Genomic DNA, 509995 nt, shown 5'->3' on the forward strand with positions numbered 1-509995 from the left:
GAGAAATGACATATCTCAGCGGACTCGGGCGCTGGATCCATCAAAAAACACGAATAAAAACGAAACAAAAATAAAAGGTAAGAGGAAACTACCCTTCCTAATCCTGTCCCTAATCATTTTCTTCCGTCCCCTCTTCCAGGTCCGCCTCCACCTCCACCGACTCGTACCATTTCGAGAGTTGAGATTTCTTTGCAAATTGTAGGATGAGGTCCGTTTTCAGGTTTGTAAACATCCAGTTTTCTCAGGTCATCGCTCCGGGGATTTTTTCTATCAGGGGGGCGCGGATTCGAGCCCACGCTGGGCATTCCATGAGTGTATGTTTCGTTGAGTTTTCCATACCACACTGGCATGGTTCGGGGTCTGTATGTTCTGCATGTTTATCTATTCAGGTGGTTTGGCATCGGATTCAGAATACCTTCTTTGCTTCTGTAAGGGTGAGTTCCGCAATCTTGGGAGGGGGCCGGAGTTCCCCCCGATGGTGGTAGTTAGGTATTGGTTGTATATTCCCTTCTTCTAACAGATGGTCGCATAGTAGTTTGTTTTGGTTCCACTTGTCTCTCATATTTCCGGGGGTTTGGTATGGGAGTAAGAGAGAGGCGATTCGGTGCAGGCCTGTCCCTTTGATATTTGCTTCTCTGTATGGGAGGGGCTCGATCAGGGATTCATTGTTGGGGTGGGTTGCGTCGGTGCAGAGTATTCTGGTTCCGTATTTTCTTGAACGATATGTCAGGAGGTATTCTAGGGGGGGTTGGCCTGCTTCACGGAGGAGTTTAGATCTCTTGGTCCCTCGTGGTAGGCCTGTGATGACCCGGGCAGCTTCTTGTATAGTGGTTCGAGGGATCTTATAATGTGGTCTGCGCCAGTCCACCAAGCCTCAGATCCGTAGAGCAGACTTGGAAGGAAGCCTTGTGTTACTAGGTGGTGGATTGTCTTAACTGTTATGCCTGGCAGGCAGGCAGTGTTCCGGATTTGGTGGAGGGCTTTAAGGCCTTTTGCGATTGCTGCTTCGATATGGGGCCGGAAGGAGAGGGTCGAATCTATCCAGACTCCTATATATTTCAGCCTCTCCTTGGGGTATATAGTGGTGTTGTTGATTTTGACTGGAAGTCGAGGTTGTTGTATGGATGATGTAGTGGGCCGGAAGAAGATCAGGTCAGATTTCTCTGGGTCGTATTTGATTTGGAGTGGGTCGGCTTTTATCAGTCTATTTCTCATTCGTTCCTCCATTCTTTTGATAATGAAACCTGGTGTTTTGGATATTTGCACCAGCGCATCATCATCGATATATGTAGTGTCCATCTCTTTCGGGCTGTTTGTTGGGTCCAGGATTACTCCGGCATAGATCATAAATAGTACCGGGGACATGGGGCTACCTTGCGGGACTCCCGACTCATAGGGCTGTGGTTCCTCTAGTTCATGGTTAAATTGGAACTGTAGTTTTCTGCCGGTGTTGAATTCCTTACACCATTCTGTTAGGTATGTGGAGAATTTTTGCTGGTGCATGATTTCTGCGAGGAGTAGGTGGTCTACGCAGTTAAATGCTCCCTGGATATCATTGGTTAGGATCGCTGGTCTGTCCCGCCGGGCGACTCCGGTGCTGTTTTTCAATAGTAGGTTTTGTTGTACTGGCGTTAGGGTTCTTAAAAGGGCGCCGATTGCTGAGATGGTTGGTCTTCCTGCAAATTGATTCGCTGAGAGTGTGCCTAGGATTTCTCCAGCGGTGCAGAGTCTTTGAGCCACAATTTTTTCCAGAATTTTGCTGAAGCATTGTAGGAGGGAGATGGGCCGATAGGCTTTTGCTTCGTGATAGTTTGCCTTGCCGGGTTTCGGGATCGGGATGCATTTTGTTATTTTCCATTCCGCTGGATTTACTCCGTGCCGAAGCATGGCGGAGAACATGTATTGGATCAGAGTTGTGTTTGCCTTAATTATCGCTTTGATGAAGGTATAGGGAATGCCATCCGGGCCGGTCGCCGAGTGCACTGTGCAGGAGTCAATTGCTTTTTTGAGTTCTTCGGGGGTGACTATGTCAAAAGTGTCGCGAAGGTCAAAAGAGGGGGGTCTAATGTTTAGAGGGGGATGGTCGGGGGACGTCCGTTTTGAGGGGAAGAGTTGGGCTCTTAGAGCTTGACACTTCCCCGCAAACGTTTCTTCACCTTGTATGGTTGGTATGATTGTGTCTCTTCTCCTTCCTGCATTTAGGATTTTCCAGACCTCACTACCTTTCGCTTCGTTCATCGTCTTTTCCCGCTAGTCCGCTTTTGCTTTCCAGATCATGACTGTCCATTCTCTGCATGCCTTCCAGTACTGCTCCACATGGTTGGGTTTCTTTATACTTCTCGCCTTCCTTTCTGCCGAGTTTACCTTTGCCTTCATCTGTTTCAGTTCATCTAACCACCAGGAGTTGGCTCTTACGCCCTCCTTTGAGAGTAGTGTTACTATATTGATTGTTGACTTGACCAGTTCTAGGAAGAATTCTACCGTTTGTTCCGTATGTTCCTTGGTTTCCCATGCCTCTGCAGGGAGGGAAAGATTTGATATGTGGTTATCCAATAGCTTCCAGTCTGTTTGTCGCCACATTCGCCTTGGTACAAATGGTGGTTTTTCCAAATGTAAATGGACAGAGGTTCTCCCGTGGTCTGAGCCCGCTCCGTAGGGCTCAGTGCCCCATCGTAGGTTGTGGTCAAGTGTTGAGCCTTTTACAAATTTGAGGTCGATGATTGTAGGCCTTTTCCCTCTGTCTCTGGGGAAATGCGTGTAGACGCCTGGTTCATTCAGGAGGGTCAGTTTCTGTCAGGTTATCCATTGTTTTAGCCGTGCACCGTTGGCGCGGTCTGCTCGAATGTTATTCCTGTATTCATGTGAGGTTACTCCGTACCACATTTGATGGTGGCAGTTGAAGTCTCCCATTACTAGGCAATTGTCGAGGGTTTGGATTGTGTTTGCTATTTGAGCAAAGGGGCCACTTCGCCCTGGGGAGTATATATTTAGGATTTGGGTTTTCTTGTTCTGGATTTCTACCGTGATCGATACTATGAAATTATCATGTGTGTAGTGGTGTTTTGATTTGAGGTTGGCATGTTTGCGGACATATTTTGCGCATTTTGTGTTCGTGTTGCTGGCTGTAAAAAGATAAAAGAGATTTGATTCTGGTGGGTATCCCTCTGTTGAGGTCCATGGTTCTTGTAGTAATAGGAAAAATATACTAGAGTCTGTTTCAGCTTCCTCCACCACCGCCTTGGTGATTATTTTGCTCCGTGCACAGTTAAGTTGTTGTGCGAGCGCGGTGGTTCGGGGCCTAGGCATTATTTGTCATATGTTGATCGTCTTCGGGAACTGGTGTGACTCCGACCGGGGCGGTAGCTTGCACTTGGATTATTGGAAGTAACTCTTGAACGGGTGCGGCCGGTGGGTCTTGGGCGGGTGAGGCAGTCTCCTTTCCTTTGTTGAGGAATCGGCGTTTGACCCTTTCGGGGCATGCTGGGTCAGAGACCTTATGGATTCCTTTGCAGTTCAGACATCTGATTGGGGTGTGGGTGCATTTATATCCTCCCTGGCATTCATTGCATGGGTGGAAGCTGGTGAGGTGATCTCCGGGGCAATGGCCGCATTTCCCATTGTTTTTGCATTTCTCCTGACGGTGGCCGTATTCGAGGCAGTTCGCACACTGGGTGTCTGGGAAGGTTGGGAGGAAGGAGTCGATATGGCAGCTTCGGTTGAAGAGAGATAGGAATTTAACTCCTAGTGTTTCCATTGTGATTTATCCTGGGAGCGCGATGACCATTGATGAGTGGGTTTTCTCCATTCGAGTCTCTGCTCTGGAGATCCAGCGGGGAACCTGGACAAGTTGGAAGTTCTCTCCATAGTTGCTTCTGATTTCGGATGCTACCAATTGTCCTGCCTCGATGCCCTCCCCGATCGTTGTGGGGATTCCGTGGAGAAGGAACTTTGACCATTTGGAGTTTGCGCGGATGTTGGTGACCGGTACTTGTAGGGTGAGGAGGGCCTCCTCGGTTTCTTTGGCATATTCCATTGCCTTTGTTGCTGGGGTGATGAATTTTGTTTCCAGGATGAAGTTATCCTTGGCTGTTCTTCTTGTTGAGATGAAGTGGCAGGATTCGTCCTGAATTCTTGCATTGACAAGGGTCCTGATCTCGGAGAGGTTGACGTCGGATGGGGCAGTAGTTTCAACAATGATCTCTCTGTTGATTTTGGTGTACTCTGGTTTGAAGAGGGGGTCCACTTTTGGCTTTGCCGGCTTCTTTCTTCTTTCGACAACCTGGAATTTTCCTTGGGCAGGACCGGCTGCCGATGCCACGGCGGCCCAGGTGCCTGCTTTCCATCCACGAGGTGGGGCTTGTGGTGGTGCTTGGGGGGGTGGGGGTGGGGGGACCTAAGGAGCTGCCTTTGGTGCTGCTGTTTGGGGAGCCTCTGGAGGGGCCATTCTCTGTCTTTGTTGCGGTTACGTTTGTTGTGGTTGTTGTTGCTGTCGTTGTTGTTGCTGCAGTTGGGGCTTGTTGAGGAGGGAATGGATCGCCGAGTGCATATTGGTGATCATCATTGTCTGTGCCTCGATTTGATGTTTCAGTGATTTCACTGTTCTCCGCAGTGTAATCGATTGCTCTTTGAGGATTTCAATCCTGTCGGAGGGTGGGCAGATCCGGCTGGTTGCATGTCTGATGGCACAGGTGATGTAATTTAGGTCTGTCTGGGTGTGAGTAGTATGGGGGACAGTGCTGGGATAGAGATAGTCAATTCTCGGTTGGTAGGGGTCGTTGTAGTCGGATTCTGTTGCAAAGGTTGTGGAAAATTCCTGTTCCTGTGCCTCGGGTGGGGTTGGGTCGGGATTTTGGGTGTTCCTGTTCTGTGGGGGGGCTGTCCCTTGTGGGATATATTGGGTGAAAAAGGACTGGAGTGAAGCTTGCTGCGACATGACTGAATGTCCGGTTCTTCCAGCGGCGTAGGTTGATGTTTCAGATAAGTTTCTTTTCCTTCCTTTCGGGAGGTCAAGACTGGAGAATTCTTCGCTAGAAGCCAATTTTCATAGAGTTTCTTTCACTTGGAACAAACAAAGGTGACCGTTCGGTCGGGGACAAGGAGGCTCAGCCTGGTATGGTATACCAGGGTAAACCAAAGTAATGAGAAATAAAAGGTAGAGCAGGTAAAGTATACGATAATAAAATGTTTTTCGAAGCGAGATTTATTGTCAGAAAGTTTTGCGAGCCAAAGGCGAGCTGGTAGAATACAGAGAGAGAGAGAGAATCTTATATTGCTTAGAAGCCGAAGCTTATCGCACACCTAACTACTCGACTACAACCTCTACCGACTAATCCAAAGATGAAACAAAGTACAACAACTAACTACCGCAGCTACGAGAACTACGTACATGATAAGAAAAACAGTGCACGAAGAGGGCGCGAATAACAAGTAGTACAGGTAAGCAGAATCTGAGCGACAACAAAGAACCCTCTCCGTGGTAAGAAAGAACCCCAGACTTCTCCGTCAACTACATTAGCGAGCACAATCCTAAACATGGTGTTCAACCGAAACGGTATCATTACCAACGTCCCCGGTGTCATATCTGTGGACGAACCTTAACAGGACTGGGAAACCACGCACACGAAGGCAGGAAAGGCCAACCGCAACAGCGTCAGGGGTGAAACCGAGGGGGGATGGGTCGAATATGGGCCCTCGAGCATCTGCTTGTCGGGCAGCGAGGGAGTAAGGAGTGGTGACTATAGTGGGGAGGGGGCACGGCGTGGAAGCTGGCCATTATGGTAACCTTCCTGAAGTCAAGTAAGTGTTTGTGGTCACATTCGAGAGTGCCGACCGTAGTGTTGAGGGGTGGTCTCGGAGACCGGTTGAGTTTAGGGGTGAGGGGAGTGGGCCGCCTCGGTTAAGGTATGTATGGTCGCAATCGAAAGTGCCGACCGTAATAAGGGGTGGTCTCGGAGACCGGTTGGGTTGGGGTGAGGGGAGCGGGCCACCTCGGTTAAGGATGGGTTGCCTGGTTGAGGCCGAAAGAGAGGGGTAAGGTTAAGGCTCACAGGAGCTCGCGCTTGAAGGGAGGGGCTACTTTCATGGATCGACTAGTGGATATACGGGGTTATGAAGAGTCGGATTAGTCAGAAAGGTTCTTCTGGGTTCTACCGGGTTCTGTTGATCATTAATGTATGAGTTATGTTGTATTTATCCTCGCTGAGATTTCCTTGAGTATATTAAGGGGGTTTGTTTGTATTTCTCGTTCTTTTTCTTCTTCTTCTTCCTTTACGCAACGTCTTCTGTATCTACGCTGTCTATTGCTATACAATATTATCGTCCTCTTCTTTCTTTAAGAAGACCACTGCCTCGCTTCCTCCTTGTCTCGTCGAACCTTACCAACGCTAGAGTCCCGTAGTACCCTTATTGCGAATTCCCATACCGTCCCCTATTACACTCTTCGTACCCTGCGGAATACTCGCTACTCCCCCCCTTGAGAAAAACTAATCCCACTGCTAGTAGAATTGGACCTATGGTCTTTTGAGAAGTAGTAATCAGTCAAAATATTATAGCTTCTCTTTTAACATCTTGTGGTTGTATAAAGTACTAGTATTCCATGCTTTATCGCGTCTCAAACTGTCTCAGAATGTGCCGAATTTGTTGCTTTGGTACCAGTAACCTCTCTAGAAAATCAAGTCAGGATTGGGTATATGGCTTATAAAGGATTCAAACCTTCCTATCTTCCTGCATAAGTACTGCTTATCTTCCTATTCATATATCAACATCTTCCTCAAAACCTAATACTTTATATATGCTTCGACACCAACTACTTACTTGAATCCAAATATGAATATATTTTTACCAAGCTCTAGATTTTAACCCCTATACCAACACTACTACATACTCCTAAACAAAACCAAACAGATATCAAAATAGCAGCAAATCGATTCTAAAATTGAGATCAAATAAAAAGCTCAGCTTTTGCATGAGGGTGCACCGAAGAGAATTCACATATTTTTGTTCTTTCATAAAAGCAGCTCTGTAGTCACTGGAGTATGTGTAGGCAATCAGGTTTGAATAAATATTTGGGCAGGCAGTTACAGAAAAAAAAATAGGAACCGGAGTGGATACGGAAGTATGCAGGTCGCTAACAAAGGTTTATACAGAATTGGGTAGAAGGATAAAAAATATAACAATGGTACGGAAACGTCGTCATATGTAATATATCAATTTGCAGTTTAATCTCATTCTAGAAGCAAAGGCTGCTAATGAAACCTGCCAACCGGGCTAATGATGATAGCGTAAACATCAGGAAAAAATGTGTTTCGATAGGACGAATCGGTCAGCCTATATATACAAATTATTATTCCACGCCTATAACCTTGTTTGTTGCTAACAAAACCTCGTCCCGCTACTGCTAAAATTTGGAAAATCCTCCTTTAGTAACTCGTGAGCATCCGAAATATTACCTTTCATATTTTAACGAATAGTTGGCGTCCAAAATATGATATCTCATCTTTTGATGCCTGATCACCTCCGAAAATATAATAAATCGTCGCTCATCTGGCAAAGTTCTAGCAATAGTCCCGACCTTGGTAGCAAACTCCCAAATTACATCATATCTGAGCCGTTATCAACATTCCAAGGATTCTTGCTTACTTACACACCTGATTATCTGACTGTCTTATTCTCGACATCTACATCAACACCTACCTCGTACCTACTTCGATACCTACCTACTACCTGAATGAAACTTAACTCCTACTAGCAGTGATACCTAACTTCTAACAGCAGCGATGCCTGAATAGGTATATACTTACCTTTTGATTTTGATGAGTGTACTGACACCGCTACATACTGCTAAAAATCCCAAATTCTCAATAATTTCACCAAAATCACTTTTGGTTTCTATTGTTAATATATATTTGCGGCTTCAATCTGCTGAAATATTTACGGAATATACACTCTTTTTATTTTTTTTTTATTGAATTATACGTCGGGGAATAATTGAATTAATGAAAACATTCGCGGCCAAACTTTTCAGTTGAGGGTAAACTCTGTTTGAGTTATGCGAACTATAAGGCGGTGAAGATTTGAATGGGAATAACGGTTAATGAAATTGGCAATACTGCAAAAGCTTTCGGATTCAATTTGGAACTTTTTATTACTTTGGATTTATTGATATTACTCCGGTATTTATAAAAATGTTTTTAACAAGTAATATTTACTACATCAGCAAACGGTACCAACTTGACCGAAGGCACGGGAGACATGGAAGATCTCCGGAGATACCCGCCAAACTTTAATTCTCTGTAGTGGTTTAAGCACCAGACTAGTGATCTGGAGACTTGTCAATGGTTCGGGAGGTTCTCCCGAACGCTTTGGGCGTTATCAGGATGCTATACGAGATTTGTACTAGTGTCTGATGATAGCAGATACAGATTTTTGAAAGCCTCAGCAAGCCATCCCGAGAACGAGTGACATCTCTGATACTCTCTGGAGGACGATTCTTATCCCCTGTTCCTATTCCATACCGGCAGTGATACTATAGTAAGATAATCACATATACGTATTCACAGAAACACACTCCTCACAATCTCCTGAGCTAGTAGGAAAACTGTTTACCCTATCCTAAACCCTCCCGAGGGATCAGAAAGGTGTACTAAACTGTCCTGGCCCAATAAAAAAACTATTCACCCCTTCCCATTCAATGCCGAGGTCGTGTCGAGCCCTCCTATACTCTACTGAGCTATTAAGAAAAGTATTCAACCCAACTCACAAGTTTCCGAAAGATAAGCGAGCCGTCCAATGCTCTCCTGAGCCATTAAAAAAAAAATTCAACCCCTCTCACACCCTCCTGACATATAGGGAGCCGTCTCATTCTCTCCTGAGCACCCAGCCGCTCTCCTGACATCCCAGGAGAACCTCCGAACAGACTCTAACAAGGCTCAGTGGGACTTAGTAACCCAAACCCAAACACATAGTAATATATTAGCATACAAAATTTCTGATGGAGCGTAGAGACAATGTATTTATTTATCCATATCCACGAAAGGAATTCCTACCGCTTATTCCTCCTATGCCCTTGGTTAGGCTTCAGAAGGCATTGGTATAATATCTACTGCCTCACTTAGCCCCTCTACCCTATCACCTAGCCATAGTGACAAATCAATGTTGTCCACGTTGCTATGCTCGACCGTAGCTCTGTCTCCCTGAGCCTTGCGATGGGCTTTTGCAGCCCTCCACGCCATGATATCTACTGCCAATGCCTCATAATCTTCCTTCTGCCCCACCTTCGATATCAACTGCCTGGGCCCTCGTACTTCCTCAACGTATATAGTAATGTTATTAGTACATTCACCACCATGTATAGTTGCATCGTGATGTTGATCTTCTCTTCAATCGTTTCTCGTATCACTTCCAGAGTGCCCACTTAGTTCTGTACACTTCTCTTCTTCCATATATCTATCATCTGAGAATACGTTCCTTGACATTGACAATTCAGCAGGAGCCTTTCACAGAGCTGGAGACGCCTTAAACATGATATCCATATTCTGTCTTGGGTTGAAGTGCACACCTTCTAGGTAATCTCCAGTCGTCCAACATCAGAGAACAAACTAGATTCCGGTACAGATCAGGCATATGAATGCCAGAGAAATACCATCGACGAAATCAGGATCCTTTGCATCACGTATCTTGCCGCCTTTGTAATACTTCAGAAATATCACGTCCAGGATTTCTGGAGCCCAGAAGTATCAACGGCCTCCCTGAAGTCTGTCAGAGCCTTCTAAAATGCTAACCAAAGACAAGAAATCTTTAACGAATAGTTGTCAGGGTCATTGATGAGACGGTCCTTTTCGAGTAGATAATTGACTTTGGTGGCCCATTTCTCAGCTGTAAGAAGCTCATTCATCCCATACAGGATGAACTTCGCTATATAGTCTTTGACAGCATAAATAAGGTCTGATCTCACTCGTGAAGATACAATTTGAACCTAGTCGTATAAGCAAGGGCTCCCTGAGCCTTATGGAATGCTTTAAACCTACTCACACCTGTTCTATTACTTTTAGTCAGATTTAAAGTGGTATGAAAATGATCGCTTGCTTCTGCCTAAAATTTTCGAATATTAACCATAAGAGAGTCAGGTTGTGGCCAAGGTTCCTCAAGCAGTGTATAACACCCGAGAAGCTCTCCGATGTGTTTAATTATTAGCTTGTATTCTGGCAACTTGCTATACGACCTGCCAACTGACTCCGGCCCAGGTGTTCCATGCACGGATGGGAAACCATGATATTGGGTAGCCGGAGGGGTACGATATGACTGTGAAGCCGCTGGTGTATGATAAAGCTTATGCTCATATCGTAAGGTGCTTAACGAACCAACCGAGGAATTTGGAGATGTAAAGATTGCTCTCTCGAAAGCTTGCCCGACCCTCAGGGGGTGCTGTTGCATCGTCGGTTTGGGTGGATTAACTGCATCACGATTGCCATACTTGTACGATAAGTATAGACAAATCAAAGAGTATAGTGGGCACATACCTGCGTTATTTTCACCGGTACAGACAAAGAAGCAATTGCTTCTTCTACTGGCCTACTTGATATCTTACGGGAGGCCACAAGATCCCTAACGGAGACTACAGGAGCCTCCACTGCTCATTTTCTGAGCCGTGATCCCTATTTTGAGGGAGCCTGGAAATGTCTTCGTTCTGGGGGAGTCTGAGATAGTATTCATCCTGAGGGGGGCGTTTGTAATGACCGGTTAGATAGTGGTGGTAGTGGAGAGAGCCTACATTCAGAGAGGGGACTAGGTATTAATCGGGGCGGAGCTAAGATTGGTGGTGGAGGTGGGAGAATCTCATCTCCAGGTTCCTCCTCAGCATTGTCATCCACATAGTCATAGTCATCTTCATATATCTACAGGGCAGCGTCGTCCTCCTCTGAATGATCGTCAAGTCTGATCCACCCACGTAAGGAGTATTCCACCACTGCTTGGACCTCAGGATAGCTATCAAAACTCTCTACAAAGCTCAGTGGGCCGTTACCAAAATCTGTATCCACCTCTGTTGTCGATCCAGAAACTATAGAGTTTATAGAATCGAAAGAGCTGGCCGCACTGGAAACACTCATTGCACCCCGTAAGCGTTTATTAACAGAAGACGAAATTGAAGCACGCTGACTGGGTCTATCGGGAACTGAGCGTTTCTGTTATTTTGGTCTGGGAGGCATGCTTGCCGTGGTGGTAGTTGAGCAGAATATGCATCCCCAAAACCTTGACAAAGGCCCTCGGGGCCTCTACTATATCATACCCGAAAAGCACTGGTAACTGCCTCGAGGAATCAACTCCGCTGTCAATAATGGGTACTTTTAGTTTATTGCGGGCGGCTTCGATTTCTTTTTTGTATTTGAGGACTTTGGTAGCTGCGGTTGTGAATATTGATTCTAGGATATAGTTATCTTTGTTCGTTTTCTGGTTGGTGATGACTTGGCAGTCAGGATCTTGGATTTTGGAGTTGATTTTGGTTCTGACATCGGGGGGGGGGGGGGGTGATTAGCGGATCCCTGCTTGTCTCCGAGTCGATAACAAGTTCCCCATTGATTTTTGTGATTTCTGCTTTAAACAGTGGGTCATCTTTAGGTTTTTGTTTCTGCTTGTTGGTGACTGTTGTGAATTCAGTCCCTGTATCTTGGCCGGCGGCGACAGCTTATGATTCGTGTTCGCTGCTGAATTAGATTGGGCAGGGGGCACAGATATTTCAAGTTTCTTGCCTTTGTGTGATGGGGTGAGTCGGCTTGCAGCTGGGGCTGGGGGGGCTATGATCGGTCTGTAGTGGTTGGAATCGTTCTGTTGGGTCTGGTTCATTGAGGAGGTTTGGTGTTGTAGCCAGTGGAGTTTCTCGTTTATTATGTCAAGATTCTTAGTTATTTCGAACATTTGTTTTGCTGGGATGTCGAGGGTGTGTTTCAGAGCCCCATTTTGCTGGAAAATGAGTTATTGCTGGCAGTGTTATCGTGGTTGATCTGGTTGATGTTTTGTTTGATCCGTTCAATAGCGATGGTGACGGCGTTACTAACTACCCATAACATATAGTTCAGGTCTATCCTGGCGTTTGATTCCTGCAGGACAATCCTTGAGTAGATGTAGTAATATCGGGGTGTGTATTGTTCATTGTATGGGGCGTGTTCTGCGAAGATGAAGAATGGTTCATTGTTGAGTTGGATTTGTTCAATGATAGTAGATTGAGTTGATTGAACTTGTTGGGTTTCGGTGAAACGTGGTGGTGCGAAAATCCCTGAGGGTAGGGTTTTCACGAAAGAGAAGTTCAGGAAGCCTTGCTGGGATGTGACAGATATCCTGGATTGGTTGAGGGCAGGGGAGACTTGTGAAAGTCTTCTTTTCCTGCCTGCAGTGCTCGGTGGGGTAGAGGAGCGTAAGGGTGTTGGGTATAGCAGGTTATAAGTTTTTGCTAGTGTCACGAAGGTTGTTTTCCTTTGTTAAGCAAGGGGTTTGGGACAGATAAGAGATCACAATTCAGGGACCAGAGTGTCAATAACTTAGCGTACAAACAGATTTGCGATAAGATTTTAGTATATTGTACGGTCTATTGACATAGAGGATCCTGTTTGCAAAACGTTTTTATCGGTTTTGTTAGGATTGTAAGTTGTCGATGTTATATATTAGAAGTTACTTTATGAGTATATTTAAAAAATTTCTTTAGGTTTCGTGGTTAGCGGCTCTCACATAAAACTGATATATTTCAAAAGAATTAAGTTTGTGGATCGGAAAAATATAATCCAGTGAGTTACCAGAAGTAATCCATTTGATTAGTAATTTTGACCAACCCTAACAAGGGGATATGCAAAACCAGACTGCAACAATACACAATATGGAATGTCGGTCATGGATCGTCACTCACATATTGGGTTGCAGGTATTGCACATAGCGTTGTTTGAGATTGAAATCCGAATTAGTGTTAGAAGACACACCGGGCGGTAACCTGGAGGTCAGAATCCGAGTTGGCGTAAGAAGACACAGCGGAGACAAGAAGTGGGATTCGCCCGATGCGGTAACCCGCAGTTCGAAATCCGAAATTTATGTATTCCATCGAAGCAGAGGATGGGGAAACGCGGCATCATTGAATTTCGTACGCCGTCATGATCGTGGGCTCGAGACGGTGCGTTCGGTGCCATGCAGTCATCGATCGTTGTACCCGTCCGGTGAGTGGTGGTGCCGGGAGTGAAGCAGGATGGGTCGCCAAGACTCACAGTGAGTTACCCTACTCAACAGCCCCCAACCACCACCTCCACCCCCGCAATCACGACCACGACCCCCTGTACGCGTATACCTGATGATGGGAATGGACTCGGGTCGTCCTGTTTGACCCATAGCCACGGAGCCCGGAATTGTGGGGCAACGGTTCCCGGGTAACCCGAAAATCCTGTCCGACATTCCACTACTAGAACCCTAACTAACCTTCTTTATCTTTAACTTGATTGCTTTCAGGCGTCAGCAGTTCTGTAGGCCGTCATGATTTGAGGGAGCAGTGTCTCGATATGGTGGCAGTGGCGTGCAAATACCTGTCGTTGTATGCCCTATTCTTTCCAGAATCGCTGCATCATTTGGTGCAAAATCACTGCCTGTTTGTTGCATGATTTGGAGTACAATCTTTGCATAGGCGATGCATGATTTGGAGCAGGAGCGCTGCCTGTTTCGTGCATAAATCGCTGCAGCCTTGGTGCTTCATTGGGTGGTAGCGGAGGTGTCAATTTCGTGCATTTGGAGGTGCTAGATTTGTTGGCGGGGAGCCGGTGGTAGAGGTACGGCCTGTGGAGCTGCGGCCTGTGAAAGTGCACACTGGGGAGGTGCGCGCTGTAGCCGAGAGGGTACTGAAGCCTTGCGAATTTGTATGTGTTGTGCGCGCAAACCTGCGTTGGGTCGGAACGCAATGCATCCATACAGGTAGAACAACCACCTCACGACGCTTGTTCTAAGAGCCAAAAGCAAGTCAACCGTACGTCCCCTATATATCAAAAGGAGAAGTGCCTGAAGGGGACTGTACGGCACGTAGAACTGCATACTATAGGGGTCTCCCTGTTTTTGGTGATGGGGGGCTAACCTTAACCCTGAGTTCACCCCATCAGAAATGGGTATAATGCCAAAGAATCAACTTCTACAAACAGAATGTCCAGCTCATGTTGCAACAAACAGTGAACTCAGAACCGCTACATGCTGTGAGCTCAAAATTACTGACCTCAGAAATATTGACCTAACTCTCATTAACAATAAATAAATGGTTAGTAACAGGATATCATTTCTATCCATCTGATAATACGATATCACACACACCCACCTGATCGTGATGAATTACCCCCTTCCACCTGGTTTATGCTATGTCAGTTAGTTTCTCCTACCGGTTAGCGCATAGCTGGTACGTATTGTAAATACCTACAATTGCTTGCAGATTCAGTACTTGATTACCTGGAGGGTTTGGCAGTTATGTAGGATATACTGGATTGATTTGGCAGGAGAGAATGGTAACCATCAGCAGGTTTCATGCCCTATTATTTTTAAATCTTCAAAGATTGGAGGCTTAATTGGATCGTGGAGGACATTTCGAGCTGATGCCTCAATTGCTGCAAAATCAATCCAGATTTGTTGCACATTTGGTGGCGATGCAGGCACACAATTCACTGCAGAGGGTGGTGCTGGATTTGGTGGTGAATGCTTAGTGTCAGACATTCATGTTGGAGAGCAAATGGTGGGGGTGGTATTGAAGTGGGCTTACGTTCGGTTGCAGATTTGCATGTTCGAGAATTTGTACGGTGGGAGTTGCGGAAGGGCTTGCGGAACTGTTTGGAGAACCGGATTTGTATATGGAGTAGGTGAATTTCAATGGTTTGCACATCTGTAGTAGAGATGCCATGATGGGGTACGACCGTGACTTCGATCATGTAGAAAAATAAAAAATAGAAACGCACGAGTTATGATAGGACTTGTTCGAGAGGAAGATAGAGTTTGTTTGTTTGATTGTTTTTGTAGTCTAGGAATTTAATAATTTTAAGGGGTCTTCTCGCTAGTAAAGATCCACTGATGATGGGAGCCCAACCTGGAGCAACACCGGTTTTTTATAGAAGTCCGGTACCTTTATTCAGGTTTTTTGTTCTGACTGGCAATCTGCCTGTCGATAGTGGGGGGCACAGCGACTATTTCCTACAGAGCGGAGTTAGGAGTATTGCTACCACACCTCGGAGTATCTGCTATCCGAGTCAAATCAAGCAATCTCTGCCAGGAGCTGGTCGCCTCCTAAAAACTAACAGGAACAACCGACCAAACAACAATTACTTATTCAATTGATTTGGGTGTTTATAAAGCGAAGTTTTGCTTTAGTAGCTTGGGTCACACTCTCACTCCCCAAAGGTGCACCGGGGTCAAATAGGAGGGTTCCGGCGGTTTGACGCTCCAGGGGTTATTTTTGGGGTCCAAAACATACTTTTTTTCCAACGTTTTCACAACTCCGCCAATGATTCTCAAACAGATCGAGATACCGACCGGATCACCTCCGTCATGCTGGAGCATATCCTCTGGGCTTTCGCTTGCACCTGTAGGTTTGACTTGTAAGATTCCTTACTCGCTAAAATCCCTACCTTCCATACCAACAGAGGTAGAGGCTCACCTGCCCTTGCCTTCATCCGTCGATGAAGAACAAGCTGCGGTTACCCTAGGGTCTTTTTAGCTTAACTGGTAGAACAGGTACTTTTGTAACAGCCTTATCGCGGCCCTGTTACAACATTCAAGCTTGTCTGCAGTCCGAATCCAATTCATACATGCAGATAGGTATTATATGGTCATTCTAGCACCTGTGGTATTATCAAACTTGAATCAGGTGTTGTACGCTCGATGCACCACCTGGAGCAGTTCCCAATTAGATACCGTACCATGGTTCCAGTACTGGTAGCATTGTTTAGATCGCAACTATATGGTCGTTACAGAACTTGAAAATACACAATTTGTGTCACTGCTAACCTCAACATTGAGCTCACTTCCCTAAATTTGCAGACACACACTTGTCAAATGAGTCCTGTACGGGGCGATTTTGCAGAGGCAGAGTTGTCAAATACCTCCCGTACGAGAGGATTATGTAAAGGTAGAGTTGTCAAATACCTCCTGTACGAGAGGACTTTGTAGAGGTAGAGTTGTAAAATACCTCCCGTACGGGGTGATTTTGCAGAGTCAACTGCCTGCACCTACATCCCGTACGGGGTGAATTTTCAGGGAATTTTCTCCGCACACCTCCGTACGGGAGGATTTTGCAGAGTCAACTGTGTGCACATGGCTCTCGTACTGGGTATGCACATGGGTATGCACCTGGCTCTTGTACGGGGCCATTTTGCAGAGTCAGAGTTGCGAAATACCTCCCTCATGGGGCGACTGACTGGTCAATGCGTTGACACCCCTCTGTCCTACGCCACTTTTGCTAAATCAATCATCATCGGTCTCCTCCACACGCTACGATTTGCAAAAAGCTCGCTATCAGTTTCTACTGTATGGGGCTTCTAGAACAAACGCCGCCCTGACCCAATCCCATACGGGCAGTTGGCGGAGCAAAGTTCTTACAATCTCTACCGTATGCCATCTTTAGCATGGTCGGTTTCATTGAGTACCTCCTGTATGCCGCCTTCAGCAGAGACGGTGGCCTGGACACTTCACTGTACGGTACTTTGTAGATATGTAGTGGAATTGAGTTCCTCCCACACGCCGCCCTTAGCAGAGGTTGTACCTTGAGAATCTCCCCGTGCAGGATCTTTTGGCAGAGGTAGTGCCTTGGGAATGTTCCCGTACACTACCTTTTACCACAGTCAGCGCTATCGGATACCTCCCACACGGGGATTTTCAGCAGAACCAGTGCCTTCGGATACCTCCCGTACGATACCTTTTGGCAGAAACAGTGCCATCGCATGCCTTCCATACGGGACTTATTAGCCGGATCAGTGTCATTGGATACCCCCCATACGATATGCCTTTTACGATTTTGCGAGATTTGACCATTTTAGGCCTAAAATCTAGCCTTAAGCCGAACCCCACACCACCCAGAACGGGTATAATTCGGATCTGATTGTACCCTTGCCGAAGGTCAAGTTTGGTGTACCACTTGGCTTTGGATAGGCGGTGGAGAGTTTCCTGGATGAGTGGCAGCGGGTAGCGGTTTTTGACAGTGAGTTCGTTGAGGCCACGATAATCGACAAAGAGGCGGAGTGTTCCATCGGCCTTTTTAACAAATAGCACAGGGGCACCGGCAGGCGAAGAGCTGGCCTGAATGAAGCATTTTTGGAGGTTGTCCTGTATGTATCCTTTAAGCACAATGAGTTCCTCGCGGGATATACCATAAAGTGGCCCAAAAGAGGGCTCTTTCCCTTCATTGAGCGGTATCTTATGATCATAGGGGCGGCGAGGCGGCATCTCGTGAGCGAATTTTTCGTCCATCATCTCGTGAAACCTCTTATACTGGGTGGGGGCTCGGGTTCTCCAGTCTTCTTTAGGGGCCTCACCCATTGTTTGATCTATTTCCTCAATAGTTGTACTAAAGATTTGGAGTTTGTCCCTTCTAGCAAAGCGACAAAGAGCAGCTGAACTGACGAGGTGGAAATAGGGTGGTGGTGCAACCCCTCTAATGGGAACGTGTATCGCGGAAGAGTTGCACTTGCGTTTGCAGTATTCGGAGTCGAACAGTATGCTATTGTCTTTAAACCGTAATGTGGCGCTGTGCAATTGAAGGCAGGGGATTCCGAGGACGAGTGGGTACGAGCCGAGTTTGGTAACGAAGAAGGGGGTGATTTCATGGTGGGAGTCAATTGATAGCGGCAGATAGCAGAGGTGGGTAATCTGTCTGGAAGATATGGGCCGTCCGTCGATGGCTTAAAGAGTGCGGGGTGATTTAAGAGAGAGAAATGGGAAGTTGTTATAGCGCGCGAATGTTTCATCAATGAATGCGAATCCGGAGCAACCGGTATCAATCAATGCGTGAGTCTGAATGGATATTTAATTTTTTATAATTTTACAAGAAGCAGCAAAATGATCCCCATCCAATTTATCCTCCACAGACGATACCGAGAAGCCAGAGATAGAAAACGCAGACAAAGGAGAGACATTGGAAGGTCTCGGGCAGGGGCCATTAATCAAGCCCGGGACTACTGAAAACCCGACTCGGAGGAGGCGGGACTAGCGAGGGGTGAAACAGCGGGATTGATGGCCGTATGACCGGGTGCGAGGAGGGTGCCTCTCATAACCGGTTGGTTACCGCGCGGGCGATTGGCAGAGGGGCAGTTGTCAAAGATATGACCGGAGTTAGCGCAGTACATACAGAGATTGTTGTCCCTTCGCCATTGTTTTTCGGCGGCAGAGGTTTTGCGTTGTCCATTGACAAAAGTGTATCGTTGTTCGATGGCAGGGCGTTGAGTGGGACGGCTTTGGAGAGCGGAGAGGTCCATTGGGGTGAGGCCTCCGGCGGTATGAGATGGGTGTGCAACAGCAGCGGGGGCGGTAAATTGTTCCATCGTATTCCGAATGGCCCGTTGTTCAGCTTTACGGCCCCGAACCTGCTTGTCAATGGTCATCAACATGGTGGCATAGGCCTCGACGGTGTTAGGCTTGTCTGTCCGGTAGGTCATAGCGTCCTTCAGGTCTTCCGATAGTCCTTCGACCAGGGCATCGATCTTGGCTCCTTCGTTGTAGTCCAGGTATGCCACAATACGGAGCAATTGCGACTAATAGGTGGCGAAGTCCCCTTTGCCTTGCTTGAGGGCAACGAGTTGGTGACGGGCGGTACCCCGGGGGTCTGGATCTCCAAACGAGGCTTCCAGGTGGGCAACGAAGGCAGTGACGGAGGAGAAGGGGGCGGCAGGGTTAGCGTTAACGAGTGGAACGACCTGATCAAGGGCCCTTCCTTCCAAGCGACTGACGGTATAAATAACCTTTGCTGCCTCGTCTCGGAACCGATCATGGTTGACTTCAAGTTTCATTCGAAGTTGGGTGATGAATCTGGGGAGCTTGGTACGGGTGGCATCGAATTTTTCGGGGTCTGGAAACTTTTCGGACCTGAAGGCGGGGACAGTAGCAGGTGGGGGAGCAGTGGCAACGGGGATGGCGACGGTAGGGGCGGGGGTAGCACAGGCGATATTGAGGTCGAGATTGAGCCAGGTTATCCGCTCCTCGAGGTTGTCAATGGTTTCATTGCCGGCGGTGAATTGTGTATGAAGGGTATCCCTCTGGAAGCGGACGAGCTGGACGAGGGCGGCGATGTTGTTGAATAATTCCAAAGAGTCGGCCTCGTCCTGCTGCCTGAATCCTTCTACATCGTTGGGTGGGGCCGGTACAGGTGGGTCGGGGGTGGATATGTCGTATGGTGTGGATGACGACGCAACGTAATCTCAAGGGGGCGAGTAGCGAGTATTCCGCAGGGTACGAAGAGTGTAATAGGGGACGGTATGGGGACTCGCACTAGGGGGTCCTAAGGGTTTCTAGCGTTGGTAAGGGTCAACGGGATAAGGAGGAAGCGAGGCGTTGGTCTTCTTGAATAAAGAAGAGGACGATAATATTGTACAGCAATAGACAACGTAGATACAGAAGACGTTGCGTAAAGAAAGAAGAAGGAAAAGAACGAAAAGTACAAACAACCCCCCTTAATATACTCAAGGAAATCCCAGCGATGACAAATCCAACATGACTCATACATTAACGACCAACAGAACCCGGTAGAACCCAATAGAACCTTTCTGACTAATCCAACTCTTCGTAACCCCGTATATCCACTAGTCGATCCATGAAAGCGACGAGGAAGGTGACGGAGGAAAAGAAGTCAGCAGGATTAGTGTTAACAAGTTGTATGACCTGATCAAGGGCTCTTTCCTCCAAACAGGTGACCGCATGGATAACCTTTGCTGTCCCATTGCGGAAACGATTATGGTTGACTTTGCGCTTCATTCGGAGTTGGGTAACAAATCCGGAGATTTTGGTCCGGATGCCATCGAACTTTTCAGGGAACGTTTCAGACCCAACGGTGGAGACAGTGGTTGATACAGTAGCAGCGAAAATGGGGACAGGAACATTGGAGGCGGGGGTGGTGTGGTCAGTTGGGGGTGGACATAGCGTATGGTTCGGAATACGACTCAACGTAATCCTAGGGAGTTGGGTAGCGAGTATTCCGCAGGGTACGGGAGATGGTCATAGGGGCTGGTAGGTTAATCAGGGAGAGGGAATGGAGAAACTTACAGTAGTTTAGGACTAGCGGTGTTAAGGTCGGAGAAGTGAGATGGCCTTCTTATAAACGAAGAGAAAATAGTACTGGAATAGCAATAGCCAGCGTGGATTACCTAAGCCTTTCCATACCAAAAGAAAGAGAAGAAAAGAGAGGGAAAGAGAATAGAATCGAGGGCAAAACCCCTTAATACACATAAAGAAAGCTTAGCAATCACAAATCCAACGTGACTCATACCCTTAAAATCGACGGAATCTTCTAGAAATCCATATAATTTTGCTGATCAATTCCTCCCTTTGTAACCTACTATATTATTCAATCGGTCCATGAAATCGAACAAGGTTTTAGGATCTGAATTGGGTTACACTGATTACGCTCAAGCCATTGAGTGCTATACTGACCGCCAGTCAGCTCAAATATGAAATTCTCAATCAAAAGCACCCACAATCCTAATTCTAAAGACTTGGGGGAATTCGGGCGCATACTGTTAATAGATAGGTGAGGTGGAACAGATGTTATCTTGCGGACATCATCAAATTCCTACCCGTTTACAAAAATACAAAATATCAGGATACACGTTATGAAGACTGTTATCAATTAAATCAATGAGTTTTAGAGAGAAGTGCTGAATATTGTTCACTCTCAAATTCAGAATATAATCATAGATTGTATATATTTCAGAATGGATTGGAAAGCCGCAACCTAGTGTTTTGAGAAGATATTTTGCAAACCGTAATTCAGTATTCAATCCATTCAATATTGATCCAGAACATGGTATATCAATCAAGCCATCAAATACATTGAGTATCAATTCCAGTATTTTACTGTGCCAATAAATATTCATAGCTTTCAAACCTTCATAAACGATTGTAACAAATGAGAATTTGAATTTCTGATACACTCGTTGTGCTGATACATACCTATCAAAGGATTGTAAATAATACAAAAGGTTCTGTTTGTCAATAACTGTTAAATTTGCTGTTCTGATAAGAACGTATAAGTATGAACCAATTATTAATGATATCAACCAATTTCACTGCTAATTACTGATTCGAATATTTTTCTGACAGGTATCGACTCCAATTTAGTGTTGAAATATTATATAGAAAGCTTTTCTTATCGGTATACACTTTACTTGCCATTCCGATTTCTATGCATACGTATCAAGCGATTGCCTAAAATCCTCACAAATTTTATTTACTATTCCTGATTTACATTCTGTCACAACAAGTGTGCATACAAATCGAATCATAGCAAACCATACCAACAAATCTCAATTACAAACTCTGATGCACTTTCTGTTTCGATTGATATTTAGACCTCTCAAGCTATCACAAACAGTAGTAACCAATTTCACCATTAGTATTTGCTTTACATGCTGTCCTAGTAGACATGCATATCTATCCTGCGATTCAATATTGCTCAGTAGTGTCTTGAACAATAATACGATACAGCCCGAAGACTGGTAATTGCAACCTTTATGGTTACGTATCGGAATTAGAATGTAGGACAGAATGTAAAAATATGGCATTGCAACATCGGTTATGTATGGTAATTACTCATGTATAAGGGATGACTCATAGTTGGAACAAGGAGGCTTAGCGCTAGGATTATATAATCAGGGGATCATGTGGTACTAAGAACTATCTGTATATAAGGAGCAACAAACACCCACAGTTGTTGCTGGAACTCAGCGGCGAAATAGTATCTTCTTTGCACTATAAACATAGTCTTCACAAAGGTCACGTGTTCAAACCCTCCTCAAGTCGTCTATTCTCCCACACTCTAATTCACAGGTTATGAGCCCGGGTTCTGCCAAATAGAATCCGCACTACACCATCGCCACCTCGCCTAACTCATCAACACTTCATACAACATCATGTCTTCTGGTAGAGAATCGTCATCCAAGGCTCCTGAGACTAAACCCTCAGAGACAACAGCCACCAGTAACATTCGTCTCAAGTTTGATGGACTTCCTGAACTACAAGGAGAATCCAACTACCAAACTTGAGCGAGTGCCTGGAAGATAACATTCGATGCTGTAGATTGGTGGGAAGCGTTGAGCATCGAGAACCCTAATGAGAATGACACTGAACTCAGCAAAACCGAGATAAAGAAGGCTCTTAAATAAATGCACAGCCTTCTCATCTCTGCTGTATGCGAAGAAATACAACCAACAGTCATCTCCGCCGAAAATGAATTCCACGCATGGAAGGCGCTCAAAGATCTCTACGATCTTGTCTCACCCAACACCACGATCACCCTCCTCAGCCGCGTCCTAGACACGAAGATGCAAGAAGGTGGATCACTGACCGAGCATCTCGCAACCTTCGATGCGAACTGGAATACTGTCAATTCCAGATGCCAAAGCGCAGACCACAAACTCACTGAGGCTCTCCTACCCCTCATCAAATCCGACGAAGCCATGGCGGCATTCCTCCTAAGCTCGCTACCCAAATCGATGAGCAACGTTGTCGACAACATCTAGACTAAACAGGGTGTTACCTACGAAGACGTACGCCAACGGCTACAGAACCTGGATGAGGTAGCGCCTCAAATAGGGAACAAAGCGCTCCATACCAGGAGTACCACAAGCGACAAGGAATGCACCTGGTTCAAGAAAAGGGAACAGCCTTACAAAGGCCACGAGTACACGGAGTGCAGAAAGCTCAAAGAACAGAACAAGAACAGGAAGGGAAGGAGAAAGGACAACTCGGCATCGGTTGTAGTAAATGACTCTACAACCACTATCTGTATGGTACGCCACGACATCTACCAACCCCTTACTTGGATCCTTGATTCTAGAGCAACCTCTCACATCACACCCTTCCAAGTCCAACTCATCAACATCCGACCTCACACCGGCAACGTCCGAACAGCTGATGGAACCAACCACGCTGTCACCGGAATGGGAAGTGTTAGTTTCAGCTGCCATCTTCCCGATGGAAGTAGATCTTACATTCTCCTCACCGATGTGCTGTTGGTCCCAACCTTGGAAAATGTGAGATTGGTCTCCGAAACCGTGCTCGACAAAAAGGGATTTAGAACGGAGTCAGGAGGAGGAAGCAAGTTGGTTACAAAAGAAAAGAAAGGAATAATCTGTGCAAAATTGGAGAAGGGACTTTGGAATGTACAAGTAGTTAGCAATACAGTTCGTTTGACCACTTACGATGAATGGCATCAGGCGTTAGGCCACCCTGCGACACTAGAAAACTTGTATCACGACATTCAAAGGCAGCCTCCCAAACCAGAAAGTTTCCACTGCAGTCAATGAGCAATATCAAAAAGCGTACATAAGAAACCTGCACCAATTAGTACTAGATCCAAACAACCATTCGAACTAATCCACTCAGCTCTATCTGGAAAGTTTAGTATACAGTCACAAGAGAAAGCTCAGTACTATATGTCCTTCATCGATGATTACACCCGCTTCGCATGGATATATCTCCTGAAACAGAAAGAAGACGCAAAGAATGCCATCAAGGACTACGTTACCAGAATCGAGAAACAGTATAGTACAACAATACTGAGATTCAGAACGGATGGTGGCGGTGAATACATCAATAAGGACATAACGAACTACTTCGAGACACAAGGAATAGTTCATGAACAGACTCCCCCATACACTCCCGAATCTAATGGAGTTGCAGAACGATTCAACAGGACGGTAACCACAATAGTCAGGTGCATGATCATGGACCATCCTAAGTCGTTATGGGGAGAAGTATACGCAACAGCTGTCTACCACAAAAACAGGCTACCTCACAGTACGCTTAAGGCAAAGACCCCCTTTGAAGCCCTGAAAGGAACCAAGCCAAGTATACAACACCTTCAACCATTCGGCAAAAAATGCTATGTCCACATCCCAGAAAACTCTAGGCCAGCAGGAAGCAAACTAGCACCCCGAGCATATGAAGGAATCATAGTTGGATACTCAGACAGTAGTAAAATATACCGTATCTGGATAGGAACACAACATAGGGTAATTGAAAGTCGGGACGTCACATTCCCCCCTCCTGAATCAGGGAAAGTCTCAGTGGAACTCGAGTTCATCCCCAGCCTGAAACCAGATACGGCAAATGCACCATCAGACGACGGATACGAATCAGAAGACAGGTCTGATCCAGAACCTGAATCGTCAGCAATCGAAGAAAACCTGAAGGAAGACCAAGTAGACTGGAAGTTGGGTTGACGTGGCTCACTCTCGGACATAATCTTACAGGATCTGATAAACAAGACACCAATCAAAAACTACCAGGAGATTTCCCGGCATCACCGGAATGAAAGAAAGTCTAACCACCAACAACGCCAAAAAGAGAAAAGCAACCTGAAATATCAGATCCACCACCAGCTCCGAGACGATCGAATCGTGTCCGTAAGAAAATGGATTATGAACTTGATAAGGAAATAAGAAGGAAGGAATACAACAACAAGGTAATACAACTACAGGAGCAACAAAAAGGGTACATTGAATCAATTAGAGAGAACGGTCCAATGGATGAAGGTGAACAACAAGCTATGATTAAAGAATTCAAAGCCGACATCATCAAAGCCAGAAAGGATCTGGACCTAGAATACCAAGATGTATCCAATGAACCTGCGATCTACCATTTAAACCTTGTAACCGAACCTTCAACCTATAATCAAGCCATGAACAGCGACCATCAACATCTATGGAAAAAGACGATACAGACTGAGAAAGACGCCCTTGACAAAGCCCATACTTGGGACATTGTCAACCGACCAACCAACCGAGCAGTAGTCAAAGGAAAGTGGGTATTCAAAGTGAAACACAATGCTGACGGAACAATGGAGCGGTACAAAGCAAGGTACGTTGCCAAAGGCTTCACCCAAGTACAGTACCAAGACTACGATGAGACCTTCACCCCCGTTGCACGATATGATTCACTACGACTCCTACTGGCACTAGCTGCACACAACGGTTGGACACCACAACAAATGGACGTTAAGTCAGTCTTCCTATATAGCGTACTCAAGGAGGAAATCTACATGAAACTGCCTGAAGGCTACAGGCAGGACAATAAGGTTTGTAAACTTCGAAAATGCATATACGGACTAAAGCAATCACCCCGTGAATGGTATGCTTGCCTAGCAGACTCCCTTCAACGGAAAGGATTCGTACCAGCCAAATTCGACCCATGTGTCTTCATACATAAGAACCACTATCTATACATATTGGTGTATGTAGATGATATAATGATATTCGGACCCGACTCCCCATTCAGAAAAAAAATCAGACAACTACTCAAGGCAGATTTCGAATGTACGGATCTCGGTAACTCGAAGTTCATACTGGGAATAGAAATAACAGTAACCAACAACGGTATCACGCTATCACAACATGCATACATCAACAAGATCCTGGATAAATTTAGAATGAGTAACTGCAAACCAGTTGGCACACCACTCAAACCTAACCTCAACCTTCACAAAGGCGAACCGGAAAACCAAATCGAGAAACCAAGTGAGTACCAATCCATAATAGGATCACTGATGTACGCGAGTATAGCTACCAGACCTGATATCATCCATGCCATTACCCCTCTCTCTCAGTACTCCTCATGCCCAACCGAGGACCACCTACGAGCAGCCAAGCGAACTCTCCGACACCTCAACGGAATCAAAGACTGGAACTTGTTCTACCCGAACGGGAATACTAGAACACTCGACGGATTCTCAGACAGTTCCTACGCTTCAGACCTAGATGACAGAAAATCGTTCTCAGGATACGTGTTCAGACTAGGGAAGTCAGCTATCAGCTGGAGAAGCCGGAAGCAGAAATCAGTTGCAGTCTCAACAACAGAAGCCGAATACATGGCCCTGTCCCTCGCAGCTCGACAACTGGTATGGATTCTTAATGCCTTGTACGAACTCCAACAACAATACCGGTACTTCATACACGCCGACAACACAGGTTCTATTGAACTCTGTCGGAACCCACGCATCCACGACCGGTCCAAGCACATCGACGTTCACTACCACTACACACGTGAACAACTCGAAGCCGGAACCTTCGAAATCCTCTACGTCCCTACCGAAGACAATGTCGCGGACATAATGACCAAAGGACTACCAAAACCAGCTCACCAAAAATTGTCAGAATTGATACGATGTGGCAAGTGAGGGGAAGTGTAAAAATATGGCATTGCGACATCGGTTATGTATGGTAATTACTCATGTATAAGGGATGACTCATAGGTGGAACAAGAAGGCTTAGCGCTAGGATTATGTCATCAGGGGATCACATGGTACTAAGAACTATCTGTATATAAGGAGCAACAAACTCCCACAGTTGTTGCTGGAACTCAGCGGCGAAATAGTATCTTCTTTGCACTATAAACATAGTCCTCACAAAGGTCACGTGTTCAAACCCTCCTCAAGTCGTCTATTCTCCGACACTCTAATTCACACAGAATACTGAAGTGTCACTTTTCTATCTGTTTTTCTTCAGGTCGTTGTGATTCTATTGGTACAAAATTCAATTTTTGGTCAAAATGTAACAAATCAATATGTATTTGGTGGTGGTTGAAACCAGCTCGTGGGTAGTTAGGATTACGAGAGTTCAAATCTGATTTGGTGGTGGCTGGAACCTGGTTGTGGGTAGTTAGAGTTACGAGCGTTGAAAGCTGATTTTGTTACGTGTACAAAATACAATCTTCGGTAAAAATGAAATACTTGAATGTGTATTTGTTGGTGGTTGGAACCTGGATTTGGGTAGTTAGGGTTATGAGTGTTCAAATCTGATTTGGTTACGTGTACAAATACAATGTTCGATAAAAATGAAATACATCAATGTATATTTAATGGTGGTTGGAACCTAATTATGGGTAGTTAGGGTTACGGGGGTTGAAAGCTGATTTTGTTACGTGTTCAAAATACAATGTTCGGTCAAAATAAAATAGATCAATGTGTATTTGGTGGTGGTTGAAACCTGGAAGTGGGTAGTTAGGGTTACAAGCGTTGAAACTTAGTAAAGCGGTGACCTGGAGTAAAGAATGCGAGAGCGTAAGAAGCCACATCAGTGACAAATAGTACGATTCGCCCAATACGGTAACCCAGGGTTCAGAATCTGAAATTTATATATTCCATCGAAGCAGAGGATGGAGAAATGCGGCATCATTGAATTTCATGTGCCGTCATGATCGTGGGCTTGAGACGGTACGTTCAATGTAATGCAGTCATCGATCGTTGTACCCGCCCGGTGAGTGGCGATGCCGGGAGTGAACCAGGACGGGTCGCCAAGACTCACTGTGAGTTACCTTACTCAACAGCCCCCAACCACCACCTCCGCCCCCGCAATCACGACCACGACCCACTGTACGTGCATACCTGATGATGGGAATGAACTCGGGTCGTCCTGTTCGACCCATAGCTACGGAGCCCAGAATTGTGGGGCGACGGTTCCTGGGCAACCTCAAAATCCTGTCCGACATTGCACTACTAGAACTAACCCTAACCTGAGCCTAGCTCTAACCCTAACTAGCCCTAATCCTAGCCAAAGATAACGTTCCCCAGCTGAAATACTTGTTTGGAAACCAAATCTCCGGGGTATCGCCCGTCACCAGCTCGTCGACCTGAAACAAGGTAAAGGGGACATTGCTACTTATTACTCACAGTTACTCCATATTGTAGCGTACCTAGACTCCAACGAAGGAGTCAAGATCGATGCCCTAACCGAAGGACTGTCGGAAGATCTGAAGGATGCCATGACACATTGGACAGACAGGCCTAAGTACGTAGAGGCATGCGCAACCATGTTAATGACAATCGACAACCAGGTTCGGGGCCATAAAGCTGAACAACTGGCTATCTGTAATACGATGGGACAATTTACTACCCCCGCCGCTGTCGAACGCCCATCTCATACCGCCGGAGGCCTCGTCCCAATGGACCTCTCCACCCTCCAAGTCCGTCCCGCTCAACGCCCTGCCACCGAACAACGATACACATTTGTCAATGGACAACGTAAAACCTCTGCCACCGAAAAACAATGGCGAAGGGACAACAATCTCTGTATGTACTGCGCCAATGCCAGCCATGTCTTCGCCAACTGCCCCTCTGCCAATTGCCCGCGTGGTAATCAATCGGTTATGAGGGGCGCCCTTCTCGTACCCGTTCATACTGCCACCGACCGTGCTGCCCCACCGATGGCTAGTCCCGCCTCCTCCGAGTCGGGTTTTCAGTAGTCTCGGGCTTGATCAATAGTCCCTACCCCGGACTTTCTAATGTTTCTCCTTTGTCTACGTTCTCTATCTCTGTCTTCTCGGTATCATCTGTGGAGGATAAATTGGATGGGGATCATTTTGTTGCTTCGTGTAAAATTGTAAACAATAAAATATCCATTCAAACTCACGCATTGATTGATACCGGTTGCTCCCGGTTCGCATTCATTGATGAAACATTCGCGCGTTATAACAACCCCCCATTTCTCTCTCTTAAATCACCCCACACTCTTTAAGTCATCGACGGACGGCCCATATCTTCCGGACAGATTACCCACCTCTGCTACCTACCGCTATCAATTGGTTCCCACTATGAAACTATTTCATTCTTCGTCACCAAACTCGGCTCATATCCACTCGTACTCGGAATCCCTTGGCTTCAATTACACGACGCCACATTACAGTTTAAGGACAATAGCATACTGTTCGACTCCGAATACTGCAAGCACAAGTGTAACTCCTCCGCAATACCCATTCCCATTAGAGGGATTGCACCACCACCCTATTTCCACCTCGTCAGCTCAGCTACTCTCTGCCGCTTCGTTCGAATGGACAAGCTCCAAATCTTCAGCACAACTATCGAGGAAATAGACTAAGCCATGGGCGAGCCCCTTAAGTAAGACTGGAGGAACCGAGTCCCAACCCGGTACAAGAGGTTTCACGAGATGATGGACAAGAAGTTCACTAATAAAATGCCCCCTCGCCGCCCCTATGACCATAAGATACCGCTTAAGGAAGCAAAAGAGCCCCCGTTTGGGCCACTTTATGGTATGTCTCGTGAGGAACTCATCGTGCTTAAGCAATACATACAGGACAACCTCCAAAAAGACTTCATTCAGGCCAGCTCTTCACCTGCCGGTGCCCTTGTGCTATTTGTTAAAAACGCCGATGGAACACTCCGTCTCTGTGTCGATTATCATGGCCTCAACGAACTCACTATCAAAAACCGCTACCCGCTGCTGCTCATCCGGGAAACTCTCGACCGCCTCTCCAAATTCAATTGGTCCACCAGACTTGACATTCGCTAAGGGTATAATCAGATCCGAATGGCTGAGGGTGAAAAATGGAAAACAACCTTCCGTACACGTTACGGACATTTCGAATATACAGTGATGCCCTTCGGCCTTACCAATGTGCCGGCCAGCTTCCAACACTTCATTAATGGTTGCGTCCATGACTACTTTGATATGTTCTGTACAGCCTACCTTGACGATATTCTCATCTACAGCGACACCTTCGAGGAACATCAAGTACACATCAAAAAGGTCCTGAAAGCTCTACAAAGAAATGGAATACTGCTGAAACCAGAGAAATGTAACTTTCATACATAAGGCACCACCTACCTCGGCCTTATTATCGAACCCAATGGTATTAAAATGAACCCGAGGAAAGTGGAGACAGTGAAGAATTGGACCGTCCCCAAAATAGTTAAGCATGTGCAAGCATTTCTAGGTTTCGCTAACTTTTACCGCCGATTCATACGTGGATTCTCGGAACTGGCTTCCCCCCTTACCAGACTGACACGTAAGAATATATCATTTGAATGGACACCTGAAGCCTAAACTGCCTTCAATACCCTGAAAGAGACCTTTACAATGGCTCTCATCCTTACCCATTTCGACCCGGAGAAAGATATTATTGTGGAAACCGACGTATCTGACTATGTCTCTGCGAGTGTACTCTCTCAATACGATGATAATGGTACCCTTCAACCCGTCCCATACTTCTCAAAAAAGCACTCCCCCGCCGAATGCAACTACGAGATTTACGAGAAGGAATTACTGGCGATTATTCGATCCTTTGAGGAATGGCGACCGCAACTTGAAGGAGCTGCACACCCAATCGCCGTCATCTCCAACCATGAGAATTTCGAATAGTTTATGAGTACTAAGCACCTCAACCGGAGACAAGCACGATGGGCGGAATACCTATCACGGTTCAATTTTGTCATTAAGTACGGACTAGGGAAACAAAGAGGGAAACCGGACGCATTGACAAGAAGATCAGGAGATCTCCCTGGAGAGGGGGATTAAAGGCAATTACACCAGAGCCAAGTTGTATTGATGAAAGAGAATCTTGACGTAAAGCTAAGTTTGTTGGTGGGTTCTTTCTCAAATGAGCCCGCTGAAAAGAACGCCTCACTGAATAGACTATTCGATGAAGGATATAGTGCTGACCCGTTTCCACAAAAGATACTTGATATGCGGAACAAAGGTGAATGACAATCAAAGGACATATCACTCGCCGAATGCACCGAGGTTGAAGGCCGGCTGCTTTACCGAGGCAGCATATATGTACCCGACTACGACCCTCTCAAGCTCCGAATTCTCCAACTTTATCATGATGCCCCCTCCACCGGACACCCTGGATGCGAAAAAACATTCGAACTCATCAGTCGAGACTACCACTGGCCCTTTATATGGAATTATATTGCCCGCTACGTTCGGAACTGCCATACCTGTCAACGAAGCAAACCCAACACCCATGGAAAACTCGGCGTACTTCGACTATTACCGATTCCCGAACAACCATGGCAGGAGGTATCAATGGACTTCATAACTAGCCTACCTGAGAGCGAAGGGTATGACGCGATTATGGTAGTTGTTGACCGGTTAACAAAGATGCGAAATCTCCTGCCCTGTAATACCACTGTCAACTCCGAAGACGTCGCCCAACTATATCTGGGAAATATATGGAAGCTCCACGGATTACCTACACATGTCACCTCCGACCGCGGTACGCAATTTACAGCCAAGTTCTGGAGGGCTCTCTGTAAACACCTCAAGATCGAAGCCAGAATGTCTACCGCCTTCCACCCGGAAACCGATGGCCAAACTGAAAGGTTGAACGCCGTAATGGAACAATATCTACGTGGATATGTCTCTTATCAACAGGACGATTGGGTAAAATAGCTCCCTATGGCAGAATTCTCCTGCAATAATCAGGTCTCTGCATCCACCAAAGCTACACCATTATTCGCGAACTATGGTTTTCACCACCGGTTTACAGTGATAATTAAATCGCTTGATAGGACCCCATCAAGCCTCAATGTTAAAGACTTCGCCTTGAAGATGAAGGAACTCCACGAACACCTACGTTCCAATATCTGCACAGCGCAAGACCAACAAGAGCAGGCCATTAATACTAAACGAACGCCGGCTCCGCAGTACAATATCGGCGATATGGTATTTGTTTCAACAAAAAACATCCGAACCACCCGTAACTCTCGGAAGTTGGACTGGAAGAAACTGGGAGTGTTCTCCGTTACAGAAATCATATAGCCATATGCGTACCGAATCGACCTGCCTAGAAGTATGAAACTGTACCCCGTCTTCCATGTATCGTTGCTAGACCCCGCTGCAAATGATCCTGTCCTGGGGCAAACTCCACCACCACCCCCGCCTATTATCGTTGAACAAGAAGATACGTATGCAGTTGAGGAAATCTTGGGCTCAAGGGAAACAAGAAACAATGGCCTGTAATATTTTGTTAAATGGACAGACTATACCGACCCTACTTGGGAACCCACTGCATACCACGATAATACCACCGCCGTTGATATCTTCCATACACGTTACCCCGACAAACCTGTACCATTGGAAGGGAAGATTAAGGTTAAGGCTCGCAGGAGCTCGCGCTTGAAGGGAGGGGCTACTTTAATGGATCGACTAGTGAATACACTGGGTTACGAGGAGTTGGATTAGTCAGAAGGGTTCTATTGGGTTCTACCGGGTTCTGTTGATTGTTAATGTATGAGTTACTTTGGATCTGTCATCGCTGGGATTTCATTAGGTATATTAAGGGGAGTTCGTTCTTATTTCTTGTTCTTTTCCTTTTCTTTCTTTCTCTACGCAACGTCTTCTATACCTACTCTGTCTATTATTATAGAATATTATCTTCCTCTTCTTTACTCGAGAAGACCACCGCTTCGCTGACCCCCTGTCTCATTGACCCTTACCGACGCTAGAGTCCCTCAGGACCCCTATTGCGAGTTCCCAGACCGACCTCTGCTAACCCCTTCGTACTCTGCGGAATACTCGCTACTCGCCTCCTTGAGAGCTAATTACATTAAGACAGAAAAAAAATTCTGGTGTCCGATTTGTTGCTTATATCAACAAAAAATAATATTATTAAAATATTACTAATCAAACTACCAAGAAAAAGCAATCTAATACCTGGCCAATCACAACCTTTAAATAACACATTGCATATCAGTATATCTATGTACTTATAATATTAGATACCTCTACGGTCATTTTGATATATCAATCGATGTATTTCGTTCCCATTTCGTGACATTCGCGAGGGTATTCGAGGGGAAGCAATGCCGATATCTCACGTTACTCAGCACACTCTATGCAGGTGTCTGATCACTTATTACCTATTGCTGTGCCTATCAGATGATGTAGGTTCGCTATGTTGATGAAAACTCTACTCTACATGTAGGTAATGTGCTCCTAGAACTGCGGGTATTTCCCTGGAATTAAGATCCAACACATGCACATGTACCTATGTACTATCCTGGAGTAGCGCTGGCCCGGTGCTCTACTCTATAAATTAAATAATACTGATTACCAACATGTACATGCAGATGGAATTACTACGCCAGTGTGAAATTGTTTCTTATCATACAAATCTGTCTGTGAATAAGTCTGCTTGTGAATAATCTAGCGATATGTATGTAACTTCAGGAAGTCCTTCCTTGATTCCCTTATGGTCATGAGGGTACCTCCCTTCCCAAACTATAGGACATAGGGAAATAGAAATTTTCATTCTTCCTTCCTCTATTCTTTCGGCAGATTTTTGGCTGATCGGGGCCCGTCATTTGTGTTTTGGATAGTTTCTTTTTCTCGAGCTATTGCTGAGCCCTGAGTCAGCTAAAAATAAAACTTATGTACCTAAGTACTTTGGAGGTTATCTTAGGTTACCGTTTCTTTTGGTATTCAATTCTGCTATTCAGTAATTGTGATATGTTTTGTGATTTTGATACGTTTCCCAGCTTGTATTATATACAGGAGATGTATGATGTAGGTATATACATGTATGTATGATAGGGAAGCGCTACACCGCACATATATTCCGTGCCGTATTTGTCTAGATCTAGAGTATGTACCGTAGTATTTGGGGAAATTCATTGTGCTTCAGCAGGGGTATAAGCTAACCAGAGGCAGTCTTTGGACGTCAATATGCACAAATACTCTGGTATGAGGGATATGGAGCGCAACGGTATATGTAGAGTATATAGACTTAGCCGGAGGGACATGGTGAGATATCGATAGCTGATATAGGCACGAAAGTAGACTTAAGGCCTAGCGATAACGCATCGATTGCTTTTTGAGTATATGTACCTTAGTCTACAGTGGACTCACTCTCAGGAGTCGGAGTCAGAGGATAGTCGGCCACCAGATTCTGATGGGGAACATGCACATGACTTATGTAAGCTTTGAAACATTGGTTTCTCTACCCCGCTGCATGCATGCAGGACAGCAGATAGAGTAGAGTACACTCTAGTAGGTACTCCACGTATGTACAGTGACGTACAGATTCAATAGGCACGCCATAGGTACAGCTATATATACTCTATTTGTAGGCATACATAGGGAAGAAACGGTGGCCAAAACTAGTAATGTCTTGGGTTTATCGCTCATAAAAATCATGCGTGGTGTTTAAAGCAGGCAAGGCTAATGGTAAGGACACAAATTATGCTGAATTGGCACTTGTGTAAGTCTGTCTCGTGCCCAGACCCAGCTTGCAGTTAGCACGGGTTCGAGCCTCACTGGTACTCGCGAGGTAAAAAGAATAGCTACATGTAGTATGTACATTACTTTAGGGTCGGAACGGGTATTTCTATAAGACAGATTTGTAGAAGGAAAGCCTTATTTTTGTCTTATGTCTCAAATAATCCCAAAATTAGCCTGATTTGGGCGTAATCATGACTATTGCTCAGGATTACGCATATATCAGGCTTTATTAAGGCTTTTTCTAGGAGTCAGACTTCTGAATAGATAAGAATTAGAGAAATTCTTAAGGTCTAGTACGGGAACTGGGGGGACCGGGGGAGTAAAATTAAGGTTTCGTGGGTTAGGGTTAGGCACTTCGCAAATATCAAGCTGTCTGCGCTGCCTGTATCTACATCTCATCTCCATCACCTCTACCACCTCCGTACCATCGAAATTCCCCACCCCTCTTTTCCCCCACCCCCCAGCATCAGAGTTATGATCAAAATATGCGCTAATCAGTGAATTGAATAGCGAATCCAGCAGCGAATCCAGCAGCGAATCCAGCACCAAATCGAGCACCAAATACAGCACCAAAATACAGCACCAAAATACAGCACCAAATCGAGCACCAAGTAGAGCACCAAATAGAGCACCACCAAATCGAGCACCACCAAATCGAGCACCACCAAATCGAGCACCCATTAGGTCGATAGGCGGGTAGGCAGGTACATCGTAGTTCTGTATTTAACATTTCGTACGTTGTGACTCCGAGCTTACCGTCGCCGAAACAACTGGCCCTCATCTCTGCCTGATACCGGCCTACATGACTAAAAAGCATTTCCCTTTTTTAATATAATGATTCATGGTAGAGCTAGAGCTCAATAGTAAGATCTATAATACCTACATGTAGGGTATATATGTTTAGTGCCGCGCCGCATAGAATTATCAAAGTCAGACAAACAACATTCTATGCATACACACTACCTATACTTTGCATGTATGTAGCCATACCTACATATACCCTTGCACCACCGGCAGTAGCTCAGTACACCCACCCCAAAAGCATTTATTTGGCTATAAACCTTCCTCCATAATCACGACACTCACTATATGCCTCTGGAAACACCTCCAATCACCACCAATCACCACCAGCACCACCAAACAATGGCACTCATTCTCCCTTCAGAAATCATCTCAACAATCATCGAGTGTGTAAGTAGTCAGATCTGATCCACTTCCACCGTTGGATTCTTCCACTCACAGACCACATCAGGCGGCAGAGATTGACTACCTTGATAAACATTGCCACAGACACAACATACACCTGCTCCCCAACCTCTGTCTAGTCTCTAGGCTGTTCTATAGGCTCTCGTCGGCCCTCATTTACCGCGACGTGATTGTCCCTGCCGGCTGGGAGCTCGGAAACATCATCAAACAACTTGTCCCCCTTCTTTCGCTTGAGCAACGTCGCAAGCTCCGGGAGTCTCTGGAGCCGGCTCAGCCCGATGGGGATGAAACGGAGCTCCTCCAGGGGGGTGAACTCGAGGATGCAAAGCAGCTTCTTGTGGATCGGGAACGAATCGTGGACCCAGCATGTGTCAAGAGGCTGATATTATGGGATTCGGATGTTAATGGCGAAACAGATCTGTACCGCGAGTGTTTTTGGCGGGCTATCGATGTGGCCATGGCAGACATGGCCGGCTTGCAATATTTCCAGTAAGGACAATACCGCCGCAGCGGGGTAAAGCTTTCCTGCGTACTCAATGGCTGCTGACGTACGTTGGGTCGGTGGATAGTAATGAGATTGGATGGGATTATCCACCCCTTCTTGAGCAACTGTCAACCCTACAGTCCATACATCATCTAGGTACCGGAAGGGCCGACAGCTCATCCCGCCTCGAGCTACCGCTTAAATGCCCGCTACGCTCCCTAAGCATATTCTACGAGTGGTTCGAGGAAGAGACCGTTGCAGCGTGGAGTCGAATCCTGAAAGAGTCCTCAAGCTCACTCCGGGCACTACATCTATCGTTCAATACTAGAACGATATCCGCCCAGTCTATCGATAAAACACTCCCCACCTTGCTCACAGACCAGAGAACATCTATGCCTATTGCGTTGCCGCAGCTGGAGGAGCTTTACCTCAGGGTCCGCGAGGAAATGCCACCCCCATACTGGCAAAGTCTATAGATTTTGGGCGGTTGCTATTTCTCCAACTTGTTGGCGTGGCTTACGGAGTTTTTGGTGAGAATTTACAAATAGCTAGTATACAGCTAAGTAGGCTCCAGAGACCTAGTCTCTCTCTTCCGGGAAGCATCGTTCCGTTGGTGAAGAGATGCACGGGTAGCCTCGAAGAGGTACATATCATGAACCGCAATTACCCTGACTCCCTTGTCGCCGAGATATTACCAGAGATTTTTAAACATGGTGGGACGCTTAAAGTACTCTCGTTAAGCAATTACCCTTCAATGGACACCGATCAATTCTTCAAACTTACTCATGAATGCTCACAATTGGAACAACTCCTGGTCCACGTTGAGATATTGGACTGGGTATGTGTAAAGGAAAGCTCAATTCCACAATTCCTGGCTCTATCAATCCTTTCCGCACGCTTGTTAACCTTCTATCTCATTCAAACAGAACAAGATGGCACTCTGTCTCATGGAAGTTCCACGGCTCAGTTATCTCCACTTGATGGGTTATACTCTAAGCTCAAATTCCAACATTCACGCCATTACCCCTAACGATGGCCAATGGTGGCATCCTGATGACCCCCCCCCCCCCCCCCCGGAACCTCCAGAGCTACTCAACCCCCTCGACTACACCGTGGGAGACCTCCTTTACCACAGTATAAAGTCATGCAAAGATCGTATGATCCCCTGGCGCGCCGGCTGCAGCCTCCGGTATATTAGGATCTCCGCAATAGGAGTCAAGAGTCACTCGGTCGCTCAATACATCTCCCGGGCCTACGAGCTGCGCCAGGGCTCTTTCGAGGTGGAGCCGCATGCGCTTCATTCGGACACGGAGCTAGCACCTAGCGGAACGGAATACACGTTTGAGAACAGCGGTTTCCGAGTAGCGATAAGAGCGATTGAGCCTAACACTAGGTACGTTAGGGACATGGGGCAGAGAGCGGTGCCGTCCACATGGGCGTGGGAGTGCGCGTTTAGAAACTCGTTCAGAAAGGATCCCCTCCCGTGAGCAGGTGATCTAACTCATTAATTAGCCTAGTGGGGAAGGAGCATTTGGTGGTGAATCCTTATTTAGACGCAATGTATACACACGCAACGAGAATAAGTTCTTAAGATACACTCCAATAACAGCTACGACATTTATGAGCATACCATTCCGACATGATGATAGCCTGAGCCATATGAAGTCTTTTCAATCTTCCTCCCGCTGTACATATGTAAGGCGTTTCAACAATGAAGCAAGGGCCTTACGTCTTATAACTCTTGTTTTTCTAGCATAGCCGGTAGTCAATGTTTCAGTGGGTTAGAAATGAATTCATTTTCGGATTGGTAAATCCTTTGTTAGTATACTTCGAAATAGCTACTGCTATCAAATCCGCGGTGAGGACGTTTCAGTGAGCAAAAACACCGTAGAACTAGTGTTCTCTATTAGACGAGACGTCTCGAAGTCTTGCCTGGAACATCTCGATATCAAATATTATTGATCTTCAGACCAGGTTGAATCTATCAAGATATACATACTAATAGTGCCATAGGTGTTGGTGATAAAAATGAAGTCTAATTCTACCCCGAACCCATGTGGGCCACTCCCAGACAGCACATCAGCTGTTTGTTACACGTCTATCGGGTATAATTTGAGAAGCTAGACCAGGAAACAGCTAAGAACTAAATAGAAGAAGAGTCAGGGAAGACATAAAGTTAACCTGTTTTGTATCTACTAGCGTTGTTAGGTTACGTCGTGGCTCGCGCATCGTGGCAACAAGGCAAGGAAGGTAATATAAGGGACGATGAAGGAGGAGCTCACTTGTATTTTTTTTCTCTTCTTCTTTCTTTAGGTCTCTCTACTCAAAAATCGCTTACATAACTGAATCGTGTTCTTTTCTTTCCAACAAAGTGATAAACCTTTCTATCATTGTGCAAAGCTTTAATTTCGTTGGGTTCTTGGCTCACAAATACTCACTCGGTTTTCTCAAGCCTGTCTCGGGACGGATTTGTTTTTGATTTATTATGTCATTCGTGTATGCATCGAGGGGCGGACGAGAGAAGAAGAGATAGGTACTCTCATCCCACAAGATAAGACAAGATTGGGCCTTACTTTGGTCTCGAACGGTGTCCTGGAGAACACTACGCGCGCGGCAGAACACTTTAAAGCTGACCATCATGTAACTTGTAGGAAACAACGTGGACAAACATTGACGACGTTGCAATTGCAAAAACCCGGTCAAACTCGTAGATTAATGGACCTAGCGCAGTGCGTCTATAATATTCCCGTGAACGCCATTCCCATTACAGAATACTTGTATTTAATTGAAATTAGTGATGGGCACGATCTAGACGAGAGGAGAAGAGACTTTCCTTCGCCTTTTATTGTTTAAACTAAGTCTTGAAAATCTCGAGACAGTTGCCTAGTCTCGTCAAAGTCTCGAGACGTTTCGTCATATTACCTTATGGCGGGGAAAATGCGCAAAGGCTCTCTTATCACACTAATTAATGCAACAAAAATATCAGATTTTCTTATTTTTGGGGGAGATAGGGCTGGAGACTACTGTAACGAGCACTGTGATTGGTACGTCTTGGCTAATTGTCAGTTTGTATTTATGGTACAGGGCCGATTTGGTGCTGACAAGTAATTTCGATCATGCTATGGCGCCGGCCAACGTACTTAACATACCTTTCTGGCCATTGCGCCAGACAAAAAAACGATTTATTGGGCACATATAACCTACTTTTAGTACCAATAAATTTCTTCTCTGGAGGTATATATCCGATTTTGCGTGAGTACTAAACTCTGGTTTTAGGTGTGGTTTTACAGTGGCCATTACCAATATTTCCCATAACTTGTAAGCCTAGCTACTCCTTTAAAAAATTAAAATGAAAGGAACTGGAACAGACAATCTGTAGTCCTTGTGATTGCCTACTAACTGCCCGTCTTTAAATTTCGACTTCCTTATTTTTGATGGGCCAGATATATTGGCACGGGAATCGAATTCGGTAAGGGAATAGGGTAGGTTTAGAGCGACCGGCGCGGCGCCATAAGGTACACTCACGGTTTTCCAGTAACGTATGGGTTCTTCTCCTCCAGTACAAACCTGCCCCCATCTATGAAAGATCAAGCTTTTTTGTTTCTTACTATTACTGGCATCTCAAATTATGCTACAGAGGTTTTGCTGACCTGACGTGACATCGTACTATAATTAAGGGACTAAAATCGGCCGCTGCAGCTAACAGCTGATGTACCAACCGTAGTACTCGCTACAGTATGTTTAGGTGGGGAGAAAAAAGTCAAAAAGACTCGAGACTTCCGCGTTGAACCCATTACACCCAAATAGTTTTAGATATAGAGAATTTTAAAACATACACTTGATAGCTCTGATGATTATCTACAGCGTGGCTGCTTTGAACTCCTTCATTTACTAATTTAACACTGGGTTAATATACAGGTTTTCTAGCTAGGGTAATTTTGGTGCGGAGGTCTCCAATGCCAGTTTTAGGAGCAATTTCTCAAGGTTAGGTGTAAATATTAGTAGGGCGAATTATTCAGCGCAGCGTTAGTGAACTAAGGGTCTCAAAAACTAGTTCTTGAATAAAGAAATGGTTTCTTATAGCTAAGAATAGATTATATGAGCGAAATAATCATTTTTCCTGGGATAATATATATCCGCAATTGTAGGTTTATCGCGACCGGCACCATAGGCCGATCAAGTTGGGTTTTGTCTTAACCCCAGCCGTCAAAGGAAGCTTAGTACACTGTTGATCACGATCAGTACCGTCTCCTTAATTCACAAGCTCAAGTCTAATAGGATATGCTATCCTACATCAAGCAACCTCCAAATTATCTGGGTGAGGGCCGGCGCAGCTGGTTAAGTTGCTGTTCTTAATTCTCTAAACGGCCAATGATATGAAATTTAAAAACATATATTCTAGCCAAGCTGACGCGTACAAATTAAAGCAGTGTTATAAAGGCAACAATAAACAAATCAACCAAACAATATAATTAATGAATTAAACAAAAGAAAAAAGAAAAGAAAAACCAAACAATATCATAGAGGCAGCGATGAGTGATATTACATGATGAAACCGAACAAAGTACATACATAGAAGCAGTGGTGAGTGATATTGTATGATGCAAGGCCGGCCACACAACACACCGATACATGTATTTTCGATTATATATTTATTGTACGCCACTAATGCTATTTTAAATCTCGCTTCTATATCATATTTCAAAAACATTGGGAGCACAAGTGTTTGTACTCGCCGAGGTCGGTCCCATTGATTATATCACGATTTCAGGCATCAAAATAATCCGTCACGTATATACCAGATATGCACCCATTGGAGCTCGGCGTAAACGTTAGAGCCTACCACTTCGCGCGATTGCGACCGCCCTGTATTGTGTGGAGACCTGGTTGGCTCGACGGATCTTCCTGTCATAATGCTTGAAGGCGTGGTCAAAGCGCAACACTGCGCCCGGGCTCTTGGGTCAAAGAGCTTTAAAGGCTAAAGTTACTGCTGACCGGCGAAATTGTATTAGGTATCTTACTGCATTCTACCCCAAACCGACAAGGATTTCCATGTCATACCATGGGATCCAGTGGCGGTTTTTATATCCGGGGTTCACCGCCATATATCGCATCCTCCCCATGTTTTTTTTTTGCCCGCCCGAGCACGTACATACATACATTAGTGGTATGGGTCCGTTAGATCTGATATATTAGCAGAGTGACACGCATCTCAGTGCAGGATTTTAGCTTGATGACACCAGTACGGTAGCAGGTTTTACAAGTCTTTTTCTTTTCCAAATTAGCTCGTACGACCTAGGAATTATAATTATACGGTTCATTATCCACCTAATCTTGGGTGTTCGCGAAAGGTTTTATGAATGCAAATAATAACTACATATACCTCTGATATTAGCAGGATACCATTTTACAGGAGATATTTTCAATAGACAGGGTTCCCCGCGTTTTCCACACATGAAACTTGCAGGCTTTCGGAGGCAGTGGTGGTACGTGATATATCCCGGGAAGTGTTGCCAAAAATACATACCCAAACTTGAATTAACATCCTGCTACACTCATTTCATGAGATATATGCTGATACAAGACGGCAATGATATAGGATCTTTGCATAAGCGATCGCTAATGATGAGAAGGCTGTGCAAAAGATGTCCAGTTTGCTATACTTCCTGTTGAACCATGATCGAGTCTCCACTGAAATGCAAGTTTCAGCGATTCAAATGTCCCAAAAGAAAGATTCGGTACATAAATAGTACCAAACAACCAGTTCTTCCTGAAGCACGTGCATGTGCCAGGCGGCTCGGTACTACAACGTTTCACGGATCATCCGGGTTCCAGGAGTGCAATTAATTTAGCTCCTTCATAGTGGATCACTCGGCGTTCTTTTAGACTATCTGGCTCCATCTCCTCGGAGAGATGAAGCTAGCTAGCTGGAGGCCGGTTTGTACCTGGATTTTATTCAGTACGACGTCTGTCCTAGAGAATACATATTGCATGTGCTCGAGCTATATGATTCCAACGATTGAGAGTCGATAGACCGTGCATACTACATGTAGTTCGACCATGTATGTAGTTACCTCCAGCCTCGCCCGGTGTCTCCACATCTATTATATCTCAGGGCTAAGCTCGGGTATTCCCGTTAACACTCGCAGGGAAGTTGATCCACGGCAGGTGGCATTCATGTATGCATCCAGTGCGAAGCGATTGTGCGCACATGTACATCCGCGACGTTCCGGAATAAACACTCTTCTTGCTACAAGGCATCCATACATGTGTATACTTATGTACATGTATGGTCGTGATGTTCTACATACATACATGTAAATAAGCAATTGCCTGAGACGAATATTACAAAAATTGAAATCTCGCATATACGTAATTACATTATAACCTTTAATTGAGGTCTAGCTGTTAAGCCCGGCTTAATGCCTAAACGTAACCCCCCATCCACCCACCCCGCGCCCCTTCTCCTTGCTTCTGTTCGTCATCACTCTCTATCACTCGTGTTATCCGGTTGGATGGCCGTAATTATACACGTACCTAGTTGTATATAGCCCATGATCACTTCTTCCTCCCCGTGCACATTATTTACACGCTGGTCCAAAGATGCAATTAATTGCCAAAGAAGCCACATAGGCACACGTACACTCTTTCAGTAGATATATACATATTTCCCGAGGCCACATGCACGTGCTCAACCTCCATGACCACCCGGCGAGGATACATATTAATATATTACCCTCTGCTATCTAGCTAAGATGGAGATCGAAGATGAGATGTCGATTGTCTTATACCGTTCCTGGAATGTCTTATCCTCCTGATTAATGCATGTCACTGCTGCATGTCTTGCGGCTAACGGTTTCTTCGACTTTCCCCGGCGATAAAATTCCAGTTGCGCTCTCTCCTCCCTCCCCCCCCCCCCCCTTTTTCTCACTGCTTCTTGGCAACCGCAAGCGAGGCCTTACGTTCTTTACTCCTACATAGCTTATAATTATGCGGGAAGTGTCAATGATCTTCTCTTGATTACAAATAACACACAGGGACCAGGCTAGTGTCAATGTCAAGCTAGCTCATGCTCACCTGACACAATTGACACAAAACATCAATCTGACCTTAATGACTCTAGTGCTTGAAATGAGGCGATCTTTTCATCCTTTCCTCGCTTGATGGTCAACGTACGCATTGCAAGCTAGAACTAATCACGAAGTTTTACATACCTCAAACACATGCTATTCTTTTTCTTTTCTTTTTTGCATTCGGGCCGTTTTTAGTTTTTCCCTTTACATCCGGGACACGGAGTTTCATAACTTAAACCGGAATTTAGCAAAGGTGATTCTGTTCGCTACGCAGAAACAGCCAACCAACAAGGCGGAATGTGTTGCAGTCTGAGACATCAATAGGAGAGACTGCATACCTTGCACGTGTCTTTCGGGCATTTATCAAGAAAAAGAACGTCTTATCATTCCTCCGGCAGATTCTAATGGGGAAAGGAAAGAAAGGTTTAAAGATTTCGTTAGGATATATTACGAAACCGCTTGCAATCAATTGATTGAAAGCGGCGCCGACCTTGAGGCAAAACTCACTGTTCAGAGCCAATGGCATCGCAACCAACGAGCGGCCTTGAACATAACAACGGGAGTGATTCCCTTATCTGCAACGGATCATCGCTAATCACTCGAACATGTCTAAAACTTTGTGTGAGCTGGAGATGTGAAAAGGACAGCTGCCCCACAGTTAGTCAAGGCCCATCTCGACAGCAGGTGCATGTACGTACGTTTCAATGTCTAATTAGAAAGAAACAGGTATTCTCTTAATTCATCTCAAGACGACGTCGTTTGTCTTTTCACGAGCTAGTAGTTTGCTAATAATCTGGAGCCTGAGACAAATATCAAGATAATCTTAATTATGCTGGTCAGACAAGAAAGAGCTTGTCTTGAATCGAGCAAGGTGAAAACAAAAATAATAAATACGACCCGTCTCATGTTTATCCCTACTACTTGCTTGCGTGTGATATAACATGACTCACTCACCTCCGAGACCCCGCCTAGCCAGTAATATACGTCTACATACTGCTCCAACGGATAATTTCTCGTTATTAGCACTTAGGGCACATAGGGCTAGCCCCGCGTGCGGGATCGCAATCATGCTACCATTCTCCTCCCTCGCCAATCCAAAACCGCGCTGAAAACACACAGTTGTCTCGAATCGCACATCACTCACCGAGCGGTAGGGAGGCCCGGCCTCCGGATAAACTCAACAGAAAAGTGAAGGTTTTGCGCTGAGACGTTGCAATAAGATGCGGCAACAATGTTTGATCGGCCTCTCGAGGACTAGTTGCTCTGCTTTCCTGACACTGCCTCAGGTGCGTTGCGGTGTCATCTTTTGTTCTTGTGTCTGGTTTCGGTGGGACTGACAGAATGATCATGTCCACCGAGCTAGGAGGCGCGCATGGCTCTGTGGGAAAAAAGATAATCAAGATTGTATTCTATCAAGCCTTTGAACACGCTCGAATTAATAATTGGGGTCAATTATAATCCGGCTTGTTCAATTCCTGAGAAGCCGCGGGGAGCGAAACATACATGCACACTCTGATCGATCGAGATTTATAACATGATACAGCTATATTTTACTCTAAAAATCTTATTATTTCTTGGGAAGTCCTGAGGGTGGTAGAGTTATAACCGTGAAGGAAGTCTGGTAATATTTGGCGAAACTAAAATGGAGCAACCGGTTGCAATTGCACGTGGTTGATCACCGGTCTCCAAAAGTTGGATCATGTCTCCGACAAATGTCTTAAACCCACGTACATACTCCGAGTTCATTGTTAGGCCTTATGATTGGGGGTATCATACGAGGCACCATATGAAAATTTATGGCTGAGTTACGAAGGCGTATGTGGATACTATTTTACTACTTACATACTCATTCGAATTAGATCGTAGCTCTTCTCTCCGCGCAAGTTTCTAGCTCGATAATAATGAACTGATTAAATTAGATTATAATAAACTCGATGATTCGGTACGTATTTGTACACTCGCTAGGAATAAGGGGCACCGATATACATACTAAGTATGCGTTCCCTGCATAAAACTATGATCGTAATCGAATACACAATTACGACTACAAGCACATATGCAATATATATTGCAGAAATGAGGAAAGATGATCATTCGGGCCTTATTTATGGTTATACCGCCGCCCCTGCATCATCCTGATGCAACAACAAGGCTGGAGTGATGATCAGATCAGGAAACCATGCCACGAGTGAGAAGACATGACCCGTAGGTACACCCCACGATACACAAAGAAAAGAGAAGGAAAGAAAAGGAACAATGCCAGGCTGAGTCTTTTTTTTTCTTTCAACCAGCAGCACCATGTATCACCAGCATCGATATCACATCAGCCCAGTTTCTGAAATGACGAACTAGCGAACACAAGTCCACCAGAACCGATTACTCCCGCCGGTAACGTCGTAGTGGCCACATGAAAATCCGTAAACCAACCAGCTAGCTAGATGGCTGGAGGAGTACGAACGGCGTCGCCCTCTCGGTCGTTCCTAGCCCTCAGCTCCGGTGAAGTCTATAATTCAGGCTGTAACCTAGATATCTCACGGACCGTGACCCAATCCATCTGCGATTCCGAGATTGTCGCGTGATGGATGTCCCGGGACCCTTTGAATTCTTTACTCACTGAGCATGAGGGAATTCAAAAGGGACGTCGTGGGTTGGCATGCATCAACCAATCACTGAGCAGAGTGATGCATGCCATCCACGAGCAGTGATGCATGCAAGATGTATGTAGAGTATGCAGCACAGTGCAAGCAGGCCAGTGATGATGATTGCCAAACCCCCAAGTAGCCCTTTCCCGTCACCTCGATTCCTGGATCATGGACCCGCGGGCACGTCTGCATGCAGTATAACACCATCTCAGCCAAGTCATCATCACATCAGTCGCCCGAGTCTCAAGCTCTCCGGACCACCCACTGATTGTTAAGCAACCCCCAGTTAGCACAGTACAATGTTGTAACACCATATTGGCCATGTACCAGCACCGCCCATGACATTCCATCGATCGCCTCGAGCGTCACATTGTCGAAGAGTGCCCCGCAAATGACCGACGCCCCTCGATATATTCCTCCCCTCGACTTCGACCCTCTCCCTGTTATCTCAGGGGGCACTCCCGCAAAAAGTCGAAAAATAGAAGAAAAAGATGCATGCATGCATGGCTCCTTGGATCTATCATCGTTTGGAATATGCGATGTCGTAGCAAGGATCTTGTGATACCGCCGGGCGACCCGGGATCTCGGTTGTCGGTTGCGGCCTCATTAATTAACTCGCAAGCTGTCCTGCAGGTATGTATCTTGTATGTATGTACCTGTAGCTAGATATATATACATGTAGCTAGCTGTGTGATATATCGTGATGGTGGACAGCGGCGTTAAGTGGTACGGTAAGCACGCAAACCTCCCCTACCCTCATCCCCAAACCTGGTTATTGTGCTTATTATATGCCCAAGTACATAGGATCTATATTAGACCGCCTCTATTATATTATTACATACGCGTGTGTTTGTGTGTGTGTGCTATAATATATTGGTGTTCATGAACATACATATCGTGTAGAGCGCCAGCTGATCGAGCAGAGGTTAGTATCATATCAAAGATCAACAAGATCTCGCTGAGGGTATGTACGCATGTAGGAATGTAATTACAAGCATATTTACACGTAACTGTGTGAGAAGGCGTAGCCTGCCGTCACAGATATATAGACAGTACACACCAGATCATGTATATCATGATCATACGTGTAAGTGAAATAATTTATCTAGACGTATGTGCAGAGTTAGGTAGTGCATACTACGATCTATAGCCACACATACGGCCATGATGAGTATATATATTATTTACTTCCTAAAGAGAGGTCTCTAGCAAGTAGAGTAGTTAAATGTATGCAGGACCTAAGACTAGACCCAAGCGAGGAGGATCGATCCACTGGATGATCGACAGACATATATCTCACACTCACGGCCAATAGACTCGGAGCCATCTATTTACAAACCCTCAAGTCGAGCGAGAGTAGTGCACGTTATCTGTCATAAGGGGGCCGTGGTCAATTGGTCGGGCTACAGTCTACAAACGCGCGAGGCGAGGGGGGACCTCGACTAGCCTCCTAAAACCGCATAGCTACAGATCCTTCCTCGTGGCCCTGATCCCTAGCTGAGCTCTCTCTCCGACTCAGGAAATAGTAAGAAACCCGATTATAACGTAAAAAATATGTGGGATCGGTGAATCAATCAATTTATTGTGCTCACTCGTCCATTTCCCCCGTTTTTCCCTTTCTTTTCTTTCTTTCTTTTTTCTGTTAACGTTTGACAGGTACCTGTATGTACTGTGTACCTTACATGTAGGGTTACGCGAAAATGTAGAGTACATACATGATGTACATGTAGCTACTCTACATGATCATGAATGTATTGATTTGTTAGACCGTTAACGTTACATACCTGCAGCTATATAATGACCGCACTCAGTCCCTTAGTCAGACTTAAATTATTATCTCTTTAATTCTCTATCCCCCTTCTAGCTGCCATCCTCCACAGTATGGATGCACTTGTATGTATGCAAGTACTAATATGTAGTACCTAGCTGTGCCTGTGCAGCCTAGCCGGGGACATGTCGCTTCTAGACCCCTTCCCCCCCCCCCCCCCCCCAAGCCCACGCTCCATGTGACGGACAGACTTTGACTCTGGACATTAACGTTGACGTTTGGGCGGAGAGGGAGGGAGGATCAGAGTTGTTTCATGCGGACGCACGTTCCCCAAACACAGCCCGCGATTAGGTTCCATATCACGTATACCCAGATCATGGTATGGCCGCTTCTAGACCAAGGTTAGTTCCCTTCCCCAAGTGCTTGCGTCAAGGCTTCTTTTTTGACGGATGGGATGGGATGGGATGATGATGGACAGGCACCTAATATCTAATATCCGAGGGCGCCTACAGCTGTTCAGCGATGTGGTGTGCTGTACGTGCTTCTGGCTGCTTTCTGTGGGTGTGCGAGCGCGTGTGGGTGTGTCTTTGTGTTTGTGTTTGTGTTTGTGAGTGTGTAGGCTGTTTGTGTGTAAATCATCTTCAAGCCCCCCATCCCCGATCGCGACTCGACTGTCTTGTGTTTAAACGGGTGTGCGGAGGGTGAATTGGCTGAGTGGCTAGCCATTTCGCTTGGTAATAATATGCCTTGCCCGAACAAGACCCCCGAGAGAAGCAAAAGATGAAGAGAAGAAGGAAGTACGAGTCGGTAATATCATCAACGAACGTCGTATGTTGATTCATTAAATTCCTGCTGCACAAACATCGAGTTTACCGCCAGTCAGCCAGGCAATTAACATAGCCAGACAGCCAGCAGAGGAATTGACCGGATCCAGCTGAGGTGAAATTGCGTCTATTACGAATTGGCCGTTAACGTTATCTATCAACCATCCCGCGGACATTGGACTCTCCACCTATAGATCATGTTCGAGTCCAAACATTGAGATTCTAGCCCATCAATCGTCGAGATAGACGCTCTCGGCGGTATTCGTGATATTGAAGTTTGAAATTAGGAGATAGTTACCAACTGCAAGTTGTGCGTAGAGGGAATCTCAAACAACCATATTGCATGGCATGTATGTAACCTATGTAGCTGGCTAGCCATATGCATCACCATCGATATCACCACCACCACCACCACCACAACCACCACAACCACAACCACCAAAACCACCACAACCACAACTACAACCACTACCACCAGGTGTCCCGGGATCGGCAGGCAAGATGCTTGGCCCGTTCTTCGCACCGCACTGACGGATTTCCGCCTGAGCCGCCGCCTCGGACGTCAGCCGATCGGGCCGTGAATAGCCCTTCACTGCATTATATTGGCAGCTAGCTAGCGGAGCAATCAGGAACAGGAGAGCTAGCCTGATATGTAGGGTGATCTCAGATAGAGGTCTAGCTACTATACTATAAACTGCAACAACTACTACAATTGTATACATGCACTGCTATTGCTACCACGCTTAGGCCTCCCTTCAATTACCCCTCCTCACGGCCCCGACGACGTTAACTAGAACTTACTCGTTACTTGCTACTGACTGACGTGAACGACCATTGAGCACTAACGTCGCCGGACGAAGACATGAGCTTACTTGGCACAATTGCTGTCTCCCTAATATGCCCACTGAGGATTGCGAGATGTTGGATATACCCGCGATTCACGAGCGAGTTTGATCATGGCCTGATCTATATATCTCGGCCCCACTACACTCTCGGATATCCTGACCATATGATATATAGCTATAGCTGCCAATCTGATAACAGCAGTTCGTACATATCAAGACAAAACATATATCGACGCATGCACAATTATCGGACCGGCCCCGAGCTGCCAGCCCAGCTACACAGTTGGACGAAGCGGAGCCGCTTCCGCATTCGAGCCACTTCAAGAAGATCAATACTTGGTATCAAAGAGCGACCTCCATACCAGATCAAGCCTACCTTGTACCCCCCCCCCCCCCCCCCCCCAAATCACTTGCAAAAAAGGAAGAAAGAGCCGCGTAATTAACCATCGCTGATCTGGATACAGGCATTGCATCCATCCAGAGCTCGGGAGAGAGCTACAGAGAGATTGGGAGCTCACAATCTCAACGGCAAATGGGATACATGGTTAATTAGTATGCTAATAATCTCGACTCTGGTTCACATCCGTCTCACACACTGCAAATTCCCTACCTAGCCGTTATGCTGTCGCACCTCGGCGCTGTCCTCCATGATGTTTCCCAGCTGCCAGCTCTGCATTGCCGGTCGGCAGTCGTGGTGGTGGTGGTGGTGCACTGGTGATTATGCTCGAGTCTATCAATCTATGTGTCTGGCTGTACGTACGAGCTACAGCAGGGATGTTTCTGGGGTGCCCGCGATATGCACTGCACGGTGCAGCAGCTGGTTCGGAGACGAAGATGCGCACCACATTCACCTGTGTGTATGCCTCTTATCCTTGCGCAACTAGCTACTTATTGGGGGGGGGTGGGACTTTCTCAGTGATTGCCGCCGTCGGTAATTAATATGTGCTTGTGTTATTTAATTACAATTATGGACCCCACGTTCTTTGTGATACTGGAAATGACCTCCTTTTGGTAATCGCTACTTTAATTTAGCCAGCTTTGACTCTCTCTCTGTGATTGATGCTCGTAGCTTAGCTAGCTAGCTATGTAGCTATAGGTGACGATCATGACGGCGAGTAGAATATATCCCATGCAACTTTCTTGATAGCTACATGTAGCTAGTTACAGACACTTGCGTACGCGGTCGAATACGAGACAATATTCCTGTTAATTACTAGAAGCTAGCTAGCTAGCTGACCTCTGCAGCTGCTATATTCCATTCTACTAACATGCAAATCCTATCACTCACCCCCATCCAGCTCTATTGGTCCGGGGCAACGACAGTGAATTCCTCCTCTTTCCCCAGGTGACCAACCCCCTTGAAGCTTGATTCCTGTATACCCATCAGTCTGGTAGTTCTGTTGGCTGAGGGCATGAATCCCGAAACACCCGGCCGGCCATACCGTTGGATCCAAACCCAACCCCCGATAAATTTCCCTCTCTCTTTTGAATTTCACGTTCTCTCACTCACTCACTCACTCACATATCTCAACAATTCATAAGCAGCTACACTAATTGCCGCAACATCGACCTCGTGATGGCCCTAGTCCCCAGTCCGTGTTTCATTCCACTCTATATCCCACCTCATGCTCAATAACAAGATTAAGATCTGTGTATGTAGCAAGCTATCCAGCTAGCTAGCTATCTATCAGTCATGCACCCACCACCCCTACTTTCCCCGCGATCGACACATATATACATTGAAGCTACATATATTCATACGCTACCTACACTGCAATACAATCTCCCCCCGCCCCGACCATTGACCCGGCGATCTTTTCCGCCTCGCCCTCTGCAAGCCTGATTCCCGAGCCCGCTGCATGTTATGCATATTCCGTGCACATCCTCCCATAGTATACATAAAATATGTTGCATGCACATCTTATAGCCAGCCATGCACTATAGTATATAGTGCGCGCGCGGCGTTTCGCTGCGCAAAGCAGCTGCGCTAGCTGGCCTGGCTGGCTGGTCGCCGCTTATCGATTACCGCGCGCGGCCCACCGCAGGAACAAGCGACACCGCCGGCCAGCCTAAAACAGCAATAAATTCCCCAGTCCCCTTCCCCCTCCCCCCCTTTCGAACCCCATACGAGGCGGGTCGAGTGTAGACCCCTCCATCCCTCCTCCTCCACCCCTCACTTCCCTTCCCCCCATGTCTAGTCCTTGCGTAGCCCAGATCCTTGGGGCAGGTTCCCGAGGCTACGGGGAGATATATTGCGGCGCGGGCGCTCTCAGCTGAGGTTAGTGGCCTGCAAATCCAGGAATCCAAACGTGCCAGGGCTGTCCCTGGGTATGAGGAGGGATTAGATGGAGGAGATGGGAGGTTGGGGGGGAGGGGGGGCTTAGTTAATATGGGATGAACATAAACCCACCTAACCACTAGTTAGACAAGAGTCGAGTGATCAATCGATCTACCAGAGGGAGGTGGTGGTGGATGGGGAAGGGGGGGGGGGGGGAGGTGGGTTGGAGGAAGCGCGTCGGCTGGCTGCGCTAGCTAGCTACATGTAGCTTGTTAATATATGTCAGGCACATAGCTCGAGTTGCGAAACGGGGGAATAATATAATAGCTTAGTGATCAAAGATCAGAAACCCGTAACTAGGTATGTAGCTGGGGGAGTACCTTCGGCCCGGGCACATCCGACCTCTCCGACATACAATATAGCTTGTGGGTTGTGGGTTTTGGTGGTGGTACCGGCGCGCGGGCTGAGTGTATGGGGGAAGGGGAGAGTAGAGTACTTACAGCGGTGGTCGAGGTGGGCTGTGGCTGGAGGTGAGTGAGTGAGAGAGAGGATGACATATGCAGATGTAACGGAGGATGAGTCGTTACTGATACTCCTTGTGTGTGTAAAGTGAGATGAATAGCCTCAATTTAAGAGAGAGAGCGGGAGATTCAAGAAAATAACTAAGGAAAAGGTATTATAAAAATAGACGCTGGCTCATGTTACAGTGGAGATGATGGCATTGCACTGGAATTTTGAAAAATACTTGATACTCATGGATCATGCCAAGAAAGAGAGTGATAGTGGTAAAAGGAGACTAGACAGAGGTAAAGATAGAGAAAGACGGTCAGTGGCATGAATTCGCACTTCCTGTATCACCATCCTTCACCATGCGCCGTAAGCATAGCATGAAGAATATGGTACTGCCTCCCTAAAGACACTTCCAACGACTCCGTTATTCCCAACGACTGAAAGTGGAAGTGCAGCTAATATCGATAACACATTTGGGAAAAAACAAATTACTGTCTCTCAATGTCCCACCGTGGAGGAGAAGCGGGAGGGGGAGGAGGAGGAAGAGGAGGAGGAGGAAGAGGAGGAGGAGGAACTAAACAACTCTCCCCGCTGTAACATACCCTGCACGTTCAACCTTCGAACTTATTGTGTGACACATACCCCCCCCGGGAGTAACATATCTTATGGAGCAAGTGAAGTAAGTGCCTACCTACATGAACCTACCTACATGAACCTACCTACGTTCCTTCATTCCTGTTATAGTATATATTACCTGCCAACAACGAGGCTGTTCAGGTGAGCTTGATCCAGGTTTTAGAACCCGCAAGGAACCCGCTAATAGTGACTCTAGCTCGTGATGTATCACTATTCGGGCTTTATCGCGGAAGATCTTCAGTTAGAGGATACCGACAGTGGAAGCTGCGGATGTGGAGATGGTATGTTATTCTTAGTGAGTGAATGAGTATTAATAATAGTAAAAGTAGACGTAGGATGAGGAGAGGATGAGGAGGGGCAAACACCGGGGGGGGGGGGGGGGGGGGTCTTCACTGTACGGGCTAGCTAGCAAATCTCCCTAGCTAGCCTTGTCAAAAAAGAAAAAAAGATGATCCCATGTATGCTCGCCCCGGAGCCACGAGGCCCTTTAGCTTCAGCTTTGCGGTGCTGTGGTGGCCCGTGTGCTTTTGTGCCAATTGGGGGGGGGGGGGGGGGGAGGTTACATATAAAGGGAACGGGTTTTTCTCGCATTCTTGGTTTTTTTTTTTCCAGTTCATCAGATCACAAGCGCAATAAGACCAAGGCATCCAATTCGATATATAGCTGGGTTGTTGGTTAGTTCAGTTCAGTTCAGTTCAGTTCCTCTCAGCTCTCATATAAAGCATCTCGATATCTCTCTTCTCAGCAGCAGCTCGTCCGTTTCTTCGTCTCTCAGAATTTCTGCATCAGTCAATATATAAATATATAAACTGTATAGCTTCCTCGTCTTCTTCGGAGTGTTCAAATATACTTGACATTGCTTCCTGCCGCTTCTCTCTTCTCCTACCAACAATATCCCAAATTATTTATATCAATATATATCAAATCGTCACCATGAGCGGATCAGGATTCTACAGGTTCCGCTGCAAGAACTTCCTCACCTACAACTGCGAGAACTGGGTCTGGGTCAACCACTCTGCCTGCGCCGAATGCGTGGTATGTGCCTCCTCCGCAAGCCCCTTTGCCCTCCATCTCTCCATTTGCAATTCGCAGTATAGCTAACCGGGAGTGCGCGATGGAACAGGCTGCCGGACGAGACAACACAGACGGTGAACTGCGGACCGATGATCGCCGTAGTGCTTCATCTGCAGTGTCGCCTTGCGTGATCATCTCCCCCAGACGAAGTGCTGCTACTGTGGTAGGCCTCGACTTCCTCCACCTCTTCTCCTTCGCAGAGGAGGAGGAGAAGAAGGAGAAGGACACGGCGGCGGCGGCGATGCTGGAGTCTCGGAAATTCTGCGATCTTGATTGTGGTGAAGATGTACCTGGGAGCTGGGAAACGGCGGTGAAGGTCCATCCCTGCTGCAAGCACTGATTTCGATCCATTTTTCCCTATGTGTTCCATTTTCGGTGTTTTTGTTTCTTTTTCGGCTTTTCCTTTGTATACCAGGGTCCGGTCCAGGATAAAGGGGAGAGGGTCAGTACATGATTAGGGGGAGGAGTGTGGTCGTGATTGAAGATGACGGTGAGTAGGTAGGATGGAATTCGACGGTGGTGGTTGTGGTGGTCGTGATGGTGTGGGGAGGGGCATTCTTTGGGAAACATCTGTAAGGGTTTCTGGTAGGGATCAGGGGTTAACGTTTTTTCCTTTTCTTTTTCTTTTTCTCTTTTCTTTTTCTCTTTTCTTATTTCGCACCATCTCTTCGGCCGCGCAATTGTGTCGTCAATCTTCGGGGAGTGCTTGTTTCAACCATTTGTTGCTTTTTTGGGGGAGGGGTGCCTCCACGGTGGTTTAGTTAGTTTTAGTCTCTTTTCATTTCTTTATTCCACTCTTCATGACGAGTATGATCTGATGTTATCAGCCTAGGGTTCTCTTCTCTTTTGTTTTCTTTTATGTTGTTATTGTTTCTCTTCTCTCTCGATCTCTTCTTTTTTGGTTCAATGGGGCGGGCGGAGATTACCGGAACGGACATGCATGGAAATGGGTTTCTTTTGTTTTGTTTTCTTTTCTGCCCGTTTGCCGGAGGATATGCATATGTGTTTATTACAATACAATTACCATTATTACCCCCAACGAATTACCTAGCCCAAGCCATCAGCCAGTAGTAGTACTTACTCTTGGTCAGTAACTGTAACCTTGCACTTGCTCCAAGCAACCAACCAAGCAACAAGTTACGTTTCCAAGCAGCGTGACAGGTAACGGCCATGCTGATAGTACCTCCCTCCCAGCCAATTGCACTTGCTCTCTCGAAAGTTCATGAGACTTCACACCTCGACGTCAAACACCGGCACGGCCAAGGGCCGGGCCGATTCGAGTACCCTAACCAAATGCTACATAGTACATAGGCCACCCACCCAAGTAGCCCCATCCGCGGCTTCAAAGACGTCACGCACAGGCCCCAAATTGTACCTGCATATGCGATATATTCTTGGCGGCTGCTCGCTTGCATAAAGGAGCGTAATTTAGTTTAGGTGGGAAAAGGAAAGGGGGGGGGGTGCATGCAGCAACAGCCTCAGCCTACATAAATGGAGGGTGTTCGAGAAGTTCTGGATATAGATAGATATCATGTGTGGTCAGATGATTATTAGTGATGATGATGATATATATTGATGATGTTGATGATCATGTTCAGAGACGAGAGTGCGTGGAAGAGGCCCTCAGGCAAGCAGCCAGCCAGGCAGGCAGGCAGGTGTGACGGCCGTGCTGGGAAAGCTGGCTAGCTGGTTACATACATGTTGTAGCCAGCTATGTAGCTGGTAGGACTACGGCGGTTGTACTGAAATTGGGGGTCGGGGTGTTATCGCAAGCAAGGCTACATGATGTATGTACGTACATGTACTTTTAATCTTGCCCACAACTCTAATTGCAACTTGCTACATGTAGCTGCAGATACCCGCTGCTACGCCTGTCAGGATAATATGATGTAAAAAAAAAAATGAAGAAAAAAATGAAAAAAATAAAAAAGAGACAAAAAAAACAACAACCACCCCAATTAAATTCTCCGGCCGCAGAAGGTAGCTGTTCCCCCCCCCCCCCCCGGGTCAGTACTTCCCTCCCTCACTCCCGTCAAAGAAGAAACAGGAAAAGTAAGTCAAGTGTATGTGGTAAGTTAGTGTGGGGTTTACAGACAGCCAGATAGATAGAACCACCCACGTGGGAAAGTTTCCAGGATCTGGGATCTGGGATGGAGATGCACGCAGCTAGAAAATGCATTCATTAAGGGAAGTACAGTAGCATTGTCCAGTCAGATCCCTTCGCACCCTTGAGCGCTCTGAGACGAGAAACAGCGATGGGAGAGCTAGAGGTCGAAACAAGGTAGGCATGGCTTTTTTAGCCGAGGTGTGCGCTGAGAAGGGTGTGGAGGGGTGGTGGTAGGGAGGATCGATCTGAAGCTGTCAAACTGTCGAGACGAGGAAGAGTCGAAGAGCCTTCATCTCACCCTCGTCGGTCTGCTCCTCCTCATTCTCATACTCCCCATACTCCTCCTCCTGCTCCTCATCTTCCTCCTCACCCTCGTTTCAGATCTAGAGGATTGGTAATTGGATCGCAAATGCATTGCCTGGAAGGGAAGGGGGAAAAAATCACAGACTCCATGCTGGCACCGAGAGTCGTGGTCGAGGCTGGCCTAGAGTTGCTGCCTTGGACAGGCCGCGAGATCAAAGCCGCAGTTTCATTTCCTATGACAATCTAGGCCCCCAGAGACAACCACAGGGAGAGTTTGTATGAATTGATTTCCTATTAACTTACCATAGCGCGCGCGCGCGCTCACCCCGTCGGATCTATGTTCAATGATCAAGACCATCGCGAAATGTTTTCCTCGAGTTTTTGTTCGGTGATCGTTCCAGAACAGGCAGCAAGTAAGGCTATCCAATAGGAAGCACGCGGGGTGTCATGGAGGTTGGAACACTCTACATGTAGGTAACCCCCACCGTAGTACGTGACTGTGGCTCGCGGCAGCGTACATACCTGTCTACTCTATCGGTACTTTCTTGAAAAGTATGTACACTAGAGTACATATATAGGAAGGAAGATTTGTGTGTGCAGAAAACGACTTTTTATCTCTTTCGTTTCTTTTTTTCTCTTTTTTTCTTTTTTCTTTTTTTTTTTCTTTCTATTTTTTTATTTTTTTTATTCCAGCCAATACAGCGCCACATTCGCTCGGTAGATTATTCTTTTTGTTTCTTTGCTTTTCTTTTTCGCTCTGGTGAGATGCGAGGGAGATCCTTTTTTTGGGTAGAGGCGTGCTTGGGTGGTGGAAAGCTGGTATCATCCGCCTGTGTACCCTCCATACGACATATTATACTGTCATTTGTTTGGCGGCTACAAGAGTTCGAGACTCCGGATCCATCGACATGCACGCCCAAAGACCAGAGCGCAGACCTGGCCAGCCTGATCTGATTCTCTCTCGACATTAATCTCAACCCAGCGCTCCGCGGGCAGGAAATTTAAGAGATTGCACTTCCTGTCGCTCATGTCGTTGTCGCTGTGGCTGTCGCTTCGCACCAACAAACACAAACAAACAAAAAGACAGATTCAACAGAACAAAACAGAGCAGTAGCAGAATTAACAAATTATCTATAGAGCTATAGAGGTCAATGGTCGGAACTGTCTCGTACGCGCCAAAAGAGCTGCATGTTTCCGTCGGAAATCGTGTCTTGCCTTGGCCCACACATACCTACACCATCATCCGTCTGATGGGATGCGATGTGTTTGGGCCTTATGCTGCTTCACCTCACACCCCCAAGACGGTAATCAGCCTGCATGCATGCATGCAGCGGATGCAAAAACGAATTATGCTTCGCCTTCCCTGCATGTGTGGGGCCGATGACAGCCCAGCAGATCGTAGATCGGGAATCTTGGATGTATGTAAATTAAGCATGTATAATATGTAAGGTGCCTGCCTGCCTGCCACACAGCCCAGCCCAGCCCAGCCAGTGACACTCCGACATTTGTGATTCTGATGGGCCAGGTGGGTTACTCCACATACACGAACGATCATGCATGACTTGACTGTTGAATCAAGTCTCTTCACGACTGCCGGATGGTGGGTAATTGTGGGTGGTACATGTATCTACGTGCCGAGTCTGTGGGGTGGAGTGGGGTGGGATGAGATGAGATGAGATGGGATAGGCTGGGGCGGGGTGGGACTATTTTTTTTTTTTTTTTTTTTTTGTGTGTGTCTTACCTTGCCCGGAAGAGTTGGGAGAGCTGAAAGTTCTGCACGTACGGTGGAGAATATACATACTTCCTCCCCTTCTTCTTACCTGTACCCACTTTGCTTCCACTGGTCTCTGTTTGTAGTCTAACACTACCTACATCTGCCTCACATGTATATACCTACTAAATGCGGTACTGGCGATTCGATGCTCTGATCAAGGGCCAAAGCAGCCGGCAGCGGGTACGTTCTTGCCCCACGGGTTAGTATTAGCGATTCAGCAGTTCTTTTTGTTGTTTTGCCTTCTAGTCTAGTAGCTCTCTCTCTCGATCTCTCTGCTCGTTAATCTGTTTCTCCAGCGCACTCGCTCCCTCTTTCCCGTATACCTTTTCTAGCGAATGCCGCATGATGTGCACTGTGCGAACCACTAACACAGAAAAGACCGATAATGACCATATCAACCATCCTAACAGGTAAGATGTAGCTCTCAAGCAACAGCTGGTTGGTCTCCTCTCCTCTCTTTTCTGCTCGGGCCTTTCGTAGGCAGTGTTGGTGTGACCTGAGAAGGAGAAGAAGAAGAAGAACCAGAAGCTGGGAAGGTGAATATTAACCTCGAAACAACTGAGGCTCAGCTTCAGCTGCTTGGCTAGCTATTCATCGATCGAGTGATGCCAGATGATCCCCCCGCCCCCCGCCCCCCCCAAACACACACACCCACATATCCCCACCCCCACACCCTTTCCCTTTCTCTACTGGCAGACTACATACATACTCTAACCCTAACCCAGATGTTCACCCCTAACCCAGATATTCATCCCTAACCCTTCCCGAGCACCTACCCATCTTTAACTAATCACCTCGATCCAACCTCACGATGTCAACATACACGATCCTCTCGAAGCACCGCCAATTCGAACTACCAGATTCCAAATTGCCCGAGGCAGACCCATGTGACGACCTACTAATTACTCCCTCGCTTCAAGACCTGGCTGACTGGATAAGCTGATAACCGCCGTCCCCTCTTCCCAGTAACCCCCCCCCCCCGGGTGGATAAAGTCGCGATTAAGATTGGGGCGGAATATAAAGGAAACCGCCAAACAAGATTGGCTTCGAATCCTTCGCTATTGCGTAAGATGTAGGTAGGATGGGATGTAGATGGGGGTGGGATGTATGTATGAGGTAGCTGGCGTACATCTGGCAAACCCGTAGCTGGCTGCTGCCTCGGCAGACTGCACCATACCGTGTGCGCGATGAGGGGGAGGAGATGTCGTGAAGGTGGATCGAACGAAGGGTTGTTCCCCTCCCCCCCCCCCTCATACTCATCTCATCTCGGGAACGTCAACGCCCGTCCGTGTTTTTTTTATTTTTATTTCTATTTCCTATTCTCCTTCATACGAAGAAGGAATAATAATAGAAGTGATGGACGCATTTGGAAACGCACAACCCCCCCACCCCCCCTCCTCTCTATCTCATCTCGCCATCTTCCCCCCCCCCCCCCCAAACCACACCCCTGGAGCATGCAATCGATCGGTGGTGAATTGGGGGCGTCGAAGCCGCGGGAGAAGACGTAGAGAAGGAACTGTTTTCTTTGGCAGGGGAATAACTGCCGGCGGCAGGAGCCATCCATCCAGCCAGATGGGTACATAGGCATCCAGCCCCGACAGACAGACAGGCATGGTGACCTACTACTCTAACTCTAGCCATCCACCATCCCGATCTCCCCCCTGCTCTATACTCCATCATGCAGCGTAACTGCGTGATTCCGGCGTCACCGTGATACCCACCCAGGGAAGGGGGTTACATCTGTACGCTACTCTACGAACATTGTACATACCCGCTCTACCCTTAAGCACCCCTGCACAATCTCAGCCTCATCCCTAGCCGCACTCGAAACAACCTCCCCTCCCCTCTCCTCTCCTCCCCCCAAGTCCAGATTCCCAAACAGCTAGTAACACTGACGGCGGCCTTGGCACGATTACTACGCGCAAACATTCTAGAAGGCCGATCTTTTGCCCCATCCTGCGAATCACCTGTCATAATCGTTCCACACACGAAGTGGGGAGAGTGAGGAGAGTGAGAGAGATAGAGAGAGGGTAAAATGATTATAATAAAAAAAAACGTTTAAACCAAAACAACGATGAGGGTACGAAGTTTCAGGTTTCCCTCTTTCTTGTCTTTTGTCGTTTGTTGCACATGTGCATATATACGATATTGGATGTCCTGCTGTGGATCGCTGCGCTGCTGCTCGGCTCGACATTGCTCCTGAGCGAGCGAGATCTTGTTCGTTCTTGAATCAGCCTTGCGTGGGCTTTAATTAACCGGGTAGACGGGGGAGGAATGTGGTTTGAAACTGCGGATGTGTATACATGGTGGTATTTGGCGAAGGGGGGTGTGTGGTTTGGTTCTTCACCGCGCGGGTATGAGTGATGGGTGGTGATGCAGCTTGTTGGCCGTGTTACGGGGGTAACATTGAATCAGCTAGCATCCGTGGATACATGTAGTTAGGATACTTGATAACCTGCATGTACATGGTAGAGCTTATTCGGGCAGTCGGATATATGGGGACGTGTGTTCTAGCTACTATACCTTATACCTCACTGAGGCTTGCATGCTGCTTCGTAGAGGATTGCGACTGTCACAAGGTCCATTAGAATTCTTCGGACATCGAAGAATTGGGATCCGGACACCTACAGAAAAGTAACATGATTACATATGTATGTATATGCCCCCAATCATTGCTCTCACCTGGCCGTAAGAAAAAAAAAAAAAAAAAAAGAGCGCAAAGGTGCGAAGAAGGAGACGTTCCATCCGTGTATGTATTTCAAGAAACCCTCATCAATCCTTCAAGCATCAACATGTACGTCCAAGAGGAAACAGCAAAAAAAAAAAAAAAAAAAAGGGGGAGATAGAAATAAAAATAATATAGTACAGAGCGCCCTCCCTTATCGTGAAAGAAAAAAAAAAAAAAAAAGAAGCCGCCATTCCATTCCGGTCCATAATCCATAAACAATGTGCAAACCCCTAACCCACAGAAGTAAAGAAAAAAAATAATAGCAGGTAAAAACAAAAGAACTAACTCCAACCCATCATGTATGTTTACTCCCACAGGGCCTTCTCTACAATGGCTCTACACATGGCCTCTACATCCCCGCCCGTCCTCCAACTATGTAGCTGAACGTCGTAGTGCCCCATAATCATCAGAGCCCGCTCCCAGCGACGGTTCCACAGCTCTTCGCGTTTACTCAGTAGCACCTCCTGCTGCGCCTGTTGCTGCTGCTGCTTCTGCGTCATCGGTGCGGGCGACGACGAAGCAGTAGTGGCAGAGTGTTGGAGTGGCCCAGGCGACGGTGGGACAATACTGGGGGGCTCACTGGATGAGAAGGTAGCCGTGCGTCTTGGCGGCGGGGGCGGCGGTGGAGAGTTTCGAGTACAGAGGAGGTCGGTGGTGGAGGATGACTTGGCAGCTGGTGCCGTCATGGTGTCCCGGAGGCTTGGGGGCTTGGGAGGCCTGGGAGGGGGTGTCTTGGCCCCTGCTATTGGTGTCTCTCGGGAGCGTTCTTCTGGCTGGGTTTGGGTTACTGTGTGGTTGACAGATTTACGCTTCGGAGGTAGTGGCGGGGGAATCTTGGGCTGTTTTACACTGGCTGCTTTTGCCTCTGCCCATTCTTGCATTGCCTTGGCGTACTCGGGCGATTCGTTTGGGTTGAAGAATTCCTTTTCGTCGGGTGCCAAAGTTGTTGTGACGTCCCGGATGAAAACGGCCAGGATCCTACCCGGGAACTTTTCGACAATCTCGGTGTAAACTTCCAGATCTGCCTCACCAGAATCCCCGACCAGGATCCACTGGCGCCGAGGAAAGTCTCGAATCACCCGCTCCACCGCGCCCTTTTTGCGCTCGGCGACAGGTTCGAAGATGCCCTGAAGCATGCCACTGTATTCTTTGAGGTGCATACTGCCCGGCGGAAGCCCGGATTCTTCAAAGAACGACTTGAGCACGGGGTATAGCTGCCATGGCGAGTTTGACACATAGTGGAAATTGACGTTATACGGCTCCTGGGACAGCCGCTTGTACCAGCCTGAAACACCGGGGATGCTAAGCTTCGATAAGGGCTCCGTAAAGGTGTTTCGGAATATCTCGCGCGCGCCCATGGACACGGCTGAATGCTTTACCGTATCGTCGATATCCGATATCAGCGATATTCCGGTCGGCTCATGAATGATGACATCTTCAGTTGCCGAAATCCTTTCCGAGGCAACGACGCGGACAGTGGTAGGGATGAAGGGAAGATCGCTTTGGAAGGAGAAGTGGCCGGTCTCGGAGGTGAAGACAGTGAACGACTGCGAGGATCCCGCGGATTCGTCGCTGAAGGTTATGGTGATGCGGGTGTTGGGAATGGGACGATGCATGAAGGGCGCGAGACGCGCAGCAAGCGCTGCATGCGCAGATGCAATCTCGGCAGGGTCTAGTTGCGGTACCTGCGGCAATGATTGGGTGCTTGCGTTGGTCACCATGGCTGGGCGCCAGGATAACGTCTTTGCTGCTGCTGCGGCGGCGGCGGCGGCGTTCATGGGCGCGGAGTTGGTCCTGGACAGGCTCTCCATCCTGCTGTCGGACGAATAGAGCGACGGAGGTCTGCCATTCTTTTCGACAGCTGCCGCAGCCTCTTTCGCAGCCTCTGCCTCTGCCTCTGCCTCTGCCTCTGCCTCTGCCTCTGCAGCTGTGGGGCCCCTGTCGGGCTCCCCGGGCTGGGCAGAAGCTTGCGCAGGGAGTCCACAGAGCTTAAGGGCGACCCAGTGGAGGTATCGGTTCTTCCGGCTCAGAGGGCCCGAGTGCGGGGCAAAGAGCCAGCCCCGGATCTCCACATCAACCGCATTGTCCTCATCTGGGCGCCGTCTGGCATAGCTCGGGAACAGCACAAGCTCCTCATCGCCGCTCCTCGCAACCTCCATCTCCGGCCACGAGCCCGACGACTGGTCCGTGCCACCGCTGTAACCGCCCTCCATCTCGCTGGCCCGATTCGCATACCCCGAATAGTAGCTCTGCCTCAGATCATTGGCAGCCTTCAGGTAACCCGCAATCTTCTTCCTCCTAGTGCCCGGCTCTCGGCTGCCTTCCGCTGGGTCCCCACCACCACCAGTAAACGACCTGTAATAGCTTCCCCAACTATTTCCCGCATCGCCGGGGGCCTGCATCGCGCCGCTGCCCGTGGTCTCGGTATGTCGGTGGGCTGCTCGAGTGCGCAGACAGGTGGCCCGTTCCCAGTGATCGTTCCGCCACTCGAGATGGCCACGCTTGACAAAGCTCCGTGAGAGAGAAGGGCGGACGGGGCCGCGGGGGCGGAGTCGGCTATTGGCGAAGGTGACGAGCTTGTAGAGGCGATTGGAGAAGCGGGCGCGGAGGCCGGGGTAGAGGAGGAAGCGGAGGTGGGAAAGCGAGGAACGGATCCGTGTGCGGGGGCCCAGATTCGCGGTTACTTTGCAGAGCACTAAGCTATAGTATATGTGAGCTGTTGAAGCAATTGTGGATTTGACGAGTAACCCAGATATCCTAGCCTGGAGCGAAGGGGTTGTGTATGGCTTCAATGGCACTGATTGTTGTAGTTGTAGCTCGGTATCTGCTCTGATGTCGTGTGTGTCTTGCCTAGCTATCTACACACACACACGCGCGTGGTGGTGCTGTCTTGGGTGAGGTCATCACGGGGCTGGGCTAGTTACCCGGCACCACCACGGGAATGAGCCTCATTACATCAAGGAGCCTCAATACTCAATACATGTATTTGGATCGGTCCATTAACCAGATGGACTGTGGCTGGATGCATGTGGAGTACCCGAGTGAGTGCTACGTGCAAGTACACACATACGCGTGCACCAGTTCACATGGACCTAACCCTGAGCTAGTGCGTGCGAGCTATCAATAGACGTTATTGCGTGTACTCGTGTATGTATGTATGTATGTATGTATGTACGTACAGTCCCTACCCAGATGTCTTCGTGATTCCGGTGGCTCGGCGGCAACCTCAAAACCCCACGAATTTACTCACAATCGATACACTATCCCCAGCCCAGCAACCGTGACCATGCCCCCCTTGTTTAATCCAGCTGACGCGACTCCAAGGAAACCACTACCGCCTAGCAAGAGACCTAGAACAGCTAGAAGGCAGCTAGGCCGACTAGAAAAAGGCATGATTATTGCTCTTTACCACACAACTGGGAAGGTTGCCGAGGTGGCAGAAATTATGCAGCGACCATGGTCAACAATTAAAAGCTTTCTCGACCGCGCAAATGAACGAGGCACTATACAGAACCTGACGCGTCCTGGACGACCTGAGAAATTGGATCAGGAGCAGCAACAACAATTGATTCGGGCTGCATGTAATACCCGAACCATGTCTAGAAGGCAATTACGCGATGGCAATGCCCCTGAAGTCTCCTTACACACCGTCGATAGAGTATTGAGAAAGCGAGGAATCAAAAAATGGAGAGCAAAGAAGCGGCCAGCATTGACAGCATCAGACGCAAGGAGGAGACTAGCTTGGGCATTGGAAAGGCAACACTGGACGGCTGATGATTTTGAAGGTGTTGTCTGGAGTGATGAGTGCAGTGTGGAGAAGTCACGTAACCCCAATCAATTATGGGTGTTTCGTACTCTTCCAGAAAAATGGGTGCACGAGTGTATAGATCCTAAAAAGAATGGTGGAGGGGTATCGCTGATGGTATGGGGATGCTTTTGGGGGAGGAATCGCGGCACATTCACACCTTTAATTGTCAAATCTGTCAACAAATACGTTTATCTACAGATGCTGCAGTATCTCCTTGTACCTGTCCTCAACCGGGTCAAGGATACTGTAGATAATCCTCGATTTATGCAAGACAATGCGCCAATCCACAAGGCTCATATTGTTACTGAATGGTTTGAAGTGCCTGGGGTTGATATTGTTGTTGAAAATCACCCACCTTATTCTCCTGATTTAAATCCTATTGAACATGTATGGGTGGAGCTCAAAAAGCGCTTCCAAAGTCAGTATCCTAATATAAAAAACACTCCTGGAGGTCCTAAAAGGGTGAAGGAACGGTTGGCTGAAGTCTTGCCTTTGGTTTGGGACACTATTCCTGAAGATTTCTTTGAGAGATTGTGGAAATCAATGCCTGATAGAGTTGCTGCAGTAATTGCAGCGGGTGGGTGGCAAACTAAATATTAAGATACATGTACATATTTAATTCATTTATTGAGTATTTATTGATCGTTGATCATTGAATGCCGAGCGTCGACGAGTGTTCGTTCGTTCGTTGTTCACGAGCGTTGCCGTTGCCGTTGCGCCCTGTACCACCCGAATCACGAAGACATCTGGGTAGGGACTGTACATGTATGTTAGTTGTGATTTTGAGATGCGCGGTACCTTTGCGTCGGATGTACGTACATGTATGTTAGTTGTGGTTTTGAGATGCGCGGTACCTTTGCGTTGGCCTTGGTTGATTCTCGCTATTCTTGAGAATGTTATACGTTGCGTGTTGTCCCAATTGCTAGGAATACCCGGCCCGGCTCTGTTTCCCCCCAGCAAGACGAAAATACATGTATGTACTCGGTATGTGGCCCCTAACCCCACACCCCACACCCCTCCCCCGCCTTCCAGGATGCACCTTTACTGTGGATGCAGTACGTCTCCGTCTGATGATTCTAACACAATGTCTTGAGTGGCTGGCTGTACTTCCATTCCATAATGATTCCCTGTGTTGTACATGTCCTCATGTGCTTTGAGTGATCGTGGGCCGGGCTGGATTAGTAGATCAGCTCTATCCAAGCCATCCTCGCTCATGATCAAGACGACTGACTACTGTCACACCATCGAAATTTGCAATCGCAAAGTCCCGCTCGACCGTGTCATTGCACACATCCATCGTTCCACTCCCCCGTACCACTTATCCCTCCCCATTCGAGTCCGCCTCGCCTCATCTCATCTCCATCGCCTCACCTCACCTCGACTCTCACCGCTCCCTCGACCCCCCGCCATCTAACTCCTCTCCTCAGTGGCTGCCACCTCGAGGATTCCCTGCCCTACAGACCCCCTCCTATCTAATCCATTCCATCGTGAAACTCCAAACTAACGTTTCACCAAACAGCTCTCTCTCTCTCGAGTGCTGTCTATTTTTCGCAGCGCCGGGGTCGAACCAAGCATCCCGGAAAATCCTGGTGTTACAAACTCGTGCGCTTCCCTGTCCCTGGATTCCCCATTCCGATACCACAACGCCGGGAAACATCGAACGCAGCACTGGCCTAGTCGCACGTGCGTCCCCCCCCCACCCAGGCGGGGAAACGGAATGCCCTCCTCCTGGGTTCAGGGAGTGGTCGGCGGTGAGCGCTGTCGTTCGATGGCGGTGTATTGCACTCCGAGACCCGATGTCTGGGCTGTTTAGAGGTTATGTATGTGTAACTGATGCATACTGCGGAGGGTTTCGTATGTATCCTGAGAGATACGTACACAGCATCGATCGTCGGGGTCGGCGAGGTATCAGCCCCCGGGGGGGGGGGGGGGGGTGTTGGAGGAGGGGTTGCGGGGGGGATGGGAGGGGGGGGGGGGGGATAGGAGTGGGAGGGGGGTGGGAGGGGAGGGGGGATGGTTGACGTCAAGATAACTGTGTATGTATGCAGGATGTGTTCAGCTGAAGCGCCACCCATGGCTGAGGAATTTAATCATTTCGTCGCGATCCACGCCGACCTCAGCTTAAAAGTGAGGCTGAAGAATCCCTAGGATTAGAGCGAGCGACCAGCTAACAATAGTTTATCTTGAAACCGAATGTGGGAGCACGAGAGATAATTTGTTCCTTTCTTTCTAGAAGGCCCTTGGAAAAGAGATGAGGCCCAGCTGCAGGGTTGATCCTGGTGAGGGTGCCAGGGACGAGGAGGGAAGGGGGTGAGTCGTGATGGTGGTACAGACGCACGTGGACGCGTGTCAGGGACGTTTTATCTTGAAGATTTAATTTGCGATGGGTACTTCGGGGTACCGCGGTGTGGGGAGGGAGTCACGCGAATGCGGTGGCCGTGCGGCCCGTCGCTGCCGATGGAATCTGAAAAGTCATTTTTTTTATTATTATTATTATTATTATTGTCGTCTCATTTTGATGTTTAGAAGGGGGAAGGTGAGGGTTACTGTGGTTTTGGCGCTTGTCGCTCGAATTGGGACTCTTGTTCTGGATGATTACCATGTTGCCTACCTACATAGGCCTAGATGATTTGCTGGTGGGCTACCATCGAGGTTGAAATTTAAATGATTGGTAATTTGCCGCGCAGAGTCATTACGGTTCATTAATCAAGATCGAAGCTTAAAGCAGATATATAGGAACTCGGATATATGTGCAATTATCTCTTCAAGGCGTTTAGCCTGGTAACGTTCAATTTCTGCTCTGTGCCTGTCAAATCTCTCTGTTTATCAGCTAAACTTGACGTGGAACTGTGGAGGATCGAGGAGCGCGCTTCTAATTTGGTGCACAGTCCATCACTCGTATTCTCCCCGTTTTCCAGCGTGGTGATATTCATCAGCTACGTTATTATCCTGGATCGAATGCGCGCGTATAGCGCAAAATAATGCTACTAGCCTGGCTATATTCTAGTAAAGGGATACCAATCCAATTACGCGACATCGGCGTTCGGGTAGTCATCGGCAATACTCACTCCTTTTTGTGGGGAAATAATGTACTCGTATGGGAATTGATATGTCTTCGTTACTAGTACTGATTGCGTGCTCGAAGCTCTGTATACGAGAAGATGCGCTACTGCGAAAATCATGGCAAACGTTTCAGTACTTCGGCCCTAGCGAAAGGGATTTAATACTCGCCTTTTGTCACGAAAACGCGTGTGCAAGTAGCTCGATCCCCCGTTCTTACTATACGAGAACCTTAAGGAGTTTTAATTTTTTTTTTTTTTTTTTTTTTTTTTTGCGCGCTCTCGTGGCTGTGGGTGCAAGTTTCTTTGCCGCGACTATCTACGCGTGCTTTAAGGAAATGTTCTGCCTTTTCATTTCCCCCCACTAAAGAGATTTTGAGTACTCATGGAAATGTTCTTCCCACTGGCTATACCTCTCGCATCATACAAGATGTTACTATATATATCTAGAGAACGGTATTGATCAACATTAATTATAGAGTCAGTACAGTACGCATATATCCGCCGGGCCTGTTACAACTAACTCATAGACAACTAAACCCACCGTAGTGTATTTACATGAGTGCATACCGTCTGCTAAATAATGCAATTCCTCCAATTCAAAATAGGCCAGGCTATACTGTTATCGGAGTACGTCAACATCGATACCGTGCTTAAGCAGCTTGACATTAATCCCATTGCAGACCGGGGGTGCGTCATAGTGCGTCACTCGCTCGTACTTGAAATGATATATCCAACAGATGGTGTCTCGAGGTTGTCGGGGTTTCCTGCTTGAGGTGAGCGCAGTGCTGCGACGAGTGAGTTGTGTTGTGGACGCTACAATGTATAGTGGGAAGAAAACTAGAGTACATACTGTATGGCTATTAATCAGAGGTTTTGATAGGCCTCAGGTTATATGGGCCGGCCCGGGATTCGGCCTTCCAGGCCAGGCTTGGGCCAGGGTATCTGAAGTCGGGCCAGGCCGGGTCCTAAGGCGATTGAGGCCCGGGCTTTATGGGTTATTCATATGGGCTGAAATGGTGCATATTTTAAGAATATCCATCATCTTCAATCCTCATTTCTCTCTATGAAAAGAAAAATCTTCGAGTAAATATGAGATTTCACCCCAATAAACAGTCAAATATACTTTTTTAGAATTATCAAAAAATCCCGGGACTAGGCCCGTATATATGGGCCAGGCCAGGCCCCGGGTGGGTTTTCTGGGCTTGGGCCAGTCCAAGCATATTTCAGGCCCGGGCTGGCCTATTAAAACCTCTGCTATTAATTGGCCCCGCTGCAAAAAAAGCAGCCCAGTAGTGTAAGTCCTGGTCCAGCTTCGACAGATATGGTCAAGAGGTTTGAAGCAACAACCATATGAGGTGAGATTAAAAAAAAAAGAGGGAATTAGAGAACCTTTTACCTGTTGTACATGTTAAAATTGAGCGTTATATACTACTTAATATTGGTACTATAGTGCACGTGGAGGATGAACATTGCGGGAGCCGGAGGATAAATGCAGGTGGATGATCACTGTGGGCCATGTGTATTATTTAGCATCTAACTCCTCCAGGGTTCTAAATTCATAAGATCTATTTTGTTATTAATGTGCAAACAAATAAATATTGAGTGAGGAAGATATGTGAACCACATAGATTCAACGCTAGAAATTGAGGATATGACCCATGCTTGAATATATGTTCCGGGCCATTCGCAAATAGCTCGGATTCGTGAATGGACTGCTTGCTCCATACATCTGGGACTGGACCGGCCCATTGGCGAATGGACTGGATAAAAGGTAGTGAAATTGAGTCTTTGAACCAACACCCGAAACGCCTGGGCTTTAATAGAGGTCCTAGGGTTTTACAAGAGATCATAGGGCTCTACTAGTGGTCCTAGGGCCTAATAAAAGGTTGTAGAGGTCGCTGAGGCTGATAGAGACCACTGGATGTCACTGATGCTCGCTAAAGATCTTAAAGATGCTATTGTTGTTCTAGATTTGGTCTTCAGGGTTGCACTTCAGGGTTGCTGGTTTTTTTTGAGAGGTCTCCAGTGATTGTAGCAGCCGTCGGGGGTTGATATAAATCATTGTTAGTTATCAGTTTTGAACAATTTACAACAGTTTCCCCGGGCTGTTCGCGAATAGACTGGTCCAGCCACAGATGTATGAGCCTAGGAGTCCATTCGCGAATACCTCAAGTCCATTAGCGAATTTGTCAAGTCCATTCACGAATCCGCCATATTTGCGAATCGCCCGGTACATATACACCTGCATGTATCCTTCTAGTAACGCAAAGCTCGGCCATGCATATGTATTTTGGCTTCCTAGATCTACATTAATATATACTACCCTATAGATATATCGACGATGAAGGTAAGCCTCCTAATCAAAATCAAAGTATTCGCCGGCATATGTCTGAGAATCAGTTAGTTTAATTGGCGGCGAGTAATGACGACCAATTCTCAAGATGACCGGAGAAGTTGAGAACATAGTCAACATTATATATATATATAATGATGACTCTTGGATATAAATGTACTAGATTATAGGTCATAGTGTGAGAATATGGAGTGAGGAAAAGGTAGGTAGCTTATCTAGCTCATTATAGCTGTCCGTCATCTTAGATACCTGTGGTCCGTGATAAGTTGATAGTACGTCCCCAAATATAACCTGGATTAAACACTTCAAGAACAGATTTATGGCTAGTCTGTTGAATATCCTTGGAAGCTATATATCTGAGCAGTGCTTGTATGTATACTAAATATTAGCGTTTAAGAGTGTGAAACGAAGAGAAATACGAGGCGTTTCCCATGAGTATAGCACAGCCGCATTCGAAAAGTACTGGCACCGTACTATATTGAGTCGTTTATGAATTGTAGCCCACCAACAACCATGACACTCGCGCATACTCAACTTATTGACAGGTATGACCGCAATAGAGACATTGCAGCTCTCTCTGACAACGGTCTCTAATATGAGAGTTGCAACGCAGAAAGGACTGCCTCGTGAGTTTGGCCCGGAGGTGCCAAAACTTTTCGAATGCGGCAGTACAAACCACCTGGCCCTAGATACTCATAAATGAGTAAATATTCCATAGGACCTGAAGACATATTCCAAAAGCTTCACAGTATCGTATAATTAACGATATTCCTAGACTCAGAAACCATAATTCAACAATCACCCAAGAGTTGTCCGAGTGATATTTGTGAAGAGTGATTTGAACGATCCCGGATCATAAAGATAATTCGCAAGATTAATATGTAATTTCTCCGGCTGTGGAAACTAAAACTAGCCGCAACCCCGAGAGGACTCAACGACTTGCTGCCACGCTGATAACCTCTCTCTGATGGATAAAATTAATCCTTTAATACTGATTGGTCACCACTTCGAAACATTGGACCTGGTGGTGTCCGTGCGTGGGTTTGGTGACCGCACCTGCACGTAGGTAAGATGTTCTGTGCTATAGTGAAGGGTGCTTATAATTAAGCGTGGCTAGTTTGTTGATCAGTATATATATATATGCAGCGGTACTCGGGCTGTTGCGCGCACGTTGGACACCTAGCTCATGATCAGTGAATCTTAACCTTGTGCATTCGCCCATAGAAGTTCCGGGTCGCTGCATATATATATATGTCCAAAGATAGAGTATATCCGTAAACAATAATATTGATATTTGGGGTTGTGGCGGCTGCGCTGTGAGGTATGCTAGCCTAAGCGACAGTTGTGAAATTAAGTGAATGCATGAGCCTGAGTACTACATGCGTAGATTAATAGTTGTATATACCACGTACCGGGGTTTGGGATGCACAGCTAACAGCGCAGTACTGAGAACCTCATTTTGGGCTGGGAGGGCCTGCAATTGGGCCACTTGGCCGCCAAGCAAGTATTTGAATCGTTCCTAGTAAATACTAGCTCAGTGCACGTGAATGTACATGTACATGTAGTAGATACTGCGCCTGCTGTTGACACGATTTAAATAGTGGCCGAGTCGCAACGGTTCTTACTGAACAGACTTACCCCGGCAGGCGTAGAACTCAGTACTAATATATGTAGCTAGCTGACAGTTACAGGCTTTGGTCTAGATTTTTGTCACACAACTGCAAGAGATGTCACTATGCAGAAATATCCTAGATGGAGATTATGTATAAAAACTGATTCTAATCACTAAATAATATTTCAATTGATGCGAATTATCACTTGATACAGCAGCTGATCAATTGAATGAAACGTCTGGAACATATGATGCGTTAATACTAGGTACAGGGTAACTACATTGTAATTTAAGCGCCGCGCTCAGCTACTGCGGCGCCCCATGATCAAAGGCTCAACCACACATGCCATCCGGATATCTCCACAAACACCTCAACAACAACTACAGACACTGCCATCTCTCGCTCGTGGGCAAGAGAGCGACATCAGCCTTGACGCGACCGAGTCTCTGCAGGTGCGTGTGAATCAGCTGAGAAATCGCGATCGAGCAGGCAGCTTGGCTATCCCACGTCGTATACGTATACCTTATCCCGAAAGCCGGTCGGTTAATTCTCAAAGGAGCCGCGCGCGATTTCGCGATCATTCTATTGGAAGGCATACTAGAATTAACTTCTTTAAATTAGACTAATTTGTCTGAATTACACCTTTTTATGTATGTAGTTCCCTTTCTTCCCTTTCTTTTTTCATTTGAAAAATACAATAGTATGAAGCATATTTAAATGTAGGCTCTGTTGCTGCCTTCAATGCCAGTGTTGGTGCCTTGCGCTGATAAGTCAAGGATTTATATTCGACATCAACTAATCATGAGCATTATCCCACCACCAAATACCCACTTATACCATCGATCCTACATACTCCCGAATCAGGTAGTATACGTAACTGACCACAAAGTAGCTTTCTTAGCACTCCGCTTCGTAATCGCTTGCTTATCGCACCAACAATGTTTATCTTGACGGTTCTCATATCCCGAGCTTTTACAAAAGCCTTTTTCCCGGGGAATATAATGTCAAGAGTCAGGAATGGAAAGATTACTCAAGAAGTCAAGGTTTTACCCAGGCATGAGAAATCGCCATTAGGTATCGAATATGTCGAGATCAAGTAGGCTTCCCTAACCCCCCCCCCCCCCCAAAACCCCCGCGCCCCCAGGAACTATATATATCTAATAGGGCCAGTATCGAAGGGAGCAATACTATGATTCTTGTTAGCCATGGACAACAAAGAACACTAGATCAGAAATCAGTCGATCAGTGGAGAACATGGGGTACCGAATGGGGGCTCTCGATTCTGCTCCATAACTACCCTGGATACGGAAATACTCCCGGCCCTGTCACCGAGGACAGGATCATGGCAGATCTTGAGAAGCTCGTGGAGATGCTAAGGGACAAGTCCTGGGAGGAGGAGCAAATATGTTTGCTTGGAAATTCCGCCGGTAGGTTCTATTGTGGAGTTTGACCGCGGCCCCAACGCCGAGTCCTACAACATGAAAGATAGGAGGCCAAGCCCGAGATTAACGGCTCGGCGCGTCATCGTCTGGTAGCTGACAAAGATAGGCTGTGGACCAACAATAGCGCTTGCGGCAAGGGAGAAGTATCGCTTCAAGAAGGTCGTTCTCATATCTGCCTACACCAGCTGCTTTGCGTGGGGACCGAACTGGATATCATTTATGAGGGGTTCCCGGTTTGACGTTTTTGTATCGACCGAGATTATGGACAAGTTGCGGGATCGGCAAGTTCTCATGGTCTGTGGAAAGGTCGATACAGTCATACCTTACTCTAATTCAGAGGTAAAAGCACTCCACATCGTACCGCCTGAATTTCTTTCTGATATTTTTGATATTTGATAGTACTTGTTTGGACTACTCGGAAAGCACAGTAAAAACCACAAGAAGAATCGCCTTTGCACCTTACCGAAAGGAAACCACGCATACACTCGGCTCAAAGCTATGAAAGCTATTGCTTACTTTGTGAACGATGCGACTCAACTTCTGGCTGAAGAATTACAAACGTTGGAAGAAGGGATTTCGTTAGAACCACAGAATTCTTACTTGGATTAGTGTTAGCGCAGAGGATTTCTTTAAGGGAGGTTTAATGGAAGGTAGAATAATTAGTTTAGATGTTTAACAAATTTTAGTATATGATCTTATACGTAGTAGTATGTAGGTTGGGTATTATTACATGCATACACCTTAAGCTTCTATATGAATAAGTGAATAAAGTTCCGTTCGGTGTTGTATGTGGGCATACAAATCATGAAAGATCACTCAGGTGCCCAAACATGTATTTAACTATACCAGGCGTAGCCGGCCAGAGCCCACCTAGTCAAATCTTTCCCGCATGCAACAAAATGCCCTTTTAGACAAACCCTAACCCATCCCAGATAATAGGTTCCTACATTTGAAGCGGGGTACATAACTGCATTAGGACAATACGTAGAGAAGGATGATTGGGCTAAATACCGATGGACTTCCTCCACTTAAAGCAAGCAATCACTCATTATAATCTACCTCACCCCTCTTCTATCCACCCTCCGATCTTCAGCGACAGTAGTACGTACATCCATCCCCCCCGACACAGCCGTTCCTTAACACATGACTACCATCTCCTCCGAACTATCTGGAGTTCATATTTCAACACAAGCGACGAAATGTTGGCGGATAACCGAAATCCCAGATACATGGGATAAAAACACCCTACTGGATGCTTTGCAAAAGATCGAATCGCTCGAGGATCTGCGTGAATGTGTGGAACAACTCACATTACACTCGGAATTTGATGGTTCAACGAAGACTGCGTTATTGAACTTGAATAAGCAGCCGGGATTCTTTAGGGGTATTGATCGGTTTATACCTAAATGCGTATCATTAGTTGGTGGTGGCTCAGAGGGGAATGATCTCTATCTGTGGGTCGATTGCAATTTTTATGGGTTCACACCATTAAATACACCGGACGGAGAGGTTCTTGCAGAGTAAGCCCTGACTATAGCTAGACCCTAAAATAGTGCATTCTGTGGAGTACTAAGTAAGATCAGCGTGATAGCAGTATCTGGTCTCGGAGGACATGCCTTTGGATCCTGGAAGGATAGGGTGACCGGGAGGATGTGGTTGATGGATTTTCTTCCCTTCGATATTAAAGGAATCAGAGTGATGTTATATGGTTATGATACTAACCTCGAAAGGTCTACTGGGGGATACTCGGTGCTGGATCATAGCAGGATGTTCATGGAAAGCATATTGCATGTGCGAAGCCTAGAAAACGTACGTATATATCCGCAGAATTCCATATTACTTGTATTGAATTGCGCACTAAAAGCTTCTTTAGAGTACAAGGAATAGACCCATAATATTTATCGGGCACAGCTTCGGTGGTCTTCTTGTATTGAAGGTTTAAATATTTTATTTCCATAACTCACGGATAACATTGCTAACTTAGTCTCCACTAGACACTATCCCGCGCGAGTCGAGGCAATCAGATCGAAAGATATATTTTTGACTCCACGCACGCCTTGATATTGTTCGGAACTCCGCATGAGGGGTTTGATGTTTCCCAGTTAACACAAATGGTTGAAGAAAAACTTGGGGGGGGGACACGCTATGTTGAATTTACTGCAATATCTCAACCCGGAGTCAGATTTTATGGCTGTTCATAAGGATGAGATGGCTCATCTATTGCCAAGCATTCCAAGAATAATTAGTTTCTACGAAAAAAAGAACACACCCGCACTCAAGAGGGTATGAATTCTCTACTGAACCAACTATAGATGCAGAAGCTAATCAAAAAAAATCTTAAGCTTCGCACAGGCGAATACAAGAGAGACGGTGAGGCAGAGAAAATGGTAAACGAGAATTCTGCCTTGTTGAACCTCCCGAATGAACACAGAATCCCGGTTCAATTAGATCACTCGATGATGGTCAAGTTTGCGAACCACCGAAACTCTCCATATCACTCTGTGATCGGACATTTGCGCCAGATCTTGAAAGATATCCCTCATGTAATTAGTATGGGCCGGTTGCTATTATGCTCAAAATACATGTCACTCACAGTGTTTGAATACAGGTGCAAAACTCCAACAGCTTGAATATAACCAGCTAAACGCAAACCACGACCCCCATACCCATCCCTCTCATCCATTTCAGTCACCAACCCCACAAAATGTTCCTACAATGTATAAAATTCCTTTTGAGCTTGGCCACCAGTGGCTTCAAAACCTCCGCTTCACCGGCCGTAAAAACTTCCTCGAAACCCTCACCAGCACTCTTGCCACCAAGAATCCCCCCAAAAGGCAAGCCACGGTTATCTATGGCACCGGTGGTGTCGGAAAGACCGAGATAGCTCTCCAATATGTATACAAAAACCACACTTCCTACACATCTGTATTCTGGGTCAACGCCACTAGTCTCGCTACCACCAATCAAAGCTTTGGAAGCATACTGCAACGAATAGTTCAGCATTACGCCATAAACCAGAGTAGCACCTCCCCTGATTATCTACAAATTGCCCAGTCCCTTGGAATGCCCAAAGGTTTAGACTCGGATGGAAAGTTGTGCGCGGATATTGAGACAGCTAATACTGCAGTGAAGCGTTGGTTCTGCAAACAAGAGAACCCGGGGTGGTTATTGGTCTTTGATAATGTTGATGATTTGGAGTCATTTAAGATTTCATTTTTCATCCCTACATGCGATCATGGAACAATTATTATGACAAGCAGAAGACCCGAGTGTGTAGACCTTGGAGCTGGATCAGGAATACCAGTCGAAGAGATGGAGGAGGCTGACGGAATCGAGTTGCTGCTGAAGTGCGCAAAAATCAGCCTACCCACTAGTTCTGAAGGAAAGTAATATCAGTGCGTACGTACGCACATAACTAAGCCAGACTAACATATTGGTATTATAGACTCTGTGATGGTCGCAGAAATTGCAAAAAAATTAGGATATCTCCCTCTTGCTATCTACCAAGCTGGTGCTTATATTTGTGCCCAAAAACTATCGCTCCGGAGGTACTTGGAACGTTTTGAGACCAACTTTGACAAACTTTTTGGAAAAAAAACCCCCAAACAGCCAGGTTTGGAGGTATCGAGATGATACTGTGTTTACCACCTGGGAAATATCATTCCGAGCAATTGAGGAGGAGAACAAAGAGGCGGCTAGACTTTTGTTATTATGCTCTTTTCTGTCAAATAATGATATATGGTATGATATGTTATGCTATGGGTTAGAAGATAGCATGGATGGTAAGGCCTGTATTTCTAGAAACATAATTCAATTCACTAATATCAAACCGCTTTATAGAAGATACGTTGGATGGGTGCCGGCAAAGTCTTTTTTCATACTCTTTAGCCAGTCAAAAGGGCCTAGACGAGTGTTTTTACATCCATCCACTGGTTCACCGGTGGGCCCGCAAGCGGATGAGTCAAGAGCAGTTGGAAGAGATGGCTGATTCAGCTCTCACGTTGATCCATCTCGCTCTCAAATTCATAGATAACAAGTACCGGACAACGGTAGATGTTTACGCTCAAACGAAATTTGAGAAACGCATTATGGCACACATTGACATGGTTTCAATACACGCCCAGGATCGCTTAGCTATGGACACACCACACGGGAGATTAGGCTCTTGCAGTGCGACAAATACTTTAACAGCGGCGATGTCATTTGTAGCATCTGCATACTGGAGAGTAGGACGTTATAAAGAGGCCGAAGAGCTAGAGGTAAAGGCTTTGGCTGGGAGGGAGAGGCTCCTTGGTCCGGACCATGAAGACACTCTCACATCCATGAATAATCTGGCGATTACCTACGATAAGCAGGGACGTCTAAAAGAGGCCGAAGAGCTACATCTGAAGGCTTTGGCTGGGAGGGAGAGGCTTCTTGGTCTGGACCATGCAGATACTCTCACACCCATGAATAATCTGGCGACTACCTACTATAAACAGGGACGTCTGAAAGAGGCCGAAGAGCTACATCTGAAGGCTTTGGCTGGGAGGGAGAGGCTTCTTGGTCCGGACCATGCAGATACTCTCAAATCCATGAATAATCTGGCGATTACCTACGATGAGCAGGGACGTCTGAAAGAGGCCGAAGAGCTACATCTGAAGGCTTTGGCTGGGAGGGAGAGGCTTCTTGGTCCGGACCATGCAGATACTCTCAAATCCATGAATAATCTGGCGATTACCTACGATGAGCAGGGACGTCTGAAAGAGGCCGAAGAGCTACATCTGAAGGCTTTGGCTGGGAGGGAGAGGCTTCTTGGTCTGGACCATGCAGATACTCTCACACCCATGAATAATCTGGCGAGTACCTACTATAAACAGGGACGTCTGAAAGAGGCCGAAGAGCAACATCTGAAGGCTTTGGCTGGGAGGGAGAGGCTTCTTGGTCCGGACCATGCAGATACTCTCAAATCCATGAATAATCTGGCGATTACCTACGATGAGCAGGGACGTCTGAAAGAGGCCGAAGAGCTACATCTGAAGGCTTTGGCTGGGAGGGAGAGGCTTCTTGGTCTGGACCATGCAGATACTCTCACATCCATGAATAATCTGGCGATTACCTACTGTAAGCAGGGACGTCTAAAAGAGGCCGAAGAGCTGGATCTGAAGGCTTTGGCTGGGAGGGAGAGGCTCCTTGGTCCGGACCATGTACACACTCTCACATCCATGAATAATCTGGCGGTTACCTACGATGAGCAGGGACGTTATAAAGAGGCCGAAGAGCTGGAGCTGAAGGCTTTGGCTGGGAGGGAGAGGCTCCTTGGTCCGGACCATGTAGATACTCTCGAATCCATGAATAATCTGGCGATTACCTACCGTAAGCAGGGACGTCTAAAAGAGGCCGAAGAGCTACATCTGAAGGCTTTGGCTGGGAGGGAGAGGCTCCTTGGTACGGACCATGCAGACACTCTCACATCCATGAATAATCTGGCGAGTACCTACTATAAACAGGGACGTCTGAAAGAGGCCGAAGAGCAACATCTGAAGGCTTTGGCTGGGAGGGAGAGGCTCCTTCGTACGGACCATGCAGACACTCTCACATCCATGAAAAATCTGGCGATTACCTACCGTAAGCAGGGACGTCTAAAAGAGGCCGAAGACTTAGAGTCGGTGATCTTGTCCCGTAAATCTAGGGGGGCCCATTGACAAAGGCATTAATGTATTATAATGTCATTATAACTGATCTACGAAGAAGAGGATTTCTGAGGGTCTGGCTGCCTCTGCGCGCGTTCGATAGTGGCAGTTGTAACGATGTTGTTTGGTTTGCGCATAAGGCATTCATATTTCATAATCATGTATTACGAGCACGGGGATTACTATCAGATTCCTATCAGTCATTTTATAGTTTAGTTGCGTTTATATTTCATATTTTTCCTTATCAACTTATCCCTGTAGCGTCCATAAAGATTTTCCAGTACAAATTCTCGATATTGGTGTTCGCATCTTTGGATGAAATGCATATTCAAGGGATCAGCTGTGCTTTCCCAGCATGCATATGTCATTATAAATAATGTTGGAGGGATTTCAAACTGGCTTGTATTGAGGGACAGAATAATGTATACATATATATATATATATACGTATATAGTTAATACCCTCCACCCTTCAGAGGAGTTGTTACCGCGAGCGGCGGTCACTTTTCAGGCCAATAATCAGACATGTATACGTACCGTAGCCGGACGCCTCAAATGTTTATATAATTACACATGTTATATGTCGCTCCGGTGATATATCATACAGCCTACATCTGAAGAGCGGTTACGTCGCCTACTTGCCCGGCCGGCCGACTAGCCTTCGGCCTAATCTACACGGGCCAGCCGGGTACGCCGTGTGCATGTCGCATGTAAAGCTACATGTAGTACCTGGGATCAAAGCGGAAACACGTTAAACTCCAAGTTGACAACGTGCTAGTTTCATGCAGTATATATACATGTATGTATCCACAATATAACGACAGTGAGATTAATAAGGTTCTAGCCTCCTGCGTGGAAGAAGCTGGAAGAAGGGACAGTTAGTTAGCAGACCTACCGAGGCTCAATCCTCCGGAGCACGAATATATAGAGAGAAATTTAAAGAACGCATATATATATAGAGAGAGGGGAATTCAAAGAAGAAGGATTCTGGGGAATTAAAAAGCGGTTCCCAAGCCGGTGCTAGTTCTTTATAGATACCGTCAGCACATTAAGAGCTAGATACATACATGTACTTGTATTCAGATGCAGTATGTACTTGTACTTACATATAATCAACTTGGGCTCTGGATTCAATACCCCGTGTACTGTAGTTATGTGCTTGTCTGAATTCGAATTCGGATCACAGGATATCACTCGATCAATGACCAATCGAAAGCCTGCTAAATTCTTTGTAGCCATGTGTTCATCTCGGATGGGTCCATGGCAAAAGAGGACCATTCCACCGCCTGGGGTCCCTTCAAAGTAACCGTAGGCTTCGAGCTCTGCCTACGTCTCGAGCAGGTTGCCGTGAGTAAATTCTCTCCGCCACATCCCCGGCCGGCAATAGAACATAATATATATAGATATACAACCAACAATAGCTAAACACGATTAATTCCACCTCATAATATCCTCCTACTAGTCCAAGACTCAAAGCTAGCCAAACACCCCCCGACTTCCGAATTACCAAAGATTCACTCTAGCTCTATCTGTGTGTGAGGCTCCCAGGAGGTGCGCGGGTGTTTTTGAGGTGACATGACACCGCATACTTTCTTTTAAATTTTCTTTTTTTATTAGCCCCGCGTTGATTAAGCTTTTACCCCACATTCTTTTTGCGCTCCTATCGTGAGATCTACTGTTCTCCTCTACAACGGCGCCGCAAGTCTACGGGACGGGCCAGCTGCAATCGATCGTCTTCATGGGTCAATACATAATTATAAGTAAGTACCGTATCTGCATTGAGGTCATACCTTCAATTGCCCCTGAACAGAAGATCAAGTACTTTCAATATATAGTACTCACGAAACCTTGCCTACAAAATGATCACCAATAGTGGTAACTATGTAGCTTCATATTCCAAGCAATATCTAGGTAAATAAGTACATACTTTGCCATGCTGATTCTATGGCTATCCCACGTTCATACAAGGTTGTCCGGGCCGTCGACTCCAATAGCTATCCATTCCATACAACCAGAACCTATAATGTCAAGATCTACTCTAATACAGCGCAGTCACGGTTCGACCCTACATACCCTCCCCCCGCCGCCTACACTATTACCTACATTATACCTTACTCTAACCCCTCCCAACTGCTAACTCAGAAGTATCTTGTTCTGCAGCTTCTACATACGAAGCGGGAATGAACTACATGACCGAAACCGACCGCAAGCCCGAAATCTCAATAGCACAGTACTCAGCTACCATTGAGACTAGCTTTCGGTACGGACTGGCTTGTGCTATTCAATTCATGGTTCTCATGTTATCTTCTTCCTCCTCACACCTGCTTCGCCATGCAGCTGCGGGAGTGCGCCAGAAGGATGAAGAACAAGAAGGATTATGGATGTACGGCATTGAGTAACCGTCACCGACTCTCCTCTTGTTTGACACCAGCTACTGGGGGCGCGAGGTAAAATGGGCACGAGACAAGCCGGCTCGAGCTTTGGGCTCTAGCAGCTCTCTTCACCGCGAACCCGAGCCAGCTCGAGCCTATCTTCACACAGGCGCTCGAGCTTTATAAAACATTGGAAATACTTGTCAAATAGTCAAATCAACGATTCAGGTAATGAAATGACCTTCCTAGTTAGGAATCTAATACTGACAGGTTTATTTTATTAGGTACAATATGGAAAGCTCGCACCCAGACCCATGGCTCGGGCGCCTCGAGCTTCCCTCACCATAATTCGAGCTGGCTCGAGCCTATCATGCTAAGTTAACCTTAAAGCGATAGCTTGTGACCAAGAATTATACCTCCCGTGGGAGTGAGAGTACTGCAAACGGGTTTCGAGGCGCAATATATAGGTGAGGAAGTTAGGTAAACAATTCCTCAGTGGCTTATATATACATGTATGTCCTTTAGTTGTGAAGATTAAGGACCGGATTAACTAAAAGTCTTTACGTATGATTAATTTTCTTCATTTAAAACAATAAATGGTCTCAAAGCCGTCAATGCCAAGCTCAATAGTCCCTTGTGCTTATCTCAAATATAGCGCTCTTATCTAGAGCCTTCAAATATTCGATGCAGCACTGCATGGACTGTATGCCATTCAACCGTCCCTGGTCGGATGAGTTCCACACACCCCTTACTGAAATTAATTTGGCCTTTTATTAAACGATTAATTAACTCAGTTATCCTATCACTCATTGTTTCGTTACTCTCAACTTGATTCCAACGAGTGATTATCCATGATCATGTGTATATAATCGCGTAGACGCCGCACCCAAATTTCCGGCAGTATATACTAAATGCATACCCTACCTACGATTCGAAACTCTAACACTAGTAGCGCCAAATGCCTTAAATAGCTGGTGTGTTGAGGGCTCGGTGGTATGGCGTTGTAAAGTAATAACAGCTCGTCCTCGAACTCATGTTCATAATATATCAACCTATCAAGAATCAAACTACCTATTGCCAGACAAATCTCAAAGATTGAGTATCACGGGCACAGATGGTGAGGCAATATTTTCTTATTGAGCCTTTTTTCTGACAGAGCACTCTAGGCACTGAAAAAGAAGCACCTATGTAATTCCTCTGACAGAATGTGCGAGGACATACCGGAGCCTTGTTTCCTCCCATTTTTTTTCTTTGTGAGATGAGAAATGGAGGGCCACATCAGGCAGAAACCTGGGATATTGATCGAGAAACAAATATCAAAATCTTGGTTTATATGCTGACTGGTGAAGAACTATCTCTTGCGGACACTGACGAGAGTCCAAGTGCAGGAAAAGCTTGCTCGTGACAGTAGTTGGCTGGCCCGGAGAGTAATAATGATTTCGGGATACATAGTACTCAGAAAATTACTAATCACTGGATGTAGTCTTATAGATCGAGTTCCATCATGCATAGAGTCGAATGCAGTGTACATGTGGGTATATCTGAGGTAACTCCTAGACTCTAGCTCAGTAGACGGTACTCTACTTCTACTCTCGAGTAGGTACCAATGCATCTGTGAGAGCGAATTCGGCAGCCAAGTTGCAGATTACTCAGGACCAAGTACCACTGCGGCGGGAAACCTGGGCTTGCCTCTATGCGCCTAGGCCTGAGCAGGTGCTTCGTCCTCAACCGTGCATACCGGCAAGTCCAAATACGGCGACAGCGGGAGGTATCCAGGAAACGAATCGCGCCCGGGCGTGCATGTGGATTCTGATGCGTGTGTGTGGGTGGTGTGTGCATGTGGTGGTGGAGGTGCCAGTAGTGGATCAGTCGGAGGTGGTGGCCATTCCCCGGAATTCAACACCTTCTCGCTTAGTTGCGGCGGCACCCGTGAAGATTAATTGCGAGGTTGATACAAGTAACCCTTACCCTGGCGATAACGCAGTGCATGTCTTCCTTTTAAAGTCTCCTCCCCTCCCACCGAAAACCTCATCCCCATTCTTGCCCTCGTCGTCAACTCTAGACTCCCCAGCCATGCCTCCCGCAGCAACAACAGCCGTTTCTGAGAACACCCCGGCGCCCAAGGCGGCGGCGGTCGAGATTGACCCAGCTACTCTCAACGCTGCCACGGTGACAACTATGGCTGAGGTCAGGATCGGTATTGATGATCTGGACAGACGCATCGTGACTTTGTTGGGTTTGTCTCCCTCCATTCTCTCATTCCCTCGTTCCCTCATTCCCTCATTCCCTTTTCCCTCAGTTCTCCCTCCCCTCTTTCTAGCTGCCTTCCCTTCGATCCATGTCTCTATCTTCCCCGCTGATTGTGTGTTATCCATTAAGGTGACCGAATGCGCTACATCGAGGCGGCGGCGCGGATAAAACCGAGCCGCAAGGCGGTCCGTGACGAGTGGCGTAAGCAAGACGTCATCACAAAGGCTGCCGTCCAGGCCGAGAAGGTATTAACCATCACCCTCACATTGCAGTTCAGTCCCTCCGCCGCTCGACCGTCCGGAAGCTAACAAACCCGCCCCAACAGGTCAACTTCCCACCCGAATTGGTGCGCAACATCTATGAAGTCCTCGTGGAGGGCTCCATCGCCCACGAGTTTACCAAGTTCGACGCCCGTGTCGGCGAGAAATCCGAGGATGCAACTGAGAACTAGTTTTTTTTTTCCTTTCTTTCGTCCCGTTCGGTTATAATTATATTATCCGGCCCGGTTTGTCTTTTTTTCCTTTCTGTAGATACGGTGCGGAGGGATTTGGGGGGCGGGGGGGCGGCTATGTTCTTATCTGGGTTTCTGTTTGTAGAGATCACACATTTCTGCCAGTGTCCCGTATCATGGGAATCTTTCATCTTTTTCTTCTTCTTTTCGTCCTATCTTTCTCTTTTCTTTCTCATTAGTTATTTATCCGGTAAATTTATTCCACCTCCTCTGAAGCAAGGTGCACAAAACAAAAAATAAAAATACCTACATACATACAAACTCATCTCACAAACCGTTTGCACCCTCATCACTCCTACCCGAACCGAACGAATGACCCCGTCCCCATCCCTAGCCTCGTCTCCCGTGATATCACAACTCGCAAAAAGCCAAAAACGGGGCCGCACAATCATTGGTCGGCCTCCACCTCACCAATGACGGCCGCAGCCCCACACATGTCTTTGCCCGCATTACCAAACGCGAACAAGCGCCATTTCGTGCTGCACCCAGTGGGGGCCCCAGGATAGCCGCCCGGGGCTTTTCGTGCCGCACCGTCTCTGGCCAGTCAGAGACGCAAAAGACAGAGATCGAGATATGAAAGTACTTTATTTTTTTGCTCGGCGCAGGCCGGCTAAAATGGTGAGGCTGCTAGCTACCTAGGTAGCTTCGAGGGAGGGAGGGAGGGAGGGAGGGGGGTGGACAGGTAGGTGTCTTGTCTTGTCTTGTCTTGTTCTGATGGTCTTATCTGTCTTAGAAGTGTCTTATGTAGAGGAGCACCCCGCCTACCTATGTAGTATGCGCGGGGCATATCATGGCAAGGCTGCGGCCCCTCCCGTGGAGGAGAGAGTGGAGGAGAGAGCTCGAGGCGGATGTGATAAGTGTAGTCGCCTGGAGCTGCTAGCCCGACTAGCGAAAGAGGGGCGGCAGTCGATCAGTCAGTCTGTCAGTCGACGCTGGGAGTGAGGTGGGGAGGAGGAGAGACAGGCCCGTCGATATCCGGCGCTGTTCGATAAAGTACGACGTCGTACTTAAGCTTGACGGTCTAGACTCCTCCGGCCCTCCCCCAGGCACTACTACTAACTAGCTACTAAATATTTGAATAAGAGTGGTCTACTAATTTACTACCCTTCTGGTTAGTTCGCGAGCTATCGAACCCTGGTTCCTAATGTCTAGTCTGATCTTTTTACAAGGGCAATTGCAAGGCCATGGGTGGTGAACCCTAACCCTGGGGAGTGGGACTGAGGGATGATCATTGACATTGACGCTTGGCTTGGGAGGTGGGGGATACGAGGTGGGGTGGCCGTGGTCACGATACGAGATCTCGTTGGGGGTGACATGTGTGGGAGAGCTGGGAGGGATATGTAGGTACCCTTGTGTGATGGGGAATGCAGCTCCGTTAGAGCAGGTACACAAACAAATCTAGTGCGCTTCTCTCGGCATGGAAAAGGGTGCAAGCTGTCAGGTCCATCTGGTACACCTGGCACTATGTGATTTCACTAACATCATTGCATTCTCTTTCACCGGACTATTCCCCAGACCAACCAGCGCCTGGAAAACAAAGCTTCAACACCAGCACCATCGATTCGATTCTCGATACCCTGTAGCTATTTGACTCACGCACCGCGCTTTCTATCAAGCTGACGACTCACCTCGCCGTCTCGAGAGTTAAGACATCCCCCCCCCCCCCCCCCAGCTGCTATGATGCCGGGTGGTTGATATATGTTTCCGCCGTTCTCCCGCCATTCCCGCGCTCATGTGTCCCCGGAAATCGACGCGATCGGTCCCGCTCGTGCCTGCTGGTGTTACCTCTACTTTTGCCGTATGTAAAGGTGAGGGCCGGACAGATAACAGGGAAGAGACATAGGAGCCAGATCTAGGTGGTGTACCTGCTTCCCCAATGCGATGGCTCTGTCGGTCCAGTTTGATCAGTATCACAGAACTTATTGTCCTACACCACGAACTAGCTGCAAGTACTGTCAGCGAGATTGGAGCAGAGAGCTATGCGTAAAGCTGGACCCGAAAATGGTGGAGATGGAAAAAATAAAAGCCCGCTGGAGGGGGTGCTCTTATATATGGTATACTCATATCGAGCTGACGGTCTTCATCTTTGGCTAGACTTGGCATAACCTAGCTTTCGATCTCTATTCGGGGCTGCAACGAAAATATTGCCGGAGGGACTACTAGTGTATGAGCGGGAGCTAGCGGGGTATATAGCGGTAGGGCTCTCACTGAACATAAGCTTTACTGCGCTAGCCGTTCGAATAGGACAGCGGTAAATGTAGGTAGGCTTGTACGTCCCCAGCCCTCCTGGTTACATGCTTCCAGCTTGCTACTAAGTAGGGGATGGGTACGAGACTACGGTAAAGCTATCGGGAATTTCATCGAGGAATATGCCGCTTTTCATTTATGCAGCTATCAATACCTTTCCGAGATGTTCTTGTCAGCCATAAGCCCACGCTTTCGGCGATCCCAATAGCTCACAGAGTACTCTGATATCTACACAAGCCAAACCACTATTCTCACTTCCATAGCTGACCAAACGGTGTTTATTCGCAGACCATAGCTATCAACCCACGAACGAGAAGACGAGAAAAATATGACAAGCCCAGCACATAGTAAATATCTGCTATATATGGCGAATATTACCAGCTCGATCTATGAAACTTTATCTACCCGATTTCACCCCTGCCTAGAGGTGTCCTTGGGGTTATGCGTGCAGCGTGTTTGCCCTCACTACATAATAAAGCAATATCCGGACTCATCACATTAAATCTCATGTTATCACAAAGATTGGATAGACTCAAAGGCAGTTTGGGATTGCTAGAGCTTAGTCATTCATACTATAGGTTACAAAAACACAGTACTCAAGTCAGTACACACCAAACCACCGTTACCTAAATCGACTGAGAAGTGGACGAATCCACGAATCAACCACATCAGACCCCACCATAGCCACCCAGACACTATACCCAACGACGTACGACTCCTCTCTAGATCTCGGAACCCAAAACCTAACATCCAAAGCTCTCAGATATATACAATCCCCACCGCACATCTCAAAGCAACTCCAGACACTATCTTTTGACGGCTTTATCCCTCTCTAGAGCCCGCAGCATAAAGGCTAGAGACCCCAACTAGCTACAAAACCCGGAGAACTGCCTCCCCGCGGTAACCCACCACCCCACCCCGCCATATCGAGTGATATCCCATGACGCAATAACCACCCGCGGGCCAATGTGCCAACACATCCACCTTACCCATCCACCCACTGAAGGAGTAGACTCCTCCCTTCTTTCTCTTAGACGCAGACAACGGCGGGACACCCTCCCCCTGGGATCATGCACCCCGGAGATCACCTCAAATCCTGGAGCCAAGCTTCTCGCTACCCGCGGCGGCGGTAGATGCCTTTCTTTCCCATCCGCGGTTGTGGGGGGAATCATTTCTATGAGCGTGGGGGTGTCGTGCGTTCCTTCTATTGCAGCAAGCCATATCTTTGCACGGAGATTGTATGTATTTACTTTTTTCTGGAGCTACATTCAAATGCCATTTTTCTTTTTTCCATTTCTTCGTTTTGCTGGGTGTACATAAAGCCACGACAGCCTGACCCCATAGATCCTCCCGCGCCCCCAAGCGAGACCTTAGTATTCCATATGATATGAAAAAACACTGCAGTCATAGCTAATTCACATATCCAGATCTCCCACAAGAATAAACCGAGTGACCGCCCATGACTACCACGTAACCCATCACGCAGCCAGCAGCCCCATCCCGAGAAGTCGGTTCTGCGCCTCAATGAGGTAGTAGTCGCCATACACGAGCCCCGTGTTCGAGCTCGCGGCCGTGTGTGTCTTTGCCGGATTGTTATCGATCGTGCCGTTCACTACCGCCGCCACCGTTAGCCCACATCCCACCCCACAACCGCCACCGCCAACCAACACAGAGGGGGGTAAAAACTCACTGAGGAAAGCATTAAAACCGATATCCGACACCGCAAACGGACTCTCCGTATACACTGCCGGCGGCGACTGACTCAGCGCAATCGTATCATCAATCAGATCAATCGCCCGCTGCAGGTACTTGTCCTTATACGCCGGCGCCTGCTCAATTAGATATAGCAGCCCACTGGCCACAATTGTTCCCGCGGACGTATCCCGCAGCCCCGTCACCGGCGCATTAAAATCCCAATACGGGACGCCATCCGCGGGGAGCCCCGCAAGGAAGTAGTCGGCGGCCTTGATAGCGGTGTCGAGGAAGGCCGTGTTCTTGGTCCAGCGGTAGGCGCTGACCATGCCGTAGATGGCCCATGCCTGGCCGCGGGCCCAGGTGGAGGAGTCGGAGTAGCCCTGGTTGGTGTATTTTGCGGTCACGGCGCCGGTCACTTGGTTGTAGTTTAGGACGTGCCAGGTGCTGCCGTCGGTGCGGAAGTGGTTGTTCATTGTTGTGGTGGCGTGGGAGGTGGCGATGTCGGAGAGGGTAGTGTTGCTGAATTGTTGGGCGGCCCAGTAGAGCATTCCCAGGTCTATCCGGCCGTGCCCGCCATGTCAGTCACTTCATACCCTACAACCACCACCCGGGAAGAAGAAGGGGGAAATGCGCACTCATCATATTATCAATAATCACCGTAAAACTCCCCGTGTCACTAATACTCCCCCAACTCCTAATCGTCTTCGTGACGCTATTATACCTCTGACTGAGCGCAATCGCCGCGTCATGCACCGTCTGGCGCGCCGTCGCATTCCCCGTCAGGATCGCATCCCACCCAAAGCAGTCATGGATCATGAAGCCCAGGTCGTGCGTGTCGGTGCGGTCCTTGTTCGCGCGCAGCGGCGCCTGCCACGTGCGCGCGAGCGACAGAAGCTCTGCGGACGACACTTTGAGGGTCTTGCTGAGGGAGCGCTGGTAGAGGAGCCAGAGGGTGCCCGGGAAGAAGCCGGTGGTCCAGGCGCCGGAGGACTGGTAGGTGTAGGAGGTGGCGGTGCCGATCACGTATTCGGGCCATCCGGTGGGGGCGGGCTGGCGTGCGGGGGGTGCGGGTTAGTGGTGGGGTTTGTTAGGGTCAATTGGGGATGGGGAGGACTTACGACCACGCCGTTGGTTTTGCCTTTGGTGGCGACGCCGTAGATTTTTGCGAGGATGCGGTCTGCGGGATGTTAGCGGTGCCCGGGGATGGGGTCGGAGGGGACGCGGTGCAGCGCAGTACCTTCGATAACATCACCGTTCGCAACCTATCAACATCTCAGTCAACACCGTCCGTCCATATATCTGCAATTGCTTCAACGGCAAAGAGAAGAAAAACCTACACCCGAAAGTTGCAGCGCAATGGCCACGACAGCAGCTCTGAGGAAATACATCACAGCAGATATCAAGGATCTATACTCCACACACTACAAAGCCAAGTACCAAGCTTAAAAACCAAACCAAACACCAAGCAGCAAACACAATCCACTACTTATACAACCACTATGACTACTCCCACCCCGGAAACACCGGGGGGATACTCCCCCGCGCCGAACGACAATGGGGCCTTCCTGGCATCCGCCGGCGGGTGCCCCGGGCGCTACCATCCTCACCACTAAATATCACCAGCCATTACTACTCTCGCGAGCGACGGAACCCGCGATGTGATGGGCAGGCACCCGCAGGTACGCAGGTAATGCGGGGTAAAGCAGGGCATGATCGGAGGGCATTAAACCGGGCCATGATGTGGTCTTTTGTCTGCTGTCGCTGTTGGTGTTTGTAGATCAGGCACTGGGGGGAGCTGGATAGTAATTAATCAACTGTGTGGGTTGAGGTGAAGTGAGGTGGGTATGTACCGAGTTAGCTGGGCATCTTTGCCAGCGAGTTTAGGCTAGAGTGGGGATCGATGTGGGCAGGGGAGGTCGAGAATAGTAGGCAGAGGGAGTAGCTGGTGAGAGTAGGTCGGAGTAGGAAGGTAGAGTAGAGAGAGTAGAGAGAGTAGATCACTGGTAGAGTAGGTAGATGGATAGTAAGCAGACGGATAGAGCAAGTGGATCGAGTAGATTACCATGGATGAGGGGATGGTCCTAGACAGAGATTCACAGAACAAACACCCGGTACCTCCCCCGTCGTCTCTCGTCAAGTCTCTCGACTACCTTAGCTCCCGGAAGATCTCCCTCTCTACCCTCTCTAGCCTCCAGCCTCTCTAGCCTCTCCCTAGCAGCCATGTTAGGGCTAAGGGTGCAAGTGCGGGACCTAGTACCTACTACAATATCGTAGTATCAACCCTCCCAGCTTCGGTATGTAGGCAGAACAACACGGTCAACACCACCCCCGGCCGGCACTTCCAACACTCCTCCAAACCCCCCAAGTTCCAACACCTGTCACCATGTCTCAAAGCACAGACAGCCACCCACCCACAGACAGCCACCCACTGGGAAGCTGTTTCTGGCCGGTAAGAGTATCATTTTCCTTTCTGCTCTAGCTAGCTACTAGTAAGTCGGCATCGGTGCGATCAGTCAATCAATCGGAGGCGTGGCGCTTGTTGTACCGAGATTTGGCTCCTAGCTGCTGCTTTTAATAATTGCTCCGGTCGGGTGGTCGGGGTGGGTGGTCGGGGATTTCTGTTAGAGAGCGATCAGTGAGCGGGCCTTTTTCACGGTCCGTAATATTAATGGATCCGGATGGGGTTATCGAGTGGTGAGCGTATCAGGCCGTGTGGCGGGAGGTTCGTGTTATGTAACTCCGTTTCATTGCACTCCGGCGCCACAGATGATGCGTGGGGTGGTTGGGTGTGGCGGTGTGGGATGAGACTCCCCCATCACACCGCATCACCCGTGGGAGGGTGGGAGAGGGCACGGGCCTGTTTCTGGGGAGGGTACACGAGTGATAGGAGGTGCATCCGGGTGCTTTGGTGTCTCAGTGGGTGGTGGTGGTCAGGAGTTAGGGTGAAGGTAGGGGCGATAAGTAATACATTATTGCCACTGGAGCACAGTCCTACTAGCTAATACTGAATATTGCTGAATACTGCTAATACCGAATACTGCTAATACCGAATACTGCTAATACCGAATACTGCTAATACCGAATACTGCTAACTACATGTACTACAGTACTAAATACTAGTAAATACCTATTGCAATTGTAGATACAAGTAATATCTATAGAGCGTATTTACTAATCGTCAATTCTGACAATTGACACTTCGCCACTCTCCGAAGTAGTATCCACAAGTGTCATTTTTTGGGTGGGGTCGCTTGCCAGGCTGTAAATTAAAAGGATACCAAATACACTTATAGGACACCATAATAGTTATCATCCTGTTCTTGCGGCTTGCGCATTTCATATCCCTACGGAGGGGAAGTGTCAATACTGCATTTTGCAACCGTCAATTTCGAAGTACCAATTATCAAAAATAAGTACAGTACTTAGTAAATACGCTCTAATATATATTAATACCCTATACTCTACAATTATTATCGATTTCTCAGAGAGGCAGTTTCATTTCATAATTCGTAATTAATTGGATTTAATGTGTCTTTACACAAAACTTTTTTGCAGTTCCCCGTATATACCTGAATGTCTGCTTCACCACCACCTAGCTGAATAGCTGTAGTAGTAGTGTAGCAAACACGCAAGAGGGGAAAAGTACATACTCTACCGCGAAAATCAAACCAGCCTTCCCAGTAGAAATACACTCAAGAATTAATACACATGCACACTTGCACTTGCACATTTGCACATTTGCACACACAAACCCAGACTCCCCACAAAAGAAATCCATCAACAAAGGAAAAAATAGTCTACTCCTTGGATCCCATCCACCGATTCTACCCGCTCAGACCACCGCCGCCCCCGCATGCGCCCTCGCCGTATACCCCAACCCCACATCCTCCCTGACCGCCTCCTCACTGTTCTCATACGTCACCTCGTACGTCTTACTCGTCGCAATCTCCAGCCCGCCCTCCTTGCCCACAATATGCTCCATGCTGTCCGAGTCCGTCCCGCAGATCTGCCTCTCGCTGTCGTTGGAGTGGTGGTTGGTGCTGCGGCTGCTCAGCTCCACGCTGTCATTCATGTTGCTGCCCTTGCCGCCCTTCTTGCCACTGCTGCTCAGGCTCGTAGATATCCATTTGCCCCCGTACCGCGATACGATGGGCTTGATCATGGGAACGTTGCCGACAATCATGGCGACGAAGGCTTCGCGGCAGGACCAGATGGCGATAACGAGACCGTTGGCCTGCGTGTTGGTGAAGGCGTAGATGCAGCGGAGGGTGGCGGCGATCATGACGAAGAAGCCGGCAGAGAACATGCCAATGAGGACAATTTTGCGGCGAATTGGCACCTTAACTTTGAGAAGGAGCTAGGAAGAGAGTTAGTTAAAGTTTTCTGCTATGGTTCTTTTGGAAAACGCAAGAACTTACAGGCATGGGGATGGCCATGATCAAGATATCAGTAGACACATTGACAGCAAGACTAATAACGTAGTAAAGGTTGTACTCGACCCAGCATTTCTCTGCAGTACCACGCTGTTAGTAAGCTGTTCAAAGCTTAAGGAGGAATAATGGAGGAAAGACTCACTTCCAGGATCAGGAATGACCTGCCACTGCTTGTGATATGGCCGACACGTCAAGTACAGTGTCAACATCATAATCACATATGTCAGTCCCGTCGCCGCAAACGCATACTTGATCAACGAAGCTCTCTCAAGACCAATACTAAAAATCACCAAATTAGCACCTCGATGTCACCACATCTTTAGAGGCAGAAAAACTCACGTAACCCTCCGGAAGAAAAAGATCATGCACAACTTCAACGTCCACACTGTCCCACAGTACGAGTTCCATCCCAGCAAAAAGGCCTTGCTACCATTGGTACGACGCCAGAACTCGTCTTCCGAGAGGTCCAGTCGCTCTTGCTCGGTCAGATAACTATTGGTGCCTCCCCAGGTTATAACCAGATGGGCTGCTGTGGACTCTAGAGTAAAGCAGAACTGTGGAGAATTTATAGTTAGATTTTTTGGTTTTCCAGGAGTGTTGAGGGGGAGAAGAAACTCACGAGAGCAAAGAACATGAGATAGTCGTCGGGCTTAAAATTCCGGAAGCCGACTACCTTCCATCTTGCAAAGGTGCGTGTGAAAACAAAGATTGCTGCTACACCGAGGTAGGACCAAGACTCTGTTAAAAAGCTTCTTCCTATTGCTACTTGTGCTGCTTGTGCTTGTGCTTGTGCTTGTGCGTCGGCCATTTCTGTGGTTTTTGGCGGGTGGTGGCGGTGACTAGTTGATATTCTTCGAATGGGTCGTAAATGATTATTCTGTAGCTTTCAAAGCCGATAACTGTTGTGTCTAATCGTCTAACTGTTCCAACTAATCCAACTCTCCTACTGACTGGTCCTTGAAGTCGGGATGAGGACCGGATCTTTATATACATAACTAAACCACCGGCTTCCATCCTTCCATCTGAAATAAGATGAACTCAGATGAAGGGGACGAGCGTTAAGACATCTTACTCCTCTAACTTACATGTAGGTATGTAGGTACGGGGGAGAGTCGGAAAAACTGAAAAAAAAAAGAAAGAAAGCCAGACAGATCTCAGAATCGACAAGATCCGCGGGCCGGTCGGTGGTTGGTGGCAGATGGGCATAAAACCCAGTTGGGTTGTAATAGTAATATTCATAATTATTGTCTTGCATGGACAATTACTACTCTACCAAGCAAAAACAGCAAACGCAACCCCCCCGACTGGGATATTTCCAATGATACATAGGAGCAGGCAGACAGGCAGACAGCTTGCGCTCAGGGCAGGCTTTTGTGCCACGAACGAACGTCGAACGGCTGCTGTTGACCGACTTACCAGGGTGTGCTAACGGCACTGCAGTTCTGCAGTTGTGGCTTTGCTTTTTTGTCCAGTTCTGGTTGTTTTGTCTGCCGCGGAGGTCGATGTCCTAGGCCAGGTCAGGGGAATTGAATATATTGGGCGAGTTTTATCTATGTCCACCTGATATGCAGTTGCAGTCTGAAGAAAATGTTGGAAACTGTGATAAGTTGCAGCATTCAATTTCTCCACCTGAGGTCTGTAGTCTCTTTAGGTTCTGCTTTTTTTTTTTTTTTTTTTACTGCAAATAAGAAATAAAACCAACACTCACATCTGAATCCCACAATATCTTTCTCCTTACCTGCGATGCCTCTCATCTCATGTGAGTGCGAGCGTGTGATACATACAGGCAGCCAGAGAGACGGAGAGAGACATAGTATCACAACTGTCAAACCTCAGTGTTGGGACCAAGTCAACGACAGCGGAGATCCCGGCTGTACCCGTGACATTTAATGGCCCTAATCCAACTGCTTCGCTTATGACAGTAGAAAGAAGCAGTCTCAGTCGCCCACGAAAGCGGTGTGAGTTCAACTGCCACACATGTACCTATCTCCAGCTATCCCGGTAGGATGCCTCTTTGGGATACTGCAGGTCGCTTACCTTAATATTGCAGCTCTGCCTATGTAACCCCCACTACCACTCATCGAGGCTGTAGCAGAAAATGTTTATTATTACTGTAGAGGAGGTACAGTTGCAACTCGATATGCCGGATTGCCAAGATTCTAAGGATTTCGTACGGGATAGCAAAAAATCCGGGATAGCAAATTGATTTTGCAGTAGGAAAAATCATATTCTCAGAGGATCTCGTACGGGACAGCAAGGGATCCGGTGTATTGAGTTCCGGCATATCGAGTTGCGACTGTAGTCAAGCTTTTTACGCACGGGTAGTCACTTCTCCTCTAAGGTAGGATACCAGGGGAGAGGTAGTCCCGAGTGATATGAAACGAAACGAAACGTCAAGTTCCAGATAGATACTACAGCTAGTACGTTGCCTGCATGTCTGTCGGTGCTATTAATGAACGAAATTACTGTACTTAGCTAGAGTAGGTACACAGTAGGTACTATACGGGCCGAATTAAACAGGGCACAGGACCTGGTTAGGCACTGAGGATTCAGTACACCAAGCTTGACGTGAACGGGTAAATGCTTAGGCCCGTATTAACCCAGTACACTGACTCCCGGATTTTTCATAATATTCGTAGCTGGTTAGGTAGAAGAGTAAATGGGTACGTATTCATATTCGCCTTCTGATCCTCAAAGTTCTAAGATGCATGGGTCAATACGTAGGGAGGTGAGCACCTTGTACCTATTCTGGTGGTTGGACCAACAGTTAACGAAGATCACCACCATAATCTACAGCCACAATCACAACCCCCATTCCCAAGGTAGAGGGTTTTAGTTTTAGAGTAGACTTACCAGGGTTGAGTAAACGGTTATATCCAGCACTCCGCACAGACTGTGTCACCCAAGAATGCAAAGTGCAACCGTGGATCTTCCCTTCTCTTCTCGACTCCTACGTGCTCCCCACGCCCATTGATTCTAATCTCATCGATCCACCCAATAAGCATACCCTACGCGCCGGGAAATAACTGTATGTAGCGGCAGTTGAGGTTAAGACACTAGTTAGTTAGGGGCGCACGGTGCTTTGACCAGGTGATAGCTATTCAACGAATCACAGAAAGGTTAGGTATAGTTTACAGAGAGTAGGTATCCAACACAACCTTCACAAGTACTTTGGAATCACTGTTCAGGGTGATCCCTTTCCTCAAATGTTGATTTGCCTGCTTAGGGTTACATAAGCGACCGGGTGAATGATAGGGCGCGAGCTATATGCCCACGTGTTTTGTGCCGTGCCGTGAAATCGAGTGATAGGTTATGATCCTGGGAGCAAAGCTCTGAATTAAATGAAGGGGTATGTATGCACGAGGGAAAAGAAAACAAACCTTGTGATTGGTCTCTTGTGTCTTAAACAAGAGATAGATTCTTTGTTTGGGGTAAAGGATCATCACCGTGAGTGCAATGTTTGAAATGTCCACTGTAGCTTGCTTCCCACTGGCTCGGAATTAACCTTTTGCTCTTAAAAACTAGATGATATATTTTCATCGTCGATGATCTCAATAGATTGTCTTGACTCCTTATCAGATCCAGCTCTAAGGTAAGTTTATTTGCCGCGTAACCTGAGCCTTGTCCCCCAGGACTGGCAGAGAGTTTGGACCACCATCGATCAAAAGGCCCTTCCGCCGCTATTATGGCGGAGCCAAACAAAGATTGTGAATATCCCCGAGCTCAGGGCATAACCGATATGATTCAGACCAAGTTGCCAAACGTACATACCGGTACCCATTAAATAGCCCCTTCTCTAGAAGCCCAAGCCTCCTATTCGCTTATTGGAGCTTGCCGAGTTTTGTGATTGGAAAATTTAAAACCGCTACAGCCAGCTGCAGAACTTAGCAGCGGGAGCTAGTTGTGCAAAATAGGGTACTTGGGAGACCAACACTTGCATATGTTGTCTTTTGGGTATCTTGTGGAACGTACTATTCCGCAACTGCAACCGACTCGCCCGGGAAGTACTCTTACGGAGTTTTCCTTCAACACAGGCGGTCTTTTTTTCCTTTGTTTTCTTCGGGATCTACATTCTAGTCAGATTCGTAACATTACCCCTCGGTTCGATTTAGGTAGGTTTCTGAGGTGATCTCTAATGGCGGATGTATATTTTTATGGGGCACTAAGATACTATGCTGATCCTTATCTGTGCTTCGCCCCGGTGAGTGTTGGTATTGTTCTAGCTCGATCCTTATTCTCCTAGTGTTTTTACATCTTAGGAAGCCTTAAGAACTATGCGTAGACGTGCAATATATAGCCTGAGTTGACCTCGTCTTTATTTTGCGTTGAAGCCAGCTTTACTTGAACGCGTTGTGTACATGTTACGAGTACGATAAAGCGGGCATCGATTAAGGAACTTGATAGTCTCCATACTGGCAGAGTGAACAGACCCGGTAACCTTCATTGATGGCAATGCCCGTATCATATAATATCACTCGGTATTGGATTTTGATCGATAAGATACCTAGCCTACAGAGCACATGATACTACTACCTTAAGAAAGTAATATTAGCTGGGATGAAAACTGGTAAGATGATACTTATTTGGGACCGTGCATGAATTATTGAGGTCCTCATCTTTGGTGGCATCAGATGCTCTAGCCCAGATTCTGAAGACAAATTAGCATCTGTTTTAGAACCTTGAACTGCAATCGGTAGCTAATATAGGTATCACTTCAATCCCTAACTGATTGCACCAATAACAGTAACCCTGGATTAGTAGTATTACCCTAGGAAGCCCCCGTCCCAAGAAGCAGAGCCCCTGACCTGGAAGGCGATATCGATATTAAAAGCGGTTCGTCATATCAATTAGTACCTCCCTGTATGCAGTGCGGAGATTCTTGGGTCGGGGACGTATCCAGATTAGACGTGCGTTCAGACAAAGCTTAGACCCCTTTGATTTCTAGAAAGAGCACGGGGGGCATCGCCGTTCACCGATTCATCTTTGTTTTTATGGAAAGATTCTATCTATCCCATCACATGAAGCACAGCAAGCCTCTCTTGAATAAGCTTCGGCAATGTCGATCATTGCAGGAAAAGAGAGCCGTAGGGTATTACCCTGACACTTGCATGCATGAGTGCTCTAGAAGGTATTGAAGCAGCAGCCAGAATTTTTGGTATGACCGACCGGCTGTAGCTTCAATTCCTGTGAAATTAGATCACACCTATTCTAAACTGCTTTTTTCGTTCATGAATTCTGCAGGCACGATAGGCCCTAGTATCCAAGAATCGAATAGCGCAATGTTTTCGTAGCCAGAACCGGGGTACATAAAACGTATATGGTCAGGGTTCGATGGTATATGGCCATATCTAGGAGGTGGGCGCATACGTATGTACCCATATCATTTTTGTAACATTATCATGTAGCAATCGAAAATCGTCGCCGAAAGCCACAAATCGGCTCTGTGATACTTCTTCCTATGCCCGCGCATTGTATGGGGATAGTGTCCGTAATAGTTAAAATGAGTAACTGTCATCTCTGCAGAACTGTTAGTCAGAAACCCATCAACACTGACATAGACTCCGGCAGCATTGACAAAAAAGTGAGCCAGATACATAATAATCCACAACAAGTTTCCTGATTGGAGTTTTCATGAAAGATGAGTACGTATACGTGGATTAACTTAGTCGTCAAATACGATGCCATACCTAGACGAGTTTCTCATCTGAGTTCAGAGCCTTGCACTCTAGTTAAGTAGTGGGGGTACATTCTGAACATCAAATTTCCCGAGCACAGCGATGCTTATAATTGTAGGACCTTGACACTCGGGAGTAGTAGGAGCTGCGGGTGATACAGGAAAGGGGCGCGGCGGGGAAGGAAGTACGGGAAAGTTGACGAGTACGATCTGTTAAAAGCGGTCAATATAAGCCAAGAAAGTTTAAACTTCAGACTAGGACATAAGCTCCGGAGCTCTCAGCAGTATAATACCACGTCCCATTAAGTCTAAGATCTTTTACGAGACAAGAAGGGCGATAGTCTTATTCTCCGCGGTTTAGTAATTGCCGGGTTCTGCCAGCAAATAACCAACAAGGCTCACTAACCAGACCGGATTTAAGCCGCTAGGCGCGCCTCTGTAACGCAGCCCGTGACATGTCACACAATATCGAATTGAAGTCTCCAAGATTCCCCAAAGGTCATTCGGACGGCCAAGGTGCATGCCATTTCCCATAAATTCTCTCCAGCTCTTGTTCCTAAATTCGATATAAAACGTTATCTAGTACTATAGTCTAAGGCTAAGATAAATCCCAAGAGACATAACTTAGATTAATGTTGTCACGTAAGGAAGAGAATGTCATGAGGTAACATAGCTAAATACACCCACAAATTCTTTGTGGAGGCCATTGGTAAGCCACAGAAGATTGTGGTTTGGGATTGGTGAGAGATCACGGTTGACTTTTATGCTTCTAAGGCCCCCACGAAACAAGTCCGTCACCAGCCACATCTTAAGGGATAAGGTGCCTTCAGGGTTAAGCAGGAATATCCGCTCAGAATTCACTTAGTCATCCTTGAGTCATCACCATGCTGAGCAGATCAATTTGGCGTAGTCTTTTCGCCAGCCGCGAATCAGAGGTCGTTACCATCAAAAGCCATTTCTTCTTACCTGCCCCGAGTAGGAGTACGAGCCATAACTCCATTATATAGATCTAGTATGGTGCGCCCAGTCTTAAAGGTGACACGCCGCATATGGAAGTGGAACAATCGTGGCTGCAATCTGACTCCAAAGGCCAATAAGAGGGCCCATTTCTAGCCAGCTTGGTGCCTCACTGCCACGGCTCAGGCAGGTTTGCTTTTTGAGGGTATAAATGGGTATAATACTGTTCCACTCCGTTCACTCTTGGCGCTTTTTACATACAAAAACAGCCAATTTCAATCCCTTATAACTTCATAACCATGATAGATGTCAAAAATCTGTCAAGACAATCTCTTCTTCACCACTATTTCTAGCCTTTCTTTTGACAGATTTTTGATATCTATTGTGGTGGTGGTGGTTATAAGGGATTGAAATTTTGTTACCTTTAAGATCGGGGGCACCATACTATTTGAGCTTCAGGGCGTTGATAAGCGCAGCGCAGCTCCAGTGAACAGACATGTACACACTTACATCATGAGCAATATATGGTTTTTCTAGAGCATTGAATAGACAAATTGAACCGGGGAACACGTAAACTGTGAAAGCATTCCGGCTGGTTAATGAATCTGAGAGAGAATAAATTTGCTAAATAAAACTAACGAAATAGCCCTAAGTCAATATAAACAATCTGGCCAACAGTACATACTTGTTACCTCAATTGATCAAGCCGGGCCATCCACTTTTGAGAGGTCTCTGGCGGTAGACCCGCGCCGGGCCATGGTAGACGGTAGCTACATAGTACTAGTATTGAACTTGCGCTGACCTATATATATTGGTTTCCATTGATGATATATATGAGTGCTGAACCTTTAATCTAACAAACATTTGGCCATACTGTATACCTCTAGATCTAACAGAAGAATAATTCGCATCATCAGATATCACTCGAAATCATGAACCACAGTTCCTTTTCTCCCATTATTCTAGCTGGCGCTAATGTAAGTAGAGGCTTTCACGGGGTATTGTCAATCTCAAATATACGCCGGAGCGATTTATGATACGCAGGGAGCGATCGACTACTTCATTTGGTTTCTACTCAAAATCTTGGAATTAACCACATACCCGTGTTGACCATATACACCCCCGTGAAGGTGTCTAGTACTCATATATCTAAGTATTTTATAGTCGAATCTCTCTATAACGGTACGCCCAGGACCGGGGATTGGTACCCTTATAGGGGATTATTCTTACAGGAAGTACTCATATAGAGAGATTCGACTAAATACTCTAGATATTCTCAAACTCTCTGGCATCTGATTGGTCGAGAGCTGTGACCCCTAACCCTCACTGACTTCTGCATAGCAACCAACCCGCCCCACCAAAATAAATGAGCAATATAGAGTTCATGCACTCATATTTAAAAAGGTCTATATGTTTAATTGAATTTAATGATTTAACTAGGAGCATTGTTAACAACGGGAGCTGGGTGGAGTTCGAGGCTGGAGCGGTGGATTGGGAGGTGGAGGTCGGTGGAGGTTGGTGGAGGAGGTGGAGGAGGTGGAATAGGGTGGGACAGGTGAAAGAGTTGGACGTGTAGGTGGGGTGGAGGGCAACGGGGGCGGAGGTGGTGGAGGGGATGGAGGGGGTGGCAGGTGGAGAACGGTGGAGTGGGAGGGGAAGGTATCGAGGTGGAGTGGGAGGGGAAGGTATCGAGGTGGAAGGGGCCGGAGGAGTTGGGGGGAGGTGAGGAAGGTGGAAGGGGGAAGGGTTGGGGGGGGGGGGAGTTCCCTCCATCAAATGGTTTTTAATATTACTATTTAATTTAATACTCATAATCCAACGTTAACAACTCGCGGTCGCGAGGTGGCACACCTCTAGTATCTAGTATTAAAACCTAAAGGAATTATATAGGATTGCGCCTTACGAAGAAAAACTCAAGACTTTCCAAGGCGGATCATCCCTAAAATCCCTACTTTACAAAATATGCACATAAATTAAATAGATAGGATGAGATCTAATATATTCTTCTTGAATTACTACAAAGAAATCATGTTGAGACAAAAACCAGTAATTATGATACAAAACAAGGCTAACCGCTCTCTATAGAGAAAAGTAAATCGTCATAGTACATAGCTACATGTATACATAATTAAACCCCACCTACATGAAGCCATAGATACAAAACCCCCACGCAGCCACCGCAAACCAACCCCATACATTATTACCACTTACGCCGCCACTCTGCTGTGCCTGAGTTTCGTTTGTCGAGGTTTGATTTGATCCCACATCACCTGCGAGCTATTTACAATCACAGCTCTTACCCACAAGCAAGACAGCTGTATCATGTCTTGCCACCTTCGCCTTATAGCTCTCGCTCACGCATCCCAAATCCTCACCCGTCCACACGTTGGTGACCTGGAAGCACTTACCCTGAGTCTTCAGCTGAGGAACCTCACTCCAAACCGCTACCTTTTCCGTCTCGGTCTCGAGCGTGTTGAGCATCAGCACTAGCGTTCCGTCCTTACTTGCGCCGCTGTAGAACTCGGCGGGGTGTGTGTCATTATAGGTCCAGTCTGGATTGATGCCCCACTTGTAAGGCATCGCTGGTGCACCGTTTACATCGTCTTGGTTGAAAGCAAGTAGGTATTTATTTTTCATGATGGCGAGGTTGTCACTAGAAATAGAGTCTAGGGAAGTGCCAATGAGAAGAGGACTTTTCATTGCTGCCCACAGAGCGAAATGAGAGCGCGTTTCTTCGGGAGTGAGGTCGCCGTTGCCAACTTCAAGCATGTCCTATTGAATTACGGCGTTAGAAGGCAGGGTTTATAGAAGCCGGAAAAGAGAGAGACCTACGGCATCGTTGTGGCCCCAGAAATCTACATAATTGAGTTTAAAGCTGTTGTAATTTATAATGTGGATGACCTCGCTCCATACAGGGAAGATGTCATCAGTCATTCTCCAGCTGTGTCCTATATTTGCTCCGTAGGTCTCGATCTTTGCCTGCCCCCAGTTACAGATAGAGTACAGAATAACTCTGTCCTGTTTCAAAAGCGCTGTAGTCATGCGGGTGTACCTCTCTGCCGTACGGGATTTAGACCAGTCGTATCCCGCCGGTGCAACGCCAGGATCGTTGACACAGGTGCCGTTGGGTCCTGTGGGGTTATTATAATCTGGGTGACAGCCGTGGTATTCATCACCGGTCCAGTATTCGGAGGGAACATCACAGTTATCATATTTGAGATCTACCGGCACGGGATATTAATTTGTGTGCTCCTCTTTGATCAATATTGAAAGTCCAGCTCTTACAGTCAATCCCCCACTCAGCCCATGTTGCCGCATCAATATCCTCATAATAAAGTGACCCGGGATAGCCAGCGCAAGTCGTCTTCCCCGCATCGCTGTAAATACCGATTTTAAGTCCCATGTCGTGGATCTTCTTTGCGGTACCGTCAATGCCATCGGGGAACTTTGTCAAGTCTGGCAGTATACGTTGGGTTGTGTTGTCTCTTCCGGACTTTATGGACCAGCAGTCGTCGACTTGAGGATATGGTCAGTAAGAAGGGGGATAATGACGGAGGAATACAATGCGTACTATTGACATAATTGTAACCAGCCTTTGCAAGCCCAAGGTCAATGAGCTTTTGACCGGCTGTGAGGAATTTCTCCTCGTTGATGTCGCAACGGAAAGCCTGATAGATTTAATTAGTATAGTAATTGACGGAGGGAATCTTTGTTTGTTTGTCTATTTACATTCCAGGAATTCCATCCTAGTGCTGGTAATTTACCCTATTCAATTGTCAATAATCATTTCAGCCTGTAGGGGTGGGTTGAGTTGAACATACAGTTACACCATCTTTACTGACAAGGGCCGAAGCGACAGAAGCTAATAACGAAGCTTGAAGGAACTGTTTGGTATACATCTTGATCGCAAGAAAAGAACAGTAGATTATGATGGAGAATATGATTCAAAACAATGAGGATTCACTTGGCTCTTATACGAGATCGACCCTTGCATCATCTCAAGCCTCTGTGCCTGTTTCGAGTTGTGCTTTTGAAAGAGAGACAAATAGTTTCTGGTTTGGTACCACCTTAACCCTATATTTGGCGATAAAGACAGGCGATGAACATGTACCTACATGTACCTAATGGTAGGGAATGCTTAGCTCCCGTGTTGGTAATGAGGCACAGAAGCCGGTGAGGGCTGGTTGCTGCTGTCGGCACGTGGCGTCGGTGAAATGCCCAGGTGCAGAATCATAGCCTCGTGTAGAGCCTGTGTTTTCTCTTTATGACCGATTGGGTAAGTATTGACTACCGACATGAGTTGAACGCTGCAGCACTCATGAAAAGTATTTCTTGATCACTTACAAAACTCATATTTATGGTGCATACACCTGAACAGTAAGCCGCAGTTGCGATTAAATTCCAAGAGAATTCCAGTGTCAGCTAACTAAGCCTCACGGGTAATTGATACAGGATGTTCCATAGAGCTCGCTACATATAACTACAGCACTTGTTTTGTTTAATATGGCAGTCAGATAGAGCATCAACGAGTCGACTAGCGGTGTTATGCGCCGGCGGTTCCTGCAGCTATTTGAAACGGCTTTAACTTTAAAAGTGCTGACTTTACCCCTGGTCGAAAAACAGATAAAGAAAAAAAGCAAGTCGGAATTATTATCAAAGAAACGCTTGGTACTCTACATACATGCACGGTTTCGAAAACGTCTTTTCAAGACATCTAAGGTACTCTATCGTCCCCTCTCAATTTACGGTACGCTGGCGTGGTGATCGCCTCGCGCCGGAGGCCATACATCGAGCTTCGTTTATTCAATGGAGATTTACACACCATACAGCCGGAATCAGGCATTGAATCGTCACATCACCGGGATATGTTTCCCCTTCCAAAATGCTTGTCTTTAGATCCACAGAAAATCGCACATAACAGGCGTCAGGAGTGTGCGGGGTATTAGGCACAATTGGTAGGGTCGGATTTGCAGCATGTTTAGAGCAACGATCGCTTTTAATTAAGCATTGGGGTGGGCTGTTAATTGAGTTCTCGAAGGGTCACGTAGAGTTCTCCACTTGGTGAAGGCGTGTATTTTGCAAGGCATTTTATGATGCGAAGCTTCTGTTTGACTTTCGGTCACTTTAAGCTCGGCATCGTATATAATTTAGTAACTGATATACTTTAAAATTGTAGGTATGGATTATGGAGTTAATACGGCCTTGATTGCATAGTTGGGGGTGGTAACCTTTGGTTGCCGTATGGGAACTCCATACAAAATCAGAAAAACTCAAATCATGACTTTAAAAATTAGATTGCACACGCCTGAAGAATGGACTCAAAATTCTAGAATTCTGTGAGCTCCGTCTTGAGATAATTTCCAACTGACCTTGAAGAGTTGGAATTTTTTTGGATGAGGTTAGGTGGTTATTTCGGGTAGTCAAACATAGCTACTTTGGCTGTAAAAAGGGTATATTACCAAAACTTCTGTCCTAGTACTACATGTATATCCCATGGACCGTAACGACGTAAAAAGATTCGAAATCGCAACCACACAATATCCTTTGTGTTATCATGGTTAGCCCTTCGACTGTATCTATCAAAATTTAGTGGGGAAAGTGATTTTTTTAATGTGTGTATTGTAGGATGCTTGGATGACAGGTGGTAACAAATCTGAATATGATTGAAAACCCCTTCTTTTTCTATTTTATTTGATGAACTATGGTGATAGGAGTGATTTTTTGCAATAAAAAGTCCGCAACCCGTACAAATTCTGCAGCCATCTTGCTTGAATGCTTTAGATCTGTATGTAGAATGATATTGCCTACTCAGTTAATATATCGAAGTTCACCCTTGGGGTAAAATAGTAGAAATTACAGACGAAAAATATTGTAACTACAGAGAAGTATTATTTGCACTGTGGCGGTACTGAATTACATGATGACGTTACTCCAAAAAATTCTATAGAGCCATATTCTGCATAATTCCCATAAAAATATATAAACAATAATGGTTAATATAAAATGGGAATGCAGCTGTATGGGTCTGTTTTTCTGAAACCAGGAGCATATAGCCCTAAATCAACTATATAAAAAAGAGCTAGTTCTTAGTGGCTGTGGTTGCGAAGTTATTGTGATATATGTGAATTTCCGGTTTTTGTATGGGAAAAAAAGGGTTTACTCTATAAGAGATAAAGCCACCAGGAGGGAGCAAATCATTGATTCTAAACAGTCCCAAAATACCTATCTATGTCACTCTACTAGCTCCCGAAAACAGGCTGATATTGACAAATGTAGTTAGGAAATTTCCCCTACTCATTGTTGTCAATAGGTAAATTAAGGACAAATATGTCCCCAAATCGTTAGGTTACGGTCCATGGGATAATCAAGGTCTGTTGCCGGTCTTCACGGCGGCTATCGTAGAGATACATAGCACAGTACTGAAAACCGTGAACAGACGAGGCAGTACAGGTTCTGAAAACAGAAGAATTATTTAGGGCCCGTTCGGTTGCACCCAAATATCGTGATCTTTGACCTAAAAAGGAATATTCGTTACCAGATACGTTAAGACCCTCTCCCTATTAGGCCAAATATCACGATATCGGGCCCGAAAACAAAAGAGACACAGAGAAAACCCTAACCCAGGCCCTGTGCCCTGTGCAACTACATCGCTTCATCCTGTCTGTCTCGTGATGATTGCCACTCCAACGTCAATAAACTTGCTTGATTTGATCTTAATACAAAAATAGACCCTTTTATAGGCGGGCAGTACATGCAGTAGGCGGGAATAGGGACTGTGGGTGCGTGCGGGTGACGGTTTGTGACCGCACCCACTAGTAGCGTAAACCCTAGGCCCTACCACGAACGTTCAAGGCCAACATCATGGCTTCCTACGATCAACTTGAGCAATCTCAGAAAGCGCCTAACCCTCCAGTTTCAGATATGTCTCCACAGAGCCTACTAGCGAACGCCTTCTGCAAAAGCAACGATGAGGAAGGACCTCACTTCCCGGCTCCCGAGATGATTCTGCAAAACCCGCCGACGGTTTCCCGCGAGGGTCCGTCGAATAGCGCTAAGATTCCGCCGACGGTTTCCCGCGACAAAAGCCCGTCGGGTGGCGTTAATCCGCACCATTTGGTGGCTATGGCAGCTCATGCAATTGGGTCATCCATCCGCCCCGGGACTGACAGAGGGCACGGATCAGTCGGTGATCTTGCATCATGGAATGACCCCGGTGGGATCATTAGCGGCTTGGACCGTGCTACAAACGATGTAACGGCAGCTACGTATTTCGGCTAGGTGATGAACTGGGATGAGGGAAGGAGGTATCGTGTAGTGGAATTAGGATTTGTAATGGGGATTTCTGTTATGTTCTTTGGGTTTCTGTTACGCGAAGGTATTAGTCATCGTTGGATTATGGATGGATATATAAGGGGCTGTTGTCTCGTGCTTTTGCTGTTTTCCTTCTTCTCTTTCTTCCTTACGCAACCTCTGTATTTTATTCCACGAATACTATTCTTTGTTCGTACTACGTCATAGGGCTCCAACCGGTTTATCATACCAGGTAGAGCCACCCATAGTCCATAGTCAAAGTATACCTTTACGTCTACGTCCACGTCTACGTCACTACCTAGGTTGTATTCCTTGGCACCACAGTCTATCGCCTATAGTCCCCGTGATACGTAGGTTGCGTCCTCTATCGCCAACCAATACAACACCATAGCCTACAATGTCGGAACATGTCCATGTCGATTATCAACAACTCAACGATAACCTCCAAAGATTTTTTGAAGCGCATCCACAGGTCGATCATGTTGTCGGAGCTGAAGCTTATGCGCTTCTTCAACAGTGTCAAAATGGTCTTATTCAATATGCAACGGATTTACAGGAGATAGAAGCGGAGGCTGAGAGGGCAAGAAGGATATTTGAACGAGATCTTACTGCTGCCCGAGCTCAACGAACTGCTGTTGAGGTTGTGGCCCCTGACGAAGAACCTATTGGAAACAACGCTCCACCTGTACCTCCAGCGCCACCAGTTACAGGTACCACCTATCGGTCGGAGAAACTCCCAGATCCCGATGTGTTTAGGGGGGATCGTGATCGAGAAAGACTACACTTATTCAAGCAACAAATGAAAATTAAGTTACTGGGAAATATCGATCGCTATCCTACACTACAGTCTAAGTTATCGTACGCGTTCAGCAGATTGGAAGGTGCTGCTGCCAATCAGTTTTTACAGTACATGGGAGAAGAAGGTATTGCCTTACCTTCTATGACACGGTTTTATGAGATTCTGGATACAGCTTTTGGAGACCCCGATCGAATGCGTACAGCTAGAAGAAATCTTCGGAACATCAGACAACGCACTCGAACCTTTGCCGATTATTTTGCTGAATTTCAACGGTATGCTGCTGAGTCGGGTATGGATGAAGTCTCTCGGATTGAGGCTTTGATGGAAGGAATTAATGGGGAACTGGACGAATCGATGATACACCATGAGACTCCTGCAACGGTAGATGGTTGTGCAACACTCTTGCAACGGTTGGATAACCGACGACGGGCGGCGGAAGCTAAGCGAGGTAGTAAAAAACCTTGGACTACTACTGCGACCCCGGCTCCGCGTCCTCCACCAACAAATCCTGTTCCTGCTCCCCGTCCTGCTGCCCCTGCTGCCAACCCACCTGTCACTGAGAATCACCCCTCGTTCCGTCCTGGAGGTGATGTACCCATGGACCTGTCTGGAGGACGTCGTCGCCCTACCCCTGCCGAAAGAAACGCCCGATTAGCTGAGGGTCGATGTTTCTATTGCGGAGGTGTCGGGCATATGGTTAGAAATTGCCCCCAAGCGAGGGCAACTGGAAATCAACCAAGGAGGCCTGTGATGAGAGGAGCGGCGTTGACAGTGGAAGAAAACGATGGAAGCGATAATGAGTCGGCAAAAGATTTGTCCCTGCACTAAGTGGCTTAGCCCAGGGACCGTTTAAGGATTTTTTTAGGATGTGTATTTCTGGTTTTTCGGTATCAGAGGAGGAAATGGATGGAAATCAACTTGTAGTAACTTGTTCGATTTCACAGAATAAAAATTCGTTTATACCTACCTACGCCCTTATTGATACCGGAGCATCAGGATATGCTTTTATTGATGAATCCTTTGCACGCCACAACAATCTTACAATGACCCCCCTTAAAATACCTCGCCATGTAGACGTTATAGACGGAAGGCCTATTAAGTCAGGAAAAATTACCCATATTGTCGATGTCTCGCTAGACATTCATGGTCATCGGGAAACGGCGCCATGTTTTGTAACGAAGTTAGGACACTATCCGATTGTGATGGGGATACCTTGGATGCGACGACATGATGTTACGATTCGACCAAAAGAAAATCTACTTGTTTTTGACTCTCGAAGCTGTTGTCAACACTGTTCACTCAGTGGAACTGCAGTTATTGTTCATGGTATCTCGATCCCCTTACCGGAACACCATACAGTCATCGTTTCAGCAACCGAGAAATCCACTATCGATATCGAACAATTAGTACCGAAAGAATTTCACCATCGTCTTCACATGTTCAAAGAATATGATGCTTCAATTCTCCCACCACATCGACCATCCCATGACATCGAGATAGTATTAGAGGAAGACAAACGACCACCATATGGACCTATATATGGATTATCTCAAATTGAGTTAAAAGCACTACGAGAATATCTTGATGAAAATTTACCCAAGGGATTTATTCGAGCCAGTGAATCACCAGCAGGAGCACCCATACTGTTTGTGAAGAAAAGCGATGGAACCCTTCGACTTTGTGTTGACTATCGAGGCCTAAATGCGATTACAATCAAAAATCGATATCCATTACCATTGTTGAAAGAAACCCTGGCTAAATTGTCAAGAGCACAATACTATACTAAGTTGGATTTACGATGGGGATATAATCAAATCAGGATAGCGGAGGGAGATGAATGGAAAACAGCATTCCGGACTCGATATGGACATTTCGAATATACAGTAATGCCGTTTGGATTAGCTAATGCCCCTGCCACATTTCAGCATTGGATCAATGATATTCTACGTCCCTACCTCGATCAATTCGTAACAGCATACTTAGACGATATCCTTATCTATTCCGAGACCCTATCAGAACATAAAGAACATATTCAGAAGGTTCTAAAGGTACTTGATGAAAATCATGTTCACCTTAAACCTGAAAAATGTGAATTTATGGTTCAGGAAACAAAATAGCTTGGTTTAATCCTTACTCCGAATGGGAATAGAATGGATCCAAAGAAAGTTATCGATGTTTTGGAATGGACTACACCGACAAACCTTCGTGATGTTCAAGTATTCCTAGGATTTGCAAATTTCTACCGACGGTTTATTTTGGGATATTCGAAAATTGTTGCCCCGCTTACAGCCTTGACAAAGAAAAATGTTAAATTTGAATGGACGGATGAAAGGGAGGAAGCATTTCAGACTTTGAAAAAGATGTTTACAACGGCACCGATACTAGCTCATTTCAATCCAGATCGAAAAATTGTGATAGAAACTGATGCATCCGACTATGTTTCAGCAGGAATCCTATCTCAACGTGACAACGAAGGAATCCTACATCCAGTTGCTTTCTTTTCCAAGAAACACTCTCCCGCAGAATGCAACTACGAAATCTATGACAAAGAACTTTTAGCAATTATACGATGTTTTGAAGAATGGCGACATCATCTGGAGGGAGCTCAATTTCCAATTGAAGTTCTTAGCGACCATCGGAATCTTGAGTATTTTATGACAACAAAATTGTTAAATCGTCGACAAGCCCGTTGGTCCGAATTTCTTTCACGCTTCGATTTCGTTATACAATTTCGGCCAGGAAAACAAGGAACAAAACCAGATGCATTGACTAGGAGGTCAGGTGACCTACCTAAAGAGGGGGATGAACGGTTAACGCATCAGAGTCAAGTGATTCTGAAGCGAAAAAATTTGGATACCAAGCTAAGTTTGTTCGCGGGTTCTTTGTCAAATGAATCCGCTGAAGGAGCGTCCACTGTAGAGGAGTTATTTTCAAAAGCTTACCAAGTGGATAGTTTCCCAAACAAGGTCCTCAATATGATTCGGAATGGCATATGCCACTCAAACAAAATCTCACTTGCCGAATGTATGGAAGATAACAACGGTCGGCTGCTTTATCGAGGCATGCTATATGTACCAGACGACGATGACCTTCGACTAAGGCTTTTAAAAGAATATCATGACAAACCATCTGCAGGACATCCGGGTAGAGCGAAGACTCTGGAGCTCCTAAGTCGAGAATATTACTGGCCACAGATGCGGAAGTTTGTCGATCAGTATATTAGGAATTGCAATGTGTGCACCCGTAGCAAGGCATCACACAATGCACCTTATGGAGTACTTCGCCCCATGCCAATTCCCGATGGACCCTGGACAGATGTCTCGATGGACTTTGTGACTGATCTTCCTGAGAGTGATGGGTATAATGCGATTTTGGTCGTGGTGGATAGACTAACCAAAATGCGGCATCTGATACCAACGACAAAGGAGGCGGACTCACAGGAAGTAGCAAGGCTATATATTGATAACGTCTGGAAGCTGCATGGATTACCCGACACTATGGTATCCGATCGAGGAACACAGTTCGTCGCGGAATTCTGGAGGTCCCTTTGTGATCGATTGGAAATCTCGCCAAAGTTCTCTACTGCATTCCACCCCCAAACAGATGGACAGACAGAAAGAATTAATGCCATAATGGAACAATACCTCCGAAGCTATGTTTCCTATCAACAAGATGACTGGGTCCGATGGCTACCGATGGCTGAATTTGCAACCAACAACCACGTTTCCGAAACAACAAAAGTTTCCCCCTTTTATGCTAATTCGGGAAGTAATCCTAGGATAACATTTGGGCCTTTGGAACATGGTCGAACGACGGCGGAGGATCAAGCGAACCGTATTGCAAGGGAAATGAAGGATGTGGTGGACTTCCTAAGAGAAGAAATGTTCCGGGCGCAAAGGATACAAGAAGAATCAGCCAATAGGAATCGAACTCCAGCTCCTCGATATTATTTAGGAGATAAGGTTTTTCTATCGACCCGTCATATTCTAACAAAGCGACCCTCTAAGAAATTCGACTGGAAACGTATTGGACCTTATAGCGTTAAACGAATCGTTAATCCCTATGCTTACGAGTTGGAACTTCCCCGGTCGATGAAAATTCATCCAGTATTTCATGTTTCGTTATTGTCACCTGAAGCAAATGATCCTTTACCAGGACAACAACGATTACCACCACCTCCGGTTGAAATCGAAGGGGAGGAAGAATGGGAAGTCGAAGATATTTTGGATTCGAGGAAACGAAGAGGAAGATTTGAATATTTGGTACGATATATGGGATATGACGAAGCCTCCTGGCAACCGCTATCGGACCTTGAACATTCACCTGAAATTATTAGACGATTCCATGAGCGTTATCCAGAGAAGCCTAAGCCTACCAGGAGGTAGGCCTTAGAGGGGGGCGTGGTCTGTAACGGCAGCTACGTATTTCGGCTAGGTGATGAACTGGGATGAGGGAAGGAGGTATCGTGTAGTGGAATTAGGATTTGTAATGGGGATTTCTGTTATGTTCTTTGGGTTTCTGTTACGCGAAGGTATTAGTCATCGTTGGATTATGGATGGATATATAAGGGGCTGTTGTCTCGTGCTTTTGTCTGTTTTCCTTCTTCTCTTTCTTCCTTACGCAACCTCTGTATTTTATTCCACGAATACTATTCTTTGTTCGCACTACGTCATAGGGCTCCAACCGGTTTATCATACCAGGTAGAGCCACCCATAGTCCATAGTCAAAGTATACCTTTACGTCTACGTCCACGTCTACGTCACTACCTAGGTTGTATTCCTTGGCACCACAGTCTATCGCCTATAGTCCCCGTGATAAACGAGCGGACATTTCCAATTCTAGAAGCCTTTGTGTGTGTGTGTGTGTGAAGTCATTTGAATTGTTTCTAGGTACAATCATCGCATGCAGTATAAACTATGGCGTAAAGACCTATCCCCAATGCCAGTTCCCCCAGTTATAGTAACTATGGTATGCTACCAACCGCACTCCTCCTACAAGGTTGATGACTAAGGAAACCCCCGCCTAAGAAAAAATAAAAAGAGAAAATAACGACGATCAACATGAAAACAAAAACAAAAGGAAAGCTAACATTGCACCGCTCCAGGAAAAGACCCGAATCCTCGCGCCTAACGGAGGGGGTTGAGGTGGCGACTGGATTGAATAGGTGAGGCCCCCGTGGGGAACCAAAGTGGGTAGAGGGTTGGGTTAGGGCCCTGTATGAAAGGACCCCCAGTGAGGGTGGGTTTCGTCAGTGAAGAGAAGGCCCGGTGGTTGAGGTTGATAAAGGCTAACCAAGCCATCATGCGAAATGTCTCTTGTTTTCATATGACCCGAGTCATGGGAGGAAAAGGATCGAAGCGACCAGTCTTGGCAAAAGGAAGCCAAAGAAAGGTCTTTATTAAAGAGGATCCCCGCACTTCGTCAAGTCTTGGCGGAGTTGAGAAGGGGTTGTCGGTTGCTTGAGAGGATGTCCAATTCTAGAAGCCTTTGCATCTCTTTGTGTATGGAAGTCCAAGGCTCAAGTGATTGCTGTATCCCTGCAGAAAGATGATATTCGGAGACAGGTATGCCTGACGATTGCGGAAAATGGTGGGGTTGACCACAAGACAATATCCCATGTTAAGGATATCTGGGGAATCCTTAAAGAGCTATCGGATCAGTATGCCAATGAAAGAAATAAGAAAGCAGATCATGGAAAATGGAATGGATGGACCGGAGATCCTCCAGACGCGCCCAAGGGAGTTGGGAATAAGCACAAGCAGATGCTGATTCGCAAAATCTATACGTTCTCGATGTTAAAAAACAGAACACGTATTGATAGATGGTGGAAACGTCTCCATGATTTTGCTAATCGATTTCAGGCTAGTAAGACCGCACATGAGACTACTGAGTATATGGAAGACTTTCACATTGGGGTCAACATGTTGGGTAGCGCGGTTCCATTACTACAGAGCTCTGCTAGGTCCGAGGAGGACTGGATACATATTGTACGCTATATGAGCGCTGCAACGATCTGTCTCCAGCCATTGCTTAAGAACCAGGTGTTGTGTGAGTCATGGGCTAGCGAGTGTAAAGGTTAGTGAACCAACCAATCATCCTGTTGTGCTCTTAGGTCTTAAAAGTTGAACGTCTTGCTTTCTGACTCCGTAACTCAGAGGGGGGCCAGGAGCCGTTCCGTTTACGCCGGGCACTTGAGAAGCTGACAAGCTAACACCGTCACACACAAACTCTCATAGACTTCGCCAACTCCCCTCGTCTTCGATCCGTATTCGAGTATACTTTGACAGTGAAGGCGGTGCCTGCATCAACATGCACGGTGATGCTACCCACGTCAGTACCTGATTGGAAGCTTGTCCTCAACAGCGTCTGCCACGGGAGCAATTTTCAAAGCGACTTCTTGGAAAGCGAATCTCTTGCACTGTCGAATGCATATCCTAAAGCTGCTCAAGAATGCGTTGTCCATAGTGAATGCAGTCTAATTGGGTTTCTTGAATCCAAGCACGGTGATGATTGGGATAACATCCCTGCCCTCGGCTTCATTGGGGTTTCTAAACTAAGCTGTCGCCCAGGCTATAACTGGGTTGAGAAATTCAATACCCTTGGCGGACGGCGATATATTACTAAAGGGACCCATGGCAAGTATTACTGGCCATGGGCCATGCCAACCCTTCAAGACCCCACGCTTGACATCCGTTTAGCAGCAGCCTTTGTGGAATCTGTGCGTTCTAGTTATATGAAGTTTTATGTCCTCTTAGGCAAGCTTCGTATCCCGACAGACAGTACCGACGCCTTGTTGCGGAGCGCAACAGCATATACGGAAGATGATTTGGTGGATGCGATCCTACGCTCACGTAGGGAGTTTAAGGAAAGGCTTATGCTTATAGGCTTGTAGAGCCGGATGTGTAGTAGGGCCCCCTTTGAAAGCTCTCTTCTTTACTTAGTAGTTAGTTAAAGATTTTTTCCTGGGTACGCGTTGTAGTCCAGCAATTATAAGCCATCTAAAGGGCAGAGAGAACGAATAGCGAGATGATATCTAGATCGCTATCAAGGACTACCATAAGTCTCCAAAGCCCTCCATATGCACCCACAAAGCCACACCCACCAACCTGCAAGGGTAGTGAGAAGCTGTTCGGTAGGCCATTAATACTGGATAACTAGTAGTGGCCCACCTCGCGACCGCGAGTTCTTACTTCCACCTGAAAATCTCTTCCATCTACATTTAGTACTACTTCCCGCGGCCAGCTCCAGTAATTAATTATAACATTGCCCTTAGCCAGCTCTCGCAGTTGGCCATGGCCAGCTCCAGTAATTGGCCAGCTCCAGTACTTGGCCACCTCCTCCGGTAGTGGCCCATTTAAACTTGGTATATCAGTTACGGTTTCCGGCGGGGTTTGGTGCTCTCATGATCAGCCTGGTACAAATATTACTCCCTCTTGCTTTCCAACTCTAAGCCTTCTCATGTAAATTTAATTAATAGGCTACCTCCCGTAGTATAATTGATCCCCTCATACTAAGTTAATACCGGGTATGCTAGTACTATCATGTTAGTAGCCCGCTCTCTGGGAGGGTTGCTAGGGTTAGGGTTATATGCTCCCGACCAGTACCTAGATGATGTGCCCTAAACTTCTCACGCTAATGCATGAGAGAGATTTCGCAAAATGTCTCTTGGATTTAGAATCATCTATTCGGTTATCATGGACCTACTACTATTCGAATTCTATTGGTTTCTTGCTCTTGATTTAATCGACAGCAAACTCTATTGCTATCCAAAACTTCCAATCAATGTAATGCTTGTTGCGGGCGACTATATCTGACCTTGTTCGACTTGGAACTCCCTCCAGTATTAATTTGTTAAAGATCCAACTGGATTTGGTTATTTATCCAAGTGCCAGTATATCAGGATAAATATTACTCCTGTCGTCTCCACCTACTAAGGGCTTCGGTCTCATCTGACTCAAACGTAATAGGACAAACCTCGCGCGTATCCAGGATCTGGCTGTTTGGACAATACTGGCAGTTTTCTTCTTCTGAAGATTTCCAATCGGGTCAAACTCACAATCATAGTACTTATTACTAGCAGTGGAGGGGACTCGCGACCGCGAGTTGCTGGTTTGATCCTTTTACTCCAATTAATTTCTGTCTTCCTGAATGACCGCAGTTGCGCATGTCCAGTCCAAGATCGCCCCCCCCCCCCCGGCCCCCCTCCCCCGCCAGTGAAGAGACCTCTTGATCTTTTTCGAACCGTTCCCAGTTGATGAATACACATACCCAGATAGAACATGTCTCTACCCCGTTAATAAATAGCTTTTGATACCCCGTTGATGATGATTGCTCTCTCTATATACATATTCCTATTGAGGATATCTTAATACTCTGTAAATGTTTATTCAGTCTCCGCAGGTAAAGAAAAGAAAGACATTCACAAATTTGATATACCGTTTAAATTTGGGGGTGGCATTTTGGGGGTGAGCTGGTTGCTATGCAGGGTCAGGGTTTCGCTCTCGACCAATCAGAAGGCGAGTAGGTTCGCAGAATTAAGGGCAGTACATATTAGAAGATTACCGCACGCTACTGATCTGAGGTAAAAATGGCGTCGTAAAGTACATACTTGAAGTATTGTGTGTATATTGAATGTAAAGGGTGAGCTGTGATTACACCAGAGTGGGTACCTCAATATTTGGTGAGAATCGAAGAACCAAATTAAGGCGAGATGTTGAAACCGTGATCATCGTGATGATTCGTTTGAAGAACTGCACTGGTCCGATTATAGCTCTGTATATACACGTAATGTGGCAAGGTTTGAGTTTTGCGTTTGTAATTAGTATATCGCTTCTTGAAAGCAGATTTGGATATATATATGAACATAGAAATTGTTTTATTCAAAGCTCAGATCCGCACAAACCCGGGCCACATCTTTCCTGTACTTCTAAGCCTAAAGACTGCTAACAGTTTTTGTTGGAATCTCTTCCTGCAACAGGCACAATTACCTTCATCCCGTATCAAAATTTCTCTTATTTCATCAGTTCCATTCAAAGTTTCCCCATAGGCATCCGCATTTAGTGTGGTATCATATCGCCGGGTGAGGCCTCCCAAGAGTTCAACCAACATCCCCCGACCAGATTGCTTATCCAACATCGCTGCGGTAGGCCCATACTCGTAGATCTTGTCCAGGCGGCAGCCCCTCCCCACCAGTAGCTCAACGACACTAACATATCCAAGCACCACGGCGAACTGGACCGCGGTCATGCGCATGGATGCGGGGCTGTTTGCATCGATGTTTGCTCCGTGATTTAGTAGTAGTCCAGCAATCTCATGGTTCCCCAAGAGCGCCGCGCACTGGAGTGCGGTCACCTCACATTCTGTGTCGACCTGGTCAATGCATGCTCCGTTCTCGAGGAGCATCAAGGTGATATGATCGTTACCGGCGAGGACCGCAGAGTGGAGCGGGGTTATACCCCATTTGTCTGCGGTGTTGACGCTGGCACCCCGGGCGAGGAGTACTTGGACCAAGTCGATTCGTTGATGTGCGGAAGCCCAATGGAGAACAGTACGGTTACGGTAGTGCATTAGATTGTGATTTACTGCGCGTTCCAGCAGTACTGGAGAGAGTAGCTTAGCCAGGCGTGGGGATGTCTGGAGGAAACAGTTGAGGTCGTCGACCTCGAGGTCATCGGCAATTCGGAGTATGATTTCAATTGGGAAATCGAAGAATGCCATACGCGTACACGTACGTTTACGAGGTATATGCTCTGTGAGTGGTGGGACTTTCTTGACCGTCCGAGAGATTTTTAGCTTCAAGAATCCTCCCCTAAGGAAGGTCTTTTTCGTGCACTTAGGGGTTTCCTTCTCAACGGAACTCGAGGGTTTACGGTTGAAGAATCTCTTGAAACCTGAGGGCGGCATTTTAGGTTTAGCAAGAAAACGTAAAGTATATATATTAATTCGATTGAAGTTGATTCGCTGTCCTCAGATGAGTGCATGGCATAGCGGGGCCGTATGAGGACAGCTTAAATATTACTCGCGGTTAGCTGGTAGACGCGATTATTACGTACAGCGGAGATATTATGTCCGATCAGATCTTGTAGATGTTGTCATAACTCCCCAGAGACTGAGCTAGTGTTTGTTGAACAGCGGAGATGCATAGACATGTACGTAAATATAATAGGTACGCCAAGCGTAACCAAGTGATTCAAACCCAAACACAGGGAATCACTCGATCGGCTAGAAACTACTCAGCCAAATTAAACGTGCATTAATTCTTCTTTGAAAGTAGCAAATAGGCCGGGCCTCCAATTCCAGTCGTTGAACTGACTGAAATTTCTGCAGACAAGACTGGATTGGGTGGGTGTGGGATCTATCATCTATGTATTTACATATTCGCTTGCATGCGTACGAGGTGTTGGTTGAACCTTGTTTCCCAGCTTCTGTACCTGAGCCTTTTCCTTTTGTACTCGTCGGCGGCAGGCCAGATTATCGGTTCTCGCATGGCTCGCTTGGTGCTGGGATACGTTTATATTAAGCTGACTTTTTACTTACTAAGAGAGCGGCTGAGCGGATTTTTATAAGGTCTATCGGGGGTCTTACCTACAAATGTTTTTCTATCACCCGAGCTCATAATCAAGGACTTACTGGTATTTTAATCACATCTAACCAATGGTACCAAGAATACAATCAAGGTCCTAATGCCAAGGATTCTCTCCATCAATTACCAGAACACTGTTCGAAAGGACTTTACGTTTGTGTGTAAATCTGAATAGAGCTAGAATACAGCACGTACTGCTGCAGAATTATCAGGTAAATAACATTTTCTCTATTAGAGTATATTCTGAACAAGCTCAAGTGTTATTGCCAGTATGCTGATCCATCATTTGTTGATCCGCAGCGAGAGCATCATCATATGTGGTGCTCCCTTGCTGTAGAGAACATAGCACGAAAGACCACCAGTCAATAAAAAGACTGATCACATTGGAATCGATATACTCCTATGCTTAATGGTATACATTCAGTATCTATCTAGCTCGTAACAGACGTTGCCGATAACCTAATGCAACAAGCACCACAGGAGGTTAACCGTGGAACTTTTCACCACCTACCATAAAGGACCATTGTTTCCCAACACTTGTCTAATTGCAAGATGACCTCGTCACTTGTATTCGCACATGACATGGTGGACCTGTATATTAGATGTCATCGGATCTCCAGCAGATTTGCTGTAGTCCTTTCTATAGTGCTAGATGCATTGATGATTATAAGGAGAGTGGAGAACTCCATCGATGGGACGGTGCCGGAGGTATGGTGAAATCGTTTTCTAGTCTCACTACTCCCACTAATAAAAGATGATAGAGTTAGCAGCTGATAGGTCTGGTAATAGAAGAAGCTTTATGCCCAATGGATGCTGGGACGATAGTATTGGCTGTGGGCCGGTGCTAAAAGCACAACTTATCCCTTACGTTATGTACATTAATATCAGGACTAGCTGGGAGTTAACCGGAATACTTTGTACCGCCTTCAAAAAGGTGAAACATTCTGTCTTATCGTGCTGAAGGTATGAAAATATTTCCAATCTCACAGTTTAAGCTAACCACGATAATAAACCAGCCATTAAGGTTGACCGGAATGCTCCATGTTCGCTTCAGAGTCGTGGAGTATGGAGCGGTAAATGTGTCAAAAGTAATTTTACCAACGGTAGTAAATTATTTACCACCGGTGGTATAAGCACTGAATTTCAGTCATTGTGTCTGCACGCTATCCTACATTAGTACATTTCCACCGGTATAAACACTGGGTTTCGGTCTTTATGCTGCGCTATACTAAATAAGTAAATGTTCAATCATTAATGCCAAAACTTATGAAAACTTCCCACCGGTGGTGAAATTCCCCACCGGTGGACAATTTTCATATATATTGGCATTATAAGGCCCCTTTTGGCCAAAAGGTCTGTGCTTTTATCATAAAAGTTAGAATTATAGGGTATAAATAATGGTATTATTTTCACCACCGGTGGTAAAATAATTTACTACCGTTGGTAAAATTACTTTTGACACATTTACCGCCCCATAGTGGAGGACCACCAGTTTTCGGTACTGGAGCTTGAAAGACGCCTCCGCCGTAGTAGTGTTACTGTCTGCCAGGACACAGATCAATAGGAGCAAAAGTACAGATATATAGTAAAATATATTCCCAATTTCACCATCTCCGCTATAAATTGAAAGTGATAAAAAGCGCCTATCGTTTCAACAGGATTTCCGAAATCCCACGCCTTCTCCAGGCAGGCCACTGTGAGAAGGGCGGTGATCCACTACGGCCACCCTGCATCAGGAAAATTAGCTTGTGGTGATATAATGGAAAGCTTGCTGACACGGGTGGCCTGCTGCTATTGAAGCCTGTTATGTGTGCATGGGGCGGGATCGACGAAACCGGGCAGAAATGCACCTTTTCCATTGGATATGAATACCACCACAGTTTGTGTCTTTTCCAAAATCTAGGAGGTTAACCGGAACGCTTTGAATAATATTTTTGCTCTTTTATGGGTGTTATCAAATAAGTCCCGAAATTTGATGAAACAGTTTGTACAGTGGGCTTCGGAAAAGCCAAGGGCAAGATTTGGGGGGCGTTGTTCGCAATGTTTTCATTGCTACAGGTTGTTCCGCGGCTCGCATTATGGGTGCAGCCGAAGTAGCGAAAGTGTATATATGGAGGAGAAGATGAGAATCGTGAGGGAGAAATGGGGAAGGAAGGCGCTCGATTAGGAGTACTGGATGGAATATCCGAGATAGATATCGTATATGGATGTTCTGGTAATTTAATGGAAGGTTCGATAGCACTCTAAAAGACCATCTTTATAGTACTACGCCATACATGTTTCTAATTTCTTTGAACTAAGACGAGCAAGCCTACGAGTAAGCTAGAGAGAGCTCTGCCAAAAGAATACGATCTTTCTCAATCAATGATGAATTGGTCTTAACTACATTTCAAATTTTCTCCACGCCACCCATCTATCAAGCTGTGGTAATTAATACAGCCAACGTATCGTGGCTTGCCACACTTGCACTGTAGCTGCCCGTAAAAGCCCCCAAATCTGACCCGGTCCACATATCATGCACCTTGTAGCTTACCCCCGCCGCCAAACCCGGCACTTCGCTAAAGGTAATCGTTCTAGACGATGCAGCGCTGGTGAAGTTGATGATAAAGACATGGTAACCCTTTGAGCTCTGGCCACTGTAATACTCCGGGGGACTGGTAACCTTGTATTGTTTTGCTGCGGCGCCGTAGGTGGCATCTTGGTGGAAGGCGAGAAGTTCCGTGTTTTTGATGACAGCGAGTTCGGCGGCGGTGAGGGCGGAGAGCTAGATACGCATGTAAGTATTGATGAGTTTGGAGACATGCTGACTGTCGCTTACATCAGTTCCGAGTAGTATGGGACTTTTCATGAATGCCCAGGCTGCAAAGTGCGTTCTGATTTCGGCGATGGTCAAGTCTCTGGGTGTACGGAATTAGTTGTGGATACGTAGTAATAAGAACTGGATGATACAAACCCGTTGCCAATCTCTGTAAGTTTGGAATTCGTATGTTAGCATTGGATCACAAAAAATGATTCGGCCCTCAATTGGGTAGTTCTAACCCATCATATCTATTATTTATCAGCAAAAGTTCCTAGTAATAGAGAGAAAGTGGGGACCAAACCCATATCGTTATGTCCCTACATTCCAAGATCAGCACAACCCTCATAGCATTACTACATGTAGTAAGGCTTTTACTTACATAAAATCCCACATAGTCCAGGTAGTTCGCATTGTTGGTGATTGCCGATTGGATATATGACCAAGTCTCGCTGGAGTCTCCGGTCATTCTCCACGAGTGCCCCTACCAAACATGTTAGAGAAATAAACTTTATTTATTTATTTATCTTTCTTTCTCTTTGTGGGGACTGGGGCGTCGTACGACTTGTGGGCCCCAAGTCCATACTTGTGCGTTACCCCAGTTGCAGATCGCATATTGGATTGGTCTTGAAACGGCGCTCAATGCAGTTCTGAGTACGAATCTATTAGTGAGGTGTTTCGGAGGAGAAGGTATCACTCACGTCATGCGTTTGTATCTCTCGTATGATTTGGAGAGAGTCCAGTCGGCGTAATTCTAAGCCATATTAGCATTCCGCAGGGTTAAACCTAGCAAAAGATGTATACCCCGGAATCGTTCCACTCGCTGGGGACATTGCAGTTGTCGTATTTCAGGTCTGAGGCGTGTCAGAATGCACTAAGTTCAACCGAAATTTTCAGGGAGGTTATAGATACAATCAATTCCCCATCCCGAGAATGTTTCAGCATCAACAGTCTCATAGTTCAACGATCCCGGGAAGCCTTTGAAAATCAGTTTATTTCTTCAATTGATCAGTTTGGAATTGAATCTTAGTTACTTACCGCTGCAGGTAGTAAGGCCGGCATCAGAGTAGATCCCAATTTTAAGCCCAAGGTTGTGGATGGTTGTTGCGAGTCCGCTTATGCCGTTGGGGAACTTTGTTGCATCCGGGACCATTTTACCATCAACACGAGCCATCTGCGCCCAGCAATCGTCGATGTTGACTATTTATTGTATGAGAACTCGCACATAACCCTTGTAGTATAAAAGTCATCAACATACCGTACTCGTAGCCGAGATCTTTGAGGCCGAGTGAAATGAAGGCATTGGCTGCATTGAGAATCTTTGTTTCATTGATATCTGTTCAGGTCAGCAGACTGTTTCAATAGGATTGGAGCTGAACGTACCTCCTCCATAGGCATTCCAAGTGTTCCATCCTAGCGCTGGAAGTTTCCCAACTTCTTTTCTTGGACCTCCACTAGCCACTGCCGCGGATGAGGATGTAGTGCTACTAACGGTTGTAGTTGTGGTAGTTCTTGTTGAAGAAGACGTGACTACTACAGTGGAACTTGAGGAAGACCGTGTCGTTGTTGTAGAAGCCACCGTTGTCGTCACAGCAGTGGAGGTCGACGGAATGCACTATGAACAATTGTTTCAGCTCATCATTGGCTATAACATTGGAGCTGCATTATTTCTCTACCTGGGAGTAATAATCATTCAAATAACTGCAAGTATAGCCCGTGACACAAGTGGTAGCGCCGGTCCAGCTAACACCGCCTTCAATATAAGCATTAGTATTAGAGTATACATGTAATTATCTCACTCAACAATTCAGGCCCAGAGAACAAGAAACTGACCACATTGCGCCCATGCAGAAGCCTGAGCAATAGCCACTTCGAAAAGTGCCGCACAGGAGAATACCACAGCAAGAGACTTCATTCTGGCGTATTTTTTCTCTCGGAGTTGTGAAGTGTTAATGAATATGGAATCGCGTTACCCAAGTGACCCCCTATATATGTTTTCAATTAATATAATTGCTCTCCGATGGGGTTGTGCATGTCAAATTAAGCTTCGGACCGAATGATGCGGAGTTCTTTAGCCGCCGTGCGAGGGATTCGACGGACCGAGAACCGTAAACTAAACCGGGATTTCCATCCACTTTTACCGATATCTGGATATTGAATTCGGTGTTTATTGGTGGATTAGTGATATGATGGTTAATTGGGATTTATATTAAATTGCACTAGCACTTTATTAAAAGCTCTGCCATGTGTCATACAGATGGAACGAATTGAGCCCTGCGTCACATCCTACATTCGCCCATATTAGTCCGATGAGGTTGGGTCCATTATACGAGTACTTGAGCTACACAATATCTGGTTAATATAGCGCGCCTAGATTATTAAGGTGACTTAAAGCACCAAAGCAATCCCATAAACATGAACTCTGACTTGAGACAGCTATTACTAAGGTTAGGTGATGATGTTACTCTGTGAAGTCCATATATAGAGTCCGACTGGGCCGGTCTACGAATTCACGAAGCCTAACTCGGGAAAAGCGTTAAGGATAATATTATCATTACCTGCCTGGCTCTTACAAGTATGCGCAGCCTTGGCGATCCGGACGAGCGAAGTTGATTAACGTATATATGAATATAAGCCCAGCGAGATAACGACTAGGCAATACCTGGAGTTTTTATGCCTGCTCAACCTTCAATTACGTATCCTTCAGAGAGAAAATGTAGCACAGCATCTACGTATCGGTGTAAGAAGGAGTAAAAACATAAAATAGTCATAAAGCTTACTATAGGAGCTTTAGAAAATGTTACTAGGGCCATATATATTTAATATGCCCTAAATATAATTATATGTTTTTGGAAGACTCGAATATCGCTATTGATCCGGAGCAAGATTACTCATGCTAATATTTCCGCTCAGAAAGACGTGTGAGGTTCCAGGCCCCCGGCTTCAGTAAATTTTATAGTGCAAGCCAAACCGCAAAACTGATGAATTAATCAGGAAGAGTTCTGTGTAGTTCAAGGTATATATAAAAAGAAATCTATCAAAATCTTTGTCGTCTGTGGTCTCTTTTGACCAAGTGCTGAGTATAGAAATGGCCATTTAATAATATAAGGATTGGCACTATATATATTGCAACATGTACCTAGGCCTACGATACCTCAAGAATGACCTTGTCTATAAAGCACTGATTAGTCAACGTCCATCTAGCAAGAGGAATAGTTTAAATTTTAGGAAACGTAAAATGCAGGCACACTCAGCAATTCATTCATTCAGGCCGTAGGATATATAGATCGGTTTTATAGTCTTTGATACTTATCGAAAGCCGCCCATGAGGCCAGAAACATAACTAATTTAGGGTCTTAGACAAATTAAACCCTGTGCAGCTAGACTAAACATCGTTGTATCAATTAACGGTTATTAAATCAAATTATCTTTGGGTCCTATTGTTCAAATACTGGCACCTGTATTTCTCATAACTGACTATTTCTGCATGCATGCGTGTATGCGTCACCAACCAAGCAGCTTCGATCTTCACCCAAATGGCACCCATAAAAATATTCAGATCTTTCTTTCTTTCTTATTTCCTGCTATATCTGCACCTCAGATATCTTGCATATTTATATCTCTCTCTAGCGCTACCCCAGCTCCCATATGCACAGAAAGTGTATTTTCGAAATTGGCCAATTGGTCTATTCTCCATCTCAGCAAGTCACTATAGTTCTATCCTTCCCTGAGATCCATCCTTTGTAGGTACAGGCTGATGCTTGAATTGAGATCTGACTTCTCATGTCATTCCGATGATGATGATGATAATGATGGTGATGATGATGATGAAGATGATGATGCAATGGTCCTATCTAGCCGGTGGTTTTTTCGTGCTGATTGGAGAGAGGACTACTACCCCTTGCAGTCCCGATACCAATCGATCCTCGGAATGACGATGACATTAGATGCATTTCCATCGGGGCCCGGCTTCTAGAAACCTCGTCGTTTAGTTTATCAAAGTCGGGGACTTTGGAAGGCTTGACCGAGAAGTGTGGTACTGGAGAATTGATTGATGGGTCGTTGTTCATGATCCACGATGGGACTTAACGGGGCTTACAGGGATTTAGGATTACCGTCTGTATGTAGGCCGATGTACTCGGGTACCTACATTGTACCTACTCTACTCATGGCAGGCAACAAGAACCTGAACATCGTTTTTCTGGTAGCAACCACTTTGACCCCTGCTAGCGCGTTTTTATGTTCAGGTTCTTGTTACCTGTCGCGAGTACTTCATACGCACCTAGAGTACATACTCCCGAGTAGAGTACATGTAGGTACTCTACTAGCACTAATGCAAATCTACATGTCTATCTCTTTGCCGACAATTTTCATGGTTAGAACCTCACTCACTATAGCTGCAGGAACATCCGCTTTTCATCCCATCCCCACTCGTCGTTCCGTCCCGTTGCTAGCTACTGGGAACTACTAGTAGGGAACCCAACCCACGCGATCGACCATCCACATAGGTATTTGTACCTGAATCTCAACCCCTGAGCTTCATAAATTGTCACTCGGATTAGAAGCTACAAATCTTTCTACGTCTCCTACTAGTTCTTCCGTCAGAAGGAGACGTGCCTGGGATATTCGGGTTGGCTTCCCTCACCATATGACAGGGGAAGTAGATAAAGGGTTCCCGGAGATTTCAACTTCATCCTTCTTGGGAGATGGGGTGTTTGCTTAAAATGGTTACTCGGTTGCAGGCATCTTGATGTATTCTACAGCCTCTATCCTGAAACGTACCCATTGATCGAGGCGACCTGCATGTGGGTGCATCAATGCCAACATCTGCTAAAATGGCAGTCCCTACCATTCAAATCCGCCCAAGTGTTGCTCTTGGCAAGGATTGATTTCATCGGGGTTGTTTTTGTTTTCTTCGTAGCCCTTTTGGATCCAACCATCTGGTGAGCCACGGGTCATTCACCCAATTGATTGCAATTGGCCTACGCGCTTCAGCTATGACATACGTACATAGTGGCAGCCGAGGCAGGCACGTATGTACTCTAGAATGCTGGACCGCCTGCAAAGGTAAGCGGGGTTTATTCGTTGAGGTGATCAACCGCTTTTCGCGAACACCAACTCAATATCTTCGGTCCTCCTAGGTCGTCAAACCTTCACAAGCTGTAAATTCGCTATGGCGACCAGAAGCGATCGCACCGTTTCGAGTCGTTTTATCGCTGGGGAAGACAGTGACCTCATGCTTAAAAACGTAGGTTGACGATCCTTTTCTGCGAGCCCCTTGAGCTGTTGCTTACCTACCCTGACGAGTAATAGAGTACAGCGCAAACTACATATGGACTCAGGACTCTACACCCCGCTCAAAGCGACCTTTCGGCGGGCCAGCAACATGATATAAAAGCAGTGGAGTAAGTTTTACCCGATTCCTGTGGGTTTACCCCCACTGCGATTGCGCGACGAGCGCTCGCAGTCGACTCGCGCGCATCGGAAAATGAGATATAAACCACCATTTCCTTCGGATAGACTCGGATCTGGGAATAGCACTGATGAATCCCTTTACATAGTATTGTTGCGGTTCACGGTCTGGCAGGACATCCGGTGAGAACTTGGACTCACGATTCATCCGGGAAACTATGGCTTCGGGATTTTCTGCCGAAAGATCTCCCAGGTGCGCGTGTTATGACTTATGGATACGATTCGAGCCTGGTCAATAGCAAAAGTGTTATGGCTATAATGGAGAATGCGGAGGGTCTTTTGAGAGAACTCAGGTTCCGCCGCCTTTCAATGGAGGTTTGAGCTCCATGTCTGTATTCTCCCGGGTATTCGCTAAAGAATCACAGGAAAAAGAAAGACCAATAATATTTATTGGGCACAGCATAGGAGGGCTTCTCATCAAGAAAGTAAAACCCCCTTCAACTCAACTAGACTGTGGGACTCTTGGTTTAACATTTCCTAGGCTCTCACAATCGCAAAACGGGAAGAAAATTATAACTTGATTCTTCAGTCTACCTGTGGTGTAGTATTTATGGGTGTACCTCATGACGGCGCCGACATTGCAAAGTTGGCAAAGCGTATTAGCAAGATTGCTCAAGTTGTCACTGATCTCGGTACAACAAATATTAAAGATCTTGTTGAAGATTCCCGTTCAATACAAGATACTGCTCGCGCTTTTGGATTTCTTGAAGGCTTCTCTGTGGTCACCGTCAACGAGACAGAAAAGACGTCTGTACCACGTAGTAATCGAAAGAGTGCACTCGTGGTACCGCCAACGTCGACAAAATTGAATCTCGGAGACCGCGAAAAAACACTCAGTATCGCGGGGGACCATCGATCATTGCCCAAGTTTCCGTCAGCCGATGATTTACAGTATCGAAAGCTTGCCTCGATCTTGCAAGACTTAGTTACACAGGGAGTTGTGCCTCAAGGTCAGTACTCTGATGAAAGACCCGAACCAATCTTCTTTTTTCTTATAAGCTGACTAGTTGATTCTTCATCTAGTGCTTTCCGAAAAGGAGGAAAGCTGTTTGCAGTATTTTTGGACCTCGGATTATCTTACCCACAGAAAACAAATACCAAATCGAGGGCCAGGAACGTGTAAGTGGTTTTTACAGGATGAAGAGTTCAGGAAAAATTGGCTCGATCGAGAGGAGTCCGTTGCCCTGTGGGTTTCAGGCCCAATTGGGTGTGGGAAAACAATTCTATCTTCTTATATTGTTGATGAATTGAGTACCGTTGAATTTCGCTCGAGCAACCCGTCAACGTCATGCTACTTTTTCTGCGACGCAAAGAATGATAAGGAGAACACCGGTGAGGCTGTTCTTCGAGCTATGCTACACCAAGTCTTCACCGCACATCCATTCTTATTGCAAAAACATGCCCTTCCTTATTACCAATCCATGGGATCCCGAATTTACCTTTCCTTCGGCACCCTATGCGACATTTTCGAGAAGGTTTGTTTCGACACAAGTATGGGGGATATATATTGTGTGATTGATGGCTTTGACGAGTGTGAAAAATCATCGAGAAGACAGCTTATCCGGCTCTTCAAACGGATCATTGAAACGAAAAGAACTAGAGAGTCACATGTCTCTCAACTTCTCAAAATTCTGATGGTAGGACGACCCGAGGAAACAATTTATAGCAGCTTTCACGGCCTTAAATATGGATATACAATACAACTGGATAAGAAATCTGAGCAAATAGATAAAGACATCACGGAGGTGGTGCAAGCCGAAGTCGGAAAGCTGAAACACCTCTGGTCGGAGCGCGATGATATGAGGCCGATGATTGAGTCTACCCTTATCGCACGAGCTCATGGATCATTTCTATGGGCTTCATTGGTGCTCGAAATCCTTCGAGAACCCCCCGAGTCTGCCGAGGACGATCTCGAGAAAGTACTTGCAAGGATGCCGGGGACATTGGAGGGTATTTATGAGGATATTATTGAGGCAATACCTATCAGAAGACAGAAATCCGCAAGCAAAATTCTGACGTACCTTGTCTGCGCTGCTCGGCCGCTGCTATTATCCGAGATTGCAGTCGCTCTAGCAATAGAACCGGATGATGGGGCACTGGTGTCTGTAATTCGTAAAGTTTCCGCAGATATTAAGCGACACCTTCGACTCCACTGCGGTCCTTTGCTCAAGATAGTCGGAGAAACGGTTCATTTAGTCCACAGATCAGCTATGGACTTTTTACAAGTGCCTTTATCATTCAAACCCGAAACATTTATCTTCTACGTCGATTCGGTAAAATCCAATTACACAATTGCGACTGCATGTGTGAGGTACATTTCGATGCTTCGCCCTGCAGATGTCTTTGAGGAATCAGATGGAGTAGCACGGAATAATCAATCGCCGCAAATGAAATCAGAAGCCGCGTTGACACAATCATCCGGCGGTGCTTTCATTCTCTACGCCGCAACATACTGGGCCTATCATCTCCGCCAAATCGGAATTATCAACGATATCAATCTACTGGAGCTGGTGCGAGTTCTTTGTGATGAAAAGATGCCTTTTCGCCTTAAATGGTTAAAGCTTTGTTCACCAGACTCAACTGCCACAAGCTTACGAATGGCAGAGAGTTGGAGGACAAATCCTCAAACGGTTCCAACCATCAATATCTTAGCCAGGTTTGGCCTTGTGTCGGTTGTTCAGGAGCTATTCAAGGCGGGAACATTGGACATCTTGCTGTCAGATATTCATGGATATACCGGTTTGCATTGGGCGGCACATGAGGGTCATGATAGCATGGTCGAATTTCTTCTTCAGAACGGGGTAGATCCAAAGCTCCAAGATAGAGATGGATATACCGCTTTACACACCGCCGCCTTTTCGGGCCGGGAATCTATCGTCAATCTAATGTTGTTAGCCAAAGGCCCCGAAATCGAGATGCAGAGTCATGAAGGGTGGACTCCGCTACATGTTGCGGCATATGCCGGAAGTGAGAATATAGTGAAGGCCTTGATCAGAAGCGGAGCTAATGCAGAGGCCAACGACAAACATCAAAGATCCCCTTTGCATATTGCAGCCTTCGCCGGCCATCTTCCCATAATCGATATGCTTCTAGAAAACGGCTGTTATAGACAGGCTCGGGACCTGGAGGGGGAAACTGCCCTACATTATGCGAGCCGTTTGGGCCGCGATCCTGTCATCAAAGGCCTGATTCAGGACAAGAACGATAGAAAGAGTAAAGCAAAGCTTGGTCGTACGGCTTTACACGTTGCTGCTCATGCAGGAAGGGACAGTAGTATTTCGGTGCTTCTCCAGAAGCGTCTTGAAGTTGAAGCCCGGGATGATGATTTTCGCACGGCTCTCCATGTGGCCGCTCTGGCCGGCAACGACTCTGTCGTCCAGGCGTTACTTGACAATAAATGCGATAAGAACGCTCGCGACGCTGCGGGGATGACCCCTCTGCATCTTGCTGCTGATGCCGGAAATGATAGCACTGTCGAGACGTTACTTCGGGGAGGTGCAGACTGTGAAGTAAGAGACACCCAGGAACGTACTCCAATGCGCCTCGCATGTTATAAAGGACATGTGTCCATTATCCGGATGCTTTTGGATCATGGATGTCATGGGGATAGTTTGGATGGCCAAGAACGAACTTCGATGCACATAGCTGCAGAACTTGGGCACGATTATATCCTTGAAGTCCTTCTTCAAAAAGGTTGCCAGAAGATAAATTTCCGCGATCAAAAGGGACTAACGCCATTGCATGTCGCAACGTACGCTGGACATGAAGCTGCTATGGAAGTTCTCTTACATTATGGCTGTGATTCTAATGCCCGGGATAATCTCGGCGAAACGCCTCTCCATTTCGTTGCCCGTTCGGGAAACGATACTACTGTCAAATTGCTGGTCGAAGGGGGCTGTGATAGACACGCTAGAGACAGCAAAGGACGGACGGCGTTGCATATAGCGTCGCACGAAGGTCGTGACCACATAATCAAAACACTTCTATCAGAAGATTATGAGAAGGAGGTTCAGGATGAATTTGGATGGACGGCACTTCATCTCGCTGTTCTTGCTGGCCATCATACCACTATTGAGACACTTCTTCAAAATGGCTGCAACGGTAGCACTCGAAGTAGTGATGGCGATACGGCACTTCACATGGCTGCAAAGGGTGCGGATGGGTCCGCAATTAAAGAATTGCTTGAAAATGGCGGGGACATGGAAGAAAATATCAAACGGATCACGATTCACGTAGCAAGCCAGGTTGTGCATGATTTCAGCATCCGAGTGCTTCTCGAGAATGGTTGTCATAGCAACGCCAAGGATAGAAATGGGTGGACTGCACTGCATCACGTAGCCGGGGAAGGACGGGACCATAGCATTAGAGCGCTCCTCGAAAACGGCGCGGATCCAAACATTCAAACGGAGGATAGTGGAAGAACTGCGTTGCACTATGCTGCTAGTGGAGGTCATCTTTCTAGTGTCAAATTGCTGTGCGAAAATGGAGGGGATCCAAAGGTCAAGGATAAAAAAGGCTTGAATGTGCTGGAATATGCGACTGTAGAGAAGAAACTAGATGTTGTGGAATATATCAAGTCAATAAGTAAACCTCTTCTCACTATCGCGACTGAGGAATTGCGCTAACGCTGAATATAGAAGAGCCTGACGATTTAGAGAGCATTGGTGAATCTCTAGGTAACACAGAGGGGCCTACAGAGTACTCGCATGATGATGCATCTCGCGTTCCTGAACCAAGCGCAACAATAGGGCACATCACTGAAAGTCAGATTGATGACTCTGTATTAACCCCTACCGATGACTCACATGATAATACTACAAGTCGTACCCCTGCGCTCAGCGCAACAGAGGGTCCTATTGAGAGCACCGAATCGTCCTGGCCACCCCCCCCTACGGTGACGGATAGGGTAACTAGTAGTATTAATGATAGCTCCGATACAAACACGACCTACCAACGGCATGAGGACGAGACTGGTGCAACAACGACAACGGAGGGGGGGCTGATGGGTCTTTCTGACATGGATTCAGTGACAGTTCCGGCGGTTAGTCGGCGGAAAGTTGTCTCTAGCGCTGAATCTATCAAGAGCCCAGCATACACAGATATGACTGCACATAGATCCCCACCAAGTTCCACACACTACGGCTCCGTCGGAGGTAATCGTGGTTTTAGTAGCCCATCGCAGCCCCCCAAATCAAAACCGTCTCGTTGGCCAGCATGGTGCTTGTGCGGGAAGGAAGGGAAGGGAGAAGAGGAAGAAGCAATACCTGCTCGCTTGAGCCCATCTATGCGATGAGCATCAGGGGTATCTCGCTATGGTCGAGCTCTAAATGCCTATTTTTGCTGGTACCTTTTTGATAGTGGAGAACGTTCTTTTGGGCCATCGGTGGTACAAATGATTTTTCAGATGAATTGTCAGGAGTGGAGAATGTGGATCGAGGACATGTACAATCGGGGAGTTTGTCACTTTTATTTCTATTTTTAACCTTTATTACTCTATATGTAATTTTTATATCCGTGCTGAGACATTGGAAGGCAACAACTTTAATTTATTCTACGCTTATTTCTTTTCCTCTTGATATTAATATATATGTACTTTCGTTGGGAGTTTATATGCGGAAAGAATGTCAGCAGGGTCGATTCGGCAGGTACTTGGGATCCGATTGTTGGAGATCTGGAACAAAAAAGACCTTGATAAGCAGGAATAAAAGTTTTTGTGAACGGCTTCTATGAAGGTTTCGGATCGATAAGCAATATTGCGACAAGTATGTGTCACTGCGGGAGACAAAACACCATTGGTATTACATGTAATTTTATGGAGAAATCTATCATATGCATCATAGTCACAAAACCACAGGTTCCCAACCCCTTGATTCGGGTGCTTGCAGAAACCCTGATGAATGTATAATGTAACTAGATGTGTACCTAAGACTATGTCGCGTTGTATAACAAACTTTAGCCACACTCATGTTCAGTTATGTTCGTTGTGATGTGGAGCACTTTACAGGGTGCCATGTAGTTTATTGATCTACTGAGATCGATGTGTCGAGGTTACATAAATACATATAACGTGAATTATCAATCCGCTCCACTCGTTCTCTCTAAAGAAGATTTAAAGATTTCGATTTAGAAATATCGTGTGCCAATTGTTGAAGTTTGCAATTTGTTTGATCCCCACTTAATTTACGTGTTTGTAAGTACATCTAGATCTAACCACATGCATGTACGCACCTACCAATAGAAAGAAGACTCCAATGTTAGTCCGGGAAGCCCCTAACTACATGTAGGGCTAGACGCAGCCGTGAATTGGAAGGACAGCTACACGCTCATATCACAGGGTCTTAAGATTATGAATCTTTAATCTAACACGCTCCGCAATGAGGATTAGTCTGGCCAGGAATATATCTAGGTAGTGGATACATACATGGGTACCACGATACTCATCCGAGTCTTTATTCCCGTGGCTCTGGAAAGGGAGGCAACAAACATGTACGTATTGTACAACGTAATCCCATAAGATACATCCCGAGATTAGCTACGTGTAGTATAAATGTATTCTCTTAGAGTGTTTAGTATAAAAGATAAGTCCCAAGAAACCCGCTTCAGAGTTCAAACAATCTCTCTGCTCATCTCATCATCCCCAAAGCCGAGCAGATAGATGTTTAATTACACAATGGGCGTTATTCTAGATCTCCTCTCTGGGGGATTCCAGAAAAGCAACTGTCTCTTCCCCCTTCTAATAATCTTTCTGGCCAGTCCTTCTCTTGCATCCCTAATCCCCCGCTCTGAAGCCCCGCCTTCCAATGGCGTTGCAAACCCAGGCAATTGTATATGGAATAGCCTTGGGTGCTTTAATGAGCCACCAGGGGGCAGAATTCTCGAATATCGTTTTACTTCAGACCACATGACCCCAGAACTTTGCTGGTCTTATTGTGCAGAGAATGACTTTGCGTTAGTCGAGTACCGATTGTAAGCCCTCTCATCTTTGATTTGATTTAGGTGAGGCTATTGGCTGATTGACTGGTGATAGCGAGTGCTGGTGTGGTAATGAACCAGATTTAACGGCCGGGGAGTGGAATGGCATGGGAACTGGATGTAGACTCTCTTGTCCAGGAGACCCTAAGCAGCTGTGTGGAGGATCGTCAAAGTACGTAATGCTACTAACGTATCCTTGAATAGCTTTACAGTTCAGCTAACTAATATCTTGGTAGGGGTCAATTATGGCAGAAAAGTCCAAATACGAGTACTTGTACCGGTGCAGCTACAGGTACAAGTACAGTTACTGGCACAGCTACTGCAGTTACTGGCACAGCTACTACAGTTACTGGCACATCTACTTCAGTTACTGACACAGCTACACCTACTGGCACAGTTACAGTTACATCTATACCTAGTGGTACCGTCATAGGTGCGGATACCTCTATCAACACAGAAACTGGTACAGGCACCGGTACCGGGATGATCTCAGCCACTAGTACAGACGTCTGCATGGCCTCAACTTCAACAGTGATTGCCACTACTACAGTCACTAGCTCAAGTATAAACACCATTACCGCTATAGGTACAAGTACCAGAACAGTTACCGTTTCTGTAACTCAAACAGTCACCACAGAAAAAGAAACAATCACCGAGGGATCAACTGCAACACCCACCAAAAGCACAACCGAGACCCAGCCAGGGGGTATAATAACGGTCACGGTTTCGGTGCCGGGCTCGGGATTAGGATTAGGATTAGGATTAGGATTAGGATTAGGTGGTACTATAACTCAGACCATTACTGTACCCACAACCGTGACTACAACTGAGACGAGCACGATTACCGCAACCGCGCAAACAGTCACTCTGGGACCAACTACAGCTACTACGATCGTCCCTGCCACTATTACCACGGCTCAACAAGCCACTACAGTTGTGCCAGTTACTGTAACCATGACTGAAACCCACACTCAAACTGTCGGTGGTACGGTAACCGAAACGATTACTGCGCCTTCAACCGCTACCGTGACTGTTACAATAGCCCAGGAAACCGTTACAATTGGATCAAGTACTATTACCGTTACTCCTAGTGCGACCGCTGTGACTATTATATCAACTATAATTGCTACCACCGCCCAAATAACTGTTACAGTGACTATCCCTGGGTATGCTTCCTCCCTCTATCACCTCTCTTTGTCACTAATTAACACATGAATAGGACCGTTACAGCGCCTACCGCCACTGCTACTGTGATTGACCCTACTGCGCCTGGTACTACCAGTCTTACGATCATTGACCCCACGGTCGTGAATTCTAGTGGAAGTACCGTTAGCCCCACTGCTGTCGATACTATAAACCCTACCATAATCAACCCCGGCGGCAGTACTGCTAATCCCACCGATACTATCGTCCCCAGCAGTACCATCGCTCCTACAATTATCAGCCCTACCATTACTTCTGCACCCACAACACTCTCCACGATAATAACCACACCAACCACGAGCATCTCCATCCCGACCTGTTCCGCAATCATTCAAAACCCTAGCTTCGAGATACATTACCCCTCGTCCTGGCTTAGTACTTCCTCCCCTAACACCTTAGGCTCAATCACCAACGAGGTCTCACTGTTCGGCCACTCCAGCTACGTCTTCAGGTTCGAAGCAGTTGCGTCCATCAAAAGCGTGGTATCAATTAGTCAGGTCATCGTGTTATGTGCTGGGGTGAAATATACAGTGCAGGCCTTCACGCTGATATCGTCGTCGGGATGTAGACTCAGTATCTCCCTTGGCGGTATCACTGTTGCGGTCAGCAGCAATATTGTTGGAGGCGGGTGGAAGGGGACTAGACAGGTTGCGACGGTGGATGGGACTGGTGTGCCGGTCATCTTGAAGGTGTTTGGAACCTGCGATGGGCTCAGGCTCGGGTATCTGCCGTCGAATCTGATGCTGGACGATATCGTGCTTCGCGTAGTCACGTAAGCTCGGGACTGGCTATTTATTTTTTTTTTGCTTTATTTCTGGATGACAGATCTAGCTAGCGATGGCAATATATCTTGCTGGATAGACGGCCGGCCGGGCCGAGTGATGGCTCATGAATACTTTTTTATTCATTCATTTGCTATGTATTTTTGTTGTCAACGATAGGTTGAATAATTAAGGCTCGCTATCGGGAGGGATCTCATAATATAACAAGTTCTTCTCTCTTCTCTCTTGATATCGAAATAAATTAGTAAAAGTGGTATCGGAGTTGTGATTGTCGCCTCCGCCGAAACCCTAACCCTGGTATGTTCCCTCGAGATCAGTTGCCAGCTCAAACTTAGTTAAACCATGACCTTGCCGCTAGTTCGGGGGATGTAAACCTGGCTGGCGGGCGCCCGAGCCCAGGCAATTAGCTGCTCGGTCTCTGTAGTCGTACAGTATGGACTGGGAGGCCGGATGGAAGGAACTATGGCCGTGCTGCGGGTGTGGATACATCCAAACGTAGTCCAGGGTAGACAAAGCTTAGTAGATCGAGCATGTGGCGACTCCTTCGATGAGGGACTTGATCCGATAGATGGAGTGATTCCGAGCAGTGAACTCAGTTGGACAAGACAAGCTTAGTTTTGCTCAGTTCGACAGCGTGGACTCAGTCGGGTTCGATTAAGCTCAGTCAAACTCAACTAGACTCAGTCGGACGCGATTGAGCTCAGTCGAGCATGGCCTGAACTCAGTTTTGTGTGTCGAAACTCAGTTTGGCTCAGCTGGGCTCAGTCGGATGTTGACTCGACTCAGTCGGGGGAAAATAGGCTCAGTCGGACTCAGTTGGAAAGTTTAAACTCAGTCCCATGTGCAGGCCGGCTCAGTCGGGGCCGATTGAGCTCAGTCGGACGTCAATAAAGCTCAGTCGAGTAGGGCAAACTCAGTTCTGCGAGGTGTCGACTCAGTCGGACGTTAGATAGCTCAGTCAGACGTCATATAGCTCAGTTAGAAGAGGTACGCTCAGTTGGACGGGGAAAACCTAGTTTAACGAAGCCTGGACTCAGTTGGCCAGGAAGTGAGCTCAGTCGAGCGGGGCAAACTCAGTCGGACGGAGTTGAGCTCAGTTGGCCTCGGACTGAACTCAGTTCGACGAAGTACCAACTCAGTCGGGCTAAATTAAGCTCAGTTGGAAAATGCAAACTCAGTCGGGTGGGGGTGGGGCGAACTCAGTTTGACGATGTAACGTATAACGGCTCAGCTGGGCATCAGATGAACTGAGTCGGACTCAGTTAAGCTCAGTCGAACATCAACTCGACTCAGTCGGACGTCGCAAACTCATTTCGGACGTCACAAACTCAGTCCAATATGCAGTCGAACTCAGTCGGCTCAGTCGGATGGGGCAAACATAGTTTGTCGAGGTATCAACTCAGCCGGGAATCATATGAACTGAGTCGGGCTCAGTTAAGCTCAGTCGGATATCAACTCGACTCAGCCAAACGTTACAAACTCAGTCCGGTTTGCGGGCGAGCTCAGTCGGACTCAGTTGGGCTCAGTCGGGTATGAACTGAACTCAGTCGCTCAGTTCCATGTGCATGCCGACTCAGCGTGTCAACAAATGGACTGAGTCGGACAGAACAAACGCAGTCGAGTCTGTACGTTGACTGAGCCGGAATGGACCGACTCAGTCCGCCAGAGCTTGGCTCAGTTCAACGTCGACAAGACTCAGTCGAGTAGATCGAACTCAGTCCAAACCACAATTAAGCTCAGTCTATCAATAAACCCATCCAATATCAACACAACTCAGTCCGGCGTCGAAAAAACTCAGTTCAGCAAAGAAAGCTCAGTTCGAGCCACTATAAACTCAGTCAAGAGTATCAACTCAGTCGGAAAATCCCCATCTCAGTCAAGCCGACCAAAATCAGTCCACTCCACGACTAAGCTCCAACAGATTCACTCAGTCCAGTCCAGTCCGCAAATACAAACTCAGTCCGTCCCACATACCGACTCAGTCGAGCAACAACCAAACTCAGTTCATCAGCATCAACTTAGTACCTACGTCCACACCCACCTGCATTCCAAAGATTCCAAACATTCCAAAGCCAACCTTCACGAAACCCAACTGACGTGATGCCCAACCAGATAATATTAAAACCCCTCTGTCTGGGGCCCAACATGCACGTATATAGAGTAACAGACCACCACACTCCCTCGCACATGACCGGTTCAATTCGAGTAGGATGAACTCAGTCCATCCTGCAAACTCGACTAAGCTCAGTCCGCAACAGTCGACGTCCGCCAAACCCAGCAAGCAGATTGGACGAAACATTGAACCCTAACCCTCGACTGAGCTGAGAAGTTCGTGCATGTATGCGGTGTAACCAACCAACGAGCCCTTCCAGAATAATCCTGCCCTAGTTACAACCCAACATAAGCGACATCCCGCTATCCTTGGCGTTAGAGAGATAGGCATTGCATTTTGTGCTTGTGCTTGTACTACATGCCTGGCGGAAAGCGCGAAATCACATGAGGTCATTGGAATTTGGGGGCGGTTTATTTTTGGGAGCGGTTGTATCTCTGATAGAGAGCGGTTGGATAAGCTCGGAACCCGTAATGGACCGAGATGGAGATGGGGAGTGGTGGTTAGTAATTTTTTCATGGGTGCTCACTCGGGCCGGATCGCGGACAAGAGTTCTCGTGGTACGTTGTGAAATTCAATTTTTAATAGGTAGTTTATGACAGATTTGTCAATTTGAAAGCTTGTAGACATATGAAAACCCCAATATATAGAAAAGCCCCCCCGGTGAACGCCGTCACCCCTCTAGTTCCCCAGCCCTATATCGATCTTCCTTGAATGAAATAAACAAAAGAAACGCCCAAATACCCACAAAAGAAAGAAAGGAAAAGAAAAGTAAGAACGGGAAGCGAAAGATAAAAAGAAAGGGAAAGATAAAAAGAAAGAAAAAGCCCCAGTCTCAAGCCACTCAAGCCAATCTCCGTAAACGTTGCCAAGCTTAATGACCTCCTGCGTAAACCATCCCTTGTGGTTGCTGATATCCGCGAGCGACGTTCTTCTCCTTCTGTCTGTCCCTAACCTCCCTCTCCTCCTGAATGAGCGAGCAGCACGAGCAGCAAAGTGACCTCCAGTAATCTCCACAGCCTCCGCCCGCAATGTTGTATCGCTCCCTGATCTCGGCTCGCTGTCGCATTCCCATGATGAAGTAGAGTGGTGGCAGACATGCTACTAAGCATCCGAATCCCATGCACTGTGATATGATCTGTTAGTGGTTGAAAGAAAAGAAATGTAGTGTGGGGAAAGACGTACGGGACCGTTGCAGCAGGAGTATTTTTCCATTGTGCCATGGCGCATGCGGTGCTTGGTCTTTCCGTGGAGGATACAAGGGCACCAATAACCAGTGCAGCCTGAAGAATTGTTAGTATATTGATCTTGGAATATAACTTGTGGAACTAAGATAGATGGGCCACTTACAGACTCCGCAGTCGCTGAAACACCCGCACATCCCATATTTCCAGTCTTGTGGATGAGAGTGCCGGTGGTCCAGAGGATAGTCTTCCAAAGGTAAGCCCTGAGACCGAGCTTGGTTATTGTGGTATTCTTGGTGACGTGGGTTACTCATTTTGGCTATGAAGATAGATAAGAAAGAAAGATAGGGAGTGTGGATTCCAAGTTTACTTGGAAAGAAGTGAAATAAAGGGAAAAAACGGAAACGAAACGAAGAAGAAGAAGAAGAAGAAGCTCGTAGGAAGGAAGGACGTGAATGATATTTGGCGAGTAAAAAAGACGTGCTTGATAAACGGCCTGACCCCCTTTATAAGGCATTAACGATACTATTTTCCCCTCCCCATCCCCGATATTAGGTGAGTAGCCATTTCTCCGGTAGGTAAATACCAAGTATCATCAGTCTGTCCATTTTAAGACTAGCGTCTGTAAATCCTGATCCTGAGCTTGGCACATACCGAACCCTACTTTGAGGCGCGGTAAGACTCATGAAGCGATCCGGTGGGACTGTGCGACATGAACTCCATCGATAGTTTTCCTGCGCCCTCCTACTGCTGCTGTGTATTAAGTTTAACCATATCCCTATCCCAGAATCATTCCTTTACAATTTGCCCTAACGAGGACCCCCTGCCCTCATGAGAGGACATCAGTAACAATAATAAAAATAAGCCCCCCTTCTCTTAAGAATTCAGGAGGTCATCAATTGCAAAGGAAACCGCTTTCAATATAGTGATCATCTCGAAAGTCAAAGCCTCAAACACTAGTAGTGGTAAGAGGTGTTGAAATCGGTTTAGTTTCCACAATTGATGGGTCCTCCGATCCGGCCGGTCGTGTGCGCACGAAACCTTCATTTAACTTTAGCTGGTATGCATACCACGCAGGTACATGTAGCTATCCGCGTACCTGCAATGCCTATGCTGATCAAAATTTGCCTAGACTGCATGAAATGATGTTCCGCGAACGGATAGTTTTTCTTTTTTCTTTCTTTGCATTTGGCGGGGCCTACTCTACATGTAGTAGGAACGCGCGTGTCGGGTAATGAGTCTGGCTTGACGCACGACATAAGAGATGAATGATCCGAGCTTTTCTGCATCGTTCCTCTTTATCGTGAAGAGTATTTTTATTTCCTTCTGGAAGATATGGTTTGACGTTGCGGAGGCTGTGTCCTAAGATGTGTGAGCAAATGTTTAGATCCCGTATTGAGTAAGCGCGGGTAGTTACTCGCGCGTTAATCAAGCCCTGAGAAATTTTGTGAGATCGTTGCTACCAAGAATTCTCGGGACTTAATTAACGCCTGGGTACATAAGTCGGTACATGTATTTACCTCATCTGGTGATAGCCAAGAAATCGAACATTTCCCGAAGGTCAGATGGCCATTGATATTTTGGAATCGATAATATTGACGATCTAATGGTTTTCGAGGTTAAGATGAGGAGTGGGTGTTCTGGGGAACCGCGAGATACCTTTCTGATGTTCCACGTTGTCTTGTTTCTTCGTAAAGTAATACAGACGCAAAGCAGGTAAGCGTGTACGTATATTGACGGCGATCGCTTTAGATACAGCTGTTACTTCTGCATTTCAAACACATGTCCTTTGCGACATCCCCCGTCGGCAGTCACAAACAACAACATGACCCCTCTCGGCAACCCTGGTAGTATTCGTTTGTATAGAGCGCCTTGGACACCTATATCAACCATGTCAGTAAAGCGAAGCTGAAACTGTCGGAACCCCTACATGCATCGCTTATCTCCCCAAAAGCTTGATCCTTCGTCTTTACTCACCGACAGCAGTAGAGCTGCTTATATAAACTTCAACTTCAAGGATTGACCGGGCTTAAGTATGAGTTTAAGGTTGACCGGGTTTGGGGCTCTTTTTCACCGGTGCCAAGACATTCGAGTGATTCCTTATGATTTTGAGCACCGCTCTTGCTCTCTTCACCGTTTATCACCACTACCAGGGCTAGCGGGTGTGATTACGCTACATGTAGCATTAACACCCTTCTTAGCTTCTTGGCACGTTACCGGGGGTGAAGGCGCGATTCGCTCCGCCCAGGCTGTTCCTCCTTCGTCCCCGCTGTCGCTCTTTCATCCATTCATCACCCACGCCATTAGCTGTTTGCCCTTCTGGATGCAATGCCACGGCTGAATATCTCACCTACCACAAGAGCCACAAATTCAAACTTTGTACACAATAACTCAAACGGGTATAGGATGGGTTGATCATCTGGATGAAGTCAAACAAGAAGAGCGATGTATGTCCACCAAAGTGGTAAGTGAAACAATTGTAACCCTTTTTCATAACGTATCATCATTCATGTAGCTACTCATCACAAAATATCTTTACGCATACTTTTACAACTCTTGCTGTCTCTTCCCATCGCCCATATAGCTCAATGGGCCCTTCTTCACCATGATACTCATCACTTCAAACAATATATCCGCAGCCGCCATCGTAGTCAACTCCGCATTGGTATCATACGCTGGCGCCACCTCCACAATATCAGCCCCGACCAGGTTAATTTCCTCGAGTCCTCTAACGATAGTTCTAAGTTCCCTTGTACTCCACCCTCCAGTCTCCGGGGTTCCGGTAGCAGGTGCGAACGCGGGATCAAGAGTATCGATATCGATAGACAAGTACACGGGGTTTGTGGTGCCGACCCGGTCGATTATCTTCTTGATGATACCATCCACGCCGATAGTGTCAATTTCCCGAGCCTCGACGATCTGGAAGCCGACGTAGCCGTCATTTTCGTAGTCGCTGGGGCCGCTAAGGGTCGTGCGAATTCCGGCATGGATGTTGGTGTCGTTCTTGAGAAGGCCCTCTTGCGCTGCGTGGTACTGTCCTAATTGTTAATACCAACTAATAACCACGGTATTATGTAGGGTGAGACTGACAAAGTATGTTCCATGGTTCACACTCGCAGTCTTCGACAAGCTACCACCAAAGACCTTGGGCTTCCACGTATCCAAATGGCTGTCAAAATGAATAACACTGATAGGGCCATACAACTTCTTGACGCTCCTCAAAATCGGCAGGACGATGGTGTGGTCCCCACCCAGCGTGATAACCCTTGGCAACGTCTTACCGTTCAGGCTGGGGCCCGCTTTGTCCGCGTCCGTGGCAGGAGTGCGGGACAGTAGCGCATGGTGGCCGTTCTCAATTTGCTTGATTGCGTAGTCGTTGTCGTAGCTACCGGCTGTTAGTTTTCATTGGATAGGAGAGGGGAGACTGAATGGAGAACAGACGAAGTAACCGGTATGTCACCGCAGTCAAGGACCCGGGCCCAGGAATTGAATGGGTTGGTAGCGAGTGGAACATTGTATCCGCCGTAGAGGTTGAGACGCCGGGAGCCTTGGCGAATTCCGGATGGGCCAAAACGGGCTCCAGGGCGATAGGACGTGCCGGTATCAAACGGCGCACCTGTATCTCCATGTTAGAAGTAAAACGCTTGGCATGGAGGAGGAGCCCATACCGAGGAAGGCAATATCGAATTTCTCTGCGTCGGAAGCTAGGCATGGATAGTATGGCAGGCGTCCGAATGTGGAGATGCCAGAGAATACCGAGTCTGCCTATCAAACAAATTAAAATAAACCAGAGTATTAAAGGGAGAGGAAGATATACTTGAGTGCCACCATCACCGGGCAGAGTATTATACCACAATCTCTCACGATGAGGTCCTTGCGCACTGAGGTGTTCTTGTAAACTTCCTGTGTGCTCGTGTCCTACGACCGAGGATATAGCTGCAAGAAAGAGAAGGGCAGTGGTGTGCATCGTTAAAGTGATGAGAGTAGTGATGTACATCTGTTGGAGAATTAATTTCAACAGAGATTATGTCCGATTTATGTTCAATTTCTACTCTTAAGTTGAGGAATCCGAGCAAGACCTGAATATTATTAAGAAGAGAGAAGTTTCAGAAGTTATATTTATTAGGTAAAAGAAATTGTCACCTCACGCCCTTGAAAAGACAATAGCCGATCATTGACATCACACCGGAGAAATAGTGCGGGTAGATATCAATCGATATCGATGGAAGGCATGCAAGAACTGCCCTGAGTACCGAAGCATCTATCAACGGTATCCTATCATCTGTATCTGGAGAGAATCTTAACTCCGAAGCATCGATCGAGAGACTCGGAGCTTTAGGTAATGCCGATTCTCATCCTCTAGAACAGCCGCTGCTCTATCGTACTCCTCCATATAGTAGTAAAAAAGAGAAAGAGGAAAAAGAACAAAACTCTCTCCCCCGGATCACCTCAATTGGGGTCCTACTCTCCCGTGTATCCTGAAGTGGCAACGTTCGAGGTTTCTTCTTGAAGATGCAAGGTATGCTGGTATCATAGTTCACTGGCCGGGTACATAGGAGGCGTATTTATCGGACAGCGGAGACGCGATTATGCTTGACACGATACGATCCTCAAAATAGGTAAAGTGTAAAGTAATAGAAAAACTGCAATCACAATTCTCCGATTCCCAGCATCCCGGATAAGACGTCTCGACCCCGGAATAGAAAAAAACCGGTACGGGGTGGGGTGCACGAAGTACATTCCACAATTGCAAGCTGCTGTGACTCGGTGACTTGCGAGTTCTCTATTGAATATCCCAAATAGGAATATAGATAGTAGTACAGTCAGTACTTGACCCTCCACCGGTCCACTAGCTGGCCCGTGCATGCGGCTTCGTACCCAGAAAGTGCACCTTCTCACCCCAGTTACCACATCGGGGCATTATCAACGTCGTCCCGTTGCCCCATTTCGGAATCCAGCCAATCAACCGGCCCTTATCCATTCGCTGCATACTACACTTTGTCCTTATCGCTCATATGTACTTATCTACATGTAGGTACTCGAGAGTACATAGAGTACTTTCCTTTCCTTTCTTCTTTCCCCAGCATATTTACAATCATGGTAGAGCACATCGCATCGCAGAAGCTGTAATAACGGCTATGTAGGGCTAAGTCAGAGTAGAACGTGGTTGTAACTCTGTTGGTTGTTACGTAAACTCCTTATCTGAAGGGGTTGCTAAGAGGGATTACTAACAGATGTACCTACACATCCATCCCTCCCAGAGTGGGATGTATGTACCTACCTTACATGAAGTTCCACGGCCTTCTTTGGTTCTGATGGTTCTGATGGTGAGAGATGGCGAGAGGACCAATTGGGTGAGTGTGGGCGTGGACGTGAGCATGCACACTGGAATGCAATTGCGAGATAAGAAACGGATGTTTCCTAATGGCAGGCAGGATAAAAAGGGATTTATATTCGGATTATTGTTTTTCCGGTACAAAACAACCCGCGGGGGTAACGATTCAAGTTTTGAGGTTTCAAAGGAGAACAGGTTATATTGCCACGATTGAAAGAAATTCTAAAATTCTATCTTAAAACAACAAAAAAAGTAGCTACATACAGTCTATCATTTCATATTGTCGGATATGGCTGATCAATCATAGCCCACCCTCTTCAATCTGCTCATCCACCTCCATCCTCTCAAATGCCTTTCGCACTTGTAACTCCCAATCACTCCAGCCAACCAGTGCCCACTCCGCTACACCTACCAAATAGAGTGCCAGGCACTGACCCACCCACAACCCCTTCAACCCCCATCCGCCAAAAGCCAACCAAATTCCCAATGGTAGTGCCCCCAAGTAATAACTCACCAGGTTCACCGCAGCTCCAACATGCTGTCTTCCCATGCCCCTCAGCGCACCACCACAGCTGCCGTTCAATCCATCTGCAATTTGGAACAGTGCAACAAGTGGCATGACCTCTGCTGTGAGCTTTATCACATCGACATCATCGGAGAAAATCTTGGCGTAGAAATCCTTAACGGCGAGCATGATGATCATGACGAGGGCGCCAGCTGCAATTGAGAGGAAAGCAGCGGTATTGGCGGCACGGGAAGCGCCACGGGCGTCACGGGCACCGAGAAGGTTGCCAACGCGGGTGGAGGCAGCAACGCCGATGCCGAAGGGGATTGTGTTGAGGACTTGGTCGGTGGTCATTATGACACTCTGAGACGCAAGGGGGACGGTGCCCAGGCGGCCAGCCGCAAGCGCGACAATTTCAAATGCCCACTGTTGTGGGTAAATATATCAGTGAAACGGTCATTTGGAGTTCTCGACTGGTGTTTGACTTACCCATTCAGTTCCCACCATGACTACCCCCAATCCTGCTAACCGGGCGAAGACTCCCATATTCTTCAAGCAGGCCTTATCCCATCCGCCCCAACTCTCCCACCCCTTGAAAACCCTTGCATATGCCACAATTGCTGCAAAATCTGCCCAATATGTTATCCCTGTGGCAATAGGCGCACCAATCAATCCCCATCCCCATGTATAAACGAACAAGTAGTTTAGCACCGCGTTTACCGGAGACGTGATCAATAGTACATAAGTTCCCGCTCCCATGATCCCTTGTGCCTGTAAGAACTTTTTTGTGGCTTCGAAATAAATATATCCCAATCCTCCCGGTATAAGCCATCGCAAGAAAAGCGCAGATTGCTGAGCCAGCTCTGCGGATTGTCCCAACCTTAAAAATACACCCTCCGAGAACCACCACAGTGTTGCGACAGGCACATAGAATAGTCCTAGAACAACAAAAGCCCTTTGAAGTAGGATCCCAAGCTCGTAAGGGTTTCGAGAACCAGTGAAGGTTGAGGAGCAAAGTGTATCTAATGCTGTTGTACCACCCAGAGCAATTAGCCAGGCGGTTGACATAGCGAACATATATGAGAACGCAGCGGTAGCAAGGTGTTCTGGCGACATCCGTCCGACTATTAGGACCGAGATGGTTTGTAGTGAGTTCTGAAGGGTGTAGGCCAAAATGACAGGAACGCTCATTTTGACCAGGAGAAGAAACTCTGCCAGGGTAGAGTTGGAGGTGATGGAATGTGAAGTGCCATCCAGAGGTTTTGGAAGTAATATTGAGGTTTCATCGGGACTTGTTTTGGAAGTGCTACTTGATCGAAGGAATGGCGGTAGCCATGCTGATGTGGTTTTTGTCGTAACTGGGGTGTCCGTATATGTATGGTCTTGCATCGTAGAATCTGTGTTGTAAGTAGAACGAATGATACAGGGTGATCTCTCCTTCTATCGTTGATACTAAGAGGTAGCGTCGTATACTGTATATATATCTCTGATAGGGTTGCACCTGAATACTGGGAGACAAGTAAGCTTTGGAACTGAAAAGTACTGGTTGTAGAAATGATGATTACCAAGATGACAGAGCCGAAGATGATGGCGTTGACAGAGTCTACCAGTAAAAAGTTCCTTCCTTGGGTAAGAGTAAAGGTCCCGTAGCAAGCTGTACTGTAGAAGGTAGGTAGGTAGAGAGAACAACATAGTATTTCCTCCACAAAGTCTTATTCTTACATAACGAGTCAAATGGAGTAGGACCAAGACGAATCAACATCTTTCTCAATTCTCTTGGATTTGAACCGAGATCGAAAAAAGGCAAACCGTAGCACCAGGCAGGGACTACATGATGGTAAGTGCGTAGCCTACCTACCTACTTGCCCCAATTGCGGGGCATCGATAGTTAGCTGACTCGTCTGGACTTGAAACTTGGTAATATTCGCATCGGACTATCCTTATGGGCAGGTGAAGGTAGTTGTAGTAAGGGTCCGGAAATCTTCCTATTGGCCCTCTACTCGATTCTTTTACCTAAGGGCAGAATAGAATAAGATCTTCTGCATGGGTGGTTGGGTTAGCCTGAGACAGATTAGATTCACAATATTTGGATTATCAAAGAAGTTTCCAAGAATATCTACCGAGTAAAATTACCATATCACAAATACAGGTACGTACTGAATGTAGAAATTCCCATAAAGTATGTAAGCCCGGTAGATAGAACAGGATGTTTTGCATCATCCACCCAAAGAAGAATGTCATTTGAGTTTTACTATTTCATCCAGTCGGAGGAATCATCGACGCGGAGAGACGGAAGCAATGTAGAGCCAGACGTTGAAGAGAACCAATCCCAGCCTCAAGAGTTATCTGGCGTGGTCTTACGTAAATGAATCAATGCCTTGGATATGTGTGGGGGCCTGGATCCATTGAGGCCGGGTGGTTACGGAGGTCCGGAGTGTCAGGGTAACAGAGCGTGACAGGGCTCATCCCCAACCCTAGCTTGTTTCTGTTCTTCAGGAGGCAAGTTTAATGGAAAGGTAGTTGCCGGTTTTTATCGCCGAAATCCTCCAGAGGAGCTGTGAGAGTTTTTGATGACTTGAGATGAATTAGATTAGCAGCTTGGTTGTCTGGGGAGGCTGCGCATTTGAGCTTTCATGCTGACTAATACTACCACTTGGCGAGCTGTCTTGGCTATCTCTGGTTTCCGTCGAACTGTATGTACTATTAGTAGACCGTAGCTAGGGCTAGCTAGCTGAGTACTTAAGTTTACGAATATTTCAGAATAGCAAAATGGTAGTCACATCATGCATGAATCTCGGGGTGGAGAAGTTCAAACATTTGTGAGCTCCAAAGAGATGCTAAACTACATCTAATCAAGCTATGTCTACATGAATCAAGTTATGTCTACATGACAACTATTCGATCCTAATTTCAAACTCAGAATCATTGATCGCCAATAAACAGTGTAGCCCTCGGCTTCCCAGCAGGTACACACTACATACTACATGTAGTATAAGGCTTTTAACGTTGGGAATTAAAGAGGAAACACTGGCACCAACATACTTGTATGTACAGCCACTCAGCAACAGTGTTCGTGATTTAGTTTTAATGTCAGTGCGCAGTGTGGCGCACCCGTGATGTTGATGTTATTAATGTAGAGATTCAAAACAACGAAAAATATAATATAGTTCATATAAAAGAAGATAGGTCATTGATTTATTCTTCATTGATTCCGGGCCCCATTGTTCACTGGGAAAGTTTTCTCTTGGGGGGTTTTGATGGTCCGCCACGGTTACATAGAGAAATGTCTCACACCGAAATCGGAATCACGAACACTTTTGCAGAGTGGCTGTACATAGAGTACATACGTGTAACTAAAAGTACATAGATGCAATTATCTAGAAATTATAGGACGACAATGTCTTCCTCCTGTAAGGGATGGATAGATCGATCACTTATACTTCCTAAATTCCCAATACCCGCTAAAACTAATTCCTGTCTCCTAAGTGAACCTGAACTGGCCCCAGGTGTTTATATTTTGATTATTTTGTTTACCAAGATACGAAGAAGAATCAAGTTACATATCCATGAGAAGTTGAAACTATATTCGTTTTTCACAGGTTAATCTAATGTGTATAAGTACTCGAATATATAAAATTATGGACTCCTGTTGTTAGAGTGATTTTGCCCGTCCACTTCCTCCAAGATGATCAATCGAATAAGCTAATGCCACTCCACGTCGTACGTAGATATATTAGAATGTGATCCTCCAGGATGTGCTTGTATTCTAGGTCAGCCAGTTTGTGACTGAGGTCTATCAGGAACCTGTGTTTATGTGCTCTACTTACACATCCGATTTTTCCTCTTCAATTGTGCATCAAGCTGATAACTAATAGAGCCCAACATTCGCTTATCCCCGTTTCACTGCCACTGCCACACGCGACTATATGCACGCAGCACATGGTCGATCCGGGTAGATGGGTATGTAGCGAAGTGTAGCGGAGCAACCCACCTAATAAGTGAAGGAGCACCACAAAGAATTGATATCACAGAAGTCAAGCTTGGACGGAATTGCATTTCAAATTGATGAATATATATGGTTCAGTAAAAAAAGAAACACCCTTCTTACGATCCCACGTCCCCCTCAGCTCGGCTCATGATTGAGTGAGGCTACGCTAGATCAGCAATTAGATAGCAGAAAAAGAAGTCGTTATCTCTCATCACGAAACGGCGTGACTGATAATCTATGAATCCCCTAGTCTTGTAAATTATTCATGTCTCTGTCTATCTGTTGATAGGACACTTCCCGGCGATGTTAGGAAACTATATTGAATAGTACATACATGTAGTTAGATCTACTGATTGTGATAAGGATAAGGTTACTTATCATTTATCATGAGAGTCACATGATCCCGGTCTCTGAGCGTTTCAAACCCCCGCGTATTTTCTCTTTGTTTTTTTGTAGGCAAGCACCCCTAACAGGTGTATTAAAGGAGTTGGGATCGTGAGGATTTGTACCCTGTCACGTGCAAGAAATTGGCCACCAAAGAGGATACATATAGAACAGATCGTTCCCTCAGACAAGTTGCAAGTTGTCTTTGATCACGCGCCATCTGGATAGGAGGTAGTTCTCACTGCGACTCATCTTTTCTGCATTTCGATTTGGGCCCTAAGAGCGAATTGGTTTGTCCTGTTCCATTTCGACCAGTTATCCTCAAACGGAGTGTCTAGGAGTAACTTGGAGTGGCCCACTCAGTAGCTAGTCATGGCTCACAGCACAGCAAACACTAGCGAAGGCAGTACTGGCGAAAAGGCTCCCCGCGACGCCCTTCCATCAAGTTCCGAAAAGTTGGGTAAAAACAAAGTTTTTCCTGGGGAAATAAACAACGGTAGCGAGGAGGTTGTTGGCTATGTCAAAGAGTTCGCCCTGGCAAAAGGGGGGATCGAGTTGTGTCCTAAACCGACGGAAGACCCCCTTGACCCGCTAAACTTTTCAAGAATAGAAAAATGGACGATCTTAGGGATTGTAATGTGGATGTGAGTAGGCCGTCTTTCTGCGGGGCGCCGAGGAGCTGAAGTGTTGAGGCGATGGTGCGGTGAAATAACAAGGTCAAAGGAATGTGCTAAATTTCCAAACCCAGGTATTTCCTCTTCACATACATCACAACGACGACCGTTCCATCCTTCCCCCTTCTTCAAGAGCAGTATTCCATATCACACTCCCAGGTCAACTGGACCGTCGCCATCCCAGCACTTGGACTCTCAATAGGCCCCTTATTCTGGTCGTCCCTCGCAGATATATATGGTCGGCGTATAATTTTCATTTCGGGGACGATAGTGGCGTTTATTGCGACTATTGGATCTGCCGTAGCACCCACCTATAAGGGGTACATGGCTGCAAGATTTTTCCAGGGTTTTGGTGTTAGTCCTGCAGCGACTGTCGGGATGGCCATTGTGAATGATTTATTTTTTGAGTATGAGAGAGGTCAAAAGCTAGGCCTGTGGGTACTCGCACTGGACATGGGACTGTTGGTTGGACCGTTGAGTATGTACAACGAAACTCCTATTTAGGACGACGGTTTCCTGGTTACTAACTGTTCTCGGAAAGTTGGTGGCTTTGTATCCTTAGTGAACCAGTACTGGGTAGCCTGGCTCACAGCAATTCTCTTTGGTGTTCTTTTGGTTGCAGAAATATTCTTTTTGCCAGAAACTTTATATCCCCGTAAGTTGATATTATCACGTCTCCCAACAACCACAACGGAGGTTGGTCTGGGTGATGATCCCGAAAAGACTTCGGCGAGGATTCCTTTAGATATTAAGCGAACCAAGAACCTTCCTTTCATTAACTTTACGAAGATTGCTGGGGTTGAGCATCCTAAACCCTGGGATGCTTTTATGCAATTCTGCAAGATTTGGTCCTTCCCAAACATAGCTGTTTCGGTCTTCTTTTATTGTTTTGCTTGGTTTGTTTCCCCTGTTATATATCCCAAAAGTGACAAGGTTGACAAAGGTTTTAAAGGTATTGGTGGGTGTTGTCAGTCATTACATACCTTCCAGTTGCATATCCACAATACGCTGCCAATATTCAAGGGCTCCTCTTTCTCGGATTGATTCTTGGAACTCTGATATGCGAAATATTTTTCTCTGGTACATTGAGCGACCGGATAGTCTCATTGCTAGCTAAGAAGAACAATGATGTCCGTGTTGCAGAAATGCGACTGTGGCTAGTATATCCTGCTGTAATTATAACCGCTGGTATGATCACCATCTGAGAAGCTACCTCTTTCCTGCTACTAATTCGATATAAATAGTGGGTTTAATTCTGTGGGGAATCAGTGTCGATAGAGGCTACCACTGGATGGTTGGCCAGGTTGCGCTTTTCCTCTGTGAGTCTTGCTGCAATTCTCTCAGGCTTCTCGCCCTTGGCTGCTAACACCGAGTCAGTCGCAGCAGGAATCCAGATCGGCAACACTGCCATTTCCGCCTACATAGTCGACTGTTATCCATCGCACGCAATGTCGGTAATAATCTTCTATAGCGTGCTTCTTAACTTGAGTGCGTTTGTGAATCCGTTTTTCATTGCACCATGGTGTGACAGTGTAGGGTTCACATGGACTTTTTCGGCACAGGGCTTATTAACTTTTGGAGTTATGATGCCGGTTACTGTAGTGCTGCAAAGATATGGATTGCAGTGGAGGACAGCGAGGGGTGAGCCTAAATGGTAATACACAAGCTTGTACAATTTGGGTATTGGGGGGTATGTAGTACTGAAACTGCGTTTCTTTTTGGCGTTTCCCGGTTTTGTTTATCGATTGTTTCTAGCGGGTTGAGTTTGTTTGATAGTTATATATATTCCTGTCAGTTGAGGTTAACGTTAACTTTCAATGTCGAGAATTTATTTATGCAAATTTCGAGTGGTGTTGTGCGACGTTGGGTCGGGCCGGCCATGGGTGGTCGATACTACATACAAATAGCCTATCATTATTAGGGTGGGTCCAACAAACCTTAAAACAAACCCTTGATAGCTCAAAACTGATGGCACTTTGCAGCATCTTGAGTTGTAAGAGCAATGCTCGTGTTGGGCGCGAGGTCTCCCCGATATGTATCGGTAGGTCACATTCTAGTACTGCGGTAGCCAGTCGATGCAATATTAATTCCGGCGCGGATTATAAATACTTGTATAAACGTTGGGACCGGGATATATTACCACATATCTACTACTTCGCTTTAAGCTTCTGCGATCTACAGAAGCAAAGCTAGTGCGGCTAGAACCAACACCCCTTCTCTCTTATCGAGATCTATCAAGGGGTTGGATGCAAGCTAGCATAGTAGATCTCGTAATGAGAATCTAAAAAGGTATGACGCATGTTACGTAACTGTTTGATTTTTTGCTTCCTGTTTTGGATCCTGGTACTCTACTGGTTAAATGAGCACTGCTGATTCCTCGCATGCGCTCACCATAGATACGCTCAGACTACATTCATGCCAACGTCATCTAGAGGATGGAATTTCGTGTTGGTATCTGTTAAAATCAAACTAGACAAGTAAAGGGGCTGCATCTCGAAAGAATAGATTCCAAGGAATAGTTTGAGATGAGGTGAATCATAATGTTCTTCCATGGGATCTAAGCATGTGTCCTATCGAAATCATAAAGAACAACCGGATTCGCTCAAGTATGGCAGAGTATGGGTGTTCTATCAGCAACTATATGTATCCTACATCATACCCGAATACCAACACCACAAGTACATCCTTGGCTTTAACCTTTAACTTATATATGACGGATACCTCGATTTGGAATACCTATTTCGAGTAGTCCAAAATCAATTTTCCGTCGGACTAACTGGTTGGTAGGGAATGATCCTTTGATACCTCCGCACCGATCACTTCAAAACTATCTACATACCTTAACTTATTGATATAGTTTAAAGTACAAGTCTATAAACACATTCGATCGATCACCATAACAACTTCGAAAGCATTTCCCAGAGTACAAGAGGGCATGGCCCGTCATTGAGGAACTCGATAGCACCTCCTGATGGCGCAATTTTGCAACTGAATTATTATTAGCGAGAAATATTTCCGGATCACTTTAATTCTCTAAGTACCTACATGCATAGGTGAAGAAAGAAAATCATAGGTGGATGTGCTACACAAAGATTTACAACCGCATGGCGCACACTTGACGTTGTGAAGCCCATGTAGGTTTCTGGTTATATAATGCCCTAAAGAGATTTTGGGGCTGGGTAATCTGGAAGCCTACATTTGCTGGTGGGAATGAGCATGAAATGGGTGAATTCAAGTATACGTAGTCTACCTGGAAATTCCCGACGTTTTTTTTTTTTTTGGACTGGACTGCTATTGGATATCCAAACTCATTGACTTGGCTCTTTAAAAAAAACATCAATACGTTCTCTGTGCATGAATAAAAGTACATGTAGCCACATATAGCTTCAAGTTTTGGTCGATCGAAACTTTGATTGCTTTCACACCGCAGGGATAAACCTATAGACGCAGACTTATAAAGGTTCGCACTCTCTCAATACATGTAGTTATTTACTTCGATATAACTAATAAGAGTCATATCGTGTCAAAACTACCACTTTTCGACATACGGCCTGATATCAATCTCCCATGTAAACGCTGTCCTAGGCTGTGTATGCAAATGCCAATACGCATCCGCGATCTGTGGCTGTCAGCTCATTCCTCTCTTGGCCCCTAGGATGAGAAACTTACTGCATTGGAGCTAATCTTGGCATCAGGGACCTCAGTTAACCACTCTTTAGTTCTCGGAATATCAATAACCCCATCGATCACTGCATGCGAAACATGAACCCCTTTGGGTCCAAACTCTCTGGCAAGAGATTGACTGAGTGCTCTCAATGCAAACTTTCCCGTGGCAAAGGTTGTAAAGAGAGCGGAAGACTTCACAGATGCCGTTGCGCCGGTGAAGATCAGTGTTGGTGGATGAGGAAGATTAGTGCTTGCTGATAGAAGAGGAAGGGTTGACTGGGAGAAAAGGAATGCCCCACGACTGTCATAAGCGTTAGCAGTTGTATCTATCAACAAGGCATGAAGACCCAAACCCGTTCACGGCCCAAGTTCCATCCCATTCCTCCAAGGTAACTTCCAAAAATGGCTTTCTGACAAGTCCACCTGCAGCATTGAAGATTGCAGCAGCTACCGGCGTATCCGCATGGTTAGACTTGATTTGTGCAAATGCATCCTTCACACTTTTTTCGTTCGAGATGTCGGTGGGGATTCCGTAGGCTTGTCCGCCGTTTGATTTGATCTCCGAAACAACTGAATCAAAGGACGAGGCAGTGCGAGATAGAAGGACCACAGTGTATTCGCGGGCGAATTTTAGAGCGACTGCGGCACCGGTTCCTGGTCCTACACCGGCTATGATAGCAAGGGGCTTGATGGCGGCCATTGCAGACGATGATTGTGTAAGTGGTAAAATAAGTTGCAACTGTGAACGTCAGATATGTATGTATGATATTGTACCGAGAATAAGCTATAAGCACCGTGGGAATGTGAGGTATAAATAAGGATTTGGTATTCTGATTATGGAAGATCACTTGAATTGCATCAATATCTATAATATTATAGAATAGTACAGTGCGAGCTGGCGATAATTTGTCGCGCAATTGCTTTGAAATTCACAATGACGCAATTGACATTGTAGATGAGGCTCCTCTATAATCGGCCAGGATCACTAAACCTGCATGCCTCGGCCGAGAAAGAATATAATTACATGTATGTATGCATATAAGTAATCTGTACCTTTTTGCTTCATAATCTCAAAGAATATTCCGGTCAGAAATCTCATGTAGTACTGTATGGCGACGACTTTGCATTATTACCATATCGGGTTGTTTGGTACATAGGACCATCTTACGCTGTGACATGAAGTATCACTCACCCTTGTCATTTCTCGAGTGCTTAGATAATCTTGCACTACAAGAAAAATACATCGCATAATCTATCACTCGACTTGCAATTATTGTAGGACAATGCGTGTACATACGTTTCTTAATCAAAGTACATGCTTGTTACGTACTTTTCTTAGACAGGTGTTATTTTCACCTGTGTACCTTCGGATAACTAAAATTCTGTGTCCACAATCACGTACCTCAACCCCAATCCCGGCCCGACTAACCCAGCCTGCCCAAACTTCAACCGATATTTTTGTATACCTCTGGAAGGTGGGGAAATACAACTCTTTCTCAGATAACCTCCCTCCACAACAAATCACATTCCCCTTTACTCTCGCTGGCTCGAGAGGTATATCGACCTTTTCCCCACCACATTGTTTGAATTGGCTACATAAACCTCATAATTTCGACCATTCTCTTGCAATTCGAGCACTGAAGGATGTATACGTATTCTAATATGCTCAAGGTAGCTGATTCTTCCTCAAGCCCTTTCTTCCATTCCCATGACCGTTCTCGCAGCGTGCCTCCTGACAAATACTGTGAATCTGCTCATGAGCAGGGATGTCTCGGGAAAAAATACCATGGGAAAAAACAACTTGAAGATGATGAAGGGAATTCCCCCTCAAATAAGACAATTATCGCAATTTGTCCCAACTGTGGCTACCAGGGGAAAAGCACGTCAGCTGCAGCTACCATCACGAGAAGAGCTTCAGCACACATAAAAACCAGACCTACCTCCTTCTCATTGCCAACAGGGCTTAACCCTTCCATACTTCTGGACAATTCACCCACACCTCAAATATTGCTCTCCGACAGTAATATTGTGGTATACGCAAACAGATCAGCAACACGTTTACTGGGGCGTAATCCTCTAACCGATTTAGGTGACCCCACCTTCCATCCCCCGCCTATTATTCCTGCCACTCGTCCAACCGGTAGGAAACCCTCGTTTTCATCAACAGGCTCTCGGGGAATATATGAACACGATGAAGGAATTGAGGGCTTTCATCTAGAGGATTTACCAATGGATTTGGCAAGAGTTGATATGCGAAAATGGATCTCACTTGTCCAGGTACTCAAGACTGTGAAGGGAAAGATCCGGAAGCAAACCCAGCTAGATAAATATGGCTACGATTCTGGCGCTTACTCGGAATTCTATGATACAGGCAAGAAAGAGGATGATTACTCTGGAGACAATGAGATTGATCATGACAATAGCGAAGATTTGAGAAGAATTGATGAGTTTTCACGCAAGGAAAAAATCCCGATAATTATTACTAAACAGGATGGGGAGCTACTTGGAGGTGAATTATATATGTCTATACTCGAGACCACTAACAATCCCACAAACTCGGGAGTATTCATAGCTTTGTCCATTGTCCCAAACTCAGATGATGTCGACGCCGAATTTAATCCTGCCTTAAGAAGGACAAGCCGGAAGCCATCGGCAAAACAAAGCGTTGCTGCTGGAACAACTGGAACGGATGTTGTTGAGAGAGTGGCTAAGTTAAAAGATATGATTCTTGATGAGATGGAGTATTCGTTTGCATGTATTACTCCAGACGGGGACATCTGCATTACGAACAAAGCGTGCCGGAGGGTGCTAGGCCATGATATGATGTCGCCTGTTGGGTTTGTCATCTCTCTATCAATTTAAATTTCTAATTTACACAAATTAAGAGTCTGACCGAGTTAGAAGTCAGGGATGGGATTGGATCTCCCACTTAGACGTTTGGCGTCCCGACTTTTCTGAGCGCTTGCCCTATGACGAATGGTGTACCAACAAGGTTTTTATTACGAAACTTCCACAGAGAGCTACAGTGGGGCTACTTGTAGATGGCGAAGAACGCGTATTCGATCTTAAAGCCACCCCTTTATGGGAAGACCCGGGAAAAAAAGCCAATTTACTGGCAGGTCTCACCGTAATTGTAGAGCAGACTGAACGTGCGAATAGAGAACAAGAAATTTCTAGGAGTGCGGAAATAAGAAAGGTATTTCTCATGAACCTATCCAGAGGTCTTAAAACGTAAGTCTATGGATTTATGCCCAGCAGAGATCACCTTTCTGAGAATCCGTCACTCAGTGCATAAGGCTAATTATAGTCACTGCCAAAAAGACCAGTTGCAGGTGTTATATCTTTTTTAGAGCTTTTATATGAGATTCAAACTGGAAAAGAACAGAGAACTCTAGTCCGTCAAATATTCAGAAGTGTCAACTCTTTCCGTAGGTTTTATACTAAACGTCACCTTTGCCGCAATTGCCACAATTTCTGATGATTTAGTTCTTGTTATCAACGATCTGATCGACTTCAACAAAATTGAATCAAATGACATTAAGGTTGATCAAAATGTTTTTGTTTTGCAACACCTCGTTGAAGATTTGGAAACACTATTCAGGAATAGCATGGCAAAAGAAGGTGTTGAGTTTAAGGTCGATGACACAGAGGTCATATATAGTGCTTTCGGCGATGGTACGCAATTGCTTCTCAAGGGTGATGATGCGAAAATTCGGAGGGTTGTCATTAATCTACTATCGAATGTTTGTTGGGCCGGTTATGAGGTTTTGAATATATTCTAACCTCTTACTAGGCATATAAGTTTACTTCAAAGGGGACCGTCAGTCTCAAGGTGATCACGAAAAAAGTCCAGAAGGGGTCTTTGGAGCTAAGGTTTGAGGTCAAGGTGATACTATTTGCATCGTTTAATGTTATCACGTCAATATATAACTAACAGCCATAGGACACTGGCATTGGAATCGCTGAGGATCATTTGAAGAGGCTATTTCTTCCCTTTGAAGAAATTGCAGCTGCCGATATCTCAACTGGCCATTATGGCACAGGGTTTGGTTTAGCTATCGCAAAAAGCGTATGTATCTCTCTCTCATGCCTGAGAAAATAATTCTGAAATTGACAGTTTGCCACAATTCTTCGGGGGAGTATTGGATGCCAATCTGTTGTTGACCAAGGCTCTACCTTCTGGTTTTCCTTACCTTGTCTCCGGCCTCCAAAGAATTCTCCAGTAACAATCCCACGTAGAGAAGACAGCCTAGCTCATGACATGGGTGTTGTTCTCCGAATCGGCGACTTACATTCTGCAATCAGGCATGATTATTGGAAGAAACAAAAGGTCTCAATAAAGGGAACAAATGTCTTGATTGTTGAAGATAATTGGTCTCACCAAGTTGTGACTGCTAAGAGGATGGAGAAAATGGGCTGCAATGTACAAGTCGCAATCAATGGACAGAACGCAATCTCGAGAATGAAAAAAGGGGAGCTCAAGTCTCTAGATATTATATTCATGGATCTTCAGATGCCGTTACTGGTTTGTCTCCGGTTCACTAAATATACAATTGACCTTGTTCTAACCATTGTGAAATACGAATAGGACGGCTACGAAACTACTGCGATCATTCGCAAGGCGGAAGATCCTGGTCTAGTTGCCTATAAAGATGTTCCAATTGTTGCTGTTACGGCAACAGAAATGGCCGGTGATCGTGATCGTGCAAGAGAAGCCGGAATGAATGACTTCACACTAAAGCCGCTAAACAACAATTCGCTCAGGGAAACCATCGAGAGATTTCTTGAAAAAGAAGCAGCAAAGAACTTCCATGAAGATTTTTCCGTGCAATCATTTCTCCCTCGTCTAAACGAAATTCCGCCATTATCCGTGGGCAGAACTGATGGTAATACTCGTAGCTCGCAGGCTTGAGAAAGTTTCTTTTCGATTCCAGACTTGCTGAGGGGTAACGAAAGGCTCATTACCGCCCTGCCAGGTTGAGCCATTAGTATAAAAAGGGTATAAAGCTTGTACTCCGGATAAAAGAAATCGGGAATGAGAGAGTTCCCAGGAGTCAGTTAATCCGTAGAGCACTCTCTTTGTTAGAATAGCTCGTTAGATACAAATAATGACTTTTCTGTACTCAAGAATATTCACATGTACAGTGTGCGCGATCATCAGATGAAATCACAAGCCTAAGATATGAATCACATGCAGAAAAATACCCCCCAACGCCCGCGCTTTTGGTTCCGTACTATAGTCGTATTTACTATAGTTGTTCACTTCTCTCCGCTCGCGATCGTGGTTGTTTATATATCGGTTGAGGGCATCGCAAAGTACTGCAGAAAAGCGCAAAAGTATTTCCCACTACATGTATGTAATCTCGCGCAGACTCCGTAGTATGTACTCAAACCCGTAATTGCAATTACTTACCTCTCCGGTCAGAATGGAGAAACTACATATAATTAATTACAGCTTCTGGCGGGGTTTTGGCACAAGACCAACTATATCGAGGATTGACTGTGTAATCGGGTGCTACCTAACCGAGAAGAGTGTTGAGGTCATCATATGGTATCACTCGCAAGCGTTGCCAAGAACATTTCGCTTAACTTGAACAGGTTAGCCCCAGCAATAAATAGATCATTACCAGATGACGATGTAAACAATCTTTTTTTATCACAAGGCCGGGTATTCGACCACAATGTTTTAAAAGACACGTTTCTTCCCTCTTTGTTTTCTTTCCTCACCACCATCCTTCCCGTACGCGCATTGTGTAAACCGCGACACAACCAATGATAAGCAGGACATTTAATTCGGTGTTCCTGTTTAAAATACATGTATGTTTACACGGAGGGAAGGGGATGGTCAAAATTGATACCAGAAGTCAGTCACGCCAATTACTGTTCTCCATGAGACGAGACGCGTCTTGCAGTCTTTACGCGACGCTCTTGTCTTGAACAGCTCGACACCAATTGCAAATATGTTTTTAGTCTCGAGACCGGCTTGAAATCTGCAAAGATTTCCGAGCGTATCAACACCACATAAATTCAATAGATTATGTGCCCGGAAGCCGTAAGGCATTATTTAGATCCTCGTAAGCATGCATACCCCCCCCCCCCCCCCCCTTTCTTTCTTCCCGCCCTGATATATTACTGAAGCCGTCAATACTAACTCAATCCATATATACAGGGCAGCGGAGGTTATTCCAGCTGCTAAGATTGAAAATGACCCCCCCGGGGTTGTTTTTAAGGGAAGGATACACCTCTACAGTACAGTCCTGGTGTGTCCACCGAATAGGGGAGGATACACCTGTACTTGTACAGTCCTGGTGTGTCCACCGAATAGGGGAGGATACACCTATAGTTCACAGTCTCCCCCTATCTGCGCCTGCGATCCTGCGCCCCGAGTGAGCCCGTCCTTCGCCCTATGAGCCTGTTGTTGAGAAGAAGAAGACGATCAAATGTATATATAATACTCTCCAATATTTATATCGATATCAAGTATTGACATGCGGGCTAACCGTGAATGGATTCTCTTGCGTAGTTACAACATCAACAACATCAACAACTTCACTGTCTGCGCCTGCGTTCCTGCGTCCCGAGTGAGCCTGTCCTTCGCCCCATAGGACTTCCGTGGTAGTTGTTGAAATTGAACACCGCGGGCTGGAGTATCAGGCGCCGAGGAAGACGATCAAACTCAGGCGCCGAGGAAGACGATCAAATCCAGGCGCCGAGGAAGACGATCAAATGTATGTATAACATTCTCCAATACTTATGTCGATATCTAGTATCGATATGGGAGCTAACCTGATATAGTCGGTTTGTGTTTTCTTGCGGAGTCAGCATCAACAACTCCAGCAACATCCAGCCGCCAACCCCATCCGAAGGAAAAGGAAAAATTAGGCCTGTGCTCTTGCTGCCTGCTCCATGTGGTACAGTACAATCTCCTTATAAGGGTACGTCGGGACCGAAATTTGGTACCCTTATAGAGCCGTTACCTTTATAGGAGGAGCAAATTTGTACCTACGAAGCCCAATGGGGACCCAAACACCTACCCTTATAAGGCGAATACCCTTATAACCCGAACCCTTATAAGGAGATTGTACTGTACTCTATAAGCCCTCTTGAAGTTTTGTCTCGAATAACTCTACACCAAGCACTTTTGGTCTTGAGACAAGACTACGCACCTGTTGCATCAAATTCCATCCGGTGTGGAAGTCCTGTTTCACCAAATTCCATCCTCTGCGTTGGTATGATGGGTTCGATAACGTACCTGTGGTGCTCTCTATAACATAAGCCCTCTTGAAGTATTGTCTCGAATAGCTCAACACCGAGGACTTCTGGTCTCGAGGCCGGCTTGAAGACTTCGCACCTGGTTCATCAAATTCCATCTGGTGCGGAGGCCCTGTTTCACCAAATTCCATCCGGTGTGGAGGCCTTCATCAAATTCCATCCGGTGCGAGGCGTGTGTCCTACTGACTGAGCCTTGGTCTCGTCTCGAACAACTCGACACCAAGCACTTTTGGTCTTGAGGACGGCTTGCAGACTACACACCTGTTTCATCAAATTCCATTTGGTGCGAGACGTGTGTCCTACTGACTGAGCGGTGCGGGGCGTGTGTGTCCTACTGACTGAGCCTTGGTCTCGTCTCGAACAACCCGACACCAAGCACTTTTGGTCTTGAGGACGGCTTGCAGACTACACACCCACCTGTTTCATCAAATTCCATCCTCTGCGGGTGGGGGGGGGCTGGCTGAGAGATCTGGGGTTGTTGATGGCGCTGGGAAGGAGATAGGCTGCTGTGTAGTTAGATACCAATTTCGTTTGAATAAAAAGTCTAAAACCAACTCTTGCAGTTGTTCCTTGGTGATAGATTACGTACGTACGTGCTTGCTGTCTGTCGATGGGTGTTTTGAGTACTGTTTTCTGCGTAGAAGTGATTCGATGGAGTAGATGTATACTCACAGAGTGGTGGTCAGGATCAAGACTGCTCGAGGCCACCATAAGAGGGGTCAATCGCAACCACATTACGTACAGCGAGGCAACTAGGCTGGTTGGTACACGAATACTTTCTGGACACATATTCGCTTCGGTAAACCGTTTCCAGTATCGCTTCTGGCATTGTCATGATGGGGCCAGTTGTTGTTTGCTTACGGCGAGGGACCGTGGTGTTTTCGATTCGGATTGCCGAATTAAACAAAGAAAAAAAGATTCGGATTGCCAAGGCCGAGTGATGGCCTGTGACGGTGCTGTAACGAATAGTGCGTGATCGACGCTCCGGGTGAGTCTTCAGGAGAGGGTTCGATTCGTCTTTCCTCAGACGTTGCTGTGCGAATAGGTGCTGCCTGGAGTCTTGGGGTGTTTTCTTGTATCTGTGTCCCTAGGATGACAGAAAGCTTGCTTGCTTTGTAGGATTCCTTTGTCGTTTGCGGCGATGCTTAACATTGTTCGCTCTTGATATTGTTCGTGTCGGCGAGCAGGGCAACGTGCTTGGGAAAAGGTATGGAGAGTAGACTTCTTCATGATACATGCCTATATGTGCACCCCGACACCTGCGGAGCTGTACTATCGCGATGGCGATATTCAGTACCTTCCTCAACTCCGCCTTCAAGCCAAAATTCCAACGCATACTCCTCATCAATGCCGGTCTTCTCTTCACCATGTAAGCCACCCCCCATCCCCACCCCCATCCCCACCACCATACTCACCCCCACCACAGCACCCTCTTCCTCCTCCTCAACCCCCTGCCCGCCCCAACCCCCCTCCACCTCCACCTCCCCACCCCCCCTCCCCAGCCCCCGCCCCCCCAACAAACCTACAACGCCTCCAAGCTCGCCCTCCTCATCGAAGACCGCCCCATCCCGCACCTCGCCCCGCTCCTCCTGCACATGACCACCGTCGTGCCCCCCGACTGGCACTTCCTCTTCCTCGGCTCCCGCGCCTCCATCGCGCACCTAACCCGCTCGCACGCCATCCGGCACCAAGTCTCGCTCGGCAAGCTCGCGCTCACGCTCATCCCGCCCAGGGCCAACGTCACCGGGCAGGAGGCGCTCTCGCAGACGCTCACCGACCCGTGGTTCTGGACGTGGCTCGGCGGCGCCGAGCGCTGGCGGTGGGAGGAGCAGTGGGTTGACGGCGACGGCGGCGGGGAGGGCGCAGGGCGCAGGGCGCAGGTCGAGTGGGTGCTCGTGTTCCAGAGCGACAGCATCCTGTGCGCGAACAGCGGCGTGTCGCTGGACGAGTGGCTGCTGTACGACTGGGTTGGTGCGCCGTGGTGAGTTCTTCCATAACCCCCCCCCCCCCCCCCCCCCCCATTTGTTGGTGTAGCTAGCTAGTTGTGGTGTCTGTGTCCGGGTGGGGGGGTCAATGATTGACTTACCCGTTTTTCCGCGTGTGGCAGGAACATCAACGACGCCTACGGCGGCAACGGCGGCCTCTCGCTGCGCCGCGTGTCCCGCATCCTGCAGATCCTGCGCACGCAGCGGCGCTACGCTTACCACCGCGAGATGGAGGACCTGTGGCTCGTGCGGCGGATCAGCACGCTTCCGGGCGCGCGGATGGCGAACGGGAGCACGGAGGCGGGGTTCAGCGTGGAGGGGGTGTGGGCGGAGGAGCCGATGGGGTACCATCTGGGGGGGTCGGGGGCGGTGATGCCGCTGGCGGTGTGGATGGAGAGGGGCCGCAGGGAGAGCGTGTGGGAGTGGTGTCCGGAGATCAAGATGATTATGGGCATGGAGTTGGTGAATGTGCCTGTGGAGGGGCCGCCGAGGGTGAAGGGGGAGTTCTTGGCGTGGGGGAGTGAGGTGCCGGGGAGGGGGAAGGGGGGGGTAATGATTGATAGGACTGTACTATGGCATCATACATGTAGTTCTGGCGTCTGGCAATAAAGACTACTGGATTTGCTATATATCGTACCGTGTCGATGAATGAGGATGACATTCAGTGAAAAAAAAAGAAAAGAGGCCGCGCTGAACATGCAATGCACAAGCGGCCGCTCGCCCGCGCAAAGCTAGCGGCTTCTGCCCCCTGCGGATGCATCAGTATCCATTTTCTCAGGTACTAGTGAGTTCATCGTTTCCTCCCCCCACCCTCTCCATCATCAGCTCCGCTTGGTCGTCCCTCTCTCTTCATCATCACCATGGACATGTAACGGCAAGAGCAATCAACACCTAAGATACACCAATGCAACTGAGCTAACAAGCCCCTCCCCCTTGAGGTGATTGTTTCTCATCGATCGCCTCGAAGCCAATCACGGCATTACTTGTACATGTATCCTATGCGGATCCCAGAATTACTAGTCGTAACTCTGAACACGTTAGCTTGTCTGGAAAAGCAGTCCATCAACCGAGAATATGAGTTCTTCCGCCACTGTCCGAAAAGCTTTTGCTGCACTGCTGACAGGTTATAATAGGCTGCTGGACCCTATGGTACAATTTAAAAAAGATAACTTATCAGAGATAATGAGATACCTTTTTCACATGCTACGGTATCCTCTGATGGAGGATGTCGTATCCGCAAAAATTGGGTAACTAGGCCCTTATCTCTAGGAAAGCGGCGGGGACGGCACAACAGTGTGACAGCAGTGCGGGGACGGCACACCTGCGTGACAGTACTAGTAGGCACACCTGTGTGAAAACGTCCAAGTCCCGAATGCCTACATGTACATGTAGGCATCATCATGATCACCATCATCATGATCGGTATCACATAGAGGCGGGTATGGGCGTGGTATAGCTCGCCCCATGCCCGCTTTCGCCAGACTCATGTGCATGCTATTCTGTGAGCAAATGTATTTCCTAACTGCTACAAGCCCATCCACTGAAGGAGATGATTTGAAGATGCTGTTGATGGAATTGGATATGCTGGGTTGATAGATTTCGAGATAATCCGCCGGGGAAGAGAAACCTCACGATGAAATTCAGCATCATAATCTGACTTTATCCTCCTAGACAGGATACACAATTTTTTAAATTTAAACTAGACCATTTTAGGCAGGAAATGTCCGCAAAAGGCATACGATATCCTAATCAGGCCGTTAGTTATCTTTTACATCCAACGCGGAAAATCCAGGTCCCTGTCTGTTTATCCTCCCCACGGGTGGTAACTTATCCCGTTTCCACCAAAACCATTGTACCATAGGGGGCATGGATGCGTGTGGGGTTCAGTATCATTCCTGACCACTGTCCTGCAAATCCAGCAACCACTCTGCCCACCGCTACGCCGCAATCCTTACCATCCATGCAGTACTCCCACCCGCAAACAAACCCCACAGGGTCCCCGGGTCCCACTACAGAGCAATCTGCCACCAGTTACCTAGGCCTCCCGGTAGACGCCGCAACATGAACTATCACTCGTCCGTTCCCAACCGCCGCATCCTGGCTTCTGGCTGGCTGGGCTTCTCTCATTTCGCTTATTTAGAGCGGGTATATCAGGGTGCTTGATAAGGGCGATAGATGCGCGCAAGGAACAGCTAGGGAGGGGAAGAGAGGTGCCGGTGGGGATCTACATTGCATGCACAACCGCAATTTCCAACCACTCTTCATGAAATCATTGCTCCATGGGGGGTCCCACCGCAATATCCTACAACATGCCCTCACACGGCTGGGGCCAAAGCCGTCCTGCTAGACGCAGCGATCGATCTGGGAGGGACGCGGCAGTCGCAAGTCCCCACAGAATAAATGAATCGTGATAAACTACCTGCCCAACTAGTAACCTATGTATATACAAAAAAAAAAACCCGGCCGGCCGACCGACCCGCAGCCACCACCCAAGCCCCAAAACGCAGTAAACGCTACCACCTCGCCCACCCCCTCCCCGGCAGTCTCAACCCCTCATCCCACGAGATCCACACCCGCCTCTTCGCCCGCCTCCCCCCCTCATCACTGCACACCGCCACCGCCCACACCCCGTCGTCGCCGCCCACCACCGTCGCATCCCTCAGCACCTCCGGCAGCCACCTACACACGACGCCCTCAGGCAGCGTCGGCGAGTGCGTCCTGCACGGCGGCTCCTCGTCCCCCAGTATGATACCCTCCCCCACCGCGCCCGCCGGCGGCCGCACCCCAAACGCCTTCAGCAGCATCTTGAAGCGGCGCCACGACTTTGGCGACGACCCCGTGGGCGAGTGCAGGTGCTGGTCCAGCGGCGTGCTGGGGAGATAGCAGGCCAGCGGCGCGCATCTCCGGAGGCCCTCGGCCGCATCGGGGATGGTCGCGCCCGTGACGACCTCCTCGTTGGCGCCCGAGACGTTGTAGACCCAGCAGCGCTTGCCAAAGTGGTAGTAGTCGCCGACGGCGACGCCCCAGCGCACCGCCAACAGGTACGACGTCATCTCGGGCGCGTCGGTGCCGGCGATGTTGTAGCCGTCGAGCGGGGGGAGGAGGAGGGAGGTGCGGCGGGAGAGCGTGGTCGCGTTCCAGTTTGTGTAGGTGGTGCTGTAGATGTCGCGCTCCTCGTCGGCGGAGAGGGACAGGTCGGCGAGCGTCTCCGGGTACGGCTTGTAGGTGCTGAAGTGGTGGACGCGCGACGAGGGGCAGGTGAAGATTGTGGAGTCGTAGCGCCAGTGGTTGGACGCTGCGACGGCCTCGTTGACGGGGGAGAGGGCGATTGTGGCTGCGAGAGCGCCGGTGTGGGCGGAGCGGGCTTCGTAGATGTGATAGCGCGGGCCTTTGGCATTCGTCTGCACCTCGGGCGTGTAGAAGTTGTCTGCATCGTCAAGGGTGATGTGGTTGTGGTAGTAGGACGCTGTGGGAGCGTGGCACCATGCGGATCCAGGCGGGTATGAAGGCGGCGCAGGGAGCTCAATTGATGGTATGGGCTGGGTGTACAGCTGTGCGCCAGTGCTGATTGAGTATGTGGTGATATGGTGCAGGAGATCATCGCAGATATCGAGCGACTGCGGCAAAGAAGTGACGAGAAGCAATATCGTCGAGGTGAAATGCGCAGATATAACGCGGCCAGCAAAGGAGACTTTCCAGCTCCTAATCAAGTCTCCCGTGGCCAGAGAAAACAACAAGAATATTCTGCGATCGATCATAAGGGTCAGTACGTCAATCAATCAAGCCCATCTTTGAGGATATTAATACTGATATATAAAAATAATACAAGAAAACTACATACTTTGGATGCTTTGGCTTGCGCGGATTCCCCGGCTCGCCCAGAACCAGCAACACATTTCCATTCTCGGCCCACGAGTAATGGGTCATCAACCTGAAAGGCATCTCCGCCCTGCGGTCCCCTCCCGATCCCGACAGCCCCCCGCCCTCCTCGTCCGCCTCCCCCGCGCCCAAGCCGGCCCGCCCCTCCCACAGCTCCAAATACAGCTCCTTCACCAACGCCATCAAGTCGATTCTCGCAACACACCCATCCTGCCCCTTCGGCCGCCTGCAATCCCATATCCCCAGCCTGCCCGGGCCGCCACACCTGCTGTGGGCCATGACCACAAACCCCTCCGAATACAGCGTCAGCGTCTCCTCGCCGTCGTCCACATCCCAGATCTGCACGGGGTCGCCGCGCAGCAGCCGCGTCCGCCGCAGCAGCCGCGACCGCAGGTCGGCCGCGGTCGTCGGGAAGAGCAGCGAGAGGTTGATGGCGTGCTCGATCTGCGGCGAGCACAGGATCTCGTGCCAGGAGGTGCACACCGAGCGCAGCGCGAACACGGCCGTCGGGGGCAGGTGCAGCAGGATCTGGATCTGCAGCTCGTGCGGGAGGGTGTGGAAGCCGTTCATCGCTTGGTTTTGGTTGCTGGTGGTGTGGTTGTGGTGGTGATCAAGAGGTGGTGGTAGCAGAGAAGGAGGAGGAGGAGGAGGAGGAGGAGGACAAGTCGCGTTGATATCTGTTATTTCTGCCCAGGCAGGTTGAGTGAGAGAGAGACCCTGATTAGTTTTTGTGGGACGAGTTTTGAGTTGTTGTTGGGATTGGGGTGGGGGGGGGGGGGAGGTTATGTGCAGGGGTTAGGGTTAATTGGAGGGATAGGTAGGAAGGCAGGTAAGTAGAGTGGAGGAGTAGAGGAGTGGGAGGAGAGGAGTAGCGTCGACGGGGCGATCGGCGACATGCCCGTGGATCAGTGCGGGAAGCTAGCTCTGCTATTCTAGATGGGCTTCGATAATTGTTCCATTGGGCGAAGCTTGTGTCGTTTTCTTTTCTTTTCCTTTCTACATACGTAGGCAGAGCATTGGGGGCAGGAAGGGGGAAGAAGCAAAAAAGAAAAGAAAAAAAAAAAAAGAAGCATTGGAACGAAACTAACAGAGCACCACCGTTCCTCATGGAAGACCACCACATTCTAGCGTGGGAATATGAATATGTACGAACGGGGGGTGGGGGTGGCCACGTGGGAAGAGGGGGGGGGGGGGAGGGGGGGCCGTGGACAAGACCAAGTACAGTAATCTTTTTTCTTTTAGCTAACTACTTAATAGCATAGTGACGAATTGTGCATGTGCTTGTGCTGCTTGATGCTGGCTGGCGGGCTGGTCCTGGATGTGTTTCAGTAAGCGGAAACATGGAAGTAGGAAACTGCTTAAATAGAAAGTTATCCGACTATAGCTACTTGGCCGTCGACTAGCTTTGGGGGGGGGGAGGGGGGAGCATTGAGGATGGGGATGGAGACTGATGGAAAATGGGGAAGCAGGGAAAAGGAGAAAACTCGAGTTGGTTAACCAGGATACACAACCTCTGAGGTGACACGAGCGGAGGGAGGGGAGGGGGGGTTAGACTAGCTAGATGGCCGGCCCCATTGTAATAGAAGCGGAGTCTATCATAAGGTAGGCATTAACGACGTCTGATAGACGAAGCAGTCAGCTAAGCTAGTCAACCGAAAGCGAGATGTCGGCGTCTGCTAACTCCGTCGTAGGTACATGTAGCTGGGCAATTAGTTATTAGAGAGCACGCAAACAATTGATTCACTCAACCACAAACCCTAGCCCTTACAGTGTCAATCACAGCTTTGCAGGGAAATAGTAGAGTGCCTAGCTCGGTAGCTGACTGTTGTTGCTACAATTAAGTAGGTACTCTACAGTGCCAGCAGATGCAGAAGGAGTGCTTCTAGGCTCAACTCAAGCCTTTTTGAGACAAGACCCTGACTCTCCTCCTCCTCCTCCTCCTCCTCCTCCTCGGATCCTCCTGAACTGCACGTAAAATACGAGGACCTAGCGTACATTCCCAACGTCCCCTTTACGTACGTGGTAGAACATATCAAGTCTCTCCGGTCCAGCTCTGGCCCATCTGCCGCTTAATAATGCAATAATGCAATAATGCAATAATGCAATCCTCTCCTCTAATGCATGCAGCCCCAGTTTCACAACAAACCAGCCCTAACCCTGCCCACCCCCTCCACCCCACGGCAGCTGTCAAAATCCGCTGCCGAGACCCCATCCCATCCCTCATCCAGTCAAGAGGCTACTAATACTTCAATTCCCGGTTAGCGTGGAGCAGCTAGCTACTAAACAGCCGCAATCGCCCGCATTCGAACGGTAACCCTCTCATCTCAGCTCACGACAACCTCACTACTACCTCACTACTACCTCACTACAGCTACTAGAACAATAAGCTACCAAGGTACCTGTACCCGCCCACCAAGGTTCCTACGCCCCGCCGAGCCCATTAGGGTTCTCACTCACGCCCAGAACCAAAATCAGCGCTACAAGCTAGCTGTTTAACAAGCAAGAAAGAGCAGGAAAAAGGGAAAGAAAAAATAGAATAGCTAGCCAGCCAAAAAATATATATATATAAAGCCCACAATGCAGATCCTCCCATTTATATTGACGCAGCTCCCACAGTTTGTGTTTAATCTCACGAACCCAACATCTTCCTCCTCTACACCCAGCACAACAGCAGTAGGAACAGCAGCAACAGGTGCAGCAGCAAACATATCTCCAGAGATGCAGACCGGACGCTATACCCTCCCCGCGCTCCCATACGCTTATGACGTTTGCCCCCCTCTCCCTCATCCCCCCTCCCTCCGCTCTGCTAACAAGCAAATAGGCGCTCGAGCCCTACATCTCCAGCACAATCATGACGCTCCACCACACCAAGCACCACCAAGCTTACGTCACGAACCTCAACGCCGCGCTCTCCCAAGAGGCCACGGACGTGACCAGCCAGATTGCGCTGCAGGCGCAGATCCGCTTCAATGGCGGCGGGCACATCAACCATTCGCTGTTCTGGAAGAACCTTGCGCCCGCGGGGGCGGACGAGGCGAGGGTGGAGGCGGCGCCGAGGCTGGTGCAGGCGATTGAGGAGAGGTTTGGCGGCTTGGAGAGGTTTAAGGAAAGGTTTGGAAAGGTCCTGTTGGGGCTGCAGGGGAGTGGGTGGGGGTGGCTTGTGAAGGATGCGGAGGGTAGGCTTGAGATTGAGACTACCAAGGATCAGGACCCGGTTGCGAGTGGAAAGCAGGTGGTCCTTGGGGTGGACATGTGGGAGCATGCCTATTATATTCAGGTTATTCCCTTTCCCTTAGTTTTTGGTATCGGCGACTAACTGTGTGGATAGTATTATAACAATAAGGCGGCCTATGTCGAGGGCATCTGGAATATCGTTAACTGGGAGGAGTGCGAGAAGAGGTTCCTGGGACAGTCAGAGCTCTCTTTGTAGATGGCCTGGATACCTGGCTTGTCTTTATAAGTGCAAGTGCACGTAGATAGCACAATAAGTATATGATTGATGATATCATGCATATAGGTGTCCTGATGCTTTTGGGTGTTCCGTTTAAGATTTTGTGTTTTGTGATTATAAACGTTCTCGCGTGATAGGCCAGAAATGTCATATCGAATGTATTCTATATAATGATAGATAAGAAGGGCGCAAAGATACGAAGTGAAGGACGCGTGCGATTGAAAAGAGAGGTCAGGAGAAGAAATGAGAGTTTATAAAGAAGGAAACTTCGCCAAGTTAAACCTATAGGTGGCATGTGCGGGTATACTAGTAACATGTCAGAAAGGTTTAATTGCTGAAAGCGTGGCATCATTATGGGTAGCAGTAAATGTGACCTAATCGTATTAATACGCTGGAGGTCGGTATTCCATATAGAGATCAGAGTAACGCAAAGTACGGCTAGGTAGCACTTGAGGGAGCAGTAAGCCGCAGTTCCAGGGTGGGGACATCCGAAGGCTTTTTACAGCAACCCAGACCTTGATACGTAACACAGAAATACTGCAGTATCGTGTCTACTTTTAAAGCCCTAAATATATAGCTAGATTAAAGTTGAGCCCCATCTTGAGTTACCGGGACCAAGAGGCACACTTCAGATCGATTTCAGATGTTCCAATTAGTCTAGTCATGATATATCACTCAGCCGCATCACATGTGATATGATACGTGATTACCCAGAATACTAGAAGTAGGCCATGCTCGCCGTATAACGACTCTTCTAAAACTTGGGATGATGATTGAAAGAATTGTTGTTGGCAGAAAAGCTGAATATCGATCTCATCACAGAATTCTGCAGAGGCTGTACCGAATTTCTGCGAGGCTGGTCATTGGTCCTCAATTTTCCCGGTGAACGGCGGCAAGTATAAATGCGGGTACGGCTGCTCATCTATCAGATATCATATCAGATGGCTACCTAGTATATATTCAATCCCATTCAGAAGAGATTTCTCGAGCCCATGGTGCTGCGAAAAGACTTGATCGCGGTAGGTGTGGATGAAACGTAGTTAGGTAGATGGAAAAGAAAACAAATGTTCTGACTCAATTCTGCCAGCTCGCTTGATTGACCAATGAGGGATAAACCATTCATGTGGGGTTGAACAAAGTTTGAAGACATCTGCAGGTATGTAGATGCGATATAAGTGGTCCATACCTCAACATTTGCTCCCACCCAATAATCGTTTTGTTCTCTCCATGATCCAACATATCACCGTCAATGGCTGGCGCCACCGTTCCCAACTCTATAAAAGTATATGTATCGTACAAGCTCAACTCTTAGGTAAACCCATCTATAATATACACAGAATAAAAACAAATGTTACCTTACATCTAGGCAGTAGCTTACTATACATATGCATCTGCAAATCATTGATCGGCGTGTTTTTGTAGGCTGTGATTGCAATTGGCAATGATCGTATTTTTTCAAGTTGATGCAGGAATAATGTGCTTAAAATATGGTGACCTATGTTACAGTGATCGTCAATGGTCTCCCGAGTGTAAGGCTTTTAGAGTGTGATTTCTTTGGGCGCTGGGCGTTTTCATGGCAATAGCCTCGATGTCTCTAGAAGGACTGGTTTTCGTATATAACTGTCCAAACATCCACAGGGTGCTTCCTATGGGCTATCAGATCTCAATTTGAAGCGAATAATTTAGTGGCCGAAATGAACTCTTCTTATCAAATTCCTACCTCCTCCTCATTCGCATCTTCCTACTACCGTTCTTTCAAGGAGGGTACCAGGGAAATTAAGCCGGTATCTCTACGTCGTTGCGATGATGACTTCCTTACTGTCATTGGATTGTATGATGGCTTTTGGAAAACAGTCCCAGAAAATCCAGAAAACAACTTTGCACACTCACACGGCGGCACAGCTAAGAAGTTATACGGTTCAGGTGGTTTTTCGAATGCCATTCAAATCTCGTATAAAGGAGTTGCAAAGATTCCACGGATATTTCCAGGGAGCGACCAATTCGACGAAAAAAGATTCTACCGTGATCTTATCACCGAATTACGAATTTGTCTCTGGGAACCCATGCGAAACCATCCCAATATCATAAGCCTAGAAGATATACAGTGGTTCCCAGGGCCACATCCATCTATAGAAAAAAACTGGAATTATATGTGGCCCACCCCCGAATTCGAAGCGGCGGAAGGACCTCTTTCAGGATTATTGCGTGGAAATCCAGGAATCCCGTTTGCGCAGAAGATAGCCATTTTATTCGACATAGCTAAAGCTCTTGATTGCCTTCATCAGCACGGTGTAGTCCATTCTGATATTAAGCCTGACAATATCTTTATATTTTCTGATTCTCAGCGCAAGTACATCGCAAAGGTCGCTGATTTCGGCTGCTCAACGACCCTCAAGCAGGAAGAAACCCATGGGTATCTGTCAGGGGGGACGAAGGCTTGGAGTGCTCCTGAGGCAGGTGAACGGCTGAACCATGAAGAACTGTGTAAAACTGATCATTTCTCTTTTGGTTTGGTGGTGTGGTATGTCCTTACTGATGGTCACGGGCCGTTCAAATGGCTCGAATCTTTGTGCGATACCGCGTCTCTTACGCATGAGGATATTTCGAGTTTGAAGGAAGACGGCTGCTTCCTCCCACTTTCGCTGGAATCCTTGTCAGAGCTGCCGCTATCAGAGTTTGAGATAAATCTCGCCACTGAGGTCTTGAACGCTACTCTTTGCCCGAAAGAGACTAGAGTCCGACATCTAACTCCTTTATTTGAAAGATATGGTCATGTTCTGTCACCTGAGGAGTAAGACTTACCTAAAGGCGTTTATTGAAGTTATCTGACAAAAGAAAGAGGATCCGAAAGGTCGTCAACTCGAGGTACAAGAGCCGGGATACGTGGGGCCAATAACATTAGTTGATATCAGAGTGGGTTCCACTACTAACCCATAAACAATTAAAAGATCCTGTATGCTGACAACAGGTAACTAAAGACCATCTTGCGGAAAGCAACTATCGACGACCGATTACGGGGACAGATTTTCCACAGCATCAAAAATATATCTGCTTCCGACCATAACGTAGTCGATGAATTTACTCCGGGATCACTTTCATGGCAGCTTTTCCTATGCTATTGTCACGGTTTTGGGACGCCGAGGGATTACAAGAATGCCATGTCTGCATTGATTCAAGCTTGCGAATCTGGCCACGTTGAGGCGCGAGGCATAGTGATTCAGTTTCATCAGGCTCATGGCGCTGAGTGTCCTCCAGATCTTCCGGTTGTTCGCTGGTTGGAGGAACACGTCCAAAATAATGATTTCGGGGCATGCAAAGCATTAAAATCGATCGACCCCGAATCTTATGAACGGATTATCCGAAAAGCGCAGAACACGATAAAATCATGTGATGGTTGTATATTTCCAGGAGGAGATCACAATATATGCGACTATGCTCAATCTGCAGAAGGGGCACTAGCCTTCGTCCAATCTATCCTTATTGACTATGATTCTGACTCAGAAAGTCTGATCAGAGATGTTGATCGGGACCTTGGGATGATTACTGGAAACCGTATCATCCACTTTGCAGCAGCGACTGCTATGGAAGCACTTGTCAAAGGCCTTATTGATAACGATCTTTGTGAATGGCAAGTCAAAAACAAAACTGGACTGACACCTCTGTGTTTTGCCTTTCGGAGCGGTCATCGTAACACTGCTCTTCTGCTGTTGTCTCAAATGTCTCCTTGCTCTCAGGGAAATGCCCTCACAAATCCGGTATCTGTATTTGAGAGGCTTTGTCCTCAGGAACTCCCTTCGTTCAAGTCAGAAGACGTCTTGGATGTTGCTACCCAGGCTATCAAGAAGATTCCGGGCGCTGCAACAAACCCAGCTCCTTTGGGCGGAATGCTTTGTGACCCTATGATGAAAGCTATATTGCGGAACAGCCTCGAGTGTGTTCGAGTGTTATTGCAGTTAGGTGGGCGCAATACTATAGAGCACATGAATACTGCTGCAGAGCTTCTTTGCGGTGATATTCTCAACTTTCTTATGTGGGATCATGCCGACAAAGGACACAAGCTCAGCATCTCCGAGCTTACACAAATTTACCTAATCATAGGAACAAAATCTGACCCGTTAGATATCATACAACGAAACGGATTTGAGCACAGTTATACAATAATCCGCACATTTGAGGCAATCGACTACTTCACTCAGCTCTGGTACCCTGATCTCCGTCTTGGAATGCAGAAGGTAGGATTTACAGCCCTATGTGTGTACCGAAGGTACGACATCATTCAGCTAGTTCTCGATCCATTCTTCACCGACTGTCTTTTTGCAACATCCGATGATACGTACCCTCCTCTCTGGTGGGCAATGCGTCTAGGTGACATGGAATGCTTCTCCCTCCTACTCGACTACGGGGCAGCAACATGTGACGACGTAGCCGTCGTATTTGCAAAATCGGTCAAAATGTCGAACCCCTTCTTTGTTGCAGAGCTCATAAAACACGGGTGTCTGCTGAGCGATAGAGAGTTGTTGCAATATGGCGATGCTGGTATTGGTGTGAAGCTCCCATCTAGAATGATCACTTCCACACCCTTTGAAACCGCCCTCACAGTCGACTGCTTCGACACTGCTACTCAGCTATATCGAGATACTGGACGACATGTTGGGTTGGATTGGGACGAGTTTCTCAAAGTCCTCATTACGGGAAGTCAGCACAGCGGGTTTAGCAAGCTTGACTTCCTCCTTCACTTTTACGAGCAAGAAAAGCTGGTGGTGCTACCCCCTTGTCAAGGCGGTACCGTACTTCACCGCATTCAAAACTTCTGGAGTGTAGAGCCAGAGGAACGAAGTGGAGAAATTCGAAGATATATCATCCAAGTCGTTAGAAGACTCTCCCATCTAGTCAACACCCGGAGTTGCTATGGTGGAACCCCAATATTTGGCGCAGCAATTCATCATAATGTTCTTCTCGTCGAGGCACTCATCGATTCAGGCACCGATCTTGATATCAGGGACAATGAAGGGTACACCGTTCTTGACCTTATCATGATACACCGGATCTGGGAGGTTCTCAGGGCCAATCCAAGTGGGTCGACTCCACCAAGAAACAATAATAAGCCAGGGAAGGGGTGGGTAGACCGCCTTATTGGTTCCAATCCATGGGCTGATTCAGATCTTGGTATAGGTATGAGGTGTGGCCCTGATGATGTTCTATTCAACACCTACAGAGGCGATGCATATGACAGAGGCTAGATAAAATATATGCCATGATCAAAGCAGCTGGTGGATGAAGTACCGTCAACGGATCGTACTCAGATGTAACAAGTCTTGAGAGGTGGACTCAGTTCTGGGTGCGAAGAAACAGGGAGCGTGTTTCGGGTGATCTGTGCGTTGACGGCGATGAATTTGGCCTAATGACTCGATTTGTTCAGCTCTGGGGGCCTCGGTGGGAAGTTGAGCTAGGAGGCGGGATTTTTATGGAGTTTGTCGTTGACCAGGCTTATTGCGAGGGAATTGTTGAAAGTTACGTCGACAGGCTTGATTCGGGTCAGTTGGGGACTAAGAGAGAGAAACCTGAAGATAAATCGAGATTCAGTGATGCTAAACCGAGCTTAGAACTTCAAAAGTCAAATACAGTAGAAAGGATATAGTTTGTATATTCAAGAATAATTACCTACATACTAGCACAGTATTTTGTAAATCAATACCTGAGGAAGCCTAAGTAATGAAATAGTTTCAAAAAAAATTTCAAGCTAGATGGACCTCTTCAAATGTGGAAGATCAAATGAAGGTATCAAAATGATTTCGCCCGGGCTCGAACCGGGGACCACAAGTGAAACTAATGTTAGACTTGTGTGATAACCAACTACACCACGAAACCATTTGTCAAAATTTACATCCCAAATATAAATCTTTGCTCCAAGTAGACATGAATCTCACTCCGATGTACATAACCTCTCGAGTGTGAAATTCTTCCTTCAGCAGATCATTTTGTTTTGATCAAGTTTACTCTCTTTTGGTAGCCTTAAATCTAATCACAATTACATAGTTTACTGAATATCAGGGCACCGTCTGGAGGCTAAGAGTTGTGAACTGCAGGTAGACCGTAGACCCGAAGACGAAGAGATTCTCATTACATTCACAATATCATGACTACTAAATTAGAGCAACATTTTTTTTTGACCCGGCTTTGTCCTATAACCTCAAAATTCCCTGTCAGCCTGAAATTGACTTGTCCTATTTTTTGCAGCCTGTCAGCGGGGCCGTTTGTCCCAACCACTGTGGAAATGACAGTATATGTGCTGGATTCAAAAAACTGTCAATTGACATTAGCTATATCAAATTCCTTCATTCCCCCATCTGTACACATGTAGCTTTAAAGCTCTCCACCAGTTGTCTGTACTACAATCATCATATCGAACAATTTCACCCAAATTTTAAATATTCTGAGTGAACCCTCTCTACTCATGCGTTTATTAAATGGTCGGAATTCTTAGTAGGGATTTGGTTGCAACGATATCCGACCATTTAATGAACGCCCGAGTATTTGGCACTTATTAAATCTTCAGGGATTTGGATGACCTTCATCAGTTTGGCGAAGAGGATCAAAATATTAGTAATAGATGACATCATTACCGTGATCATCGCGGAACTAGCTAGCAACCGAGCACGCGATAACCAACGCGTCGTAGTAAACAGGCACAAATTGCACCACTTCACAGAATATCTCATACCGTGTGTTGTTAGGAAGGTGTATTTCCCGACCTGGAAATTCGGCAGGTGTTGGAGATGCTTTTTCCGTAATCGCCGTCGTCATATATAAATGACCCCAGCCGATCTATAATCTGTCGTAGCCTTCAGAGCTTCTCTCAGCTCAAACTTCACTGAAAATGAGGTCGTTCACGAAGTACACCCTCGCTCTCACACTTGGAGCTCTGCCCGTTTGGTCGAGCATCTCTGGGCCTCTCGATGAGCAGCAGATCCTCTCCCAGAGCTCTGTTGAGCGCCCGAAAAAACACCCCCACCACCACCACCACATGTCGCTGAAGGACAAAGAGCATGTAATCCTCAAGTCTTTGAGCAATGTCTCAATGTCCGAATGGTCCTATTATTACACCAGCGGGCTGCACCTCGGTGGGACAAACTACTCACAGGCCGAGTGGACCCGCGACAGATTCACGGAGAACGGGATCCCTTCTCATATTGTCGAATATGATGTTTACCTAAACTACCCGCTTTCTCACAATCTCTCACTTTCTTATCCAAACGGTTCCGTTTTCAATGCCACCTTGGAGGAGGATGTTTTGAAGAAGGACGAAACTAGTGGTGTTGAGAATCGTGTGCCAACTTTCCACGGATATTCGTTCACAGGAAATGCATCCGCGGAATATGTTTACGTTGGGCAAGCTCTCTCATCACCTAATAAATTGAATCAAGTTTAACTAGAGAAACAGACGAGGCCGCCTGACCGATTTCCAAAGGCTCGTAGATCTCGGTGTCCCTCTCGCAGGAAAGATTGCACTGGTCAAATACGGTGACTCCTTCCGTGGCCTAAAGGTTAAGAATGCACAGGATTTTGGCATGATTGGTGCCATCATCTATAGTGATCCCGGCGACGATGGTAAGATACGTGAAGAAGAAGGGTATGCCCCTTACCCCGAAGGCCCAGCTCGGAATCCGTCGTCGGTGCAGAGAGGATCGGTTCAGTTTTTGAGCAAGTATCCTGGCGACCCCACGACGCCCGGGTATCCATCGAAACCTGGTGTTCCACGTGAGGATAAATCTGGAGTAACACCGCATATTCCGTCCCTACCGATCTCATTCAGGGAGGCTAAGCCATTGCTTGAAGCGTTGAATGGAAAGGGTGTTTCAGCGAAGGATGTTAACATCACGGGCTGGGAAGGCGGCTTGGCGAACGTATCGTACTCAACTGGACCGGCTCCTAATGCGGTTCTATATATGGATAACGTCATGAATGATACGATTACGCCGATCTGGAATACCATTGGAATTATCAACGGAACTATTGAGGATGAGGTTATTGTTATCGGGAATCATCGAGATTCTTGGACTGTTGGAGGCGCGGGTGATCCGAATTCTGGATCCGCTATCTTGATTGAGCTTGCAAGAGCCTTTGGGAAATTGGTTAAGCACGGTTGGAAGCCTAGGAGGACAATGTAAGGATCAGTATCTGATTTCCAGTAAACACATACACTAACTAAACATCTAGTGTTTTTGCGTCCTGGGATGCCGAAGAATATGGTAAGAGATTATTTGATAGGTCCTTAGAGCCAGTTGTTAATATTAGTCTAGGTCTCGTTGGCTCTACTGAATGGTTCGAGGAATTCTCTAAGTGGGCGGTTCCCAACATGGTTGCCTACCTAAATGTCGATATTGGCGTCTCGGGACCCAATTGGGTAATTGCTGGAGTCCCTGAGCTTCACGACATCATCCTTGAAGTTATGAAAAAAGTACCCTCCCCAATGAACAAACACAAGACAATTTATCACGACTGGGCCGCCAGAAATCAGCATATCGAGGTTCTAGGAAGTGGAAGCGACTACACCGCCTTTGTTCAGTCTGGGATCGCATCTGTAAAGTCCCTCAAGATGAGAAAGAGAATATTAATTCACACTGACTTTCCCTATCTAGATTGATATGGGTTTCACCTTCTCCAATGAAGATCCTATCTACCACTATCACTCCAACTATGATTCCTTCCACTGGATGAGTACCTACGGTGACCCTACGTTCAGTCACCACGTCGCCGCTGGTCAGTTCCTTGGGCTCCTTGCCCTGAACCTTGTGGAGCAGCCGCTGTTACCGCTGAATGCAGCAACATACGCCGAGTCTCTATGGGAGTATTACAAGGTCCTGAAGAACAATGTTGAAAAATCTGACATTGATCTGGATCTGGGCCCTCTTCACCACTCGCTGCTGGGCTTCACGAAGGTTGCAAAGAGGCTCACGAGACTATCACATCATATCAAGGGCCGTGGCGCCCAGTGGAAAAGGAAAGCGATTAATAACCGCCTTAAGTCATTCGAGAAAGGTTTCGTGAGTCAAGGTGGACTGCCCGGGAGGGAATTTTATAAACATTGTAAGTGTTCCTAGTCTCCGCGCTGGTACAATATCCGCTCACAGCGATAATAGTGATCTACGCCCCCGGTCTTGACACCGGCTACGCAGCGGTCACATTCCCTGGTATCTCTGAGGCCATCTGGTTGGGTGATAAGGCGACCGCAAAGGAGTTTGTGCACAAGACTTCGAGGGCCGTGTGGCATGCAACGGCGATTTTGGCGCTCGGGAGATGTAAGAAACATGAAGGCGAGCAGTTTAGTGAGATCGTTTTTAGCGAGGAAGAGATGAAGTTTGATATTGATTATGAGGAGGATGGAAGCGATGAAGAGGCACCCGAGCATCATGAGCATGAGCTTTAGCTATAGGTCAAACGTTGCAGAGTAGGATTTAGCAGACAAATTTATGTTTTATTAGCTAGTAACGGCGGCCGATAGTTGAGAGATATTTGATTGAACCGCACATTCTGGACTACCCTAATCCTGTACCGTACCTAACAAACACTTTTGGTGCATGGAATAATAAGATTTTCATAAATGGTGACAAAGATAGGCCATTGAAGTCAAATTACCCAGGGCCATGAATAACCGAGGGTAGCCTAGTGCACTACGCTACGAATCTAGGGCACCTTGCTGCTGTGTCGGGGAATGCTAAGCTGACGTCCGAACAAAGTTATGGTCTTACCAAGAATAGTTAAGTAGCCATGACGCTAACTAGTAGGGCTCACCCTTTCCTACTGGCCCCCTCAACGTCATTATGAGTAATGAGAGGGCTATGGTTTCGTAGAGCTGGGAAAGGAGTTAGAGTTGTGGTAATATTTGAGTGATGTCGTGGAAATCTGGCCGTAACGTGCGGCATTAGTGGTTACTCTTAAGCGCTAAGAATTTAGTGTGAGTGAGATCTCATGATCGGAGCACCAGAAAGTTGTTCGCTGTCGGACCTAAAGCTCGAGAATTCATGGAAGGTCTTCGCCATGATAGCCAATCTAGCTGGTTAACAAACCTCATAGACGGTATGAACCTAGAGTTTGCTTTGGTACGTAATTGGATCCAGTGCAAAGAATCTTTCCTTTTGATCATTTCCAACGCTTTGATTGGAATTGTTGCTCTACCCTGTCTATTTGCAGTTGCCTGAGTGATTTTTTAGGGGCAGGTACTTTATGTTTTGTAATGACAAACCAAGTATTGGTGTATTCTGATTGCCAAATATCTATCACTGCCTTATCAATGAACCGGCTCTCCCCTCTAGCTAGAGTGACGAATCGATTCACGAGGAATATAGAGCAACAGTGTCCACAAAAGAAGCGTCAGATTGATTTGTCCAGTTGTTTTCCCACCCTCTTACTCGTGCAGATCCGCTTGTTTTGTAGTTTTGGCGCGACGCCTCTTATGCTTCTGCCCCCCCCAAGTCGCAATAGTTCTAAATAACGTTTAAATTCCGGCTAAAAATACCAGTTGTGAGCTTACGGGTTGGCCCCTAGGAGATCAAAAGAAGACGGAAAAGAAGCTGCCCTGTCGGCACACCATACCCTAAGTTGGAGTGCACAGGAGACCGCCAACGATACATAGAGCAGAGCTTTGATAAGCGGAATGGGAATAGGCCTACATGTCCATCACGCCTCCCTCCCGCACTTCACCACACCTTCATTAGATATTTATCCGTGTACTCGCTCAATCGCATTAACTGAATATATATATGCTTTCTCGGATTTTATAATTCATGGCGGATCTCGGTACGTTTGAATACACAATCCTCTACAGACAATAGCTACATGTAATACTGGCTATCGAATAGAATTCAATGGAAGTCTAGCCTGGCCGTTTTACTACTATGATGACTATTCAGTAATTACGTGTATGTGGCTATCCCGTTATGACTCCACTTACATACATTGCTATCGTGTCTCACATAAGTCCCCTCTGGGTCTTATTCACTAGATAGAAATCACAATACCTCACTCGGGGAGCAGCGGATAATTATTTTATTCTAGAGGGGGTGGGAGGGAAATCATTTTTCTGCCTAACAGATGCGATAAAGCACAAATTATCGACCACATGACCGATCACCTTGACGTGAGCGCTTTCTGCCCCAATGAAAGCGGCACCATGCGAAAAAGACGGCATCCACACGTTCTGCGAACCAGTAACGGTGTGGCGGGGCGGATGCTGCACTGTTGCGGTACGTGTCGTTTCAACTTTAGCATCGCTAATCTTTGGTCGCTAGATTAACTGGTGTTTTAGGATTCCAGTAAGCTTTTGAGGCGCTCGGAGCAAGCTTTCAAGGGGGGGGGGGGCTTTTTTTTTTTGTAGATTCTGGGGGAGGGGGCAGTTGCAATGCAGTATGTATCCGTTGCTTTGCTTAAATCAATAGGAGTTGCCGCTTTACCGATAGGCGGAGGGTGGTATGAGTTCGACCTATGTACCCTCTGTATGCCTACCTACTCCGCTTTGCTCGCCATACGTAAGTATCGCGGGCTCACCTTATTTATGGAGCCCTCGGCCTCCAAGACCAATCCTTTGCAGCTGTGTAGATCGATAACAGCCGATAGTGCTCGCCTATCGGCTGCAGTCAAAATAGCATATATCGCCGTTAACGTTGGGAAAGAAGTGTACGGTATAGAAGGTATGTAGGTAAGATACCTATAGGTAGAGTAGATAGTTTTTACCCTGCTCCTCCTCCGCTGAGTTTACGCTCTCATGATCTTGAGTGCTAAGGTTTGCATTTGCTTGTTTCTTCTCTTTCAGCATCTCTGGTCCACAGTGTAGCTACATATTAACCTTATCGTTTTTCCTCTCCAGAAGACCGAAGGGCATTTCCATTGTCATATTAAACGCCCCCAATGTCCCTCGCCATCGCTATTCTGGTAGCTATGGGAGAGAAGTTGCCCATGGGCCAGCAAGGAGCTCTCTGAAAGAAAATCCCCATACCACATCATACATGCCAATAATCGGCTGGCCACGATAATCAGACCAACGAGTGGTTCGTGCGCCAGATTCCTATTGGTCCAAACTGTTCGGAATGTGAGCTCACATCGATGCGCACAACTCATCTGGAACAAAGCACCCCAGCAATTGTGCCCAAAACGGTAACAACAGATACCGCAACCCCCAGCCAATGATGGATGAGCTGTCCAGAGAAGGGCGGGGTACCTCGCCATAGGTAGGTAGGATGGATACCTAGAGGCTAGAGCTAGGGTAACCTACATTCGAAACCAAACCCACTCACCACCCCCCCCCCCCCCCCCCCCTTCATCCTCCCCCCACCACCCACTACCACCTACCCACTACCCACCCACTTTCAACCTACCCAGCCTCCTCTGATCTTATCATCGCCCCAACATCATCAGCATCATCGTCTCTGCAAGGAACATCGTCTCTCCGTCGCGATCAACCCATAACGGATACCCTCGTTAAACTTAAGCTTTGCGGCGTTCAAGGTACCAGAAGGAAAAAGAAAAAGAAAAAGCCTCCCTCCCTCACAGTGTAGTCAGGAAAGCGCGATGAACGGCGACGGCGACGGATTACCCATCGCCAATATACAACCTTTGCGCGAGGATCCAGATCGTGTCTCACTGGAAGAACACATCGCCTACCAGCAACAGCTCAACCACAACCAAAACCAAAACCACAACGGCAACAACAACCCTCAGATGCGCATCACATCTGAGAACATCAGCGACCATATCATGTCCGACTCCTCAAGGCTATCACGCCTTTCGCCCGAGCGCAACTCGATATTCGAGGACAGGCTTTCGCCCGAACGTGAGCTCCAGCCATCTGTACCCCTACTTTCGCCCTCACGACACGTTTCGCCAGCGCGCGACTCGATGTCGCCTGAACCTCGATCAGAACCATCGCACACGCCAGCCCCCACCACAGAGTCGAGTACGCCGCCGCCGACATTACCTCCGTCCTCATTCGCCACCGGCTCGACTCGTGCAACTTCAACGGCGGGGACTTCGGAGCAGTCGTTTGAGATGTTGTCGGGTTATGACCCGATCTCGCCTGCTGATAGACACCGACAGTGGCAGCGCGAGCAGAGGAGGGAAATCTACAACAATGGGGGGAATTTACAGGGCGGTGGCGGTGGGTTTCGGCCGAACGCTGATTTGCCGTTCCCGATCACACCACAGCTCCTACAGTACTATCCCTACCCTGGCCAGCACCCATCATCACCACAGCAGCATCAGAGAACTCCGCTGAAGGAGGATTTTGTTAATAATCTTCCTGGGCGGCGTTATAGTGAGGTTGGGCATTATCAGGAGCAGCCTATTCCACAGAATCAAATACATAGATCGCATGGAGGACAGCAACAGCAGCAGGGGATGATGTATGACAGCCGATTTTCTAACCACGGCAGTTTGCCACCACTGCAGAGACAAAGTTCTGTCCAAAATGGACTAAATCCGCATTATAGAAGTTCTTCTAGTGAGGTTTCCGTAGGCGGAAGTTCGTGTAGCGGAATCCCAAGCTTTGCGAGAGAGTTTGAAGGGAGAGGGAGAGGTTGGAGGTTTGGTAAGATATTTCCATACTCATTGAATGATTTGAGAAAACGTGCATCGTGTCCTATTTGAAATGTCGATTTCTCTCCTTTTCTATTTCTCCCACCAGAGGTGTTCTTGGTGTGGACTATTCCCCTCGTTATCATTGTGATATTGCCCCTTCCTGTTTCCCTTGTTCGGGACATTAACATGGTGATCCCCGAACTTACAGATCCAATTCACACAGCAGAATCTTCCCACCATTCACCCCCACCTCCCCCTTCTTCCAACTTTTCAACCCCTCGCAAAGAAGAGTCCATAGCTTCCGTCTACGTCAATGAATTCGCCTCACAGATAGACTCACTGCTCCGCTATGCGAAACGCCCATTTGTGGCGATAATGATACTCGGGTTTTTTGGTCTCGTGCTTTCAACATTAGTCAATAACTTCTCTTCCGCGTCTCCCGAAACATGGGGTGAAAATACTTGGAATATTACTTACTCTGGGGGTCCTGGCACTCGCGCAAGCTATGCCGACTTTCCCACACTGATGAATATAGAGTCCTCGTTCGAGAAGATTGTCGACTCCGCCGCCGGAGGAAGTGCTCTGGCGCGCGTCATGAAACAAAGCGAGATGGCTGTAAGCGACTTGTCAACCGTAGTGCGCTATTCCGAATTGAAATGTAAAGAAACGCTTGCGGAGCGACTGGACGTGTTTGCCCGGGATGCCAAAGGAAATGTCCGGGCACTGCAAGGGTTTGGGAGCAAAGTCGGTGGCGTTCTAGATCAGTACGGATCTCTTCCTTTGAATGATTTTAGAAAGAAAAAGCCATAATAAAAGAATGGCAAAAAAGAAACCAAACAAATGCAGGCAGAAAGTTGACTTGTTTGTGTAAAATCCATTAGGTTGCTATCAATAAACCAGTACGCTCTCCGCGAGCTATCAATGATCAAACGCGAATCCCAGCACCGTCCATTCCTATACCGTCTACTAACCCCTACCTCATTCTTCCGCTCCTCCTCTCACTATTACTCCGACGAGCCCGACGATGCCCGCACCCGTGCCCGCGTCGCCGAAACTTTCAACAAGGCCGCCGAGGTCCTCGAGTCAAACCTCCGCCTCCTCGTCGCCGATGGCGAAACAATCTTCGCCTCCCTCACCCAGCTCACCGAGCAGCACAAACCTATCTATGATGAGATCGTCCGCGAGGTCGTCGACATCAAGAAGGAAGAAGCTGTCGTTCTCTCGTCGCTTTGGACTAAAGTCGGTGGCAACGCCGCCCAGCGAAAGAACTTCCGCGAAAACGCCGAGCTACTCGCGCTGATTGGCAGCTATGAGGAGCAGGCGCGAGGATATGTCGAGAGCACTGTACTGGAGCTGGACCGCATGACCGCTGATCTAGAGAATCTGCGACGAAGAGTCGCAGAGCCACTATTAATCTCCGGGAGCAGCAACGGGAAGGGTGGGAAGAGAGGGCGTGACGACGACATCGCAAGCATTCCACTGAGTGTGCATTTAGATGCGATTGAGGGAGCGGTGGAGCGGCTGGTGCGGAAGCGGGCACAACGCAGGGAGAAGGAGGGGAATTGGTTGAAGAAGATACACGATGGGGAGGAGCGGGCGAGGAAGGAAGATATCCTCGTTGAGGGAGCTGGGACCATCGCAGCTTAGGGGTGGGGTGGAGGTTTCGGCGATATACGTTGGCACGGTATTGGGGTGGTACCGTGAGGTGGGCTGTATCAATACTCTCCTTTCTTGGACGTACGGCGTTCGTTCATTTTTTCCACTTTCCTTTCGGGCTTTTCTTTCAGTGCTTCACACTTTTTTTCTCTTTTGTTCATATCACACTCCCTTTTATACCATACTCTACTTCTTTTTCACATTTCCTTTGTTTTTCTCGGGTCTGGGCATGTGCTTTCCTTCCTTCCATCGGTGGCTGTTCTGCTCTTTCTGCGATTTCCTTCTTTAGAAAGGAAAAAAATAGGGCTCACCTTTTTTACGTGCTGAGCCATGTAGGTGCATTGATAGTGTGTAGTTTAGTTTGGGTGCTGTCATCGCTCCCAACTAACTAGTATTGTCTTTTACTTTTCCTTATTTTTACATATTTCATGCGTGGGAAAGGGAGAGTTATGGAGTATCTGCTTCTTTTGTTTGGGGTTTGGGTGTACATATCCTCATATTTGGTCTGTCCTGTACGGGGGTTCTTATGGGGGTTTCTGCTGATATACACATACTCTACTTGTTGATTTTTTGCTGTTTTGCTTTGGCGATATTTATGTATTGGACTGGACTCGGTGTTGTGTTGCCATATTGGATTTTTATTTTCCTTACTTTGTGTTTTTTTTGCGATCATATCAGTTAGCAGGCCTTTTTTTATTCATGTATATCCGCTTTTTCTTATGTATGGGGGGCGGGTCATTTCTACTCTGTATTGTCTATTGTCTGATTGTTTAAGCGTTGCTTTTGCGTCTTCAATACTCCCCCCTTTGGTCGACTTCTTTTACTCCTCGCTCTAGCGTACGCGTGGTTAGGAATAGAGAAAAAAACTTTAGGATATGTTTGCTTGCGCGCAGCGACTGTGGTTCATAGGGCGTCACTCGTAGAGGATTTTTTTTTTTTTTACCAATTTCATAGAGATACATAGATAGCCATAAATTTACCATCATGTTGTGAGGAGGAGGGGGAGGGAAATCATCGCGGCTGCAACAAACCGTCAATGCGAATCTGGGTAAGGCCTGTAACTATCCGCATATGGACCAGACATTGACAATCCTTTGTTGACGACCAGGCCGCATTTGGACTTGGAGACGGTGGGGATCAAACCACCGGGGACACGGGAGCGACGTCATAGGCGGGTGTTAGCTTATTCTGCCCCTGGAGTTCTAGTAGAGTTATTTTGGGCTTTGGTTTAGGATGACTCTTCCTAAGATGCGCCGATACGAAGGTATGTAGTTGACCACCGTTGTTGTGATGAAGAGTTGCGATAAATGTTGTCATGGACTGCGCGATACATAGATAAAGAGCAAACATATTTTTTTATTTTTTTTCCTCAAAGGGTTCATCCCGACTTTTTCCTAAGATCCATGTATGTAGGCAACCTTACCTTAGTGGGGCATTTTTTATTTTCTTTTTCACCGATCACTATTTTCTTTTTCAGCATAAACATGTCTGCTTCTACATATCAGATACCCTAGCTTGATGATCCATCACATTCGACCAAGCTGAGGTTAAGAGAGGATGTAGGCATGAGCATGTAAGGCACTCGGCGTCCTGATCTACTTTACTCTCGTCAGGGCGTTAAAGTCGTCGTGGCGGAACCCAACGGGCACTACTGGCCGTAGCTTCGATCTTTCTTATTGCGAAAAGTGTAGTCTCGATTCCCAAACCGCTATTTCAGTTTCGACTTATGCGAGATATATCCACCATCTCCATCTCAACGGAGTAGAGGGCCTAATCAAATCAAGCCTTTTGATATTCATCCCTGATCCCCCTTCCACGCAAAGAGCTGTTTCAAGACATTTAAAAACCGCCCTTTGATCTTTGCATCTCCATCTATACCCGGTAGAGCCAGACCCCTCGCCTTATCTGACAACAGGCAGGGACAGGAGCGTCCCTTCCAGGGATTCCTTCGTAATGGGTGTCAGCACGTGTCACCTGGACCATTCATCCTATGAGCACGTGCGGGAATCTTCTCCCGAGACAACCTGTGTGTATGTGTGATCATCAAACCCATGGCGCAACATCATGATCACCTTGGGGATTTTCACCTGGATCAAGCATCATAGCGAAGGGAGGGGGAGTAATGAAACAGTGACATCACAATGGATGAAGGGTCTATCTAGGAGGGGAAGGAAGGTGGGGTATTCTACTTTGGTACTTATTTTTTGAACTAAAGGCGCTTACAGAATATTCAATAATGGCAACTTCCTTTCGGAGGGGGGGGGAGGTAAGAGCGGAAAGTGATTTTTATGAGAGTTTGATAGTAAACTTCGGGGAAGGACACCTCGTGATCCGAATAACGAAAAAGCCTATTCTGAGAGGGAGCGGGGACACGAGTCGCTGCTTTTAGGCGCCGTTGACGAGCAGGGGGTCATGCCACAGGTGGCGGAGGGGTCAATGATCATGGGTGATTTTCACAGGGGTCCTACCCAAATACTGGCAATTTGGAAACTATTAACATGAATGTTATAATATTGCTAAATATAAGGATCAGGCAGGTTTCACCTGTTTATTTTCCAAGGAAATTTTCATTTCTTCTATCATAAATAATCAACTGCTCCCTATCATTACCTAGCCTTAGCTGCGTGTTAAAAACAACAACAACAAAACAACAACAAAAACAAACAACAAAACTGCTCCCTATCACAACACTCACCTACTTAAGTGCCGGCATTGACTTCCTGTTCATACCAGACCCACGCTTGAGGTACGGATGAGTTACTGTGGCCGCTTGAGACTTCTTGTCATCTTTCATCGGGGAGAGAAAGCTGGGAGCCCTTAAGGAGGCACTACCAACACGCCTACGAAGATGACTATCTCGCTCTTGAACCGTTCCAGGAGGAGAAGAAGTTGTGCTGGCGAACCGGACAGTACAGCCGCTACCACTGCTCTTGGTCGTGCTCGAAGTTCTAGATTTGAGGATACCCGGAATACCCTCGGAGGAGCGGCCTGAAGACTTAGAGGAAGGAACAGACTCAGGCTTTGCACTATTATTGACTGAGAGAGGAGTAGGCTCGGGCTTGAAAACATCATCAAGTGAAGAAGGAGTAGGCCTAGGCTTGACACTACTGTTGACTGACGAAGGAGTAGGCTCAGACTTGACACTACCATCAACTAAGGAAGGAGTAGGCCTAGACTTGACATTACTCTTAACTGATGTGGGAGACTTCTTCTCACTCACAGGGGATTTTTCGTAGTAGATCCCCCACATGTCCTTACTGCTGGAACTTCTCAGACTCGCATCACGAACACCACTCGCCATCGAGCTTCCAGAAACCATCGAATACTCACCATCATCACCATCATCCTCATCCTCTTCATCTTCACCGGGCCAAAACACATCCACCACATCCACATCTCTCCACTCCCTCCCCCACACCTCCCCATCAATCACGCCTCCATCCCACCTCTCCACTACCACCGCCCCACCAACAACCGCAAACACCTCCCCCTCCAGCCTTGTCACCGCCTTAACCCCCGCCACTAAACACCTCCTCACATCATCCCACCCCGCCCCCGGGTGCACCACCGACACTGCAATAACCTCCGGTCCCTCCTCTTCCTGCTCGATAATCGAATGCACACACCCCTCACGACCCTCACACCAACACAGTTCCTCCAGCACCCGTGCAAGCCCATGTAGCCGGAACGTTAGCTCCCGATGCCACGGCGTCGCCGCACAGATGGCGCCGGCTTGCGCGGTGTACCAGTCGATACACCCGGGCACGAGCAGGTCCTGCTCACGCATGCAGCGGGTGCGCAGCTCGGCGGTACTAGAGATGAAGGATGAGATGAGCTTTGTGGCCTCGCCGAGGTGGGGCTGCTGTGCGCTGGGGTATAGATGTGCTATTGTTTCCTGTGTCTCTGTGATAGTCTTGAGACCCTGCAGGGCAGATATGGCGTTGTCGATGATGTCGTCTGATAGTGTTGCTCCCCCCGCCGCTGCTGCTGCCGCCGGTGCAGGTGGAGGAGGAGAAACGGCGTCCATTACGGCTGTTTTGAGGGTTTCGAATTTTGCGAGGAGCTCGTGGTGGTGGGATGTTATGAGGGTGAGGAGGTTTTGGGGGTGGGTTGGGTATGGGGGGTGGGGGGCGGTGGGGGGTTCTGGAAAGGTGTGGAGGAGGGTGGAGAGTCGGGGGAGTTTGTGGAGGGCGGTTTGGAGAGTGTGGAGCATTGTGGGTGGGGTGGGGGGTGTGGAGATTGTGCTGGGTTTTTTGATATATCTTTAATTGGGTATGTTTGAATAACAGTTGAGACGCGTGTTGGGATAATTTGAGATGAGTGTTGATAGGTCTTGGGGTTAGTTGTGCGTGGGATATATAGCGAATGTTGGTGGGGGGCTTGAAAGCGGTAAGTGTAGGCGATTCATCTTGATATGATATTGATGTTCATGGGTTGCTCAAATCGCCAGGTTTGAATACTTGAAGTAAATAACTTGAAAACAGGAGATGTTTCGACAAAAACCCGGTATTGTATCATTGACTCGGTAAATATTTAGTGAGTATGCCATCGAAACTTTCGACGCTCGAGGCTCGAGGCACCACCTTTGGCATAGTAAGTTACCGAGAAGCGAATGGTAATAGGCCGAGTTCCAAAGCCTAGAAACTAGTAAATACAGACTGAGAGAAAGTTTTCATTTATGAAATCTCGTAGATGGTCTCTATTTCTAACGATAGCGTCCGCTGGAGAGCTTTTAATGCAAGGTAAAACAGCAAATAGGATTATCGACGCCCCCCTACCATAATTAGTAGTCATAATCCCGAGAGGAAATTCTCTACAATCAACCGCAGTCCATTTTATATCGTAACTCTCAACTAATTTTAACATACACACATTTAGTTGAGATGATCTTAGCCTCCTGATAGTCCACTTATATAAATGATGGCATAAATAAGTCCATAACAGTAATATACGTTAGATACAGTTCATTCTTACTTGAGTCGCACAGTCGCACCTCTATGGCCTACAGTCAGGTGGGGTAGTAATGTGGATCATAGATGCTCACTCGCATGTGCGCAGCCAAGCAATTTATGACCATCTCTCTAAAGTGGTACTGAGGAACCAAGATACATGTAAAGAATGTAACTCTATTACTACTTACTTAGCCTTAAACGCCCTCCCAGTCATCCCCACGGCAGTTCAGGCTGAGTTGGATTACCCAGCCCATCTGAGGATCCAGGAATTTCCAACCAGTAGACTCCCCCAAAAATTACCCCGCTCAATGTCTTCCCATCTTAATTCCCAAGCCCGTGTGTGGGCCCTCAGTCGCGGTAGCTTCTGTGACGGGAGCTATGCCGTCCGAGTGACGCCCCATGATCCACTCCCCCCGAAAAAGCGGCAGAGAATAATAGACGGTAACAAATACGTCATCACAACTACATGTAGTAACGTTTTCAAAAGTAGATCACGCTCAAACAGGTTAGAGACGGTGTCTAGACTAGCTTCCTATCCCGTAAGCACTAACCTTGATTTTAATTATTACTCTTCCCTACTAATCTTCGCTTCTGCTTCACTGCCAATCACTCGCCATTACTAACCACCATCACTGGCGGCCCCGTCATCACGGCACCCTCTTCAGCCCCCCTCTTCCCAGAATACCGCCCCATGCGCCATCGGCAGTTGGTGCGAGAAGTAATATTGAAGGGAAGGATGCGGAATCGCCAATATCGCTCTAGACGCTGTGCGAGGGGGCAGTTGGTGGTTCTTTTTGGCAGCGCCCATTTCCCTCTATCTTCGGTTAAGAATTGTAACGTCAGGAGACCGAGGCCCCGCCACTACTCTGCTTGTGCAGGAGAAAGTACTGCAGTACTGGCAGTGATTCCGGGTACCATAAGCGGAAGGAAATTTTGAGGTCGCCGCGGGCATTGGGTTTCAGGTAGAGTAATTGTACCAGTGCATGCGCACATGCAGATAGGCGGTCCTCGCCCCGTGGCGCGTATAGTAGTCCATTTAGAAATGGGGCCTCCTCTGAAAATAGAGCATCCCTCTCTGTCCTACATCACAGACCCACTATACACACCGACGGTGTAGTCCATGGTCGAGCTTTAGATCTGCCCTGCCGTTCCAAAGGCCAGTCTGCGGCCAAGTATAGTCCGCCTGGCGAGTATCTGCAGCTCGTGCGCCGCCTCCCTCAACCAGTTCCCTTGCCCTAACTGCTCCGCTTCGAAATCGCTGCGCCGGCCGGCCGCCAGAAGAAGCCCCGCTGTTCCGCGGGTTTCCGACTGTAAACTATCCGCAAAATAAGCACAGTAGATGCAATCGCTTCTCCCCCATAGAGGGCGGGTTGGATGAAGGTGTAAGGCAAGGGTCTTAAAGATCTAGAACTCACCAGTACATGTTCCCAGCCAAAGACTGTTTTAAGTACCATGCCTCTCGTGAACAAAACGAGGAAGGCCAGGGAGGAATTGGAAAGAAGGCCAGGTACCCTCCCCTCCGCCTGCAGCGCGATTTATGAATGCGTGCAAGAAGCATCCGTCTCCCTTCGCCCCAGCTAGCCGTCTCAAATCTGAGCTTGTTATCCCCCCCCATGTCCCGGGCCCCGCCGAGACGCAAGAGGAAGCGCACCCTCTCACAGCCAGAAATCCTCCCACCAAGCCCTCACTCCCTCCCGACACAGAGCCCCCCGGCGCGAGACGGCAGACACACCCGTCACCACCGCCCGCGCGCCCAAACCACGCTCAAGCCCCCCCGACTGCCATCCACCCTAGCTCACCCTAGCTCACTGACCAGCCCCCTTCCTAGCCACTAGCTCCCCTCCCATAATCCAGCATCTAAATCATTACCACGGACCATCCCCCACCTTCCAAAATAGCGTGGTACCGGTCATTGACACGGGACGGCTTATTACCCCGCCTTTGGTGCGTAGGTGGAAATGGTGTGGTTTTGGTCATTGACCTACCGCAAAAATTGGAAATGCCTGCCCGGGCTTGATGATTGCGGGGGGGCAGCTTAGTAGGGGGGCAGGATATTCGAATTTTGGGACAACGATCCTCTATATGACCTTTTAGTGACAAGTAACGATTTTACACTCGGGTGACTAATGATTGGGGGGGGGGGGCAGCATACTCAGAGGGGCAGGATGATCTGGGGGGCATGCAGTTATTTCCAATTTTTGCGGTAGTTAACCCACCGTCTAGCGTGAGCTGCGACCACAACCCAGTGCAGGGGGACTTGATAGATGCGAGGGATGGATGAATGGAGTGAGGTCTGTTGCTGGCTGGCTGGCTGGCTGCGGTGGAGCTTGTTTTGGAATTGCGGCGTGTGGTGGGGTGGGCTGGAGGGGGTTTCGATGGCAGCTGTCCTGCAACTGTAATATCACTGCGCCGGGTTACCGTCAAGATGTTCGACAGCTATAGAGAACCTCTGCATGTTCTGTGTATGTAGACGCACCAATGCACCCACATCCACAATGAATGCGTATCTGTACTTCTTCAGCGCTGCAGCCCTATCCAGCTCTCGCCATCCAGCGGGCATTATTAATAGCAACAAATAGCAACAAAGAACTCACCAGTACCAATTCCCAGAGCTCCCTAGCTATAATGCCATAAGGTTAGCCCACCCCCAACCGGGACTCCAAGTAGTGCTATATCCGCTAACAATGATTGCGAATCAGGACAGATATACGCACGCTATGATACCGGGCAGGCAGGCTTCGAGGTCATCTTGATATATACGCCTACACCCGGCCACAATGCACTTCGGCCGGTGGCATAGCATGGAGGTTGTGATTGGGGATTATGTGTTGGGGGGCATAGATCTTGGTGATCGTGTACTACTCAAGTAGCTGTGGTAGCTTTGGTACTGTTGATGGGCACGGGTGTCTGTTCTTGGGTCCTGGAGTTCGCCGTGGGGGGTAGGGGGGTGTATGCTAAGGTCTAGAGTGGGAAGGGAGTGCTCTAGCTGTGTTTGAATGGTAGTTGGAATTCTTGATTGGGATTTGCGGGTGGATTGATTGGAGGATTTGCGGGGGAGGGTAATGATTGGGCTCTGTGAATGGCGAATGGGAGGCAAATATGGTTGTTTATATGTGAGTTTATTTGGCATTCACGAGTCATCAGAAGAGCAGGAGTCAATGTTAACGAGTATATTTATTCCAGCCATGATCCAGCTACAGAATGCCCTACTTCCCCAACACCCTCCTCGTCACCTCCCTCGGCATACAATACACCGGATCCACCTCCTCCAGCCCCTCATACCCCAACAGACTCAACCCCGCCACCCCAAACTGCGTATGAAACACATCCGCCACATCCCCGCTCCTATCCGCCAACCCGCCCCCCTCCTCATCCTGGCACCCCAATATAAACGCCACCAGCTTCCCCCCATCCACCCATCCCACCCGCCCCACCATGGCCAGACTACTCACAACCCACCACGAATAACACACATCCTCCAGCTTCTCGGGCCGCCCGTTGAGCCCCCCGTTCGGCAGCTGCCGCTCACACAGCCAGTCCCCGAGCACGTTGATCTGGTCCTCACTCATCAGCCTGTGCAGCCCCCCACCGATGCTCAGCGCGCCGAGACACGTGAAGATCTGCCCCGCATGCGACTCGGCCGACGGCGCCATCCCGAAGCCGCCGTCGGGGTTGCGGCACCGCATCACGTAGCCCATGGCCGCGTCCACATCCACGGCGTCGAGCCGGCGCAACAGGCTCAGCGCGTTCAGGGCACAGTAGATGAACCGCGTATCCTTCTCGCCCCACTCGTCGCCCGTGAAGCATCCGTCGGGCGTCTGCAGGGCCGCGATGTAGGCCACTGTCTTGGCCGTGTCGAGGGCATCGAGGGCGTCGACGGTGGCAAGGATCTGCACGGCCGAGAGCGTGTACAGGATGTGCGGGTCGTGGGTTGGCGAGGCGCCGAAGCCGCCCGACGGGTGCTGGCAGGAGAGGACGAAGGCGATGGTGGCGGGGCGGGGGAGGGCCGTGGGGTGGCGGAGGAGGTGCAGCGCGGTCAGGCCCCAGTAGACGCCGGAGAGGCGCAGGTGCGTGGTGAGGTGGTAGTCGAGGCGGTCGGAGTGCGTGTCGAGCGTTTGGATGTATTTGACGTGGGCGGCGGTTTGCAGGATTGGGGGCGTCATAGTTGCGGGTTGGTTTGGGGAGCTGTGTTGAGGTGGGGGATGCAGGTGTGGTTGTGGTTGTGTGGCTTGGCGCATGGGGGGTCACTCGGTGTGCGGGGGGAGTGGGCAGATGAGCTTTTGTGCGTGGGCTGTGTGGGAGCTGACCTGTGCGTGCGTGTAGTGGAGTCTACTAATCAAGATAGAGATTACCTCCGAAGAGTCAGCGCTGTACATACTGCTGAACAGCTATTCAGAAGCTCGAAACACCCGCAGTACTAACCCCGAGAGACAGCTTAAACCGCATCTAGGAAGCTCTGTAGAAACGACCACTAAGGCCGGAAAGGAGCTGACAGAATACTTATCTCTTTAGGCAGCGAGATCTCCAGATACTTCAGGTTCTACTCCCGCCTTGCTGGGTGGGCGGGTTGTCTTTGCGATTGAAATCGGTAACTAGTACACTAGAGCTGAATACAAGGATCACATCTACCCAGTCTACATTCTTCTATTACCCCAAGCACATTTGAGGAGCTCTCTGTCCAGTGCGTGTCCTTTATTAGACTGCGGGGCTCTGGATATCTCCTCACCCTCGACACATGTATCCTACCTACACACCAATATCAATCGATGTCAAACGCATCGCAGCCAGCCCCTATCAATGCACACCCAAACCCACTACCATCCCACTTCTCCATACTCGTCTTCTATCTCCCAGAACCCACTCCCACTCCCCACAACCATCCACACCCCCACCAACACCGCCAACCTAACCCCCCCCGCAACACAAGCAACTTAATATAGAATCACACGTCATCACTCGCCTCCTCAACCCCTCACCCCCCCTCACCCTCCACCACACAGACAAACATAACACAGTCACATCCTACTAGCTAGGGTAACATGTATATGAGTGATCTCATTTCTTCCTTCTTCTCCATTTGAGCAAACGACAGATTGGAGGAATATGATGCGACCCGTCGATCGGACACATCTACATCTCTGGTGGTAACATTACAACTTCATAACACGTATCGACTCATCTCCCTCCATTATGACGAGCTCAAGCCCGTTTAACACTTACCACAGATGCAACAGTCAGATAAAACAACTGCCACCTAGCTAGTACAATGCGGCTCAACCACCCCACCCCACAACCAAAAACACCAGCTCCTCCACGACACAAAACAGACAAAGCCAGCTTTCAAACAAAGAAGCCACCACCAACCACGCACACACCCAGATCTCCTCATTCCCGCCTCCTTCGCGCGGCAAAAAAGCATTTTCCATCCCTATCACTCGGCTGCTTCACACGCCATCACCCACGCGAGTGATTTTCCATGTCCTCCCGCGTCACAGCTCAATACTCGCGTCATGGGTTCATACTCGGAGGCCATGTTAGGTGAAGTCCACCTCAACACGTCCTTGCTTGCAGCTTCACAATGGCTAACACAGTAGTACGTTCATTCTTCATAATTTCTCAATTGCGGATTCATAATATAAGCATCGTCGTCTTTCTCAATCAATCAATCTCTAGCCCCCCTCCCCTCCCCTCCCCTCCCCCTCTCGCCCCCGGTCCCTTCGCCCCCGCCGCCCCCGCGCCCAAACACCGACCTCACTCCCAAGTTCTCCAGGAAAATAATAATGACAAAATCCATAGGGCTAGTAGTATCGAGGGGCGTTGAAATGACGCCCCCCTTCCATAAACTTCCCGTTCCTCCCGTTCCTCCGCTCATATAAATAAAAATAAAAAGAGATGAAAGAGGAATAAAAACAAGTGGTGGTGGCAAATTCAGGTCCCAATATCTTTTTTTCCAAAACTGACCTTCGGGCTGCTGTTTTTGTTTATCTAAACGAGAGTGCGGTAGTACTGTGTGCTGGCCACTGTATACGTAAAACTCGGACAATGTAGAAAGAAGGAGACAAGAGAAAAGAGAAAGAGAAGAATAAAGAAGAAGAGAAATAAAGAAGAAAGAAGTGAGAAGATGAATAAAACAACGAAGGACAGAGAAAAGATCGTTATTGCAATGATGACAAGTTACACATCAGGTGTGTGGTTGCAACACAAAAAACGCAGCGAAAAGGAAAGAAGAAAAAAGAGAAAAATAGAAACAATGACAAAAAGAGAACAGAAAAAACACAGTACTCCAAGTATTTACAACCAGTCCCTACCCGACGTGAAACGAAGCCTTGAAGGAGATTATTACTGATTCTTCGATGATTCGTTCTTTCATCGGAGGTTTCTTTTTTTACTTTTTATTTTACTTTCCTGCTGAGATTATTCAAAGGCAGAGAGGAGGATGCCAGAGAAGTACTGCAAATTGTTAGTGAGTAGGTAGATAACGGTAGAAAGCGCATTGAAACATACCTCGCTAGCTTCCTTCGCCTGCTTCTCTTGCCACTCTTTTTCCCACATGTTGACCTTTTCTTCGATCTCCTTTTCGTTGGTGAGTCCCTTTTTCCTGGCGCGCGCGCGGAAGTTGGAAAGCCTGGCGGAGGTCTTCGCCCGCTCGGGGTTCTTCTTGCGGTAGTCGGAACTGGAAATTCGGTTACGCTCCACAGGGGTACCCTTTGGTTCTGTAGCAATGACATCAGTACAATTAATTTTTTTTTGTTAGCAGTAAATCATGTAGGAGTTACTAACCGGCTTCTTCCTTCATCAAAGAATGAGCTTCTCCATGAGCCTTCTCGAAGTCCTCCTTGTCAGGCAACCCACGCGTCGCGTAATACTTGAGGTGATGCCAGAGACTCTGGCGGGGGTTTCGCCCAGTGAAGGTTTGACCACAACCTCTGACAGGGCACTTGAGGGTGGTGGTACCAACCGACGAACTGCCACCGGGAGAGGAAGATTTCTCAACACGGCCAGTCGCGACACGGTTGATTTTATTCTTCGGGGTCTTTGGGGTCTTTGGTGTAGTTTTGGATCTGATGGGGGGACGAGGAGGGGGGGAGTTTTCGTCAGGTTCATACTCTGACGCGGTAGGCGAGTGATAAGCGGTGTCCCCAGGGTCCGCCGACACAGGATCACCACTCGGTGTTGAAGGCCGAGACGGCAACAGAGAAAGAGAAGGCAACGGCGCCACGGGAGCCGGAGCAGAAGACTCTTCAGCGGCGGCCACCAGCAAAGGGGCCTGAGGTGCTGGATTATTTGAATCCGTCATAGGCTGGGGTGCAGCAATAGGAACGGGGACAGGAACAGGCTGGGGAAGAGGAGTTGGTTCTTGTTGAGGCTTGACATCAATATCCATGGCGGTGGTGGAGTTATCCATGGTATTTGATGCAGTTGTGTTTACTGCAGTTGTGGTGGTGGGAGGAGTTGGGTCGACGTCCAAGTCCATACCTGCTAACTGGTTTGTGGTTGGGGCAGGTGGTTGGAGGGTGAGTGAGGGTTGGTGAAGAAGAAGTGGGGAGGGGGTGATGAGATGTGGGAGGGGGATGAGTGGAGGGGAGAAGTGTTTAGGTATGGGCTAGAGAGATAAACGGGAAAGATAGTAGTAACGGGGTGTGTGTGTGTGTTAGAATGTGGTATGGTGGGATGTGGGTTGGGTTGGGGGCGGGTTGGTTGAGAAGGTAGAATTTTGGGGCGGCGTAAAGAAGGTGAGTGAGGGAGGGTGAAGGAGGAGGGAAGAAAGAAGAGTGAGAGATGATGCTTCGAGTGAGAGAGCGAGCGAAGAGAAGGCAAGCCCTGAAATGCCGAGTGCGAGGGTGTGTGTGGACGTGTATTGTATGGATGGGCTGACCAGAAACCCCATCAGGCTTAGGCGAGGAAAGCTGGGGGGGGGGGAGGGGGGGGTGGAGGGAGTGGAAAGCGCACTGGGGGGAGGAGCGAAAAAGAGGCTTATGTAAGTGGGGCCTGGTACGGTGGTGGAAGGGAAAAACGAGAAGCAAAATGTTGTTTTTGGAACGAGCCACGCGTCATTCCCGGTCACTCACTCTCTCACTCATTCACACACTTGCTCTCGGCAGAAGGCAGCCCCAGCCTCACACGGCGCTCACTCGCTGCTTCCAGTGTGGTACATGCGCATTTGAAAGGGTGAAAGGTCGCCAGCCCTGGCCCCATATTCATGAACCGCGCTTGCCGCAACACAAACTCATATAAGATCAGGATTCTGTTAGAGATTCGAAGTGACTTGTGTTGTTTTCATAATTTGGCTTTCATTATTGAAACATTTTTTTCGCAATTGCAATACTTACTAACTGCAGCATGATGTTGATACGTCTAGCTAGATTTAGCTTCTTGCTTTCCGCCTCAACCAACCCCCGGAGCAACCCTGAAATTCTCAAGCGGAGGATAGGGCCGAGTGAGCAAGGGAGTAAAAGACCATAATGATATGCAATAAACCACACTGCGAAACAACTGCCACAGTTCTCACTTCCCGCTTCTAGTTCTATCTTTAGGCCCCCAACCCACCCCAACTAGTAAAAGTCACATTCTGCCGATCAAGCAAGGCTGAGGGGTGATAAGAAGTGCAATTAACTCCCACGCAAGATCATCTCGAACAAACAAATAAAACACCACCAATCGATTACCTAAAACTCCATGTATGATGTATGAGTGCAGTGAACTGCAGAAACTCTAGACTACTCACTAGCGTCTCGACATCTTACTTCAGCACCTCTTGAACAAACACCAAAACCACACAACTACAACATTGTCCCTATGTCTTGACCAGCTCCACCCCCCCTCACTCGGATGTCTCGGCATTCAGAATAGTTGGTCGCCCGATGTCGCCTATGGTTTCACGTACGCACGCACAGACTTTCTACTCCTCCATAAGCCCGCGATCGGTTGCTGTTGACACAAGTAGCCAAGTTTTTTATTTTTCTGTGACAGTCATGCGCGATCACTCATGTGTCATGTGTCATCTCTCTAGGCGGGAAGGCTACCTACATGTACTCCGTGGAGTAGAAGCTTCAAATTACAATATTGGGAGGGCGATGTGGAGAGGGGGAAGGAGATGAAGGACACGGGAGCTGAGGTATGTTGAAACACAGTCCTCCATTCATGAGAATACTACCCTAAACACGCCTAATTCACACTTTAGACCGCCTCATGATCGTAAGTAATCAACCCCCGTAGGAATAGGGGCAACGCTGTTCCCGCGTTCCGGTATCTCCAGCCACGACACACCCCATCACTCGCGGCTCAAGGCTGGGTCCGTGCGGTGGCACTGAGTGATAAATCATGATTCTCATCAGTATATGTTTAGGCTTCTGTTTTATTCAGACATCGCATAGTGAATGGAATGCTTTGGTTTGTTCCTACCGGTCCGCAGTACTAGTTAGATAAATGTTCAAACGTGGATGCTGTTCTGACAGCCACACATTATTCAATTCAAGGCTTGATCTCCAGAGCCAGAATTGGAGATTGATAATTCATTAATTAATTGTGTTCCAGACTCAGAAGATCTGTTACCAGTCAAATTTAAAGTTGAATTTTAAGGTTTCATGGGAAAATATTTTGTGGGTGCGCAATATTGCGAAGGCAGACAAAAATGGGGAAGCCTCTCACCGCCTACGACCAGGTCAAGAACAGTCTAAGGCGGGGAGGGGGCAGACTGAAGGTCTGAGGTTACTACATAATAATTATAGTACCAAATCCGAAAAGGGATAGACTCTTTCGTGAATAATAATATTCTCTGGTGTAATAGTAATGCCGAATTACTAGCTCCCATAGAAGCACAAACCGTTCAAATAGCACCGTTGTCGACTCATACTGACGGCATGCTTCATACCAAATACGGACATGTTACTTTATGTTCAAAGATCTATGTGTTTACGTAGGCCAAGCTTGTAGCGAACCCTTCTGAAACAAATATCCCCTCATCGACCTTTCAATCTTTCGATGTGGGTTTACTCCGCTGGTCGATCAACAAAATTTTTACCAACTCCAAACCTCACGCGCAGGTTCGAATTCTTATTAAAAGGGCCGCCACGATCGACGCCACTTGCCCCTAATATAAAGTGCTATCTATGTATGTATACGGACACTTTAGAGCCTTCGAAGTCACCACCAAACCATGTAAGGAATCGATAAGTTTGCGCAGAAATACATACGTATACATCCTGGTCGAATGATTCAGCAGCATGACAGCTGCATCACAATGACTTAGTTATCTTGGAACTAAGGTCTATTAGGCCGCGTATCTAGGTCTATCACGCTCAAATATGTTGCTCATCCGATGTATTCTCTTACTATCGAGTAAGCTAGGGAAATGGGCACTCCGGGAACACCGTGGAGGAAACGGCGGAGGAATGAGGACACTGTGGAAGACATGATACATGTGGGATCTGTCGAAACCCTTCGACTGAGTTTAGAAACTCCCTCAGTAGCTTTACACCGCATAACCATCCTACCGTCAAAGATCTCATCTTTTCTTCGGAACTCAATTCGGTCTGGAAAGGGAACTTAGAGGGTACAAGGGTCACCTCTATCTCTCTGAATATTAAGCCTTCGGGGTCGAGAGTGGGGGAAATGTCCATCTTGCTATCCGTCTCCCACAGTTCATTGCATTACTTCCACACATTCAGTGTCAAGTACACTGGGCAGTAACTAGACATGACCTTGCCCCTCCCACCCGCCGATATACCTCAGGACCAACATGCTAATTATACAAGGATATAAACTTCATTTCAAACACCAACTCCGGCCCACTTGCTTGCCTCCAACTGAAGGAAATTGGCGATACAATTATAAAACCAAACCAAAAACCGGAAGGAAAAGCCATCTTCTAAAATGCTTTAAAAATAAAAAGTAACACCCCAACCGGTCCCCAATGCAAACCTCTAACAAAACACCGCCATATATACATCCATACATGCATTGTTCTTAATTTACTTACATTTGACTAACCTTTGTCTTTCCTCCAGACTTGATAGGAATGTTTATTCCCACCTTTCACACTAGAAATTTCCCACCACGCCCAAGCGATTTCTCTTTAAACCTCAACTTCTTCTCCTCCTCCTTCTTTGAACCTTAGGCGCTAGTTTTTGGATTCGGATTATCCTTCTTAGGTGTTCTTTATCTCTGTCTTCTTTAGCCGCTTCTCCAAACCTCCTCCTCCTCCTCAAACAATAGATCTACTTTGATCTATCCCTCCAGTTCGTCTTTTCTCGAACTGTCGTATTGATCCTGAGAGGACCTCTCCTTCAAAGCCTTTTGTCTTTCTTCTCGTTTTCGGTGGTGTTCCTTAAGTTGGTCTTTCAAGTTTCGACCAACAAAGCTATCATCTCGAACCTCGTGCATACGTCGGGATAGAATGTCGTGCCAAACCCGAGAATTCACACGATCCGACGAGCGTGAACTGACACTATGGGTATCGAATTTTTTTACTGGTTCCAAATCCTCCCATCCTTCCTCCAATGAACCGAGAATTTCGACATCATCCCTGTTGGTTTCCCTTCTCATACCCCTAATATGTGGCGTTTTGTTGGTGTTCCTAACCCACAGTCCCTTAGTCTTGTCAAGGCGTCCCAGTAACTCTGACTCCTCAAATCCCTTGTCGAGGGCCAACCGAATTATCCCGTTGCGCATTTCCTCCTTCTTGCAAACCCGACACAATTTCAACATTTCGCGGAAAGCCCTGATATCCGCAGGCATACCTAATCCGTGGCGGTTCCACTCTCTATCCCGCCTCATAATATCCCTCCAACAACGCAGTCCTCGGTCCCACTCTTTCATTTCCCTCCACATCCGCATAATAGATGTATACAACGGGATACTTGGTTTCGGATCATCCGGGCATTCCCTCGACATTGCACGTGTATAAACCCTTACCTGTTGCGCCTTTCCGAAACGAGCAGCACCATGAATCAACGCCTCCAGGGTCAACTTTCCCCGTCTCTTCTGCTCTCTAGTTTTCACGGTTCGGTTTTTCCCAAAGCCCCACCACCGGGCCATATTTCTCTCACTCGTGATTTTGGCGATACGTTCAAACCCTTCCCAATCGGCGGTTTTGACGCAGAGATTGATCATGCGAACCACTGTGTCTTCGTTGGGTTTTCCTCCAGGGCCGAGGCCTCCTTCGAGCATATTTCGGAACACGATGTGAGCGAGGGAGCCATTACGGACACGTGTGAGTCGTTCAATGAGAATGTTGTAAGTCTGTATATTTGGGGGGTGTGGAGAATTGAGTAGGTTGTAACAGATTCTCGCGATGAGCGCCGGGGAAGGAGGGCGGGTGCCTAGTAAGCGCAAAAGGGATTGATTGAGAGTACTATTATAAGGACTTGTGGAATAACTTGGGAAGGGGGACATGTAGGGCATAAAAATGGGGTTCTGGTTTTTCTTCGAAGGATCTAGACTGATATCTGCGGCAGAAACAGGTTCGGGCTCTGATTCGGATGGTAAATCATAATAGTGAGTAGAGATGTACACGAGGGTCTTGTCTAGCAAGGCCATTTCGTCTTCTAAAGATTTTTTGATATCCTCAATTTCTTGTTCCGATTCGGGGTTTCTTGTGACCACCTCATCCTCGTTTTTGTGGATCTGACGCTGTTGATTGGATAATTGCTTGATTTTCGCCCGTAGTTCTCGACTCAGACGATCATGCTCGAGGAATCGAGATGTCAATTGCGTAGTAGATTTTTCAATCTTAAGAATGGCCTCCTTTGAAATAAACCTCGGCTTGCGAACTGACCTTAGCTTATCCGGTGGGAGACGTGTGGGTGTTACCTGGTGTTCAGATTCTCCAGATTTGTTTCTGTTTTGGGGAAGCGGTGATAGTTGTATCGGTGAAGGTTGTATCGGCAGAGGTTGTATCGGCGGAGGTTGTATCGGCGGAGGTTGTAACGGTGAAGGCTTTAACTGTGAAGGTTGTAACAGTGAAGGTCGTAACAGTGAAGGTTGTCCTTTCGCCCCCGCGTCCTGAAGCCCATTTTCGTAAATCAAAGCCAATTTCTGTCTTCTCCTTCTCCGAGCCTTCGAACGTGTCTCTCTGACTTCACCGGACCCTATTGCCCCATTTCCGTCACCACCGCCAGCGCCCTTCTTCGTCGGCCCCGCATCCCCAGAGACAGCCGAGTAAAACCGTTTATAGAACTCTCCAAACTTATTCTTCAGCAAGCACTCGTCTGCCCTGTCAGACAATGCCCTATAAGAATAAGAGACCGCAATTGTTGATGTGAAACCGCCGCAGGATGGTCGAGTGAGAGAAGAAGAGGCTCTGAAAAGGAAAGGTTGCATATCTTCTCCTCCAGCGCCATTTGTTGATCAGACAAAAAGGTTGTAAGGATCTATGGTGATGACGTAGGGAGGCGGCGGGGGAGAGAGGGAGGGATGTGTGTGTGTGCGTGACAGGCGGGCGGAGAGCGGGGAGCGGTCAATTCATGACCAATTGAGGGCGTTGGGTGGTGGTAGTGGGGTGTTCCATAGATGATCATCCGATGTTGTATCGGCGGATTTTTTTTGGGTAGGGGCGATTTTTTTTTTCCTTCCTTATTTTGCTGAGTCAGGTGGGGTGAACGGAACTCCCCTCCTCTTGGCGGGTGCCGCGGGTATTCTGCGCCTCGCAGGACTGTGAGTGGGAAGTATCGAGGAATCTTTCTTGAAGATTATAAAGGTAGAGAAGGATTCAATTCCAGGTGGAAATAATAATGTTACCGACAAGCGAATTCCGGAGGAATTTCTAACGAGTCTGCAGGCGGATGTAGAGTTTATAATTTAAGACCCCGGGATATTACCGCTCTTACAGCAAAATCAATTTATTGATATTTATCAAGGCCGCAATTTTATCTGGATTATTATTTTTGGCAGTAAATGGAATGGATTAATCTGGTACAAGTAATTATCTGTAGGTGTCACCACTTTTCACATAACGCAAACTATGTAGCTGTGTAGTTGATAGATATTCAGACTCTCATATGAATTCTTGGAAATAAGAGGATAGTTATTATGTATCTGCTTTTCTTGACTAGCTATAGCTGCTAAGAGATACTAAAAGAAAGAAAAGAAAGAAATTACAGGATAAAGAACTACAAAACTTATTGGTTACATGCATAGTGCGTCCGAAAACAGGATATAGAGCTGGAAATTATAAAAAAATCGGTTCTCAAAAAAAGAAGAGGTAATCGGGAAAAGAAAAGAAAAGACATGAATTTATTTCCTTCCCTTCTCCAGTATTTCTCTTATCTTCTCCCTCGCACCTATCGGTTTCCTCCCCAGCAGGACCTCCGACAGCGGGTCAACGATGTCGCCCTCTCCCGCCTCAAGCGCTTTGTAGATAGTCACAAAGGTCTTGACAATCTTCTCATTCTGACCAGCTTTCAGCGCCGCCAATACATACGCCTCCTCTGACACCTCGAACGACAATGGTTTCCCAGTGACCTCGGTGATGAGTTCGGCAATCTGGCGAAGAGTGAGAGTTGAGGAACCAGTCAAAAGAGCGATGGTATTTCGGTATTCTTTGCTGTTGCTGAGGAGTATTCGTGCGTTGGCTTCGGCAAGCTCTTCTCGTGAGATCCAGGATAGGGGGCCATCAGCAGGAACAACGACACGGGTAGTATCAGGAGTCCAATTGAGCATTATAGGGAAGCTTTCGGCATAGATGCCTTCGCGCAGGATTACATAGTTGATCCCTGATCTATTGAGTTTTAAATCCGTTAATTAGTAGATATCTTCGATCACTGATCTCAAAATTCTCTTACCTTTTGATGTACTCCTCAGTTTCCAAATGCAATTGCTGCACCTCTGACACGCTCTTGCTCTCAAACCCCCCATAGTAAGAGCTCGTGTAGTAAACGATTCCCACACCTGCTCTCTTTACTGCATCGATTGCATTTTTGTGTTGCACAATTCTCTTCTCATTATCAAAGACGTCCGTCGATATAATCAACACCTTTTCAGCGCCTACAAACGCTTCCTCTAGAATAGCAGAATCATCGTCGAAGTCGGCGTAGCGGAACTCGACTCCTGTTAAAGCTTTGAGATCGTCGGAGACTTTCCTCAGGTCGCGTGATGTGCCGATGATCTTTTTGGGCTTCTCCTGCTCTTGGTTAAAAGCGTGGAGGTGCTTGATGATGGAACTGCCTAGAGCGCCGGTTGCGCCGGTAACAACGATACTCATTTCTGAAGTTTTTGTGCGGTTTTGTGTGGAATACAGAGTCTGGATAGATGTTTTACGGATGAACCTTTTGAGGCGGGGCTCACTCTAAATAAAAACAACTTTTCTCCTTCGGGCGGGTATAGTATTCGTGCGTTATTTGTCAAATTATAGGCATGACATCGAAACAAAAACTTCCTGCAGGATGGTTGGTGGTGGCCCCATGTGGTGGTGTTGTCCCTGCGCATATATGCGGGGTACTAACCAAGGTGCGGGGTATCATTGGTGAATTTCATAAAATTTGCACGAAACTATTTCTGCTGAATAGCGTTTAACTGGAATTGTTTCAAGAGTCAAAAAAGTCCTAAAGTTGATCGATTTTGAGCCGGGGTTGTTCCCGGTGCAGCTCTGATACATGTTGCGAGTGATGTCCCATGACTCGTTATGGTTACTAAACTCGCCCCCACAGGTGTTTGATATCTCTTAACTTTTTGAAGTCAAAATAAGGTAATTTGTAAGATTACGGTATCCATAACCTCGGGGTATTACGTACATCCCGGGTTCAGTAGGAACTGATAGGCGCCCTAACCCTAGAAGGGAAATGTTGAAACGAAATTCCATTAGATATCATCAGGCTTCAGTCGAAATTCTTCGTATTCCATACCGCAGACAAAAACAATTCTGAACTAGAAAAGGTTGTCCGTCCATACGGACATGTGTCCGGTGCTGGAGTCATTGAGCCGAAGCGCTCATGCTGGCAAAAGGAACATTCTGCTTCGTACCGGGCTGTAACGCAACCAAATATGCCTGGACGGGCCGTAGGAAAGCATCACAAGAAGTCACTCGAATTACCATTAGGCTCAGCGGTTATCGAAGTTGATGCAGAAAGAATCGAGATGTAAGATTCATACTATCTTCTTGTTAGCGTTTCCACGGATAAAGAAGAGTGGATCGTGGAGTTGGATCAGGAACGCATAAGCATAGAGTGGCTTGCAGCTATTATTTAGTGAAGTGGACCTTTCTTGGAGTTAAGACTTTTGTTTGTTGTTTTTTACACAAGGCGCTTTCCCCCTCATCGACGTGGCAGCTTAGTGCGATCTCCTGATCACAGGTGATCACTCGCACACTTGTTTTTTTCCCTTAGCACTAAACAAGCCGCATGGCCAGCGCGTCAAGACAACGAATAGATATAATCATAATCAGCAAGACTCGATTGTTATAGCCTGAAATAATTGAGTGCTTAAAGGACTTTGCATCTTTAACCGGACCTTCCCGGACCGTTGTGATGGTGTTATTATGGTAGGAACAATTCTTCTCCGACATATTCCTTAAGCTGTGTATGTGCTAGAAACAATACGTAAATGTTTTTCGATCATCATGAATTATGATATCTGCGCGGGCGCGGAGTGTGTGTGTTGGCTTTGGTTCAGGAGTGATCATGAGTTGAGTCGAGCCTGATGTCCGGTGCTCTGCGATTTCATCCTTGGCACAACAGGAATTGCCAACCTAATCAACCCTAACCCTGGCGGATGCGGTTCGCATCGCATTTAGACGGAGTTGGTGAGCTGTTGCTTAATTTCCGGCAGCTATCTGGATCTTGAAATCAAGAAAAGAAGATTCGCTACTGTACGCATCTCTGAATGGAATGGGAAGGTTGAATGGTGACGCATTTGCCATGTGATAATATGCAGACACGATTAGCAACAGCCCAGACCACCGGCAGATAGACAGATGGAGTGATGGCTCATGAGATCTCATCTGTTTCCTGATCTTGTTATTTGCACCTAGATAGCTTCTCGACTATCTATGGGCTTCATCAGGCGCCCTGGCATAGTTCTTCAGATTGAGTTGGCGTTCGATTGGAGTAAACATAGTGGACGTTCGTCATTGAGCTTGATGAACAACTCAGCAATAATTAGAACTAAGACTCATCTCTGCAGCCCTGATCCGACCGCATATCGGGATGGAATCATACCTTTCAGATTTCAGTGAGTCCTGGAGTCACTAACTGTAGGCCAAAGCAGAGGTCGGGACTGTGATGTTTCTGAGTCCATGGAGTGGACTTGGACTCCAGATGGATCGGACAAGGTCAAGATGTGATTGGGGAAGCTTACCATGATAGATTCCGTTATGCCCTGTGACACGTATCTCCCACAGTGCACCTCATCGCCTGTACAGTATCTCCATATTATAACGCCGGAAAGTTAAAATTGACTTTCACTAGGGGTATTCAAAGTACGAGATGTAAAAACTCGCGGGAGCTGAGCCCCTAGGGGGTTTAATTAACGGGATTTGCTACCATGTACTGCACTAGCCACTCATAGCTAGGAAGATATCTCCATCATGATAGCATGCTCCCTCGGGACGGAGAAGGTACATGTAGTATGACTAGTATAAATTTTCATGCCTTTACACTTTGAATGCCTCGAATATGGCACAGCGTTTCCTATAAATATAAGCAAATTACATATCTGTTCTATTTGGTTTTGTGAATGTCGGGCATATGTATCTCGCAGTAGCTGGTCTCTTACACAACCGTCTTAACATGCATGATGACAGGCACAGGATTAGGAATAAAATACCAAGGAACAATATCAAGTACGCATAACTAGCCTGATACAAAGAAACGTTTCATTAAAATAGTCATTCGAAGTTGAAGAAAATTCACCTATAGATGTGTAGTTCACTCATGTGGTCGTATAAGGTGAATAATGTTTTGATTTGCAATTTGTATCTCCCCCGGTCCTTTGCTCAATAAAGCTAGCACAATAAATGTAGTAGAAGGTTAGACATCCCTCCAAATTAGATGAGGCAAGGTATAACAAGTTATTCATGTGTTAACTCTGTTTCACATTTGAAATTGAGCTAACCGATATCATTCTCTTGGCTTCATTTGCAGAGTCATGAATTCCAAATGCATTTATGCCCATGCCACATATATCTAGATCTGTAGGTTCAAACCAATTTGAACACAGACACAGCTAGTCTGATATTTCATATTCTCGGCCATAATAGTACATATTTTATAGGTGTGTTGTATGTACATGTAGTTTTTCTCTAAATTCAAAGCTTCGAACGGGTGCCGATTTGCCAACGGCCGCGGGCATGTTAGATATGTTTTAGAGTAGCCTATAGCTATCCTCTCGGTGATCTCTTTGAATCAACTAGAGGTCTTAAGCTTATTCTTAAAATTAATTTAAGGCCAACATCCTATGCATATGGACCTTTTGACTTATTTCATGCAAGATCCAAGATAGAACGATCGATCTTTTTGCACTATATACAAATCAGATAATTTGATCGGTATATGTTTTTTCCTCAGTTCATTTGATATCTAATAAGTATATAATTATAACCTGCATATGCATGTGCATTTAAAAGCTTCTGATTGGCTCATAGAGAGAGAGGTTTTGTTTCATTTGAAACATGTTGTGTTGGATATGAACATAGAGTATTATGCTGAGTGGTGTTAGATTGTTAATAGGTTTTCTACTGGTTTTGGGAATCGATTAATAGTTCGATTTTAGCGGTTTGGTGGCTGCTAAAGGGATATAATTGCAGCTTGAACTGGAGAAATTGTCTGACCTGTCCACTGATATATGGAGGATATCAGAAAATGCACATATCGACCAAGCAGATATAGTGATGGACTTTACCTGTCAGGAGGGGTCGAGGGCCGCGCAGCGGCCTGAGAGTCCCGACTGATAGGCAAATAGAGAAAATAAGCCGCAAAGCGGCTTGCCTGTATATTGGACTGATTGATATACATGTAGTACCGGCCGAAGGCCGGAAACCACTTGTATACATATATATATGATAGTAGTTCACGAGTTTTAGGTTGCGTTACTACCCGCGGACTAGCGAAAAAATGAACTCGAGCTGTACTAGAGGAATAAGGTAGTATAATGAGGCTGATGATCCCGTGGCCGAGGAAGCGAAAACCCAATTGCAAGCTTAAGGAAGAATATATAAAGAGAGCACAAGGGAAGAAGCCCTTCAAACCCCGATTACAAATCAGACTAGCAAGATTCACAACCCCTCACTCGACTGTACTCTCCGGTACTAGAATATTCCACCAACCATGTCCGATCAAGGTCTTATATATCTACCTCGAATGCCGCCACGCGAGACACGGTTGTGCTCTTCTCCAGACCAGACTGAGGCATGACCCCACAAAAGGGTTCTCAAGGCTGTTCAATTTGCACGTTTAGCCCACTTAGAAAATTCGAATTCAAATCCCCACTACAAGCTCTGCTACGAAGTAAGAAACCATGTTTGTGCACCCATGCATGGTTGATCATGAATCTCAATAATCACCCCCGATTTTCACTAGCGCCCCTACTCACCACCTCAACGCGTCTCCCCTCTAAACTCTTCCAACGCGTCTCCCCACCAGGAAGCAATGTCGAATCCCAACTTCATCGTCCACGACTCTGAAGCCGAATCTGACGATGCAATCCCGGATGAGCCCCCTCAAGGCTGGCAGCTACAGCCAGCCGCTGAAGCTCCCTTCCTTTCAGAATCCACCAACCCCGCCAGCACCGATGGTATTTGCCCCTCAGCCCACCTCTAAGACAAAGACAAAGACCTGACACACTTTCTCTAGAAATCCAGCGGGGAGGGATCGATAAAGCGCATGCAGCGCTTCTCTCGACTGGCGCTGTAGCTCCACAGACCCCTGTCGACCCTCACTCAGAAAGGACGAAAGCGAAGCGGCGGCAGACTACGGATGGGAGGTTGGAGAAGGATATATACGCTTTCAATGCATCAGAGGAGGACGAAGACGCTCGCCCAAACAAACGGAAGCGGCAGCTACCAGCCGAGAAGAAGAACAAGACGACTTTCAACAGAGACGACTACGAGGCCGTCAGTGACTACGATGACGGAAAGAAGAAGCCAAGCAGTAAGAAGAAGCCGGCAAAGCGGGCAAAGTCTACTGGTGGCATGTCAATTATAGACCTTAACGAATCCGAAGATGATTGGCGGCCCAGTTTGGCAAAAACTCCGACATCGGGGAGGAAATCTACAAGGAATAATACGCATGAAGTGGATTTATTGCCGCCGCTGCCAAAGCCGAAAAGGAAACCCAAGGAATCTCCGAGGATAACTGCTACTTCTACTACGGGTCTGGAATTTGATGGGGACCTCACTCTCAATTTCAATCGGAGCACTGAGTTCCAAGTCGCTGGGACAGAAGGGCCAGCCCCACCAACGCCACACAATTTCATGGTGGATCTTAGTAAGGATCATCTAGTCCTCCCCGAGGAGCGTCGCGCGGAGTACGATCCTGTTCCGGTGTTGTACTCGTCCACGGAATTACCGGAGAATCCACCTGGTAACGGTGCCTACGGTACACCGGACCTGCTCAGTACAATTCCCGATCCCCCATATGATCCCCCGCTGCTCAGTACGATTCCCGATCCCCCATATGATCCCTCGCTGCTCAGTACGATTCCAGACCCCCCATATGATCCCTCGCTGCGGCCATCACAGATCGGGTTTCAACACTTGGATCCCCCACATGCAGCTCCTCTAGCAGCTGTATCAGCACCTTCCGACAGCACGCTATCATCTCTCCAGAACAGCCCGCCTCAGGATAAGCCACCAACAAAAAAAGCAAAAAATGACAAGAAGCGTGCCGCAACAGACCAGAATCTTGATTTTACCGCAGATAACGGCTTCGGCGTATTCCCGATCGCCTCCGAGTGGCGTGCAGCAAAGGGGAAAGCCAGGCAAGGGATGTCACAAGCTGCTCCCCGGCGCAAGACAATGAATGACCTTGACCCCGAATCAGGAGACGACGACACCTGGGCCGGCGAGGTAAAAAACACAAAGAAAAGGAAACCTGTAGCGAAGAAGCGGAAATCTGCGGTGGTTGAAGAAGGTGGGGGCGTAGAGGTGCAAAAGCAGAAGGCGAAGGCAAAGAGAAGTAAAAGCAAGCCGATCGAGACTGTGACGATCTCAGACTCCGAGGATGAGTTAGCGGTGCATCCTGCAGTGAGACGGTCAGTCACAGTTCAAGTTTCTGGTACTAGCTCTCCCAAAGATGCGGCAGCAATTATGGTAGGTACCAAGACGGATGTCACTACAAACCCTGGAGAGGAGTTCTCGGGCTCCATCGCAGTGACTAATAGTCTTCCATCGGTCGAGCCCAGTGAAGATCAACTCGTGCCTAAGCCCAAAAAAGTACACAAATGGCAAATGCTCAAGAAGCAGGCCGTCACAGGAAGCAATGAAAGTGGATCTCCTCTGTCTTCCATCTCAGTCATGAACATGAATGATGCCCCCCTTCCCCCTCCCTCTTCCCCTCCGGTCCCTGTGCCTATCGAACCAAAGGAAGACCCGGAGCCTAAAAAGAAGCTCCCTGCGCAAAGACGCAAGAGCAGGAAGGAAGACTCCGATGAAGAAGGCTGGGACGGCGATCTGGAGCCCAAGAAGAATCAGAAGAAGGAGACCAAGCCTAAGGCCCCGCGTGTGACCAAGAAAGCAGCTGCAGCAGCAAGGGAGGAGAAGGCGCGGTTGTCCAACGAGATGGTGAAGGACTCTGATGATGACGGGGAGAACGTGCAGGATCTTCCTCCCGTGGAGCCCGTGAAGGCACCTACAAAGAAGGAGCCTAAAATCTCTAGAGCTGCGGCAGCTAAGGCAAAAAGAGAAAAGGAGAGGATAGAGGCAGAGGTAGAAGAGACCGCCGACGAAGAGGACGGAGAGAAGAAGGAGGAGGCTACCCCACCGCCGCTACCTCCACAGCAGCCTCCTAAACTAAAGACGCAACCCGAAACACCGAGCAAGAAGCCTGCAGAGAAGGGGAAATCGAAGACCCTGCATAGTCCGATTAATAAGGGGCCTGTTAAGTTCAGAGTAGGGTTGAGTAGGAGGGCACATATTGAGCCATTGCTGAAGATTATAAGGAAGTAACCAAGGATTGGTTTGAAGGGATGTTCTTCTCCCCCCCCCCCCCCCCAATACAAGTGGGAGCTTTTTCGCGTTTGGGAGTTTTATCGATGGATTGGTTGGGGTATATATTTTCTAATGTACGAATTGTCGCTCTTTTCTCTCTATTTCTTTAGTGTTTGTGGTGTTATGGGCTGCTTGCTTGTTTTATTGCTTCTTGGAGGGGCACTCTCTTGCGGTATTTGACTGTAGATATATCACGGCGACATATGAATGCTAGAAAAGAATACCTGGCTGCTTTGTAAATGTTGATGGTAAACCGGTAAGTATACCCCAAATAAAATACACAATTAATGAGTTGACAACCATAAATTACCCCACATAAGTGTGGATAAAGCGACTGATCCTTTTCACTGTGTCTTGGTAGAGTCGAGTGATATATCATGATGTTCTCTCTTGCTCCGGAAGATGGGAGGGGGCTGGCGAATTCTAGATTTGTCTGGAAATTCTTCCCTAGCAACAGAATATATCTGATATACCTGACCTTAAGTTTGAAAGGTTTCGATTATATTCTGTTCTCCTAACAACGGCTACATAGTTATTCTCCGTCTTTACCAGTACTCTTGCAACACAAGACACAAGACACATACGGCCAAAAGTACAGACCGACTTGGTTATTACAAGTTTCCCAATAGTTGCTTTATGATTAGATCGGACCTCTATTATCGCCAAAAACAACCTAAAGACTAGCTCTTTAGTATTCAGAGGAAGAAACGTCCTTATTAGTTGAGAAAGCAGTTAATAGATAATTCTTTTTTGATTTTCATTGTAGAAATAGATGGCATAAATTAGAATTCTTTGTCGGCAATTGACCATAGTTAATCATCAATACAATCCCAAAGAGCATTAAATCACTGCAAATCCTAGCTAGCCTCAAACTGCAACTGTATTTTGGTGGGACACACTTAGTACTTTTTGAAACTCATGGTTGGGGGTGTGAGTTGTGGTAGAATGTGTCCGAACTCATGAATATGGGGGGTTTCTCTCTAGATGGGAACCTCCTCTTTTGATCGCCTCTAATTTATTAACCAATACTATCATGCAGTGTTCTTATGTGTGAGTACAGCTATGAGAGGACTCAACGCAAACTATCCTTTTGATCCGAATTTTCCGAGTGATATTTCATGAGTATAGATATTACAGTTTAAAAATCGGCCAAGTGAAAATTTTCCACTCTGCAGCCCCATCGATATCAACGACTTCACCCTGCATGTAACCTATCCATTGTGTCTTTGACAGCATCAATTTACCCCCATGAGTGTTCCATAAACCGTCGGGACTCGCGGGACATGTCACGCTGTCCCTCTCCTGCGCATGCGCGCGGGGACCAAGAGAACAACAAGTTGCGGATTTCTTCCGAGTCATTTGACCTATGACCCAAATACTACATGCACCTCGTGATTTTTGATAAAATGAAAAGGGGCCATCATCGAGGGTTCACGGGGCACATTCGTACAGCAGTACTCAACGTGGGCCAGCCATATGCTCCTCGGGAGGATCAAAGAGCAAAAATATCAATGGTTCAGACTTGAGAGATTGCGTAGACTCATATTTTTAAATGAGGCTCCGCCGAGCGAAGAAAATAAATACGAATACTGATATCCGAAGGAACAACCAGTGCTTCACAGGTATTGGACCCAGGTTTTCACATTGATGTCACCAACGTCAATGTGATAACCGACTGGCGAAGTCTAATCTAGGGACCAGATAACCAGCTGAGCCGAGTAAGTGTAATTTTCAGACCAGGACTCCCGCTTATTCCACAGCCTCTGCCTAACGTTACCAAACATTCCCCAAAATTGGGACCGGCTCAAGGTCTATAGCTATCCTGGAACCGTGGGTCGTCGTCTTCCCACATTACTGGCGTGTCATCCGATCCGTGAAATAAAAAAAAGAACAAGAGCACGAGAAGGCAACGACATGCCAACCTAAGCTGAGAATGAAGAAGACCGTTGCCACAGAACTGGTTATGTGTCACATTACAGTCATCCAATCCAACCCTCCGATCATTTACTCTGGTAACGAACCCGTTTTATTTGACCTCTGCTTTTCTGCCTTAGTACGAATACGACTAATGATTAAGGGTCCAAAGCTAAAATTTGCAATCCCCCAAACGCTTACCTCATCCCGTATCGACTCGAGTCACCACCATAGGTACAAATGTTACACAAGACGTCGAAATTGCCCTCTTAGGCAGTATGTCTCGGGCTCAGCTGCTCAGCTACCAATATTACATGTATCTGTGTGACAGCTTCCTAAGGCGGTAGGCTAATCCACATGCAGAAGGAATTCATAACGGAGAAAGTGCATCTCATATAGGAAGCACTTCCTGAGATCCAAAAGTAGAGTAGCACACTTCCGCATCGGCCACGAATGATATCTGGTGATCCTGTATCATTTCGCACTTCTCATACAAATGCACATATGTACAATACACTCTACCGCAGACTACTAGTTCTCAACCTAACAACAACAACCACAGAACAACATCATGACCACAATGGAAGAGCGCGGTTCTGCAGGCAAGAAAAAAAAAATCTTTTCAGACTACATATGTGAACGTCGATATCGAGAAGAGAACTGTCTCGCTGACTGTACGTGGAGAGTACATACAGTTAGGTAGAGTACTCCAACAGCGTACCTAGCGCTACAAGAAACAAGGCAAATAATTACCTGCATTACAAGGACTGCGCGATCATTTTCTACAAAGCGGTTCGAGGTCATGATGTAATCCAGCAGGAGAATTACCGTAAAATCTGAGAAATTTCGTTGCGCTGCAGCAGGGATATCCTACACCAAAACTTGCATATTGACGTCCAAAGACTGCCTCTGGTTGGCCTATACCCCTGTTGTCTCGCAACGAATATTCTCAGATTTTGCGGTACTGCACACTTCCACTAGCTCCCGGCGTGCTTATCCTTTGTTCCCTAGCTCTGAAGAATTTCAAGGCCCACGCGCAGCTAGGATCGAGATATATATTTTGCTTCACGTTATTAGAGGCTTGTGGGCTTGCGTCAATGTTGTATCAGTTGATTAATACATACATATATGTAGTCTAGTCTAGGTAGTCTGTGGGTATGATCTGCAGCAGACATGCTCGGAGACATATCTACAGCATGTACTGAACTAGAATATGTAAAGCACAGCTGCGCTGATAAGAATCAGAGGACAATGCTATTTATAAGATCACGCCTAATCTGCCTCAAAGACAAAGCTACTGTAAGCTCCAATCACTACTATCACGATTTTGGTTAGCTTGATTAACGAGGAGTTCATATCATATTTTCTCGCTGATTACGTATAATAGACCGTAACCGCTGAAATATTACACTTATGCACTCGACTCTAAATGTACAGATATACTGAGCAAACTAGAAGTCGGGTCAGATAAATTATGCCTCCACCCCTTCAAGGCTGACCTCCACAATTCACAAGGTCCCAAAGCACCTACATGGAGTTACCAAGGCCCCCCCCAGCCTAAGAAAGTGTCAAGCAGCAGAGGACTATGGTAATTGAGCTGTCACGGCTCCTCCACACTGGAGATGTGGCTTCAGGGAAACTAGCGATTGGGAGATCCCTGATACATCCGGTCCCGTGGTAACAAGCCAAAATTACAATTCTCGACTTATATGGTGACACGTCCACTATTTCCCACTAGAGAAGAACAGAAACCAGTCTCAGAATGAATCTGGCTTCTCCCTCTCTCTTTTTGGTACCTGCTTGAAAACAACCCCCCTACCCCCCTGCATAAGGGATAGCTTTCCTTCAGATTTAAGAATAGGCATTGGCTCTATGTTAGATCCAGAGGAGATACTCTGAGTGGGCTGATATATAAGACCCCGGTAGTTGAGGGTATCTGCAGGAGTCCGTCCGTGCGCAATGTATGTGAGTGTGGGGAGCTTATCGATACGCGCGCACCCCGGATCTCCAGTTGAAAAAACGTGGGGGGAAGGGTGCGTGGGGAAAGATGTGGGGCGAGGAGGCTGTTCCAGATTCGCAATTTAGTGGGATTTGACTGATTTTGATTGAAAGTAAAAAAGTGTCATGTCTGCCTGATGCCAGGTGCGCCGGATTCGTACTCTCCAGCGCAAGCGGTATCAGCCAGCGCTTATGTGAAGAAAAGTTCCACAAGAAAATATCTTATCGCCCGTTGAGTATGGTACGCCGTATCTTCGACATGTTTTTTCCGCTTCGCGTCCAAATATTGCTATTCCAGCGTAGGTTTTGCTCGTGACCTTGAAGTAAAACTCCAGTCGAGGGCCTCTGCCCGTCTCTGTGCCATAATTGCACAGACAGAACATGCTTCTATCACGAATGAACGGAGATCTTCATTCTCAGGAGAATTAATTCGGTGAGGTGCATTGCCGCGCCGGACCGTTCAACGATGTCCCGCAATGCACGCCCAAGCCAGTGGAGACGAGCCACGGTTCCTGACCTCTTTCCCCCGAGGGTGCCAGTTGGCACGCTGCCCCTTGCCGTGCCGTTTGAAAGAGTAGCTATCTCGTTTCGGTCTGCCTCTCAGCAATTGGCCCCCACTGAGGACGTGAAGCACCACAACAGCTTTTATTCATGCTGGTTACCTATTCGTATGTCGAATCGAGTTGGGGCGCACCTCTCACCAGCCAACCGCAACAGGTTGCCGGTTATCAACGGTGTAGGCGGATGCTGGGTAGATAGCCCTACATATCTTGGCCTATCACAGGAGGATAGTTTGATGCCTGAGCTATGATAGTTGGTATCGTGTTGACATGTTTCAGTCCTAGGATCCATGGGAATGAACGTGGTCGTATCTAGGGGCTCTTGGCAGGAATGTCTTAGTAGATCCTTAGGATAGACGCGGAATGGGTTCTGTAGTTGAGATAGCATGAGTGCGAAGGCTCTGTAGCTTCCACGACGCAGGTTGTGCGGTCCATTGTTCTCTGGAGCATCTTGCGCACAGGGTGCTGTATCACGACTTTAAGCTTCGTGGTGATGCTGATGCTCATTGTAACAGTGACAGCTCCCGAGAACCAGGTATCAGAGTCTGCCTCGAGTGCCAAGTGGAGTACTCCTGAATACACTTTTAGAGCGGATGTATAATATAGAGTATTATAGCTGTCGTTCAATTACCCATTGTCGGCCCGCGCCGTGAGAGCTCAAGTCTAGACCTGAGGCCGAACATGCAGAGCAGAGCCGTCGTTGATAAATTGGCGGTTATGTAGGCACACACTACCGGGACATACCAGACTGAATAAATTCATAAACTGCACTTGCATCCTCCCTCCAACATGATCGCACAGCATACAGAGCTCGGCTTCGGCTATTTTAGAAGCAAAATCTTGTTAGTTACTCTACTCTATAGTTCTGTCTGAAATCGTCGCGATGCTGCTCTCCGGCTCATGAACCTGTGTACTACCTTCACCACCCACCACCACGACCTCTTACTCCACCACCTCAATGACATGACAGCCCATGAGAATTAATTGTTTAATCATTTATTTCCTCAATTCTCATCTGTCGTGCACATCACTCACTCTCGTCTTGTCGATGACCGATTCAGTACTTAAACCTATCACACCTGTATGTGCCAAAACCTTGCTCGCAATTGCAACCACCATACAACGACACCCCTCAACCTCTCGATCCCGTCCGATCACCAAGGCGGCAATAACCCTGCTTCTTATTATCCTCCATCGTCGTCAAAATCAAGGTCACACTCGGTCACAAATGCAAACTGCATGCCTGACCGTTTGAGTCTGGACCGTTGACCGTTGCACAATCACAATTTAAACAACTCCATCCACTCAAAACTAGGTATTCACATCTCGAGAGTGAATGAATCAGTCAGTGATAGCTGCTGCATAATGACGCGCGCGGCTGAACGATGGAGGGGAAGAGATATTCTGGAACATCATCTCGAGCTTTCATCGCCGCCTTGATGAGAAGGCATCTTGCTTGTTTTCTTTCTTTCTTTACAGTTTCTACTTAGTTTGAGAGGTTGATTTTTGATTCTAAATTTAGAGGTATGTAACTTTTTTCAGATCATCCCTCCTTCCCGGCGCTTGCGATTAGATTGCTTACTGAAACATCCGCCCATCCCATCCATCCATCCATCGCCGCGCCGCGCCGTTTCTCTCTTGCGTCATGTCAGTCAGCAAAGGCAAGCACAAAGGCAAAGCAAAAAAAAACAATTTTAGAGTTGTTGCGCAAAGCCTCCCAGGAACCCAGGAACACACAGAGCCTTCGTCTGAACATTTCGCCGCCTCAATCTTCTCTTCGTCAGACCATAAGCTTCTATGATCAGATCCCACGCCCTGGTTAACGTTCGTTAGGGCATAACGGTACGGTAGTAGGGCAGCTTGTGGCCCGTTCGCTCATGAGGCTCGTTTCGTTAGATTACGAAGGAGTTTCCTTCGGTCCCACAAACACAGCCCTTAGCTCCCGCCGCCCGCTGACCACGAGGAACGGGAGATCTCTCCCACTCTCTCTAGGATGTTTCGTTTCGTTTCGTTTCATATAGCATGCTTTACTCTCCGTGATGACTAGTGAGTGACAAGACACGGCAAATGTGTTGATTTTTTGATTTATTTTTTCTTCTCGCTTTCATGTGATGTGTGCCAACTACTGCCAGGGGGAGGTGGAGGAGACTTTAGACATCTGCCATCAGAACTTTGTGGCTGTCGAACAAAAACCAACATTTTGTTGGAAATATCCCCAGGGTTTCCAACAAAAACCACCAGGGAGAGTACAGGCCTGTGACTCTTGTGGTCATGAAGCTACTCACATACATACTCTAGTGAAGCACATACATCTTGAGTAGGTACATCATACCTTTTTACATGCCATACCCTACCTACATACTCGGTGCCAATCCTGCAGGAATGTATGTACGCACATCCCGTAATCCCCGTCCCACAAGACAAGTCAAGAAGTCCATTTTATTCCCTCGTCACTCAAGCAAGCCCAACAAAAAATATTAACGGAACCGGGTAACAAACACGCGCCACAAAATAAGAAAAAAGAGCCTTGTCAAATGATTTGGTGACTTGAGTTCTAAGTGCCCTGCACGCTTTATCATGATTTTATCCATGATCCGCCCGGTCGCGTGCGGGCCGAACAAGGCCTTATCTGCCTTCATACCTGCCCGAGTCCACTCGACGCTCTCGCGAACTCGCACAGGTGAGCGGATAAGTGACCAACAACCTAAAAGCTCTCTTTTTCCAGAAGGGCCCCAATTGGTCATTGACCTCCACAACTAACTAAACTCTGACTGCATAAAATGCGGTTAGACCAACAGAAAAACCCCTCTTCCGCATTCGCATTTCTTTCCCTAAACGTTGTAAAACCTCATTTTCTCCACCTCAATTTTCGGGGCTGGGTCTCACTGACTCTCACACAGTATGTGTGTAATTTTTTTATTTTATTTTTTTTGTAGGTGGCTTGTCGGGGAAACAAGTTTGTTCATCCTACGGGGGGTTGGTGAGACAGAACAAAGGAGGAGGTGGAGGAAGAGGGAAGGAAAAACTTCTGCGCCGGCCGGCAGGCTGGTTGAGTTGCAAAAAAAACCTCAACCTCAGGATCGGCGGTGGATCCGGAAGCTGGAAGCTCTCAGGAACTGAACTGAAAACTCAGCTCTTTTTTTTTTTTTGGGATCGCCTTACCAAGGTACATATCAATCATTACGGATACGCAATCTTTATTTTTTTTCCTTGCAGCCGCAAAAATAGGCGGGCTGAGCAGCAGCAGAATTATCATCTAGTGTTCTACAATTGAAATTTGATGTAAGTATATGTATGTAGGTCTTACTGCCTACATACATGAATTACGAGCAGAGTGAGCAGAGTAGGTACGGTACCTCCAGCCCAGGTCTTGAAATTGTCTCTCCGTGACGAGACGAAACATATCCGCTCTCTCCCTCCGGTGTGCGGGAAACAGCCTCCCTCCCTGCCTGTCTGCTTGCCTGCATAATGAAAATAAGGTGGTTAGATATCAAAGCCACCCACCTATGACCTACCTACTCCTACTCTACGTCCCTAGAGTACGTATGTACCTCCTCCCCAATTGAAAGGTTCCCTCGCATCGCAATCCCCAGGCCCATCATAATACCGCACAATTGGGCTGGTATCCAATCCAATACCGAACCCTTCGGCACGTGCCTGCACTGCCGCTGAGCAGACAGGTTTGCTTGTGGTGAGGGGGTGGTGGAGGAGATTGAGAATACTAGTAAAGGAGGGGTAGAAGCATGGTGCGATACAATGCCATACTCTTGGGTGGTGGGGACCCTAACCCAGGTTCACCAAGTGAGCGCGCGTGCCTGCTGCGATCATGATACTCTGCTAGCTAGAGCATCTACTAGCTAGCTCCGTCATGAGCATGAAGAGGAGGGGTAATGAATTATTTGGAACATCGCCGCAGGTAGCGAGGCGAAACAGATCTAGAAGAGAGATCTCTATCTATCCAAGCTCCGTTTCGCTCGTCCGCCCTCTCCGTCCCCGCATTAAATCATGGAGCTTGATCAAGACTCGAGAACGTGACCTCTAATCTTAGTACTAGTTAGCTAAATTAGTTGCTCTACCAACAATTAATAACAGAACATGCTTGAAGCGAGGGCGGGGCTACCTGCTACTAGAACTAATAATTGATGCAAACCCCCTTCCTGTGATGCAATGTAAGGGTTCCACGTTTGCATTTCCATTTCCATTTCACATTTCCCTATTTTCATTTTTGGGGGGAGGACGTACGGGTCCTCTCCCACTCTCACTCTTCTGCGCGTCTAAGGGATGGTTGGTTCTTGTGGGGCGGGGTCTACCTCCTACATACATACACTTAATGCAGGTGGAAGGTTATGAGGCTCCAACACTGTCCATGATTGGTAGCGGGGACGATCTTGGTCTCGGTCCTAAAATACAAATGGGAAAGAAGAAAAAACAAGCAATTAGAGTAACGTACGAGTAGCTATCGCGAATAAATGGCATCCAAAGAAAAAAGGTCTACAGGGAGAGGGAGGCTTCATGAATTCAACGCGCGCGCGCAGGATAGACTTTGAGGGGTGCAAATGTCATGTCGGACGGAGAGATCGCCGCATATCAGTGCTGGATGGTTTGTTCGTTAACCGAAACCTACGATGCTTCACATTGATTTTCAGGTCAATCAATCATCGGCCTGCCATACAGCAAGCAGCATACGGCATATCTATATCGACATCCGCCTTTACAGCACATAGATATAGATAAGTACTCTACTAGGTTATATGAATGGAAGATAAAGGTCGCCAGCGAATGTTCTTTTTTTTATTCGTTGTTTTTATATAGCAGCAGATAAACGTTAACAAAGCAAAGGGGAGAAAAAGGAAATAAACAAATCTCGAAATCAATAACTTCTTTCAAAACATGATCCATTACAAGTACAGTCTTTCTCTGTTGAAACTTTTCCGTGAAATCAAAAACATCTGTTACAATAATTCTCAAATATTAAGCCCTTAGACCAACCAACCCCGCCTCAAGACGTCAAGACCTCAAGGATTCCCAAGCCCAGAAAACAAGACACCCGCCGACCACGCGATCTCATAGATTCAAACAAAGATGGAGCAGGGATTTTTTGTGTGTGTTCAGTGTGCTGACGATGACGATGAACGATGATGTGTGCATGCATGCAGGAAGGGTTTCCATGAGGCATGAGGAGGGGTAGAAGAATGAGGGGAGAATGAACGGAGCGCGCGAACTTGCAAAATAAAACACAAAAGAGAATCGTATTATGACAAAAGAAATAAAGCGTATAACCAGTCACAATATTCTGACAAGCCTGTCAAAACTTGAAGGTCCGAAAATAATCCTCCTTCTCCGTACCCCGCGATAATTCACTCATCTCGCCACTGGCGTACGTCGACCATCTTCGACTCCTCCTCCAACCCAAAAAACAAAAAAACAAAACTACAAGTGGTATCTTCGCAAATAAAAATCAAAAAAAGAAAACTAATCCCCCTCCCCAAAAACCAACCAATATATAATAAACCCTAAAGTTTCAAAGCATGCCAGAAGATTCAAGGACCCCCTTGTATGCAGATAACTTTTCCAGAAAGAAAGGAATAGTAGAAAGAAAATGAAAACCAATGAACAGGACCAAAAATATTCCCAATGAAGAAAAGAACCCGATAACTTTTCCCAATACATAAAAGATAAAGATAAAAAAAAAACCCCATCACGAAAACAAAAAGTTCCCCGCCCACCAACCCACCCGTGTAAGTAGGAAACTAATAATACAGCCGATTGCTTTTGTGGAAATGCTCCCAGCCCATGAAAACCGAAATGAAAGAAACTTACATAGACCAGAATAGTGATTAAAACATAAGAAGAGTCACAAAAGTATAAAAAAGAAGAGGGTATCGAAAGTGGGTATTAAAAATCAAAAAAAAAGTTGAATAGGAAATAACGCCTCAAATATCTAAATGTTTAACAAACCGGTCCAAAAACTTTTTTGTTCAATTCCAGTGAAAAGAACGCCGTGTAAACTTTTGGTTGCTGATTTCCACCTAAGCGTTGGGACTTCGCAGGATGTCCTCGCAGTTGACCTCGAACCTCTGACACCAAGTGGCCATGCCCCTCATGAGTCTCTCCGTCCTCTCCCACTCCTTCTCGCCGTTGAACATCGCGTCAACAAACTCAGCTCCAGACCTCTTTCCCATCTGGACAGCTGGCTTGTCTTGAGGGCCTGGCGAAGCGACACCTCGGGCGCCCCTCCACATGTAATCCTCGCAATTCCTCAACAAGGACTTCAACTTCTGCCAAAGCCTCTCTCCACTCTCCATGAAGTCATCCAAGATCTCCCTGTTCTCTGGTGCCTTGATGTACCCGAAGAATTCCCTAGCACGCTTCAACTTGGAGCTCAGCTCAGTGAGAAGCTCCCACAATCCACCAGCAGTCTTTGTGGCGTCGTGGGTCTTTCCATGGTGGTACTTGGTCCAGTTGAAGATCCACTCTCCCAGAGAGTTGGCATCAAAAACTGATCCCAAGAGGATGATTGGTCGTTCCTCTGGGTCCCAGTTCTTCAAAGAGTAGTCTTGAGGAATTCCATGCTCTGCAGCCTTGCGTCTGACCGCCTCAGCATCGGTGCTAGCTGGCTCGGTCTGAGATCTGGTGAACTTGGGCTTCGATTGCTGTGGCGGGGAGCGGGGGGTGGGTTCACCGGCTTGCCAAGTCGATTGACGCCTGGTGGTCCTTGACCTTCTACCATCCGAATCGCGGGTGGGGGGAGGTGATTGAGGGCCAGGGGTGTATGATTGTTGGGGAAACTGTGAACGGGAAGGGTAAGAGTCAGTGACGGGCCTGGAGGAAGAGTAGGTATAATAGTAGGACCGCGGACGCCGACGTCCCGACTTGCTAGGCCGTGTCCGATGACGACTAGAACTACCACCACGATAATCTTCTGAGGGGAAGGAGGAGGGACTCACGTATTCGGCTTGCTGAGCCGTGAAGCCCGGTACGTAAGAGTAGATATTCGGCATTGTACCACTGCCACTGCTGTGGTGGGCATGTGCGGATGGTGGTGGGGTGTGGAGAGGAGTCGGGTTCATGTATGCGGCTCTGTGACCTGCACCTGGACGAGGAGAGGATGTACTCGCGTGGTACTGTTCATGGGGGAATTCACTGTGTTCATGACCGCTCCTTCTGGAAGAAGAAGGACGTTTGTGGTGAACATACTCTGCCGAAACTCCTCCACTGAAATCTTGAGTCCTGCGTCTCGAGGCACTCGGGGTTCTTGGGGATGGGGCAGGGGTGGGGATAGAGGCGCCGAAGCCACCTTCATAGAAGTTCGCGCGGGGAGGCATTCCACCTGGTGGGGGGCTTGTGTAGCCGTATCCTGGAGGATAGAATGGACTAGAGTAGGCGGGATGCTCGAATTGCATTATGTGGTTTTTGGTGTTTTGATTGTAATGGTAGGATACGTTTCGATTTATTGATCAAAACGTAGAGAGAGATAAGTAGTTACGATAGATCTGTTATTCGTAACTCTAGCATGTAAGTATGGGGAAGAATAAGGTTGTGGATGATGGTTGATAAATATTGTTGTGATTTTTCTTTTTTGGTAGGGAAAAAACGACAAGTGAAGTTTCTCTAGATGCAGTAAGAATCAATCTTTTGGAAGGAGTGCTAACTGTCACTCAAAGGTGAACCTAGGGATGCACAATGATAAGGAATGGGGATCTCGAGAGTGAGCAGAAAGAAGGAGGAAGTGGAAAGAGAAGAGGCGTGGGATGCAGGCGGGGATATTATACCTTCTCCCTCCAAATTCATCCATCCACACACCACTAGCCTAGACCAGAGAAGCAACTCTTTCTCACTACTGACACAGCAGCATCCACACCAAAGAGAGTGCAGCATCCCCCTACATCCCCGTCTATGGTACTATCCACCACACACAAGCGACCGAGGGCATATGTGACTCTACCAGAGAAATTTCGCAATACTATGCAAGTCAGGTTATCCCTACCCTACCCTCCCCCAAATAACTTAGGTCCCACACCTACATTAGGTCCCACCAACCAGTCTTTTCTTCACAGAACAAGGAACACGGTTGCATAGAGAATGCGAGTGCGACTTGCGACCGTGCGTGTCTTGAGGCTATGCACCTACTCAGGTCAAGGACATCGCGACCTGTACTCAGTTACGCCGCCCGTTCGTCGTTCAGGCGTTCAAGGAAGAAAGAGAAGAGTGAGGTAAGGTGAGAACAAACCCTCTGTACGCCAGTGGTACTTTCCAAATAACCATCACCTAGGTACTGCGGTACTTTATGCAACGGCGCACGCAGCAGCATCAAGAAAGAAACTCGTTTACGCAGGTGCATTCACACATAACGAGTGCAACGTGCCACCCCCAAAAAAATAAAAAAAAAAAAATATACATCCCTAACTCATACTCATCGCTTCCTCTTCTTCGCTGGGCATCTCCCCTGGAATTCGGAACTACTCAACCGTTTCTGCCTTTTTTCCCTTTAAAACGAAACCTATGCGCTCGGCCATTGAAATGCAAATTTATCGAAGTTGTTTCCCCGACGGCGGTACGGTATGGATAAGGCAAGGGGATCGATTGAGAGAGAATACATACAAGGAATAAAAAAAATAAAAATTGAAGGCGTTGTCTTACACACGCAACGCAAGTCCGTCACGTCCAGATTACAAGGCCAAGCGACTCCAACCAAGTAAAGTTCGCCATCATCAACTGGGTTTCGTTTGTCAGCTTCGTCTACATCCTACTACTACCTACTAGTACTACGATGATGATGTAGAGTACCTACATGTACCTACATAAGGCGCAGTGCGTCTCGCTCGTTCGCTCATTCGCCGCTGCCAGCTGCTGCTACATATGATACTATTGTTCAGCACAATGGTACCAACTGTAGCTTTCCAGCTTCTTCTCCTGATCTCTTCTCGGCGATACGCGTCTGTATCTATCCAACTAAACCCCCAACATACGGCTTTCACTTTCACCTTAGAGCTGGAGATGGACGGGAACCAGCTCCATTATCCCCCCAACTTCAAACAAGTGGCCGGGATATTGAGAAATGAACTAATTTTAAATAGGTTGAAAAATTTATCTAAACAGGGGGTTGATCAACTCCCCCCTTTGGTGCCCTAGTGCTTTTTTTTTTTTCACTCTGGAAACAAGGAGCGACGGTGACACAGCTCCCGCCATGGCAATTGGCCGTTGCAGAAACAAAAGGGAGCTTCCGTGCGCGCGCCGCAAAATATTGACGAGCCCACCGGTCCTACCCCTTTTCCAGATGATCAGGTCCGGAAATTTGAGACTCGTTCTCAACAAAGTTTACAGAGGTTGAAACCGACTTCCCCCGAAAGTTACCTCGTTTATCAATTGATGAGTAACTTATTGTCTTCGGTTCTCTCTTTACTAGATACAGATAAATGATTGCAACTCAACCAATCCCAGACAGTAGTAATCTGGAAAAAGGGAATGGTGTCCCTTGTGAGCCGGTCCCGTCGCAACCTACAGGTCCTGTTTGATATGTTTAATTTTTCACCACCACCACCATCATCATCACCCGGCGCTCTCTCAGGCGCCGAGGGGTGATGTGACCCGATACACAGATCTTCAGGGCAGATAGCCCAGCTCTACCAGAATCACTCTGAGTAGTAAATAATAATTTTTTACGCTTCCTCCTCTTCGGCTTCTTCTTTCACACCCTCTCCTCAATATTTATCTCCCATCCATCCCTTAGTGACTGCTAAAATAAACAGGTGAAAGTTTTTTCTTTCTTTCCCTCCTGTTGCATCATCAGTTTGAGTGATTTTTGTTTCGAGCGTGTGTTCCATTTTTTTTGTGATCATCGCGATTCATCCTGGGACCAAGGATGGGGGTTGTTTTACACTACAAGATGGGGTGCGAAAAAATAGTTCCGCTATGATCGCCTCTGCTCAGTAGAGCAGGAATTTTGAAAATCTCGGCATTTTCTTTTTTTTCCATTCTTTTCTTGCCATACCCACTCTTGTTTCGAGAAAGAGAGTAACGTAGCAGAGCCGATCGGTACATATGTACGGCCCCGCCGGTCACTCGGTCTTTCAATCGGTCGGGGTGCGCGCGCGCGCCGGTGTGAAATGCACCAAGACGTGGGTGTGCCGCCGAACAATGGGAACCTGTTCACAATGACGATGTATGCATTGTGTTGTGTAAGGCGGGGCGGGAGGATGATCCTCTACGTGAGCTATCGCCCGGCTTGCCTTTTCGAAATGGAGGTTCTGATTTGACAGTTTCTCCTCCTCCTCTCCCTCCATCTGCGGCTAGCGACGCACGATTCTGTCCCCCCAATTTGATTGATGGCTGCCGCTGCTGCTGCTGCGCTGCTGCCGCGGATATGTACGATATAGGGAGGTTTTAAATATTTACCCATATCTTTCTTTGGATGTGAGGGTGCGAATTGGTGATTGGGCCATCCAGGTGTAAAATATGTCTGTCATCAGAAGATATGGAGGTGGGGATACTTTTTGTCAACTGTACCAGTGGCCGGGCTGGATTCGGAGGGTTACCAGCTTTGAGATACCGCGGGGGGGAGATTGGAAGCGAAATGCGGTAGTCTGCTGGGTGCATGATCGTGGTAGTGGTGGTGGGCGATTGATGTTGGGGGAAAGTAGAGTAGAGTATGGGGGAGAGTAAGTGATGGTGATGGGTGAGTGACTGCGGGTGAGTGACTGCGGATGAGTGAGTGAGTGATCGTGAGCGTCGAGCAGGTGCAACCTCAAAACAACCTCTTCTCCTCTCCCAACGCCTTTCCCACCCCTGCCGTCGATAGCATAGCATAACGAGTGCCCACAGACATACGGACTGTGCGTATCATTGAGACCTGTTCCACCCCCAGCCCAGTGCGAGTGATATCTATACTTCCTGCATGCTCTCTACATCCTCCCATCGCAAGTTCGCAACCGCGACACCAGATTTGAAAGTAACCAGAAAAAAAAGCTGAGGCCATCCACCACCCCCTCCTTATCCGCAAAGAGACACATTGCCCGTGACCAGAAGATTCTGGAACACAGAACAGAACAGCGCGTCACCGAAAAGGTCCGTGATCTCAACTCCCCAATGTATGTACCTACCATATACTTCTCAGCCTTGTTGGGAGGTACCTAATCTAATCTGCGTGAGTAGAGTGACTACCTGCATGTAATACTCGGCCCTATGGGAATCGATACCCAGAAACGGCTGCAAACCATCCTCACCTCTTGGTCATGATGTATGATGTCGCCAGCTACATAGCTACATGTAGCTACCACTACAACCCATAGCTGGCAAATAAACGGCGACAATAAAACCGCAATCATCATCATCATCATCGCTTCCTCATAGCCACACCCGAAATAGTCATCTACTATTACTATCACCTTTCAAAGCCTCCCTCCATCTAGTAATTTCTCCCTCCTTCGTCTTCGCAAAGTATTTAAAATCATCACTCACACCCACACCGGTACTACGTGTTGCGTTATTGTGCGTTGTCCACACAACGCCCCCAGCCAGCCAGGGGAGGGGTGGTTTGGTTGGTTTCAATCAATCAATCAAAACCCAGCAGTATGGTATGGTCTGGTCTACGGTGAGAGCGAGCAAGAAGAAAAAAAAACCAGTGAAAAAAAAGAGGGGGTGAATGAGCGCTCTACCATTGGCCCGGTCACAGACCCTGGAGAAAACACATGTACACGGCGCTGCAGAGAGTCAGAAGTATCCACTCACTCACTTCACTCATGCTCTATGCGCTGACGTGTTTACTATGCTATGAGGGGGGGGGATCCGCAAATTAGGATCGAAGGTTTCAATTGAAGCCTGACGCCTGAGGAGAAGGTTAGGTAGCGAATTCAGTATTCACGAAACGGCTGTTGTGTTGCTACTCTAGGACGGATGGGGGTGTGTGCTGTTGGATTCCCCATGATGACTCATTTGTCACACCAAGGAGGCTTACACGTGACAAAGCTTATCTCGATTGCTAAGCGAGACTGACGAATGACGCGACTTCGGGTCGTTACCCGGACGTCTTGGGGGTTCAATGATAAACGACTCTCTGCGCTCCCATTCATCCATCTACTCTCACACACACACACTCACACACTCACTCACCCCGGTCCCCACAACAACCGAGTTGGCGAGCACGTGCAAATTGACAAATATCGCAAAAGACCTCGATATCACAGGGAAACGCATAGAAGGAGGCAAAATAGAAGAAAAGAGGAGGGCAGTGTTGTTTCTTCTTTTGGCGCTGGCGAAAAATGAGTCAAGCCGGCCAGGAACAAATTCAACAGTATACAAACGACGCGCAATTCAAATTCAATCTGTTTGCTTGGGATTGGACAGTTTTTTTTTTGATTCGAGAGGGCATCGGCGATCGAAATGAAAATGAACAATCTAGTCTCAGAATCTTCACCTCGCTTCGCTTCCCGGCGCGCGCACCCCCTGACTACAAGTGACTAAACGGACTGGCCTCTGACTGAACAAACGAGAACTGACTGAGACTGAGCGCACATGCTTCTTCCTGATTGTCGGCCTTTTGGTATTGTCGGTTCGCCCATTTGCCTTCTTCCCCTTCTGCTTATTCCCCTACCCCACACCCCCTAAAATAAAACATGAGCACCCAGTTTCATACACCTACTGCATACCTCAAATCCTCAGGACTTCTCCCCACCCCCCACCCCCCCACCCTGAAACGGTGGCAATCCCGACGTCATCCACAGCTCAACCAGCCCTCCTCACAGACGTCGGTGCGCAGCACGATACGATACGGCCCTGCAGGCAAGTGTGTAGGGCAGATTTATAGGTAGGGCTAAGCTAGATAGCTAGTATCTATAGAAAATTATCATACCGAGACCGAGACAACCCAGGATAAGGATGAGGATGATGAGGCAGGCAAGGCAAGGCAAAGAAGGCAAAGCAGAGCAAAAGCAGGTCCGGGAGTTGAGCTGAGCAGGGATGACCGATGGTGGCTGCAAGGGACGCGGCGTTGCGGAAATCCCGGGTCATGTGATGGTGATGGATGCTGCTTGCTGTCTGTGAGTCTAGCTGTGACTATTGCGACATAACACTCTAGAGTATACCCCCCCGCCACCAGATAGATAGGGGTGGCGCACTCGCACTCGGACTTGGACTCGCTTGTGGTGGTGGCTTCGTGAGTACTTACCTGCCAGCCTACTCTGGCTGCGCGCTCGTGATAGGTATCGTAGAAGCTGCCGACGACTTTATTTTGGTTTGTGAATGGTAGGGTGGGAGGTACTTAGCGTACCCAGCTAGGATATAGCTCATCGGAAAACTCGCGCGCTGATTGGATGTGACCTGCATATCTGCCATCAGGAGTCGAGTCCGAGGGCAAAGGGTTGTTACGACAGCGACAGGGCAGTGTTGTCTGGCTAGGAAATCGATAGCCGTGAGAATGGGTGCTGGACGATACGATACGATACGAGTCAGGCTGTGATGTTTTTCTTGTTTTTTGCTTTTTTTGTTCACTTTGTTGAATTTGTCGATTGGAGAATGAGAAGGTGTTTAAAATTGGTATTCTGCATAGTACTCTATTCTGGATTTTAGATCTACAGATGACGTCGCGGGAGGCCGAAGGGCGAGGGTTAGCTAGCTAGCTGGAAAAGCAGGTACAGTAAGTAGAGTGCCGTACCCACTGTGTCCAGCCGGTGCTCTATCGCCCCTGTCTAAGAATCATATCATAATCTCCTTGATACCTTATCAGTTTCCAGAACCCAATCTCCCACTCTGCGACTCAATGCATCGCAGTCTACACCTACCCTACCCGTAGCTACTCTAGAAGAAAAGGAAGGATGGATGGATCATGGGTGGATGGACATAACAATCGAGTCATAGTCCGCCGCGCCGGCGCCCAAAGCTCCCTTCCTCCCTCCGACTGGACGCGCATGGCCGGGCCTTTTGTATTTCCGTTCTTTACTTTCGCTTAGAAGATAGCATAGGAGTAAAGAGTACCTAACCAGGTGCCCGGGCCGGGGGGCGCGCGCGCGCGCGGGGAAGAAGAGGTTGTGTCCCCTCATCATCCTCATCCGCATCCTCATCCTCATCGGCCTGTTGCGCGCATGGAGAGTTGCGCGCTAGTGTCATGAGATCGCACTCGGCTCGTTTGTTGTCAAGTACTTACTAGGCACACGCAGGTACTCTACTCTAGGTATGTACTGAGTAGCTATCTCGCGTGTCAGAGTGCTGTGTGCAGCACGTGGGGGAGATCATTTGGTGCGCGTCCCTGTCGAGATAGTCTGGCGAACCTCCCTCAGTATGTGGGGTTTCCTCATCTCGAGGGGATGATGATGTGGTGGTGAGTTAGCCAGTACCGCCAGGGTTAGGTGTGGTGCTTCAAGACTACAGGATGCGGTAACTGCAGAGAAGAGCACCGTTCAATCTAGAGCGCTGTGCTGTGACATGACATATGGAAGACATCAAGACAGTTGATGCAGTCCGCCAGCTACTCTAGCGAGAGGCTCCGTCCGAGCACAAGGACAGATGACTCTCTCTCTCTCTCTGCTCTATCTCTGTTTTCAGTTCTGTCTATCGTCAGTCAACTGGCTAGCTTAACGGTCTCTTGTCCGGACGGCAAGCTCGGGATGACCCTAATTGTACACTGCATGCGAACCCCACATACTGAGAGCAGCAATTACTACGACAATAACAATACCAAGAGTGTGTAGTTCATGCTCCCGGTGTTTGTGTTATGCTTGACTTGACCTGACTTGCCAGGTCCAGGGAGGTACCGAAACGTCAGTCTACAGATTCTGGTAGAATTAATGCGAAAGTGGGTTTTCCGTGACCCGATAGTCCCATTGGCCCTCAAAGGAATTTTTGCAGTGAGCACGGGCCAAGAAACCCACCCTTTTAGTTCTGACTTTCGCAATAATTCTACCGGATACTGTACATATCAACATCAACAACAACAACAACGATCTCTACATCACTCGGCCCGGTGAGGTGCGGTCGTTCGTCTCCTAGCAACCGTTGCCGTAGCAATTCCTGCGGGGATCCATGGGGGTCTGGAGAAAATCACTTCTTCTTCCTGCTGTTCCAGGAACTTCGGGATCGCCAGTACTAAGCGTCTCTAGGACTAGAACGTGAGGGGGAAAGGTGAAAGGTGAGTGAGGTGATGATGCAGCCCAAGCCCATCCATATCTCCCGGCCGGGTCGTCGGTCTGTCGGCGGTGAGGAATGTATGCAACCTGCAAAACCAAAAAATAAAATAAAAAAAGAATTAGACTTGATGGAGCACATATCTGCATACGTTGAGTTACATGGTCACGAAAAAAAAACTGCCGTCAAGGTAAATATAAAAAAGAAAAACAACAGCAAGATCCTAACTTTACTACCCCAACCCGGGGTGGGATTGACCGCTGCGATGCGATGTTCAGCCAAGGAAGAGCGACCAACTTTAGAATAGAGGAGTAGCAACCCCTCTCCTCTCCTCCTTCTCGCTCTTCTGCGCTCCTCCTCCGCGGCCGCGGTAGGTATTCTGATCGAGTCGGATCGGTTTGCCTGGTTTGTGGGGAACTGGACCATGATCTGCTGGAGGGGGTTCATAGTGGAAACGGCCCGTTACGTGCATGTGTGTGGTTTATTTCGGCCGGCCGGCCAAACCAAACGGAACAGAACCGATTGCTGTTTTCGGGTGTCATGCATTATATTCCGTAAAGGATCAATGGCACCCCATCCGTGATAAACAACAATTGTCAATCGATAACTATAGAGTAAAATGCTTCAGCTAGAAAAATTCATCATCATTATCCATAGTTCCCCCCCCCCTTTGAGTTGAGGAGCTCCTAAGAAGAAAAAACGCCTGTTCGTGCCTAACTATTGATTAATTGTATGTAATAGCTTCATACTCCCTTGAAAACTCCAGTGTACTTAGATATATTGAGCTTCAACTACAGATCTGTGGTCACTTACTATTCGTTGAGGACCACCGGCGACCATTCCCGCACTAGAATACGGTGTACCCTACTCCCACTACTGGTCGCGGAAAAGAGCCATACCCGCTCCAAGGAAATTCTCCGTAGCTAGAGTTATCCGTCCAAAGTACCCTAGCAATTGTTCTAGAAATTCAACCCTATTTCCGTAGGTAGCTACAGTCTAACTACCACTTGGACCTACAATTGCACGGGTAGAGTAAGCACCATATTTGGCCGCCCCCAACCCAATATCAACCGACGTCCACGGGATCAAGCCACATCGCCATCGGGGAATGCGGGTGCGTTAAACCCGTCCGCGCCGTTCAGAACTTAGCACTCGGTTTCACCGTTTTTCCCGACCCAACATAGGGCCACCTTGCGGCTCAACCATCATTGGCAAAATACATGTATGTATGGGCCGGGGTAATGTATTGGGTCTGTTTCATGTGTTCACCGGGGGGCGTAGAGTACCGGACCTACTCTACAGTACACATGTAAATGAGCCAGCCAGCTGGACAAGTGGGACAAGTGAGTTGTCAGGACTTGGGGGCAGATTGAAGTGGCAGTCGTAGGTTCGTAGCTGGTTTCATGATTCGGGAACCCGAGTGACGTGGTGTGAACCAGGGGATCGGGGAGGAAGGCTGAGCGTGTTTATATATAGTTTTTGAAACTCGATGATGGGGTATAACTGAGTGTAGAGTACGCACACTCATGATACCCCATAGCCTGGCGGGGAAGAGAAAACAGTGCTCTATTTCTCAGATCTACCCATTGTAACTGTCTCATCGATCGCGAGGCGGCTACCTATGTCTGGGGAGAGGCGACGAACAAATGATTAGCGCCTGATTCTGATCTGCTGCAGGCCCTAATCTTAAGATAGGCTGCGTTGTAGATGCGCCTCGAGCCCTTCCTGGTTGCAGTTCGTATAAACCTTTGTTCTCCGACGTGACTTGATCTGGCCTTCGGCATTTAGAGCATTATGTACTTATGCAGATCTTGTCCCGGGACAGTTAGTGGGATACGCATAAAACATATCGTCTCTAAAGCATGCTGCAGCTATCTTCGTTGGTGTCTTAGTAGTGATAATAGTCTCCTTATAGTCGAGTGATATATCATGAACATTTTACCATCTGAATAGCAGATTTTTCATAGTGACAACCTGGCCTCAACATGTCCCATGTATTTAATTTGATGAGTGCCAAATTAAGTACTACGGGGGGAGAGAGGGGAATGTTCAGAATATAGGGCGGTGAGAAAGGCTTCGCACGAGCTAGCAAGGCGTATAGTAGCGTAGTTTTGCGGTGAGAATAAGCTCTTACGGCAAATAATATATTGTTGCCAGCAAGATAACTAAAATCTCGTGATTAGATGGCCTCGTTTGAGTTTGCTGCTGCTCCTGCTGCACACAGTCAGCAAGAACAGGGGAGGGGAGGGGATGGAATAACAAGCTTACTAACTAACCTAGATAGTGACATGATTCCAAAGTTGACATCCCTGTAGAGGCTCTGTATATATCCCTTGCGTGTGTTGACAGCTAAGCAATTGATCTGGAGATGGCATATGAGGTGATATGCTCTAGCAAAATTGCATCTAAGGCGAACCGACTGAAGGACTTGAAATAACAAGGCCTCGAATAAGATAATGAAATATAAATTTCGATTAGATGATTTTTGGGACCTAGAATTCTATAAAAATTCATCTTTCCGTGGGGCGAGCGGTATATACAGCTGCAGGGTCAGCCCCAACAAACTGGATGTATACTAAAGAACTCGTACCGGGATTGATATATAGCGGCACATATAGATAACATCCTATCTATCTCCAGTCGGGTCCCATATTCTATAGTACTTGTTAGTCTTGAGGTGTCAATCCACGTTGTTACAGACTTACAAGTGCTTGGTGGCCAGATTTTGTTCGGAATCCTTTTCCGGGTTGTGGTGTGCCTAATACATGTAACTGTTTGATGAATATTGAATTGTTATGGATGAATAGCTGGCACTCGAGGTGATGTGTTCAAGTTCCGCGGGTGTAGTTACCAGCGAATAGGTGATGAGGGAATTGAAGACGGAGTTGATATTTTGTTAGTAAGGTGCGTACATGTAGATATCAAGAGCAGTGGTAGGTGTCAAGAGCAATGTAATAATAGCGCTAGTGCAAGTAAACACATTACACCCACACACCCCGGTCAGAACACCTCGACTGATCTGGAGATCAAATTACCGGGTGATATTCTATGATGGCCCGCCAAACAGCTGTTAAAAGTGTGTATATGTGGCGGAACCTAACCCACACACAGCGGTAACACCGCGAACACGTGCACTGTTTCGGGACCGGTCCGAAATGATTGGGGGACCCGTTCCCGGGTCATTTCGGCTGCAGGGCCCGATGGGTGGGGCTCTGAGTTTCGATTTAGAGGAGAAAACTTAATTTTTAATTTGACTATGTATATGCATTTGATCTGGGGCGAAGATCCAATCTTCACTGGGGCCGGTACCGGAAAGATACATGTATGTAGGTGAACCGGCCGCGGCAGTACATGTGGCTACTGTGACCACATGCACTACGTTTGGTTTCGGTAAAATGTGGATTTAATTACCATCCATAGAATACACTATCACTTCTAGATCTACTTTATACCAATACTCAACGCATATGGGTCGAAGGGATATTCGATGGGAAATTTTGCTCGATCGAGCTCCCTAAAATATCTATCCAAACACACGCATGTCACTCACACAATAAATGGATTATCAATCATCTACGCGTGTCATCCTATAGATAGCCCAGTCCCTCCAACCAGCCCAACCGCTCCCTCAAGAAACCCACACAAATCCCCATCAAACCACACCAGCCCACGAGTGAGCATCCATGACCCATATCACGTGAACCCCACCCACCTATTCCACCCACCCCACCTTACCCGGCCCATCCCACCCCCCGCACCCCAATTATCAAACGAGCTCAAACAATAATTCCCAACCCCCACATCCCACCAAAGTTAACAACCAAAGATGCTAGTCCTGACCCTCACCGCAGACCTCTCTGGGTACCCCCCCCACAGCGCAGCTTCGCAAACCAATGCTAACACCAGGCCACGCCCAGAGTCACAAACCTCCGCCCAGATGACACGGAGGATAACCCGTTCTACTACATGCTGAAGGTTCAGTGTATGTCGTGCTGGGAGGTGCATGGCAAGACTGTGGGAATTAGTCGCTTTGTAAGTTGCGGACCTGCAGAGGGAGGGAGAGAATAGAAAAGCAGGGAGTAGGGGCTGACTGGTATGGTGGGAATGATGTATAGGAGGAGAGAGAGATGTCAAACAGCCGCGGCGAGTCCAATTTCGTCTGGAAGTGTAAGAACTGCACTGTACGCGCCCCCATCAATATCTCTGCATACATATCCTAACACTGCACCTCCCCACAGCGCGAATCTTCAGCAAGTAAATAAGCCCACCATTCTCCCGGCGATGATGGTTGTTGTGAGATACTAACACCCCCTAGTGATCCGCGCCGCCCCCAAACCATACAAACAATGCTCCCCACCCAAGAAGCAGAACATCCTCGAGTTTGAGTGCCGCGGGTGCGAGTTTGTCGATTTTAGCGCGGAGGGCAACTGGATGGCGGAGGGCCTCGAGTCCGGAACAAAGTTTGCGGAGATTGATATCACGGATGAGTGGTTTGAGTATGATGAAAAGGCGGGCGAGGAGGTCACGATTAAGGATATCAAGTGGGAGATTAGGAGGGCGTAGTTAGCTAGATAGTGGGTTAGATGCTCTTTTTTCTTTGGCTGATTTTTAGGGCGCTTGAGGGCGTGGCGTTTAATGGATGGGTGATATCATTGATGCGCGTGCTGGCTCTGAGGGTGGTGGTGCGGAGGTGCCGAGGAAAGTTTGTGGGTGAGGTGATGGATTTGCTCCTGCTCGAGTGATATGGTGTGATGAGTGATGGCGACCTGCGAGGTTCTAAGCAAGCAGGGGAAGTGCCTTGATCTGGAGCACCATTTCTAGTCCACTACTTTCGTAACTACACAAATCACATAGGGAACTAGCACTCCGGGATAGGTCTACTAATCTCCCGTCAATACTTGGTTTTGTACTTTTTCTTAAGCTCTCAGTCGTAGTTGCACAGGCCCCCCAAGAGTAACGAGCCAGGTATTGTGGCGAGTGATCGTGTGTGATGCACATCCGGTTGCAAGATGTCCCTCCATCACAGCCCTTGTAGCCAGACCAATTGCACTCGATCGCCCACACTGATATCTGTCCTTTCTGGAAGCTAGTGATACTTAAGAGGTTGGCCACCACGATCCATACAGATCATACATAGCAATCACCGTTACAATGAATCGGATTGGTGCATCCAACAAGCAGAAAGGAGCCTATACGAACACCAGTCGTCTACACTATCATCACAGGCCCATATACTGGTCGTATACAAGAGTCGGCATGGAATTAACCACTACACCAGACATTTATCTCATCGACTTTGTATCGTTGAAAGGACACATACTAAGATGACGGAGGAAACATGGTCCCATACTTCGTGAAGGGTACAAGCCAGCTGCATTTACCGGTATGGAAAGTTTGGCTTGGATGGACGGTTCCGTGGATGGGCCCGGAAAATACTGCCACTACGTCTAATTGTTTCTCCTGCTCCCAAGCAGCGATCACAACGGGCAATATTTCTGGAGAGAGTGCATTACTTGTTTATATACATCAGCTATCGAACCAGCCCTACCAACAACATAGCGTTTCCTCTTGGAATAGGCGACAATCACCCCACTGCTCGATGGTTGATCTGTGCCTATGTATATCCATGGCTACATACCGTCCTCCTGCCTAAGCCGTGTCCGAACGGTGTCTATCACAACATTCCCGACTGTCTTCAAACCCGGGGCTGGCAACGATCAATTCTGGCTTTCGGGGCTCTCCTTGATGTATCATCCCCGCAGCACCCCGCAGCACCACCGGCTTTCACCCCCTGCCAAAGCTATCCCAGGGTGCTCTTCCGTGGGATAACCTACATCTATGATAAGCTTCTAGTCAATCACTGGCTACCCTTTAATCCTCGATTGAGGACTTCTGCGCCACACTCCGAGTGATATAACGTGCTTCAACTGCCTTTCTCTTCTTGTTTTGTATCCTTTTCATTATGCACCTAGCCAAGTACTGATACTGGTGCTTATAGAAACATCCTTCTCCCTAGAACGCGCCACAACGCCGGGATAACACCCTTCCCAACGGAGCTCGAGCTCACAACCCGCCGAGGAAGTACCGCAACAGGAATACCTACCCCCAACTGCGTATGTATCTTCCTCACCTGCTGCTGCTGCTGCTCCCTCGCCGCCTGCCACCCCCGCGACAAGCTCCCCGCTCCCGTCCCCCACATACCCCACGCGCCCCCCAACCTCGGGAACGCCTTCCCAGCACCCGCCAACCCCAGCGCCCCCGCCCTCACCCACCTCCTATCCACTCCATCCCTCCCCTTCCGCGACCTCACCAGTGCTGCCAACACTGACAATATATCCCCTGGCGTCAGCCTCGTCACCGACCACCTCTCCCTCCTCCTATCCCTCCCCAACAATAGCCTCCTCCGCGCCCTCGTCCTCGCCGGCCGCCGTAGCCCGCGCGGTCGGTCAACCCGCATGAACGGCCGCCCGCGGATAGACCGCACGATCTTGCGCCGGCTGATGAACTTTGTAATGCGTGGGCGAGGCCGGTAGGGAGGCGCACGAGTGCGGTGAACGCGCGGAACGGGCACATAGGGCCGTACTGCAACTCTATGGGCGAGCTTCGGCGGTTCCTTGGGGCGGGTGTCGGGGTACCGCTGGATTCGGGGTGCTTGGACTGATGTTTCGGGGGAGGGGGAGGGTGAGGGAACGATGATGCGGGGAGAGATGCGGGGAGGTGCGAAGAAGGTAGCGTGGATGGATTTTCCGAGGCGGCGGCGGAGGCTGCGTTCTTGGGTTGTGCCGGGGAGGGCATCGACTTCCTCGTTGGTGAGGAAGAGGCGTCGGATTTGGGGCGTGGTGAAGGAGTGCCAGATGCGCTTTATTTTGAAACGTTTCTTGGGGGTCTCCTTGATAATTGTAGTTGTGGGTGCAGGCCCGGGGGTTATTAGGGCTGTGGGTTCGGGCTTGGGGGTAATGATAGCGGACGCTGGAACTACAGCTAGATCGGGGGCTAGCTCTAGCTTCACCGGAGAGGTTTCTGTCACTCCCGGTTTGGGCTCTGTTGCAATTTCCATGGTCTCTGGGATATCATTGACCTCTCCTGGCCTCGAGATCTGAGTCTCTGGCTCCTTTTCTGCGTGGCCGTGCGGATATACCTGTTTCGATGTACCCTCCGACCCTAACACCGCCGGCGAAGACACCTTCTTCACCTCCGAAATCTTTTTGAGACCCCGATTTCTCCTCCGCTCCACATATAGCCTCTTCTCCGTCGCCGGATACGCACTCAGCACCGTACCCAGCTCCTCTCCCGCCCCCGCTGCATATATCACACACAAATACTCCTTCCCCGGGCTGCTTCTCCCCCCCCCAAGTTCAAGCTCATACCACCTCGACCTTTGATCCCCGAACACGGGCTTCCCGTTCACCATATGCCACCTCACAAGCTCGCACACCTCGCTCTCCACCACTCCGTGCGCAGCAAAATTGGCCCGGTGGCGCCGCAGGATGTGTCGTAGCCCCCAATACGGCGTGCCTAGCTGCATTGCCAGGTCGCCACTCTCCCACAGGCGCAGAGACGGCTGGAGCCCATGGGTGTGGACGGCGGCGCGGTTGTAGCGGTGGGCAAGTGTCCAGAGGAGGGGTTCTTCGTAGGTTTTGCGGCTCCGGATACGGCGGGTGGTGTGTGTGGGAGGATCAATCAGGGAGTAGGCACGGCGCTTGCGGAGGAGGACACGGGCGGCTTCGGCGGCGATGGCAGACCATTCTTGGGTGTGGCGGGCGCGGGCTTGGTCTATGTCTATGTTGTGGGGGGTACTAGGGCGGTGGTGCAGGTGTCGGTGTCGGCGCCGGTGTCGGTGGCGCCCTTGGGGGGTAGGGGGTGTGGCCATTGTAGTATCTGGCGAAGGTTAGGGATTGGGCATTGATCTCGGTGGGTTTGATATATCTGTAGCTGGGGAATGTAGGTTATATAGATTATAGAGAGCAGAGTCTAGTTATTAGTCCTATGTACATGATTCGGGAATAGTTATCTAACCCCACCGGAACATCCCCAAAAAACTCGTACCAGCCCCACCATCTGCAGAGCCGCATAAGGGTATTTGAACCTCCCTCCAGTCTCTCTCAAACCTCTCAAACCTCTCTCGATACCTCTACCTCCATAACTCCCTACAAACCTCTCTCCGCACCCCCATACACACCATACAAACACCAATGGCCCTCGCCGCCTACCGCCACCTCCTCCGCGCCGCCCGCACCGCCTTCGAAGGTCTGTCTTCCTCCCCCCACTACCCCTCCCCCCCCACTACCCCTCCCCCCTCCACACACACACACACACACACTAACACACCACAGGCGACACCTCCGTCCTCACCGCCGCATCATCCGCAGCCCGCCAAGGCTTCGAGACAAACCGCGACCTCCCGCGCGACAGCGACGTGGCACAAGAGCTCGTCAAGAACGCGGAGGAGGTCGCTACAATGCTCAGGAAGAATGTGGTGCAGGGGAGGCTGAATGGGGATGGGCGGTATGGTAAGTTTGTTTCTTTCTAGGTGGCTGGGGCGGGGTTGGGGCGGGTGGAGGAGAGAGGGAGGGGGGGGACATTGGGGGTGGAAGGTGGAAGGTGGAAGGTGGAAGGTGGAAGGGTGGATGGGGCTAATTGAGGACGGTGGGCAGAGTTGAGGATTCACGACGAGATTGAGAGGGGCGATAATGAGAGTATCAAGCAGGCGCGGGAGACGCTGGGGGCGGGGGCGGGGAAGGGGAAGGGGTGTTGCTCGGCTTGAGGCGGTGGGCGAGCGTGCGGGAGAGTGGGGCATAGAGATCCCCCCCCCCCCGGGGGGGTGGGGGGGTAATGGGTAGGTTGTGAGTATTTGGAGAGATACCATGTAGTTAGATTAGTGGTAGAGTGCGGGTTTTTCATTGTAACTATTTTTCTTTTACGTTCTGGCTTTCTGGTTTTGTGTTTGTGTTTGGGGGTCCGAAAGCTCTACTCTTACTCTATAAATATATTGTCATTTTTATGGTTTCCCTCTTGGAAATGCGGGATGCGGAAAGCTAGCTAGCTACGATGACTATTGTACAGGATTGGAATTTCAATTACCCACTTCATGAACACGCAAAGAAAGCGAAAAAATAAAAAGGAAAAAAGAAGAAACGAGAAAAGAGAAAAGAGAAAAAGCGAAACGCCCACATGCACACATTCGTCAAATTGCCATCCACAAAGCCAAACAGCACCTACCCCGCCACCTGACTCGGATACACCTTATCCTCGCTCCCCGGCGGCATGACCAGCGTCCCCTCCAGATCCTCCACATCCCTCTCCCTCTCCAGCTCCGCCTCCTGCCCCTCCTGCTCCGCCCCCTGCGCCTCCACGACCGCACCGCCGCCCCGACCGCCCGCCTGGGAGCGGTCCATGTTGCCCAGGGGCCGAGTGCGCCCCCATTGCACCCTCAGCGGGCAGCCGGCGATGATGGCTTTGCCCTGGCAGGAGACGGCCGCGGCTTCGGCGCCCGAGCGCGTCTGGAAGTTTACGAAGGCGCAGCGCGAGCGGTGGACGCAGACGATGGACTTGAGCGGGCCGAAGGCGGTGAAGAAGGTGCGGATGTGGTGCTCTGCGAGGTCGTCTTCGACGCTGTTTGGGGGTTAGTAATTGGGGAAAGTAATGGTGACGCGGTGCTAGAAAGAGAGAATACGTACCCAGTGAGGAACAACGACGTGATACTCTGATCATCCGGCGGAATGACATCCTGCGGCCCCGGCGGCACCTGTCCCATACCCGGAAACCTCCCCCCCCTCCCCCTCCCACCCCTCCCACCCCTCCCGCCCCTCCCCCCACCACCTCTCCCGCCCCTCCCCCCCTCTCTATCCCTCGTCCTCACAGGCCCCACCCCACCGCCCTCACCACCACCACCACCACCCGAGCTCGAGCCCTCGCCCCCCCCGCGCTTCCGCCGGTAGTACGGCTCGCTGCCGGCCAGCTTCTTGAGCAGGTCGCGCGCGGCCGCGTCCGTCTTGTCGTACTCCTCCGGCACCTGCCCGTCGACGAGCGCGCCCTCGTGGTTCTGCGCATAGTACTCCTTGTTGATGCCTGAACTGGGCCCCTGCGCGACGAGCTTGAGCGCGGCGTCGCGCACGGCGATCGGGAGGCCGAAGGAGAGGTCGAGCATGCAGCATTGGCAGCAGTTCTTGAGGCGGGCGCAGGTTAGGCAGATCTGTTGCGAGTGTCAGCGAGCGTATTGAAGGGGAGAAGGGCAAGGGGGGGGGGGGGGGACGGAGGGACAGACGTTGGTCTTCTTGAAGCGCGAGGTGCGGTCGGCGGCCCAGCGGAAGACGGTGAAGGGGCGCGTGCAGATCTTGCACTCGAGCCCGCGGTCCTCCTTGATCATCTGGATGAAGGGGTTGTCGGTGGCGGAGAGGCAGTCGTTGCACACGGCGGGGAAGTCGGTCACTTCGGCGCCGGAGCGGTTTATGTCGGATTTGGGGCCGGCGGGGGGCATTGCTGTGTTTTGTGTGTTGTGGTGTATGTGTGGGGGAGTTGGTGGAGGTGAGGGAGTTGGTGGAGGTGAGGGAGTGGGAGGTGAGGTGAGGATGGTGAGAGGGAGAGCTTGGGTGAGTTGTTGTGAAGGTGAGAAGGTGAAGATGCGAAGGTGGCGTTAGTAAGCGTTGCCAAGGAACACTGAACTGATATGACATTCACTTCCAACCCAGTCAGCACGAAGAAGCTCTTACAGACGACGAAAAGGAGAAGATCGGCGGTGAAGCCATCCAGAGACCTGCCGGCCATCTGAACGTGAGATAGATATCCACGGTTCTAAAAACATTATATTACAGAATATACGTTAAAGTAATACCGCCAGCCAGGGAAACATATCCAAACCAGGCCAGCAACCAGATTTAGAAAGTGATTTACAGATACAGGAACATGTACAGCTAAAGGTGCCCGTGATGGCCAGAAGCCTGGTTCATAATATGGATCTCAGAACCGACCGACCAGGGAGCTGCATACGTAGGTGCAGGGCTGCGTATCTAAAGATCCAAAATTAAGCGTGCCTGACCATGATATACTCACTCCTTCTACGCAGCACTGTGGTGAGAGAACAAGTGGAGTGGATCAGCGAGTGATATTCTATGAGTTTGCTTGTATCCATGGCCATGGGCTCACTCCCGGTAGCGAGGGGTCGTGTCAATGGCAGATTTATTATATTATGTAGTTCTTGTCAACGGCAATAAGCCTGTGCCTGTGGCTATTGATCCGGGAACGAAACAGCATACGAGCTTAATTAAACAGATCCTGGCAGCTTCAATTACCAGAGAGATGGCTGATCTGGTTTACCCACAATGCACAAGAGGTGTGATGGTTTAGACCAACCCCACGTGCACCCCATCGCGATAATATTGTGGTAATGTAGCAAGAGCATCGAACAACTGTAGAAACTCACAGCATTTGGCAAACAAAAGATTTAAATCTGTATAGTTCGGCATGACTATTGAGAACCAGTATTTTTTTTCAACAACGCGGGTTTTCTCTGAATTTTATGGAATGCCGGATTTCAAAAATACTGTACAATCTCCTTATAAGGGTACAAAAAAGTCGCGAGGTCATACCCTTATAGAGCGTAAACCCTTATAAGGAATTGAGGGTTAGGGTTTAAGTTCGATACGAGGTGCGTTCACATAGAAACTGCTTGTTGGACCACTCGAAAATTGATTTTTTTTTTTTCTGCCTCTGTCAATTTTCCTCGAAAATTTCAATCGAAAAACCCCAACCCTGCTCTTTCTATGCTCTTTCTATAGGGGTAACGCACCAAAAAAAGGTTCCAAAGTCTTAAGGGTACTCTTATAACAAATGATCGGTCATTTACCCTTAAGATTACATATAAATTATTTGGGACCGGAAACCTCCACCCCTATAAGGCGAATACCCTTTTTTAACCCGAACCCTTAGAAGGAGATTGTACTGTGTACCGTCAGGATGTAGTACGTGTAACAGAACGGGTGGTATAGATCAGCTACATACGGCCAGCATTCAAAACCATGTTTGTAAGAATGCCCAAGCGAGAAGTACTACTCCTATGGACTAAATCTCGGCAGACAATGCTTATTCTTAATCATAGAATATCACTCGAACCAGCTCTGGGTTAGATTTTTTTTTTTGTTTAATTCATTAATTCTGGGTTAGATTGGTCCCTAGAGAGAGTAGTAAAATATTATTCCTACAATCGACTTTTTGGTGTGGCTGTCGGGTGGGAGTGAAGGGGGCTCCCGGCCGTGCGTGGCTCGTGGGGGGGGCTTTTGTTTCCCTGACTATTTCTTCTCTCTTCCCCTCTCGATCTCTCCTCTTGTATCCTCTCTCTTTCATCATCACCCTTTGCAATTGAACTCATCAGCAGTAAAGATGGTATAACTAGCCACAGACAATACAGGACACTTCCTTCCATCGACTTGAAGCTGCAATCCAGCAATGCGATGCACTTTGAAGGCCTTGGAAGGATTGAAATCTGCCAGCGACGAACATCCCGCTCCTGGACAGATGAGCGTTAGGCTCCCGCTTGGAACCACTCACCCCGTCTTCGACTGAAACTGAGGCGCTACATCCACAACTCTTTCTCGCTTCGAGAGATCGAGTGAGTGGGCACCAAATATACCCACGACCTTGCTGCCGGACAGGAACTATGGACCCCTATAACTTACCGCTGCCCCGCTGCTGACAGATCCGGGTCAGGTGGGCTCTGGGATAAGAGGGTCCCACGGGTCGGCTTTAGCATTCCCATTCCAGATACATGGCTGTCACAATATCACCATGGTAAAAGACTCATGGTCGGAGCAGAAGACGCATCTGCGATCTCTTGGGGCAAGGCTTTGAAGTGGTAAACGAGCTTAATGAAGTAATCAATCAATGCGCCCAGACCTGAGGTGGTTGCCGCGTGATAATGTGTGACGCAAATATTTTTGGTTATCCGTCAACGCGCTCATAACTCAGGACGGCAAACCATGAGGGGCAGGGCCCATGTGGGATGTTCTATGCTTTTATGCCTGGCCAGAGGGTAGAGAGAAAATGCTGGTTTGCAAACCGAGTTGACGGCCAAAGATACTTGACACCATGCATCAAGTGAATTCCACCACACAGGGCAACCTCCACAGTGTTTAGCAGTTGACTACTCAGATGATCACTTGCGTTACTTTTGTCAATTGCAATTCATCTAACTATAGCTGATGGCTGTTTAAACGACCAATTAAGGCTATACGCCCCTCTAAGAATAATAAAAAAACACACACAAGACAGCATTTAAAAGAAAAACGTCTAATAAGGAAACTTGTACAATACAACTGGTGTTACACCTGTGCGGAAAAGTCTAATCAAACAACAGAGGGAATATTGACCGAAGGAATAGCTACTCCTCCCGGAACATCCTCTGTTTTCTCTACTTTTGCCGTAGTTGCCGGGGCGGCATAGGTTGTACGAGCACCCGCAGCAGTAAGGCCCTTGCGAATGGCGAGGACACTATCGACAATGACAGCATCAATGCCCTGGTCTACTTGAACCTTTACGTTTTCGGGATCGTTATTCAAGACCCCGTAGGTGATGCAGACCAACCCAGATTCCTTTACAACCCTGTAGATAAAGCATCAAACATTAGTAAACCAAAAACTAAGACGATGTATCTCTGGACGACAAAGAAAGGAGGACAAACTTGATCAACCGTGGACAAAGAACCAACGGCTCGGCTGCAGACACAATCCCTAGCAAATTCCAATTGCTGGCGAATCTAATGGCTTCTTGGACACAAGAAGCTCTGATATCTGCCGTGGGGTGGGTACCACCATCTGTAAGGAATAAGATGGGGATGGATGGCTTCGGAGTTGTTAGTAATCATAGAAGCTACATTAGGGAGATTCATGTGACATACCTGCTTAAATGAAAGCAACAAGCAAATATCTGGATTGAAACTTGAGAAGATCAAGTCTCGCCCTTTGACATTATCATAAACAACCTTGAGGACTATCGGAAATGTTAGTGGGTTTATCCACATAAAATAGAATTACCAAAACTTACTTGTGTCGACCCACTGGTTCATCTCAATTGCAAAACTATCCATTTCATGTTCCTCAACCTCCTGCAGCATAGGATATTCTGTATTACCATCTAGATTAGTAATTGCCTATCATGTTTATCTTGAGAGTCAGATAACGTACTAAGCTCAATGTTGAACCCAACATTTTGTGGCAACTTTTTAAATGTTTCCTCAAGAGTTGTAAATGGTGATTGGATACTGCTGCCTCTGACATTGGCCTTGAATCCATTCTTGATGAACCCCCTCGTGTGTTTCATGCGACCATGAGAATCAACATGGTGATCGTCATGCTCATTCAATGACATGGAGCGAGTCCTGCGGAGACCCTGGGGCGGCACCTTGTGATCTTCATAGATGGTGCCAGGGCTATTACCACTGTCCCAGGGGCGATTAGGGGAGCCCGTTCTCCGGTGACGTGGGTTTTGATGTTCACTGATTGACATGAACTAAATTTTAAGTTTTAGTAAATCTCTTATCATGCGAAGGTTCATCTTGAAATACCTGGTCCAGTGTCATTGTGTGTACAGGGGCATCAATTCCTGTCTCGGCAACAAGAAAATCATGATAAATGACGGGTACATGATCCTTGGTTAGTTGCACATCTGGGAAAACAGCGGTTAGTATGTCTAGGACGATCACACTGATTTTTTTCGGGTCATACCAAACTATATATCAAGTTAGCACAGCCTCAAAGAAAAAGACACAAGGGCAGCTCACCTCAACATACTCGGCCCCTAAGTTGGCAGCAGCAATAAAAGACTATAAAATCGATTAGTTCATGTTCACCTTACATAACACTTTACAGCACATTTAGCATACCAGAAGAGTGTTCTCGCCTAGCTGAAGCGACTTTCTGGTGGTCGTGTTCTTTCCAAGACCTTCACAAGAATTAGCTATGACGTATTTTTAATGGAAATCACTAACAAATCAAGTACCTCGATGACCAATAACTCTTGTGGGTGCCAAGCTTTTCCAGTAAGTCTGCTTTTTGGTGATCTCCATATTCGGGTGCTCGAATGGAGTAACAACCCGAAACTCAAAGTTGACACATCCGATGATCTCTAGGCTGTTTACAGCAAGAATCGGGACTTGGATATCACCTTGCAAAGCAACTCTACTCCTCCCCAAGCCTGGCTTGATCGAGCTCAAGAGTGCCACAGCACGGCCTATGATCCTATCTTTGGCACCTGAGTATGTCGGTACGAGATCAAACATAAGCTTGACCTTACTAGCGTCCTTAGTCTCAAAGCAAATCGGGTCTTCAGAAGCAGAATTTGTGTGGACGGGTAGGTCAATGATCGAGGGCTCGCCAGTCGCATTTTGAGCCGAGACAACGAGGGAAAGTGCAGTATCCAGCTGTGTCGAATGTGCCTCAGATAATGGGATTTTATCTAGCTTTACAGCGGACATGTTCTTTCGAGTGTCCGTGCTTCCTAGAGTAACCAAAATCATGGTTTCTCCCTTTTTCAAGTATCGATGCCCAAAGCTCTTGACTGGTTGAGCAGTGGGCGCTGCAGTTTTTCCGGAAAACCCGTTGAGCGATGTCATCTTCTCCAAGCTTGATGGTGGAGAAGGTGTGACAGAACCTGGGGGTACTTCGGGGACACTAACATGCTTTACCAATATCCTAGCTATATCAAGGTGACCTCTAAGACTTGCGTGTTCTGCTGCTGTCCATCCAGATAAATCGATCTTATCCAGCTCACTTCCGGCTTCTAGCAAGGTCTCGACAATTTGGGTTTTGCCATCGACAGCTGCAACAAACAAAGGTGTCCAGCCATAAGTCTTTTCGGCAAGCTCAAGGTCCGCTCGCTGAGTATCGTTCCCCTCCAATAAAACTTTAGCACACTCGACATGACCTAACCTTGCAGCATGATGTAATGCGGTCTCTCCATTACCATCCTGGTAATTGATATCAACACCAGCCTCAACCAATAGTTTGACGATAACTGTGGCGTTTGCCTTTGTCGCCAAGGCCAAGGCTGCAGATGACTTTGAAACAGCCTTTCTGGCCGAAACAATCTTGTCATCGCTACCCAGCCCGCCATCCCAGCTCTCAGCTTGTAGCAAAAGCTTTGTGGTCTTTGGGTGCGCTCCCATGACGGCCAAATGCAATGGCGCAAGTCCGTCAGAATCCTGCCAATTTGGTGAATCGATTCCGTCTGAAACGTCAAATTGTCCCCACTGCCGCATATACTTGATGACCACTTGGCAAATCACCACAAACCCATATTGTGCAGCATAATGAAGTGCCATCCGACCATAAGAGTCCCGAACCGCCAGAGCAGGCCGTTGATGGGGACGAAGCTTGCTCAGCAGGTGTTCCAACAATTTTACAGAACTATCATGTGCAGAAAGCTTTAGGGTTCCGTCAAGCTCAGTGGTGTTCCGAGATGAGGGAGGTAAAGAGATTGGAGATTCTGCTGGGGTAATAAAAAGCGGAAGGTTTGACGATGTCTGAAGTAGAGATGATCCTGGCGTTGGGGTATCCAGTAAGGACATGTCTGTTGATGAATCAATAAGGGATTTGTTTCTCCCGATGGAAATTACTAAACGGTGAATGATGTTCCTTTCGTTGATATCATCATCCTCATGTAATGTTTCGATGCGTCCCAAGAGCAAGTCGATACATGCCAAGGCCTTATTGGTGATTGCACGTTGTAGAAGTATGAGCAAGAGCTTCTGCGTAACATACTCACCCACGAGAGCATCCGATAAGCTCGTCGAATTATCTTCACGAATGCAAAGGTCAACCTTATCTGCTGTTCCCTCCGGCGCTCCTGGTGCGGTGCCCGATGCAAAGCGACGTAAGGTAGGTCGGGCAGAAGACTCAACATCGTACTCAGTACCATCAGTCCCGCCAACCTTGGAAAGCCAAGTATTGACAGTTTGCATGGCCGCAATGACCTCTGTGGCCGACGCAAACGGCTTAAGAATTACTTTAGAGTCAAGGTACCGCTTTTGTGCGCAAACATTCGTCTTTTTATCCACCCTGTTGAAATATTAGTGGGGCGCATTCATAGCGGGGTATAAATTACGGAGTCATACTTTTTCAAGATCTTGATAAATCCCCTTCGGTTGACCTCTGTACAGAAAGAGAAGTAAGTATCATTGACAGTATAGCTTGATTATGAATTTTGAAACTTACCTCCATACCACTGTAGCTTTCGAAGCCCACTTCTCAGCTCAAGGAGAGCACCTAGAAGCTCAGACATTTCATCGCTGTCCATGCCAAAGCCATCTGGAGCAGTCTCTCCAGAATCTTCGCTCTTGACACTACCGCTCTCAGAAGTTATCCAATCAAAGTGTTCGCCATAACGCCCTTGCAACAATTTCAGTCGTCGCTGAGATTCGGCAAAACGCTTATTGAAGAAGGAGTCAATAGTCTCAAGGTTGCGGTCAAGTTCAAAAAAGAATGCTGGTTTTGAGTTGTCAGTGGCTAAATAGCTCCCGCAGTAACAAAAGACAGATGAGCTTACGAGTCAAATCAGCTTCTCCAGCGACGCGCTGCTCCGAAGTGACAGATTTGATATGTTTTTTGAGGCCCTTGTAATCGATGTAATTTGAAGACCATTCTGGGACCTGGTTCCTGGGTAAACTACGTGTAACGAATTCCACAAAAGTAAGCGGACAGATCTAGATGATCCTGGCAGTTCAGGGGAGGATGACGTACGATTTACCGAACTTCATCGTGATTAAATCCTGAGCTTTACTCTTCAAGTACGCAAAAAGGAAAAATAAATGGGATGGATATAATAATAAGATATAGAGGGTACTTTTGAGATGAGATGGAATTGGAGTGGTTATGTTGTTCGCTCGGAGGGATGTTGCGCCTCTTTCAAGAAATTTAAAGTGAGCTTTAAGTCAGTAGGCCTGTCGACAAACCGAACTAGATCGTGTCCAAGCTAAAATCTCCGGTTGGTCAGCTAGCCTTCCCTTTGTACAACGCGTTTGCGCAGCAAGGAAACAAGTTGCCATAAGGCCATAGAGCAAGGCGTTTGATTTCGCAGGGAGGGGTACTAACTCAATCCCTTTCCTGGTAACACCGGCAGCGGGAAAACCTAGGAAGAATTCGGAATATGGAAATACTCTGTTCTTGGTAACCCTTCTCGAAAGGAATCGCGGGGCTTTGGTGATGGAAGAAAATCCTGAGTTACAGAGCTTTCAAGGTCGAGGGGCACAATGCTAATTAAAAGCCCCCGCGCAAAAGATTTATTGGTCATAGCTCATAGCTCTTTTCTTTCTTTTTTATGGCGGCGAATGCAGTTTCACTCACACACAGTAGCTATCAACGCGCCTTTCCCGATTAAAATAAGCTCCGTAATATGGGGCTTCTCTATGAGATGCAGTGCTTCTCTCGGCACGAACCCTAACCCTCTACAGCTCCATCTCAATACCGGTATCTGGTCTGATTATGATGAACATCTGCTTGCATATATTGATATTCCTTTTGATTGGATAAGATAACAACACCCGGAGTTAGCCATACCGAGTCCTTGTCTTCGACTCGGTAGATGCACGATCAACGAATTAATCTATCCTACCGGCAGAGCAATTGGGACACGTAGCAGGAGATCTGGAATCAATAATGCAAGTCTTCAAACCTCGACTTGTACCTTCTAACTATTGAGTAGGACCCCTTTATTTCCTTGCATCAACTTCGTACCTACTCTTAAAAAGTGGAGTACTCTATTCTAGATAGTTAGTACCTCCTCGGCACACTGCCTTGAGGTGGGTGTGCTCAAAGCAACCTATCAACAGGAAGCTCGGTCCCGGTCCGGACAGCGGCAGAATGCAGTGATGCTTGTTCGAGGACCCTGATCTAACCAATTAGTCTCAAAACACCAACACCTGACTCAAAAAGAAATCTCACGATAGTTGCTGTCTTGCCCCTTCCTTGCACTACCTACCTTGTGATATTCAGCCACCAGCACCGGATCAGCTACATTTCGTCCGGTATCCAATTTTTCTACTCTAGAGCTTTTATCCTGTGGTCTTGTGATCCACTCCGCTCGTGGCCATAATGCCATAGGGTATCCGAAGCGAAGTGTGCCCGCTATAAAGCCGAGATATGCGGGGTGCATGCGACGTTGGATGGAACATTTACCATCTAGATTCTAATGGCTGACGTGAACCGATTACATACATGTATCCACCAGCGTGGCTAATGCGAACACACGGACTCATCCAGGAACAAACTCTCATCCGCGCTGCGCATTTTCGGTACGTACGTAAAGAAGAATCTCGAGATTACCTATGTGTGGATGGGATGGACTTTGTTTTGCTTTGTTCAACGTCGCCTGATCAACAAAATGACGAAAACTTGTGCTCTATGAGCAATCACAAAGCGTTACAAACACAATTGATTGATTACTATCAAAAGTAGCTGAATATTTGCTTTGGGCTTTATAGACATGTCTCAAGGCAAGGGGGATGGTTTCGTTGGATGAACCCTACAGAATTTTACTTTTTGCTTGATGAGTTCTTCGAATCAAGGCTGCACGCTAGAATCGAGCATTTGGGATCGCTGGCACGCAAAAGCACAGCCCGAGACAATTGATGAAAATCGCGAGAAATAAGTACCAGTACTGGAGTAGGTAGGAATACCGGTTCTAGAGTAGGAAAACCGAACGCATCATAGGAGAGACTTATCAGATCATATATCAAGATCCAAAGCAGTCAAAAGCAAAATGACCTGCGTAGAAACTTCGATCCAGACTGAGAGTTACACAAGTCATGAAGGTATAAGAAACCTTATATCAACTGCGTACCGATGGTCATCTCAATGCACCCCTTTGGCAAAGCTCGCGTGCTCATTTTTAAAGACTGGATTGGGTTCAATTGCAATTGGCATACGTCCAAATTGGTATTCCCGCGGTTTTTATACCCTATGTGAAGCACCATGTTCATGCAAATGATAGCTGCCTCATGATTGGCTGTAATATAGTAGGAAATGTGTATCTGGTATCCCTTTCTCAACAATTATCAATGACACAATCCACTTATATAGATAGCCGCTTCCTGAAACCAGCTGGATCGACGTTTTTAAATTCGATATGAAGTTGCATCACTCGAGATTCATGTTTCACGGAAGGGGGCATATTTCAACAGAATCAGAGCTTGCGGATCATAAAATGATTATCGGTTTATGGCCTCCAGTTTATTATATACTCAGACGCGTGCTAGAATATGCTCAATAGGAATTACGTTTGGGCCACAGCGATAATACTCTAATAATCAATCCAGATGAGCGGCCGGTCAAACAAGACGTCTGAGTCCTCCTGACTCGATGAAGAAGGAAACCTGCGAGGTTAAAGCCGAGTCGGACTGACAAAACACCGAAGATGGCAATTGCAGCGTTATCAGAGATTGACTCAAACTGATGTGGTGTTCATGGCGTTCTGAAACGCGGCAGAGAGGACCTCGAAATTCACTTTGAACATTTAGATGAATCGTATCGATCATACTCTACTCTATTCGTTTGCATATACTCTATGGTGGCCCTAAATGAGCCTAGAATAATCACTAGTGCTAGAACAGATGAACTTGAACGAAGAGTTTTGCTAGCTAAGATGATGTGGGTCAACGTCAATTCTGATATGAATCCTACTAAATAATATGCTATACACCCAAGACTAACATTATTTAAACGTCTTTACAGGGCTTGGATTATTCGTTGCCGAGTATATACATACAAGTACTTATACTGCTGACATCCTAGCATACTGCAAAATTGGCTATGCATGCAAGATCAAAATCACAACTAATGGACACTTTTGAGGCTGATCAATGGTTAGATAAATAAACCCTGGTTAGATATAGTCAATTTGTCGAGTTCTTGCGGTATTCTTTATCATTATTATCCACTAAACCTAGAGGCTACTTTTCTATATGCAAGTTGGCCGACTATCAGCGCAAAATGACATACATGCTTTCTCAACGAAAAGCTCTTGAGACAGTCCTACTATTTCGAGCTTCTTCTAGCTACTCCATTTACAAAAGGGATTATGCCCAGCTCTAGGAAGCACATTGCATGAAATTCTACATGGACTTTGTGGTGCAGGTTACGCGTATAGGTTTTGGGATACGATTCAGCGGTTACGTGGCTGAAATCGGTCAAGCATATCTGTTAATTTCTCAGACTGTATAAAACTAGGCGGTACTGTCTCAATACAACAATCATCACTCCTCCATACTCGCATCCGAGCATAACCTACATATGATAGCGAGATCCCGATCACGAACAGCCTGAAAACGTGTCATTTTGATGAATATCACTACCGAAGCAAGCGTGTCCACCCAACTATTCTTAGGAACCCCATCCGAGGATGATTGGATTACAATTTACCTTTAGTGGAGGGCAAAATGTTTAGCCAGGGGCTGTCATGTCTTTGACACCAGACGTTACACCATGGTATCATCCAGACAGGGTTTTCTTCACAGATTATCACTCGGCCCATAAAGTTCACAATTCAAAGGCAAAAATGACCGATTTGGAGCAATGGAAGCGGAGATAAGAAAACTAAATCTATTGCATCCTTTACTTATGCCTACAAACCAACCCTGTATCAAAGCCCATTTTACGCCCAAGAGAAAGAACCATCCTCCGCAACTAGGTAGTCGTAGAGGTTCCATTGGTTTGTTTCGCCTTTGGCTCCTCCTCCAATCCGTCGAGTCGCTGCAGGAGATACTCGATCTCGATCTCCTTTGTTTGTGGAATAACCTGAGGCGAAAAAAAAACAGTTAGTTCCATTCGGTCCTCCAGAATTGAAGCAGAAAAGGAAGAAAGAGAAAAGAAAAACTTACATAGTCCTTATACATCGCCACCACGGCCTCCACATTAATCTTCGGCGCCGCTCCGCCCTTAATACCCTCCTTCTCCGCCATCGGATCAGTCCCATACGTCCTCGCCTTCAACTCCAACCTCTTCAACACCTGCTTCTCCACCGCCTCATTCGTAATCGCCCTCTCCAGCCCGTCCACATCCCTCTCCCGAATCATCTTCGCATACTTCTCCGGGTCCTCCCTAAACTTCGCCTCCGCCACAAACTTGCCAAAGTGGATCCGCCTCGACAGCGCCTGCAGGCAGGCCACATCACTCACCGCCGTACTGCCATAGTTCTCCCGTGTCTCACCGTGGTCGTCGGCCGCGGTGGTGGAGCACGCCGCCGGAAGGATGTGGTTGATGTACGACTCCTTGAGCTTCTGGTTGCCGTTGACGGTGTTGGGGTGCAGTAGGACCGGCCACTTGAGTGGTGCGAGGATGGGCTCGGGAAGGTCGCTGGGGAAGAAGGCGTACTCGTCGGGGGCCTGGTAGCGGCGCACTTGGGCGTGGATGCGCTCCTGCTGGTGCAGGATCCAGTCGAGGAAGGAGCCGGTGTGGTTAGGGATGTGGATGGCGTTGGGGGTGTAGATGGTGGGGTTGAGCGGGAATTGCACGCGCTCGATGAGGTGGAAGATTATTGTGTCTTCGAGACGGCTGTTGTGCTGGCGGAGGGGAAGTTAGTACTGTACTGTGGTGTGGGGGGAGGGGGGGGGGGGGGGGTGTGTGCGAACATTAGCTGGTAGCGGATGTTGTTGAGGTCGAGAGCGGAGGAGGCGTCGAGGAGGTCGATTGAGCCGTCCATTGTGCTGAGCTGGGGTGGAGATGGGGAATTGGGGGTATGTAGTGTTTGGGTGAGGGATGGGGGAGGAGAATGGGGGTTTGGAGTTGGGCGGGAGGTTTGGTTCTTTTATTCTCTTTCTTCGCTCTTGTTCGTTCTTTCTTGATTGTACTCGAATTAGCTGTGTGTGTGCGGTGTGTCATGTCTCACGAGAGCCGCCGAATTGTCTGGGACCCCTGCATGCGGTGGATTAGTCACACAGCTTGAAGTTATGATACTGATCCCACGATAAGTGGTTTCACGACTGTATTATTTTTGCATATAAGAGTAGATATATAGCTTCAAATAAAGATACATAGGCCTTCCTTCTATATCTCTCAATATATGAAGCCCGTTCACTCCCCTAAGATAGACTCGTAGAGTACACACACTACTTGAACCTCCAAGGGCCAAGGACTACAAACGCAGGAAACGCTAGCTGAGTAGAGACGTAGAGCATCCTTCCCTACGGCCGACCGCAGAGCCCGATATGCCTGATATGCGGGCTGCCTCCCTCCTCTACTCTATCCCTTAAGCTGTCGATGCTGACCCCCCCTATAACAGAGGAATCAGATTTGTATGAGAGATCTATTATTTGATGAGATCTGTTAGGGCCCGTTCGGTATACATGCTGGTTGGAAATCGCAATGTTGCAACATGGCAAGATTACAACCGAATATGCTATAATTAAAATCTAGTGATTTCTAGAATACATATTGTGTCATGTTCGGCAAACCTAGAGGTCAGGGTGATGGTCACTTTTTACGTTGGGTACAGTGGTTGCAACAGAAGTATCAAAAATTTGGGTCTGACCCAGATTTTGTAAATCGTGAGATATTGGGGCTTCTAACAGTTGTGAAATGGCAACAATATAGCGAAAATTTTCAATATCGTGATAAGGGGTCGAATATCATGATATTACGTTGCCACCGAACGGGCCCTTATAGTAAAGCCACACCAAACTTGCTTCTTTTCTTTTTTTTTTTTTTTTGGTGGGTCAGCATTTTCGCGACAGCTTAAGGGATAATTCGTCATATTGAAAACTCTGAATATAAGGCAATTGTGCAGTGCCAATAGGTACCTACGTGTAGTGATATTGCAATAACCACATCATCCTACGGCCAGCCCCAAGATAGCAATTGATTACATACCACTTGCCGACATCGCAGTCTCAGACTCTCAGACAGAGAATGCAGAAGAGTAGAGTAGATAGAGTGCTGGCTAGTGTCGTCGTCGTCGGAAAAGACTTCTTGCGGGCGGGCAGCAGGGTTACACAGCACTAGGGCTAGGGTTAGGCTCTCGCAGAGCTAATAAGCATTGCGGCTCTTATCGCCCCCCCCCCCCCCCCCCCCAAAAACCCCGGACCAGGCATCCCAGATAAAAGTAACATCACGAATATCACCACTGACGTCGTTGGGGGATTTCATATATACCGACAATTGTACAAGCAACACCCACGCTGTTGCACGCAATGGCAAACCCCCTGCGCATTGCTGTCGAGGGCTGCGTAAGTTTCTCTTCTCCTCTTTTCTCCGTCTTTCCTCTAGATCTACTCTCCCCGCACTCACCGCTAACACCGCACCACCGCAGGGCCACGGCACCCTCAACGCAATCTACGACTCCATCGCCAAAGCCTGCGCCATCAACAAATGGCCCGGCGTCGACCTGCTCATCATCGGCGGCGACTTCCAAGCCGTGCGCAACATGCAGGACCTCAACATCATGTCCTGCCCCGAAAAGTACCGTGCCCTCGGTGACTTCCACGAATACTACAGCGGCAAGCGCCGCGCACCCTACCTCACGCTCTTTGTCGGCGGAAACCACGAGGCCAGCTCGCACCTCTGGGAGCTCTACTACGGCGGTTGGGCCGCGCCGAATATTTACTACATGGGCGCATCGTCGATTGTGAATTTCCGGGGCCTGCGTATTGGGGGGTTGAGTGGCATCTATAACCCACACCACTACCACCTCCCGCATCATGAGCGCCTCCCGTATAGTCCGAAGGACGTAAAGTCAGCGTACCATGTCCGCGCGTACGACATGTTCAAGCTGTACCAAGCGCAGGAGCCGATCGATGTGATGGTGTCGCACGACTGGCCGCAGGGCATTGAGCACTGCGGCGACTTAGACTGGCTTCTGCGCAAGAAGCAGTTCTTTCGCAGCGACATAGAGAAGGGCGAGTTGGGGTCGCCGCCGGCGAGGAGCCTCCTGTATAAGCTGAAGCCAAGATACTGGTTTAGTGCGCATCTGCACGTCAAGTTTGCGGCGGTCGTGGACCATGGGGCGGCGGGTGGCGCAGTGGAGAAGGTAAACGAGACGAAGGACGTGGAGAGGGTGAAGGTGCGGAATCCGGAGGAGCTGGATATCGGTCTTGAGGATGAGGAGCCGGCTGCGCCGGCGGTGGTGAAGAATCCGGACGAGCTGGAGATCGAGCTGGATGAAGAGGCCGACGCGGCTCCGGCGGTGCCAGCGAAGAATCCAGACGAGCTGGACCTCGACCTGGACGACGAGGAGGAAGGCGGGGTGCCTGTGCCGCCAAAGAACTCGGACGAGATCGAGCTCGACCTTGACGAGCAGCCCGAGAACCTCCCTCCCGCTGCGGCCGCCGCAGTCTCAAACACCAACACCAACAGCGACGAGATTGACCTCGACCTCGACGACGACGCGGCGCCCAGTACCGTCCCCGCCCCCGAAACCATCACGCCCGAACCCCCCCGAAGACCAATCCCGCAAAACACAAACCGCTACACACACTTCCTCGCCCTCGATAAATGCCTCCCGCGGCGCGAGTTCCTGCAGATCCTCTCAATCACGCCCACCTCCCCTGCGCCCTCTTCCGCCTCCACCAGCCCATCCGGCCTCTCCTACGACCCCGAGTGGCTCGCCATCACACGCGCGCTGAACCCGTACCTACACAACCCGCCCACGCACCCGTACGCATCGTTTCAGGACCCGGTGCACCAGGCGCAGATCACGGCCGAGATTGCGAAGCAGAGGGAGTGGGTGGAGGAGAATTTGGTGAGCAAGGGGAGACTGGCGGTGGAGGAGAATTTTGTGAGGGTTGCGCCGACGCAGGAGATGGTGAGGAAGGAAGAGTGGGGGGTGGGGCCGGCGCCGTATGGGAGTCCGATGACGGAGAAGTTTTGTGGGTTGGTGGGGATTGAGGATGGGACGCTTGTGGGGGGTTCGAGTGGAGGTGGTGGGGGTGGAGGTGGTAGTGGGGGTGGATGGAGAGGTGGTGGAGGGGGCGGAGGAGGTGGAGGGTGGAGGGGTGGTAATAGGGGTGGTGGTGGTGGGAGGGGAGGGGGCGGGTATAGAGGCGGTGGTGGGAGAGGTAGTGGGAGAGGGGGGAGAGGGGGTAGGGGTAGGGGATAGACCTCCCCGTTTAACTGATATCATGTAAATAAAAATAATATTTATCTCACTCACTCACTGATAGTTAGTTGTAATTGCTCGAAACCTTTCTCTCTGATAGAAGATAAACTTAGCTCGCAACTATATACCCCATAGTCCTTGCCCATTAATTCCCAATTCTTGACACAACCAGCTAAATATACGTATAGGTGAGGGAGTGAGAGTGCACCGAGGATTCAGCTGGTATTTACTCACTCTCATTAACGGTGAAGCTCATTGATACCTGTAATTTCAGGTTACGTAAGACTCACGAGTGATGATAAATGATGCAAACAAGCTTCAGCAACGTAGTCCGCGTTGGGTTTGGCTTATTCGAGTCCGGTCTCGCTTTCAGGCTGTTGGTGATCGGGGTCTCGCTATCTCAGGTCTAGAGAAGGCTATGCTTGGATGCAGGAAGATGGGAGTGATGATGATTAATTGGATTAAGTGGGTTGCCGCAGCTTCACTTATATGTGTATATAGGGCCTCAAAAGTACACATATACTTAACCGAGTCGGAGCACGTAGCATTGAAACGTGTTTTATAAATTTAACACGTACAGCCGCATTCGAAAAGTACTGGCACCCTACTATATTGAGTTGTTCATGAATTGTAGCCCACCAACAACCATGGCACTCGCGCATACTCAGCCTATTGACAGGTATGGCCGCAATAGAGACATTGCAGCTCTCTCTGACAACGGTCTCGAATATGAGAATTACAAAGCAGAAAGGACTGCCTCTTGAGTTCGGCCCGGAGGTGCCAAAACTCTTCGAATGTGGCTGTACATGTATTCTGCTAACCTGCCCCGCATCGTACCGTACCGTGCGCATCATTACCGCGCCAAGTTATGGAAAGCCAATTCTGGAGTCTTTGCATGATGGGCTCTCTGCTGTTATCGATGGCTCGGGGCTATGGTCACTTGGGTTGCTTGGTTATGGTTGTGGTTGTTGTTGCTGTGGTTCTGGTGGGGTTGGGTTGGGCGGGGTGGCTACTTATGTAGGTCCGGAGGGGCGGTCATGGATTATCACTCGGTACGAGCGCCCGCACGTAGACCAGGGAATAATCCTAAATCTTGGCTTTAAACATGATCTGGCTTCCAGATGGTATATATACAACGCACACAAATTCTAAACGAAGGGCGTGCAGTTTGTATTGCTGTGTACATACATGTACGTACATGTATGTTACTGCATACATAACAAAGGCTGGACTCTAAGCGATGCTTTTCCACAGGTACGTGTCCCGCTGTGAGGACACGGCTTGGGCCACGCGCCAAAAGACAAGTACATACGTATACTCTGTTATAAGTGCTATATAAGACATCACTTAGGTACGTGAGAGCCACAGATTGTTTCTCCCTCATTACTCATATACCGCGCAAAGCCCCTTGAACACTCGTTATTAGAGTACGTACAGTCACCTCTCGATATAAGGATACGGTCGGGACCGAAAACCCGCGTTGACTATATTCTTATAAGGCGAGTATCGCTATATAATAAGAAGGAGGTACGGGTAAAAAAGTATTTCGGAACCGCTGATTGCTACCCTTATAACTATATGCAGTATCACTATAACGAGATCGACTGTACAGCCTTTCTGTCAGTGACTACATCACCTCTTCGTCATACACAAACTGTGACCTAGAGTAGTGTCTCCATATGCATGCTACCCGCTCCTCGGGTAGCACGTGAGCTTCAACAGCCTATTAGATACACGTTTATCGGGCAGCGTTTAAACAGCTATATAAGGAAACAGGTAATGCCCGAATAGAAGAATTGATTATGGGGATCTTGGCTCACAAATACTCACTCGATTTTTTTCAAGCCTGGCAATTAGACGAGATACGAGATCAGTGCCCTCATTCCATAAGACGAGAGTATAAAACTGGGCCTCAGTCTCGTCTCGACTCGACTCTCGAACGGTTTCGTTGAGGGCGCTCATACGCGCGCCACACCGTACGGCCTCACCTTCATCAAAGAACAAAGAAACGCCTAACAAGCAGTACTTCTGCAGGTGCTACTAAAGGAGCGTGCTGGATATGTATCTGGCTTTTCAAATGATGATGGTGAACGAGCCGTCCAAACACGCACTGTGTCTGTGCCGATACAACTCAACCAATATCGCGCACATATATGTGTATTGAGGCGAGTGATACGCCATGACGATATCGCCCATCATCATCGTCTACCCTTCCGCTCTACAACCGCAATTGGTGATGTACTGATTGTGTACATATTGGGGATTGACCCAAGGTACTACTGCAAAGACACGCCCTCACCTCACCGCGCTCTGTGTCGTCATATGATCATGCGGCAACACCCGCAGAGGGTTGGCTATATAAAGAGCTGCAACTGCATTTTCGGCATCTACATCTTCTGCTCCTCCGCACTCCACCCCACTCACTCCACAGCTCAGTTTGGTCCAACAACTATCTAACTCCTCTCGCCACATACATCTACGTCCCTCTCTAGGAACTACTCTAAACCAAAGTCTAAAATCACAAAAATTACAACAATGCCTCTCAATCTTCGAGACTTTCCCGCCGAAATCATTCTCATAATTGGCGAGAACTGCCACTCCAGGCGCGATACTAGCCGCCTCAGCCGCACCAGCCAATATATGAATGACCTCCTCAGGCCCGTGCTGGACAAGATCCTCATCGCCGAGTACCACCTCGACCGGCTGCTCATCTGGGCCAGCAAGGAATCCAATCTTCCCCTCGTCCGCAAGCTCCTTAAAATGGGCGCCGATCCTAACCTCTCTACGCAAGTCCCTACGCACAGATACGCGTTGCGCCGCGGCGGCCCGCGCAACGACTACACGCCCCGCACAGCCCCGCTCACCGCGCTGCACCACGCCTGCACCCAGGGCTTGCCGGAGATGGCGGAGATCCTCATCAAACACGGCGCCAAGGTCAATGACACAGCACCCCGAAGGCACTCCCTGCATTTCGCCGTCTGCAAGGACAGCCTCGACACGATCAAGGTGCTGCTCGCCCACAACGTCACCATTACCTCCACCGACGAGTACGGTGCCACAGCACTGCACCACGCCGCCCGCGAGGGCTCTTGCGAGGTAATGGAGTTCCTCATCGACAACGGCGTGCCCGTCAACGCCGCCGACAACCACCACCGCACGCCCCTATATTTCGCCGTCGGCCGCGAAATAGGTAAAATAAAGCTCCTCTTGAAGCACGGCGCAGAGGTCGATTATGTGGACATTACCGGCTGGACACCGCTCTCCCACTGCTGTATTAGGGACAGACTCCCTGCGGCCAGGCTCCTCCTCGAACATGGCGCAAACCCGAACCACAACTGTACTAGAGTAGACACTAATCCCCTCAGTGTGCTGGACATCTCGCGCGACGACGCCATTATCATTCTGCTCCTCGAGTACGGCGCGGACCCGAACTGCCGCCAGACCCTGGACAGGGATACAGCGCTGCATCGCGCGGCACTCGCCGGGAAAGAGGAGGTTGTGCGAATGCTGCTAGAGAAGGGGGCGGATGTCGCGGCGCTGGACGGTAAGGGGCAGACACCACTCCTGCAAGCCATCAAGTCCACGGAGCGGAACCCAGAGGTCGTGAAACTCCTAGCAGAGCACGATCCGGATGTGCCTGGCATGACCGATGCACTGCATACGGCGGTGCTGGAGTGCTACGAGGATGCGGTCCGCATCCTCCTTGAGCGGGGCGCGGACGACAGAGGGCTGCGCCGCCACTGTCGGCCACGAGTCCAATACAGCACTCCTCCCCGAGCACGGGGCAATAATAAGCGCGGGCGGCGGTCAGGGGCTCAAACCGATACACTGCGCGTAGGTGAGCAGCAGGCCGAGGGCGACGAGGGTGCTGCTCCATCATAGGGTCGAGGTTGATGTGTGCGGAGTCTGGGGGAACACGCCGCTACACCTGGCGGCAGGGAAGGGCGATGTTGGAATTTTTAGGGCGCTGGTAGAGCGGGGCATGGATGTGACGGCGAGGAATGGAGCGGGGTCATCCGTGATGCATAGGGCGGCGAGGGGCGGGCGTGGAGAGATTGTCGGGTATCTGCTGGGCGGGGGGCTGGATAGGGAGTTGGTGAATCTGAAGGGGCAGACGGCGTATTGTGCGGCGTTGCACTGGGGGAATTGGAAGGTGGTGGGCATGTTGTTGGATTTGGGGTCGAAGTCTGAGTGGTTTTGAGGATGGTGGGCCTCGCTGGGGAAGTGTGGTGGTATGTAGTAGACACCGCTGGCGGTGTTTACCTACATATACGTAGGCTATGATGAATTTTTAAGATCGATATAGATCTGGGTGTTCTCGGCGTTTTTGGTTTTGGGGGCCATTCTTATTCACTATATATCCGCTCTAGCTGTTGTATATATTTGTATCAAATTAGCTATTGCAATCATCATTGTGCTTAGAAGAGGGAGGTTACGCATTGAATGGCTTCCTGTTTGTACAATCGTGTGTGCGGTGTGCGGTGTGCGGTGTGCGGCGTACCTACACTGTCGGAGTTTGATCTTCAGATACTACTTGTAGTAGATACGTGAAGTCTCTAATAGTCCTTCAACAAGGCCTATAACTAACCAAATCTGCAGAATCGACGCCAGTGAACGCACAACAGGTACCAAAGCCGTCGTCGAAAGTAATCGTTGTTTAAAAGTTTCTAGCTACAAAGTCGATAGCGTTTTATAATTTAGGCAAATTGGACTGCAACCAAACCCTAACCCTATCAAATTACTATATCCGTTGTCATGGCATGATGGGCTATTGTTTTTGTTTTTTTTGGAGGTTCGGCGTTTATGAGTACTGTGAAGGTGGAACGGGGGCGAGGGGGCGAGGGGGCGTGTGGGGTATTTGTTTTGTGGGGGTGAGTGTGAGTGTGGTTTGGTGTGTTAACTGGGTATTTGTTGCAATTGGATATTGGTGTGCACGTGGGTAGTGGGTATATATGGTTTAATGGATTGTATGCCCAGTTATTTTTAACTATGAAAGTCTTAATTTTTTTTCTTTTCCTTTTCTTTCTGTCACTTTTAACACTGGTCTTGCAATAGCTCGAATTCAGCAGCCACGAACTCCTCTTAACGTATAACACATGTAACAATACAGTCGACTCTCGTTATACTAGTGAACCAGTGATATCGATGCTACGTATGTATATTGATACGGAAGTCTTGAAGTGCTGTTTTACCAGTCCCCTCTTACTTCTTATTCCTTACGCTGCGCTACTACTTCACTAAAAGGTTGTAAAACCAGTGCAACTTGATGAAGATGATCCACATGATCTGGAAATTCAAAACTTAAAGCACAACGAATTAGTCCCAACCTATGTGTTTCTGGTTTGCGGGAACGAACGAAGGGATCCTTATAATATTCTTAGTATCGATGCTCCGATTTGGACTAATTCCAGTTGTGTTGTTCCCTATCAACGCAGCGAATTCACGACCTTTTATTGAACGCCTAGGTAAAACTGCCAGCTAGCTTTGCCAAGTATCGTGTCTCGGTTTTATAGCTTGCGTGCGAAGTTCGCCTGGTGCTATCCTGTCTCATATTGGCAGCATTTAAGTAACAGCTTAATGAATAGCGATACTCAGCTTATTAGGATATAGGTTTTCGGTCTCGACCGTATCCTTATACTGAGAGTCGCCTATAATATAGCGGTTGCTGTGACTATGCTATAGTATTTGATAGATGTTGTATTTTCCGTCTATATCTTTAGTTGGCTATATATTGATAGTAAAGGGCCCAATTTCGCTTTTTGCAAAATGCATGTTTAATTGCCACGCATGTTAAAGGTACGGTTATAATTACATGTAGGCCGTGTGTTGAGGAAAGTAAAATAGACGATAAAGGGTTGGTTAATGAGGTTTTTTTGGGGACTTTCTAACTAATGGACGGGCCTTAAAGGCATATTAAGGACCGTATTCGATCCCCGGGACCCTTTTTGTGTGGGTCACGTACGTACCTATTGATTCATTTCATACCATCAGCGAGTTTATTGATTCATTTCCCCACGACGGCGGTACTAGAGACTATACGTCTATTCTATGGTTTTCGTTCGCCTTTGCATTGGCACTGAGAAAAGAAATTCCGGTTTTTAACGACTTTCCTGACAATTCTCGTGCGTATATTTGAAGGTAAAGGTGTATGTAAAGTTGTTTAATATATCGCTTCTAAACTTTAGCTGCATGGTGCCTTTTTCCGACGACTTTACTTGGAAACGTTGTTGTAGCTAGGAATAGGAAAAGGTGCAGTTTAATGTGTCCATGGCAGTATAGTAAAGCCGAACTAGGTTAAAGTATCTGTCGATACATTTAAGCAAGACATCGCTTGTAAATGCACCATTGCTTGCATGGGAAGATTGATTAATTGCGAATTAATGGGCTATTAGAGCATACATGTAGTAGTACTATAAGGTCAACAGCTAGGTCATGCTATGCTATGCAAGTCTCAATTGACAAATATCATTGCAGAATGGACTTAAGATCGGCTCAAGATTACTCTTCAATTGTCAAGGCTGACAGAGTAGAGCACAGCTGGCCACTGGATCAAAAAACCGTGCATCTAATTAATTGCCGAAAAAACCTACTTTGTATCGATAATCTCACCTCACATATCCCCTCTCCCTCCCCAAATTGTATCAATTAACCAATCAATCAATTACCCCCAGATAGCCAAGTAGCAAATTCTCCCCCACGCGTCCGCCAACTCCCAAAAGGAAACAAATGTCACGCCTCAGCTAGCTGCATAAGTAGATAGATAGGAGGAGGGACACCAACAATCGCTTTAGTCATTTCCACCTGTCCCCACCCTGGCTCACGGCGGGAGACTTTTTTTTTCTGCTTCCTCTCCCATCATCGTACGTTGCACATGGGTCTTTCCAAATACTAGGTTTATTTTTAGTCCCAGCATATATGCGCAGTTCACCACTGAGGATATCCTTGCTCCAAAATCTTTAAAAACGATTATTGGCTGGACATCCCTCCCCAACCCCTGGATAACGCTACTCGCAAGCGAGTGCATGTATGTATGTACATGTAGTAGCTGGCTGGCTGGACATACATGCCTTAGTATGTACCTACATAATTTCACCCTCCACCCCCCCAGACCCCCGATCCAGGAGCCAGCACCCCTAGCTACCTGATCGAAACATGACGTTGCCGAAGGCGAGGCAGGTCCCAATCGATGTCCGTACATACATCTGCAGCTGTCATGTTCGGTACGCATTGACCGAACGTCTCGAAAGTTCCTGTGGCCGGCGCTCTCGTTTAAGGACGGCCGGGGATGGCCGGATCTTCATCGATTTCGTTTTTCCCCTAGGACCTCCCCCCCCCCCTCTCCTGCTCATCATCCCCCCTTCCCCCTTTTTAATGATGGTGGCCGAATGTGGAACTTCTAATAAGCCGTTGGGTGTTTAAGAACCTCCTCCCCCCACCCCCCCGGTGGGGGCCCTGCCTGGGGTAGTGGTAGAGAGGGTTGCAGGTATTCAGTCTGCTACATCATCATACGAGTATGAGTGGTGGTTGTCTGTGGTGATACATGTATGCAGTTGAGACTCCTTCAGGAACGGTCGCTAATGTGATGGATACTGTTCAATGCACAGATTATCACTCGAGGGGCTAGTACATAATAGGTCGGCTTGGTCATGACTAGTGCGGGCACTAAACTCTTTGAAGAACAACATTTGGTATTATAATTGACAGCTAAACTCAACCAACCCAACCAACCCCTCCCCACCACCCAATTCTTTTTCCATCACACGATCACTAGACGAATCCGACCATCCCTCCCTCCTCCTTCTACCCCCCCTCGTATTACATTACACCACTTTCTTGGAAAAAAAAGTACCCGGAAGAACATCAAAGCTCCATCATTGCAGTCCCCAACAACTCTGCTCCACTCTGACCTGCATTCACAACCACAAACCAAATGAGACCCATCGCAGCACCAAGAACGATCGAGAACGGTGCAGGAAACCCGAACCAAGCGGTTCCCACAAAGGAGGTTGCTGTGATAACGACCCACCAAGGATCTCTGCCCAATGATGATCCGTTTGCATGGTTCTCATCAACATATCCCATCTCCCAGAGCCTATAGACAGCGGTATAGATCAACCCTACTGCAGCGGCATTGAGACCTCTGAGGATAGATGCGACCCAAGGTCGGCGACGGAGTTCGTTCCAGAATGTAATGGTTGCTGAGGCAAGCAGCATCCCTGGGGCGAATATAGCAATGAAAGCAAGGAGAGCCCCGATAGCTGATGGCAAGGAGCCTGAGTTAAGTGCTGTGAGGGAACCGAGATAGACGGCAACTGTTTTGGGTTAGTCTTTATCTTGGCGATGGGAGCTAGGATATGGGTTGTCTGGCTTACAGTTGAAGTTTGGCCCTGGGAATGCCTGAATAATTGCCAAACCGAGAAGGAAGTCACGAGCGGTCACCCATCCTTCATCAACGATGTATCTATAATTCGCGAGTTATTAATCTACCACAGCAACTTTATGGGGATTATTTTTTACTCACTGTCGAAGCAATGGAATAACGACAGGTCCTCCACCGAAGATGATCTAGGGAGTTTTGTTAGCGACTGAGATATGCATACTGCGCATGAGAAAGACGTGGCTACTTACTGTTCCTGCCAGGTACAAGTTCGCAAATAGAGACAATCCAATTGGCCGGCTTTTCAATTCCGCTCTCAAGACCAAAATCACGATGAAGGAGATGAAGAATCCGACCACAATCGTGATTGCAAGAGGCATGGGGAAAACCTTGTTCTTGTTGGCTGTGGTAGTGGCCGCTTCCTCGACCACTTCATTCACTTCATTGGCCTGACTTTCGGGATTCTGCGATACTAGCTCCTCGTTCACAGATGGCGCACTGGATCTTCGGTGAGCAGCAACTGGCTCCTTGACAGCCGAAGAAGTCCATGTTCCGTCACCAAGTCCTTCTTCGACAGGTCTGTCACTGTTACTTTGTCTATGACGCATCCTTTTGAAAAGGTTCTTCGAGTAAAGCAGGGCTTTAGGCCCAAAGCCTCCATCATATGACATTGTCACAATACCAGCGACGACCATCAAGAGCGGGAAATACCATAGTGCGTTATACAACATTCCCGCTGTGGCACCCAAAAATAAGATTGCCCTGGAGACCTTGTCAGTAACAGCACGCTGGCCCAATTGGACCGCAGCCAGAGCAATAATCCCTACGGTGGCTGAATTCAAGCCACAGAGTAGTGCGTAAACAGGCCTTGGGAGGGTTTCGTCCATTTTCGACACGCCGAGTGAGAGGGCAAACATTCCGAGTACTCCCGGTAAACTATGGTTATGTAAACATACGAGTAAGTAATCAATTAATCGCCTGATGCGGGAAGAACAAAGGTTAGTACAAACCTGAACAACAGAAACGCCAAAAGTGCGGGTATGAACCCAGAATGAATTAGAGTGATGCAGAACCCGAACTTGGTACTCGCAGGCCCCGGAAGGGCCTGGCAGATGGCAAACAATTCCTGGTACTGTTCCGATTGATGCAATTGTTAGCGCCAATATCCAAATATCACTCGGCCCTCTCAGTTGGCGAGATTGGGTACCCCCTGAAGGAATCATACCGTCTGCTCATCGATCCACTTGTAGCCGTCAACGAATCGCTTGTGATACTGTATTCAAGTGTTAATCGCTCCACCTTTCATTATCCGACCTTCAATCCCAGGTCAGCATCCAAGTAAAAGGGGGACTTACGATTTGGAAGTGAACAGGCGGTCCTCCAAAGGAGATGAATCCCAAATCCCACATTGTCCTGACCACTTCAGCGAGCCTACTCATCAGAGGCGCACGCCTCTGATAAGTGGTTGATGAGAGTGATGGTGCAGACATTTTGTTTTTGATTTCACTCGATGATAAATGTGCGTTTCAAAATTCTATCTAAAAAATATCTAAATATCCAAAGCCTCCAATGTGTCCGAACGACTGACTCCTGCCGACAGGAAAGAATAACAGGAAGAGGGGAAAGGGATCAAGAAGAGCGAAATCACTCGCAATAAATAATGGTGCAATTTCTCCGCCAAGCGAGTCATTGATCCCTTGGCGAGAAATCTTTTTTGCACGTTCTCTCTGTTTGATCAACTTTTGCATCCTTTATTTCCTTTTTTCCGCTGTGTTGCTTTCTTGGCCATTACTCAGCGAAGAACGTTGGACGAAGGGTTGTACGTATCCTGAACACGTGCGTCGGGAGATCAACCAGGCAGCGAATAAGGTGCGACTTGTGTGAAGTCAACTAACAATTGTCAGTTCCGGGTATTTGTCGTCCAAGACGCGGGAATATCCAATCGGTAAACCACTAATAATTCTCAACGGGTAACTAATCTCACTTTGGGAATCTACAATGTCTTGTTATTAGAGTAAGGGGACACATGAGTGGGAGAGATACCTTGGTGGACAGCATCTGTGACATTAACTACTACACGTGTGTATGTCACGTACTCGATGCAATTCGCCCACGGGTTTGACTATATACTTTAAATTATAACGCACGTGTGTATGTACCTTGTTTTACGTTGTGATTTGCGATGGGACTTCCCGTTGGACCCTCCCGGAATGCGGATGGAAGAGTCGATACTAATAGATATTTCGCAATTTAATTCCATGGGCATCTGTCCGGTATATATTTTTGGAAAAAAAAATACGGTAGCTATATGACAACACTATGGAGAGCAGCTCGCGTAGATGGGAAGAGATATGTAGGCACTCTAGATGTAGTTAAGAGGTGGTGGAGAGGTATATTGAGTAAGAAGGTACATACATGTAGGTACTCTAGGCACGAGATGCCTAGCCTTGCATACCGAGATGGGCCGAGTGAGATATGTGCGACTACGCAACTAACTAATCAATCCCGTCCGATCTGACATTTCCACAATTATTGATTTGACAGCCTTGATGCTAGCGCACTTAGAATATATCTGAAAAGTCTTTTATTTAACCTTTTGGCCTGTAACCCACGTTTTTTTGTTTGTCCACACCACCCCTACCTTACCGACCCATCTCTTTCTCCCACGTTCTCAAATGCAAGTAAGGCAGTCATCCGAAGGAAACATACAGGAAAAAGGCTATATACAGTAAATTACAAACCAAAAAGAAAACTCCCTCCTTTTGTCCACGCGCTTTTTAGATATTAAAAAAAAAAAAGAAAAGAAAAGGAAAGGAAAAGGAAAAGTAAAAGGAAAAGCCAAGTAGAGTAGAGTTGAGAAAAGAAACCTGGACCCAATAAGAAAACCAAAGTGCCGATACCTAGATTTTTACCCCGACCAATGATGAAACAAAGGGGAAAAGATTGAATATATGCCAATAACCTCTCATATTTTCTCCCATCGCTCCATTGATGCTGCGCTGCAGGTAAATTATCTGAAAGGGGGAAAAAAAAGAAAGAAAAAACATAAAATCATAACCAAAAAGCCAAACCAAAAATCAAAAAAGCCACCGATGTACTCCAAACCGTTATGAAAAATTATAAACCGTAGAAAACCCCACCATGCCGTTTTTATGTGCGTCCTTTTTCTTCCCCTTTTATATCATCAAATACTCAGCATCCTCGTGACCCGTGACCTTCCTCCACCTCAGGCCTCTCCCACCAACACTCGGGCTGATATTCCCCATTTTCTTTGCTCCAGCAAACATTCCATTTCCCAGATGACCCCGGTCCTCCTCAATGATGTCTTCGCTCCATATTTTCTCTAACACATCAAGACCAGAAACTTTGTTGAAGAAACCACATTCACGTTGCATCTCCACACAGCGTTCCCTGATCATATTTCTATGAGCATCTACAACGCACTCTGTTCCAGTGATAAAAAGAGGCCAGAGGAGCCTGTGACCAAGCCTAGAGTTAGAGATGCAGTTGACATGATCAAGAACCTCTCTGACTGTATTCTGGAATATAGAATGCGACGAAGGTAGATGTGGATAGGCAAGTCGATCGATATATAAAATGGCTGCGTAGCGGTAAACATTAGACGCATGCAGCCAATGATTGATCTCGACAGCTTCGTGTGCCTTAGATGACTTTCTTCTCGGACTTCCAGCCGATAGTGGTGGTGGGGGGGACATTGAATAACTTGATGAAGTGGGCGAAGGAATCGGTACTTCCAAAGGCCTTGAGGGGCTGGCTTCTGTTGACGAGTGGCGTGAGGGTGTGGCTGCATAGATAGCTGTGGGTCTCCATTCGCAAAGATCTTTCTTTATAGCGTTCCAGGCCAACCAAAACTCATCTCTTCCATCATTCTCATCTCTGAAAGGCTCGGTGATCCCATCATCCTCTTCCATATTTCTGCCATGGCTGTCACTGGCAACCGTTGGCATCTGACTCAACATGTTGATTCTTCCCAGTCCAGCCAATCGCATAAACAACTCCCTGTCACAGCCCGTCAAACTTTCCAGGTCCCAGTCATCATTCGATGAAAAAATCATGTCGAGGTATCCGCCTCTTAATTGCGCCTCTCTGTTGTTGATTGAAGCGCTCATGTTGTCAAGCCAAGTAAACACAGTCTCCATCCAACCCCAGATTCCCGTCTCCTTTCCAACACATCTCATTCCCATTAACTTTTTGACTCCCGCAAGATGTGTCTTAAACTGCCCGATACCTGTCTCACTGATGTGATAAAACAACAAGATCAACAGAGTGGCCATCGCCGAGTCTGACTTCGCAAGTTCGGGGATAGTAAGTTGTGCGTTGAGAAGATGAATGGAGTTGTTCTTATGACTGAGTGCGGTTGCAGACTTCTCTTTTACCACCGGAGCAACGGCAGACAGTAGATGTAGTCCCTGATGAGAATCAGGAAATGATTGATGGCCTGGAGAGACAGGAGACGAAGGCGAATGAGAGTGCATGGGAGAAACGCTTTTCGGAGAATCTGTGCTGGTTCTTCTTTCGAGTGAGAGTGCGCCTTTCTTTTTTGAATCTAAATGACTGGTAGAAAGAGCATAAATTGCCTCCATAAGAGCTTCGTTCTTGAATGCCATTGGAAGGATTTGTTGTCTATATGGATTACCAGGACCGTCGAAGGCAACCATTGAGGCACAGACTGTTTTATCATAATATTCGATGAGGAAACGGAGTTTTGGAGAAATATTCGCCAACTCAGGAGGAGGAAATTGCACCGACATAGGGGAAATAGAAATTGAAAAAGACTGGTTTGTTGGAATTGGGGAATTCGAAGTTTGGAATGAAGAAGATGCGTTATAAGAAAATTCAGGGCCACGAGTAACTGAAGAACAAAAACCATTCAGTTAGTAATAGTTATGGAAATTTGAAAGAGAGGGAGGGGTATGTAAAAATGGAGGGGGAAGTGTACACTTCGCTTGAGTTCAATAAAATAATAAAAAAGGAAAATCACAAGACACAAAAGCGCTTTAGAACGTACCAAGCATATCATCATCGTACAACAAGTCTGACAGGTTACCTGTTCCCGCTTGTACATGTTGTTGATGAAGATTGCCCATCCCGCTGACTCCATTCCACGATCCGCTGTGATGGGGGTGTTGGTTATGATTTTGATGTATATGATCACCATCCATCATTCGGGAAGATGTTTGCATGGTTGGCGCAGTCATAGAGGCATAAGAAACGCTAGATGAAGTGACAGTCATTGAACTTGTGGGGTGGTAAGTAGAGCTTGAAACACCAGTGACCATGTCATACAAAGGAGCAGTGGCTGGTGCAGAAGACATGGGGTAGTGCTGTGAAGAGGGGAAACTAGGTTCATATTCGGACATGGGAGACAGGAGTAGCGAGGGAGTTGTTTGGTGTGGAGGAAGTGAAACATGCGAATATGGTGACTTGTGATAGTGCTGAATTGGTGCCTGGTACTGCTGCTGTTGGGGTGAAATATGCGAGTGATACTGCTGCTGAGGATTTGAAGAATATGGGGAGTACGATGAAGGATTAGGCGATTTCCGTGCTTGGCTTAATCTCTGAGACGGGATGCTAGACTGGGAGATTGCGGACAGAGCTGGACTTGTCCCAGCAGTGCTGGCAGAAAGAGCAGAACTGGCTCTGGAGCTAGAACTTGATGGAATCTCCATATTGACGAAGTCGTAACTGGTGATAATGCTTAATTTGCCCACACCAGAATTACGCTGGCTATCGTAATCATGTGGGTTACTCTCGGAGGCCTTGGACTTCTTTGGCTTTGCACCGCTTCCATTTGTGGATTTGTCCTCAGACTTCTTCTTGACAATCTTTTGAGTGTTCTTGCTGTCAACAGCAAGGTTCACAATAGGCAAATGCAGTCCTCGAAGCTTCCCACGACTGGCAACACCAACTCCCCAAGTGAGTTGAGTTCTGTAACCTCTGCAATCATTCCCAACTTCGAGGCATGGGCCGCAGTAAGGCCGACGGCGATCACATTTGATACCGTTTGCCCTGCAAGTGAAGCAATCCTCTGCAGCACCAGTGGCTGGAGCTCTGCGGCGGCGCTTTTTGGTGGGGGAAGTAGGGCTGGCGAGTGACGGAGGCATAGAGACAACTGTGGGTTGAGAAAGCATTGCAGTCGACATTTTGAAGAATGGGTTATTGTTGAAATAAGGAATAGTTCGAGGAAGTTATCTGTGGCTGATTCCTGTTTGGTGGGAGGTCTTTATATATATTTCCTTGTGGGGGCAAATGGCAAGGACGGTGGTAATCAAGAAATAAGAGAATCCTTGGCTTTTGGGAGGGTGGGGGACGTAATTGGCTGGAGGGGAGCAAATTACAGGCAGGATTTGAATATCGGATGGTTCAAGTGAAGGTATCAGCAGCCCATAGCTCGACTTGCACGTCTTTCTCAGCTTTTCTTTTTTAGATGGATTTGGGGGGGGGGGGGGGGGGGTTGGTTGGCGTTTGAGATTGTTTGTGCAGTGGCGATTGAGTTATAGATGAGCGAGATTGATAGAGATGTATAGACAAAACGAATGGGGATGGATGTGGAGCCTGATCAAATAGGGATAGAAGTGAAAATAAAAAGCGGTAAGAGATGGGTAATAAGATCTATATGTAGATTTGGGAGGAAGATGAGGGGGAGGGGGAGGTAAAAGACAAGAGGGAGTAGCAGGAGCAGCAGCAGGAGGAGGAAGATGAGGGTGTGGAGTGAGAACCACACTACTATGAGAAGTTACCAGGGAAAAGAAAGAAGAGAAGAGAAACTAGGCCTGTCAGGCGCAAGGTGGAGGTAGTTAGACGGAAAGCTAGGTACTATGTAGGGTCCTAACCGTGCAGTGAGCGCAAGAGTTTCGCCGAAAGATGAGATCACAGTGGGACACACGGCGAGCACTAGGAGCATGTATTTTAGTCACAAAGTGCTGTGGGTCCTGGTCCTTTTTACCCCCCGGATTTATTTTGACCCGCCGTGGACAAAGCGACAAGCATGCGCCGGCGGCGACACAGGGACAGCTACAAAGATACATGCCCAGGCTGTCATATTGGCAGTAAAGTAATACCTAGACTTGCGGTATCACAGACATATTATTATGTCTCGAGTGGTTATGGTGCAACTGATGCGCCAGCTTAACCGGAAAGAAACAGCACAATCAGCGGAGAAAGGAACTTAACTGATGTTGTAACATACATTCGCTCATGGCCGGCGCCGTCCTTGCAATCTTTGGACCACTGTTACAGATGTCCACCATCTCAGATCGACTCGCCGAGGCCCTTCAACTTAGTCTGACCAGGGGTAAAATCGAGGAAAGGGTGAGGGAGTGAGCAGTGCTTGTCCAGTGCCACACAGGTACACAGTTCAGGCTACTGCTTGATTGCCTGCTGCTGCTGCCGCTGCCGCTGGTGAAATGGGGGATGGATATGATGGTGGGGACTGGGGTTGTAAGATAGATGAGACAAGCGGCGGCTGTTCCCTGCTGCTGCTCGTGATGTCCTTGGCATCATCATCCCCTGTCCAATCAATCCTAAGAAAATTATCAACATCGCCAAGAGTAGAAATTCTCAAGAAAAACCGCCTCCCCAGTTATCCCCAAACACTTCTCGGTAGGGATGCGCGACCCTCTGGCCATGGAACGTTCCTGGTCCCTGCCGTTATGCTGCACAACTCTCCACACCTTCTTAAACCCCTAGGGGAGGGGGGAGTGTGTTAACTGGGGCCAAAAAAAAAGCCGTTGCCAACGTCTTGTCTATCCGCATGCATATTGAGCACGACACCAGGCTGTCTCGGGAGTGGCTTCATGGTCCAGGGCACTGACGAATGGGAAAATCAGACGCATGAGACACCGAGGCTTCGAGGGCGGGGATCAACAGAATGTTCTGCAAGAGTTCCAGAGACGCTGCGGGGACAAGCTGTGGCTCTTCCAAAAGAGAGATCACAAAATCATATCGTGGTAAAAAGCAAATAAAAAAACATTGCCACAATGCTACTTGCTGGATTGGATAAGAAAATACAAGAAACCCATGATCTACATCTACGCAATCAACGATCGATCAAGGCTCCTGAACAGCACAAAAACCCAACGCTGCAACTTACCATGATCCCCTTCACTGGGTCTCCAATCAATTAAAACGTTATTCTATCAACGATCAACGAGCTAAACGATGGTGTGCCAAAAATACACCTTATAAATATTTCAACTGATACACTTGTATCTGTATGTATGTACCTGCAACCGAATAATGGCGCACGTGTACCATAACCAACTCGAAGTGCGCGAGTGCGAGACCACGACAGACCCTTTCATTAAACACAGGACTAATACGTAAAACCCGATCCTACCTACGATTCAGGCTGTATTAATAGCTTAATGAACTTACAGATGAACCCTCGCCGTCTACCGGAATTCTTAGTCTCCTTTACCCCAGATCGAAATTCCAGATAATCAAAACACCGACATCTTTTCGGAGTCGGCCCAATGCCGAACCAAGCCGGCAAGAAATGCAATGCACTACACGAACAGTGCGAACGAAGCATAAGCAAATGCCCACTGCATTTGCTGTCATCATCATACAGACTATATTATATAGTTAGCCACACCAATATCATGATTATCCGTTTCCTATTCACAAATTACTATATGGCCGAAGGCGTCTGCCCCCACACATAATAAGAATGTCCGTGGCTGACCGATTTTTAACCCCCCCCCCCCCCCCCCCCCCAACTTCCACCGCTCGTGTCCCGGCCGGAGGATGAGGGTCTTGACCCGGCACAGTGGGCTTGTTGGTCACAGCATCGGACATACCTTCAACTTCCCGCTTCCCCTTACACCCATCCATCCTTGAACGATTTTTTTTCTCGGCGCAGTCAATTGCGCCCCGGCAGTGTCCCGGTTTTTCTTAACACCTAAACCAGGACACACGATGATCATCAAGCCCCTGAGCCTGTATATGTATTTGACCTTAGTTCTTCACCACAAATGATCCTGCCGAAAGAAAAGCTTAGATCAGTATTCGCAATCATTGCCAAATCCCGCGGTATCAAGCTAGATACACAACTAAACAAAGCACACGAACAATCCTTTCCATCTTCTCAATACTACGTATTGAAAACATCCCATATCTCACGTGCTGTCTGTGAGTACCAGTATTACATTGTATTACAAACAACCAAACATGCTGGCTAGCGGGGGTGACACAACCGTCAGTGGGGAATGTCTCGGGCTCTACCTGTCTCGGGGGAGATTCCGTTAATATGACTGGTCGAGGGGGTAATCTAAGTCATATTGAACCTAGTAAGAATTGGGAATTAAGGTTATTGATGCCCCGGGGGTTCGAAATATATGTGGTATCGCAAGTCATAGCGTGGGCTAAACAAGATCTTTAGTGACACGACACTGAGGACTTACAGTTGTCGACTCAGTTATAGTATTTACTTGAGTATGTTGATTATATGACACCAGTATTATATTTAATACTTATCTAATATTTAGACATCAATCTATCCTAGGTTGAAGCTCAAGTCATTAAATAAGGAGCGCAAGTCTAGATATTCACGCATTTCAACATCGGAAGATAAGGTTTCCGGGACTAATCTTCGAACCCAACTCCGAGCACCGAGACTGTCGCCGGTAACTACATAACACTTGGTATTTTAATTGCAGTGGGAAGGCATGATCACGGCTATCCATGGCTGTCTTTCCTAGCGGAGTAGCCGTTGCAAAACGCTAATAACCCCGGCGAAGTGTTTCCGAGCTTTGGTTGAGCATGCATTGCATGGGTGTGGTTCTCAGAAGCTAAAATCTCTTGTAGATATCACGCCAACCAGGAAAGCCAAGCGAACCCCGCAGACTGACTTGTTTTTCTCCCGCATCATAATCGAGGATTCAATTCATTACCTAACACCATACGGAACCTCGGCGGGCGGTATCTGATGAGCTTCATCTGACCTACATACATGTACATATGTACGGTACATAGATTATCACCCGCAGCATGGAGCTTCTTCCAAACTTCCAGGAACATACTTCCCCTCCTCTATAACCCAGCAGAACTGTCAAAACGATACTATATAAGGTGAAGAAACGATTACTGATATTTATCTCGATTAATTTGATACGATAACCTTTATAGCGCAGCGTTTTTCATCGTTATCAGACGGCCTAGCTAGGTAGTTAGCTACTAACTTGACCTCCCGGATTTATTAAAACTCTATTCTTGTGTAGCATCAAGAAGGCCACCAGCCACATGGTCAATGATATCGATCTTGATTTGGATATCTTTTGTCTGTGACCTTCAAATGTCAATGAAATAATGGCAATCAGCTCAGACGACATTTGCATTATCTACCTCGAACCTATTAGTGCATTATCCATTCGCACCAGCGTCTGCGGCACGTAATTACTTCTTGAATCGTCCCTGACCTAACCCTCGTCCCTTGCATACTCTGCCGAATTATCAAATCATCTCATAAGGCACTTAGGGTTAACAATAGTTTGTGTTCCGGGAACCGCAGAGCGAGTTCAAACTTCGAGAGAACTAACGTGCAGGCGTTAGTGCTTATTTTTTTTTAGCAGACTTTTCTAAATTCTACTATTTCTTGGCAGCCCAGGAACCAATTGTTTCTAAGCTGGCCACGGGATCATTGCTTGAGCACGCTAGGTAACGATGAACTGAGGAATCTCAAGTACTAGTAGGGTCCTTGCAAATTAAAAAAAAGCAGAATTAACATCTGTGTTCTTGGGCTAGTCAGTGATAATACAGGGACTAGTCACTCTGCTCTCTGCTCTACATGCATACATAAGTGTATGGTCTAGAGTACACCTCAGGCGCACACGTGGAGGACCTTCTCCCTCAAAACATAGTAATAGAAGGAAGGGAAAAAATATTAAGCCCGGTGTATACCGAGATCAGATACTGATTGCTTCCCCTGGTTTTCAAAAGAAAAGAAAGGCGGGAAAACAAAATACAATCGTTAATTAATTAAAGTATGTAGGTAGTCTGGATGTATGTACACTGTGCGGTTTTTGGAGGTATGTCATATCGATTTCCCGCGATAAGCTTTTACCTTTAATATCCTTGAGTATGTAGTTACCTTGCGCACCTGCCTGTGCCCACAGAATCGTCAGTTAATACGATATCGCGATATACATATATCGTGTCGGGCCCCTCCGATCAAACAGACCAGAAGCTAATACCGACGATAACCACCCTCATTGGACACTGCACCGGTTATGCGACCCTCCCACGCTAATAGAAGCAAATATAAACGCTAGGGCGAGTGATCAAGATGAGATCAACTTTATGCATACCTCGCTGTGGCTGTGGTACGGGTGCGGCCATGTATGAATCGGTACTGCATCTCCGCTCCGCCCACCCAACTAATTGGTCAATCATCCAACCCGATTATTACTTCGGTTTTGAGTTTTATTCGGTCGGTCGCAACCACCGGTTAAGGAACCGGTCCGTTTGACCATTTCCACCACCACCCTACCCCACGACGGTGCGGTGCGTAGCAACCACGACATAACTCAAGTGTAGGTTGGAGATCGATTGGGAACGAGCCTATCTACTCTACCTACATATCTACATCCTCACACCGTAAATTCGGTTTACTCACATGCGCAGAATATTCCAGCTGCTGACATGTTGCCACCGGCACATTAGGGCATAATCAAGTTTAATGAAAGGTTCTACCCTACTCTAACCCACCGGAGGTGCAACGAATTTCAAGGGACCGGAATTATATCCGCCCGTTTTTCCGGCGACAGGAGAGGCATGACAAAGAAAGATGAGTGAGAGTCCATGGCCTAAACTCCGTAGATCTATCCAGCAACCCCATAGGTAAAGGGAGACTTGAGTCCAACCCCCTCATATTGTATTGCATGTTGTCGGCGTTTAAGGTACTATACTCTACGTACATAGTACCTATAGTTCGGATGAATGCGAAACCCGCCCAACCTCAGGATCCAAGCGAAATAGTGGATGGAATTATGATACGAGAGGCATGTAGGTATGATGTATGTATGGGGTACAGGAGGACAGAACGTCCGCGTGCCTTGTGAGTGAAAAGAAAAAAAAAACCCCCAGACAGAGAAAATTACGCCGTCATGTTGGCATGTAGGTAAGAAATGACCAGTCTTCCTTTCTTCCCCTCCATTATAACGCGCTGTTCAAACATACACTTACAACCGTTCCAAATTCTAATTCACATTCACGATGCTCCCCTTCTCCTCCTTTGGAGCGCGTTTAATATCGGACGCGAGTTGGCAAGGTACCCGGTGATTGATTTGCTCACACGTGAAATACCTCGCTACCTAGCCAGCTAGCTAACTTGAACGGTATGTATATTATTATCTCTCTTTCTCTCGAAACTTTGCCCCATTGTGGCCATAATCGAAACCCTAGAGGTGTGAGAAAAAACGGGGATATCTAACATGGGTCATGTTGAGGGCTCTGCTCTGTATCACCCAATCATCCACAGATCAACCAATGGCCCCAATATACGCGCTGTTAATTCTTGGCTTATGGTGGGGGAGACATCATACATGTAGTGGATGATAGGTTCTATCCAGTCTGATCTTGGGGACCAAACAAGCCTCCAAGTATCCAGCCTCAAGGTGTGTAATTACGGCCCGAAAATCGTCATTTGCGCAATAAAAAAGCAAGTAAAGACCTATCCTAAATTACCATTGCCATCACATCACCACTGCCTGAGAAGGAGAAACATCTGCCATCAGATCACCATCAGCAACAATTTCACAGGGGCGAATTAGTTGACCACGAGCTCGTTTCGTTTCGTTTCTTTCCCTTCACCGCATAACTGCCTTATTTAAGATTACCTTTCATGAGTAGGACAGATAAAATTCAAATTCAAATATCAACGAAAGAATTCCGAATAATAAACCTAACCAGCCCATCCACAGTGGGGGCCATTCTCTAAATCCTTCCACCTATCTAACTATACATCATCCAACTATAATAACAGCTAGAACTAACATACGGTGTTAATTTATTTCCCTTCCCCCTAAAAAGTGGGTACGGTAGATACAGAGGTAAAGTACCTAGGTAATTACAGCAGGGCGGTGGTCCGCCTCATGCACGCCCTCGTTTCTGGCAACTGTGATCCATACCGTCGGGAATCAGACGTCAGTTCTGTGACCTGGTGGGGGAGGGGAAGCTAGGGGTGGTGGTTGGCAGCAGTAGCAAGAACAATAACATGCATGCATACGCCGCTATGGCCGCCTCCCGTCACGCCGAGAATTTTTTTCCCTCAATTCATGTCCTGTCTGTGTCTGAGTGAACCATGGTAGATAGAATAAAATATTAATCAGGAGCTTTTTTGGCTTCTTAATTCAAATCGTGGTTGCGGCAGTTCCGTCATATACCTAGGTAGAGCAGCGGCCCCCCTGAGTTGAAACCGAACGTGTCTCCGGAGTGGATTTGTAACTGATTCCCATACATTATCGTTACCTTTCTTTCTCCACATCCCCATTCAACTACCGCTATCGCTGCCTGCTTGCTTGTATACCCAGCATAGCCCCACGACCAAGGAGGTGGAAATCTCAACCTTCTTCGCGAAGAAACAGTTATAGATGAAACCCGCTAGCGATATAAGCTCTTGAGATAATTTAGTTAATTGGACCTCGAAGAAACAACCTCAAGCTAACTAGAAGATAACTACGGCAACGATTCCACCATCCGGAGGATACATGTATGTTCTTGAAATTAACGAGAAGCCGGAAGTTGCTGGGACTGGTCCATTATTGGCCACCTGATGGTATGGAATCTAAAATCCCCACATTCCCTGAAGGCCTTGTTATAGTATGCAGGGGCAACTGTAGTACTACTCCAGTGGTCCTTATGGAAAATAATGCCTATTGTCCCAAACTAGAATTACACCAGTCACTCAGGGGCCATTCAACCTGCAATGATAGCCTATATGGATAAACTGGGTCACATATATATATTCTCACAGGTACTAGTCAAATTTTTAGATAACTAGCAAAATTCATGCCATTCACTCACTGTGATGGCCTCCCATTCACTCTCAGCTCCGAAAAGTATGTATAGTGGCATGAAGACCGAATATCACTCCAATTGCAAACCCGTTTTGATATATCTGTCAGCGACGGAGTTTCTGAGGAACAAGTGATTGAAATATTCGGATATATAAGCAAACAAAAGAGATGGATAGTGGATGGAGCAGTAACATTTGAAATTGTGAAATTTATATACTCATATGTATCCTAATTCCTCAAGACTTGTCGTTTGTTTCGAAATATAAATTATGAGGCAAGCGAGCTTTGAACGGTATCACGTATGTTCTTAAATAAATTTAAGAACGCAAGAATGCTCTTAGGCAATATAAGCAAAGTTCACGATCCACCTTCTTTCAATAAGCAGTGTATCATAGAGGCATGATGAGGCTACAGAAAAGAAATATCATTCTATAAACATCACCATGCATAATATAAGGTTATTCCATTTGTCATTCCCGCGGGATAATCCGCAAAAGGATCAGTCGGACTAAAATATTAGGTCAATAACCTCAATTCGTTCTTCATACATTCCGTGTATTCCATACATACATACATGTACATAATAACCACATATCCTCACATCCTCTCCGATGTTCTTCTCTCCCTCCACACACTCCGTCTCTGCAGTAAAAATTAGCTATTTCCAGTAACCTCATAGGGGAGGGCAACTTATCAAAAAAAAAATGTACGGGTCGCCCCCGTAGGAACGACCCGGCCCAGCTCTAACCAGCATCAACCTCAACATACCATCACTTCTACCTCCAGCCCTTCAACCTCACTCAACTCCACACCAGCCCCGTCCAGAGAATAACCGAAATGCAAAACGGACCAGTCTGAACTGTCACGTCGGACGCGGGGGCCCAAGTGCCGCATGCATCCCTGTCAAACTGAGAACAAAAGGCCGAGGAAATTAGAGTAGTGTGGAGAGAAGTACTGTTAGTTTTCGATGTGTAACATCGATCGCTCTCCTCTGTTTAGTAGGATCCAATCATCTTATCACCTTAGGTGGTAAAATCTCGGCCACTCTCATCAACGCTCTCGACGCTTGAATCTCGCAGGACGCCCATTCTCCTCTCGAATGCAGTCTGCATCCCTCTGACCCGAAGGAGAGGGAACCTTGCCCCCGACCGGAAGGCAAGAGTCTTGTTCTCCATGGTTGTTTGCTCGCTCCCTTTGCTCCGTTTGTGTAGTAGCAGAGAACTGTCTATAGTGTTTTTTTGCTTTCTATCAATCCCCGTTTCCGAGGACTAATGCACGGGAAAAAGAAACAAAAAAAAAGCCGTGTAGTTTATCTCTGAGAGATTGTTTTAAATCAATGTGTGTCTTTCCTCCAAGGAGCTCCCCCAAGATACGTCCTCAGACTTATCCCAAAGCAATTCCAAGGAGGGGACAATATCACAGTTGGCTGATCTTATCTCAAAATGAGAACTGGTCCTGATTGTAAACCAGTCCAGGTGGAGGGGACGAATGAGGTCATGTTCTAATGACCACTACACTGGAGCTTGATGATGCTGGCTGGTGATGATAGTTACCCATCATCACCAACGTACGCTGAAAAGATTGTGACATGAGGTTTGGTATGCCTATGTCCCCATCAGGAGCCTAGCAACCCACGCTGATATGACTATTGGGAGGGCTTCCGTATGTAAACCTGAAAGGTTCGCTGTACACCGCGTAAAGCTACATCTGCGTATGCATTGCCGGCAATTTGCCTTTCAGGTGAGTATGAAGCCACATCCCAATGTCCGTTTGTAAAGCGTGGGTTGGCTTGCTAGGGAGGCCGACCCCCATGCACAATCCTAACGGTACGTAACAGCCTGGGGGGGGACGGCGTCAACGCACTACCAAACACCACCAAACTCCAATGACGTTCGGCACCGCGAAAATAACTCCGCAACCGACAGATTGTGGGGAAAAAGATCGCCCAACAAAAAGCGAATTGCGGTAAAATTTACCTCCACAAGACGCATTCCAGAAGGAACGCCGCAGAGCCGGTCTAGCAGAGCTCGACGAACCGCGAAACAATCTGTAACACGCCTGGAAGAGCCCTATTCGACGCGACTGTGACACAACTGATTGGGTAGTTAGGGTTAAGATCCCGGTATGGACGACGAGAACATCTCCCTATGCACAACCCTGGCCTATTCTTTTTCCATTGACGACGACGGTCGGAAAGTGGTAGGTGGGTCTGCAGGAGCCATAACTTCTCTCAAGGACAACTTCCCTGCGCTGATACCGGGGGACTGTGTGGTCGTTTGACTGCTATATATATAGATGTTTGTGTTTTGTCTCAAGGAGACGAGCAAAGGGAGCTAAAGCCAACGGACCAACGGAGAACTAAGGCACAGAGCAGCAAGACAAGCGGTATATGGGCAAAACGAAGGGGGAGAGATGATGAGAAGGATAGAAATATTACCAGGCAATCTAATAAAAGGTACCAGTGACGAAAGGTTGGAGCGAATCGATGGTTGGGGGCAATCCAGTTATTGTGAGTTGGGTGAGGAAAGAAGGAAGAAGTCTGTGAGACGCGACGTTAAAGACAAACGCGTGCCCCACGTTGTCTTGGCATTCCCCACCACCGTACATTTGCACCCTTGTGGCTGACAATCGCATTGTATGGTACGCCAATCTTACAACTACGGAAGATATTAAATTTCGTTTAGGTATGAAAACAGAGTGCTCTGTATTACGCCTTTTTAGCTCTCTCTATCCTGTCAATTTATATGGCGACTAATCCATTGTTATGCAGTATCTACATACTCTTCAATATACAGTATTTACAGATAAGCCATTCGTGGCTGTGTTGCAATGACCCCTGCCCAACTCTAGCTCAAATCATAGGATCGAATTACACAAATGCGGGGACGTGCACAAGCCACTCTCACACCCCGCCATCATTTTGTTGCATCTTGTGCATCGCGAACTGAAATTTATTTTTGGCCGGAGAGGTTCTTATGCAACGATCCTACAATACTCCACCACTCGCGGTTGCAGCTCACGGTGCTACCTCTCCATCCACGGACACCAAAGCACCTCACCATCCTCTGTTGATTTTTCCTATTTCCAAGAAATCACACGATGGATGCCCACCAGCCTGCTGAGCCCAACGTACCCGTATGGTACATTGGTCACCATCTTCCCACCCCAAATGTTGGAATAAATCTCGGCACACTCGAGGAAGAAATCAGCAATGGCGTAAATCCCCCCGAAAAGAAAGAACAAAAGAATTCTTCACTTGAGTCACATATCTAATTACTATGTAAGCATATTAGTATGATATGATAACAACCTACATAACAAATGCGAACTTCCGCACCCGTATTGAGCAAGCCACCTCCGGCGCTCATGCAGACAATAAGGTCCACCTTTACATCCCCTCACTCGACGCCGAGGAAGTCAACATTCACCCCGGCGAACACATCCCCCAGGTGATTGCCTTTACGTCCACATGGATTGACTTGGACTCTGAGGATCCTTTGTTCGCCCATGTTTCCCGACAGGTTCTAGCGCACGAGTTGGAATATGCCGCGTTTTGCGGCGTAAGCACAGTGGTCATTGAGGGGCCAAAAAGGAAGACGAACGTCGCGCAATATGCGCAGATCATACACGCGACATTGTTGAAGGGATCATATACACAGATTCATGTCCACCTCCCTATGACAGAGGAGGAAGGAGTTGCGACGAATAATGGAGAAATATATGACGAATTTTCGATATGGGATGTATGGAACACGATTCGAACAGTGTGCAAATATAATGCAAGACTGTCTCTTGGTACTTATCCCACTCCCCCCAAATTATGCTGCCAGACATTAACCTCAAATTTCAGCACTCCGAATTCCTGCTGTACTACCCTCCCACCATCTCGTGAATCGTTGGTTCGCCGAGCCTATCCGCACTCTCCTTATCCCCTCATCCACTTTCTGTCCCAACCCCAAAGGCTATCCCGTTTTCTCAAATGCACATCAAGGCCTTCTTACCCGTTACATGAAGCTTCGCCCTGTACCATACATCCTTATCTCGGACACACATGTTGAGCCTACACCCGTAGTCGCTGCTAGCTCTAGATCCCGCTCAAAGCCAAGATACGAACCACTCGGGTACTTGGTATATCTTCGTCATCTCCAGAAGAACCAGCCCCCGCAATCAACTGTTGAAAGGTTCGGGGCAGGATACCAGGACTATCTTCAGGCGCCACTCCAACCACTAGCCGATAATCTCGAGAGTATTACGTATGAGGTGTTTGAGAAAGACCCCGTTAAGTACGATCAGTACGAGAAAGCGATCAAGGCGGCATTGGATGTGAGAGATCCCAATGAAACAATGTAAGTTTCCCCAATTCATTTTTTTTCGGACGTTTCGATCATTTCCCTTTAGCTCTATTTTGATTTTATCCCATGCTCAGGACTTGCTGAGATAATCTCCCTGGTTACGCTAATTCGACTAACAGTATCGTCGCCGTCACTGGAGCCGGCCGAGGACCCCTCGTTTCCCGAGCCCTTCGAGCTTCAAAATCGGCCAACCGCAGCATTAAGCTGATTGCAGTTGAGAAGAACCCCAATGCCTACGTGCATCTCCTACGGCACAATCGCGATACATGGGCTGGACAGGTCACTGTGGTGAAGAGTGATATGCGCAGCTGGAACCCTCCATTCAAGGTGGATATCATCGTCAGCGAGCTTTTAGGGAGCTTCGGTGACAACGAGCTTAGTCCAGAGTGTTTAGATGGCGTGCAGAGGGTATTGAATCGTATGTTTATTTTTCGAATCCCAATGGCGAGTGGGGAGGTTCACTGATGATACTACCAATCTCACTAGCTAATGGCGGTATCTCCATCCCCGCATCATACTCGGCACACTACACGCCCATCATGGCTCCCAAGATCCACGCCGACATCCTCTCGCGGCGATCTGACCCGGATGCCCCAGAAACTCCATACGTAGTGATGCTACAAGCCATTGAATCACTCGCTGAAAATGAGTACATCTACCGGGCCTGGGATTTCCATCATCCGCTTCCCGCCAACACCATGTCCGAGGCGGCCGCACTAGGTGGTGGCTTTATCGGGCTCGGCGACGGTGGCAATGACCACAACATAAGGAAGTCAAAGGCAACCTTCAAGATTCCCCGAAGGGGAGTGGTGCATGGGTTGGCTGGATACTTCGAGAGTGTCCTGTTTGGGGATGTAGAGTTGAGCACCAGGCCGGATACGATCGATGCGAAGAGTAAGGATATGATTAGTTGGTTCCCGATATTCTTTCCGTTGAAGGTACGTAATGGGAATTCAGATTTTTTTTCTCTCCCCCTTCCTTTCCTCTCTCTACCTTTTTTCATTCTTCCCTGCAAATCCCAGATGGTGCAGATATATATATTTATAGAACCACCCACTACCACCCTCCCCCTAGTTGGTATGGCACTGGTGTGGTGTGCACGCACTGCACTGCACCGGCTGGGATCCTTGTTTTTCTTGATTACTCTCCACAAAAATGAGGGGAAGCGAGCGATAGAGTAGATACACATGCATGCATTCGGATCTATTGTTTATCGAGCTCGCTTCTTGCATACTCTAGGGTGAAAGGAGGGTGTTAGTAGGGAGTAGTAGCAGGGAGTGGAGGGCTGTCCGGTGTATCACACCGCATGTAGCCGAATCACTGGATGGGATGAACTCATCACTAACAAACCCGCAGACACCGGTGCAGCTTCCTGACGATTCCGAGGTCGACGTGACGATCTGGCGAGAGGCTAGTGAGCGAAAGGTTTGGTACGAGTGGAGCGTGGAGGCTTTCACCAAGGGGAGTGGGGGGCAGAGGTTCAGGATTGGGGTCACAGAATTGCACTCTAGCAAGAAGAATGGATGCTTGATGTGAGCTTGGTCTAAGGCCGGAAAGCAGACGAAGGTGCGGGAGAGAGTCTAAAAACTCATACTACTCAGCACAATTTTGTTCATATCCTCCTACTATGGATTCATTTGGGAAAGCCTGTCTTTTTTTGGGCCCTAATTCCTTTTCTCTATACTTTTGTACAGACTGGTGATCACAAAAAGAAAAAAATAAAGTAAAGAGAAACAAAAATAAGCGGTAAGATATGTAAATAAATGATTTGAGTATCGTAAGGTAAGCAATTGTAGGCTCTGCTTACCAAACTGAACAATTGAAAATCTCATCGGAATCAGCCGATGCTCTCTTTCTCTTCTCTCTGTCTCCTTTAGTCTTCACTACCTCTTCACACAGACGTTCTTCAAGGATCAACTTTCCCACCCCCCGGCATATAAGAGTAGAGTAAATGATTAGTCTTACAACGGACGGCTTCATTCTCCGGCTTATTAGGTGAGAAAAATTCTCCGGGCAAGGGCTTATCGGCTGTTTATCGTTGTTGCGCGCGCCGGGATCGGAAAATATCGACATATGAGACAAGCCAAGTGCAATCTTTTTTCTTTTTTCTTTTGCTTTATTTTTCTTTTCTTTTCCCCTTTGTCAACGGTAAGCTGGGTAGTAGAGATTTTAATCTACATACATACTTATTTTACTTACCTAGGCACATACAGATAATTCTGCGGTCAGGTCTGCTGCTTCTTGCTGCTGTTCGTTCTCGAAGTAAATAAGGAAACTAAAGTTTTGAATCAGTCCAAGGCTCGCATCCCTGCTTTAAGCCTCGAACGAACCCTACTCTACAGCACTCCTCTAACTGCCCCTACCCTACATATCGTTACACTCTCTTAGCAACCGACCGATCTTGTCCCCTTCCCTCACCGCTCCCGCACCACCCACCACCCGGACCCAGGTCACGACCCAATCGCCGCACCTCCGCCCCGCAATGACCTCGAACCCCACCACCGCCCTACAGCTACGCCACCTCTGGGCCGCATCACACCTCCTCGCCACTACCTCCCCCTCGGTATCGGCACACCTCGCAACCCGCTTACTACATATCTCGTCCGAAAAGGGGATCAACCTGCCCGACAGCGTCGAGCGAGGCGTCTGTAATGCCTGTGGCACGGTGGCGGTTTGGGGTATCAATTCCCATGTGAGCAAACAGAGGAAAGGGAAGGACAAGGCGATGATGGTGTTTGAATGCCAGATGTGTGGTAGGAGTCGCGCGTCTGCTGTTCCCCTGGCAAAGAGAAGGAGGGGCAGCAGGGCCAGGAAGTCAAAGCTTAAGGCTGCAGCCACAATTGCAGCTCCTCCTCCTCCTACAAAAGCCGAGGCGAAAGCTGAGGTTGGCGTGGCCCAATCATCGGGGAAGGCTGCTGGGGCCCAATCGTTGGCAAACGCCAACAGTCGTAAACGGGCAAAGACACGGAAGGGGAATAGTCTCTCGGAGATATTGAAGGCGAAGAAGCAACAACAGCAGGCTAGTAGTGGAGGAGGCTTTGGATTGGACCTTATGGATTTGATGAAGACGGGGTAGTTAGAGTAGATAGGTATAAATGTTTGGTGATATCATTTTTACCCTCTTATTTTCTTTTTATGGCGTTGTTTCGCGAGGCTTTTTTTTCTTGTACCTGAGCCTGTGCGCCTGTTACTAGTTATGTCTCATATTTCGTGATGTCTGTCTGCCTAACTAGCTCCATATAGGTTTGATGTGCAGCGCAGTCCCTTGAGCAGGGTAGAATCGATATTATCACTCGCACCTTTAATCTAAATATATAGAGTACGAGAAAAGGGCCCAGATCTGGATCTCCATGGCAATATGGCACGGCGAATCCGGTCACCGGTAACGGACTCGATGAAACTCCACCGTGCACGGGTTTTGTAATGATAGATAACAGATATCTCAGCAGTGATCAGCTAGGATGGATTTCTCAATCTAGTATATCTTCCTTTGAGGTTGTCTAAAGGTCGAGATATGATATTGGATGAACTGGCGGCATGCGAAACGTTCACGTCTTGGAGAATTGACTAGAGACCAAGAAATCAGTCAGCATTTGGAAGGTTTTGGCGGTTGCTGGTGCATGTGAATTAATAATGTAGTGATATACATAGAGAGTCTGGTCACGGTATCTGGTCACGGCAAGACACCCTAGGCGGCCATGATTAATAAAATTAAGGAGAACAGATAGTATTAATAGTACTGTTCTTATAACAGCGATTATATGGTCTCAATTCCGGTTATAACCTTCATTGGTAAACTTAATTTGAGAGTAGGAGCGGGCTACCTTTATCAAAGAATCACACATGTATTTCTGGAGACGGGTTCTGTTTGATATACAAGCAAGCAATCAAGCAATACCCTGGATCGTCTACTCGTATCTTCGGGCCTTTCAATATCGGGATTTCCAGGTATCCATACGCCGAATGCTCAAGTACTGAATTATCAAACACTCTAGATCTATCGTGTAGAGCAGGTATGTCGTGCCACCGGGAAAAGCTGTCAAATCCCATCACTGTAGTTAATTGCTCTGCACGACCTAGCTAGCCGCATGTATGTATGTATGTAGAGTACCTACATAACATGTAGGTACATACTCTACCTACATGTATACTCTACTCTACACTTAGAGTACATACAAGTAACCTAGCAGGTCATACTACGGAAAATGCAATGCATGCAGTGAACAGCGCTCACCCGAAATCCGATGAAACCCCCGGTTCGGCATTCGGCCCACCAGCTCCAATTCTCCGAAGTCCGACCGAGCAACCGCCGACTGACGGCATCTATAACTAGCCCTCCCCCTTCAATTACGGACTTCCCGACCCTAGCAAGACATATCAATGCACGTTCGTTACACAACGAGACCCTGCAGTGGAGGATAGAAAGAAGCCTTCAAGGCAGAATACGCACATGTACCGTACCTAGGCATGCTCATCTCGTAACAGAACGCCAGGATCCCTTGCTGAGGTTATTTACACATGATAGAGAACTACATTAAGGCCTAGGTACAATAGAGTACATGACGGAGATCCCTCATGAGGAAGAAGAAAAAGAAAAACAATGATGATGCGGTGTTTAGCTGCATGATGATGACCGGAGGATCGAACAAGTGCTTATTTAATGCGTATGATTATCATGCGTTTCTTTCCTTTTTTTTCACTTTCATGTGCGGTGCGATTATCGTCGCTATTAATTATCGCAGACTGGTGTTAATTGTAGCACTGCATTCCAATCTCACTCACGCTATCTACTATGTACCACGTTAGCTTTCTGCGGGGAAAGGAAAAGTAAAGCAAAAAAAGAAGATTCGAAGGGGAAACAAGCAAACAAGTTTTCCAGAACCCACGATCATTCTCCTGCAGTGTGGTCTGGCCTTGATCCGATATGTGCGGTTCTACATCTCCCCCTCCCTGTTCGCTGCGGTGCGACGCATATATCTATAGCTGGCTAGTCAGCTACAAGAACTTAATATTCGATACCTAATGGTAGAGTAATAACAATTACTCCGCTGCATCAAGTCATATTTTCCCGCAACCCTTCTTACATTCTCCCCCTCCCTTCCCTCCCTTTCCCATCGTCCGGTCAGCAAGCAAGTAACGCACACACCTCACCTACGGGTATCCGAGACATAGCTAAGTTGTTCCTTGCATCTACTAGCTACATCCACGCCCATTTCAAAGTACAAGTACGCACACATCGCAAACTGTACTATCACCATTTCTTGCTCTCTCTCCGCGTTGCCATGCCGGGGGAATATCGCACGGGGGGGTAGTCGGGATTACCGCCCGCCCGCGCCCGCGGCTCTTCTTTTATTCTACATACACAAAAAAAGAAAAAAGAAATCTGTGACCTGGAGCGAATTATGCGGCCGGATCCGGCTTGAAGAAAATAAGTTTTCTTGGACAAACGCGGGGCAAGATCGTGGATCTCTGGGGAAGTGCTCCTAGCTAAGCTACATAAGGGGGGGTGGTAAACAATCAGGGGTTGTCATGATCAGTAGCCGCGGTTTGGGTAAACATGCCTCCCTCCCCCGCGTTATGTATGTGTCTACTCTGGGACATAGAGCACTTGATCGCTATGTATCCAGCCCAGCCCAGCCAGCTAGAACAACAATCATAAAGCTAGCTATGTTCTTAATTAGCCAATTGTGATTTTCCATGCCAGGCGCTCTACTCACCGCCAGGTACACTTCTCAGCGAGCAAAACACAGCTGAAAGTTTATCTACTCGAAACCAGGATGGCAGTGCGGTTTTGTAGCCGGCAATAGGTTTCCGGCTGGTCGTGGCGGTGATGCAGCGACCAATCAGATCGCAACAGTGGTTTGCCATTGAAGAGAATGTTTCCAGCATCTTAGGTGTACCTACGTAGATCGGTGTTTATTTTAAGCTTAACATATTTTTGACGTCATTTCATCGAGCGGTACGCTGGTTGGGTCACGTACTGGATGGCGATTTGGAGGAGGAGAGAAGTTGAGTGGTAGGTAGCATGAGGTTGGTGTTTACGCGGAGCTATTGCAGTATACCTACCGCTGGTGATGGAGGAGGTATTGACGTATCACTTTAATACGACAATAAAGCCCAAATGTAATTCAAGTAACTCCTACACCAAGGTACCAATTATCCCAATGAGTATGAAGGGGGTGGTAAACCAGCATCAAAATCGTTGGACCCGGAGTATGTGTGTTTAGTGTAAATAAGAATGAGACTGAGAAGTCACAAAGCACCAACTGTCACCATGAAAACAGACCGGAAGTCGTAGCAATCTAAACCTAGGGCCACATGTCCTTTATTGTTTAAGGATCCAACTGGAATTTGCGAAGCAGCATAGGGTAGGTATAATGTCTTTCTTTTAGACTATTAGTTTGAAGTGTTGGGTCCAAAATTAGAATCGGTAATAACCGAGTGAGTCATGGTGATTCAACCTTTGTTTGGGTTGGTGTGTTTAAACATGTTTTATGAAACATGGTAGCGGAGGCTCTGGAATACGTTGGGATAACATTGGCGTTATATGTTCTTTGGAATTGTTGTTTTATTTCGGTCGGAAAGCTTTTAATCATCCACAGAAATAGCCACTCACCACGTTTTTACCACTCCTTAGAGATACTGAGTAGTGCGCTCATATTAATGTACGTTCAGTAATGCTTTGGTATGTATATATCAATAGAAACAATAACACTCAACTAAATATTTATCTCAGATCAGACGAAACACACTTCTTGCAGTCCTTAGGAATTGTTATCGTAACCATGAATCCCCGCTGTTGGAAGTTTTTCCTATATACATCCTCGTGCGTACGCGTGCCCTCTGGGGGAAAGTTGATGCGCGAAACGCAAGAATTCCGCCCATGGCATGGAGTAGGTAACTCGATAAAAAGTAATTAGAATCTCCCAAATTTTTAAAGAGAAAACTAAACCCCTCATAACAATAAAATACCAAAGCACAGTCACCCGTCATGCAGGATCATCAACCAGTACAGTGTATTGCCCAGATCCATGGCATACATCGACAATCTGCGGGGTCCATTAATAGCCATACATACCATACTAACTGTTGACCCAAGCTATGCACTCTTAAGGTAATTTACCACAGATAAGGTATGAGTAGCGATACCGGCAGGGTTGATCTTGCTGTTATCAATTCCCCTAGATAACTCGTTCTCAGAAGCAAGATCAGGGAAAAACCTGATATAACACTGTTATAAAACCTCGTCCGGCTAGGAGGGATTTGAGTCCTCTATCGATGGAGTCAATATTAGCGTTTATGGCCAGGATCTATGCCTACACGTGAGCGGAAGGATTAAATGTGTGGAGGGGTTCCGGGTCTCCATTGGCCATGTTGCTTATCGTCCCTCTATATCTCTCTTCTTCCTCTTTCTCTTCCTATTATATTAGTCTCAAGACATGGTCAAGAACTACATGTATACTCCACATACATACCCACCAAGCCTAGGTCTGGGGCAGCTGAAGGACCGTATATCTATCTGAAAGTCCAGACCCCGGAGACATAACCCGGAAGGTTTCTGCCACGCGCTAGTTGTGTATGAGGAACAGCTAGGAGTAAGACATACGATGGCGGCCATGGATTAAAAGCCGTGATGATCTATACTGACGTAACAGATTCCATGTTACTTCTGTTCAGGAACCAAAGTAGCACCTTGGACCTTAAATTCTACAGCTGAGGTAATAGATAAAATGGGAGCGGGGACGGGGGAGCAAGACTAAATCATCCTTCACGGCTTCCAAGAAGGGATGAGGGCTTATAATGTATCTAATCCCCTCTGACGAGGGGTCAGCTCACGTCAGTGTCAGCAACGGTAACGGTGACAACAGAAGGCTGCTCAAGACGATGATGATGATGTGTCCGCTCTATGGAAGGCACCGAATATCAGAGTGAAATAGTTGCTTACTATCGCCAGACTGAAGAGTTCCCGCCCGGGGGGGGGGGGGGGGGGGGTTAGTACATTCCTCTGAGTCTGGTAAAATGGGCTTTCTCTTGCCTTGCTTGAGCTCCTGCATTGCGAACAGTTAGCCTATATACATCATTGATGGGGCCCAGGTTCGGTAGAACCTTTGGACTTTTCAAATTTTGGAGGCCGTCTTTTGACTCTTTTGATGCTAGCTGGTCCTGGGGCTAGGCGGGGCGAGGCGGGATATAAATACGGTAATATCGAGGTCTCGTTACCAGCTGAAGCATATTAATAGTAAGTCATATTGGTGGTAGTGGTGGTGGTGGTTGATTGATTGATTACTTCATTAAGGTAGTGGTGATGGTGGTGGTGGTGGTAGTGGTGGTGGTTTTAGGGTTGGTGTGGTCGAGTATTATGCGGCGTGGTGCGGTTGGGCATTGTGCGGTGTGGTGGAGTGTTGGAGAGTTTGGATCATGAAATATCACTCGCAAAACTCGAGCATTGCTACAGCAGCCCCCCGGGGAAAAAGCCGCTAGTGGCCGTCCACGGTAGCTCGACCTTTACCCCTTGGTCTCTCTGGCGTTTTGCTTAAGCACGTGCACAGTGGGTATAGCTCTGGGCACGCACAAATCATATTATCCAGTCTCTACTCACCACGACCCCTCAAACCCCATATCATCATGTTTCAACTCTAACATTTCTGCCAGAGAGAGCTCTTATCGATATCACACATACCCCACTAAGAAAGGCCCTCAGGCCCCTCAAAAAAAATACACAAAAAGTGATGCTGTAACCATACGCCCCTCACGGGCTATAGGTGATAATTTGCGGAAGGATCTGAGTGAGATCAACTACCCGGTATATCGGACTCTACTCCCCGTTACATGCCGTACACCCCAGAGCATCACTCCCACCCCCGGAGTTGAACCCATGACCTGCTGATGGTCATGGAGACAACCCACTGGCCATCCTCTTGTTTGTCATAACAGCATACATCTATCTCCATCAAAGACGGCCCGGGATACTCCACCACGCGGCCGGCTACAGCCAACATCGCTCCTTGGTGCCTCGAACCACACAGCCGTTTCTCTCACAGAGCACAGTTCATACAACCCGAACCCACCTCCCAACCCACAAATCTTCCCACCATGTCCCCATGACACCACCCCACCCCCCACCTCCCTCGGGGCAACATACACTCCGACCACCCTCCTCCCACGCAGAACGACAACCCAACAAACAAGCTCAGACTAGTAATCTACTTACTGTACACCACCACCACTACCACTACCCACTGTGCGAGAGCGGCCGCAGCGCCGAACCCAGCATACTAGCTAGCTACAGACTCCGAGTGGAGAAAACACTGCACTGGTGACGAATAGCTGTGTCCCTTACCTTGATGATTCATCAGAGAGTGCTGGGGGTGTAAGCTGGCGCTGTAGGTATGAAGTAGAGAAGAACACAGCACGTGCCGAGGGACTCTGTCTTCTCTCTACATGTAAGTAGCTACACACGTACTGGCAGGAATCCAAGAGAGTGAGCGGTTATGAATTCGGCAGTGGTTCAAACCCGGGATTCTATCCTCTCTGCCCGCTCCGAGATGATACGCGTCAAGTGGGTGCTTGAGTAAGAGTTACCGATGCTGATCTGTAGTATCGGCGTAATGCGGTTAGGTTATGGATCGGGGGGTTCCTTCTGAGTGGGTTTAGTCGAGTTGGATCACTGTCTATAGCCCCTAGCACTATGCTGCCAATTCAAGGCAATTCATAAATATCCTATCGCACCAGTCTACTCATACTATGAATTAAACAAAAAAAAAAAAAAAAAAAAAAAGCCTACTCATACTACTTCCAGACCCTAGACCCCGGGTTGAACATTCCAATCATGGACTATCACTCGGGCGTGTTTAAGCCCATAAAATTCTAATCATCAACACTGCACAACTACAAAACGAACAAACCCCTAGTCTCCGAAATATATTCATCTTCATAAAAAGGCATAACTAATTTACCAAAATAAACAATCATAAATAAACAGTCTTTAATAAACACAATCATAAATAAACAATCGTTAATAATACAATAAAACTAAGGCACTATATCTATTCCTGTGTATCCCCCTCTATCCTCTCTATCTTCTACACAGCCCTACCGTATCACAGCCTTCCTAACCCTCCCACTCCTCCTCGTCCCCTCTACCACCGCCGCCGCCTCACGATCAACCTGCAAAAACACCTCCTGCTGCGGCGCACTCGGTACCTCTTCGTTCTCGTCGTCGCTGACTAGTGGCGGTGAACTCAAGTCTGATTCTTCGTCAGCGCCTACATCTGCAGTAGGTGCGGGTGCTGGTGCTTTCTTTGTGGGGCGTTTCTTTTTGGTTATGGCTGCAGTTGTGGCTTCTGTTGTTGTTGGTGGTTTTTGGCGTTTTGAGCGTGGTTTTGTGGTCTCTGGGTTGGCTTCTGAGGTGGCTTCTGGGGGTGGGTTTGCGGCTTTGGGCTTGCGGGTTGTGGACTTCTTTTTTGGCGGTGATGCTTCGACTTCTTCTCCGTCTTCCGCAGGCTCTGGCTGTTCTACTTTCGGCTTCCTCGCCGCCCTCTTTTTCGGCGGCGGTTTCTCGCCCCGCTCTGTATCTACAGCATCCTCATCCCCGTCGTCCTTGACCTCTTTCTTCGCCCTAACCCTCTTCACCGGACTTAACCAATGTTCGCACCCCTCCGGCCAATACACCCTCCCCTCACTCCCCCCCATCGCCACCTCTCCCTCTTCCACCCCGTCCTCATCCCCCCTCTCATGCGGCACCACCTCCGCCACTACCCCCCTATTAGGCCCGATCTCAAACTTTCGATACAGCTCAAACACCGCCTGCTCCTTATCCTTCGCCTCAATCATCAGATCCATGTTATCGTCGCACGGCGGCAGCCCATACACGCGCTTCGAGTGCTTGCGCATGTCACGGTCAGTAAGTGCCTCCGGCCGTGGCTCGGAATAGTGCTGCTTTTGTGTGATTCCTTTGTTGGTCCATGTGGCGGCGATAGCGGGGAGCGTGGGGAGGAGATCCAGGCTGCCTTCGCGCAAGTCGGGGGCGTGGCGGATGTTGTGGTGGTGCCAGTCGAGGACGAGGGGGATGCCGAGGTCCTGGCAGATGGGGAGGAGGTCGTGGACCGTGTAATTCTGCGTCGAGTTAGTGGGTGCCTGATTCTATGCGGGAAGGGGGAGGGGGGGGCGCAGAGGGACGTACAACGTCGTCGTTTTCAAGCACGAGGCGGGCCTTGACGGCCGGTGAGAGGGTAGCGTAATTCTTGCGGAAGCGGGCGAGCGTGGCGTCTTTATCCCCAAACACGCCACCCATATGCAGAATCATAACCGCATCCTTATCCGCCTGTCCCTCCAGCCCCAGCAGCCCCAGCAGCTCCGCATGATACTCCAAATCCCTCACCGAGGCCTCAACAACGTTCGCCTTCGGGCTCGCAATCTGCGTAAACTGCCCCGGGTGCGTCGTGAGCCTATGCCCATACCTCATCGCCAGCGCTCCCGCCTCCCTGAGCGCCTCGGCCGCAAAGTCCAGTGAATAGCCGTACACGGGGTGGCTGGCAAACGGGAACATCTCGCTCGAGATGCGCAGGAAGCGGATGCCGTAGCGCTCGTTCCAGCGGATCATCTTTGGTAGGTCGCAGGCGTTGGCGAGGCCGAGTGACTCGACGTAGGCCTTGCCGGCGGCGGGGGTGCCTTGCTTTAGGATTGTGTCGATACGGCAGGTGCGGGAGCAGAAGATGGGGGGCGTGGCGCTGCGGAGGTAGGTATTCAGGCAGGCCTGCTTCCTGTTAGCTCTCTGCGGCGGGGACCGGGGGACAGGAGAGAGGGGGAGGGGGAGTACATAGCCAATCCGTCCTTTCCACGGCAGCGGGAGATGCGTGCTATTGACCTGTGGCTCGCGCGTGATCTTTGTACCGTCTTTATTCATTGTCTTTATGAACGTCTTGCGATCAATCACCGGCTTCTTCTTCTTCGGCGCGGGTTTGCCCGACTTCTGGGAGGCGGCCTTTTTACCCTTCCCTTTTGCAGTAGCAGCGGCGGGCTCTGGATCAAACTCATCAGACCCCTCCTCTTCGGGCGCAAACTCGTCTCCATGCTCCTGTTCCTCGGGCGTCGCAGAGCCTTCGGGCAGTGCGGCAAGAGTCGCCATGTTTGCCTCTGCCTTGATGACCGCTGCGCGCTTGCGCTTCGTCATTGTGAGCGCGGGACGAGGGGGTGGTAAGAAGGCTTTATGTAGCGTAGTAGAGGCAATTGATAGACACCTTATTGACCTTACAGCTGCAGTCGTAGTAGTAGTAGTGAGAGGCTTAAGGGTCTGTATCCTCAGCATGCAGCGTAATTGATGTATTTGAGAGGAGGGTCTTTTATTCTCAGATCCGGGGGGGAAGGGGCTGTTCTTTTATGATGCATCTACAAGTTCTACCCTAAGGACCCGGTTTTGTTGTCGTGTGTGTGGCGGGCCCGAGCCACACGGACGCAGGGGTTGCTGTGTTAGATTCGCGGGTGGTGGCACAAGATCTGGGGATCGGGAAGCTTATTGCGACGTCATGGCCGGCCCCGGACTGGGCTGGTCGGGATGGGGGATGAGCTGCGGTGGCATATCTCAGCACGGCAGCTGCATGCCTCGTTCTACCGGATCACTTTAATTTCCTAAAGACAAATGATCAGAGAAGTCCAGTACAAGGAGCTTATCAAGGTCTCTTCAGGTCGGTCTTGGACGGACCGGTTTGCAGTGTGCAGCCGTGCTGGGTGATACACCGATCGTTCCTGATATTACGCTAGCATCTAGTGGATAGCCTTCATAGACTGTCACTCGATCTTGGTACTGTCTTGGCGGGGGATGTGAAATCGAGCAACCTTTCGTTAACGAGGAAACATACACGGTTTCAGGCTGCTGGTGGTCGAGGTCTCGCTATCCTAGGCCTGAAATGCTCATGGCCCAGGCTCTGTTGCTCTATTGCTCGAATGAAGAAGGCGAGAGCGATGATGATTGGATTTAGACGTCACGTGGGTTGCAGCTTAACTTAGGGTCTCAAAACAAACGCACATACATCTACTTGACCGATTACAGCCGCGTAGCTGTTATAACGTGTCTTGACAGTACCTATTCTGCCAACCTGCCCCACAACGTATGTTAGGGATTCAATCTCCTCATCTTAAATCTCTCAATGAATACGCATACTCACCCACATGACCACATATCAGATGCGCGATAAGAAATTTTGGGCAATGACCGCTCACTCGGCCATTAACGATAATAGCGGTGTATTAGAAGCCAGCCTGCTAAAAAGTCAGATCTTTAACATCTACATATCTAACATCTACTGACAACTTACATGTCGCTGACATGCGGAGCCTACACCCCCTACTCTTCTCTTCTCTTCTCTGGACTCCTCTGGCCGCCTTTACTGCCTAATACAGAATCGTAGCTCTGACCCTGTTTATATAGGCAAAAAGCATGGCGAGTGATCTGTCGTGACTGGATCGATAGGTTTGGCAAGTGGCTCAACCACTATAGGCGGATATTCCAACGGCCGACCAACTGCTTCACTTTTATCGAGGGAGAGAGTACAGCATGGTCGGTTTTCAGCGGCAGGAGTTAGAGACCTTTTACTTTGTTGGTGGGTGGCGATGACAACTTTAAATATCTCGGTGGGTCGTCTTCTACGTTGGTGATATGGCAGCCGGCAAACCCTCGTTATTTGCAATAGCCATGGTTAGTCTACTCGCGCGGCCGAGTTTCGACTTAATCACATGACCTATGAGCAACGCAAAAACCTGTTAAATAGCGTCACGTGAGTAAGTCGAAACTCGGCCGCGCGAGTATGTCATTCCGCCTGGAAGAGCTACATCAGATCTCCTTAAGGTCTTCAATCTAGATCTAGTCGGACGCAGTAGGTTCCTTTTTTTGTCAGTAAGTATTGCTATCCCGGAAACTGTTTTGGCATTAGTATTAATATATGACACGCACAGTAATTGACCGAATAAGCCAATTGTGCATATATCACCCTTTCGAAAACGGAGAACCATCACTATCAAATTATAAGCCATCACATATTTAGGGGGAGAGACCTCAAACCGAACCCCTTGAGCTCAGGGGGCACAGCCCCCCACTCCTCCCACAACATCTCTATCACAACCCCACTGCCCCCCCTCGTAATCTCCAACACGGCTTCCCCCGTCCCCTCAACAATCCGCACATCCACCATCCGCCTCAAAACCCGTATATCGCCCTCATCCTCATAATCCCCACATCCTCCTATAGCAACGCCCACTCCAACAGCCATCAACTCCACCCCCCCCCCCCCACCCTTCGGTCGTCTCCACTACTTGCCGCACGATCCCCCCCCCCCCCCCCCATACAACAGTGAACCCCGGCCCACAAGCCCGTAGCTCCACTCCTATCCTTATCCCATCCTGCACAACCCCCCGCACAACCCCCCGCACAACAAGAACCTACGCAACCCCCCACACCCCGCCCTCAGAGCAAGATTCACTACGTGCCTGCAGCCCAGCAGGTGGCGCTACGGACGATGATTGGGAGACGGCTATGACAGATTCTGTTACTGCGGTGGTAGTGGTGTGGGTGGATTGGTGTGCATGTTTAGGAGAGGGGTTGTGGTTGTGCACACTCTGGAGGAATGAGCGGACGGTGGGGGTGTTGCGGGCGGATGGCGGGTAGTGGGGGCTACGGGCAAGGTAGTATAGTCAATGAAGTATCGATCAGACGTTCCAAGCCACTCGAGAGCTCCAGGAATGGGGTTAACACGCTCGGGGCAATCCCTCCTATTCGCCTCGAGCTACTATACTCGATCATAGCGTATTCAGTGGGGTTGATGACGTTTCCGCGATAGGAACGTAAGGTTAGAAGTGTTCCCCGTGCAGATGATTACTATATCTATACCAAATGAATATAGATTCAGTTTTGATAGATCTAAGGATAGTTGAGCAGCTAGAGCACCCTTGATCAGAGGCATCATCTCTCTTTGCATGAGCAAGGAGAGGTATGGGCTATACGAGGCGGAGGCAATCGTCCTTCATGCTCGCTTCGGGTAGCCTCGATCGTGGACCACACTAGGCGTCGGTGAAGAGGTGAGTGTTGGCGGGGGGTGTGAGTTAGGGTGGAGAGATCGTGATGGTTTGGAGGAGGTGGTTTGGAGGAGGAGTTCGGGTGGGAGGTCTAGGCTGGACATTGCGGGGGGAGGAGGTTAGTTGTATATTAATTGGAGAGAGGGTCTGTGGTATTACTGAAAGGTATGGATATGGTCGTTAAATTGTGCTGGGTATCCTGGATTAAATACGACCACTGCACTGGAAGCCTAGAGCGCGGGGATTGCGAGGTCATTAAGTATCATCTAGAGTATAGACACATGACGTGACGATATAGCCATATGATGCATGGCCTGGGTTGATCATATGCATGGGGCTGTGCAGAGATGGTGTAACAGCAATCACAAGGTATCACTCGCGTACAACCTCTAAAATCATTGGTGGTTAGTTGCAGATATTATAGATGCACATATACTGATCCCTGCGCTCCTGCATGCAGTTCGGAGGACTACAGCTCTCGATGGAGGCATGCGTGGTCCGAGTGTCATGTCGAGAGCAAACCACCGCGGTTTATAACCAAGTGTTCTAGAACTTCGCCAATGCATATGTATATCTCTATCTCTAGATATATGTCATTGGTGATTGATAGTTCTGCAGTGCTAGCTCCCGCCGCCGTCTTCCCCAATCTTTCGTTACACGCGCCAAAAGAAAGGATCAGAGGGATTGCCATCAACTTCCAGAGTTCCTGAGACTGCTTTGTTTGTAGATATGATAAATCTATATATCTATACTTTGGATAGGCGAGGACGAGGGCTTTAAGACAAAGGCAACTTAGTTAAGATATTCTCTAAATGACCATTATATATGCACTGCTATGAGTTGGCACTATGTCCGTCCCATTGACTTGATGATGTGTACATCATGTATAAGTAAGCAAGCCTCAAGCCGTTGCGCGGCTTTCGAACGACTCTTTTCTGCACTTGCGCTTCGCCGCTCTTAAGTAATCCCAATGAGATGATTTGGATATATACCTGACCATCATATCGAGACTTTTTGCTACCTGGGTCGAAGTAATTTTGTTCCCACTTATAGCAATCCTTTAGTGGTGACGTTCGTTGATACCAAACCTAGATAGGCCACATTGTACCTTTCTCTTTATTCACCTACAGATCTATCTAGCCATCATGATGCTTTAATTAACTCAAAGAACAATGATGACCAAGCAATACCTGGAGTTTCTATACCGGTCTAACACTGAAGAAAACTTTAGGGCACTAGGTAGGGAGCGTGGCCTTATCTCTTAGGTGTTCAGTCTGAATTAAAATCGTGACTGGACGTGATATGGCCTAACTATCACTGCATGCAGCTCGTCCAATCATTGAGTTGTCACACACTAGATCTTAGATAGAGAGCTCCACAGGCCTAGGGTCAATGAGAGAATTAACAATAACGAAGCTCAATAGAGAATGTCGCTAGCTATAGGCCATACCGTATTCGCTCACGATTTTGGTTTGGACTGGCCGCCTAAAGGATAAATAGCTGCCAACTTTTGAAAGGCCACCTAGCTCTGCCAATGTGAGACCTAAATATAGATATGAATCAGTGTCTGAGTCCCCCTGTTCTTAGAACTACATACAGACGGGATTTTCGAGTGCACGGTGCACTCTGTGGCCCCCTTAACTAAAAGCTGAGAGCTTCGCCAGCTAGCGAAAGGCATAGCATGGATGCCAACAACCCTAACCACCGAGTGATAGTTTATGATCTTGGCGTAAACCCCACTAAGTGTTCTAGTTATTTTTTTTTTTTTTTTTTTTTTTTTGGGGGGGGGGGGGGGGGGGCGGGTTAGCCGTCGCACTCAAGTTTAGCAGCGAGGTTCCGATAAATTCCGTTCACTATGCATCGCATGTGCATACAAACAGTCAGTCGTCAATTTCCATCGTCTCGGCCGCGCCGTATGTACCGTACTATAGGAAGTTGATCAAGCAAACGAGGAAGAACTTGGGTGTTTGTATTACCACTTTTGGTTGAATGATCCATCAATACCAAGTTCCTATCAATATTCATACCATCCCAACATAAACAATTGTACCCCTAGCTAGACTAATATATATGCGGGGGCTGCTGGAACTTCTGACCGCGAGTTACCTATCACCTCCTTACATCACCCATGAGGATATCGAAACACGCATCTTAAATCATTGCGCACCGTATGCATGCATGTCTTCTAAATAGTATAATCTTCCTCCTTGTGGTCAGAAAGCATTATGATTGGTTTATTTTCTTCTATCAGGACTGCTATGCAGTGCCGGAAAGTCCCCAATGCCCGTCCTGGGAATATATGAGTGAAACGTGATAAATCCCTATTATTTAAAAACCCCAATTTTCCAGATCCCCCTTACTCTTTTCTAACGCGTAGAGAGAGAGAGAGAGAAAGGTTTGAACCCAATAGCTGGATCTGTTAATTAATTATAATCATATGCAGCCCGCGGCCGACGCCATATATTTGCACATGAGTTTAATTCTTTAAACCATGTAACTTATTAAATTAACACCATGATAGATACATACCGCTTGAAACCGGCTCATACTCCACAAATTAAACCGGGGAAACCACGCCTGCGGGTCTTTTAGAAAGAAAAAAGAAAAACGGAGACTAAATAGTCAGACTTTACAGTCAACTGCAAAAGTCTGAATTTTCTTTTATGGCTTACCTAGCGCTGTTTTTTTAAAAAAAATCCGCCAAATTTTTGCCATTTTCGCCCATGAAATGCCAAGACCGTGCGAAATACGTGTCAAATGGGAGGTATTGTGGTTTGAGGTGATCTAATCGTTTCATAGACTATTTTTATTTCAATTACCTTTTAAATATGAAAGATTTGGCTTGAACTAACCTTCAGGGGCATGATATGGGTTTTGTAAATTTTTGATTTTTCTGAAAAAAGGTTGATGCAAGGCGGAAAAGGAAAATCAAGACTTTTGCAGTTCACTATATCACAAGAGAAAGAACAAAGAAAGAGGAAAAAAAGAAAGAGGCCCATGCCAGCTAAGCCTATCCAAATCCCTAGAAGTCCAAAACCAAAACCACTAACATAATACAGCGGCTACTATTTGGGTTAGAGTTAGCCTGAACAAAGATCCTTGTCTATTGACCTTGATGTTGACTTTGAAGAACCATTCCTTATGCCGCGAGCGCATAAATGTATATGCCCTAGCTAAGTTCAATACAGTTACATGGCAGCACCGTATATATATATATCAGCTCGAATCTCATATGTTTGATGTCATGGCCTGATGTATCAAGAACTCTCGCCGAATTTCTTTAAGGGTTCTTTGACTACTGTAGTCTGTAGCTCCGAAAGGCCATGATTCAGACATAACCACACTATAAAGACGATGTCAGAAAGAAACATGCGAGGGCTTAACGTATAACGCGGGTTACTCACTCATACTCATCTTCAAACAAATTACCCATCAAACCCCTGCCTTTCCAGCCTGAGCTCATCCATACACAACGTAATTCCGTGCTTTTACTATTGCTATTTCCTTCAGTTTCTAATATTCGTGTGTAGGCTAGGTCTGAGTGATGTGTGCTAGTGATCATCTCAATAAAAGACGAGCCATGCATGCCGATCGGCTGTGTAGATAATTCAAGATTCTCCATAGGCCACTCGACTGGAGAAGGTATGTTATCTTGTAACTCCCGGTCCTCTTCGTAGACGGGCTCCATACTGTTGGTCTCAGGATTGGCGCGTCTAGACACATAACAGGACTTTAATATCATAAAGGTGCTTTACCAAATCTAGATGTGCACTTACATTGGCTCAAGCTCCTCGCGTGTTATATTCGTCCAGTCCTCAGATATTTCTACTGAATCTTGCGAGTCGTCATGATAACTATCCTGAGAATCGGTTCCTCTTGCGGCACTCTCAATTCCATTGAGCATGGGAATATTCATGATATACCCGTCTTCGTTCGGCCCCTTGTATTCCATGGCTTCATCCTGCGTTTCTGGTGTAAAGTAACCTATTTGTGACGGGACAACATCTGTGACAATAATTTTGATTAGATTGAGCCAATTGGTTTGCAATTTGTACCTTCTTTTCAGGAGTTTTTTCCCCTTCAAACTTACCTTTTATATATGTCAGGCCCAAATCAACCTCATAATCATGTTTTTCGCGAGCACGTTTCACCTTATTTTCCGAGATAGGCACCCCACACAATAGGAAGGCCGTTCGTTTTCTGTCGACATTTGCCCGTTTGTCTTGGATCTGCGCCATGCTCCGGGCCACTCTTGCTAATGTTCCTCCAGACACCCCACTTACTGATCCGAGTTTTATATTGCGCTTTCCTAAATTCTCAATGTCAGTCTGACAGTCACATAAAGTAGTACGTTGAGGGAACGAACGGCCAATGAGCGATAAAGTCTTGAGCTTGGCCACTGTCTTCGGGTCAGCGTTGTCTCAAGCTACAAGCCTTAGCTTTCATCGCTCGACGTTCCCTCGACAACTACAATGTACTCAAGTACATGCAGTATATACAGCGGATTCATAAAAGAATTCTTACTTTGCGAAAAATCCATGTTCTTCCGCCATGAGTTTCTGTATTTTTCCGAGAGTATACGTATGTCCACCATTGGTGTGGCTCCTCAGGTAATAATTCTCGATTATTTCACGATGTTTATCCCAATCGTCAGGTGTCGGTATAAAGCCAGACATTTCGAGGTGTTTTATGCAATAAATATAATATGGTTAACGCGCGCGCGCTGCAAAGAAAGATTTTGATAGGATCACTCAAGCTGCAAGAGAGCCCACGGGTAATAAGTATAGTCAAACAATAAGTGCGTGTTTGTAGCTACGTAGGATAATCCGTCTATAAGTAGACGCCAACTCTGAACAGTACGTCTCGCGCGTGCATCTCTCTTTCTGTAGCCCTGGATCGGACGGAAACACCACCTACAGTCCACACCACTTCGAGAGTTTGAGGCTCTTATGTGCACGCCATCTAGAGCAGCTAATATAGGCTTTCAGCTGATCCCTGTTTTCTATTTCCTACAGCCAAGAGTCCATCCTAAGTGCACTAAACTATCGACAAACAGAGCATCCTACAGGTGCAGACTGAGAAATACTCGAGGACGGAATATTTAGCATTAAGTATTAATCAGAAAGTGACATGTCAGCTGCGGCAGGCGCAACTTTAGCTGCATGAGTTTTTCTTTCACTTTGGGAATCAGGGTTCGGGTCAGCTGAAGGCCTCTATTACTTCAAACAAGTACTGAAAGATTCGTAAATGCAAAGAACATGACTTTTGTCAGCCAATCATCTTCCTAGAAAAAGTTTTGTGGAACAGACATCCCCACGGCCTTCCCCACGCAAGAATGAAGCATCGTATTCCATCCACCCCTATGAAGGGAAGCCTGTTTTATGGAAGCGCGTACGCGCAATTGCAAGGGGTGAGAAGTTTCTTAGAGAGATTGAAGAGTACATGTATGTACCTACATGTACACTCACCATACTACATGTAGCTTGATGGCCCCGAGTGATTCTTCATGATTTAATCATCTCACAGAAGTTAACTCCTATCATGACCAAGACAGGAGCCTCGCTTCACTCTGGGTATGATGGGTGTTATGTGTCCTTAGGGCTTGGGTCGTACTCAAGAGGTTTGGGCATATACATGTATGTATCCCTGATCGTGGTACTTGCACAAAGAATATAGTACATGTAGTATGCGAGAAGACTCGAAGGATTTACATATACTTTTAAAAAGTTGAATCTTTGTCCAAAGAGAGGATGGCAATTAAAGTACCTGGTACATGTAGTTCATAATACATGTACGGACACCTTTGGGGTGAAAGAGGGGTTAGGCTTTTGGCTTCAACATGTGCGAAGTGCTTAGATGTACACACATGCAGCGTCACACCAAATTGGTGATCAGCGGTGTGGATTCTTAGAAACTTTTTATATGTATGTGATAGATTTGAAACTACCACAAGTTGGCAGGGGTCTGGGGCACGGTGATACAAATACCTATACGCAAGGCTGAATATTTGGTCAACTGATCAATTAGGGGCGGATCTGTATGGCAGAATGCACAATAGTTCGTTTGTTCTATTGAAAGTTACTTATGTAGTTATGCATATATGCGCCATCGATACATCTATTTGTTTCCATAGCTATGTATCTTGGAAACCCAAGACCACCCGAACCCCTGCTGTCGCTGCATTTACTAATTCATTTCTATAGGCTAGTAGATAGATATATATGTGCTCTGTAGATATATCTACTTCATTTCTATAGGCTAGTAGATAGATATATATGTGCTCTGTAGATATATCTACTTCAAACCTCTGCCTTAAACTATTTTATAATCTAGACGTCCCCAGATATCCACGCCACATTTCTGCTGATCATGAAGCCACTTGCGACACACCGGCACCATTTTACGTTGAAATATAGAGTTACAGAATATTGCATCGCATCTGCACTCTTAGAACGTGGTGCTCATACTACTTGTACCGTTCGCGTGACTATAACTGCGGTCAGTGTAATTAATTAGCAATACTGAACCTCCACATGTCTCAGCCCGGCCATCACGTCAAACCTTTATACCCGCTTGTATATTTTTACCGGCTCTAGGACAGGAATAATCAACAATCAAAATTAAGGGCTTAGGCGCCGCATTCGACCGAGGGGAGTACATAACTATTGCGATATGCCCCTCAGCGAAAGTGATAAAGAAATTGTCTAAACATCACGGGACACACGTGTAGGGGTTTTCCGATAAAATTTCACTTCTCAAGACTTCTTCCCTTCTATTTTGTGGAAAATCACGGGTAATCAATCATTGACTAGAACACGCCTCGATAACTTTATGTAATAATTCCCAAACCAGGCCCGAAAAAAACAAAAAAATGCAGCAAGGTTGTCGAAAAGAACAAAAAAAAAAAGAAAAATAAGAAAAACCCAAGCTCAAACACGAAGGGAAGAAAGATCGTTGGGAAATTGCAGGCATGAGAAATATCAAGACTGGCGTATACAAGTGATCTGTAGAGATGAGAACAAACGAAACTTAAATTGTGGAACGCAATCCTTCCAGAGAAACAAAAATAGACCTCCTGAACCAGCGATACTTGGGATGACGATATCTCCCAGGAAAAATCAATGAATCTGCCACCTTTCTCGCCAGCTGCGAGACGCCCGATGCCCGGATTAAAAGTTGAACATTGTGTTGTTATTCGTAGGATGCTTCGTAATGTGTTATCGCGTACAGCGTAAAGGATAATAGAGCATGCGGTTTACTGTAAGATAGGATCCAGAATCAGCTTACTATTCCCCAGAGATTTGCCGGAGATGCTTGAGGTAACTGAGAGTGGGAAAGATGCAGCGAAGGATTTGGCGACTGGGCAAATCGAAGAGACATATTTCGCTTCAGCCTAGGCTTAATCCTACAACTGCCTGATGGCAGGTGCCAAAAAGCGTTGCGTACTTCTAGTGGATTGCCAGTTCGCCGCACCAGAGGAAAAAAGTGAATAATTCAAGAGTGACAATCAGGGTGAACCAACCAAAACATCATCATCCATCCCAACATCACCATTGCTGGCACCAACCGCAGTTGGGGCAGCCCCACCGGCTGTGGCAGCCCCGGAAGTTCCACCAACGAAGTAGTCTGCCATATCAGCATCCAATTCCTCGGCGGTTGGCTTCTTTCGGCTAGGATTGCCAGAGCGTCCACCACGAGCATCACGGCCCCCACGTCTGCCTTTAGCACCGCGAGCTGCTGATGTACCCATATTTTTAGTGACAGGCTTTGGCTTGTTAGCGGTAGAGTTACGAGCTACGGGAACCTGCTTGGGTGCACTGTAAAGTAGTTAGTGTGATGTCTCTGGAATTTTTTTCAAAAGGGTGTTAGGCATACCCGATGCGGTCTGCGAAACTAGCTGGCGCGGTGGGGTCCACAACAAGTTCAACCTTCATCGGCCTTTTGTCGACCTCAACACCGTTGTATTTTTGGACTGCGGTGGCGGCGTCAGAAGCTCGAGAAAATTCAACAGTTGCAATTCCACGTGACTGGCCGTTCGGTCCATAAGTGATGACGCAACGCTTAATTGGGCCGACAACCTTGGTGAAATATTCCTTAAAAGTAGAAAAGTTGATGTTAGAATGTTCGGTTCCAAAAAATTGACGCCTGACTTCGAATTCTCCAAAAGCTGTAGGAAAATTAAGACACAAAGCTACGGAGACAGGAGCGAGTTTGAGTCTCAAGGAGCATCGAAATGAATACTCCGTGGTTGTCGCAAGCGATTCCAAAATGCAATGACGAACGATGATGCAGAATGTTCGTAATGGCAAGAGCAAAACAAACAAGAATTGTATCACAACGTCTGCGTTAACAAAATCCAGGCAGTTCCCAACAGCTTCAGGCATTCAGAAGCTCCCCAGAATTAACCTTCCACATTGATCCAACCTCCCGATCCGAGTTAGGATCGAAATCTGGTTGTTTTCAATCTTCGTTCGTTTCGATTTTAGAGGGTGAACCAGAAAGGCATCTGGGGGAGCTCTGCAATATGGCCTCATCGACATGCGAGATATATGCCTGCCCAATGTCTGTCCTGAAGCTGTATACATTGGGATATGTAGGGTCGCCACTACATATTGACAAAGGGGAACTGCGGGAAAGTATGCAAAGGCATCAGGATGCTTGCAAAAAGACAGACCACATGATTTTACCAACAGGAAAAATCTGTACGGAAGTCATTGTGCATGGGGAATCATCATCGTTCGCCGTTATGCATTTGGATTCGCGCCGTTGAGTCTCATAGAAGAAGGGTGGCAAAAGGGTCATCATGAGGTGCTCTCATTCCTCACTCCCAAAAAGGATAGAGAAGCTCGCTCGCTGCTTCCCCGGTCCGTAGCGTTTGTGCCTTCGTTTCCCAGACTCATGCCGTGTGTTTGACTTCGTTGTACAATCAACGTACCTTGATCATAGCCTCATCCACATCGTAGGGCTATTATGATTTGTAAGTGACGCGTTCAAAATCAGGCATAAAATCATCAGCGCGTAGGAGCGAGCTTACCAAGTTAGAAACAATAATTTTAGATCCAGCGACCTTTCCAGACGGGCCAGTTGGCACAGTCTTGGTAGCGTTCTGCGTGATAGTTGCGGATGCCTTTTGTGCGGCAGCCCGCTGAGGGCGTTTGCGGATACCGCCAGCGGGAGCATTGCCACTCCTGGCACCGCGACGGCCAGCGGCACCAACACGAGGGCGCTCAGCGAGAATCTCATCCAGAGACTGATCGAGTTTTGAAGACATTATTATAGAATGATGAGAAGGAGTTATGAGGATGAAAGTCAAATGAATACAGTATCGAGCGGATAATGTTGCTATTCAGTCGCGAGGGATGCAAATACTTTATCAAGCGGGGTTGATTTTAGTAGCAGGAGATGGATAGATGAGCAGCAGAAGAGAGTAAGATAAGACGTAGGAAGTGGACGAGGGTGAGAGACTTTTATATGAGAAGCTTGTTGGGAGTGTTGTGGGTGATGAGGATGGGATGCAGAATAGAAGGGACACGAGCGCGGACTTGGGAGGAAGAGAAGGGAAAAGGAGACACAGAACACGTGTTATGTAAGCATATTTGCTCATCAACCAGTGAACACCAGTGCATTCAGCCACAACTGAGAGCTGGCAGGATTGAATGGGTGAATGATGGCATCACAACAGAATAAAAGTTTGATCGATCCAGCGGCACACATAACTAGACGCCTACACTGCCCCAGTTCTACGTTCTTTGTCCAATCCTGCTTTGTCCGGCTGTTTGCACACTTGTCACTCTCTGTGCAGTAAAAAATAAATACATCTGCCTGCATCCAGTATAGCGGTCGATGTAGCGATGTTGGTTCATGCGGCGCTACAATAGATATAAAAAGCATCATTCAATACAGCCTATGTTTTGAAGAGTCTTTTATCTCACTGAAAGCTGCCCCTTTGACGTAACTTTACTCATCCCATTTTCAAAGGGCCGGAATTATTACATGGTCGATTCTAAAGCACTTCCGCTTTCACTGGGCCACCAGTCCTTGGCAGATATTTCAACCAAGAACTACTAAATTACATGTAAAGTCGCTGCTGCCCGCTCCAGAATGGACTGAACAACCTTCCGGTAAATATTCGAAAGTGGTAGAATAAAAACATCCCATCGAGAGGGTATATTTGTATCGCTGTACTATTCACAAAGAAAATGGATATTGTAAAGAACAAATTATAGGTAAACTACATGTAGAGAACCTGTTTTTGTTTTTGTTTTTTTTAAAATCTCTTAAACAGCTGGTAGATATCGTACAGATTACAGGCCCTCTACAAAACCCTAGACCTTTTTGCGAAGTGTCAATCGGCCGGTGTTTGATTACACATCCAATCCCACTGACTACGTCTGTCTTTGCTTCACAAGTTCTTAGTTCAACCTTCCCTCTGAATTGCGCCGCATGGTATCGTACTATGTCTATCTGTTTATTGAGCGCGCAAATTAGCTTCATGCGCACCAGTTGAATTCTGTAGCTGCCATAATCACGCACCACGCATTCTCATCGACCAGGCACCCCCCTAATTACTTCCCACGATCGCTGCCTTTCCGTGTCCGTTTGTCCGGCCATCCACAGAGGAGTGAGAGAGCTCTCGAGCGTTGACAGCTAAGAAGTGGTAGAGCACGATAAGGCTCATCATCAACGTCCCCAGAAATATTGCAATTGAGTTGAGTTCCGAGTCGGTGATCATATCTGCGGTATGGTATCTTCAAGACAAACGACTGTTTCTAGGGGAAATACCAGAAGTGAGAAGGGTGTTTTGGATTGCGAAAAAAAAAAAACGGCAGTTATTCCAAAACAAAGTACAGCTATGGAGGACGTGTTCTCTTCGAGCTGTAAGAGCCTCCGACAAAGCTACGTAACGGCTAAAGCGGCAACTCATGCATAATGCCTCCATGCCCATAAATACGCGTAGATCACAGCAAAACCACTCTAGCCGCTGCCCTACTAATGCCAAGAATCCACAGTTACGACCTCCTCAGCAACAAGAGAGAAAAGTCAACGTTGAACTAGTGTTTCTAGCGTGCAACAACCTCACTCGTTACAACTCAACTCTGTTGATTTTTTTCATATACAGAAAAAAAGTAAAATCCTCCGTAAGCCTCTCCTACCCCGCAGGAACCTCAAGATTCGATTTCGGCTGCGAAAAAAAGTTTAACAGAATTGATTAGATACCCCCACCATAGCCCACCATGCCACCAAAAGGGAAGGATACCAAGGGAACGAAGCCCTCTGTCCAGAAGAGCGTACAGGACAAGGTGGGTTCCCCCGCAAGTCCCTTACCATACTGACACTAACTAACCCTAACCTGCGTATTCCAGACTTTCGGGCTCAAGAATGTTCGTCCACCCCCCTCCCACCTCACCAGCACACACCCCCGGGAATGAATACGAATCAGTCCAGTCACTCAGTCTAACAACCTCCACAGAAAAAAGGTGGAAAAGCACAAAAAGTGATCGCACAACTACACTCACAGGCCAGCGCCTCTGGTACACCCGAGGAGAAACGAAAGGCTGCTGAGAAAGCTCAGCGTGAGGCAGAGAAGAAGGCCGCTGAGCAGGCGAAGAAGGAAGTGGCGGATCTGTTCAAGCCCGTACAGGTGCAAAAAGTACCATTCGGTGTTGATCCCAAGAGTGTGGTTTGCATCTACTTCAAGAACGGCCATTGTGAGAAGGGTGTGTGTTTGCTTCCTCTTTGCGTTACGAGAATTGGGGGGCAATGCTGATTTCTAGTCAAGGCAAGAAGTGTAAATTCTCTCACGACTTAAGTGTAGAGCGAAAGACGCTGAAGAAGAATCTGTATGAGGATGGTCGAGACGAAGGGGCGGACGGCGAGGGAAAAAAGGAGGACGGTATGGACAACTGGGACGAAGAGAAACTGCGAAGCGTTGTTTTGAGCAAGCACGGAAACCCTAAAACAACTACCGACAAAGTTTGCAAGTTCTTTATCGAGGCTGTCGAGAACGGGAAATACGGATGGTTCTGGCAGTGTGCGTACTTCCTTTTCGCTCTAACTTGGGAACATATTACGACGATTAACAAGAATTTATTACAGGTCCAAACGGAGGTAATGACTGTAAATATAAGCACTCTCTACCGCCTGGCTTCATTTTAAAGACGAAGGAGCAACGTGCGGCGGAGAAGGCCCTTATGGACAAGTCGCCACTAGCTACGCTCACCCTTGAAGACTTCCTGGAAGGCCGACGGTAACCCAACTATCCTCTATCTAATAAATACCCCTGCTAATCATGACTAGTCTCGCCCTTACGGGTACATTAACGCCCGTCACCGAGGAGACTTTCAAAAAATGGAAACTGGAGCGCACTTCTAAGAAGGAAGCTGAGGAGGAAGCACGACGTGCCAAGGAAGCAACCGGAAGAGCACTCTTCGAGAAGGGTGACTGGCAAAACGAAACCGACAGTGAAGAAGAGGAAGAAGGAGAAGACGACGACGATGGCGACTTTGACCTTGCTGCTCTTAGGAAAGAGACAGAGGCGCTAGAAGCAGATGATGCGCCAATCAAGGTTTATGGGAGCTGAACATATAATTATCTCAAAAAAATAAAAAGCAAAGAAAAATACGCGGAGGAACATATATGGACAGGGAAAGGAGAGAAACGAATACATATTCATCATTGGTGCTCTTAGAAACGCATCACGGGGGAGCGCTTGCTTTTATGTTATGTTTTCATTTTTATCTTTTCTTCCCTTACATTCCTTTGTACTGGCGTGATGTCTTTTTTGGCTTCTTCTGGGTAGGTTTTGTTTTCGCATTTCCTTTGGGGGTGTAACTACATATAGTGCACAGATATTTGTGTTAAGATGGTTTGGCAGGCCTAGGGTGTGTGTATGGTTCGATTTTGGGCATGCGTGCGCTGGAGATTAAGACTGAAATCAGAGTACTACAACACATGGCAATCACCATTGGATCACGGCCTGTATTCTAAAAAATGGAATGCACGTACTCAAGTGCTTCCGATCCGAACTCACAGTTAATTACATGTAAATGTAATTAAGTAATTATGCTTTCCTCGATATCTGTGGAAATAAGAACACAACTGTGGTCAGTACTCCACTTAATAATTTAGGTCACGTCAGCGGGTGTTGTGTTTTTCGTTCCGGGCTCAATTGAGAAGTATTGTCGGTCCTGAGTTGATACATGCATGTTCTAAATATTATAGTTTCCTCATTGCCATCAGCATATGGAGCGGTAAATGTGTCAAAAGTAATTTTACCAACGGTAGTAAATTATTTACCACCGGTGGTATAAGCACTGGATTTCAGTCATTGTGTCTGCACGCTATCCTACATTAGTATATTTCCCACCGGTATAAGCACTGGGTTTCGGTCTTTATGCTGCGCTATACTACATAAGTAAATGTTCAATCATTAATGCCAAAACTTATGAAAATTTCCCACCGGTGGAAAATTTTCATTTATATTGGCATTATATGCCCCCCCCCCCCCGGGGCCAAAAGATCTGTGCTTTTATCATAAAAATTAGGATTATAGGTATAAATACTGGTATTATTTTCACCACCGGTGGTAAAATAATTTACTACCGTTGGTAAAATTACTTTTGACACATTTACCGCCCCATATCAGCAAGCCTTTATATTATAGTTTCCTCATTGCCATCAGCAAGCCTTTCTACTGGTTTACTCCACCAGCCGAGACGGGCAAAGCACCTCCGAAAGGGACCCAGAATCTTTGAAGAAACGTATTATAGTCGGGTCAGTCCATAATCAAGAAAGAAAACTACGTATGCCCAGATTTATAGATCCTCCTATAAATCCTTTAGTTTGGGCGTTGCTCTATATACTATGATGATTAATTTGGCCAAAGACAAAACACTTGCAATATGGCATTGCCTGAAGATCCAACCTCCCCCAACCCCGGCCCCATGTCTTCTGCCCGAACCATTATCAACCATAACGCGCAAAATCATACAAGAAATAGCTAGAGGCGCTCCCACCTTCCCATTCGCCGACTGGGTTACAACTCCTACAATGTCTATTCCGTCCAAGATTCAAAGGTATCTTGATCAGTGGCCTCTTTTCTCGACTCAGACCAGTCTAAGAGGAACATATGTCAAAGCTAACAACCTCGTTTCCCAGAGATAGCTCGGCGTATCTGCAGCTACATCTTGTTACCGCCGCCGCTCAGGCTGGTTGGCTAGTTATAGGTTCAAGGTTCAGTCATCTACACGTAGCTGGCTAGAAGCTATATCGAACAGTCCCTGGTATCTAGTCAGCTGCGTACAAAGACTACTATATCCAAACATCCCCAACCTCCCCCTCCTTCGCTATTGTCTAGACTTAGGGAATAGAATAGCGGTGTTTGGAGCTTGTGTGGTGTATTAGTCTCTCTATTGTCATCGAAAGGTACTTTGTTTGTCGGGCTTTATTGGATGATTACTTCCTTAGCTTCCATAACTACATGTACATGTATCACTCCGGCCACATCACAACTCCTCAAGGAGATCATAAGCTATCACTCGGGAGGGTTAGGGTTATTGGCTGCGCCAGTGGCAACGGCCCAAGAGACTCCGGAGTCCATGTTGGTTGAAGTGGCTATTAGACAAAATTCCGACCTTTTAGTTAACGCGCGAGTATATATGCGACTTGAATCAAAAAGGTTGACAATAGTCAGGGCTTCGTGGGTCTGGATAGATTAACAGAGACATTGAACATCGTGGAGTACGAATCCAACTATTATATAGCCAAATAGTCCTCTACCAGTAGTACTCTTCTCGGGGTACCTCACTATGTATCAAGTAAGTACGATCCCGAAACCAGATCTACTATAATAGCACACAACACTAACTCTTCGGGCTTCTCCAGGGATCCAGATCAGCTAGTCGGATTCTAAACCTGACCAGCCCAATTTGAAAATATGGCTACCGCCGTATTTGAGAAAATTCGTTGCGCTGCAGCAGGGGTGTTCTCTACCAAATCTTGCATATTGACGTCCAAATACTGCCTCTGGTTGGCCTATACCCCTGCTGCAGCGCAACGAATTTTCTCAAATACAGCGGTAGATGAGATTTCGTGGATACCTAACGACTGGATAATGTATACTAGGGAAAACAAGAACAAGAGCTCCTTGTGTATATATATATTTATATCTGAAGAAGAATAAAAGGCGGCATTCATTATGCGAGCTCTAATGATGGGTGAAAAACACATAATGCACATAAAAACGCCCAGAGTGGTAAGTAAAACACAGTGCCCCATTCCCCGGAGGGCAGTAAGTAGAAGAGGAAAGGAAAGGAAAATAAAAGAAGGACTCCCGATGGCCTACACGACCCAAATCACAGGACCACACAAACAAAAAACAGCCGCGCCACTCACTATATACTACTAAAACTGCACCCTAACTCTTCAACATCTCCAACCTCTCCCTCATTTCGTCCAGATTATCTTGATTCTCCTCCTCCTCGACGCCCTTCTCGGGTGATACCGGCACCGCGGGCGCCGCCACAACCGTGCCGCCCATGACCTCCCTCAGCGCCTTCTCGACCTCCTCCTCTACCTCATCATCCTCCATCTCCACATCATCTGGCAACGAGTCCGCCACCATCTCCTCGATAATCCCAGCCTTCACCAGCTCCATACTGAGCTCTCTCATTGTGCCGGTGAGCTCGGGTAGGCGGACGAGGCTATTGACATCTCGCATAACGCCCGTGCTCGTACGGATAGAGCCCTCGATCTTTCGGACAGAAAATGCCTCGTTGACCTGCATCCCGACGCTCTGGAGCTGGGCCTTGCTAGTAATGAGACGGGAGGATTGCCGCCGGATGCGAACGAGCTCGCGCGCGATGATACGTGTTTCGGCAGCGCTGTTGTTGGAGCGTGATTTGGATTTGGTGAGGATTAGGGCCTTGGTTCTGGACTCGAGGACGCGCAGGCTTTGGATGTGGCGCTCGAGCTCGCGCGTGTTCTTGCGGATGAGCTGGTTGCATTTGCGGAGCTGGGGGTTGTTAGTGTGGCTTCGGAGGGGGAGTGCTTCAGGGGAGATTCACTTGGACGGCGGGGTCAGGGCCCCAGATGATGGCTTTGATGGACTCCATGGTGGGTTTGGGTGGTTTGGAGATATGGGTATTGTAGTTGTTTGTGGGAGAGATAGCAGTGAAATAAGAACAGTAATAGGAAGTAGAATAGTAAGATAGTAGGACAATAACGGTAGTAGTTGCAGTAAGTAAAGTAGTGAGATTAGTAGAAAATTCAGGCCTGTGACTCTACCAACAGCAGCTCACCAGGGGAAGGCACAGCACAGTTAGAGTCCTAAATCAGACACTGCCAGGCCGTGGTTGCAAGAAGTCGGGCTGCAGTCGGCGGTTGACGTCTCCCCCGTCCAGTCGCGATACAACGTGACGAAGCTTGATTCCGCCCACGCCCTCACCCCCGCGCCGAGGCAACAAATTCATAATGTATGAAATACCCCAATTCACCTGCCATCGCATTTTGACATTCCCATTGCCCCCGAATCCGCGCTCTTGGAAAATCGCTGGCGTGGCGGGCGATAACGTTGCGTGGGGTGTTCCATTTGTTTCGCTGGGGTTCGCTCGTTGGTGGGGTTGTGGGCGATCATTACATTACGTCCTTCTTTCCAACCCTTCCTGCAACTTTAAGGCTTTCTCTTTCTCCCCTTCCCACCTTCCATCGATCACATCAACCAACGTTCATCCCTTTCTCTACCTAAAAACAGAGGAATATTGAATTGCTACCCCACTACTACAAATAGAGATACCCCGCTATACGTAAAATAAGCTATGGCTACCTCAACCCCCGAAGGTTAGTATCAAGATGATCTCCCCCCACTACATCATCCCCCCCCAATTGTTCATCTCATCTCCTCCCGTGAATCCCCGCTAACAACTCCCAAAAAACAGTCATCTGGGCACAACGTTCCAGTGCCGACGAGCCCGAGAAGAATGTTTTGTATCTTTCAATAAACGCCTACGACTGCGCCGCAGACACCATCAAGCTCGATATTCAGCCCACCAAGATCACATTCAGCGGAGCGTCCAAGGCTCGCAGTTTTGCCGTTGAGCTCGAGCTTTACGCCGAGATCGACCCCTCCCTTTCAAAGCACTCTCACTCGGCTCGCGGCGTCGACTTTGTGCTCAGGAAGAAGGAGGCCAAGCAGGAGTTCTGGCCCAGACTATTAAAGGAGTCAAAGAAGCAGCACTTTGTCAAGACTGACTTCGACAAGGTGCGTATAGTTATTTATGACGGGGATTAGACCTACTGCCCCTACCCCTCCTCGCTAGGCAATACCATGCTAATAGTACATGTGTAGTGGGTCGATGAGGACGAGCAGGAGGACGTCGCCGATGACCCAATGGGCGGCGGTATGGGCGGTCCTCCCGGCGGTGAGGACGGCGGCTTCGGCGGCATGGACTTCTCAAAGCTTGGTGGTATGGGCGGCATGGGCGGCATGGGCGGCATGGACATGGCCTCTATGATGGGCGGCATGGGCGGTATGGGCGGCATGGGCGGCATGGGCGGCATGGGCGGCATGGATGAGGACGATGTATACTTCTCCCTTAAACCTTGATCAGATGCGAAGAAAGAGTGCTGATTGTTTTTCTTAGGAGGATATGCCAGAGCTTGAGGACAGCCCAGTAGCTGCCGATGTTCAGGCAGAGGGTGATGCGAAGGCTGATGCGGCCCCTGCTGCATCTAAGATCGAGGAGGTCAATTAGGGCAGGGCGAAAAATAAATGACCAGCAGTGGCAGACGTGGCTTTCCTTCTTGTTTCTCGTTCATGCTAACTTGCGTCTGGTGCGCTCGCTGACCATGGTTGCTATTGTGAAATCATAAAAAAAAAAAATTACAAAGTAGAATTTCCACCATTCTTTTTTCTGTGTTGTGAGGTGCGGGATGTGAGGTGCGGGATGTGAGGTGTGAGAGTTGGCCGAGTGATGCTTTGCGAAGTGAATGCTATTGTAAGGCCTCTTCTGTGACTATATTTCATGATCTAACAAAGGCCATGTTTTATTTGTTCTCTTTTCTTCGGTGTAATGCATATATTTTTTTATGTAATGGGTCCAATATACCTTAATTCTTCCACTACCTAGCATCAGTTGCGTCTAGATCTATCTACCCATGCAGACATCTCCGGCCTGGCATAAATAAGGCAACCCGCCCCAGTCCTTCCCATTTCAGCTAACCATCCACCCACCTCCATGATCAGCCCTCGTAGCGCGCGTATCCAAACCTCACTACTAAATACATACCTCCAAACCCTCAAATCTCTAACCTCCGTCGGATTCTGAACTGGACTGGTCAGGTTCAGAATCAGACTGGGGGATCTAGGGAAAGAGGACTCTGAGTGGCTTTGGATCTACTTCTCGAGGTCGGCAGGTCGTCATTTCGACCGGCGGAGGTGTATAAGGCTAGACATAGTTTCTAGAATACCAAGAAGAGAAGTCAGGGTTGGGTTGTGATTGGGCGTGGACAGGTGGGGCTTGCAACGGATGCTTAAGCTTGATATACATGCAGGTAGGCAAAGTAGGTACTCGTACTGCCCTCACACTCTCTACCGATGCGCTCACTAGCCGCGGTGAATTGTAACGTCTACAGCGATACTAGTTCACAGTCTTACGGCTTCATAGCTATATCCTTTTGACCACTGTCAGCTCACACCAACCGTGCGTGGGCCAACAAAACTCCGCCGGCGAACCAATACTATTCGCCGTGGACTCACGACTTACTGTACCAGATCTCAAGCGGGGCTATGAGTCTACAGTTAGTATGTACTGAGCTTCCTACTATCTTTTTTCGTGACTTGTTGATCGCCGGAAGCGTTGCCCGCCAATCGCCGTAGCCCTAACCCTAACAATACGAGTGAGATTTTGTGAATGAGTGATAGCGTGTGATTAAAATGTTTGGAGAGTTGGAGGCGGGGGGGATTGGGCGCTGTTTTGGTAATGTGTCAGAGTGGTGTAGTGCGGGGGTTTATCGTGAAATCACTCGCTACTTGCGTATTGACTTGGTTACTCCCTACGTCGCTGGGCTGGTGTCTGCGGATATTGGTGTCGGGGGAGATGCATATAGTAGAAGGCTGGCTATCGCGGGGCTTGTGCAGAGGGGGAAGTACATACATCATGTTTTTAGTGAGAGGATATCGGAATAAAATAGAAAGAAGCTGGGGGTGGTGGGTTCTGGGGTTCGCTTGATCAGACGTATTGGTGCGGCCGGGGGAAGGGAGTTACGCCTCCCGGACAACGTCTCCTTGACGGGATAAGCTTAATTTCGAGGCTCTAGATTGTTTTCCCTGCACAGCTGCGCAACTCCCTCTCCCGCCTATATAACACAATTCCCACAACTCATAGTCAACCTCCCCGCACCCCCTCTGGTCCGTCGTCGCCCCACCACCCCACTCCATCGCTCTATGCACCACACTGCTCTCCAACCGTCACCCTCATCTCTCCCTATCCTCGCGGTATCCTACCACGGTCGATGCTCTGCTGCGTGCCGGTATGTATAGCGGAACCTTATCATAAGAGTTTGGAGGTTCACTAGATCTAACGGCCGGATTTGAAACACGACTGGTCCGATTCGAAATCGGACTAGTTACTGGTAAGTTCCTACTGTCAATAGAGTCTTTTAGCTGCGCGAGTTGGACAGAAAGTCGAGCAGGTTGGACAGAAAGTCTAGCTGTTTTAGGGAGAGACTTGCAGCCGTTCAACCAATAAGATGTGCAGGACTTTTTGTCGAAGTGCTCGACTTTCTGTCCAACTCTTGCAGCTAAAAGACTCTAATTCTCCTCTATCACAACAACTCACCGTGACCCTCGATATGTCTGCAGCTGTAGTTGACGGGTGGCATGACTAGAGAAACACAACGACAACGCTAAAGCTTCAGTTCCAACACATCCCTCATGCTCGGCCAACAGTATCAGAACGGACCTTTACTTTCTGCAATTGAAGGCATCAGTTTTTCGAGCGACTTGCTAATAGCTATAGAGGTCGGAGATGGCTTGAGAAATGAAGGCGTTGGAAGGGCTGTAAGGATAACAGACGCACCAAACTCTGATTGTAATTGGCGGAGCGTAATCCAGCTCACGGTCAACGCCTGAGAGTACGAGTGATAATCTATGACGACATCCTATACTTCCTCTTCCTACACTTCTTCTCCCCCAGTAATTCTTCTTGCTTCTCCACCACACCCGCTCACCGCAAACACTAAAAAGCCTACCAGAACAATCTCATGGAATGGTGTCATTATGTTCTGACTTTATTTCTCGAGCGTTAGGCGCCGCCGAGAGGCCTCAAAGATCAGATGGATCGACGCAGTTTCTTGTGCCTTTCCCTCTTGTGGGGGCAAAGTGTTGCTTTCCTTGGTTCTAGCCCGGGTCTTATGTGGGGCACCCGCCTCCAGCCCTGGGACAAAGGATTATCACCGCCCAGTGGCCATAGACCTAGGATAAACTCCGACTCGAGTCCGCTTTCAACATGAAGAAGGGCTTGAGGTTTTCAGTAGAGGGAATAATTCGACCATACGGGTGTTTCTAACGTCTAAACCCGGAAATAGGCCTTCTAGATATTGAATAGAATCTTGGGACTGAGAATTACGGGGGACTACATGCAGCACTTGTGGGTTTCTTATTCTTAGATGGAGCCGAGACTGTTCTCTAGGTTCTATATGGGTATAGGAAATGGTGACATTTATAAATCCTGGCAGGGTAGCACTCATGAGTATTCATTCGGCGGTGTCTGCCTTACATACATTAAGTTTCGTTATTATGAATCTGGAACTGACAGTTTTCTGCGCTGTGTAGGTTTTTGTATTAAAAGAGACCATCCGGTATTTAAAAATCCTTTAATTATACTGGATCTCGATGAGAAGCCTCAAAACTAGCAGCTTTGCGATAAGTTATCGAAAATGTTGATACGAGTGGTTTTCTCGATGCCCTTGGGTCTTGAACCTTGATTATGGTCGATCTATCTCATGTTCACTTGATTGTGAGAGGTAAAGATAATACGGTACTAGTTTTAAGCGGTCTATAGAGCTGAAAGAGTGGGTCAATGGGGTACCACATATAGAGGGATACTGTTTCAATGTATACATGTAGTTCTTGGACGTAAATCATGTGAAGGCACCCATTTTATACCAAAACACCACTTTTCAGCCCTGTACCCAACCACCAATTGTAGTGGGTACGTACTCTCTGAGAGGAATATATTTTATATGTTAAGACTCTCTTTATGAGCTCAAATTCAAATATTATGCTTCTAGCATGTGCTATGTCGATTTTATTGCGTTGAGCTTCCAAAAATGGACCATGACCCCGGGTTTGTATGAGGTATTGCTCTCTCTACTTCTACTCGCGCTTCTTTGCAAAGGATTTTCACCTGACTCCCACTCTGAAGCCTTTGTATGGTGGATTTCGTGGGTAATCACGGGCTTGATACCATTGTTTGCGGATCTTAATTGGGTTAATTTTACATGCGGGGTTTACATGGTGTTTTTTATGGTTTTTTCCATGGGTTTTTTTTTTTTTTTTTTTTTTTTTTTTTTGCATGGAGTGTTTTTGCATAGAGTTTTTGCTTGTACGGAGTTCACAGCTTGTATAGGGTTTATGTAGAGCTTTTATAATTTTAGATTTCCTGGCCGGTAGATAGCTAGAAGTACATGTATATAACACCTCGAATATGGTGTTTAAAGTGGGTTTATTTATACTCCTGTTTAAACGTACGTATTTTTAAACACCTTTCGGATTTAAAGGTGTTGTCTCGAACCAGACGTTGGGTGAGCCAGGTCACGTGCCTGAATATTAAGAAACTTGGCGTTGTGGATAACCGAATTGGGTCTGGCCCGAGACACTCCTTTAATCGGGAAAATGCCACAGAAAGCCACACAGGTGCTGATTACAGACGAAGGGATTTAAGGGAGGTTTAAAGGTGGTTTAAGTGGTATTTAATGGTGTTTAATCGGTGTTTAATCGGTGTTTAAAAGATGTTTATATATGTTGGTTAAAAGTGTTCTAACTAAACCGCTACATGTTGTATGTAGCAGGGTGTTTAAAAGATGGTGTTTAGTCCATGCACTACAGGTGTACTTAACCTTGTTTCCTTTTTATAGAGTACAGTCGCTCACCTAATGACGGCGGATCCTGTCTGGTGGTTGTGTTTACAGTAGGTAATTTAGCCGGCGGTCTAATTGGCCAAAGTTAACTGATCTCAAATCCCTGGCCGCCATTAGACAGGATCCGCCTTCACCCCGTGAGTGAGTGCACCTACATCAACGTTAACTGTAGGCGTGATCTTCCATGTAAGCAAAACGGTGTGGGTGGGGTGAAACGCCATGCATGTAGCGAATTTAGGACGTGTCTAGCCAAACGCCATCAATTTTCTCGGGTCGGCGCGCAGCGACCCAGTCCGTGCACAACTCACTCCCCACACGGAGTTTCGCCGGGATGATGAGATGGAAAGTTTTCTGCATCTTTACATCCGTGAATCATTTATTTAAATTAGTGGAGTGGACGTTGTTGGGGCCGTTGCACGTAAACCTGGATGATTAACTGATATTTGGTATGTACTTGCCTGTTTGCGGTGATAAACCAAGACAAGGGATCCTCCAGCTGCAGCTGTCCCTATTTGATGAAGTTAAAAGTCGTGTATCATGCAGGAAACCTTTTGAAGGGTAGTATTACCTACGAACGCAATAGTTCAGCCTTGGTTTATGAAGTGGTTTTGCACAGCGACCAAAGTTGGTGTACGCGTACGTGATTCATACGTTCTATCGATTGTCGAGTTCTAATCCCATAATTATATAACTACATGTATCCCTTTATATCTGTGAAGCTATATAAGTAGTTTCGGGGCTGATTCTCACGCTTTGGGTGTCCGGCGGTGTATGGTATCCGAATCATCTAGGGTTTGCATATATACATGTATGTAGTACTCTAGACCGTAGGGGCAGAATCGTTGTGAAAATTAAATATTGTGTGCAGGGTCTCTGTTCTTAGCTCTCGCCGAAGGTTTGGGCGATAGCATTAGCCAGAAGCCCCCTGTTTCCAGAATAATTCTACAAGGCTGTAGGTGATAGGTATTATACTGGGCTCGCGGACAAGCTTCTTACACCCCCGACGACCTCTTTCCTCGTGCACTGGTCGCTTATGTAAAAGTATTATGCGTGTGCATGCGGCATGTATGAGTACTTTTATAATGGGAATCACAAATCGGACTAACATCGATATCAATTCCAAAGAAGCACCCTTTTTTCGAATGACCTCATATTTAAGCTTCAATAAAACCATAGCCAATCCTTAAGATGTAATCTCACCCCCGAGCCGTTGTTATCAACATACATATATGTCTGTACTACAGTCTTTACTTATGTCGCAACTAGATGCTTCTAGAGTGCTAGCTCAACGTAGGCATAGCTAAGGTTAGGTTCGTCCCCAACCCGTCTACTTCCATACTGGTGAGCAGCTTGCTGCTAAGTAGGGGATGGGTACGAGACTAAGCTAAGGTACATGTATGATGTACTCGGGGCAGGTTCAGGTTCTTCATGCCTGCCCCGAGTATGTACATACTTAAATCCCTGATCCACAACCCACATATGATCGATTCGATACCGGTAAATGTATTTTCTTTTTTACGCCTAAGTACCAAAGGTGATACGTTTGATTTACCGGTATGCTCCCAGAGAGATGGAACCAATGGCACTCAAACCCTTTACGGCAATCGTGATGAAATCAATTCGCATATAAGTGTGCGACTGCGCGGGTACCGACCTGTGGTTTCAGGTGAGCTCGATCTGCAGTAGCTATTATTGCTACCGCTTTTTGACTGCATGGTAAAATGCCACGATTCGAACATACATGAGTGCTATGCGAGTTATAGTTTTTAGCATGCGTGATAGCGCCTATATATACAAGTAGGATATATGAATTCGTTTTTTTATCACGATTACCGTAATCGTAAAGGGTTTGAGTATCAAATTTTAATTTTATTCGGCCTGACAGATTATAATTAAGGGATATACTACACTTCAGCGTAGACTATCGCGGAGGGGAATTTTGGAGACTTTTATTTATGTACATAAATTTTTTTACGAGCCGAAATATAGCTAAATAAATTCGTCTCCACGTGCACTACATGTCTACTATGTACTGGATTATGGTTTTGCGAAGGGCCTTGCACTCTGATTGGTCGACAGCGACAGGGGGTTTAGTAAGCAAGGCACATCAAATTTGGGGGGTGGTCAACTATGGCAGGTGGGCAATTATATGTATCGGGGATGAGAATTATTGGAGCTGGAAAGTAAGAGGGAGTAATTTTTGGATATGCACTGGACAGCATCAAATTTCGCTGGAAACTGTAATTCAGAGCACAAATAAATGGGCAACTACCGGGGGAGGTGGCCGGAGCTGGCCAAGTACTGGAGCCGGCCATGGTCAACTGCGAGAGCTAGCAATGGAGCTGGGAATGGGCGACTGGGAAAGCTGGCCAATTCCGGGAGCTGGCCATGGGCCAAATACTCACGAGGTGGGCCACTACTAGTAGAGTAGTACATGATTGAGGCTCAACGCCACTTTGCTCTGGAACAATGTCTCAGGCGCTCGCCCCCATTCGTATTGGGTTAACATGCATGGCTCGGCTAGGGATTACTAGTATTTCGCTGACGTTTTTACACTGGCCATTATTGCATACACCCAAAATCATGAGCTTGGCGTATTTTTGTATGGCATGCAATATCAATCGCGTCCACAAACGTCAGAGAAATACGAGTAGAGGTAAGCATGCACTATTCCCTCCCTACACTCCCCGATAATTCAATATTGATATAAAACCAGTCGTGTAAAGAGCATCCGGCTATCTAACAAATGGATAGACCATTCCACATAGCAATTAATACATCCCACATATATATATCTACGCCATGGACCATGAACACTTCAAGTTATCCAAAAGGCCCCGTGTCTACACACGAGATGAATGGAAAGAAAAGCGGCATGCATTTACAGAACTCTACCTGCGCGGAAGCAGTACCCTGGCTAAAACGATGGATATCATGGCAAAAAAACACAACTTTTATGCAACGTGAGTTAGACCCCCATCGATATATATATCTATTGGCATGGAACAGAGATTATTGATTCCTAACGATAAAGTAGTGAAGCACAGTACAAGAACAAAATCAGAGATTGGGGGCTCAGAAAAAATCGAGAGTACAAATCAAAAACTAGGACTCGAGGGAAATCTTCCAAAACGAAGCCAATAGAGGTGGATGAACGTACCGGACACTTGCGCAAAAGACACAAAGGAATCGGCCGTAATGATCCGAATACAGATTTGAGTGATTGCGAACATATTCAGACAGGTAAATACACAATGTTTTATAAGTAATAAAGTCAACATTAAGATTTCGTATTCTAATTATCACCTGGGATCTAGACTTCCTGGTTATTCCCGCCCATATAAAACGGCCTACAAAACCTTCAATAGAGGCGACTTGGGAATTCAAACACAACAACGCGGTCATAAGCAGCGTCAATCTTCCTCGCCCCAATTTATATAGAGGGAACTTTGAAATCGGCCCCGCGCAAAGTGTATCAGTCTCTGAATCAGCTGCGTCAAGTTCACCGTTAGGGCCTTTCAATGATAATGCCATCCAAGAAGAACATCGCATTGACACCAACGAATTCGAATACAATAACCATTACACACAAGAGGAGAAGAAAAAGCCCTCCGGCCCTATTTTACCTATGCCTCCTATCATTGACGAAGCAGTCAAATCATTGACCAAAAAAAAGGATATCGACCTATCATCTACAGATATAGAGTTACATGGTGCATCTGAGGGCCATAAAGGAATGGCCAGGATTATACTACAAAAGAACACACCTCTTTCAAGGAAGGACTGGTCATGTGGAGAAACACATCTGAATAAGGCTGCGTATTGCGACTCTGAAGACATGGTCCGTTTTTTACTTAAATTCAACACTGATGTTTCGTCGCGGGGCTTGGATGGGGAAACAGCGCTACATTGGGCAGCTGTACGCAATCATAAGAAAGTAGCACGCCTACTACTAGATAAAGGCATTGATCTTTCACCGAACTCTTACGGGGAGACTGCACTGCATTTGGCGGCATGTTATGGCCACGAAGAGATAGTCCATCTGATACTCAGGAAGGATATCGACCTTTCGCAACAGGATTTAGACGGAAATACAGCACTAGATCTTGCAGAGTATAACAATCATGAAAAGATAGTTTGTTTACTGCGTAGGAGAGATATGCTGAAAATCTGGATGGGAGATCACGACGAATAATCAGGTCCATCCGGCCTACACGATGACCCTTCTACCTCAAATTCTAAGACCCCTACGACGTTTTACCCACCCATCGATACAACAAGCAACTGTCTAGATCATTTATTTTCTCTTCGGGGGCCTTAACCCCAAAGACAAAGAGCGTTAACGGCAAACTAAACAACACATATTCCATCCGCAGCAACCGAACAAGAAAAGTTACCATCAACTTTCATCACTGAGCGACTATAAAGGCTGCATAGATACTGTACATCATATCTATTTATCGAGAAGTGATTACCACACAAAACTTCTTCCGTAAGCTCTTCCCGGTGCGTTACCACCGATCTTATCGGTCCATAAAATGAGGTCCCAGACGCTTCATATGTAGGCTTATCTTTGAGCCTTCATAAACCTCTAGATAGAACTATAATATCAAGGAGTGGTCCTCGGGGCTCAGGAATAATGATGTTTCGGTCATGAACAATCACTCGTTATTAGAAGGACCCAAAATGCTATTACGAGCGAGTGCTAGAGATTGTTCATCTCTGAAGTTCGTATAAACTTTAAATCTTTCTTATCAAATATACGATGTTCTTCAAGGCTCGTGTCGGTGGTCGCCGACTGAGCTGGTTTGGTTGTTCTGAGTTTATATATGGACAGATTAAAACTCGCCAGCTGATCGCTTTCACACAATTCTTTGTTATATTAATCATGTAATCCTCGGTTATAATTATCGCGGGTAATTACACGGGCTCTATGCTTTCGATCACGCACCCGGCCTCACCGTTTTGTGAGGCAGTGAATGGGAGCTAGGAGGGGGGGTACTATGTGATGGTGTTAATTTCCAATATGGTGTACGTAAATATACGCATTTAGGCGTTTCATGCATACCCTTATAGACGGAGTACGACTGGAATTAGTTTTGAGCGAAAAATGCTTTGGAAATCAATTTCGCCCATCATGAGCTCCCTACTAAAGTCAACTTTCATGACTCCAACACACCGAAGTCAAATTTCCACTTGCTCTTTAACCTACTCAAATCAACCTTACGGTCCCGCCAAAGTCGGTGTTCTCGACACTCCGACATCCCACCTGTGAGTTGGAGTTCTACACTGGATCCATCGAGCCCTAAACCGGCTGTGAGTAGAAATTTGACCTACTACATGTAATGATACAATCTAATATGTGGGATTATATATCGGCTGTCCAGATTCTTCCAAAAGAAGGATCGAAACTTCGCTAGTATCCATAACACGTATAAGCACCGATGGGAATTAATATCTCAGGAGCTAGAGATACGAGTATAAGGTAAATCGTAGTTTTATATGTGTGGACCGGATATATCACTTAACCCCCAGGTCCGACTGCTATAATACAATGACTTTATACTGACCTCTATAGAGTATATATACTACATGTAGTGAGGAGCGGCCTCCGGCCGCATATAAAATTAGACATCAGTTCGAGGAGCGGTCGATATCTAAAGGAAAGTATAAAGATCCAGAAAACTCCCAGCTCTGTTTAGTGGTTCGAAATAAATATCAATTCCTTGCACGCGCGTAGTCGGGGCTGCCTGCCGCTGCGCGGTATATATGCTGGGCCCCTTCTTGCTCGCGTGAAGTATTAGTTTCGGAAGAGTTCGAGAGGAACTACATGTATTGATGAAAAGTATGAAGGTTTATAACATTAATGGTCAGAGGGGCTATTATATATCATATCATGACAGAACTCGTGGTTTGATCATTTGGAAAAACATGCCTGTCGTCAGCTCCCTTAATGCACTCGATCCCGGATCCTGGTGGAATCAATCCCCCCTCTATCGACAGCTGTAGCCCACTGGACTATAAAGATGGGGGTTAACTACATGTAACCAGCCAATAGAAACCTTTCGTGATGACACTATTCTATTTAAATATGTACAACTCCAGTTCAAAAGTCGTCGGCTGTCAACCAAAAACGGTCCTTTTCCACTTCTTGCCCCATCGCACCTTTTGAAGATGGGGACATGAAATCTTGCATAATTATATAAGATATATTTTGGGAATAGAAAAAGCTATATATTCCATAAGCTCAGATTGTGGAAACATCAAATTTGTATGAGCTGTGGAGGTTTTTGTGGGAGCAGTCATGAAATCCCTGCCAAGACCTCGAATTTGTATGAGGTCTTGGTAAATTTCAACCAAAATCACAAATCACACCCGTACTAAGTTATCTAACTATTTTCATAACTGTTTCCTGGGCATTAAATATCTAATTTGATGTAGTTACAAGCATATATATCTGCCCATGCAATACTGAGAGTTTATCGATCAGGGTTATTGCATTGTGTGAAATTAAATGCCACATTTAATTTTTGACTTTTGAACAAAGACTATACATATAGTCATGATATTGAACATTATGAGCGTCGTGAGAACGATTTTAGATGTGCTACTTATTCATATTCGGTAATCTTCCATCAGGAATTTTATATATAGCTATGACGTCAAAAGATCAGTTGAGCGGTTTACACAGCGGGCGGAGAAGTATTCAACCTCATGGAAGTTTTAATGAGCTTGATTGATTGACTGATAAATCATTCGTGTATGCAGTTTTAATGAGCTTGGATCAGAATAGATGTGTTTTGTGAATCCGGAAAAAAAGATCTAGCTAAGCCGGCCACCAATTTAAATCCCAACCTTTATGGGAAGTACTTAGACTCTTAGGCGTACCTTCTACATTTGGTTTTATGACGTCTAGATCTGTGATTTCCTCTTTTTATCATAGCTTTATCATAACTTGTCGATATCACAGCTTTATCAAGTTCCCGATTCCAAAAGGTATTACAGATAAAAGATTTGAACCTGAGGGAGAGCTGCCAGCGCCTGCCACTCAGCGCAGAGTAAAGTTCCAAAGAGGGAACACGGACATATGAGTAGCGCCCTATTGTATAACTCCCTGGTTACTTTAATCTCTTAATTTTCGATTTGGAGGAACTGCATGAGTATGATAGATTATTATTATTATTGTTAACTGCATGCAGTGGCTAGTAAAAGTAGAAAGCCACCGAGTGAGAATTCATGCACAAGGTCTTAATGTTGAAACGACGTCATGAGGCACAAGTAAGCGAGTAATGATTATTGGGAAGTATTAAATTAAACAGACGGTCCATTTATTGATTAAAGGTGCATATCACCGATATTAAGCATGCATGTACCTCGCACTCAAACCGCATCCCAGCACTAACTACAATTAAGCAGCCTCTTCGGGTACGGTCTGCGTGCAAGTCCTGAAAGCCGGATTCAATCGGCCAGGGGATTTTACTATACGCCATTCGTTTACCTCGCCAACCGTGACTATAACCCTGAAGGGCTGCGGTTGGTGAGGAGATAATAGGCGGGGTATGATATGGGATAGAGGGGGTGGGTGGGCTTTGGAATATTTCGGAGATTTATCTGTTGAGCTCCAATGGTATTCATATCATTAGTATAAGGGGATGAAGTCGGAGAGATGGGATTGAGCTTGATGCATTTGTTGCTCCAGAACAATTGTTGATACACAGCCAAATGACAAGAAATGCACCGTACCCCCGCGGTCTATGCACCCAAACCCCCCACTCCATGCCCGCGCTCAAAACACGGAGCTCAGGGTAAAAAATAAAAGGAAAAAAAAACCCCTAGACAGAAAAGAAATCCCCCACCGCTGGCCTCCGCCCCGAACTAAATTTACTTTTGCTTTCATATGCGACCGGAAAGAAGAAAACCAAACCAGTTGTAACCCTTTAAATTTTTGTTTCTTTTTTTAATGGTTGTGTGCTCGATTGTGTTTTTCAAGGGAAAAAAAAGTGAATTTATTCCTTGTTCTTGCCCTTGTCATCCTCCTTGGCCTTTCCTCCCTTCCTCTCCAGAATGGCGTCACGGTCCTTGTCGATCTTGAGCTTGGTGATCTTCACCTTGGAGGGGTGGATGCCGATGGGTACGGACTGGCCGTTTACCTTCTCGCGGTTGAGACGCTCGATGTGGATGACGTACTTGAGACGGTAGACGGAGACGACCTTTCCCTCGCTGCCCTTGTGGAATCCACGGGTGATCATAACCTCATCGTCCTTGCGGATGGGGATGGAGCGGACCTGTACGGAAGGTTAGATCTTTCTTCTCAAGCTGCAGGTGTGAGAGGGAGCTATTCGGGGGGGGGGAGGGAGGGTAGGTACGTTGTGCTGGGCGCGGAGCTCCTTGGAGAGAGGGGCCGACATGATGACACGGCGCACCGATGAAGGGGCGCTGAAGTGTGCCTTTCTCGACTTTCTGCGAGAGGACGCGAGGGCTATTTGTCGTCCAATGTTTTTGTCAGTCAGAGGTTCACTTTTTCAACAATTCCATATCTTTTTTTTTTTTTTTCTTTGCTCCATCTCCCCCCAAAATCTTCAATCCCTCGATTCCCTTCTCTTTCTCTCTCTCCCTCCAACTTCCTCCGCTCAAAAAATCCATTCCTTGTTTTTCATTTCCCGGGGAGGTGGAGGAAAATACGAACCGGAGTTTTGCTTTGCCATTTCTGTCGATTTTTGGTCGTTTGGTGGTGGGGTTGGATTGTCGTGGAAATGTTGTCGTCGTCAATTTTCGGCTGGGGGAAGGGGCGGAGGTGATTTTCGCTAGGCCTGGGTAGTGCGTAAAGTTGTGTGGGATTTCCTAGGGTGGGAAGGGGCAGTCATGGGGCTGGGCCCTAACAGGGTAACTTTGCTGCACCAACATCAACCACAACATTGGATAGGAGCTGGGGTAACACAAAGTTCATGGTCTAAGACAGACGAGAATACGGGAATCTCATAGTGAAGAATCGAAGAGCTAATTTTTATTCGTATACTCAGACAAATACCGCATTAATTCGCCTCAATGGACGGTCACACAGTACGTTGGAATTCTCTTATCTGGTCATTTGTCTTGAAAACGCCCCCTAGCTAATCTTCCCTCATTCTCGCTGTAAAAGACAACTTCGACGCCTTGTGTGACAGTCCGCTGAGACGAATTACTGCGGTATGGCACCCAAGCAATGAAAGCCGTATAAACGATTCTCTCACAAAATAACTATTGGTCGGCTTCGGCGCTGTACCAATCTCTCGCATAGGGATACGACCCGAATCGAAGTTTTTATCCTTATAGATACATGTAATTATCGACGCTATAGAAGGTCAATGGGAAGCTTTTAAGGGATCGGACAATCCTAGCCTTATAGGGCATCTACGTATCCTTATAAGTAATACATGAGAGATTGCTGTACTCGGCAGTCGCACAGGATACGTGACAACCTATTCTCAATTATGTCGTATAAAGCTAGAAAGTCTAGTAGTCCTACTAACCTCACCATCTCTTCTCTCATCTAAAAGAGTTTGGGTTTGCTGTAGCCATTATTGAAACACGCACTGCCTTATAATTACAGTACCTAAGCTTGCTACGTATACGACCCACGCCTATTATCCTTACAACTAGAAGCGAGAAGGATCAGCGTGCATCGGACCCCAAAAACTTTTGAAGAAGCGAGCATCATATTACAGCGGATTCAAAATTCGCGCTTTCACTTGTTCCATTTGTCCAGGTAGGAACACCCACAGTTGCAGTGCCGATGTGACAACAGTTATGAAACTGCAACTATTCGTTAAACCCTAGCCCAAGCCAGACAGGGTAACCAACCATCAGATAACCGCCAATATCCTCAAAGCGGATCTGATAGCGCAGAGACACGCTAAGGGCCAGGGCTCCCGTTGATGGCTATGATGCTCACACCCCAGCCAGCTTGGTTGTGTGTGTGTGTGTGTGTGTGCACTGTCCCTGAGGCTCTTCCCAGACAAACGAGCGTGAGAGAGAGCACACTGTCTGTCTCTGTCTGTACTGCATAATCATAATACCTTAATCTGACCTCTTCCCGTGAGAATCGTGTTTGTTTTCCCATACACAACCACTCACTCACACATCCCATCACTCAATCATCTTCATCATCATCGTTGAAAGCTCCCCCCCCCCAAACTCCCACCGGGTTTGTTCCTTCAAGGCCATTGTTCTATCATGTCGCACGCGTACTGACGCGTCCGTTTCTTCATCTGCAGGCGGTTTCGACAGACTCGTTGTCTGTCCCCCGCGTCCGTCCGTCCATCCATCCCTTCGAATGTCTTCCAACAATCCCAACTACACGTACCCGCCGCGCCCGCAACAGCAGCAACAGCAGCATCAGCAGCATCAGCAGCAGCCCCAGCAGCACCCCTCGATCCAGAACCACACCCACATCCAGCAGAGCTTCTCGCAGCAGGGCAACTACGGCGTAAGTAGAGGAGGTGGTGGTGGTGGTGGTGGTGGAGACGTCGGCAGTGGTGGAGGAGGAGGAGGAGGAGGAGGTGCAGCTTCGGCAAGGGCGGAATATGCGGCAGAGAGATGGCCCGATTACGGGGCTCCGCAGCAGCACCATGGACAGTACTCGCCGGGGCTCCAGCACGTCCAGGGTATGGCGTCGTTGGGGGGTGCAGTGTCACGCCCGAGTTCTCGTACAGCGGATGTAGCACCTTCGTCCATTAACTCGAGGACATCCACCGCTAGCCCGGTACCGGGCCGCGCAGTGGGCACTTTCAATGGCGGAGGCAGCAGTGGCGGAGGAGGCGTGGGTGTGGGAATGGCAGTAGCAGGAGGAGGTGGTGGGGGAGGCTACGACCAATACACCGGCGCGCACTATCAACCGCAACCATCGGCCACCACCGCTACCGCAACCCAGGGGAGCTCGCGGACCGTGACTGCGGGCGCTAGTTTTGGCGGCTACAGCAACTACGGGCCCCACTACACGCAGCCACAGCCGCCCACAACCATCGCCGAGATGCAGCAGCAGCAGCAGCTGCGCACGGCACCGCAGCAGCGAGTGGCGGCGCCAGAGTATATCGACTACACTGCCGCTGCTGCTGCTGCCCCCTCTGCCCACACGCACACGCACACGCACACGCACACCCACACCCCTGCAACAACCGCGTCGCAGAACTACACGCCGTTGTACCAGACTGCAGACTCGATCCGCACGCAGCAGGCAACGTCCCTGTACACGCCCACGCCCGTGTACCAGAACGCTGCCGCTGCCGCCGCCACCGCCGTCCCATCGTCCTATGAGGGCACATACACACCCGTGGACCCGCAACCCCAACGGCAGCAGCAGCAGCAGCAGCACCGTCCACGACAGCCCCAGGCCCAGCCTGCCGCCCCCGCGCAACAGCCCGCGAAGCAGAAACAGCAGCAGCCCCGCGCCCCCCAATTCCAACCCGTGAACCAGCAGCAGTCCCAATTCCAGGCCGCGAAGTCACAGCAATACCAGCAGCAGCAGCAACAGCCCGCGCCTGCCGCAATGACGCAGTACAGCAATGCTTTTTCCCAGTCGCAGCAGCAGCAACAGCAGGAGCAACCGGCGATCCAGCGCACACCCACACCATCGTCAGTCGCAGCGGCGCCGTACCACCAGCCGACGCCCGTGCTCTCGCCCCAGATCCAACACACGCACGTCACGCCGTCGCAGCTGCAATCCCCGCAGCTGCAATCCCCGCAGCTGCACTCCCCGCAGATACAAACACAGTCCCCGCACCAGGCCCCCGCCCAACCCCAGGTCCAACCCCAGATCCAGCAACACCAACACCAATACCAAGCCCCCCCACCCCCCTCCGAACCCCCCGCCCAGCAAAAGGCCAAGCCAAAACCCCGCGCTAAGAAGCCGCAAGACACGGGCCTCCGCGGCAAGACCTGGGAGCCGACAATGCCCATGCTCTACCGGCAGGCAGTGCACCAGAGCCACAACTACATGCCCTCCGAGTCGCCGGCACGCGGCGGCGGCGGTGTCAAGACGATTGATCCGCAGCGGGAGCAGGAGCAGCGCCAGCTGATTGAGGCCCAGGCGAAGCGGATCGAGGCGGAGATGCAGGCGGACCTGCAGGCAAGGAAGCAGGCGGAACAGAGGGCGCAGTATGAGCGGCAGCAAGCGGAGCAGCGGGCGTATCAGGAAGCGCAGCAGCGGGCACAGGAAGCGCAGCAGCGGGCGCAACAGGAGGTGCAGGAGCGCGCCCAGCAGGAGCAGCAAGCTCGCCACCAGGAGGAGCTACAGGCCCAGCAGCTGAAGGCGGAACAGGAGGCACAGCTGCAGCTGCAGGAGCAGGAGAATGTGCGCGCGCTACAGGCCCGCCAGCGGCAACTTGAGCAGCAGGCGGAGCAGGAGGCGCATCAGATGCAGGCACGAATGGAGGCCCAGCAGCGCCAGGCCGACCTACAAGCCCAGCAGCAGGCCGAGCAGTACTCCCAAGCACCCCCGCAGCAGGCAAACCAGGCCTACCCAGAAAGCCAGAACTACCAAGCCCCGGCGCCAGAAGCGCGCCCAGCAGCGCCACCGGCGCTCAACAAGGAGCTGATGGAAGCGCAGATGAAGATCATGGTGGAGCGCATGCGGTACTACCAGTCGGCGGACCCCATCACGTTCCAGCAGGTGTGGGAGAACGTGCGCAAGAGCGGCGGCGGAAACAACGCCGGCGCAATCACTAACGGCAGCGCGAACGGCGCCATCATGGCCAGAGACGGAAGTGCGAGTAGTAGTAGTGGTAGTGGTAGCGGTAGCGGCGAGGAGAGGAGACAGAATAACAGTAATGTAGACACATTCCAGCAGCCGCAGCAACAGCAGCAGCCAGCCCAAAGTGCCAATGCCAGTGTCCCAGCAGTTCCAGCCCCGCCGCCTGCACCAGCCCCAACCCCCCCAGCAGCAGCAGCAGCAGCAGCAGTGGTGGTACCCGCCCAGCCAGCGCCAGTGGTAGCAGCGCCGCCAGCCCAAGCCCCACTGAGGAAGTCCGGCCCCGTAGACATAAAGACCGCGCGGGCAATCAGTAAGTACCTGCACAAGCACGCCGGCCACAGCCCGCCGGAAGCCGCCCTCCTCGAGCACGTCCTCAGTGTCTCGAGCTTCATAGCGCTGTGCGACAGGCTGGAGGTGATGGGGTACAGGTTCCACCGCGGCAACTTCTCCAGGTACCTATTAGTTGAGGTTGACGGCGACGGCGGCGCAGAAGCAGAAGCAGAAGCAGAAGCAGCGGGGGAGGGGGCTGAGATCGGTGTGGGTGTGGGGGAGAGCCGGGTGCTGGGCGAGGTGGAGGACGACCAGGAACAGATTCTTAGGGAGCTCAACGAGGCGCGCAGGTCGTCGCCTTCACCTGCTGCCGCTGCCGCTGCCGCTGTTGCTGTTGCTGTTGCGGGCGCGGGCGTGGACGTGGCTAGTGTCACACCTGAGCGGACGGCGGTGGCGGGGGCGGCTGGAGAGGCGGCTATAAAAACGAAGAGGGGCAGCGGCAGGGGCAGGGGCAGGCCGAGGAAGTCCACCAAACAACCGCAAACGCAGACACAGACGCAGACACAGGGCGCGATGCAGGCAGAGGCACCAAAGACGCCGTCTGCAGACGAGGAAGCTGCGACTGTCAGCTCTCTTCCTACGCCTACGAGCGCTGTCGCTGTGGGCTTCACTTCTACTTCCACTGCTCCTCCTCCTCCAGCGTGGCAGCAGCCATCATCATCCCTCTCCCACACCACCAACAACACTACATCCCATCACACAAACAGCACAAGCAAGAACAACCAATTCATGCCCGCCCTCTCCGGCAACATCACCTCCCACTCCCACTCCCACTCCCACTCCTCGCCCTCCCCGGAAGGCATGTCGTCCAGCGAGTACCTCGCAAAACAATACGTGCCCCGCCGCGCCACCCCGCAGAGCGTCAAGGCCCGCGCAGCAGCAGCAGCAGCGCCCACCCCAACCGGACGCCAGTTTGTGGCGCCGTCGCAGATCTACCGCCCGCCGACGCCGCCAAGAATGGTGGTTGATCTGGAGCAAGACGTCGAGATGCTCGACCCTGCCCCTGCCCCTGCCCCTGCCCCACCAGCGCCAGGGCCAGGGCGGCTCATCATAAAGCTAAAGGTTAAAAAGCCAGCCGCTCCCGTCCCAGTCCACACCCCGGTGCCGATCCCGGCTAGCGCTACTATCGACCTGACGGGCACTACCCCGGAGCCCCCCACACACAAAAACAACCACAACCACATGCCTGCGTTTGGAGAGCTGCGCGAGGCGGACCTGGAGTGGGGGCAGCACACGCACGAGGCGAGCCCAGATAAGCGCCCCGTTCTCATCCCGATCCCCATCCCGCTCCCACACTCAACCCCAGCCCCAGCCCCGGCACCGGCACCGGCCCAGCGCGAACCCCTGATCCAGCCGCTGAAGCGCGAGAAGGCGCTGGTCAAGCTCACGTACGACTCGACGACCATCGCGCGCGACATCCTGATCGTCATGGGGCGGCACCCCGAGTTCCGTGCGCTGAACGCGCATCTGGACGCGCTGCGGTCGGTCGCGGGGAATGAGGTTGATCTTTCGACGATTAGGTGGGATCTGCTGGATCCGGGCCCAGGGACGGGGCCGGAGATGGTGAGTTTTGGGGGCGACATGGCGATGGAGGGGGGGGATATGGCGGATGATGAGGGTGAAGGTGAAGGTGGAGGTGGAGGTGGAGGTGCTGTTGCGGCGAGGGTGGCGATGCCGGCCGCGGCGGCGAGGAGTCAGGTCAAGGGGAAGGGTGTAGTGCAGCAGGTGTCTCCCGTGGCCGTGGGAAGGGGGAGGCCGAAGAAACGGGCGAGTGGCAGTGTGCTTGGCGCTTCTGTTGCTAGCTTTGGCGCACATGGCGGGTTTACGACTGCAGCAGGTGGGAACGGTGGTGGTGCGGGCTCGAGCAATACGGCTCCCGCTGCCCCCGCCTCCGCCCCGGCCGAGACGCCGCGGACTCAGACTCAGACTCAGACTCAGACTCCCGCAGGAAACAACAACAACGGAGGCTCAACCGCCCGCACAGCCAGCACCCTCCGCACCGTGATGACCCCCGACGCGGCGGCGGCCGCCGCCGCCTCCTCCCCCTCCCGCACCTTCTCCGTCGTCATCCAATCCCCGCGCGCGCCCACCAGCGGCGGCCCGTCGCGCCCCCCCACCAACACCCTCAAGCGCAAATCCACCTCCCACTCCCCCGCGCCCAAAAAGCCCGCGCGCATGCGGCGCACCAAGGCGCGCGACGACCCGCCGCCCTCGGGCTTCAAAGTCTTCAAGTGCCGCTGGGAGCACTGCCCCGCGGAGCTGCACAACTTCGAGACGCTGCACCGGCACGTGATGGGCCACTGCAAGCTCGCGAGCTACGGCGGGTACGCGTGCCGCTGGGCGGGGTGCTCGCGCCCCGCCCCTGCTGCTGCCAAGCGCGGCGGCGGCGGCGAGTGTAGCAGGGATTTCGATAGCGAGGAGCTGTGGAAGGCGCATATGGATGCGGCGCACCTGGACGGCGTGAGGAGCGAGCTGGGCGTGGGGCCAGCAGTGGGGCTGTATGGTGCGTTAGCCTCCTCCTCTTCTTCTTCTTCTTCTTCTTCTGCTTCTTCGGCTTGGTAGTGGGTGTGCTGACGGTAGAGACGGATGGGTGATAGACCGTGAGGCGGCTGTTGCGAGCGACGTGGACTATCTGTCTGATAGCCGGGGGAGGCAGGTTACGCCGATTGCGAGGCCGGCACCGCAGGGGTATGTGTTTTTGCCGCCGCCGCAGGTGGCGAATCGCCATTTGGTGAGGGCGAGGAGGCTGGGGGCGGGGATGGAGGGGGATGAGATGGAGGGGGTTGCGGACGCGGCGGCGGAGGCGTCGTTGAGAGTGCAGATTATTAGGATGGCGCGTCCTGATGGGGAGCGTGTTGGTGGCGGGGGTGGGGAGGGTGGGAGTGGTAGTGGTGGGCAGCAGGGCGCTGGGCAGGGGCAGCAGGCGGAGGGCCCGGATGCGGATGGGTGGGTGAGGCAGATGAGGTTTACTATCCACCGTAATTAGGGGGGGGTCTCTAGGGTTTCTTCTGCTGGGGCTTCTGTGTCTTGCGGATAGATGGCTGGCTGGGTAATGGGGGGGGGAGGGGGGAGGGGGGAGAAAAGGATAGGTCGTTTTTCTGGTTTCTTTTTTCAATGTCTTTTGTTTAGAAATACACGAATGACGATGATGCGTTACTCAATCTTGGTCTTGGTCTTTATCGTTATCTTATTTTTAGCTTATCTTTATCTATAGCCTAGTTCTGTTCTATTCTGTTCTCTTCTGTACGTGAGTGGTAGTGGTAGCGGTAGTGGTGGCGGTGGTAGAGAGAGGCGGTAGAGAAAGGCGGTAGAGAAAGAAGTGGTATGTAATAAGGACGGGGGGTCGATATCTAAAATTATCTGTTTTTCTCTTTTTTTTTTTTTTTTTGTGGTGAGTATGCTTGTTGTGGGTGTTCTTTCGCGTCGTGTATGTGCTATGAGATACCATTGGATTTTCTTGTTTTTTCTTTTTTCTTTTTGAGTTCTTTCGTTTTTATTTTCTGATGGCTAGCTGTAGCTACTACTGCGTGGCTGTGCGGTGTGTTTCTGTATGGCTGCAGCTGGGGAAACGGTAGAAGTGGTGGTGGTGGTGGTGGAAAAACGGTAGAAGTGGTAGTGGGTGATGGGGGGGAGGGGCCGGGGGTCGGGGGGTCGGGGGGTGTAGAATTAGAACGCGGGTATCAATTCATTTCACTCCAGTTTCTGTATTACTTCCCTTGCTGCGCGCGGGTGAGTCTTGTAATCGATAGCGAGGGCAAAAACAGCGTAGTGTAGTGTATATAATATAAGACTCGCACATGATAACCACGAGTAGCTACTATACTACAGAAAAGAACAGAACAGATGGGGTCTTATATATGGAGATGGAGGTTGAGTGTATATATATAGGCTATGCCAAGGTATTACTCCGGGGACTCGGGCCGAGTGATGGGTTGTGACTGCGTGTTTGGCGCTAGTGGGTGGCGGGGGGGTAATGATCGGATGGCGGGTAAAAGGTGGGGGTTGGTCCGGTTGGGTACATGTATGTACTTGGGGCTCATCGGCATATGTCTCTCTCTTTGGATGGATGTGGGCGGTACATACACTAGAGTAGCTTAGTTGATGCTCATCCCCCTTATGCGGGGTGGATTGGCGGTTTAAGGCTGGGAAATGTGGTCTCATAAAATGCGGCTGCTATTGCATGGGATATAAAACACGCTAATCCCGTCATTTTGTGTGGGATGCAGTGGTAGTCGGGTCTAGAGATGGCAGTACTCTACTCGATGGCTACATGTAGATCTATATATAACGGTCGCCAAGGTTTGAGATGCATGTGGGATTTAGAGTAGTGTCAAGGTGTGAATATCAGGTCTCAAAAACTTAAAACAAAGGAAATGAATTCTTGGTGTAGTTGATACATAAAAAAAAAAAAAAAAACGCGTACAAAACATAGGAAAATACGTATTTGGATACGAACATGTAATTGATAACCTCCTCACCACCCCGAAAAGAAAACATGCCCGACCTTGGGAATATGAATGTGTATATAAGCCGTTCTGAACAAACTATGAAACGAAATGACTATAACCTATATCTGGCTCCCGCTTTAACTCTATGGTCGGTTCGGATGTGTGAGCCGGTAATAATTCGCATGTACATGTTGTGTCGTGAGGTTTAAACTCCTACCGGCATCATACTGTTACCATCCCTGACCTTGGATAATATAATTCGGGCTATCTCTTGAAAATTGTAAACTTTTGTAAGGTGCAGTGCCGTACGTCCAGAGTTGTCCTTTGCTGAAATATCGATATCGCTCTGGAGGAGTAACTAGACAACCTTTTCATGGCCACAAGACGCCGCCTCATGTAGCGCCGTCCACCCCAGATGGCCCTTTGCTGAGGCATCGATACCGCTCTGGAGCAGTAACTGGACTACCTTTTCATGGCCACCAAACGCCGCCTCATGTAGCGCCGTCCACCCCAGATGGCTCTTTGCTGAGGCATCGATACCGCTCTGGAGCAGTAACTGGACTACCTTTTCATGGCCATCAGACGCTGCCATATGTAGCGCCGTCCTTCCATCAGAGTCTTTTTCTGAGGCATCGATACCGCTCTGGAGCAGTAACTGGACTACCTTTTCATGGCCATCAGACGCTGCCCAATGCAACGCCGTACATTTTTCATCATCCTCTTCCGAAATGTCGTGACCTTGCTTGAGAAGCAAAATAACTATCTCTTCGCGGCCCTGGTATGCTGCTTCGTGCAGGCTAATGTGTTCGTTATCATTTCCCGATCCGTTTCCTAAGAGCGAGGGCCGAGAGAGCGATGGTCTAAAGTCAAAGAGAATTACAATTTAGAGACCGAGCTCTTAACTAATAATTAAGATAGATAAATGGATGTGAAACTCACTCGTCATCTTCCAAGTCGACATCAAACTCGATATTATCATTTCCTCCCTCGACACCAGAGCTGCTATGAATTTCGACTGATTGCTCTTCTACACCCGAGATCAGCGGTGTAGAAGACGATGTGTTTAAGGGTCCCTGACTTTGTTCCCGCCGGTCAGAAGAGGTTTCTTTAACCAAATAGTCGTGTTGCGCCTTATGGTCAAATGTCTTTCCGCAATCCAAAGCTCCACTTATATTTGCTGCCTGTTGATCAAGGATTTCATATCCCAACCCTGTTTTGTGGATCTCATCGGTAATGAATGGAATATCGTCCGTGTAAAGTGCTCCACCATAAATCCCTTCATCTTTCAGAATTTGCGGATCATGGGATGAATGACTAGGCATGTCATAAGCGACTTCTGGAGACTCATCAACTGGAGGAGGTGTAAGGTAGGCAACGTAAGGGGGTGTATCTGTGAGCGTATATATGTTAGATACTTATACACAACATCCCATATCCTAGAGAATCTTACCAACTTGTTCCATTTCCCATTTACGCGGATCTGAACCTAGACCCTCATGATCTAGTATTCCTTTGTGTCTTTTACGCAAGAGCGTAATTCGATCTCCGTTGATCTCATTATCTTTGTATTTGAATATTGTTTCCTTATCCTCCACGTATTTTCGTTTGCTTTCTTTCCGAAGAATTCCTAAAGCAGTAGCTTTGTCGATATTTCTTTCTAAACCCCAAGCCTTGATCTTTTTTTTGTATTGCGCTTCACTATAATATCGCCCATATGTCAGATAATTGACTTTCATCTTTGCAATTACACATGTCTTCGTCTTTTTAAAAACAAGGTCAGTAGATATCCCACTTACGTCGCATAAAAGCTGTGGTCTGTTGCCATCAATTCCCTTACTGTCGCTAGGGTATAATCTTGCGAGTATAATTCCACAAAGACCGAACGCTTTTCCTCCCACTCCTCCTTTGTATAGACGCGGAGCTTCGGGGGGCCGGGGTTAGCCGCAGGCATAGAGTGTTGGTACATTGGACTGATTCGTTCTAACTTGATAGCGTGTATGTAGTAGGATAGTATATGCTATAGTGGGGATTTGAAAACTGAAGATGTGAGTGGTTTCTTTGAATATTTCTGTTGTGATGCCGAACGAAATATAGTACGCGAAATGCTCTGTTAAATAGCTTTGGTTTGACACTTGAACACCCAACGAGGCTGAATATGTAGGTACGTCGATTTAATATAATGTTGCCAAGGATATTTAATCATTGGCTGGACGGAAGTTTCGTGCATAAAATCGGTGTGGGTGTCTCACTCAGAAGACGTGTGTAACCCGGACGGAAGTTCCATGCATAAATCAAATGTTATCATTGCTTCGATCAGGGGGGTTGAGGCTACGCCAATCGAATTACAAGATACCTGCTACTGGGAAAACCCGAACGAGTAGAGAACGAATAATTGTAGGTACAAGACTACATACCTAAAACAGCACTAGGTAGTAATTCCTCACTTAGCGAGGTGAATGGTACTCCACTACTCTAGGTAGAGTACGAGGCTGATCATGATCTCTGCTATGAACAGCCACTCTGCAAAAGTGTTCGTGATTCCGACTTCGGAGTGAGACATTTCTCTATATATGTAACTCTAGCGGACCGTTAAAAACCCCTCAAGAGAAAATCTTGCCCACTCACCAATGGAGCCCGGAATCAATGAAGAATACTGTCGTTCACGGGGTATTGGCGGGTAATGGGTGTTGACGGATTGCAGGCAAAACTTGGCTTGGCTGTCTCTTTTTTGGCTTGTCCGTCAACACCCAGTGTCCGCCAATACCCCGTGCACGTGAACGACAGTAAGATCAATGACCTATCTTCTTTTATATATAGTCACGAACTATATTATATATTTTTCGTTGTTTTAAATCTCTACATTAATAACATCAACGTCATGGGTGCGCCACACTTAAAACTAAATCACGAACACTTTTGCTGAGTGGCTGTAGTATTCTAGACCTGGAGTGCACAGCTTCCCGCTTTTCCACCACATGAAGAACAGTAGAGTAGATACTCGTATTTTCCTGACGTTTGTAAAAGGAACCGCTATTGCATACCATACTAAATTGTGGACTTGGCGCGTATTTGTATGGTATGCAATAGTGGTTCCTTTTACAAACGTCAGGAAGATACGAGTACATGTACATACATAGTAAACACATACTAGTGCATATGCATACCATATATGCATGTATCGCTGAATATACGTACATACTTAGGATGTTTTACCAACCCAATTATAAGCCGTACTTGTAGTATCGGGGGAAGCAAAAGCAGACCTCCAGCGACGGAAACGAGACTTGATTGGTATGAGCTAGTACTCTACTCTATAATCTACATACGATATGTACTCAACGAAGAACGCAAAATCTATTCGTACACCATGGAGTACGTATCGATCTGTCAAACTCCCACTGCATGATGAGAAGTCCAACCATACGGTAGTAAGTTTACAGTTTTATTTCGGCTAGGGTGTACAGCTATATGATCAACTACCGATCACAGACGCCCGGCACGGAACTACAGCGGTACTCATGCGGCCGGGCTATTAATTGGTTTTGAAAAATCACTTTTCTGTTAAAACCGCAAAATCGTTACATAACCGGCAATTATATACGATGTGAATACATATATTGTAAATATCTCTTAGTCACGCCGAGCTAGCTAGGTTAATTCGTTCAAACCAATATCCAAATCATTAAAGTAAGTAGGGTTGTGTCGGCCAGGTCAAAGTGGCCCGAGCAGCTGGCGGAAAGGAACCCAACAGCTATTGGCCAGACAAAAGTATCTCGCATGTTCTTGGCGTCCCAATCCAAGATACATAGATGTATGTAAGTCACGTTAGGTAGATGCCGAAAAAGTGTCAACCCGGGGTGGAAAAAATCAGGCAGGCATTTAGCTACATGTACGTACGTATCGCAGTGTTCTTACAGTAAGCTAGATGTTTCCTGTGTATGGGGGTATGGATGTAGCAGGTACCGCTCGAGGCGGCTCTCGACTACATGTAATCAGAGCTCTCCCAGGTGTGTAAAAATCAGCAAGATAGAATCTTAACGAGTAGCGATCTGCGGTGAGTAGGTGTAGACAGCTGTGTTGAGCTGGTGTTGAAGTTATAATATATCTTGTAAATAGTGTAAATTAGGCACCGCAAAACCCCGACCACCACCAAAAGAAGCCGAAACAAAACTGTACAGTCGTTCGCCGATATAACGAATGCCAAAAAAGCCACAAATTTGCTATAACGAACGGGTTTCGGTGATCCGAATCTAAATTTCACATAGAAACTTGCCTGCTATACCGAATAATCTGCTGTATCGAACGGAAGGCTTTGGAATATGCGCGTTCGTTATATCGGCGGACGACTGTAAATACGTGTAGTTTTTGGCAACACCCTGTAACTCGAGACTTGGCGGTACCGTAGTCTCGCACGAGCAGCTTTTTGCACGAGGCTAGCGGTATGTGCCAGACGTACTGTATGTATTTACATACATGTAACGTACCATTCTAACCCACTGACGCACTTCTAATCCATTGGCTAGACAAATGTTTTTTTGCATCCCTATCGGTTTATCGAAGGGGGCGGAGGTGGGAAAAGACAGGAGTTTCCTGCATGAGAGGCTCCAACGAGTACTCTTTGCTATTGGTCGGACAAAAGTCGCTTGCATGAAGCATCGATCAACGGTTCGCTCATAAAGATACTCAACGAAACCGCCGCTCAGAACATTCGAAACCCTCCGAACCAGGTAGGCGGGGAAGTAGCTTTACTAGAAGGTGGTTCTCGTGTTAATAATATTGGACAGACGAAAGTGCTTTGCATATATTTCTATATACTCCATCTCATGCACGGAACTTTCGTTCAAGGAAATGATTGCCCGCCGGTACCAGTGCCAGCTGCAGGTCGAAATCTTGCCTCCTCACTCATTCACCTACTCCTCGCTCGACATACTGAAGATATACATATATATAGGGCGTGTATTTCTCTTCGTGAAATTCGAAATCTCAACTCTATCACTCCAATCCATATCCAACTCAACATTTCGAATTTCGCCTCACTCCAATCTCCGGGAGGTTTAAAAGGAATCCCTTCGTCGTATATTAATACGGTATCAGCGCCTTGAACCCTCTTCCTCTATTCTCAATATAAACTACAGCCACCTCCTATCATTTATAAAGTTATCATCCTTGAGAACCTTATTGTCTCTGAATCTTTATTTTCCTACAACTCTAAAAAATCGACAGTATTTCATTAGATCCAGCGGCCAGGCCTTTAGTACTCAGAGTCGACTACAAAACCCTAAAACTATAGCAGAGGTAAGAGATATCTACCTACATGATCAATCAACCTTAACTAAAATAATAATTACGCAGATGTCAGAACGTTTGCCGAACTCATGGACCGATTTCCTTAGTAACGAAGCGCCTATCGATGAATTCATCCCCAATATATTCCATGAAATGGATGACATCGACATTCTGTTACACTATTCACCGATACAATCAAGCACCGGTTCTTCAATCGATTATCCGCCCTTTGGCTACTCATCCCGTTCATCATCGGCTCTATTTCAAGAGATCGGTACACATCCGCTTACGAACTCGCCCCATACCTCTATCCAGGACTGGCCCTATACCTCTATCCAGGACTCGCCCCGTACCTCTATCCAGGACTCGCCCCGTACCTCTATTCAGGACTCGCCCCCTGGGCTTGAGCATTTTACACCCGGCTCCTCCCCCCCTCCACCAGTCCCTGCTATCTCCAACGACTCCCATCTCAGCCTCAAGTACCGTTGCAATATTCGCGGCTGCCGAAACCGTTCAGGGTTCACAAGCCTGAAATCACGTCTAGTACACGCTCGAAAAGTCCACAAAACCCACTTTTTCTGCAGTTGCCCGGAATGTCCATGGGTGCACACGTACAGAAGTTTCCCAACTAAGGAGGCTTTGGATGAACATTGGCGGGTGTCTCATCCGAACGTGAACCATTTCAGATGCTCAGAGTGTTCATATACGACTGATAACGTAACAAACATCCAACTGAAACATCTTAACGTGCATTTTAAAGAGGAGGGCGATATATCAGAAGCAATGGTGAGGATTCGGCAAGAGAAGGAGGCAAGACGTGGACGGCGCAGGGGACAGACTGAGAGCGATTAAATACGTACCCTACCTTCTATTTCGACTTGTTATTTTCTTTGTGTGGCCACGTGGGCATGCATCAGCCTGTTTTACTTCATCGTTATGTGTTTTCATTACCAGTTAATCATTATGTTTCCTAACGTCTCTATATATTGGGCCATTCATTCCTCTTCCCTTTGTAATAATTTAATATTTCTTTCTAAACCATGGGCATGGAGTTTTCTTTGTAACGTCACAATGTTTATCTTCACAGGCTATCACTCATGAGCGTTGTAAATAATAAATCTAAACCAGTTAGCGTCGGCCCCGCCTAGTCTTTATTAATAGCAACGGCCCCGGGCCCGCCGAAAAAAAGCGTAATCGAAACCGCAACGGTTCTGCCCGCCGCTCTGCGTTGATGACTACCACAGAATCTCAATAGAATAGAGTTCTTCCTATATGAATTGGGTTGATATGAGCATTGCTATAGAACTATCTCACTTTTCTCGATGCGACTCGGTTTTCAAGGCTTACCTTGAGATCACACTTTTTCCCCCTCGGTAAGTAGAGTATATATAGTCTACAAAACAATTACATGTACTTATGTAGCTCTCGTTTTTACAGGCCGTTTATCTAAGTACATATACCAGCAGACCAGTACAGTATTGTGGGTTATCAAAATTATCCGGACACTCACGTCACAACCACACAAATTGGCTAGAATAACCAAATGTTCAAACCACTTCAATTGAGCTCATATTGAAGCCTAACATAATAGAGGCATAAGGTATCATAGAAATCAAATCTCTTGTCTTCTCGTCTTGTGGTCGTGGAGAAAGGCGATTTTGAAGTTGCTTTCCCATACAAAATTCGGTTGTAACGCAGTGTCCGGATAATTTTGATAACTCGAATTACTTAAGAATCCCCTGCTGAGATAATTACATGTATCATGAACAGAATATTTATTCAATATACCATATGTTATACAGCCGTCTTAGTGGAGTTATTGAAAAACCGGGTCAATGAAAGTTCGCTCGAGCAAGAAGTGGAGGAGGATGCTTTTGGGTACCGGTGGGGAAGAGAATCTTGCAGAGCGATCTGTGCACGCTTGTCCTCATCGTACAGTACAATACTCTATGTCATTAACAATAATTTAAGCCGCACATACCTTAACAGTATATGTCCGATTGAACGGTATGATGTCTTCGTGTTCTTAGCGGTTTCTCGTTCAAGCGGTTTCTCGTTCAAGCGGGTGCGCATGCGCGCATATAACAAGGACCCATTCGACAACCGTGGCCCCCGGGTTGGTGGTTTCGGTTGCCCTGGGGTTCCTGCCAAAACCACCAAAACCACAAAAGTACCGAACTTGGCCTAGCGAGTTCGGTTTATCGAATAGGTAAACCACGGCCGGCTTGCATAAATAGGGCGCTCCGGCACTGGATCTACGTACAGCGATAGGAATGATCTATGGAAAAAACAGTTATATGGTGCACAGATATTTCGCCATACAATTTCACCCCCCCTGTTTTTCCATAGATCATTCCGGTCGCTGCACCAATGGGAGTCGGAGTGATGGAAGAAGGGCGGCCGTTTCCGTAGATGGGACCTTCCGGAGTCCTTTGGTCCACGATCGAGGGCGGTAGTTCATGTACCGGGGGTTAAGGGTAAGTACTGAGAACCCCCTTTTGGGGAATTTTTAAAAATGAGGGTTTGGAAAGAACTCTGATTGGGCTGATATGAATTAAAGTGACACTTGGCAGCCAAGTAAGTATTTGGGGTAGCCCGTTGCCAGCTTTTGCAACGCAACCTCCATCACCTCAATTTGACTCCCGTTCAACCACAATTTCATCAAATAACAACCCTCAACAGAGTCTGGCGGCCTGAAATGATATGCAGATGATGCGGTAGGCAGGGGAGATACTATTGGTTTTTTGTTTGTATTTTTAACAATTTAATTCGATTTTTTAAGTGTAAATATATCAAAACGTCTCGGTATTTTTTTCCCACATAAGTCTAAGTAAAAATCATACTGCATCATTGGTTGCTATGGTTGCTACCCCATGGCGTTGTTACAAAATCAACCAATGAAAAAAATGGACATGGGGGTGTCTTCGTACTTTACGTGCACACCCGGTACATAACTTGTGGGGGCTTATCTGTAGACATATACCCCGCATTGAGATGACTTCTGCCCCCCACCACTTAGATGAACATAAATGTAACCTTCCCCCCCACAATATCCATTCGAGAAAAAAATACCACTCCAAAAATACCAAGTCGTGAGATTAATCAAGAAGTCAACAATGCTATACTCACTCACTCTTTCATTGCCGCTCTTGCTGCTCCCATTGGGTGTGCAAGCCGCAACAGAGACCGTCCATGGTGCCGTTATCTTCTCTCGTCATGGCGACCGCTCAGCAAAAGTCTTTCCACCAACAAAACTTACAACACTCGGCAAGAACCAGCTATACGACTCTGGGGAGTTCTATCGTTCGCGATACATTGACAATTCCTCGACTGTGATACCAGGTATCAGCTACCGAGAATTCAACAGCGCACAGCTCTACGCAGAGGCGCCGGACCAGGTGAGTCAACCAATCATGAGCTCGCACTCGAGCCATTTCCGTATGGGCGTGCTGTGCTAACAAGACATTGGTGACCAGAACCTCCTGGTAACCTCTGGCCAGGCATTCCTCCAGGGCCTCTACCCTCCCATCACCGGCTCATTCGCAGCTGTCACTACTGAAACTCTGGCAAACGGCTCCATTATCTCTCTACCACTTGCTGGTTACCAGTACACAACTATCCATACTGTCTCTGAAAGCGATCCATCCACAATTTGGCTCAAGGGTGATGATGGATGCCCTGACTTTACAGCAAAAAGCGAGGAGTTCTACCTTTCCGAACAGTATCTTCATCTTCAAGACACCACAAAAAGCTTTTATGAATCCTTCTCGGATATCCTGGAGGGCGTTTTCTCGTCAAGCCAATTGAGCTACCACAACGCATATGCCATCTATGACTACATCAATGTCGGCTCGATCCACAATACCACAATTGCAAATGCCGTGTCCTCAGAGCAGCTCTTTCAATTGCGTACTCTAGCCGACTCCCACGAACTAGGGCTGAACGGAAACATATCAAGCACCTCTACCGTCGCACTTATCTCCGGGCGCACTCTCGCAAACAAGATTATAACACAGCTATCCACAATTATTGATTCTAAGGGCGAGGATAATAAGCTCTCCTTACTTCTTGGGTCTTACGACACATTCCTCTCCTTCTTTGCACTCACAGGCTTGTCCGCTGCCTACGAGAACTTCACTGGTATTCCAGACTACGCTTCGACACTTGCGCTTGAGCTTCTCTCCTACCAAGACAACGCCGCATTCCCGGCAAACATTGAAGATCTCTACGTACGATTCCTTTTCCGCAACGGCACTAGCAGCGATATCAAGGAATATCCTCTCTTTGGAAACACTGAGGTGGTGATCTCATGGAACGATTTTAGCGAGAAGATGGTAAACATCGCCGTCGATTCGGTATCAGAATGGTGCACGTTGTGTAGTTCAGACGAGTCAATCTGCTCCAGTGACAGGTCTGTCGACACCGCGGATACCGCGGACACCAGGTCTGGTGGAATTTCAAAGGCTGTTGCCGGTGTTATTGGTGCACTAGTCGCATTGGCCGCTATGGGGCTTGTTCTTGCAGTTGCAATGATTGGATGCGGATTGAGATTCGTGTCGAGAAAGCACAACACGGATGCAGTTGTGTCGGGCGGGGTTCAGAAATCCGCGATGGGTGATTCCGATTCGGAACGCAGCGTGAACGCAGTCTTTCCGAACAAGGTTTAAACTTACACTACAGTCGCAACTCGATATGCCGGAACTCAATACACCGGATCCTTTGCTGTCCCGTACGAGATCCTCTGAGAATATTATTTTTCCTACTGCAAAATCAATTTGCTATCCCGGATTTTTTGCTATCCCGTACGAAATCCTTAGAATCTTGGCAATCCGGCATATCGAGTTGCGACTGTACACTACTAGTAGTGATAAGGATAAATGACGTCCCCCACGGGCCCCACCTTCCAATTTTGGTTTTCAACAGGGGTCATTTTTTCTTTCTTTTTTTGGAATTTTCATTCTATGTAGATGTTATTTTGACATTATTGTTTGAGATTTGGGGCTATTATTTCAGAACCCAGCTGGGATTTGATATTCTGTAGTGAAATTGATTTTATCTCAAATGGAGCCTTATTGGGTATTCCCAAAATAAACTTAAAGTACAGTCTGTATGTGGCACGTTTTCTGCTGTGCCAGAGTAGAAAAAGCTTAATTACTTAGATCGATGGCTAAGGTGCTAGCTTTCTCCTCGGGAATAAAGTGAGCGGAGAAGTAACGTTCCGTCTAACCCTTGCCATCTATTTGATCTTCGATAGATAAGCTGTTATCAATAGCAATTGCCGATAAAGGATGCCGTTATCGTTAGAAGCAGTAGGTAGACTAAGATACCTAAATGCATTTGCCCTGAACTAACCAGATTAATCCAATCCACTAAGAAAAACTATTTTTGACGGAAAATTTGGGTTGTTGGTGGGAAACGCAAGGATTACTAGCCTTCAGGTTCGTATTAAATTTCAAGATTGTAGGGAGCAAGCAATCCTGTTTCTGAATAATATCCTTTGCCAATTCGAAGTTAGGATTTATGTCTGTGTGGAAATGCGAACCAAGGTGCACTTGAGTTGAATCGGTTTTGATATGTTCAACCGATAAACATTACGCCGGAAGATTTTGACAATGGGACATTGTAATTAATTGCCTTCATCCAAGCACAGTTTCATTGGGAGGGCTGCGTAGTCCCCCCATCTATGGGCAATTTGGGTATGTAGCTGCAGGAGAATGATAGTCTGCCGTCCGCATATCGAAACCCTGGACTACTGTGTGACTTCGAATGCCACATAATAACATTTAAATTTTGAAGAATCAAATCATAGTTTTACCCGGTGCAACGAGGTGATGGTGGCGGTGGGAACGCTGAGCGCTGTTTGGGAATATAAAACGAGTGCCGTAAAGGACGGTCCGGCGTGTGGAGTAGGATCGAGGCTTTATACATGGCTGAATCCTGGTCTCTCTAGTGGACAACCATAGGTGACTGAGTCATTTAGCTAAATCACTTCTAAAAAGACCACTGTTCAGCTAAATGACCATTCAACTAAATGACTCCTGCCTGCTATAAAAGAACCACCACGGGTGGCCTTCCTCTTCTTCAACATCAACACTTCAACACCACCAAGACCTCCACGATGATCATCACCAATGACTTCAGCATCATCCCCTTCACCCCAATTTCCATCAAGTACATCTTATTAGATCAGTGTCCCATCTATTCCCCTCCATTCCCCAACTGTTCCCATCTGTTCCTTGCATGTTCCCCTACGTTCCCCCCTTGTTCCCTACGTTTCCCACCTGTTCCCTATGTTCTCCCCTTCTGCTAACGTAGCTCAGTTCTTGGAGTCACCATCACCATCACCATCACCATCACCGGTATCAAGGTAGGTCATATTCAGCCCACTGATTGGTATAGCCATTACTAATAGGCAGAGGCAGAGGCAGAGGCGGCAGCAGCAGCAGCAGCTGCAGCAGCGGGGGTAGTAGCAGCAGCGGGGGTAATAGCAGCAGTAGCATTAGAAATAATAAAATAAATTGAATTTTTTTTTTTTTTTTTTTGGTTTAATTCATTAATTGCATAAATAATTAATTAATATATGTATATATCTCTAAAGGACAAAGTCATCTATTAACGGTGGTCATACACACGACGTTGTCATTTAGACTAAATGACTTTCGTCACTTATAGTAAATTGACGAAGTCACTTATACTAAACGACTCTACCAAACGACAAAGTCATTTATAGTTAGCTACTAGAGTCTGCGCTGTGATCGCGATATATTTATATTTATCGTACCCGTTGAAACTGGATGGCTTTGTCGTTGTTAATCTAGTATTTTCATCGGTGACCCCGACTAGTGAGGCAAAATATTGTACCTAAGGTTGAAAGAACCAGAGGGCCACTATTTTTCGGAGGAATTATTCTGGTTACTGGTGGCATACGCCGAAGAAACTGCACTGCTAGAAATATGCTGTTTTGCATTGTCGTAGATATTTTAGCACATGTAATTGTGGCTATCCTTCAAAACCAGGAAACTTAGGCCCCGTTTGGGAGCCGTCCAAAACGGAGTTATGGGGGCTTAAAACTCCGTTCTGGCGGAAACTCCGTTCTGAGAAAACGGGTTGTGCTTGGCGACCCATTTTGCGGGTCCAGAAAACAACGTTAACTCCATGAAACGGAGGTTTCCAATAAGTAACTTGGACCTACTTTTTCGCTTAAACTCCGTTTCGAAATTTCTCCGTATCCCACCCACTAGCGGAGGATGATTGAAACGTTGTTTTCTACTGATCAGAGGCCAGCTCCCAAACGGGCGCTTAACTTCTTATTAACCCGCTTAAGAGCGTGAAGCGAGTCCAAGATTGATGAATGAGAGGGATAACATATATGTATGTAGCTGCCGGCCGCGGCATGAAGCCATTCCTGATGGTTATAATGCGATGACAAGGGGAGGTAACAAACTCAGTTGGAAAGCATGCTTGTGGGCCGTGAGAGGATATATGAGCCTCGAGAATTGAATACAGGAATCCACCTACATGTATGTAGCTGCGGATGGAAGATCTTGCTGCTTGGTGAAGTTGCTCAGCGCTTTGAAGAGGATGTAAAAAGGATGTAGTCTATTATATGTAATTATAAGGAAATATTCTCGATAGATTTTCCCTTAGGTGGTATGGCCAGTATTAAAAGGTACCCGTTCTATGTTGTGTTATGTGATGCCATTAAGTATGGTAGGTGGGGTGCACTACTCGTACGTACCGTATGGCACTAGAAGTAGACAGTTCTGGGATCGACCAAGGGGTGTGATGGGTATTTTAGGTGACGAACCGTAATCTCCACGATATCGATGCATCGATGGCGTCGTATATAGGTACTTCTTGCGCGCGGTCTGGAAGAAGTATATAAGGGTACCTGCAATCGGCAAGAGTTATCTTATGATCACAGGGAGATTTGACAGGTGGGGTATCCTTTTGGTTTTGTCGTCTGCAGCTAAGGCATCCATCGCGTGTGAGGGACTGTATTGCACATTGGAGAAATCAGGTGGGTTTCAATGTAGGAAATTATAAGACGGTACGTACATGAGGTAAGAAGTGTACTTGGCTGGGAAATTCATACCTTACATGTACTTACAAGTAAATGCTTACACGCGGCACTAGCATGTAACTAACCGAGTGCTTACTGGTGATGCAAGCTATTGTCCAGGCTCTCAACACTACATAGAATCCATCATCCTCACCACGACATCATCTGAGCAGCCAAGCCTTTATCCATTCCGCACTTTTATCCACACCCACGAGAAACAATGGCATCTGGGAGCCACAATGAAAAGCTGCTCTACCAGCGTAGAAGGTATACTGTTGCCGAGCTTCTGGTGATGGGCAAAACACTACCATTTGTTTGTTGTCCCGTGGCAAATTTTAAATCGGTGGCCTGGACAGAGAATATTCTCATCACTGCGGTATGAAGCCCTTTGTCCCCGCTAGAATCCACTGCATCCGCGTTCCAACGTTTATTGTTATAAGCTTAACTGATTCGTCTCGGTTTTCTTTTCAGGTTCCAACCAACAATCCTAATGAAAAACTCAAGGCCAGGATGATTGCTACCAAGCTCGGTACCCATCGCCCCAGTAACCTCATTAACCGCCGCCAGGAACAAGAAGCTGCCGAACGTCTTGTCCTCAAAAGAAAGGCCTCTCTGCGTGGAACAAATGCGAAACAACAGGCGCTTGCTACAATCCCCGAGGTTCCAACGCCAAAGTCTACCATTGCTACCGAGGCTCCGACGCAGCCGGTTCCTTTGGATTACAGACTTTCGGGTGGTTATGGAAAGAAGATTGAGATTGAAAAGGGTCAGACAAATAATGTTGGGTTGACGACCAGTATGCACGCATTTGTTCCCGGCGGGACACTCAAGACTCCTCCTATGACTGCCCTTAACGCGGGTGGCCTGAAGAACTGGGAGATGGGAGGAAGCACACTCGATCACAGAATGAACACTCTTAGTCTTGCTGATGGCCTTGGGCTACAAAGGGCAAACTCCAATGCTGAAACTCCTTCAGGAGCGTCAAATCTTAGCTTCTCCACCAAGAAGAAATTTCCTGCGGAGGAGAACAGGAGAGAGAACACCAGAACTGTATCAATGACAACAGTAGCCGCAAGCCATACCGTCAAGCCTAAGGCCAATCTTTCCAGCGGAACTTTTCTCCCTACTCCCAGGAATCTCATGAAGTATATCACTCTAAAAACCATCTAATGAGATTTTACTAACACGAGTAAGCAGTGAGAGGTCTAGTGGTGACGAACAACGTGCTTGGATCGATGTGAATGCTCGCAAATCCACCTCTTGAATATAAGATCCATTATCTGACACATTATTCATTTCTATAGTACATGCTGGCCAGGCCCGTCATGTCCGCTAGTCGATCAGCCCTACAGATCAAGGAACCTCTTGGCGCTAGTATCGATGATTTCGGCGAGCCTGACCGTTTTAAACCACTAGACGATTTCTACCTTGATGGGATTAATTGATTGATAATTCGTTGATTGTATGCAGTATGTTGCTGGGATGACCGGTGGGCATTGCCGCTAGTTAATAGGCTCAGTCTTTCTTGTCAATCACCATGCATGGTTAGTTCTTCTTTTCAAAACCTTGAATCATACTATTTGATTTTCTAAAAATTTGGGGAAAAAAAAGGCTGTCTCGAAATATGGGATGGGATCAAAAGTCTCTTAAAGTACGAGATGGTGGGCTGAAGGCTTAGCATGTTTGAGAAGTTGTTTTAGCTGGGTAGTCAGATGGAAAAATGGTATCAAAAGTCTGTCATATAAAACGGAAAACTCCGGGAATGTCACGCCGTGGTGAACGGATGGTATTATATCCAGAGAACTATATACAGCGTGTAGTTTTACGACCAAGTGATAAAACAAAATAAAAGCAAAATCATTCTCGACACTTTGGATACTAAAATAGGAGGGTCACAAGCCAAATCTAAAAATCAAATATCAGTTCATGATAAGGAGAAGTATACGGTAGCGCTGAATCAATCGAACCTAATCAATGAAATATGTTCAATTGGAATCACCTGTCGCTACATTTACTCTATAAACCTGAAAATCGATTCTAGCCCGGTATCTAAGTTTATACATAGGTGTAATTATCTCTTGGACCATATACATATGAGACCGGATCCAAGGCGTGCCAAGTAACCGGTCACGCAAGGGCACAGGAGCTATACATTACGATATCTAGAACAGAACTGAGGGCCAGCAATTGAAAAAATATAGTGTGTACCACTTAATTACTCAAGTAATTAAGCTGACGGTAACGCATAGGGGTCAAAAGCCCGTATCGGTGTATACTAATTCATCCAAACTCTTTTTGAGTGATCTAAGTACGATACGTACGTAGAACTTACATACTAAATGTTACACATGTTTGTTGCGTATTACTAAGTATCTTGGTGTAAACAAAGCGAAAACATTTTAAAAAAAATCCAATATATGATCAGGCCTAAATCCCTGCTCCAGAAGAAATCTATGCCGATGATATCTCAACGGTACAAGTTACCATGATTATTGAATCAAAATTTCACCACATCTGGACATCTGAAGGTCTCTGAATACTTCTTTGATAGCCAGTGATAGTGAAAAGTCTACGTATATATGAAAACTAGCAGCTATGGATGGCTACCTCGCGACCGCGAATTGTACTTTGATTATGGATATCAAGTCTTCCCTAAAATTATGGGAAGCTTTCAATGGGGCTTCGCCCCACCACCCCCCTCCCCTCCGCTCAGTTAGACTTTTGGCTGCGCCGTAGGGTTCGAATATGAATATCTACTTCCTTCGCCCCCATCCCCCCATCCCCCCATCCCCCCATCCCCCCATCCCCCCATCCCCCCATCCCCCCATCCCCCCATCCCCCCATCCCCCCATCCCCCCATCCCCCCATCCCCCCATCCCCCCATCCCCCCATCCCCCCATCCCCCCATCTCCCCATCTCCCGTCCCCATCTCCTCATCACCTCATCACCCCCCAATGAGTGCTTCCTTTGGGTACTTGCATTCCGCATGGTTTATTGATGGAGGTGGGTTGGTTGATATGAGGGTTAAGGAGGGTTAAACACTCTCGACCAATCAAATGCTCAAGCGTTGAGAAAAGTCATATTTTAATAGATAAGAGATTTTCTAAACCCGTGCTTATCTAGCAGAAGTCCGTGAGAAGACTGAATATCCCCATTAAGCTGGGTTATAGCTTGAGTCAAAGGCTGGAAAAGGGCATAGCTAGGGACTTAGACGGCGGTATATACGTACTGGCCAATTATTCAGCTGGTGAGTCGGGCCAGAAAGATCCTAGTTGTGTTTTTCAAGATTTTCGCGAGAACATACCGAGTGAGAATCAGAACCGAACGGCGATCTTCCAGACATGATAACGCTGTTTCGAGTTAGTTAGGTAGAAATGTATAGCTATGGTATGGAAGAAAAGGAAGGATTTTCAAAGCTCACTCGTCTTTTATCCAACTCCCGATAACACTTTCGCCTCCCCAGCCCGAGCTCATCCACACGGAACCTCGCATCGATGATTTCTTATTATTGTCCTTAAGAAAGTTTTTCCGTGGATGAAATGGGTCTAACTCAGAGCTAGGTGAGAAAAACTGCAACCAACTCAGATGGTATAGTGGGCCAGGTAGCTCTATTGCCAAAACTGCGTGTACAGGCACCGGAAGATATAGTTCCCGATCTAGAAAGAGACATGTTTTAGAGACAATGTAATTAGGGAATCGCCTCCGCCGTCTCCACTTACTTCTTGAAACTGTTGGTCGAAACTCATGACTACCTAACGAAGAGGGTAGTATGCTACGTTCATGTTTGAATAACGCAGATACACGTCCCCGGGCCTTCGTTAGCCCTTGTGTGTCTCCGAGCTGTAAATTATGGAAAATTTCGGATATGCATTTATTCCATGCCCCTGGGATACACGGGCGGAATGAGATGGTTCTGAGATACATGTAACCATCACTTTCCTGAATGTATGTCTGTATCCGGCTCAGGCCAACTCGAGTATATTTCTGTTTCTTTCTCAGGCCAATAACCTCAAAACTCATAGGAGGCCGTGCGCCAGGGAAATTCCACAAACTGAACTCGATAAATTTTAGGTGTGAAAGCCTTTCACAAGATCCGTGTGGTGTATAAATAACCACCGAGAAATGCTCTTTCTCAGAATCAATACATATAATGTCCATGTTAATCGGATCGGATGTGATAATAGGATCGTTTGAGAACATAATTGGTTCCTCAACAAATATGATTTCCGAACTGATTTTTTCATCCAATCCATCGATATCAACTGAATTTGAATTGAAAAGTTCATCGTTCGCAGCTGCAGCTATCTCGTTTATAGCTGCAGATATCTCGTGTGTAGCTGCAGATATCTCGTGTATACCTGTAGCTATATCGTTTATAGCTACAGTTATCCCGTTGACGCCCGGAACGTCAACTTCGGCCGAGACATCATCCATAGTAAAATCACTCTGTAAAGTTGGGGTAGAGTAGCTTATGGTAGGCGGCGTAACTGAGTATCCCGTATTAAAATGGATGCTTGAGATTCCTGAATGCTGTAGCAAGATGGGAAAGTTACCTGATAGCTCTGGATCAGTTGCAACCGGTTGGGCTAATCCCAGACGTTTACGCGAGCGTTCTAATTTATCTTCCGAGACGGGTATTCCATGGAACTTGAAAGCTGTCTTTTCCCCACCGCTCTGTGCTCGTTTGTCTTGTATTCGTGCCAAGTTCTTGACTGTATTCTTGTCGAGATTTCTGCCGAGTTTCCACTTGCTGATCTTATTTTTGTATTGGGCTTCGCTAAACCAATTGCATGTTAGTTGAGGATTATTATAGGCATTATAGACGTTACACCAAAAATTCTATCGTTTACTCTTACTTTGCGTTGAACTGATGATTCTCAGCCATAATCTTGCGGATCTCATTGAGAGTAAGTTGTCCGTAGGTATTATCGATGTTGAGATAGTATTTTGTGAAAATCTCCTTAACTTTCTCCCACTCTGCTGGTGTTGGCACATTGGGTTTGTCCCAGTCAGGGCGTGTCGGGGCTAAGATCGGTTGCACCATTCTTGTTCGTCTGGTGTTAAATGCTAGCTGGCACATTTTCATGATGGGAGAAAGAAGGGAAGGAAGGAGCGAATCAATTGTGCTATACTGGTATGAAATAATAATACCAGCTGCTCCATGGGAATTATCCCATTTTATAGTAGTGCTTATGACCTTGCAACCAGATATCTGGGGACATAATGACAGGGTTTCTTGCACACTCCACTTAATTGCCTTGTCGTGCGTAATTCTGGTCCTCATGAATCTATTGGCAATTCAAAAAACTTGTGCAGATGTTGTCGCACACCCTGCGGGCCAGGCCGCAGCTGGGTTGGAGACTAGATTTCTTATTGGTGCAACAGAGGTATTGTGCAGCGGAGTGTGTTTAGGGCTAATCCAACCAAGGCCCCCTATTGGTGTAACAAAAGTGTTGTGCAGGGCGAATCCAAATTTGGAATAGCGCTGATTGCAGCACCCTGTAGAGTAGATAATCCTGGTAAGTAGAGTACAGCGATTCACAGGCATTTGGCGAATACACCCATTTGGCGAATTTGTATCCAGCAACCAGTCAAACTTTGAGTTTGACTAAGATATCCTAATTCTTATTGGCCGTAATCCCTATTCGCCAAATGGGTGTATTCGCCAAATGCCTGTGAATCGCTGTACAGACACTGGGTGTTGACGGGCCGCAGTGAAACCCACCCAGTGCCCATCACCACGACTCACGAGACCAGGTAAACATGTAGTCTCGTGCCCAGACCTGCTTTGGACTTGTGTCTCCACGGAGTGCGACAAGATGGCTCCAGTTTACTTAAGATTCATGATACCCTACTTACCATCCTAAGCTTCCTTCCAAGCTGGGTAACGTCGATCCCTGGATAGAGTACACATCAGTAAACTGAAAAAACGCGATTCAGTCAGAGCAGGCCCCAGCATACCATATCAGTGAGCTACAATCCGTACACCCAGGATGGTAAAAACCAACCCCACCACAGCTAAACAGCCACAATACCGATAAGAGCTGTTTCACCTCGCCTCTCAGCCACCAGAGCGGCAAACCGAACAACAACTCCCAAGCACGGTAGAAGCGGATCAGGACCAGGCCACACACCACACGTATAGCCCGTTCATTTCCTCGTGACTCGAGCTTGGAGAGGGATCTATCGTGGAGAAGACTGCTCGCTGGGCTGCCTGTGTGGTAGAGATTCTGCGGCTGTGTTGTTGTGGCTGTTGAGAAGAGAGGGGGGGTCAGGATATTTGGGACGATGGAGGAGTCGTTGTTGCCCCCCGCGAGCTGGGATGCACTATGATGGACTACGCTGGTTACACTGGCTGTTAGATCTTACTAACTGGCTGTTAGATCTTGCTGCGTTGGTCATTGGATCTTGCTTCGTCTGTCATTAGATCTTGCTACACTATTAGATCTTACTGCTACACCATCGCTCTTTTATCTACTACGCTATTAACCCTACTTCCGGGGGCACCTCGACGGTGCCGTCCAAAGAACGTTAACTGTGGCTAGTGATAGAATTATATCTTACTGTAACAGCCAACAAGAGCTCACTCTTTTTCAGACTCGAGGTCGATTACGATTTTTTATCTGCGCGGCTTCAGCCCAGCAGTACGAGCACTGTTATTACCGGTACTACATACAAACACTTCGGACATGTACAGAGTCCTAATTGCATCTGCCAGATATGATGGGTCCCCATCGAATAGAGGACGGGCCGGTAGCCTAAGCTTAGGATAGGGCAGATATAGTCGAATCTCCTATAAGCAGACCCCTTTCTGCCGGGAAGGCCTCTCGCTGGCGTTGTTTCTCTGTAGGGGTACTGCACGAGAAGAGATAGCTAGCATAAAGCCATGAGGGTGTTCTTACAGTACGAATACCGCAATCAGCTGTGAGTTTGCTAGAAAGGAAATAAAGGGGCCTACTATGCTACACGACTTAAGCTACACGACTTAAGGACCTTAATTTGTGTAGCTAATGATAGGTACGAGATAAGGCGAGACCATTTTGCACCAAGTCTCTCCTCGTCTTGTCTTTTCTTGTCTTGTGCTCATCATAGTCTTAGAAGTCTCGAGAGACCGATATAAGCTAAACCAATCAAGAAGCCGCACCTACACACGTTAACAGCGTTCAGAAGTGAAACGGGGACCAGAAATCCTTGGTGGGTAGAAGTCAGGGACGAAGTGCATACCCGGTTTTTGGAAGCCTGAGCATGAGGGAGCAAGCCTTGCTTTGGATCATCCAACATCACTCGGAGGTCTGGAGACTTATCTAGAGATTTCAAAAAGAAATTCTTGAGTGTCTCGTCAGGTCTCGGGACTATGAGTCTCGTGCCCACCAGTACTTAAGGAGACTATTCTTATAGAGAGTATAGTACCTTTATGGGGAGATTCGGCTGTGGGAAGGTGACTGTTTCGATTTGACGATGGGAGCTGTCCTGTGGCTAGGGATGGGTGCTTTGGGTGTTTGGTTACAGCTAGTTTTTATGAGTGTATATAGCTCTTATCTTTGTCCTAGATGGATGATGGTATTCTGCGCTGTGTTGAAATTAGAACATGAAGCTCAGCTATTTATTCACATTATTTATCTACGACTACATCAAACTCGGAATTAAAAGACCACCACAATGCACAAAAGCCACCTGCATTCGCATCCGCGCGCTATAGCTACCACTATCAATCTATCTACAATCAAGTAACCACAACATCACACCATGCACCCCCCACCCACTACCCACTACCACTAACTACCACCTCCCCGCCCTCCCCTGCCCCCCCTCACCATACCCCTCCCCACTCCCACTCCTCCTCTCCCTCTCCACACTCTCATCAAACTCCTTCTGCGCCTGCGCCTTCGCCAGCTCCCGCTCCTCCACCGTCCTACTAAACGAAAACGAATCCGTCTTCGGCTCTCCTCCCGCCGCCGCCCCAAACCCCTTCATGGGCGCCCTCTGCGGCCACGGCGACGCCTGCGACTGCGCCTCCTCCTCCTCCGCCGCCGCCTGCGGCCGCTGCCCCTTCCTCAGCCGCTCCCACGCGCTCTCCCCCGTGCTCGAATGGGCATTGCGCCACCCGCCCCTCACCGGCGCCGCCTCCGTCTTCCCCCCCTCCTCATCCACAAGCAAAAACGGGTCGTCCCCGTTCTCCCCCTGCCTCTCCCCCACCTGCGCAGCAGCAACAGCCTCACTCGGCCTCCCAAACGGAAACGCCGTGCGCTCGGCATTCACCACATCCTCATCACTGCGCCTGCGATACTCGGCCACCTCCATCCCGCCCAGACTCTGCTCGTCCCTCTCCCCCCCCGCTTCCTCCCCGCGCCGCGCCTCCTGCGCACCAAACGCGCGCGCCCGCACCTCGCGCTCCAGCGCACTCAGCCGCCTCGCGCGCGCAGCCACCACGCGCGCCATGTCGGGGTCATTCTTCTGCTCCAGCCGGATGCGGTTCAGCGCCTGGACGCCGGCGGTGGTGAGGCCGTAGAGGCGGCCGAGGGAGGCGAAGACGGCGACGCGCAGCGTGACGGCGGCGTAGCGCGGGTTGACGCTGAAGAGGCGGGCGATGGCCGTGGGGATGCGGCCGGGCTTGCGGGTGTGCAGGGCCAGGCCCAGGAGGGCGCCGGCGGAGGTGCCGAGGACGTCGCCGTAGGATTCGTACGTGTAGAAGAGGGTGTCGTAGTAGGTGAGGCCGGCGGCCTCGGTGGGGGTTAGTGGCTGGGAGAGGAGGGCGGTGGTGGCGGTGCGTTGGAGGGCGGTGTAGCGGGCTAGGTCGGTGGGGGTGTAGCCGAGGAGGGAGGAGAGGGGGGCGAGGGGCGGGGGTTGGGGGTAGGTTTTTGTGGGCTCGGAGGGGTCGGGGGGGAGGTCGGGGAAGGTGTCGGCTGTGTCGAGGGGCATTGTGGTTGTTGTGGGGGGGGTTGTGGGGGGGGTTGTGGATGTGTTTGTAGATGTAGCTGTAGATGCAGCTGTGAGACGGGAGAGTTTATATCGTCCGACAGACAGACAGACAGACGTCATGTCATCTCTCCCGTCGCACAAAGACGTCATGCAACTCGTTACCCGGCCTGTACCCCACAAACCAACCCCTCTCTACCCACCGCAGCGTAACCCTGGGCACAACACTCCCCTCCATCCATCCCCGTCCCCGTAGCACAACCCCCATCCCCGTAGCACAACGCCCCATCCTTCTTCCCTCCCCTCCATTCCTCCCACTTTGTCACCCCTCACACGCCCGTAGGAGCATACAATCTCACTCACCACCAACCACACCGAGTGACACCCCATGACGCACCCGTGACACAGCGCACAGACCACCCACTGCCCCCAGCTCACGCACTCACACTCACATCCCTGCCGCGTCGTCGCGTTAACCTCAAACCCTACCCGCACATCACGTCACGTCACGTCACCCCAGCACAGCATACCCGCACCACCACCACCTTCACCCAACCTCACCTCCCCACCTTCATTCACCCCACACCCATCATCATCCCACCACCGAAAATGTCCTCCGCAGGTACCACCCCCCACCCCCCACCCCCCACCCCCTGCACCCACCCACTAACCACCGCAGACACGCTCCGCATCCTCCTCGCAACCGACACGCACGTCGGCTACCACGAGCGCGACGCCATCCGCGGCGACGACAGCTGGCAGACCTTCGCCGAGATCATGGCGGTCGCAAAGTCGCGCGACGTCGACATGGTGCTGCTGAGCGGCGACCTCTTCCACGAGAACAAGCCGTCGCGCAAGGCGATGTACCAGGTCATGAAGAGCCTGCGCGAGAACTGCTACGGCGAGAAGCCCTGCGAGATCGAGATTCTCAGCGACACGAGCTCGGAGTTCCAGAGCGCTGGTGGGCATGTGAATTATGAGGATCCGGATATTAATGTGGCGATACCCGTGTTTTCGATTCATGGGAATCATGATGATCCGAGTGGGGTGGGTAGTGTTCTGTGTCTGTCCTTTTTTTGGGTGGGGGAGGGGGGAGTGGGGTGGGGTGGGGGCTAATAGGGTGTGTGAGGTAGGAGGGACGGTTGTGTGCGCTGGATATTCTCTCCGTGGCCGGGCTGATGAACTACTTTGGCCGCACGCCCGAGAACGACAACATCACCGTCACGCCCGTGCTGCTGCAGAAGGGCGCCACAAAGCTCGCGCTCTACGGCCTCTCAAACGTCCGTGACGAACGCCTCTTCCGCACCTTCCGCGACGGCAAAGTAAAGTTCCTCCGCCCGGACGTGCAGCAGAAGGAGTGGTTCAACCTGATGTGTGTTCATCAGAACCAGTACGCTACCCTCTTCTCGCTTGCAAACTATCTACCTAGCTGCTAACATAACATCCTACAGCCACGGCCACACAGAAACCAACTACCTCCCCGAAAACTTCCTGCAAGACTTCCTGGACCTCGTCATCTGGGGCCACGAGCACGAATGCCTCATCAACCCGCGCCTCAACCCCGAGATGAACTTCCACGTGATCCAGCCCGGCTCCTCCATCGCCACCTCGCTGTGCCCCGGCGAAGCCGTCACAAAGCACATCGGCATCCTCTCCATCACGGGCCGCGACTTCCACCTCGAGCCCATCCGCCTCAAGACCGTGCGGCCCTTCGTCATGCGCGAGCTCGTCCTCGCCGACGAACCCGCGCTCAAGAACCTCGCGAAGAAAAACTCAAACCGCACGGCCGTAACCGCGTACCTGTGCGATCTCGTCGAGACGCTCATCGACTCGGCTGTGCAGGAGTGGCTCGACGCGCAGGAGGACGACACCCTCACCGCGGCCGACGCGCCGCTCCCGCTCGTGCGCCTCCGCGTGGAGTACTCTGCGCCGGACGGCGGGCGCTTCGAGACCGAGAACCCGCAGCGCTTCTCGAACCGCTTTGTCGGCAAGGTGGCGAACGTCAGCGACGTGGTCCAGTTCTACCGGCGCAAGACGGCCACGCGCCGCGCAAACGCGAAGGGCGCGGTGTCGGACGCGCCGCTCAACAGCTCCACGCTCCTCGAGGACTACGGCGGCAGCATCGATAACGTCAAGGTCGAGAACCTGGTCTCGGAGTTCCTGGGCTCGGCCACGCTCGAGATCCTGCCCAGCAATGGCCTCGGCGACGCCATTGGCCAGTTCATCGATAAGGACGATAAGCACGCCGTCGAGACGTTCGTCGACGACTCGCTCAAGAGCTATCTGGTGAAGCTGCGCGAGTACGACGACCTCAACGAGGAGAAGATCCAGGAGGTTGTTGACGCACAGCGCAGCTACCTCGAGGAGGTGTTTGCAAAGGGGCTTGTGAAGCCGAGGCGGCGGCAGGGGACGTTCAAGGAGATGCCGCTCGGGTGGGATGCGGGTCTTGATGGGCCGTGGGAGGATCAGCCGGCGGCGAGGATACAGCAGAAGGAGGTGAGCGACGATGAGGACGTCGATGACGATGATGATGTGCCAGCGCCGCAGCCACAGAAGAGGGGTGCGGCGAGGGGGAGGGGCGCGAGGGGGCGCGGCGCTGCCGCGGCGAGTACGAGGAAGGCACCGGCTGCAAAGGCACCCGCGAGGGCGACGGCCGCGAAGGGGAGGAGCCGCGCGAAGAAGGTGGTTAGTGAGGAAGAAGAAGATGATGATGACGATGTCATGATCCTCGACGACGACGACGACGAGGAAGAAGAAGCTCCCCCCGCAAAACCTACGTAATACCCCCCCCCCCCCCAATCCCTCCCACTCCTTCTATACAAAACTAACCCCCGCACAGCCGCGCCCCCCGTAAAGCCCCCGCCCCAAAGAAGGCCCCCGCGCCCAGGAAAGCTGCCACACCAGCGCCAGCACGAGCGCCAGCACCGAGAGTAACGACACGTCGCCCCGCCGCCGCGCGGCAGACACGGCTCAACTTCTCGCAGTCGGCGTCGACACCGGCGTCGGGGGTTGCGGCGTCGACGCAGGATAGTATGGCGAGTAATGCGCTGTTCCATCGCGCGGTTGTGCGCATCCCGAGTAGCGATGAGGATATTGAGGATGATGAGGATGCGGATGAGTTTGTGCCGATGGCGTCGCAGAGGGGGGGCAGGAGGCGGTAGGCGGTAGGCGGGTTTGGGAAGAAAAGAGGGGGGGGGGGGGGGGGGTTGTGGGTAATAAATCTCTGTTTTAGCTTTCAAGGAATTGACTTTTTTTTTGCTGGGATTTGGGGTTTGGTTGGGTTGGGTAGGTGTTGGTTCTTGCTGGAGATTAAAGAGGCCGTAATATAAAGAGGGTGATTGTAGGCCGGTCTGGGTCTGCTTTGTAGCTCTATCTTTTCGTGGGCTTTATGCTACATCATAGCCATATCACGGACTCTGTAGCAACCCTCTCTAAATGCAGGGGGTAAGTTGGGATTAAGGAGCAAGTATTGCTTGCGTATTTTACCCGTAGAACGAAATCCCCATCAAAAAAAAACCTTCATCTGGACTATTAATTCCTTTATTTTCATCGCGGGATACCCCTATTGTGTACGTACTGCCTCGCATATATGTATGTCCCGCCGGTCCGGGTAGAGAAATTAAGCTTGGGAGGGCCTGAGAGGAGGTCATGTCCGGAGAGCGGTGTGTGAAACAGAGCTGAACGTTGAAAGAAGTAGAGCGTGATGGTTTAAGTAGGTGCTAATCTATAAGAGTCTAACTATACACTTATGTTCACGAATCGGACAGTGTCGATATGGCAAGTTCGAACAGATCACCCATTCTGGTTCGACAGCCCAAACATCCGCCAAGCCAAACGAGTGAGACACCATGACTCACGTCGCTTCACCTCAACCTCCCCCAAGAGCCGCCAAGACCTCACTCTCCGACCACGAAGTCGATTGATATGGCCAAATGGAACCAAAACATATGTTAGTTTCGCTGTCCTTAGAGGACTGGTACGATTAACACCCTCACCACTTGCCCTACGTCTATCTCCCTTCCTTACTACGAGTCACTTATATCTCACTACTTCGTACATTAACGTATAACTGCTCACAATGCAAGCCGTCACATTCAACGCTGAGGATCAATCTGGTGCCTACGGCTTCGCCCTCCTTGTACCAGTCGACACGCCCAGCCCTGCCGACACGCCCAGCGAGATTCTTTCACCCGCCGATGACCCACCCCATGATATTCTCATACGCCCCCTCGATGAGCAAGTCAAACATGATATCCACATACTCGCCGATGAGCATCATAAAGACCCCACCATGTCCCTTGAGCATGAAGACCGGCCTATCGGCGTCGAAACCTCCTCAGACGACGTGGCTATGAAGCTCTTCATGTCTCCTGATGCCGAATCCATTGATACTCCAGCCCTTGTGGATGACGACAAGCCCATGGATTTAAGTACGCCCCCTGAAAATCAATCTGTGCGTCTACCCACCCCCACGGAGGAGATACCCTTGGAGGTATTATTACCCTCTAATGCTGCATCCATTGATTTTCGACCCCCCGCCGACAACCACAAGTCCACCGGGTGTTACTTCGTGCGGGCTGTCGACCCGACCTCCAGAGATCAAGGCATTAAACCTCTACCCCCCACTGGTAAAGAGCCCATCAACCCCTTGCCCCCCAAAGACGATGTGCCTAATGGCCCACTTACACCCGCTGACGATGAACCCGTTGGTTTCATCAATCAATACATCAAATATATTACTCTTCGCGACAAGCTCGCCGACCTCATAACGATTTGCAATCAAGAAATCACTATCTACACGCTCACTGAAGACCAGGCGGACGACTTCACAACCGTTGACGATGAACCCATGGAGCTCATGTCTGCTCCCACCCACGGCCTTATCGTGGATCCCTCCCTCGCCCTCAACGAGCTTATGGTAGCCATCGCGAGAGTCAGAGCCGATACAGCCCACTACCCGCGAGAAGTCCCCCGAGAAGATGGTTACAGATATCGATTTATTAGAAACGCAATTGCGACTATCGTGCGCCCACAGAGCAGAATCATGCATGGAGTCGACGAGCTGATGTATAATACGGCGATGGCACGGCTCGAGCCTGAGGTACCGTCAAACATCGAGTATGTGAATCAGGTACCGTTAAACGTCGACTATGCGAACCAGGTACCGCCAAACGTCGAGCACTCGAATGAGATGCCGTTAAATGTTGAGTATGTGAATCAGGCGCCGTTAAAAGCCGAGTATATAGATGAGGAGGCACCAGTAGTCGACGAGTATGTGGATCATGATGAGCCGAGGGCGAAGAGATTGAGAGTCGAGGAGAAGACTGAGGATATGAGGGAGACTGATGGGGTTCAGGAGACTGATGGGGCGCCAGACATATCGGATCAAAGAAGGTTACTAGAGATATATGAGATCGAAAGCCAAAGGCACCGAATGATTGATGCAATACAACTCACGCTCATGATTAACACATATAGGACTGAGAGAGGGGGCCTACCGCCGATCCGAGAGGAAACGCCGGTCAGAGAGAAAATGCAAATCCGAGAGGCAATGCCTCATGCTCAACTGCCTGATCTAGGGGTGGAAGATCACCAAATGTTTGACCAGAGTATAAGCCTTGAGAGCCTGAATCTGCAGGAACAATATGAAATATTCCAGGTGCCGGAAGTACAGGAAAAGATATTCCAAGTGCCTGAAGCACAGGAAGAATCTCAAGTACCTGAAGCACAGTTCTGGGATCCGGAAGGGCGGGAGAATGATAGTCGGGAGCCGCAGTTACAAGATCAAGGGTTCCAGGCCCCCGAGGTTCAAATTTGGAACCCTGAAGTATATGAGTCTAAGAGAAAGGCGGAGATACAAAAGACGATTTCGGGGGTTCCTGAAGTACGAGGGGGAAGGGCATCAATGTATTATTTTGGGGGCTCGAAGATGGAGCTACGTGGCAGCCAGGCCGAGGTGCTGGTGCAAGGGTGGGCCCCTCAGACGCCGGCAGTACAAGAGGGAGAACCCCAAATTCCCGAGGTTCAGGTTTGCGACCCAGAGGCACAGAGTTATGAGAGCCAGGAGCCGCAGGTACATAGGAGTATTCCCCAGGTATCTGAAACACAAGAAGGGGATTTCCAAGTGCCTCAAGTAAATGTGGAAGGGTCTTCGATACTTGAAGCCCAATTTGGGGACCTGGAATTAGACAGGTATGAGCACCAGGAGCCACAAGCCCTAACGGAATTATCTGAAGACTTTCCGGATTGGGACCTTGAAGGATTGATAAGGTTTGAGAGCGAGGAGCCTGTACTGATGCAAAATGAGACATCCCAGACTCCCGAAGCACGAAAGGAATGGTCCCAAGTGCTTGGATCAGAAGAGGAAACGCTTCCAGTGCCTAGAGTAGATCTAGAATGGGAGGTGCCTAATGAGAGCCAGGAGCTGCAACAAGGGTTGAAAGAGATGCCCGAGGGGCCTGAATCACTAGATGAAGGGTTGAAGTCCCTAATGCCTGATCTTCAATATGACGACCTGGAAGCACAGAAGATGCACGAGGGTCAGAAATCTCCGGTGTACAGTACAATGTACCAAGTGCCTGAAGCCCAAGCTTGTGACTTGGAAACACCGATATATGAGAGCCAGGGACCGTATTCCCAAGTGTCAGAAGCACAAGAGGAAGAGCCTCCAATGTCTGTTATTAAATCCGAGGACCAGGGAGTGCACAGTGAAATGTACCAAGTACCTCAAGCCCAAGCTTACGACTTGGAAACGCCGAGATATGAGAGCCAGGGACCGCATTCCCAAATGTCAGAAGCACAAGAGGAGGAGCATATATTATCTGTTATTAAATCCGAGGGCCAGGAAGTACAAAGGTATGATGAACAAGTGCCCAAAGTGCAAGATGAAAAGCTACAAGTGCTTAAAGTGTAGAACATATAGGGACGAGGATCAGGAGCCACATATGCCGAAGGAACTGTCCCAGGCGCTTGAAACACAAGAGAAGATGCGCCAAGTGCTTGGAGCACGAGAAGAGTCTCAATTACTTGAGATTGAAGATTGGTACCCAGTGATAAAGAGACGCTACTTACAGGAGGGGGGTAGGTTCACGTCCTCGGGGCCCGAAGTAGTTCAAGTTTGGCACAATGAAATACAGAGATACGAGAGCGATGGTCCGCAGTCATCGGGAACGTCTCAAACGCCCGAAACACAAGAGGAACAACCTTCGCAATTCCCTGGGGTTCCCAATTGGTTTCCTGACAGACCGAGGTTTAGCCAGGAGCCGCTTCAAGTTTGGGGTCATCAATCACAAAGGTCTGATAGCCAACAGTCGCAAACGTCGAGGGAAACATCACTATCTCAGGTTCCTAGAGGACTAGAGCAAAGACCTCAATTGCATGAGGCTCAGCTTGGCGACCCGGAAATGCAAAGGTATGAGTACCAGTTGTCTAAAGTGCAAGAGGAAGGTCTCCAAATAATTAAAGTATAAAATATATAGGTACGAGACTCAAGGGCCGCGAACATCAAGGGTAATATCGCAGATGCTTGAAATACAAGTACAAGAGCGAGCTCGCCAGATACCCGAAGCACGAGAGGAAGAGTCGCAATTACCTAGGGTTCGAGACCGGTACCGTCGAGCAGAGGGTCCAGCAGAGGGGGAAGCAAGCAGGATGTCTGAGGCACAAGAAGAGCCAGAGACCAACGTACCTGGGATTCAAGAGTGGTTCCCTCCGATAGAGGCGGAGGCGCACAGGATGTCTGAAGAACGCCAGGTGTCGGAAGCACGAGAGGAAGTGTGTCGGGCGTCTGAAGCGCTAGAGGAAGCACGCCAGGTGCTTGAAGCACGAGAGGAAGCGCGCCGGATTTCTGAAGCATGGGAAGAGTCGCAATTACCTGGCACCCAAGACTTGTACCCCGAACCACGTAGGTATGATAGCCATGAGTCGCAGGAATCGAGAGAAACTCCTCAGACGCCCGAAGCACAAGAAGGGAGACTCCCGGTGTCTAGAATGCATGGGGCGCGCGAGGTGTCAAAACCACAAGAGTAATATAGCCAGATACTAGAATCACAAGATGATAGCAGCGAGCTCAAACCCTCATCAAACTAGGAAACAACACCGATCTGTGCATTCTGGCTTAGAAAGAAGGCCCGTTTAGAGAACTATCTCAAGATCAAAAACTAATTTTTATCTTTGGAATTGAAAGATACATTTTTAAACCCTTGCTTGACTAGTATTAGATGCAAAGGAGGCGTAAGATGATGGTTATCTTCGCACACTGTATTCTAGCTTAGTAGACTGTTGATATAATTAATTCAACTAATTGAGAGGTTTTATTATTATTTTGGAAAAGGTCTAAATGACATAGTTTTCGGTATACGTACTCCGCAATAACACATAATGCAAAATACCACAGTTCGCAAGAAGTATCTCCTCAACCTCACGCCGAGAGCACAAAGACAATCGGGAAAAGCCAGTAAATAATAAGGGTCGATTCCTAGCCCCGCCACTCAGCGCTTTCTCCTCTAGAGAAATCCAACACCAAGATAGTGTTTCTAATTTATATCACTACCACTACAATAAAAAAAGAAGATAAAGAACAAATGATTCTGCAAAACTACAAAAGGTACTGCAGCGACTTATTTATGAATGTGCGCTACTACCCCCACCCCTGGTTTGAACCCAGGACTTTGTGTGTGTATCCTGGGTAAACACTCGGTGTCTAACCCGACGAGCAGTCTAACCCCTAGACCACTCGCCCATGGCGGAGGCTGCACTGGAAGTGATACTTGATCAATTGAGCTTGGCAGTGTGCCAAGACGAGGCAGAACCCTAACCCTTCAACGCCAATGCTAAGCCATCCATAATGTATTCATTTTGGATCATAGCAAACTGTGTCATCTTGCATCATGTGTTATTGTAGAGCACATCTACCGAAAACTGTGTCATTTTGGACCTTTCCGTATTATTCGTTTCTTATTGGGCCTGGCGGAGGTTGGCGTAGTTGCTAAGCTCGTGTCTTGGCACATGGAATATCACTCGCTTCATTTTTGAGACGATTATTGGTTGGATATTTGTATCTATATGTGCAAAAGCCATATAAAATACTGCAGGGTTTCATATAAGATTAATTAAACCATATATCCACGCTCCAGTAGTGATTGTGCTCTGGGAATTGAATACTCCCATTTAATCCGACGAATGCCACAACTACATATGTTTTTCCAGATAAGTGACCACAACACCTAAACTCCAAGCCCGTAGCCAAAATAGATTTGTACAACTCCCCACCCCAATTTCACACCCGCCTAAATTCGCAGCGGCGGTATTAGCTTCAGGGTGCCCTAGTAGACGTTACACCATCAACACCAGTACTCAGTACTTGAATATTTAATTTACATTTATGCCAAACCAATTAGATCTATAGATATGGAGGAATAAGAACGTTGACAGGTAGTAATTCATGATTTTTGATAAGGTTGGCGTTGGTCGCAGCACTGAAATGCTGTAGAGCATATCATGCATATGCATCAGAAACAGATTGAGGTATTGACACTTTCCGCTCCCGTCTTTTTTCATTGTCGGCCGCAAACCTTCGTTTCAAAGTGGCCAGTTTTTGTGCCGTTAACCCACAGCTGTTCTTTACCGACTCGCCATCGACCAACAAAGCAGCCACCACTTCGTGTCCTTTTCTTGGTTCGGCGTCGTCTATCACTTCACTAGATTCACTTGTTGTCAATACTGAAATATCGACCTTTGGGCTCTTCTGGAGCAGCAACTTGACCATTCCTTCATGACCTCGGATTGCTGCAAGGTGTAGTGCTGTGTATCCATGATCTTCCTCCACCAAAAGGTGTGCCCCCGGACATCTCTCGACTAGCAAGCGAACGATAGTTTCATGGCCCCACGATACAGCGAGATGCAAGGCTGTATACCCTCTCACGTTACGGATGGCGAGGTCACTACTCGGGATCTTTTCAAGCAGTAACCGAGTGATCTGCTCATGGCCCTTCAACACTGCAATGTGTAGCACCGTCTGCCATCCGGCGGTAATCATGGCTGAAAAGTCGATTTTACGTTCGCATTGTAGCAGTAAATGAACTATTTGGTCGTGGCCTTCCTGTACAGCCCAGTGTAGCGCGGTGTATCCGTTTCCATCCTTCATGGAGAACTCGCTTTCCGTTACACTCTCGAGCAGCAGACAGATCATTTTTCCATGACCCTTCATTGCTGCGATATGCAAAGGTGTTATTCCATTGGCATTCTGCACGAATAAACCAGGAGTCTGTTGTATTAAAAAACTAGCGATCCCGGTGTGACCATTCTTCGCTGCGAGATGTAGTAAACTCCCACCTTGCCAGTTCGTGGATTCAGCCTTCGTCTTATGAAGTAGGAAACGGACAACTTCTTCATGGCCTCCATGTACAGCCCAGCCTAGCGCAGTGTATTCGTTTATATCCCTTGCCGAGGGGTCAATGCCATAACCGTTATCAAGAAGAAGCTTGACGATGGTGGCATGGCCTTCGGAGGCTGCTAAATGGAGGGCTGTTTGCCGGTGGGAGTTAACTTTTGAATGGTCTGAGTTTGGATCCTTCGAAAGTAGCACACGGACCACAGAATCATGGCCCTTTAGCGCAGCAAGGTGCAATGCCGTGAAGTTCCCCATGTCCTGCGCTAATCCAATACCCGGAACACTCTCAAGAAGAAAACTGACAATTTTTTCATGCCCGCATACAGCGGCGAGGTGCAGTACAGTCTGTTTTCTATAGTTCTGTGCAGAAAGATCGATTTCGGGATGCATTTCGAGTAGTAAACGGATTATACTCTCATGGCCATTCCGCGCAGCCCAATGAAGCGCAGTACACCCTTCTTCATCTTGAGATAAAACGTCTACACCTTGGTCAAGCATTTCTCTGAACTTCTCAAAATCCCCTTCTGACGCTGCTTCCCTCATATCTGACGGACATTTGCAGAAGCCGCCCGTAACCTTCTTGAGGACTTGCTCAGAGTCCTCATTTCTTAGGTCGTCAGACAAAAATCTAAGACAGCGGGGACATGATACCGCGGGAGTAGCGCCATGTTGTAGCAGTAATTTGACGGTGGAAAGGTGACCCTTAGACGCAGCTCCGTGTAACGGAGATAGTTGGCCAACCTCCGAATTACCGAATGGTGGAATACCTTTCTTGAGGAGTATCTCTACCACCCTCTCGTGCCCTGCAACTGCCGCATTCGCTAGCGCCATATCCATCGGCCAAACGTCTGATTTTTCGGGACAGAGATCGCCCAACCTATTGAACAGCCACTCTAATATTTCTACATGACCACCAGATGCAGCAAAATATAGGGCGTATGCCTCGCTATTTTCCGATTTGGTGCCTTCCTTTGGAGTGGAAAGTGGTGGCGGCGCTGTGTTGAAATCGTCTTGAACCAAGCAAGGAAATCCATTCTTAAGAGAACTCTGCGTGTCCTCTATTTGTTTTCCTTGATCAAAATGATGAGATCTTTTGCAACCAGCAAATTTGCCGAGTAGAAGCTGAACTATCTCTTTGTGCCCATTGGCAACCGCTAGAGTGAAAGCTGTCTCTCCATAGCTATCCTTCGTCATGATATCAACTCCAGTTTCCAGAAGCACCTGGACAACTTCAAGATGGCCTATAGAACAGGCAAAGTGCAGAGGAAGATGATTTCTAGGGTATGTAGGCCGATCTGATGAAGAATCAAGTGCCTGTAGGTAAGAAGAGAGTGTGCCTGTTCTTTTCAAAAACCTTAAAAGTAGAATTTTCGTCAGGGAATTGTCACATTTTACCAAATGAAACATGAAATTCTCAGCAGCGTATCTTAGGAAAGGGTATGCTGCAATCCGTGCTTCGAATTCGGATTGGCGAATCAAAGCTCCTCTCGAGAAAGCTTTGGATAAGAGGTAGGTGGCACAAGCTATGGTAAGCGCCGAATCTGTAGCAGGGTGTACTATTGATGTTTTTACGAGGTGTTCTTGAGCAGTGGAATGCACAAACTGGACTTTCAAGGTTTTCTCGTCTATGGTCACCAGACTAGAGCAAAGGTTGAGTATTGTTTCTCGATCCGGTAGGTCCAGCACATTGAGCTCAAAGCCGAGTTGAACGCTCGCAGCATCTTGAAGCTTCTCAAAAGTGAGATTTCCGTGTTCCAACTCATATACCCCCTGCTTGATACTTATTGCATGCTGGAGTTCTTTGAATGTAAGTGTTCGGTTTACCCCCGCGAGCCATGTGAAAATCCTTAATACCAGCATTCTTTGCTCAAGTGACTGCATGCGAAGATTTGCCACAATCCTGTCGTATGCAAAGATGAGCGGGGATCGATCTGAAGATGCGCTCTTGAAAGCTTTGAGTTCATGGAGGATCTGGTTTATACTGGGCTGTTGACACAAATGCTGTATGTGAAAGTCAACCAGCAAGAACCTTGAACATATTAGCAAAAGCTTAGGGAGTAATAAGGATATCATGACCGAGGTACCTACATTCTCTTTGCACATTCTCCTATATCAGAGATAATCCTTTCTCTATACAATCCTTTGCCATATAAACGGTTGGCCAATAAACTATCATTAACCATATGCTCGGTATAGATCTTGATATCCCCCTCTCTCGCTCTTAGTTCGATTTTAGTCGCGCAGTCTAAAGTATTCTGTATATCTCCTGACGAGTTTTCCCTACTTGTTAAAAACACATTGGCTGCTCCGGCCATCCTACACAATAACGTTAAAAGTGATTTTCTCTGCTCTCCCTTGCCACACTCATCCAGCGCATCGCAAATTATAAAGGTGTTTGTAAAGGAGGAAGAAGCCGAAAGGAAAAGATTGTAAAGATGATCGTATTTAAGAGGGTTGTATTTCTCATGTAATTTACCGACTTTATCTGGGAGAACTGGCAGCTGAGAAAGTAGTTGTCTCACGATACTGGCAAGAACGTTGGTTGTATCATGAATGGACTGCTCTTCATGATCGAAGTAAATATATGCTACTCCGTAGTTGGATATTTGTGCTATATCTAGGAAGTGGTCTACTATTATCGAGCTTTGAGGGAATCATGTTAGGCGTTGTTCTATTTATGGTTAAAATTCTAGTAAATACCTTAGAAATGTTTTTCCAGAGCTAGCTGTATACAACAACTATTATCAGTACTAGCACCAACTCAAATTCATAAAACAGTACACGTACCAATTCCATAACCCCAAAGTAATTGAGAATTTCTATCATTCTTCGCTTCCACCCAATTCAGGAAATCAGGCGACCTCAGGATCCATGCACCAATGTCTCCGCGCCTTTTTCCCCTGATCGCGGTATGTTTCTTGCTGTATATTTCTGGATATATCCAGTCTAGTATCTGTTGCCGCCTATTTTCTGGGATAGGATAGGACGAATCAGCTAAAAGGCTCTTCAAGTCTAATGTGTATGCATATATTTGATTCTACCAATTTTGGCAGGATATTTCTCCAAATCTAAGGCTGGGAATTCCTGTGAAGCTAACTCTGGCTGGGAGCTAGAGGCCTCAATTTTCATCCCAAGTTCCTGTATTTCAGCCCTTCTCTGGCAATACGAATCTATTACTTCGTTACGATAATCTCTGGCTTTTACTTTAGGCTCCTGCGAGGCCTCTTTAGCAGACTTCTCCAACACCCTGCAGGAGATTGAGAAAAGTCAGAAACTCTAACTAAAAAATCAAAGTAAACGTATACGGCTTATACTCACGAATGAACGTCCAAAAGTAGTTCCTTCCACCCCTCAACACACTTCCTCACATTTCTCCAGTCCACTCTTCGTGTTCTCTTCTTGAGCTTACTAACAAGCTCCTGCAGATCGACCATGCATTTATCCACTTGAACAGCCAACCTTCCGAGGCCTTTCTTAAACTCTGGGTTAGCACTAGCGAAGCCCTCAATCGCTATTACGGCGCCATGGCAGACGCGGAACTCTTCTGTTGTTATTTGTACTAATTTAAATAATGAGGATGAGCTTGTGCGGAGATGGCCGAGGTAGAAGTAGCATAGAGTTGTCGCTTCTAATATAAGCTGAAGGAGCGCTGACGTTGTGAACTGGGGAGTTGGTACTAGGGTAGGTGGATTCGCCATGGGTATGAACTCTCTAGAGAGCTAGAGAGATGTGCTGTTTTTCGGCTGGTGCTAATAAAGTTTAATTTTCGCGCTAAAATAAATTTCAAAAATACTACTGGGAATTTAGTAAGTTTATATGGTATTCCACAATTGATATATCTGTTTGGCGGCTGTTTTGTGCTTATGCAGCTCGAGACTAATTGGAAATGGATAGTCCTAATGTAACCTAGTAGATAAACAAGGTGACTCCTATTATGTACACACTGTATCATCCTGACTCATATATATTGGTAGATCATTTATCTTGGTTCTTTTTACGCGCGACAGCGACAGCAAGTAAAATTACCCCCTAAGGCGTCTATAATTTTCTACTACATAATATTTCCGATTGTGGTATGGCGGCGATAACTTCTCACCGGGTTTAGGCAGCAACAACTGTGGCTGCACTAGGCATGTATCTACATCTCACTTTTCCTCTCCGCATGGTAGGTAAGCTCAACAAGCAGCCCGCAGGAGGTCTAGCTAGGATAATATCTTTATATGTACTAATTATAAGTTACAATTAATAGGCTGACCGATTACAGATTAGGGTCTAATCGAATAGAGGGCATTAACGGGATTGAGTAACACAGATCTGTTCTGCAGGAGCCTACGTTGAAAAAGTCTAATTCACGCAACGTTCAGGCAGCTGAAATTGGGTCGGTTGAAAACAAAAACACCCCTATCCTATTTACCCCGCTCTTTGTACATTCATATAATCTTCATTTGGTGGTAACACAAACGTATATTAAAGTCAAGGCCCACATGTATTTGTGCCTCTAAATACACGTAGTCTGTTCACGACATCGTACGAACAACCCAATAGATAGAGAACTGCATGTACCAAGCCATCGACGCCTACAACTACATGTATATGTTGTAACGTTAGTACATGAATTGCCTACTGAAACTAAGGCTCAGTTAATCCGTTAATTGGCCGCGCGCGCGCCGAAACGGAGTTTTGGTGGTCAAATTTGTATGGTAACCGAATAACTCATGATCAGCCAAACAAGCCCTACTCTAAATACCGCCATAACTCGATAAATTGGCTAGCTTTCAGAGATCAAAATTACTTATGTGAGAAACTTCTGATGTAGATCGATGCTATTCAATTAATTACTCGAATAATAATCCCTGGCCGGAGATGTACGTATGTATAACTCAAATTCATGTGATTTAAGATAGACCGAGTGATATTACATGATCAATCCCTAGAATCATGTTTGTAATATATCGTTGCAGGAAAGTGTTCGTCAAAACTACAAAACATACATGTAATGTACTACGAACAACATTTCAAAGTTTATCATAATCATTGACTTCCGAGGCCTTCTCTCATCAGCATTCCTTATTTCCGCCAAAAAAAAAAAAAGAAAAAAAAGAAAAAAGAAAGAAAATGCCAAACTCCAACCCAACGTCTATATCTATCCTTTCAAGTATTTCAGTAGTTTAAAAGGGAAAAGAAAACGGAAGGGAAAAACGAACGATGTGATAACCCCGCTAACTTAAGTCTTTTTCTTCATCAACGCCCTCCTTTTTCTAGCACTCATGTACTCCTTTTTCTCACCCTTCTCAATTGGGGCCGTTGACGTAGTATCACTACCCGCGATTTTCTGCGCCTCTGTCACTGCATCCCATACACCTTCGCCCATAAAGTCTTTCACCTGTTCCAATAGACTCTCAGTACCTTGCGGCTCCACCCCCAGCACAGGCGAGAAGTTGTTGCTTAAACTCATTATGTTTGCGTTTTCTCCGCTCTCATCATTGTCATCAGTCGCGGAGAGACTTCGCGCAAACTTGACTGATTTCTTAGATGCCGAAGGGATATCAAACGTGGAGAGGTCATGCGGTGAGGATTCCCTCTGCCGATTAGCTTTTGGTGATGATTCGGGTGTGGCAAAGGCGTGGAACGGAGTAAAAGTTGTTCCAGACTCTTCACTGCCGAATGAGATCTTAAATGGTGATAACTGGCGGCTCGGCGGTGTCTTCGGTGGGGACTCTTCCCTTGGTCCTGGTTCGGCTGACCATTGAATATTTTCTAACCCTGGTGTCTTGGCGACAGCCCCCCCCTCTACTTCGTACGATTGATCTGTCCATTGAAGGTTTGAAGTCTTCGGTAGGGTTTCTTCTTTATTCTCTTCGTCGCGCGATGTAACTAAGCCTTCGGATCCTAGAGTCTTCAATAACTCATCGGGCTCAACTGTCCATTGAACATTCTCCATTCCTGGAGTCTTGAATGGACTTTTACCTCCGGTTTTGTAAGAGTCTACGAAGTGATTCGTGTTCATCAGTGTCTCAGATTGAGTTTCGTCGTCGAAAAAACGAATTGGCCTCAACAAGTCTCTCCCGGGAGTGATAGCGGTTGAGGGATAGCCTCCTAGTGGAGTAGGTGACTCTTGGATGGCTTCAACGATGCCCCTCTGGGGGATGAGAACAGCGTGTTGTATGTTTTGCCAGGACTCGTGTTGATTCACTAGCTGTGCTCCCGGCGCATGGTGTGTGGTGCAAAATTGCGTTGGGGATTCTTTATGTGTGTCCTTTGATGCAAATTTTGGCAGTTGGTCAGGAGAGCACGGTACATCAATCGTGGCGGTATGGGATATGATAGGTGATTGGGCCTTTTCAAGTCGCGAAATTGGTGGGAGTGGTGCGGGGACTTTTGCTGGGGGTTCAACTGGCCTCGCAGTAATAGGGTCATAGCGTGACACTGCTACTTTACCACCATTCATCGAGCTATCAGGGGCAATATTCTCGACTCTTCTATTTGTATTCCTACATAAATCAGTATCATGAAACCTGCCGAACCACAAATCCCAACATACCTGCACACAACTGGGCTTTCTGCCGCCGGCGATAGAAGGTTCGCAATGGAAATTCTCTTATGATCCGCGCTAAACTTTTGCGAAGCAGCTACATGGCGATTAACCCAGTTTTGAAAAACCTCCTCTCTTGTGGGGTCTTTGCTTGAAGATGATGCTTTCGCTTCTGCGAGTTGTTCCTGCCCCGGCTCTGGTATAGCCAAAGTGATAGAAGGCTCATTACTTGTGACCTCTACATTCCCACAAGGATTATTTGGTTCTGTTACAGCTGCGACTCTCGTATCCGCCAGTCCTGGATCTATTTCTTTGTTCATGATCTCAACCATTTCCGGTCCGTCTTCAGGTCCCGGTACATAAGTAATAGCATCTGTATCCTCCACCTGTTGAAGCACTTCTGGTTCTGTGAACTTCTTTATATCCATGTTCCCTGAAACTTCCTGCTCTTCCGTTTGGGTATCCGCCGGCCCTTTCCCTTTCTTCTTAGAACCCCCGCCCCTTTGCCTCCTTTCCGCTTTCGGCCGTTCAGGCGCCATGCCGAACGGTGGTACCGCTCCAAAATCATTCTTGGGTTTTGACTTTTTCATATCTATATCACCCGACTGTACCTCAGGTGGGGGCACCACTTCTATAGTATCTAAAATCTGCTCTTGCTCTTGATTTAGTGACTGAGCCTCCAGTGCTTTAGAGCTATTTCGTGTGGATCTATGTTTTGCAATTGAGCGAGTCTCTTGAGATGATTCAATTGATTTAGTTCTAGCTCGGGTGTTTGTTTGTTTAGAAGCGGATCGAGATTCCCGGGGCGGTTCTAATTCTGGCTCAGAGGCTCTAGTTGAGCTGCGCGTAGACCTGGACCTCGAAGCTAAATCTTGGGTTCGTATTGGTACTTCTAGTATAGGTTCTGTAGTAGTAGGCTTTCGTCCAGGCCTGAGCCTTGGGGCTGTGTCTCGGACCTGCGTTGGCGTATCTGGTGTAATTTCTTCAAGAGAGTTTTTCCTAGGCCTAAGTCGTGGTGTTGAGTCTCGGACTTCTAAAGGCTCTTTTCTTGTCTTCCGCACAGAAATAGACTTCGAGGCTGAGCAAGCTGACTCCAAAGGCGGGGATGATTTCTTTGCGCTCGAAGACCTTCGATGATTGGAGGAATCTTCAATTGAAATCTGTTGAGGTTTAGGTTTGGATCTATAAAAGGTTCCCGGGGAGAAAACTGATGCTACTTCAATAGGAGCCTTTGGCTTCTTTTTGACTGGTGTCCTAAATTCTAGTAAATCTTTATCGGATGGTGAATGGGATCGAGATTGCGATCGATCCGGTACATTTGTTGCTTCAGGCGGCCTTGTGCGCAATGGGGTCGGAGTTGAGGGGCCTGATCTGTCCCAAGTAGTATTTGTCCCTCTACTCCACATATTCATCGCGTTTCTCCCAACTTGCGAGGGACCTGGTTCCATCTCCCTCTCTTCCTGCCTGCGCTTTAATCTCTTACTCATGTCCTCCTCCCAAGTCCCTTCCTCTAGTTCTATTGCTTTTCTTTTGGTTTGTTTCTTCCCCTTTGCCCATGGATTCTTAACTACTGGACCTCGCAGTCCCGCAGAGTGTAGATAAAGCGGCTCTCCCCGCAAGTAGCTCTCGGCGTGTTTCAACATGCGGCCCCGTTTCGCGGTGGTTTCGGTATCTGAGTCTGAGGAGGATGAGTCTCGTGAGATGATGTCCGAGGGAAGATTATCAGAAATAGGATCGAGAGGGAGTGGCGGAAATAGGGGAGGCGGGGGACGTCCGGATGACATGATGTTACACTGTGATGATTGATGGATGATTGATTGCGTCGTTACTATGGAGACGGGACTGTACGCGTGGGAAGACGGGAGCTTATCTGATTGCCGTGGGCTGATTATCTGATTGCAATTTACGCGTCTCAATCACGTGTTCATACAAATATTTCATGTAGTCTACGTAGCTACGTCTTCGAGGATCAATAGATGAATACAATTCGGCTTCATATAGTTTCCTCTGGCGGGTGTTGACGAAACCCAGAGCGGAGTCAGACTCCAGAATGTTTACCTGTGGCCTTGCGTCAACCACCCAGCTAAAGTACTGAACTTCGTACCCCTAAATTTTACGTGGGCTTCCGACTTGTCGCTGAATACTTACATCTTAACCAGTGCACCCTACATCCCTTGCAAATAGTCATTGCTCCAGCATTCACCCTTTACTTACAATTCAGACAAGCAGTCTTCTCTCCCGCTAGCTTGGGGAATCCGGGCCTATTAAAACTTTGGTCAATGCCAACAACCACCCATTCTTTCCTCAGATCTTATAAACAAGAGTCTTCATACAATTGGCTCTAAACCAATAGGGACATACGCCCCAAAATATATCCTATGTCGAAGTTCTTCTACATAAAACATATTTTTATGGATACCTATCGTAAAGTATTATAATTTGCAAGTTCTTACGAATTATATCTGCATTTTGGTTCAATTCCATCCTAAAGATATTTTTGAGTACCTCTACATCAGCTAGTATAGGCCATTTTCAAGATATCTAAATATCTAACCTCAAAAGGGAGGTCTATGAACTCCTTTGGGGAATTTCACAAGCGTTTAATTTGCTCCTGATAAGAAGAGTTTGAAGACGTTCCGGTCATATGTGGCAACATGGTGGCCATATCTCCACTGAGGACATACTTCGATCCTGTGCCCGTTGGACCTTCACCGAATGCTTGTGCGTATATCGTTGAATAAGTATTCGAAGATAGCACGGGCATTGCTGCAGTGAGGATCACGGGAGGCCTGACGTGACCTTACGAACTCAATGCCTGAATTAAGTCGAAAAGCATGGGGCTAGTGAAAAACTTGATATCTTTTAATCACCGCCGTTCAATTTCAATGTCGTTGCTGGCTAGGCTTGCATGTCAAAGGATCCGGGGTCAGGACCCTGTTCCCGGCAAACCTCTAGGACGCGACAGAAACGAAGGCAACCCCCTACACGAAAGCGAATAATGATCCTATCCCTCAGTGCCACCAAGCTATATGCTTTTCACTACCTCCAGATGAACCCAATAAGTGTGTCTTGCCCTAGGTCGGCCAAGGCGGTTTCCACTAGCTACGCCAATTCTGGAGAACGATAAATTTAAAGGCTGGTGTAATGCACTACTGATATATTGAGAATTGATGAAAAAGCGTCTATGGAAGAGAATACATCAAAAGTTGACATTCCCTTTATATCCTAATCTTCTAAAAACTTAGCAAGGGACGCCAAATATACATCAGATTCATGTCCATCAGAATGTTTTATCCACGAGCAGCGGACCTGACATTGAATGTCTTAGCTGGCCATTATAATAGACGAGCCATAACTTCTTCCATGCCAAGTATCAACTATCTTACCGAGTTCAAAAAGCCTTCGAGCGCTTGCAGGGAACAGAGAGCTAGATAGAATCGATGATAAGGCGGTAGAATATCCTCCAATGGTTTAGAGATCGTTCGCCTAACTTCCAGAAGATACCTCGTCGAAGTGTTCCCTTTAAATTGGATAGAATGCTGGGTCCATAACAAAAATTTTGATCTTGTCGAATTAATTCCACCAACTCGTAGTTGCTAACTGTAGAACAAGTTAATAATTTAGCTGCAAATCCTACAAAGTTTAGTCTTTTCGGACCGTCTCATGGACAATGGCCTATTTACGGTCAACTAAATTTATAAACATGAATAGACCCATGGCCACAAAAGAAGAATCCCCAACGGCTGGTTTATTTTAGAGGTGGATTGGCATAACCAGACTAGCCCCCAGTGCTATTCCGGCGATGCAATCAACGGTGGATCTCAGTATTAGATCCACCGGATAAAAATACCTATGATCATGTCTAGTTTGTGAGTGTAGACTGTGCACTATGACATATAGGATTTTATGGTCTCTCTTCACAATCTAGGAGCCGGAGGAACATTAACTCCCCCAAAGTAGGTTAGTTGTCGCTAATTGACACTACAGAACGTTAACATATAGAGGAACCTTATAATTTTCAGGGGATTCAATTCCAGACAATATAATAGCACTATAGCATTATCTAGATCGTTGAGCATGAGAGATAAATCGATACAACAGATGCATATATATATATAATGATTAAGGTCTTTTCTGAAACGCAGAGTACTGGATACCTAAAAATGTGGTTTCGGTATCGGCTGGGAAGCTCGAGTTAACGTTGCAGATCCACGTAAGTATAATCATTTGTTTTCCCTGATATAGATCCAACCTACAAGTAGTTGACACAACAGCGACAGAGAACTACGCTCCCTGCACAATGTTCTAGTATATAAATACTCAGGACAAGAAGTCTGGAACCTGAAAATACAAGCTGCAAATAGGGACAATCAATTTGGTATACGTACTTGCTGAACATGCGCTTTGTTACCACCAAAAGCCTTTCTATATATCTCTCCGAGGATCTCACATGTTTTTGTTCCACTCAATTCCGCCGGGAAAAACCTCACTTTTTCTGGGCCAGTAATATTAGAATTCACATGTAGTAGCAGCCCGGCTACCTTATACAACATACATTCATATATACCCTGTTAATTAATAGATTTCGGGCTGGTGGATAAAGGTTCTATGAAGGCTATGATTAAATGGTGGTTTATTCTGCCGGGGGTGGTTTCTGCCTCGATACGTATACATGTAGTCATGTCAAGCCATTTCTTGTTTCTTGAGTACACCAACGCTGACTCTAGATGATCCTGATCAGAATGAAACAGAGATCTGAGATAGAATAAAATGCCGCACTCATATCAACACCACCATATATGAAAATCAATCTAGGCCCATGAACTTGGCGAGAGTCGCTGCGGGCCGGCCGGGTACATAAATGTGGTACGTACATGTATGTGAGTAGGCGTCCTCCTTCCAGATCAGGATTCGACACTCTAACTACATCACTAGACGAGCCTTCCAATCCAAGTATGAGAAGAAAATCGAGTACTCTTTCGTCGGGGGTGGAGTCGCGCTGGGTGTGCGGGCGGGCTAGGTCCTACCTAGGACTGAACCTTTGAGTACAGTCGTTTCTGGGTCAACGACGAACCCAGTTTGATGACGAATGGCTACCTTTTGGGCTGATAGTCAGTCAAGGCAAAGGGGTCGGCGCGCTTTTGTTGGCTTTTGTTGGCTTCGATTGGCCTATTCGCCATCGAACCGGTTTCGTCGTTGACCCAGAAACCACTGTACTCTAAAAAGTGGATACCTCACAGTGGGTCGAGTGCTCAAAAGTTCAATCCTAGGTAGGACCTGGCCCGCCCGCACACCCAGCGCGACTCCACCCCCGACGAAAGAGTAACTGTAAGCAACCACTTCATCTTCAGGCCAGGGTCCCGTCTCCACGATAACATCCTTCCCTGGTTAACTAAGCCATTGCGGGATGTCGGCATTCAGGTATATATGTGAATTCCTGGCATAAGCTACGATACTTTGTCATACATGTATGTGTATGGGGAGTACCAGCTGCTTTTTCCAAAGCACAAGCTTCTGACCTAGGTTACCATCACAAAGTTAATGGAGTGGGGTCTAGTCGTTTATTTCCCATGTACGTCCCGTATCGATCTCCATCCCTTGCACCTCGCCAGGATGCCGAGAGCGACAAAAACGACAATCAAATCGGCATTCAACCCTGCAATATATAGCGGATCTACCCATGGAGCGGGAGTACAAGGCGAAGACTCAAGCTGGCAAGTAAAAAAGTACTAGTAGGATCCTAGATAGGAATAGCTTCGCGCTATTACAGGTCTCCAGCCAATGATTTTTTTTGAAGGGAAACAGTACTAGAGTACTCCCGCTCACCCTCTACGAGTAGATCCGCCATACTTACCCTTTTCACACATATTTCCCGATTATACGGCTATCTTATTAGAATGTATCTCGCCTACCTAGTCTCGTGCACAACAGAATGTATTGATTTTCACCGTGGTCTAGAAAGAGAGCCGAGTGTTAGTACCACCGCGCGCGGCCGCAAACACACTACCGAAACCTGTTTCCACTCCGTGCCACTGTGTGTGCCTAATCTTTACCCCTTAAAGAAGTTTTATTTTTCTTCTCCGTTCCTATGGTACAGGATTGGACCCTTATAGTTAAGCTTATGCATAGACTTGAATTACAAATGGTTATAGTCACCGGCCTTTTGATGGTTATTGGGCAGTACAGGGCAAAGAAAAACAGCCAGCACTCTTGTCATGACTCTTTTTGGGCTATGTTCACGCTCATAAGGGGATCTAGGGCATCCTAAAACATAGGGTAATCTGAGACGAACATATACCATACCAGGGGCCCCTTCTATGCAGCTGCGTATACATGTAGGTACATTATGTATGTACTCAATGATTTGTGATTTACACTTGACCAAAACTGGGCAATACATGTATTAGTAGCGCCTATCATCGTACGAAATTCATACCGCCAGCTGGTGAAGATTCTCGTTGATTCAGAGACGAATTTCCGGAAAACCACGTCATCAGAGAAGTAACATATAGGTGCCTTGAGGAACAATCTTTATATGGGAGTTTAATAATAGTAATTTTAGGTCGTGAGTACGGTGATGTTGATGTTGAGCCGTATTCTTGAGTCTTCAGGCTTATAATAATCAACGAGTTGTTAATTCGTTAACTACATATATACACATGTATACTTACATAGTTTTCAGAAGTCTGCAGCCCACTTACTCTTTAGGAAATACTACTTGTGTACTAGAGTACTGATCACATAAAGGCTTGTGTCAATTCTGGCACAGTTAGAGTACGGTTACATGGCCCTCGAGGTTCACCACATCGGCGCCGCGGCAACTCGAAGATCAACACGCATAAAATTTTGGTCTAATGACCAACTTTCCCCAGTTTATATTTTAAGCATTGCCTGGACCCGATATGTCGATAGGGATTGTCAATACGGGTATCTGGGCAGCATCTTCCATCTAGATACTTCATTTTTAGGACAACTAAAGTTCAAAATAATGTCCACGACGTCGATAAAGGTATATAGCTGAGAGATATTGGAAGATAATCTCTCATTCTAAATCTCTATATACTCCTTTAAAACGGCTAATAATCGAAACCACCCTTCTAAGCCGGAGACGGCCCACATCTGAAGGGTGATCACTTACCCCGAAGTTACATCTAGTGACACTACATGTAAGGCCAATCACTATATGTATGTACTTCAAAATGCCGCAAACTGAAACAGGATAAAGGAAAGTTTAAACATCAGGATATCGATTGAATTTTGAATCTATATTTCTCTGCAATTCCGGCCAATGGTGGTACCAAGATCGTGTGTGACAACTACAAAGCACATATATCAGCTAAGTACAAATGTTACGTACATAGTACGTACATGTACCTATATGTATATAGATTTAACCTAATTCAAATCACATAACCCCCTAGATCTCCAAGACTGGAAAACTGGCTTAATTTCACAGATCTATATACATTTACGAGCAGATTCAAGAAGTACCGCATCATGATGAAATACTACCACCAAGCCACCCCATTTAAATTAATATGGAAAACGTTTGGCAGGCTACATTAATACATTTACCTAAAGCCATTGCAGAATTCTGTTAATAAATAAATCATTTGAACACTTATTATGATAGTCTATAGATGACCAATTGCAAATTTCAGAGACACATTTGAGGATCTCAGCATGAAATTATCCAAAAGAAACCTTAGAATAGTGATAGAAAGCTTATCTGGAAGATGTAATGTAAATGAATATTACGACAATTAAGCTACAAGTAGTTGTCTGTTAGCAGTTAAGAAGGACTTAATTAAGGAAATGCTGCGAGATTGCTGTTAACACGTACGATTGATCCCATTTAAGTGCAAGTGCCCTAAATAAGGTTTTATCGTAGAGTATGTACATATATGAATGGGTCATTTTGAACATTCGGGGGAGCAGTTTTCTTCCATCTTCTGGTTTATCAACTCTAGCTACCAAGAACGTCATGAGTAGTTAAAACCACTACGCATGTCTAGGTTTCAGATGCGACAGAGAGTCCTCTGCTCTCCACAAACCTCTTCTCTTTACTTTTTTTGTGATTACATGTAGTGATGATTAAATTGAGATCATCTCTGAGACATGACGTATAGTGACTTCACACTAAACCCTTAGTACAACCCATGGTGTGCGAGTGATGGACCATAATAGTTCAAGAATCTTACTATATAAAGGCCACCATTACCATCTTCCAACGTAAAAATACAACATCCTCAATTCCCTCAATAAAAGCTACCTAAAATGTCTTTTGTTATCGAAAGTGTCTATCCGAAAGCCTCCTCTGATGAAGAAAATGCGTAACACCAAGCTGTGGGTGCATGGTTTCTCGGCCCTCAGGCTGAGAACTTTGACTGGTTCAAGTCATGTATCAACTCAGTCATCGATGAACAGAGACGTGCTAGAACATCATACTATCCTACCGATGGGGTACTGTCTCCCACTTTGTTCCACCTCACTTCCTTAGATAAAACAATATTAATTACTTTGGCCATTTCCAGAAATTCATTACTTCTGCCATGAAAGACTCACCGACATACTTGGGTCAAGTAGCAAAGCTCGAAAACTATGCCGATAAGCTTTCTGGGCTTCTCAATAAGCACTCGATTCCCTTCTGGTCAGCTCGCTACAGCGCCCATATGACATGCGACACTAGTATGCCAGCTATTCTAGGTTATTTGATGACAATGCTCTTTAATCCAAACAACGTTGCTCTCGAGGCAAGCCCAATCACTACTTTACTCGAGATAATGGTCGGCGAACAGCTATGTTCAATGCTTAGGTATAATCTGAGCCCAAATAGTACCGGTAATCCCAATAGCGCAGAGAACCTACCAATAGCATGGGGACATATCACCTGTGACGGTACTGTGGCTAATCTGGAGTCTATGTGGTGAGTCCATGTCTATCATTTCTCCCTCGTGCATTTACATGGACATATAAGAAGACTTAATATTGAACTGATACTAACAATATGGGATGACTTCATACAAGTAGTTTCCGGCCTTCGGCCGGTACTATGTGTATATCAATCAGTCCAATATACAGGCAAGCCGCTTTGCGGCTTATTTTCTCTATTTGCCTGTCAGTCGGGGCTCTCAGGCCGCTGCGCGGCACTCGACCCCTCCTGGTAGGCAAAGTCCATCACTAGAGTAATATATCTAGATCTGCTCTGGTCGATATGTGCCTTTTCTGATATCCCCCATATATCAGCGAATAGGTCAGACAACTTCTCCAATTAAAACTACAAATATATCCCTTTAACAGCCACCAAGCCGCTAAAATCGAACTACTAATCGATTCCCAAAACCAGTAGAAAACCTATTAACAATCTAACACCACTCAGCACAATACCCTATGTTAATATCCAACACAACATGTTTCAAGTGAAACAAAACCTCTCTCAATGAGCCAATCAGAAGCTTATAAGAGTACATGCATATGCAGGTTATACCTATATACTTATTAGATAGGGTTGGTAAGACAAAACTTCATCCATGAGCTTGGTATATATAAATAATCACTAAACTATTCTTCCAGCTCGAAACATCAAATTATATCCCCTTTCCCTCAAAAAGGCCATGCAGAAAGAACTTTCAATCATCAGCAAAACTTTCAAAGTTGAGACCTGTGAAGGCGGCGACCCAAAGCTATTCAGTCAACTTTCCACCTGGGAATTACTTAACCTTAAAGTCTCAGCCATTTTCGATATTCCTGATAGACTACAAAAGGAGTATGGTATCTCGTCGAAGTTTTTACAGAACTCGTTCGGAAAATACAGCATTCAAACAATTGGAAAAGACGCCCTTGAAAAGGAGTTTGAAATCAGTAAACCCATACAATATATGGTATCTGCCACTAAGCATTGTTCGTGGCCAAAGGCTGCTGGTGGGTTTAAATATCTGATCCTCGCCACCTTAGCTGACAAAAACGCTAACCCACACCCTCATCACATTAGCCATCACGGGCATTGGCTCTGAAAACGTCATCAATGTTCCCGTAGACAAAGGTGCGCGTCTTGACGCAGATAAACTGGATGCATTTTTGAAAGAACGTCTCGAAAGAAAACAAGCTGTTTTTGCAGTGGTAGCGATCATTGGCACGACGGAGGAGGGTGCCGTTGATCCACTCGCTAAAGTTCTCAAGCTCCGCAAAAGATACCAACGCCTCGGCACGTCATTCATCGTTCATGCTGATGCTGCTTGGGGAGGTTACTTTGCATCTACTCTTCCGCCAAAGCGGGCAAAGGATCAGCCCCACGATTTTCCAGACGAGGGTGACTATGTGGCCACAGTTCCTCTATGAAAAGAGACAACAAAACAGCTACTTCATTTACACCTTGCAGATTCAATAACCATCGACCCGCACAAGACCGGATATGTTCCATATCCAGCTGGTGCATTATGCTACCGTGACAACAGGATGAAGTATTTAGTAACATGGACAACGCCATATATTTCTAGGGACCCCTCTGCTGAGAGCATTGGTGTTTACGGTGTTGAGGGAAGGTTAGTAAATCTACTTTATTCTTTTGTTGGATTGACTTCGTAAACTGACGTCTACAAGGAACAAATAGTAAGCCTGGTGCTGCCGCAGGTGCAACCTTTTTATCACATAAGGTAATCGGCTTGAACCAACATGGATATGGTGGGTTACTCGGCGAAACCGTTTTTACTTGTAGCAGGGTATGTATGCAAACTTCGAAACCATCCATTCATAACAGCACTAACATTATCTTTTTATTCACAGCTGTCTGCACATTGGGCTACGATAGAAAACAAGAAATTCATTGTCGTCCCTTTAAATATGCTTCCATCAGAGGAGATCGAAGGGCCAGCTAGAGTTGATGCTATCGACAAGGAGAAGCATGAAATCCGGGACCGTATCCTCAAAAAGACTAACTGGGAAGTGTCTCAAGGTCCTAGAGCAATGGAACTGCTTGGATCTCTAGGATCTAATTTGATCGTCAATGCATTTGCATGCAATTTCCGTCTTGAAGACGGGACTTTGAATGACGATGTGGAAGAAGCAAATAATCTCAACCAGCGTATCGTCAATAGGCTGTCAGTCACATCACCTGACAAACTACCTGCCGAAGTTCCCTTTTTCCTTACATCTACGGAGTTCTTACAGCACGAATATGGTGCATGTGCGGACCACTTCAAGAGACGACTCGGTCTTAAGGGCGAAACAAACCTATTTGTTCTTAGAAACGTGACGATGTCACCATTCCCGACAGAGAGGAACTTTGTTGCGAAGCTAGCTTCAATCTTTGAAAAAGTTGCCTCAGAGGAGGTCAATGTATGTCTATAGCCAGTCTTGAATACCCCCCAAAATGTTTGTCACTAACTTGGCCTCTTTTTAATTACATGTAGGCTTGCCGGTTGCGTGTTTCAATCGATGCCACAAATCACAGCTTCACCATGCAGGGCACCACAAAGCTGTACCTTGCCTATAAGCCCTTATTCTATGAGGCGGATAATCGCACACAGATTGTCCTTGAGGCCGAGATTCCAGATGATGCGATGAGCGCATATGTTGAAGCAAGAGAATCGAATCCAAAAGCCCCATTTGTTTTGAGGACTCCAGCAGTCAAACTTCCAGATATTTTGGCAGCGGGACCTTCAAAGCGAATATCAACTTTAGTGATGGGTATGTATTCTAAATAGGGTATTTCCTTTGGTCCACTAGAAATGTTACTGACTTTCTCCGATCCAGAACGAATCTTCTCAAGGATGTCCAAGTCACCAAAGCCCGCATTTTGAAGCGGCGTGATCTCCGCGCCAAGTTCCGCGACTCTAATTACCCCCAGAACTACATGCCATTCTACGTCTATGGTACACCCGAGGAAACCCATATCGACCATATGCTCCTCTGCGCGCCCAATATCCAACTCTCGGCCGATAAGGTCACCTTTGACCCTCCACTCACTGGTCTGAAGGAGGAACTTGAAAAAGGCGCGGTCTTGCATGTGAATGAAGTATCTGAGGTCTCCATGCAACCGTTTGATATGCTTCCGAGTGCTACTGAGTTGAGCGAGTCCAACTTCTTCTTCCGCCAGGGGGCATGCTTCAATGTGACTATCTACAAAGACACACATGAGGCCGAATCTACAGGTCCGGGACTATCAGCAGTCAATACTGATTTAGAGCTAATTTCGACAAAAATGACCCTCACTGACAATGTCTATGTCGACAAGGATTGGGTTAACTCTGACCCTCTTGCGATCAAAGAGGTGAATGAGGGTCTCGAGGCGTGGAAGGCCAAGATTGATAAAGAGTTCCCGTGAGCACTAGGAACAAATTGTTACGCGGTAGCTTGGGCCTCGCCAATCTTTCATTGCGAGTGATCAAGCATGATTGGTGCATTTTAAGCTTATTTCAAGTACTTTTTTATTTACACATTTTTTTTTCCTTTTTAGCTAAAACGAATACAAACAATCTCATACCCAGATATTTTAATATGGTATATACATGACGAATTAAGCGCAATTGTGTGCCAGAGTGGCAGAATTGTAGTTAGAGTCAGTGTCGGGTGATAGTGATGGGGCTCGGCCTAGGCGGTATGGTCTATAATCCGGCTCCTTGAGGCCTGGAACTCGTAGAGCTCGAGATATAGAAATCAACTTACGATAATATAATGTATTTCAATGTCTTATTATGCAGCGTACTGTCCTAGAAAGTGTGCCGATTGCAAATGTAACCCGAATTAAGTGGACGCGCTTCCACAAGAGATAACAGAGAGAGAAGTCGATCCAACGAAGGTCCTAAACCTAAAGTAAAAGGCATAGGCCAGTTCGACTCACAGAGTCATGAAGCATGCTCTCAATGAGCCAGAATTTAGCTCGCGCGCTCGTGAGTCGAGCCTAAATCTCGAGCTGACTCGGCTTATGGATCGACCACATTGCCTGAACATTGCCATTGACAGCGAGACCAATTGATTATCTGTTTAATGTTTCTGAACACAGTGAATATGGTTCTTAGCCTTTACATTCATCACCCTGTCGTAGGTTGAGACAGTGATCATCCGATCTCTGCAGCTGAGACACTAGACCATGCCTTACCTAGGCCATGCCTTACCATGGCCATTTTTATTGAAATATCGATCGGGTAGGTTGGATGGAGATCAGAGGCTAATTAATCACAGAACATACCAAGCATTATGCTAAAGTTGATGATTTCCAGCTGAAGTCTAAAAGCACGTGCATCATCCTTGTACTCTATTCGATGCATATCTCAAAAGGCCTACGACCCTTGTCTTTCCATGATTTGATCCACTCTAGAGTACCACCACCATACCACGTTTCACCCAGGCTGATTGAGATTCAATCATGAACGATCACTCATACCCGAATACTAAAGTAGTCAAGCCGAGGCAACGTATTGCATTGCATTGTGTTACGATCGCAACTGAGGGTAGAGATCTCAAGATACACGTATCTATAAGGACAGAGTTTCATAGTAAATGTAGGTACTTGGGCGCAAATAGGTGAGCTACGATGCGCCCGTAAAAAGAAAACACTTCAATCTTCTGGGGGTGTAAAAGAAAGTCCATAGCCACTATTCCCCGTTAAGCTGCATACGGAATGAAACCTCCGATGCCCACGGCCCGTGACCGATGGCAATGCAAGTGAGCTTTCGCGACTGTACGTACGACATGTAGAGCAACTATGAACATACATGGATAGGCACATACATCACTCAAATCACATGAGCCTCCATTTTGTTTTTCTGCAATTTATCGCATCTATGGCATCGACAAGTCGGTAGAATTTTCTTGCTGCCACATCTTTTCGGTCCTAAATCGATTTCACCCTCCAGAATCTGACACCCCCGGATTTGCAGTTTTGTTTTGGGGAGTGAACGATATTATTTCCCCGCAAAATCGCACTTGAGACCGGACGGCACTTGAGAAGCATCGCGCTTGCGCCAGGGGCATGAGTAGCTGGGCTTCCCAACTTGGAGTCTGTATACGAGACTAGGATCTCTGTGAGGTTTTACCGTAGTGATGATGCCTGGTACACTTATCACTTGCCGCAGGCCTTCGAGGTTCATATTTTTAAAAGGTAGAGCCCTCAATGTGAACATTTACTCTGGACACCCAAGACAAGTTCATAAATCCCGCATTCCGGAGTTGACCACATTGCAGGTATGATTTACCCAACAATCGAGCTGAAATTGATGAATTGGATTCTTTGCATAGCTGGCTGGCGACCTTAATCCGTGGCCCGCGGAGCTGGCACCGAACGTCTTCCAATTGCGCTGGCACGCCTTTGTTGATTGGCTCGTTGGAGTAGCTAGCTGCATCCTATGAAAGTTAGTACGATAGCAAAAGACTATTCCTCGTGTTCGTGTCCACATATAACCTTTTCAAACCTTTTTATTTTGCATCAAAGCGGCTATGAATCTCTTGAACTACCGGGGTATTATGCGATTTAGAAGAATTTCAACCCATTGCAGGCCAGGGATACTGTGATTCCTCGTCGATGATCGGGGTGGAGTCGAGAGCCAATGAAATGACAAAAACTTAAAGAGTGTCGGTAGCGGATAGCCGCATAAGCAGTTGATACAGTAAAGGGGCATCTTGCCTACATACTTGATCATTGAGTATTTGTGTAATCTTGTGTAATCATAAGTGGACGGCTTTAGTCCCCGTTGGACTTGGTATTACTGGTATCACAACCAGTCACAATATTCGTCTGTAGAGGGAGTGTGGTTGATCACTAGCTCAACCTCCGTCCGAAGAAAATCTCATGAATCCCCGAGGGGCATTAGAGAACTTATAACTCATGCTCTCTGAGGATGTTTATAATACAGTGTGGTGGAGGTTTGCCGGCAGTGGTTGATAGGCCCTAACCCTGGCGCCATCAGTACAAAGCATTCCTAAGAGGAGCAACTCTCCGCCGGGATGTTCCGGTAAGATAAAGTTTTCTTGGCAACGATCTGGCTGCATCATGTCAAGAGCCGCTCCTCTGCCGTTGGTGTGCTCTAGGCTTTATCACATCATGTGTAAATTCCCCAGGGTCCTTTCGGGTATCTTAGCTCTCGGAGCTTTGGCAGCTACGATTACCCTTATCTTCTCAGGTCTCCCAATAATTCTCAGACAATTGTGTTATCCACTCGGCACATCAGGATCAGTTCATCGCAGTTCCCATACCCGCCGGCAAACTCGCCCAGTTTACCCGCTACGTTCAACAAGTGGACTAGACATCGTGCTTTCACCATCCGGATAAACCTCAAGCCAGGCCTCCACATGTAGGTACTACGACTACATATCTGTGTCCAATGATATTATGAAAGTTAAATGTGATACAACTAAACAGAATAATAATAGGCTCTGCACTGTAAACTTCCGGCCGATTATCCTTAACCCCTGGTTCAAGGATCTAGGAGATCTACTGATCAACGTCTACCAGGTAGACATTACGGAGAAACTGCAAAGAATGTTTCATGTTTCTGGTCCACCTTCCATGGCTAAATAATCGGATACCGCCCTAGTTAAAGTATGGGAAAGATTTCTGGTGGACAGATAGATCCCCACTGCTGAGCCGAATGATAAATGGGGAAGCGGCGGGTGCAGTAAACCAAGATTTAATATAAATGGTATTTTCACCCCCAAATTCGATTTGCACATTCTGAAGGGTCCAACAGGATCCCTTGGTTCGGCAGTATGTCCCGCTTAGCATAAACCGGCCTGCTTGGTTCTAAAGAACTTTTTTTCTTCGGAAATCTCATGATATACACATACGAGATGTTCAAAGCAGCCCAGCTACTATGCAACTGATGTAGTTTCCCCAATGATGCTGCGAATATTTTTGACGTATAAGTCGGACTGTTTCAACCCACTCTATGTGTGACATCAGGACAGAAAATCTTGAATCGAAAGGAATTACTCAAGATGACGGAGATTAAGATGGCCATGATAGAAGTATTCCGCTGTCAAACAAGCTGGGACTTGGCGCCATCTATTCTTTTGATAAGGATGTTTTGTTTTTATCCATAATCCTATCAAACGCTTGGTTGATCGGTTTTGGGATCCCACGTTAGGTGTTGTGTGTAGGAGGTTGAGTTGTACATATTGAAATGTGGCCGCGCTAGATCGAGTGCTCACTATCTTGCTGTATCTTGGAACGGTAGCCTATGTTGCTTAGTTTGGGTAGGTACTCGAGGACGTGTTGGTGTAACTTGGCTGGCTAGCTGGTCTTATGAGGGCCAATAGCGATGTAAGTAGGGGGGAGCTGGGGAGGGAGTGGATTTTTCCCCTTCTTTCTTCTCGATCCTGGTTGAGCGCAGTTGGCATCATCTACGTTGCTTTGTCCGCTTCAACACACACCTTGCACACACTACTGGATAAGAAGAGTACATACATGTATGTTCCTACTTGGTAGACACTGCGTCTTTCTGCTGCTCTACCCCGAGATCACATCACAAGGTCCTCCTGTTCCTGCCTACACCTGCTCATAGTCGCCCCCAGCCGCTCTTCCAGTGTTCACGGCTAGCCAGGATCCCACAGCTCCCCTTCCTTCAAAGACCTCCTCTTCCCCCTTCATCACCCCCCCCCCCCTTCTTCCTCTTTCCTCTTTCTTCTCCTTCTCTTCTTTCGTACTCCTGTTTTGGTACTGCTTCACCAGCTCCGGTTATCTCATCAAGCGATAACGTCATCACCCCCGTACTTCTTCCATAGGACACCTGGCTTCCAGCAGGCTTCAATGACTCCCCATGCCAGTCCCGTTCCATGACCCATTACCTTTGAAGGATTCCCGCCCTCCGTTCCATCCTCCTGTTCGCTCAAAGACTCTTCCAATCTTTAGACCATCGTCGACAAACAGTGAAGGTGGCGTTGAAGATCTAGGAGGGTTCAACGGAACACTCCCTACATCAACGTCTCCATCTACACCGCAACCGCAACCACAACCACACCAACATTCCTCATCATTACATCCTCCCGCATCTACAGTATCCTTTCAAACACTTTCGAACTCAGCTACTCCAAATATTCTGCCCAGCAACAACAATGGTTCACGAGCTGGTGAACCCCTTGTTGACGATGATACCCCCCGACCACAATTCCGCCATTGGAGGCCTCATTCTACATCTTCGTTCCCTCCGGTACATAAATTTACACTTGCCGGTATCCTACATTCTAGCATTCCCAGCCACCACCCCAACGGGGGTGGCTACACAAACGACTCAAATAACGATGAGCCAAAAACAATACTTCCACCATACATAAGTCCCGCGGACAGTCCAGACCGTCCATCTACCCCTCTCCCTGGTGCCAGTGGCCTGAGGGCTGTTCTGAGAGCTAACTCGACCGTCGATAATACAATTAACTGGGATGAGAAACTCAGAACTTCGAGCCCTGAAAACTATTTGAGAGCCACATCTCCTATCAAGGAGGGCCAGGTCTCTATAGATTCCGAACTACATATAAGTTGTGAAGATGACATCGCAAAAGGGCCCATCGAACGATCTTCCTCTATTTCTGCCGTAATGGCCACTGAAAGCAATTCCCGCAGTAGGAAAGCAACACAAAGACTTGGATTGTTCAGAGAAAACGAGCAGGCTATTGAAGAACGAGGGAGAGAAAAGCAGCGTCGAGAGGAAAAGGAGCGAGAGAAGGAAAAGGAACGACAGGAGAAACAGCGAGCCAAAGAGGTCGAAAGAGAGGAAAGAAAGAAGGCGGCGGCGGCAGCCGAGGGAAATGAGCAAAATCCTTGTGTTGCTTTGGTTTCAGAAACTGAAGAAAATGAAAGCAAATTACCGCAAGATTCTCTCTCTAATTCTCTCTCAGTTACACATACGAAAGACGATAGATATTTTCCATCATCTTGTGATGAGCTCTCCGTTCCTAAAGCTGTCCCTGGTGATACGCCTTCTTCGGCATCTCATTTTGTGTCTCGCGCCCCAGAAGATGTTGCCTCAGTGGCTTCCATCTATATCAATAGATCAGAGCTTGAACCACCGCCCCAACCAAACCAAAGGATCATTCCCAATATTCATAACCCAACAAATATCGCCGTTAGCACTTCCGAATTTCCAACCTCAAACTTGGTTGAAGGGCAATTAGGCTGTCACGAGCTATCGGTTGATATTTCCAGAAAACAAACAGCAAATGATCGGGTTGATCAGGTGGAAGATGAAGAAGATGAGGATGAAGAGTCCGATAAAGATGAGATATCCTCAGCACTTTACTTTCCACATCCGACGCCGTCAGTTCTTCCAGATCCTACGACAACCCAAAATAAATCAGCCTCGGCAATCGGCCTGCATAGTCAACCGATGCGGAAAGATCCGTCTACTACCGATGTTACACGGGATGACATTCTTCCACCTCCTGGTAAAACAGGGCCGGAATTTGATTTGTCTATTCAGTCTGGAGACGAGGAGTTTCACTATCACGCAGAAAGACGAAATCGTGTAAATCCCGACGACGATTACAGTAGTTATCACTCTAATAATGAAGGTTATTCATCCGCAGCATCCGGGTTTTCGGAGCTTTCAGATAGCAACGATGATTCGTCGGGAAACGAAAATGGTCAAGATGGATCCGAAATAGACACAACTCCAACTGCTACTCCCATCCCCCGAAATCTGAAGCCGGATCGTTCCCACGGTCAGTCTGCGAATAAATCACATTCCAACGCGTTAGCCCAGACAACCCCCCAGGTACCACTCGGTGCTGTGGAACTCAAACCTTACAATCATCAGGTCGGAGGTCATACTGCACTGTTCAGGTTTTCTCGGAGGGCTGTTTGTAAGAGCCTGAGCAACAAAGAGAACGAGTTTTACGAGGCTGTGGAGAAGAGGCATCCGGAGCTATTGGGGTTTTTGCCAAAGTAAGCTACCATTTCTATCTAAAAAAAATTCAATGCGTCGCATCATACGTACTAATTTATTGGGGAATCTAAGGTATATTGGGGTATTGAATGTCACCTTCCGGAAAGCACCTAAGAAGAAAAAGAAGAAGGAGATTGAGAATACCTCTGGAGAAGCGCCTACTGGGGCCGAGGCAGCCGCCGTTACCCCCGTTTCTAGTGGGACTACTAATACAAAAACTACACCGGCGGATTCCGAGTTTTCTAAAGAACCCAACTTCGTGACAGCATCAGAAAGCGGGCAAGGAAATCCCTTGTTTCCTTTACCACAAGTAGTTTTTGAGAATAACAGGCATATCATTCCTGAGAACTTGTTCAGACTTTCTACCAGTGCTTCCTCCCACTCTTCCAAATCATCTGTAAATAGCGAGAAAGATTCTGGTATTGGGAATGGAGTAGAGCATGGTAGCGTCGGCTCTGAAACTGGTAGGACTGAGATCAATGGGACACATACAGGAGACGATACTAGTCCAAAAATCACTCCTAAAAGCCCTAGTTGGGGAGCCACTTCTGTGAATCGCAAATTACAGGAGCAAGTGTTAAGAGAGGTGTTTGGACCCCCGCCAGTACATCACCATCGTCCACATTCCCGGTCACGTTCCCGATCCCATCACACAAATCATCACCATCGACACCAGCATGATGAAAAATGTGCTGCAGGCGAATCTTCAAGCTGTAGCAGAGGCTTCAGAAGAAGCAGCACCGACCTTTCTCATTCTTACGGGAATACACCTGAAGATCGACGCATCAAATTTCTTCGAGATGATGGTGACAGAAAGTACTCTTCTAGCGCCAATGTTAAAGAAATTTCGACGAGTGGGGCTACCGAGAACAGTGGCTTACTGGAGCGACCAGCAACTGCCTCCCCAGATATGTCTACTTTTAGCGTTGATCGTGGACTAGGAACTAAGCTGGCTAGAAGGCAGTCAAGTGGGAGTATGCGCAGACGGACAAAGAAAAGGCCATCTTTGAGTCCACATAACTTTGGCGCGGAGGACGATGGTTACGGAGGCGATCGGGAAGATGAGGTTTTCAAAATGGATGAGGATGATATCATTCCAGGGAAAAAATCATGGGCAGAAAAATGCATGTCACGAAGGTCTTCTCCAACTACTGAGGTCCAAACTGCTTCAGCCCAAGGACTGCCAACAACCTCCCTTCCTCCCCCTGCAATCTCTCTAAGTCACACACCAGATAGCCCGTCACCGCCATCGATACCGTCGCCACCACCGCCACCACCTACAGAACAGCCCACAGAGCGACCGACAGATCAGCCGGCGGATCAGCCGACAGAACGCGTTGAGCACTTTCTTCTCCTCGAAGATCTCACGGCAGGTATGAAACGGCCGTGTGTTCTTGATCTTAAGATGGGAACTCGTCAATACGGGATCGAAGCCAATGAGAAGAAGCGCCAGTCTCAGGCCAATAAATGTGCACTCACTACCTCCCGAGACCTTGGAGTGAGGCTTTGTGGGATGCAAGTCTGGAATGCCAAAAGTAGTACTTATACCTTCGAAGATAAGTACTTTGGGCGAGATCTCAAGGCAGGGCGTGAATTTCAAAGTGCCCTTACCCGATTCTTGCATGACGGGAAGGCTGAGCAATCTGTCCTGAGACATATTCCTACAATTTTGGAAAAGCTCCACGCTTTGGAGGTTATGATCAAACGCTTGCCTGGGTATAGATTTTACGCAAGTAGCTTACTCATGCTGTATGATGGGATGGACCATGATCGGCAAATCGACCTGAAAATTGTGGATTTTGCAAATTGTGTGACAGCGGAAGATCCTTTACCACCTTTCGCGACCTGCCCACCAAAGGATCGTACCGGTATCGACAGAGGCTATCTCAGAGGGTTGAGGACTTTGCAAAGATATATCCAAAGTATTTGGAGGGATGCAAGAGGTGAAGAATGGGTTGAAAGAGGAGAGGAGGGGCATGGCGGAGGACACCAGCGAGACGAAATAAGCTCAGGTTGGGATATGATGGAAGATCTAGGGGAGGTATCTACATGAGCATGATCGTGAGGGTGGGTTTCAATGAAGGTGTTGGAGGTTTTTCTTCTTTCTTTTCTCTTCTTTTTTTCCCATTGATTTCCATTTTCTTTTTCATTGGTGCATTGCGGGTTTCTTTTCAACTTGGCGAAGTTGAAAGATTGGAAAGAATCGGTGCTACGGATTGATTTTTGTTTTATTGCATGACAGCCATTGTGGGCCCTGCATCCACGTTTTGTGTGTTCTTTTTTTTTTTGAAATTTCTAGAGGGGAAGCTGGCGAGAGAGCACAGGGGCATTATTTATACATATGAGCTTATGTTCTTTGCTACCCTCATCCATGCATGTTTATGTATCATGGTTGTGATTTTCCCCCATCCGGTTTTGGTTTGGATGGTTTTGTTTGTACTTGCCTGGCTACTGCTTATTATAATCATCGAGTCTTTTTGACATGTTTTGTGTTTTTTGTGTGAGTTTAAAAAAGCATTGTTTTGGTATCTTTGACACCTAGAGTAGGGTTAGGTTTACCCCGACTACGAGTGATGTGTAATGATCCATGTTCAGTACAATGCGCAGTTTGGTTGTGATCAATATTGAAAAACATCTGTGTTACACTCTCACCGCAGGATGGAACTGCTTGTATGTACTGATGTGCTTCATTAATACGGTATAGAATTTAGATGAATATCAGCATCATGTTCATGTCATGTTTTCCTCGGCCCCCATGGCCAGGAGAAGTAACGTTTGGCCGTCAGCCTACATATAATTAAAGTCAAACAGATTGCCACTTTGTCAGGTCTAAATATCTAGGTTCGCCCCATCAATTGTGTATATAATATGCATGTCTTAGGTCAGCAGAGGCGGGCAGATAGCCATTTCATACCTTTAACCTACGCACCAGGCGCTGTGTACAGTAAAGTAGTACTTTGATTACTAGATCAAGGTCGTCACAAACACTAGGTAAATAGCTTGCAGGTTGCACAGTGTACCACCTACCGGGCTTTGAAATCAAGATGTACGACAGTCACGATAGATCTGCTGCTGGTTTTTAGTTTCCTGTTGCTGGTCTGGGATCTTATTCCCCCTAAGCTGTTAACAAGCTTTATCTTTTTCCTGCACAGCCAGGGCTCGTGCACCCGGCTCTGCGGTTACCCGAAGTGCCAGATAAGGCTGGATCCCCGGTGCGGCTGCGAGAACCCACTCCTGTACTTGTTGGGTAGGTACTTGGGGTGTATGTACTATGTAGAGGTCTGTGGGAAGGGAAGGGGGAGAAGGCTTATCTCTGTTGCGCCGGAGATGTTGAGTGTTGGGGGTTGGGGGTGCGGCGCGCGTGAGACAGGTCACGGACTGTGGGTGTTGATGATAAGGAACGCTGGAGGGATAACTAATCTCAACAATCACTACTAGAGTATCATTTCCGCATCTACAGTACTCTATGACCCCCCCCTCAAAGCTGCTTACTATATATAAATTGGATGCATGTCAGACGCAACCTAATTAATTCACGTCATGGAGGTGATCACTTGGCGGAAATAAGCTTTCCCTATAGTTATCCCGGTGCGGATTATAGTAGAGAAGTGGTCAAGTGGCGTTTAGCATTTAGATGTTACTGTAGACTTTAGAGTGTGTGTAGCGGGGATGTTTTCCTGGTTTGGGTCAACGGCGAGGTGGTGTTTCCTTCTTTGGAGGGTATTGTGGGGTTTTTACATAATTGATTAATTCTCCTGCTCTTCATGCTCGTGATTCATCCGTTTCTAAACTTCGTATTCTCCCGCCGCACGCCACTCCGCCGTTCTAGGTATATCACCATAGGGGGATCACCAGTCACTGCAGATAGACGTTTATTACTGCAGCCCGAGGGGGAAAACATAGCCGCATCCAACCCCAAGTGATGTTTGCTGTTATTCTTAGTTATGGGCATGTGCAAAGTATCTCACATATCCACATGCACCGCCGGTGTATCTGCTATATATGTACTATTCAACACGATATATAAGACGATATATACTACGCCCACATATACCAACCGTATGTATATATTGATACTGAGGAATGAAACAAAACTACCATTGCCATATAGTAACAGGCTTAATACTTTTCTCATTGATAGTTGAGACCGCGCGTGTCCCCGGTATGTGTGTGCGGTCCGGGCCGGTTCTGGGCGCCGGTTCGCCGCCGGGGATGCATAGATGCCTGCGGGTAGCTGATACTAGCAGCTCTAGTATACTGTCTGTGGTCTTGTGTGGTCTTTTGTTTGAGATTGTGTTTTTGCGTGGTCTTGGGTGTGTTTTGGTGGCTTTTTATAGCCAACATGCCGACTGAGTATTTGTAGAATAAAACCAATTGGCGCTAAACCCTAGCCCAATATTATAATTCGGAAAGTCTCATGTTTGCCCAGTCAGCTGCAGGCCATAGACTAGCCCCGTCTTTGTGAAGGTACACGCCAAATATTCTGGTCCGGAGACTGCCTCTCCCGTAACTGTAATTGAACACCAAAAGCCCGCTCTCACAGGGCGCAGAAGTTGTTTATAGTAAATACCGATACGGCCTTTTAAGCATATTATGAGTATGTATACTTCGTTCCTCGTTCTGCTGGAGAATCACACCACAGGCTGGGCACGAGACTGGGTACCGCATATATATATCCTAACAATCCGGCCGGCTGTCTCCATGGCGTGATTCTGCTCCGTTTGGGCCTATGGCTACTACATGTAGTCCATATATCCATCCCAATGCCGGGCGGGCGGGCCGAATATCATTAAGCTATAAGTAATCTACTATCAGCCCGGATGCTATCGGATATCGTGCATATTAGGTGTCGTTGGTAAAGTATAGCTTATGGCCCAATAGTGATAATAGCAATTGAGATTAGATCCTTAGAATCCGGGTTATAGATATGTAGATAGTGGAGTAGGTCAGTAGAGTAAAGTAGCTTATTTTATCTCTGGTATCAATCGCCTTGGCGGTGACAACCCCGGTCAATGATCGTATCTAATCGATAAGCAACCCTGCCTGCAGCATGCAAGCCGACCTCTGGCCAGCAAGTACAGTCGCAATTAAAGTACAATATGTGGGGAATAAGAGTGGGGGAACGGAGAAGGGAAGGTGGTTAGTCAAGCGCTTTACTATACATACTTACGGTGACTCACGGCCGCTGGTACTACTTATCTCTCTCTGAGCCCGCCCCGCGCAGCTCAGTACGTACCTATTCACCTACCTCGAAACTTACCTAAACGTTACAGAAGCAAGCCAGCAAAAATGCCAGTCTACTACGACTCTATCTCCCCCGAGCTGAGCTCCTGGCTCATGGAGCAAAGCGTCTTCTTCACCGCCAGCGCCCCGCTGCTCGGCAAACACGTCTGTCCCCTCCCGCTCCCCCCATTGCCCTTTACCCCACTCCCTCTAGCCTCCCCCCCCCCTCCGACACCTAGCTAACGCCCCACCCCACACCTAGATAAACCTCTCCCCCAAAGGCCTCCCCGCATCCTCCTTCGCCGTGCTCGGCCCCAACAAGGCCGCCTACATCGACGCCGCCGGCTCCGGCAACGAGACCATCTCGCACGTATACGAGAACGGCCGCATCACGGTTATGTTTGCGTCTTTCGCGCGCAGCCCGAGGATTCTGAGACTGTTTTGTAAGGGACAGGTCGTGGAGAAGGGGGATAAGGAGTTTGATGGTGTTTTGAAGGAGATGGGGTTGGAGGTGGGGGAGGGGAAAGGAATCGAGTCGGCGAGGGCGGTGGTGCTGCTGGATGTGTGGAAGGTGAGTGCTGTTTGGCTGGTGGCCGGCGGGGTGGGGGTGCGGGCGGGTGGCCGGGCGGAGAGGTGGCCGGATGAATTGATGGGTGGTAGGTGGAGAGGATGCTAACGCATCCACCAACAGGTACAAACCAGCTGCGGCTTCGGCGTGCCCATCGCCGGCGCCACCACCTCCCCAGACGGCGAAGTAAAGGCCGTCTTCACCGAGCGCGACACCCTGGCCAACTGGGGGCGGAAAATGGTTTCGCAGGGCAAGATGGATGACTACGAGGTTGAGTGGAACTCTGACTCGCTGGACGGACTGCCAGGCTTGCGGGCTGCGCGGAGGCACGGCGGGGAGCGGTGGTTGTGGGCCGGCGATGCGAAGGCAAGGGTGAAGAGGGTGTTTGGCGGGTGGGATGCACTGCTGGTGGGCGTGGCGGTGGGTGCGGCGGTGGGGGCTGTGGGGATGAGGGCTGTGATGGCGGCGGGGAGGTAGTGAGGTAGTGGGTTAGAGGGAGGTGTAGGGGTAAGGGTAAAGTATGGATGGGCTGCGGGTGGGTAAAATATGTATGTAGATCATGAATATACCAAGACGTAGAATAGACCCGGTAAAAAAAGCCACGGGGAGAGTCGGGGTTAGAAATTGCAAATAACCCTCGCCTCAGACATCCCAATGCCTCAGTTCTCAATCCATGTGTTGCGATATTCACCAACTATCACCCGACGCCCATCCCTCTCGGCCAGCACTCCCCCGAACCCCCGAACCCCCGACACACGCTACCAGCACCACCCAAGAAGACCACAGCTACACTAACAAGAGATAGCCCGAGAAAGCGAGCGGACTTAGACCATACTCTGCTTAACTACGGTGTTTCTGGAGAAGATGTTTCTCCGGCCCAAGTGTCGGCAGGGCGGGCTGGGTTGAACTGAAGGACCCTTGTTGATACTAACTAGAGTATCGGTATCGGAACATGGGGGTGGGGAGAAAACGTGGGAAGGGCAGATTCCGGGGAAGAACAGATCGTACATGCCGCTAGGAAACCTTGTTTGTGGGTTTGTCGGGGCCCGGGGGTGCTATCTTGACGACATCTCAATTGGCCGTAAATCATAAACCATGAACAGCACCGGGGCAATCAAATTAACATTGCTTCGAGGTTAACAGAAAGATAATTTTGTGCAATTGCAATTGTAATTTCATCAGCCTGACCTTAGACATCTAGCACAATGTCCGTGAACTGTTGATCATGACAAGTTATTACAACCGTGGTGATGGATGTTGTTAACAATTGAATTTTGAAACGTTTTATGGTTGTTCCAAACTATCTGTACTTTTATATTAGAGGTAGTTGGCCTCTAACAGTAACTATAAAGAGAGACCTTCCGCTCTCTCCCCTGGTCTCTCTACTCATCAGTTCATAGTACGTTCTCGGTTCTTTACTTTGCCTCACAAAGATCATCTCTAAAAAAAAAGAAGAAACAGCATCATAGCACTAGATAATCTTATAGCAATCATATAACAAGTAGAGTCAGTTTTTCGCTTTGAACCCAAAACCTATTTTTTTCTCCGGTAAGCCACCCAAACCACACCCCTCGGCGATCCGGCACACCAGATAAGCGAAGCAAAAAAAAAAAGCAATCCCAAGCCAATATCAAAAAGCTTAATTACGCCCCGAAGCCCTCTGTGACACAAAAAAACATGCCAATCCAGGTTTTGGTTTGAGGAATCTGACGACCGTCGCTCTTCATTGGTCGAGTCACTTAACTAATTGGTAATTGGCCCGTAGTTGACATACCCCACAATTTTGAAAAACAAAACAATTTTAGTTGTTTTCGAAAGACATCTGGATGGCCCTAGCTACGGAATTCGGAAGCTCAAGCCCCCGGGCCCCGCATAAACTACTTGAAGGGTTGGGCTTGGGAAAACCTGGGGAGCCGGAGAGCTAAGAAGAGGCGCTTGGGGGGCGCTGCGGTAACTGAGCTCTAAATAACACTACATGTATCCAGGGCGACACATCTTACCTGAGAACATAGCCCTTGGGCTGTGCGGACACCATGGAGGAAGAAAACACTTAAAAACACCGTAGGTATGGCGCCGACAGCTTTATATCATCGTCAAAGACCGTCCCCCCACGAAAGACCAACCTTCTCCATGAGCCTTCAAAACTGTTGAAACTCCCCAAGCTTACACTAGTCAGAACCAAGTTGGAACAGCGACTATCAATCACCTATCCTCTCCTCCGGTGAGAACGTGACTGTCACGGTGCACGTACAATGTCTGAGCGCACGGAGCAGCTGCGATAGCGAGTAGCCAGGGTCACAGGGGGGAGCTGGACAGATCGCGACAAAAAACGTGGCCGGAGGGAAGTCCGGCCAATTGTCCAGACCTCGATGATATCAAAGCAGGTCGAGTACCGTACTCTTGCTGGGTTTGCCCAGACACATGTACCTACATGAAAAGCAGGTCCACCGTCATACGCATTTTGGTAGGGTTGTACAGTCTTTTTTCATTAACCGCGACGAAACTGGGGTACGAAATTGTTTGAATAGTACAGTCGTTCACTGCCGCTTGACGAATACCGCAAATACTCGATAAATTCGCTAGCGTTATTGCCCTTTATCACACCAAAAAAACAGCACTTTGGGTTCTTTTTGGTGCAAACGGCGCTAGCGAATTTATCGAGTATTTGCGGTACTGCCACTTGACGAACAGGGGACTTTGGGCCAATAGAAGTTAAAAGGACTGGAGATCTCGCAGCTTGGCTGTTGCTTGACTGTTTCTTGCCATACTTGGAATCCCTGTTCGTCAAGTGGCAGTATTCGTCAAGAGACGGTGAACGACTGTAATATGTCGCGTCGTGCCGAGAGCTAGGAGGAGCTCATCTAGAGTAATCGACCTAGTTTTGTTCCCGAAAAATCGATTTGCTGGGATCTAGAGTAGAGACATCCCAATAACCCATACCTGTAGTTTGTGTGTACAACCGGGAGGCGATTTTTTTGCAGGATACAGACAGATGCAGACAACCAACGCCTTACAAGGGACGGCGCAGCGGAGAAAGTACGGATAAAAGGAGCCCCCACCAAGATAACCGCGGAAGGGTGTACGGATGAAAATATGCTCTTCTGAAACCTTTGTGATCATAATTGCTTATGGTAGAGTAGGTACATTTGGTTGATATTTTGAGCAGAGCTGTCAATGATTTCATACCACGTTTCTGGTGGTTGGTTCTTTTGTGTTGTTACTGCTTGCTTGGCATCTCGGAGATTATTAGTAGGTGGTTAGTGTGCTCAGCAAGCCATGGCTTGGGAGCTTGGAAAATTCCCCGACAGCTTGTTCAGAAATCTGAGAGCTCCTGCTAGCTAAGCTCTAAATTACAATGCTTGACCTGAGAAGGAAAGTGTTGAGTTTGGCCCAGCCGCTATAGGAAATCCAATCATGTAAACACAGTCAACAATAACCCCCTGGACGGGAAACCCCGGTCGTCCGAGTTCAAAGGAGGTCGTCGGGAATACGTGCTGCGCCCATGCAGTATCTCCGTTAGAGCGCCGCCCAAAAATCGATGCAGTTCGTGATGATTCCGGATCACTCCCTGATTTGTAATTTATCGCCCACCGTGTGGCCGTGGCCGTGGCCATGGCCGGCCCAATCGAAGGTCAATGCACATGCATGCCGTCAAAATCGATCATAGGGAGAGGTTGGAAGCTACTTGACACGATTACTGTCACCAAACTCTAAACTTGTTGCAGCGCGCGCTGGGCTGATTTAGTAATCTAGTTGCAGCATCACGGCACTTGGCTGTAAGGAAATATATGAGAAGGGCTAGAGCAGGTAGTGATTTGCAACGATTGATGATCGTATAATCATTTCCAATCCCCTCATCACCCTAATTCCACGATGAGCATTTACCGCCAAAACTCGAAAAATTGGCTATCTCCGTCCAGGGATTGCCACTTGAGTGATTGGTTGAATGGCATCGATCTGCACCAGAAGTTTCCCGTACAAGTAATTTTGATCTAGCCAATTTTTCGAGTTTTGGCGGTACCTCCATCAGAAGGTTGGGGGAAAAATGAAAGCTCAAAACATGAACTCGCGTAACGGCAATTTCCGTTATCGGTTAGTGGGGGAGTGAGGGGGGAGGGGCGGTTGTGCGGGGCAATCATCGGATACACTAAGCTTTAAGTGGAGTAGCCGTGTGAGACCCTGGTCACCCTTCATCTCTGATGTTGAAACAAACACAGCTGCTGTCGTCATGCCCTCCACCCCGCCATTCGGTGCAAAGGGTCGCGAATAGAGGAGCCCATTGCTGGCTTGGAGGACCCTGGGTAACAGAACACAGTAGTGGAAGAACTTTAATCACAAGGGTAGCCCAGAAACAATTGCGATATGTCGTATTCTGATGGAGTTCCTGAAACACTGGATGCTTCATAGATGGCCACATAGGTGCTTGTTCTAACTCGATGGCTCCGGCGGGGGCCGGGGGGTGTCGAGATGCTTCAAGCTATGCTATGCTATTAACTGAGCTAGCTTATTCGATCTATAGAGCAGACCGCGCCAGCGGCGGTGTGCAGCATGTGCAACCCATATCACATTGCCCGGGGTGTGTTCCGTCCCTTAAATCCTTAACCCCACAGTTCGTACAACGAAACCCAAATCATCAGTAATTTCCCCCCCTCGGCTACCCTAGGCTTCATCCCCACCTCTTTGTCCCCAAGAACTCATATATAGCCTTGAGATCCCCCTCCTCCTTCTGCTTCCCATTCTTCTGTTTCTCATACTATCACAGAGTATCTTCTTCATCGCCGCAATTTCTATCATACCCCACTACAGCCTTCAATCATGAGCCTTACACAGACTATCGAGTTGCCTAATGGCGTCAAATACGAGCAGCCTCTTGGACTGTAAGCTTCTTCTCTATCTATGGTTGATGATTGATGATGGGATTGGGGACTAAGTGTTTTCTAGGTTCATCAACAACGAGTGGGTCAACAGTGTTGACGGTGGTTCTTTCGAGGTCATCAACCCTACCACCGAGAAGGTCATCACCTCCGTACAAGAGGCCTCCGAGAAGGTAACCAGAAAAAACTCCCTTAGTTGCTGTCATCAACTTTGCTAACGATACGGTTGAACAGGATGTCGACATTGCCGTCAAGGCTGCCCGTGCAGCCTTCGAGGGCGAGTGGTCCCAGGTCACTCCCCAGGACCGTGGAAGGTACTTGAACAACCTTGCGGACCTCTTCGAGAAGAACAGGCTCCTCCTCGCCTCCGTCGAGGCTCTCGACAACGGAAAGGCCGTTTCCGAGGCCCAGGGTGACGTCCAGGCCGCCGCCAACGTCTTCAGATACTACGGTGGATGGGCCGACAAGGTCCACGGAAAAGTCATTGACACCGCCCCCGGAAAGTTCAACTACACCAAGCAGGAGCCCGTCGGTGTTTGTGGACAGATCATTCCGTATGTCTTTCTTCCTTGCTACCAGATTTGAGAAGAGTAGTTTCTGACAAGGTCCTCAGATGGAACTTCCCCATTCTCATGTGGTCATGGAAGATTGGTCCCGCCATTGCTACCGGTAACGTCGTTATCATCAAGTCCGCCGAGCAGACCCCTCTCTCAGCCCTCGTTGCTGCCACCCTCATCAAGGAGGCCGGTTTCCCCCCCGGTGTCATCAACGTCATATCCGGTCTCGGCAGAGTCGCTGGTGCTGCCATCTCCGCCCACATGGACATCGACAAGGTCGCCTTCACCGGCTCCACCCCCGTCGGCCGCATGATCATGAAGGCTGCCGCCAACTCTAACCTCAAGAAGGTGACGCTCGAGCTCGGCGGCAAGTCGCCCAACATCGTGTTCGACGACGCCAACGTTGAGGACGCCATCAGCTGGGTCAACTTCGGCATCTTCTTCAACCACGGCCAGGTCTGCTGCGCCGGTTCCCGCATCTACGTCCAGGAGGGCATCTACGACAAGTTCGTCGAGGCCTTCAAGGCCCGCATCACCAAGAACGTTGTCGGAGACCCCTTCCACCCAGAGACCTTCCAGGGCCCCCAGGTCTCCCAGCTCCAGTTCGACCGTGTCATGTCCTACATCGAGCACGGGAAGCAGGAGGGCGCCAAGGTTGAGTGCGGTGGTAGCCGCCACGGTACTAGCGGATACTTCATCCAGCCCACCATCTTCTCGAACGTCACCGAGGAAATGAAGATCATGCAGGAGGAGATCTTTGGCCCTGTCGCATCCATTGCCAAGTTCAAGACCCTCGACGACGCCATCAGGATCGGAAACAACACCACCTTCGGTCTTGCCTCGGCCGTCCACACCACCAACCTTGCGACTGCCATCGAGGTCTCGAACCGCCTCAAGGCCGGAACTGTATGGATCAACACCTACAACGCCCTCCACCACGCGCTGCCGTTCGGTGGTTACAAGGAGTCTGGTATCGGCCGTGAGCTTGGAAAGGCCGCGTTGGCGAACTACACCCAGACTAAGACTGTGTGCATCAACTTGTCGGGCGGAAAGGACTAAGCGTGTCCTTCGGTGTGGAGCGTAACGAGGCTTTGGGCAAAATGGGGTCCCTTTTTGTTGTTACTGGCTGGGCGCGGGGTTTTTTGTCTTTCTTTTTCCTTTTTTATGGATTTGTGGATTTGTGGCTTCTGTTTCTTTTTCTTTTATTGATGTGTATAGCTTTATTACGGTGTATGATGATTTCCCGTGGAATGAAATAGCGTCGAGTTGAGACGTTTCAAGAGATTGAGAAATGTGCATGTGATGTGATTTGATTATGTTCTTCGTGAAGTCTGTCCAGGGTTGTGAAAATGGGTTCCATGGTGAACTACTGTGAACAATTGCCCAAGCAGTATCAATGATCAGTTGTGCACGAATTTATAAAACCTATGCCACCAATGCTAGCATCATCCCCAATTGAAGAAATGATAAGTCTATAATCTATCTACCCTCCTCTAGAGTACATACACCCCCACTCTCAAATCTCCACATCCGGCCTCGCCGCCATCACCACATCATCCCCCAACACACACCACGCCACATCCCTAAACCTCGCCGCCGGCACCCTCCTCCCCTCACTCCCTATCCTCCCCAGCGGCGACACATTCACCCCACCCCTCCCCAAATACACCGGCGCCACCGTGACCACCACACTATCCACCAACTTCTGGTTCCTCGCCTCCAACAGGGCATTCACCACCTCCCCGCCCCCCTCCACCATCACACTCTCAACCCCACACTCCCTCCTAATAAACCTCAACAACACATCCCACTCCCAGCGCTCCGCGCCCCCCGGCGGAACCGGCACACGAAACACCCGCCCGCCAACCCCCTCAATGACCGCCGTCTTGTCCGCATGCTCCGGCGCGTCCGCGCGCACGAGCACATACGGGGGCTTTCCCGCGCCGGAGGCGGCAGTACGGATCACGCGGGTGGTGGCGGTGGGGGTCCAGCGGAAGCGCGGGTCGAGGATGATGGGCGTTGGCTGCGCGGACAGCGGGGTGCCGGGGATGCGGCTGTTGAGGCCGGGATCGTCGGAGAGGGCGGTGGTGAGGCCGATGAGCAGCGCCGCGTGGTGCGTGCGCAGGTGGTGGGTGAGGGACTTTGAGAGCGGGCCCGAGAGGTGTGTTTGTGTGCCGGGGGACAGGGAGAGGTGTGAGTCGAGGGAGACGGCGTAGGTGAGGGTTGTGAAGGGGTAGTGGCCGCCGGTGGGGTGCGGGAGGTAGGGGGTTAGGAAGGTGGTTGCGGTGGGGGGGAGGGGGGTGGGGGCGCTCATTGCTTGGTTGGGGCTGTGGTGGTGGGGAGTGGTGGTGGGTTGGTGGGTTGGTGGGTTGGTGGTGGGAAGGTGGGGAGTGGGCAGAGATATCATTTCCGGTGGTTTGTGGGTTTTGTGAACATTGGCACACACCCCCACTTTACGCTATCTCCATCATTGACACCTGGGTTGCGTAGAAACTCGCGGCTGTGTAAATGCGCGCCTAGGGAATACTTCTCCCGGTGCAGTTGGTCTAATCATTCACTTGCTTCTCGTATTCGTATTTCTCTGCTCCCGAGCTAAGCACCTTGTAGACGACGTAGACCCCCCATAGTTTCAGGCCTAACTCATGCTAGTCCACCCGTGCCATGCACGCTGAATAAGCGCACCCCCGCCACAAGCCACACACATCACCGCCAACCCCAGTTCCACCCAACCAACCAAACAACCGTCAACCCAAACCTAACACCTTACCTTCACCTCTCTCTGCCTCTGCCTCCTCAACACCACCACACCGCACCGCGCGTCCATTTTTTCCATCCCCATCACAAACCACCCATCCATCGCAACCATTCCGCAACTACAGACGCCCACGACCCTCGCAATGGACAACATGTCGAACATCTTCCGCCTCGTCAACCTGGGCGTCGGCGGCGTCATGGTCTTTGGCGGCATCTCGCAGTTCTTCCCGCTGGGGCTGCAGAGCATCATTATCGGCTGCTATGTCATCCTCTTTGGACTCGGTATGTCTCTATTTCTCCGTGCTGTGCTTGTGGGCGTGAGGTGTTTGGGGACAACCCGGCTAACCGTGGGACGTGTGGTGGGATAGCAACCATGCTCCTCGAGTTCCAGATCCCGCCGCAGCTGTCGAGATATGCGAGCTTTCTGTTCTCGTTCTTGGGAAGGGGTATCTGTATGTCTCTTCTTCCTCTTCTCCTTCCCCTTCTCCTCCTCCTCCTCCTTCTCGGGTTAGATAGACTAACGTAGGCGGTGTCGGGGGGCGTGTAGTCTACATCTTCGTCGGGAGCATCCTCCTCCACGACCACATCCTTCGGGAGATTGCGGGCGCTATTGTCGGGCTTGTCGGGGTTGCTTATGGTTTGCCCTCCTCCCTTCCCTCTTTCCGTGGTGGTGTTGGTGATGAGTGGTGGTAGTAGTGCAGTGCTGATTAGTCCTTGTGAAATGTGTAGTCGCGCTCGAATACGTGCCATCCATTGAGCCGCCGGAGAACATGCGCGATCCCCAGTGGGATGGCGAGCAGGTTTAGAGCTCCGCCGGTAGTGTAATGTAATAGTGGTGGCAGCAGCTGTCAGTGGGGAGCTAGGTTGGGGTTGGGCGGTTGGGGAGTTCGGGGAGTTCGGGGAGGGTGAGCGGACTAAAAAATGAATTGGTGTGAATGGGAATTCGAATGATGGTGCTTTTTCCTTCTTCTTATATTGTACGGACTGTTGAATGGGATGAGATAGCTAGATGCAGATTGAGTATATGTAAAGAGGCCGGGGGGCGGGGAATCAATGACCGGGTATGCGGGTGCGCTTTGCTTGCTGATTTTTGGTGGCGGGGCGTGTTGCGGCTAGCTTGTTCATTGTTTCTGTTGGGCCTCTCTTGCTGTGGAAACACGTTTCTCGAGTGACAGTCCGTGATCTCCAGCTGCTGGGCGTGCGAGTGATTGGATATGATGTTGTTATGAGCCGCCAGGAGTCTAGTTAGTAGATTAGTAGTGTCAGAGGTGTTTTTTATACCACGAGATAATTGACGCTGTGTCTGTTAGTGCCGATTTGGCTCACAGGTGGGCTGTATTAGCGGGGTTAGCCACGTTTATATCTATGGGTCATTTTGAGAGCTAGAGCACAGCGAGAGTTGGTTATTTCTTAATTTGTTTTTGATTTTCTATAACTATATATTACAAAAGTGCAAAGACAGCCCTGCTGAATGTCATGGAGTACAGGCAGGCGCCGGAAGATGAAGCATAGGCTTCTCCCCCCCACAATAGATCGGTGCCTAATGGCACGCTCCCACAATAGGTTATTGCCTGATAGCATTCTCCTATAATACACCCCCTCCTTACTCCTCCCCGCAATAAGTTTTAGATGAGAGGAATTGCCCCTTGCGGTATCCAGTGGGTGGAGAGGTGGAGGGGCGGCATCCACGCACGATGCGGTGAGGCCGCCCCCGGAAGGCGCGGGGGGATAAAGCTCCCCCGGCGCCCCGAGTCACAGAGAGAGAGGACTCGAAAGCTTACCAGCAGCTGGGCGGCTGAGCATTCTTCTGAATCTTTTACTGGAGGAGGAATAAATCACGACTAGGCTCCTCATTGAACCATTGGATAAATTCAATTGTACTGAGGGTCTCCCTCATCTTATGATTCTCGCGTCTGATAGCCCTGTTAAGATGCTTCATCTCCTCGAAATAGGTAGGATAATGGCGTTATACTCTGCGATGAGCAGCTTGTTCTCTAACAAGAGCTCCGACCAGTGTGTGGATGTTGCCGATCTCTCGGCTGCTAGTAGACGCGGTGCCCTAAACCGAAAAACACCATATCCTTCATAACCATGGGGGCCACGGTAGTAGTATTTCCATACCACCAATTGAGGTGAGATACGGCCCGCAGCAGGAACAGTGATGTATGTGCCATTGTATCCTCTGAGGGCCCCCACCCCATGCTCGAGTGGCTTCTTTTTCGTCCGAATCCCACCGCATAATGTCACGGTTCGTGATCAACTAACATCATTAGTAACTAACGTATAATAGCTTTATACTCAACGAACAATTGCAAACTCACCTCCTCGGTATGTATTTATCACGATGGATTCTAATGTATATATCCCCTCTACGAAATGGAAATCCGGTTAATGAATCCCAGAGCATCTTTGGCCTCAATGGTGGAGTGCGACAGCACCCACAATATCCCACACCTAACGGTGTTTCCCCACATACACCGTATATCACAACAGCGCTTCCACTAATTAATAATATCATTAGCCAACCAATATATTCATTGCTATAGAAAGTGTACACTTACACCCTTATGATGGGGCCCATTTATAGCTTCCCGTCCAGATGTGTGCAACATCGGCTTGTTGCTATTGACACTATTGCTCCTATTTAAGTTTCGCTAATATCACTCGTCAACTACGTGAACTACTCACAAATAAACTAATCCGTTAAAAAGAGAACTTACAAGAGATATGTCAAACAGCATAGAGGCACTGACGTTAATTTTCTTCCTCCATATTAGTTGCCTACTTCAGCCACTCTTCCATATAATGATAGATGAGTGTGAGGAAGGAGAGGGAGAAAGAAGGGGGAGAATTATGGCACGGTGATTGCCATTTCCCTGGGTGTTCTATGATAGCCGGCCCGTTATCTCGTTCCTGGGCCGGGATGTAATTGAATCCCTGCTTTGGACAGTTAGATATTCTTCTTAGAAGCACCTATGATGAGTCTGTAGCTTTGGCATCTAACGAGGAGAAAATGGTGAAGAATGAAGTGCTAAACGAACGATAGAGGAGCAAGGAATATATATATAACTACCAAAAGCAAGGATGACTAGAGATTACTTACTTCTCGAGTCTCAAGAGAGATGCCGTTAGGAACGATTTCTCGTCATCCCCCAAAGGTTGATCTGGAGGACGTTGATGTTTATTTTAGAGGCATTTGCCATCCACTTGGTGTTCTAAAACATGGCGATGATCTGCCTTGTCTTTGAGATAAGGGAGTGGATTGCCATTTTCCTGGGTGTTCTAGGATGGATACATTTTTGTATATGTTTAAGGATACAAAGCGGATGACGAGTTCAAGGGGGGTGGGCTTATTTATACTTGAACCCTAAGCTAGCTAGAGTAGAGAATGTGGGGTACAGGGTACGAGAGCAGGTACTGTGGGTGATGTATATATGCGAACACCAGTTAATGGAGGATTCGCCATGCTATGCTTATAAACCATCACTGCACATGATGCATGATGCAGTACTTTGCATTTTATTGATAGGTTGATATTATTGTTTGAGGTACATACTCCGCTTTCCCTGCAGTTTTAAAATTTAGACTTTTTGCTGCATATAATTACATGTAGTTCACGTGTCTAGTATTATCAAGGGCAGGTTGCAATGTAATAAATGGCCATGGTACGAGGCTTAGTACAACAGGTGAGCTCAGGTGTTGAGTGAATTGTGGGTTATCAAAATTATCCGGACGTTCGCACAATAACCAAGTTTTGAAACTACTTCAATTGAGCTCATATTGAAGCTTAACAAAATAGAGGCATAAATAATCACAAAAATGAAATCGCTTGTCATCTCGCCCCGTGGTTGTGGAGAAAGGCTGTTTCTCCATACAAAATTTGGTTGTAACAAGCGTCCGGATAATTTTGGAAACTCGTGAGATGGCGTGATACAGGTGGGAAGTTGATGATTTGCATGCTATACAAATGATAGACATAGAAAGCACCTCACATCATTGTAATCGATCGAATACATGTGCATACATAATGGACATATATGTGAGTAGATATGTTCTTTCTGTAAACACTGTTTTGTTTCTATATCTCCTGGTGAGGACTGGTATTCATTGATTGAGTTGTTGCTACGTGTAGCCGTGCTATTGCTATGATCATCCATGATATAATACATGTATATATACCTTTAGTAGGAATTTATCGGGATGACCCATAGTGCATGAATACAGTGTTAGATTGAAAACATCCCGTATATTCAGGCCTTGAGACGGCGAAACTAATTCTATAAGTGAGATATGTATGCCGTGACAATGCTCTGAGTCGGCCGGCAACAAGTAGGGCTAAATCTAAGCTTCAAGGCAATTCTGCAGTACGACAACGTCCCATGTGTAACAAACACCACACACCACGATCCCGACCGAGTGATGCCCGATGATGCTAGATTTCCCTCTAACCCAGTCACTTGAGTGCATATTTTTAGACCCTACTCTATATCACACTCATATCACATCAAATCTCTTAATCATTAATAGTCTATTTTATCGAACAATTCAAACAAGCGAGGAGCCAGTCTCCGTCTACGGCTCGCGTAATATAGGTAGGACAGCCCTATCTCCCATCAATCCAGGTTACCCCCAGCGAAAATACTAGATATTTTGTCTATTATATTAACCCCCCGCCCTCCCAGACGCATACAGCCGAAACTCCGGATTTGAGTGGAGTAGGTAGAGTGCAAAAAAAAGTGCACAGGTCGTCATGCGAAACAGTGAGATCTGAATCCAGTTGTTGGTACTCTAGGACGCTGCAATCAACCCTGTCTCGAGGAATCGATAGGACAGGACAGGTAGCGAGATTAAAGGTTGAACACGTAGGTAGCGATGCGGCGGCGAATGAACGAAACGAAACGCAGAGAGAGCAGAGAGCAGAGACCCAACTTACCGTTGCACAAAGATTAATTTTCTTCCGCAGCTGAAAGAAGTTTTTGTGTCTACCATTGATGTAACTCTTGACTCCTTCTCGAATATCTCCATTCTCCATCTTTTGACATTTTGGCATTCCCCCATTCCCACCAATTGATTGGCGTTACCACAGCAACCCCCCCCAGCCAGGAACCGAAACCCCCGCCCGCTGCTGCTCCTGCTCCTGCTGCTGCACAGGCCACACTACAAACACATCGATCGACTGGAGCGACAGGCATTGTGGGATCTTTCTACCCAGTCACTGTTCGACCAGTCAACTGCTGCAACTACTGTCTCTACCTAACCTGAACTGACTGAACCCGACGCTCGATCACCCTCGACTCTACCTACTCTATCTACACTACTCGACATACACATCACCATCAATCGAGTAGCATAATTCCTAATCCGTGCAACTTACAATAACTACACCAACGCGTTATAACACCACGTCTGACGACGCTTGAACTGCGAATGTGAATTTGAAAAGAGTAATACGTACAATACAGACAGTCAGAAAGATAACTACACCAGACATACAGACACGAATAATACAAACACGTCCATACAATACAACACTAATATACGAACCATAACGACAAGGAATATCATACACCAGTCAACCAGTGCACAAGTACCCCCTCCCCTCCCCTCTCTTCATTCCTTCAACCAACCCCAGCCAGCTAATCCTTCCACAGCCCTACACCCCCCCCCCCCCCCCCCCCAAATCCACCACACATCTACAATGTCGGACGCCTGGGCCGACTCACTCTCCGAAGATTGGATCTCACAACCCCGCGACTCCCCGCCCCCACCCCCGTCAACCCGCATCCTGCACGAGTCTAGCACTACCAATCGGCGCCCCACTTCGTCGACCTCTTCGACTGGCACCGAGAACATCCGTTCCTCCTCCGGCAAAGACACACCAGAATGGAAACGAATGGTAATGGAAGACTTCCGCACCCCAGGCGGAAAGGATCTTTTCTCACCAATGCCGCTGGAGTGTATGTTCCGCCCGCCGACCATTGGCGGCAGCCCAGACCCCATTAAGAAGCGCCAGGAGGCAGAGCAGCGGTGGAGGGCCAGTACGTCTCCCGAGGGAGGAGTGTCTACATCGCCGGAAAGGAACATTGCGATACCGCGCAATAAGAAAGTTTCGTGCGCCGTTGCATTGCTGACGCCGGAGGGTACATCGGACCGCAAGAATGAGAATTGGAGTTCAATACGGGCCCTAGGTGATGCTATCACGGAGGAGGCAAAGAATAAGGAGGATATACTAGATATGGTGGACCGATTGCGGATGCTGAAGGATCCTGGTAGCCGCTCCTTTGGTAGTTCGCCGGTGCCGGGCTCAGTTGGGGTCACGCTTGCCAGTGACTCGCAATACCTGCCTATGGGTTCTGACGAAGAGGGCTCCGAAGCCGCAGATACGGTACCTGAGTTGGGGTCGGCACCGCCAACGGTCCCGAGAAGGAGGAAAAGTTTGGATGCCAATGCCAGCGAGATAAGCTCAGTGTATCCGAGTTCACCACCTGTTCTGGGATTGGGATACCAGTACGATTCAGAGGCAGAGGATGATGACTATGATGCCTCCTACCTTGATGCCTCTGGCTCCGGTTCAGAGGACGATCCCCCCTTCGTATCACCCCTAAAGCAGTACCCACCTGCCGAGGAACTCGCAAGAAGGCTGCAGCTAGCATCCCCTTTCCTTCCCTCTAGCCAGGACTCCCAGCCTCCTAACCTAGAAGAACCCAGCAAGCGGGCCGCCCCTGCCCTCCCGCCGCAGGGCGAACCCCTAGGTTACTCCATCCTCGACAACATTCGAAGGCACAAAGACGCCCCAAAATCACCAGTCAAGCCAACACCGCCGAATAGAGACGATTCTGCGAGCCCAGACGAGCGCGAAGACCCCTTCTTCACACCACACGCCTTCCGCCATCAGCTACTGGATATCGACCTCAACGGCGGTAACAAAACCCGCACTAGCGGCAGCCCATTGAAACTCTTTGCAAGCTTCTACGATACGTACACTAATAAACGACTTACACAGCGGCTGGGAGAGTTAGAGACAAGCGCGAACGTCCCCAGCAGCGACGACGACGAGGAGGTGAAGGAGGAAGAGCAGGAGGAGAGTGTACGTGCCCAGGAGATCGAGGAGGCCATTAGCCCTACCACAACAGACATCTCATTCTCTGGTGCTGGTGCATCGGCAGTCGTCAACCGCCTCGAAAAGCTAGTGCTGAAACAAGAGAAACGGCGAGCCAGGCCGGCAGAGCCGCAACGTCACGGTAGTGCCCCGGAGGTGCGAGGGCCCATTGAAGAAGGCCACCGAAAGCACCGCAGGTGGAGAAGCGACGAGAGCGGGACTGCTACTGCGGCTGAGGACACATCGTCACGAACCCCTGTGAAGGAACGGACACCGAAGAGGGTACGCAGGAATATTAACGGTGTATATAACCAGCGTGGGCCATCGAGCGGAGTACCACCAGTACCAGGACCACTGGGTTCAGTTAAGACCGAGGAGGTCAGAGCGGCAGAGTGTGTCACGCCAACTGGGGGTGCGAAAAGGAAAGATCGAAAGGTACCCGTGCTCAAGAAAAACTACGAGTACGGCGACAACCTTCTCTCTCCTGGTGCGTGTATAGGGCCACGAAAAGATCTAGTCGTCTTCTCAGGTAGCTACGGCGACGGCGCAGAAGGCGAGCCCTTTGAGATGCCGAGTCCCATGCAGCCAGAGACTGTCCGGAAAGGCAGTGTAACAACACAAGACTTCCTCGACCAGGCTGACGCAGTCATGAACCGAATTCGCGACCGCGGCCTTCATGGCGTCGCACTCGACTTCCAGAGCCCCGACCGCAGCCAATGCGACGACGGTTCCTCCTACGACGATTCCTCCGTCCGCCGCCACTCCCTCTCACCACTACGGAACGAAGTCGAGAACTCTCACGAGGGCTCCTTTAACCAAGAGGTCGGTACAACTAAAACTGCAGTATCAACTTCCTCGCGCAAGAGCGCAGTAGAGGTAATCTCCCCGCGCGATGGCGTCATGTCGCATCACCTGGCTCTGAAAAATAACGGTATGCGCTTCGACGAGAAGAAGATGATGTGGGTGAAGCGTGACGACGACGGTAATGAAGTAGCGCGGGTTGAGGACAGTGATCCGTTCACAGGCATCTCAGACTTAAGCGTCGACTCACAGGAGGAGGCGCGGGCGCTAGAGCTGGCGAGAAGGAACTGGGAGGGTATGACGAGCGATGGTGAGAAGAGTGGGCTGTGGCCGAGTAGTCGCATGATGGGTATTGACGAGGAAGATGAAGAAGACGGTATTGGTGATGAGACATGGGATCGCCAGCAGTGGTTTGGCGATCAGGGCACAGGGGGAGAGGAGGGTGAGGGAGTTGTGGGAAGTACTGTGGGTAGCGGGAGCAGTGAGCGGAGCTGTCGCTCTACAAGGCCTGGGTCGGGTGCTGAGACTCGAACAACAAGTTATGGTAGCGACGAGAACAAGGAGAAACTCCTTGCTGTAGAAGAAGAGGAAGACGACGAAACAGAGGAGATCAAGCGAGTTTCCACTACCTCCGCTGAACCACTGCGTACGACACCACGCAACGTCTACGCAGAAGACTACGAGTCACCCACCGCCATGATAAGGCAGGAACAGCACTCTTCGAGCCCTGGTGGACATCCAGTTCTATGGACAGACGAGGGAGACTCTACGACTGATGGTGGCGCAGAGGGCTATGGAGCCCTGCGAAAACCACGCAGGAATGTGTCTCGTACATTCTCCGGCGTTGGATATCGTGGTGCTGCCAGAAGGAAATCTAGTGGAGCGAGGACCTTCATTGGGAGGCCAATATCGCGTATCACAGAGGAAGAGGAGGATGATGGGCACCATCATCAGCATCATGGCCACGGCCATGGAAACCCCATTCTCAATCCGGTGCTGCAGCGTGAACTTAGCAGGATCAGCATGAGCAGTGCGCTTACGCCACTGCCCTCTCCTTTTATCAGTAAAATGAGTATCAATAATAGTATCCGCAAAGTCGGCGATATTTCCTTCCAAATGACCCCCCTGGCAGACCTAAGTTATCAATTCGAGACCACTGACGCCCTAATAAACCTCGAGCTCTCCTTTTTCGCCACTCGCAAAGGTAAAGCTGGCACCACCGACATCAAGTCTGTCGAAGCCTCGTTTAGCACCGCGCGCGCCAACCTCCTCAAAAATCTGACCGATGTACAACCATACGAGCCCTACTGGGACCACATGAAGGTTCTCGACCTTTCAAAACGGAAGGTGGAAACATTGTTCACGCTGAACGAGTGGTGTCCACGACTGGAGAAGCTGGATGTTAGTGATAATGAGCTGGGACAGTTGTCAGGTGTGAGCGACAGTGTGAGGGAGCTTAAGGTTGCGGGGAACTTTTTGAGCTCAATTACACATTTTGGCCATTTGGTCAATTTACAGTATTTGGATGTCAGCAGAAACGGGTTGGAGAGTTTAGATGGGCTGAGGAGTTTAGTCCATTTGAGGGAGGTGAGGGCTGATGATAATGTGCTGGAGAGTGTCGAGGGTGTAGTGAGGATGGAGGGGCTGTGTGTGCTCAGGGCTAGGAGAAATAGGCTGGTGGCGGTCGATTTTGGGAAGGCAAGGATGTGAGTTGTTTCTTCATATACGTCTCTTAGGATATTTAGAACTAATCTTGATATTGTAGGCACCGACTGACAGAGCTCGACCTCCGCGGCAATGCCATCTCGGACATCACCGGTCTCCAGAACCTGCCTGCCCTCATCAACCTCAATCTTGACCAAAACAACCTAGACACGCTGCACCTCCCCGCTGCTACCAAAATGGACACGATCCGCTGCATAAAGTTGACGCAGAACTACTTCACAAACTTTGATGTCACGCCCTTCCCCAACCTCCGTATCCTCTATATGGACAATAACCGTCTCCACACCATCACTGGCCTGACTCGCGCCAAACACCTTGACGCCATTTCCGTCCGCGAGCAAGATCACGAGCTCTCACTGAAGCTCGAGAGAATGTATGAGGCGCGGAAAATTTACATGTCTGGTAACCCGCTGCGGGAGCTGTCGCTCAAGCTCGACTTTCTGAATCTGCAGTACCTGGAGTTGGCGAGCGCACAGTTGACTGTGCTTCCGAAAGACTTTGGAGAGCTGCTGTGTAACACCAGAGTCCTGAATTTGAACAACAATGCGATTTCGGACCTGAAGCCGTTGTTGGGCATTATCAGATTGAAGAAGTTGCTCCTCGTCGGGAATAGAGTTAGGAGCGTAAAGAAAATTGCGTCTGTCCTGAGCGGGTTCCCGAGTTTGAGTTATCTGGACCTCAGGTGAGTTGTTATAAGGATTTGGATTTATTTATACTGACTTAATTGTGTTACAGGATGAACCCCCTCACCATTGGGTTCTACCCGCCGTCATCCGTGCGCAAAGCCATACAGAGCGCAGAGGACCCAGATGAGTACGCTAAAGACCCGTTCACTATGATGCCTGCGGACGAGAGCGTCGATGCCACGTTCCAAGCCCAATTGGATATCGATTCTGCGGTAGTCAGGCGTACATATGAGATCACGATTGGGAGACGCTGCCCGAGGATGAAAGAGCTCGATGGTTTGACGTATAATAAAGAGGGGTCGATGAGAGAGGACGAGGTGTGGGCTGAGTTGGGGAGAAGAGGCTTAGTGAAGATAGAGCCCAAGGCGGTGGAGAGATAGGGATGAGGCAAAGCTCTTTGCGGTATGAGAGCTCTGGGTACCCGCATCTCCCCACATTCTTTTTTTCTTTCTTTCTTTCTTTTAGTTTCGTTTAACCCATTCACTGCAGGCTCCATTCACTCCCTGTGAGCTGCACTGTATTCTGTAAAAGTGGCCATTCTTTTTCTTCTTTTTTGTACCATTATGTAGTAGTTACACTTGTTAGATTCCCCTTTCTGCGCATTTTCTTTACTTATTCTGTATCGGGTCTATTGTCTTTGTTTGTTGGGGTAGTTTGGAGTTTTGGGGTGATAACGTTTTGTTATGAGGTATATGTCGTTACGAGTTTTGTTGTTCTTTTCTTGATTATTTTTCGATTCTACATACATTACCTTAAGCATTACTTAGTTTAGTTACCTTTACCTGTATACAGTATACATTTTCTTATGGCAACGCATTATGGTGCTACTGTTAATGGACAAGTTCCTTGATTGTATGGATCATAAAATATCACTCGACATTTATATACTTATCTCCTAACCTTATCTAAAGAGCGGGAATAGTGTTGGGCACGAGCCGAGCTTTAAGCTCGAACATCTCGAGCTCTCCTTCTCACGAAGTTCAAGTCAGCTCGAGCCAATATTGGAAAAACTCGAGCTTAGGCTCGAGCTTTTTGGACCATTAGTAATAGGTTGATTATGGCAAAATTGGATAATATAACAAAGATAAATCCTCTGAGTTCGTCCTTAAAAGTAAAAAGTATATCGAAATGACTATTTTTAGCTATATTTTAATGAGAGATCGAGCCTACATAAGCTCGAGCCATACTCCCGAGCTCGAACATTCCGAGCCTTCGTTTGCACAATCCGAACCAGCTCGAGCTCTAGGTCAGGCTCGTCCCGAACAGGCTCTTGCCCATGCAACACTAAGCAGGAAACTTGCTCTGCCAAGGATGCTTTCACCTCCAGCCCTAACGTGCTCGGCCCTAACTACCCTATCTAACCCCCGCCTTCCATTCGCGAAATCCGCCACAGGATAGGGGACCACCTGAAAGTTGAGTTGGATTCATTCTATACACCAACTCTCATCTACCATCATCATCTACTCCGGCCAGGTGTGGTTTAGCAGCCCCTGCACGGTAATCCTTCATACCAAGGGGATCAGAACTTGGAATATCAGAAAGCCTCGTCCACTTAGCTAAATAGGAGTGTTCCTCGCTCTACAGTAGTCAGTAGGAATCAAGCGAGATAATTGCACTTAAGTGGTAAGTAAAAGGTTTAGATATTGCTTGAATGAGAATAACGATAGAAGAGGAAACCGAAGGTAAGAAGAGGGTGGGGTGATAAGAGGAAGAGATTTAGCCACACCAAGCAAACCTAAGAAAAGGAAGCGAAAGATAAAGTCGTTGTTTCCACGCCTGTAAGTTCTGCGAGTAGAGCCCAGAAACTAAGAGGCGGAAGGTTGTTTCCAAAAGGGGAGATTCAATGGAGTGGGGTTATCAAACTGTACCCGTTTTTCATTGGTTGGGGGCCGGGTAGCAGTGGGAAAGAAGCTGGTGGTATAACAAGCCTCAAAATTATTGTCCCTGCGGCCTGTATCCACTCACGTATGAGACTTACAGACTTGCCCGTACTTATGTATTTGACTTTCAAGTAGCGACGATTCTGCTAAAGGTATTTCTACTCTCTAGCTAGGAATCATGCCTCGCTCTGCTTGAGCAAAGAGAGATCGAGACCATATCTCGAGGTCACCTCGAGGTATATTCCAATTCATGCATGGTAACATTCCATTCCCTCACTCTTAATTCAATTCGTTCGCCAGTAATCCCCAGCAGATACTCACAAAATGTGTCCATTGCGAAATATATATATCTCATCAGCCATCAATAATCTATCATCCCGTTGCACTGCTTCTAAGTGGCCATCGATCGTATTACATAGGTAATTAACACAGGCACCAGGCCCCGGAGAGGAAAACCTATCCGCGCCCATATCAAGCGGCGGTGTTTAGTCCTATAGATATAAAATTATGATTTTTTTTAAAAAAAAAAAGTCCTATAGATATAACTATGCATTATATATTAGTGTGAGAAATTCGAGGGCGCATGATATTTAGCTGCGATATCTCATGGCTAGACTCATTCCTACTCTCTCTGATCTAATATACCTTCCTTATATGAGGATGCAATGCTAGGTCTCAGCCGTATCGAGTTCTCAACGAGTCGACCATACCGACTCGCTCTATTTACTCACCGTTTCGTGTACACGTATACATAGGGAGCCATTATTAGTGTGTATGATGTATACATATGTATTTAGCTACGTAAACAGCCCCGGGGAGGTAAAAACGTGGATTTAGCTCAAGTATCTAAATTTAAGGAATGAGACTTCTCTCCGAGTCTCCTAATACTCTAGAAAATCACCACTAGTGAGCGTTATCAGATTGTCTCGTACAGCCATTCACAGTGATGTTCGGGATTTGTTCTGGTTGTCCCATGCAAGGCACTGTTAGCTCGATAAACCGGACACAGGTCCCGCCGCCCCCCGCCCTGCCTTACAACCGTAAAGAAACCCTTTTTTTCTAGAGATAACCTTAACGTTGATAGACGTTGTGAGAGGATTGTTTTACAACTGTCGGAGACGACCGTTTTATCTTTCAGGGGTTGGGGTTTGGGTTCGGATAAGATGCATGCATAGGTATTAATATAGCCGTTTATGGACCCCTTTCATCTCTTTTGAGCCAACCCAGCTTTTTTTTCGAACGATACACGTAACGGAGGGCTATCGCAGTGATCTGCTCGTATGATGGAACATTGTGGGGTGTTTGAGATTGAGTTTTTGGCTGTAGCTATGTAGGCGGCTTCTGGCTTGTATTGGCTTTTCTGCTTATTGCTCTCAAACCCCCGGCCTCTTGCCAACTATTACCTTCTCTTCTACGGCTAGTATTCCTTAATTCTCCCACTCCCCCCGCTGCCTTTAAATTTTATTTTTATTCGGTCTTTCTCTTCTTTTTTACTTTTTTATTTTTTTTTTCCTTTTCTCACCCCCAGGTCAAACTCACTGGCTGGCTAATTGTGCAGTTAGTTGAACCACGACTATTGCTACAATACAGTGGGGATAAACAATCATGATATTGGCAAAATATACTACTGACGCGTACACCTTTTTAATATAATTCCCCTCCTTTACTACATGAGTATCATTATCATTTCCACTTTCACAGTTTTCTTCTTCCTGAGCTTTTTCGTTCTTCTCCCTTTACTGCTGGCACATTCAATATCCACGTTCTTTTTACTTTTTCTACTACCGCAGCCTCACGCTTAAACCCTAATTCACGCCCCTCCTTGACAGGTCAGGGTCAAGGGTTTTTCTTTCTTTCTCAAAGACATGCTTGTCGGCCTTGGATCTTCGAGCTGGGCTCTTGGAATCGCTGTTGCAGTGTTTACTTTTTTCTCTGGTGTCACTAGTATCTTCCTGTTGGTTATTAATATCCGAAATGGGCAGCACTACAACTGTAAGTGCTATTAAATCACAACCAATACTTCTTGTTGGCTGACTTTGACTCAATTATTTAGACGTATCAATACTAGCCATCGTTGTTGCTTTGGGGAATTTCAACAGCTTTGTGCAGCAGATTTATACTCTTCTGCATTTCTCAGACCTCATGCTTGAGGCGTTCCGATTGGCGACACGGATGTTTCAATGTAACGGAAATGAGCCATTCCCTCTTTTCCACACAAACGACAAATATGTCTCTGCCTTCCTCTCACTACGTAAGATCTTCCTGCCTATATCTCTCGTTTGTACTATACATATTAACTCTATTGACCGAACCAGAAATGTATTTTGTCAACTCGCAAGGCCTCCTCTTTTTCTACTGGTCCTTGATACTCTTCTCCTCATCATGGTCCCTCAGTCCCGTCTGGTGGAAAAATAAAAAAATAATCATTAGTACCAAAATCTCCTGCTTCGCCCTGCCCGCAATTCAACTCGGTCTCCTGCGCCTAGAGTCACTCCGCGATAAAGATCTTGCGCAACTAATACTCATGAACTGCATCAGTAAGTATATGTCTTCTTATTTCATACAAAAAGGAATCTCCCTTCTAATAACTACCCCCGAAAGTCCTTGTAAACATCGGCATGGGATCCGTCTTCCTGGTTCTCACCCTTATCCACGTTATCACCATTCACCGCCAAGCAAAAGGAGCCACCGAGGTCCGCCTCTCCCGCACGTATGACGGAGTTGTCGAGTTCCGCCCGCGGCTCGACCAAACCCTTGAGAAGGGCAGAAAACGTACTGGTCTCGGCCGCCTTTACATCGGCTCTGACGGCTGGCTTATAGCGCGCATCGCACTGGCTTTCGTTATGGTCGAGGGCCTGCAAATCTACACGATAGTGATGCAGATCTTCTTCCTCCAGCGGTGGGCACACTTCCGGATAGAGTGGTCGCGAGGACTACTCGAGCCGCTCATTGACCAGAGCGAGGAGTTTGCCAATATCTGCTCCCCGATCCCGGGCAGCTTCACGGGGTATCTGTTTTTCCTTGTGTTTGGGACGACGATGGAGTCGCGGGCAGAGATACGCAGGATGAGGGTTGCGGTGGGGCGATGGTTTTGCCGTAGTAAGGCTTCTAGTAGAGACGATGAAGAGGGGCGCCCAAAAGCGCAAAAGGTAGGGTCTAGCTTCGAGCCAGACGCGGAGTTTCTAGCGATGCCATCGCCGGCAGGGACTGTGTCATCAACGCTGGCCTCTGATGGGACATCACCTGGGCTATCTGCGCCGTTAGCTTCTAAATCGCAGGGATTGGGCTTTGGCTTCCAGTTTGGGTTGGAGGCAAATAATGGGTTGCGGATATATACGCCGCCGCAGATCTTGACTATGCCTGTTACGCCGACGCCGCCGCCGCAGATTAGTTTTGGGGAGGGGCAGCATCAGACATATCACTAACCGAGACGGGGTTCTGGTTGAGTTAGCGGATGGTGATTGTTTATATATATGTGCGTTTATGTATGTGTGTACGTGTGTATTTTTATTATTGTGCGAAGATGTTGCTTTGAGCTTTTTTTTCCTGCATTTTTGATCATTTCTTTGTGTTGTGAGAAATGATGCCTTTGGGTGGTGGTGGGTTGACTATGCCAAGATAGTAGACGGACTAAATGTTTCAACTAATAATAGTTCCCAAAAAGGGTAGTTTGGCACGCATTACTAGTTAGTAGTCAATCACAATATATCACTCGTTACCATAGGCACGAATTATTGATTAAAACGTCGGACTATCAAAACAATAATCATGCTAACTACTTCATACATAAATAAGCGTGTAGTTGAAGTATCACTTTCCAAAAGACATCATGTTACTCTCCAATTCTAGAGCAAAAGATAATAGATACGTAAAAACAAGAACACCACCCAGGCCGCGAAGCCAGTGCAATAACTCTTGAGAATGTCAGAAGGGAAAAAAAAAAGGATGATCCTCTATTAAATGAGGCAAGTGAAAGTAGAAGAAAAAAAAAATCCAAGAAAAGAAAAGTAGAAATGAATGTAAGTACTTGTCGTCACCATCCTTATGCCGCCAACCAATTCCCGCACCCAAACCAGAAAGAAAAAGAAAATAAATCGAAAGCCACCAAAAACACCTCATGAAAAGTTGATCTCGCCCCATTTAGCATACAAAATTATGGTTCGCGCAATATATAAAGTAACAAAATAAAAACGGGGATATATTCTCCCCGATGAAATAAAAGAAAAGAAAAGAAAATCGTGAAGAAAACAAAAGAAAAGTAATTTTTTCTAAAACTGGTTGATACTTCCAATAGCCTCATTAGAGTCCCTCAGCTGGTAATGGTTATTGTGGCTATGTCCGCTGTGCCCACTATGTTGACTGCCAAGGCTAGGGCTTGCCCCATGTCCCCTCAACTGCTGCATCTCCATCTGATAGCGTTGTGCCTGCTGCTGATTATAAAGATTTTCTTCCTCCCAGCGGAGTGCCGCTTCATGGGCATCGAGACCGATCGTGATGTGCTGCTCGTGGTCCCGTAATACCCCGTCAATGGGGTTCATATATTCCTCCTGTCTCTGCCTTCTTACCACCCTTTGCTGGCCCTTCCGGCCAGGTTGGCTGGGAGCAAGGCTCATATTCAACAATGGGTGCACCGGGAGATCGTGCGGCAATGGTGGAGGTGAGTCTGGGGGCAGCTGAGGCGGGAGTTTGCGGATCAAGGGTTTGAAGTTGGGGTCATTGGAGTTGTTACGCGAGTGGTTTCCCCCAAAAGGAATGGTTGGAACATCAGGAAGAATTGGTTTCCTGGTCGCGTCGTAATGATCTGGCTCCTCATAGTAATGGTTTTGAAGGCGAAGAACAGTCTCCTTCGTCGCGCGGTTAGTAGCTACCTGGCTGTCGGAATCTGCACGTTCCCTCAGGGGGAAGGGGTTTGCAGTTGCAGCACGAGGAGGCGGCGAGAACGTTCTTGGACCCGGGGTCAGTCGGGGGCCGGGTGTCATTTGTCTGTGAGGAACCTGTTGGAATTTTGGACCCGGAGTGTTCTGTCTAGGACCTGGCGTGAATGTTCTTGGGCCTGGCGTTACCTGCCTACTAGGGCCTGGTGACATTGTCCGAGGGTTTGAAACAGCACCCAGCGTCGATATAGCCGGCGACATCGCTCTCCCAGGCTGCATAAATGGCTGCGGTGGTGGTGGTGGCGGTGGTGGTGGTGCAGGCGCCATAGCCATAGACATGGCAGGTGAAGCAGATCTGGGAGCTGGTGCCGGTGAACCGGCACGAGATTCGCTCCCAAATTCATTCCTCCATGCACGAGGATTAGGAGGAAGACCACGGACTGAAGCATTCCGCTTCATCATTCCCGAAACTGAAGGCGCACGTTCCAGGGCTCCCGCACGTTCAAGCGCATCACTCCATTGACGCATAGTAGCTTCTGAGCGGGACCTCCTAAGGCCACCACCACCTTGTAAACGATTTCGGGATTCCTCTCGAATTCCGCGGTGGGCTTTACGGGGCTGTCTTTCTTCATATTCCATCTCCTTGGCCATCTCTGCGTACATCAACGCCTCTGGTGCCATCGGGAGTGGACTAGAGGGTGATCGCATGTGGGAAGCTTGCCCGGGAATTCGCAGGTGAGACCTACCTCGAGACCTTGCCCGGGATGCCTTGTTTAACGGTGGGCTAGCGGTATAATACCTCTCATCATCGAAACTGTCTTCCTCTTCTTCGCGGTAAAACTTGGCCTGGGAAGACGAGGGGAGAGGGGTAGAGGGGGACCTATACAAAGATCCTCCAGGTATCCTCAATTCTTCACGACCTCGGCTTCTTTGACGGCTCCTCTGACGGCTCCTTTGGCGGCTTGGCTGGCGGCTTCTCTGGCGGCTTCTCTGACGGCTTCTAGAAGCGACACGACGTCTCGAAGGCTCTCGCATTGGTGGCGGCGGGCTGGAAGTGTAATATCTTTCGTCCTCAAAGTCGGCCTCATGCAAATCTTCCTCCTCGACATCCTCCCTGTAAAGCCTTGCTTGGGGTGACATTGGGAGTGGACTAGAAGGTGACCGCATCAAGGGAGTTTCTTGGCGGGCTGCTTGTCTACCTCTTCTATCAGTGCTTCTCTCTCTATTGTTTCGGCTCTTATCCCTTCCATTAATATCGGGAGATTCTGCCCGGCGCCTGCCTCCAATACGAGGTGCAGCACGCTGAGTATCCATCCTCTTATTATTTACGTTGTCAAGCAAGGTGAGGAATCCATCCAGGTCGTTGGCTTCCGCTCGTGCTGGGGGCCGTCCATTAGCAACTGGGGGTGTATTACGAGAACCAGTACGCTTATGTTTAGAACCGCCTGACGAAATTGGAGGTGTGGCTTCACGGATTACGGTATCCATTGGAGGCCACTGGACCGACTGAATGGCCAATCCAGCTGGCTTTCGCGAAGCGTGGCCACCTTTACCACCGCTATCTCTATTATTCAAGAGATCTGAGGGTGGGGATGGAAGTGCGCCGGTAGGCGCCTGCGTCGTGGGTGGGGCGGGGTTCTGCGTGTAAGCCAATGCAGCCAATGTACGAGGGGGCGGAGGTGGAGGAGCAGGCGCCATTGCCAAGGAAGGTGGTCTAGGGGTGACTGTTCTTGACCCAGTGCCAGGAGCAGGTGTATTGTTGTTGGACCTATGTTCACCGAAGGAGACTGGTCCTCGGCTTTCAGAAAATCCCATCTCATTACGCGCTTCAACTGGGGACGAGATATTCATCCCTTTTTCTGCTTGTGGTGGGGGCAAAAGCTGCTCGATTGGGAGATTAATCTGCTGACTGGGTGTATCAGGTGACATCTCTGTGACAGGTGGAAGCTTTGCTGCGCCTGGAATCACTGTTTTTGCAGACATGGCAGCGAAGGGGTCGCGACGTTGCCAGTGACTTCCATCAACTGGTGATATTGCAGACATTGCAATTGGGGTTGCGGCCACTGGTGTTTTACCTCTATCGCCGGCCCAAGCAAAAAACCGTTGAACTCCTCCCATTTTCCCTTCGTTACTTGGCGAAGTGGTGGCAGAACGAGCAATTGGGTCAGTTGCAGGTGCTGGGAAAGCAGTGATTAACTTTAGAGGAGAGTTCTTTGCAGTCATCCGTAGGGATGCCTTGTTACTTGGGGCGCTGATAGAAAGACTACGGACAAAATGCTGGATAGGCTCTGTCTCAGACTTTGACCGTGAGTGAGAACGGGACATTGGTGCGGCTGCCGGCCTCTCTGCAGATGCCTCAGAACCAGCACAGGCAAAGCTTTTAAAAATCAGCAAACTGAATGATAGTTTATGAAGAAGAGAACAAACTTACCAACGGGCAGCAAGTGGTGCATCTGCATTCTCAGCACAATGTTCACCCCATTTCCGAACCAGTTGAGATTGTCTCTTCCAGTCTTTTTTCCAGAGAAGGGAAACAAGTAAAACAGCCTCCCTATAATATCACTGTAAGTCTCTCTTCGTATCATCCAAATAAACTAGCTCCAACTTACATATACCGCTTGTGAGAAACATAAACCTCCACTGCATCGTTCTTATCCCCAAGGGCAAGAAGACACAGAACTGCCGTATGTAAGTCACCTCTTTGAAGGAGTCGCATGACAAACGCACGGACAACGTGGTTCCACGACTTTTGGCCGCCTGTGGTAGTAGTTGAGCCTCTATGTTAGCAATGAGATAGCCCACAGGATGGGGATGTATATTACCCATAGCACTCAGAGCAAGGAACATCCAATCGCCAGCTACCACGAAATCGGCGCCTAGTAAAACTGACAACGAATTTTGGTCAAGGTCGCCAAGCCACATTCGTAGCATGATGGCACTCATAGATCGAGAGTCAACAGAATCAACTATTGAAATGCGTTAATCATCTGATGGGCATGGGATGAAACCTGGTCATCTACTTACGTTGATCTGTGATCAGATCCTCAATATCTCCCTTCCAACCGAATATACAATATAACATTTCTTTGCGATGATCGTCCTCAGTCATTTTTCCTTTAGGAGAGCCTACACGCGGGCTCTCGTATGTAGCGGTAACAAGTCTCGCTCGGAGGCCACTAAATGGATCCTCATCTTTAGGCGGGTTTGCAACCTTTTCTTCCTCTGCTGGGCTCTGGTGAATCTCTTGTCGGAGGGGATGAGGATGACGGCCTGGAGAGTTCATTGAAGTTGATCCGATCGAGGCTTTTCGACCAGGCGAGATGGTCGTAATTGTAGTGTGCGAGAGTTCACTATGATCACCGCTAGATCTTTTTGCGCTCATAATAGACGAGGATGTTGAGCCATTGTGGTTGTGACCCTTGCCAACGCTATCACTTGATGACCTTGAGCTGATAGACGCCGCTCTAGGAACTGTGTTTGAGATACCAAGACCGCCGTGTTCGTGCTCCATCATCTCAAGTTGTTCCAGCTCATGAGCTATTCTTCCAAGCGGTGACATGATTGTTCCTGCGTAATCCTCCTCGTGCTCCTCCATCTGATGGAAGACACCATGATCGTGGTATTGCTCCTCCCCCTGCTGCATTATTCCTCCTCCGATCGATACTGGAGGTGAGGGTGGAGGAAGGCCTGGAAGGTGTTGTTCGTTGTGCACATAAGTAGGCGGGTATAAGGAGAACTGCTGCACTGTATGATCCTCGCCGAGAGTAAAAAGAACGCCCTTCGGTCCATATACTGTCATGCCGAATACTTTTGGAAATGTTGGCACCTTTTCCCAAGTCACCTTCTTTGTCCTTACATCCCATATTGTAGTTTCACTGAATTATCAATAAAAGATTAGCCATCCTGCACCGTTAATTTCCCAAACTTGAGTTAGAACCATAGGTACTAAGTTCTACATATACATACCCATCGGAGTACTGCACGATCCGCCCATTTCTAGACCATGCCATCCAGTTATCTCCCCTCCTGTTATTGCTGTCAGGCTTTTTAAGGATTCGAACAACCCGAGCTGGTTCGTCTGATTCCAAGCTTTTGGGAATGCTCCAGACTCTAAGATCTCCACCCCGAGTCTGAGTTGCGAGCATATCTGATTTCTGTCGGGAAGATGATGCATGCCATGCCAATGCTGTAATAGGTGAAGGCTGCAATGAAGTTGTCGTAAGAGTGTGAAGGATAGTAAATGCGGGTGAAAGTGCCGCAACCAATATAGAGCCATTCGCGTATCTTGGAGTAACGTTAGAATTTACTAAGCTTCCACGACTATTGGCGGGTACTTACCCCAGAGCAAAGCTCTTGCAATCTGCGGCGGGAGCTATCGAACATAATGGATCGAAAATTGTTCTGGCAGATATCGATTCAGACCTCAAAGGATCAAATAAGGTTACGTTTCCCATAGCATCGCCTATAAATTCGTAAATGCAGGAACAGTCAGCTTGCATGCATCACTTAAAACTCTAAATGTTTCATGGGGTGGATGATGAACGTGCCGAAAGCAAGATTCCCGTTTTTCATCCAAGCAGCGGAAGTAATATGTTCAAATGAGGCATATCTCGCAATCTCATGCCCTGTTCGTGTGTCCCAAACAATTGCCAGCTTCAATGCATCCACCGAAACAACTCTGGAACCCTCTTCTCCTTCGTTGTCGCTTGTATTGTCTACCGCTATTATGGTCACATCCTCCAAATGACCCTCAAAACGTCTTTCCAAAGCCAATGATTCGTACTGAAGACACAATATCGAGGTGCCCTGCGCGAAAAGAAAAAGGTGAGGTGTAGCACCACATGGCCCTAGGCCATTACTTCTTGAATCTCCAACACTTCTTAAAGACATTGGCGAAGGTAATGGAACCGATAGTGCTGAGCTCACAGAGCCTGAGCGCGAACGGGGGTGCATTGTAGAGTAAATCGCACGAGGCACTATGCGAACCGTTGCTTCGTAAGTCAAGTTCGCTTCAACAAAATAGAAGCTGCATAGGAAGGCAGGGAATCAACGCTACTTTTGTAGGCACGCAGGGCAACAGCGAGATCAATAGGTTATTATGTAGTTTTCCTTCACACACTACAACACACAATGTGACCGCCCAGGCGAGCGGTTCGTCAGGGTAGGCGGCAGATGGGCGTCAGGCTGTGCGAGGGGGGAGTGGGGAGAAAAAAAAAGTAAGGGACAGGTGGTGAGAGAAGAGGAAGAGGAGGGCGGAAAATATGGAAAAGATAGGATTTCCAAGAACCAACAGAACAGATAACTATGCCGCTACGGAAGAATTATCATGGGGCTTTTTTTCGGCTGCAAAGGTTCGGTAACAGGCCAGCTCTGGGTAAGTGATGACAGAATTAGGGAATTATGGATAAAAACCGAAATAAAATATCAAAAACCCGCGTGGGCAGCAGGCTGAGAGGAGAACGAGTTGGGGACTAGGTACCAAGTCCAGGTACTCTGTCGTCGTCCCCTGCAGCCGGTGGCTGAATATGGCCTATGTATTCCCTTCTTGCGATTCTGATTTGTTCGTGTTGGTTTTGCCTTCGTCAATCCTAACTATTGTTGGAGATGAATTCGTCCCATCCAGCCAAATTCTCAGTGGGTTTTCCATCAGACTCATCAAAGCTAAACACACTCACTCTACCAGCATACAGGGAATCCCAACTTTTGATAGGACAAGACCCTTGAAGCGAGAGGAGCAAAAACACCATCGCACCCAATACTTATGATGGGGCGCACGAGATGCACATTCCGCCCGTCTTATTGAGTGCTCTACATCTTATTTGATCAATTGTAGGTACCCTCGAATAGCCTGCATGAAGTATTGGAACCCTTGTGCATGAAATGCCTAGGCTGGGTAGAGCACGACCTCGTAGTGGTTCTCATTTGAGTGGTCTAGGTAGAGTATGTCCTTCTCCAATCACTCGCTGCAGGGGGGCGAGAGATCTCAATTCGTGGGTATTGGCTGAGAACGATTGCCCCTCATCACTGAGGCGGAGGGGAAAACAAGATGTTGATCTTTTTGCTGAAGTCCTGTCAGCCGGCAATCACAAATTGAGGTTGGTGAAATTGTGAGCGGCCACCAGGATTGGGCATATGCACGTGCATCCTGCTCGAGTGGACGGCCGCTACTGCACAACACGCAGGTGCAAGGGTTAGGCTTAACAATACCGTATGCAGTCAATTGGCTCTAAGCCCGTGAGCGTTTCCTTTCGTTCTCTCCGGAGTTGCATCAGATTCACCGCCATTTAGCGAGCAATATTTATCGATAAGTGTTTGTACCTACTCTAGCAGTGTAGTACCCTCTTTTGGAGCAACGTCCTTTCCCCTTTCATAGCACAACCGACATCCCCCCATATTAGTGTTTCCAAGCCAGCCCTGTCAAATGCACCCCGGCCCGTTTCTAATCGCGGAACCCATAAAGAAAAGGAAAATAGGCATAGGGTAGCCAACATCGCATCATCCCTCACGATCGCAGGCCCTGTTAGCTCGATAAATAAGCGCTGAGCGTGGTCCGTGGTGCGCCAGGGTGTGGGGGTGGGGGAACTTGGAAATTAGATGAGGTAGCTGTTATTGTTGAACCTTTTAATATGGTACCTTATGATGACGGTGGTTTACTCTAATTACTTTACCAGGTATTATTACATTAGTGCAGTATGCTGTACCTAGATGTACTTGGGTACCCAAAGTACACCACTCTATGTGAATATTCAATTGCTCCCATGAACATTCACAGGTACATACATGTACATGTACCTACACCAAAGACATGTACCAGATATAAAATGACTGACCTATTGTTTTGCTCAGTAACAGCCACCACAAACCTCAATCCCTGGTACCCGACTGAGGCCATGGAACTGTTAAGGAGGGAAATAATCCTTTTGCACTTTCGGCCTGGTGAATCTCTCTGGGTGAACTAGGCGCAAGAGTAGGCCCATGCCTATGTATGTATTTTCTAGGCAGCTCTTTATCTTACCTGCTTTGTTCATGTGTTCTCATACCTTACTTTTTTAACTTCTTGCTGCAGTAATTTTCTATCTTGAATGGTGCGTGCATACACCGAAGCACTTTCTGGCCAAGCAGATATAGATAGGCCTGTGGTCAACCCACGCCATGTCTTTTCCCGACAGACTTTCCAGTTGTTCTCGTGCAGGCTTGCCTGTCCATACAAAGCATCAGCGACACATTCCACCACGTCTTCATTACTAGTATGCGCCAGCCCTACCCTAGAGTACTCACCTTTTAGCCCCGACCTTGACACTGGGAAGCAGTGGTGGTGGTGCAGTATTTGGTTACGGGTGCCGCTCAAGTCACTTGACCCCCCTCTCGCCGAATTTCCCGCGAGGGGTTTGGACGTCTGCATGGTGGTTCGAACGAATTGAGTTGGAAGTGTGAGGTCCCCAGCCTATCGACGTTAGCCTCCAACCGCAACCAGCCTATGTGAGCAACATCGTAAACCAACACAAGATGAACCATGATCGATAAGACCACTGTCACCACATAACACCCCATCTCTTGAGGTTGCTGCCAAGAGGGAAACTTATTGTCGATTTCGCTATCTTGGTCTATTCGTCATTTTTTTGCAAATTTCGGCAGGTGAACTTCCGTAAGACAACCACCCCCATGAAGTCCCCCCGGATGCCTGTGGAAATCCTGGCTAATCACACGTGGTTTTATAAGATATCTAAGAATTATCTGAGCGCGGACTACGCGCAAGAACCACTTCTTGCTCATCATATAGCAGGCACGCAATTCCCTCGGGCGGAACAGCTGCCGGGTATCTTCGCAAGAAAGCAAGAAAGCAAAAATATGGTAGCGAATATTAATGCGTCCTGTAAGCAATAGCAAGATTTACTATACGTCAACCCTAACCCATACATTCAAAGAAGGTCATAGTTTTCGTGAGCTGAACCGAGTCATTCTTATCATAAGGCGAAATATCATAAATAGGGACTCGTACCCCGGTATGCCGTCTTTCAATGCACGAGAACCCTTTTGGCGCAGGCTTAGCACTCTCGTTCCCACGGTAGAAACTGTCCGAGATTGTCAGGACTAATGGGCAACTGACAACAAAGATCAAGAGCACTTTTCCCGAAGGAAAGTCAACTGTCGTGTTGGACGCTCGTGGTGATGCGCCCGTGTCTGCGAGTTGTCTCCCGGGAAAGAGGGCGTCGATCACCAAGTTTCCTTAATGAGGAAGTCATATGTACACACACGTACCTACCTACTCCGCTCTAGCCGTTCGTATTCAAGTTTTTCGGTACAGAAACAGAACCGCTCACTTGCAGTGATCGAGTAATAAAAAATTGTGTTTCCAGTGTCATATTTCAATGTCAATTGAGATTGCGGATCTAGCTACCTACTCGGTCAAATTTTTAAAGGCACCGCCATCGTACGCAAAGCTGGAAGATATAACTAACCCGTTGTCTCGAACCAAGTTTCAATAGTTAAATAAAACCTGTTGTAACAAGTCCATAATGAAATTTGGGGTCCTGCAGATTTGAAGATTGGAGATTGTAGTAAAAAGGCTAGACCCTAAACTTTTAATGATCTAGACCATACTCAGAGATTGATCTTTGAGTAGTAATCTTATCACTATTATGTACTACTGAGACTCAAGCTGGTGATCGGACCTTTTTTTTCCTTCGATGGTTTGCCACAGATTTCCTTAGCTATGAAATATTCTAGTCAAGATCCTCGAAGTTCCAGAGATCAGATCTAGAAGCTAGAAAACCGTTTACGAGCCTAGTGATACATCACTTAGACATTTGACTTTTTTCTTACATGGCAGGAATTTCCCCTATTTTTCCCCTCGCAATTCCGGAGGAAAGCGATAAAAAAACATTAACGCCAGTTTATGTTGGGTCTTGGCCCTAACCAACTTCGCCGTCTTCAGCCGTGCGATTGGTTGAAATCTCAAAACAGTTTAGACCAACTCTCTAAGGACGGGATGCACCAATGATGTGCTTTGTAACACCCATTCTCACTCGGCCCTGCGCCAACTTTTTCGGCGTCAACTACAACCGTGCGCCGATGGTGTATCTCGCTAAAAACCAGCGGATCAGCAAATGACGGTGCTCCCGAGACCCAAGACGATTAACTCGAATAAATTAACATCTAACTAAAAGTCCAAGACTTAAACAGTGAAGCATAGAAGCTAGAGTAGCTACGTACCTACATGTACTCACATGTACTCATGCGACGCCTATTTTTATGGGACTAGCCTGTTTGGTTTCGACAACGTCCCTCTACTGTGTACGACAACAACAGTATTCATCTTGGTTTTATTTTGTTTCGTCTTCGGTTGGCTACAGGTGATCCCCGTGCCCCCCACTGGCATAAGCTCCAGCCACCATCCCACGTGTGGAAATTCTTACCATCCTACCATCCAGAACATGTGGCTGAAAACAACATTCACCTATCATAGATTTGTCGTTGGTTGGGGTAAAAGCAGAGTTTAACCAACCGAGAACGGTCAGTTGATATCTCTCCTGACTCATGAGGTTCCTGAGATTCGTTGCTTTATTTAATATTCCAGAGCGGATAGGGGGGATGAGTTCGAGACACCGGTAAAGGATATCATTTCATGCGATGCCCTATATATTGGGGGTATTCCAGGAATAGAAACGAGGCGCTATATGGTTTCTAATAGGATATTAATGAACAGATGGAAATTTGGGGTTTGGGGTCAGGTACGTACTAAGTGCATACTATAATCTATATGCACATATATGTGCTCTATTCTAGGTGCTCTACCCAGAAGAGTATGAATCTACATCAGTGCGTTTATATTTAGGCAGGACAAAAAATCGTACTTAGTAAGCTAGACTTCCCCACAAAAATGAAGTTTTAGGTTCACGGCTACGCAACATGTACCGACTTAACTTTAAATCTCGAACTTTGGAAGCGAAGGAGAATCCCTGGCCGAACATTAGGTTTAGGAAGGATGAATCTGGGCTACCGCAACAGCTAATGCTAGGCCTCGTTAGTAAGAGAGCCGTAAGCATGGTTATAAAGTGCAATTGTCGTATCCTCCTCATAAGTCATCAGCTCATGGTCAGCCGCCGATTTCAGATGCTTACGACCACGCGGATACTTCATTTTATCAGCTGCGCGACCAACCTGGAATAACCGGCGGTAGCGACGCTCATTAGACGCGCATTAACGCCTTACACCCAAACATGGACCCGGACGTCCACAATAGTTGGACAGTATGTAGCGGCGATTACTCGGAACATTGCCGGCGCGCGCGGTTGCGGTGCACTGCGCGGGATCTATTACTCTACCAATGGCATGGCGTGCACGAGGGATGCATGATTGGAAATCATACTCTGGGGCATCTTGCATATAATTCTCCGCAAAATCAGATCTCTGTAACTTTTTTCCGCACACAACATCAAAAACAGTGTCCATGAAAAAAAAAAGCAAGTTTGCGTGATGCACGCAAACCGTTAGAGCAACGAAAAACCGGTAGATGGGATGCGAAAGAAGGAGTTCCAACGCAGAGGAACTTGGAAATCTGACGTTCATGAGGAAAAGCCTTGGTTGCGTTTACTACTGAGACCTTCCGGCGGACCCGGTTATGATGCGCCTAGGTAACCGCCCGATCTCTCATGATCTATCACAATTGAAATCTCCTCCAGCTGCAGGTTAGTGCAAATGCAAAAAGAAAAATCGCCGGCGGTGCTCGCGATCACAAAATATCTAGCTTTGCGACACCCTAGGATATATATAGGTCTCGGAAATTCCCACTAGAGTACCGTAGAATCTGAGAAATTTCGTTGCGCTGCAACAGGGATATTCTACACCAAAACTTGCATATTGACGTCCAAAGACTGCCTCTGGTTGGCCTATACCCCTGTTGTCTCGCAACGAATATTCTGAGATTTTGCGGTATGTAGAGTATGTACTCTAGAGTGGAGTACATGAGTACATATGGTATGAAGTACTCAAAGGTACTTGTAGGTACACTAATTGAGTCAACAAGGATGCACGTGCAATATTATGCATAACTAAATGCACAAGCAGAAGTTGTGAAAGTATCATATGGGGCGTTACCCTTCCTACGTATGGGACGGTTTTTTGTTTTCTTCAGCCTTCATGCAAGCAATACTCAACTAGAGTAGTTTTGGTGAGCCGGTGGTGGTGCTATCATGAGCGTACAGCCCCCTCCCTAAAGTAGGAGGTAGAGTACAGGAACTGGTAAGTACCAAGAACCAAGTATTTGAATTTTACTTGGCCAGGTAAATGTCCACCCCACAAACCCCACATCATTGTTATCACATGTTTTTCCTGCATATTACCCATGGTTCGATAAGAAAATTCTCTGCTTAGCGCGCGCCACGGTAAAGTCCGCAGGGAATGGCAACAGGGGCAGGGCGGCTATACATCTCCTAATGATCAATAACTGGTTAGCTCTGGTTAGCTCCTATTAGCTAAAGTGTAGCTCAGAGCTGTAGCACAGCCAGTCTCTCCTTGTCAAAAAGCAAGATTATGAATCATTAGGAATCACTCGATTCATAATTTACCGCGGAAGCCGTTTTCCCCTGAGCTGGCCATGATTGGACCAAGCCACATCAATTTCTGCCGGCCTGTCTACGGGTCGGGGAATTAAGGGATGGGTGAGTGGTGGATCGAGCAGAGTTCTATGAGGCACTTGCCACATTGGTAGAAATCCTACTGTCAGTTGGCGCCGGTATCAATCATTGTCTCGGGGAGTACTTTGGAATGTAGAATTTTGCGGCCGATCATGACACAATGTCTTGCGCGGCTATTCTGATTACTACAGATAAATGAGCTCGATAGGAAGGGGGTTTGCAGGAAGTCATCTAGAGGCCCATGTTTTAACAGACGAGTGCGGTACTAAGTCGGAGGTGATTGAACGCGCAAAGCCATATCTACTATTGGTATCTGGAACCGGTAATGTAAGTTTATTTTTTATCTTCTGGGCTTCCGGACAGTATTATGTAAATCGCTACTACATGTACCTACACTGCTTTATTCCAAACAGGTATAACGTCGGTACCTTACGCATCGTGCCATATTTCCACAAACTAAAGGAGAGTTTGATATCGAGGACATTGCAGGTAACACTTGCACTACATTACAACAGGCCGACATCTCTTTTTCTTTATCCCGTGAAGACGATATCTATATATACAAGGTTACAGAGAAAATAGTCCGGAGAAGGAGGTAATACACGCCAACCCCACCCGATAAAAACTCACGATAGTGGTAAATCCCGAAATCATATTAACTTATTGGCTAGCTGGTCACGATAGAGTTGGTAAAGGGCGGTTGGTTGATGGTTGTTTATGCTTAGGATATTGTGTCCTCATATAACTACATATGTATTTGCTCGGATTATATTTTGGGCAAGTACACTGGTACACCGAAACAACCTTCGCGGGAAACCGCATGGTCGTTGGCCAGTAGTTATCCTAGCTGGCTGAACAAAAAGTTTATCTGACACATGTGAGGACTGTAGTACAATTTCTGCTAAACCGCTATCGTGGAAGACTGTTAGCAGCGTGAGATGCCGATTACTGTAGTAATATTGAAGAGGCTATTAAGAGAAGTAGCAATCATGTTAGTAATTGTAGAATGGAGGAAGACTACAAACTATGAACACATTTCGATGAATCTATCTGTAGTGGAGTCGTTTGTGCAAACTTGTAATATTGAAGGTCAAGAGGCGATTCGCTAATAAGTCTGTTGACAATCAGTTAATTTAAGAATTGTATTTCTGTAACCTGTTATTCTTGATTTAGGATTTGTTGTGGATGTAAAAAGCCTCATACGGCTGCTCCCCGTTTTAGTTCTGTTGGGATACTGGTGATGTGACGTTACCCGTTGTGTCTCTTCATCGAGTCGGAGTGATCTTCTATGATGTTAGGTATCACAAGTCTTTAAGGAGGGCAGTTGTGGCGGGCGTGCGTGCTTGTGAATTGTTTGAGTCATAGAAATACATCAGAAAGTCAGATTCTTGAGTCCCGTAACGTAGATTTTATAGACTTCATAACCAACATCTTTCAGTGTTTTATAGGCGTGTCTATGGTGATTATATGGGGTGTGAGAATTCCCTTGGGATATTTTCATGCACCGATAATCCTTGACTCTCTTTCTAGCCATCAATTGTGATTATTCATGGGATTATCCTTAGATCATTCTTGATTCACTACTTATCTGGCCTAGATCGAGTGATATTCCGTGCATAAATCATTCGTCGAAAAATACTTAATGTCCACAACTACACATAAGACTTCTACAGTAGTTTTAATTTGATCTACTTTTCTCATATATCTAAATGGTATAGATGAGAACGTATCCAGTGGATAGTTGGTGCGAAAGGAAATAGGCGAATTCTCATTGCGGTATTCCATGAGAATATGCAGTGGTAGAAGACTAGTAATATAGGGATTTGACCCTTCATCAACCTTAGATAATTTCTTAGACACGGAACCGTTTTTGAGTGCCGGTTCCAAAAGCGTGGTCTAAAGGACATTGCTGCTTGAGGTCCTAGTCGAGGAGGACCTCCAGGGGAGCATACTCAAAACAGGTCCTTATGCGCGAGTTTCAGGTGATAGATATATATATTTGGCAGTTTGGTGATCCCGGGAGAATTCTGTTTTTATACTCAAAGTGAATAGTTGTAATTATTTGACTTGGTAGACTGTAAAAACAACAGAAATGCCGTTAAAGTTGAGGTATCTGCCATTTCTAGCAATTATTGTTTTATCAAGGAGACTTTCCTAGCTATCATGCGCAAATGGATAACCCGGACGGGTTCGTGAAGCCGACAACTTGGGTCGTTTCTCGTTGGACAGGGTTGAAAAGTCAACTTGCCACCGGCTTTTCTTTATGAAATATGCTCTAACGGGTTAATTACAGCGTCTGGGTGGATCTAGACGTTAGAATAATGTTTGGAAACCCTTCCTGGATAACCAGCCACTTGGGGAGCTCCTTTCTTAACCAAATTCTTTGCCAATTTGGATTGGTCTGTATCTTTCCTCTTATAGCCTACTGGGAGACGGTGACATTTAAAGGCCTAAGTAGGCTAACCAAGAACTTAGATTGTAGCAACCTCAGCATATACCCTATATATATGGTCAAGAATCCCTTGTTGGGTGAAGGAAACGTAGCACGATCTTGAAAGGTTAGAAATTCCTGTAAATTATAAACAAAGCGCAGGGAGAGAGATTGGTGGATGCCTAAGAAAAGAATCAGCGATATCTCTGGAGTATCACGTTTTAGTGGCGAGAGGGCGGCGTTTGGAGGATGGCCGTGAAGGGTGGCATATAGCAAGGTGACGATGAAAAAAGTGAAGGAGGGAGGATAAGGATAGGTTTTGTGTTCCCTTATGTGCTACGCTCGTTCTCAGCCCTCTTATCGACTGCCCATCAGGGTTTCTCGCTACTCCCCGCTGGGAACGAGCATGTAGCTACATACGTTTAAACTGTACTAACAAGAAGTAGCGCCATAGCGAATTGAGGTGAGAATTGATGTATCCAACCAGGGCAGGGCTCCCCGTATAAGACGCCTCATCATGGGGCGCCATCTATGGAACCCGCTATTGGACTCGACGCTCCCGGAGCCACGGTATTCGGTTTTTGAGTTACACTAGACCGCATGATCATATAGTCGCCGTGAGCACTCGGTCGGTACTATCACATCTCCCAACGTCAGGATCGTGATAAGTTAAGATAACCGTATTAAGCCCCCCTTCCGCTCGGTGGTGGGGTTAACAGTGAGTTGAAATGCACTAGAGCAGGTGTTTAAAGCAAAGCTCCATGTATATTAGGACGGGGTATGTGATCTTGGGGTATGAGATGAGGTACTCACCACCTCTAAGGACTACCAAGCTGCAAAACAACCACTGGAAGAACCAGGTTGTATTACCAGAGCTATAGAGCCATACATGAATTATCTTAATTGTGTGCGTTCAACCATACGCGTACCCCAATGCAGGCGTCTCATATCATACATGTTCTAGGGAAAGACTGCTAGCCCAATACCCCGCCACGGGGCATGATGAATACTTCTTAGCTTTAAAAATCTAGTGCTAAGAGTGTCTCCTACTGGGAAGCTAGATTCAAGTTTATAGCTTCCGGAGCCATAGCAGATTGATTAATTTAGATCGTTTAAATCATGAATTATCACTCGAAACCCAAATGAAAGGTATCTTCATGACTTTATTGAAGCTCGAGTTGGCCATGGGCTGAGGTATTATCGGTGATTAGTTGGTATCAAAATAATACTCTTAAGCTTGATATTTCAATGTACGTATCTTATAAACCTAATATTTGAATACATGTATTGTATACAGATCAATTTGGCTACCCCAGAGGCTATTCCCCAATTAAATCCACCGGAAAATTGTGATTAGCGACCCAGACAGCCTATTTAGTTGCCTGGAGCTAGCTTCCAAATAATATCTTGTATATCCGTCTTCTAGCTCTAAAACCTTTATCTTTCCCGGTATCCCTTCTACTCTGCTAGCTCTCTAGCCTGTATTATGTAAATCTCACGCGGTACTATCGCTGTACCTCGCTATGCATATACTAGATAGCTAATATGGGGAAATTCGAAAGCGAATTATAATAAAAGTTATGTAGTAAACTGATATCATGTAGATACTTGTTACTAACCGATCGGTTCATAACTAGCGCTAAAACCTACGCAACGTTAACTGAAGCTGTGTTGATCGCATATCAATTAATAAACAGGATGGTTAGGAGGTCTAGACTTTTATCCATCAAGAGCACATACGTACTTATTTACAATGTATGTATATGGTGTAAGTACGCTTGCAAGCCAAGCATATAACCAGCGGAACTGTCCTTTATTCTAGATAGCTACATGTAGTAAATTTAGGAGCCCTTGCAATTGCATACATGTACGTATACTATTACCCAGTAACAGGATGTGCCTGCTACCCAAATGCCGTCACGCTGCAGAGAACCTCAATCAATTATCTCAGGTTTATGCTTGTGGCTGAGGTAAAGATTATACTTGTACCTCCAAATATGTTCTGTGGCACGGAAATCCTGTAGAGGATAATGCCAATTATACTGAGTCTATATATACCTATTTATAATTAATCATAATTAATCATAAAATCTCCCGACCTATTTACATGTCTTACGACTTGAGTTATACTTCGCCACGAGAAGATAAAGGTCATTGGTGATTTGTGGTGTTTCAGGTCACAAAGCCTTATTGGTTTCGGAATTCCAGACACGGCGGCCTACATATACCAATTTCTGGTTCTGGACCTTGATACTCCGCAACATCTGATAGTAGTAATTGGGTAACTATCGTGAACTACATGTAGTAATTGCACTTAAGTCTTGGAGGTGAAACCGCAGCCGAGAGAGTGAGTGAGATAGGACTAAGAAGCGCACATCATGTCTTTCTTTGATGCCTAATCCGATCAACGGTCGCGGAGAAAGAAAGAAGGAAGAAAACTCCCTGAATAGCTCACTAATTGATAGCGAAGGAAAGTGTGTATTTATTGTTCTATGTTGACCCAGGCGGAGGATTGGATTTCTTGGTTATTTTGATATTCTGTGAAACTCTTCATCACAAGATCCCTCTTAAGAGAGCAAGTATCCCGGCATAGGTAAGTATGCAAGGCACATCAACTTCCTACTCCACTCAACTCTACCGAACTACCGTCGCATGTGCAACTTCTTTTTCGCGCTAAACCAATAGGAGGATCCCAGCCAGATAAGTCTTAAGCTTACGGCCCCGGGTGCCTCGTGATGAAAAATGGCGAAATCGTGACTGCGCCAGTCATGCTATATAGATATGTCCACTGCCTTCTTTTTTCCTTCTCGCCTTCATCCATCGGTGTGAAAAGAAAGATTTCCTTACACTTGATCCAAGGACTCTTTCCTTTCCTCTGTTGTAACCAAACCTCTGGTTGCTTATCAAATGACTACAACAACAACGCCGATAACACATTCTTTCCAGAAATGGAGAAGATGGGTAGCTTTTGGCTCTGCCATCTTTAACTGGTATGTCTACCTCCAAATATGAGCTTAGAAAGCGATAAGTAGGAGGACGAGGAGGTAGCATGAGAAAGATCACACGTTAACACCTGCATATCTACTTATCATAGCTTATCTGCTGGGAGTATAGTCCTATTCTCGCTATGGGCTCCGGTATTTCAGCAGAAATTAGGATATAGCCAGATGCAGGTGAATGCGATTTCTATCGCTGGTGAGCTAGGACTATATCTTCCGTATGATAACAAAACGCCACATTCTTGATCGACCCCTCCGACCCATGATTAACATACCCCAGAGTCCCAATATTCGGTTACATATGCGACCAGCTGGGACCTAACCGGCTCAGTATCCTTGCCGCAGCTTTCTTCGGTTCCGGATACGCTTTGGCATCACTCGCATTCTCGGGCGATTTTACCTACCAGTATATGGTTATTGCATTTGCTCTGGTAGGGATGGGTACCAGCGCCATGTACTTCTCTGCTGTCACAACCTGTGCGAAGAACTTTACAAGTAGTAGGGGTCTGGCATTAAGCTTCCCAATTGCAAGTTTTGGGTTGAGCGGATTGTGGCAGAGCCAACTTGTTTCCCGAGTTTTTGTGGATGGAAGTGGGGTAGTGATGGTGAATGCTGTGTTTGTGGCCTACTCTGTATACTTAATCTTTGTTGGGCTAGTCGGAGGTGTGCTCCTTCAAGTTTCCCCCGAAGAGGTTGTTAGTGGAGAGGTAGATGAAGAGTATTACGATGAGGAGGAGGAGGACGAGGAAGAAGGACGACTATTACGAGAGGCGGAGACGAGTTACGGCACCAGCATCAGTTGCGACAGCGTCGACAGCATCATTGACGATAAGCGCTGGATCAATAATGCCACTCGAAGCTTCCTCCTCGATAAAACTATGTGGCTCTTCGCTACTGGAGTCTTCCTCGTCACCGGCCCTGGCGAAGCCTTCATAAACAATATGGGCTCCCTCGTCCTCTCACTCACTCCTCCCGCAACCACCAGTACCCAAATTGACCCGGCAACCCACGTATCACTCATAGCCATATCTTCCACTGCGGCCCGAATAATTGCAGGTATTGTATCCGATTACCTTGCTCCCCCGGCCTGTCATGCCGTGCACAGTTCTCGCCCCCGCTGCTCCCGGATGGTGTTTATTCTATTTTCTGGCACCCTCCTCCTCATGGCACATCTTCTTCTGGCATCAGGGTATATTCAGCTGCACCCATCGCAGTTCTGGATTGTCTCTTCCTCAATTGGTGCTGGCTATGGTGCGACGTTTACATTAGCACCAACAGTGGTGAGTGTAGTATGGGGGACTGAGAATTTTGGCACAAATTGGGGAATGGTGTGCATGACCCCTGCGCTGGGAGCAACGGCTTATGGTGTGATATATGCAAGTGTGTATGATGAGCATGCTGGTGATGATGGGAGATGTTTTGATCACGGGTGCTACGCCAAGACATTTGGAATGATGGCGGTGGGAACTCTAGTGGCTATGGCAGGCTGGGTGTATGCCTGGAGAATGTGGAAGAAGAGGGGAGTGGTAGTTTAGGTGAATGTTTTTTTTATGTATAGATATTGCTTATTCTTTCGGGTTGCATCCGCGTAGGGTTTGGTCTTGCATCTCGTGGACCTTTTTAGATTTTTAGAGCGCCATTTGCTTGTTTGGTTTTCGGCTTTAAATTGCATTCTTGAGCAATTTGATAATAATACACACGCTAGGTCACAAAGTTCGTACCATTGCCAATTTCGTCCGAGTGACATACATGATCATGCTTCTTGACAACAACGACAACACAGAGCGCACACTGATCGAAGACCGAATCCAATCTTATAGGTCCGATAGGATACACACTGATACATGTTTTTATCCTCTCTCGAGGGACCTTTCTTTTTCCTTTGAACGTTGCCCGCAGGGTCGATATGGTAACGGTATCACCTGTATATATACGTAGAAAACCGGAAGGACCCCTAAAAGCGGTTTTCCCGTAATTGTGCCCGCCCTCGAGTTTACTGCGTTTTACCGAAATCTTTCTCCTGCTAATTCCCGTACATTATATAGGTATGTGGCCATGAAATCTAATCAGAAAAGGTGGGGACCCCGAGATAACATACTCCAAACCTTATGGCAAATGGAGAAGGTATGTACATATGTGTATATATAAAGAGTACCAAACCTTGATTGGAATCTTTGACATAAAAATCAGTAGACTATGTACCTCCCAGTATATACCAAGCTACCGGCCTGTAGAAAAACCCAACTCTAAGCACGTGAATTCGAGACGTTCAAAATTTTGTGAACTCGAGGCCTTCAAAATATGAAAACAGTACTGAGCCAGTGCTAAAGGCCAGGTAAGAAGGGCGATGGTGACGTTTAGAACCTAGCTCGGCGTGGAACCGCTCCCTGGTGGTTCTACGAGGTTTCGTTTTGTTATGGGTTAGGTTTTTTTTTTTTTTTTCCCACTCATGCTCACGAGACCGAGATGTGATCAGATCCTATAAAAATATCTCACGATCAAAGTCTATCGTATTTGATTGTAGTTACCTGCGATTCTAGAAATAATCTTGTGTTTATTAGCGATACTTGTACTCATTGATCTAAAATAAACGACTGGATATTCCTACATAGTAGATATATGTACATATAACCTTCTACGGTGATCCGGGAGCTGAAGCAACATACCTCCCAATTCATGATAACTACGCGTACAAGTAGACAGACCATGACTAAATAATAGCGATCTAGAGTAGAGATAGGTTAGCCTCGTCACCGGTGTATACACCTAACCCTATGTCTGGTGGCTCAGGTTGGGGGATGTTCGATTCCCACCTTGGATTTCTGGGGACCAGTAACCCACTCAACATTCTGATCGCCCAGGTGGTAATATTACTACATGTAATTATAATGAGCTTTCCTCTTTGCAATTTCAGGAATAGAATAGAATGTGAAATGTTATGTGCATGCGGCTCACAGGTATCGAGGCATAGAGACGAGTCTGCTATAGTAGCATTTAATTAACAGCAAACAGGAAAATATTCAACTACTTTCAAAAAGAAAAGAAAAATAAAACTATATTGACCACCCAAGAGTTACCCGAACCAAATACCCACCGAAGAGAAAAAGAAAGACCCAAAATAACTCGTAGTATACAACTGCCGTCGATACATGATTTCAAACCCGTGAGTGAGAAGGTGTTCGGAAATACATATTGAACTTGACTACACTCTTACAAAGGGCATAAAAGACTTTTTTTTCTTCCCCGCGCGCGTGTAAAGCAAACCGAGACAAGAGCCGTACTTAAAAGTTAGTAATTTCTCCGCACATTCCCCCATAGGAGATTGGAGCGTAAAGAGCCCCTCAAAACGAAATAAAAAGGAAAGAAAAAAAAGACCCAAAACAACTCCGGTTTACAGCCCCCTGTTATTGTCTCCAACTCTTAAACATTGCTTTCCTAGTATAAGAATACTAGTCAAATACGCATACGCCACATTTTCCGGCCTAAAACGTATCGTCTCTTTTGTTATAGAGCGTCTCCACCGTGATTAGTATTATGTCCTCGTCAAAGTCTAATTAGTCGCTCTATCCTCAAAGCCCGGGACATCCAAGCCCATCCCCATATCTGCAGTCGGTGCAACATCAGTTGGCGAGTGGTTCTGTGGCGATTGGCTTGTGTCATCCATCATGTTCACGCCAAGCTCTTGGCCATCCATTCTCTGCATATCTGGCGTGTCCATGCCTCGTACGTTGCCAAGTGCTGTGATAGCATTGACATGGGCGATATCCTCACTTGAACTCCTCTCGTCCCCCTTTTTGGCGGCATTTTTGGCAGCCTGACCTGGTGCACGAGTCTTTAATTCTCCTGTTACAAACTGGAGGTAGTAAGGAACCTCGATACCACTCTTAAGGAAAAAGAGTTTAAGATTGCGCGCCTTATCTTTAAGTTGAACTTGGTTGCGGTCTTTGAGCATCTCATTGACCGTTCCACCAGGACCAAACATTGCAAGAATTTGGCTCCAGTGAGGGCCTTTTACACGATCAAGACCGGCCATGAGTGCATTCTCTTCATCAGTTGACCACGGGCGACGTTGCGATGGAAGGCCTGCACGACGGGAGCTGGGAGAAGCCTTGGCAGTAGCGGCAAGGCGGGCACGTTCGTAGAGAACTTGGGTGGGTGCCGACTGTTGCGGGATTGGAGCCTGAGCAGGAGGGGCACCAAGCGACATGGCAATCGAGGTGTTCGAACCAAAGAGCTCAGCCTCGAGATTAACCTGTGCGGGAGTTACCGCTTCAGGGTTGATAGGGGGCTGAGGAGCAGTTTGGAGCGAGTTATGAGTTGCCAGGGCAGAAACATTTGGAACATCAAGATTCTCTATGTGTGTATTTGGTTGATTCATCATTTGTTGGTGATGAATAGGGGGAGGAGGAGGGGTTTGGTGGGACATCGGTGGGGGTGGAGTACGTTGCGCACCCGACGACTTTCTTTTACGTGCTCTCCTCATCTAGCATAGAGTTAGAAGTGTATACAATGGGGGATAAGAATTCAAAATCTTACCGGCGCAGATACTATTACTTCGTAATTTTTGCTGACATACCAGCTGACCTCTTTTAAAAAGTCTTGCCAGACATATTTCTCGCTGAGGTTAACATCATCAGAAATGTGCATAAGATGCCCTTTTCTTTGAATCAGCCGAGCAACAAAATCAGCTTCGCTAGGGGTCAAAGCCTTTGCTCCAGGTCGTCTATGAAGCAGGATCTCTTTCATATCGTCAGGAAATAAGTCCGTCAATATTTCATCTTTCGCCCGCTCATTTGTGGACATAGCTGAGATATATGCTTGTGTCTTCAAATCGAGATATAAAGCGCCTTGTGACTTTAGAAGGCGACCTCCATCGGGAACGAAGGTATCTAGGAAATGTTCATTCAAATGAAAAAACCCAACTTCCTGCGAACCGAAAACGGATGAAACGAACGTCGCAAGATTAACTTTGCGCACAGTAGTGCGTTGTTCAGGAAGATCGAGCTTTAAATCGTCCGCACTAAGGAATGCCTCGGGAGTATAAAGCTTTTTTGTCTGATCGAAAAGTGACTTCATCGTGAAATAGGCCTGTCCCTGGTCGGACTCAGGCTGGGTCACGATGCTAAGTGTTTCCTGGTATGGCCCTTTGCCGAGTGTTGTCAGGATTTGAGAGGACTAGTACTGATAATCAGCACGTTGTTCAAAGTCCGAAGGGAAATAATCATTAGGGTAGGTCCTAACATACCAAGTTGTCTAGGATGGGTAAGCTCTGTATTCTCAGGTTTTGGTTCGCGTCCCATAACATGCAGCTCGGATCGCCGTAGCTCAGGTTCCAAACGTTAATATGATTGAGGTGCTCATTCTCGTGGTCAGACTCATCCAATTCAAACTCGTGTTCAAGGCCGTCGTCTTCAAGCGAGCCGTTCTGGCTACCATCATGCTCATGATGTTGGTTTTCGTACTGACTTTCTGAACCAGGCTGGCCAGTCTTATCTGCAAAAACGGCAGCAACGTCTCCGATGTTTTGAATATGCGACTCGGTTACATCACCCTGCATTTCATGAGTGTTCACAACGGGTACGGCTCCGTCAATATGTTGTGTTTCAAGGCGTTGACGTTTTGCCGGGGGCGGTTCGTATGAGGGCTCAAATGTTGAAGGCCCATTAGCATCATTGTGCCCATCCGGGCGTTTCTCCCAGGAATTCGGGGCATTAAAAGAAGCATTAAATGCAGCGATTGAAGATAACGATGGATCAACCGACTCAAGCTCTAAAGGAATGAAGGGTTAGGTTAAATATCTAATCAAGAGGCTGCAGGATGTCGGGGATAGATATGGGCGAGGGTGTCGGGGAGCGGGGTGGTTGGGTGTGGAGAAACAGATTGGACTTCAAGGAATTTGGGCGAAAAGAAATGAAAAGAAAGGAAGGATCAACACGATTAATGTGAGCTAAAGGACAGAGTAATCACATACCAGTTGTAGTTGTGAGCTGCTGGGGGTCCTGTATTTGTTCTTGCTCCTCAGTAGGCGGTGGGAGGGAGTTCTGCTGTGACGTCGAAGACATAGTTTTTGGATTTGGGATTTTTTTTTGTGCTGGCTGCTTGCCCTCTGATTGAGCCCGAAGCCCTGTGTGTAAAATATTGTGAGAGAGGGTTGAGGGCGAAAGAGGAGGGCAAAGACCAGAGACAACCGTGGGGTCGGTGACAGGGGTGTACCAGTTGTTCAGGATAATACAATAGCTTTGTAGTTGCTGATCAGGCGAGTTATCTCAGGGTAACGACAACCATTGGCGTAATTCATAGCTCATGCTACTGAAGTGTCTAAATATAGATATATTTACAGTATGTAGTATAATTTTGTAGCATCGAGTATTGCTGGATTTCGTAACAGAAATTTCTCCAAGCAGTTATGATTTAAACTGCATGTAGGGTTGCGGTGGTCTTGCTAGCAAAACTCTACTCTCTGGCTGCAGTTGCCTCTAGAAATCCGCTATATATCGTAAAGTACCTGTAGTTTCCGGAGTCCTCAATTGGTAACAACCAAGCATCAGCAGTCCTGAGCTAGAATGCTTAGATTATATCAGTATATACTCACTCGTTAATTAAAAGGTCGGAAGTCGCTGCAACCAAATCCTCACACAGAATTCCGGCCTTTTAATTAATGCGTGAGTATACCAGTACATATATAGAAAAGAAGGGAAATTGAGAAATTACCATGCAAGAATTATTGCAGAAACTGGGGAGTTTACATGATCATTCCATATCGTTGCCACGAGGGACTCCGGGAATTACTTAGACACACGTACACGGCTCGTCAATTCCACACTACAATAGGCTCCACATTGAGATTGTGCCCGAACGTACCTGTAGGAGTTACGCCTTGGACAATTTGTATTTGAGAGATTTGAGAGTCGAGTAAACATCTCCTCCTTTATACTAGCTACATGTAATTTATGACAACAACGTCGCGTGTGGTGACCACCTGTTCCAACTAGCTATTATCCATTGGGACTAGTCTAACGCCAGTCGTCTCAAGTTGTCACTTATTACACTGCCCGTACGCTCCAAATTTTTGCCACCGCTCACCCTGGCACCCCCCTCGGCCAAATAATTAACGTAACTTAGAAATCTGAATGTCTTCTATGTTTCATGAACTATTTTCTGGAAGTCTTCTGAGTCGATAAGGGTTAACTAAGCCTACATATCCCTTTGGCCGTCACTTTTTAATTGTTAGGGCCTACCAGGCCCGATTATAATTAGGCGATTATATTAGTCGATACGTTAGGGAATTATCACGAAAAGCTGCCCGGCTCAGAGACCACAAAAAGACAGAACGTTCCTAATTGGTCCATTCCTACCTGATCGGGCCTGGTAGGCTCTAATAATTAAAAAAGTTACGGCCAAAGGGATAGCATAAAGAGGTTATATGTGGGTCGTTCGTTAATATTGGGCTTTTTTCTCTATATATTTAATGCTTGAGATTGGTCGGTAGATATCGACGAGTGATATTTTATGATTTAATATTGTTGTTGGGAATACCTACGTATACGTCAGTGTCAGACTACACACATACATCTGGCGATAGTCGGTACGCACTCAGTAAAATGTAAGGTCATTATATACATATAGATATGGTATTGTTTTCACATTTAATGCAGTGACCAGTCAAAACTTTCCTGTGCTAAAGGGTTTTTACAACCCAGTAATACATGTAGTTATATCATATCGTTCCGGAAAGTCGCCTTTAGATAAGAAAAAAAGTCGTAGATGTAATATTAGGTTCAAGCAAAGCTTATTATATTTATTACTAAGCTACGTGTAGTTAAAGTCTTTTGATACCAGTCTCATTTTCCGCCAGCACCTCCTGGATGAAAAAACTACTAGAATGCTGCAACTACTACTAATTACCAGGCATGCCTCGACATATTGTCTCTGAAGTCTACCGAGGATAAATCAACCTGCTGATTTGCCCTTTAATCTCCTCCAGCACCACCGCTGGTGTTAACAGCCGCATTCGCATTGGCAGCCCCTCCTCTTCCTTTCCCACCACCGCCCCTACCCCTTCCACCCCTAAACCCACCTCTTCCGCCTCCTCCATCACCGCCTCCACTATTACTACCCCTCCGTCCCCTACCCTGCCTACCGCCACCACTACCACCACCACCAGGCCCATTTGTATCGGCAGCAGGAGCAGTAGGAATCCCTGCCTGGGTTTCTATTAAAGTCGGATGCTGAGCTCCACGTCTGCCTCCACCTCCACCACCTCCTCCTCCTCCTCCAGTAGCGTTGGAACCTCTTCCTTCACCTCTTCCATGACGTCTCCCGCCACCACCACCGCCGCCACCAGCTTTTGGTGCTGTCGGTGTTGTAGGACTCTGTATTTTACCCGGACTAGCTGGTGTAACTGCTGGACCACTTGATGCAGCCGCAGAAGAACCAGAAACAGAGCTTTCGCGTTTAAGTAGTGTTGGCATTGTTGATGTAGAAACTGGCGGGGGGCCAGTATTTAAGGAGACCTGCTTCTTAAGGATAGCCACAGGAGTTGTATTTGCCTGAGGTGGTGAACCAGATGCAGTGGTGTTCGCACTTTCTTCACGCTCTAGACGATTGCGCCGGTCCCGACGGGAACCACCACGGGAACGAGGTGTTTTAGTTGCTGTTTCTTGCTGGGATTGTGGATTATTTGAAGAGAGGGTCGCATTAATTGCCGGTGGCGCATCAGATTGAACGGTAGCAGGAGCGGGGGTGGAATTGGTGCCTTCAACAACAGAAGCGGCAGTCTCAAGGGCAGTCTTGCTAACACGAGAACGACGAGGACCAGCAAGACCTAGATCGCGCTGAAGGATAGCTGCAACACTGCTTGCATTTCCGCGTTCCCGGCGTCTTTCTCTTTTTGGCTTCTCCGTATCGGCAGCTGGACTTTTTTCTAATTTCGATCCTGATCCGGAGCTAGACATATTGCGAAGTATACTTCCAACACCCGACCCTTCACGTCTGAGTGTCCCAACGCCTGATCCCTCACGCCTTAGGAGAGTTGCTGTCTCCATATCAACAGTCCTAGCTGCCTGCTTGGTGGCTTTGTCTTCCTTATCGTTATCGTCCTTGTCCTTTCCTTTTCCTCTGCTCTTCTCAAGCCGCCGTTTCTCTGACCGCCTCATCGAGCCTTCTTTCCCGTCTTTATCTTTTGATCTATCAGACTTAGATCTCCCTCCTGTTGAAGCCTTATCAGAGGCTGCCGCAGCCTTTTGCTGCTTAATGAACTCGACAAGAGGTGTTGTTTTGGGCTTCCCTTCTTTCTCCGGAGTTGGCAAAGGGGCAGATAAGGGATCATCTTGGACGACTGTACGCCCACCAGCAGTCGCTGCACCGTCAGTGGTGGTTCCATCAGCTTGAGCGCCATCACCTGCTGTGGGAACAGCAGATGATCCATTGAGAGATGCGATAAAGGTGATAAAATCTGGATCACTATCAATAGTTCCAGCCCTAGCATCTACACGAATGCCTTTTTTCGGGAATTTCTGAAAAGGTGCATATTCCATCTGTGGGTTTGTGGCGTTGCCTTTAGAATCCACAAATTGGCCATGGTTACGGAGAGCATCGTTGAGAGCAGTTATTTGTGCAGGTGTTTTAAATTTGATATAGCAGCGTGAGAAGGTAGGTAGTTTGTTACGACTGCATATTTTATATTATCAGTGATGCTGTTTGGCATATGGAGAAGACCGGGAGAACTAACTCTGACGGAATTTTGCCCTGTATCCAACTAAACCACTCCGTAGTTTCTTCATTAATGTATTCTGCTAGAGCTTCTTTAAATTCTTCCTCTTTAAGCAAACTTGGAAGATGGCGGACGACGATCCTCAAGCGGACAGTAGCTTGATTTCCACCACCACCACCACCACCACCCCCACCCGTACCACCACCGCCTTTGCTACCCCCACCGGTCCTCGACCGTGATTTAGGTTTTTCTAGAATGGTTGGAGCTGTTGTCGACATAGCTAAATAGCTAAATAAGTGCTTGTTTTGATCAGCTACAGACGTGAATGGATGATGAGTTAAATACAATGTAGTTGCGGAAGGTCTTGAGTGAGAAGAGGCGAGGCCACCAACCAATGCTTACGTAATAACACACTAAGTTTACGCATGAGAGAGCTGAAGTGGGATAGTTGTGGTGGCGTTTCTTGAGAGAGCCCCACAGTTTGTGACGTTTTTGATTCTGGCCAGGCACCTGCGTTTATCGTTTGCCTAATCAACAAGCAAGCAAGCAGAGGTGATTATTCAAGCGCCCGACCTCAAAGCACTGCCTTACTGCTTCACCAGCTAAAGTCGTGACATTGGTAATTATACCACCTAGACCATTTACAAGCCGTCGCTCTAGTCTGTCCAATAACGCCCCCCCTCTGCCCCTCTGCCCCCTTCCGTTCAGCTCTATCTGTCTTTATCCAGACTATTCCTGACCGTCTAACCCCAAAGGCCAGCTCATCCCGCACCTATCGGTAATCCGTCTACTGGACCCCTCCACCTCTAGATCTCGCAACCATACCGTTCAGTCAGCTCATCCCGGTTTTCCTCCCCCTCACACACGTACCAAACCCCCCATCTCCAACATCTACTTCTCCGTCATCTCAGCCTACAGGTGGTAGCAGAACCCCAGTATCCCGAACCAATCACCGCACATCTACAGTCCTTACTAGCAACAATATGAATCCGGCCGGCGAGAAGGGTGGTGGCCCAGCTGCAGCCACTAGCGGGGGTCCCGATCAATGGTTGGAACAAGCAAAAAAATGTAAATATCTGACGGAAGGGGATATGAAAAAGTTATGTGAGCTTGTCAAGGAGTGCTTGATGGAGGGTTCGTATCTCAGATCTGCTTCTCGTATCCCCACTGCCTTATCTATAAACCATGTATGTAGAGTGGATAAACTAAATGAATCCGTTTTTCGGGGGTGCGCCAATAGAGTCGAACATTCAGCCTGTATCAACACCCGTTACGGTATGCGGTGATATCCATGGTCAGTTTTATGATCTCATGGAGTTATTCAATGTGGGTGGAGGCTTGCCGGACAAGGTCAACTACGTTTTTCTGGGCGATTTCGTCGATCGAGGGTATTTCTCGCTGGAGACATTTACATTATTGATGTGTTTGAAAGCAAAGTCTGTCTCCCAAAATGCCACTCATGGTTTCTCAGCAACATATCAGGGTCGCACTGGTCATGTACGGGAAACTTGTATAATGGCATTTGCTAACCTGATAAATTTACAGATACCCCGACCGGATAACTCTTGTACGCGGAAACCACGAATCTCGTCAAATTACCCAAGTTTACGGTTTCTACGAGGAATGCCAAACGAAATACGGTAACGCTAGTGTATGGAAATCATGTTGTCAAGTTTTTGATTTCTTGGCGCTTGCAGCAATCATTGACGGCAGTGTACTGTGTGTACATGGGGGGCTCAGCCCTGAGATCAGAACATTGGACCAGATAAGAGTTGTTGCAAGGGCACAGGAAATTCCACACGAAGGAGCATTTTGTGATTTGGTTTGGAGTGATCCAGAAGGTACGTTCATTCTACCTAGAAAGCTAGATAAACCCCTGCATATTCAATTCTAGAAGACCAATAGCTGATGAGATGTGAGAACAGATGTAGAAACATGGGCTGTATCACCTCGAGGGGCCGGGTGGTTATTTGGTGATAAAGTAGCGACAGAGGTATGGGTCCTCATTCTAAAATTATTCGACAACATGCTTACTTCTTACTATTAGTTTAATCATGTAAACGGTTTATCACTAATAGCGCGTGCCCATCAGCTGGTAAATGAAGGATACAAAGTAAGACCCCTATTTCTTTTTTTCCTCTCCAGCCTAGGAATTTCGCGATTATAGTAACTTATTTGTACTGCAGTATCACTTTAAAAATAAAGATGTGGTAACTGTTTGGTCGGCACCAAACTATTGTTACCGCTGCGGAAATGTGGCAAGTATCATGAAACTCGAGAAAGACCTCTCACCGAGTTTCACCATATTTCAAGCAGTGCCGGATGATCAAAGGATCATCCCAGCTGGGAGGGGAGGGCGAAGCGAATATTTCCTGTAAACCTTCAAGTTATACTTTTTTAACGAGATGGAACTTTATATATGCGCAAAACTCCAACAAAAGGACCTCTATTATGGACCTGGTTGAGAAAAGCGTGCTGGTTTCTTACGAAGCGACGCATCATGCATTATATCTTTCGGTGTCTGGGTTGTGGGCAGTTTTCTTTCTTGTAGGCTGTTTGTTAGTCTGGGTCTGGGTTGTTTGGGGCCGGGGGATAAGAGGGTCAACGTTGGGAGTCTTGCTGCGATTTTGTTGAGTTTTTTTTTTCTTCTTTTTTCCAACTGTCTTCTTCCTTCTATGTAAGAGGTTTTTTGTGCAGTGTTTGAGGCAGGAGCTTTTGGGTGGATTGCTGCCTTACAGTCTAGATTCATATAGTTAAGATGGTATGCAATGGTAGTTATGGGGTTCTGGGTATATACGAATTTTACTTTCTCACAGTTAATCATAGGCTTTTTTAAAAGTCCTAGTAGTCCTCTACATTCTTTAAAGAACTAGGATGAATTATAAGAACAATAAATAGATCCGTGGTAGTATAAGTTGTAGTTGGTTTTCTGATCACCAAGGCCTGGCGTACCTAATATATTATCACAGATTATAATCCTGACCCATTAATGAATTAAAAAAAAAAAAAAAAAACCCCTGACCCATTTTCAACGAGTGATACTCGGTGAAGCTTCAAAATAGCACACTAACACGGGCTACATATGTATATTATTTAGTCCCCCACGAGTCTCAACAAAGTTTGAACGATATAAACCATCGAGTCTGCTGGACAACGGGGAGAGCTCTCCGGTGACCAACTACATGGACGTGTTGTAGCGCGGGTCAGTCGTCTAGTGCGCTTATAATCAACGCATACATACATGTACGCACGTATATGCGTATGTTCGACGGTTGGGATACGTTGGAGGCTAGAGTCGAGGGATATGTGTCCAGTATATATGGCTCTATATACATGTGAGCTTCAAGCCCTCGAGAACAATAACATCTAGGATTTTTACTCCTTCAATTTACGCCCCCCTCCCCGCCCCTCCCCCTTCCCCCCAGTACTTCCCATAAATTCAGAGATACATACATCATATATCGTCCTGCAGCACCTGATATCGAATAGTTACACACAGATATGTGACGCTCTATCCCTTGGTTTTGATTTCAGATGAAGTAGATTTCTGACCCTGAAAAACGACTACGCAGATAAGTAAGCATACAGCTAGCGAAATGTCACCTGGACTAGTGTCCAGGTAGCCGGACTCTTCCTGTCACTACTTAGCGGAAATGTCAACGACAGCTTCCTAATTTTGGCCCAGGACTCTGGAAACGGATGGTTACCACTATCAGTAGCGATTGTGATATATCAATCGTTGCAACAGCAAATACTGCGTGACCCGTTGCAGAGCTCCGGAGTAATCCAACCACACACCCTTGCCTTTGTCCGGCCCTAATACTAATGGACAGGCCGTTTTATTGGATATTGCACTACTCACTAAGCCTAATTGGGAATTTATTACGCTTTACTAGGCCGTCCAATGAGGTAATGAGCTAGAGGTATCGTAATGTGAGTTTTTGGTGCTTGAGTTCTTCAACCAAATAGTTCGCTCGAGATATTCCTCAGATTCGTCATACTGCTACGATTAGGAATTCCTTAAAGACGGTAAAGTCTTCCTGGAATCAAGAGGCGGTTAATGGTTTTGCATAATGTTAATCCGTCAGAGTTATAATTGTAGCTCCATATAGTTAATGACTTGCATGCCCTGCAGCCTGGAATTAAACCCTTTGGCGGGGTTGTGACGCAACCAACGCCCGAGTGATTATTCATGATCATCAAACTCACCACACACAAAATACGACAGGGTCAGTAACCAACCAGCCCCTTCGCCAAGGCCTCCTCCTTGCCTGACATCTCCTGCACAGATCACAACAAAACACCAAGCACCGTGCAAGATGGCTATGGAATTCGACTTCTCGAGTGTGAACCTAAGGTGCGTGTATCTTGCGTCTATCTATCCATATAGGTCTATAGCTGACCACGTTGAGGTTTAGGCACCAATCGATATTCGCTTCGAATAGATCAGCTACGGAAGGTTCGTGTGGCCCGGCCGCATTGCATTGCAGGGAGCTCTCGGAGCTTGGGAGACAAGCAAGCAAGCACTGACGTTATTGAACACCAGTGGAACCGGGACTTTTAAGTCCAAACCAGGGCGGCTATCTCAGTGAGATTGACTTTGAGAGCACTCTCGTAGATGTCGATCCGTATGGTGGTATGTCTCCTCCTCCTCCTCCTCCTCCTCCTCCCCTCCCACCGGTCGCAATCATGGCCGTGATATCGTCGGCCTTGGCTTAACACCAGCTATCTACACAGATGAAGAAATCAATCATAGCACCCGTCCCGAGCGGGTCGCAGCCATCGAAATTTCCACGCACGGTGACCTGATCCTCGAGCTCACCTTCAAGCGCGGACAAGCGCGCTTCCGCGTTTCATCACAAGTCCTGTGCCTAGCGTCACCGGTGTTCCGAGCCATGCTCGGTCCGAATTCGTCGTTTCGGGAAGCGTGCGAGCTGCGCAGTCACGCCACTGCTGGCGGTGGTACGGCGGATGCGGAGCCGTATGTGCTGCCGCTGGAGGACGATGATCCGGAGGCGATGGCGATCGTGCTGTTTGCGCTGCACCTGCAGAACTCGAAGCTGCCGAAGTTCATCAAGGAGAAGCGCACGATCTGGAACATGGCCATTATCTGCGACAAGTATGATTGTACGTCGGCGTTCAGTGTGTGGGTGGACGGGTGGGCGGACGGGTGGCGGCGCAGGGCGTTTAGGAATAGTGGGCATGGGCTGTGGTTGTTTATCAGTTGGACGTTTGGGCTGGGGGATGTGTTTACGTTCATCTCGAAGAAGCTCATCCTCGAGGGGTACTACCAGACGGAGGGGGGTAAGTTCCTGAGTAAAGAGGGATGGAACCTGGACGGATTGGCGATCCCGGAACCAGTTATGGGTGAGTAGGACCCATATCCAAGTGTACTCTCCTGGGTTTTCGGGAGCTATTCTAACGAAGGTGCGGTAGAAATCATCCTAAACACACGCCGGACAGCAATCACGGCAATGATCGAAGAAGTACTAACAATGCTCAACAAGTTCCTCGCCGGCGGAGACGGCAAGCCGCTCTGCAACGCCGCCTCCCCACTCGAGGACTGCGACCTCATGATCCTGGGCACCCTGATACGGGAATGCCAGGTTCGCCTGGGCATCTACCCCGACCACAAAAAGTACCTCCTCATGAGCGTCAAGGACGTGCACGAGAAGCTGCGGAGCATCAAGCCGCGCTCCGTGGGCGACCTGTCGCGCGGTGGGGGCCATGGGGCTCCGTGCTATTACGATTTCTATCTGCTGCACAACAGGCTGGATAGGACGTTGGCGGGCATTGGGGGGCTGGAGTTGGCGGATTTTGGGTCTCGCCAGGGATTGCCGATACGGAGGGTTGAGACGGGGGCGGGAAGGAATCCGGCGCAGGATGAGGTGTATACGCCGTCGCTGACTTGTGAGCATCATCTTTCTTACTTTCCACTGCGGTGTAGGGTCAGAATAGCTAATGAGATTGTTTTTTTTAGTGATCAAGAAGCTGTTTTATCCGAAACGAAGGCAGTCGTCGAGTGCGCATCTTGCATAAACACCAATTATTACGTTGGTGTGTAATTTACTATCGGTTTCGGGAGAGCACCAGTGGTTTATATTACGATGGGATGATGGGTTTATGGGCGAACTGGAGCGAGGGAATGTTTTAGTTATATAATACATGTACTTTGTATAGCCTGGATCAAAGAAAGCTACATAACGACTCAATGACACTTGTATCCACATTGGGCATGTCACACTGTTTGGGCACAAAGGGATAGAGTTACAGTAGGCACTGTAGCGTTCCGCCAACGTGAGGCAGCTTCCCACACTGATACTCCCGCTGACTAAGCACCACCACACCGAACAGAGACCCAACGCGTGCACCTGTGACCCTCTTCTCCCTTGCCTGCCTGCCTGCCTGCCAAATTCCACATCCCAGCAATAATTAAACAGCCCGCAACCAGCCCCACACAGCACAGCACTCACACACACACTCTCACACACACTCTCACACACACACACACCCCGTCCGTCAAAAGGCTTATCCCACCACCCCATGCAGCAGCCCCAGCCAGCCCCGCTAGCCCCGGGCGCGCCAGGCCGCGCACAGCTAGAGGCCATGGTCAAGCTCGTGCATGACGTAACCGGCCGCCCGCTCAACGAGATCAGGACGGACCTCGAGCACACGCGCGACCCGCAGAGAACCATCGTGAGGATCATGGAGGGCGAGGTATGTTGTGTCTTTCTGTCCTGTGGTGTTTGCGTTTGGCTGGGGCGGGGCGCTTGGGGTGTTTTGTTTGGGGGCGGGGGAAGTGCTGATGGGCCAGTTTTTGAAAGGGACGGCGAGGGATCCGGGGGTGAGGAACGGGAACGGGAACGGGAATGGCAATGGCAATGGGGGTGGACGGGCGGGTGCCGGGGGTGCGGGTGCGGGTGCGGGTGCGGGTGCGGGTATGGGCGAGAATGTGCATATGGGTATGGGTATGGGGAATGTTCCGGACCGTGCGGTGCAGATGCTGGATCCTCAACTGGCACCACCGCCGCCGCCGCTGCTGCCGCCGGTGGTGCACAACAACTGGCCGTGGAGGGAAAGTGGGAGAGAAGGAGAACGGGATACGGCCAGTAGAAGCCCCGAGAAGAAGAAGCACGTACCTGTTTCTGTTCTGTTCTACCCCCAACAAGGTCTGGCTGGTATGGTTACTGAGACTCCCGCTAGGAATGCGCCGATGCAGGTTATCGATCTCTGCGACTCGGAGGACGAATCACTGCCGGCATCCCCGCCGTTTATCCCCCAGCCACAGCGGGCGATACAGCCGTCGCCGGAAACACGGCGGAGGAGCCCCGGCGCAGATCAGGCCGCCAGCACGAGGTGGACACACGCGCGGCGGGACCCCGCGGGCGAACCGCGGGCACCTCCGCCTCTACCGCTGCTCTCGGCCCCCTTCGAACCAGCGGAGCGGCCGGTCTCGCACTCTCGGGGTCCTGTAGTTGCGGAAAGCAGTAGTGCAGCCCCTCCGGTTAGTAGCAACAACGCATGGACGACCCCCGTACGGCCTCGACCCCCGCCGGCGAGACACCATGTACCGTCTGCGCCCCCGTCGCCTCCTCCGCCGCAGCCGGCGTTCAGCGCCTCCCCGCTGTTCCGATACCAGGATTCTGTGTCCCCGCCGCCTTCATCGTCGCCGAAGCCGCGGGTTGTGACGCACGCTGATTTCCGCGTCGACCCTGCTGCGGCCCCGCCGCCACCGGTGTTCAAGACGTCCGTGGCGGCGGGGAAGCGGGTGAAGCTCGATGTCATCGCCATTGACTCCAACTCTGACCCTGACACCGACTCGGGCGGGCCAGCGCCGCGCGGTGCGGTCTCTGTCCCCAACACAGACTCGATCCCGAGGCGAGCGCGGAGGGATAGGCACTCTCCCTCTTCTTCACCGACAAAAGAGCCGGCGCTGAGTGCTGCGACGCGCTCGCTGCTGCAGGAGTTTGAGGAGGAAGCGCGCGGGGGCGAGGGGGAGGATGATGATGATGATGGGGGGCTGGTTGTGGGCGCGGGTAGGAAGCGGAAGAAAAAGGCGCCGGCGAAGAGCGCAAAGGCGAAAGCCACCGCCGCCGCGAAACGGAAGACGAAGCCTCCTCCTCCAGAGGTGTTGGCGGAAGAGGCGGCGGCGGTGGAGGAAAACGAAGGCACGGTCGAAGAGCAGCCAGCTGCGGCGGTGGCGGCAAAGAAAAGCGCCCGCCGCGCCGCTGAGAAAGAGGCCACCGAAGAGCAGCCAGCCGCGGCGGCAAAGAAAAGCACCCGCCTCACCGACGCCGAGAAGGCCCGCCGCGCCGCCGAGAAAGAGGCCGCCAAAGAAGCCGCCAAGCTGCAGCGCCAGCAAGAACGCGAAGCCAAGGCCGCCGAACGGGAGGAAGCAAAGGCGCAGAAGAAGCGGGAGCGCGAGGCCAAAGAGCTCGAGAAGAGGCAGGAGCAGGAGCTGTCACTAGCGAATAAGCTGCGCATGTCGCGGAAGGACTCTGTGCAGGAGATGATCGTGGACATGTCGCAGCACCTCAAGGAGTCTGCGGCGGGCCAGTCGCTGGCGCGCTTCCTGGCGGGGTTGGGATGCGAGGTGAATACTACCTGGTATCCGGCTCTGCCCGAGGGCACGGCGGAGTGGCGGGTGGTGAAGTGGCGGAGGAAGGTGACGGCGCAGTGGGATGAGGGGCGCGCGCTGTTTGTGCCCTTGCCGGCCATGAAGGTCGCCGACGAGTGCCATCTGCTTGTCTACCTCACTGCGCAGGAGTTCTGGCAGCTGGCGGAGGGTGCGGAGGAGGCTAGGCTGGCGGGGCATGTTCAGCTGGTGAGTGGCTTCTCGCCGGGGATGCAGGAGGTGAAGGTGTTGTATCTGCTGGAGGGGGTGGAGACATTTATCCGCAAGAACCGGAACAATAGGAATAGGGAGTACCAGAACAGGGTTCGCGCGGCGCTGGGCGAGGGGGCGAGTATTCCGGCGGACGCAGAGATCCTGGACGAAGACGTGCTGCAGGACGCACTGTTGGAGCTCCAGATCGTCCATGGATGTCTTGTACACCACACTGCGTCGGGCATCGAGTCGGCGGAGTGGATCAGTAAGTTTACGACCGACATCTCGACTATTCCTTACAAGTAAGTTTCCCCCCTCCCCCCTCTCCCCCTTTTATCGGTGCTGATGTCTGCTTTGCCTGCTGCTAGGAACTCGCGGAGCGCAATCGGCGCAGCAGGCTTCTGCACAGTCGCCGGCCAGCTCCGCGTCGGTATCGGCAAGGCAGATACGTTCCGCCGCATGCTGGAGGAGATCCATCGCGTGACGCCGAGCGCGGCGGAGGCGGTGGTGCGCGTGTATCCGGATGTGCGGGCGCTCGTCGCGGCGTTTGCGGAGTGCGGGGAGGAGGTGTTGGCGGATTTGCCGGTATGTGTTGTTCTTCTTTTTATATCTGCTATGTGTTAGTCATGGCTTGAAGATTCTAGGCGGGGGAATTGGGGGGTTGGGGATGTGGGTATGGAGAAGAGCTAATGGATGGGGTTGATGCAGATCTCGACAACAAGGCATGGGAGGACAACCGATAAGACTGTGGGGCCGTCGATTAGTAGGAGGATTTGTGGAGTGTTTATGGATAGGGATCCGGATAGTGTTGAGATCTAGCTGCTTCCTTCCCTTTCTCTTTAGAATCCTTTTTTTTTTTTTTTTTTTTTGCCTTCTTGGTGTTTTTTTTTGCTTTCTGGCAGGGGTCTTTTGCTTGGTGCTTACGGGATTCGGCTAAGGATTCGATACATTACATGTGCAGAACTGGAGATGGATTGGCGTTGGTTAGTTATATAATTATGTGGTGGTGGTGGCTGTGAATAATATTGTTAGCTACTGGTGCTTAGGCCGTGTTTTTTGCGGTGGTGATGGTGATGATGTTGTGATGATGTTGTGATGATGGTGATGATGGTGATGATGGTGATGTTGAGAGTGGGCGGGAGTGGGAGTGAGCGGTGGGTGGGAGTGAGTGAGTGGGTTCGGCGAGTGATATTTTATGAATGCAAACCAAGCCTGCACAAGCAGGACAACTACCCAACGCCAAGCCCCACAATACTTGACTTAGATCCATTCCATACATGTAGCTAGCCCACACATCAACGCCCGTCTGGTTAAAGTACGGGTCCGCAGAACAAATCATCTTGAGGGGTAAACACGGGCTTGGTACGGTATGTCGAGCTGGGAGTGTATGGTAAGGTTAATGAAGCACCGGAGTAGCTTCTATCAGTGGGGAAATCATTCGTCATTCATGACGCTCGCGGTGCCAATGGCTCCCGTATAAGGGAAAGTAGAAGACACGGGCCCAGACTTGGGTTCGAGGATCGTGTGTAAGAAGACCCAAGGGTAGTAGAACGCATGGTTCTATTACGAAGGAGGATGAAAGTTCATTTATCTACTTATACAATTACCGCACGAGGGGACAGACACTCCTCTAGAACTCCGCCATCCTCCCGGGTAGCAGAGTTAGTATGAAAGCCCGTACTACTAGGAGGACATACACTTAGGCATAGTTAATTGTGGGAAGAGATCCATCCAGAGGAAAGACTGAAACAACCGCACCAACTACCCGGTATCCACGCTTCAATTCCCTCCGGGCTGTCGCGGGAGTAAAGCTGTACGTCCCCGCCCATGATATGTATACCAGAAGAGTTGGCAGTTTGGGATTATGCCATATAAACCACCCATCGAGACATCAAGCCAGCAGGCACAGTGTCCTCTCATGAATCATGATCAGCTTGCAATTGATGTCAGCTTATGGGCACACAGTATTGGCCGGGCCAAGTCCGTCCGCCCCGAGCTAAGCAAAGAATCCAGGGTCTCGGTCTCAATGGCACAGCGTCTATCTACCCTCATGTACCAGTACAAGTTCGCCAATTCACAACCCCACCAATATCGTGGTACCGGCAGGTATTGTCTCAATCAACATCACGGTGTATCACTCACGGTAAAGTAAGCATAAACTTGAATCCCCACCCCGGGGGATACGCACTAGTACAGTGCAGTACGGTAAGCACCCAATCCCCACCCCCTACACCCCACACGCGCGCGCCGCCGCCGCCACCCGGTACGCAGTCCATCTACCGGCGACTAACTAGCGCACCCAGCCCACGTTGTCTCTCGAACGCGCGTTTCTTCCAGTCCAAGACTTTTACCAAGTGCCTTCACCCCTTCCCCCCAACCCCCACCCAACGCCCCAACTCGGGCCATTGCTTGTTCCAAGTCGGAATTGCAAGAGGGGAGGGGATGAGGTTCAATTTTTCGGCCTCCGGAAGAAAGAATCCCAAATACCGTGTTAATTTCTTCTTTGAGGCTTTCAGGAGCAACAGATGCGGTTTCACGATGACGGATCACATCACATCGCATCACGGTAAGGTGGGTGGGGTGGCTGGCTGCAGATACTGAGATTGCTTGGCAGGGACCGTTTCATGTTTACTCGCTAGCGTAGCCGGGGTTGGGTTTGTTTACAGCTAGGGGCCGTTTTAACCTTTTAACCATAATATGCAAACCACACGATAGGACTGATGAATGAAAGAGTTTTTAGGTAGGCACGAAAAGTATTTCAATTCTTCTAGAGAGATGATGCATACTTCTGCCTATCTAGATGTGCGGGCCCACCACAACTTGCCCGCCCCGCCTAGCTCTACTACCACTCCTCCTCCTCCTCCCCTCTCTCCCCACTGTTTAGGATATACAAACTGCTACATCTATAACAGTAAAAAAAATTAAAGAAAACCAACATGTGTATAATAACCACGCAATGCATAATTCCCCATTAGACCACTTTAGTAAAGAAAAAAAGACACCTCAAAACCCATTTCAGGCCATTATTTCACACCTCGTTTCACAACAGAAGTCGAAGATATTTAGCAAGCCAAAGAGATCTTCAACGACTTGTCGCTGTTAGCGACGCCAAAGTGCTGCTCAACACCGGCAGAGCGGTTGGGCTCATCGAAGGTGCTGAAGAAGAAGTACGGGATGTTATCGGTCTGGAGAGCACAGGTGGCAGACTTCCAGTATGCCTGGAGGTTGTCAACAGTGGGGACGGCAGAGCCGAAGTTGTCACCGCCAGTGGGCCAGCCGGTCTCGCCGATCATGAAGGGCTTGCCGTTGATGACAGCCTTGGTGGCGGCAATGGACTGGTAGAAGATGTCCTTGGCCTGCTCGATGGTGGATCCCTGCCAGTAGGGGAAGCCGTTCATCATGATGATCTGCGGTTATGTTAGTATTATTGTTCGAGTATGAGTGAGAGAGTGGATTTCTTACATCAGAAGCCTCAATGACGATGGCGTTGGTGCCGTTGACCCATGAGGTCCAAGTGTCCGCACATCCAACCAGGACACCGGCCTTGTACGCCTCATTGACCATCCCCTTGACGTCCCAGATCTGGATAGCAAGCTTGGTGGGGTCAATCTCCATTCTGTACAGTGACTCGGAGCCAACATTGACACCAGCCAACCAGTCGGTTCCCCATGTCTGCATGGCATACTCCAAAGCGGCCTTCTCGGCGTTGAACTTTGCCTCATCAACGGCCCATACACCGGCCCAGATCTTTGCGCCAACCGCCTGGGCGGCAGGGACAGCCATCTTCAGGGTGTCGCAGTCGTTGGTGGAGTACAGCTTGAAGGTGTTGTACTTGACGGTGCTGGTGGACCAGCCCTGGACAGTCTGGAAGTCCTTGGTCCAGTCGGCGGTGGTCTTGCAGGACCCGTCGGGGTTTGTAGCGCCCATGTTGAAGCCGTTTTCGAAGTTGGCAACGGGGGTGGCGGAGACGACGGCGGCGGCCGCGGCGAAGAGGAGGGTGCTGAGTGAGTACTTCATGTTTGTGGTAGTTTGTTTTAGAGGAATTAGAATGTAAATTGCAGTAGTAGCAAAAGAGTGTAAAGTAAGTTGTAGATTAAGTTATTAACGATAGTGGGCTCGAAAGCAATAGGGCTGTTTGAAGTGAGTGAACGTGAGTGAGTGGGATAAACGAAAGGAGGGGGGGGGGATGGGATAGAATGGGCAGTATTTAAGGAGAATTCAATGTCTACCTGTCTACATGTAGAATACAACGTACCCTAGCTACGGAGACAGACCCACCCGCCGCCGTAGATTGTTCTACCTATTCCGGGAGGTCAGGTTAGCTTAGACCTGGCAAACATATTGCCCCCCCCCATACTCCCATACTCGTACATACACCGAGCACAGGCCCTGGTTGGCTGGCCGTTTGAAAAACGCGGGAAATAAAGAATCTCGAATCTTGATTCCATAGCAAGGGTTCATGCAATCCACCTTGGACCACCCACACACACACCAGCCCAGCCCAGCCAATCCCTGCGCTGTTTACCCCTGCGCTAGCACTTTTACTCTAGGTGCAAGCCCGGTCTTGGCAGAATGTAGATCTCTCGGGCCCTCCCCTCCTCCACCAAAGATAGAAACCCTGGGGGACTTGCACGGGATGAGCTTGAGAAAAATAAAAAGAGGGAGCGCTTGGTTTTTCCGTAAGCCCACTACCACTTTTATCTCCACCGTCGTGACGACTGGCTGGTACTACGGTTGGGCAGTGGGTATGTAATTTACCAAGAGGATTGGGATTGGAAGATGGAAAGCCTAGTAATCAGTACCCCATTGAGTAGGGAGTACGTGGTAAGGGATGAGCTGAGGGAATGATCATGGGCCTGCTCTCTCGACTCTGTGCTGCTGGAATAGGAGGCGGTGTGTAAATAAACTACCTACATACATCACCATCATCGTACGGAAGGTTAGCTGCACTGCAGCTCAGTTGACGATTGCAGCAGTGAACCATAAATCCAGCGCGCGCTACAAGTTGGTACATACACTGGTTGTTGTTGACATCGGGTGGGTACAACACAAAAAACGTCCAGAGGCGTTTAAAGGCAGCGGGTAGCAGATTTGAGACCTTTGTGGCTCCCCCAGCGGATGACAACGGTTTGGTTTCCCGGTGCAGCTTGCCCGGCCAGGTTCGTTCGTTACTTTTGGCTTTTTTGAGAAAAATGTGGATGTGGGGTTGAGGTTTTGTTTTTTGCCCTCCTCAAGATACGAACATGGCTTGCTTGCGTGGCCACGATACCAAACTACAAACATCTACGTGGAAGAATTGAGTTCTGTTTATCAGTTCTGCAAGCCTCTAAAAGAGCACCTCGTATAAAAAAAACCGGGAAAATAGTAAACTAAGGGGGCCAAGAACTTTAAAAAAAAAATTGCGGGACCCAGAAATAGCACGTCGTCGTCGTCGTCGTCGTTCATCTGATCTGATCGCCATGTGATGGGCAGTGTTCGGCGGGTTTAGAGTAATCTAGAAGCCTTTCTGTGCAAGGAATGATTCGTAGGCCAGTCTTGGGGTGCGTACGGATTGTTCAGCAAGACGTTTCTCGTTGGCCCACTTAGCGATTTGTTAATGATCACTCTGCCTGAACGGCCAACTGGAATTGAGTCCAGCGCCGTGGCCATTGAGGGTTCACAATATGTCCAGGGAAACGAACTTCTCTGTGGAATCTTTGCCCGAGCTGACATGGCTTTCTTTACCAGTGCTCCCAAGTGACGTCCATCTGTCCACGAAGGAGAGATATCACGGACCTGCCTGTCAATTGAGAGCCTCTGGCTATCCATTCCCAATGCAAACAACAGCCTCGTATTATTTTCTGGGATAGCAGGCATCTGGAGATTGGGTTAGAAATGCCAGTAGAGGCAGAGCATGCGCAGCTGGGAATACCCATCAAGTCAGCTGGCCATGGGTAACTCTATCTCTGCCCGGGACTCGGACTCGGACTCGGTATCCTCCTGGCTTGACATCAAACACTCATGACCAAAGCTGCCGGAACGTTTGCTAGCCCACTTCTCGTCGCATAAGCAGCAGGTCCCCCAAAACTTGAATCGGCTTCCTCGGCGGCCGCCCGCCGGACGGGCCTCGTCGGTCGGGGCGTGTTTGGTTTTCCATGGTCAAGGTCGTGCAAGGTCCGGGGGCACGCATAGAGTACATGCCCTTAATTTGCACGCAGGGGAATCCAAGGACGGGGGGATCTGGGATTAACATGGCAGTATATTAATATATTGGGGTTCCTATTTCGGCACTCTACTTGAAAGAGAATATGGTTCGAGGATCCGGATTAGAAATGTGGTTTTCCTGTCGGATCCTACTACTGTATGTACCTGTAGTTAACAATCCCACTTTTGGATGCGCAAATAATCACCCCCCACCCATGCCTCTGCTGGAAGTTTACTATTCCTCCAGGCTTCTTCGAACTTCTCCTCCTCGGCACGTATTACACAATCCCGATCCAACAGCAGCAACAAAAAAACACACAAACATAAAAAAAACAAAATTAATTACAGTACCCACACGTAACTACCTGTCAATCGTTCCCCCTTGAAATTGCTCTACCATACATGTACCACTGTTATGGTTATTCCACCACCACCACCACCACCACCACAGCCCACCGTTTCATCTTCTGCTCGCTTAGAAACCCTGGACCCATCCTGGCCAATTCCTCTTTTGCTTGGGACCTGAGAAAGAATATTAGCTAACAAGGCATCCGGGAGACTCCGTGCACCGTCTTCATGGCTTAGTTGGTTAAAGCGTCGGTCTCATATCTCACAATATGACTGGGTCACTTAGATCTGGATATCCGAAGGTCGCGAGTTCGACTCTCGCTGAGGACATTACCTTTTGCTCGGAGTCGGGAGGGGGGAGATGTTTTGGTGTTTTGGTGTTTTTAAAGTTCTAGTTGGTGGTGGGGTTGAGGCGGGGCGGGGGTGGGGTTGGGAGGTGAAGATTTTTGCATGGTGGAGGTTAGGATCGCTAGGGTTGACAAATGATTACTGTTAAAACGTAAACTGAATGGCTCCAGAGTGGCCCCAGAGATGGCCTGGATCTCTACGCTCACGGCTCACTTGATGGGTGGTGCCAGTGGGAAACCCCATTAACTTCTTCGGGGTGCCTACAGATTAATTCCACCGATTGTGTGGTGGGTTCACAGAACATCACTCGTACGATTTCTCTCTTTCCAGTCTGCGAACGATTGATTGATTGATTGATTGATTGATTACTTCAGTCTGCGAACGAACCACATGATGAAGAGAGGAAACTGCACAACCCATATCTACATCTTACTCAGGCGGCTTAACTCGAGACAAAAATACCACCGCAAAGCACTAATGTGAAAGATTCCGTGAAGGGGATCGAAAAAATCCCCCGTGAAGTTCTACGTTTCGTCGCGGGTTCCCTTATGCAAATGCCTTCCCACAAAACCTAGAAGCGCAGCGCAGATAGAAATTGGCTTAGAGTGTGCTCTACTGCACTTTTCTGTGGCTTCCAATTGCAATTCCTGATCGATTGGGCTCTACGTGGTATAGGTATCAAAGTGCAAGCCCAATATTACTGCGTCCGCTGCTCTAGAGCGCTGCACTCGAACAGAACACCGCTCCTCCCCCGGAACCTAACACCCTTAGGAAACAAAAAAAAAAAAAAAAAAAAAAAAAAAAAAAGGAAAAAACAACCCATCAATCCAACCTCTCGCTTAACTTTATTCAGTCACTGCACCTGCACTTTGGCCAACCTGCGCTTTGCATCCTTTCGCAGTGGAGGTGAGGATTTTGTTTATATACGCCAATTTACCCGGTTAAAACCAGTCTTCATGGCTTAGTTGGTTAAAGCGTCGGTCTCATAATTATGACTGGGTCTTTAGATCTGGAAATCCGAAGGTCGCGAGTTCGACTCTCGCTGAGGACATTCATTACTTTTTACCTTTTTTTTTTTCTAGTGGGAATGGTGAAGGAAGCGGGGATGGGGTCTTTTTGCGGCGGGCGCAGGTGGGGAGAGGTTGGGTGTGTAGATTAGAGGGTCATGGGGGATCACTCGGATGACGGGTGATGTGCTATTGATTGATTGAATACTTATTGATTAATTGTATGGGTGATGTGCTATGGTTATTGACGCCGTGTACTCTACTGTTTTAATGGAAATTCACAGCTTTTCTGATACAGGAGCACCCGGGTTTAAGTCGACCACCTAGATTACCAGATACCCAGCCCACAAACCCCTCAATTGAAAACCTCACAGCTACCCCAATATCTCATCAGTGCACCCACCACCACCACCTTATCAGGATCTAGCTACCGCCATTTCAAACCCCACATTGCACAATCCACATAGTCATTGCAAGAAAGAGGGGGAAAAAAAAAAAGAAGAAAAGAAAAAAAAAACCATACGTACAACAGAAAAGAAACGAAAAAAAAAAGGGATCTGGAAATCTATTATTACCCCCCCCCCAAAAAAAAACCCAAACCTCACTTAAGCCTTGATGAGTTAGTACCACTTCTTGAGGTCGTCCTCGTCGTCGATATCCTCATCGGCCATGACTGCCATCCGCTGCTTTGGCCTCGGGGGCGGTGGTTTCGCGACGGGTAGTGTCTTGGGCTGTGGTTTTGGCTTTGGCTTTTTCGGCTTCTTGCTGGTCGTCGTCGTAGTCGTAGTCGTAGTGGTATCTGTCGTAGCTGTCATAGCTGTCGTAGTGGCCAGCGGGGGCAGTGAGGAAGAAGAAGAAGACGAAGGGACGGACAGCGGCAGCGGCAGTGAAGAAGGGCCACCCCCATAAAACCCACCCCCCAAAAAGTCCTCCAACCCCTCCTGCCCCTCCCCCTCCCCTTCCAACTCCACACTCTCCAACCCTCCCCCTCCCCCGCCCCCGCCCCCCCCGCTCTTCGCAACCACCACCTCCCCCGCCGCCCCAATCGCCACCCGTTCCCTCTCAAACCTCACCAGCTCCTCCCTCCACGCGCCCTTCCTCTCCTCCACCTGCGCCCTCCGCCCCGCCGCCCACCGCTCAAACCCCTTCTCCGCATCCGTGTCGCCACCCTGTGACTCCTCCGCGGCGGCCACGAGCGCAGATAGCTCTAGTAGCTGTGCGTGCAGGGCTGCGGCGTGCGATTGCGCGGCGCTGAGGGTGCCGCTGAGGCTGCTGAGGGTGCGTAGGTGCGCGTGTAGTGACGTGGTGGTGGTGTGGTGCGCGGTGAGGTGCGTGTTGAGGCTTGTGATGAGGGCGTGGGCGGTGCGGGCGAGTGTGTCGTTTTGGGCGGCGGTGGTGAGGAGGCGGGTGTGTGGTAGTCTGTGGGGGGGGAGGGAGGGAGGGGGTGTTAGTGGTGAGGGTGGAGAGAGCGGGGGAGAGGGAGAGGGAGAGGGAGAGGGAGGGGGAGGGGGGGGTTACTCAGACAGGAATTCGCGTGTTAGCGGGAGGTTCGACAGTCTATCGTATCGTCAGTTAGTGTCTGTGAATAGCATCTCCAAATCTTCCCCCCCAGACCCAACTCACATCTCCTCCGTCTGCTCCTTCGTCGCCCTACACACACCGTTAGCACATCACATCCCCATCCCCATCCCCATCTCATCTACCCCGCGCCGCCATCTCAAGGAAAAAAACGTACATCGCAACATCCTCGCCACCCCCGTTCCCCCCACTCCCACCAAGGCGCTGCACAAACCCCCGTATCCGCTCCATGGCCGAAGAAGAAGAAGAAGAAGAAGCGCAAGTAGTCGCGCTGCGTGTGCCGCGGTCGCTCGTAAAGACAGTCAAGACAGCGCTAGAGGCGCAAGGCGTATTCGGGCGGCAGATCTCGCGGGTCGCTGCTTGTTCAGCAGAAGAAGGTTCCGCAGAAGAGATGTTCTCGATCACGACGACAATCCCCGCCGGTAGCGGTAGCGACAACGACGCCGACGCCGACCAGCTCCTCGCCTCCCTGCACCTCCCCTCCCACTCTCTCACAACCACCGCCCCCACCACCCCGCGGTGCAAACACACCAACCCCCTCACCACCGCCCTGCACTCCCTCCTCACGACCCTCCCCCTCCCCCCCAGCACCCTCGCCGCCCTCCTCGCAACCGCCCCAACCCACTACACGCACCACCCCCCCCTCCTCCTCCTCCCCACCGGCACCTTCAGTCACACCCTCTGGCAGTCCCTCCTCCCCACCCTCCCCCCCACGTTCTTCGCCACCCTCGCCAGCGCCCTGGGTTGCACGCACCTCGCCATCAACGCGCCCATCCCGCCCTCCTCCACCACCCGCTCCCCGCTCGCCCTCACGCCGCTCCACGGCGCCTTCACCGACCCCCCGCTCTGGGTGCGCGCCGTCCAGAACGGCATCGTCCAGGTGTGGCCGCCGGCACACTGCATGTTCAGCCGCGGCAACGTCAAGGAGAAGGCGCGCGTGCTGCGCTTCCCCCGGGTGGAGGGGGAGCAGGTGGTGGATCTGTATGCGGGCATTGGGTATTTTGCGTTTTCGTATGCTGCGGCGGGGGCGGCGCGGGTGTGGTGCTGGGAGGTGAGTAGTTGGAGCGTCGAGGCGCTGCGGCGGGGCGCGGGTGAGAATGGGTGGGTTGTTGAGGTTGTTGAGGAGGGGGGTGAGGTGGTGGGCGGGGTGCGGGGGCTGGATGAGGGGGGGGTGGGGATTGTGGTGTTTCGGGAGAGTAATGAGTGTGCGGTGGGCAGGCTGCGGGCGTTGGGGGTGCGCGGGGTGAGGCATGTGAATATGGGGTATCTGCCGGATTGTAGGGCGGTGTGGCCGGCGGCGGCGGAGATCCTGGGGGACGGGGGGGTCGCGCATGTGCATGGGAATGTTGCGGTGGGGGCGGAGGGGGAGTATTCGCAGGAGGTTGTGGAGAGCTTTGGCGGGCTGCTGGGGGAGAGGGGGAGGGGGAGGGTGAGCTGTGAGCATGTGGAGGTGGTCAAGACCTATGCGCCGGGAGTGGTGCATTGTGTTTTTGATATCAAGATTGAGGACCAGCAGTAGTGCAGTAATAATATTATTCTTAGAATGTAGATACTAAAAAATACAAAGAATATCTTGTATAGCTCCTTCCCCTCCTCTAAACCGAGTGATTGACACCGGAAATGCTCATATGGATAGATGGATATTTGTTTGGCCCTTTTCGTGCCCTCGTTACTTCTTACTCCCGGCGCTTCGTATTATCATATCATACAATGGCCACTCGATGCCACGTCCCCGAACCCCCCTCCCATCTAGCTCCGCGCCCGGAACTTGTTCGGAATGTTCTTCTCAATGATCGGACTCTGCTCCAAGATCGCCTGCGCAATCTCCGCATCCTCCTCCTCATCATGCGTCCTAAACTACACCCCCGACTCCCGTCAGCACTCAAACTCAAACCCACCGCCCTCTCATCCCCGTCAAACCCAATAGGAAGAAAAAAAAACTCACATGCTCAATATCCTCCGGATGATTCAGCTCCTCCTCCGTGCTATCCTCATTATGGTACTTCTCAAAATGGTGAATCTCATACTCATACTCCGGGTCGCCATGGTGTCCCGGGCCTAGGCCAAAATCCGGGAGTGTATTCCCCGCATGTATAAACGCCTGAAACTCGGCCATCGTGATCTCGCCGTCGGGTCTGCCGGTGTTAATCAAGTCCGCGACCGTCTCCCACACATGCTGCTTCGTCTCCTCGCTGGCGGTGCTGTCTGGCTGCTCCAGGCCGTAGAAGCGCAGCACCTCGTCGCGCGTCCACGTGCCGCTGTTGTCGAAATCGTGCAGGTGGAAGAAGGCGCCCGAGTCGAAGTTGTAGATGTGGTGCTCCTCCTGCATGTGCCGTTCGGACCAGGTTAGGTCGCCTTCGGCGTCGTGGCTGGGATGGCCGTGGGAGAGGGCGTGGTGGGCGAAGAGGAGGAGGGCAGCGGGAGTGAAGTGGTGGAGGTGCATTGTGGTGTGGTTTGGAGGTTTGGAGATTTGGAGGTTTGGAGGGCGCTGTGTGGTTGGTTTGATGGAGATGAGGAATTGTAAAGGTGATGAATTGGAGAGCTGGCTTCATCATGATCTTGCCCCTGATCTGAGGTGAGCGACCGGCCCGCGCCACCGGGTCGCGGTCATCATGCAGGGGTGCACGTGTGCCAAGATGCGGTCATCTGAAACAAAGACATGATAAAGAGGTGCTCCATTTAGTAGTTATTGAAAATAGGAGCTCGAGCTGCTCGCGCCTGTGTGTATCATAATGCTGTGTCAAGCTTTGATATGGAGATTTGGGGTGCTTGTTAGATAAGGTGAGTGATGCTCTGTGATGCTGGCGAAGCAATCATTGCTTGATAGTGTTGGGTATGCATTGCTCCGGTCATCAAGGGATACAGGAGATAAGTGTCTGTTAGATTAAGATGTTATTCCTCGGTAGATATCCGCAGGATGAGGGTCCACGGGACACAGCCAGGGACGCACGCGGCGACACAGACCCGCCCGCATATAACTACATGATTATACGGCGAAAAGCCAGCTGAAGGAAGACTCAACAGGTAACAACAGGATGAATGATTGTATCACGGAGGAGGAGGATGAGAGGCTGTCTACTTATACATAGAATAGGGCACGTATAGAGAGCTAGACTGTGGGCACCGTTACTAAGACCACCTTACACCAGCGTACATATATCGATCGCCAGGTCGCTTCGTTGTCGAGTGACATTCTGTGATTAGACTTGAGATATCACTCGGAGGTGCAAGACGAATTGTTTAAGATACCTCTAAGATACCGCAACCCTAAATTCTATATACAAGCCCAACGCCAACCAACTCCAAAGCCCACTAACAGACCACACAAACCCACAGCTCAAGCCCCCAAATGTATAAACGGCGCCCACTTCCTCGGCAACAACGGATTCTTCCCCCTCGCCTCCAGCACCGCATCCCTCAGCGCCCTACTAACCTTCAAATGCCCCTCCTCACTCCCCTTCCCATCAAACAGGGCCTTATAAAAGGCCACCGCAATCTCCGTACACACCGCCGACTCGGCCGGCCACATCGTCGCCAGCACATGGTTAAACCCCGCCAGCTGAAACCCGCTCGCAATATGTATAATCTCGTCGGCCAGCTGCGTCGCCGCATTGTTCGCGGTCGAGCATGCCGAGAGATACGCAATCTGCGCCGTCTTTGCGTTCTTGCGCGAGATGGCGGCCACGGTGAGGCTGTCGGCTGTGTTGCTGTCCTTTTGGAGCATGAGGTGGCTCTCCGAGGGGTCGTAGGCGTTGGACACGCCGTGGCAGGCAAAGTGCATTACCTCGAAGGAGCCGAATTGCTTGAGCACGTCGTCGGCGCTGGGGTGCTCTAGATGCTTGGAGACTAGGCCCTTTGTGATGTCCATGATGCCTTCGACCTCCTTTCCGACGTCCGGAAGGGCACCTCCGCCGGGTGTTTTGGTCATGCTGACGAGAAGGAGGCGGGGGTCCGGCTTGCTGAATATGCTGAGCTTCTTCCCCCGGGCGTATGAAAGCGCCTTTATAGTCGGCGTGTATGAAGAGATTACATGGCTTAACGCATTCTCAGTCGAGCCTCGGGAGTGGTCTCCAGCTGCATGGAATGGCGCTATGTTCAGCCTGCCAGTACCAATCCACCAGACGTGAGGCGGCTTGTCAACTTTAGAGTTACCATGCTCGTCTATGATCTCTAGATGCTGGAGAACAGGCTTCACAGCAGCATTCCACAGCCACAGGAGCATTTCCCGCATCTTCTGATTGCGTTCGGCATACTCACGCATTTCAGCTGCAGGCGATTTCTTCTTCTTCGACTTCTTTGCTGGGGTTTCAAAGATGACGCTTAGTCGATCTTGAATATCATCAAAATTCAGGTCTGGAAGCGGTAATGCGGTAATTGAAGAGCTTGTGAGGATGATTGCATCGCTCCGATAGCTGGAGCTGACAAAAGTGACCACCGGGCCATCCTTTGCCCAAGATTTCAACTCCTCTTCAGAAGGCGCAAGCTGGAATCCTTCACAGCCAGGAAGCTTTCGGATCTCCTTTAATATTTCCTCCATCTCTTGAAGCGCTTCTTCTCGTCTCTTGAAGGCGCGGCTTCGAGCTTGCAGATATGCCTCCTCCGTTTGAAACGAGCGGGAGTCGGCAGTATGGCTATCGTAACTATCTGGCAGCGGGGTGTCGATTTCAGTTCTAAGATCTTCCAATTTCTGGAATTTCTCGGGGTGTCTCTCTTTGAGATCCGATATATCGCCTCGATAGTCGATGGTAGACCCTATGATGATTCCACGACTGAGCTCCAACAGGCCAAGGGCGTGATATGCAGATTTCCCAGCCTGAAGAGCCACACAGGCGGCTGTTGCGGGGAGCCCGCTTATTTTCAATAGCATTTGCTGCTTATCTTGCCCCTCGAGCGACCGTGTACTCACTTTGGGAAGCATCCGGATGGCGTCCTCGAGCATCTGGCTTGATTCTTCCCATCTACCAACTTGGACGAGAGCCCCAGCGGCGTATCGTGCTCCATTGATACGAGCCAAGGGAGCCGAATGATGGCATTCCCAGGCCTCAATAAACAGCTGTACAGTATCATTATCGGCTCCATCAAAAACTTCCGTGCGAATCAAGCCCAAATTAACCAAAAAGCCTGCGCGATCAGTGTGGTCCTTTGGCACTACTGAGAGCGCTTCTTCAGCGTAGTAAAGGGCTTTTTTCATTTCCAACTCATCCCTTTTCTCCTCCCCCAAATTCTTCTGCGTGAGGAAGGCGGCCAGATTCGACATAAACTTGTGCCGTGTCGTATCTCCCGGCAGCGCCACCTCCAAAAGCTCTTCCATAATCTCTGTGGCCCTCACGAGGTCCGCCCGATCTCTTGTATAGTAGTATTTCGCCTCCAGGCACCCCGCCAGATTGGATAGCGGGATGTAGCTTCTAGGTTCCATCGGCGGGGTTTGTTCCACCGCTGCTTCGGCGCATATTATCATTTCCTCGAGATTCTCTTGCGTGGCGGCCCGCTTGAACATCATGTACTGAAGCCTGGCCAGGTTATGAAAAATCGGGACTCGTACTTCCTCGTCCCCCCATCGATGTGCCACTGTGATTCCTTCTTTGGCGTACAGTATCGACCGTCGGAGGTCATCCAGGTCGCCCTTGCGTTCGTATCTCGAACCCAGGCTGAGAGATATCATTGACAGGTGATCGACTCTATTGACAGTGGGGTCATTCAGCGCTACCGCTTCCTCGTTATAATGAATAGCATTGTCGAGAGTCTCCAGATCCCCAGTATCTTGATACTCCCTTGCCAGGTAGCTCGCCAGATCCGTCAAGGCCCCAGCTCGGTTTGGGTGGCCGGGAGGCGTCAATTCCAGCACTTCCCTCGCATGCTTTATGGCCTCACCAACCGCCTTCAAATCCCCCGTCTGCATATAATCGTCAATCAAGAGCCGACACAATCCCACCAGCGCCTCCCCCCTCCCCGGATGAAGCCGCGGCGTCGCCTCCACCCGCCTCCTAAAGAACGCCACCATCCTCCTAAAGTCGCCCACATCTTTCGACTCCTTATACACCTCTCTCAAAAAGTTGACCACATTTGCCACCAGATGACTCCAGTCCGGACCGTCCTGCGGCATCGTCTCCGTCACCTCCTCCCAGCACACCGCCGCCTTCCTCAGATCATCGATATCCCCCAAGAGCTGATACCTCGCCCACAGATGCTTCGCCAGATTATTGACCCTCCCACTCCTATGGAGCGCGCTCGCCCTCCCCGAGTACTCGACCGCCTCCCGCCCGTAGTGCACCGCCATCTGCAAGTCCTCAATGTCCGCCGTCTGCTTATACTTGCGCTCAAAAAACACACACGCCTTCGAGCACGTGCTCGCCCGCTCCTCGACATCCGGCTCCCCCTCGAGCTCCGACATGACGGCGAGCGCAATCTCGCAGTACGTTATCGCCTCCTCGATATCCGCCAGCAGGCCCGTCCTTACGTGCTTCATGCTCATAAATACTGCCGTGTTGGCCAGATGCTGTACCTGCGTTGGGGTGTCTTGCGTTAGCTCGATGGCCTCTTTGGCATACTGGGTGGCACCATCAAGGTATTCGATTGCGCCGGTGTGCTTGTAGCATCTATTTAGACCCTTGTAGAGGCCTCCGACGAGGTCGGCGCGGCGGGCATCGTCAGTGTCGTCGGGGGGGAGGGCGGAGAGTGCCGATTGGAGGGCTGCTAGTGATTCGTGTAGGTCTGTGAGGTCGTGGGTGGTGTCGTATTGGTCGTCGAGGGTTTTGGAGAGCTCTTGGAAATGTTTGATGAGCTCTGAGGGGTCTGTTGGTAGTGTACTGGACATCTTTAGGAGGTTGTTAGTTATTACTAATTACTTGTGAATATTAGGTTTTTTAGGGGTATACTTGTGTGTATGTGTAAATATCGCGGGTCTGTTGAGGGCTATGGGAGTGGGGGTATATAATTAAACAATAACTAATTGAAGGCTAATATGCCTCTCTCTTGTTTGGCCGGATGTCTCTTTTTATTTATCCCGCTGGTACCTAGCGGGATTTTATGCTTAAAACCGCATGAGAACAATTTGGTTGGCAGCGGCGCAGTCTTGCCTTGTGTAACGAACACAAGATATTGGTTACTTACCGGACCGGCTATTGGCTGCTAGTGGCTATGCTAAAAGTCTTGTCTGGCTGTACCAGTGTCGCAGTACATACATGCGCTCCACTCTAGCAGGAAAGTGGTTTAAAAAAAGATCCAGGCTGAGGATATCGGTACTGCGGAAGTTATCGTCAGTTATCGTCAGTACAGTTCTGCACTTTTATATAAGTGCCCACTACCACGACTGCCGCTTACTCAACTAAAATATTACAAGTGCATATCTACTATTAAGCGATATCCAACCAACATTCTTACCGTTCAATCCAAATAAGCATCTTACCTACTATTCCCAAGAATGAAGCAGCCCCGCTCTCTCATCCAGCCCACGCTTCTCTCCCCAACCTCGATAAAACTCGGCCGTCTGGTACTCTCCCCCTACTCTCCGCACCAAGACTACCTCGATCCGCCGGTTCCTACTGCCCCCGAGATCGAGACCCGCTCGCAGTCCAACTTCATCTCGCACCTGACGTCCAGCAGCACCACAAAGCTGCGCACACGCCTCACCGCGCTCGTCGCCGCGTCCCGCAGCGCCTCGGCGTCGGCCAGCGTCACGCTGGAGGCCGCGCAGGGCACAACATACACGCTGCTCAACAGCGGCGGCTGGTTCCGGGCGGCGTGTAGGTTTGCGGAGGTGCGCGAGTGGTTTGAGAACGCCGTGATGTGTGCGGGGACGGTATACCTGGTGGTAGGATACCACACGCTGACGGATACGAAATTTGTGGCGCAGGACGAGGGCGCCGAGATTAATACTGGGGGCATCGTGATTTCGAGTGGGATTTTGGGACCCGGGTTAAGTGGTGTTGAAGGAGAGGGTGGGATTCAGAAGCAGAAGTCCTGGGGTGGAAGAAAGGAGTGGCATGAGAGCGAGGAGAGGGTATGGGCGGTACAGTATAGGAAGGTGGAGTTTAAGTGGTTCTCTAGTAAGAGGATCGAGAAGGGCGCGTTGGAGAAAGAAAATCGGTGGAAGCTGTGCTGGACTGGGATGGAGGGTATCAGGGGCTATAAGGAGGAAGAGGAGGAGGAGGAGGAGGAGGAGGACAGCGGAAGCGGAGAGGATGAAGAGGACGAAGATGATGAAGATGTGCTGGAAGTAGATTTGGCAGACGAGGATGAATTGGGATCCAAGGACAGGTGTGTCATGGGCGAAGAGGAATTTCTCTTTTAGGATTTAATTATTAGTTTTCGATGTATATATTTGATTTGGGCTTGATCTGTTAACTTAGCTACTTGCACGCAGTGAGTGTATGAAGTATGGCGCCATACGTCATTAGAGCCATTGGTCAAAGGACCGAGTGACATAATGTGAACCAGCCTTGTTTAGCAATATCATTAATATTCATTGATGAGTTGCTTAATTGAGTCCCGCCGAAAGTCGTTAATACCCGTGATATAGGTACATGTATGTATATGAGCTTTAGTACTGGCCTCAAGGTAGGGAAGATACATGTAGAGAGCTTGGTTGACAGAGGAGCCGGAGAAGATTGAAGGAGAGGAAAGAGGGAGATCAACATCTGTAGCTTTATTTGCAGATGAGGCTGGCCACCTATCTTCACCCGCACTTCAGCCACGTCGCTTTCTGCGAGCGCCCTCTTATAGCTGCAGTACATACATGTAATCATCTCCAAACAAGTGCAAAAGAGATCGAGGGGGGGCGGTTCTCATGTAGGCTAGCTCCGTCTAGCATCGCTACGTCCTCAGCCAGTGTTTAGTGATCAACTAATTAACCCACCAAAATCTCAGCGTTGCGCTTAGGGGAGCTTAGGTGAGCCCTGTGTCTTGCTAAATTAATTTCGTACTGGCCTACGATATCTCCAGCGAACTCTAGCCACCGTGCTAATGGATTGAAGTATGGTAGGTTTTACTCTAGCTATTAAGCTTCCACCCTTTCATTGAAAGAAGTCTTCCACCTCCCTGCCCCACTACAACTCAAGAACCACACCGCCGGGCCCTCTCAACTACATGGTCATCTGCACGCTAACGATACTCACAGCAATCTATCCATTCCATTTATCATAAAGAAGTGAGTAAGAACAAAGCTACCTTACTAACACACACATCCACACGCACACATACACCAGGGCATCATGTCTCGCTCATTACCATGCATAAAAATCCACAAAATAGTACAAAACGAAAAAAGCACACCCCATAAAAATACACTTCCGCCGCCAAATGCATGTCTAACCCCAAGTACCACCACCACCTCCTCTTCCTTGTCTCTTCTGCGCAGACAACCGCCACGAGTCGTCGCCGTCGCCGAAGCGGTTGAATAGCGGCTGGATCCGTTCGTTCTTTCTCCGTTTTGATAGCTCGCCTTTCCCACCGCCGACTTTGAAGAAGTTGGGGGCACACTCGACTGTACGGTTTGATTAGCTTACTATGAGAGTATAATAGGGGTGGTGATGGGGACGTACCTAGCCACTTCGGTTCAATAGCAGTAGTACAGTGCATGTACTCCTTCGTCGTCATGACCAGCGTATGAAAGATGACATGTTCCGCCGGCTTTCCAAACAGCGCCGAACTGGGATGCATATACACCGGCGTGCCCTCAATCAAAGTCTTGTACCCCTCCAGCGGGTCCTTCCTAGCACTGTTTCTGAAGAAGCCCGAACACAGCGCCTGTCTAACCATCATGGTATTCCTGCCGCAAGACACAATCTTATGGCGGTACCTAGACATGATCATCTCCAGCTGTGCCCTCACATCCTTGGCACGCTTCATAGACCGCGCCTGAATAAAGTTGTCAAAGCACCATGGATTGGAGTACGCAGACTGTTTCCATGAGTTGTACACATTGAGCAGCGTCAGGTGGTCACCGTGAGGGTCGTGGAACTTGGCCTTTTTGGCATCGGCGGCGGCTTGTTTTTCTTTGGGGCGGTAGAAGACGGTCTGTACGGACAACATGGCGACGATGCTGAGCATCTCGTCACTGCAGCCCATGTCGACACTTGCAATCAACACCTTGGCTAGTGCAGGTTCCATAGGGAAATCAGCCATCTTGCGACCAAGACGTGTTAGTAGTCCTTCGTCGTCGAGGGCGGAGAGTGCATAGAGCTCCTCAAGCGCTGTTAACATAGTGTTGGTGGGGGGCGGGTCCATAAAGTCGAAATGCAGCAAATCGTTGATCCCCATTGCCTTCAACATCAAAATAGTAGTTGACAAGTTCTGTCGCTGAATCTCGGGGATGGATGTCGGTAACATTTCACTCTGGAAAGCAGCCTCCGTGTATAGTCTGTAACACTTTCCGGGCCCGGTACGTCCAGCTCTTCCGGCTCTCTGTTTGGCCTGTGCTTGTGAAATTGGCGTAACAACCAAACTGTCCATGCCGAGCTTGGGGTCGAAAGCGTTCTGTTTGACGAAACCGGGGTCGACGACGTAGTAGATTTGATCGATGGTGATGGATGTTTCTGCAATATTGGTGGCGATAACTACTTTTCTTGATCCTGGTGGGGCAGGGTCGAAAATCTTCGACTGCATCTCAGAAGGGAGGGCAGAGTAGACAGGTAGAATAATTAGATCCGGCACACTAGGTCCAAGGGCCTTCATCCGCTCATATAGAATCTCGCAGGAGGTATCAATCTCCTCTTGACCTGTCAAGAACAACAAAATGTCTCCGGGAGGTTCTGACAGATGGATTTGCATAACTGTGATAAGTGCTGCATCAAGATAATCGCTCTCCGGCTCCTTCGTATACAAAACTTCTACTGGGTATGTCCTTCCAGGAATCGTAAAAATAGGACACTGGTTAAAGTAATTCGAAAACTTTTCAGCATCCAACGTCGCCGAAGTAACAATCAATTTCAAATCCGGTCGCCTCTTTAAGGTCTTTTTGAGCAAACCAAACAACACATCCGTCGCAATTGTCCTCTCGTGAGCCTCGTCCAACATGATAACGCTATACCTCTTAAGATCTGGATCCAGCAATACTTCACGCTGCAGCATACCATCCGTCATGTACTTGATCTTAGTCTCGGGACTTGTACAATCCTCAAAACGAATGGTGTACCCAACTTCCTGACCCACTCGGCAGCCGACCTCCTCGGCGACACGCTTAGCTACCGACATGGCAGCGACACGACGCGGCTGAGTACAACCAATGATTCCTCGGTCTGCAAATCCTGCCTCGGCGAGATACTGTGTCATCTGTGTAGTCTTTCCTGAACCGGTATCTCCAACAACAATAAGCAACTGGTTCTCGTGAACAGCCTTGATGAGGGAGCTCCGGAGCTTGTAGACAGGAAGCGATTCACGCTGTTCTTTGATCGACATGCTTGTAATACGTCCAAAGGACATGTTCTTTGACATGGTAGCTTTCTTCCACTCCGGCATGTCGTCGGCACCTTTGTTCAAGCGTGTGCTCTTGAGATCACTTGCAAACTTCCTTTCCTCCGGAGCAACCATTGGATCTTGCCATTGGGCGGTAAGATCAACTTTTTGTGCCTCCTCAGCAGCCTGGTCAGCGGACTGCTGTTGTCGGAGCTCTCGGCGCTCTTTTGCCAATGCGGTGCCTCCCATGGCAGCTCTGTTGAGAGAGCCGTCTGGAGCTTTGACAACACGGATAGGCGAAAGCTCCAGGGATTGTCGGGTCTGACCAGCGAGAAACGGGGGTTCCTCGCCACGAACTTCGATATCAACGTCTTCCTCCTCTTCGAATTGGCCTTCGCCGGTAAGTGTCGCGTGGTACTCTTCATCAATATCCGGGTAGTCTGCTGCGCTGATGGCTCCGGATGCAATAAGCTGTTTGATTTCCCAGCGGTCGGGGGAGGTCATACGCTTCTTAGTCCGCATTGCTTTGTGATTGATTTCGCCCTCAAAGACAGGGACAGTCTCTGTGTCGAGAGAGCCGTAGCGGTTACTCGAACCGTCAAGAGACTCCATGTTTGCACCTGAAGCTATCCGCTTTGCGGGATCGAGGTCGCGACCTGTCTTCTGGTTGACGCTCTTCATCGATAGCCCAATACGCGAACCTTGGATGCTGATGATCTTGACCTTGACAGGCTGACCCTTGCCCAAAAGGTCTGATGGGTTATTGACACGCTCTTCCTGTATCTCAGAGACGTGAACGAGACCGTCGACTTTACCGCGGACACCCAAGAGGTTAACAAACGCGCCAAAGTCCTTTACGGAGGTGACCCTCCCATCGTAGATCTTGAAAAGAATCGGCTCGTCGTCCAGGTCCATCGCAGGTTTCTTGAAATCATCATCGTGATGACTGCGGCGCTCCCGCCCTCCACCGTAGCCTTTCCCACTGCCGTTACGATCCTCTAGATCCTCGTAACCGTCACGATGCCGTCGTCTCCGGCCGCGGTCGCGAGAGGCTGACCGCGAACGAGATCGATACCTGGAGCTCTTTCCGCCGCCGCCGTAGCTGGGACTGGGAGAGCGAGATCGCTTCCGTGAAGGTCTGTCAACCGGTTTAGAAGCCCGGCCGGGCTCCATCGACTCCAAAAAACCTAAGAGGTCGTCGCCACCAGCGGCGGGCTTCGAAGCTTGGGGAGCTTTTCCTTTCGCTTTTCCCTCCAGGTTCTCCAGCATGCTCATCATATCATCGATCGCATCCTTCCCCTTCCTCTCGTCCCGTTCCTCATCGTCTTTCCATGGTAGCTCCCGGTCAGGTAGCGCGAGACCCTTAAACACACGACTCTTTGTATCCAAGTCCATTCCCTTCTTCTCGCCGTCCTCCTTCGCCTCCTTGCGCTTATTCTTGTGCTTCGGATGCATCGTCAGGATGAGCCTATCGACGCTTGTAATCAGCGAGTCCGGAAACTCAACGCCCATCGCCGCAATCGCGGTCTTGAACTCGGCGGGCGACCCAGAGGTGTCATGGAGGTTGATTATGAACTCTGAGAGCGTCTTGTCGTTGATGCCGAGATGGTTGGAGAGCTCTGTGGTGATTTTGGAAACAAGAGAAAAATACTCCAGGTTCTGGAGCGGGTCGAGCGAATCCATTGTTTGCCGTCGGTGGGTGGTTTCTGGTATTTGCTGGCCTGACTGTTCCGTCGAGGGCTGGAGAAGCAGGAAGACAGCGTGGAGGACGCGATTTGAGTAATAAACGTGCAGGGTGTGGCGCAGTATTACATAAGTGTGGAGCTTGGTAGTCGAGCCACAGCCGAGTGACAGAACATGATAAGTATCTCCTATGACTACAATGTTGTTTTTGGTGTGCACACAGCAGAGGTGAAGTACAAGGACCCTTTTGTCTTGATATGAGAGCCTCGAAATGAGGTTTATCACCAAGATTTGCCCAAATTGTCTACAATGTCAAATTTGTTTTCCCATCTCAACACACCAGCAGCTTCGGTAGTGTCTATGAAGTAATCTGGATACGAGGACAGGTGATACCGCCGCAACAGGGCTTGGGTTGGAGGCATCAGATATAAGGGCCGAACTACACTAGTAGCATATACTAACATGTATGGCCACTGCACATGTAGTACATGTATCGTCGACCCCACCACAGAGGGCTTATGGTTGCTAGTGCGTTATGCTCCTACAAACTCTATCCTCTGAGTACATGTAGGTGTATGTGACCAGACCACTCATACATGGAGTCAACTCCTAGACCCCATGCCATTCCACTACATGTAGTCCTGTAGCCTTTAGCTCAGCGGAAGATAATATCCACACCTCCTCCCCCCTCTCTATTCCCCCTTTCTTTCCCACTCTAACCCCCAAAGCGTATACACAATTTCTAGTTGGAAACAAGGATCTTTCATAATCATATATATAGTGAGACGGTGTAGGGAGATGGGACTCCGCGCTCAGCACAACCAAGCGAGCAAATCACGCCCGCTGTGGATGAAAAGTATCAGGAGAGTAGGCCATCCGACATTTTCCTATAAATCTCCCCTCCCTCTCTGTATTCAAGTGCCCAGTGTTGGGACTGATCAAGTTTGTCTTTCCAGCTACGCGCACTAAACTTCCAAGCGGTCACTGGTTCCACCCGCCCAGGTTTATCTAGATACTATGGGAACAGCACCAGAGACCCGCAAGTCAGGAAGATCTAGAGAGTAGTGAGTGCATCTCCATCACAGTAATGCCGAGAATGACAATTGCACAATCGTCGCTACAGAGCAGCGCCAGCACAATTGCTCATAGCTAAAACACTTATAAATCAGCATCGGCAATATAATTAATAATCATATTACTCGGGACAATATATATGGCAGGAGACTCCGCCTATGCGGTTCCAGCCTTCTCCGTATACTCTAGACCCGGAAGGTCCGCCCGACATAAGCAACTTCCCTGCCGTCCTTAAGAGCGAGTAGTGACATCATCAACTACACATATATCTCTTATTGTGGGCGCTGGATGACTACGGCCAAGTCATACCTTCGAGTGACAAGCCATGACTTGACCCACACCCCGCCCCCCACAAAAGCCCGAGGGAGCATTTACCCCATCTCGTATATAAATCTTACCGGCAACTGGTATCTGGAGAACGAACTACTTAAGTCTGGATCGTCAACACGTTTCCAGTAAAGCTGCCTGCTTCGACAAACAGCATCCGATGGAATAATTCTCGAACTAGTCTATATAATTAACCAGGAAAAGATGAAAGCCCAGAAACCCACAGATCTTGTATGTGTATACACAATGCAATTTATCCAGGTAATCACGCCCATGGTGGAACGAGTGATACCATATGAGTAAGCCACTCCCAGTTCTATAACCATGGTCTTTTATCCGCCGGCATCACCAAAAACCGTGCCCGATCGCAAATCCCACATGTAATCCACAAGTGCATTTTTCCCTCTAGGCATCCACCCATCGCGGCCGACTACATACAGATCCATATTATGTAGATTAGTCATCCTAATCCATCCGACGAATGTGATGTCAAGAAATTTGTTTTCAGGCCTCCCAATTAGGCCACCCATACAATACATGTATATAATGGAATAAACTTTTTTTTTTCGGCAAACTCTCAATAAATCACCTGCCTCAAGCGTCGAAGCAAAAAGGAATTCGCGGTTACTTACACGTCTCACAGAGTTAGAGCGTAAGGAAAACTCAATCCGTGTACTTTACACAAAAAGCCTAAGAAAAGTACTGACAGCCTTTATAGTACCTAAAAGAGAAACATGGCGCACACTCAAGAGCAAATAACCGAGACTATATCCGGGAAGCTTTTCGACCTCCTCCACCACCACAAATGGACCCGTGAGATTACGTGTCTCGCCGGCATCGATGCCACCCTAAAGGCCCTCGGCGAAACAACTCCCAAGAACTTCGAGTATGCACAGCATTCCCACCATCTCGCCGTGCTCTTGACCACAAAGTTTGAGTACACCGATGACCTCAGAGATCTCCATGAAGCAGTGGCGCATGCAGAAAATGCAGTGTCAGTACCGGACCATCCCCATCGAGGGGTGCACCTCTCGACCCTCGTAGACACTCTGTCCCTGCGGTATAAATGGATAAAGAACCTTGGGGACCTTGACCAGAGTATACTATATGCAAAGATGGCGGTTTCAAAAGCGTCCCAGGGAGACTTCGAGAGGGTCCGACTGGTATCGAAGCTGATTAATCTTCTGGAATTGAGGTTCGAGGTTATGGACGATATACCCGACCTTGATGATGCCCTATACCACGCAATCCAAGCGGAGCAAGAATGTCGTGGTTATCAGGGCCGAGGCGCTTGTTTTTCGAGGCTTTCAGATCTTTCGTTTGAAAAACATAAATGGACAGATAGCTTGAGCGACCTCGACCTGGCTGTATCGAATGCAGAGAGAGCAGTTGATGAGATAGCTGAAGATCACCCCGATCGGCCGGTTTATCTATACAAGTTAATAGGCCTTCTATTCAGAAAATACAGTCAGCTTGATCATACACTTAGCCTGGAGGAGACCATATTGTACACAAAACAGGTGGCTCCCGAATTGTGGAGCAATACCAGTTTAAGCGGCCTCCTCAAATCGGAGATTTTGTTCGAGAAGCTCAAATCGACAGATGATAACGACAAACTAAAACATGCCTTACTCCTGGGAATAAAGGCACCAGAACGACAGAGCCCAGGTTATCTCTACTACATTGCAGATATTCTATTCACAAAATTCAAATTGAAAGGAGACTTGAGCTTTTTAGAGCAGGCCATTTCAAAAGCGGAGAAAGCGGTAGCAGGAACACCCCCGAGTCACCGCGATCGAATTACTTACCTCCACAAGCTTATAGCACTTTTAATCGCGAGATTCAAAGCGACCAAGGAATTAGACGATCTGAACGCAACGATATTGCATGTAGAAGAGATCATATCGGAGTCACAGGAAAGTCCTGACCGATCTGTTCATTTCTTCATGTTAGGAGATATCCTGATGGAGAAATTCAACTTAACGGAAGACCCGGCTGCCTTAGAACCCGCCATACAGCGGGTAAGAACGGCAATTGTTGAATCACAGGTCGGTAGTCTCCACCGAGCAGCCTGCCTCTCAGAGTTGGCAGTTATCCTCCTTATAAGGTTTAAGTCGACGAAAGACCCAGATGATGCTGGGAAAGCCGCAAAGTACCAAGAAAAGGCGATTAAGGAAGTATCTGAGGGTTACGCTCGGGATGTGTATGTTCCAAAGCCATCAACGACTCTAGGAGTCAGATCAGAACTAGTTGATGATCTAGATGGTTCGAAATCAACTATATCAAGCTCGGAAGCTATATTGTTGGGCGATTTTCGTGATTCAAGAAATTTCACCTCCAAGCTACCAAGCATCCTAGCCAAAAAGGCGATACCAAAAAAGGAAATCAGTGTTCTAAACACTGCTATATCACGTGCAGAGGAAGAGGTGGTGACAACACGAGGCCTTGTCAATAGGATGGCATCTCAGGCGAATCTTGCAGCCCTTTTGGCCAAGAGGTTCTGGACGATGAAAGACTACACGGATCTACGACGTGTCGTATTTCTTTGGATAAATATATTCATATATGATTGGGCACATAACGGAGAATCAAGCCGTCTCCAACTGGCTATATCCATCATAAAGGACTTGGTAGAAAATGATCTCATCTGTCTTCCACGAGCGGCGATTCTTCTAGGACTCGAGCCTCGACAGGATATCTTGAAGATTTTAGATCAAGCTATTTTCCACCCTGATGATTTAGTAGAGACGGGGAGTGGGAGCATCAAAAGGGCGGTAACTCCATTTAAATTGCTATCCCTTGCCGTAGTCTTGGGTAGCAGGAAGGCTCCACCAACATTCGATACCACGGAAATACTCTCAATAAGAGAGCATTCAGACATCGAGTCTATCAAACTCGGGCGCCTCACCAGCGGTATCAACAGTGTCAAGAGTGCCTATAGAAAAACCCATGATCCACAAATACCCCTCAGTCAAATCAAATCAACAGCATACAACCACCTGGAAGAGGCTACGCCAGATGAAGACTGGGAATCCCTCCGAACGAAAGTATTTGATAAGGACACTCGAAGATGGACCTTTGAATACAAGGCTCAAACGGTCAAGCTCTGTGACAAAGACGCCATATTTCCAACAGCTTACGCCCTGCCGGAAACACGCGCATGGCTAGGATCGAACAAAACGGTGCGTATTATAACTGGATACCAGACATGCGTGTCCGAAGAGGTGATGAAACAGGTAGCTGCAGAGGAGATCGACGAAGAGGAAGCTGCCAAAAAGGGGCGCATATTTTCCATTCGGTATCTTCGGGTAGCGTTGTAATCTTCTTTCTTTTTTTCGGCATGGGGGGAGGGTGGGTCCTTGGATGCGCGGGTAGATACTTCCCCAGAAGACGATTATCGATGCAAGGGGGTGCAGAAATGGATGTGGGAAATGGAATGATGAGCGCCATACCTCCATCCGGATTATTAAGATGATATGTGGATGGGCGTAATAGGTTGGGAGATGAAGATACGCAAAACTTTTTGAAAGGCCAAGAGTAAAGACAATTGTAGCTTAAGTAGGTTATAGGGTTTTCGTTAGAGTAAATCGTGCCATGAAAGGCAGTCGGCAACACCGCTGCGTAGCAAGGCCAGCGTAGTTGCATCGATCACAATATAATCACAGGTTCTCACTCGCAAAGTGCTCAATAGCGCCACGCTGGTAAAAATGTGTATGAGCTGCACTGATCAGCTGCATCACACTGAGTAAACTGAGGGAGGTCCGAAATCATACCCAGATATCAATTGAAATGAGGGAAAGACCCAGAAGAAGCAGCCTGATTGTGGTATGATAGAGACCCTACGAGCTGGTCGTTTAGAACTAGAACTGAACAAAAAAGGGGACCCGGTGGCCGCGGTAGCGGTTACCTACTGATAATCTTTATTTTTTAGGCCTACTAAACGTTGCTAAGCTAGCTTAGAAAACGAAGCTTACATACGTATACATGTAGTTGAGCAGCCACTTTAGGTGTGGAAATGATTGATTAGTAGGAAATAACTCTAGATCCAAAAAGAGCACAAACAAGAAGCACTTTTTAGTCATTGACGCCCACGAGCGGTCATTCTGAGTACAACGCCGAACATTAAATCTATACCACAAACCCCCAGATACTCCACCCATAGTTTGCCCTACCCATACTAAAATACAGCAAGATAGAACAACGCAGCTAATTGGATAAGCTAGCTAGTCCATCAAAGCTTCTGACGCAACCTCAAGGCATATTACTACTTGCTACCCCGCCCGCATCAATCCCATGGCAAGAATGATATAATAGCGATATGTATGTCTCTATTCAAGCTTTCTTAAGGCTCGGATGAGCGACAAAAATAGCAATCAGCCATCAGGACCTACTTCTGGCACCGAGTGATACTTGTGACGCGGTCTTCAGGTTCGATTCAATCGTAACCAGCTGTTTGATATAAGAATGTGCAGAAACATATTAAACTACAGCATTCATTTATTCACTAGTTAAAAGAAATTATGAACAGTAAGAAGTTTTCCACAGTTAGTTCCCGAATCTAAAATAATTTGTATTTGCTATATACAGAAGATCCTCCAGCCATCTACTCGGCCTTTGCCTCCTCTACAGGCTTCCCACCACTCGCCTCCTCCACCAACATCTTCCTCCTCCCATCCACCGTCCTCGTCAGCGTCAACCCCACGCTTCCCAAGCTCCTCACCAGCTCCCCACCACCAACACTCTGCAGAATGGCGGCCAACTCGCCCCTCATCTCCTCGACGCTCTTGAGCTGACTCAACGCCCTCATCTGGTCGCCATCCAGAACCCTCCCCTCACCAATCCGCCCTCCTGCAACATGACCATCAACCCTCGCGCCCAGCAGCACCAACTTCTGCAGCCCACTCAGCGCCAACGGATCCAGCCCCTTCTTCGCCCTCTTCTCGGGGAACATCAGCTCCAGTATGACCTTCAGCTGCGCCGGCGCCACAATGGGCATCGACAGTGTCGCCACATTCGCCGTCAGCAGCGGATTCAGATCCAGCGTCTCCTTGAGATGCAGAGTACTCTTATACGCCTCCTTACTTGTTCCAGCAAGACCATTATCAAACTTATGCTCCTTATCAAAGCCTTCGGCGACTCTGAGCACCGACGAGAACAGCGCAGGCCGCACCAGCGTGATTGTAGTCAGCGGTGCTGAGGCAGCGTCCAGCTTTGTGAGTGCGTTTTTGAGCTCGCGGCGCAGCGCGCTCCACTCGACAGCGCGAAGGTTGTTGTGCTGGAAGATGATCAGCAGCGGCGAGGACCGGATGAGCGAGAGGTAAGTGCGGTGGAGCTGGGTCTTGCGCGAGAGTGCGGCTTTGTGTGATTCAGGCTGTGTGGTTGCGCGGCGGGCGATAGGGGGTGCGGCGGCGGGTGTGTGCGCGATGCTGGCGTAGGTACGGATGCGGGGGAGAAGGGTGGAGGGGGCGCGGAGGAGCGCGGGGCGTGGTAGTCGGGGGGGCATTGTGGGCGGGCGGGCTCGGTCTATCTACGAGGGGGTTATTATTATATGGAATTTCACTAACGGAAATTGGGTGGGGAGAAGGCTTACAGAGTGTGAAGACTTTGTGGGAATGGATGCTTCACGGGCTGTGAGCAATTGGGTTTCGTGGGCCTGAAACGCTCAGATTTGCAGATTGCCAAAATGTTTCTTCGGAGGTCGCGTTTGGTGGGGCTGCGGATGCCGGGTAACCAGGCCCCTCTGCAACATCGGGGATCTCGAACCAGAAGTAATTATATAAGGAGTCCAACATATAGGCATATTATTTATGAGATTAAGTGCAACTTAAAGATTTGGATTCATAAGAAAGAGTCTGAAAAGACTAAGATTTCAGTCTGTGGTTTTGGGCAAGAGAGAAATCCTCGGTGCCATTCCTACAACGCAATTAATATTGCAATTATATCTGCCATTGCGATAACCCTAAAGCTAGAGATCCGTATTCTAGGTACAGGCCGTTTTACGGACTCCCACTACCATCGCAACGTTCTCTGGGCCCATGTATGGATGAAATTGGATTTTACGCCCTTTTGTTAGCAAATGGCAAGCTTTATGCCAGTTTTACAACTGATACTTATTGCAGCAATGGAGTCCTAACCCATATTCAACACCTTCACTCTGGTGAAATGGAAATTTCGAAAAACAGAGGGTAAAAAGGGCATCAGAGTATACCAGGGAAACATTTTACACTCTGAAGATGTTCGGGGTTCAAACTAAGCAGCTTGCTTCGGGACCACTTCACAGGATGCAACAGATTTCCTACAGTATTTCACGCACAAGACATTGAGGCAACAGGAAAGCGGACAAAAAACTTTACAATTGCCCCCAAAACCCAAAATCACATTCTGAACGCCTAAGATTCCGTATTTTTTTGAATTCCGGTCACTCCTAAAAAAAAGACAAAGAGAGACAAACAAAAAAAGGATGCCCCCAGAGTAATGAGCGCCAAACTTTTTTGATTTTTTTTGATATTGCCCGACCCAGATATTTCCCCTCGTAGAATAAGAAAACATTTAAGCGGCAATGGCGTGGGCACGACGGCGGTCCCTCTCCTCGGCGATGGTGAGCTGTCAACAGAGGTTCGTTAGTTTACACGTTTCCGCCAACTCAGCAGATTTGCACAGGATAATGCCTACCTTGACACCCTTGCCCTTGGGCAGGGATACCCATGACTTTTCCTGTCCAATGATGAAGACGTTGCTGAGACGGGTAGCGAAGGTGTTGTCAATAGCGTCCTTGATGTGGACGATATCGAAACCACCATCGTGGCGCTCACGGTGGGTGATGACACCAACACGACCCATGTTGCGACCACCAGTGACCATGGCGATAGTTCCAGTGTCGAAGCGGATGAAGTCGGTGATCTTTCCGGTCTCGATGTCAATCTTGACGGTGTCGTTAACCTTGACAGCGGGGTCGGGATAACGGATGGTGCGGGCATCGTGGGTGACGAGGTATGGGATACCCTTGGCGCCGAGCTGGACACGCTTGACCTTGCAGAGCTTGTAGCTGGCCTCGGTCTCCGTGATTCGGTGGATGGTGAAGCGTCCCTTGGTGTCGTAGATGAGGCGGAAGTTCTCGCCAGTCTTCTCGATGGTGATGACGTCCATGAATCCAGCGGGGTAGGTGGGGTCAGTGCGGACCTTTCCGTCGACCTTGATCAGGCGCTGCATGACGATGGCCTTGACCTCCCTGTAAATCCACGTTTCCCAAGGTTAATCATCTCATCTCACCAAAGCTGAAAGGAGGGGGGTTAGGTACCTAGCGTTCAATGCATACTTGAGTCTGTTACGGATAAAGACAACAAGCGGCAAGCAGTCCCTCAGCTTGTGAGGACCTGGTGAACAAGACCCATCAGTAAATGATAGGTCCGGAGACTACTTCAGCGAGTGAAGCGAAACATACCAGGGGAAGGCCTAGGAGCGTATTTTCCCGAAAGTTTGTCGAGAAGCCAGTGCGAAGGAGCGGCAAGGCGCTTGGTGTGCTTCTTTCTGTAAACCCCCAAGCACAAGCACAGGTTAGCCCACCAATCGATTCCCACAATCCCGTTTTCATTTTCCTCTTGGGGGGATGTCGAGAAACTCAAGCAAGCCAAGAATTCTCAAATCTCGAAGTGTGATAAGACGGGGCAAAGGAAGGGTGTATCTTACGGTCCACTAAAAGTTTCATCACCACGTCAGCTAAAATTCTTTCTCTGACATTCTTGCCAAAAACTAGAATTGCGGGGGGAGAATCATACCGTCCCATATTTGCTGATTATAGACTTAGTGTTAGGGGAAAATACGAAAGTGTTGTCGTCGGCGGTGGTTTTCGTCAGTCGTGAAGTCGAGGCTCGCGAGAGTTTTCGTTGTGGTGTGGTGAATTTTGGCTCGTGGGGAGTAGTGCCAAGACGTGAACCTTAGTAAGTAAAGGCCGTCACATTAATTGTGTGCTTTAGGGTTACAAACCCTGCCTCTAACTACTACAACCTTTATTCATGGGAGGTCACTCGGGTTAGCTACGCGAGGACAATAGCCTTGTCGCTTACAATTGATTCCAATCATTGGCTCTCTTTTCGAGCCACATGCACGCAATGCTGCATGCGCCAGTACTGCCCCGTATCCCAACACCCATTAACAACGGTGCAAGTAGTAATAAATACCTCTTGGCTAACAGCTGTCGATTTCTTAAGGTCGGACACAGCACCTATTACATAGATCATGAAATTGGCTTCGATACGATCCTGAAAAAGCTATATATAGGAACGTTCCCGGAGGACAAAACTCTTAATGTCGTAACCACAATATCCTGCTGTAGTGAAACAAACTTTATCTCGGAACAGCTGCTGCAATTCTTCAATACCCAGCAGGCATCATAAACCGATTACCCGCCATACATATCGTTACACCTTTGAAGTTAGGGGAGGCAGTCGATGTGCACTGCTGGTATGTGTTAGACGAGTACACTATACAGTTGAGTTCCATTGAAGCAAGATTCTCGTTGTATTCCGAACCCTCCTGTGACCCAAACCGACGACCTGTACGGCGGAATAAAACAGAGCTATGCATATATATAGTTGCTGAAAGGCCGAGAGGCCCCTAAAGGAGTCGAGTTGTATTCGGTGTAGATGCGCCCCAGCATTATACTTTGATACTCTAGTGCTAGTTTCTGTGCGACCAAAAACATTGAGAAGAGTTGGTACCCTATATAACAACTCTGAAGAATGTTAGACGAAAGTAAGATATATAATGCATGATAAAATATTCGACAGCGGTTTCTGGATAAACTTCAAAACTAGGTCTGGATCGACTCCACAATATGGTGTCATAAGTCATCGTGGAATTTGCCAAGCCATACAATGCGAGGTCTTGGCAAGAGTTTCAGGACGAATGCTCACACAAAAACCCCAATCATAGTGACTACTAACCATATATAGAAGATATGATGTGCCGGAAGCTCGCAGTGGTCATCTGGTCATGATTGCCGCATATCAGATATTGTATGCGTAGAGATCGTACCTAGAATCATACTCACGGCGTTCAAGATATCATGAAGCTACGTAGGGAATAAGGGCGCTAGTAGTTATATATAACGGCAGTCGCGTTGGGTCTGACTGTTTAAGGGTAACTCATGCAAAATTTAGTATTTTTCCAAATAAATTTCAAAGAAAGATTCTCTTTACTAAGAATTCACATTATACAGGGCTTTGTATCAATCCTCTCAAAATTGGTGGTGGTGGAAGAACTGTTGAAAATGGTTAATTATATTATTCTTGGTGTGTATATACATACGTTTACATACGTTCCCAACAATGAATTCTGTCCAAGAACCATCTACAGGGTGTTACCCAGTCAAAAAGGCTGATCACCTTTTCCTTGTCTGCTAGGCTAATAAAGGCAACTCGATATGCCGGATTGCCAAGATTCCAGGGAATGATTTTGCAGTAGGAAAAGTAATATTCCCAGAGGATCGATCGTATATACGGCACAGCAAGGATCCCGATGCATTGAGTTTCGGCGTTGAGAACTTCATCGACATGAACCTAAGAACAATCGTAGTACCATGATGATTTGTTGTTTACAATTAATAGCATGCAACAGGAGCCAGATATAAATCAACTACCAGCTGAAGGTGTGCTGAAGTGTGTGCGGTCACATGTGCATAGAAATGTTTTCTAAATTTCAGTGGAACTAATCGAAACATTTGGGACGGGTTCGACCAACTTGTTGGTATTCTGGTTAAGCATGCATACATTTTAGCGTAACGTATAAGGGTTTTGAATCATCATCGCCTTTTAGAATAGTAGATGTAGCATCTGAAGCTACGATACCGTAGATCATAGGCAAGATCACGGATAGATAAATTACCTAGCACATATGAGCTCCGGCTCCTAACTGGTGTCCTTGCCAAAAATGATCTAATCCGAGTCTTAACTTTTGCAGCTGAAATTTCTCACGGTTCTTTCCACCCGTGGCATGAGCCCAAAGCATATTAAACCCCAAGACCTTTTTTGTGAGTCATTTTATAGGGCTATAGAACATCATAGCGGGCCCATATGTGGCCCGTACACCGATACTCATTTGAAATTTCATATGGGACCGTGAACCGCTTCCAAAAAGATGTCTCGCGGAGACACCAAATGAATTAAAAAGGTCAAGCTGGATTATCGAGCTTTCTGGTCCCTCGGTGATTTGCTATGCCCAACACGAATACTGAATAACACCAATCATACTCCAGTGTCTCCGAGAGACATACATGCGACAATAACGTCATGTAATTCAATATTGGTTGTCCGTAAACTATACGTATTATAACTCGAGTCGATCGTCTCTTAGAAGCTAATTATACGGAACTATAACGGCCACCTTTACTTAAATCAAATCATACAATAGTAAACAAAGATTACTGAGAAACCATGTATTCGGTATTCGCTGGGAAGGCCATCCACCTAGGTCGTGAGTATACACCTTGGTTGTCTTACATAGGAGTAGCAATATGCAGTACAACAACGTATATATCACTTCCAACGGTGTGGGATCCGGAATATTTGGTCTCCCACATGTTACATCGTGGTAGGATGCTATGGGCAGATGGGATATAATTAACGATCACATTGCTGCCTCATATGGGCTTAGTACATGGATCATCCAGAACAACTCTAAAAATGACAAAAAATGGTTAGTTGAGGGGTAGCTGAGCGGAATGGCTCTATGATCAGCACAGGGGGTAGTTCAAAATACTACATTGGTATATGCTGTCTTATATATGAGCGATAATATGTTGTTACGTGTATTGATGAGTTTTACTAACTGCATGAACATCACTGGGGGTGACCTTGTTCCCGCGGTATCCTTGTAAATACCTGGAAGATAAATGTAGGGACATACATACAAACCTTTTCCGAAATCCATATTAGGGACTAATATGTGTTGATATCCTCTGTGTGGGCTATGTCAGATGGTACGGTTTGGATTCTAGAGCTACTGTCAGGATTTGCTTACCTAGTACCCACAGAAGAACCCTCACATGCCTTGTAATGTGTATACACATACTTAGAGTACTTATTGAATAGAAGCTGCCTATTATATAATGCCGGGTGGCGTGGTATGTGCACGTGTCCGTGTCCGTGTATGTGTGTGAGAGATTCTAGAACGAGTGATTCCTCATGTCTAGCGAGAAAAAAAGTATGCATGGGGCGTCTCCCGAAGTCCAGAAAGGGCTTCTTAAATTAGAATTATGAGACCGGGGAAATTATTTTCATTTTTTCCACGGCTCCACAAATCTTTAGGGCTGGCGGTAAATACATGTACCTACATGTCCGTATAGCTGGTGTATACATATATGTAGTGATTCTTCGTGATGCTACAATCTACGATTTTTCCAAGCTTGAGCACTCGCAAAAAAAAGGACGAGCGCCGCTCAAAACGGTTGAACGTTCCCTGAGCTCCTATTGCGTTGTGGGTATTTAAACTGTGTACTCATGGAATCGGACGGTAGACGTTGTGAACTGGTGATGCCTGCTGCGGGGAGCCGGCATTTCCAATCTCGGTTCCACGTGAGACACGGACCTTAGTTAAGACTCTGTGGCGGATATTCCGACGTCGGATTGATCAGCGGTCGCTTAGACTTGGATTCTCCCACGTATCGTGGTGTTGTTAGAGTCTTTCGCAAGTGATGAATTTCGTTGTTTAGACATGGTGCCAATTTATTTTCAATGAGGGAAAGGACGTTTGAAGTCAAATAAAAAAGGAAATATCTTCTCCAGATGTGGATCAACTGTAGTTCCAATGGCTTGAGAAGAAGACATGTTCCTGCATCGATAGAAGTCATAGGAGCCGTGTTGACCCTTTGTCTTATCGGGGACTCACCCGGGGATTTCGGTGTTTTGAAGACCTTGCAATGGATAACAATAACACATTGATTTAATGTCAAGGGTGAAGAGCACAAATTTCTGTCCCGAGAAATTGGCGTTGGTCGTCATCTTTTGATATCTTGGGTCACCGTAACTTTTGGTACGAGATTGGTCATTATTGCTTGGGCCTGGCACCATAGAGTGCATATTGATTGACTGAGCTGCAACCTAGATAGAGTAACCAATTTACCTGTTCATTTCTCAAGTTGAAATGTCAAGAAGCGACATCAGAGTCGGTTTCTCAGACGAGGGCTTCCCCATACGACGTGACAAACACCAAAGTTGGACCCCTGTCTAGCCCACGCCCCCTTTTGAACAAACGGCCCCCTTTTCGGGGTGTGAATCCATCCCTTCACTCGCGGAAGACCGGGTTTCCAACATTTTCGCTCTTTTCCATCGGTTCATGTGCGAGTGGCTTCTCCGGTGCCCATAGCATGATACATAAAGTACATACATGTACTTTAGGCGTGGGTAGGCAAAACCGTTTTCTCTCAGCCATCGTTTTCAGTAAACTGATGGGAGTTCCAGGAGTTTGTTCCTCTCGGGAAACTGCATGTTTTCGAGGGGGAAGTTTTAGTTTGTGCCCACTCGTGCGCGGCGGTCACGTTCAGAGAGAAGATAACCAGGTGGATACCGGTAGCCCACATTAACAAACTGCCGTAGCCCGTACCTTTCTCCCTCAATGTCCGCTGCACTAGGGAACTGTAGGTACGAGATCTGGTGTCGTTGTTGGACAACATATTCAATCTGAACACGACTTGCAGCTTGCAGCAGTCAAATTCCGGGGGACTTTATTAGGTAGGTACATATGTAGGTACCTATATCTGAATGGAAGAAGGACCATAGGTCCCCTTTTCCTAAAGTATTCTGATAATTTGGATGACAAGTGACAATGAGGAAAGGTGTAGGCACAAGGGTGTCCCATTGCAGTAAGAGCTCAGCCGTGTTTGTGTGTGTGTTAATGGGGGAGGTGCGATTGTTGTCCATTTCAGGACAGCGGTAGGGGCCGGTTGGTACGCGCAGCAGCTTCTGTGCAACTGTGAGGTACCCCCAAATCCATACCTTCTTCCATCCCCGGCCTTCTTTTCCACCCACCAGACCTTTCTGGGACCCTCTGTGGACCTCAAGGTGGTTTGCTGTGTTTGCTGCACCTTTTATCACCTATCGACCCATCCCATAATCTCATTCCATCCCCACCTCCAATCCTGTGGACCCTAATTCCCACTCTCCCCTCACCACCTGTGCCCCAGACGTCCAAATCCATTAGGTTGCTACTGTTGTATGTGTGTAAGTGTGTACCTGTTACTGTTGCGCGTGTGCCTCGTTCCCCATTCTCCCCTGTCGGGTCGTCTTCTTTTTCCGGTTCGTCCAGAGGGAAAAAGAAATCAGGCAACTTCCGACCCTGCAATTGGAGGAAGCGAGCACTGTCGAAGCAAGTGTGTGGCTTGCATACGGTATAGGTACCTAGACAGTAGTTCAGATACACGCAAACGAGATACCTAGCTCCCCTCATCCCAAGAATACTCTACATACAATCCGAGAACCAGGGACTGAGCCAGAATTAGTGGGAAAAAGAACAGTAGGAAGAGAATAAGATCGGAGAAAAATTATCTACATATCTCTCCAAAGAAGAAAAGGGTGGCCCTCAGCCAGAAGCGTGGGATTGCATCTATCTCCTTTCTAGCTAGATTGCTCTGGAGGGAGATTGTGAGAGTACCAGACGAGAGAGACATAGTTGGGGCCTTCTCAATCTTCTAGACTTTTTGCTACCACTCTTCAGGGTCTCACGCAGCTGTTAGTTATTCTTAGCCGCCTTGCTCTCCTTCCTCTATCCCATCCCTCCCCTCTTGCCTTTTTCTTTTTTCCTCAACCTGCTATACCAACATCCTAATTCACCTCCCCTAACTCCGCTCATACGCAAGTCGACTCTTTTCGGGGGCTCCCAACGCTCTATGCTCCCTTCGTCTCTCGTTCTACCCCTTGCAAGCAGCAATCAGCCGAAATAACCATCAGCCATTTTGAATTCCAAAGAGAAAAATCTCTACGACACATCTAAAAAATTGCTTCAAAACCACATTCATTTGATCTTTACTTAGCGCGAGGACTATGGTCGGGTCTCCAGCGTCCCCAACTCCCTCTTCGCCTTCGCAGTCTCGACCGATGAGCGCCATTCTACGACCCGCGCGAAGCTCTAGTCGCATGAGCATCAGCAGCAGGCCTGGCGGAAGTAGGGCTTCTGATGAGGATGGCAGGACATCCGTCAAAGTTGGTACGTACATGGAACTTTATTAAATCATGGTTTCGATTGTTCCCCCAATTGTTTGGCTGCTTTCGCGGGAAAAATTTCCCACCATGCCGTGTCATACAAAACATGAGGATTCAATAAAACTGACGGCTTCATACAGCTGTGCGCGTGCGACCACCACTCCGATCATCCGATCCCGGCTTCGAATTGATCCCTCAGCGGTTCCAGAAGGGAATGGTACATGTTACGAGCCCCACGAGTTTGGCTGTAGACAGTCCGCAGGGCAGAAAAATATTTGTTTTCGACAGGGTTTTTGGGCAGGATGTAAACCAAGACGGTGTTTGGGAATACTTGGAAGAAAGTGTGCACGCGTTTATTCAAGGGTACAATGTTTCTGTCCTGGCCTATGGCCAGTCAGGTGCGGGAAAATCATACACTATGGGAACTTCTGGCCCTGATGAGCAGAGTGACCATAAAGTTATGGGTGAGTTTTAAACATTCAGGAACAATTTTTTTTTGGGGGGGGGGGGCTGTGGTTTAGGGGGGTGGTTTTCTCTTGTGGTAGATAGATGTGGAGTTGTCTAACACGGCTGTTTCACTCAGGGGTAATTCCAAGAGCTGCTGAGGCTCTTTTCGAAAAGCTTGGGACTAGCGCACCAAACCCGCGGGACTCGAGATCTGGATTGAGAGCGCCGGCAAGATACTCATCGCCGGTTTCGGCAATGCACAAACCGACCATCGAAAAAGGATGGACTATGAAAGCTAGTTATGTAGAGGTTTGTTCTCTTTGAACCCTAATTTAATTACACAATTAATCGATATCTAATTAATTTAGATATATAACGAACAACTACGGGATTTATTGCTTCCAGAGGGAACTAGGCCGGAGGAAAGGGTTCCTATCACAATTCGCGAGGACACCAAAGGCAGAATACTTCTCACGGGTCTTCACCAAGTCACAATTAATACCGTGGAAGATTTGCTTGGCGCATTGAACTTTGGTTCCTCCATCCGTCAAACCGATGCTACAGCTATCAACGCGAAATCTTCACGCTCACATGCCGTATTTAGCTTGAACTTAGTTCAGCGTAAAGCTAAAGGGTCTACAGTTAATGGCGCTACGACTCCAACAAGAGAACACGAGAAGCGATTTTCAGTACCACTTGACATGATGAACCAAACCAGCCAAGATGGCTATGTTACTGTGGACAGTAAGATGCATTTTGTGGATTTGGCAGGTAGTGAAAGGCTGAAAAATACACTTGCACAGGGTGAGAGGGCTAAGGAAGGGATTTCGATCAACGCTGGTTTGGCTAGTTTGGGAAAAGTCATATCTCAACTTTCTTCACGTCAAGCTGGGTCTCATGTCTCGTATCGGGATTCTAAACTTACGCGTCTCTTGCAAGACTCACTGGGTGGTAATGCGATCACCTATATGATTGCATGTGTCACACCCGCCGAGTTCCATTTAAGTGAAACCCTTAACACAGTTCAGGTATGTTATAATGTATTTCTGTCTTATATGATACATGCCTAACACATCCCAGTATGCTCAACGTGCTCGCGCAATTCAAAGTAAGCCTAGAATTCAACAAATTTCGGATGATGGGGACATGAAAGCACTTGTCGAACGTCTTCGAGCCGAAATTGCATTTTTGCGGGAACAAGTCAAGAGCTCTTCTGAATCAAACGATAGAACGCCATCAAAAGCTGGCCAAGCCCGATCGGAAAGGTCAAATGGAAAGGAAATGGAGCTTCAAAATCAACTTCTTGATCTGCAGGAAAATTATGGCCTCTTAAGTCAACGACACGCAAGACTCATCTCGGAGATCACTAGGGCCCGTGACTGCCAGGATGCTGCCAATAACGCAGAGTACACAGATAGTGCGGAGGAGAGATTAGCAAGATCAAATTCATTCGCTGAAGCTGTTGAGCAAGTTGTTCTTGAATATGAGAAAACAATTCAGAGTCTCGAAAGTTCGCTTACTAGCACCCGATCTTCAATGGCCACTTCCGAAAGTTCGCTGCTCGAGAAGGAAACTAAGCTTGCATATATCGAGACCGTCAACCAGCAATTGCAAGCCCGTATTCAGAAGCTGATGGATCGAGAATCAGCTACAGAAAACTACCTCCGCGACTTAGAAAGCAAGTTGGATGGACATACGTCCGGCGAGGAGAAGAATGCTTCTATCATTGCTGATTTACGCAAGGAGATTGCCAGGGCCAGAGAAAACGAGGTTGGCTGCGAAGATTATATCTCAACGCTAGAGGAACGACTGGCCGAGGCAGATCAGGATTTAGAGTTGATGCGGAGGGAAATCGATCGCCTTGAGCATGTGATTGAACGTCAGCGCAGTCTTGGAAAACTTGATCACCTTTTACATGAGCTGGATTCTCTTAACGCACAGGGAAAGAAGGATAATGTGAAAACGGAGATCAACGGGGGTGGCGGAAATGTGGTAGAGCAGGTGATAGAGATCAATGGAAAGCGTTTTAGCGACCCTACCTCCAAGGTCGAATCGGTGCCAGAGGTTGATGAGACATTCTTGGATACCCCTGAAGGCTCCTCAGAAAATGGAAGACGATCACCTCTATCTGACGTATCTGAAGCTAAGTCTGAGCGATCTTACCACCACGGGATCCCCCAAATTACCCTTGGGGAACACACTCACGTTGAATATCCGCCCCAAAGCCCAGCCCAGTCTCAGTTTGTTGCAGATAAATTAGAATCAGTGCAACAAGAGCTCTTTGACTTGAAAGTCGAACATGAAGCGACAATTAATGAGTATGACCAGATGTCTGCAAATTACGAGGCTGCTCTGCGTGATCTCGCATCAATTCAGGACCAACTTGACGAAATTCGCCACTCCAAGTCTGGCCCTTCTCGAGAGACATCACCACCTCCATCTCCCAACCAGAGACCTACTTCTTTTTTAGTGGACGCGAGGGTGAACGATTTGAAAGTGGATGGAGAGGGACATTCCTCATCCTCGCGCTCTCTATCATCGGAGTTGTCCTTGGCTGGGGATTCGCAAACCTTGTCGGAGACTACATATGATGAATGTCCACGACCCCGGGTCAGAGATGAACCGGAAATGCAGAGTAGGGAGAGCCGAGCGAGGGAGGAGACTTTGCTCCGAGAGTTAGAGAGCGTCAGGCAGGAGATGCAGGAGGCTTTGTTAGCTCAGGAGGAGGAACATAATCGCCTTCATATGCAGCTTCGACAGTCTTTGGATCAAGTGGCTGAGTTGAGACAAAAAGAAAGACAGAGTGGTGTTATCTCACCTTCCACCAGTCCGTTCATCCGCCGGAAGTCGAGCCAGACTCTTGCTGTTCTTGACCGCGCCAACCGATCTTTCACCAATCTTCGCAAGATCGCAACTGAGCACTTTGAAGATCAGCCACAAGTCTTAGAGAATTTTGAGTTCAATCTAGATGCGGCACTTCGCGAGCTTCAAAATCGCTCAGATCGTATTTGTGATTTGGAGGATGATATCAAAGGCTTAAAGAAAGAGATGGAAGCTAAATCTGCGATTATCACTGGACTTGCCCGCGAGAGATCAAGGTACATCACTCATTCCCCATATCCCTATTTTGAAATTTTATGGTTCTAACTAGATTAGTATCCAATCTTCACCTATGGATATATCTGTTGTGGCCGTTATGGAACGCCGGATCGAAGAGGGCGAGGCTGAGCTAGCAAAAACTCTTGAGATTCTTGCAACGCGCGAAGAAGAGCTTTCACGAGCCAAGACAGCATTGGAAACCCGAGCAGGCGAATCCACAGGAGATGCTGCATATTTCCTGCAGGAATTGACTAAGGAGCGCACTTTGACCGCTGAGCAGGCACAGAAGATTGCAGAGCTCCAGAATGAAATGGATAGTCTTCGGGCGAGCAATGATGCCCAGGTTGACTCCCTCAAGGAATCCAGGAACGCTCTTTCGTCTACTATAACCATGCTTGAAGGGGAGTTAGCAAGATCTATAAAGAAGATTGATCAAGAAAAGTCTTTGAAGGAAGCCGTCGAGGAAGAAAAGACTTATCACCAAGAAAGAGTCGAATCCCTTCAAAAGACTGTTGCTGAGAACCGGGCTACCATAGATCTTCAATTGGCTCGCGTTGCTGAGTTGGAGCGAGCCCACGCAAACACCAAGCTGCAGATTGATTCCCACGACGGTTCGAGCAGTCCTGGACTCAGGGAACAGCAAGAATTGGCTGCAACACTGCAATCAACCATTGCTCATAACCGGGAAACCATCGAGCTTCAGCAAGTCCGTCTTAATACTCTCGAGGCTTCGTATCGTGATGCTCTGGATCAACTGGAGACTCTGCGCGCGAAAGAAGCTCGGGCTACTGCAGCTCTTAAGGTGGCTGAAGCCCGCGTATCTAACTCTGGAGAATTTACTGGTGACAACAATGCCAGGCACGATGAGCTTCTAGAGTCTGTTCGGAAAGAACTAGAAGAAAGTAAGGGAACAATTAAAGAACACGTTGCAAATCTTACGATACTACAGGCATCATATGCTGAGGCCAACACCCGTATCGAAACGCTCGAGAAGGATTTGTCAATTGCTACACAGGGATCAGCTGAGCGTGATGCAGCTATCCAAGCACTTGAAGCGGAGGTCGCACAGAGCCTGGAGACTATTAAACGACACGTTGAGACCATCGCAGAACTTCGGGAACTACGAAGTTTGTCAGAGAAGCAGATCGAGCAACTCACTGAGAAAGAGACCAAGCACGCCAAATTTGTAGAGGATCTCGAACAGCAACTCACAGTTAACTTCGATAACAACGCGGAGACGGCCAAGAATCTGGCTGAAATGACTGCGGAGTATGAGAAGTTGCAACAAGAGAGAAAAACACTTATCGAAGAGTCTACAGCTAAGAACACCGAGTCTCAGACGCTTATTGAGAGCCTCAACAGCGAGGTTTCGAGTCTTCAGGTATGTAACACTTCGTTGGAACTTCTTCCTTTCGTTTTGTTTGTACAGTATACTGATCTGTAATTTCTAGACAAAACTCGCAGAAGTTCAAATGGAACTTCAAGGCCTTGGAGTCACCCGCGCTCAGCGTTCTAATTCAACTTCCTCGAATAGCAACCTCAGAAAGAGCACATCTACGACTTCACTCCCGTCACCACCACCTGCTATTCCTTTACCCCCTCTTCCCAGCAACGCAGCTCCTCCTCCCTCCGGTGCACAAAGCCCAACTACAGCATCTAGACGCCCCAGTAAGGATTACGCCATATCCCATATGGAAGACCAGGAGGCTCGTATCAAGACGCTGGAGAAACAATTACAAGCCGAGAAGGCCTTAACCTCTACTCTAGAAGAGGCACTGACAGATTGCGAAAAGACAATGAAACGTCTGACGACGGACCGCGACAGTCTCCAGGTAAAGGCATCGCAAGTTCAGCAAGAGTTAGAGCGTACAAAGAACGAGTCTCAGACGAGCAGGTACTCCATGCAAGCTGTCGAGGAAGAACGCCTTGCCAGACAAAAGGCAGAACAGGCTCGAGAACAGCTCGAACAGAGAATGCAGGCCTTATCGAAGAAGAAGCGCTCGTTCGCCTGTTTTTAAATCAATCTGGTCTGTGTTTGTCAATATTTGCTCTTCATTTCCGGAGTTTATTCATTTCATTAAAAAAGATATCCATTTCCCTTCTATTCGTGTTTTATATCCCTCGTCTTTCCCCCATATCTCTTGGTCAACTATTTTTCTTGCTTAGGTTCTATTGCTTTTCGGATCATGGGTGGATGAAAGTGATTTTGATGAATGTTTTCCTTTTTATCCTTTATCTGCTTGTGGCTTTTCTTTTTTGATACGATTTTTCTTCATTGTTCCAGAAAAAAAGAGAAAAAAGGTGTCTGTGCCAATTCTTCAACATCTGAGGAGAAAAGGAACAGGAAAAAAACAATGTCTACCAGGACGCGATGGCTACTCTAACGACATAACCATAGCTTATGCATCTACCCCACTTACAAACTACATCTCGAACAGCCCCTTCAAGGGCCTCTTAACTTTTACATCTTATTCTCTCTTCGCCAGCCTTTTTTGGGCTTTATTTTTCTCTTCTCTTCACTTTCCTGTTCAATATTCACACTGTTTTTCTCTTTCGTTTCTATTAGCATTATTCACAGGGCTAAAGGTGTTGGAATTCGGGTTTCGCTTCAGACGGGTGTCGTGTGTTATTTGACTCGAGATGATTTTATTATTTTTTATGAAGAGAGCGATTCTTACTATTATCTACTCTAAACTTGCTACTGCTACTAGGGCCATATCTGTTGAGGATAACCTAGTCAGCTTTGGTATATGTTACTCTTTATTTCTCCATTCTCTGGTTCAACTTGCAATTCTCCCCTTTTTCGAGTACAAGTATTCTCTTGTGATTCAACCGACAAGATTGGAGGTGCTGCATATACGTAAGCAAGTGTTTACCCCTTCTTTTTTTCTTTACCGCGTTAGTTTAGTAGTATCTTGGGGTCTTTGGGGGATGGAGGTGTTCTGTTGGCATTGGAGTATGTAGGAAGGAGGGTGGTTTTTTTTTTTTTTTTTTTTTTTTAAAGTTGCATCATGTGATTATTCAAATATCGTAATTGAGAATTGATAACGTTCTAAGATTGGGCCAGCCAGTGCAACGTCTATTTTCATGCGTTTTATTTTTTGCTAGAATTACGGTCTGCTAAAAACTGCTTGATGGCCTTTGCGCTCTCGTGCGCTGTCCGAAACACTGTTTCACATTAAATAAAGTCTTTCTTGAAATTAATAGAGCCGCTGGGATATACTCACAGTGTCTCTCATTCTCATCCAACCCTTTCAAAAAATCCCCACCCCCACCTCCGATCGCGCCTGCGGGATTATGTGCATGATCCGCGATCTCCGCAGCCCTTTTTTTAAACGTCTATCATTCCTGTTAGCTCAATCCTACGATAGATGTCCAATCCTGGAGGTTGTACCTCTGTCAATATATCCACCAACTCATCCTCTTCCAACAAGCTTAAAATACGCTCCCCAAGAGAGTAAAAGTGCGATGCGAGAGAACGCAAATCAACAGTTGTTGGATCCGCCTTCAAAGCATTCTGGATACGGGGACCTAGAGCTGTAGGGAGGTCGAGAGACACAACATTGGTCATTGTACCAAGTCTCTGGCTTACGCCTAACATTTCACCAAGCCATAGAGGAAGCTCTACTCGTGTGCCTTGCTTGATCTGGAACCCCGCGTGAGCTCAGATTAAATGGTATGAGCTCGGGGGTTGATTCACATACATCAGTATTTGAGTTTCCCTCCAGGTAACCAAGCCCAGGAATTGTGATTTCAAAGATGCATGGAACTTTCTATGTTTGGTTAGTTAACAGACATATACCGCAACGGTAGTGGAGGGTTGTTGGCCTTACCTGAGCATCAGTCAAGATCGCGTCGATGTCATAGTACGACATTGATGGCAGAGGTGGCAATATTCAGGGTCCAGGAGGAGACGCGTTGAATTTGACAACCCTAAAGTGGTTGCGAATGCCACGTTGCCAAGGGAAGAAATTACCCCACATACTGTCACGTGCTCACACAATTTTGGGCATTTCTGTCATTGACATCTTGGAACCAAGGTAGTTTTCTTTAGTGCTAGAAAGATTATCATCAATTTGGTTTCTAATAAATGACCAAGCATAAACAAACGGTATGTAAATTACGGTAAATAACCTCGCCCTTCATTACGTAGCGAAAACCAAAGATATCGAGAGACAGCAGCTGAGATAACCTGGGGAATAATTGATTATCATGATCATGATTGAATGCGCTCAATTATCCGGCGCTCCTGGGTTTAGTTTACTTGGTTAGTCCTACCGGAAATAATCATCAATCTAGGCTTCGTAATTACAGTTGTGGCAGATCTAGAACTCCACGAGCGGGCCTCTAGCTCTCCGGATCCTAAAATTGAAAATAATTCAATGTTTATTAGGTGGGAAAATTCCTCCTAACAAAGCTAGCATCCTAAATTATATATAAGTAAAGAAAAATGAACTATATTTTAGACTAATTGTAATCGAATAAAATAATTTTCCTAATGCTTATATATCATTATCAAGGGGCAAAGAGATATATTAATTTATTATGTATTGGGCATTTATAATTGATTTCCTTTTCGATGATTAAATCCTATCGATATATATGATACTAGGTCGAGATAAAAATGGCTATAGGTCTATGGGAAATTAGCTCTAGAAATAACATATAATCATTGCCTCAAGGATCTTACGAAGAAAATTAGCCATAATTTACAGCGTATGGATCAAAGGCATAGAGTACGTGTATATACTCTGGCTGCTTGAGTTCTATATGGTTGTGGAGTATTTCTGATTCCAACTCAGCTTGCACTAGTAACAAATACTACAAAACTTACCCAAAGTCATAAAAGGCACCATAGATACATGTAGTAAGTATGGCCGGCCGTGGGGTTAAACCGCCCAATGCTGCAGCGGTGTGATAACTGATGCTCCTATCAATACTACTAGCATTTGACCCTATGTGGCACCTAGGGGAAAGGAAAAATGTGCCAACCCGGGTCTGTGCAGGAAATCATAATTAGCAATGAGCAATTTGTTTAAAGGGCGCCTCATAACTCCCTAACCCCGTCTTAATTCCTCCAATTGACCCCCAGAAATACCAACTATATATATAGAGCACGATGTAAACAAAGCCTTACTGTGGTAGCGTAAACATAAATATAAAGCGCCGCACCAAGATATTTTTAGTTATTCTACCCTAAAAGAATTCCAGGGGGCACTGTACATTTTTTTTTTCACTTTATATATAAATGATTAATATGTCTACACTAAC

At 47.8% G+C, this 509995-nt stretch overlaps 122 protein-coding genes across 122 annotated transcripts; 63 read left to right on the forward strand and 59 right to left on the reverse strand.

Moving 5' to 3' along the window:
* Positions 1–406: 406 nt before the first annotated feature.
* H6S33_004532 (uncharacterized protein) lies at positions 407–4933 on the reverse strand (the record flags this gene model as incomplete). The annotated part of the gene is made up of 8 exons (XM_044836310.1): positions 407–713; positions 809–2241; positions 2299–2765; positions 2823–3298; positions 3390–3710; positions 3774–4332; positions 4394–4413; positions 4467–4933. 8 exons carry the CDS (start codon positions 4931–4933, stop codon positions 407–409), a joined length of 4050 nt encoding a protein of 1349 aa, XP_044690505.1.
* Positions 4934–10892: 5959 nt separating this feature from the next.
* Positions 10893–11105, reverse strand: H6S33_004533 (uncharacterized protein; the record flags this gene model as incomplete). Its single annotated transcript, XM_044836321.1, has 1 exon — positions 10893–11105. One exon carries the CDS (start codon positions 11103–11105, stop codon positions 10893–10895), a length of 213 nt encoding a protein of 70 aa, XP_044690506.1.
* Positions 11106–18161: 7056 nt separating this feature from the next.
* On the reverse strand, positions 18162–19953 carry H6S33_004534 (uncharacterized protein; the record flags this gene model as incomplete). The annotated part of the gene is made up of 3 exons (XM_044836332.1): positions 18162–18737; positions 18780–19399; positions 19770–19953. The coding sequence occupies 3 exons, from the start codon at positions 19951–19953 to the stop codon at positions 18162–18164; spliced, it is 1380 nt and encodes a 459-aa protein (XP_044690507.1).
* Positions 19954–22358: 2405 nt separating this feature from the next.
* Positions 22359–24419, forward strand: H6S33_004535 (uncharacterized protein; the record flags this gene model as incomplete). The annotated part of the gene is made up of 3 exons (XM_044836343.1): positions 22359–22697; positions 22761–23481; positions 23581–24419. 3 exons carry the CDS (start codon positions 22359–22361, stop codon positions 24417–24419), a joined length of 1899 nt encoding a protein of 632 aa, XP_044690508.1.
* A 191-nt stretch (positions 24420–24610) lies between these two features.
* On the forward strand, positions 24611–26371 carry H6S33_004536 (uncharacterized protein; the record flags this gene model as incomplete). The annotated part of the gene is made up of 1 exon (XM_044835966.1): positions 24611–26371. The coding sequence occupies one exon, from the start codon at positions 24611–24613 to the stop codon at positions 26369–26371; it is 1761 nt and encodes a 586-aa protein (XP_044690509.1).
* A 2791-nt stretch (positions 26372–29162) lies between these two features.
* H6S33_004537 (uncharacterized protein) lies at positions 29163–29498 on the forward strand (the record flags this gene model as incomplete). Its single annotated transcript, XM_044835977.1, has 1 exon — positions 29163–29498. The coding sequence occupies one exon, from the start codon at positions 29163–29165 to the stop codon at positions 29496–29498; it is 336 nt and encodes a 111-aa protein (XP_044690510.1).
* An 84-nt stretch (positions 29499–29582) lies between these two features.
* On the forward strand, positions 29583–30347 carry H6S33_004538 (uncharacterized protein; the record flags this gene model as incomplete). The annotated part of the gene is made up of 3 exons (XM_044835988.1): positions 29583–29784; positions 29863–29994; positions 30055–30347. 3 exons carry the CDS (start codon positions 29583–29585, stop codon positions 30345–30347), a joined length of 627 nt encoding a protein of 208 aa, XP_044690511.1.
* Positions 30348–30533: 186 nt separating this feature from the next.
* On the forward strand, positions 30534–31751 carry H6S33_004539 (uncharacterized protein; the record flags this gene model as incomplete). Its single annotated transcript, XM_044835999.1, has 3 exons — positions 30534–30684; positions 30736–31322; positions 31383–31751. 3 exons carry the CDS (start codon positions 30534–30536, stop codon positions 31749–31751), a joined length of 1107 nt encoding a protein of 368 aa, XP_044690512.1.
* Positions 31752–35354: 3603 nt separating this feature from the next.
* H6S33_004540 (uncharacterized protein) lies at positions 35355–36377 on the forward strand (the record flags this gene model as incomplete). The annotated part of the gene is made up of 3 exons (XM_044836010.1): positions 35355–35402; positions 35464–35906; positions 35987–36377. 3 exons carry the CDS (start codon positions 35355–35357, stop codon positions 36375–36377), a joined length of 882 nt encoding a protein of 293 aa, XP_044690513.1.
* Positions 36378–36553: 176 nt separating this feature from the next.
* H6S33_004541 (uncharacterized protein) lies at positions 36554–37388 on the forward strand (the record flags this gene model as incomplete). Its single annotated transcript, XM_044836021.1, has 2 exons — positions 36554–36739; positions 36828–37388. The coding sequence occupies 2 exons, from the start codon at positions 36554–36556 to the stop codon at positions 37386–37388; spliced, it is 747 nt and encodes a 248-aa protein (XP_044690514.1).
* A 16022-nt stretch (positions 37389–53410) lies between these two features.
* Positions 53411–53891, forward strand: H6S33_004542 (uncharacterized protein; the record flags this gene model as incomplete). Its single annotated transcript, XM_044836032.1, has 2 exons — positions 53411–53512; positions 53601–53891. 2 exons carry the CDS (start codon positions 53411–53413, stop codon positions 53889–53891), a joined length of 393 nt encoding a protein of 130 aa, XP_044690515.1.
* A 2021-nt stretch (positions 53892–55912) lies between these two features.
* On the reverse strand, positions 55913–56319 carry H6S33_004543 (uncharacterized protein; the record flags this gene model as incomplete). Its single annotated transcript, XM_044836043.1, has 3 exons — positions 55913–56029; positions 56103–56194; positions 56265–56319. 3 exons carry the CDS (start codon positions 56317–56319, stop codon positions 55913–55915), a joined length of 264 nt encoding a protein of 87 aa, XP_044690516.1.
* Positions 56320–60768: 4449 nt separating this feature from the next.
* H6S33_004544 (uncharacterized protein) lies at positions 60769–62865 on the reverse strand (the record flags this gene model as incomplete). The annotated part of the gene is made up of 1 exon (XM_044836054.1): positions 60769–62865. One exon carries the CDS (start codon positions 62863–62865, stop codon positions 60769–60771), a length of 2097 nt encoding a protein of 698 aa, XP_044690517.1.
* Positions 62866–63749: 884 nt separating this feature from the next.
* On the forward strand, positions 63750–64871 carry H6S33_004545 (uncharacterized protein; the record flags this gene model as incomplete). Its single annotated transcript, XM_044836065.1, has 1 exon — positions 63750–64871. One exon carries the CDS (start codon positions 63750–63752, stop codon positions 64869–64871), a length of 1122 nt encoding a protein of 373 aa, XP_044690518.1.
* Positions 64872–64895: 24 nt separating this feature from the next.
* H6S33_004546 (uncharacterized protein) lies at positions 64896–65516 on the reverse strand (the record flags this gene model as incomplete). Its single annotated transcript, XM_044836077.1, has 4 exons — positions 64896–65028; positions 65091–65152; positions 65331–65444; positions 65514–65516. The coding sequence occupies 4 exons, from the start codon at positions 65514–65516 to the stop codon at positions 64896–64898; spliced, it is 312 nt and encodes a 103-aa protein (XP_044690519.1).
* A 6721-nt stretch (positions 65517–72237) lies between these two features.
* H6S33_004547 (uncharacterized protein) lies at positions 72238–73350 on the forward strand (the record flags this gene model as incomplete). The annotated part of the gene is made up of 4 exons (XM_044836088.1): positions 72238–72395; positions 72470–72726; positions 72848–73080; positions 73141–73350. 4 exons carry the CDS (start codon positions 72238–72240, stop codon positions 73348–73350), a joined length of 858 nt encoding a protein of 285 aa, XP_044690520.1.
* Positions 73351–75456: 2106 nt separating this feature from the next.
* H6S33_004548 (uncharacterized protein) lies at positions 75457–76374 on the forward strand (the record flags this gene model as incomplete). Its single annotated transcript, XM_044836099.1, has 2 exons — positions 75457–76114; positions 76187–76374. 2 exons carry the CDS (start codon positions 75457–75459, stop codon positions 76372–76374), a joined length of 846 nt encoding a protein of 281 aa, XP_044690521.1.
* Positions 76375–76937: 563 nt separating this feature from the next.
* Positions 76938–78425, forward strand: H6S33_004549 (uncharacterized protein; the record flags this gene model as incomplete). Its single annotated transcript, XM_044836110.1, has 1 exon — positions 76938–78425. The coding sequence occupies one exon, from the start codon at positions 76938–76940 to the stop codon at positions 78423–78425; it is 1488 nt and encodes a 495-aa protein (XP_044690522.1).
* A 4432-nt stretch (positions 78426–82857) lies between these two features.
* Positions 82858–83485, forward strand: H6S33_004550 (uncharacterized protein; the record flags this gene model as incomplete). Its single annotated transcript, XM_044836121.1, has 3 exons — positions 82858–83020; positions 83164–83279; positions 83360–83485. 3 exons carry the CDS (start codon positions 82858–82860, stop codon positions 83483–83485), a joined length of 405 nt encoding a protein of 134 aa, XP_044690523.1.
* A 3785-nt stretch (positions 83486–87270) lies between these two features.
* Positions 87271–88875, reverse strand: H6S33_004551 (uncharacterized protein; the record flags this gene model as incomplete). Its single annotated transcript, XM_044836132.1, has 6 exons — positions 87271–87404; positions 87483–88043; positions 88123–88537; positions 88606–88664; positions 88725–88749; positions 88825–88875. The coding sequence occupies 6 exons, from the start codon at positions 88873–88875 to the stop codon at positions 87271–87273; spliced, it is 1245 nt and encodes a 414-aa protein (XP_044690524.1).
* A 466-nt stretch (positions 88876–89341) lies between these two features.
* H6S33_004552 (uncharacterized protein) lies at positions 89342–89709 on the reverse strand (the record flags this gene model as incomplete). Its single annotated transcript, XM_044836143.1, has 3 exons — positions 89342–89487; positions 89550–89568; positions 89638–89709. 3 exons carry the CDS (start codon positions 89707–89709, stop codon positions 89342–89344), a joined length of 237 nt encoding a protein of 78 aa, XP_044690525.1.
* Positions 89710–91319: 1610 nt separating this feature from the next.
* H6S33_004553 (uncharacterized protein) lies at positions 91320–92728 on the reverse strand (the record flags this gene model as incomplete). The annotated part of the gene is made up of 5 exons (XM_044836154.1): positions 91320–91844; positions 91906–91997; positions 92063–92199; positions 92260–92474; positions 92540–92728. The coding sequence occupies 5 exons, from the start codon at positions 92726–92728 to the stop codon at positions 91320–91322; spliced, it is 1158 nt and encodes a 385-aa protein (XP_044690526.1).
* An 8100-nt stretch (positions 92729–100828) lies between these two features.
* H6S33_004554 (uncharacterized protein) lies at positions 100829–102450 on the reverse strand (the record flags this gene model as incomplete). Its single annotated transcript, XM_044836165.1, has 6 exons — positions 100829–101323; positions 101384–101772; positions 101837–102067; positions 102123–102219; positions 102281–102316; positions 102373–102450. 6 exons carry the CDS (start codon positions 102448–102450, stop codon positions 100829–100831), a joined length of 1326 nt encoding a protein of 441 aa, XP_044690527.1.
* A 2962-nt stretch (positions 102451–105412) lies between these two features.
* H6S33_004555 (uncharacterized protein) lies at positions 105413–105829 on the forward strand (the record flags this gene model as incomplete). The annotated part of the gene is made up of 1 exon (XM_044836176.1): positions 105413–105829. One exon carries the CDS (start codon positions 105413–105415, stop codon positions 105827–105829), a length of 417 nt encoding a protein of 138 aa, XP_044690528.1.
* Positions 105830–106259: 430 nt separating this feature from the next.
* Positions 106260–107489, forward strand: H6S33_004556 (uncharacterized protein; the record flags this gene model as incomplete). The annotated part of the gene is made up of 1 exon (XM_044836188.1): positions 106260–107489. The coding sequence occupies one exon, from the start codon at positions 106260–106262 to the stop codon at positions 107487–107489; it is 1230 nt and encodes a 409-aa protein (XP_044690529.1).
* A 74-nt stretch (positions 107490–107563) lies between these two features.
* On the forward strand, positions 107564–108778 carry H6S33_004557 (uncharacterized protein; the record flags this gene model as incomplete). Its single annotated transcript, XM_044836199.1, has 1 exon — positions 107564–108778. One exon carries the CDS (start codon positions 107564–107566, stop codon positions 108776–108778), a length of 1215 nt encoding a protein of 404 aa, XP_044690530.1.
* Positions 108779–108811: 33 nt separating this feature from the next.
* Positions 108812–111046, forward strand: H6S33_004558 (uncharacterized protein; the record flags this gene model as incomplete). Its single annotated transcript, XM_044836210.1, has 1 exon — positions 108812–111046. The coding sequence occupies one exon, from the start codon at positions 108812–108814 to the stop codon at positions 111044–111046; it is 2235 nt and encodes a 744-aa protein (XP_044690531.1).
* Positions 111047–111599: 553 nt separating this feature from the next.
* On the forward strand, positions 111600–113553 carry H6S33_004559 (uncharacterized protein; the record flags this gene model as incomplete). The annotated part of the gene is made up of 3 exons (XM_044836221.1): positions 111600–111629; positions 112205–112736; positions 112898–113553. The coding sequence occupies 3 exons, from the start codon at positions 111600–111602 to the stop codon at positions 113551–113553; spliced, it is 1218 nt and encodes a 405-aa protein (XP_044690532.1).
* A 1987-nt stretch (positions 113554–115540) lies between these two features.
* H6S33_004560 (uncharacterized protein) lies at positions 115541–116564 on the reverse strand (the record flags this gene model as incomplete). Its single annotated transcript, XM_044836232.1, has 3 exons — positions 115541–115593; positions 115649–116020; positions 116084–116564. The coding sequence occupies 3 exons, from the start codon at positions 116562–116564 to the stop codon at positions 115541–115543; spliced, it is 906 nt and encodes a 301-aa protein (XP_044690533.1).
* A 1081-nt stretch (positions 116565–117645) lies between these two features.
* H6S33_004561 (uncharacterized protein) lies at positions 117646–118829 on the forward strand (the record flags this gene model as incomplete). Its single annotated transcript, XM_044836243.1, has 7 exons — positions 117646–117655; positions 117716–117726; positions 117846–117951; positions 118005–118025; positions 118178–118206; positions 118260–118316; positions 118722–118829. 7 exons carry the CDS (start codon positions 117646–117648, stop codon positions 118827–118829), a joined length of 342 nt encoding a protein of 113 aa, XP_044690534.1.
* Positions 118830–119659: 830 nt separating this feature from the next.
* On the reverse strand, positions 119660–121955 carry H6S33_004562 (uncharacterized protein; the record flags this gene model as incomplete). Its single annotated transcript, XM_044836254.1, has 15 exons — positions 119660–120007; positions 120062–120140; positions 120197–120209; positions 120283–120291; positions 120345–120360; positions 120423–120524; positions 120603–120690; positions 120742–120794; positions 120845–120894; positions 120953–121018; positions 121079–121240; positions 121299–121376; positions 121424–121655; positions 121717–121793; positions 121874–121955. The coding sequence occupies 15 exons, from the start codon at positions 121953–121955 to the stop codon at positions 119660–119662; spliced, it is 1455 nt and encodes a 484-aa protein (XP_044690535.1).
* Positions 121956–125213: 3258 nt separating this feature from the next.
* On the forward strand, positions 125214–130805 carry H6S33_004563 (uncharacterized protein; the record flags this gene model as incomplete). Its single annotated transcript, XM_044836265.1, has 7 exons — positions 125214–125288; positions 125354–125445; positions 125602–125827; positions 125878–125937; positions 125994–126462; positions 126536–130096; positions 130150–130805. 7 exons carry the CDS (start codon positions 125214–125216, stop codon positions 130803–130805), a joined length of 5139 nt encoding a protein of 1712 aa, XP_044690536.1.
* Positions 130806–132413: 1608 nt separating this feature from the next.
* On the forward strand, positions 132414–134463 carry H6S33_004564 (uncharacterized protein; the record flags this gene model as incomplete). Its single annotated transcript, XM_044836276.1, has 5 exons — positions 132414–132478; positions 132540–132656; positions 132721–132782; positions 132882–133650; positions 133704–134463. 5 exons carry the CDS (start codon positions 132414–132416, stop codon positions 134461–134463), a joined length of 1773 nt encoding a protein of 590 aa, XP_044690537.1.
* Positions 134464–137453: 2990 nt separating this feature from the next.
* H6S33_004565 (uncharacterized protein) lies at positions 137454–138077 on the reverse strand (the record flags this gene model as incomplete). Its single annotated transcript, XM_044836287.1, has 3 exons — positions 137454–137705; positions 137765–137862; positions 137930–138077. The coding sequence occupies 3 exons, from the start codon at positions 138075–138077 to the stop codon at positions 137454–137456; spliced, it is 498 nt and encodes a 165-aa protein (XP_044690538.1).
* A 2233-nt stretch (positions 138078–140310) lies between these two features.
* H6S33_004566 (uncharacterized protein) lies at positions 140311–141730 on the reverse strand (the record flags this gene model as incomplete). The annotated part of the gene is made up of 5 exons (XM_044836289.1): positions 140311–140796; positions 140854–141148; positions 141205–141379; positions 141432–141528; positions 141581–141730. 5 exons carry the CDS (start codon positions 141728–141730, stop codon positions 140311–140313), a joined length of 1203 nt encoding a protein of 400 aa, XP_044690539.1.
* Positions 141731–143399: 1669 nt separating this feature from the next.
* Positions 143400–144992, reverse strand: H6S33_004567 (uncharacterized protein; the record flags this gene model as incomplete). The annotated part of the gene is made up of 3 exons (XM_044836290.1): positions 143400–143528; positions 143613–144029; positions 144093–144992. 3 exons carry the CDS (start codon positions 144990–144992, stop codon positions 143400–143402), a joined length of 1446 nt encoding a protein of 481 aa, XP_044690540.1.
* Positions 144993–148347: 3355 nt separating this feature from the next.
* On the forward strand, positions 148348–150307 carry H6S33_004568 (uncharacterized protein; the record flags this gene model as incomplete). The annotated part of the gene is made up of 8 exons (XM_044836291.1): positions 148348–148619; positions 148724–149127; positions 149191–149225; positions 149290–149304; positions 149439–149545; positions 149602–149837; positions 149894–149968; positions 150027–150307. The coding sequence occupies 8 exons, from the start codon at positions 148348–148350 to the stop codon at positions 150305–150307; spliced, it is 1425 nt and encodes a 474-aa protein (XP_044690541.1).
* A 1871-nt stretch (positions 150308–152178) lies between these two features.
* On the reverse strand, positions 152179–153015 carry H6S33_004569 (uncharacterized protein; the record flags this gene model as incomplete). Its single annotated transcript, XM_044836292.1, has 3 exons — positions 152179–152268; positions 152319–152616; positions 152669–153015. 3 exons carry the CDS (start codon positions 153013–153015, stop codon positions 152179–152181), a joined length of 735 nt encoding a protein of 244 aa, XP_044690542.1.
* A 944-nt stretch (positions 153016–153959) lies between these two features.
* On the forward strand, positions 153960–157227 carry H6S33_004570 (uncharacterized protein; the record flags this gene model as incomplete). The annotated part of the gene is made up of 9 exons (XM_044836293.1): positions 153960–153986; positions 154080–155152; positions 155217–155546; positions 155637–155743; positions 155802–156058; positions 156109–156201; positions 156259–156384; positions 156433–156840; positions 156904–157227. The coding sequence occupies 9 exons, from the start codon at positions 153960–153962 to the stop codon at positions 157225–157227; spliced, it is 2745 nt and encodes a 914-aa protein (XP_044690543.1).
* Positions 157228–160867: 3640 nt separating this feature from the next.
* Positions 160868–162732, forward strand: H6S33_004571 (uncharacterized protein; the record flags this gene model as incomplete). The annotated part of the gene is made up of 4 exons (XM_044836294.1): positions 160868–160956; positions 161014–161568; positions 161695–162097; positions 162706–162732. 4 exons carry the CDS (start codon positions 160868–160870, stop codon positions 162730–162732), a joined length of 1074 nt encoding a protein of 357 aa, XP_044690544.1.
* A 1353-nt stretch (positions 162733–164085) lies between these two features.
* Positions 164086–166021, reverse strand: H6S33_004572 (uncharacterized protein; the record flags this gene model as incomplete). Its single annotated transcript, XM_044836295.1, has 2 exons — positions 164086–165316; positions 165414–166021. The coding sequence occupies 2 exons, from the start codon at positions 166019–166021 to the stop codon at positions 164086–164088; spliced, it is 1839 nt and encodes a 612-aa protein (XP_044690545.1).
* Positions 166022–168028: 2007 nt separating this feature from the next.
* H6S33_004573 (uncharacterized protein) lies at positions 168029–168881 on the forward strand (the record flags this gene model as incomplete). The annotated part of the gene is made up of 3 exons (XM_044836296.1): positions 168029–168217; positions 168273–168728; positions 168780–168881. 3 exons carry the CDS (start codon positions 168029–168031, stop codon positions 168879–168881), a joined length of 747 nt encoding a protein of 248 aa, XP_044690546.1.
* A 1715-nt stretch (positions 168882–170596) lies between these two features.
* On the forward strand, positions 170597–174093 carry H6S33_004574 (uncharacterized protein; the record flags this gene model as incomplete). The annotated part of the gene is made up of 5 exons (XM_044836297.1): positions 170597–171359; positions 171667–171693; positions 171742–171815; positions 171881–174018; positions 174075–174093. 5 exons carry the CDS (start codon positions 170597–170599, stop codon positions 174091–174093), a joined length of 3021 nt encoding a protein of 1006 aa, XP_044690547.1.
* Positions 174094–175779: 1686 nt separating this feature from the next.
* Positions 175780–178329, forward strand: H6S33_004575 (uncharacterized protein; the record flags this gene model as incomplete). Its single annotated transcript, XM_044836298.1, has 6 exons — positions 175780–176291; positions 176344–177066; positions 177120–177151; positions 177203–177483; positions 177542–177989; positions 178043–178329. The coding sequence occupies 6 exons, from the start codon at positions 175780–175782 to the stop codon at positions 178327–178329; spliced, it is 2283 nt and encodes a 760-aa protein (XP_044690548.1).
* A 3137-nt stretch (positions 178330–181466) lies between these two features.
* On the forward strand, positions 181467–184118 carry H6S33_004576 (uncharacterized protein; the record flags this gene model as incomplete). Its single annotated transcript, XM_044836300.1, has 3 exons — positions 181467–182325; positions 183007–183235; positions 183353–184118. The coding sequence occupies 3 exons, from the start codon at positions 181467–181469 to the stop codon at positions 184116–184118; spliced, it is 1854 nt and encodes a 617-aa protein (XP_044690549.1).
* A 2704-nt stretch (positions 184119–186822) lies between these two features.
* On the reverse strand, positions 186823–188340 carry H6S33_004577 (uncharacterized protein; the record flags this gene model as incomplete). Its single annotated transcript, XM_044836301.1, has 1 exon — positions 186823–188340. The coding sequence occupies one exon, from the start codon at positions 188338–188340 to the stop codon at positions 186823–186825; it is 1518 nt and encodes a 505-aa protein (XP_044690550.1).
* Positions 188341–192285: 3945 nt separating this feature from the next.
* Positions 192286–193242, reverse strand: H6S33_004578 (uncharacterized protein; the record flags this gene model as incomplete). The annotated part of the gene is made up of 1 exon (XM_044836302.1): positions 192286–193242. The coding sequence occupies one exon, from the start codon at positions 193240–193242 to the stop codon at positions 192286–192288; it is 957 nt and encodes a 318-aa protein (XP_044690551.1).
* A 2251-nt stretch (positions 193243–195493) lies between these two features.
* Positions 195494–196553, reverse strand: H6S33_004579 (uncharacterized protein; the record flags this gene model as incomplete). Its single annotated transcript, XM_044836303.1, has 3 exons — positions 195494–195529; positions 195584–195792; positions 195860–196553. 3 exons carry the CDS (start codon positions 196551–196553, stop codon positions 195494–195496), a joined length of 939 nt encoding a protein of 312 aa, XP_044690552.1.
* A 3752-nt stretch (positions 196554–200305) lies between these two features.
* H6S33_004580 (uncharacterized protein) lies at positions 200306–200971 on the reverse strand (the record flags this gene model as incomplete). Its single annotated transcript, XM_044836304.1, has 1 exon — positions 200306–200971. One exon carries the CDS (start codon positions 200969–200971, stop codon positions 200306–200308), a length of 666 nt encoding a protein of 221 aa, XP_044690553.1.
* Positions 200972–201022: 51 nt separating this feature from the next.
* Positions 201023–201795, forward strand: H6S33_004581 (uncharacterized protein; the record flags this gene model as incomplete). Its single annotated transcript, XM_044836305.1, has 5 exons — positions 201023–201290; positions 201363–201395; positions 201465–201472; positions 201535–201574; positions 201746–201795. The coding sequence occupies 5 exons, from the start codon at positions 201023–201025 to the stop codon at positions 201793–201795; spliced, it is 399 nt and encodes a 132-aa protein (XP_044690554.1).
* A 101-nt stretch (positions 201796–201896) lies between these two features.
* On the reverse strand, positions 201897–202399 carry H6S33_004582 (uncharacterized protein; the record flags this gene model as incomplete). The annotated part of the gene is made up of 2 exons (XM_044836306.1): positions 201897–202081; positions 202144–202399. The coding sequence occupies 2 exons, from the start codon at positions 202397–202399 to the stop codon at positions 201897–201899; spliced, it is 441 nt and encodes a 146-aa protein (XP_044690555.1).
* A 912-nt stretch (positions 202400–203311) lies between these two features.
* On the reverse strand, positions 203312–204278 carry H6S33_004583 (uncharacterized protein; the record flags this gene model as incomplete). Its single annotated transcript, XM_044836307.1, has 2 exons — positions 203312–203795; positions 203860–204278. 2 exons carry the CDS (start codon positions 204276–204278, stop codon positions 203312–203314), a joined length of 903 nt encoding a protein of 300 aa, XP_044690556.1.
* A 4378-nt stretch (positions 204279–208656) lies between these two features.
* On the forward strand, positions 208657–211172 carry H6S33_004584 (uncharacterized protein; the record flags this gene model as incomplete). The annotated part of the gene is made up of 2 exons (XM_044836308.1): positions 208657–208801; positions 208861–211172. 2 exons carry the CDS (start codon positions 208657–208659, stop codon positions 211170–211172), a joined length of 2457 nt encoding a protein of 818 aa, XP_044690557.1.
* A 4420-nt stretch (positions 211173–215592) lies between these two features.
* On the forward strand, positions 215593–215937 carry H6S33_004585 (uncharacterized protein; the record flags this gene model as incomplete). The annotated part of the gene is made up of 1 exon (XM_044836309.1): positions 215593–215937. The coding sequence occupies one exon, from the start codon at positions 215593–215595 to the stop codon at positions 215935–215937; it is 345 nt and encodes a 114-aa protein (XP_044690558.1).
* Positions 215938–216022: 85 nt separating this feature from the next.
* On the reverse strand, positions 216023–216369 carry H6S33_004586 (uncharacterized protein; the record flags this gene model as incomplete). Its single annotated transcript, XM_044836311.1, has 2 exons — positions 216023–216258; positions 216318–216369. 2 exons carry the CDS (start codon positions 216367–216369, stop codon positions 216023–216025), a joined length of 288 nt encoding a protein of 95 aa, XP_044690559.1.
* Positions 216370–221715: 5346 nt separating this feature from the next.
* H6S33_004587 (uncharacterized protein) lies at positions 221716–223089 on the reverse strand (the record flags this gene model as incomplete). Its single annotated transcript, XM_044836312.1, has 1 exon — positions 221716–223089. One exon carries the CDS (start codon positions 223087–223089, stop codon positions 221716–221718), a length of 1374 nt encoding a protein of 457 aa, XP_044690560.1.
* Positions 223090–225727: 2638 nt separating this feature from the next.
* On the forward strand, positions 225728–226856 carry H6S33_004588 (uncharacterized protein; the record flags this gene model as incomplete). The annotated part of the gene is made up of 5 exons (XM_044836313.1): positions 225728–225808; positions 225870–225894; positions 225946–226051; positions 226627–226773; positions 226838–226856. The coding sequence occupies 5 exons, from the start codon at positions 225728–225730 to the stop codon at positions 226854–226856; spliced, it is 378 nt and encodes a 125-aa protein (XP_044690561.1).
* Positions 226857–234626: 7770 nt separating this feature from the next.
* Positions 234627–235363, forward strand: H6S33_004589 (uncharacterized protein; the record flags this gene model as incomplete). Its single annotated transcript, XM_044836314.1, has 5 exons — positions 234627–234661; positions 234718–234832; positions 234916–234981; positions 235039–235054; positions 235116–235363. The coding sequence occupies 5 exons, from the start codon at positions 234627–234629 to the stop codon at positions 235361–235363; spliced, it is 480 nt and encodes a 159-aa protein (XP_044690562.1).
* A 1429-nt stretch (positions 235364–236792) lies between these two features.
* H6S33_004590 (uncharacterized protein) lies at positions 236793–238670 on the reverse strand (the record flags this gene model as incomplete). Its single annotated transcript, XM_044836315.1, has 1 exon — positions 236793–238670. The coding sequence occupies one exon, from the start codon at positions 238668–238670 to the stop codon at positions 236793–236795; it is 1878 nt and encodes a 625-aa protein (XP_044690563.1).
* A 322-nt stretch (positions 238671–238992) lies between these two features.
* H6S33_004591 (uncharacterized protein) lies at positions 238993–239564 on the forward strand (the record flags this gene model as incomplete). Its single annotated transcript, XM_044836316.1, has 3 exons — positions 238993–239047; positions 239134–239310; positions 239455–239564. The coding sequence occupies 3 exons, from the start codon at positions 238993–238995 to the stop codon at positions 239562–239564; spliced, it is 342 nt and encodes a 113-aa protein (XP_044690564.1).
* A 451-nt stretch (positions 239565–240015) lies between these two features.
* H6S33_004592 (uncharacterized protein) lies at positions 240016–241277 on the reverse strand (the record flags this gene model as incomplete). Its single annotated transcript, XM_044836317.1, has 3 exons — positions 240016–240412; positions 240478–240992; positions 241065–241277. The coding sequence occupies 3 exons, from the start codon at positions 241275–241277 to the stop codon at positions 240016–240018; spliced, it is 1125 nt and encodes a 374-aa protein (XP_044690565.1).
* A 2860-nt stretch (positions 241278–244137) lies between these two features.
* Positions 244138–245369, reverse strand: H6S33_004593 (uncharacterized protein; the record flags this gene model as incomplete). The annotated part of the gene is made up of 6 exons (XM_044836318.1): positions 244138–244393; positions 244473–244633; positions 244689–244780; positions 244835–244912; positions 244975–245299; positions 245355–245369. 6 exons carry the CDS (start codon positions 245367–245369, stop codon positions 244138–244140), a joined length of 927 nt encoding a protein of 308 aa, XP_044690566.1.
* A 119-nt stretch (positions 245370–245488) lies between these two features.
* Positions 245489–248543, reverse strand: H6S33_004594 (uncharacterized protein; the record flags this gene model as incomplete). The annotated part of the gene is made up of 8 exons (XM_044836319.1): positions 245489–245518; positions 245571–245612; positions 245673–245731; positions 245789–247845; positions 247902–247938; positions 248002–248271; positions 248333–248451; positions 248527–248543. 8 exons carry the CDS (start codon positions 248541–248543, stop codon positions 245489–245491), a joined length of 2631 nt encoding a protein of 876 aa, XP_044690567.1.
* A 982-nt stretch (positions 248544–249525) lies between these two features.
* Positions 249526–249937, reverse strand: H6S33_004595 (uncharacterized protein; the record flags this gene model as incomplete). The annotated part of the gene is made up of 3 exons (XM_044836320.1): positions 249526–249542; positions 249605–249670; positions 249727–249937. The coding sequence occupies 3 exons, from the start codon at positions 249935–249937 to the stop codon at positions 249526–249528; spliced, it is 294 nt and encodes a 97-aa protein (XP_044690568.1).
* A 2528-nt stretch (positions 249938–252465) lies between these two features.
* H6S33_004596 (uncharacterized protein) lies at positions 252466–253480 on the reverse strand (the record flags this gene model as incomplete). The annotated part of the gene is made up of 3 exons (XM_044836322.1): positions 252466–252576; positions 252660–253332; positions 253410–253480. 3 exons carry the CDS (start codon positions 253478–253480, stop codon positions 252466–252468), a joined length of 855 nt encoding a protein of 284 aa, XP_044690569.1.
* A 1486-nt stretch (positions 253481–254966) lies between these two features.
* H6S33_004597 (uncharacterized protein) lies at positions 254967–256870 on the forward strand (the record flags this gene model as incomplete). Its single annotated transcript, XM_044836323.1, has 2 exons — positions 254967–255002; positions 255086–256870. 2 exons carry the CDS (start codon positions 254967–254969, stop codon positions 256868–256870), a joined length of 1821 nt encoding a protein of 606 aa, XP_044690570.1.
* Positions 256871–259405: 2535 nt separating this feature from the next.
* Positions 259406–261071, forward strand: H6S33_004598 (uncharacterized protein; the record flags this gene model as incomplete). The annotated part of the gene is made up of 2 exons (XM_044836324.1): positions 259406–260735; positions 260809–261071. 2 exons carry the CDS (start codon positions 259406–259408, stop codon positions 261069–261071), a joined length of 1593 nt encoding a protein of 530 aa, XP_044690571.1.
* Positions 261072–264730: 3659 nt separating this feature from the next.
* H6S33_004599 (uncharacterized protein) lies at positions 264731–266737 on the reverse strand (the record flags this gene model as incomplete). The annotated part of the gene is made up of 7 exons (XM_044836325.1): positions 264731–265182; positions 265243–265331; positions 265392–265435; positions 265499–266183; positions 266258–266379; positions 266473–266520; positions 266603–266737. The coding sequence occupies 7 exons, from the start codon at positions 266735–266737 to the stop codon at positions 264731–264733; spliced, it is 1575 nt and encodes a 524-aa protein (XP_044690572.1).
* Positions 266738–268423: 1686 nt separating this feature from the next.
* H6S33_004600 (uncharacterized protein) lies at positions 268424–270019 on the reverse strand (the record flags this gene model as incomplete). The annotated part of the gene is made up of 1 exon (XM_044836326.1): positions 268424–270019. The coding sequence occupies one exon, from the start codon at positions 270017–270019 to the stop codon at positions 268424–268426; it is 1596 nt and encodes a 531-aa protein (XP_044690573.1).
* A 246-nt stretch (positions 270020–270265) lies between these two features.
* H6S33_004601 (uncharacterized protein) lies at positions 270266–271411 on the reverse strand (the record flags this gene model as incomplete). Its single annotated transcript, XM_044836327.1, has 1 exon — positions 270266–271411. One exon carries the CDS (start codon positions 271409–271411, stop codon positions 270266–270268), a length of 1146 nt encoding a protein of 381 aa, XP_044690574.1.
* An 8894-nt stretch (positions 271412–280305) lies between these two features.
* On the reverse strand, positions 280306–280458 carry H6S33_004602 (uncharacterized protein; the record flags this gene model as incomplete). The annotated part of the gene is made up of 1 exon (XM_044836328.1): positions 280306–280458. One exon carries the CDS (start codon positions 280456–280458, stop codon positions 280306–280308), a length of 153 nt encoding a protein of 50 aa, XP_044690575.1.
* Positions 280459–282382: 1924 nt separating this feature from the next.
* Positions 282383–285171, forward strand: H6S33_004603 (uncharacterized protein; the record flags this gene model as incomplete). The annotated part of the gene is made up of 6 exons (XM_044836329.1): positions 282383–282499; positions 282577–283078; positions 283134–283629; positions 283755–284053; positions 284122–284573; positions 284992–285171. 6 exons carry the CDS (start codon positions 282383–282385, stop codon positions 285169–285171), a joined length of 2046 nt encoding a protein of 681 aa, XP_044690576.1.
* A 946-nt stretch (positions 285172–286117) lies between these two features.
* On the forward strand, positions 286118–286711 carry H6S33_004604 (uncharacterized protein; the record flags this gene model as incomplete). The annotated part of the gene is made up of 1 exon (XM_044836330.1): positions 286118–286711. The coding sequence occupies one exon, from the start codon at positions 286118–286120 to the stop codon at positions 286709–286711; it is 594 nt and encodes a 197-aa protein (XP_044690577.1).
* A 2539-nt stretch (positions 286712–289250) lies between these two features.
* On the reverse strand, positions 289251–289662 carry H6S33_004605 (uncharacterized protein; the record flags this gene model as incomplete). The annotated part of the gene is made up of 3 exons (XM_044836331.1): positions 289251–289300; positions 289353–289535; positions 289617–289662. 3 exons carry the CDS (start codon positions 289660–289662, stop codon positions 289251–289253), a joined length of 279 nt encoding a protein of 92 aa, XP_044690578.1.
* A 4065-nt stretch (positions 289663–293727) lies between these two features.
* On the reverse strand, positions 293728–295807 carry H6S33_004606 (uncharacterized protein; the record flags this gene model as incomplete). The annotated part of the gene is made up of 2 exons (XM_044836333.1): positions 293728–294750; positions 294818–295807. 2 exons carry the CDS (start codon positions 295805–295807, stop codon positions 293728–293730), a joined length of 2013 nt encoding a protein of 670 aa, XP_044690579.1.
* A 6122-nt stretch (positions 295808–301929) lies between these two features.
* Positions 301930–302939, reverse strand: H6S33_004607 (uncharacterized protein; the record flags this gene model as incomplete). The annotated part of the gene is made up of 4 exons (XM_044836334.1): positions 301930–302044; positions 302106–302414; positions 302478–302706; positions 302792–302939. The coding sequence occupies 4 exons, from the start codon at positions 302937–302939 to the stop codon at positions 301930–301932; spliced, it is 801 nt and encodes a 266-aa protein (XP_044690580.1).
* Positions 302940–306208: 3269 nt separating this feature from the next.
* On the reverse strand, positions 306209–307972 carry H6S33_004608 (uncharacterized protein; the record flags this gene model as incomplete). The annotated part of the gene is made up of 4 exons (XM_044836335.1): positions 306209–306518; positions 306577–306794; positions 307637–307666; positions 307736–307972. The coding sequence occupies 4 exons, from the start codon at positions 307970–307972 to the stop codon at positions 306209–306211; spliced, it is 795 nt and encodes a 264-aa protein (XP_044690581.1).
* A 1963-nt stretch (positions 307973–309935) lies between these two features.
* Positions 309936–311281, forward strand: H6S33_004609 (uncharacterized protein; the record flags this gene model as incomplete). The annotated part of the gene is made up of 6 exons (XM_044836336.1): positions 309936–310001; positions 310065–310082; positions 310172–310418; positions 310481–310732; positions 310798–310948; positions 310999–311281. The coding sequence occupies 6 exons, from the start codon at positions 309936–309938 to the stop codon at positions 311279–311281; spliced, it is 1017 nt and encodes a 338-aa protein (XP_044690582.1).
* Positions 311282–314116: 2835 nt separating this feature from the next.
* Positions 314117–314813, reverse strand: H6S33_004610 (uncharacterized protein; the record flags this gene model as incomplete). Its single annotated transcript, XM_044836337.1, has 2 exons — positions 314117–314713; positions 314766–314813. The coding sequence occupies 2 exons, from the start codon at positions 314811–314813 to the stop codon at positions 314117–314119; spliced, it is 645 nt and encodes a 214-aa protein (XP_044690583.1).
* Positions 314814–315515: 702 nt separating this feature from the next.
* H6S33_004611 (uncharacterized protein) lies at positions 315516–316451 on the forward strand (the record flags this gene model as incomplete). The annotated part of the gene is made up of 4 exons (XM_044836338.1): positions 315516–315537; positions 315636–315958; positions 316046–316279; positions 316341–316451. 4 exons carry the CDS (start codon positions 315516–315518, stop codon positions 316449–316451), a joined length of 690 nt encoding a protein of 229 aa, XP_044690584.1.
* Positions 316452–323640: 7189 nt separating this feature from the next.
* Positions 323641–325033, forward strand: H6S33_004612 (uncharacterized protein; the record flags this gene model as incomplete). Its single annotated transcript, XM_044836339.1, has 3 exons — positions 323641–323801; positions 323876–324081; positions 324156–325033. The coding sequence occupies 3 exons, from the start codon at positions 323641–323643 to the stop codon at positions 325031–325033; spliced, it is 1245 nt and encodes a 414-aa protein (XP_044690585.1).
* A 3811-nt stretch (positions 325034–328844) lies between these two features.
* On the reverse strand, positions 328845–329543 carry H6S33_004613 (uncharacterized protein; the record flags this gene model as incomplete). The annotated part of the gene is made up of 3 exons (XM_044836340.1): positions 328845–329123; positions 329205–329317; positions 329525–329543. The coding sequence occupies 3 exons, from the start codon at positions 329541–329543 to the stop codon at positions 328845–328847; spliced, it is 411 nt and encodes a 136-aa protein (XP_044690586.1).
* A 1607-nt stretch (positions 329544–331150) lies between these two features.
* H6S33_004614 (uncharacterized protein) lies at positions 331151–336881 on the forward strand (the record flags this gene model as incomplete). Its single annotated transcript, XM_044836341.1, has 2 exons — positions 331151–336398; positions 336493–336881. 2 exons carry the CDS (start codon positions 331151–331153, stop codon positions 336879–336881), a joined length of 5637 nt encoding a protein of 1878 aa, XP_044690587.1.
* A 1820-nt stretch (positions 336882–338701) lies between these two features.
* On the reverse strand, positions 338702–340309 carry H6S33_004615 (uncharacterized protein; the record flags this gene model as incomplete). Its single annotated transcript, XM_044836342.1, has 5 exons — positions 338702–338809; positions 338909–339203; positions 339283–339733; positions 339794–340041; positions 340140–340309. The coding sequence occupies 5 exons, from the start codon at positions 340307–340309 to the stop codon at positions 338702–338704; spliced, it is 1272 nt and encodes a 423-aa protein (XP_044690588.1).
* A 3386-nt stretch (positions 340310–343695) lies between these two features.
* Positions 343696–344481, forward strand: H6S33_004616 (uncharacterized protein; the record flags this gene model as incomplete). Its single annotated transcript, XM_044836344.1, has 1 exon — positions 343696–344481. One exon carries the CDS (start codon positions 343696–343698, stop codon positions 344479–344481), a length of 786 nt encoding a protein of 261 aa, XP_044690589.1.
* Positions 344482–346745: 2264 nt separating this feature from the next.
* On the forward strand, positions 346746–348296 carry H6S33_004617 (uncharacterized protein; the record flags this gene model as incomplete). Its single annotated transcript, XM_044836345.1, has 2 exons — positions 346746–347027; positions 347106–348296. The coding sequence occupies 2 exons, from the start codon at positions 346746–346748 to the stop codon at positions 348294–348296; spliced, it is 1473 nt and encodes a 490-aa protein (XP_044690590.1).
* A 1451-nt stretch (positions 348297–349747) lies between these two features.
* Positions 349748–350151, forward strand: H6S33_004618 (uncharacterized protein; the record flags this gene model as incomplete). The annotated part of the gene is made up of 3 exons (XM_044836346.1): positions 349748–349867; positions 349950–349996; positions 350052–350151. 3 exons carry the CDS (start codon positions 349748–349750, stop codon positions 350149–350151), a joined length of 267 nt encoding a protein of 88 aa, XP_044690591.1.
* Positions 350152–351911: 1760 nt separating this feature from the next.
* On the forward strand, positions 351912–353136 carry H6S33_004619 (uncharacterized protein; the record flags this gene model as incomplete). Its single annotated transcript, XM_044836347.1, has 4 exons — positions 351912–352067; positions 352163–352836; positions 352889–352928; positions 352996–353136. The coding sequence occupies 4 exons, from the start codon at positions 351912–351914 to the stop codon at positions 353134–353136; spliced, it is 1011 nt and encodes a 336-aa protein (XP_044690592.1).
* Positions 353137–355700: 2564 nt separating this feature from the next.
* H6S33_004620 (uncharacterized protein) lies at positions 355701–356735 on the reverse strand (the record flags this gene model as incomplete). The annotated part of the gene is made up of 4 exons (XM_044836348.1): positions 355701–355742; positions 355805–356178; positions 356245–356468; positions 356548–356735. The coding sequence occupies 4 exons, from the start codon at positions 356733–356735 to the stop codon at positions 355701–355703; spliced, it is 828 nt and encodes a 275-aa protein (XP_044690593.1).
* Positions 356736–359470: 2735 nt separating this feature from the next.
* H6S33_004621 (uncharacterized protein) lies at positions 359471–360610 on the reverse strand (the record flags this gene model as incomplete). Its single annotated transcript, XM_044836349.1, has 1 exon — positions 359471–360610. The coding sequence occupies one exon, from the start codon at positions 360608–360610 to the stop codon at positions 359471–359473; it is 1140 nt and encodes a 379-aa protein (XP_044690594.1).
* Positions 360611–361216: 606 nt separating this feature from the next.
* Positions 361217–363768, forward strand: H6S33_004622 (uncharacterized protein; the record flags this gene model as incomplete). Its single annotated transcript, XM_044836350.1, has 5 exons — positions 361217–361229; positions 361287–361654; positions 361741–361997; positions 362059–363384; positions 363447–363768. The coding sequence occupies 5 exons, from the start codon at positions 361217–361219 to the stop codon at positions 363766–363768; spliced, it is 2286 nt and encodes a 761-aa protein (XP_044690595.1).
* Positions 363769–364685: 917 nt separating this feature from the next.
* H6S33_004623 (uncharacterized protein) lies at positions 364686–368635 on the forward strand (the record flags this gene model as incomplete). The annotated part of the gene is made up of 3 exons (XM_044836351.1): positions 364686–367462; positions 367530–368018; positions 368086–368635. 3 exons carry the CDS (start codon positions 364686–364688, stop codon positions 368633–368635), a joined length of 3816 nt encoding a protein of 1271 aa, XP_044690596.1.
* A 1468-nt stretch (positions 368636–370103) lies between these two features.
* Positions 370104–374695, reverse strand: H6S33_004624 (uncharacterized protein; the record flags this gene model as incomplete). Its single annotated transcript, XM_044836352.1, has 6 exons — positions 370104–373026; positions 373086–373640; positions 373698–373722; positions 373785–373967; positions 374039–374244; positions 374316–374695. 6 exons carry the CDS (start codon positions 374693–374695, stop codon positions 370104–370106), a joined length of 4272 nt encoding a protein of 1423 aa, XP_044690597.1.
* A 1526-nt stretch (positions 374696–376221) lies between these two features.
* On the reverse strand, positions 376222–379313 carry H6S33_004625 (uncharacterized protein; the record flags this gene model as incomplete). Its single annotated transcript, XM_044836353.1, has 3 exons — positions 376222–377488; positions 377539–378689; positions 378747–379313. 3 exons carry the CDS (start codon positions 379311–379313, stop codon positions 376222–376224), a joined length of 2985 nt encoding a protein of 994 aa, XP_044690598.1.
* Positions 379314–387143: 7830 nt separating this feature from the next.
* Positions 387144–389851, forward strand: H6S33_004626 (uncharacterized protein; the record flags this gene model as incomplete). The annotated part of the gene is made up of 7 exons (XM_044835967.1): positions 387144–387450; positions 387521–387838; positions 387908–388070; positions 388139–388247; positions 388312–388863; positions 388938–389218; positions 389281–389851. The coding sequence occupies 7 exons, from the start codon at positions 387144–387146 to the stop codon at positions 389849–389851; spliced, it is 2301 nt and encodes a 766-aa protein (XP_044690599.1).
* A 2618-nt stretch (positions 389852–392469) lies between these two features.
* H6S33_004627 (uncharacterized protein) lies at positions 392470–393244 on the forward strand (the record flags this gene model as incomplete). Its single annotated transcript, XM_044835968.1, has 6 exons — positions 392470–392477; positions 392646–392816; positions 392896–392905; positions 392978–393013; positions 393095–393164; positions 393213–393244. The coding sequence occupies 6 exons, from the start codon at positions 392470–392472 to the stop codon at positions 393242–393244; spliced, it is 327 nt and encodes a 108-aa protein (XP_044690600.1).
* Positions 393245–394280: 1036 nt separating this feature from the next.
* H6S33_004628 (uncharacterized protein) lies at positions 394281–398454 on the forward strand (the record flags this gene model as incomplete). Its single annotated transcript, XM_044835969.1, has 4 exons — positions 394281–396400; positions 396474–396951; positions 397007–397217; positions 397295–398454. The coding sequence occupies 4 exons, from the start codon at positions 394281–394283 to the stop codon at positions 398452–398454; spliced, it is 3969 nt and encodes a 1322-aa protein (XP_044690601.1).
* A 3236-nt stretch (positions 398455–401690) lies between these two features.
* On the forward strand, positions 401691–402669 carry H6S33_004629 (uncharacterized protein; the record flags this gene model as incomplete). Its single annotated transcript, XM_044835970.1, has 3 exons — positions 401691–401789; positions 401887–402195; positions 402316–402669. 3 exons carry the CDS (start codon positions 401691–401693, stop codon positions 402667–402669), a joined length of 762 nt encoding a protein of 253 aa, XP_044690602.1.
* Positions 402670–407007: 4338 nt separating this feature from the next.
* On the forward strand, positions 407008–408682 carry H6S33_004630 (uncharacterized protein; the record flags this gene model as incomplete). The annotated part of the gene is made up of 4 exons (XM_044835971.1): positions 407008–407069; positions 407134–407239; positions 407301–407620; positions 407680–408682. The coding sequence occupies 4 exons, from the start codon at positions 407008–407010 to the stop codon at positions 408680–408682; spliced, it is 1491 nt and encodes a 496-aa protein (XP_044690603.1).
* A 457-nt stretch (positions 408683–409139) lies between these two features.
* On the reverse strand, positions 409140–409937 carry H6S33_004631 (uncharacterized protein; the record flags this gene model as incomplete). Its single annotated transcript, XM_044835972.1, has 1 exon — positions 409140–409937. One exon carries the CDS (start codon positions 409935–409937, stop codon positions 409140–409142), a length of 798 nt encoding a protein of 265 aa, XP_044690604.1.
* Positions 409938–410520: 583 nt separating this feature from the next.
* H6S33_004632 (uncharacterized protein) lies at positions 410521–411183 on the forward strand (the record flags this gene model as incomplete). Its single annotated transcript, XM_044835973.1, has 4 exons — positions 410521–410659; positions 410746–410829; positions 410904–411014; positions 411107–411183. 4 exons carry the CDS (start codon positions 410521–410523, stop codon positions 411181–411183), a joined length of 411 nt encoding a protein of 136 aa, XP_044690605.1.
* Positions 411184–416075: 4892 nt separating this feature from the next.
* On the forward strand, positions 416076–421068 carry H6S33_004633 (uncharacterized protein; the record flags this gene model as incomplete). Its single annotated transcript, XM_044835974.1, has 3 exons — positions 416076–419983; positions 420043–420684; positions 420738–421068. 3 exons carry the CDS (start codon positions 416076–416078, stop codon positions 421066–421068), a joined length of 4881 nt encoding a protein of 1626 aa, XP_044690606.1.
* A 3365-nt stretch (positions 421069–424433) lies between these two features.
* On the forward strand, positions 424434–425993 carry H6S33_004634 (uncharacterized protein; the record flags this gene model as incomplete). The annotated part of the gene is made up of 4 exons (XM_044835975.1): positions 424434–424560; positions 424622–424819; positions 424884–425105; positions 425170–425993. The coding sequence occupies 4 exons, from the start codon at positions 424434–424436 to the stop codon at positions 425991–425993; spliced, it is 1371 nt and encodes a 456-aa protein (XP_044690607.1).
* Positions 425994–426836: 843 nt separating this feature from the next.
* On the reverse strand, positions 426837–432395 carry H6S33_004635 (uncharacterized protein; the record flags this gene model as incomplete). The annotated part of the gene is made up of 8 exons (XM_044835976.1): positions 426837–429819; positions 429874–429993; positions 430052–430199; positions 430265–430408; positions 430467–431317; positions 431409–431726; positions 431781–431904; positions 431990–432395. The coding sequence occupies 8 exons, from the start codon at positions 432393–432395 to the stop codon at positions 426837–426839; spliced, it is 5094 nt and encodes a 1697-aa protein (XP_044690608.1).
* Positions 432396–444416: 12021 nt separating this feature from the next.
* On the forward strand, positions 444417–446043 carry H6S33_004636 (uncharacterized protein; the record flags this gene model as incomplete). Its single annotated transcript, XM_044835978.1, has 3 exons — positions 444417–444499; positions 444604–444726; positions 444789–446043. 3 exons carry the CDS (start codon positions 444417–444419, stop codon positions 446041–446043), a joined length of 1461 nt encoding a protein of 486 aa, XP_044690609.1.
* Positions 446044–448058: 2015 nt separating this feature from the next.
* Positions 448059–450570, reverse strand: H6S33_004637 (uncharacterized protein; the record flags this gene model as incomplete). Its single annotated transcript, XM_044835979.1, has 4 exons — positions 448059–448991; positions 449045–449683; positions 449754–450277; positions 450480–450570. 4 exons carry the CDS (start codon positions 450568–450570, stop codon positions 448059–448061), a joined length of 2187 nt encoding a protein of 728 aa, XP_044690610.1.
* Positions 450571–452478: 1908 nt separating this feature from the next.
* Positions 452479–454498, reverse strand: H6S33_004638 (uncharacterized protein; the record flags this gene model as incomplete). Its single annotated transcript, XM_044835980.1, has 2 exons — positions 452479–454177; positions 454239–454498. 2 exons carry the CDS (start codon positions 454496–454498, stop codon positions 452479–452481), a joined length of 1959 nt encoding a protein of 652 aa, XP_044690611.1.
* A 705-nt stretch (positions 454499–455203) lies between these two features.
* H6S33_004639 (uncharacterized protein) lies at positions 455204–456267 on the forward strand (the record flags this gene model as incomplete). The annotated part of the gene is made up of 4 exons (XM_044835981.1): positions 455204–455354; positions 455461–455656; positions 455766–456061; positions 456146–456267. The coding sequence occupies 4 exons, from the start codon at positions 455204–455206 to the stop codon at positions 456265–456267; spliced, it is 765 nt and encodes a 254-aa protein (XP_044690612.1).
* A 2272-nt stretch (positions 456268–458539) lies between these two features.
* H6S33_004640 (uncharacterized protein) lies at positions 458540–460259 on the forward strand (the record flags this gene model as incomplete). The annotated part of the gene is made up of 6 exons (XM_044835982.1): positions 458540–458577; positions 458639–458679; positions 458767–458856; positions 458958–459587; positions 459657–460130; positions 460201–460259. 6 exons carry the CDS (start codon positions 458540–458542, stop codon positions 460257–460259), a joined length of 1332 nt encoding a protein of 443 aa, XP_044690613.1.
* Positions 460260–460763: 504 nt separating this feature from the next.
* H6S33_004641 (uncharacterized protein) lies at positions 460764–463866 on the forward strand (the record flags this gene model as incomplete). Its single annotated transcript, XM_044835983.1, has 4 exons — positions 460764–460937; positions 461035–463349; positions 463416–463632; positions 463756–463866. 4 exons carry the CDS (start codon positions 460764–460766, stop codon positions 463864–463866), a joined length of 2817 nt encoding a protein of 938 aa, XP_044690614.1.
* Positions 463867–466109: 2243 nt separating this feature from the next.
* H6S33_004642 (uncharacterized protein) lies at positions 466110–467064 on the reverse strand (the record flags this gene model as incomplete). Its single annotated transcript, XM_044835984.1, has 2 exons — positions 466110–466454; positions 466510–467064. The coding sequence occupies 2 exons, from the start codon at positions 467062–467064 to the stop codon at positions 466110–466112; spliced, it is 900 nt and encodes a 299-aa protein (XP_044690615.1).
* A 1477-nt stretch (positions 467065–468541) lies between these two features.
* H6S33_004643 (uncharacterized protein) lies at positions 468542–469183 on the reverse strand (the record flags this gene model as incomplete). Its single annotated transcript, XM_044835985.1, has 4 exons — positions 468542–468628; positions 468729–468752; positions 468823–468903; positions 469082–469183. The coding sequence occupies 4 exons, from the start codon at positions 469181–469183 to the stop codon at positions 468542–468544; spliced, it is 294 nt and encodes a 97-aa protein (XP_044690616.1).
* Positions 469184–471553: 2370 nt separating this feature from the next.
* On the reverse strand, positions 471554–472742 carry H6S33_004644 (uncharacterized protein; the record flags this gene model as incomplete). Its single annotated transcript, XM_044835986.1, has 4 exons — positions 471554–472352; positions 472452–472490; positions 472557–472583; positions 472669–472742. The coding sequence occupies 4 exons, from the start codon at positions 472740–472742 to the stop codon at positions 471554–471556; spliced, it is 939 nt and encodes a 312-aa protein (XP_044690617.1).
* A 1518-nt stretch (positions 472743–474260) lies between these two features.
* Positions 474261–474954, reverse strand: H6S33_004645 (uncharacterized protein; the record flags this gene model as incomplete). Its single annotated transcript, XM_044835987.1, has 2 exons — positions 474261–474368; positions 474457–474954. 2 exons carry the CDS (start codon positions 474952–474954, stop codon positions 474261–474263), a joined length of 606 nt encoding a protein of 201 aa, XP_044690618.1.
* Positions 474955–475848: 894 nt separating this feature from the next.
* H6S33_004646 (uncharacterized protein) lies at positions 475849–479325 on the reverse strand (the record flags this gene model as incomplete). Its single annotated transcript, XM_044835989.1, has 1 exon — positions 475849–479325. The coding sequence occupies one exon, from the start codon at positions 479323–479325 to the stop codon at positions 475849–475851; it is 3477 nt and encodes a 1158-aa protein (XP_044690619.1).
* Positions 479326–479931: 606 nt separating this feature from the next.
* H6S33_004647 (uncharacterized protein) lies at positions 479932–480801 on the forward strand (the record flags this gene model as incomplete). The annotated part of the gene is made up of 1 exon (XM_044835990.1): positions 479932–480801. The coding sequence occupies one exon, from the start codon at positions 479932–479934 to the stop codon at positions 480799–480801; it is 870 nt and encodes a 289-aa protein (XP_044690620.1).
* Positions 480802–481816: 1015 nt separating this feature from the next.
* Positions 481817–485585, reverse strand: H6S33_004648 (uncharacterized protein; the record flags this gene model as incomplete). Its single annotated transcript, XM_044835991.1, has 2 exons — positions 481817–481992; positions 482051–485585. The coding sequence occupies 2 exons, from the start codon at positions 485583–485585 to the stop codon at positions 481817–481819; spliced, it is 3711 nt and encodes a 1236-aa protein (XP_044690621.1).
* A 2135-nt stretch (positions 485586–487720) lies between these two features.
* Positions 487721–490306, forward strand: H6S33_004649 (uncharacterized protein; the record flags this gene model as incomplete). The annotated part of the gene is made up of 1 exon (XM_044835992.1): positions 487721–490306. One exon carries the CDS (start codon positions 487721–487723, stop codon positions 490304–490306), a length of 2586 nt encoding a protein of 861 aa, XP_044690622.1.
* A 1283-nt stretch (positions 490307–491589) lies between these two features.
* On the reverse strand, positions 491590–492489 carry H6S33_004650 (uncharacterized protein; the record flags this gene model as incomplete). Its single annotated transcript, XM_044835993.1, has 1 exon — positions 491590–492489. One exon carries the CDS (start codon positions 492487–492489, stop codon positions 491590–491592), a length of 900 nt encoding a protein of 299 aa, XP_044690623.1.
* Positions 492490–493535: 1046 nt separating this feature from the next.
* H6S33_004651 (uncharacterized protein) lies at positions 493536–494769 on the reverse strand (the record flags this gene model as incomplete). The annotated part of the gene is made up of 6 exons (XM_044835994.1): positions 493536–493589; positions 493659–494214; positions 494284–494359; positions 494428–494513; positions 494673–494678; positions 494762–494769. 6 exons carry the CDS (start codon positions 494767–494769, stop codon positions 493536–493538), a joined length of 786 nt encoding a protein of 261 aa, XP_044690624.1.
* A 6250-nt stretch (positions 494770–501019) lies between these two features.
* On the forward strand, positions 501020–506742 carry H6S33_004652 (uncharacterized protein; the record flags this gene model as incomplete). The annotated part of the gene is made up of 7 exons (XM_044835995.1): positions 501020–501182; positions 501319–501642; positions 501762–501934; positions 501994–502653; positions 502706–504723; positions 504782–506105; positions 506176–506742. The coding sequence occupies 7 exons, from the start codon at positions 501020–501022 to the stop codon at positions 506740–506742; spliced, it is 5229 nt and encodes a 1742-aa protein (XP_044690625.1).
* Positions 506743–507818: 1076 nt separating this feature from the next.
* H6S33_004653 (uncharacterized protein) lies at positions 507819–508599 on the reverse strand (the record flags this gene model as incomplete). The annotated part of the gene is made up of 5 exons (XM_044835996.1): positions 507819–507892; positions 507952–508063; positions 508119–508370; positions 508429–508497; positions 508558–508599. 5 exons carry the CDS (start codon positions 508597–508599, stop codon positions 507819–507821), a joined length of 549 nt encoding a protein of 182 aa, XP_044690626.1.
* Positions 508600–509995: the final 1396 nt, after the last annotated feature.

This window comes from Morchella sextelata, assembly GCF_020137385.1.
Source record: "Morchella sextelata strain SCLS chromosome Unknown scls_18, whole genome shotgun sequence".
Lineage (NCBI taxonomy): Eukaryota > Fungi > Ascomycota > Pezizomycetes > Pezizales > Morchellaceae > Morchella > Morchella sextelata.